This window comes from Cydia strobilella, chromosome 4, assembly GCF_947568885.1.
Source record: "Cydia strobilella chromosome 4, ilCydStro3.1, whole genome shotgun sequence".
In the NCBI taxonomy this organism is placed as follows: domain Eukaryota; kingdom Metazoa; phylum Arthropoda; class Insecta; order Lepidoptera; family Tortricidae; genus Cydia; species Cydia strobilella.
The window spans coordinates 15075997-15652712 of NC_086044.1; the positions used below are offsets into that span (position 1 = coordinate 15075997).

At 37.7% G+C, this 576716-nt stretch overlaps 15 protein-coding genes, 1 long non-coding RNA gene and 1 other non-coding gene across 29 annotated transcripts; 8 read left to right on the top strand and 9 right to left on the bottom strand.

Moving 5' to 3' along the window:
• Positions 1-12827: 12827 nt before the first annotated feature.
• Positions 12828-57543, bottom strand: LOC134741048 (probable basic-leucine zipper transcription factor S). 3 transcript variants are annotated; one of them, XM_063673801.1, is made up of 12 exons: positions 57012-57532; positions 39858-40254; positions 38883-39040; positions 29121-30133; positions 27956-28074; positions 26729-26826; positions 20282-20408; positions 18804-19016; positions 18277-18452; positions 17676-17816; positions 14643-14776; positions 12828-13962 (listed from the first exon to the last, which is right to left on the bottom strand). In XM_063673801.1, exons 2-12 carry the CDS (start codon positions 40246-40248, stop codon positions 13881-13883), a joined length of 2652 nt encoding a protein of 883 aa, XP_063529871.1. In that variant the 5' UTR covers positions 40249-40254; positions 57012-57532; the 3' UTR covers positions 12828-13880. The 3 variants fall into 3 exon arrangements, with proteins under 3 accessions (XP_063529871.1, XP_063529872.1, XP_063529873.1); XM_063673802.1 differs by lacking the exon at positions 18804-19016 and having other exon boundaries at positions 57012-57543; XM_063673803.1 differs by lacking the exon at positions 39858-40254 and having other exon boundaries at positions 57012-57529.
• A 35458-nt stretch (positions 57544-93001) lies between these two features.
• LOC134740659 (activating signal cointegrator 1 complex subunit 1-like) lies at positions 93002-104011 on the bottom strand. Its single transcript, XM_063673205.1, has 7 exons — positions 103716-104011; positions 102947-103043; positions 97424-97556; positions 95501-95629; positions 94551-94711; positions 94180-94352; positions 93002-93607 (listed from the first exon to the last, which is right to left on the bottom strand). Exons 2-7 carry the CDS (start codon positions 103039-103041, stop codon positions 93348-93350), a joined length of 951 nt encoding a protein of 316 aa, XP_063529275.1. The 5' UTR covers positions 103042-103043; positions 103716-104011; the 3' UTR covers positions 93002-93347.
• Positions 104012-109590: 5579 nt separating this feature from the next.
• Positions 109591-116497, bottom strand: LOC134740661 (activating signal cointegrator 1 complex subunit 1-like). Its single transcript, XM_063673210.1, has 7 exons — positions 116269-116497; positions 115253-115352; positions 114544-114676; positions 113564-113692; positions 112324-112484; positions 111616-111791; positions 109591-109891 (listed from the first exon to the last, which is right to left on the bottom strand). Exons 1-7 carry the CDS (start codon positions 116381-116383, stop codon positions 109632-109634), a joined length of 1074 nt encoding a protein of 357 aa, XP_063529280.1. The 5' UTR covers positions 116384-116497; the 3' UTR covers positions 109591-109631.
• A 1236-nt stretch (positions 116498-117733) lies between these two features.
• LOC134740660 (uncharacterized) lies at positions 117734-124202 on the top strand. 3 transcript variants are annotated; one of them, XM_063673206.1, is made up of 2 exons: positions 117734-117947; positions 122589-124202. In XM_063673206.1, exons 1-2 carry the CDS (start codon positions 117896-117898, stop codon positions 123830-123832), a joined length of 1296 nt encoding a protein of 431 aa, XP_063529276.1. In that variant the 5' UTR covers positions 117734-117895; the 3' UTR covers positions 123833-124202. The 3 variants fall into 3 exon arrangements, with proteins under 3 accessions (XP_063529276.1, XP_063529278.1, XP_063529277.1); XM_063673208.1 differs by lacking the exon at positions 117734-117947 and adding an exon at positions 121433-121728; XM_063673207.1 differs by lacking the exon at positions 117734-117947 and adding an exon at positions 121434-121724.
• A 4839-nt stretch (positions 124203-129041) lies between these two features.
• On the bottom strand, positions 129042-136991 carry LOC134740662 (eukaryotic initiation factor 4A). 4 transcript variants are annotated; one of them, XR_010127827.1, is made up of 8 exons: positions 136835-136991; positions 135992-136370; positions 135682-135896; positions 134814-134961; positions 131719-131850; positions 130094-130317; positions 129573-129778; positions 129042-129119 (listed from the first exon to the last, which is right to left on the bottom strand). XR_010127827.1 is itself a non-coding variant. In XM_063673211.1 (7 exons), exons 1-7 carry the CDS (start codon positions 136855-136857, stop codon positions 129634-129636), a joined length of 1266 nt encoding a protein of 421 aa, XP_063529281.1. In that variant the 5' UTR covers positions 136858-136991; the 3' UTR covers positions 129223-129633. The 4 variants fall into 4 exon arrangements, 1 of the variants encoding a protein (XP_063529281.1); XR_010127826.1 differs by having other exon boundaries at positions 129042-129122; XR_010127825.1 differs by having other exon boundaries at positions 129569-129778.
• A 690-nt stretch (positions 136992-137681) lies between these two features.
• On the top strand, positions 137682-154832 carry LOC134741098 (profilin). The gene is made up of 4 exons (XM_063673869.1): positions 137682-137906; positions 151332-151503; positions 153366-153465; positions 153808-154832. Exons 1-3 carry the CDS (start codon positions 137796-137798, stop codon positions 153461-153463), a joined length of 381 nt encoding a protein of 126 aa, XP_063529939.1. The 5' UTR covers positions 137682-137795; the 3' UTR covers positions 153464-153465; positions 153808-154832.
• Positions 154833-154896: 64 nt separating this feature from the next.
• Positions 154897-353004, bottom strand: LOC134741043 (uncharacterized). Of its 2 annotated transcripts, XM_063673787.1 has the most exons (16): positions 352350-353004; positions 313524-313555; positions 265126-265162; positions 250256-250314; positions 243010-243070; positions 203447-203659; positions 202075-202203; positions 200907-201018; positions 199705-200373; positions 197409-199006; positions 196581-196723; positions 193428-193619; positions 190208-190334; positions 189467-189645; positions 174345-174416; positions 154897-155914 (listed from the first exon to the last, which is right to left on the bottom strand). In XM_063673787.1, exons 5-16 carry the CDS (start codon positions 243054-243056, stop codon positions 155826-155828), a joined length of 3570 nt encoding a protein of 1189 aa, XP_063529857.1. In that variant the 5' UTR covers positions 243057-243070; positions 250256-250314; positions 265126-265162; positions 313524-313555; positions 352350-353004; the 3' UTR covers positions 154897-155825. The 2 variants fall into 2 exon arrangements, with proteins under 2 accessions (XP_063529857.1, XP_063529858.1); XM_063673788.1 differs by lacking the exons at positions 265126-265162; positions 313524-313555; positions 352350-353004 and having other exon boundaries at positions 250256-250323.
• On the top strand, positions 289117-297793 carry LOC134740864 (uncharacterized). The gene is made up of 11 exons (XM_063673517.1): positions 289117-289320; positions 290214-290267; positions 290344-290418; positions 291040-291066; positions 291206-291238; positions 291319-291408; positions 292487-292603; positions 294198-294272; positions 294452-294601; positions 294672-294710; positions 297765-297793. The coding sequence occupies exons 1-11, from the start codon at positions 289275-289277 to the stop codon at positions 297791-297793; spliced, it is 735 nt and encodes a 244-aa protein (XP_063529587.1). The 5' UTR covers positions 289117-289274.
• A 7093-nt stretch (positions 353005-360097) lies between the features above and the next one.
• Trnal-caa (transfer RNA leucine (anticodon CAA)) lies at positions 360098-360170 on the top strand. The gene has a single exon. It is a non-coding gene; the product is annotated as a tRNA-Leu (tRNA).
• A 104841-nt stretch (positions 360171-465011) lies between these two features.
• Positions 465012-490729, top strand: LOC134741036 (activating molecule in BECN1-regulated autophagy protein 1-like). The gene is made up of 14 exons (XM_063673776.1): positions 465012-465186; positions 465627-465670; positions 465986-466181; positions 467124-467182; positions 468870-469056; positions 471013-471185; positions 471313-471616; positions 474977-475070; positions 477815-477929; positions 478008-480864; positions 486895-487078; positions 487571-487699; positions 488145-488336; positions 489913-490729. The coding sequence occupies exons 3-14, from the start codon at positions 465990-465992 to the stop codon at positions 490065-490067; spliced, it is 4641 nt and encodes a 1546-aa protein (XP_063529846.1). The 5' UTR covers positions 465012-465186; positions 465627-465670; positions 465986-465989; the 3' UTR covers positions 490068-490729.
• A 4176-nt stretch (positions 490730-494905) lies between these two features.
• Positions 494906-503255, bottom strand: LOC134741077 (protein Mo25). 2 transcript variants are annotated; one of them, XM_063673841.1, is made up of 8 exons: positions 503178-503255; positions 502765-502950; positions 502564-502680; positions 501220-501362; positions 499607-499775; positions 498412-498681; positions 496229-496551; positions 494906-495977 (listed from the first exon to the last, which is right to left on the bottom strand). In XM_063673841.1, the coding sequence occupies exons 2-7, from the start codon at positions 502891-502893 to the stop codon at positions 496372-496374; spliced, it is 1008 nt and encodes a 335-aa protein (XP_063529911.1). In that variant the 5' UTR covers positions 502894-502950; positions 503178-503255; the 3' UTR covers positions 494906-495977; positions 496229-496371. The 2 variants fall into 2 exon arrangements, with proteins under 2 accessions (XP_063529911.1, XP_063529912.1); XM_063673842.1 differs by having other exon boundaries at positions 503076-503210.
• Positions 503256-504324: 1069 nt separating this feature from the next.
• Positions 504325-509817, top strand: LOC134740663 (lysine--tRNA ligase). Of its 2 annotated transcripts, none has more exons than XM_063673213.1 (8): positions 504325-504460; positions 504668-505043; positions 505528-505779; positions 506261-506653; positions 507842-508024; positions 508207-508367; positions 508896-509136; positions 509610-509817. In XM_063673213.1, exons 1-8 carry the CDS (start codon positions 504426-504428, stop codon positions 509706-509708), a joined length of 1740 nt encoding a protein of 579 aa, XP_063529283.1. In that variant the 5' UTR covers positions 504325-504425; the 3' UTR covers positions 509709-509817. The 2 variants fall into 2 exon arrangements, with proteins under 2 accessions (XP_063529283.1, XP_063529282.1); XM_063673212.1 differs by lacking the exon at positions 504325-504460 and adding an exon at positions 504466-504600.
• Positions 509818-510224: 407 nt separating this feature from the next.
• On the bottom strand, positions 510225-511351 carry LOC134740666 (deubiquitinase OTUD6B). Its single transcript, XM_063673217.1, has one exon. It carries the CDS (start codon positions 511149-511151, stop codon positions 510309-510311), a length of 843 nt encoding a protein of 280 aa, XP_063529287.1. The 5' UTR covers positions 511152-511351; the 3' UTR covers positions 510225-510308.
• A 7107-nt stretch (positions 511352-518458) lies between these two features.
• LOC134740667 (uncharacterized) lies at positions 518459-553006 on the bottom strand. Its single transcript, XR_010127828.1, has 2 exons — positions 552934-553006; positions 518459-518514 (listed from the first exon to the last, which is right to left on the bottom strand). It is a non-coding gene; the product is annotated as an uncharacterized LOC134740667 (long non-coding RNA).
• LOC134740664 (platelet-activating factor acetylhydrolase IB subunit beta homolog) lies at positions 539319-542039 on the top strand. Its single transcript, XM_063673214.1, has 4 exons — positions 539319-539558; positions 539735-539941; positions 540184-540306; positions 540544-542039. The coding sequence occupies exons 1-4, from the start codon at positions 539493-539495 to the stop codon at positions 540823-540825; spliced, it is 678 nt and encodes a 225-aa protein (XP_063529284.1). The 5' UTR covers positions 539319-539492; the 3' UTR covers positions 540826-542039.
• LOC134740665 (uncharacterized) lies at positions 546089-550632 on the top strand. Its single transcript, XM_063673215.1, has 2 exons — positions 546089-547103; positions 550491-550632. Exons 1-2 carry the CDS (start codon positions 546238-546240, stop codon positions 550498-550500), a joined length of 876 nt encoding a protein of 291 aa, XP_063529285.1. The 5' UTR covers positions 546089-546237; the 3' UTR covers positions 550501-550632.
• Positions 553007-554604: 1598 nt separating the features above from the next.
• LOC134741167 (NADH dehydrogenase (ubiquinone) complex I, assembly factor 6) lies at positions 554605-566440 on the bottom strand. 3 transcript variants are annotated; one of them, XM_063673939.1, is made up of 5 exons: positions 566421-566440; positions 555966-556203; positions 555582-555814; positions 555126-555288; positions 554605-554853 (listed from the first exon to the last, which is right to left on the bottom strand). In XM_063673939.1, exons 2-5 carry the CDS (start codon positions 556164-556166, stop codon positions 554674-554676), a joined length of 777 nt encoding a protein of 258 aa, XP_063530009.1. In that variant the 5' UTR covers positions 556167-556203; positions 566421-566440; the 3' UTR covers positions 554605-554673. The 3 variants fall into 3 exon arrangements, with proteins under 3 accessions (XP_063530009.1, XP_063530008.1, XP_063530007.1); XM_063673938.1 differs by lacking the exon at positions 566421-566440 and adding an exon at positions 556289-556557 and having other exon boundaries at positions 555966-556207; XM_063673937.1 differs by lacking the exon at positions 566421-566440 and adding an exon at positions 556289-556556.
• Between the last annotated feature and the right edge of the window lie 10276 nt (positions 566441-576716).

The following is a 576716-nucleotide window of genomic DNA, read 5'->3' on the forward strand; positions in this document are numbered from 1 at the left end:
AAAAGTATACTCGAATAGATGGCGCCACACACGGTGTTGCCAGCGCCATCTAGACGATTATAGGTCTAGATGGCGTTGGCGACACCGTTTGATATTTAACAATTTTAATTAACACATATCAGTGAAAGAACATGGATCAGTCATATGGCGTTCTAAAAAAATAAAAATAACAAATCATTTATCCATTATACATATGTATATAATTTTTTTGATGTTTTACACATTTTCATTTTTAGTTTTAATCCTGTCGTCTCTAGATGGCAGTAAATTTACTGTGACTACAAAATTTACTATGACAGTAACTCGTCTCTATACACTCTATTCTCTTTGGTATTACAAACAAGGTCACTTTATTATCAGTAGTAGAATACACATTAGTTGAACATATTGAAACTATTCGTCAACGGATGGTCAAAAAAAAATTCAGCGTCAAAAAATGCTAAAATAAATAATTTGCGCTAAAATGAACACACGTATACATTAGTTAAAAATGTAAAAAAAACTACTGGTCATTGGAGGGTCATAAACTCATTAGCAAATAATACGAATAAAATAACTTTAATAAAGGATGTTAATTATGTGCACATTAATCTCATATCCCGTAACTAGATGAGGTTACGAAAAGCATGACAAATATAGTTAGCAACGCATTTGCTAAACTTCCCCCCAGAAATGTATGATCCCGTTGATAGTTGATACCCGCATCAAATCAGCGGTAACAACGCCCCGAGAGTGAACCTTTAATTGTTACACATTGTTTTAGATCGCAATATGTCGGCGAGCCGATATCTGATGAAATATGTCCGTTATGATTGGCAAACAAACAGTATGGCGCCGCCATATGTCGCGGCACGTGCGCGTGCGCTTCGCTGCTCGCTCAGGGATGAAACTCCATTGTAGACTTTACAACGTTTTAGGTTTAGAATTTGTATAAAATACTGCAGCAAAGAGTTAAATATAATTTTTATTTTAGGTTTTTATTTCAATGAAGTATTTTTGAGTTTGAAGATATCATTGTATGTAATTTTATTTGTACATAGTTATTATCATCCTCCTAGCGTTGTAGTTTGCCACCGCTGGCTTAGAAGATATGACAGATTTTATTGATATATAATTGTATAATATTCTATTGTTGTTAGCAATGTGCATCATCATCTTCCTCGCGTTGTCTTGTCATTTTGTCACGGCTCATGGGAGCCTGGGGTTCGCTTGGCAACTAATCCCAAGAATTGGCGTAGTAGTTTCTACAAAAGCGTCTGCCATCTGACCTTCCAACCCAGAGGGTAAACTAGGCCTTATTGGGATTAATCTTCGGTTTCCTCACGATGTTTTTCTTCACCGAAAAGCGACTGGTAAATATCAAATGATATTTCGTTCATAACTCATTGGTATTAGCCGGGGTTTGAACCCGCTACCTCCGGATTGCAAGACGCACGCTCTTTACCGCTAGGCCATCAGCGCTTCAGCGCTTTTGTTGTTAATGATGTTATTTAGATTATATAGATATAATTCTTTATTAGGAAGTGTAATTGGTATACTGTAACCGTTCTTTTGAAAATAAATAAATTAGATGACCTGGGGTGCGCTCGGCAACCTAATCCTAAAAATTGGCACAGGCGCTAATTTTTGCGAAGGCCACTGCCATGCGACTTCTAACCCAGATCAACTAGTCCGGTTTCCTAACGACCTTTTTACCGCAAAGCGATTTGTAAATATCAAATGATATTTATTTAGTAGCTAGGTACACAAGTTCCATGAAACTCACTACATAGGTACTGCCTATTTTTCACTTCGTAAAAGGAAACTCAAATCATTCAATATCTCAGCTGACGTCTGACGGTTGTACTTGTAATTACCTACATAACTCTATAGTGGCAGGGAAGCCAGGGTGCGGCGTCATCCGTCACTGTAATCGCTTGTTAATCATTTTTCGGTTGATGGGGCTCATCGCGCCGCCCTTTGCGGATTATAATATTCACAGCCAATTTTAAGGGTAACTAGTGTTATGGATAAAAAAACACCAACAGCATGTAAGTTATTGTTGTATTTACCAATAATACTTTCCTACTCTTGACAGGAGTACCTACTACTTAGATAGGCATTGATATTGGCATGCGTACGAAAAATAGGTTTTCCCGCAAAGGTTTAGATTATATTTAGGTGTTCATAATAATCATAATATACCCAAGTATGTTACTTAAATTTAAAAGAGGGTTGTTGATCCATATTTCTTCGCATCACATTTATGGGGACCATTAATTGTATAATGTAGATAGGTACTAAATAAAATTCCTGTCATATTCCTCTCCAGCAATAAACAACGAGCTTCAAATCGTGTTAACCGCAAAGCTACTTACTCCTTTAAAAACAAAACTAATCAAACAAACAGTGGAGTAATAAAGTCGTGCCGAAGTGCGAAGTAGCGCCCGTATCGGCCGCGGCCCTACCATTGACATTGAACTCGTGCGTTCAGTCAGAGGAGGTTGGGCAGGCAGTAACACTACCTAGCTACGTACTGCACAATGTGTTAGAATAATACCTAACAATCAAATGTAGGTAAGACAAAATACTTAGGTATTTAATCCCTAATTCGACGAAATACTGGACCATAAGCCTTTGCCCATCACTCCTAACCAGAATCATCAGTACTAAGTACTGAGCGTCGAGAAGGTTTGAACTCACAATTCGTTTGCTTAAAACCAACAGAAAACAAGGCCGGGTTTTTGTCGGCTTTCAGCAAACGAATTATAAGTACTTGGGTTTATTCAAATGTATATCGCCTCACATCACCATCTTCCTACAGTAGTTTTTAGTATATATAACATAACATTTTATTATAGGAGCCTCATGATCCCAATAGCCCGCGCCTCCCCTAGCACCCGCATACCACATGCCCGCGGTGATTTGCATGCCTCTATACTATTACACGTATGTTACATATAAACTAAATAGATATCCAGCGTGATAACGTACCTATTCCGAAAATGAAGGGATTCGATGACGATGACGCAATCAGAGCAGACTGCTTATCTTTCACATGATTGCCCGTAATAAAACGAAGCTGGGGGTACAATAATATATGGCCTGTAATCAGAGGCAGGTATGCTAAGTATTGAATTTTAAATGTTTCAGTGGGAACGTTCGTATCTGGAAATGGACCACAAAATCCGTACCCCGCGCGCCCGCGCCCCGCGCGGTAACTTGTTGTCGTAGACAGTATCATTTTTCCTTATATATAAGCTTTTTTTTGTCCGTCCAGCCCTTTTAGACTGCAGGCTATGCCGACAAAAACATTCAAATACCTATGTACATCGGATAAACTTTTTTTTTCATAAAGAAGGTACATAGTTACCGACTTCAATCGAGTAAAAGTGCTGCTTTGGTAATTCTAGTACTTTACCAGCCATCATCATTAACTACTTACTTTTAGGCAATAGATTTCACTGAAAAATATCAATATGAGCCAACTTAAGAGCAATAACTATAAATTAACCGTTAATCGAATAGTCCCTTATTTCCCACAGGGAATCAATTAACCCTGAGCACTGCTCTATAAAACAAAGATAAGATTGCAAATGTGTGTATTCACACGGTTAATTTTGCCCTCCACAGTCCACTCTCTTTAATTTCAGTTTAGATTAAATATGGCGTAATAAATTTTACGTTTTTAATCAAGTATGTCGCGAAAGGAAATTGTCTATGGGCCCCAATTCTTAGGTGAAGTGCGATAAGGGCTATAAAACAAATAAACATCGAGGTGGAACTATTAGTGAGGTTGTTAATGTACGCACCTGGGTGCGCAGGTGACCCGCGCACGGGTGTTATTGTCATTAACTAACTAACCAGTACAGCTGACACGGCGGACGCCTGACGACTCTACGTAGTTGGGGATACAATTATACTGGTATTGACAAACGATTCATGGCGCTCGGTAGGAAAGTTATGGGAATAACGGTGTTGGATGCGCCTGTGGGAATTAACGTATTTCTATTGTTTTAGGACACTGGTTTCGTCGATTAATTTGGGGTTTATTGGTTGCTATCATGCGAATATTTGGGTAATGACTAGTCATTCGACGACATCGTAAAACTGATAATTATGAAAAATAAACCGGACTAGAGCATGTCAGGCCATGCTCAGTATAGGGTTCCGTATTTACCCGTCCGTAACAACAGGCTTCTTGAACGGGTGGGGGGCTGCAAAAGCAACAGGGAGTTACCGAGTACCCACATTCGCAGCGCTTTGTACATCAGTTTACTAAGAAGGAAATACTTTTTGCGATAACTCAAAAACGGGTCAACTGGTCATATTCGGTGTAATTTTCATTAAATGTCTTTTATTCACCTCTACTGTCACGATTTTTTCATATTTATTTGACCCATGGTTCAAAACTTAAATGGGGGGGGGGGGGGGGGGGACACCCAACTTTTATCCTTATGGAGCGATTAGGGGTCATCCATTATTTACGTCATCATGTAGGGGTCATCCATGTCGTGACAAGGGGGAGGGGGGAGTCACAAACTTTGTGAAGTCACTTTAATTTCTTCTGTAACCGAACATTGTTCTGTTTTTTTTGTTTGTATTTGCTGTAGGTACAGTTAAATAAGACATATGTATTTTTAATGATAAATAGTTTTTATTCGTGAAATTTTTATTTCTAATCGGTGTCGTGTTTGCTTTATTAAAAATTAAAAATATTTTTTCTTACAATAATAATACTTTATTTGAATTGCTAATTTCCTTAAAAACCAAATTGCTTAATATGTGACGTCACACTAGGGGGGAGGGGGTTGCCAAATGGGTCAAACTCAAAACTATGTTACGGTCTTTCCTGTGGACATACCCAAAACTTAAGGGTTACAAAGGTTAATTTTCTTATTTAACCACCTTATTTGCCCACACGCTGTTAACTATTGGGCACGGGAGAGAAAACTTGTGTGTTCATCCGAACTGTAACTAATGTTTTCTCTCCTGTATCCAACATGTAGTTAACAAAGGGGTCAATCGTGATATTCGTGTGGTATAATTTCTGGGTGATCCCTTATTTCTGAATATACATATTCATAATATCAAGAAATGATTGTTAAAGACCCCTATTCGTTTTATGACTTATGCAAAACCATCTCACACCATAGGGTTGAAGAAAAAAAAACCGGCCAAGTGCGAGTCGGGCTCGCGCACGAAGGGTTCCGTACCATTGCGCAAAAAAACTGCAAAAAAGCACGTTTGTTGTATGGGAGCCCCACTTAAATATTTATTTTATTCTGTTTTTAGTATTTGTTGTTATAGCGGCAACAGAAATACATTATCGGTGAAAATTTCAACTGTCTGCTATAACGGTTCAACAGATACAGCCTGGCAGAACAGACAGATAGCAGAGTCTTAGTAATAGGGTCCCGTTTGGGTACGGAACCCTAAAAAATCGTCCCCTCTACGTGTAAGGGAGTAGGGACCTTAACCCTTAAATGCATGTTTTTTTTTTCCTTTTGCCCGATATTAATATATGTGTCACGTAATTGTTTGCTGATTATGAGAAAAATTGAAAAAAAATTATAACATCGATTTTCACTGAAAAATCAGTGTTAGAAGTTGCATAGGCTAAATCATATTTATGTAAATATATAATTTTCAGCAAGAGATATATGAAAAATCTTACTGACATCAGAAAGGTACACTATTTGTTATACACGTATGATAAAGTTTTTAAATATAAAATAATTACAAACCCCGAAAAAAACGTCCAAAATCACAGACGCTTCGGCTGTGGAATGAGCTCGCTGCCGAGGTTTTCCCGAGGGGCTACAGTATGGGGTTCTTCAAAAAAGGAGTGTACAGGATTTTAAAGGGTCGACAACGCGCGTGTAATATCTCTGGTGTTGCAGGCGTCCATAGGCTACGGTAACTGCTTACCATCAGGCGGGCCGTATGCTTGATTGCCACCGACGTAGTATAAAAAAAAAACATACTAAAAATCATCAAATTGAGGATTTTTTCAAATTTTCTGACATTTTGTCTTAAAACGAATGTAATTTTTATAAATAAAAATATTGCGTAGATTTAACCCTTAAATGCATGAAGATTTAACCCTTAAATGTATGATTAAATTAATTAATGTAATATTTAAATAAATAATTAATTAAGCGTATTATAATTAATTATGCATCATTATTGCTTTGTATACATTTGGCAACAATATGCATTTAAGGGTTAAAATTTGTTTTACCACTGTCGGCATAATATACTTATATGTTCATGCCCAATTGCAGCTTTCTAGCACTAACGACCACGTAGCGAAGCCACGGACGGACAGACAGACGGACATGGCGAAACTATAAGGGTTTCTAGTTGACTACGGAATCCTAAAAAAGTAATACTGCGACAAGTGGCTAACAAGTGAATGTTGAGCGTAGGTTTTGTCTTCGTTTATATAAGTTGACAACCAGGAAGACCATGAATTTTAACATTTTAATTTAAAATTAATCAATTTTAATGCTCAAAATTAGTCCCATTCTGTTGAAAACAAAGTCGCACTCTTTTGTTTATTTCACATCAAATGTCATGGTCTTCCTTTTATTTCTGACACTATGTTATTTGGCAAAAAATAATCCTTATGATGAAGCCTTTCGATCAGTATGATAAAGCTACAGGGTAATTTTTTTTCTCGTGTAGCGGGCTCGATTCCCGTTTAAACCATGTAATTATTTAAAAATCTATGAATGCAGTTTAAATTGTTTTTTAAATTAAAATAATGTTTTCTTTCAGTAAAATGTTCCATCTACAATATTTAAGGTACTTTCCCTCCATGTGGCATAGCCGTGGGACACCCGTATAGAGCAAACCTTAACATAAATTCCGGGTTATTTTTATTTTCAATTAAATAGGTTAAATAAGGTGCAGAAGTAAAATAAAAAGCATCTGATTAACACTTTCCCCTTTATTTAGAATAATAAAATAGTATTATCACAAATGTCTGATCGAACTTGTATGGGTATGTGGTTACAAGCACGTTAAATATTCTCTTTATGGAGAACACTTCACAAGTTCACACTTAACCGTTGTTAGAGCTCGGCGCGCCGACTATTATTTAATATAGTATAATCAAGCAAAAACTAAATTATGAGGAACCACTGCTTAGATAGGCAAGATATCAGCTCGATCGGCACAGATTATTTCCCATAGATTTCGCATACAAACACATTTGGTATTTAATAAACCCAATACATGTATCTTCATAAGCATACATGTACGGCGCTTTTATAATGAATCTGTAAACTACGCTAAGCACACAGACATCAACATAACACCAGTCATTAACAGTCCATATTTATCACTTGAATTCAATTTTCGTTGATATTTTTAATTTCAGCACGAACTTGTCTAATACGTTACTGAATATGCGCCCGATCGTGTTTTCATACTAAATTAGTACCTATCGATTGTGTAATTTGTGTCCCTAGTTAAAGTAAGTACTTGTATGCACTATCTATTGGATAAGTAACGTGTACCGAGCGGTTATACCGCAGCCGCGCGAGCCCTAGCCAACATTAACATACACACATGTTATGCAAAAAACTTGACAAATGCCAACGCAGCAGCGTTCGTCCCGACAAATGTCATGCAACCAGTTATCGTGGCATCATAGACACCGATATGTCATAACCGCGCACTGTGTTTATGTCTAGCGGGCCACCTTACACTTGAGGTGCGGAGACTATGCAGCTGCGTCGCTAACAAGATACAGCTAAGTATAGACAGTTTGAGATATGGACATGAATTAAAAGTGCAATGTGGACGTTAAAAGTTATTTATTTTTGTTATCTGAACAAGTCAATCCACATAGAATAAGTACATAATTGGAATACAGACCGATTCACTGATGCTGGCGCTAATTACGCCTTTGAAAAAAAAACTACTTTGTATTTGATTAAAATTTCAAAGGATTTTTTCTTACTTAAAAGGGTTCAATAATGAATGTAGTTTACGCCAGCCTTGGTGAATTGGATCTATACATATAAAACGCGTTATAATAGACAATACGCGTTTTAAGGGGCGGGTTAACATTAAAGGGGAATAAGGGGATAAGTGAATATAATACAAGGGCTAACACGTTTCGTGGCCACTATATGTAAATCATATTTTGCTCCCTGCTTCAAAAAAGCTCCACGTAGCTTTTAAGAAAATTCCATTAAAACTTCAAAAATAGCTCTTAGTAAATCAGATGCCACAGCTCCATATAAAACTAACGCTACACAATTTAAAAATATTTATACCTCAGCGTAGTCATGGAAATATACATCATAATGAATAAAAGTTACATCCACACATAAGTTAAAATTAATACTAATGCTAAGACAACTTCGAATTCTAATTTTGCCTTTTAGAAAATAAAAAGAGGGAGCAAAAACTTCTTAAGCCTAAATGGTAACTACTTAGGTTTCAAAATAAAGAAGTATAATAAAAATAAAAAAGGTACAAGGAACATAAGCATAATATCATGAAATAGACCATATCTACGCAACCCTGCGTGGGTAAAGACAATTGAGATCACTCTGTTGCTGTCAGAGTATCGAGCGTGAAAAAAGGTCTAAAAGGTTTTGATGTCATTAAATGGATGCGTGTCGGATTTTAATAGCAGCCTCCGGTAAAATTCATTAAGTTGGTGTTGGAACTGAGCACCCGAGTCCAGGCTACTTTGCATGACGACTGGTTACGCAGCCTATGTGCACGAACTATAGATTTATTCACTCCGATGATTACCCACAAGAGAATCAGCAATAGCTGCACCATTCAGTTACATCCCACCCCATTGTATACTAAAACGACCTTAACTTTATCCCTGGAATCCAAGTATTTGGCTCGTAATATTTAACAGGCGCATTGTATAATAAGCAGAAGTTAAAATATACTTTCGCTATTATCTTTTAAGTCATAAGCTTTATTGAAATATTCGCTGATCGTCAATGTTGACGTAACTGAAATAAGCGTTTGCACTAAACTTAATTATATGGGAGCGCCAATGCGTGGTGAGCGCGTGTCGTCTTATAAACACCATCTAGGTTATACAAAGGTATAAGTGATCTGTTATTGAAGCGTCTTGCGGTAGACTCGAGTGCTATAAAGGCTATACAATGATATTCAGCACCTGTCATTCCCATAATAGCATTAAATTACTAATAGCTGGCGTAATATGTTGTAATGACTAGCGTAGCATAATATTACTTGAATTAATCCAATTATGAAATGAATAGCAAAAACGAGGACTTTCAATATGTAGCATGTGTTGTAGTCAAATCTCAAAGCCACGACACGTCTAGGTTTGCCTATTGTTTGAATATGTAGCATGTGTTGTAGTCAAATCTCAAAGCCACGACACGTCTAGGTTTGCCTATTGTTTGAATATGTAGCATGTGTTGTAGTCAAATCTCAAAGCCACGACACGTCTAGGTTTGCCTATTGTTTGAATATGTAGCATGTGTTGTAGTCAAATCTCAAAGCCACGACACGTCTAGGTTTGCCTATTGTTTGAATATGTAGCATGTGTTGTAGTCAAATCTCAAAGCCACGACACGTCTAGGTTTGCCTATTGTTTGCGTTTGCATACAAAATTTAGCAATATAAGTAAGGGGGGTGAAGTGCGCCTGCCGTGTAAGTACGTATATTAAAGGTTACGCTACGCACTTACACGGCAGGCGCACTTCGCTTGAAGTAAAAAAAAAACCGGCCAAGTGCGAGTCGGACTCGCGCACGAAGGATTCCGTACCATTACGGAAAAAAACAGCAAAATAATCACGTTTGTCGTATGGGAGCCCCATTTAAATATTTATATTATTCTGTTTTTAGTATTTGTTGTTATAGCGGCAACAGAAATACATCATCTGTGAAAATTTCAACTGTCTAGCTATCACGGTTCATGAGATACAGCCTGGTGACAGACAGACAGGTAGACGGACAGCGGAGGTCCCGTTTTTACCCTTTGGGTACGGAACCCTAAAAACTAGGACAAATCCCCAAACGCAAGTCGATCAAATCGGGGCGTGAGGCTGTTAAGTTAATAAGTCTGTTAACTTTAGGGTAAGTACCGAGGTATGTTCGTTAATTTCCTTGTGTCGGTTCATTCATTCATTCAATCATTGGTAAGTATTTTGGGATTTGAAGGTCCATGCTGTTCCCTCCAAGAATTTACTAGTTAAATTTGGGCATTGACTAAGACCTGTGGTTTGATTTAGGTAAACTTGGGTGTGCCGGAGTTTCGTTGTATGACTACAAGGTAGACTATAACAAAATGTACCAATATTTATTAATACAATTCAATTGAAATTGTCCTTTTTGCAGTCATAGTGCGAAAGTTAAGTAAATTAAAACGCTCTTTTTAGATATCCTATAAAGGAATTCAGATAGGAATGTACATACAGGACAAAATGACTAAAATAACAATATTCATTAGTGCCAGTAGCACCCTGATAAAAATAAAATTGACGCTACTGAGATACATTTATCAAACAGTAATACAAAAAAAAAGACAGTAGTCTTAAATAAAAGCAAACACGAGCGTGTTATTTTAAATAGTTACTGTTTGTCCCAATATTGCAGTTTTGTATTGCCATACACAATGATATAACACAATACGTTTATAGGCTTTACTCATTTAGTTAAAAAAAAAAATTAAACCATTGTTTTACAACCAGCGACAATTTTAAACCAAAATGAAGCAAGTGTCCCGCCTACCAAAGAGTAATAGATTGTAATAGAGGTAAAGTCTAAGAAAAAAACGTGCCCTCTAGTTTGACAGCCACACACAGAAACAGATGGCGCTGTACACTAAAAGGCTCGCTTCGGAGCGACCAAGGTGGAGACAACCTCATCAAGCTGCACCGAAAGAATGAGTTGTCAAACGTCAACTATTGAAAATCAGAGTTACCGCATAATGTATGAAGTCGTACAGCGCCATCTCGTTTAGCTGTAGAATTCGAAACACGAAATTGTATTAGACTTGACACATCTTACGCAATCAATGTATCTTTGCGCCTACTAATAAGTACCTAACATACGAATATACGCCTATTAAACTCGATACCACTTCTGACTATGATACAATGATGGACAATGTTAGTTACAAATGTGATGATTAGTATTATTAAGAGCTGCGAGAGTTAAGAATCATGATTTCTATAGTAAATACGGACATAACGAAAGGTTTTTACATTAAGTCAGGGAAAAACGAAGTATACCCCTCAGTGCTACAGAGACACTTCGTCCCATTGTTTTCACAAGTAAATTATTTTATAAGGAACTGAAATAAAATTGAATAGCTTGTTAAATATGACTATTAAAGGTGAAAATTTTAAATATTTCCTGAGGTACAGTCAGCATCAGAAGTTGCTAAGCGGGCGAGGTGCTCAAAATGATCTTGACGCGACTTTATTGTTAAGAGAATAAGAGCGTGTCAAGGTAATTTTGAACACCTCGCCCGCTTAGCAACTTCTGCTGCTGACTGTATCTGTGCTATAGAACGATCGACATTTCTACCGTATCCATGTTGTGTGTTGTATATTTGCCTTTTTTGTTAAACAGAGAAGTTAGGTAGCAGCAACCTTTACACACCGATGGCAAATAAATAGTCTGCCAATTTATGTACGTACATAAAGACGACATTTCTCTCTTATAGATGAAGACCTATGAAAACAATGGAATGAAGTTCACTCTTTACTTTCGTTTGATAATAGTACAATTATACCTATTCTCAATATCGAAAACGGAACAATCGTCACGCGCATACCAGGCTGTGGGTACTACGAACTACCATAGGCAAAAGATAATTATATACTAGACTAGAAGCTCGGAGTAGACAATCCAGGTACGAAATCCCCAACCAACCACTACCAAATTGTACGGCGCCGTACAACGCCATCTACAAAGATATTTTAAAATAGAGAAAGTAATTTAACGTTTGAGGGTGTCGTGTAAGTGTATATTAATCAGATTACAGCGTCATGGTAAAGAAAGTACCTACTCTTTATGAGTTGAAGTTTCTTGTTTTTTAGATACCACATACCATAGAGCGGTACTGTCATAGTAAATTTTGTAACCACAGTAAATTCACTGCCATCTATCGACACACTTTAAAACTAAAAATGAAGATTTATAAAAATACGATAAAATGTATTTAAATATGGATAAATGTTTTTTTTTATTTGCATTAATTATTTTTATGATTTTGACCCATGTTCTCTCACTGATATGCGTAAAAATTGTTAAATAACAAACGAAACCGTCAACGCCATCTATACGACAGTAGGCCAAAGCTAGTAGCGCTCTCTGATCGAGAGTCAAATTTTCTTGATTTTCGAGGCACGTTTTTTCCTTAGACTGTATCCATCTATTACGGAGTTATATCGTGGTTATATCTATCTTTGCACATATCTAAACTTTCTCACAAATAAATAATATTCTTTTCTAAAATGCCTACGTTTATTAATTCTGAATATGACTGTAGCAGCCAAAATACTCCGACCCTCCGAAAATCTAGTATATTGTGCTTGGTACCACAGGTTATGCGTGAGATGTAATATTTGTTATTTTACCTATAGCATATTTGTCTGGTCTACCTACGATCTTAAAGAATAAGCCTCTGAATATCACTCAAACCACCGTCGGTGCATCACTATACGCCTCTATTATTGTGAATAACATTATTCTAACAATGAGCACTATAATGAAAAAATATCTCTTTTTAATTTGCGAATAATCACATATTGTTAAATATGTCTAGGTGGGCTAAAAATATCTATGTAATACAAAGCGGACATGTATGTGAATATACAATTCCATTAATAGTTTACACATATATTTGCATAGAGGGTAAAATGCGACGGAGTTACAAATATCAATGACAAACGTTTTATACAACTATCGTTAGTCATAGGTGAAGGGAACGTTCCAGAACCAATGTATAATTATACTTCATAAGAAATTACAGTTTATAATTAACAATATTATCTATAAAAGGGTGACTAAATATGTAACACCAAACAATGGAGACTGGGTTAAGTAACAATCAAAACTTAATATCTACTTTTTTAAAAGAATTTTTCCGATGCTCGTTGAAATAAGCCGTCATTGTGCATACGTGCTAATGCAACAATTGTTATGCATTACGAATTTAAAGCCACCAAAATTATAAGTAAATGACAGTCTCGCTCATACTTGTATTTTCAGAAATATACGTACTGTTTGAATCAGAAAAAAGTTATAAAGTAAATAATAGGTACAATGTAAATGATATATTTGGCTAGTCCTATGTACTATTGGATTCTAAACCGCCACCTCGATATTTATTTTTTGCAGCATTTTACTATTTATATGAATGTAACCATTAATACTATCTCACAAATGACCATATAGCAACCGTATTGATAATATAATGTAACAATATAGTCAATAATATGTCATCTGGCGAGTTTCCACTGGTATACAAAAGGCGGTACACAAAACATTAATTACACTCTCGTCATTGCTTAGATTGGCCTACATTTGCAAGAAGATATATCTACATTCATTTGTTAAAATGATTTGATATTTAAGTTCTTTCATTTGGTAACGAGATATTACCATCGCGCGTTTGACATTGATCATCCTTGGTGGTTCAACCACCGCTATCTTTTCTTACATCGATTCAAAAAACATGAATCACCCCTGGAGTATCATGCGTATCCAAATTCCGGATTCTACGCATGGTGGCAACCATTATAATAATAATAAAATCTCTATTAGTAACCTGCCAGTCTCAAGTGGAAACACCAGATAGCTGAATGAACCGCTAGTGTATATTATATACCTATGTGTGATGCAGTAGGTAGGTAACGTACGATTAGTTGTAGCGTCTACTTGTGCACGAGCGAGGCCAGCCGCCGCACGCCGGACTTGCCCGAGCCCTTTGTCTTCTTCGTCTGTGCCTTCACACCCCTGAAAAGAACAAAATGGTAGTTTGTGATAGGGATATGATATCGAACCGAATTTTGACAGACACGGTTCACGTTCTTATAGTAACAAACGTAAATACGCAGATTTAGAAATCAGTAAATACAATTCAAACTCTGGCAATAGTTGATAGTATATCCGCACATCAGATATATCAATGCGGCAAAGGTGTTCTCAAATATCTGAATTAAACCTCTATTCTATTTTTAAGAAGTTAAAATGCATGTGCAGATATTTTTTACCACCATGGCCGTGCCGATATATCTGATGGCGACTGTAGTTCAATAATAACTCGGAGCCAAATCTCAAAATAAAGTTTGCGGAGTACACCGAGCCCTTGAGCTGCGCCTGCCCGTATCATGAGCCGCAACGCAAACATGGACAGAACAGAACCTGCCGGACCGTAAAGACTGTATGCTAGTGAGGATGGACTACCTACTAGACTATTGGATAATAACCACAACGTCTGCTCATAAAAAACAGTAGTTTTTAAATTTAAAACTTGAATGTATATTCTGATTTAATACCTCAACATATGAGAAATCCAATAGGCCAGGTAAATATGAAGGTATAATTACCTCGCGAAGTAAGACTGCAAAAGACGTTTTGTGTTTTTGCTGCTGACAGACGACAAGACGATTAATATTATTATTCGGGATACTCACAGATAGCGCGTGAGGTCCTCGATGTCGACGAGCATGGAGTCCTGCCCCATGTGCAGCTCGTCGCGCGCCATCAGCAGCTGCACGAGAGACTCGTTCAGCGACTCGATCTGCGAGTGCAGCTCGTTCACTACCACCTGCAACGCGATTTATTACTTCAGAACAGTATAATCTTAAAATATTTTTATCGAATTTAAACTGTCTGACCCCTGAATTTTACGGTTTAACTCGCGTGATCTTAGTCACTTTCTTTAGTTTTACTTTCGTTTATCCTATAAAATCTTAATTCATTGACGAGTGACTAATGGCAACGGGATAAATTAAGAAAAAAGTTGTCTTGACTCTAAAATTAAATATGTATTGCAAAAGTATCCTAATGTGACTGCAGTATTCGAACTATGTTTTGAATGGACTAATCTTGTTTTACAAAGTTCTTTTTTTTATTACAAAAATAATATAGATCTCCAATGACCTTTATTGTAGTTTATAATAATTAATAAGTATAAGTACTGCTACGGTAATCAGGCAACTTAATTACTAAAATAACTCATTTTTAACAAAAATAAAATTATATTCGGCAACAAACAACGTCTGCTGATAAATAGTTACTTAACAAAACAGAAGTCTACGTGACACCGTTATAAAGTTAGGAAACACGCAACAAAAACACCTATTGTTTTGTTTTACGAGCCGCCGCCGCCGCACGCCAAGAACATAATCAAGGTCAATAACGTACAAAAGACTAGTCATATAACTGTAGCCGCGAGTACTATTATAGGTACTATGCGGGATGCGGGTAAACTAGCCACTTCCGGATTATTCGGTACCTAATTAATGGTCATGCAATCCCTCTTTGAACCAGGAACCATCAGGCGTTACGTAACAATGCTTTTTTTATTAAATAAAATACAAGGAATTTAAATATCCTAAGTTGGAAACCTCTTTCGTTTATGTTTTACGAGGAAATCGGGGAATCCTTAAAGAGTTTATTGGTACAAAAAAGCTAAAATAGGAGAATGCATGAGGTATGAGCAGAACAATGGAGGATGATGCCAAAATTGTATACGGACAGGGCTAAGTCAGAAAAACGGCGTAACATAAAATTAGTAGTAAAAGTTTATTAGGACAAATTTGAGCCCATTTTACATATTTTAAACTTACGCAAATGTTTATTAAAGTTTTGGTGAGGCTGTTTATTCAATAACAATATGAATAAATAAACAATAAACTAAACATGTACCTACACACGTAGATATTACGACTATTACGAGTTAGAAATCTCTTGTTTTGTTTATTATTACCCCATTCACGATTAAAACAATAAAACAGGTTTTTAGCTACTTTATGGTATAGTGGTACTTGCATTTGTAGAAATTAAATAAAATGGAACTAAAGGCGAAGCATAGTGGCAGCACCAGTTGACTTGTTTGTAGTTTTTTTGTTCTTATTTACTGCCAATTTGGTTTGACCAACTACATGTAACTTTTTTGTAAATTAGATTTTTATTTTAAAAATCTTCGAAAATTGCGTTACATCCTTACGGACCTTATAATTTGAACACCCCCTAATTAAAATTATGCACTACATCTGTACTATGTGGAAAGTCTAAATACGACTACGACTAACAACGGAATGATATAACAGAAGCTTGTACTATGAATAACATATACTAATCTATGGTACTATGTATATATGGGTAAATGAAATAACATCTAATCTGAAAAGTACAGCCTGTACAGCCAACATAAACAATCGAATCATTTTTGTTTTCCTATGAATAAATATAAATAGGTACTACATAAATCCACTAACACCCAGTGAGGCAAAATCCGGTAAGGAAGTTCCAGAGAAACGGACTAGCTATATTTTACCCAGTTTGCGTGCGTATATTATAGTTAGTTTTTTAGCATTAGGAAAAAGGTAAACAATCTTGACGTGCCTTTTTATTGAAAAATATTGGAAAACGCTTTTAAAAAATTAGTTTATTACTTATGAAAGCAAACCAATGTAAAGCCTGACCAGTAACATATGATCATTGTCAAGAGGGCGCTGTTATTTTCATGTATAGGGTGAAAATTTAGTATAGTATGAAAAAATTAGTTCCAGTGAAATTCCGCAACATGGCGCGTGATCATTCCTGGTCAGGCTTTAAAAGATCGTATTGTAACATATTTGCTGTGACTTATTTTTCAAAAGTGATTTTTAATAAAAAGACGTCAAAATCGCTTACCTTCTTTCTAATGCTAACAAAACATTTTAGAATATAAGTCAATATATGTATTATGGTTCCTAACTGTACAGTTAGTTGTTAATAATTTACTATATATGGATGTGTCAATGTGTAAATACTATCAGATTGTCAGGGTATAATCAAACAATTACGACCGTGACGCTGCCTGCACCCTGCACACTTTCTGCACCGCATTACACACTTGGCAGAACCCGCTGTACATCTAGACGAGGAAATCTAGGCGCAGATATAAAGATGCCTTAACACATTTCCTGTTATAATCAGTAATTTTTGATATTCTACGCTGCTGAACGACAATTTTGTATAGATAGTACATATATCAAATGTAAATCAGTTTTCGAACAGTTTTAATGTTTTTGATGACATATATTTACAGTATTTTATTATACCTACAGCCTAGGGTCTCAACGTCGTAGGGTACAACGTCGAAGAAAATCAACCACATGCGATAGCTGTGAGCGATAACTGAGGCAGCGTGGTACTTGTTGACTAGACTGCCGGCGTCTAGTCAGCGCCATACTGGCGTCACGATGCCGTAGCTCCAACTTTGTGCCAAGCAGCCATAGCGTTAACTAGCACCAGCACTCGTGAGACCAGGGGGTCACAGCTAAAAACCCGAAGTATCCTGTTTTCTTGTCATTGGTGCCATGGTTACGTTCTCTGTCTTTAAACCATCTATTGAGCATGTTAGAAGAACATGGTTCAGTTTAACAACAGTTTCTCTAACAAGCTGTTACCTGGCTAATGGGATAGAATAACAAAAAAAAAAAAGTAGATCGACGCACCTGCAGCTGCGCGACGTTCATGTCGGTGAGCAGCTGGCGCGACACGCGGCGGCGGTCGGGCGCAAGCGGCGCGTTGGCCTTGCGCATGGAGTTGCGCAGCATCTCCGTCACCGGCGACGCGCCACGGCTGCGACGCTCGCGCTGAAAATGCACACGCTCATGAGAAAATATGACAGATCAGCGAGATCAGATATGGTTACGGTTTCATGAATTTATGAATTTATTTTTACTACCAAGGCCAAAAATGTTAGTTGACAGGACATAGATAACAATAATGAAGCAAATGCGATTTTACATTAATGTAACTATCATTGGGGACCGGAAATTTAGTAGTAGATTAAAGATAGAATATGGGGTTGTTACACTTGTTACATACAGTCACTCATCCAGATATATCAGAGCGGCTAAGGTGCTGAAAAATATCTAAACATGCACTTTAGCATCTCAATAATAATAGGTTTTGTTCAAATATTTGTAAACCACTTGGTCTCACCAATATTGATCCGATGGTGATTGTACTTAAGTTGTTTGACATTTTAGAGTTTAGTTGGCAGTATGTTATCTAATTATGTTATCACACTATGTGGTGTCATACACCTACCTCCATCTGAACTCGGGCCAACTCTTTAGCCTGAGCGAGCGCAATCCTTGCCTCGGTTTGAAGCGTCGCCTGAAGTGCATAGAAATCAGACTCTTTTAGCTCTATGTGTCCGAGGGATTGTGAAGATCGAGACTTGGATGTCTTCAGTGAAAGAGTTGTGGGACGTAACTTAGCACCTGAAAGGAGAGGATTTTACATTATGCCGTATTAAAAAAATATATATAATTTCCTCATGCATGCATTCTGCTAAGTCAACAAAGTAACTCTACTATTCAAGAGCATGCAGCTTAGTAGTAAGGTCCTACTCCTTGTCAGAATTATTCTCCCTGATGTCTGATTAAAATACTATTGTCAGCGGCCACATAGCGGTGCATAGTTATACAGAAAATCACAGATTACCAATATTAAAACTGCCATGAAACATTGAAAGAAACAATCACAGACAAACAATGTTAGTGTTGGTTCTACCCATTGTAACGTAAAAAATCAATTTAACACTTAGCTAAAACAATACATCATGTACTTACCAGATGGGACAATGCCAATTTTGTCATGTTTTGTAATGCTGACAGACAGTGGCCTTGTCTGGTATGGATGGTTATTGAGACTGTAATTTGACTTGCTGAAAATGCTTGATCGGGACAGGCTTTTGGTGTTATAGTTGATATGCCTGTCCAGCTCTGACGTTGATTCATTGTCAGATGCAGTTTCATTCATGAAACATATTTGGAGATTGTTTCCTGCATAGCCACACCACAACAACACATTTTAATGATACAACACAAAATAGCCCATTATTTAGATTGTTAGGAAACAGTAATTATGAGATATGTTAAACCCATGATAGGAATGAACTAAATGACTAGACATTGTGCCTAAAAATGAAACATTCTCTAGCTGCCCAGATACCTGCTTTTTTTTTAATATTTTCTCAAACAAATCTATTATTGCATTAGCTGATAAGTTTTACTTTGTGAGCGGCTCGGGGGTATAATAGTCTACCACTCTGCATGTTTTGATGTTTAGCATCAAGAGCCAAAATGATAAGATTAACACTTTCAGTGCCAAACCCTGCATTTACCAATACAAAATGAACACACCGAGTGTTTGGCAGTGAGTGTCAACCAAAAATTTGTTGTATTTATCCTACGCTGCAGGTAGAGCAATACAATGAGGAAATAGAAAATGAACTGTTTAGATGCCCCCAAAATAGCAGGTAGGTCAGGCACAAAGGTTATAGGGCAAGAGACTGCCTACTGCTACCATTTTTTATTATCCCTCACTCAGGCCCACTTGCACTTAGAGTTACCATGGTTACCAGTACAATTTGACACTGGGTTAACGGTTTAACTGCTTAACCCCGGGTTAGTGGGATGGTGGGTGTAAGTGGGCCTCAGTAATAATAAAAATACCACAATAATACATAAATCATGAATAGTCTGAAACTGGCACATAGCATAAAAACTCAAGAAACTATATTGGAATAGAGCATTCCGTGGATTGCAATCTCAATTACTAGTATTTTTAGTATGGCTAATTATAGACTTGGTGTTTATTACCTATACATATTTTATAAAATACCACTCAAAAAACATAAGATTTTTTATTTTATTTGTTATGAACTAATGTCAAACTCATGTTTCATTCTTGCCAAATTATTACTTGATCTATAATTGAAATATTATAATTATCTCTTGAAAATTTCTCGGTGGCTTCTATCAATTGTGGTATAAAACTTCTTGCTAATTTTACTAACACAATGCTACGATTACAAGCAGCACCCAAGACATTCTAGAGACATTCATAATACTATTGTAATTTGAATAAAGTAAATGCAAATTAGCAATGTAATATGAAATAACTTTTACTCTTAATGTTTTGATGCAGCAGCAAGATGAGATGGAAGACCCTAGATGAGATGTTTCATAATCTACATTTAATAACCCACTGATAACCCTCTACCAAAGCGCAATCAAAATAACACAATTTATGTGTACAAACTCACCATTCTGCAGTCTTGAGTGTAGGCTAGGTTTCTTTCCTGGCCTATCAGTGTGTCCCATACTATAATATTCCTCACTGTCAGCCCCCATGGCCAAACGTTTTCTGATCTCTTCCCTATCATTGCGTTTCTAAAAATTAAATTTAAAAAAATTACATCAGAAGGCCATGAGCAAACCAGAATATAACAAAAACAAAATTCATAAAAATACTACATTTAAATTGCCTAAAGTTTCTTCTGATATGGTAACTATTCTTGTAAATTTGTCTAAAATATCATTGTCCGTGAGAATCGGCCACTCGAACTCTGTTTCAGCACATTCAGCGGTATCGATGGTGCCAATGGCTCTAGGACTTAAAGCTGTATTATCACAATTATATTCATTGGTGGGTTGAACATTTTTTTTTACGAATTTCGTCTTAAGCAAATGCAGGCTTCGCTTCAATCCTGATATTTCTAAATGATCTCCATTGCCAGGTGTTTCCAATGACGTTCTGCTAAATCTTCTTCTAATGTTAGTAAATAGACCCTCAAACATCTTATATTAAAGAACAGTCTTCTGTTTTTTGGCAAAAATATGGCACAGCCTATGAGTACAAACAAACTACGTTATATTAAACTACAATAAAATAGCAAAAAATAACATTATCCTCATAGCTGTCACTTCGTTGTCGTTTGTCGTTTGACATTTAGGGCTGTGATATAGGGCAAGGACAAGAGACGTTCCATTTTTCATCGATTCCCAGTATCCTTCATCCTTAATATCGATAAAAAATGTAAAATGACTTACAAGGCAACAAACATTATCCACTGATTCATGATTATCATATGTAATAGTGTATAAATCTAAAAGAAACCTTGTATCTTTTTTATAATGTCTTTGTTCGGAATTAAAATATGGCATTGATGCCATCACTCCAATTTATGCTAGAGCTGTTTGCAGAATAAAATTAGCCGTAGTTAACTCAAACACTGCCCGCACACCTTGATTTGTGTTGGTGGCTTAGTAGAGACTGGCCGCCTATAGGTATGTCTGCGTAGTTGAATCACCGGTAGAAAGTTGAACTTACTAGGTACTTATTGATAATTATTAAATTGTTACACATGGTTGCTGCAGACGTGGTTCAGACGTATACTTTTTACCGTTACCTTAGTACGCGGCGCGCTAATTTAAATATACGTAATACCTAACCTTCCAATCGGTATACAAAGACTGACAATATTTTTTACTAGCTTTTGCCCGCGACTTTGTCTGCGTGGAGTTAGTAATTTGTGTAGCTTATTTTTTATCCAATCTGCTTTTTATCGATTCCCCATACAAACTTCCACCCTCTTCCCCTTTCACCACCTTAAAGGATGACTTCTGGGATAAAAACTACCCTATGTCCTTCCCCGGGACTCAAACTATCTCTATATATACCAAGTTTCAACTAAATCGGCTCAGCGGTTTAAGGGTGAGGAGGTAACAGACAGACACACTTTCGCATTTATAATATTAGTATGGATAGGTATTATTATTATTATTTAGCTTTATCCCACATTAGTGGTCCCCAAGGGTATAAGCCTCCTCCATCTGTCTCCACCTCTCTTTGTCGGTGGCAACATCCATCCATTTTTTTCCCGCAGCCTGTACAATGTCATCTGCCCATCTTTTTCTTTGCCTTCCCGCTCTTCTCTTTCCAGCTGGGCCTGGCCATTTTGTTACAAGATTTGTCCACCTTTGATCCTGATATCTTGCTACATGACCTGCCCACCTCCACTTTTGTTTCAGACTAAACTGCAGGGCATCTGTTATCTTTGTTCTCTTGCGGATGTCTATATTTCTTGTTTTTTGTATTCTTCTTAAATTTAAAATACTTCTTTCCATTGCATGCTGGCAAGATAGAATTTTGTTCTTCGCTCTTTCCGTGTAAACCCATGTTTGGCATGCATATGTCAAACTTGGAAGAATGCAGGAGTCCATTATGATCTTTTTCATGTTAAGATTGTAATTGCCTTTGAGAATTTCTTTTTGTGCCCAGTATTTCTTCCAGGTTGTGTTTATTTTTCTATCAATTTCATTTTCATTACTGGTTGTTGCGAAAGATACTAATTTTCCCAGATATACATAGTCTTCCACATAATCTATGGGTTTTTCCTCTATTTTGATAGTCTTCTTGTTGTAGTTTGACATGATTTTAGTTTTAGATGCATTCATGTGCAGGCCGATTTTTTTGCTTTCAAAGTCCAGTTCTTGTAGCATTTTTTCCATGTCTTTTGCTGATTCACTAAAGATGGCTATGTCATCAGCAAATCTTAAATGCGTTAGTTTTTTGTTTGATATCCATATTCCTTTTCGATTCCAGTCCATTTTCTTGAAAATATCCTCTAGAACCGCTATAAATAGTTTTGGAGAGAGTGGGTCGCCTTGTCTCACTCCTCTCCCAATTGTGAATGGTTCGCCTTGCCTTTCTAGTTTAACTCTGCTTGTGCTTTTTGAATAAATATTCTTTATTATGTCTATATATGTGTTGTTGATATTATTGTTTTTTAGGGCAAGCAATATAGATGACTGTGTTATACTATCGAAAGCTTTCGAGTAGTCCACAAAAGCTATATATAGTGGCCTATTAAATTCTTTATATTTTTCAATAACCTGTTCCATGGTGTGGATGTGGTCGGTTGTAGAATAGTGTGATCTGAATCCTGCCTGTTCAACCGGTTGACTTCTGTCGATGTTTGGAGTTATTCTACTCAGAATTATTGATGAGAAGAGTTTATATATTGTTGATAGTAGGCTTATAGGTCTGTAGTTGCTGATGTCAAGCGGGTTCCCTTTCTTGTAGAGTAGTGTTATGTTGGATTCACACCACTGGTTTGGTACTTCCTTGTTTTTCAAAACTAGGTTGAACAGTTTTACTAGATATGTTATTAAAATTGGAGCACCTATTTTTAGGGCTTCATTCGAGATGCTGTCTGCTCCTGGGCTTTTCTCAGGTTTTAATTTTTTTATATGTTTTAGGATCTCATTTATAGTTATTTGCTCTGGGATTGTTTCTGAAGTATTTTCTTTATTACAGTTATAGTTAATTTCTTCCTCCTGTAATGGTTTTTTGTAGAGTCCAGCATAGAAAGTTGTGGCATGTTTCACTATATCATCTCTATCCCTAGTTTCTCCCTTTTCATCATTCAAAGATTGTATCCAATTTTTGCAAGTAGCAAGTTCTTTAAAAGCTCTCTTTGAGCTTCTGAACTTTGACATGTTCCTTTCTATTACTGATTGTCTATGGCTATCATAGTCTTTTCTGATTGCCTTATTTGTTTGTTTGAATATCACCTTTAATTCTTCTTTAATTTCTCTGGTTCTTGGCTTCATGGTCAATAGTTCATGTCGTCTAGAAATTAGACTAAGTGTTTGATTGGCAAGAACTCTGTGTTGGGTAGTGCTTGGTTTTTTAGTAGATTGTAGACTTTTTGCTATTATAATTTCCAATTTATTACTTAGGGATTGGACATCTTCGGACTCGATCAGTGAATTTTCTGATGTTGTTACATATTTTTCTAGATTTTTAATATAGTTACTTCGTTCTATAACACTCTTCAGCTTGTTGGGTACTGTATTAAACACTCTTCGACTGACTTTAGGTTTTTCTGTATTAAGAGTACATCTTACTAGTCTATGATCCGAGGGAAAGCTTACATTGTTCAACACCTCTATGTTTTTTATAGTATTTGGTTTAGGGCTGAGAATAAAGTCGATTTCGTTTTTTGTGTTGTTATCAGGTGAGACCCATGTCCATCTTCGAGATGCTTTCTTTTTAAAGTATGTATTCATTATAGATAGGTTGTTCTCATATGCATACTGTATTAGGCGTTCGCCCCTGGTATTTCTTTCCCCATATCCATGTTTTCCCATTATGGTGTTTTCTTCTGGTTTGGGATGTCCAATTTTAGCATTGAAGTCCCCGATGATTATTATGTTTTTATTAGCTGAGCTTTGTGCTTCCGATAAGTCCTTGTAAAATTTTGTGATGTCTTCTTCACTTGAGCTCTCAGTAGGGGAGTAAACTTGTATTATTGACAGGGGTCCATCTTCAAATTTCATTCGTAGTAATGCGACTCTTTCTGATATTCCCTTAAAGCTTAAAATATTGTTCTTTAATGATTTTTGAATGATGAAACCCACTCCATAGAGGCCCTTAGTTTCACCCTTATAGCACAGTATATATTCTGTATGTTCTTCAATAGCACATCCCAGTTTTCTCGTTTCTGCGAGTCCTATGATGTCCCATTTGATTTTTTCTAATGCTTGGTTTAGGTCTAACATTCTTTGTTTTGTTGATAATGACCTTACATTATAAGTGCACACTTTAAGATAGTTATCCTTTTTTGATATTGTTTTCTCTTGTGATTTGATGCGGTTAATGTTGATGGTGTTCTTTTGGTGTTTAGAATTAATTTTTGTTGATTTTTTGTTGGATGGAGGGTAATAGTCGTCTTGCCCCACGGTGACAAGCCGGGTTGGGGTGCTTAGGTTTTTTGATCTTAATTTGGGTGTTAATGCAGTATTTGTTGTTGGGTCGTTCCGGTGGTATTGGTTCTTTGGTTGCTATAGGATTTTGTCGTCTTCCAAGTCATTGTTAGATCTCCATTGTGAAAATGCATTTGTTTTTATTACTTTATTAGGGTTTCTTGTAGAGCCTTTGTCTGTGCTTGGCACAGTGGAGGGTGAGTTAGTTGGAGATCTCCTCCGTTTTTCATTTGGATTTGGATTGTCCCGTACAATTAGTTTGTCATAGCGCACATATGCAATTTTTCCTTTGCTTATTTCTTCTTTTGCTTTGATTTTAAGCTCCCTCCTTTTTTCCAGCACGTCCTTAGGGTAATCATCAGTAGCGTAAGTTTTGGCTGGGAGCTTTTTATTGTTTTTAAGCACCATCAGTTTACGCCATTCCAATGTTACGCTAACTAGGATGGGTCGGCTTCTTTCTTCGGATTTTCTTCCTAGTCTTTGGACACTACTAATTTCCCATTTGTCCCAGTTATCAGTTTTGGCACTTTCACTTTGTTGGTTTAGAATGTTTAGCACTAGTTCCACGAGTTCGGAGGGGTCTTTCTCCTTCTCCATAATACCATGTAGTAAGAAATTATGCTTCTTTGTTAATTTTTCTAATTTGTTTACTCTGTTTCTAAGTGTGTTAATTTCTAGGTTAAAATTTGCGTTCTCTTCAAGAATAGGTTTTAGTTTTTCATCGACACGTTGTAGAGCAATTGCCGTTATATTTTCTGTCAATTCAGCTGTTTGTAATTTTAGTTTCTCATCGAGTTTTGTCAACAAAAGTGACATCTCAGGTGACAGCTCGGCAGCCATTTTGTGGTGAGACGTGAGACACGTAATTTTTGACAGATTTCTGAACGTGCCTTCGACGTTTAGGTTGGCAGTATTGTAGCGGATATGCGGAATGGATGTTTCGGTGACAGATAACCTCAAACCTTTTTGTATTTTTTTGCCGACTGATTTCACTAAAGATATCGCGTTCTGTGTTGTTATTTATTGTTTATCTAGTTCACACACGATTAATTAACGTTCTTATCAACACTTTCGGACTGATTTTTCTTGTTTATGCACTGATTTCTCACTATTTCACGGGAGCGTTTGACAAGCGTCTTACTTCTTTAACACCGGAACCGGAATAGGTATAGGATTGTACAATCGGGGACATTGGCGGTGAATCACTTCAGATTTTTTTTACCTCGATCCTTAAGGGCCCTCCACACTCGTGCGCGAATCACGGCGCGAAGCCGCGAACGCGAGTGTGGAGTCTGGTTCGCTAATCAGCGAAATCGGGTCCACACTCGCGTTCGCGACTTCGCGCCGCGTAGTCTGGAGCGAGCTTTACGAGCGAGCTAAACTCCTCCTCGCATAGAGATAACCAATTATGATGCATTTAGGATTCTTCACTTAATAATGAAAAGCGCGCTCCAGACGCGGCGCAAAGCCGCGAACGCGAATGTGGAGTCGATTTCGCTGATTACCGAACTAGACTCCACACTCGCGTTCGCGGCTTCGCGCCGTGATTCGCGCATGAGTGTGGAGGGACCATAAAGTGTAAAAACAGGTAATGAGACAAACAATAGGTAGTAAGGACAGTTCATTAGTTGTAGTTGTTTAGGCTAAGCTTCGCCTCACTGTAAAGATAACCAATTAGGCTGCATTTTGGATTCCTTATCTTAGTTTGCAAATGCCGACCGTCACAGACAATGGACGACAATAAAATTTCCCTTAGCTAACGTTTTTTTTTCAACACGCACATTTTTAAGTGCCATGCTATTGGTCATGCTATTGGTCATCACTTTTATGATATCGCCTGACCATGTAGTTGAAATCTAAGACGTTTAAACGATTTTTGCCCTTAAGGTGGTTCATCGGGAGTGTCCGCGATTGTAAGTACATCATCAAAAAACTCGTACCCGTCTCTCTGCTTCTTTAGCTGCCTTCAAATGATTTTCAATCGCATCTAAATCTAACTTGGGCAGAGCAGTTTCTATGTTGTAGACGTCGAAACTTCCTGAAAAATAAAATTAAAATTATCAGACTTGATTTTAGTTATCTTACTTTAAGCTGCAGAAGTGCATACCCACTTTATGAATGCAATTTGCAGCTGGGTATATTAACAAACAAAGTTTGTGTATGTACAACATCGCAAGTGTACGGCCTCAGGGGCAGGCGGCGAGCTCGACGGGGCGTTCAACTTTGTGTCAAACTTCCAAGCGTTTTGATCTGGGCGCACTGAAGCAGCTCGCATATACCTAAAGCTAAAGCTTACATCTATAACTTGGAATCATGATCAAGGGCCAGGAGCACACGGGAGTACTTACTTAATTTTTTTTTTGTGTGACAGGAATTCCTAGAGCTTTAATATTGTAATACATTTTTTAGTTTTTATACTGTATAGATACTTTAGGTATTTTGTTTTAAACTGATTGTTATGGTCAAAGAGTAATAAGTAAGTACCTAAGTAGTTATATGATTAAGGTTAACCTCCATCTCAGTGTTTATGTAAATGCATCTGAGCATCTCCGTTAAATGTTCTAAGCTCGAAATAGTTTTCTACTTAATATTTTTTATAATAATAGAGAGGTATTTACAAAATGATAAAGAGTGATATAGACTCTGTAGTTTGCTTACCTTCTCAAAATAGAATTCCACCCAAAGGTGAGTGTACACTCTACACGTATTACGGAACCAATACCGAATATGGTTTGAACATCTACATTAATGGTGAATTACACGCTCTACAAATAATACATCAACTACATAGGTAGTTGAAGACGGGAACGGTTGTATTGTGTATGTTACGACGATCGTCTAATGAGGTATTTGGTGAGGTGAGAATGAGGTTTAAGCAGGAGTAGGTAACTACACAGGTACAGCTTAGGTAGGTAAACAAACACTAATGAAACTTGAAATCGCGAAGCGTCTGGTTGACGTAACCGGTGACCGAAGAGCTGGCGGCGTCCTCGCACAACGTATCAACATTGCGATACAACGAGGAAATGCCGCCAGCATCCTTGGTACAATGCCTCAAGGGCCTATTTTAAATTTAAACTACTTACATAGTTATTAATTTAGTTTAGTAGTACCACTGCATATATCTTTTATGTAAATAAATTCTATTATACACTAATGAAACTTACCTAAATCACATTTGTCTACATTTTCACCTATTCGGACGGATGAGTTGCTTTGAGCTGATCTAATACACTTCTTAGCCGGTGCCAATTCCTTTGGCTGTTCCTTTGGCGCCGATGGTTCACTGGATTGGGACATGATTAACACTTCAGTACAAAACACTCAGTTTGTATTTGTCAATCTTCAAGTACCACACCCAAGTATAAGTGAATTATGTTGAGGTAAAACGCCACAAATGATGTTCCTGCTCAATTTGAGTTAATTAACCGCGCGTCAGTGCACCGAGTCATACTTTTCTCTCGAATTTAAGAGAGTAACTGCTCTGTCGAATCTATTTTAAGCTTCAACGCCTGTTATTGCATGGCGGTAAATTAATGTTGTTTCTAATAAAACAGACCGCGGTGAATCGATCGGGCCAACATATTGGTTTTCTATAGGCGTGACCTGCCTTCTATAGGTACTCAATGATGATATGAAATGCAATAAGTATAATAAATATTATTTCAAGGTTTTAAAACATAATAGGTACTTACAAGGTATATCTCTAAAATAGTGGGAATCCGTTTAAGCCTTTAAGGGCATATTCGGTATCGTGTTCAGAACTTCTGATTAGGAAAAAGTAGGGAATCATTTTTTGACGCGAAAATTTTTTTTTTAATTGGGGCAGGTCGTCCTAGTCGGCCAACCCTCCATAAAAAGGCCAAAAAATTTTTTCTTGTACTTTTTCCTAATCAGAATACGATACCGAACATGCCCTTAAACGGATCCCCACCTTTTCTTTTTTGTTACACCTTGTATAGGTAAATTTCAGTAAATTCTCAAGCGCTCCACTCTCACTAATGAGCAGATATTTTTTAAACGCGACATCGACTCGACGGTAAGCAAACGTATTCCACCATCTAGAGAGCGGTTAACGTAGCCTACGCTTGTACCTTCAACCAGGGGTGTTAATGGGTGAGTATTTGTTTATTGAAGGCTGTACAATTGCATTCTAGGTAGGTAAGTATATACATCATTCCTAAAAACTCTCTTAATATACATTAAGAATATTTCACTAGCGTAGCGCTCTTTATGTGAGAAAATCCATACAATGTGAACCGTTTTAATTGCCTTTTACGGTAAAAGTTTTACCTTTAAATTAAACAACAGCAAATCGCAAAAACAGCTTACCTTAATACTTTGACCGGTTCTCTTGTGAGTACATGCGGATTGCTTCCACTTTTCATGTCTACGGTATATCGAGACGAATTCGCAACTTCATTGAAATTACCATCTGTAAGGATCACAGTCGGTTCATTTTTATTCCTTATCCATAATCTATCACGTTCTCGCATTTCATCTAACTTCGGAATGATTTTTCTTAACTCTGTGCTGAGTTGTTTTATTGTATTTTCGACGTTGTTGCTCATATTTTTTGTGTCATATTCGTTATCATATAGGGTGATTTCATCTTTTCCGTCTGATAAGAACGCATCGATTATCTTATTCGTGTTATTTTCTATCAATAAAAATGTAGGCCTACTGAGATTCATTTCTTTTATTGCATTTGTTTCATTTTGTTTAATGTCACTAATTTCATTATACACTTCTCTACTACTTGTTCCATTTGCTGCCTTATCCGGACTGTGCTCGATTTCATCAACATGAGTTTCAACGAGTTTCTTTATAACATGATTCACGACTTCACTTATGTTATTTATGGTATTTTCGATTGGCTTCGCTAAGGTATCTTTAATATCTTTTCTTAATTCTTCTAAATCATCTTGAATATTAATGTTATAATTTAACAATTGTTTTATTTCGTCTTCAATTTCTTTGTTAAAATCCCCTATTATGTCTTTAGTGTGAAAGTTATTTTCTATATCTGTATCAGTGCAAGCTATATCGAATTCACTACGGTAGATGTTATTATTATTTTCTGATATTGTTTTTAATAAATCAGGAATTTCCTTTTGTGCAAGACTATCTGACGTTGCTATTATTTTACTCTCAATAGGTGAACTTAGTATTTTAGAATGTTTTAAGTCTTCCTGGTTATTATTATTAATATTTTCACATAGAACGGTGGTTTCGTTCAAGTTAAGCTCCGGTTCGTATGTTGATTCGGTTATCTCTAAATCTATATCGTCGTCCGTCATATCATTTTCAGAGTGATAAAAATTTTCAATATTTGAAGAATAATCCTGGAAATGAGAAATATTTTTTTAAATAGATGCGATTATAATATTTTATACCCTATTCTACCTTCTTTACCTACATGTAATAGATCCGTCAAACTGTTTAAAAATGTAGAGTTCCCTTATGAAATATAGGTACCTTATTTGTAGAGAGCGGATTTGAAGTAGCGATCTCAATATTAATATGGATATGACTATTACCTTTTTATAAATTTTTTATTTATTATTATTATAATGTTTGTCCAATATTTACAAAAGCTTCCAAAAAGGTTTTTACTTTTTTGTTCCGATAAGTTGCATTATTTTTGTGTGTAGAAAAAATAATAAATTATACCAGTCATATCCATATTAATATTGAGATCGCTACTTCAATTCCGCTCTCTACTTATTTGTTTATCAATATAGGGTAGGTATGACAGATACCGTCTAGCGCCAGTTTCCGTACACTTGACGGAGTTGCCACAAAGAATTGCGTGTAATTTAATTATAAACCTACTAACCTTACCGCACTATTTTGAACTTATTGCAATCCTTAATGTCATCTACATAAAAATGATATTTCGCAAGTAGCGAATTAAAAATAATAGTACATTGTGAGACAAGTGTGCTAAGTTGGTCACTACACACGAGGCGATATTGTGCGCGCGAGCTGCAAGCGAGCGCGCAATAAGAAAGCCGATGTGTGTAATGACCAATGCACACGCGTTTCATACGACGTTTTACAACACACTTGCACCCAAAAAAATAAACATTCATATTAATAAAATTTTAATTGTTAAAACAGTTAGTATGCAGTCTTGCATTTGTCATACTGCCGGCCGCCCCTCGCCCCGGCCGCGGGCGGCGGGCGGGCCGGCCCGGCCGCGGCAGGCGGTCGGGCGCGCCGGTGCCCGCCAGTCCGACCAATTAAAGAAGGCTCCGTTTCCATGCATATTATTAGCAATCCTTCTTAACTCAGTCGGATAATATAAAGAAAAAGCACGAGTGTTATAATATACTGAAAAAGACGCGTGTTTAATATCTAGGATTATGTGCCAAAACTCGGTGGAATAAAAACGTCGTTTTGAGCAAGTGTCTTGAAAAACATATTAGGTACTTATAGTTTGTCAAAGGACTGTCTTATTTCAAACATAGACAGAGAGAATCATACTATATTTGTCTTACACTAGTACTAGCACCCAAAAGAAAGGGATGAGCATAATTTTCCTGGTTGTTACTGACTGACAAATTGGTTTGACCAACTATAGTAGCAGCTTCACATCCGTGACGTCCAGAGGTCATAACCCCAAGAAAAAAAGTTTAGGCGGGAAATGTCCATGGTAAGTTTATTAATTGTTCTAGCTATTTTAAGTACCTAATATTTTTAGCACGTTTAATCACGGAAGGAAGGAAGGAAGTTATCACGAAAATAATCTTTTCAACACACTTGCTCAAAATGACGTTTTTATGCCACCGATTTTTGGCTCATAATCCTAGATATTAAACACGCGTGCTCTTTCAGTGTATTATTCCACTCGTGCTTTTTCATTATATTATCCGACTGAGTTAAGAAGCTAACTGATTACTAATAATATGCATGGAAAGGGAGCCTTCTTTAATTGGTCGGACTGGCGGGCACGGGCGCGCCCGACCGCCTGCGCAGTGCGCGGCCCGGCCGGCCCGCCCGCCGCCCGCGGCCGACGCGAGCGAGGGCCGGCCGGCAGTACGAGTATGACAGATGAAACACACAATACTAACTGTTTTAACTATTAAAATTTGATTAATATGAAAGTTTCTTTTTTTTCTCGCAAGTGTGTTGAAAAACGTCGTATGAAACGCGTGTGCATTGGTCATTACACACATCGGCTTTCTTATTGCGCGCTCTCTTACAGCTCGCGCGCACAATATCGCCTCGTGTGTAATGACCAACTTAGCACACTTGTAACATAATGTACTATTATACGCGGTCGAAGTCGCGGGCAGACCGGCGGAAGCTATAAAACCAACTAACAACGATTTATGTGTAACATAAGAACTATAAATGAAATATATAATCGATTTTCAACTAGCTAGAAAGCTTGCTCATAGCTCATAGGTGGACGGAAACTAAAATAACACTAAGTACTTCTGCAATTGTTTTTATAAAATAAACCGTATATATTATTCAAGGTCAAGTAATATTAACCTAAAATAGACAATATGAGCAATACAAACAAATATAACACATTTATGTAACGAAAAGTTGGAACGAAATGATACTCTCTCTCTACCGAGGCTCTTATATTTATTACGTTTTAAAATTTCGGCGCTTTCCGCCGCTCCGCCCGCTTTACATTAGTCCGTTGGAGGGGGGACGGTGCCAGTATGTCTACGCAGGTAGCATCCCACACCAACATCCGTCCCAAGCTCCAAGGAACCAAGGACACCCCATCGGGCCTCTTGCCATCAAGAGTATATGGTTAAAAAAATAGAGTACTTTAAGATTTTTTTTTCGCATTTCAAAGTTGGCATCTCCTATAAGTGGACGAAATCTAACACACCTACCCTACAACCATATATGTTTACGGCACCAATAGGGCATTTAAGAGAAAATATTGAGTATTTTTGATATTTCACCGACACCTATACAATTTCTATTTAAATAAAGCAGCTCTATTAGGCCAAGAAATGAATGCTCAAAAAAAGGTATAGAGGGTTATGCTTGGAACACAATTTTTGACTTCGTAGCTTTGATTGGTCTAGTTAGGTGAACATATCAAAAATCCCCGGCCGTAACCCTGGTGCCGGGGGAGGGGGGTTTGAAGGTTCCATTTTTCGGTTTTTCGCTTATAAGGTATTTACCTATTAGCAGCTATTAACGCCTCCCTTAAGGCAATTTTAGAATCGACCATAGTTTTTAAGTAAGTATACAGGTTGCCCTCAAATATACTTTTCCATTTTTATATGTTTATAAAAGATAATTACTAACCTACCTGTACCTAAATAAAGGATTATGATGTAAAAAATATTTTTTTAAGTTACTGAGTCGATTGTTGCTATTACCGACCCATAATAATGGCTGTCAAGCTATTAACGATTTGTAAGCAGCTATTACCGATCGTGATAAGAGAAGGTATGTGCCCAGCAGTGAGACGTATATCTAGGCTAGTGTGGTGACATAGTTTGCATAGTGGATTATTTTGAAAATGTCTAATTATTTCACACATTTTCGAGGACAATTAAAATTTTCTAGTTTCAATACAACGAAAATTTTCCAGTACTTTCTAGGAACTAGGGTATAAACTTTAGAGATTCCGGAAAAGCAGTTCATCATCTTAACCTGTCTGATCATTCGGCTCAGACGATCAATATACCTTTAAAATCAAAATATTGCCCCACATTTTGGTACATCGAAAAACATGACTTTTCGGAATCTAACCGCAAAAAATATCAGGAAGCGTTAGCCAGCTTGTCATTTAACGACGTATTCTCATGTAACAATTCAAACGAGGCATTTAACACACTACATGATTACCTGCAACTATTCTTCAAATTGTGTTTTCCAGTCACTAGAGTAAGAATACAGGCAAATAAAAAGTCAAGATGGATTACACGAGGCATAAAAATATCTTCTCGAGCTAAAAGACGATTTTTCTTGCACTCTTTTATACTCGTGAAAGAGATATGAGCACTAGAATACATCTAAAACAAAAACATAGAACATATTCCAATCTATTAAAAAAATGTTTGAGAGAAGCCCGAAAAATTACGAATACTAAAGCAATAAATAATTCAGATAATGTAGTAACTGCTTCATGGAACATTATAAATGAAAACACTGGCAAGTCTTTCTAAAAACAGACAATTGATCGAATCAACATGAATGGAAATGTTGTCACAAAGGGTATATTGCCAATATTTTTAATAACATCTTCACACGATCGGAAGGCCCTTCTGACTACAACTCTACTCCTAACCCGGAGTTACTGGAAACATTAGGTAGTTCTAACTGTTCCTCGATATACTTAAACCCGACTGACTATGTTGAAATAATCAAAATCGTGAAAACCCTTAGAAATACAAAATCAGCAGGATATGACGACCTAACCACATTACTGATAAAAAACAATATCACTACACTTGCAGGACCTCTGAGTCATGTCATAAATTTATCTATAATTGAGGGCGTCTTCCCAGATCGGCTTAAAGTCAGTATTATAAAGCCTCTATTTAAAAAAGGAGATAAGGAAATATGTGACAATTATAGACCTATTGCCATTATACCAATATTGTCTAAAATATACGAAAAAGTTCTGTATAGACGATTGCTTGACTTTCTTGACAGACATGAAATTCTGAATACCAACCAATTTGGATTTCGTAAACGAAAATCCACTACTTTGGCTATATATGAGCTAATTAAGGACCTTACGATATCTAGAGATAATAGGACACCTGTAGCAACGATCTTCATGGATATGTCCAAGGCCTTCGATTGCGTCTCGCATAGTATACTTTTAAGCAAGCTCTATCACTACGGCATACGAGGGAATTGCCAAGACTGGCTACGGACGTACCTATCCGATAGGAAACAGAGAACTGAAATCACGTCATACTGTACGAAGACGAAATCTTTATCAAAAGTGCTGTCCGACCAGTCTATTGTGAATATGGGGGTACCACAGGGGAGTATACTTGGACCGTTGTTATTCTTAGTCTACATTAATGACCTCCCCAATGTCACACATAACAAGGTCCTTCTTTTCGCCGACGACTGCTCCGTGATTATTCCCGGTAACAATCCCGCAACTTACCAAGCAGAGGCAAATTTAGTGTTCAACAATATCAATACCTGGTTGCTAAGAAACAAACTGAAAGCCAATATGAGTAAAACTAAGTACATGGAATTCTACGCCCCTCAAAGCAACGCTAAAAATCTGGTAATTAAACATAACCAAGAAGCCATTGAAAGCGTTCAAACAATAAAATTTCTTGGGGTGATGCTGGATTGCCATTGTGACTGGCGAGCGCATGTTGAGTATTTGGTCGACAAACTGAACAGATTTGTGTTTGCTCTGCGCAGGATATCGCAGGTGGTATCCCAAGAATCTGCTCTTTTGGCGTTTCACGGCCATATTATGTCCAACCTTCGTTATGGTCTGATTTTATGGGGAAACTCCACATTTGCACAACAAGCGTTCCTATTACAAAAAAAATGCGTTAGAGCAATCTATGGCGCCAAAACGATGGATTCATGTAGACCGTTGTTCGAAAAATTAAAAGTCCTTCCGTTACCCACATTGTACATTTACGAAACATGTCTCTTTGTGAAAACTCATACTAGTCAGTACAACATCATGAAATCTAACCCTAGGTCAACTTCTAAATTCCATGGACTCAATATCAGTTACCCATGTCATAATTCTGCTCATTTTGAAAAATCTATCTTTTCATGTCTGTCAAAATCTTCAACCATTTGCCAAATGACTTAAAATCCTTGGATTGTCAAGGTTTTAAAACCAAATTATTTAAGTGGTGTTTACAAAAAATGTTCTACTCGGTTAATGAACACTTTGTATCCACCAACGCCTAATAACTGTTATAATACTTTATTATTATTATTACTTTTTAGGTACTGTATTAGCTTGACATAAAATTGTTATGAAAATTATGTGTTGCCACTTTTCTGTATGCATGACATTGACCTGTTATTATTATTCTCTATTATTATTACTAATACTTATTTTTTTTCTGACATTTTTATACTTTAATTTTAATTTTATAGGTTTTAATGACATGCACATTGAGAGTCAAAGAGTATTGTACGCCAAATTCAGGCTGATTGTGATGTAACCAAATACTAACCCTACCACCATTTATAACCACTCACATTCAAACAATAAAAAATTGTATTTGTATTTGTATTTGAACTTTCACGCTTTGAGGAGATTGATCTGGGTCAGTTTGAGTGTGTGTATTTATAATAATAGGTACCTATCATGTCACAAAAGTAAGTATGAAATGAAATTATATATCTACGGTCGGTAATAGCTTATTATGGTTGCTATTACCGATTCCTATGAGTCGGTGCTAAAATATGTAAGTACGAACATAAAATGCATTACCGACTCATAAAAAATATTATATTTATTTAATTGACCTTGTGACTACCAGTTTGTAATTATGTAAGATAAAAAATATAAGCGGATATAGCAGTTTCAAGTAATAAAAAGTTTCACATGAATGTTGTTACTACACAACATCGGTCCTTCAAAAATATCATAGCTGTGGGCAATTTTACAACGCTAAAATAAGAAAACTAGATAATAACGTGTATGTCGGTAATAGATTTTTAAGTAATTGTTTGAGTTTAAACGGGTCCATAAAAATACTTGTGTTGTTATAATAATAATATAAAAGAATGAAAAATTAAACATTACGTTGTGGCCGTTACCGACTTACGGATCGTTGATGATCACCGTCCTATTTTAATTTAAAGTTTTATGGTTTTAAAAGTCTTTTTTTAGATAAATTGTGATGTAAAAACAAGAATTTACAATTAAATGAATAAATACATTTAGTAATAAAAAGTAAAGTACAGTAGTCAATTATTTAAATAAATGTCTTAAACAGAAAAGTCACGTACTTACTTGAGAATATAAGCGCCAGTATGACATAACCTGCGTCCACGCCACGCGCGTCGTGATTTGCATATTTTATCTTTTTTTCGAACTACCACTCAAAACAACGTTAAACTATCCGGTACCCGAGGAACAAACGCTTGTGGTAGTAACCTACCTTCCGCTGAAATGGTTCTGGCAACGAAAACATATCTAATTACTTAAATAGATCGGTAATACCTGCAGATTTTCGATGGGTCGTTGATAGTTGCGTTTACCTTATTTCGGAAAGTATACGTCTGACCGACATGGCCACTTATACAAAATGAAAAGTGATTTAATTTGTTACAAGTTTTATTCATTCAAATGTTTCGATATCTTGTATAGTTATTGAGATATCCGGTCGAAGGTTTATTTAGAGCTCTCATTTTTATCTTGATTATCTACATCAGTGACTCTGGTAGGGTGCTGAATTCAGTTATGGTATCAACATTGACACCATTCCTACGTAAAAACAAAATTAAAAAAAATGCTTTTCTTTCAACTCCTCTTCACGCTTAAACCGCTTAACCGATTTCGTTGAAATTTGGTATAGAGATTGTTTGATTCCCGGGACAGGACATAGGATAGTTTTTATAACCAAAATCAACTTTTGAGGGTATGAAAAGTGGGGTGGAAGTTTGTATGGGGAATCAATAACCGCTGAACCGATTTAAATAATATTTATCTTATCTTATAGTTTCGGGGGCCCTTACGGATACACTTCGACCCATAGGGATCTTTTGTGCAGTTACCCCCTAGGAAAGATCCGTCCGCTACTCAAGAGCTTTCCCCACCATCTCCATATGCCGTAAATAATATTTGGAATGGTCTTGTTTAATTTAGTTAAAAATAATACTAAACGACTTCAAACCTAAACTTAAACAGTTTTAACCTCCGTAATTCAACTTCAGCGAAAAGCTGAATTCTCTCACACCAAATTTCACACCTTTAAAGTATGATTTTTGACATAATAACTATCTTGTGCCCTGTCTCGGGACTTAAAATATCTCTGTACCAAATTTCAACTAAATCGATTCAGCGGTTTAAGCGTGAAGAGGAGTTAAAAAAACAGTTATTTGTTTAAAGTTTATATGTTTTTACTTCGAAATGGTGTCAATGTGATACCATAAATGAATTTGGCACTCTCGATATATACGAAATCGATACCAAACATGGCCTAGTAGCTTCATTGATGTAGATATCAAGATAAAAACGAGAGCCCTAAATAAACCAAGAGCGGATATCTCAAAAACTATACAAGATATCGAAAAATTGACTTAATAAGACCATTTTGTATTTAATGGAACCTTCAAACCCCTCTCCCCCCCCCCCCCCCCGGCACCAAGGGTAAGGCCGGGGACTTTTGATATGTTCACCTCCTAACTAGTCCAAACAAAGTTACGGAGTCAAAAATTGAGCATTTCACTCTATACCTTCTTCTTGCTTGGCCTATATGGCTCATGTTGTTTATGGTAGCGTTTCAGCGTTTAAAAACTGATGATAAATACTTATTTTACAGGATTTGTCTATACCATACCATTACTGGTGCCACGCCCATCATAGGGGTTATGGACGGTATAGAAAGGACGACAATCTCTTATGGCAGAACTGTTTCAAAAGTGAACAGCTTTCAGCTATAAATAATAGTTCCTAATCTCTCCGGTGGCGCTAGGTAGGCTCTGGGACCAAAGAGTATTGTAATATATGTATAGGAGACTATGACATGAACCATAGAGGTATAATAATGTAGAGATGAAATGGGGGAGGGGCAACAAATAACCCGACCAAATTACTTAGGTGGTTTTTGGTATGTTATCAGAATTGTTAAAACGTGTTTTTAATTTTGTCGCATTGCGTATGTTATGTCCCTCACGGTTGCACGGGCGCACATCTATGTATGGTGGCGTCGCCTATTTGCTGGTTTTTGATGGACATTTTTCATATATAGAGATTTTGCTTCTTTTACTTCTACACCATAATAGGGGTGTTTACTTATAGCGGCATTTATTCAAAACCATGCTTGATGAGATATAACTTTTAACAAATAGTAAGTACGTACTAATGAGGTTTCCTGTTAGCCCCAGATCTGGGTCAGTGCCCGCACTACAGGTGTCTGCCAGCGAAACTTGACCCACCTGCAACGTATGCGCCAAGTGTTGAAAACCTGGATAATTTGGATTCACGATTCCTCTAGGCACAGGGCGACTGCCATTCTCAGACATCTCATCCGTGTCTGAATGATCGAACGGCCGCTCGTCATCAATTGGGGTTGTATTCGAAGACACATTACTACCTGAAATATCGATTTTCAGACGTTACGCACACACGTCGAAAGCTATTAGACACTGCTTATAATGTTCATTCACCCACGCATTTATCTAACCGTCTAAACGTGTCATTTAGACGCTCTGACAGATTTTTCGTATAAATACACAAGCAATTTTCGCCCTTATGGTAAACGACAATGTGGTACCTTTTTCTTGAAAACGACACAAATAAATAAGCGTCCAAAGAAAAAATAGCTCCCTCGCCCAAATAAATACGGGCAGCGTTACCGTTACGCGTAACGTAGATTAAATTACGCTTATTCACTTAAATTTTCATCCAAATACATTTACCATTTCATTCAAATGCTTTGTTATAGAAATAAGCTTTTATGAGACTTGAATTATGAACCGTTTAAAAGAAATAACAGGCAACAAAATTATCAGGCGCTTTGAACGTAGGCGTAGGGTATAGGTAAGCCTTTCATGTATAGTGTATCATAATGTTAAACCAAATAAACTATTTGTATTTGTATAGGTAGTATTAGTGTGGGTACTACGAAATAGGCTTTACCTATATGTTTAGCAATGCTATTAATATTAAATCATTTTACGGTTTAGACACTCACAACAGTGTCTATACCGTAAAACTGGTGCAGGTTTTAGTCACTCGCTCGTGTTAGTATGTCACAACAGTTTAAATTCGATTAATGCTATTAATATTACTTTCACAATAAATGTTTCGGTAACTAAGGTAACTTTATAAAAACAAAAGTAACACGCGTGGCGTAACTCGGAAAGGGGTTAAATCAAGGCCTGACAATTAAGTTTTCTTTTAACACGTACCTAGAAAGCTTTCACGGGGAGCGAGGAAATTTTCCGTGGCGCCCTCCAGGTTGCTAGTTTCTGTGTTATTCAAATTCAAGAATACTGGGTTATTTTGATTGTTCAGCCTATACAGGGTATTGCACACTGGTTCAGCAGTCAAGTTGGAGGTTTCGTTCGTAACATTCTTACTTTGCACACTATTATTTCTGAACAAACCAGTAATAATAGTCGAACTATTGTAATTAGAATTAAATTGGAAATGTTTCGTCCTGTTAATATTATTATAAAAATATTCCGAGCTGGTGTTATTGGGTAGCCAGCCCCGGTTGCCAGAGTTTATGTGTGACAGTATCTGATGCCTGTTCTCTGCGGCCACGTTACCGTTATCGGTGATCTGTTTGATTCTCATGATTACCTGAAACAACATAAAGCCGAGTTAATATAAATAAATGGTTTTATTATAATATATTTCTCAATACACTAACGCTTGGCATTGTAGTTATATTATTGCTTTCCTGGGAAATTCCATCTGACGGTATAAAATTATTCGAGTTAAACACTTGCTGGTAATCCTTGGCAACAAAAATAACGTATTCATTATCTCTAATTTATTAAACCAATCTCATGACGAGCTTGTATTCAATAATCAAAGTGAGAACTCCGATCTAGCGTGGTTCTTACGACGCATGGGGTCAATTTATGCGAGACGTGCCAAGACAAAAATGTTTTGTAAATTCGGCAACAAGAAATATCCTGACATTTGATTTGATTAAAATTTTATAAAAATGTGTTAAAGCCCACAGTAGGTGTCTTGGAAGTGAACCGACTTGGGCCGGAAGGGTCTCTGGGAACGAAGTTTGCAAGTTTCGCGCTGTTGCCAACTAATCACCAAGAGTCGCAGCTTGCTCCGCATCACGTTTTCTAACTCGCTTTCTCAATTATAGTTGTGTTACATGTATAAAAAGCTAAGATTTTCCTTCCTGAAAATCGTATAGATTGTCAAAAACGAGGTGCCTATAACCTTGAAATGAATTCACTTCAACAAAGCTAAATTTATATACATTCCGAGGATTCCAAAAAACTACATATTGGAAAATTTTAATAAAATTATATTTTCTAAAAATACTAAGCGGAAAATATGTGCTGAAAATAAATATTCACTTATAGGTTATGCTGATGCGCGTGCTTTAAAAGCTGTAGCAACTAGTAACAAGTTAGCTTATAGGTAATGCTATTTCGAACAATACTTGCCAATTGCTAAATGCGTGTTACACACACAATATATGCAGAATGTTTTCCAATCCAATCCAATTCGAAATTTTAGAGCCTGATGTAACATTTACTACAGAACAAGCCGTTGTTAAAGTTTTTGTGTTATGTTATTATCATTGGATTTTATGTCCTAAATCCATAGAGCGCTATATTGCGGATCAGAGCCGGATATAGTAAGCGGCGCGCCCTCGTCCTCGCGACAGGCACGCGGCGCCGACCTCAATCCGACTACAGCCTGATAAGACTCTACCAGCTATGCCATTATTAGAATAAAACACTTTTTTTAACAAAAGTTTCACTTTCCACAGACTGGCATTTTGAGGCCAATGTTCCATGTAGGTACGCGTCCCTTCCGACCGCTATTTAACGAATCCAACAGTCTAAATTAAATTCCAGACACGTTAATAGATAATTAGATATCAATAAACGTGAATCGAGTAGAATGACGGATTTCATTGCGATTCTTTTAAGAGCACTAGTTTTTCTAATGAGAATTATCCAATGCTCTACTCTATTACCTTACCCAACCTTACCCAACCTTACCTTACCTTACCTTATTACCTGTAATACCTTATTACTAATAAATTATGTCTATGTCTATTACTTTATAGTAAGTTTAAAAACCGTAAGCTCATTATCGTTATGTGACGTTTCATGAACATCAATCAAATAGGCATAGGTATTTAGTATGGAAATAAATAATAATTTTACTCAGATCGACCTAGTCCCACAGTAAGCTCAATAAAGCTTGTGTTGTGGGCACTAGACGACCACATATAATATATATATACTTATATACATAGAAAACATTCATAACTCACAGGAACAAATATTTGTGATAAACACACAAACAAATGCCCTTACCAGGATTCGAACCCGGGACCACCTGTTTCGTAGGCAGGGTTACTACCCACTTGGTTAGGAGGCCGTATTATAGTAATAATAGTTATGAACAGATGTGTTTAGCCCTGTCGGCCCTCTTTAAGTAAAGCACCCAACTCCGAGCAGAAAAGTTTCAATTGTATGTCTCTAGATAACAAACTCCTGAGATAAGCAGCAGATTTAATTAACTCCAGTAGATACGTCGGGATTACGATTCTCACCAACTTCTATTGTATTCCGTTCTGTAGGTACTGTGTATATTAGGTATGCTGTAGACAGGCTGTCCAATCCATGGAAATGCCTTTAATTCAGATTGCAAGATTGAAACTCAGATAGCTTTAAACACATTTCGTTGACTCAGTATTAAGATATACTGACACGATTTAGTCTAGACGGTATTCAGTGCCCTTTCACTGAAATCCGTGGCACCTTTCAATCCTTCACTAATTCAAATTCAGTGAGGTGTAGTAATACTTAGTAGTGTATTTTCACAAAAATATGAATCAGAATTTTAGGTCTTAACCTTCACTATTATGAAAGCTGCGTGATTCGTCAGGTGAGTATTTTTATTTGGTTTTGCTCGTATTTTAGTTTCTCGGAAACGAATAATTTCATCTTCCTCGACAAATTAGACTGTAAAATATCAGGTTTAGAAATTATTAAGGTGTATCAAATCATATCTTAGAATTTTTAAATATGACTAAGCAAATTTGCGAATAGGAAGTAATGCGTTTGTATAAGAATACTAAATTTGTAGGTAAGTATATTTTATAGATTGTTTTTATTTTATTTCTAGGTTTAACTTTCACTTTAATTTTGTAATACTATAATTTAATTTAATTAGTTTACATTAGGTATGTATACATTTAATTATAGTGTCCTTTTCAATTCTGACGAATGTATGTGAGGTGCCATGTGTACATGTGGATCCCCTTCTATGTGATAGTGAAGTGTCATTGACGTTTTACCTTATATCTAGTTGTTACTAAATGTGAAAAAATTGAATTCGGTAAATTGCTAATGTGAGGAATGCATACTGTGCAGAATCGCACAAACAAACACGCGGAAGAAACACGCGACTCGAACCCGGTGAGAAGGATGGATGCAATTTAAATTCCTTATAATAAATAGCTAACTGGACTGTTAACTGTTAACTGGATAACAGTCCAGTTAACATAACACCAGCGAGAATTGACATTAACACATTTTCTTTGAATAATTTAATATGGTTTAGTTTCGAAAACCACAAAAAATAACAACATCAAAAAAGAGTTCACTAGACTTATATTGACTTATAGTCACCCGTGAACATGATGCATGTAACTGCGTCGAAATATCGGGAGCTCACAAATAATACAAAAGGTAATCACGGTCTATATCCCGGTCAATATAAGTCTAACATCAAAAAAGTTTAAGGGTCAGGTATCAACAATTTTATGGGAGATCGTCAATTAAACTTCATAATCGTTATTAACTACAAACGAAGCGATAACTACATACTGGTAATTTTTCGGATCGAGTAGGTACCTAATAAAAGTAGGTAGACACATGTCATTATTTTTCATAAACAGAGGTTTAACGATAAAAAGTATTGCTTCGCTGCAGTAGAAATTGGAAAAGAACAATAAGGGAAGCACGGCGCACATCCGTTGTTGGGGTACTAGAGCGTAGCAGCGCATGGCTGCTTGCCAACAAATTGATTTTTTGCTAACACCCGGAAACTAATCCTGTTTGAAGGAAAGCGTACTTTGTATCTCTATCCCAAGTAACATTTTAGTCCTATAATTTTGGTTTATATCGCTAAAAGCTTGTATAGACGTCGTATTAAGGTTTCAGAGGTGACCACCTGTCGTACAAAATCGTTCGGCAACACCTTTTTGCTCTATACTATTACTACTACTGCTGCTGCTGTGGCGCGACGACCCGCTCTATATACATATAGTTAGGCTTATACAGCTAATATGTTTTATTAGCAATTGATGTAAATGTTAACTTCATCTTTTTAAAGAGCCGAGCCGTTATAGGCGTGTACAGGTACAAATATAACCACTATAGAGCAATATTACTGTATAATATAGGTAGTATTAGGGATCACTATTATGCAACTAATTTGTGCAATTAAGGTTTCCTGCAAGCCGCTATAGTTTTGTGTTTTAACAGAGACGAAAACCCAACTTTACAATGATTTTAGGATATAGTGGCCTTAGAGATCACTGTTATAGTACAAAATAATTTGGTTGTCATATTAACACTATCATAGAACTGTTTTGCTCTATAGTTGCGTTTTTGAGGCATATTTATAGCTCACACGATACACGATATGTCTCACGATAGTAGATAGATGATATTTATAGCGTTAAAAAGCGCTGTAGTAATTTTTAAATCCCTGTTATATCTCATCGCTGTACACGTCACAATGACTCTTTTATATCGCAGAACCGTTGTAGATTTGTTTTGGTTTTTCTTTTAAAACACAACAGCGTTAATATAACTGAGTTTTTATTTCTTTTATAAACTAAGTTAGATACATAAAGGTAGAAAACGACTACTTTTAAATGATAATTTTGACCTGTAATGGCTTCTTATATCTTGCTTATATAAGTTCAGGCCAAAGCCGCATAATGTGGTTCCATACAAAATATTTTTTTTATTAATGAATTGACAAAAAAGATCCCAGTGATATTAGTGATTGTAGTTCAGAATTATCGAAATTATTAAATACAAGCATAAAATCGTTACTGTTTAGGTGTTCCATAAATTGTATATACAGATGTCAATCAGAATAATACAACTATTCACTGCTTCGAATATTAATGTATTTTTTTAAACCTTTTGGTTCAACACACTCGTATATCACACAGGCGACGCCATATTGCCTTACTTTTTCTCAACATTCGTGGTGTAACAACTATTTAACGAAGATTACATTTATTACCACTTTTAAACATTTGTAAATTCTTTTCTTATTATTTAATTATTTATGGTGTATGTTTATCTTAAATTACATTAAGTTATTTCTTAGGTTAATTAGTATTATAACAACACATGAAATATAACACCGGATGCCTCAATGCAATACTGTGGTAAACGGCTAATCAATGACCGAATTTTTATTTAGTATTAACAACTAGTATCAAAATAGAAATAGTTTGATGGCTAAAAGTGTTTTGCCAATAATAATGATATAAATTATCTTATATTTCTAACAATTGCAAGAAAATTAATAATATTTGTTTAGTCAATTCATGCGAGCATACACTGCATACAGTACCGCGCCGTGCTCGCAATGCTCGCATCTCCATAATAATTAGAAAACGGCTAAACATCCAGCGTCTTTTTAAATGGGGTAGGGTAGCCGGTAGGTACTATTGCCCAAACTTTACATATTACAATATTTGTGACGTTACCAGGCAGAATGTACCAAACAGTTTAATTGATTATCACGTACGTCGTGCACCGATAAAGGGGCACCTTTTCTCTAAAAGCGATACAGCAACAACTAAGTATACTTATAGGTATTTAAGAATTTTAATAACGCCACATTTCTTTAAGTTTTAAATTATTTAGAAAGTTACTGAAGCTGATTATGAGAAAATAAATGAACGTGTACCGAACCACTAAAAGTAGCTTATGGAATCTTCACGCAACCTTCGGCATGCTTTAACGGCATGAGCCACGAGCCACGAGTAACATAAGAAAAGCGTAGCAATGTAACAACTCGGTTTTTAACGATAACTTGGGCTCTGCTTCGAGGGAGGCAATAATGACGTATTTAAATTGATTGGGGAACGTATAGGTCACGAGCTAAAATAATCTGACTGGATTTAAATTAAACACTAATCATATGTTCTTGCTTTATAAACGTTCTTTCGTTTGATTTCATAACACAGACTACACAGACACCGCATTATAAAGCCTTTACAAAGAGTACGAGTTCACCACACAAACACATAGGTACTCGTAGGTGCAATTCTACCTGAAAAATGCTACGATTCGAGCGGCACACCTAAATTGTTTTTGTAAATGAATACTCCCTTCACTAAAACCTCTCAAACAAAAAAATGTGCTCAAAAAGTTATTTAATTTAATTACGGATTAAAAAAATATAGACATCAAAATACGCAATTTCTTTTTTACCAAAATTAAATAAAGACATGTCATAGGCCAAGCAATGAGAAGGTATAGAGGGAAATGCTTGAATAGGAACACAATTTTTGACTCCGTAACTTTGTTTGGACCAGTTAGGAAGCGAACATATCATAATTTTTAAGCAAAAAAAAACCGACTTCAATGGGGGATGCCGCTGAAAGGTCACTTATTGTTGATGGTGCACTCTTAGATTCCAGACAATGAAATGAAAAAGACAACATCTTTTGCCTAATAATGTAGAAAAGGAGGTAAAACCACCCACTTTTCTAGTAGCATTTCGTTTCTGTAAGGGTCGCAGTTCTAACCTAACCTAACCTAACCTACTTTTCTGATAGCATTTCGTTTCTGTAAGGGTCACAGCTCTAACCTAACCTACTTTTCTGATAACAGTTCTGTTCTGTGAGAATCGCAGTTCAAAACCCAACCACCCACCTAACCCACTTTTCTAGTACCATTTCCGGGTCCGGGTCTGGGTCCAGATCAGAGTCCGGGTCCGTGTCCGACTGTCCGGGTCCAAGTTTGGGTCAGAGTTCGGTCCGGGTCCGGGTCCGAGTTGGGGTCCATGATCAGACCCGGGTCCGGGTCCGAGTCCGGGTCCAAGTTTAGGTCTGGGTCCATAAGGAAGAGAACAAATCGCCAAACGTGAACTATGTGTGATTGAAGAGTTCCATTCTGATCATCATCAGCAGTTCCACTTCATCAAATGTCCCTTTTTAATATGGAAGTGCTGGATTTGTTTATAAAAATACAAAAATCACTATATGTATGCCTTTCACATTTGAGGAGTTCCGTCGATTCCTCATGGATCCCATCATCAGAAATGTCTCGGGAATCAAAATATCTATATACCAAATTTCGACAGTCCCATTTATACGAACATGGCCTAGTAGCTTTACTGATGTATAGAGAATAAAATTGAGAGCCCCAAACAAACTTTCAAGAGAGGATATCCCGAAAACTATACAAGATATCGAAAAACTTCTTTACATTAAACTTATAGCAAATTTAATCAGCTTTCGGTTTGTCTAGTAGTCATGTTTCCAAGATACACCTAAGTGAAAAACCAAAAAATGGGACCTTCTTACCGCCCTCTCCCTTTTTTAACTGACTTCAAGATTTCAAAGGAGGACCCGGACCCGGGTCTGAACATGGACCCCAACTCGGACCCGGACCCGGATCGAACTCTGACCCAAACCTGGACCCGGACAGCCGGACACGGACCCGGACTCGGATCCGGACCCAGACCCGGACCCGGAAATGCTACTAGAAAAGTGGGTTAGGTTAGGTTAGAACTGTGACCCTTACAAAAACGAAATGTTACTAGAAAAGTGGGTGGTTTTATCTCCTTTTCTACATTATTAGGCAATATTATAATAATTAGGCAGTTAGGCAAAAGATGGATTAGGATAATTAGGCAAAATATGCTGTCTTTTTCATTTCATTGTCTGGAATCTAAGAGTGCACCATCAACAATAAGTAAACTTTCAGCGGCATCCCCCATTGAAGTCGGTTTTTTTTCTTAAAAATTATATCTCAAAAATCATCCTTTAAAGGTGTGAAATGGGGTGTGAGGGCCTGAGGGGAATTCAGCTTCTTCGCCGAAACTGCATTTCTGTGGTTCATACTGTTTAAGTTTAGGCTTACTTAAAGTATCATTTTAACTAAATAAAACATGTAGACCATTCCAAGTTTCATTTAAATCGGTTCAGCGGTTATTGATTCCCATTTGAGACAGAGAGAGAGAGAGAGAGAGAAAATTTATTTAACATCACAAAACATTATTAAACATAAAATATGTACTTAGTAGTTTACATACTAATGTACCTAACTAGGTACATTACTTCTTAACTAAATTAATTGACATTGGCATTAAAGACAGCGTGATGTTAAAAAGGAGTCTCGACTCAGCATAATGTTGAATTGAACTTCCACCCCACTTTTCACACTCTCAAAAGATGATTTTGGTCATAAAAAGTATCCTGTCCCGGGACTTAAACTATCTGTATGCCAAATTTCAACAAAATTGGTTCCGCGGTTTAAGCGTGAAAAAATGTTTGTTTAAAAAAAGTATTTTTTTATTATAATTTTGTATTTACATCGGAATGGTGTCAATGTGATACCATAAATGAATTTAGCTCCCCCGATTTATACGAAAACGATACCAAACACGGTCTAGCAGCTTCACTGATGTAGATATCAAGATAAGATTGAGAGCCCCAAATAAACTTTCAAGAGCGGATGTCTCATAAACTATACACGATATCGAAAAACTTGACGAAATAAAACTTGTAACAAATTTAATCACCTTTTATTTTGTAACAGTTGCCATCAGGGACCGGCCCGCTATCCCTTATCGGGGTTTTATAAGGGTATTGCATAAGGCTTAACTCACCATACCCTTTGCCAGACGAAACCCTTTGTTTTTTTTTTAGTAATCGGTAGCCCAAATACCCTTACAAAACCCTTATCATCCGCTCACCAACACCTTGCATATTGCTTATAAGGGTTAGCCTTATAAAGGGCTTCCCTTTTAGCATATAAGCGTGCTAATTTAAGTCGTCTACCTTGTTCATAAAGCACACATTACTTCGAATCCGAGCGATCGTCGGCGGCGACGGCGGCGTTCTTTGACTAGGCACGTATTTTCTTTCCTTTTCATACACTACCGTATATATATACTAATCCTGTCTCTTTCACGCAAAGGGAAACCTTTATAAAAAACGCTTAAAGATAAGGGTAACCCTTATTAAGAGCTAGCCTTATTTTTGGTTAGCTTTTCGGTAAGGGTTAGTCAAAGGTAAGGGTATGAATGGGCTTGCAGTTCAAAAGGGAAAGTCTTTCGATGTGTTAGCCGTGTTTAAGTGTCGCCCATTGAAAGGGTTTTATCGCGGAAAGGGTTGACCGGTCCCTGGTTGCCATGTCGCTAAGATGCATAGTTTCCTAGATATAATCGAAAAACAGAAAAATGGAACCTTCAAACCCCCCCTCTCCCCTCCCCCCCCCCATCCCCCCCGGCTCAAGGGCTACGGCCGGGGACTTTTGATATGTTCACCTCCTAACTAGTCCAACCAAAGTTACGAAGTCAAAAATTGTGTTCCAAGCATTTCCCTCTATAACTTTTTATGAGCATTCATTTCCTGGCCTATTAGTCCCACATTATCGTTAATCTTAAGCTTTCACTGTTAATAAAGCAGGTGTAAAAAAATATATTAATAAGATACACGACCAAGTCCTTTGGGAGTAATACGAGCTATTTATCATCGCTACGGCGCGGCGGCGAGGATAACCCGAGACGCAAAGGCCCGCAATGTAAATGATAATATTTTAAACAAGATTATGCTACAAGATATTAGGATATCTTGTGGCAAGTGAAACGATAAATAGCATGAAAAAATAAAGTGTAGTGAAATATGATGCGCAAAAATTTTGCCCGGTTTTTACTAATTTGTTATTGAAAAGTTCAACGCATACTTAAACAACACTACGAGTAGTAAAGTCAACGAGCGGCACACCTAAAATTTAAATATAACATATGTTATAACTTGATACAGACGCACGACAGTGCCTACTTATGAATACTGTTTAGATGCCTAAAGGTTTAGAAAGATTTTGGTTAAAATATTTTACTATCGAGGAAACCTAAATATTTTAACAAAATAAATGGGAAATGTACAATGAAAAGCAAGATATCTAATTGAAGTATCCTTAGTTATATCGATATAGCTTCTACATAGCCTGTCTTACCAATCCCTTTGCGGTATGTACCTACTTAGATAAATGTACATAGTGTGATATAGGTACTAGCGCGGTGGGTAAATAAAACGCAGCGTTCAACCCGTAATGGGCCCTCGGGAATAGAAATACCTCGTGGATATTACTCGTGTTATATTAGAATGTGTGGGACAGAATAGTGCTAGCTATTGATTCCCGCGACTATCTCCACCACCGGTCTGCCTTCCGTTTCCGTATTAAATATTTATATACATAGAAACATTCTTACGCCAGCGGACGCGGCCCTTTAGTCTATCTATCTATACCTACCCTGTATTATATGTGTACGTAAAAGTTGATCCGAAACGGGTAGACGGGATATTTTGGGCGAGGTATAAATATCTATCGGCACTACTTTAAAAAAACTCGTAACCTGTTCTGCTAATCAAAAGAAAAATGTGGTATTCTATGTATAGGATGCATACAGTTATATGCCTTTCAACTTTGAGTAGTAGTGTGAGATACGAGATTTTTTCAAAGTAGTGCCGGTATAGCCGATATAGCCGATAAAGGTACCTATTTGATGCGAAGGTCAAAAAGGTCGGAAAGTCCCATCAGTGACAAACTCACGAATCTGCTATTATGGTAAAGTCTAAATTTAGACCTAAGTCTCTATTGTTTAAGTTTTGAAATCATTCAAAATAATTAGCGGTGCGACGTCCATAATATATTTAACGGATTCATCTGGAAAATATTCAATTCATCATAAAAAAATCAGCATTAAGTGAAACAAACAAGGGAACAAATGAGATTGCATTTCATTTATATGAAAGGGATACGAAATAACTACGTAAATATGGTCAAATATAGTAGTTTGGAGTTTATAATATTGTGCATAATCTAAAGAAAACATAGAAATATACGTTGAAATCGCATGTTTTATTGTTTAACCATGATTTAATAATACAATATCTAGTATATCTACATTTATTGATAGCTAATTCCTATTCAGATTGAATTTGAATTGTCGCAGAAAGACTGAAAGCAGTTGGGCAAAAAAAAAATAGCCACAACCGAATACAGAACCTCCTCCTTCTATAAAATTGAAGTCGGTTAAAAATGTAATCGACTGATGATTAACGAGTAAAATTAACCGATTTAATCGCAAGCGACGATTAAGTGTCGATTCATTAGTTTTAGTCGAAGAGTTTCGATTAACAATAGTCGCAATAAAAGTAAACGTCAACTAATTTACAGCGATAATTTTTTTCAATCGATTCTATTAATTTTAGGAACAAACATGATTGTCGTTTTATAGGTTTTTAGAGACTGCGGATAGTCATGATGACTATTTTGGAATCCAAGATGGCGGCCACGCACTTTCTCATAAAAGTCGTCATGGATGTCGTTTAATAGGTTTTATGGAGGACCGATTTCGAAAATGGACATCATTTGACTTATATTGACCGGGATATAGACCGTGATTACCTTTTGTATTATTTATGAGCTTCCGATATCCGTTCAATTTAAGTCTAGTGAAACTAACCGTGAATCATTCAAAACTCTAATGGACATCATTTTCGAAAGTGACGCAACCGGCACTCCCTAAAACCTACAAAACGACATCCATGACGACTTTTATGAGAAAGCGCGTGGCATCTTGAATTGCGATTAACTTTTTTATTCGAATAAAAAGTTAATCGATTAATGCCCCTCTGCTGAACCAGTCAGGGCAATGAATGGTACCTAGTATATATATACATACCTATAAAAATTACTTTTATTTGAATAATATTCTTGTTAGCCCAAGACAAAGTAAATGGTTACTTTGCTACCATTTACCAGTAACCTAGGGAAAAAGGGTCAGTAGTCATGAAGACGAAACTATTACTTAGAAAGCTTTTAACATTTCGTGAAAATACAAACACACTTTAAAGGCTCTTGTGACGGTCCTCTGGCTGAAGCATTAACCCCCACTTCCATTTTTCAGAGTCAGATAAAATCTTCATAAAAGTGAAAGAGTTACAGTGATTGATAATTTATTACGTTTCTTGCTGGCTTTATCAGATGGTGATGTCAATGTCCCCGAGGAATAATTCCATTTTTAAAATAATACCGTGTTTTAAGTAAAATGGGTGTCTGAAAGCGATCGGGCCAAAGTAAAAAAACCGGTCAAGTGCGAGTTCGTTTAACTGCGCACCGAGACTTTCCATTGTCTCATGTAAATAGAATCACGAAAGACTTGACAAGAAGTATACTAAGCCTAATTGTGTACAGCGCCATCTATCGGCAAATTGGCTAACTAATTTGCGCGACCTGTATGTATTAGGGAATGCAAACCGGTTAACAGGCATTTTATACTTGGTTAAAAACCGGTTTTTGAAGCCAAAAGCCGGTTAATAACCGAAATGATATTTATCGTATGAAACGACCTAAATAGGTATAAAATAGCTTTAAAGTTAAATTATTTTAAATGTATTATTTTTCAATGTAAAAACCATACTTAAAAAAAAATTTGGAAGTTGTTAATGCCATCCTCATTATTTTTTATAAGTGTCTTATCACCCTGACAAATACCGACAGTAGTTAGAATACTTGTAAAGTAAACGGAATATCCAGTGTGAATGCGACCGATGGTAACGTTGAAAGCGAACGCAGCCGACGCGCAAGAATGAGGGTAGACCGAGCGCGGACTACACAACTTTGACACCCACCCGCTATCTTCAGTCACCCGTGAACATGATGCATGTAACTGCGTCGAAATATCGGGAGCTCATAAATAATACAAAAGATAATCACGGTCTATATCCCGGTCAATATAAGTCTAGTAAAACTAACCGTGATTCATTCAAAACTCTAAACAACATTCACTTAGAAACGGAATAATGAGCGAAACCATAATTCATCGATGAAAATTACATTAGTTACACATTTATAACAAATTAACTTAAGTTAATTATAATTAAATAAAAATTAAGTTAAATATGAACTTAAGTTCATAGCGCGATTATGATAACATAGATGTACCTAAGCATGCCAATCGCCTCGTGCAGACTGTAAGTCAGTACGGAGTATTGATGTTAAGTGAAACATTCCAAAAATTGAACGCAGAACAATTTTGTAGCCTACCCTTATTTAATTAATCCGCCCTGGTGATATATGGCGTCAAATTCATAGTATTTATATTTATCCAAAGTACTAGAAGTTGTTCATTTTCACGACAGATTTGTCCTCTACTCATATTTTAAAAAGACTGGGATACTAACTTTAACAGGAGATATTAAGTATTTTTTCTACAGACCAGTCAGGCCAGATATCTCTCAAAAAACCCTTAAATAAATGGCCATTGGCGTACTTTTCTTGTAAATGTGATTCGTTGATCGTTGGTTTGTGATTGTGATACGACCGTGCAAGTAGTGAGGGAAATAAATAACTAGATCACCCAAAAGTACCCCCCAAAAGTGGCCCCGTGTTTAAAATTAATATGTTTATGTTATATGTCCATCTTTGGGTCACAAACTTACATATGTGTACCAAATTTCAACTTAATTGGTCCAGTAGTTTCGGAGAAAATAGGCTGTGACAGACGGACAGACAGACAGACGCACGAGTGATCCTATAAGGGTTCAGTTTTTTCCTTTTCAGGTACGGAACCCTAAAAACTACAAAACTGTTACCTAGTCAACTACCCAGTTTACCTACCACCATTTTTTTTTTTTTTTTTTTGGATCTTATCATTATGTGCACATATCGAAATTGAATACTTAATTCCTCATCAATATCATCGCTGATAGTGTAGAGGAGCGATAAAGTAAAGCAGAACATCTAGTTAGAACCCTGTGCTGAAAAAATATTCAGAAATAATGTTTTACAATGTTTTTCGTAAAACCGGTTTTGTGTCATGTTTTTCGGTTAATAACCGGTTTTGAATTTTGTCCGGTTTTTGCATTCCCTAGTATGTATGTTGGTTTTTCAAGGATATTTAATTCTTTATCATGTGAACCGATTTCAACAATTTTTATTTTATTTGAAAGAAGGTATTTTAAGTGTAATCTCATAGACATTTCAAGTGTAATAAACACCCACAAATAGGCTTAAATTGCAAATTAAATTAGAAAATGTTTTTTTATAATTAAAAAAAAGTTTTTAAGATAGAGGTGTGATTATATTTTTCCTGTAATATTGACGATAATGTTTTTATTATGTAAAAATTTCAAAAATTTTAAATTTAAACTTCGGAGATAATGGGGGAAATTGTTTTTTTTTTTCACAGTTTCCTTTATAAGTCAATTTTTTTTTTCACTATGAAAAACAAATAAAAAATTGTTTTGTAATGTTCAATTCGAGCTCTTTCAAATGATATCCCACTCGACCTAGTAACTAGACTTTGAGTTTTTGCCCCCTCTTTATATTGGGCATGTTTCATAATTAATAAAAAAAAAATAAAAAAATTACACTTCCAATGTGTTAGGGTTAGCGCTGTTCATAACTGTTCCAAATTTCAAATCGATAACTTCAGTTGTTCTCGAGATAGCAATGTGACAGACAGACAGACAGACAGACAGACAGACAGACGGACAGTGTCGCACCATAAGGGCTCCTTTTGTACCTTTTTGGTTTCGGACCCTAAAATGTCACATTATGTAAAGACACCTATTATAAACACCTATGTTTGAATACTTATGTCAATAAATAAGTAATTTACAAATACAAGGTGTGTTTTCACCAACCTATAAACCTAAAAATTATGCAAGCAAAAAATCATTTAGTGCAGAAAAGAAACATAAATTGGTGCTTTAGACCAACCTAGTGAATTAATTTTAGAATCTCAGCTTTTAAAGCCAAATTGGTTGTAGAGCCAATACTCTTACGTAAGGATCATTATTTATTAATAGCTTATATGTTGCTCATTGTGGCAAGTTCGAGTACGGACAAGTTATAGTGAAGACGTCTTGGAATATTTATTATAAATTGGTTTTCGATTCTATTTTTACTGATCTACTTAACTTTATCTAATCGAGTAACAATTAAATTTATTTACAAGTAACTTGGTTGTTATTACACTTGTAACAAACGATTAAACTTAAAATATTGGTAAAAGAATAGTTTTCATCATCAACCCGGTAATAACCCAATACTTATAACTGCTACTACTGTACTATACAGTTGGGTTATGCACAACGCCTTATAATTTGGGGAAAGAACGGGACCCGCGACGTGCGTGACCCGCGGAGCGTTCGCTCGCGTTAATGGCTCAAAATGATGGATAGCCTACACCTACTCGCAAACAGGCTGCAGCGTAAGCCAATGCTGTAAATATTATTTACCTTGTAAAAATTACACAATTTCATATTCTTACCTACTTTAACTCAAAATTCAACACAGAGCCATTCGTAAGCATTAACACTGTTTTTAATAGAATTATTTGTTTTTACAAGAAATTTCATAATTGTATTGACTCAGTAATGGCCCAGTTAAATTAAGGGTTTCACCTCGGAATGAGAGATAATAAGCTGGAAACTCGTATACACCTTCGTTATGACGTATTAAAGGTTCTCTTAAAAATCTACGCATAGATCGTGTGCGCGTCAGATGTTATTCAAGGTCAAATGTCATACAAATCGGTTTTTCGCGGATATCAAAATTTATTTAGCTCCGATGTTATTTACATGTAGGAAAGAGTTGTAGAGCATACAATTTGCGACAATTAGGTACCAAAAATGTTTTCATGCGATTAGCCGTTTTCAAAATATGGCGGCCAGCCAAACGCACTATGACGCAAGGTTAGCTGGTAATCTCTGTGAATACGAGTACTACATTCTATAAAGTTTTTAGAAATTAAAAACTGATTGGAACTTTGAAATTTTATAGGACAAGAGCGGTATTCACATCGTTTTGGACAGTATTTAGACTGAACATATTATGTGTTATCTATATTTTTTGGGAACAGAGTAGACAAATATGCGTAGGTATGTCCTAAATGTCTTCTCCGTGAAAAGCTTACTTTATACCAAAATTTCACCTATACCTACTTAGGTAATATAAAATATTGATTTAGTATTAAAAAAACTTCTCTTAGAAGCTAAATTACTCTTTTTATTTCACCCTGCAGCTAATGATGCCACAGTATTTGGAGAAGATTAAGTAAAGTTCATGTTAGCAATAAAGTGACCGACGGCAAATGAACCGTTCGCGCCATAAATAGCGCTTACGAGCACCCGGTGGCCCTTTCCACACTACCGACACTGCTCAATAGCTTGTTTTGCCATCCTAATGCGGATATTCTTACCTAAGGCCCAATACGATGTCCCATGTATTGGGTCATATAAAATTAAATTACATATTCAAATAGAAACAAGCCTAGTTTTTTACTGGAATAAGCATATAGAGATCAAATGTCAAAATAACAAGGACTTATCTGAGAATAAACAATATTTTTGATTGGTTGAATATCTAACATAAAATTTGTGACCAATCGAGAACATATTATTTGTAAGACTACCATGTATATCTTATTATCATGTATTTTATTAAAAAAATTGGTTTCAATGTAAATTTTACCTTAAATTTGTGTTGTGAATTGCATGCGCCAACATATCATAAGAGTTTTATTTTCTTAGTCCTCATTTAAATCTTATTGAACATAGCAATCCAGCGCGGGAACGCTGCCTGCGTGATGGGCACCCTACAAAGGGCACAAAATTTTGATAGGTATTTTTAATTTTTAGCTTTAGTTATTACAATTGTAGTTAGTTTTAGTTTTATTATTTATTTTATGTGTAATTGTTATATATTTTTTGTAATACTCTTTGTATTCAACATTAAAATTATTGAACATTGTGAAAGTAACAAGTCACTCAAACTGTTATTCAGCGGCCGCGGTAAATGTAAAGAAATGTTTTTTTAATAAGGGCGCCTTTGTATCAGCAAGTAAAACATTATTTATCATTAAGTCAGTCTACTTATCAAGCTTTTAACTATTGATAGTGAAGGAATGTGAACCAACACATATGCTACCTTATGTGTACGTTCGTCTAGACTAAGTAAATATGTATATATATATGCTATGTCTTGAATAGCTATCAAGTTCCGTAGCGGAGTTTGTGTGCTACTATATATATCAAAGCTTAGCATCTTCAATTTGTTTAAGAATCATACCTGTAAAGGGCGCCATCCTGGCTGTAGCTTAGCGCAGTCACTGAATAATAAATGCAGCGAGCAAGGTTATCTTTTATGTTCCAACAATCCTGGCTTGGAGTGCAGCAGCGGCCGGCCGTTTCCGCGCTCACTACACACAGCTACGTATAAGAATGTACGTCACTTGGACTAACGAGGTTATAGTATAAGAAACAGGAGCGAGGCGCAGGCGGACAACGCAGTATGGAGGCTCTAGACGTGCGCCCCCGCCCGCCGTGCTCTGCGAAATGATCGCGTGGCGCCACCGCCCGCCCGCGCGCCCGGTGCAGGCTTACATTTCCTTCGCTTTTAGAGCATGGACGAGAGGCGGACCAGTATAATTAAGACCTGGAGGTCTACAACAACTAACCATCATCAAATAGAGTTAAACCGGCTCGTCTGAGACGAACGCTCGTCTGTGAATGGTCAACGGATGAGACTAACAGCACAGGCTTGGCCGGCACTCGGCACAACCCACATCTACAGTAAATATTAAAACAACAGATGAATCTCCATACCGCTAAATTATTGAAAACAGAGTTACTAATGCAAACAGTAATGCCTTTTAATTTTTAATTATTATTATAATTCCAACTGTAAGCTTTGTTGCTCCCTAACTATTAGGTTAAATGTATAAATGTATACATTTAACCTAATAGTTAGGGATATTATAATACAAAAAACCTATACCGGCTGTACTTAATGTTAAGTGTGCCATTTTCTTGATGCAGAATCTAAGCCAATTAGGTCGATATTATGGTAATGTCTTGATATTACGAATATGCCCCTACATATACGATAGATGTATATGAATGTATATCTACAGACCGTTATCTTTAAACGTACCTAGGCCGATTATGATTAAATTTTTATAAGGTTTTGAGTTTATTTTGACACGAGCTTGACAATCGCTCATGCTGATTGGTGTGCGCAAAATGCAATTATCACAGTCGCCTCGAGGCGATGATTATTAGGCATGACGCTCGCACTTATTGATGCGTCTGAGCATGCTTCGTTTGCTACATACAAATACAAACGAAACATGCTACGCCGTAGCACCACGTCGTAGCACTCAAATTTTTAGTGAATTGTTTATTCTATCGTCCCAAATTGTTTGTCCTGTCTAGCATGGTAAGTACATTACAGCATTACATAATTCAGGATTAGTAGAATTATACTTTATTTCTAGTACTTAGTTAGTTTTTAGGGTTCCGTACCGAAATGGTAAAAACGGGACCCTATTACTAAGACTCCGCTGTCCGTCTGTCCGTCTGTTTGTAACCAGGCTGTATCTCATGAACCGTGATATACATGTTGCCGCTATAACAACAAATACTAAAAAGTACGGAACCCTCGGTGTGCGAGTCCGACTCGCACTTGGCCGGTTTTTTTATTTTTAAATAAGCATACCTACGACTTTTTGTTTCCGAACATGACGGATACAATACTTAATTCATTAAGGCTGATATTTGCTTGTAATTTCATACAAAATTTTAAGGACAGTAGACCTTATTAACCTTAAATAGGGTGGGCTTCTGGCAAATTCAAATAGAATCAGTCAAAATACAAAGAATATAACACATCAATAATAAATGGTAAAACTTCGAATGCCGCTCCTGGCCAAATATTATTGATATGTTCTATTATATGTTATATGTTTTATTCTTATTCTTATCATACCTATTCGATCGTACTTACCTATTGGATATTGGTATCATTATTAAAGCTTTTATTCTAAACAACACAAACAAACCATTCAACTTTATACCGTATTCTCGCGCAATAAATCCCAAATTAAACTGGTTTTCCTATGGCTTCTACGGCTGTTTTGCTTAGTGGGGCATTAAGTTCTATCAAAGATAGATATAAAGGAGCCCACTGACTATCAGTCCGCCGGACGATATCGGCCTGTCAGTTATTCGGAACTGTAAAATTTTTGTTCTAACTGACAGGCCGATATCGTCCGGTGGACTGATAGTCAGTGGGCCCCTTTACTCCGTATAGATGGATACAGTCTAAGGAAAAAACGTGCCTCGAAAATCACGAAAATTTGATTCTCGATCAGATGACGCCACTACCTTTGGCCTACTCTCGGATAGGTCAACGCCCTGTTGACGGTTTCGTTTGTTATTTAACAATTTTAACGCATATCAGTGAAAGAACATGGGTCAAAATCATATAAAAATAATTAATGCAAATAAAAAAAATCATTTATCCATATTTAAATACATTTTATGGTATTTTGATAAAGATCATTTTTAGTTTTAAAGTGTGTCGATAGATGGCAGTGAATTTACTGTGGTTACAAAATTTACTATGACAGTACCGCTCTATCTTATTATATCCTTTTGGTACTACTCTACGCGCGCCTATCGGTTTTCGTTAATTCAGGACAATTTTCTACAGCCAGCGCTCTCTACAGGCAATCTTGAAAATACGCTACGGTAGACTCTAGGTACAAGAAAAGCAACTCGAAACCAGATGTCGCTTTTGTTTGTTTTAACAGCCTACGTGGACAAAATTCAACGTCCAAGTGTTTTGCCAACCCCTCAATAGATGGCGTTGTGAAAACATTTTCACTTTGTTAAGGAACACGACGCGCTTGAAGCGCGCGTCTTGTAACTAAAATATGAACCACTTCCTGGTATTGGATTTAGCTGAAATTTGGAGTAGTTCCATAATTCCGATAATAATACAGTAATATGCTATCATGTAGCTGGGGGCCTCGTCATTATGACAATCGTTCATTGACCTATCGATATCGGCATGACAGATGCAACAAAAAGTGGCATGATCGTTTCCATACATTATTTCGCTATCGACTTGCGTTTTCCATCAACGATTGTCAGTTCTAGTTAGACACTGATGTGATGATGCAGTTAGAATGTAGCAAACGGAACTCTTCGATGGAAATACACAAACACTTTACGATCGTAAAAGGTCTCAAGAATTACTACTCGTAGATAGACATGCAAATGAGAAGTATCTACAGTCAGCAATAAAAGATTGTCACAAAAAAATTGAACATGAACACATTTAAAATAAAAAACTTCTAGTTACTCGCTCCATTTTCTTACCTAACAATTTTTAGCCACAAAAACTACTTAGACATTGATAATGTGTTATCCAAGTTTCGTTTAATTTAAGCATATCGTTTTAAAACGAGAGAGTAAATTCGATTGTATGGGAGCGGTGTGACTCTTAACACTTTATGTATGAAAATATAGACGAAGGACACGCGCGTTTCACAAATCAACCTATATAAAAAGCAGTTTTGACTTATTCACAGTGTTAGCAAAGATAGATATAACTCCGTAATAGATGGATACAGTCTAAGGAAAAAAACGTGCCTCGAAAATCAAGAAAATTTTATTCTCGTTCAGAGGGCGCTACTAGCTTTGGCCAACTGTCGTATAGATGGCGTTGACGTTTTCGTTTGTTATTTAACAATTTTAACGCATATCAGTGAAAGAACATGGGTCAAAATCATAAAAATAATTAATGCAAATAAAAAAAATCATTTATCCATATCTAAATACATATTATCGTATTTTTAAAAATATTTATTTTTAGTTTTAAAGTGTGTCGACAGATGGCAGTGAATTTACTGGGGTTACAAAATTTACTATGACAGTACCGCTCTAGTATAAGTTACTCTATGGTGTTAGTGATGGTACCTATATCAAACGGTCTTTGCGAAAAATGAATTCAACCGATTTGCAAGACCGAAGTGATCTCATAGAGCTACGCAAACAGTTTTGTGCGTAGCTCTAAAAAGAGGCAAGTTTAATAAATATTCCTTGTGTCTTATGTCGGTACCGCCAGGCCTCCTTCACTCGCTCAAAGCCACGCGCTATATGCCTACCGCTCGGCGTATCGTCGACGATATAATCGACAGAGGGCCGCCGAACGCCCGCCTGAGCGCTCGCACCGCACGTTTCCCGCGCTTACGCTTCGAAATGCCGAAACCACGTAATTATTGTGCAGTAGATGGGTGTAAAAGTCAAAAAACAAAAGAAAATTTGTCGTTTTTTTAGGGTTCCTTACCCAAAGGGTAAAAACGGCACCCTATTACTAAGACTCCGCTGCCGCTGTCCGTCTGTCACCAGGCTGTATCTCATGAACCGTGATAGCTAGACAGTTGAAATTTTCACAGATGATGTATTTCTGTTGCCGCTATAACAACAAATACTAAAAAGTACGGAACCCTCGGTGGGCGAGTCCGACTCGCACTTGGCCGGTTTTTTCATTTCCGAGAGACGAAGAAAGGTGAGTAGTATTTTAAATCTATCTTTATGAATTTTGTCACTATTTATTTCTTTGAACAAAAGTAGATAAATCGTAAATTAAGGAGTTTTTTGAGTCAGGTATTATAAGTGTTGTTTTTAAATATTTGATTGACTAATATAAAATATGGTTGATTCGCAACATTCGTTTTATTACAATAATAACATAAGTAACAGTACAACCCTAGCGCATTCTTACGATGACGCGTTGGCACGTGGCTCGCACGGCGAGCAAGGCAGTCTCGACTCTTTGTGCGCATACTTATGGTACATTTCTTCTCGTCCTGAGCAGCAGGTATTATTATTAAGATTTTGTAGGCTATTATAGCGTAGGTATTTTCGCTTTTGTATGGGAATGATGTATCTGTTACGTAGTAACTATTTTGCCGATGTTGTCCTCATTGAGAGACGAAAGAAAGTCACGAAAGCAACGCAATACTGGAATCGACTGACTTAAATTTCTATTAATGGAATTTATTACTTTATAAAAGCATCAAATGCTTCATCAAATAATTCAATATTCCCGCGAAAGGTGCGCTCTGATTCCGATAGGTTTTTGGTAATCGTACATTTACTTATATTACAGTATCTATTACATATGAGTTTCTACCCCAATCAGTTTTTAGGGTTCCGTACCTCAAAAGCAAAAAACGGAACCCTTATAGGATCACTCGTGCGTCTGTCTGTCTGTCTGTCCGTCTGTCACAGCCTATTTTCTCCGAAACTACTGGACCAATTAAGTTGTAATTTGGTATACATATGTAAGTTTGTGACCCAAAGACGGACATGTAACGTAAACAAATGAATTTTAAATACGGGGGCCACTTTTGGGGGGTAAATGAGAAACTTAAAAAATGAAGTTTTTCAAACTATATCGTGTTACATATTAAGTGAAAGAGCTTATTATGAGAATCTCAAATATATATTTTTTTTTATGATAAACAGTTTAGAAGTTATTCGAGAAAATAGGCAAAAAATTACCATTCCCCTCCCCCCCTCCCCTTTATCTCCGAAACTACGGGGTCAAAAATTTTCAAAAAATACACAAAAGAGATCTTTACCTATAGATCACAGGAAAACCTGTTAGAAATGTGCAGTCAAGCGTGAGTCGGACTTAATTACTTAGTTTTTGATCCGACCCCTACGGGTTTTTCAAAGCCATTTCACTCACGTTTTACATAAAAAATACATTGTTTAAACTATGTAATGTACGGAACCCTTGGAACTCGAGTCCGACTCGCACTTGGCCGGTTTTTTATTTTTGACATTGAGGAAATTGCACTGGGTTGTCTATCAAATAAGTGTGGAAAAAGGGAGTTCAAAATAATATATTTCTGCTAGAAGATAATATGGTATTTTTTAAATAACTTTTTCTCAATGGTTCCGTATCACCTCAGTGAAAACGCGTTTTCACTAATTAAAACTAGTTTTCTGAAAGGCCTCGGTGAAAACAAATTTTAACTACAATTTTATTTGCTACTAGCTGAAAACAAGTTTATTTATAGTTTATTGGCTCTGACACACGTTTCCCCTGATTAAATTAGTTTTAACTTAACTTAATTTTGAATCAGTATTTGTGAAAACCAGTTTTAACCAAGGCGTTTAGGAGATTAAATTTCACATACCTAAATTAAATCTTACTTCCGCTTTAATACAAGCGAAAACCTCAAAAGCTATAAGGAAATCGGAATAAAAGCAATTGTGAGCGCAAGTTCCAGTCAAGTTAACTTAGGCCATTGGCAAATACAATGCCAATTTTATCCCGCTCATTGCGGTCAGTTACCTACATTACATTATGTCTATAACTGGAACAGCGACTTCGGTTAGCTAATCCCGCTCATTGCGGTCAGTTACCTACATTACATTATGTCTATAACTGGAACAGCTACTTCGTTTAGCTAATCCCGCTCATTGCGGTCAGTTAACTACATTACATTATGTTTATAACTGGAACAGCGACTTCGGTTAGCTAATCCCGCTCATTGCGGTCAGTTACCTACATTACATTATGTCTATAACTGGAACAGCGACTTCGGTTAGCTACTTTCATTCCAATTGTAAGTCCGGTTTGAAATTAAGTAAGCGACACCATTTACCCTTATCGAACTAGAAAGCAACGGTTTAAAACGTTGAAAGATGCAAATACCAATTGTTAAATGTTTAGTTTAGCGTGCATTTTCATTTGCTTTTGTTTGATGTAAATGCACTTTCCTACAAAAAGCCTTATTTATTCAAGAAGGATTGAGGAAAAAAAGGAATACATTAGATAATATTAATTAGTTAGTGATGAATTTATGATTAGTATAAATATATGTTTAGTATTAACATTAGAGAGTAAAAACATGCAAACAATATTAACACTTAAAACTTTCAAATTTTGTACACATAAATATTTAGGAATTTTAGCGGGTCTAACACAATGAAAGTGTGACGTATTCTGCTCTTCTATTGTAAAGAGGTTTATATATATAGTTTATATTCTTATTTTATTTATATTTTGTTTATAACCTTGTCACCTTAAAAAGTTGAATACGTTGCCATAGCAGTGAAAAACATCCTCATCATATTAGTATACCTAATACTGTTAATTATCCCTAGAAATATATTTGTGCTTCGTTTTAACAAGTGTTTCTGTGAATAGCGTGACCATTACAGTAGGTACTTATAATTTCATTAAAACACACTAAAAATTTCAATAGAGAGGACGGGTACCTACACATTATCGTCAACTTGGGGTCCAGTGATTCACATGTTGAAACGAAGAGGATTTTTTTCTGTAGCTACTCGAGATGTGGTAACGAATAAAAACTTGAAATGCTTAAAATAAACATTTTTATTGTAGATTCCAAGACCTATTTGTTCCGAGTCTCTACAAAGATGTTTGACTAGGTACACATACACTTGCTATGCGCTACGGCGTAGCGCTAAAGCATTATTAAATATACGACCGTATTCGAACAATGCTTATAAGCTGTCACAGCGTTACGATACCGATCTGTCAGTGTCAAAAGTGAAATTTATTTAACCAAAAACGTCACTTTTTACACTGACGGTATCGTAAAAATACGAATTATGGACATCAGCATCGTACCATCACGCGCGACCTTGCAGAACTTCCCTCGGGGAAACTTCTAACGTTATTGGTACTGATCCCTTACGTAACATTCAATCTCAAAATGTTATTCTTTGTTCTTAATACTTTTGCTTAAACGGATTTCGCTTTCTTCTAAAGGAACAGGAAAATCTGTCCACTTTTTACCTTTTAATAACTCTCCGCCTGCAATTACGTTCGCGGTTTTTGGTGGATATTTCCCTTGGGAACCAAATAGAGTTTCCAAACAATTCAGCGATGCTAACTCGTAACAAGCTAATTAATACTTCGAGTATTAAGTAGGTACTTATATTTTCCAGTACAGTGACACAATATGGGATTTGTTTCAGCGTCGAATCTTGTAAGTTTGTACTTGTTGTATTGAGTTGGGTATTAAACTGGAATGGCTTAATAATTAAACTCCATGATCATACTCAGAGTACCTGAATTTATTTCCTTCTATGACAATTTCTACGAGTAATTTGGAAAGAAATATATCAAAATTGTTTAATCTTAGTTGCTACTTCACGATAGGTACCTATATTTTTTTAATATCGCTCTTATTTTAAGCATCACGATAGGCAGACTTAATATTTACACACAATCCTACATCAAATGGTGTTATAATTAAAATTTATCTATCTACACCCAATATGACTAATTCGCCATAAGCATCAGATGTTCGCGTAAAATATGTCCAGACACAGAGTTACGATCATTTTAACGAGCACATTACTTTACCGTCAGCTTCCCATGAAAACTTGGATCATTTATGAATTTTATGATCAATACGTGCATTGGCAAAGTTAGAAATTATTTAAGGCACGGAACGGATTGGTAGTTAAGTAGGTAAAATACTATATATTTCGTTAGTTTTTATACGATTTTAGAGTATTCAATCTGCGAGTGAGATACGATTAAAGTCATTTTAAATCCTTAACTTGGCTTAGCTTATAAAATAATACCTGGTATAAGATTTTCTAACTGTTTAATCCCTGTGATTTGGTACATAATTTATATACACGTAGGTATTTGGGAATGATTTGTATACTCGAAGAAGAAACTAAAAGAAACATAAAAAGACACTCTAACTCGCATTATAAATTCATGTCACTTACGTCCCTGAACATACGAATCGGCCTTTATTTGGCAACGCCAGCTAAATGCGAATTATAGCTCAAACTTAACTGCGGATTCCAGGTTGTGGCCATTATTTTTTTTTATTTTTTATTATTATTTATTAAGAAACAAACAGTCTTATAAAACAGATGAGTATTTAAAGTAACATTTTTCTGGCAATAGACCTATAGTTTCCTATATGTAAACGACTATTAATAAAAACTTATTACTAAGTACAAATGACAAACAATACATGCATATTGTACATATAGTCCGACAAGAAATTGCAGAAAATTAATAAGAAGAAGATGGCAATAATTTAGTACGTTTTTTTTTTTTTTTTGTTTAATTTTATTTAATTTCTACCACTTCATGCCGCACCACATGTGTGACGAGATATATGATGAAATCTTAAATTTACAATCGGGTATTTTTATTTCAAAGACGAATAAGCTAATTTCTTAAACAATCTCAATGAGCTGCTAAATATGTCCACGTTTTGGCACTTTTCATTGTACAACCTACATGTGCGTTTAATGTATGAGTGCTGCGCATGTTTAGTTCTGCTGCTTTTGATGCTAAATAACATTTTATTGCGACAACTACGTTCTGTTCTGCGGGGTACGCGTAAATCTATATTTTGCAAAAGTTCAGGGGCATCTACTAAATTATTGAAAATTTTGAATAAGAAAATTAAATCGGTACAGGAGCGTCTTAAGGAAAGAGATTCAAGATTGTATCTGGCTAAGGAGGTGGCGTAACTTTTGTAATTTCTACCTGTTCGGAATTCAAGAGCCTTTATGAATATTTTTTGTAATCTTTCTATTCTGTTTCTGTGTACATCATGACAGGGGTTCCATACTACAGAAGCAAATTCTAAGCGACTTCTGACATAGCTATTATAAAGTAATTTATACGTCAGGGGTCTTCGAAAGGGTTTTGCAACGCGAAGAATAAAGCCTAACTGTTTATATGCTTTATTTAGGATATTATCGATATGAAGATTAAAGGTTAATTTTGTATCCATTATTACACCCAGATCGCGTATACTATCCCTCCGAGTTAAAGTGCCTCCGCATAACGTATAATTGTGTAATATGGGCTGTTTTTTTCGTGTAAATGTGATTACGGAACATTTGTCATTATTTAAAAAGAGATTATTTTGAGCGCAGTAATCCTCAAACCTTTTCAGATCGTCTTGCAAATCAAAACAGTCAGTGTGCGTTTTAATAACTCGGTATATTTTGGTATCATCTGCATAAAGAAGGGTTCTAGAGTTGGACAAACACTCCGTAATATCATTTATGTACAGGATGAATAACAACGGTCCCAAATGCGATCCCTGTGGGACGCCAGACGTGGTCTGTTTGAAGACAGATGAAAAACCTCCCAGTACTACAGCTTGTGATCTATTCTCCACGTATGATTTAACCCACCGGAAAAGGTCACCATGCATACCAAGGTTCCATAGTTTTAACAAGAGCGTATTATAAGAAATTTTATCAAACGCCTTTGCGAAATCTGTATACACTGCATCGACCTGATATTTATTGTCCATGGCATGACGTATAACCTCGCTAAAAGACAAAAGATTACTTTCGACGCTTCGACCTTTGTAGAACCCATGCTGGTTTGGATTGATATGCCGACGAACGGCATAAGAAAGCTGATCGGTTACAATTTTTTCTAAGATTTTGCCAAATTGACACAATTTAGAAATAGGTCTATAATTTTCGATATTCTGACTGATATTACCCTTGGGTATCGGTGTTATCCAAGCTGTTTTCCAGATTTGTGGAAAGTGTCCTTTATTAATAGATTGCCTGAAAATCCAAGTGATAGGAAATACTAATGTGTCCGCGCATTTGCTTATTAATAGTGGGTATATTCTATCAGGACCAGCGCCCTTGTTTACATTTACTAACTTTAAATATTTAAGAACTAACTCGTATGTTAAATTAATTGTATTAATGTTAAAAACCGTTTTTAATGGGGGTTCTAGACAATCGACATCCATCCATCCATTATTCTGAAGCAGCAGCACATTAAGTAGCGTAGCTAGGGAAAACGACATGAATATAAAAATACACGCTTGGCTCCTCACAGAGAATAGAGAACACTCCTGTTTTGTCCGGTGGCGTTACCGCCCATACAAAGTTTCTAGGTTTCCACTCGGCAGAGAACAGTGTCTCGAGCTCTCTAATTAGGTCGCTGTTATGAAGGTATTGTTCGTATCACACATTGTTACTTTAACTTGGAAAGTTAATTATAAGTAGATATCTACAAGATAGCTACAAGATAGCTTCAAAGTCGTAAACCAAATTTTTTCAAGTCCAATAATAAAAAATCGATTAACAAATATAATTTTTTATTTTTTTATTTACTAGCCAAGAACCGCTTTTAATAAATATAATTCTTTTAAGTTGGTAGACAATGAAGCGTACTGTAATTTTTATCGAGGACGTGTTTGGTCGTTACCGTAAATTGGATTCCTAAAGTGCTAAGCTAGGTCCCCGTATAATAGAAATCGAAAATAGAGACAGCACTCGCATAAAAATTCCGAATCCGCACATAATAATGGAAAAAAGACAATGCCTATCGTGGCGCTGGCACGCTCACTAAAAGCAATCACAGTAGAGACGTTTTCATAACAAAGAATGGCCTCTTTGCGTGGCTACTCTGCAACCCTGAGTGGATTGCTCTCTGTGGAATAGACTTTGAACACACGAAATTTTTCATGCTAACTTATTACGTGATAAGTGGAATTTCAAATCAGAGTTCGGTGTTTTTTCACTGGTGTACTTAGCCTATGTATACAAATCAAATAACTATGATGAAGTAAGATGATTTCATTTATTTATATATTTGACCTATAGCGTGAATATTAAGAAGTCACAGAAATATGAAATCTCAATTGGCAGAAATTTGGGGTAAAACAAAAATAGTACCAAATAATGGAAAGTGTTTATTTTTACCCGTTAACAGAAATAATAATCTATCATTTGCTAAAACAAAACGGCGAGCATGTAAGGAAAGGGCGCCGTTCAAATTGGCTAACGTCGGGATTTCGGCCGATCGATGCAAAGCAGAGATGGGCATTAATCGATTAATCTTTTAGTTAACTAATCAATCGATTAAAAATATCAATCGTCATTTTTAATCGCGATTAATGTAGTTGCGATTAAATTAGTTGTGAGAATGTTCGACTAACAACTAAATTAGTTTTAGTTTCAATCGACTAAATTTCACGATTAAATCTATATTAAAACTACGTAGTCGCCCGTTTTTGCATTTTTTATCTTGCAATATGTAACTACAAGTACTCGTATGTTGTAACTATGTTAGTTTGGGTTCCCCAGTTCTTATTTACCCATAGATAAGATAAATTTAATTCAATTTCAGAGAGATGCACTACTTTAGTAGCAAAATAATAGTGAGAACAGATCTCACTCCTTAGAAACGGTCAAAATATCGTAAGTAATACATGACTATTTTATTTTTAAACATCCGTTAAGATGTCCTAATCAGTCTGTCAACATAGCCATACCGAGGTATTCTATTCAATTTGCTTCTAACATTAGTCGCGAGAAAATAGTCTAACTAATTAGTCGATTACAAAATTTAGTTGTCCGAAATCAATCGGCAACTAATTTAGTTGCAACTAAATTAGTTGCACTCTATACAACTAAGATTGATCAATCGTCGTTTTCAATCGTCAGTCGCAATTAATTCTTGTAATCTTAATCGTTAATCGTTAGTCGATTACATTTTGCCCATCTCTGATGCAAAGCCCATTCATCGCTCGACCCTGAATCACCATTCATAGACCAGTTTGCGATAGCCTGCAAATTTCCCCCAAAACATCCTTCAAATTGAGTGTTTCCAACTTTTCCGCAACCTCACGTTTAAACGACGACATTCAAAATGATTAAGAGCTTGTAATCGACCCTTCAGCTGTTTGTTTTATGATTTTTCGGGCCGTAACGACTGTTATCGCGTATTTTAAAATGAGTAGGGCTTTTTCGTGACTAAATGACATTATTGCAACGACGGGAGTGGTGCGAGGGGTCGCGAACGCCTTACAGGTGCGTTATTCGGAATATATTTACATACTAATCAAACAATCCTAAGAAGTTTGTTTATTTAGGAACTTGTAACACAATATGAAGTTACAAGGGTTAACATGTACACGTCGTAGGTATTATATTCTCGTACATTTTAGCAGCGTGGTTATATAGAACGAGGTCGAATTAAATTTAGGTACCTAATTACTTACAATATTTATGTTTTGGTGTCTGACATGCAACGCTTCTTCTTTCCTTAAAATAATTAGGCTAATAATTAGGCACAGTCATAACCATGCCCACATTTTACACCTTAGGCCAATCGAGTCAACACCATGATGCCAAAGCGGCATGTAGTGCATGAAAAGTTAAATTATCTCCGTTTTATTGCTTTCATAATTATAAGTTACTTTCATTTCTTTATGTATTTTTTTACCTTTATTATATAGACTTATATTGACCGGGATATAGACCGTGATTACTTTTGACCGTGAAACTAACCGTGAATCATTCAAAACTCTAACTTTATTATATGTATGAGACTTAAAATTCTAACCCGGACCCGGGGGTAAATCTTGACACCGGCCGACTCAGGTGCTGAAGGGGACATAACATGCTATTAAACATTAAACGGCATCCTGTAAAAATGATATATGGCAGGCTTAGGCAGGTACACGACTGGGCGGAATCGGGACGAGCTCGCAGTTCGCGAGTCCGAGCTACGAAGAGCGCCCATTGTGAATACAAATGCGGCCTTATCAGCGCGCAGGCACGAGCGATCACTGAACAGGTAAATTGGGATACAATTCCAACTAGACAGATGTAATTCCACATTCCGCACTTGATGTAGGTACTGTGTTCTACGCAAACCAACTACGTAAGTGCTAATATTTAGGTACCTAAGTATAATGCTGAAAATTACACCGATATTTTATTCCGGTACTAATAGCGACCCGCCCCGGCATCGCACGGGTGCAATGTGTATGTATGATGTATTGTATACATATAAACCTTCCTCTTGAATCACTCTATCTATTAAAAAAACCACATCAAAATCCGTTGCGTAGTTTTAAAGATCGAAGTATACATAGGGACAGACATCCATCCAGACAGCAGGAAGCGACTTTGTTTTATACTATGTAGTGATACATTTTTTTAACGATTGCGAAGTAAAAGCATTTATCGAAAATTGGATCGAAACATGTCGAGCGTTTATTCGACTTAATAATACGTGAGTAACCCGTTTAAAATAAGTTTAATCGCCATTAAAGCTTATTCTTCTTATAGTTCCAATTAAATGATCCCAGTGAGAGATCCCAGTTTCAAATTGTTTCAGTGTTCGTTTGCATTAAAGGCACTTTTTCTGTAGGTACTACACAGGGCCGGATTTCCGCCTAGGCCCACAAGGCCTAACCTAGCAATGGTTTTGAGATGGAGAAGGGGCCTCCCTAAATTCCTAGTGCCATACCAAGTGCCTAGAGGCCCTGGGTCTCTAAACCCGGGCCTGGTACTACATACGAGCATTGAAATTTTATTATACATATTTTATGTCAACGCATAAGGGCTATAAAGCAATATGTCAGTTTTAGCGTCTCAGCTTCTACCATGTCAGTACCCAACAATCAACTGAATATAAAATATAGTTTCTAGGATAGTATAGTTTAGAGTAAGAGTAATTTGTTATTGTGATGTACAATTGTATATTTGATTTAATTTAATATAAAATTACTATAAATTGAATTGCTAATCGTAGAACTGTCCCAGTGGCATGTTAACATCGTTATCTCTCTAACCCGTGCCATATTATTTCATTTGTAATAATTGCAGTAGGCGTTGGGTTAGTGAGATGTATTTTCATAAACTCGATCGTAAATCGTAATAGATAGGTACAAAAAATCTTCAAGAGCTTATTTATAAGTATATTTCCTAGAAATCCCACGTTTGTATGTCGTTCGTATGTGGACAACTATCTATCTACTTTTTGATTTCTAAGAAACTAAAAAAAATACAATTAGTTGAGGCCTATATCATTTAAACTACCTACTTATAACTACTAGCATCTACGCATATTAGGCGATTTTAGTGTAGGTACCTGCTCACTGATGCTACTTATGTTTGTGTTCTAACTTGACTCAAGTTTTTCTCTGTTGGTTTTTATAGCACACATAAGCCGTCTCGAGTGGCCGTTAAGTCGAGTCGAGCACTAGCGTCGTAAACATGGCCCGGTCAATAATACGAAAATATTATTATCAATTTATTTTCATCAGGAGAGGCTTTTGCTTCATAAGTATGTCGCAGACCGTCTATTATGGATTTATGACGGCTGCGTCTAAATAGCCGTTGAAGCTTTGCAACGTTTAACAACAATAAAAATCTGTAGTTTGTTTACGTCAATAGAACCACAAATTTTATTTGTCAATTTATGATACACTTACCTACCATGCAGATAAGTTCTTTTGACAAGTTTTTATTTAACTTACTATGTATGTCACGATCAAGTCTTGCAAAGTGAATATGACCCGCTTCCCGGTTTCCTTCCAACAAACAGTCACTATTGCCCCAGGAGCAGCGGGACAGAGTGGCAACAAAATAGTTGATCCACCCTTAAACTGAAAAGCTATTATGTACTGACTGACTGACTGACGATTGACAATGAAAACTGACTGTAAAAGCTGTTATAACTTAAGTCGTGTTTCAGTAACGTCTAGTCTAACTGTCACATTCCTGACAAAATGAATGGGATTTGACATCAAAAATCATATCTGCCCTATGGATTGGGTACTGAAATTTGCTTTCAATTAACCTAAGGCGTACCGACATAGGTAATTATTTTAATTTGATTTTGATTATTGAACTCGCTGATGACGACTAGACTGACTCTTACCGCTGGACTTGACTATTGCCGATGGAGGCAATTTGGACACTGAGTATGACTCTCATTTCCGAATTAGCATTGATTTGATGTAGTTGCTTATACAAAGACCGTCTTTATTCATTTATTTTTCCCAGGGGTAGGATGGATCAACATCAAGAAAGTCATACGTTTGGCAAGTTTATAATAAGTTTGATTTGATTAAAGTTGGAAATTTTATATTGTCTATTAGTGAACGGGAGCACGCTTTTCATTTTCATTTCATTTTAATAAGAAATTTATGGCATACGTTGCATGTTGTAAGTGACATGAAACACCTACTGACTTTGAAGTTGAAGTGGTCTTTCGATCACATTCCGATAGTGATAATCATAATGATTTGGAATAACGATCTTATTTTTAAAATCAAACAAAGCTAAAGTATTTATTTATGACAGTTATTTATTTGTGAATAATATTTTCATGAGAGTAGGCCAACATAATGTTTATTGTGTCAATTCTTATTCTTATTCTTGTATAATTGTTTTCTTTTCGTTACTAGTTATAAAAAATAACGAATGGTGAGTGGAATGGTGAGGCTACTAATTGCTGCGAAACCGATTTTACATATTTCATGTATGATAAAGACCGTGGTTAAGATAAGGACCGACTGAGCAATTAAATTCCTTTTCTTTTGTGTCATGTTCCGCGTTACAACTTGTCTCCTGTAGGACGGCTGTGCTGGATAGTGTAAACTAAACGATAATTTCTCAAATGCTCACGATAGGTTACGGAAAATGCCTGATATTGTACGTCCCATAAATCTAGACAGTAAAGATATAGATGATGCGAAGGTGGGAACAAGTTCGCAACAATCAGTCTAAATTAGAACCTTTCTGTTTTAAGTTACAAATAGTTAAACGCTCACAAACGACATCAATCAATGTTTTAATTTGCACTGGTGGTCAGCCAGTGTTGCAGATTGCGGGTTACGCAATGAGTAGTAGTTTTTCATTGGTGGTTAGCCAATGATGCAGATTGCGGGTTACGCAATGAGTATTGTAGTTTTTCATTGGTGGTTAACCGATGATGCAGATTGCGGGTTACGCAATGAGTATTGTAGTTTTTCATTGGTGGTTAACCGATGATGCAGATTGCGGGTTACGCAATGAGTAGTAGTTTTTCATTGGTGGTTAACCGATGATGCAGATTGCGGGTTACGCAATGAGTAGTGGTTTTTCATTGGTGGTTAACCAATGATGCAGATTGCGGGTTACGCAATGAGTATTGTAGTTTTTCATTGGTGGTTAGCCAATGATGCAGATTGCGGGTTACGCAATGAGGACTGTGTGTCGGTAGCTGAGCGTGATGTCGTTTTTGGCGGTTAGCCATCCTGATAGTGAGAATTGCATAATAGTTCTAGACAAATAATCTATTTTGCGATTTTTTTGTGTATGATTTTGCAAATTGGTATAATATGCAAATAGAGGATTATTGCGAACTTGTTTGTCTTTGATGACATTATACCAGATTGATCCAAACGAATTGAATTGTGCATTAAACACGCATGGCGAGTCATTGCTACACGTTTTTGAAATTTACAACCTACTTGTTTTGGCTTTGAAATTGTTGTGACATTGTTATGTTACTAAATAAAATTCGATTGAACTTCTTTGAGCGAACTTATGTAAAGTCTGTTTGCACATGTGATTGTGATCAGGATAGCCGAGTGGACTTTTTGTTCCTGTAGTTATTACTTGCATAGTACTCTTCCCACGAGGACGTGTGGAAGGTCAAAATGGCCGTGTCGCAGACCGTCTATTATGGATTTATGACGGCTGCGTTTGATGGAATGTCAAGTATTGAAGTTGTCTATACTTGAGTGTGTTTGGCTGCGATACAGTGACTGTTATTTGAATGACCCGAACAGCTGCTTGAATGGATTGGTTCCTGGCTGATTCTGATGACAGCCCAAAAGGGGCTGGCATCCTGAAAGGAACCGTCAGTCAGATTTTAATTGGAAAGTGTCGCAGTCAACCTCACTACATTCCTATTAATTGTATTTTTATCAATTGTATCGTTTTAGCTATGGCATTCATCGAGTATCATTAATCTTCTTCATCCTTCATCTATCGCCGACAAGTATCTTAACCCAATTTTGATAGTTTAGCCTTGATCCTTGAATAAAAGTCGATGCGAAAGTATGTAAAATACGTTCCAGATTTAAAAAAAATGGCAGCCATGATTTTTTGACATAGGATTCGTTTAAATAACAATTCACTCATATTTTATTTTGCAGTTTGGCCTCGGTCTTTTTCGTAAGTGGTTGCAAAAGTGCATTTATTTCAGGTTTCCAGGAATGCAGATGTCAAAATTAACTTTGTAAAAATGGATATGGAATTCGCTTTCAGGGTTCAAGTATACCTAATGTGCTCAACGTTTTGGACTCCATGATGGTGACCATTTTTCGTAAAAGTTTTAGAAGTAGTTTTCAGGGTTTCAGGATTCAATGACTGTGAATGTATGTACCTACCTATGTACATAAATTCACTTCGTATGGCCAGCGAGTTGCACTTTTATAAAACATGGCTCGATTAACTTGACAAATATATCATAGTTTTATTAAGATACTTTTGCCAAATAACCCGTTTTGCTGGTTTGCTTTCGGCTAGAGGACGGACACTCATCAGTTGGAGGCCGTTCATTATAACAGAAAAATGAGCTTTTGTTCTGCTAATGATGACAATTGTGTATATTATGAGGTCAAATTCTATCAAAAATAAAGACAGTTTTTATTCCCTGCTATACACGCAAAATAGTTGAATAGTTGTCGAGTTACTAACTAACTATTCCCTGCTAAGCTACGCTCGTAGCGCTACATATCAGGGTTTTCCCCGTATGAAGATAAAATGTAGTTTCGTTATGCATAGTGTTTGTAGACTATGCATAACGGACGTGACGTGATTATGCCGAATAGGTTAATAAGTAAAAATAAATGACCCTACACTAAGTATGATATTGTAGCCGTTGTAAGTAAATTTAACTGATTATGAGCATCTCAGCTTGAGCTAACGAATAAATTATTTCTAGTCTATTCTATTTGTTATTGAAACGAGCATGATACGATTGTTTACGCTTAAGAGTCCGCAGAAATCTCGGTTCTCCATACAAAGGTAGTTACGCTATACGCTCTATTTTCAAACGACTAGCTAAATTGCTTTAAAACTTTGCACTTACAATAGGATAAGGTATCTTTTAATACAGTTGCTCAAAAGTGCTACTTTTCGTGGCGGTTTAGCGTGCGGAAAGTTGGTTTTCGCGAACTAGTGCTTTTTACTTTTCCAATTTTTTTAAATTTATACTTGTTCCAATTCATGACTACTTATTGATGAGTGTTTATATTAGTTTCCTTTAAACGTCGTAATCAACAAAAAAACATACTGTTAATGTAAGAATACGAAAAATATGCATATTACATATTTTATTACTTACCTCTTCATCATTATAAGTATTATAACACGTTTATTTTTTAATGTTGAAAAACCGTTCTTAATAAGTTGTCTGAATGGATCGGAACGCCTGTCAAAGAAGAGGCGTATTTTCTTACTGCAAGAATGTTTTAATTTTCCAAAGGCAACATTCGATATTGTTTTTATAAATATACGATACACAAATAATCGTAAATAACGATATTTAGGTAATAATAGTACAATGTTTTAATATTTACAATTGTTTCTGTCTTATAGAACATGCATTTGAAAAAAAAACTTTCATTGAAGATGGTTCAATAATAATAACAAAGTCTATTCTAGTCGAATAAAAGCTAGAAAAACACCTCTTCATAATGTCAATGTCAATGATGTCACAGAATTAATAATATAAAACGTTTCGAATTCCATTCCTTAATACTTGTTGCTCTTCTTATTTTTTCGCAACTGTATTAAAAAACGTCGTTCGATACACGTGCGGATATGTCATTATTTCCGCACTAGCATCGAAATGTACTATTATATACCTGTAATTAGTTTATGTAGCTTCAGATACCAAAGTAAATAATTTTTAAGAAAAAAAAACAGACTTCAATGGGGGATGCCGCTGAAAGTTCACTTATTGTTGATGGTACACTCTTAGATTCCAGACAATGAAATGAAAAAGACAGCATCTTTTGCCTAATAATGTAGAAAAGGAGGTAAAACCACCCACTTTTCTAGTAGCATTTCGTTTCTGTAAGGGTCGCAGTTCTAACCTAACCTAACCTACTTTTCTGGTAGCATTTCGTTTCTGTAAGGGTCACAGCTCTAACCTAACCTACTTTTCTGATAGCAGTTCTGTTCTGTGAGAATCGCAGTTCAAAACCCAACCACCCACCTAACCCACTTTTCTAGTAGCGTTTCCGGGTCCGGGTCTGGGTCCGGATCAGAGTCCGGGTCCGTGTCCGGCTGTCCGGGTCCAAGTTTGGGTCAGAGTTCGGTCCGGGTCCGGGTCCGAGTTGGGGTCCATGTTCAGACCCGGGTCCGGGTCCGAGTCCGGGTCCAAGTTTAGGTCTGGGTCCATAAGGAAGAGAACAAATCGCCAAACGTGAACTATGTGTCATTGAAGAGTTCCATTCTGATCATCATCAGCAGTTCCACTTCATCAAATGTCACTTTTTAAAATGGAAGTGCTGGATTTGTTTATAAAAATACAAAAATCACTATATGTATGCCTTTCACATTTGAGGAGTTCCCTCGATTCCTCATGGATCCCATCATCAGAACTCGAGCTTGACAAAAATGTTTCTTGAAACCTAACTTGCTTAACAAACATAACGAAAAGGACAAATCGCCAAACGTGAACTATGCGTCATTGAAGAGTTCCGTTCTGATCATCATCAGCAGTTCCACTTCATCAAATGTCACTTTTTTAAATGTAAGCGCTTAATTTGTTGATGAAAATACTAAAATCACTATATGTATGCCTTTAACATTTGAGGAGTTCCCTCAATTCCTCATGGATCCCATCGTCAGAACTGCTTTTTGACAAAAACGGGATGTATATACTTACAATAAAAAAAAGAATTTTCAAAATCGGTCCAGAAATGACGGAGTTATGGAGTAACAAACATTAAAAAAAAAAAACAACCGAATTGAGAACCTCCTCCTTTGAAATCTTAAAGTCGGTTAAAAAAATACAGCGAATTGAAGTTTTTCATACAAAACTTGTTTTTGCTCTATTTCGTTTGTTTTATAAGCTGGAGCTATATAAATTACAGGCATATATATCATCAACCGGGGTGAATTGGAATGGCTGGGATGAATAGGGACAGAACTTAAAATGAGATTTATTTGACAATTTCTTAATATCTACCCATTAAAATGGTATTGAAAATAATAGTACATTTTGTATGATATGATTTGTGTGTGTAGATATAAAGACATTGTCACGTAAATCTAATTTTAAAGTTGTTTCCTATTCACCCCAGCCATCCCTAATATTCACCCCGGTTGACGGTGTACCTCATGTCATACACGTAGTTTTAAAATGAGAACGAAACTCCGTTTGTATATGGGAACGTGAAATTCGGCTGAGCTTGCTGCGGACTCTTAATGTTGTGTGAGAGTCCCTAAACTCGTGGATATCAAAAACATATCAGAGGGCCTACTACGAAAAACGAAATTTCGTTATCTGCTGGTCCATCGCACGAATATGGAAGAGCTTCAAATTTTGTGACGTAAATTAGAACCTCTTCTCGCTGTCAGATTCAGTTAATACTTGGAGTACTTCCGTAATTCCGATGACAATGCAATAATTATTAAAATGGTACTGATCTGATGATGCAATCGTAAGGTAACCAAAGGAACTCCTCGATGGTAAAACACATACACATCGTTTAGATTATAAAGATCTAAAGAAGTACTTGATAGACATGCAAATGAGAAGAAGTACAGTCAACAATAAAAGTGTCACAAAAACTGACAGTATAGCTTGTTTATGAGATCATAAACAATGATGTAACCCGAAAACTTACTGAGTCATACAAAAACCAAGTATCACACTACTAAATTATACAGTAAAGAGTATAGGAATTTAAAAATAATAAAAATGAATGTTTCCGATAACAAACGAAGGTAGAGTTTATACAAATATGTGAATCCGAGCAGTGGAGTGTCTTAATGTCTTCCGCAATGCCGTAATACTAACAGGATAACGATTCGGACAACGCAATATGTATTATGGGTCCAGCTTAGCGTTGTCATTATCCTGGAGCACATAGATCCTACCTTTATTCTTCCTCGCCTATACAATTTATAAAACGAAAAAGCCTTTTCCCCTCACTAGCTCGGAAAGCCGTCTTTCATCCTTTAAAACAAGCGGGTAAAAACGCATTTTATTCACTAGTGGGGAAAGTAATTTGACCTTGGATGGAGCGTGTTTAAGTAACTTTTAGTAGATAACAAAACGTAAAACGCTCATAATAATAGTTCATTCGATATTAATTATCATTAAATAAGTGGTTTGAGGATTTAATAAAAAATACCAAATTTAGCTATATTTAATGATTTTAAGTCATAACCTTAAAATTCCATAAGAAACATTTGTTTTTTTATAATAATGTTAAACGCGCAATTTGAGTCGATGCAATTTCAAAACGCATCGTCAGAAATGTCAACATAGTCAAATGTCAACAAAAATTTTACATAGTTTTTTCACCAACTCCGACTCACGTAAAAATACACAATTTCCAGAGTTTTCTGTTATATTATCGTAAATAATAAGTGATTCCAGTGATGAAGATGATCTATAACGCCTGTGGATGTTGCACTTTCCTCGCTATAGTGAGGGGAAAAGTTTTGTGTTACACACGGGTGCAAATGTATTTTAGTTCTCGTGTGTTGAACCACTCGCGGGTAAAATACAACTTTACACCCTTGTATAACAAATAACTATTGTATTACTATTATTACCGAAACCCTTATTAAGCTAAATATTAACTAGAATTAAGTTTCCAGCCTTCTATTATTATTATGAAACTAAATCCGAAATTACTGGCTTGATTCATTTGTTACGACTAACTTGAAGCGATAATGCTCATTGTTTTAATTATCTCGTCCCGCTACGAGGTGCTATGAGGCTACGAGTCCATAAATCTGTCTCACGTAATAACGTTCTTTCCCAACAACCCGCCCTCTCTCCCAGAAAAAAAATATATACATCACTTTTTTTAATTAGTCCCTTTGTCAACCCTTTATTAAAAACATTTCTAAACTACGCTACCGCTACGCTAAAATGTACTACGCTATCTGTTAACTCTGCCATTTCATGTGATGTTGAATAAAATCGTTCTATGTCTATGTCTAACTGTGTAACAATACGAAACGATTTCTAAACTGTGTAACAATACTTTAACAAAAATTGTAAATGTATTGGAAAGAAATGGGGATTGAAGATTATCATTTATAATTTATGTAACAAATGAATCAAGCCAGGAATTTCGGATTTAGTTTCATAATAATAATAGAAGGCTGGAAACTTAATTCTAGTTAATATTTAGCTTAATAAGGGTTACGGTAATAATAGTAATACAAAGGCTTTTTCGTTTTATAAATTGTATAGGCGAGGAAGAATAAAGGTAGGATATAATCCTCTTAAATGGCGTCTACGTGCTAGGTACCAGGATAATGACTACGCTAAGCTATAATACATATTTACATATACATATTTCGTTGTCCGAATTAGGAGAAACTCGAGTATTTAATAATACGCGATCTAACTTCAAGCGCAAAGTCAGCTTGCTCCTATAATTTTAATTACCTATATTGTAGCCTGATTTCTTGTAATTTGGACCGAACTCGATAAACATAATTATTTTTGTGTTTATGTAGGTTTAGCTGCTTAAGTTGTGATACGAGTAATTATCGTTATTGTTAAGTTTTAGTATAAGTAGGGATATCTGTTTAAGTTTCGATTACAATGCTGTCTTAAAATTAACGCCTGAACTCCTAGTGGGAATTGTGTTAGGATGCATGCTAAATTTATCATTTTATCATTATCAATATCTGTTTTTTCCCCAATAAAGAAAATAAAAATGAAAATAAAATAAAACATTTTTTTATTCCAAAGCTGGGTCGTAATTTAATTGAGTTCATAAATTCCTTATTAATAAATAATCATGAGCAATACTGACAATATACTGACAATAAAGTGCGACAATAAACGAAGCCGTATTACAAACAAAGCTAATAGGTACTTATGATTTTGTAACACTACATGCTCAAGAAAAGGGGTTGTTAGTGGCGTTGCATTTTAATCTCATTATTTTATTAAGAAGCGCAACCTCTTGAATCTAGTAATAGTTAAGTACATTACTACAGAGGCCGGGAAGTAAGGGGTTGCCGGCCGAATAGAATATACGGTTTAGGAGATACAGCCCTATAAAGTTTTTTTTTCTTTTTTGTTTTTTTTTTCATATTAATTGAATAATTAGGGGTTCCTCAAAGGGAAACGAAAATTTTATTATTTTTGCTACGACGCACGGTACAAGAGATACAGCCTTATAATTATTCCTTTTTTTTTATTGTGATTTATATATATTACTTGGGGGTTCTTTGAAGGGGAAGGAAAATTTGATTATTTTTGCGCTACGACGCACGGTTTAGGAGATACAGCTCATTCAGCCCTATAAAGATGAAAAACAATCAGCTGCAGCCTGTTCATGAACACAGACGCCATGTTGATATTAAAATTAAAAAAAAAAATACTTCCCGGCCTAGGCCTGCAGCTTTGTATGAAATTTCATTTCAGACCCCTTGTCAAGCCGCGCCCGAAACGTAATACTTCCCAGCATAATATAAAGAACGTAATACCAATATTTCATTGCATGTTTAAGAAAAAAAATTAACTTAACTTTTCTTCAACGCTCACCAGTTAATGAGCCCTTGGAAATACGATATTACGTTTGAAAAGGCTGAACGGGGGGAGCCAGGCCTTTTTTTACGCTTTTCGATTTATTTTACTGTTTCACGGTCCGCACCGACTCCCCCTTTCCTCGTTATTCATTTTTAGTTGTCACATTTATTCACACCATAGTCTGGTACCTACTGTCACTAAATTTATTACATAAATTCTAAAATGTAAATCCGAATATTATGCAACATTAATCAAAATATCGGCTAATTGCTTTAAATTAATATTATGAATATTGAACAGTCCTAATTAAATAGTAGCGCTGTGGTTATCCTGGCTATTAAGCAAAAATATTTATAAAAGCCAATATATATATTAATATTCGTAAAATTATGGATGATAATCTTCAATCAAAATAGTTAGCCATATTCTAAACAGAAAACTTTAAATATTCTGCATTATAATAAAATTAAATGTTTAAAATAATAGTTACTTACCAGGTCTCCACAACTCTGGTCAAATATCTACAATCCTTTAGTCGCACACTGTATTCGTGAAGGTTGGCATCGCGAGCTATACAAATACAGGGTGTCCTACCGAGCGCGTCGCGTAGGCAACGGGCCGCTACTGCCGTGCCGCCGAGCCTCCGAACCTCCGAGCCACCCCGCCCGATTCCTGCCAAAACTGTTCTTCCCGACACTTACTAAAGGCATCGCTTTAGGGAAACCAGCATAAAGTTGATAACGAGATCCATAACGGCTAGGCGTGGTTGGAGATCATAATTATAACAGAAAGCGTAAGTCGAAGTGCTTACTCATATACTGGAATAAAAGCTGACGCCGTGACGCAAAGCTAGAACTGTGCCGACCTAGGGGAATCTCCTAGCTAGCTGCATATTTACAACCCACTCTGTTTTACCCTGATACGACGTCCGTGAATCACTGCACAAAAGAAAAAAAATATTATCTGAAATAAAACTATGAAAACGGATTATATCGCGTAAATTGAATTTATAATACATCCCGACGTATCGAACCCTTTACAGCGTTCGTGGTCAACGGGTGACTAAGGAAAAATTACAAAGTGCAAAAATACCCACATACTAAAATAATGACCAATCATAGACTATAAACTTTAAGTAAGTAAGTAAGTAAGTAAGTAAGTAAGTAAGTAAGTCGTTTATTGCAAACCATGGTACAATACAATAGATGTTACAATTAAAAAAGATCACATGGCACCCTGGTAGGGTATGACAATTATCCTTAAAACTACATTAACTAAATACTAAATCAATTAAATATAACAAATATAACACTTCTTAACGTTATATTATTGCTTTTTAATATTTTCTAAGTATAGGAACTTTGTTTACTATCATAATAAATCATCCTGCATAAATTCTTTGATGGTATAGTATGGTTTTTTTTAATAGAAAGGACTTGAGTTTATTTGTAAATAAGTGATTTTTTTGTGTATTTTTTATTTCTGTAGGTAGCTTATTATATATTTTTATTGCTCGGTAGTACGGTCCTTTTTTATAAATATCTAAGATTGGTTCCGGAAGAATGAGATTATTTTTGCGACGTGCACTCTTATTAAATTCAAATAGGTGTAAATTGTTTTTGACGAATGAAGTTATTTCCAGGATATACAGAGAGGGGAGAGTCAATATTTGAAGTTCCTGAAAATGAGGTTTGCAACTGTCGGTCTGTGGAATATTTGCCAATATACGGATGCATTTTTTTGTATTATAAAGAGGTCGTGAGCGTCACTGCTATGGCCCCACAACAGTAAACCATAACTAAGCCAAGACTGTGCATATGCGTAGTAAGCGGACAGGGCGCACTGGATATGTGTGTTTGATTTTAAGATGCTGAACGCGTAAAGGAAGGAATATAATTTTGCTTTAACTTTGGCTATATGTTTTTTCCAGTCTAGGTGGGTATCAATAGTTAGTCCTAGCAGGGTACATTCAGTCTCTTCTTTTATGTTTAAATCTAGTAATAGTGATGTCAAGTCAGTCGGTCTTTTCTGGTGTGGTCGAAATTGTATAGTCTTTGTTTTAGCTGTATTTATAATTAAGTTATGGTCTTGTAGTCATTGTGATATGTCAAAGAAGGTTTCCTTTATGTGTGAAAAGTTATTATTTGAGTCATTATCGTGTTTAAATAGGAGGGAGATATCGTCGGCAAATACTACGCATTTATGGTTAGTAATTTTTAAGGCTGGTTGTACATGCAAAATCGGTTCATAAGGCTAGTTATACACTACAATTATTTTCAAGTAAAGATATATATGTATATACGCGATAAAAATAAAAAATAAACTACGCCGGCTCAAACCCTACACCACGGACCCGGGAAGATTTAATTCCCTCCTAAATAACTATGAGTAACTATCGCGGTAAACGAAGACAATATTATTATCTGAAAATTAGTGCTGTTTCGCACCAACCTGGTTACTGCGACTAATTAGATATTACCAGACGTGCGTGAGAGGCCTATGCTCAGCAGTGGGCGATAAAGGGCTGATATGATGATGATGATGATAATGACCAGGCGTGATTTGCTACGCATTTTGCGTTGTACGCTTACAAGTACATTCGCCACGTAAGATGTCCAATTTTTAATGCAAAATAAGATCAAATGCATGGTTGCAATAGTACATTTCGATGCTAGTTCGGAAAGTATGTCATTACTTTACGAGTACTGAGATCTCAAGATTCGGGAAGAGTGAAGAATGACATTTCCGCACGTGTATCGAACGACGTTTTTTAATACAGTTGCGAAAAAATAAGAAAAACAACAAGTAAGGAATAAAAACAATATCGAATGTTAAAACATGCTTGATGCTTGCAGTAAGGACGTCTTCTCAGGACGTAACGCTGAAGTTCCACCGTGTATTGCTGACGGGCCAATGCCATTATGTACCGAGACCAAATTCCTAGGTTTTACACTTGACTCAAATCTGCATTAGAAGTGCCATGTTGACGGGCTATGTAATAGGTTGAGTAGTGCTATTTTTGCTATAAAAAAACTGCAACCGCTGAGGAAGTCACTGAAGGCCGTATATTTCTCGCATTTTCAATCCTTGATGTCATATGGTGCGGTTATTTGGGGCAATTCCACGGATGCAAATCGTGTATTAATACTCCAGAAACGTGCAATACGGTTACTGGCAGGAGTTAAACCCAGACACCCTTGTAAGGAACTATTTAAGAAAAATCGAATAATGACGCACTACTCATTATACATATTCGAAGTATTAATGTTCGTAAGAAAAAACTTGCCACTGTTTAACCGTGTTGAGGTCACGGGCAAATTAATCAGATTCACGGGGAGACTCAGAACAGTGCCCCGAGTAATCGGCCCGGCCCGACATACTACGAGCGTCTACCCGCTACATTACGTACTGAAACATCTGACGAAATTTTTGAACGTCATCTGAGGGTCCTTTTATTGGATAATCCACTTTATTCAGTAAATGAGTATATGACCTCGACACTTGAAATTGTAAATTGAACTGTAAACTTGACATATTCTCATTTATTGATTCTTAACGAAATGTGTATATAACTAGTTATTATTTAGAACATGACGATCAATAGGAGATACTCATACTTAGTTAATAATCCCGTATTTTGTTTTTGACATGAATGCGTATATTTAATTTTTAATTTAATTTAAAATTTGTAAGACATTTTTTTGATTTGTATCCATTAATTTATTAAATAATGTTATGTAAATACCTAGTCAATGACGATCATAATATAAATTAATGTAGATTAGTCTAGCATAATTTATAATGTAATTTCATATTATGAGAATAAATATCTAATCTAATCTAATCTAAGAAAAAACGCCTCTTCTTTGACAGGCGTCTAGGCCATAAATGTTCAAAATAATTTTTAAGAAAAAAAAACCGACTTCAATGGGGGATGCCACTGAAAGCATTCTTAGATTCCAGACAATGAAATGAAAAAGACAGCATCTTTTGCCTTATTATGTAGAAAAGGAGGTAAACCGACCCACTTTTCTAGTAGCATTTCGATTTTGTAAGGGTCGCAGTTCTAACCTAACCTAACCTACTTTTCTGGTAGCATTTCGTTTCTGTAAGGGTCACAGCTCTAACCTAACCCAACCTACTTTTCTGATAGCAGTTCTGTTCTGTGAGAATCGCAGTTCAAAAGCTACCCACCCACCTAACCCACTTTTCTAGTAGCATATCCGGGTCCGGGTCTGGGTCCGGATCCGAGTCCGGGTCCGTGTCCGGCTGACCGGGTCCAGGTTTGGGTCAGAGTTCGGTCCGGGTCCGGGTCCGAGTTGGGGTCCATGTTCAGACCCGGGTCCGGGTCCGAGTCCGGGTCCAAGTTTGGGTTTGGGTCCATAAGGAAGAGAACAAATCGCCAAACGTGAACTATGTGTCATTAAAGAGTTCCAATCTGATCATCATCAGCAGTTCCACTTCATCAAATATCACTTTTTTTAAAGTAAATGCTGGATTTGTTGATGAAAAACAAAAATCACTATATGTATGCCTTTCACATTTGAGGAGTTCCCTCGGTTCCCCGTGGGTCTCATCATCAGAACTCGAGCTTGACTAAAATATGTCTTAAAAACTTAAGTTGCTTAACAAACATAAGAAGTGGACAAATCGTCAAACGTAAACTATGCGTCATTAAAGAGTTCCATTCTGATCATCATCAGCAGTTCCACTTCATCAAATGTCACTTTTTAAAATGGAAATGCTGGATTTGTTGATAAAAATACAAAAATCGCTATATGTATGCCTTTCACATTTGAGGAGTTCCCTCGATTCCTCATGGATCCCATCATCAGAACTCGAGCTTGACAAAAATGTTTCTTGAAAACCTAACTTGCTTAACAAACATAACGAAGAGGACAAATCGCCAAACGTGAACTATGCGTCATTGAAGAGTTCCGTTCTGATCATCATCAGCAGTTCCACTTCATCAAATGTCACTTTTTTAAATGTAAGTGCTTGATTTGTTGATGAAAATACTAAAATCACTATATGTATGCCTTTAACATTTGAGGAGTTCCCTCGATTCCTCATGGATCCTATCATCAGAACTGCTTTTTGACAAAAACGGGACCAATCTGTATGTATATACTTACAAGCAAAAAAAGAATTTTCAAAATGGGTCCAGAAATGACGGAGTTATGGAGTAACAAACATTAAAAAAAAAACAAAAAAAAATTGAGAACCTCCTCCTTTGAAATCTTGAAGTCGGTTAAAAAAATACAGCGAATTAAAGTTTTTCATACAAAACTTGTTTTTGCTCTATTTCGTTTGTTTTATAAGCTGGAGCTATACATATAAACTAATTACAGGCATAGATATCATCAACCGGGGTGAATTGGAATGGCTGGGATGAATAGGGACAGAACTTAAAATGAGATTTATTTGACAATTTCTTAATATATACCCATTAAAATGCTATTGAAAATAATAGTACATTTTGTATGATATGATTTGTGTGTGTAGATATAAAGAAATTGTCACGTAAATCTAATTTTAAAGTTGTTTCCTATTCACTCCAGCCATCCCTAATATTCACCCCGGTTGACGGTGTACCTCATGTCATACACGTAGTTTTAAAATGAGAACGAAACTCCGTTTGTATATGGGAACGTGAAATTCGGCTGAGCTTGCTGCGGACTCTTAATGTTGTGTGAGAGTTCCTTAACTCGTGGATATCAAAAACATATCAGAGGGCCTACTGCGAAAAACGAAATTTTGTTATCTGCTTGTCCATCGCACGAATATGGAAGAGCTTCAAATCTTGTGACGTAAATTAGAACCTCTTCCCGCTGTCAGATTCAGTTAATACTTGGAGTACTTCCGTAATTCCGATGACAATGCAATAATATAATAAAATGGTACTGATCTGATGTTGCAATCGTAAGGTAACCAAAGGAACTCCTCGATGGTAAAACACATACACATCGTTTAGATTATAAAGATCTAAAGAAGTACAGTCAACAATAAAAGTGTCACAAAAAAAAACTGACAGTATAGCTTGTTCATGAGATCATAAACAACGAAATAACCCGAAAACTTACTGAGTCATACAAAAACCAAGTATCACACTACTAAATTATACAGTAAAGAGTATAGGAATTTAAAAATAATAAAAATGAATGTTTCCGATAACAAACGAAGGTAGAGTTTATACAAATATTTAAATACGAGCAGTGGAAAAAAAAAAAAAAAAAAAAAAACAACCGAATTGAGAACCTCCTCCTTTGAATCCTTGAAGTCGGTTAAAAAAAATGACAGGCGATTCGGTTCCATTCAGACAACTACACAATTTCAGACAGTTAAGAACGGTTTTTCAATCTTCAATATTAAAAAATAAACGTGTTATAATGATGAAGGGGTAAGTAATAAAATATGAAATATGTATATTTTTCGTATTCTTACATTAACAGTAGGTTTTTATGTTGGTTACGATGTTTAAAGAAAACTAATATTGACACTCATCAATAAGTAGTCATGAATTGGAACAAGTATAAATTTAAAAAAATTGGAAAAGTGAAAAGCACTAGTTCGCGAAAACCAACTTTCCGCACGCTAAACAGCTAGGTAAAGTAGTACTTTTTGAGCGACTGTATTAAAAAACATTTTTCTTTAATATTCTTAATTGTAAAAGAAACAAAAAACCAAAAGATAGAGGAAAACTTTAATAAATATTGATATTTTGCATGTATAATTTCCGCCCATCGAGTGGTCATAATTTGATTTTTCTTTCTAAAAAAAACAAAAGAAACCACGTAAGAAACTTACCTACATCGCCTACATCCTACATTTTTAGCCAGCAGCAGTAGTTTGAGGCCCGGGTAAATCGGGATCGGATCGGGGAGTCGGCTTGATCTTTTGGATAGGTTACACTTCAAGTTCTGAAACCTAGAACACCACCAAAAGTACCTTAGGTACATACATGCTCTGTATTCATATATTTGGTTCATATAAAATCTGAACAAACTGTAGCAGCAACAAATCCATAAAACAAACGTGAAAAAACTGAACAATTTATGCACCCTATAAAGGTTTAAATCAGCCGTTTTTCACTTCCCGTAAAGTCTTTTGGCATGTGTGGGCTAAACCGGCCGATAAAGTCTATTCGTCTGTAAACTGGAATAGGGCACATGTTATTCTTATTGCTAACCGATTCTTATTCCAAGGGGAAAGCCGAATACGCATAGTTTGTTTCATGTCAGCTACACTGGTTCTCCTGGGCTCGCTGAATAATACGAACATATAACCTCATGCGGGATTACCGCCTTTGCAGCAACTCGGGCCTGCGCCCCGCTGAAGCCATTTAAATCGGCTCAATAATCACCCTCTTGGTTGTAGGGGTTTGTAGGAATTTCAATTTCAAGGGGGACTAATCAGAATATCAAGTCTGATGTGTCGTCGGAAACTTTGGAAAGTTTCCTAACTTACGTAATTTTCCACATTTAATTTTTTTAAATATAACCTTCCTTTATTTCTTGTATTTTTTTCCCGGTAATTTTTCAGAACTTTTCCAACTTTTTGGAAACTTTTCGCAACTTGCACATCTATACTTACAGGCATCTCATCGTACATGCATCTCATCTAATGCGTCTGTCTGTCTGTCACAAGGCTGTATCTCATGAGTCATGAACCGTGATAGCTAGAGAGTTAAAATTTTCACAGATGATTTATTTCTGTTGCCGCTATAACAACAAATACTAAAAACTACGGAACCCTCGGTGGGCGAGTCTGACTCGCACTTGTCCGGTTTTTAGGGTTCCGTAATTAACCATTATAGTTTCGCCATGTCTGTCTGTCCGAGGTTTTGCTCCGTGACCGTTAGTGCTAGAAAGCTGAAATTTGGCATGGGTCAGCCAATCAGAAAAAGACGCTTTAACTCAATCGTGTGGGATATTGTTGGATAGGTCTTTCAAAATGAATACGGGTCTTCAACAACAAGTGATTATTTTCGGAAATAATCGCCTAATTTCGGAAATAATATATGTCCCCTCTCTAACTTTTGAACCATATGGTTCCAAAAATTATGAAAAAAAATCGTAAAACAAGATTAATAAATAATTTCAACGAACTCTATATCGAATATAATCGGTCCAGCCGTTTTTGAGTTATTGCAAAAAGTCTTCTCTTCTTAGTAAAAAGACGTACAAAGCGCTGCGAAAGTATACTCCCTTTTGCTTGCTTGTAATGTAAGTACATGATACTTACTAGGTAATAGCCCCCGTTTAGCCTATTCTGAGAACTACTACAAAAACACGCAACTGAAATATAATGATGTGATATATTTTTAGAACCGGCTCAGAATGCCCTTTCATTTAATACCATACACGATAGGTTTCTGAACAATTTTTTTTTTCTATTAAAAAAAAAGGTGACGTCATAACTCCTCTCCTTTTTGTTTCATTTTTTGGTGCTTCGGGTCAATTTATATGGACTAAAGATCAACCGTGCCGATTTTTATGGCTTTAATACTATTTGCAGCGTTTTTTGGCGAACCGCTATCACTACTGAATTCTAGCGCGCTCAGTACCCATACGTTGAGAAGCACGTACGATATAAAACTTCACGATGTCACTTGCGAGACTTTATTGAATTTGAAATAAAAAAGCTGGCACGCAATAACAAGGATTTCTTCCCTAAGTGGATTTCTTTAACTTTTTCGGTATGCCAGGACCAAATATTCAGAAATAACAATTTCTTTTTATTACGTTCTTAAGAAGTTAACAAATATCCGTACCTACCGTAAATTATTCTAATTAAACAAAATGGGTATTTTACAATAAAACTTTTAGATTATTTTTATAACATTTCATGTAATCCCATTAACTTAATAAATATTTTATTATTATTTATCGTATGGCTTCGTTATATGTCACTGGATACAAAAATAAACTTAAAATTAAAATTTCGCCCTACTCAGGTAAGCAGCCGCTTCTTCAGCCAGGATATTGAAGTCACTCACATGGCCCGTGTATTTTAATAAAAATAGACTAATATTGCACCGTTCTACGTTAATTTCTTTTCCACAACCAAACATGATATGATAAATTAGGTCAACCTGTGTTAAGACGATTCTCGCTGATTTGGCCTTGAGCGTCTCAGCGTCTCTGTACCCGCACCCCGCTCACTGCGATCGTACGTGAATTTCGTCTCGGTGCGGCGACTGCGGCGGAACGAGGTTCAAAGAATAACCTACAGCCCAGAGGCGCGCGGCATTTGGCGCCATACCTCGTATTTGTGTATCTTTTGCAGATATTTTGTTGTTTGAGTATGAGTAGATTATGCGTGTAGTGGTCGTAAATTATAATAAAAATATATTCCCTTATGCATTATACTTTACAAGCCTCAATTAGTTAATTTGTGTTTTATCTGTTTCTTACAAATAAATACCTAAGTCAAATCGACGGATTAAGATTTATAGCTAAAGCTTGGTATGTACTAAATTGAGGCGTACAGTGCGTTTATTTTATACAGTTTTTTTTATCCGTAATAAATAAATATAAATAATGCCATTAATAGTTAACTTATAAAATTAAAGTACCTACTAGCTTCATATACTAATACAAATGTGTTATTTTTCGAAGTTCGAAGTTTTCTCAATCATTACGTGGGAATATCATCATTATTAGGGTTCCGTACCTCAAAAGAAAAAAACGGAACCCTTATAGGATCACTCGTGCGTCTGTCTGTCTGTCTGTCCGTCTGTCACAGCCTATTTTCTCGGAAACGACTGAACCAATTAAGTTGAAATTTGGTGTATATATGTAAGTTTGTGACCCAAAGACGGACATGTAAAGTAAACAAATTAATTTTAAACACGGGGGCCAGTTTTGGGGGGTAAAAGAGAAAATTAAAAAAAAAAGTTTTTCAAACTATATCGTGTTACATATCAAATGAAAGAGCTCATTGTGAGAATCTCAAATGTATATTTTTTATAATTTTAGGATAAACAGTCAATTCAATTCAATTCAATTCAATATATTCTTCACTCAAATAGGCCTAGCAACAAGCACTTTTAAATTGTTTAGAAGTTATTCACGAAAATAGGCAAAAAATGAGCATTCCCCCCTTTATCTCCGTAACTACTAAGTATAAAATTTTGAAAAAAATACACAAAATAGATCTTTACCTATAGATCACAGGAAAACTTATTAGAAATGAGCAGACAAGCGTGAGTCGGACATAATTATTTAGTTTTTGATCCAACCCCTACGGGTTTATTAAAGACATTTCACGCACGCTTCACATAAAAAATAAATTGTTTAATTTGAGTAATGTACGGAACCCTTGGAACGCGACTCCGACTCGCACTTGGCCGGTTTTTATTACAAGCGCGCCACAACCAAATCAGCGCTTTGCAGTCATTTTTTTTAGTGGTTAACGGCTATGTATGATGAACCCCTGTGGACGTCAGCCGCCGCTCCGTTGATGGGTTGAGGAATGGCAGCCACCGCAACACGCAAAAAAAATTGTTATCGCCTCCCGCTTGATACTGTGTCAGATGATAGTTTAGATGCTATTGTGAATAAAAAAAATGGTCAGCCGGTTGTATCTCGGTGGACCGTCAGCTGGTCACATGAACATGTAAAAAAATCTTTTCAGTCATCGCATCCCATTTCATACTTTGTCAGATGGTAGTTTAGATGATATTGTTAATAAAACAAATCGTCGGCCGGTTGTATCGCTGTGGAAAGACCGTCAGCTATTAAAACATTATTGTTAGTTTAAAAATAATTTTAATTGATTTAGCCGTTTAGTAAAAATAACCAGTTAGCCGCAAAATGGCCTGTTTTATTATTTTTATTACGGTAAAACTATAAATATCCGGAAATAAGTTTAATTTTATAATTGTTGAACAATAAATGAAGATTCATATATATTTTTTTCATAATTTTTTGTTTACCCATTTAGAAGACATAATACACCAAGTTGACCCAATGAAATAATTACTGAAATCCAGAAGGAGATACAAATAATAATAAAATAATAAAACGTTTATTAACAGGCAAGGATCACCCATGAAAAATTTACAGACATAACTACAATTACACTATTTAACACTAATTACTACTTAACTAAACCTACAATAAACATAATAGTAAGTTTTTCCGTAAATAAAAATACGATAGGCCGTTTTGCTAGTTCTTAATCGATTAAAATTATTTTTAAACTACAAAAACAATGTTTTTTAAAAGGTACTATTCATACATACAACGTAATAGGTAATAGGTAGCTTAAATATGTTAAATCAATTATTTATTGTTTCGAGATGGAATGGAACATTATTCAAAACGTAAAACTTGAATGACATTATAATATGTCGGTTAGAAAACATTTATTTATTTATTTCAAATGAAGTTTTCTCAAACATACGTATATCATAGTATATTATATACGGATATTATCATTACATTCATTGTAATAGACCGCAAAATACCGTGTTGCGCTCGCTAATGCGCGTCGCAACCAAATCAGCGCTCTGCAGTTATTTATTCTTTGGCCACAATAACTCCGATATTATAGCACTTTGCTTGTGCATAAGCGAACATAGTGCAAGGAAGGCACGGAGCGACGAGCGACACAGCCTCCTCGTCTCAAAGCTGGCACACGACTGCCGGCCACGCCATTTTCAGGCTGCATACGCATGAAATGTGGAAAAACGTTCGTTTTCTTAAGAAAATATTTTTTGATTAAGAAAAGCTATGTTGCATTTGTAGAACCTGTTAAAACATATTTGTTAGTTTGAAAATAATTTTAATCGATTAAGCCGTTTAGAAGTTATAAGCAAAGTTAGCCGCAAAACGGCCTGTCGTGTTATTTTTTTTTCGGTGAAACTACAAATTTCAGGAAAAAAGTCAAATGTTGCGATTGTTGTCCATAGAGTGAAGATGCATATATATTTTTTTCATAATTTTTGGTTGACTCATTTAGAAGTTATAAGCTCTAAAAAGTAACAGTTTTTGGCCAAAAACTGCGCGAAGCGCCTTAAGGAATAGATATTTTAAAAGTAGGTTCATAATACCCATCGGGCCCAATAGTATTTATTTGAGACAAATGAATATCAGTCACTTCCAACACACCGAAATCGAAATTGGCGAACTTATCAAGTATGTCCGCACCGTCAAATGTGATCCTTTTATTTTCTACTCGGATGTCCTGAGATGATTTGCTCCTATACCTAATGTTCAAGAGCGTTACATGCAATTTGACGCTGTCTCGGCCAAATGCGTTTTTATTCATTAAACCTGCAAATAATTTAATGTTAGAGAAGGAAATCAACATTGCTGATAGTCGAAATTGATATTTATCTTATAAGTCTTATAACACTAACCTTTCCGCCGCCACGTCAATGAAATTAGGTTAGGTTAGGTTATTACTTTATTTACACTTTATTAATTGTCATCAGTTCATAACTCATCAACGCAAAGCCTTAAGCCATAAAGTGCACGTAAACAACCCATAGGTTGTTACGTACCCATACCCATAGGTACCCATGGTACTTGTACTGGGGAAATGTACTGACTTTATATCAAGTCAAAGGCGACGAAAAGGTCAAGTAATTCCAAACCGGGACATATTCACTTCGCCTCAATTTTTTTTTTTTACTGGGAATGACATTGTCGTAGTTATTAGGAAACAATTACCGTGTAACATTTTGTAAAATAAACAATAAGCATGTGTAACTATAACTACCTAGTGTATATGAATGATTATTTGATTGCATTTGTAGAAATTTCAGGTAAAAAGGACCGTAAATGCAATAGACATTCATGGACATACGTCAATTACGAATTTAATTGACACATTGTGACATTACCTTTCCTGCTGTAAAAATCTACAATTTTATCAGCTAACTGCTGAAGTATACCGGGCGTTGACTCATGCTCTTCAACTTTAGCATAAAGAACTTTCATGTTTCCGGAATCGTTACCCATGTTGGCCAAGCCCCTAATACGAATTTTTAGAGGAAAATGATCTTGAAGCAGTGGGCTGAAATCATATGAAAATTCTTATAAAATTTAAATAAAATGCTGGCAATCTTCGGACCAGTGATGACTTTTCGTTCGCATCTGTCCTCATGATACCTACATTTTATGCTTGGCGGGGTAGCGTTGACGGATATTAGACACATCATGAACTATACCTATATACTCGTACAACTTAAATAAAACGATTAGAAAAACTAACATTATAACTTTCTCCTTGGCCTCTGTAAGCAAGTTGGAAGCAAAAATCTTTTCCTGATTATCCGTTAAACACGTAACTCCTACGGTTAGATGGATTTTGCCGGGCTTAATAAAGATAGATTCATGTAACCCACGGCTTTGACAATCGCGAAGGACAGCTTCCTGAAACAGGTATTTGAAAAGCACAAAATTAACGTGCCTAAACTATAAAGGTTAACACAGATCATACTTACGTGCGGTGCGTATCATTACCATTAGTAGCAGATGAGACTAATACGCGTCAAAAGTATAAACCAATATCTAATGACTATAAAAAAGAGGTGTCTTATATGTGAAACGGCAGATATATTTTTTGACGCCAACTGTAGAGATATATATGTATCTGTGCTATTAGAGGTTGGCAACCTTTTGGCGCGATGTTTTTTTTATCCGCTAATAGCTAGCCATACACGCACGGATTTGCCCGCCGGGCACGTCTCGAATCTGATCCGCGACTTCGCCACACACGGCGACGGGCATCAGTTGTGATCCGGATTTAGCTAGTAACGGTTGTCTGCAACAAATGTCTCTGTCCAAACAAAAACTGGCTGTGATATGTGGAGGTTTTATATATCTCGAAGAAAGAAAACGAAGAAGAGTTTAGGTAAAATATTGGCTAGCCAAACGACCACGATATAGCCATATGAACCTACTTAAAGATATGATAAGATTATATTTTTGTTTTAACGAATTTCTCATCTGCGACGGGATTACCTAAGTTCTTTACATTTTTCGATCAATTTTCTTTCAGGCAGATCCGACGGGCAAATCCGTGCGTGTATGGCTAGCTACTGTTGAGGCTGATTGACCATAGTTAATATGTATCTATCGTTGTTTCAATTTAACTTTGTGACAGTGAATAGTGTTGATGAATCGGTAAGTTTGTAAATCCCTTTACAACTTCCTACCTACCTGAAATCGTGTAAAATTGTCCATGATGTCCGGCTTATTCATAGGTATTGAAATGAAATGCGTAGGCTTCTGTTTCATTCGCAACGACACAACTATCATGTTGATTTGCCGTCTTGCGGCTGTCACATTCTAAAAAAGAATACAATTGGGTAAGATAAGTATTATAAAATAATGATAGTATTCACTAAAAATTAATCTTTAAAAAACAAGTAAAACCAACTTCAAACGGGAAAAAATAAAATATTATCTCGTTTTATATGCGCTAGCAAACTGATACGTTTGAAGTCGGTGCCAAGCCAAATCTTAAAAGCGTCAAGTTGCCGTCAAACAGAATGCCAAAACCCTGGTATAGTTTGATAAGAACAAAAGAACCAGTATTGTAACTATTTAGCTTTGCACCGACTTCAAACGTATCAGTTTGCTAGCGCATATAAAACGAGATAATATTTTATTTTTTCCCGTTTGAAGTCGGTTTTACTTTTTTTTAAGATTAATTTTATATTTCCATTATTAGTGTTTCTTCATCTGTCTGGCCAAACTGTCACTAAACATTTTTGCACTTCGGGTAAGTTTCAAGTTTCAAGGTCTGGATCTAAGCTATTGAGGAGTTGGACCTCATGGAACCCATCATCAGAACTAGACCTTAACACAAATTTTCCTTCAGACTTACTTGTGCTTAACAAATATAACGAAGAGGACTTAAATCGCCAAAATTGAAATGTGCGTTGTTAAAGAGTCCCGTTCTGGTCATCATAAGTAGTTCCACTTCAACAAATGGTACTGTTTTGGATGAAAGTGCTTGGTTTGTTGATGGAAATACTAAAACCGATATGTATGCCTATAAGATTTGAGGAGTTCCCTGGATTCCTAATGGATCCCTTCATCAAAACTAGGTTTTTACAAAAACGGGACCAACTAGGGACTATATACATTCAAACAAAAAAATAATTATCCAAATCGGCTCAGAAATGACGGAGTTCTGAGGTAACATACATACAAAAAAAATACGGTCGAATTGATAACCTCCTCCTTTTTTTGAAGTCGGTTAAAAATGAATAGCGGGTTGGATATAATTGAAACTCAGCAACACCGGCTTCATAGATAGTTCACTACCAACTAAGTTAAGCGGCCGTTAAACGTGTTTCACAGTAGTTTATCTTGAGCCCGATTCATATTTCGCAATTTGTTATGAACTGGTTTTAATACCTTTTTTTTTCAATATGTTAACATGACCTTACAGAAATCCAATGCGCCATGAAACTTAAAATTAACATATAACAAACAGGTACATATAAGTTATTACAAATAACAATCAGGTACATCAAAAATATTTACAAATAACACAATTACAAATTACTATCACTATTTAAACTTTCACGGATGTAGGCCTCGCATCCATCACCTCACAGAATCTTAGGCATTCATTTCTCGCAGATGCCCATCGCTACGCCAACAGGTCGCACTCGGGTGCTGATGCCAAAAGAGCATTCAAGTGTGTAAGGGCACGGAGCAGCGGAGATATCAGGCGCGACACGGTGCGTCTACAAAGCCAACAGATCGCGTCGCCGCGCTCTGAGGGCTATTCAGCGATCTTCAAGGTCGTATCAAAACCAGTTCAACCCCATAACAAATTGTTGAATCCGAATCGGGCTCCTAAATAAATTTTGTACTTGTGTATAGTCTGCATCTTTTCCAATGACTTTTTCGCCTTAGACGGTAATCTGTTAAACAAAAGCCATTGTTCCTTTTGTCCTAGCGGTCGCGGAGCGCGTTCTACGGCGCGTGCCATTGTCAGAAACAATGGTACACAATGGGCGACCGCTCGCACAAAAGGAACAATGGCTTTTGTTTAACAGATTACCGTCTTAGGCGAAAAAGTCATTTGAGAAGATGCAGACTATATTATTATCAGTAAAATCTTACTGCAGCAGTAGGTCCCAGTATAGTGATATCTCCATCTTGACCATGTCCAGGTATCTTCAGTTCCGTCTTGGTATCTTGCTCAATTTTATCTTTTGTCTGTTGTTGAGTTCCTATTATTAATCCAAAATATTTCCTAGAACCAAAATTTTAAAGTGAGGTTGAAACAATAAAAAAATTGTACTTTGGAAAGAATACCTAATCCCATCAAAAACATTACATGTAAAAAGATGCAAGTCTCGCAACGCAGTTCTTCTACTGAAAAAATATTGAAATGTAATGTGATACCAAGTCGGTTATTTTAGTCAGTGCCAGGGGGTGTTAAAACCGTAACAATATTAGATACTTACCTTTATTTTTTAATACATATAATGACTTGGCACAGTGCAATCAGATTTCGTCTATTTTCATTTATCATTTATTTATTGTATTGTCATGTACATAATAGGTGTTACATAATATAAAGTCAGATCATGACACCCTGTAAGGGCACACAATAGTAATATTATTCTAGGCTATTCTAGGCTAATTACATTTACTTATTAGTAATCAATTTAAATTAAAATAAAATAAATGACCGCAAATCTTAAAACTAAATCTAAGAATATATCGTCAAAAATAATTATATTGGTAAATGATTAATTGAATTAATTTGTCAGTTTATTATTAATAGTTATTATTTTAATATATTGATGTCGTATAATAATAAGTAGGCTAATGGTAGAAAAAAATGTCAAATTGCAATGTAAAATCCTAGTTTCATCAGTGTCATATTCATAACATTACTACATACTTAGCTAAAATAATAATATAATTTTAATATAATAATGCCCTTTTACCAAGTTTCGTATTCCTACCTTAAACGGAAACTTGTACTACATATAAACTTACATCCTCTTTTTAACCCCCTTATTAGGGGTTGAATTATTAAGAACGTTGAAATATTTTTTTTGTAATATTATGCAATGCCTTTCTAAGAAGTTTCAGAGTATTTGTAATGGTTTCAAATTTTCAACCCTTTTTTAACCCTTTTAGGGGATGAATTTTTAAAAATGCTGAAATAACTTTTCCTGTATTCTAATAATATGCCTATATACAAAGTTTTAAGTCCCGCATTTGATAAAAATTTTGATCTCCATACAAACTTACAACCCCTTTTTCACCACCTTAGGGGATGAATTTTCAAAAACGCTGAAATTAGTTTTCTTTTTTTTTAATAATATATCTTTTACCCAAGGTTCGAATTCATAGCTTGAAATAAAACTTGAACCCCATACAAACTCTGGACCCTCATTTCATCCCCTTAGGGGATGAATTTTGAAAAACCCCTTCTTAGTGGATACTAACGTTATAAAAACTACCCATTGTGAAAAATTCAGCTCTCTAGGTCCAACGGTTTGGGCTGGGCGTTGATTTAAGTGAGTCAGTCAGTCAGTCAGTCAGTCAGGACTTTTACGTTTATATATATAGACTAGCTGTTGCCCGCGACTTCGTACGCGTGGATTTGTATGTTGGTGGTTATACATATTCTACATGACCATAATATAGAACATTATGCAGCAAAAGATAGGTATCAGTAGGGACGGTTAATCATTTGTTAATAATTATACAACGCATGAAATTTGTCTTTCACAAACTACGAAGTTTCAAGAATCTAACTGAAAAAAATTGTTCCCGATATAATCCCTCTTGACCCTCATAGAAGATTTACAAGTCCACTATTTAAAAAAAAAAATTCGCTCCCGAAACTATTAATACAAACTTTTCAAAAACGGTGTAAGTAATCAGTTTTCGTCTATTTTAATATAATGCCCTTTTTACCAAGTTTCAAGTTCCTAGCTTAAAAGAAAATTTGTACCACATATTTATTTTTGCTAATATACACAGATACAAATATAAACTTACATCCCCTTTTTAACCCCTTTAGAGGTTGAATTTTAAAAAACGCTGAAATTACTTTTCTTGTATTCTAATAATATGTCTTTATACAAAGATTCAAGTCCCACACTCACAAAAATATTTGATCTCCATACAAATTTTCAACCCCTTTTTAACCCCCTTAGGGGTTGAATTTCTGAAAACGTCAATATTACTTTTTTTTGTAATCGGCTATTATGCCTTTCTAGGAAGTTTCAAAGTATTTGTAATGGATTCAAACTTTCAACCCTTTTTTAACCCATTTAGGGGATGAATTTTTAGAAACGCTGAAATCACTTTTTTTGTATTTTAATAATATGCCTTTATACGAAGTTTCAAGTCCCGCACTCAAAAAAATTTATGATCTCCATACAAACTTTCAACCCCTTTTTCACGGCCTTAGGGGATGAATTTTGAAAAACCCCTTCTTAGTGGATACTAACGTCATAAAAGCTACCTATTGTGAAAAATTTAGCTCTCTAGGTCCAACGGTTTGGGCTGGGCGTTGATTTAAGTGAGTCGGTCAGTCAGTCAGGACTTTTACGTTTATATATATAGAAGATTACAAACTTACTTGTGCAGTTATTAAATCTTTAAAACGTGACTGATATTGCGGTATTTTTAAGTTTTTATTGGCTTAATACGCTAAAAACTAATTACGGTTCAAATCTGGAGCTTGTGGGTCTGCTAGAAGTACCCTAGAATTATGATGATCGTGAGTGAGTGTGTCAGTAACAAAACTAAGGAACTTTGACATGAAATAATTCTTAAACTACATGTTTAAATTACATGTTATTGAGAATATATCTAAATCATGTTATGCTCTATACGTCACTAAAAATTCAGGGTTCTAGCTTTAGCTATCACAAAATTACAGAACGTTGAAAATGGCCTGAGTGGTTTCGAGAAAAGGATGGTACGGCATAACATATACTAATCTATGGGTACGGCCGTGCCCATGGTATAGTATCTCTGAAGAGGAGTAATGTAATGCTGATAATAATGCCATCTCCTGGTTATGCTGGACATCTATTCCTCAGCCGTGGTGCCCTGCTGAGCTAAAAAGCGGTATCTCAATTGAAGATTGAATGCAAATAAGTACCTTAAATTTTAATCATAACGTTTCATTTCCAGTTCACTCGTTTTTGAGATACCGCCTTTTAGTATAAGGAGGGCTGAGTGTGGCTAGATATAATTATTGTGTGTAGATGGTGGAAAACAAAATATACCAAACAAATATTTAAGCAGGTATCTTAATCGTATTTAATTAAATCTAGAAGAATATTATTTTAATAAAAAATGTTTTGATAGTGTTACTAACCTTACGTTGCAAATGAACTAGGAAACAAATTAAATTTGCAACGTAAAAATAGTTTTTTTAATATGTAGTGCAAACACCGTACAATGACAGATTGACGTATTATGACGAATAAAAAAACCAAATTACGTTTGGTTTGACGGGAAATTTTGAAATTATTTCTAAGTTGGTTTTTAATATAAATTCCGTTTAAACATACTTTAGATCAGATTTATGTTAAGATATTAACTAACAGCGTTTCTTTATATCACAACCAACCTTCTGAGTTGTGTTGAGCTTTTACTCATTCAACCAAACCAACGCAGGCAAGATGAAAAGCAATGGCGGCCGCGCCGAATCTGTGTACCTTCTTGTATGTACATCGGTACAAGAACAAGGTAAGTAAATTTTCGAGTATATATATAGTGCTCCGGAACATTTATTTATTATTTCATCTTTATCAAAAGCTTTGATAGAGGCTTCGGGCAAAGCATATTTATGAAATGTTGGCGATGGAACATTGTAACATTTCAATAACAACCGTTGAACTAGCACCATTCTTAGTGCCCGTCTTTAGATACACGTTGCTCTGATTATCATAACTAAGATACTGTTTTCCGTGGCTAGGTCTTAATCTGATAAATCAACTACAACCTGCCAAAATTGGAAAGACCTACATCTAATGACAAAATCCAAGCACAATACCGTTACCTTTGTCGACATTTTACATGAATTATATCCCGATTCACTGATTTCTTGTTACCTAACATTAAATGTGACAATAGCACACCCTTAAAATGCATGCTCAACACTTGTCCTGTTTCGCTATAAAATACTCTTTTTATAATTTTGATAACATCTTAATTGTAAATATATTTTCAGGTACGAGTATTAAAAAGCTTCAAGAATAAAGTTGCGACACGGCAGGTATCGATAAGTTTTTCGATTTTGTCAATGGCAATTTCAGTAAACCTAAAAAAGGAAAAATCTACCTATGCGTTGTAACACCCAGATGACCGCACCACAAATTGTGGTTAAAAAGCTGGAATGTTCTAAAAACTATTAAATATGCGACCAAAAATGGATCAAAATGAAATCAATAAAAAGTTGGATCAAACTATCAATGAAGCTTTCCAAGTTATTTTGGGATCATGAAGAAGAAATGAAATAGGTTGCCTCTAATTATTATTTAAAACATAGTCAGGAAATAAATTGTTACATACTATATGTACATACCTACTCGCTGTTAAGATATTTTCACGCTGTATTTGCATTTGTCTTAGTTACTTGGAATGGAACGTATGTAAATAAGTAGGTACTTATAAATAATATATTGTACTTGATTCAACATAAGTTTTCATTTATTTATTCTGAAAAACTGATTTATGTAGTTTTCTAAGCATATACAATGGAATTTGGTACGACAAAGAAAACTACATAAATCAGTTTCCAGTATTAAAATTGTTACTTGTAGGTAAAGAACCCATAAGTATGTGTGTGTGAGTGTACATGTGTGCGTGTTTACTGCATATACAGTCTCATTAGTTGAGAGCAGGACCGCTAGGGGCAGCACTAGTAGAGACGTGAACGTGAAATGTCCGAGAGTTTCTTATCTATTACAGTAATAACATATACTAATCTATGGCCGTGCCTCTTTGTTTTGCTCGACTTGGCGGGGGCACTGCCGTGCCCCCAGATAGAAAGTATAGAAGTTAAAATTCCTGGTCGAAGTTCAAGCGTACTATGTATATTTATGTTGTGGTTATAAAAATAAATTCTAATAAAAAATCGGTACCTATCTTCGATATTTTAGGTGAACTATTTTGGAAAAAAACGGACAAGTGCGAGTCGGACTCGCCCACCGAGGGTTCCGTACTTTTTAGTATTTGTTGTTGTAGCGGCAACAGAAATACATCATCTGTGAAAATTTTAACTCTCTAGCTATCACGGTTCATGAGATACAGCCTGGTGACAGACAGACAGACGGACAGAGGAGTCTTAGTAGTAGGGTCCCGTTTTTACCCTTTGGGTACGGAACCCTAAATATCATAAAATAAATAAATAAGTAGGTTTTATCATAGGTAATTTGGCTTCTGCAAATAAGGATTGATACGTGACTCGTCTGTAAGTACCATAATTGTATCTAATGTTGAATAAGAAAAATCGATGAACAGGGCGTGAAGGGCCTTAAAAGTCTCGTTACTACAGTAGGTACCTCCAACTGTTTATATTAAATTGGCATTATATAGGTGTGAAAATTTAGTTTCGGAATAAGGCCCCTTGAATGGAGATTTTAAAAAATAACTGTTTACTTGGAAACATGAAAACTTGTACTGTATCTAGAATCATCAAGTTCCGTTATTTCTATATTTTCATCGAAATCAATGTTCTCGTAGTCGCCGTCCATTTCTGAAACGATTGAAGGAAAGATGTTATTATTTATATAAATACCTATCAGAAATCTTAAGGGCCACTTAACACAGGGTTTAACCGGTTAACCCCGAGTTAGTGGCTAATCTTGGATGGTGCAAGGGGCTCTAATTAAAATAAATGTCTTAGCGCCACGGCACCATACCACTAACCCGAGATTAATCGGTTAAACTGTTAACCCAGTGTCAAATTATACTGGTAACAATGGTAACTCCAGGTTTACCGGTTAACCCCGGGTTAGTGAATGGTGCAAGTGGCCCTTAATATCATCACGCCCAAATACAGTGTGTATGCCTCTTGCTAATAATGAGACCCGAGCAAGTAAAGGTTTTGAAAGTAAATCACGAGCGTAGCGACTGGTTCAAAAAGTAGAATCTTAATAATCGCGTGGGTTTCCGGTCACGACAGGTGAACAAATTTTTGCTACTTACCAATACCAAGTGAGTGAAAGTATTTATAGCATTACATTAAATATTTTAGATTCTTTAAGATCAGATCTATCATTAATTAAAATCCTAAATTTTCCTGATATTTCTTCGGATAATGACCCCGTACTTTATTGAAAATCGCTAGATCCCTGTCCGGGCGAACCACTAGTTTATTGAAATCAAAAAGGAAAGCTACTTACCTACTTATAATAAGACGACTTACCTTTTTCTCTCAATGATGGAATAAAAGTTGGTTGTACAACTTATTGTATCGTTGAGCAATCGCCAATTCGAAATAAGATTCTTGAAACAATCAATATAACCAGTAATAACATTACCTACCCGATTCAATTACAGTGCATTAACTAAGAAAAGGCAAAACAACTTATCTTGTCACATGTATTTGATATTATTTTCACGAATAGGAAAAGGAGGTCAGTATTTGATGATGCAAATAACTCGCCAAATGGAAATGCTACTGAGGTTTTATTACAGTAATAAAAAATTACCTACTCTCAATGATTGTCCTACCGAAATTAATCTTTTTTCGGTTATTTTGTTGAAGTACACACAATTTCCACGCATGCGCAATGCGGTGTCGGATCTACTTTTAAGACGCAAAAAACAGATAACCTCAATCACAATCTAATGTCAAATTGCGTTAAATTCATAGAAAACCACAGAACTAGGAAAGCATAAATTTTAGGTCTGTGTAGAAAACAAATTCGGGGTACGGGTACAATAATTACTTTTCGAAATAGATGGAATACCCAATTTTATACGCGTATCACTTGTGGCAACGGAAATACCGCGAGACCTACTCTCATATGTTCATTATTATTTATAACACATTGACTTTTATGTAACGTATCATTTTTTTTTTCGGGTAAAAACTGCCAGCCCAGTGCTGTGTTGCCAGTGTAAAATGGTAACTAACCCAGCGATAAATATTCCTGCTATTTCAACGGTTTTTAAAATGCTATAGGGTAGGATTTTTGAGGGATAACAGTATGAGGTTCTTTAAAAAGGAAGTGTACTTAAAGGTTTTTAAAGGGTCACCAACGTGCATATTCTGATTTGTAATTAAATTCCAAAAAACTAACCTCACTCAGATCCTTTTTCTTTCGTAATAATGGAAAATATGTAAAGAAGTAAACTCAAATTTCCCTTTTGCATACTCTAGCATTTAAAATAAATATAGATGTATCCTTTTAGCTTTGTTTAGTTTCTTAAAACATACGGAAAAGAGAAAAAGTGAGGTTAGATTATTGGCCTTTAATTATAAGTAAATCAGAGTTTATGTGATACCTACCCCTGGACCTGGAGGCCTGGAGTTACACGTGTTCATAGGCTACGGTAACCACTAAACGTTACGGACTGTTTGCCGCCGTGGTATAATTTTTTTTTTTAATTTCTACATTAACTTTACCTGTACTACTTCTTCTTCCCACCTTTATCTGGTTATATGTATTTTAGACATGCAGGCAAACCAAAGAAATTCTACCGGAACTGAACCACAAGCTTACCAAAATATTACTGAAAACACCAAAAAGCCAACTACGTAAAATAGTAGGATTAATAACAGGACATAACACACTAAACAAACACCTACATATTATGGGTAAAACGGACAGCCCCATGTGCAGAGCGTGCATGGCAGAAGAAGAAACAACAAAACATATTCTCCTAGACTGTAAACAGGTAGAAGTATATAGGAGCAAATACCTAGGGAATCCATGCACACTAAAGGAGGCAACTATATAGTAACCTGAAGACTTTGCTAGGCTTCGTGGAGGAGCTGGGGTGGTTAGAGTAGCGCTACCTCGTTTCACGCAAAATAGGCACATTGGATGTCGAGTTGCGGAAAATGCCCAGCAAAACTAACTAACTAACTTTAGACCTGAAATTCTAGTAAGGATATTATTATATAGAAACTCCAACATACAACTGCATACACCAAACACTTAGCGCCACTTGCACCATCCCACTAACCCGAGGTTAACCCGTTAACCCAGTGTCAAATTGTACTAGTAACCATGGTAACTCCAGGTTTAACTGGTTAACCCCGGGTTAGTGGGATGGTGCGAGTGGCGCTTAGTCATTTAATCATTGCAATCATGTAAAGTTATGCGTATTTCAACACAATTTTATAATATTTACCTTGCCTAAAAGGTGCAGGTAACACCTAAATATAACACCTAGTAGGTATTATAAAATGTTATGTATCTTATACCTACTTACCAGCATGTTGGCCATTACAATTACGTTGGCCGAATCCATTATGACATACTGCATTACCATTTGGGGGGGATTGGGCGACAAGGTGATACATTCTGCGAGTGTGGAGTAACCCAAACAACAATACACATGAGACAGTGTTCTCTGTGCTCAACGATGTGCACTGAGGAAGATCTCCTGAGGGCCACACCCCGAGGGCTAGAAGTGGCAAAACATTGGCAGACAAAAATTTTGTTTAAGAAGTTTGATCCCTCTACACGAGCAAGAAGAAGAAGATTTGGGGGGGATCACGCAAAACTAAGTTTATTGATGTCGAACGAGGTCAAAGGTGTCTGATAAAAGTCATGTACTCGAAACCTTACCGCTTCCCTACAATTGAGCTGTATCAAATGTCAAAACTTCTCTCTATGCGGAAACTGTATGTATTATTTACTATATTAAGACTACACAAATCTCTAAATTTTAAACAACTTAATACTACACGCAGGAGAAAACCTAAAGCTGCCCCCATTCCTAAGTTAAATTCTGTGTTCGCGAAGCGGCAATATGTCTCTCAAGCAGCCTATTTGTATAATTTAGTTGATGCCACACTGTCTATCTATCCATTGCAGACATTTAAATGTAAAAGAGTAGTCCGGGAATGGTTACATACATTAAACTATGAGCAAACAGAGTTGTTATTACATTCTAATGCTACGTCATAAATATATATAAATTCAAATCAGCATATAAACGTATTAAAGAGTAATCTGCATCTAACACACACACAATATAAATATAAGATAACATTTACACATAATTTAACATAGCCTATTACTATCCTAATATTAAAACCGTCATGCTAATATATACTTAAATACTTATTTCCTCTGTACCTACTCTCAGCATTGCATTGAACTGTTATCTTAACTATAACTTTAGTTTAGTTTAATTATAATTCAATTTGTTACTTTCTGTACCTACATAATTAACTATTATTGTATTGGTTGTACCCTTAACTTGCTGCTGGAAGAGCAGGGTCTCCTGTCACAAGTATTGCAATACTTACTAGGAGGTCCCAACTCTTTCTCAAATTGTAACACAATGATTGTGACCAATAAACGATTTTTCATTTCATTTTCATTTTCATTTCATTTTCATTTCATTTCATTACAAGCTCGTGTTGGAGGGGCATTCCACGAGAATGTCCCCTACGAAATGGCAAATGGAATGGAAATGGCCTTGTATGGCAGCTAATTCAATCAAATCCGTAAAGCTCGAGAATATACTGCCAATTTGTTAGCAGTCATGAATTATTACCAGACCCAATATCATTTTCTCAGCCATTTCAGAACTATTAGAAGAACGGCGTTTCGTAAGGGCCATTCTCGTGATATGCACCTGGATAGGTATTTTTGGAAAGTCGACATATTCTCTTTGCTAAATATCTTCTTACTAATTGAGGAATTCTATGTAAGCATGTATGGGAAAATGAAACAAATTAATAAAGTTTTCAAACCTGTGTGGCATGATACATCTAGGTGTACTCTTTAAAATTCACCACTCTCCCCCTCCCTCCACCTGACGCTACACCCCCCCTCACCTTGAAATGTGTCCCCGTTGGTGGTTTTTTGACATTCTCACGAAAACTATAATAGATACCAGAAAAGTGTCAAGGACAGAATTAATCCTCATTAAATTTGGAACAAATAAGGCTTTATGTGTTTTTGTATAAGTTGGACGGTATTCAAGCTATAAGAACTTGTATAACCTTAAAATTACAAAATAACCATACTCGTTTGACGACGTGCATTATATTTTCAAAGCGACTAGACGGATTTTAATGAAATATACCTAAAATTCACCGCAGTGAAGCCAGCTATCAAACAAAAAAAAACACATTAAAATCGGTTCATCTGTTTCGGCGCTACGAGGTCACAGGTAGACACACAAATACCAAAGACATAATTCAGGGAAATTAGCTAAAGTTACGGCATTATTAATGGAAGACTTTTTTTAATTGGAAATATTGAGATGTGTATGTTGTAGACCAAAGTTATTTTTCATCAACCCTCCCCACCCCTCCTCCCTCGGTGTCACCCCCCACACCGCAAAGGGCCCGAAACGCAGTTTTTCTCAATTTTTAAGGAAACCGTTCAAGATACTGAAAAAGTAAGTAGGAACGAAATGATCCCTAATAAATTTGCTATCAATCTCTTATACACACTATAGTGCTATCACTTATAGTTTTTGTGCAATCTGTCACCAAAGATGCAATTTTTATTTAACGTTTTTTTTTTCATGTCTAAGATAACTTTTCTTAAAAAAACTTACGATATCACCAAATTTAGTTTGTTTTTAGTAAATAGTAAATATTCTCTTTCAAATGAAGTATAACTTATTCTTAAAATCCTTCATTTGACGAAGTTATGCCATTTTGAAAAAACATCGTCTTCAAATATTTTTAAGGTCAGCGAATATCGTTATTAACCAATTGTCTGTATATGAAAAGAATCCTGACCAAATTTTATACAGCATAACCGAGGGTGAACCCACGATTATTACCCGGTGGTAATATAAACACATACTGTGTGTATAACGATAACGTATGTGTATAACTATATTCGCTGACTTTGAAAATATTTGAAGACGATGTATTTTCAAAATGGCATAACTTCGTCAAATGATGGAGTTTAAAAATAAGTTATACTTCATTTTAAAGAGCATATTAACTATTTACTAAAAGCGAACTAAATTTGGCGATATTCTAAGTTTTTTTTAAGAAAAGATCTTAGAAATGAAAAAAACGTTAAATTCTAAAAAATTTGCATCTTTGGTGACAAATTGCACAAAACCTATAAGTGATAGCACTATAGTGTGTATAAGAGATTGATAGCAAACTTATTAGGGACCATTTCGTTCCTACACACTTTTTCTGTATCTTGAACGGTTTCTTTAAAAATTGAGAAAAACCGCGTTTCGGGCCCTTTGCGGTGTGGGGGGTGACATCGAGGGGGGAGGGGTGGGGAGGGTTGATGAAAAATAACTTTGGTCTATAAAGTACACATCTAAATATTTGCAATTGAAAAAAGTCTTCCATTAATAATGCCTTAATTTTAGCTAATTTACCTGAATTATGTCTTTGGTATTTGTGTGTCTCTACCTGTGACCTCGTAGAGTCGTAGCGCCGAAACAGATGAACCGATTTTAATGCGTTTTTTTTTTGTTTGATAGCTGGCTTCACTGCGGTGAATTTTAGGTATATTTCATTAAAATCCGTCTAGTCGTTTTGAAAATATAATGCACGTCGTCAAACGAGTATGGTTATTTTGTAATTTTAAGGTTATACAAGTGCTTATAGCTTAAATACCGTCCAACTTACACAAAAACACATAAAGCCTTTTTTGTTCCAAATTTAATGAGGATTAATTCTGTCCTTGACACTTTTTTGATATCTATTATAGTTTTCGTGAGAATGTCAAAAAACCACCAACGGGGACACATTTCAAGGTGAGAGGGGGGTGTAGCGTCAGGTGGGGGGAGGGGGAGAGTGGTGAATTTTAAAGAGTACACCTAGATGTATCATGCCACACAGGTTTGAAAATTTTATTAATTTGTTAGTCTGAAAACATATAATAACTCTATTATACTATCCACATGCTGGAAACCACTGCCAACCGCAGCCATATTTGAGGAGTGTCCTTTCAAAAGGGCTTAATTTTGTATGGTGTTCATAGAGAAATAAGCCCTTTTGAAAAGACTCTCCTCAAATAGATCCGCTTGGCGAGGAATAGAAGCCACCAGAGGAAACTTTAACATAAGGACATGATGTCACGATCGTCAGCATTGAGGGAACGACTGAAGAAGAACAAAAAAAATAATAATATTTACAAACTCGTTTAATTTGATTTATTACATTAAACTATGGTACAGATATAACAAAAGTGGGCTGATAATACCCATCAGGTCCGAGAGCATGTCGTTGAGATAAATGAATTTCACTCAACTCCATTACACCAAATTCGTAATCACCGAATTTTCTAAGTATCTCCGATCCATCGAAGGATTCTCTTTTCCTTGAAGAACCGAGGTCTTGGGAGGATTCATTTCTGTACTTCGAATTCAGCAATGTTACGTGTAGTTTTACATTAATTGGGTCCCAGTCTTCTTTCTTCATTAAACCTAGAAAACAATTAGAGAGCAAAGTTTTTTTTGCTGTCAATACCAATTTTGAGCAAAGCAAGCAAAATAATGTACAATTGGGGACCTTGGCGGTGAACCACCCTAAGGGCAAAAATCGTGTAAACGTCATGCGGCGATAGCATAAAAGTGATGACCAATAGCATGGCATTTAAAAATGTAGGTGTTGAAAAAAAAAGGTTAGCTCAGGTAAAGTTCATTGCCGTTCATTGTCTTTGTGACGTCCGGCATTTACAAACTAAGATGAGTAATCCAAAATGCATCCTAATTACTTAATTAGTTATCTTTAAACACATAAACATTTAAACCTTCAGAAGGGTCATTTTTTTTATAAACATTTGTATTTTGTATTTATATTTTTTTGGGTAGGCGAAGCTTAGCCTAAACAACAACTAATAAACTGTCCTTACTACCTATTGCTTGTCTCATTACCTGCTTTAACCCTTTTAATATTATAAGAACTGTAAAAACTGTAACTTACCTATAGTGGAAGAGCGGTATTCTCTTAATACAAGTATTTACAATACTTAAAAAGAGATACTAGCCCAATTACCGAAACATTGTATGCTACCAAATAAAATAATTTTAATTTAATTTTAATTTAAGATTATTTTTTTTTTTTTTTTTTTTTAATTTATTTTCAAAAAAGTATAACACATTTTAAACTTATACAAGTTTCGCCAAACTTGCGTTTAACGGCGAAATGGTGCACTCATAAGTTATCTCTATGGGAGGCGGAGTTTAGCTCGCTCGTAAGGTTTGAGGTAATTTTTTTTCTGAACTGGTTCATCGCCAATGTCCCCGATAGTAGAATAGGACCACGAGCGCAGCGAGTAATTCCAATTTAGAATCTTGAGCGAAGCGAGGTGTTGGCATCGAGGCACAGGGGGCCAATGACTATGCTCTCGTGGGCGTACAACGATTCACGTTTCACCTCAGCAAAAAATACGATATTTAGAGTCTGTGCGGAAAGAGAAGAGTCGTGAAATATAAGGCCTCATAAGCACGACCGCTTTTACAACGCGCGTTAAAAAAGCGTTTGAATTGAATGACACAAATGAATAACCGTGTATTTATTCACACGACCGCGATAGCGCTTTTTTATCGTTCTTGGATTTTCGACTTTGAGCTATGGCCGTTAAAACGAATTTAGCGTACAGAACTCCTAACGTAACGCGACACTTTTTAAACTCTCGTGTGTATGAGGCCTAACTAAGGGAACCAATACATTTTATGACTCATCTCTTTCCGCACAGACTAAAAGTTGCGCCACATTAAAAAGTTACTTATTAATTTTATGAGGGGCATTCCACGAGAATGTCCCCTACGAAATGCTTGTGCCTTGTATGGCAGCTACTTCAATCAAATCCGTAAAGCTCGAGAATATACTGCCAATGTGTTAACAAAGTCATGAATTATTATTATTACCAGACCCAATTAGTATCATTTTCTCAGCCTTTTCAGAACTATTAGAAGAACGGCGTTTCGTAAGGGACATTCTCGTGAAATGCACCATGATAAATCAACAAACTAAATTTTTCGCGCAGCAAACTACACTTGATTGCGGTGTCAAGTTGAAATTTTATTAGGTGGTGTGTATATTAGGTTTGGTATAGGTATATATAGGTACATATCAAGCGCGTGCCAATTGCTAGTTTACACCTATAAAATTGTAACATTATAAAACCTGCCTCCTTTATATTTACCTTCCCGACTGAAGTAAGCTACCACTTCATTAGCTAGCTGTTGGAGGACACCAGACGTTTCAAATTCGAATTCTTCAACATTAGCATAGAGAACATTTATATCTTTAGGGTCATCATTCATATAGGACAAACCTTTTACCCTAATTTTTAAAGGCAAGTGTCCTTGAAGAAGAGGCCTGAAAGATAGGTGTATTATTATTTAGGTTGGAACCCATTCATAAATCCATATAGGGAGCGTGCATGGACTATAGGGGGCATGGGGCAGCCGTCAGATTTTTGGCGCGAGTCGTAAATGTGAAGTTTATGCTTCCGATGTAGCCCACAAGATGGCAGAACCTCCACCGCGCACGGTCCTTATTTTTATTATAAATGCGAAAGTTGCTCTGTTTGTCAGTTGCCATTTTATGAACCGGTTTTGATGACATTTAGTTACATAACATGTTACAACATAAAGCATAGTAGGCAAGTTTTGTAATGGAATGAAATGAAAAACTTTATGTCAGGCAACTAGTCGCCCATAGATAAATACCTTAAAAACTAGCATAGGTACATATTAAAAACGAACAAAACACATTATGGTTGCGATGTATTAGTACTCGCAGTCACAGGGTAATAACAGACCCGAGAATTGTATGACCTAGTTTATAACAAATAAAGTAAAATTTGAATATTACTAAATGTATATAGAAAGCCTAAAATGAAACTAACATTATAACTTTCTCCTTAGCCTCTGTAAGAAGTTTGGAAGCAAAAGTCCTCTCCTCACTATCCATCAAGCACATAACTCCCATTGTTAAATGAACTTTGTTAGGCTGGATAAAGATGGAGTCTTCTACCCCGCGACTTGGGCACTCGCGGAGAACAAGTTCCTGAAAAATAATAGTGATGTTGTTTGATAAAAATACAGATAAACTGACACGCACGGTAACAGCCCAATATTAACCTTTTCGACGCCGTGTCAAACACAAAAGCTGTCACTCGGACGCCACGTCACCGAAATGTTAAAACTGAAATTGAACTTTATGTGACATGACACGTAACAAATTTTGATTTCCATACAAACTTTCAACCCCTTTTTCACCACCTTTGGGGATGAATTTTGAAAAACGCTGAAATTAGATTTCTCGTATTTTAATAATCTATCTTTTTACGAAGTTTCAAATTGCTAGCTTAAAATAAAACTTGAATCCCATACAAACTTTCATCCCCTTTATAACCCCTTTTAATTAACCCCTCCCCTTTTTCTCAAAATCGCTTCTTATCTCTTGTACACATATAGGCAGAGAGAATCATACTGTGTATTACACTAGTAAGAAAAGGATGAGCATAGAAAGAAAAGGAAAAGGATAAGTAACCCAACCCAAAAGAAAAGGATGAATGAGTATAGTTTTTTTTGTTCTTATTTACTGACAATTTGGTTTGACCAACTATAGATAACAAGTTACAATTACAAAGCATAGGCGAGTTTTGTAATAACTCACCCGAGAATTTTAGGTATGTGATGGACCATCACTGATGGTACTATGATAAAAGTTATTTTAATTATAACAAATAAATGTTGGCCTTACTAATCTTACTATATGGACATGGACATACCTACATACATAAATAAAAACTATTAATTATGTGTTAATGAAGCAAATTTTTAATTTGTTTTTGTGAAGTTCTTTGATATAAAAACCCACGACGATGGTGGCGTGTGTATATTTATTTTTAATAAGTCTTAGTACAATAAATATGTTTAGAAGTATATTCACGTTTTATTTGACATGAATGTTTTTCATAAGAATATTGCCGCCATGGCAACAATTGCCATAGAGGGTCTTCTAAAGAATAAGAAGGTATGTTTAGGTAGAACATACTTCACAGTTTTCATGCTTATCAGCATACGTAAAAAACGAGATCTAACTAAAGATACCTATTTAAACTGGTGAATTGGCAGAATTACCTTAAATTGTATGAATCTGTTCAGAATATCAGGCTTATTCATGGGTATTGATATGAAATGAGTAGGCTTCTGTTTCATTCGGGATGACAACACTATCATATTAATTCGCCGTCTGGCAGTCTTTACACTCTGAAACAAATATTATCTTATAGAAGTAAACTATCAAAAATTAGAAAAAGTATATAATTGTTTGTCTGTAACTTTTAGGATGTTTTAGATTAGGTACTTGTGATGTAAATTATATTATTACCACATAATTTATAGTGATTAGTCATTAAATGTGACGTTTTCAACCAAAAGGTACCACATTGTCGGTTGTCGATAATGTTGATTTCTAATTGAAGCTATATGGAAATAGCGCCTTACTGACAAGCGACAATAAGTACCCTTTTGGTTGAAAATGGCACAAATTAGGATTGTGTATGTATGTATATAGACAAATTAGGATATACATATAATTATGAACAGATAAAAAGAAACTTTTAAGATAGAACTGTTCAGATGCATACATACATACATACATACATATAATCACGCCTATTTCCCGGAGGGGTAGGCAGAGACCACGGATTTCCACTTGCTACCTGACATACCTCTTTCGCTTTCTTCACTTTCATAACATTCCTCATACACGCTCGCCGGTTTAGGGTGCTCTTGACCTGGCCTTTCTTTAGGATTTCCCCGATCTGATCAGAGAAAGTCCGCCGAGGTCTGCCCCTTCCAACTCCCGTTTCTACCTCTCCCATATACACTCTCTTTGTTAGCCTTCTTTCACTCATTCTTTCCACGTGTCCAAACCATCTCAACATACCTTTCTCAATTTTTGTCACTACTACTTGTTCAGATGCAATTTGACAAAAAGGAGACAAGTATTAATAGTTTTACGAAATTATGATAACAAATATGTAAAATACATAATAAATATATATGTAAATATATCTTTATTTCGTGTTTCAACTTATTTAGTTTTAAAACCTTACAGTAGCACTAGGGCCAAGAATAGTGATATCACCATCTTTGCCTTGCCTCGGTATTCTGATTTCTGTTTTAGTCTCATGTTCAATTCTGCTTTTTGTATATCCTTTCCTCCCAATTATTGAACCAAGGTAATGTCTGTGAATAAGATACAATGAAAAATTTAATAAACCCATTGGTTACATAAGTATCACTTTCATCACTGTACAATGAACAAGTTTGGAAACAAATCAAATTATTTTATTAAATATTTTGATTTGTGTTTTTTAAGTAGTCACACTACTATATATAAATTAAAAACTGTAATAGATGTCATATATTAAAGAAAAAGTGACTAAGCCCTCCAGTGGTGAAGGCCGGATTCGAACCGGCGTCTTTAGCTATCGCGGCTAAAGACGCTCGAATCCGGCCTTCACCACTGGAGGGCTTCGTCACTTTTTCTTTAATATATGACATCTATTACAGTTTTTTTCACTGTACAATGAGTTTAAAATTTCAATTTCTACTGCAGTCGGCTATATTGTTTCAAAAGTTTGCCGACCCCAGGATTTAGGTCAATCTAATCACATTGATAATTTAAGTTTAACAATGAGTTTAGGCCTATGAGGCCTATGTCCAGCAGTGGACGTCCTCTGGCTGATATGATGATGATGAATGAGTTTAGATCGGCCTAGGGCCCTAGATGACAACACATAAGATGATCTTAATACTCACTTAGAAACGTGGAAACTTGTACTATATCTAGAATCATCCAGCTCCACTACTTCCATATTGTCATCGTCATCATTCTCATCACTGTCCTTGTAAATAGTATCTGAAATTCAGAAAAAGGCAATTATTTATCAACTTATAGTTTACTTCATGTATGTAACTGATGTTTGTAGTTTATGTAAGGTATTTGCTGACAGTATGTTAACAAGTGGGGTACTTGTAGGCTTAACAATGCTTAACACTATTACTGTCAGCGAAAGAGTTAAAAATTAAATAAATAATAATAGCCCAGCAATAAGGTGTACGTCCTTCCAACTAGAAGTCACGATTTTAAACTTTCACGATTTTTACACATCATTTAATTGTAAAACGGGACTTAATCGCGTATTTCAGTTTTAAGATTCACTTCCGAGGTTTCAAGATCGGATTAAATAAGCGATTAAGTCCCGTTTTACAATTTAATAATAGAAGTCACGTATTTGATCCTCACTCATACCAATGAGTATCTTCAAACCCACATCTGAAATATCATTTGATACATACCAGCTACGTTTTTATTATTATTATTATTTATTTGATACACTAGCAGCTCTTGGAGCTGATGCGTGATACGTTTTGGTGAAGGAAAACTTTGCGAGAAAAAAGACTAATTAAAAATTCATGTAGCACTAGCAGTTACTTTTGTAAAAACTAGTGTTACTAGTGCCTAAACAAATTCTTGGGATTATATTGCCGAGCGAATCTCAAGCTGCCATAATGAGCTGTGACAAAACAGCAGATAGTAATAGGAAGATTTTGATACAAATAAAATATATATGCCGCAGATTTTCCTAAATTAACAAAAATAAATGCATCACAAAATTCACAAACAAAAAACAAAATTCGAAAAAATAAACTTAATTTGGAGCTACAATACCACATGCCATCTATTTACGCCTTTAATATAGGATTTATAGGTATGACAATGTAACTTTGTTCCTTGCTTAGAAATGATAATATAATGTCGTAAGTTTTATTACCGTTTTCATATAAATCGTGTTCTTGAAAGGTACTTATATCAACAAATGTATCAGTGTTCCTGTAACACCTTCCGTCTATCCACACCAGCTCCGGTTTTAGAACATTGTAAGACATATTTATTTCGTGAATAGTGAATTGTTGTTTTATGTACTTTTTTGTGGGCAGAAATAAATACTTTCTTAAAGCATAAAATATATGATATATGTTTATTTTATTTATAACAGTAACCAAAGCACTATGAGCACAGTCTGACTTTATTTTTCTGTCAAATTGACATTGTGTTTGCGTTCAGAAATTAGAATTTTAAGTGAATTAGGTATACACCAAAGAGAATTGAATGTATACACAATACACAATCCATACACTATGGCGCACCAAGGTCGCGGTGCGGTGCGGTAGTATGTTAAACTTGTTAAAGCCGTTAATGGGGTTGGCCGGTCGAAATAATTAGCAGATGGCGCCAGCATAGCTTGCCCTGTCAATCCCTAGAATTGTGTCAAATGTTTGTTTTTTTAACGTCCTGGATGCCAGCCCTAAGCCAAATCTCATAGAAAAAGGGGCAAGCTATGATGGCGCCATCTCTGCAAACCTTTGACAGTTGCCAATCCCATTGCACACGGAGTATGTAACTACCACATGTCAGTGCTTGCGCTTACGCAAGTTATAGCTGGTCAAGCAAATCTTGTCAGTAGAAAAAGGCGGCAAATTTAAAAAATCTAGGCGCGAAGGGATGTCGTCCGTCCCATAGAAAATTTGAATTTTGCGCCTTTTTCTACTGACAAGATTTGCTTGACCGTCTAATAATGCGTCTATATATTGCGTTTATCGCGCAGCTTTACACTATGTTGTCTCGTTATTATATATACATATTAAGGAAAGAGAAACGCAAAAAAGAATGAGGTGTTATTACTTATTAAAGAATGGAAACCAAAGAATATAAATGGAAACGCGCATGCGGCACCCAAATAGTGCCATGCTTTGTCCTTATCACCGACCGGGTGGCAACATAGGTAGGAGGCGATGGCAAAATACAGAAAATAAGTGAAAGAGAAAAAATCCTATGCTGCCCAAATTTTATATGAATATTCTTTCTCTTACCCCCGGTCGCTCGGTGGCGCATCTATAACTACTTGTATATACTATGTCTATGATATAACCACTACGTCCAAAGAAACTAATTTTAACACAGAATAACTAACTCTAATCGCTTACTATAGTTTGACTAGTGAGTCGTGTCATCAGTCGTGAGTCGTGACCTATATGTTTATATACCTAATAAAAGTAGCCAGATTTATTTAAAAAGCAGAAATTTAATGATACATGTAAACATGTAATATCACGGGCATCACGGCGGACGGGCACGGCGTATATGACGTAACAAATCTAGTTCTGACGAGTTTTACTGCGCTACTAATGTATATTTATTATTTATGAAGTCTCAAGTCAGTATGATAAGATAAATCGATTTGTAATGTAACCAGCGTATCATGTTGGATATGAGTTATAACTGTTTAATATCTACTCTTAAACGTACTTACCAATTTACTTTTCTATGTTAATCATCTATTTAATTATCACTACTTCAATTAAGTTGTGACGGTGTAATTAAATGTGACATGGTCAAAAATGTATCATAACTATGAATATCAATACGCTGCAATACAAAATAGGGAAAATGGTAAGTCTATCTATTTATCACAGGTTTCATTTCATCATAATTTTTATATAATAAGTGGCATGCTAGTAAGTAAATAGGTATAATTGTTCACTGTTAAGGTTTTAAATGTAAATCTATATATATAAACGTAAAAGGCCTGACTGACTGACTGACTGACTCACTTAAATCAACGCCCAGCCCAAACAGCTGAATTTTTCACAATAGGTAGTTTTTATAACGTTAGTATCCACTAAGAAGGGGTTTTTCAAAATTCATCCCCTAAGGTGGTGAAAAAGGGGTTGAAAGTTTGTATGGAAATCATAATTTTTTTTTTGAGTGCGGGACTTGAAACTTCGTATGAAGGCATATTCTTCTTCTTCCTGCCCTTATCCCACGTTATGTGGGGTCGGCACAACATGTTTTTCTCTTCCATTCTCCTCTATCTTTCGTCACCTCAGCACTCACTCCTTTCTTTCTCATATCCTCTTTCACACAATCCATCCATCGCTTTTTGGGTCTACCATACGCTCTCCGTCCATCAACATTCATCCCTAACATTCTTTTGCCTATATGGCATTCATCCCTCCTCATCACATGCCCATACCACGCTAACCTACTACTTCTACTTCTTATCTTCTCCGTTACTGGTGCTACTTTCAAACTTCCCCTAATATACTCATTCTTGATCCGATCCTTTCTCGTCACTCCACACATCCATCTCAACATTCTCATTTCCTCTGCGTGCACTCTTCTTTCATCCGTCACTTTCATCGCCCAGCAATCTGATCCATACATTACAACAGGTCTCACGATCGTCCTGTAAATTTTCCCCTTAAGTTTAAGAGGCATTCGTGGATCGCAAGTTGTTCCAGAGACCTGTCGCCATTTCATCCATCCCGCATTTATTCTATTTTTCACGTCACGGTCTATGCGTCCGTCGCCCTGGATCAATGACCCAAGGTACCGGAAGTCGGGGCAGACTGGTAGGGATACACCATCTAAGGCAATATGGGAAAAACTGGATAGACCACCGAAATCGCAGAACATGTGCTCCGTTTTGGTTCTGCTTATGTTCGTATGAAGGCATATTATTAAAAGAAAAGAAAAGTGATTTCAGCGTTTTTAAAAATTCATCCCCTAAATGGGTTAAAAAAGGGTTGAAAGTTTGAATACATTACAAATATTTTGAAACTTCCTAGAAAGGCATAGTAGCCGATTACAAAAAAGTAATATTGACGTTTTTGAAAATTCAACCCCTAAGGGGGTTAAAAAGTGGTTGAAAGTTTTTATGGAGATCAAATATTTTTGTAAGTGTGGGACTTGAATCTTTGTATAAAGGCATATTATTAGAATACAAGAAAAGTAATTTCAGCGTTTTTAAAAATTCATTCCTTAAAAGGGTTAAAAAGGGGTTGTAAATTTGTATAGATTCCAAATTATATTTTAAGCTAAGAGTTTGAAACTTCGTAAAAAGGTATTTCATTAAAAGAGAAGAGCTAATTTCAGCGTTTTTGAAAATTCATCCCTTAAGGTGGTGAAAAAGGGGTAGAAAGTTTGTATAGAGGTCAAACATTTTTTTAAGGCATGTTATTAGAATACAAGAAAAGTGATTTCAGCGTTTTTAAAAATTCATTCCCTAAAGTGGTTAAAAAGGGGTTGAAAGTTTGTCGTGGTCCTAATTTTATTTTAAGCTAGGTACTTGAAACTTCATAGAAAGATATATAATTAAAAGAGAAAAAAACTTATTTCAGCATTATTGAAAATTCATCCCCCAAGGTGGTAAAAATGGGGTTGAAAGTTTGTATGGAGATCAAATATTTTTTTGAGTGCGGGACTTAAATCTTTGTATAAAGGCATATTATTAAAATACAAGAAAAGTAATTTAAGCGTTTTTAAAGGGGTTGAATGTGAATCTATTACAAATGCTTTGAAACTTCTTAGAAAGGCATTGTATAAGATTCCAAAAAATATATTTTAGGTAACGTTCTTAAAAATTCAACCCCTAAAAGGGTTAAAAAGCGGATGTAAGTTTATATGTGGTACAAATTTTCTTTTAAGCTAGGAACTTGAAACTTGGTAAAAAGGGCATTATATTAAAATAGACGAAAACTGATTATTTACACCGTTTTTGAAAAGTTTGTATTAATAGTTTCGGGAGCGAATATTTTTTTAAATAGTGGACTTTAGTGGAGGTTTTAAATGTAAATCTATATATAATTTTTTTCAGTTAGATTCTTGAAACTTCGTAGTTTGTGAAAGACAAATTTCATGCGTTGTATAATTATTAACAAATGATTAACCGTCCCTACTGATACCTATCTTTTGCTGCATAATGTTCTATATTATGGTCATGTAGAATATGTATAACCACCAACATACAAATCCACGCGTACGAAGTCGCGGGCAACAGCTAGTCTATATATATAAACGTAAAAGTCCTGACTGACTGACTGACTGACTGACTCACTTAAATCAACGCCCAGCCCAAACCGTTGGACCTAGAGAGCTGAATTTTTCACAATAGGTAGTTTTTATAACGTTAGTATCCACTAAGAAGGGGTTTTTCAAAATTCATCCCCTAAGGTGGTGAAAAAGGGGTTGAAAGTTTGTATGGAAATCATAATTTTTTTTTGAGTGCGGGACTTGAAACTTCGTATGAAGGCATATTATTAAAATAAAAGAAAAGTGATTTCAGCGTTTTTAAAAATTCATCCCCTAAATGGGTTAAAAAAGGGTTGAAAGTTTGAATACATTACATACAATAGTTTCGGGAGCGAATATTTTTTTTAAATAGTGGACTTGTAAATCTTCTAAGAGGGTCGAGCGGGATTATATCGGGAACAATTTTTTTCAGTTAGCGTCTTGAAACTTCGTAGTTTGTGAAAGACAAATTTAATGCGTTGTATAATTATTAACAAATGATTACCGTCCCTACTAATATCTTTTGCTGCATAATGTTCTACATTATGCTCATGTAGAATATATAACCACCAACATACAAATCCACGCGTACGAAGTCGCGGGCAACAGCTAGTATAATCATACGAATTAACAAGTGCGACAGAGAGGCAACACGTCGAACGTGGTTCGCGGCAGGCCCTCAGTTTCCGTCCACTTGACGGAGTTGCCACAAAGAATTGCGTATAATTTGAATATAAACTTACCACACAATTTTGGACGTATTACAATCAAATTACAATCCTTAATGTCTAAACAATAGATATATCTACATAAAAATGATATTTCGCAAGTAGCCAATTAAAAATAAAACATATTAGTTGCAGCTTCGCATCCGTAACTTTCAGAGGTCATAAAATAAAACCAAGAAAAAAAGTTTAGGCGGGAAATTTCATGGTAAGTTTATTAACTATTCTAGCCAAAGAGTATATAACCACTGTCAACACTATACTCTTTGACTGTCAAGTCACTTGGTCACTTGACTCAAGTGACAAGTCAAAAACTGTCAATGTCAAAACTTAAAACTTCAACAAAAGAACTGCGATTTGCAATATCAATATTTGTATTTTTCGACAGTTGTACAAAATAAAAAGTTGATAACGATCCGACATTAATAGACACTAGTTGGTAAACGACGAGTAATGATAGTTCTATTGTATAAAGTATTATTTACAAAATGTTCAGGTTAATCAGGTAATTCCTGTAATCAGTCAAAAGATAACCGAAGACGATGATCAATCTCATTAAGTACTTCACTGTTTAAGATAAGAATGATCAACTGGGACAATTAGCTATATACTGTCCTGGCAAAAATATTCTAGCATTGGATTAGCGTAGTTAGTAAGTAAATTTTATGTTTAAATTAATCACTCATATTATTGTTACTTTTTGCTATGTGTAAACATTGGGCGATTATCCCATTAAATAAATATAAATCCCATTGGTCGCTACACAGCCCCAATCTTATTATTATATTATCATTCAAATCTAGGAATACTGGTACTACCTGTCAAATACCAAACCACCCAAACTACCAAAACATAGGGCTTTTACTTTTTTTATTATTCCTGTTTGGGGACTGTCTTAATAAACTGTTTTGAGAGGATTATTGATTTTGATTTATTGTAGATTAATTCACTATTTTTGTTTATTTTTTTTTTTCAATTTGAGATCTGAGAGATAAATGTTAATCTTACCCCCTATGAATGCAAACCTGTTATGGTTAGTTGCACACTTTTTTTTAATGCAATCAAAAATCGTATTTAATGTTACTAAGGGGTCTAACTCAATTAAATTTCATTATTTTACCTATTTTTCGATGTTTCAGCCAAGTTGCAATAGCTGTGGTCACGGAAGACCAGTAACATTAATTATGTGTACAAAACGCGAGAGTTTAGTGTTATATTAAAAATATTATTTTGTGAAATAGCAAAGCAATATTAATTATATATTGTGCACTTCTGCAAAATAAGGCCTGATTCCATAAACTAAATCTTATTTCAACATTTAATTAGTACAGTCGCACACTCTATCACTTAAACAATGGAGGTGTGTTCAGATATTTGTGAGCGCCTTGGCCGCTCCGATAATCTGATGGCGACTGTACATCTCAGTGATGTGATTTTGCTAATACCTGCCTATGTAAACATAACTAATTTTGTTTGATTTAAGTGTTCATGGTACTTAAATATTTGTCTTTTACAGGTGGCAGTAAAATGCATGGTTCCTGCAGAGTTGTTACATTTTGTCTTCTGACTACAGTTTTGCCTACAATCCTTATAATCATACCACTTTATTTAAGAAATATGAGATATGCTGATGTTATGTACAAGATATCTGATTCAGATGTCATCCAGATTCACAAAGGACAATCATCAGTGTTTTGTAAAACACATTCCTTAAAAATGAACACCACATTTAATGCATTCCAAATGACTGGCAAACCTGCCCTGTCCATAGAAAACAAGAAACACATAAGACTTAAGAAATCGTTGACTCTTCCTGATGACACTCTGGAGTACTGGGGGTTTTACCTCTTCAAAGGAGCTTCCGTTGAACTTGAAGCATGTTCCAGGTATGAGGGATCTAAAATATTAGTTGTGAAAGGTGATAATATACTAAATACGTGTGGTATTTTAGAAGGGAATAAATACAAGAAAGATGCTCCTCACATTGACAATCAGGAGCATGTGATAGTCACCTTAGCAAATCCTGGTGAAAAGAAGGAACACCCAGAAGATTCTGTATCAATAAAAAATAACTTGGAGCAAAGCAACCAGGGGGAAGAAAACAAAGTAATAAAAAATATAAATAAGACTGATAGTGTTCAAAGTAATCTAGAACACAATAACGTGACAATGTTAAATAGTTTACGATTTAAAAGGAATACAAAGCCAGTACATCAGCCCAAAACTGTCCTTGATGCTGGAATTCATCACGGCGGAAATGCATTCAACAGCACAGATGGACACCAAGATAAGTCTGTTTCTAGCTTTGAAATGAGTTTACACGAGTGTTATGATAATAACATTATTATCAACCGTGAACTGCCATACCAAGCTGTTTGTAACAGTACAAAATACTTTGGGAAAGCTACTACTTTAAAAGTTACCCATGATATACTATTAGATGGATATTACTATTATATATTCTATAGTGACAATGACTTTGTCAAAAATAATATTCATGTGATTTTTGATATTTATAAACCCACTTTTTTGTACACTAACATGTCAGAATCAAAGGTATGTATTAATAAAACAGAGTGTATATTTGACATAGAATTTTTTAGTGATGAACTAGTAATTGTAGAAGTACCTACAAAGGATGGATTATCTTATGATGATAATGCATCTATTTTGACTTCTGTTTGTCACCCAAGAATGTCTGTATATATATTTTTTCCAGTGACTGTCCTTATGTTGATAATTTTATTTGCATTTTTATGATACATATTTTTAGTTTTGGCATATTATCTCATAGTGAAAACGAACATTTCCAAAAATGTGATATTAATTTATTAGACGTTAATGTTACTTATATTAAGTTTACTTGTGATGTGATAGTTGCACTAATAGTAATATGATCCGTGCCCTTGCTTGATATCGTGCACTAGTTTGATGTCATATGTAGGTAGTAAAATATCTCATAATTTATCAACCAAACAAAATAATACCATACCAAGCTAACTGTAACTTAAATGACTAATGACTATGAGTGTGCAGTTACACTGTTACAAGCTGCTATAAATGATCTATGTATTGTATATATGTAAATATTACTTGTTATTAAAAAATATTACTTGTTGCGTCAAAAATAGGTGTTTTTATTAATATTATACTAATTATCATCTTATCTACTTGCAGCTGCGACTTAATTATGTAGGTATTAGATAAAATTACATTGGTTCAAATCACCAGCCTCGGTAGAAGAATGGAAGTCGTATAATAGAACAATTGAATCCCCTATTATGACCCAGCTAAATTTAAACTCACTACAGGGGAGTACTGAAACATTTTTTTTTTTGTTTTTTTTTTTTTTTCAAAAACCTATCATGTGTGGTATCATACGAAACGGCTTTTTGAGGCGATTCTCAAAATATACCACGTCATTACATTTCAGCCATTTTTTTTAATTAATAAAAACAAAAATTTTTTTTCCATACAAAATTAATGTTTTAGCACTCCCCTCCTAAGGGAAATTTTTTTAGGAACTGCGGGTCAAAAATTTAGTTTTGACCTCTAGTATGCGTCTGCCAAACGGCTAACCTGTACATTGATTTGCGGTTTTTCTTTGAAATTGGGGTCGAGCGGCGTCCACTACTAGTAGAAGGTACGGCCAAGCGCATAAATATGTAAACAATTATCTTATTCCCTATATATGTATAACGGTGAAAAAGTATATACCTACATAGTATATCATGACCTTAACTGTAACTATCCCTAGTGAAATATAAAACCAAGTTTCCTTTGAGGACAATCTCAAAGGACATACCTATACCTACTACAATGTCGTTATGTATAATTGCGAAAGCTGTTACCTCATTGGCGGCGCATCAGGACATGCGAGCGAGTTAGCGTATGCATGACTTTATAGCGCTTTGTCGCTCGCACACCTTCGCCGTATTCCGTATCACAGTGTAAAAAGTAACAGTGGACCGACGCCTTTGATGTTTACGTAAATGCCGACACCGGCCAAGAACAGGGCTGTCACAGACTTTTACACAACTACCTAAAATAATATTTGACAATTAAAAAGACACGCTAGCCCTGTAAGTAGTACCGAGCTACTAACAATGGCGATGTATGCAGCTCGGGTGCGCGCGACCCACCCCTCGACTCTGCACGATTTCTGTTTAGACGGCTTCGTCGAATGACTGTATTGTTTTATCCTCCTGACGACCGGCGTCCTACACGTCGTACATAGGCCCCAAGCAAGTTGTGACTTTTTGTCAACTTGACAGAGTTGATTTTAAACTAGCAAATTTCAAAAGCCGTTCGTCAGGAGGTTAAAGACTGTATTGTTGTATTGTATGAATCCCACCTATAATATTTTTTACATAGCTTGGGTACGATGACAGCTGTCATCTTCATAAAATTATAACCATGAAGTTATACCCTAAACAGGAGCGAGCTGTCACTTTTATTGCCATACTAAATTGAACCTTATCACCGAGCCAGAAAGGTGTTCGTACCAGACTAGAGAAAACGGTCCACATGAGATAGCAAAAGTGGGTCGCGGTGTCCCACTCGCACATGTTGCCAATGTTAAAAACATACCATTTTGGTAGTATTTATATCAATAACTACTAAAATTAAATACCTTTTTATATTATTTAAGTGCTAAATTCAGAGTGCGGTTCTGATATATTTTACGTAATTTGTAAATAGTTATAATGTCAATATCATTAACTGACATGTGCACAACAAAAAATACATTAATTTTAATATGGTAGACATTGTAGTAACTTTGAATATTAATTGGTATCCCCAACTTGATAAAGAAATTTTCAAAATACATGAATGGCGGCGCTCAAGATTTATTTGCGAAATAAAGTAGAAAATGGGTAAAAGATGTTGTGTGAAAGGTTGCAGAAGTGAAAGTTTTGTTGATTGTGGTATATCTTTTCACAGGTAAGCCTCAACTATTAAAGTTTACGATAAAAATACAAGAAAACATTGTCAAACTCATTAGGGTGACTATGATGTCGGCACGATGTGAATCGGCCTTACAGAGTTCTTATTACCTACGTACTTACTTAATGTAAAAATAAGTTTACCTAAATAGGTATATCTTTATTTCGGCATGTTTAATTATTTGGTTGATAGATAGATAGATAAATGATTTATTTGTGCACGTAATGAGAGCTATATAATTGCCAAAATTTAAATCCAAAATCCTTAAATATTACAGACACATTTATACATAATATTCTATATAAGTTGAACACACATTTCCGTCAGTACACAAAGGCGGCAAATAAAAAAAAAATGGTGCAATTAACTACGATGACGCTTAAAGAATAGCTGAAGTGTGCAAAAGAGAAGCCATTACGTATATGAACATACCATGAGTGCGAAAAGGCAGACTACAAATGAAAAAAACGTGACCATTTTAGGGTTCCGTACCCAAAGGGTAAAAACGGGACCCTATCACAAAGACTCCGCTGTCCGTCTGTCTGTAATCAGTAACAGCTTTTATAACGACTAAATTAAGTAAGGTTTTGTGAAGCGTTTTACAGAGGAGAAAAAAAACTATATCCATTCTCTCTGACTTCCTATGCATGAATGAAAAAAGATCTTGGCCAAACTATACATTCCAACTTATCCTAATATCCCACATACATATGACTTATGGTCACCCTAATTAGAAAGAGATGCAACCGCCCACTTTGACTTCTCATGTGGACACACTTTTTGGCCCGTGTACTCCATCCGGTTTATTAAAATCTAAATCCGTGATTATAACCTAACGCAGTGTTGTATTGAGATGACAGCTCTCACCGTACCCAAGCTAAGTGAAAAATACTAGTCTGAGCAAAGCTAACTCGCTAGCGATTTTGACAGCGATTCTCCGTTTCTATTTTAAAGTCATGATGTCATAGAAGTAAAAATAACACCTGCAGTCTGTGCTGCCAAAATCTGTGCATAGTTAGCTTTTGTCTTTTCTACTCAGCTTTTCTCGCTTATAAACCGAAATAAATGTCATATACTAAGAAAAAGTGACCAAGGCATCCAGTGCCCCAGGCTGAAATCGAACCAGTGTCCTCGATCTGCTATCGCGGCAGGTGCCTGTGCCATCCGGCCACCGGGCCACGGCGGCGTAGGTCGAATTTTTCCAAGTATATGCACTTCGCACTTCTTACTGAAGACTATGGCGCCCCCTGGCCATCCTTAAGGTAGAACAGTTCGACCTTCTAACTGAATCATCCATGTGATTCCGAGCTAGCGAGAGAGATGGCGCTGCCAATCAATACTGTTATGGCTCCACTACACGATGGCCCAGCGTAGGCCAGTCCAAGGGACGCAGCTATGCGGTGGAATGAGATAGCAATATCACTTGCTTTCTCCAACGCATAAATGCGTCCCTTGGACTGGCCATCGTGTAGAAGAGCCATTACAAGTATTAGGACAAATTAAATTATTGGTGTTTCTACTTGTAATAAAAACAAATTAAAATATTTTCTGAAAATAATTTAATTGTTCTAATACCTCCACACTCGTGCTCGAATCCGCGAACGCGAGTGTGGAGTCTAGTTCACTAATCAGCGAAATCGACTCCGCGCCGCGTAGTCTGACTCTGGAGCGAGCTTAACAGTATTTTCTCGCTTAAGCTCCCTCCACACTCGTGCGCGAATCGCTCAGCGAAATTGACTCTTCGCGGCTCCGCGCCGCGTAGTCTGGAGCGGCTTTCTAAGATTGAGGCTTGTATGTAATACGTTATGGGAATGAATAACTGGAGATTCTGGAGCATCTCGCTTGCCTGTTTTTGTAGAATTGTACAGTCGCCATCAGATATACGTATAGGTCTTTTTCGTGCACATTTGTGGAATATTAAGTTAGCCATTCGTCGAATACTTAATTTGCCAAAATAGATACTTGTCCATTGAACATTTCCTTCTTACCCCGAGTCGACGGAGCCCCGCTACGCGGGCTCCTATTTCTCGGCGGTTTGCCCTTCGGGCATCTAAAGCAACCTAACGAACCTAACCTACCTATTGATTTAGCGTGACGTCCGTGAAAACATTACACTTTGGGGAAAAGGCGTAGGTAGGTAGGTTAGGTAGCTTCAGATGCCCGAAGGGCAAACTGCCCAGAAAAAGGAGCCCCGCGGAGCGGAGCTCCGTCTATTTAAGATGTGAAGTAAATGTTTTTTGAAAAGAAACAGTGTGGTGGGGTTTCGTACGTTACTTTAAACTGTAGTTGTGTTATAAGGAATAGTAAGAGAGCACATTAGTTGTGCCATTAGGAATACATATTTTTGATGGCACAACTAGTTGTGCATACGTAGTTGGTCCATGTGGAAAGCCTGGATTATGTTTGGAGAGTTGAAAATTTGTTAGTCCCTTTGCCTTTTGACCTGTTTGTTTCTAGGGAATTGCTTAGGAAGCGATTCTTCATCTTTAGTTGCTAACATAATTGAAGAGTTGTCAAATGGTACACTCGCAGCGTCAAATATATTGTAGCAACCAAAGTAGTCAAATAGTTCGGTACACCATATATTTAGTACGGTGACTACGGTGTACCGAACTATTTGGCCACTGACTGCTACAGAGTGACGCTGAGTGTAGAGAATGATACGGATGAATTGAATAATTCGGTTCAGCGAGATCTGAACTATTTTCAGCCCAACGATTATTCATATTTGTCTAGGTCGTTTTATAAACTAATCAAGTATTACTAAGCTGATATTTTGTAAATATGTATTTTACCTGAATTAAATCAAGTATGCTGATTACTTATGTGTTTTCTCATTAGGACATTAATCAAAGTAAAAAGGAACCTTAATCGCCATCGCGATAAAAGACTATTGTTTAAAAACAAAATTTATTCCAAAAATATAAATAAAATCGAAATGAATGTAAAAACCATAGTAGAAATGCAATAGCAATAGGGAATTTAGGATACAATAAGGACCCGTTAATAGAAAGTAATGAACTTATAGAGGAAATTTTGATTTATTATTTCCACATAGATGTGTCCAAAGTGCGTTTCATAACAGGTTCAGTAGGCAGATCTTCTGGAAAACAAAATTAAATCGTATTTGAGTACAATATATAGAAATTAAGGTTCCGATCGGGAATGGAGCGCTACATTTTCAAGTACATCAATAACAACAATTACGATATTTCATATATTTATTATCGTATTACAAAAACAGTTACCATATTATGTACAATTGAAAAAAAAGTTACAATACATTGTTTCTTTCTTCTAGTACTTTTGTGATTAAAATAGCCTCTCCAGTACCCGATGAGACCTCTCCGCAGGCTGCGGGGAGGCCTGCGCGGAACGGGGGCCATCCGGCCGGGCCGGGCTTAGTCTATATATATTAAACTTATATTGATACGTCTATTATACTATTATACGTTCATTAAATTAACTAAAACGCAAGTGACGGTCCAAATTAAATGAGTTCCAATAAAAAAATCGGCACAGCAGTAGTTAGGAGGCTCCTCCTAATACTCACACCTTATATATATCGCAATAGAATGCAGGACACAAAGTATGAACCGGGGATTGGTGGCACCTCAGATGAGGTTGGCCACGTCGCTCGGCATTTCCGTAATAGTCGTGTGGTAGAAGTCCTCGATGTCCTTCAGCGCCCTCTTGTCTGATTCAGTAACAAAGTTGATGGCAATTCCTTTACGGCCGAAACGTCCACCTCGTCCAATTCTGAAATTAATATGCAATGATCAAGTTCCACAATCACAACTAGGTTTCGTCACAAAAATTTAAAAATAAATGTGTTGTATTGTTCTCGAGCACAACTAATATTGTATTAACAGCAACAGCAAATTGACTATTGGCAGGTTTGTGACTACAATATTTAGTCATTTAATAGTTGCTACTGACATCAAACATTGCGATTGGAAATCGCAACTTGTTAAAACAAACTTTTGTGCCTATTCTCAGGTAATATTTGTTCAAATAATTTAAACAACGCATAATCGCGTGCGAAATATGTGAGTTAGTCACAGTGGTACATACCGATGGATGTAGTTTTCGCGGTTGGTGGGAAGATCATAATTGATGACGCAGGAGACCTGCTGCACGTCGATGCCGCGAGCCAGCAGGTCGGTGGTGATGAGCACGCGCGACGAGCCCGTGCGGAACTGCCGCATGATCACCTCGCGCTCGCGCTGGTCCATGTCGCCGTGCATGGCCGACACCGTGAAGTCACGCTCGTGCATGGACTCGGTCAGCCAGTCTACCTGCAAAAGTTTATCATATTGGGTTAAATATAGCAATGGATAAAAATGGACAGTAAAGGCATAGCCACATGTTTATACTTTTTCTCCTTTGTCATTGTAATGAGATGACAATGTCGTTTAGCCTTAATTTTCAGTTGAAGGTTAGAAGCCCAGTGAAAGTTTATTGAATACACATGGTGGGTAAAAAATAAGTGCATTGCCGTTGCCAGGGAGGTTTTGGGATTATACTGAGCACCTTTTACAATGGGACCAACCCTGAAATCGCGAAAAAAGTTTGGCTGTTTTGGCTGGACCGTTTTCTATGGCAGGGTAATTTTTTTTCGCGATTTCGTGATTGGTCCCATAGTAAAAGTTGCTCAGTATAATCCCTAAACCTCCCTGGCAACGGGAATGCACTTATTTTTTAGCCACCCTTTTTTTAAATGTATTATGGTGTTTTCGACATATCATATTGTACAACTTGAATTATATTCTTATAGTGCTATGTGATTTGGTAAAGTCCTTGAACGAGATTGAAAACATAGAGCAACGGGAAGCTCGTCTAGCTTCAAGAAGAAAGGACTTGCCACTGACTGTCAGATCAAATCTCAAGGTATTTAAGCACTCAGCAGGTCACCAGGCTATTGTCCTATTTAACAAATTGCCAATTGATTTGAAGTCGCTCACAAATGCCAACTTGTTCAAAAAGAAATTAAAAGCTTTTCTACTAAAGAAATGCTTCTATTCAGTAGAGAAATATTTATTGGATGACGATACAAGATATTAGTTAATTATGCTAGTTTTGTATACAATAGACATATATGACATTATTTATATTAATTGTATTCGCACTTGTAATTGTAATAATATGTTGATAATGAATAAGTTGAAAATGAAATGTATGTAATTAATTAAAATAATGAGCATGGATTATTATATAATATTTAATTTTAACTATTTAATGTATTTTTTTAAATTAGGTTAAGTTAATTATAATAGAAATTCAAACACAATGTTTATTGTTATACTGAATAAATATATATATTCAGTTACAAAAGATTGGAAAAAATCGAGCATGCTCAGTAAAACAATCATGGACTTGGAAAATTTTAAGTAATATACTAATATAGGTACGAAATAAAATGCGCAAGTTTATGGAATGCCCCTTAGTAAATTATATTAATCTCCAGCTTAGTGACGATTGTTAAATGCGACTTTTTTATTTAGAAATATATTAACTATGAAAACTTTTCTGATGTAAATGATCTCTTTAACATGGAAAACTATCAGTAGCCAGGAATAGATGAAAATGCAACTGCATGTAGCAATAAATGATTGGTTGTTAATATTTTAGCTCTTATATGAACTGAAATCAAATTCATATAACATACAGTTTAGGGGGTTTATATATAAATAACATACCTTGCGACGGGTATTGCAGAAAATAACAGCCTGAGCGATGGAGAGAGTATCATACAGATCGCACAGGGTCTCCAATTTCCACTCTTCCATTTCAATGGAGATAAAGAACTGCTTAATACCTTCTAGGGTAAGCTGAAAACAAAATGGATAGATTATGTAAGCGGATCTTTGTAGCACCCTCCAGTTTACCTAAGCGTGTCTTTTAGGCCTTTGTAGTTTTTCCTGTTACGAGTTGCATTGGCAACATTTTATAAGATAGTTTATTGGCAAAGTTTACTTCTGTTAGGTAGCAATAATTTAAAATGACACTCCTGGGTGAAGATTACAAATAGGGCTGCTTGAAATATTCTGCCACTATATACAAATTTACCGTAAAACGAACACAACCTAAACAATAAATAAAAAAATTGACTTATTATGGGTTATGAAATAACTGAAACTTTATGTTCCGCTTTCTGTAAGGTCAAAATAGGCTGACAGATTATTGACTATTATCGTTTATCAAAATCCATACTAATATTATAAATGCGAAAGTGTGTTTGTCTGTCTGTTACCTCTTCACGGTTAAACCGCTGAACCGATTTAGTTGAAATTTGGTATAGATATAGTTTGAGTCTCGGGGAAGGACCTGGTAGTTATTATCCCTAGAAGTCATTATTTAAGGGAGTGAAAAAAGGGGGGGGGGGGGGGCGAGTTTGTATGGGGAATCGATAAAAAGCAGATTGGATAGAAAATAAGCTACCCAAATTAATAACTCCACCCACGCAGACGAAGTCGCGGGCAAAAGCTAGTATTTTTATAAACCAGAACAACGAACAAGTCTGTCAATGTCTTTTTTTGTTCAATCAACACTAGGTTTAAACAGCAAAATTATCATGCTTATGACTAGACATAGAGATTTTTCTACTACGAACATCATGTTGTTAGTGGTTGACAAAATAAAAACATCGACAATCCTATTATCCTTAAGTACCCCTTCAACGGAACCAATCAATATCCATATTTTTGCCATGCACCCAAAAAAGTTAGTTATTTAAAGTTTATATGTTTTTACTTCGGAATGGTGTCAATGTTGATACCATAAATGAGTTCAGCACCCCCGATTTATACGAAAACGATACCAAACCCGGCCTAGCAGCTTCACTGATATAGACAATCAAGATAAAAGTGAGACCCTAAATAAACCTTCAAGAGCAGATATCTCAAAAACTATACAAGATATCGAAAAACTTGACTTAATCAAACTTGTAACAAATTAAATCACTTTTCATTTTGTATAAGTGGCCATGTCGCTCAGACGCATAGTTTCCGAGATATAATCGAAAAACCGAAAAATGGAACCTTCAAACCCCACTCTCCCCCCCCCCCCCCCCCCCAGCACCAGGGTTACGGCCGGGGACTTTTGATATGTTCACCTCCTAACTAGTCCAAACAAAGCTACGAAGTCAAAAATTATGTTCCAAGCATTTCCCTCTATAACTTTTTATTGGGCATGCATTTCCTGTCCTAATAAGAACGCGATCTAAGTTCAAGCGCAAAGTCAGCCTGCTCCTATAATTTAATTACCTATATTGTAGCTTCATTTCTTTTGTACTGTTTATTTAATGCAATTTGGGCCGAACTCGATAAACCTATTTTAGTGTTTATGTAGGTACCTACTTAAGATGTGATACGAGTAAATATCGTTATTGTTAAGTTTTAGTATAAGTAAGGACATCTGTTTAAGTTCCGATTACAGTGCTGTACTAAAATTACTGTCTGAACCCCAAAATAACTAACTCTCCAATGGTCCTTTTTGCGGATGATAGCACCGCTATTTTTACTGGTAAAAGTTTGAATAATTATGACATTGATATTAATTTTGAAATGAGTAATGCTTTAGAATGTATTGTAAAGTGGCTTAATGAAAACAATCTAAAAATAAATATTGATAAAACAAAGATAATGAATTTTAGACAAAGGAAGAATGAACTGGAAGATTTAGATGTCAAATATAGGGGGCAACAACTTGTAGAAGTCTACAACGCAACATTTTTAGGATTGGTTTTAGACAGCAACATGAATTGGAAAGGTCAGATTGATAATTTATGTTAAAAGTTAAGTTGTTAACTTGTTACTCCTATGCACTGTATATGCTAAATAAAGTAGCTAGCCAATCTGTTGTGTTAACCGCTTATCATGCATATGTATCTTCTAGACTCCAATATGGCATAATTTTTTGGGGGAATTCGACTGACTCAGAAAAAATGCCTTAGAGCGACTCATCATCTACTGCCCACAGTATCATGTAAGCCATATTTCGTAAATTTAAAAATATTGACTCTTCCCTGTATATACATTTATGAAATAGTAATATTTGTGAAAAAACATCCAGATATATTTCAATGTCTTAACAGTCAACGTTTGCAACACATGGTCTGTGCACATCCATCAAGAACTGCTCTCTTGTCGAAAAGCATTCTCGGTATGGCTCCTAGAGTATATAATAAATTACCTGAACATATAAGGAAAGTGTGTGACATTGGTATATTTAAAAAATCTGTCAAAGAATTTTTGGTTAGGAAGGCTTTCTACTCCTGTAATGAATTTCTAATTGAAAACATGTACTGATTATTATATAATTATTCTTGAATGGAAAATGTGACATGTGTTACCTATAATGAAAAAACTTATTACGACTTTTATATAATTGTTAAGAAATATTACTGGACATTTAAGGTAATTGCTTGTTTGACATACACACTGATTGTAAATATTAATTTAGTGCATGGTGCATGCTAATTGCTATTAGCTAACAAACAGAATTTCGTATGCCCTTGGGTACGACATAGTGGAACAATTTTTCTTTTTTACCATCATATGCAATATTATGTTGTGTACACCTATGATCGACGAATAAATAATTTGTTTGTTTGTTTGAAATCCTAGTGGGAATTGTGTTAGGATGTAGACTAAATTTATCATTTTATAATCTTATCTATGTATTGTACCTGTTCTGCTGTTGTGTATTGTGCTTGCCGGTATCTGTTTTTTCCCCAATAAAGAAAAAAAAATAGAAGCCTAAGCTACAGTTGAAATATAAAAATGCAACTTACCTCCTCTTTCTGCACAAGAATACGAATTGGCTCTCTCATGAAGCATCGAGATACTTCCAACACATCATCAGGCATGGTAGCCGACAGTAGGATAACTTGGACATCAGCCGACAGCATCTTGAATACATCATGGATCTGGTCTTTGAAACTGAAAATTAAAAATATAGGAATAAGCCTATGGAGACCTCGAACAAGATGGGAGGATGAACTCAAACTCACAGCGGGCCCGAACTGGAGAAGAGTGGCCCACAACAGACCTCAATGGAAAGAGCTAGAGGTGGCCTTTGCCAAGCGGCACACCGAGCTACAGGACATACTCTAGCTCAGAATAAAAAGGTTAGATAGATAGAATAAGCCTATGAAACATAAGGCTGTGTACTCTCTCTCTTTTTAGCCCTTTTCTACCCGTCTGGCCTCCTTCATTTTGCGCCATTTGTCACAATTCTGTGCAACCTGTGCAGCCACTTCTTCCCTGCAGTTCTTTTGATGCCATTGTCCCAATGCATCTGGGGTCTACTTTGAGGACGCTCTTCCCCCCATGGATGCCACTCGAGTAGTCGATTCCTCCACGAATCGGTCTTTCATGCTATATGTTTAAGGCTGTGTACTATGTTTAGAGAATGTAAACACAATTACTAAAAAGTATTTAATGTTAAAGTGCTTCACACACACACCTTAATTCAATAACTGACAACAGGTTTGCAGCTATACCATCTCACTTCTATGTATTGCTGCGTCCCTGTCATCAGTTACTGAATTAAGTAAGGTGTGTGAAGCATTTTACTTGCACGCTTTAAGAATTATGCTAATGCAAGCATGTCTCATAATCACAAATTTAGGTTAATGAGAGCAAATATGTATGACTCACCCTCGGGACAACATTTCATCAGCTTCATCAAGCACAAACAGCTTAATGGTGTTAGCACGGAGGGCACGGCGGGTAATCATGTCATAGACGCGTCCAGGGGTACCCACCACCACGTGAACACCACCTTCCAGCTGACGAATATCCTCACGCACATTGGTGCCTCCAATGCAAGCGTGGCATTTAGCGTTCAAGTGATCACCAAGAGCTATTACCACCTAGAATTATTTTAACTTGTTAATAATATAAAATCACAAACAATATTAACCACAACACGCAATGTCACTCAAAAATTTAAAGTCGATTTACTAACCTTTTGGATCTGCTGAGCTAACTCTCTGGTCGGCGCCAGAATTAGAGCTTGGCATTCACGAATACTAGTATCAATATGTTGCAAAATTGAAATGGAGAATGTTGCAGTTTTCCCAGTTCCAGACTGGGCCTGAGCTATAACGTCGCGTCCTTGAATACAAGGCATAATAGCGCGTTGCTGGATTGCAGATGGTTTTTCGAAACCATAAGCGTAAATTCCTCGTAATAACTCTTCCTTCAAATTCATGTCATCAAAGCTTTCCACGACTTGATGCCAATTTGTGTCCAATGCTCCTTCGGGCTCCATGCCCGGAGGCCCATCGTAACTGACTGGTTCCTTAGATGGCCCATTCTTTGAATCCTCCGGCCAATCTTCTGATCTGTGAAGTAGACGAGTGTTTATGTTTATGGTGTGGTAGGAACATTATAGAGAAATCAATCTCAGTCTACGTAATTGAAATAGGGACTATGAATAAGTAAAAATCATTAAAATTTCGCATCAGTTGTGCTTCTGTCAAAATGGCATTTTGTCGTTGGTCTGAGCCCAAGACGAGTATAAAATATAAAAATAGCTGCAAAATTGCAATTAATTTATATATCTTAGATATGTCTAAAACAGAGGAACAAATTACATTACACACGTGCACTATGCTTAATTTATAATACATGTTCTCCTGCCAGCGCCATGTTGGCAATCGGCGAACACGAAGGGGCGAAGTATTGAATAATTTTGTAAAAACTATGCATGTACTAATACATGATACAATTAGACATTGAAAACCGCATGTTGTTACTTTGATAATTAAACAAATAAAGCCCAAATTAACTCAGAAAGTACTCTTACCTTCTTTCAGGTGAATAAGACATGTTCCAATCGCGGTAGCTGAACGGAAAAGAACTAGCAAGGTCAAGTTGAGTTTGATGAACAGAGTTTTTTTTAAATATTTAATAATCAAGAGTTTAGATAGTCGCTAATGTTAAATATATTTTTATAATATTTTTATAGGATTTATTACGGCCTTTAAATTTTGAAAACGTGCTGTATCTCGAAAAGACGAGTAATTTTTTATTATTGGGAAATAAAACAACGGAAGTACATCTGCGACAAGAAATTTCAATTTGACTTAAAGCGAGAAAGCGTTATACAAACTACCGCTGGTTAGGAAGAGAGGTAGCTGAGATTTCCAGAAATCTATATTATACTCTATGGTTTTTTAATCGAAACTCATGGAAGGTAGATTTAATAAATCATGAATACTTATTTTTATTTCACGTTGATTCATCAAAAATATATCTTTAGTGAAATTCCAACTGTTAAATAAAAATAAAATAACATTTCTATGAATTGGAAAATCATCACGTTTTATCGCTTTAACGCATCAATTGCAAGTGTAGCGGTTTCAAATTTGCGATAACTAGGTACTATTGGGCAAAAAATACCTACTCCAAATTTTTTTATATTTTATTTGCACCGAAAAATCAATTCAATGTGTTCATATAAGTACTTAAATATTTCAAAATCATGTTTATCGTGAATAAATTCAATCGCCTTTTTACCGCTGGCGTTAAATATTTCATTAGACCTGAATGACATGAAAAACAATTTTGCTTGTCTATGTCGTATATTAACATTTTCTTCGATATGTTGGCAGCACTAAGATTACTTCCTGTTGTGTCTATGCTCACGCTGCCATTTTGAAACGGTAGTGCTTAGTGCTTTTTGTTCGTGTGGAGCGCTTGCTCGTTGCGAAGAGTTAATTGTGTAGTAGTCAAGTGCTGTAGGTTTAAATAATCGAACATTCAAAATGAGCTGGCAAGATTACGTCGATAAACAGTTAATGGCATCCAGATGTGTGACAAAAGCAGCAATTGCCGGTCACGATGGGAATTTGTGGGCAAAGTCGGATGGCTTCGAAGTAAGTTTCTGGCAAAGTTACTACGTGTCAGTGATTTGCAGTTAAACCTTTTGTTTTGTGATTATGTGGTCAGAAGTGCATAGAAAGTGATGAAAGTGCATCAAATGATAATAATAAGCAAATGGATAATGAATTTTGTCCGGCTGGTATGACAAGATGGCGACATGTGGTAGCCTATGGGAAATCCAAATGTGAATTTAGTTCTTGTAGGGAATATGTTAACTTCTCTATGTATACATATATTAGCGTAACGTCTCGTGACAAAATGCGATAAATAATTAGGTCTTAAATTACGCCATAAACACAATTTCGAGCTTACAAGTTGCCGGCCGGCGCGTCAACAATTTCATTTTAGGCAACTTTGTGGTTGCTATTCAAAATTAGTCGTATATTCTGAAATTATTACTAAATTTCAATGTTTAGGTTACCTTATGACCATGTTCGATATACAAACGGCATTGTTCTTCATATTATATTTCATAGATCTCTATAATATTGTTGTTCATGTTCTTTTCGTAAGTATAAACTCACATACTAAATACGTATTAAAAAATTAAAATGTTTCCAATAAGACATTTTATGATCTGATAAGAAAAATGCATGCATACATTACATGCCTGTTAACAAAGATAGATATAACTCCGTAATAGATGGATACAGTCTAAGGAAAAAAACGTGCCTCGAAAATCACGAAAATTTGATTCTCGAACAGATGGCGCCACTAGCTTTGTCCTACTCTCGTATAGAGGGCGTTGACGGTTTCGTTTGTTATTTATAATTTTAACGCATATCCGTTAAAGAACATGGGACGAAATCATATAAAAATAATTAATGCAAATAAAAAAATCATTTATCCATATTTAAATACATTTTAACGTATTTGTATAAACCTTCATTTTTAGTTTTAAAGTATGTCGATAGATGGCAGTGAATTTACAGTGGTTACAAAATGTACTATGACAGTACCGCTCTATCTTATTATATCCTCTTTGGTACCGCTCTATCTTATTATATCCTCTTTGCTATTAATAAACATTGAGAAACAAGATACTCTTTTAGCTTATAGGTTTTCAAATTTGCAAATGTGTAGGGTGACACCAGGATCTTAATAGGTAAAAACAATGAGTATATAATAAGATAGAGCGGTACTGTCATAGTAAATTTTGTAACCACTGTAAATTCACTGCCATCTATCGACATACTTTAAAACTAAAAATGAAGATTTAAAAAAATACGTTAAAATGTATTTAAATATGGATAATTTTTTTTTTTTTGCATTAATTGTTTTTATATGATTTTGACCCATGTTCTTTCACTGGTATGCGTTAAAATTATAAATAACAAACGAAACAGTCAACGCCCTCTATACGAGTGTAGGCCAAAACTAGTGGCGCCATCTGTTCGAGAATCAAATTTTCGTGATTTTCGAGGCACGTTTTTTCCTTAGACTGTATCCATCTATTACGGAGTTATATCTATCTTTGGTAAAAACAAGCGATTTATTTTTATTTAAACAATTATTGCCCAGGTTCCATTTGTACAGAAGTAGCTAAGATCCATGTTAATCAAATTTATGGTCTCATAAATGTACTTGTTGAACAGTCATTTTTATGTAGAACTACTTGTAAACAAATTTAATGTAAAAATAAGTATATATAAAAGCCTATTAAAGGCTTTGAACAACAGAGCGCTGGTGGCCTAGCGGTAAGAGCGTGCGACTTGCAATCCGGAGGTCGCGGGTTCAAACCCCGGCTCGTACCAATGAGTTTTTCGCAACTTATGTACGAAATATCATTTGATATTTACTACCAGTCTCTTTTCGGTGAAGGAAAACATCGTGAGGAAACCGGACTAATCCCAACAAGGCCTAGTTTCCCCCCTGGGTTGGACGGTCAGATGGCAGTCGCTTTCGTAAAAACTAGTGCCTACGCCAATTCTTGGGATTAGTTGCCAAGCGGACCCCAGGCTCCCATGGAGCCGTGGCAAAATGCCGGGACAATCCGAGGAAGATGATGAAAGGCTTTGAACAACACATAACTTAATTAAAATTTAGCCCATCAACATCATTCTAATCTAAATACCTAAGGTAGTTCACATAATGTAGTAGGTACAGTCGCCATCAGATATATCGGAGCGGCCGAGATGCTCACAAATATCTGAACACGCCTCTGTTCTCAAGGCGTTAGAGTGCGTGTTCAGATATTGTGAACACCTCGGCCGCTCCGATATATCTGATGGCGACTGTACATCAAGTGAAAATAATGTAAATTTGTAACCTGTACATTAAGATTGTTAAATAACTTTGTCTATATAAATATATGCACCGTCATTTCGTATGTAGCTATAGCTTACTGTTAAAATTTCAATGTAGAATCTTTATAGCTTAATATTTAGTTGCCTCTAGAATCAGGCGAATGAAATATACAATATGCACAAATGATACCACAATTTGGCCAGTGCTCTTCATATCAATATTTTCATTAAAGTTTGAATTGGAGAATATCGCAAGAATTCACCGCTGGGGGCGCTAGTGTTGCGCAGTCAGTTCAAATGTAACTAAGTGTTTTTTTATCTTATTAAACAAATGTTTGTTGGTAGGTATTTCGAAACTTGTCTGTGTAATTAAATAAATGTTTTGGCTGAAAATACAAATAAGGCCATCCTTATTAATTTCCTAATTACATTGTGTGATGTGGAATTGTGGATGCAAAAATTAAACCGTCTTGGTAATCCCTATTGCTTCAATTGTAAGTCCCCAAACTGGGTTTAAATATGCATCAATCTTATCTATGGCTCTACGGGCCACATGAACAAAATTAAATCACGATTTTAGATTTATGGCGACAACCGAACTCTCGAAATAAACAACTTGCCCCCCCCCCCAAACCTGCATACTAACATCGAAATTTGCCATTTTAGCGTCTGCACCTGATTTCAACCACTTTTCTGGTGACATTCTTAAATCGAAGTCTTTTTTTTTTTATTCGCACGCCATGCGTTACTTGGCCGGCCATGAACTCGTAATTTAAACGTCCCGCCCTGCTCGCCATGTGCTCGCAAGTCTCGCTTCCCAAGGGTGGAAAAAAATGGGTGACGTCGGCAAGCCATCTTTAATCATATCTATGTAGGAATAATCTACTGATAGAATAATTAGTTTAAACAATTAAGCATCACTCCTCCGTAGTTTCGCACTTCTTATGAACATAAATAAAATAAATAAAAATAATAATAAAAATAGCCTTTTTCTACTATTACATTTACATAATAATAATTTGATCAGTTTAACAGTTTATTTAGGTAATAGTAGTCGCCTCTGTGGCGTAGGCCTCCCCCAAGCTCTTCCACAGTGCTCTGTCACGAGCCTTACGCATCCAATCGACACCCGTTATTTCAGTGAAGACATCATTCCATCTCTTCCTCGGGTGTCCTTGACCTTTGTTCCCTTCGTACGGGTACCATTCCACCAAACGCTTCGTCCACCTGTTCTCCATATGGCATATGTGGCCTGCCCATTACCATTTTAATTTCCTCATTTTGGTTTTTACATCTACAGCTTTTGTTGTTTTTCTTATTTTGTGGTTGTTTACCCTGTCTGCTATCTACATCTATCTTATGAACATACATGATCTAAATATTATTGTAAACATTTAGACTAGGGCATGCAATATCAGTCTCGGGAAAGGTTTCAAATTTCCCGGGATTGGGTCAGGTCCAGTTCCGAGAAATCCCGGGAAATCGGGGAATTTCGGGAAAATTAAAAAAGTTATTATTTTCATTGAAATGATTTTAATTAAATGATTAAACTTAATGGTTGATATTTCAACGAAAATATACCTACCTATAATAAATGTCAACATTCAAAATCAGACTATGTTTTCTAATCAGCAAATAAGAAATTATTATAGTTATTTGTTTTACAAGGGGGGCACACCAACGCAAGGATATAATGACGGTAAACATCGAACAAAATCTTAACCAAGTTAAATCCAAACATACGTTATTAAATATTTATCATTCAATGCCATTATTAAGTCAATTTTAAGTGACTCTAAAATTGCATCAAATTGACTACTTATTTGAAGCTCTCATTTGCTGGTAATATGAGCGTAAATAACTGATCGCATCTAAATTTCTGTCACTTAAACTGTCATTGTCATTGAACAGGGAGCTATGTCATGTCATTCCTGAGCAAGCTGTTCAAAATGTGACTTACTAGTGATTTTTATGGGAGGGTAGTCTTAAAATACCCATGTACGCTTACCCTGTTGAACAAAGTATTGTTTTAAAAAATATGAAGACAACATAATTTCAGCCTCGTAGCCAATTCCCAATTAGACATTTTTAATTTTCGGGAATATATTCACCAGTTCCGGTACTGAATGAAAGTGCCTGTTCCTGGGAATTCTTGGGAAAATCAGTCTCGGTAATTCCCGGGAGCATGCCCTAATTAAGAACTTGTCACTTTACTTTATAATTAAAATAAAATATATATGATAATTAACAATAATAATTATTAATTAATTATGTACCAATAAAAATACACCATCTAAGATACTGACAGGCAATGGATAGCCCAAACTGTTGAAAGTAAGACTGTGAAGTTTAAATTAAGTGTTTTTCAAATACATAATTCCAAAGATCAAATAACAATATTTTGAAACAAACCCTAAGGTTGATGAAAATTGGGTTTTAACTTGAATGACTTTTACATGAACGAAGTCGAAAGCGGAGAATAAAGCTAAGCAATTGTGTCCTTTTCTCCCCGCGACCTTGGTGCGGTGCGGTAGTGTTACGTCTTTCTGACTCGTAATATTATTTGATAGTTACCAGTTTTCAGCTAAGGAAAACATTGTAAATAAACTAGACTCATTCCATAAAGCCGTTTCACATATGCTTTGGAAGGTCAGTTGCAGATAGGTGGCAGTTTTGTAAAATTCCATGGATTCTGTTGCAAATAACGGTAATAGTATACATAATGATTCAGACGTGAGAAGGATTAAGATATAAGCAACTGTTTCGTAACAGTATTAGTGAGATTAACATTCTTTTTGTCGTGTTAAAAAAAGTTTTTAATTTATTTACCACATGCATGGTCACCCTACAATTAGAATATATCCGTCAAATACTGACAGTGGCAAATTGAACGTCATCAGTCTGGTTACTTTTGAAAACTCGTATCTCAAACGTCCTCCTCCTCGTAACTCAAGAATGACAGTTTATTTTCTTCATAATCAGTGATGTCATAACTCTTAAAGAGGTTTATATGTTTATTTATTAGGTGTTGTACGGTGACCATGATTGTAAAGAATTAAGTTTGTTCTCACCAAAATGTTAAAAATGTTAAATAAGGAAAAAGTGTGATTGTTTCGCGTAAGTACGATGGTAACCGATCAATTAAGAGTTACTGAGTGTGCAGGGTTAGTCCTGCACACTCAGTAACTACACCTACTGAGATATAGTGCCTGGTGAACTATCCATTGCCTTACCTCAGCCTCAGTGTCATTATTTTATGAGCCCATTTTGACACGCAGTTTCAGGAATTGAAATTTGCTATCCAGAAAATGATTGAAGGATGATGTTTTAAAATTAGAATTACATTTTGATTTTTGATAGTTATTGCAGACGCGATGTCCCATCCGTGGGTGTCAGGGTTGAATGGCTGTTTTAACGTAATTTAAGTAGAACTTTAATACCTACTTTGGGACTGCTAGAGGGTAACTGAAGAATTGTAAAACGTCTCAGAAACAGTCAAAGTAGGCGTCTATTTATTATTTGCTTCAAATGTAGTAGAGCAGAACAAGGAAGGTGGGTAGGTACCTAGGTATATTTAAATAACATTGCAATTATGTACCTGTCTGTGGCCATCTGCAATAAGTACTTTCTTGCTCAAGTTTTCATCCTTGATATTTTTATCATTACTAGAAATACAAACTACCTACGCTATTTAAATTATAAACTTGTGTATGTTTATAACTATATGTTACCAGTCCAAACTTGAATAAAGCATGGTTCACTTAGAACTGGCACGCGATTATCATAAAATAAAAAATATATCGTTCGAAAAACAAAAAAAATGACAATCACAATTCGCTGTCAATATATTAAAGAGAGAATGCTAGAAATTTGGTTGGTCTGACTTTTTGCGTTTGTAAATTATCGAGGATGGAAGTTGAACGGCGAAAATCTATTGTGAACAAATACCTGGAAAATCCCTCTTGGTCTGGGTCGATGATCGCTAAATCGTTAAAATTTCCCAAAAGAACTGTTTGTAGAGTCATAAAAACATACAAGGATTCTCTGTCCTTCGATAGGAAGCCTCAAATCAACCGACGATCTGGGACTACAGATAAAATTTTGGAGAAGAATGTTTTAAGGTCAGTGGCACAGAATCCAGGGCTCTCAGATTATGATTTATCTCGAAAATTTAAAAAAAACCGGAGTACAGTAAGACGGATTCGCCTTCGAGCAGGCTATAAGAGCTATAGAGCCGTCAAGCAGCCAAATAGAACCATAAAACAGAATGAAGTAGCTAAAAATCGAGCTCGTCGGCTGTACGACCAAATTCTCACCAAATACAACGGCTGCCTCTTGATGGATGATGAGACATACGTAAAGCTCGACTTTAACCAACTCCCAGGTTCAAAATTTTACAAGGCCGATGCTAGAGGGAATGTTGATGAAAAATACAAATTTCACAAACTCGAGAAATTTGCAAAAAAACACATGATTTGGCAGGGTATATGTAGTTGCGGTCTTAAGACCAAAGTTTTCGTCACTAAGGCAACAATGACATCAGATGTTTATGTGAAAGAGTGTCTGAAAAAACGAATTTTGCCTTTCATTCAAAACCACAAGGGTCCTGTAAAATTCTGGCCTGATTTGGCTAGCTGCCATTACTCCAAAAAGGTTTTGGAGTGGTATGCAGCAAATCACATTGATTTCATACCACGTGAGCTGAACCCACCCAACTGTCCCCAGTTTCGGCCCATAGAGAACTACTGGGCGATTATGAAAGGAAAATTAAATAAAACTGGCAGAATAGTCCAAGACATCAACTCTTTGCGGTCCACATGGAATCTACAGGCAAAAAAGGTGGACAGTGGCCTTGTTCAGAGGATGATGAAGACTATTTCGAAAAGAGTCCGTAATTTTATACATAACAAAAGTAAATGAATAAAATTTATGTAACATGCTTAAATGAATAAATGATCTTTCATATTAATGAATTAAAAATATTGTTATCTATTTTATTTAAAAATTATATGCATTTGATCGCGTGCCATTTCTACATGAACTATGCTTTACGTTATTTCTTTAAAAAATCAAATCATAAATATGTATAGGTAACTAATATAATAAACACATAACACAACACATATAAATTGATTGCACTAAAATGTGTGTCATTATAGTCGAGGACCTTTTTTTTATATTGGATAGTTGTTTAACGAAAAAATCCATTCTAAAAAAGTGACAATTTCGAATTTTAATGTAGGTATTTACTGCCAACGTTTTCGTAGCGCTACGCTACGCTCGTAGCCGAGCCTAGCGCTTTCCCGCATTGTAGAGGAAAGCGACTACGCCGAGCGGGTTACCGGCATTCAATGTGTTAAAGAGGAATACTTGTAGCTTGGGCCTTTTCCTTAAACTATTGATTAAGAGCTTTATGACTTCCAACTCTTCCAACTCAATATAAGAAACTCTTGAAAATTTTAATAATTGCAGATGTAGGTCCTACACAGCAACTATGATTTAGGACATACCTAAACTGAAATAGATGTCATAAACCTACGACACGAAGGACAATTCAAAATGTCTCAGTATGGAAAGGTCCTAAAGGGTAACATCATGAATGGGTTTCCTTTTTAACGAATTTTATTCCTTTACTAATGACGGTTGACTTGAGTCAATTGAGCGATTTGATAAAATTTGGATACCCTTGTAGACTTCTGCAAGTACAAGGGTATCCCTATAGATTAAGCGGTACATTGAGATAAAGCTTGAACACGCCAAAACGTGGGCACATAAAATTACAAATATATAGAAACTAAAGGTCTCCTGTAGCGAAATATATATTGAGTATAGTTGAAAATATTATAGTTTATCATGCTAATATACTAGACTTTCATTTTAGGCTCAGGATTTAACATGCCACAGACTTTGTGATGACCAGGACACGGGCACTTTGCACGACATGATTAGCGTAAGTTTAGGTAGTCCAAACCGGAGTTATTTGCGGATTAGTTGATAATAAAACTTTAACAGGTGTCTTTATCAAATATTCCTTGATATGGACCCAGTCCATTGCCATCAGCCTTAATTTAGAACCATCCACCAAAAGTACCCTTTTGGCATTGTCAGCATGTCTATCGTGATTATACCCCTTCGTCACTGTTATAGTGTAGTGACAACACGATTAATGCTACTCAAATAGTAGCTGTGAGCTGTGACTTCTTTAAAATAGGTTTAGGTCATTTTCACAAATGTTACTTGCATATATTTTATAGCATTTATTATCTAGCTCTTAATCTAACTTGACTTCACTTTTTGTGCATAAATTTGAGATATTTCTACCTTTTTTGCAACATAAGAAAAGATAGATAGACAGATACTGAAATTACATTTTCAGGGCTGCCTGTTAATATTTATTTCTTTCATTAAAACTGAAAGTGAAATTTGTGCTACTGGTTTTTAATTATTTTATGCGTAGGTACATGTAACATTTTGGTAAAAAAGTAAATAAGATCAATCCTCAGCAAAGTCCCTTACAATATATTTACGAAGCTTATCGTTTCATAAAGGTCCTTTAACTCCTTTACATTCTGCGACTGCTTTCCATTATACAGTGGCGTTTGTCCTAGCCCAGTTATGTTATATTTAAAATAGCAAAAGGTAACAACTGGCTCACATATTGGTTTAATTTATGGATACATTTTTGTCAATAAGAATCCTAAATAATTCTTATTCAGTCGCATTTGATGGCAATTTTGTATGTGTTTTTATTTTGTTTTCTACTACCTACTAATATTATAAATGCGAAAGTAACTGTCTGTCTGTCTGTAACCTCTTCACGCTTATATTTTATAGGTACCTCTGCTTGAACCGAATTAGATAAAATTTGGTATGGAGATAGTTTGAGAACCGGGAAAGGACATAGGATCGTTTTTATCAATCATCATCAGAAGCTCGTTATTTATAAACTCGCGGCGTCTAGTCTGTCACCTGTCATCTGTTTAATTTTAGAGTAGACCCCTCAAGATAACAGTTAGGTACAGTACACTAGTTTGAAAAACTACCACCAATGGATGTCGTAATCCCTTGTAACATCGAATGCTGTGCATTATTAATTAACTAGAAAGTCGTAATTTTGTTATAACAATATAGAAGTCATTATGTAACATACCAATGCCAGGGGGTGTCTCTACGCAGTTTAGGTACATTTGGCCGGCGCGCCTCCCGGGCAGGCGTATGGCAGTGGGCTGCCGCTCGGCTCGCACGATAGTCTGGTTACGAGGCGCTCGCGCAACATTGAAAATACACAATGGCTTCTAAATTCAAATCTCGATCTAATCCGTATAAAAGATATTGTTCATAAAACTGCGGCGCGCAAGGAAGATTCACGGTCTGTGCGCGGTTATAAGTTTCAATTTTGCTCGCAGGCGGCAAGTATAGGTATAATTTTATACCTAAATCCAAAGATAGATATAACTCCGTAATAGATGGATACAGTCTAAGGAAAAAACGTGCCTCGAAATTATTATTATTTACAACATTATTATTTACAACGACGGGACTTAATCGCGTAAAATAAGTTTTAAATTTACCTCCGACGTTTCGAGGACGGCGTTGTGCCTCGAAAATCAAGAAAATTTAATTCTCGCTCAGAGTGCGCTACTAGCTTTGGCCTACTGTCGTATAGATGGCGTTGACAGTTTTGTTTGTTATTTAACAATTTTAACGCATATCAGTGTAAGAACATGGGTCAAAATCATAAAAAAAAATAATGCAAATAATAAAAAATATTTATCCATATTTAAATACATTTATCGTATTTTTATAAATCTTCATTTTTAGTTTTAAAGTGTGTCGATAGTTGGCAGTGAATTTACTGTGGTTACAAAATTTACTATGACAGTACCGCTCTAGTATAAGTTACTCTATGCTAAATCTGACTCTCGTGAAGGAGTGGATGTTCTGTACGGTAGTCGACGTAGTGGTTAGGCACAAATTATCGCATGAAGGCCTCGACAGGGGCTACGCTACTATTGTGTTTCTAATAACATCGATCGTGAATTTCGCCAAAGAGAGCAACCTCCGCAATAATATCATGAAAAGATTTACCTAACACTAAGACTATTTTTACCCCCGCCCCCGACTGGACGGAGGCGAACATCGTGGGCTCGAGCAACCCTACTGATTTTTAAGGTATATACTTGACCGCATTTAGAGAAAATGTCATGAAAAGTTTTCTGAAATCGATCTTGTTTTCGAGAGAATGAAAATTCTTGTGAAAATTCGTTTCTGTAATAATTCGGTGTAAAACGCCTTTTTGGATGCGATGCTGCCACTCGGTGACTTGGTTTAGACATACCTACTGACAAACATTGAAGATTTAAAGGAAAATCGCAAAATACATCTGTAAAAAAAATTGATTCGTTGGTTTTATTTCTCAAAAATAACGTGTCGTGTGCAGAAAACACACACTAACTTTTCTCTCTTTGGTTGTAGATGTAGATGTAGTGTAGGGACGCCCGGCCGGAAGCAGGCGGGCTGTCAATCACATGTCGTGTTCATTCAGCCCAATTCCCTGTAGTTGGAGCTGCAGGTTACTGTCCCGGCGGCATTCCCACACCATTCTCCTCAAATCTTGTTTTCCTGCAGAACTTCTGTTGTTCGAACTTAAAGATGTCCTTCTGGACATCTTTAAGTTCGATGTCCTTTAGTTCGTTTTCTTCTAGTGTGTCTCTACCGAATGTATTATAACGCGGTGCCGCGTACATAGTACATTCTGCTAGTAAGTGTAAGCTAGTTTCCTCCCTACCACAGTGTGGACAGGAGGCGTCTGCACTGATTCTCATTATCTTAAGGTGTCTATTGAGAGTATTATGACCTGTAATAATACCTGTTACAGTCTCAAACTGCTCTTACCTAGTTTCAAGAGATACCTGGTTCTCCTGTGGTCTATCCCTTTAATCATCATCTTCGACTGTCTGCATCCAGTTTCTTCTACGCATTCTCTCTGTGCTTCCATCTCTTTTACCTTCTCGATGACTCCCTTTGTGACATCCGCTGACATAGGCAGAGCCGGTTCCGGACCTATATATTCCGTCTCCGCCCCTATCCTCGCTAGCTCGTCCGCTTTCTCATTTCCTGTCACCCCCTGGTGTCCTGGTACCCATGCCACCGTGACATTTCTATGCTTGCCTAGCGAGTTCAGCTCCTCTCGACATTCTCTCACTAGAGAGGAAGTGACCGATATTTTCTTTAGTGCTTTCAGTGCTGCCTGGCTGTCTGTATATATTACAACAGCGCCCCCTTGCTGCATACTCTCATTCACTATACGCGCACAGCGCGCTATAGCACATACCTCTGCTTGGAACACGCTGGCAAACCTACCCAGTGATACCGATACTTTCTCTCCCAGTTTAGGGATAACTATGCCCGCCCCTGCTAGTTTCGTCGAGCTTCTTCTTGACCCATCCGTAAAGCAGATAGTCGTTGGGTGCCTGACTTCCACCTTCCAGTTGTCCCTCTCTCCTATATGTACTCTATATTTTTTGTCAAATATCTCCTGCCTCTTTATAGGCCTCTCTTTGGAGGCCTTGGTCACTCTTTCTTGGTATTTGACATTTATTTTATAAATATCAGTTTATAATTTATATAGTAGTGTTTCTACTTATTGTTTTTATTACAAGTAGAAACACTACTACAACAAACAACAACAAGTTACAAGTATTAGAACAAATTAACACGTTCGCGGACGCTCAGTCACACCAGTTGGACACCTAAATTTCACTCACCTCAGCAACTTGGAACAGCTGTATCTAAAGAACTGTCAGGTCCTAATAGACCAAATTGGTCTCGTTCTGTTGCGAATGATGTGTACTTTAATAACGTATGTGGAGTTGTGACGTAAAATGGGTCCATAGTTGACCTCATTGACGAAACTTAAAAAACGTAAAAAAAATTTTTTTTGGAAATTTTTGAACAGCTGTATCTTACAAACTATTCGGTGTATTGCCTTCTCACTTTAACATACTTTGTTGATAATTTAGTCTTCTTTAAAGTGTTTATAGTGACATTTGCCGTGAAATAGGTCCTTGTTGGTAAAAATTGGCAGAAACTAAAAAAAGTCAGAAAATTTAGAGGTTTTTCAAAAATTTTACAATGATCCGCTGGGTTTCCGAGGTCGAAAACTCGGATTTGCCATAACCACTTCATCACATAGAACATGAAAAGAAAACAGAACTGCCCGATTTCTTGCAAGGCAACCCCCCTTTTTAAGTACGATTTCAATGGGCTATAGAGGCTGTTTGTGCGTGTTTTTGTGCACATGAAGGGATTTTACCATGTATCTATCTCCAGAATGGTTCGACAAAAACTGTAAAAAAAAATTGATACGCCAGCAATAAATCTTAGATAGGTTTGCTCACCAGATGGCGTAAACTGCTAGGTTTAGAGTTTTTAACTGACGGACGTATCTATAACCGCGAATCACTTTGTCTTGTTGCATCTCTCTTTACCCCTCGAATATGCAAAATTGACGGAGAAGCAAATATGCGAATTTTTAATCTTTGTTGTAGTCTCCCCAGAGGAGCGGCTCGTCAGTCAAGGTCTTGGAGGATATAACCAAACGGAGTAGCCGTTAACAGGCTTTCCCCTCTGTCGAAACTATGACCAATGGTCATACACATAGTATGGATTAACGTTAACATTTGACGTGCCCCTCCCGCAAAAATCGGCACACTGTTTTGTACAGAAAATTACAGACAAGGAGTCTCCATTTGGTAGTATCTTGAAATTTTTTATGACATTGTTTTTGTCGGCATAGACAAATGCGGTCCAGCCAGACAGACTAGACTGTATTAAGGATGACGGCAAAAACCAGTAAATGTCGGCCATGCCATTTTGAAGCTTTACATACATTATACATACCTACGTGAATTACGAAAGAAAAAAAATTACGATTATAAAAATACAATAATATAATATAATATATTATAATATAATATATTATGATTATAATATATTATATTACCTGCAGTACAATGCCGCATGCTAATTTGAAGGTTATTATGGCTACAACGTATTAACTTCATACTGTCGGGTTAAAGTAACTTGTTACACCACGGACAAAATGCATTGTCTCCATTCCTTATTGGCTCCACAAGCTGTCATTTAATGTAATTCTATTTGTTGTCGTAGATATCAAAAGATGAAGTTGCAAAGATAGTGGCCGGTTTTGAAAACGAATCGCTCCTAACAAGTGGCGGCGTGACGATAGCGGGCACGCGGTACATCTACCTCAGTGGCTCAGACCGCATCATACGCGCAAAGCTCGGCAAGGTCGGCGTGCACTGCATGAAGACGCAGCAAGGTGAGTCAACATTTCCTATTACTTATTGTACACTGCAACTAACCACCTTTTCTACGTCACCAATGTCACCAGCATAAGGCTTCGTTCACACGGCATTGTCCTGCACGATTTTTTGCAGTATACGTCTTAACGGATAAATAGTGGCACATACTTTGTGCATAGAACCATTCACACGGCGTTTGTACTGCAAAAAAACGTACATTGTTTATACGTTTCAACGGATACTCGCCGGACTTGTCAAGCAAATCGAATGAACTTTGAAGTACAGTTCTATTTCATTCGAACGGCACGATTTTACGTTTTTTTATCGAACAAGCGTCTATAGTACTCGAGCGTTTTTCGGAGGGATCGCTCGTATTTTGTTTGTAGTTTCGTGGTTACTTCAAAACGGTTGACGAATCTTCTATAGATAACGAATTATTAATTTATTTAGTGGAACAAAACTTTCAATAGACATCCGAAAGAAATTAAAGAACTTTGTTTCATCGTTCCTAAGTTTAGCGTCTAAATGTTCAAATGTTTTATACGCACTGAATTTTTATTTATGGGATGTACCCAAAACCTTCTATTTTGTCGGCGGCGTAACCGTTATGGCCATCGATACCAAAATAAAAGTAGGATGAAGCGTGGATCCATCACAGACGTCTGCTCACTGCAACAACTGCGTGAAAACTGTGGCTATTCGGCGTGAAAACGGTTTTTAAACGAATGAAAATCTACCGTGTGAAGTGTGTGAACACCCGACTGGTTCTGCGTGTAAAATCGAATACGCGAAAAAACGTGCAGGACGTTGCCGTGTGAACCTAGCCTTACCTACCAAATAATACGTAGCTCATAATCAGACAATAAACTGTCGTTATTAAATATGCCTGAACAAAAAAAACTACTATCCATGTATTCCATTTAATCTATCTAGTTCAGGATACGAGTTTATTTATACTGCACTTATCGTAGAATCCTAGTTGAGCGTGGCCGTCGAATCATCTGCGCAGTAAGCTTGTCCATAGAACCACTAATTTCTTTGGACCGGGATCTCACCAAATAAGGTTACGAGCACAGCGAGTCAACTTTCGGGTCCATAATAGTCGGAGTCGCGTTTATGCCGCGGTAATAGTAGCTTATGTGACTGCAGACTTCTACGTGATAAAAGTCTCACTCGTTCGTTTCAAAACCCACACTCCTATTCGTCTCGGTGTCATTCTATCGACCAATAGTTTATGGGCCAGTGATCGACGCACGTTTGTAATTTTGTAATTTGAAGTTCAAATATGCACTCAGGATATGAGGATACTCATTATTTTATTGTAATCTCGAAGAATTTTTTCCTGAGTGTCTAGTGTAGAGAATTAATATTGGTCTGGTAGCATTGAATATAACCACCTTTATTTTATAAGACTTGTAATTTAATTAATGTGATCTACAGATATGGTTAGTAAACATTAGGCCTACAGTTCACGGAGGCGTAGATTCGTTATTGCGTGTTCGTCATTTACGTTACATGCAGCCATACTTCTGATTGTTTTACCCTGGTGGTTAAGTAGGTTTGTAGGTTAATAATACAATTAATACATATTTAAATGTGATGCGAATGCGAGAATGATCACAGAACTCAATAGTGGAAAAAATATCCACGCGTAGTTAGGTCATTGGTAGAATAATAATCTCGAATAGGTAATTCTCATGCACCTACGAACGATCTAAAATTTTTGTTCCTGTCTACACAAGGAGCCGGCCTGTTCGACGAGTAATATAGATTGTAAACCAAAATCACGTTTTCTTAGTTTGACCTGCGCGGGCTGCACCGGCAGCGCCTATGAAGCTAGGCGCTGGTTACACTTTCTGACCTCAAATGTTTGTTCCAGCCGTCGTCATCTCTCTGTACGAAGAACCCATTCAACCCCAGCAAGCCGCGTCTGTAGTGGAGAAGTTAGGAGACTATTTAATTACCTGTGGTTATTAGAGGTGAGTTTGGTTTGTTGTTACTACAACAATCATATTGCGTTGAGGTAGGAGGTAGTTAGTTTTTGACATAGATTATGTATTTTAATTCTCATATTTATAATTTATGTCATGTGTTTCTAAGTCCCCATCTAACACAGAATGTTATTTATAAAATTTATTACGTTTCTCAGATCAGTCAGATCTGAAAGAACTGGCTGCATTAAACTTGTACATGTAACAACGGCACAATACCATTTTATGGCTACAATCATACCATACCTATTAAATATATAAAATTAAATCTTTGACCGCACACAATTAACCTGTCCTGGTTCATCACAGACTTCTTTTTTCCTCTTTCAGATCGAAGCGCGCCCGTGATCTAAGAATACTATAAGATTAATATTTTTTCCACAGGGAAATAAGTAACTGCATTTTGTATATTCTATAAAGTGATAAGGACCGTTCATTTGTTTTGATATTTGATAAATTATGGCGCCATCGTGTCGGATGCGTGTAGTAACTGTGTACAGATACAATTACTTTGCGGATTCTGGATCATTTTTTACACGCTCACCGCTTCCACAATGTAATTGATACTGTAAAATGGTTTAAATTTTTGTATTTTAAAAATGTTTGCTTTTGACGACCATTGTAGCGAGGCGTGTTTTCGCTTTAGCAATCAGGTCTCAAGGCATGATGTATAGAGATTTTTTTAGGGGTTTTTCTCTTCAAGCATCTCAGTCAGTTCGTGTTATCAATCGTAGTAGTTGTGTGACTCGAAAATTTTATGTAACCAGGCTTATCACTCATTGATATAGCAGGACTATAGTGCAGATCGATGCTTGATGAGAAATTCCGAGTTTAATACCACGTAATGAAATTACTGTAACAATATACAAAATATATATATAATTACAAATATGCATTCGTGTAAGGGCTTGTTACAAATTGAAAGACACTGTAACCCAAGTAAAGTATTACGATTATAATTGAAAATCTCTAGTCCCACTGGAACCATCGTGAGAGTATTCGGTTAGTGAGGCGGAGGAGCGGCCCCGTGCGCCGCGGCCCGCGGGCGCGCCTGCTCCGGGAGGCAGGGCCACGGGGCCGAAGCGCCCGCGATTGCTAAATTTATGCTATGCTTCCTTTTTTAATTATGCCGCATTTATAACTTGTATCGATAATAAACTTTGCAAATATTTGTTTTACTTACTCTTAGCTGCAGAAACTAGAAGCGCTCAATTACCCTGTATCCTCCGACAAGGCTTGCAGTAAACGAAGGGTGCATATTGTTTAATATTTGATATTACTACTATAGCTTTGTACATTGTTTCTGATAAGCGATGGGAACTGTGTCTATCTAATAATAAATGATTTGTATTATACCATATGTTTCTTTGACCACACCGAATAGAATCCTGTAGGGAAGAAAGAAATTAAACAACAGACTGAAATGCTAATGAACATAATTTATTTTTCTTTTGACAAAATCTACAATATTAAGAATTAAGTACATGAATACAAGGATTGGTATAAAATGTAAACTTGTATCAATAGCTTATTAACTGATCTTGGTTCTTTACACGCACGAGAATCATTCATAAGTTCTAAACCTACAAAATAGCCAAATTAAAATTATCAATAACAATTTTCACGATTCCTTTTTATCGACAAGTTCTAATAGTTTATTTTTACTGTAATGAAAATCTGGTTTGTTATGTATGTACTTAATCATTCTATGTGATATCTACATTTCTACAATCCTATATACCAAATGCTGGTTGTAAAAATAAGGATACAATACATATTCTATTAACTTAAAAATAAATTAAGAGTTATTTTACAATATGTATTAATTGATTAATAACGAGCGCTATACATGTGGCTTGGTCTATAATTGTTATGGCTCCTCTACACTACCGGCTATGATGGACGATGACTGGCGTGCACGATAGTGTAGAAGGCATACTCGGCAGACCCCGCCAGTCATCGTCTATAATCGCCGGGTGGTTACGTTGTACAGGCGATCATGTGGATGCTTGCACGATGATCTCGCCAATGAGAGACGATGATACTATCAACCATCATCGCCGATAGTGTAGAGGAGGCATTATAAACGTCACAATCAACACTTCAGTAGGCATACACTGAAAATGGTCATCTATTTGTTTCTATTACAAACTAAGCTTAGCAAATACTTCACTTATCGAATTGATTGAACATGTGTATAGCTTGTGCAGGGATTTAGTAAGTAGGTATTATTTATTTAATGTTAACATTATCATAATAACAGTTTTCTCATTTCGTTTCTGTATAAATGAAACTAACAGATTGCCCACGTGCATTGTTTATTAAATTGTCGTCGTGGGTTGATTGCTTCACGGATGCTCTAAAGAATAGTGACGAGATTTCTTCCAAAAGCTTCTGAAGAATCCTTTGCGTTGTTTCTGACCTGGATGGTCATCACCTGGTAACAAAAGGTGTTTGATTAGGCACGAGTTTAAATGCAATACAATAACGTTATTAGATAGGTTACATCTTTAATACGGGCGTTTTCAGTGAAACGAAACGAAGTTTAGTTTTGTAAAGACAGACCCGAGAATTTTTATTACCTAATTATGTACCGTTGCACACAATATTTTTCTAAGACAGCAGCAAACACCTAAAATTATAAATAAAATCAGTGTTTGTTGATCTTGGCCTAAAAATCAGAATAAAAAAAACAACAGTTGCATAATATTGTATGAATATTCCTAAGAACACTGCGCCGGGGCCCCGCGCGCCCCACTTCTTATGAAGTTGATTTCGATCTCACTGGCATTCATTCATTGGTCATTTAATCTACAAATAAAGAGTGCTCGAGTAGAAAAAAAACATTTAGCGTGATAGCCACTCTATAAAAAAAAACCGGACAAGTGCGAGTCGGACTCACCCACCGAGGGTTCCGTGATTTTTAGTATTTGTTGTTATAGCGGCAACAGAAATACATCTGTGAAAATTTCAACTGCCTAGCTATTGAGATACAGCCTGGTGACAGACAGACGGATAGCGGAGTCTTAGTAATAGGGTGCCGTTTTTACCCTTTGGGTACGGAACCCTAAAAATGAACTGTCATAGGAATTTGACGCGAGAGGACGCTTCGGAACCCTTAAGCCAAAACAGCAAAATACGAAATCCTTGTAGTTACGTCATATCAGTCCGTCTGTCTGTGTTTGTATGCCACACCTAATATTTTACTTAACATCTAACGCAGTGTACTACGTAGGCGAACAACACGCGAACGCGAAGCGGCGCGGCGTGGAGCGGGGTGATCAATCCTTTGATACCTATAGAAGTGTCCTACGTGGGCGATCTCGTTGCGAACGCGAACGCCTAAGGCCCGTCGCGCCGCGACGCGCCGCTTCGCTTCGCGTTCGCAAGTGTTTGCCTACGTAAGACGCAGCGTTACAAAGCGTAACAGTAAAAAAAAACAGCTGTTACCAGTGATAATAACTTGGTGGTAACCGCTAGGAATAGCCTTAAGAGGATAGGGGACGATCGATTCTCCATACAAACGTAAGTACCTAGTCCTCATTTTCCTCCCTGGATATTGACATAAAAATATTTTTGCACAATTTGATGTATTTTAATAATAGCTATGATGCTTGCATAGTTTGATTTTTTTCGATTTGTACTTTAAAGAGTTAGGGGCTTTCAAAATGTTGTTTGAAACCTCTTTTTCGCTCCTATTTCTTATAATAATATTTTTTTTTAATAAATCAAACGGCCCGACATAGCTATGATTAAAATACATCAAAATGTGTAAAAATATTTTCAAGAATGTGTTTGTATTTGTATGGAAAACCGGTTTCGAGTCGGTCGTCCCCTTCGGTGTCTAATTTTGTAAGACTTAGGTCATATTTTTAAGGCTGTTGTAAAATTTCTACCATTCTATATTTTTTGAACGGTAGGGGTCGTTACTCTGATCTATTGAAATTAAATTTAGTACGGTCCGAATAAATAATGATAACTGTTTCCGACAAAATCCCGCCCACGCGCGAGATAGCACATCCTCGTAACGTAAACTGCTGTAGAGAGAGAGATCCGAGGCAATCTCTCATGTCATGAATTTTTATAAAACCTAACTAGCAAATAAAACGAATCATTTCGTCGTCACTGAAAGAAGTTCATATCTTGAACTTTGTGATCATGAACTGTGTTCGGGGCAAGGCATCAAGGCAATGCGAATGTCAAGTGTACTAGGGGCTGCCGCATCGTGCGGGTCGATACAACCACGGAGCAGCGACCGCCGCGGCGCGAGTATGGCGGACTATAGGTATACAGACAAGACCCGCCCCATCCTTTAACACCCTTTAACACGTGGCACTACTTACGTAAAGCCAGATTTGTACATTTAACGGTATTTTATGAGATCTGGGTTATACTTTGAGGAGATTAGTGGTTAGTGATTTACTTTGCTCGCAAGCGTTTTTAACGTAACGTGTTATGCTAGGATACAGTTAGGTACGTTGCTAAGTCATGCCATGCAACGTTATCTACTCGAAGACGGTAATTTCTTATGTCTAGTACTTCTGCTCTGCGAGTCCGCTTGGTTAAACTTAATTAGCAGATGCTTTTTTAGGATTCTTCCGTACCTCAAAAGGAAAAAACGGAACCCTTATAGGATCACTCGTGCGTCTGTCTGTCTGTCCGTCTGTCACAGTCTATTTTTTCCGAAACTACTGAACCAATTAAAGTTGAAATATGGTATACATATGTAAGTTTGTGACCCAAAGACGGGGACATGTAACGTAAACAAATGAATTTTAAACATGGGTGCCACTTTTAGGGGGTAAGTAAATGAGAAAATTAAAAAATAAAGATTTTTAAACTATATCGTGTTACATATCAAATGAAAGAGCTCATTGTGAGAAACTTAAATATATATTCTTTATAATTTTAGGATAAACAGTTTAGAAGTTATTCAAGAAAATAGGCAAAAAATGACCAGGGGGGGCTTTTGTCTCCGAAACTACTGGGTCTAAAATTAAAAAAAAATATATACACATCTTAGTTCTTTACCTATAGATCACAGGAAAACCTATTAGAAATGTGCAGTCAAGCGTGAGTCGGACTTAATTACTTAGGTTTTGATCTGACCCCTACGGGTTTTTTAGACATTTCACTCACGTTTCACACAAAAAATACATTGTTTAAATTGTGTAATGTACGGAACCCTTGGAACGCGAGTCCTACTCGCACTTGGCCGGTTTTTACTTTTTCGTTCTAGATACTAAATTGGAGAATAAATATAAAGCTCACGGGACCGTGAATAATTTCTATAATAATTAATATTAGTTAGTTGGTAAATAGCTTACAAGAGGACACTTTTAAAAATAGGTAACTGTAAATTATTAACATGTAAGCAGATTATTCATTAATGAGGTCTGCGGAAATATTCGTCGATGAAACAAGAGTACGACGTTGTCGACGTTAGTAGGCCATCCAAGAATAGATCAGTAAAGTAGGTAGGTATTTTCCAGCGATGGTTCCACGTGCCACGCGCGCTGCCAAAAATAGTCGTCGAGGTTTGCCGCTCGACATTTGACTCCGGTGCTGTAGGGCTGGCTGCACAACTGACCACGCGATGACGCGACTAATTTAATTTTGTTAGGTACTTATCGTTTGGTTTTTACGAGGATGGTACCTAATATTTAATTGCGCATTACACAGTGACAAATTGTCACTCGAGAAGAAAGCCGCTGTCAGGAGTAGCCAATCTGCTTGCTTATATTATTACCTAGGATTAATGCCGCGATTTTGTTATTTTTTCAACTCTGGTTAAACAAGCCACCTAATATCAAGGTTAAGTATTTACATGATAATTAACCGAAGCAATTTAATTCGTAGGCTTATTAATCATTATAAACGTACAAAGCGTACACTAATCTACATCAAAGCTTGACTTTACAAGTACTTAGCTCCCGTCCCGTCTATTTTAGCACGCGCAGCGGAGGTCGGCAGATTCAAGTTCAACAGCTAGAATTCCCACCAAGATGGGCGGCAAGGTGTTGTACAAACTGTAGTTTATTTTTGGTTTTATGACTAAGAGAATATATTATTATATAGTAATGATAGTTATCTGTATATAATTAATCATCTATATAATTATATAAATAAAGATTCAATACTTTTGATATTACACAAAGATGTGTATGTGTGATGTATGTGGTAATCTGCTATTCTAAACTTACTCGTCATTTATAAACCGTAGCTATTCAAAAATATTTGGTTGGTCGTTTCCGCAGAGAAGCAACGGATCTTGCGCTATCTGAATATTAAGTGGATAGGAATCGATAGATATGGTTTATCAAAAGCTTTTGTCAGTTCACTTGGTGTCCGGTTTTAGGTATCTGCCGCCAATGCTTCTGCATGGAAATGAAGCCATGCCATCAAATGCAGTTATATTGTGATTATCTAGAAATTATTTCGCGCACATGAATCACGACTGAAGAAAATACCTACTTCCTCAGTCACCGCTTCCGTAAACATGATTCATCGGGTGAATCACGCACCTTTGCCTTTGTTTCCATACTTCATGACAATGTCAAGATATCGTCACGATGTGCCAACACGAACGCCTACATTTTGTAGTACTTAATAGATATTGCAATATTTATAATCGTTTGATAGATCTCCTAGAAAGTGGTACTGCTCCTACCGGCGCCGATGTGCTCTACTCATACTTAAGTTTGTTTTTTTTATCGCATAGCTGATTGAGAATTTATATATTGCCAACGACGGGTAATAATTGGGTCAGGATGACCGTTGAGGAAACCAGCAGTATAGGGTTGTTCAGAACCGGCAGGGAGGGGAAGCGGGTGCAGGTCGTCGACTCTGCGGTGAAGGGCACCGCGGGGTCGCTGCGTTCGCTTTCGACGGCGCGGCGGCGGCGCGCCGTATTGATCGCGGTGGATCGCAGCCTCCACTCTCCGCGCCCGGCGCTACATCTACGGTCCTACGAATGTTGTGTCACTTCGAATTAACACCGGTTAGCTCTAACAGGAATGTTACTTTAAAAAAGAATAAGTACCTACATACATAAATAAATAAAAAAATAAAAATCATTTATTTCGGACCACAAGCCTATAGCTAGGTGCTCGGATCAAAGCACCGGATGTTTGGTACGGTAGGTAACTTGACACACTGTCCACCGCAGATGCCTTGTCTTGCGACATGCATACCTTAGTCACCCACCCTAGCCTAGCACATCTCATCTACTTGACGCAGAGCTATGTAGTAGTTCTACAGGAAACACATTAAAATCTGACCCAACATTGGGCAACAAGTGGCGCTACTGGTGCGAGCAGAGCGGAATGAAGGAATCACAGGAGACAGTTTGTGCAACGCAACGGCCCACCCAGGGCTGTCTCTTTGGGGGCACAAACATTTCGAAAATGGTAGACCTATAATTAACCGACTTCAAGATTTCAAAGGAGGTTCTCAATTCGGTTGTATGTTTTTTTTTTAATGTTTGTTACTCCATAACTCCGTCATTTCTGGACCGATTTTGAAAATTCTTTTTTTGATAGTATTTTCATCAATGAATCAAGCACTTACATTAGAAAAGTGACATTTGATTAAGTGGAACTGCTGATGATGATCAGAACGGAACTTCAATGACGCATAGTTCACGTTTGGCGATTTCTCCTCTTCGTTATGTTTGTTAAGCAAGTTAGGTTTTCAAGAAACATTTTTTTCAAACTCGAGTTCTGATGATGGGATCCATGAGGAATCGAGAGAACTCCTCAAATGTGAAAGGCATACATATAGTGATTTTTGTATTTTTATCAACAAATCCAGCATTTCCATTTTAAAAAGTGACATTTGATGAAGTGGAACTGCTTATGATGATCAGAATGGAACTCTTTAATGACGTATAGTTTACGTTTGGCGATTTGTCCTCTTCTTTATGTTTGTTAAGCAACTTAAGTTTTTAAGACATATTTTTGTCAAGCTCGAGTTCTGATGATGAGACCCACGAGGAACCGAGGGAACTCCTCAAATGTGAATAGCATACATATAGTGATTTTTGTATTTTCAACAACAAATCTATCATTTACATTTAAAAAAGTGACATTTGATGAAGTGGAACTGCTGATGACGATCAGAATGGAACTCTTCAATGACACATAGTTCACGTTTGGCGATTTGTTCTCTTCCTTATGGACCCAGACCCAAACTTGGACCCGGACTCGGACCCGGACCCCGGTCTGAACATGCACCCCAACTCGGACCCGGACTTGAACCCGGACTCCGACTCGGACCCGGACCCAGACCGAACTCGGACCCAAACTTGGACCCGGACAGCCGGGCACGGACCCGGACTCGGATCTGGACATGGTCTTGGACCTGAACCTGGTCCTGGACTAACTGCTATCAGAAAAGTGGGTTAGGTTAGAACTGCGACCCTTACAGAAACGAAATGCTACTAGAAAAGTGGGTAGTTTTACCTCCTTTTCTACATAACTAGGCAAAAGATGCTTTTTTATTTCATTGTCTGGAATCTAAGTGTGCACTATTAACAATAAGTAACCTTTCAACGGCATCCGCCATTGAAGTCGGTTTTTTTTTAAATTATATACTTGTAGCTTCTATCTTACCTACGTTTTGGTCTTTTCGCTAAATTAAATACAATGTAGGGGAGATGTGTGCAAAATGATCCCCTTAAGGGAAAAACTTCACTGTGTTTAAAGTTGAAGAGAAAAAGATTTTGATATTTATGAATAGTCCATTTATCTAAGCAACTGCATACTCATTTCTCATATTTTGCATTTTAAAAGGCGATCCATAATTTAACCGCATTAAAAGCCCTTAGCATTTCTTCCTAAGGTCAATTTTTCGGAAGTAAGTGGCTTTGCGTACGTAAATTCGTGACATGATATGTTATGCAGAAAATGCTCATAGTAAATTACTAATGGGGTACAAAGATTCTAGGGATCATTTTACGCCTACGAAAGGGATCATTTTACCTCAAACACCAAATTTGAAAACATCGATAAAAATATAACTTTCAAATTCAACTTGTGTCAGTATAAACATCGTTAAAGTATAGCTAAACAGCATTAAGATTCGACAGTGAAACACGATTTTAAATAAAACGTAACATGCTAAAAGTAACGGAATTCGGAAATAAGCCTTACTTATTAGATTTTTTTTTTTATTATTTCCTAATAAAATCACGCTGCGTGCTCGTACCGCCATGATACTTTAAGAGAGGCAACTGGCGGGGTCACGGGGCCGACGTTTATTGCATATTTACTATATTTATATAGATGGCACTAGTAGTTGCTCAGATACGAAGGGGAATCATTTTACCTCGAGGGATCGTATTATACACATGTCCCCTACAAGGGAATGGCTCAGCCTAATCGGAATTAAATACCCCAAAATAAGGTTTCGCATTTATGCATTCAGCTCCAAAAAATATTAAAGAAACAGCTTCAACGATCAAAGCAATAAAGTATTTAGGTAACACCGGGATGTATAATTGCCCTCCTAAAATTTCAACTCAACTCAATAAAGCAACTACCTACTTAAATAAAAATTATACACCGACGAGAGAGATGAATATTTATACTAATATTATAAATGCGAAAGTGTGTCTGTCTGGATGCTACCACTTAAACCGCTGAACCGATTTAAGGATGACTCACGTTAGACCGGGCCGGAGCTTCCGGCGCTTCGTTTTCTATGGAAAGCATCACGTGATCACCTGTCCTGTCATAGAAAAGTAAGCGCCGGAAGCTCCGGCCCGGACACGGCCCGGTCTAACGTGAGTCATCCTTTAGTTGGGCATAGAGATAGTTTGAGTCCCGGGGAAGGACATATTATGCCGGAAATCATCCCTAAAGAGAGTGAAAAGGGGGGTGGAATTGAGAGGTAATGAATTGCCTGATAATTGATATAAGCAATTAAGCTTATGCTCAAATTGAATGATTATAATTACACTTTATCCAGGCGCTACACTTACTCTAGCTGCTGTTGCTGATTCCACGCAGATGAAGTCGTGGGCAAAAGCTAGTTGTTAAATAAAATGAGACGCCGGCGGTAAAGGGTCAATATTAATTACATGCCGATTATTAATTCTGGCGCGAGCGAGAATAGTCTTGTTTCTAGTCCGCTGTTCAAAACTTAATTAGTATTTTAAAGCTTATTTGTAGCTATTTTTTTTTGGACGTATTACCCACCCACCGTTCCCGCACCCACTTTTCCATCTCGCTAACCCCACTAATCGGTTTCGAGATGAGAAAATGAATTCCGCTTGTTTTACCATGAATAGCTTACTCTAAAACTGAGTAGCTTTTAACGTTAAAGACCATCCTAACTGTGTAATAGCTTTATCTGTAATGTATTATGTACTAGCGACCCGAGCGCTTCACACGAGTAGTTCAACTAATTTACACAAAACCTTTACAAATTATACATATAAACCTTCCTCTTGAAACACTATCTATTAAAAAAAAACCGCATCAAAATCCGTTGTGTACTTTTAAAGATCTAAGCATACATAGGGCCAGACGGACGGACAGACAGCGAAAAGCGACTTCGTTTTATACTATGTAGTGACTTAGTAAAATTAAATAAGCCTGTAGTTAGGTAGGTACCAGCAAGCGGAGCAATGACGCCATTACCTATTATCAAATATCGACTTGTTTACTGTATTATAGTATATTAACGCCCGGGAATTGTATATTGGTTATGATATATAGTTGTGTTATTACAGCGCTGAATTATCTTTAGCCTTCACTTCACCTCATGCATGATTTGGCGTTGTGCTGTTGCTGTTGCCATGATGTGCATCAAAACTTATTTGCCAGAGGTAGTGCGCCCCCTTTGGATGCGTATGTAGGAGAGATAAATGAATTCGCTCGCGTTATACATACACATACTTAGGCTACCTAGATTTTCACGGCATATTTTCTGGAATACCCAGTAGTCATCAGAGGCACTGGTTTTTAAACAACCGGCTGGCACGGCTAGCGCGGGGACTCGAAGGCAGTACGACATGCGAGACTACTTTCTTGGAGTAACGGGTCGGCCGGACGGCCCGCAGTCCGAGTGTGCGGTGTGTGACACACTTTTGCGTTCTCAATTTTTAATTAAAACTGAAATTTGTGGAGACACGTAAATAGCTATGTAAAATTAACTGCCTTATAGCATCTATTAAAGCATAAAAATGGGAATGGCAGTAGAAAACATTGCTAGTACGAGTAAGTAGTATTAAATTAACTTATGGTGCAATCTTCGTTTTCTTGCAAAGTGACCTGCAAAGATACCTACTTAATCTGAATACGAACAAAAGACGGACAGAAACCTGATATTTATTAAAATTATTACACTTTACTAAAAGAGAAATATAAAGAAACCCCAAAATGTGAAAATGAACAGATACTAAAAGTGGTAATTAGGAATCATAATTTTTTTCAAACATGCAATGAAATATCGTCCTTATGTGCGTCAAAACAGGCTTCAAAATATCACGTTTCGGGCGGAGCAACTCGAGAGAACTGTAAAGGAATTTCGTACGAAATTGAAGGCCTAGGCCGGGAAGTAATTTTTTTTAAAACTTTAATGTAAACATGGCGTCTGTGTTCATGCGAACAGGCCAAACAGCTGATTTTTTTTTCAGTCGTAGCGCAAAAATAATCAAATTTTCGTTCCCTCGTAAGCAACCCTTAATTTATATTAAAAAAACGCAAAAAAAAACAAAAACAAATCTTTATTCTTCTTATCTATTATCTTTATTAAAAATAATAAAATTTTCGTTCCCCTCTAGGTCACCCTTTTTATAAAAAAAAAAATCTTTATAGGGCTGTATCTCCTAAACCATGCGTCGTAGCGCAAAAATAATAAAATTTTCGTTCCCCTTTTTGAAACCCCAAAGCAATATACAAAAAACACAATGAAAATCAAAAAAGAAAAAGAAAAAGTAAATAAAAATCTTTATAGGGCTGTATCTCCTAAATTAAATTAAATTGTCATTTATTTCAGGCCTAATACCCATATGTGTTAGTAACTTACATAGCTAATAAAAATAATGTTAGTACAATTACAAAACAAATTAACATGCAAATTAACTAATGACTAGGAGCTAACTTAGGGCTAGGACACACCGGATGAGCCTTATAAATCTAACATATCACCACAAATTATCATCATTTTTGACTAGAAAATGCAACAAATAATTAAAACTCAACACAATACAATTCAAATTAAATAATTAAATTAAAAATTCAATAAATAAAATTTAATAATAATTAAAATTACAATTATTCACATTTGTCAAATTTTATAAATTAAAAACACAAAAAATATTCAATAGATAATAAATGCTAATTAAGACAACGCAATCCGGAGTGTGTTACCAGTTATAATTTACAAAGCTGGAGTGCATATTAATCCAGCTTTGGAGCATTCAAACCTAAACCATGCGACGTAGCGCAAAAATAATAAAATTTTCGTTCCCCTCTAGGTGACCCATAATTTATATTTGAAAAAAAAAAAAACCAAAAAAATCAACAAAAAAAATCTTTATAGGGCTGTATTTCCTAAACCATGCGTCGTAGCGCAAAAATAATAAAATGTTCTTCTTTTCTTGATGGACTTGAGGGCGGTGTTGCCCGTAGCCAATGTCACGTAAAAGGGTAGGAACAAAATAAATGCTCTTAGAGCACGACGCTGTTCGGTGGTTGTTGTAGTTGTCTCGTAAAACCGATAGCTGGATTTTACGAGAAGCACGTGGACTACCGGCCGTTGACTCCAAAATGGTGGTTAAACACGCTTTGAAATTAATTCTTCATTCACTGCACACTACCACATTAGATTATTGTATAATAAAGCTATCGATATTACAATTTAAACAATATTAATGAGCAAAAAACAAAGGAATTAATCACGAGGCTACCATCAAGATGGCGTTCGAACCGGAAGTCAACAAAATGTTCGTTCCCCTCTAGGTGACCGTAAAAAAAAAACATATAGGGCCGTATCTCCTAAACCGTGCGTCTTAGCGCAAAAATAATCAAATTTTTGTTCCTCCTCAATACTCCACGCACTGAATAACCTATCACATTAAGACATGAAATAATCATCATCATCATCATGTTTGTATTATTATTTCATTGCATGTTTGAGAAAAGCACTATACATACCTCGGCGTGAAAAAGGGTTGCCGGCCTCTATTCGGCCGGCAACCCCTTACTTCACGGCCTCTGTAGTAATGTAATGTACTAATACTACAACTTCATAATCATAACGTAACTCGAGAAGTTACACAAGGAGATATATTAAGTATATGTTTGTAACATACATTTCCGGCACATAATCTTAGGTCATGATAACGCTCACTGTTCAGGTAATACTTTATCTCTGCGATCGTAAAGTGTTTCTCGGCGTGTCGAGTGTGTGGGTCTTCGTTCGATACGGTAGAGTAATGCTGTTTCCGTGAGCTGATGCTAGATAATCCCGCGACGGGCTTCAAGGGCTGACTTACCTTATCCGATCTCTAAAAGACTTCACTGCGTAACTTAAGTATTACATAGTGGGTATTAATATCTTACGCACCCGCCAGTTTACCTACATATTACTTACTATTGAACTATTATTACTAACGTATAGAACCGGAGCAGAAAATCAATATTTTGCGCCATGATTTGCTGCCGATTTGGCATCAAACCATAGAAGCGAAGCGTGAATCTCGCGACTTAAACTCGTAAGCGCCATGAATTTTACGGCGCTTACGTTTTGATCGCGTGGTAGGTAAAGGTTTTGATTGCGACAATTTCATTGTTTGGTATGGTATGTCGTTTCTATAGTAATAATAACTCGGTGACACTTACAGTCTAAATGGATATGGGCATGCTATGATGAGTATTAATATAGCAGCACAGATCGAATTTTAATTTGAGTTGGAATTCTAAATAGAGTTAGTAGTTTCGTTTGCCAGAAGTAGCATGTAAAGATGCATCTTTATTATTGCAGTAAAAACTAGAAGCAAAACCCGATGCAATTGTATGAGTAGCAGTCAGCGACTGGCTAACCACAGCTAACTAACGATCGGTTGCTGGGCAAACATTTTTCTTAAATTATTGAGCGCGCCGACGGTTTTACTCGACCGCACCAGTATAAAAATCATCTCTGATTACGCGAAACTGTTGTGAATTGTGAGGTCTCACTTAAAGTGGTCGCCGGTCGTATGTACAAGTGATTGAAATAACAGCCAAGTCGCGAGTCACTTTCGTCTGCTAATGAGTACTAATAAGGGCGCCGACGCGGAACCGACCCCGCCAACGCGACCTTCGGCTGCACCTGGTCTAGCGCGGCACGTATACTATAGGTGCACGACACGGCATCAGCAGATGGGCATGAGATTAACCTACAAGTCGTTAGGCTGCCTACGCGTTGGCCGAGTGAACACTTGCGAGCAACTGCGCATTGATAGATGGATTACTGTTCATCTATCATGTGCTTCTATTTTTATAAAATTACTACTGAATAGGAAAATGTTATTTCGTAGTGTGTGGATTAGCTCTAACAAATATTTCGTAAAGTATGATTAGATTTGTTGTTGTGTAACTGTTTTAATCCTGCTACATGGATGAGTTCACTAATCAACATTAGATAGGATTTATTTATAACTTTGTAATATTTATGTCTATTGAGTTGTTAGTGTCAAGAGTGACTATAAGTGGTCGAACTAAATAAAACATACATACAGACACTAAACAGTCTGTATGTTATCTTTTAGTTACATCATTTAAATTAGTACCTACTAATAGCAATTAGGAAAGAAAATGAAGTAAGTTATTTACCGAGGTACGTTATCATGCACGCCGAGTAGCGTGTAAAAAGCGCAAGCCTTTCGCCAAATCTGTCTACGGTCCGCCGCCATTACTAAATGAATTATTAATCATAGACAAACGTAGTTCACTGAACTCCTTTAGCTCTAAATTAGTGGCATGTCACTTAGGTACGTATTTAAGCGGGCCATCATTCAAACTGGTCTAAAATAATCACCTAGGCAAGAATAGTTACTTGTACAATGTACAACAAGAGAGCAAAGTTTGATATTTCTTCGAGTGCTTATTTTGTCTCGTGCAAGCGATCTTTCCCTTCTATAATTTAAAATCTTGAGCGTAGTAAGGAACTCAAAAGCGCACGAGATTTAAATAACTTTGATCTCACGTAGTACACACAACTTTTCACCTCAGCAGTGAGAACATATTAGACAACCTGAAAAATTTAATCCTTTGTCATCACTTATTCACTCCTGATTTCTTAAGATTTTCTTACAATTAAGTTTAATTACCGCAATTAAACACAAAAACAGAACGAAATCAGTAAAATAATATGGAAATACCGAACATCACTTGACACTTCAATCGACTTTTTTTTTCTAAAAAAAACTGTAAGATACGGTCCGTATTGCGGATCCTTACAATTTGTCAATAAAATACGTAAAATATAGTGTTTTTATCTAATTTAAAAATTTATTTTCATTAATTAATTATTAAGAATTCATACGTGTTTTGGAACGATGCGTTCTGACGTTTTTCGGGGGTCTAATATAAACCGTCAATATACCGTTGAGTATCGTTTGAACTTTTTTTTGTCTTTTTTTTGCTAACGATGTGAATGGGACATGGGTATTAGGCCCCGCATGTTGAAATGACATTTGAATTTAAAATCACTTGAATGTTATTTTGTGTCACTCACTGAGCAAAATGCGATTTTGCTCACTGTTTTTAAGTAGCAAAGTACCCATGTTCTAGCTGCTGAGGTGAAAAATAATTTGGCACCGAAAATGTAATTAAAATGGAAGTTTGCGTGTGATGAGGAATTTCTATTAATTGTGGTATCTTAATTCAGCGGGTTAGGTTAGACTACTAAAGAAATACCTAAACTTTATTTTATTTTATTTATTATCTCTAACGTAGATAAAACAGTACTTAACGAAAAGTAAACCGCCGTTGTCGGAGACTTAAATCTACGATAGCCACAATTTAGCTATGACTGACAAGTATTTTTTTTTCTAATATTTCTAATTTTAATTATTTCACAACATTATTTAGCTATCAAATAGCATCAAATAGTTATATTTGTGATATGTAGGCATTTTCGTATAACTGCAGTGTTAAAAAATGCTTAATAACAATCTTGTTGCTTTGTGTAATAAATTGCTATTGTTTCCCCACAAATGAAGGCCTTCCATTAATAGTTAATCGAGGAAATGTAGGATTAAGAGTAGGCTAGGGTAATAAAATAAAGACTGAAAATACAGGCGTCAATTACGATTCGCATTTAGTAATACTGGACCGGATAAAATACATACTTACTACCTCTGTTTGATATGTACCTAGTAAACTAGCCTTAGCTTTAACACATGGCACTGGACATGAGATTATATAGGTACTGGAACGTTTCCAATTGATGCCAGTTAGTATAAACACGGCGCTCCAATTCCGTAGCCAAAACTACGAATAAATATTAAATCAGGAACGGAAACAAAGGCACTAACACGCATTTATCACTTTTTTAAGTCAAATTAATCAAATACAAAATTAAACTAGAACTAACATTTTAAAAATAACTAGTAATTTTTTGCTGCGAAATATTATTTAGAAAGCCAACATCAATATGGTTTGAATGTAGGTACTTATGCAGATAATAGATAGAAGACCAAACTGAAGATTGCTTTTTATATGTAGCTATGTGTGATGTTGATGACACACGCGTACGGCCGAACTGCTGGCCGGCTTCTTAAATATCAAGCAAAAACCTCCGCTGGCGGAACCGTACTCCCGACCAGCGACCACATTAACCTCACTTTGGAAAGCGTGGAATGCTGTTTTGGCCTATCGAATGCATTCTGCTCTTAGGTAAATAATTTGTTTAAATTAGAAATTAGCCTGCTTCGCTTCGTCTCCATTAATAGACTGGAATTGTAAAATGAATTAGAAATGGTTACGTTTCTCTTAAAAATGCTAGAAAATTCTTAACAAGCCTATTTTCGATATCAGAAATGATCGAGAACAAAGCAGAACCTGAGAAGCAGTTAGGCAGCCCAAGCTTAGCGATTTTGATAGCCCAGACGGTGCAACTGTTAATTAAACGTCACAATTTCATGTAAGTTTGACGTTTAAAATAACACTTGCACGGCCTGGGCTACGAGTATCAAAATAGTTCCCAACCTAACTTGGTCAGACTACACGATTGGTTTGTTGTTTATCGCAGCTTGCATGATGGTAATGCACGGGAAACAGAATATTATAAGTAGTTGCTAAAGTAACTACATTGTTGCTCGGCCACCAGTTACTGATAAAATAAAAGCTCGCCAGAACATCAATTAACGAATGCCACCACACTTGGCTCATCCTCGGCGCATTCCCGATAACCGTTAGTAATGGACTGGACAAGACACAAACCAATTAACAAGTTGTTTCCACCAAGTGGTAAGTGGCCTCTTGCCCGGAGGGACTGGTGATGACGTCACTGTGATAGCTAAACGCCAGCGTCGGCATCGTTAAAAATAAATTTAGGTGAGGTATAGGTACTACTATATGTTATATATCGGTTAAACATAATACTAAATATGCCTAAGTTGAATGGCTTAAAAAGGACGTGTACCTAGGACAAAAACTGCGCCTGAAGTTATAAACCATGTCTTAGGTAAACAGCATAGGTACACGGGAAGAGAAAGAGTTGAAGGGCCTAGACCTATTTGATTTTTGACGTGAAATTAATTTTACAATATTATTAAGAGACGTACCTAAATTTCAATTTGCAACTTTAAATATAGAGACCAACTTTTTTGAATATAATTTATTAAAATATATAACAAAATCATTTAAATTGACGAAGTACGAACCTACATACATATATATATATATATATATATATGTGTCGGTATATTATAATTCTTGTCTTATCATACCCGTAGTACATTGTTTGCTAAATACGTTAACTCGATCCAAATATTGTGGTTAAAGTACCTGTTCTAATACGATAGTGTGTTACATAATGAATAATCATGATAGAAGTAGGTTAATAATACTCCATGTACCTAATTAAACTAAATTGAATTAAAACAATTAAAAGATTGCTCGCAGTGTCGCTAATAGATATGAAACAAATGTCGTTTTAGATTATTTTAAATCGGGTCACTCACGTATTATTAAGTCGAATAGCTCGTTTTATCTTCACTACACATTAATATGTCACATAGTGTCATGTTGACAATGAAAGGACTATATTATCACTATTATCAGCTAGCTGTTAGGATGCTTTGTGGATTCGAATACCTAATAATAATTATTATTGTTATGTGTAGAGCACGACGCGGTTATGTGAGTCGTTATGTAAACTATCGTTATGCGAGTTCATTGTTTAGAGTTAGGTAGCGTGTTGCTATGGACGTTATTATAACCATAACTAGGGCATTTAAACACTGTCTTGGACAGTAAACACCAGCTGAAAACAAGCATTGCCCCAAAGCCAGTATTGGCATATACGGAACCAAGAAATTTGTAGCGCGGGTGTAAGAAATGTGGCACCTCCTTATCTGATTTACGATGTTCACTGCAAGTTTTTAACCGTAGCGATTGAATAGGCGGTATATATAATTTGTCTAAGTTGAGCAACCGATACGATGATAGCGACATAATAATAACCCATAATAAGTAAGTAATTGGTACCCATAAGTAGTAATTTGCCCTTTGATTATTGATTACAGATATCACAGATCACAGGTCAAATTATGTATAGATAGCTGATAAATAGGAATAAGTCTGAATAACAACACACGCTCTAAAACTTCCGTTTGCTTCGTACGGGCTGCTTTGTGATCCTGGCGAGATGGCGTCAATCAATAGCCCCCCCTGTGCTGTGCTGGGATTCGCCGGGTCCGGGCCAGGGAGGGGAACAAATGTGGATAAATGTTATTATATTACGTTACGACCTAGCGAATATTTACTGCAACCGTTTTTCTCAAGTTTCCATTTTTTTATATTTTATTCAGTATTTAACCCTCCGCGCACATGTATTGGTAGGCGTTTTCTTTTTAGCTTCTATGGTGAGTGTAACCACAGAATGTGTAACTTGAGTTAACATCTTATGTTGAATTACCGTTCAGTAAGTCAGTATTGTAATGAAACGAAATCATTTAACATTTTCCGTCTGTTTTGTGGCGGTCGCTAACCTCCAATAAGTATGTCCTTCGAAGGCCGCAAAAATATGTTACACGCTCTTATGGCTCTACAAAGCAGCTCGTGTAACATATATTTGCGGCCTTCGTTGAGTAACATATTATCGCAGGTGACTGTACCTATAGTTAGATATGAGTTATGGTTACCTTGCTGAGTAAAATGAATAGGTGTTTACAATAGTATTTTATACAATCGTGATATAATGGAGAGCTTTTCAGTCGAGTACCGTGTTAAGGCCACGAAGCTTGTATACAATACTTTTTCTACGAGTCAACAAAAATAATACTTTAAACTAGGTAAACAAATGCAGCCGCGATACCTTCATACTCGTATGCGCCCCGGCCGCCGGGGCCCGGCGGGTTGGTTAACGACATCTTCTCGTAGCTCATAAGGCCCTGCGGGCGCAGCATGGTTCCATTTTTATCGCCTGTCACTATGCCCGTCACGTTCGCATGGTGACAAAAACAAGCGATAAAAATGCGACAGTGCTACCGCCGCTGGTAGTGCTGCTTGCTAAATTAAATTTTTATTTTTCTTGATTTTGGCCACCGTAGCCTATGGAGACTAACAAGCAACGCTTAGCGGTTTTCGTAGTCTATGGATGTTGCTATATTAAGGGTGTCACACGCGCGTTTCTGACGACTATACTATACGACTTAAAATAAATAATTAATTTGAGCTATAGTTTTGTTTCGTCCTCTAGTCCGCGGCGAGTTGTGATTGGTTAATTTCATTATAGTTGACTAAACCGTTTCGAAATGAATATTAGTTGAGTTGGAAGCCCATACATGAAAAGTACCCAATTACAGTTTGGTATACGAAATCTTAATTCAACCATTACAGTCGATGGTACAAAAAAAATATGTATTCTGACTAAGTATCTAATGATAATATAAGTGCAAACAAATTATCATAATCATCAAAAGTTGTTCGGGGAATTCTTTTAATGTTTCGAATTTCGATACTAGTAGGAACTGTACCTAACGCACGCTATATAATGGATTATGTACTTATTAGGATATAGATATATGTGACAAAGTAATGATAATAGAAAGTATCGAGGAAATTAATCTTATCAGTGTTATTATGACTATCTTAATGCGTCAATACTAGGAACACGTTATGGTACGATGAATAGGTATTATTAGGAACGAAAGATCTTCAGGGATCCAATTTCCGCAAAAATGTGCGAGGGATGGGAAGTGCGAGTCGTCGTCGCCCCTGCAGAGAGGGGGTCGGCGCGGGGGTCGAGGGGGCGAATCGGGAGCGAGGGTGGCGGCTGCGGCTGCGCGGGCCCGGAGCCCTAGGGACGCGGCGCGTGGAACCCCTGCTTCCCGCACCCCGCCTAAGGCCCTCGATAGCACGATTAATAAGCACTCATTCAAGCTCCAACACGCGATTGTCGTCATGGCAACGTCGCAGCGCGATGGTCAAAAATTATGATTTGTCTGCTCATGACATCGGACATCAAGACAAAACAGTGACATAAGACATAACTTAGTTTACCGAATATTCATAGTAGCATTTTGTAGCAAAAAAAAATTCCTGATATATGACATCAGCACTTTTCACCCACGTGATCAGAAGTACCGTTCCGCTAGTTGTTAGGTTATAATAAGTTATAAATGAGTAAAAAATGCCCTCAGAACTTACCATTAGCGGAGCGGGCCGCCGGTGACGTGGCCTCCTTGCTTCGGGCGTTTTCCTTCTCCTTTCCATTGTTCCCTGCAAAAAATAAAACTTATATAGTATTTCTAGACTGGATTGCAAATCAATATCAAACGAGTAATGTAAACAAGGCCCCGGAATCATTACAAAATGGTAAGTAGTAGATAGATATATCTTTATATAATCTAACACCAAACCTCTATTTAGACCAGGGATCGTTACCTGTATAACTTAAAATCAAAATATCACGTAGCATTCGAAATATTTCTTTGATATTGTAGAAGTATTTAGGTAAGGACAATGAGTTATCAGATCACCTAAATGTCCTAAATGAAATGGAAAAATATTCATAAACAACCGAGATACCGAAATTGAATACCGGTTAATTTGTATGAAAAATATACCGGTATTCGATCCCTGATAGACATAACCGACTAAAACATGAAAGGGTTATGCGACGTTATGAATCAATTAGATATAAAACAGCTTGAATAGATATAAATGTCATTTGAACCGATCGAGTATAGTATAAATAATTATAAATATATGCATAGGTTATTTAATTAGTTTGCTGTCAGATAGATATTTGTATTTTATTTTATCATCTTCCGTATAATAAATAGCGCTCAGAAATAAATGTCTTGAAAGCTCCAAAATAAACACTTCGTTGGAATCAATCAGTCAACACAATGAAAGAGTCGGTAAGCTCATCAAGTCGTTATTAATTACTCCGTTGGTCGAGCCGATGTACAATAAACAAACAGACCTGTAAATTAATATCGCATCATGTAAGAGTGTATCTTCCTGAACGTCGTAAAGGTTATAATTTCTAAGAAGGCTATAATTTCTTAGAAATTATAACCTTTAGGGCCACTTGCAAATGTGTCAAATTGTACTGGTAACCATGGTAACTCCAGCTTTAACCGGTTAACCCCGGGTTAGTGAATAGTGCAAGTGACCCTTAGATATACTGCACTATGATCAGCGACAACTCATTATTGTATTGTATGCTTAATATTATACATATCTACTTAATAGCGTAAGATTTTTAACAATGCCGTATTACTTATATTGCCATGTAAATCTTGGTTTTTGTATTTTTAAGTTTCGGTCAAGAAAATTAGTGTAAGCAGTTAGGTATAATTAGTAGGTAGCTAAAAGTAACTGAAGGTTTTAAAATAGGGAAAACTGTAGTACCTAATTAGGCCGTCACTCTTTATTTTAATGCATACTTCAAACCTTTTTGATTATGCGAACAATTTTTCGTTAGGATAGGATCACCTTGAAATTCACACGGCACATTCTCCCAATTTTGGGTCCTTAGAGAGGTTTTGTATGAAATTCGTGATGTTAGGCTTTGGTTACCTTCTCTATTATTCGTCTTCGACTTGGCCACAATTCTTCCCCTGGTTGGCTAGCTACAATCCATATTCTAGATCATTCATTATGTGAATGCGGCCTGGAGGAAGGCACCCTTGATCACATTTTCTTTAACTGTCCCAATAGTCATGCCAGTTTTTCTTCCTGACTATATTCAACGTCCTATTTAACATAAACCATATTCTTACTTGGGTTAACACTCCCTTTGTTTATGTCCTTGCTAAGTTTATGAAAGATTTTAATATCAAGCTCTAGCCCCCTTCAAAAGTTTTTACCTGTTTGTTTATTCAAACTTTCCTCTAAGGTTCCTTTTAAAAAGAAAAAAAAAAGATGATCCTGATCCTGGCAGTTGGCTCATTACTTTCCTATTGGTTTTTCTGGACGCCCCTTTTTTCTATTTTTATTCTTATAGAAGTTCAGATTGTTCAACCGATTAAGCATCTACACGGTCTGGATCAAGTTCTGATACTAAAATTCTGCTCTCACAACCTTGATGCTGGCAAAATTGTCCCAAATGTCCCAATGGACAGATGCCATAAGAACCAAGAACTGAACTGAACCTACCCACTAACCCGGGGTTAAACCGTTACACTAGTGTAAAAATGGGGTCTCTATTGTTTCCCATACAGTTTTAAGTCATAAATTGTATTGTTTGTCCACATTTTCGTTAATCATAATTTGGTTTTTCTCAGAAACGCGTAACTTTTCAGGATTGCCATAAAACAAACCTATCTATAGGATAACCTGAGAAAAATCCTGAAAAGTTAACGGTTTCCGAATTATGACTAATGATAATATGACAATCATTACATTATGACTTTCAATAATTATGTCAAACAAAGGGACCTCGTAAAAATGTACTGGTAGGTAACCGTGATAACTCCAGGTTTAACCGGTTAACCCCGGGTTAGTGGGATGATGCAAGTGGCGCTAAATGTCCTTTTCTAACTAAGAAGTTAAGAACTTTCAGTGTTGCTATAAATGTTGAAATTAGAATTATTTAATCATTTTGTCCTGTAAGTTTTACTCGTAAAAGAACACGTAATGTTTCATGGAATTGATAAGTAACAAAAATATTTAATCATTTTATCAAACGAATCCGTCATGCATTTGAAATTTTGAACCCAAAAACCACACTTTTATCGGAAAACGAACTTTTTTCCTCCCACATCGTCGCTAGGCCCCATATAATACAACATAATATTATTATCAGCGATTTCCTGCCTTCCTGTTTTAATACATCGGCAGTATAACCGAGTTGGGCTTTAAATGACATCTAAAGTAGAGCCGGAAATATCTGGTCGCCGATAGAGCGGGAATAGCGTTGGAGATAGGCACGTTCCCGGGAGGATCCTTTTTGCCGCGGTGCCGTCCAACCGGTTCTGTTCTGAGCGAGCGTTCACCCGACTGCCGCCCGACGAGCCGAGGTCGGTCCATTCGCAGTTTCTACGTATGGCTGCTCCACTTCTTCCCAACAAAGCCCTTCTCTCAAGGGTCTATCATAAGAAAAATAATATGCAACTGTGTTTTAAGGGTTTTCCTACAATTTGCGCTGTCAACCTAGATTTCCATAACTAAAAATGAATAGCTATCTCAATTTCGTGCCGTTATCTGCATGTAAAGCAATCAAGTCCCTATCTCGGCAGCCATGTTGCCCCGCGTTATCGAGTGGCAATAGTTGTCGTACAGGTTAAACCGATTGCATCGAACCGAATCTTGCGAATTGTTTGAGGTTTACGTGGAGGCGGACGCGCCGACCTTGGCAGTGGCGTTGACTCGGCCGGCCTCAAATCCCGATACCAACCGTCGCGCCATAGGTACATTAACTTAACATATGAGCCACACTGCTAAGCGTACCCATCATGCCTTGTATTTAAAATTAAAAAGCCGTCCGTTAACATCCATCATTGGTGGTTAAGCTTAGTTTGGTTGGTACTCATCGGATACGGTAATTTTAGTAGGTACCTACCAATTGTTTTTATGACAGATTATTTGGTTTTGTAATTTGCAAGTAATGCTGTTTAATAAATCGCGTTACTTATAAAGCAAATGGTTGCTACGCCAACATAAGTAGAGTCAAAATCAGGATTATATTCATAATCATGGTGCCAAAGTCGTTACGTCGTTAGGTATCCTTAACATTTCTTGGTCAGCAGGGCTTCTTAAAGTGGGGTCCACGGACCCCTTAGGCCTTAGGGGGTAGCATGTTTATCAGGCGTCCGCAGTGGGTCGGTTACCTACTGTAAACATACCTACTTATTAGGAAATCTTGTAGTAAACTTGACGATACCTAAGTGTAATGAAACATAATAAAAGTACATTTTAAATTATTAAGTAATAAGGGTTTTTATTATTTTCCTAAAATATTTCTTCACAATTTAATAATCCTGATTGATTGTTTAAATTTTGCAACTGGTCCGTGACTTCAAAAGGTTTAAGAAACCCTGGCCTGCTAGCCTTACTAAATTTTCTCGAAACATGCTTAATTAAATAACTTTAAAAATATAACAGAAAAATAAATATCTTAGTAAGAATTATGATTACAGCTTCCCCAGTTCATTGAACGCTACACGGACAGGCGCGGGATGCAAATACATCATAAAGTTATTAATTGTTAACTCAAAGAACGATAATAAATGTACTCATTAAATAATTGTATTTTGTATTACTCGCACTTGGCCGGTTTTTAAGGGGCGTATTAGGTTTTGGCGTGTACTAAAGGACTGTGTTGAATTTACTTGGTTCTAAAAATTGATAATTATGCTAAGGTTACAACGATATGATGGAGGACTAGCTACAGATACTGCAGATCAAAATTTAAATGTCGCCACCGTTACTTAAACAATGCGAGAGAAAAATTTAAATTTTTCCCGCTAGTTGTCCGTTCATGATAAATAAAAAAAAGATTCCGACGAATTGAGAACATCCTTTTTTGAAGTCGGTTAATAAAATGTTCTTAAGAATATCGCATTATGTTGTCTATATATAATTATATACTCTTCGACTAGTTTTGAGGAACGCAAAAAAAAGGTTTAATTACTGGATTACTGCACCTAAAGTAAATTCAAAAGTAGTAATTAATTTTTTTTTGCGTTACTTTAAATTTGTCCATGAGTGTAGCTATGGAGGACATGGTAACGTTATATTTTCCTGTTTACTGGTCTGTTGGGATAATTAAACAAGTTTACTGTTAATGACTTTATTAAATAAAAACAAACAAAATACCCATCAATCGATTACTGGCGCGTTTTAAATAAAAAAACTAACCTCGTGATATGTCGATAATACATAAACAAAGCGATTATTGGCAAGTAACGGATTTAATAGATTAACGTTACCTAATCATTATTAAATGAATCTCGCGTGATAAATACGTGTACGTACTGGCAATACTTTAGTCCAGCTCCACCACACTAACAACCGTAACCCAAAAATACGGCAAACAAATGAACGAGTCCTGATGATTATAAACCAATTGCTTATGTTGTTTACGTAGTGTGTACGAGTATTAATGTCTGGTGAGGCTGAATTATACATAACATATGCGTTTAGTGACATTGGGACCTGTTTTCTCAGAATACGAACAGTATCTAGTAGGCAACGAGTTAGCCAAAGAGCCAATCAGACCGGAGTGCAGCACAGACCATATTGGATTACTACGAGGCCGTACCACGTCCGTACTCACGCGTGTGGTACCAAAGGATACCACGGCTAGGCACTGTATCGTCGCGTGCAACTTCGCTGTTATGTAGGTGTTCTATTTAATAATTTCCATAAAGATTCCGTATCAGCTCGTTTCAATTGATTGGTAGTTAGAAATGTTAACAAATGTTGGTGTCACCAATGTCACTATACAAGTGTCACTAAGGAATCTTACGAGAATGTACCTAATGTACCTAATGGAAACGCTGGTGCGTTTTCTGTCGGTGTTCTAAATGTATCACAAAAGAACGTTAAAACTAAATGCATGAGGACCAGCGGAGATCAAGATAACGGAACAGGTGTTCAATACGTCTGTTTGAAGTCACGCCACCACAGTCACGTTACAGGTAAATAGCTGTACTATAAGGATACTAAATATACCGATCAAAATGCACGTACCTACTAACAATTAGGTTACCTATTTAAAACCATAGGTACATATACGTACATTTTTGTCTGTACATATAACAAAGTTAACATTGACTTTAATATCAATTTATAATCACCAAAAATTAATAGAGACAAAATTACTTTTGCATTTATAAATACCTAGTAGTATGGATGGATAAATATAATATTGATGTACGGATGCATAGATACTGTGAGCTTGTTTGCGTTTAAATGAAACTGTTTTACACAAGTGTACTTCATGCTGCCATATGGTACGGACCGCGGATGGTTATGTCGAGTAATGTCGACACATTCATACTATAAAAGGAATCTTATGTTTTTTTAAGGTCATTCGTCTCGAACATTTTAAACGCGGCGCAAAACGAAGTTTAATATCATCGTAATATGTCGCAAATGACATTGACAAGAAGAATACCTAATACCAAGCAAGCTCATACGAGGATACGTTTGCTGGATTAAACACAATTTTTACAAGTATGTAAATTTAAACAAGTACGTAGATTAAATGTACCTACCTCACCTACTTAATTAAAACTTTTCCTTGGAATATGACGTCCATATCCATAGCAACATGACGGCAAGCAGTTTTCCCCGTTTAAAAATTTATTACAATTTTACAATTATAGTTAGTTTGTAACTTTGTATTGGTACGTAGGTATACTCTACACACGTAATGACTAATATTTGAAATAAAAACAGTTTTCCAAACATAAATAAGTAAGTAAAAACAAGTAAATTGTAGTGTTAAAGTATGCGAGTGTCTGATGTCATTCATACCGGATGTAGGTTGGTACATAGATTCGGGCGAAGACGGATGTATCGCCATTTGCATGCAAGCCGTGGGCTCGATTACAATGAACAGAGGCGAATGACAATGCTACAAGGGACAATATAAAAATGACAGTCTCCGAGCAGCTACCTATATCAAATTCGCAAAACATTCTTTCGCGTCTGTTAAGTCGTCCCTAGTATGTATTGACCTCGACACTACTAAGTGATTATGCGTAACATGGCTTCACACTTATACTGGTCTCCTGAAGCGAAGCACTCAATAGCCGAAGTAAAGTTAATAGTCTGCCGACATCTTACTCGCTGAGTCAGCGTTGAATTTCGCTGCGTATTGGTGTCATGGTGTGGCATGGCAACACCGTTACTTAAATATGCACAAAATATCGACCGGCCCTAGTTTTAACCTTTTTTATGTTGCTATTTTGTTATATAATTGAAGATACGGAATACAGACGATATTAATAGCAAATAGATAAATATCCACTATTGGTTGTTAATTACGCAATTTATTTAGCTTTTTACTTAGAGCATTTAATACGCTCTTAGACTTTTTAAGAAGACGTTGAGCCATTACTCGGTCTGTAGTGGAGAAGTTGGGCAAGATCTGGAAAGACAGGAGAACCAAAGCAACGAAGGTTCGATTAATGAGGTGCCTTGTCTTTCCTATACTTCTTTACGGAGCTGAATCCCGATCACTAAGACTACAAAACCGCCGGAAAATTGACGCCCTTGAGATGTGGTGCTGGAGACGCATGTTGCGAATCCCCTGGACAGCTTTCCGAAACAATGTGCCCATTTTAAAAGAAGGATAAGACAACGGCTTTCGTCGACTGTGCAATTACGAATTCTTAAGTTATTTCGTTATTTTAATTCTAATCCAGAAATATGGAATCATTGGAGAGGCTGGTAGTACAGGGCCAGATCGAAAGGAAAAGATCCAGAGGACGATCTCCTACGCGGTGGACCGACCTTTTAAAAATAGTGACGAAGTGGTGTCGTAGTCATTCGTGGTCGAGTGCACTCGCAACGCTATCAACCGTCAGAAATGGAGAGAGAGACATCGCAAGGGAAAGTTTAAAGTCCAACAACAAAACCGGAAATGAAGACCAGCCATGTGCGTCATCCAAAACAACCACGACCACTCTGACAAGAGTGTACGACTGAGAGCTCGTTCCCACTATGTCGGATGTCGGGACGATTTTTAATCGGGTGTCGGTGCCTCTGTTCACACTAGTCGGCTGTCGGCCACGACCGCAGCTGGTGCCATTTGAGGTTCTCATTTGACGCGCGGGAGGCACAGGGGGTGCGGCGTGGGCGGGGTCGGTCCGACATGCGACATCATGTGAACAGCGCCGCCGCCGACACGATTTTTTTCCGGACGGAGGGCTGACAAAACACACGATATTTTATGTCGGATCCGACACAAAATCGTTGTCGTTCGTGTGTGAATAGCTTCATATAAAATGTTCTGCCGCTACGACACCCGATTAAAAATCGTTCCGACATCCGACATAGTGGGAACGAGCTCTGAGAAGAAGAATTTAGCTTTAAATTTGGTATGAGTAATGAGTATGAATAGCTAACATACGAAGTAGAAAATTATTGTGTATTTCTGGGCTAGTAAACAAGTGAAGGGCACAGAATATAGCGACACTTCTTGCTACGTAAATACCTACTTAGAATAGATTGTACTTAACTAATAAACCCAAAATGTGCACAGCACACCACTCCTTTATTCGACAAGAAATGTAACCAGTCAAGATAACAATGATTAAGATAAAGTTTTCGATTACAACCTGTTATCTATACCGATACGGTGATAGCAGATTACGTTATCATCAACTAAATCAACTTTTCGATAGCCATGCTGTAACTCGTCCGCAATGTCTTTGAAATATCGGACTTGATTAAGCGTAACCAATTGCCGATGGTATAAGAGACGTATCACCACCGTAAACAAGTAGTGGCCAGTTAAAAATAACCAGCGAAGAGTTACAAATTTCGAAATCCTTAGGAAAACATTTTCTAAAAATAGATCTTTAACTGGCAACGTTCCGAAGAATTTTCGTTTCAGCCGAAAATATGAGTTCAATTTGAGGCGACGAAAAATGTTGTTAATACTTTTTTTTAATGCGTTTCAATTTGTTGCTGCCAGTAGTCAGGTGGTTTTGATAAAGACTGGAACTATTTACCGTAAACTTGAAAAGCTTGGCTTTGTGATTGTGGCAATGCCTAGTTGTTTCACGTAACTATAAATATCGTATAAAGAGGATCTCTACACTAAATAAATGGTATAAATGCTTTTTTAAATATGTCCAGAGCATAAATACGACACGATACGAAGTAGTCAGGCCGTATGTAGGGCGTAGCACTGACGGGTGGCGACTCGCTCTTGGCCCCGTGGCCTGACCGGTTGCCGTCTTTGGCAGCGACCGGTTCTACCGGCTTATTATTTACTGGGACTCAAGATAGATACTTTCTAACGTTCCAATATTTGCGTTCAATCTGAGCTCCGGCTTATCGCGAATCCGGTCGACGGTTAAACGAATGACGCACAAAGGTCGCGTTGGAACGGGAGATAAAGCGTTGTTATGGCTACGAGAATATGTCATTTATTAATCATGAAGTTCGTGAAGATTAGCATGTGAGTCCCCCATCCACCCTCATGTGAGTCACGCGTCACGCCTGGACTTTTATTCCCATTGCTTTTCCGAGTGTTCGACTGTAAATCTGTCTGAGATCCCTGAATGCGCATATACATAGTTGTTACCTACATAACTCATGGTCACAGTTAACGCTGGTTATACTCCACCGAACGCTTGGCAAGTGATAGAATACAGGTTCTTCAAAGGCAACTTCTGTGATTCACTGCACCGCGCCATGCTATACGATTATGCACATAGTAATTGATGTCGCAGGTAACAGAATCGCTATTGTATGCTATTCGCTATTGTGCTGCTGAAGTTTTTAGGCCCTCGCGATTGTTAGCGCCTTATTGTTGTACGGTTTGGATGAGTCGATCTATTTCAATTGGAATAATATCAGAAGTAAGAGGCGCGACTTGGATCGACGGTTAGATAGAAGTGTTTTAAATCACAGGTAATGATTAATCCAACAATCCGTATTCATTAAAGAATATTCAACATGTAACGAATAATACCTAACACGGAAACAAACAAAATAAGTATATAAGTATATAGTACTTGTACCTATAGCTGTTTTCCTGTTAGACTTGCATTTGGCCGACTCAAACGTACGTATAAATTACAATATGAATTTAATGCGTTTGTTACGGTAATGTAAAAAAAAACACTAGAAAAGGTATCTCAAAACATCTTAATACTTTAATCGCGTCTGTTTTGACTATAAGTAGCTACGTACCTACATATTATGCACCTGTTTTTATCGCATAATAGCGCTAGGTACAGTTTTACACTATTCATGCGTTGCTATACCAAGGTTTGGATAATAATATGGATAGTAACGTACTTTCTTGATGACTTCATTGATCACATTGTGACTAAACAGCGGCGTGACATACCTGTGGCGCCATCTAGTATGTGCACTAGGAACTAGTTTTTGTTGATGACTGAAGATGTCCGTTTAAAATAATTTTGTAAAAGGTTGTTGATTCTAGTTTCCGAGTTACGGGCAGTAGAGAAAACTGGAAAAACTTGCCGAAAGTCGATTTTTTACAAAAATTGATACAACAATACTCTAAAGAATCTGTGACTTCTATGATTGCAACGCTTAAACTACCAATTTAAGCACCTTTTTTGGGCCTCAAAGAATTGTTTTATTGTTTTTGTTTTATTTGTGAAAATCTCCTGCGGGCTTACAGGTGACCCCAAAACGCTCACAAGATAGTAATATTATGTAAGAGATAAAATAACTATACAAATAATGTCAACCTACCTAATAAATACATTAAATAACACAATTATATAAAATTAAATTCAATTACGCCAAATTACAAGTGAAATGTGAAATTACAATTAAATCAAATTTCGGGAATAAATATTAAATTACGTCAATTTATAGGCAAATTATCAACTGAATTACAATTAAATCAAAATAAATTTAAATAAATTTAAATTTAACACACAAGAACACAATTATTTATTTACAATGAACGGGCTAACAGGTTTACAAATAGAACTATTTTTGTTTTTAAAAGCGCCATGTTATCGGCAAATACATCAGCGTCTTGGATCTGTGCAAGCAACTCATTTATCAGAGCAATGGCTCTGGCAGTAGGTGCGTTGAAGGCTTGACGGGTTCGAGTTTTACCGGCTGTAACAGCAAAAAGATTTCGCGCGCGTCTCCCTTAGCGGCCTACCGCGCTCGTGAAATTGTTGCAAAAGTGACCGCTATCAGCTTTAAATAATAGTTCCTAATCTCTCCGGTGGCGCTAGTTAGGCTCTGGGACATGAGTATAACATGAACCATATAAGGCAACAAATAATCCGACCAAATTACGTTAGTTGTTTTTGGTAGTATTTCGGTGTATGGTGGCGCCGCCTAATTACTGTTTTTTGATGGACACTTTTCATACATAGAGATTTCGCTCCTTTATACTACTCCATGGGTACAATAAAGATAGGTATACAAAAACGAAAAAATTAAAGCAGGATTATTAACCTGTACCTAACTATTTACTTAACTACATCATTGCAGAAGCCAAAGACTTGTAATATTCTCGCAATGTGTAATAGTATTTTTCTCAAACATGCATTGAAATATTGATATTATGGGCCTTAAAAAAATTAATGAAATTTCATTACAAAATTGCAGGCTTTGGCATAATGCTCTTTTTAGGGTTCCGTACCCAAAGGGTGAAAACGGGATCCTATTACTAAGACTTAGCTGTCAGTCTGTCCGTCTGTCACCAGGCTGTATCTAATGAACCGTGATAGCTAGACAGTTGAAATTTTCACAGATGATGTATTGCTGTTGCCGCTTCGTCTATTCAATTCGGCCGGCAACCCCTTCTTACTTCACGGCCTCTGTAGTAATGTACTATTTTTTAAAGAATGTGTTTTCATCATTAGATAGCTTATGGTGTGTAGTTTTAGGAACTAGTAATGACTGCTTATCGACAAAGTGGGAGTGTGGGACCTTCAACCAACATTTGAACATTGGCAGTATTGGCAGCAACGCAACAACACTACATTTTATTTATGGCATCTATTAGGTTTGGATTCTATTCTAGGGATAACATTAACGTTTTTGTAATCCTTTTCACTTTTTTCCTGTGTCATGTGGTGGTAAATAAAAAAAAATATACAGGACGAACTTCCCGCATAAGTTTTCGGTGCTCATCCCATTCGTTTTTTTTTAAGTTAGGTAAAAGATTGAAAAATATGTTGACTGTCCAGTAAGCTACAGTCACATGTTTATTTATGAGCCATAGACCACGGCACCGTTATCCGTTAATTACTTTACTAATTAAAATGTTTTTATGACTAAGTTTTCAGCTTGATGAGAGTTTTTAGCAGACGTATTTAACTGACACTTAATTTGTCTAATTTTCAAATGCGATCTAGATTTAACTGATGTATTTTATGTTCTAAACTTGAATTTAACGGAAATACTGTAGAAAAATTGTTAACTAGTGCTAACTTGTGGGTTTCCTCATAATTTATAACATAACATAACTGAATAAATAAAATGTTGTTTGTCGAGTCATATCCAAGTCCATCAATTGCTTCTTCCTTAATATGGTTTATAGGAAAACTATTTCTATGATAATTACCAGGATACATACACGATTAAGTTCAAACCTCGCATTAGAACTAACATACCCATGGAATTTTGTAATGCATTTTGTAGGTATTTTGTAATGTACAAAAAGTTGAATAATATAATTAAAATAGTGTTTGTCGAGCCATATCCTTTGTTTCTCTCTTATAAGGCAATAGGAAAAACTATTTCAAATTCCGGCCACATCACAATAACGATCAAGGATAAATATGCGATTAGGTTAGAACATATCTTCGCATGTGGTCTAACGGCTACCAGAACAGTCATGGCATTAGTCATCGGAATGGTTATAATTAACCTAACAGAGAATTTCGACATATTTACGTTCGCTTAACGCATACCCCAGCGTGCCATTCTATCTTATTGATAGGCGTTGACGATGTGCCTAAGATTTTCTTAGTTCTTAGAAGGCTTTTGTATTGGTGACATTTTAGTGTAACCTTTACTTCGCCGAAGACGTTTAAATAATGTTTTATTCGCGAAATTATTTGTTTGCTCCATATTTAGTTTTATTCCCTGAAACAATAGCTAGAAATTCTGATGAGTGCTGCATGATGTACCTATAGCAGTTATGAAGACAAATAAAATATGTACACATCATAATTTGTAATCTCAGACGTAATGTACGGCCAAGATGAGTTTGGCCCGATATAACAGCTGTACGTAATACAACCATTATCATAGTTATTGTAATGTATTTTTAACTTATTACTATCTTTGTCTTTTGTATGTTTTATATTAATTATGTCGTTATTCTTGTTACCTGTCGTGATTGTTTCACCGGATGGTCTCATCGGAAGATCAGCGCTGGAAGTCGCCAGCAACATGCTGAGGTGAGACTATTTTGTGGAACTTTCTCCTGTTTATGTTTCTCTGTTGTGTATAATCCCCCAGATTATACAAAACAAAGAAACAAAACGGCCAAGCCACATATTTTGACTAAGGTGTAGAGTTTGTAAAGTTAGGGCTTGTAGAGTTATAAGCTTGGAGCAGAAATCTGATAACTTTTTGACAGTGCGAGCCTTATGGTTTCGTCATGGCAACATTTTACTTGAAAATGTTTTTGGTGGTATTTTCCATTTTATGTTTGTGCTAAAAAATAAGTTATTTCCATTCTATTCTATTATTCTGTTCTTATAATTAATGAATTACCTCAAAAATTAGGTATCTCTTACGCGAGCAGCGAGCCTGACATTTCACTCGTCACGTCTCGTGGTCTCGACGAAAGAGTGGCTAAGTAGATACCTACTACCGAGTGACAACTCTATCGAGTGATATCACTAGTTGTCACTCGGTCGGCATGTATTGCAATATTTTCCAACCGGCGAAATTAGTAGACGCTTACATTTTCTTCCTTAATTTTCAGTTTAATGTTAAGAACTTATGTTAGAATTGTTTAATAAATAAAATACGATAACAATCCCAGAGTTGAAGGAAAACAAGGCTACAAAACCTGTAGGCAAAACAGAAACCTAAACAGGATAGCTTATTGTGAACTGCTGCTGAGCAAGTAGGTATGCAGTATGACTGAGTTACAATAACTTCCAATTAAAATGACATAAAAGTTTTAATAAAAATAAAAATTCATTTATTTGTAAACATAGGGTAAATATAGCTTTTGCCATTTGGCACATAGATACTAGAAAACAAGAGGAGATATAGCATGCATTAATTGTAATATGATGTCAAATTAAATTAATAAGAACAACAAGAGTGTACTTAAATTTTCTGAATTTCGTTATTCAATTAAAATTACTGTACTATCCGGGCCTACATGCGTGTGATAGTAAATATGTAGAAAATTATTGTGAGTTGGGAGTGTTGAAGAGATATGGAATAATACTTTAAAAAAACCGGCCAAGTGCGAGTCGGACTCGCGCACCGACGGTACTTATACTTTTTAGTATTTGTTGTTATAGCGGCAACAGAAATACATCATCTGTGAAAATTTCAACTGTCTAGCTATCACGGTTCATGAGATACAGCCTGGTGACAGACAGACAGACGGACAGACGGACAGCGGAGTCTTAGTAATAGGTTCCCGTTTTTACCCTTTGGGTACGGAACCCTAATAAAATATTGATTATTTTGTCTATACAATTATTATACAAACCGAACAATTCGCTTTGTCGGTCCGGTTAAATGGCTAATTTTCTGGGTCGTGCCATGACTGAATAGTCAGTAACTTGCCAGTCTAAGACTACCTCAGTAAATTAGTCGAGTAGCGAGTATTTTTGTTAATTCTCTCTTTTGTTAAGTCTAATTATTCTTATTTTGGCATTTTATCCATCCAGGAATTCCAGGACTAACAGCACCCGATTATAAGGTATTCCTAAGCTGTCAGAAGAAACGTTGGTTGTCCTGGTCGCAGATTATATAATAGTTGTCCTGGTTGCCATAGAATTATTTGCGTCTGTCTTGTCTTTTTGAAGCGAGATCCGGATATGCTTGAAATACTTAAGTCACACGAATCTTGCCGCCGCCATACAATCGAAATTACCCTCTCATTTTAAAATTACATTCTGAAATAATATGAAATTGGCAATATGACTATTTAAGTACCTAGGTAACATTATCTATGTCTGGTACGTAGGCAGAAGTTTAAAGCGGTTTTATATGTACATACAATAAAACTTCTACTAGCTTCTATTTTCTTTGTATAACATTTTTTTGCAACCTACTTTACTAGTAGACACAGATATGATATGACGTAAATGTTCGTGCCAAGTTTCATGTAATTTAAGCATGTCGTTTTAAAATAAGGGCGTCACTTCAATTGTATGGGAGCGGCTTCGTGCTCGAGTTCGTGTGACTCTTAATAATATATACTTGCATCAAAAGCGAATTGTATAATTATTATACATGTACCTACTTCGTCATTAATGACCTCTCAAATTCACGGGTTTTCCCAACATGACCTATAACGCACGCTCAGAGACATTTGTTTTAACCAAACTTTTCAACTTTTGGCAAATGCCAAATGAAATCATCCACGTCGAGATTAGTCGACTCAGGTGCTATTTAGACAAAAATACAAATTGACAGTATTATAAGCGTCTTACCTTTTCGTATTAATAAGCTGGTGACTCTACGCAGTGCCTCTCTGGGGGACTTGTGGAAGAACTTGGGCGTCAGGTTGGGGGGCAGCGTGAGCGGCTTGCGGGCGCCGGAGCCGTCCCAGGGCGCGTGCTCGGCCTTCGACGACGCGGTTAGTCGGTCCAGGTGCTCGATGGAAGCCGGCCTGCCAATGCAGACTGCGGTTAGATTGCGATGCGACAGTTATGGTAATATTAGGTACATTAAAATTAGGCTAAACGTTTAGCTCTTATAGGCTAAAAGTGGGGTTACTTTTACAATGTTTCGAGGACCGGGGTCACCTGGGTTTCAAAATACATATCTAAATATTTAGAGATTGGAAAATAGACGGTTATTAAAGATATGGGAGTTAGTTAAGTGTTCTTGTTAATAAGGTCGCTTGAATGCCTGTGTAAAACCTTACCTAAGGGCGGGATGCACCACGCACAATCAACGATGTGTGGCAAGACACTGTTTACTCTATAATTAATACTCTTACAACAATGCTACGATGTTGCTAGGCCTATTTGAATAAAGAATATTTTGACTTTGACTTTGACTTTGACAATTACGATATGAGCAATACTTCTCACACTCAAATGTTGTGTTTGCTGCCAGTCTGACCCCAATCGAGTAACAGAGAGAATGACGACGGAAAACCCACAGAAGGCCCACGAGAGCTCCGTAGCCGCGGGTGCTGGCTGTACGATCGTACTGAGTATACTGACCGGTGCCGCTGCCGCGGGTACCAGCCGCGCGGGGGCCCGCCGAGGCGCAGCAAGTCAGCGCCCGTGCTGACGCCCGCGGGGCCTACGATAGAGCCGCGTCCGTAACCGCCCAGAGTTGCACTGCTCCCTGTGGAACAATTCAAAACAAAATATTATTTTTCCGTCCCTCATACTCTTCGCAAGGGTTGCTTGTTAATATTAGTCATTCAACATAGTTCCATTCGCACTTTACGCCGCGTGAGATTTAAATTGAATGTAGGTATATTTGTCAAATTATTCTCGCATAAAGCCCATGAGTTCACGATATCCCGCCCTCGCTACGGGAACCGTACCGAAATCGCATCAGTGTGATGTGATACTACTGATAATCGATCGAGTTGATAATTCGATCGAGTTGATAATGAGATCGAAGGTTTGTTAGCTCCGGCTGCATGCGGAATTTTTAATAATCAATGATAGATACTATTTATTTCTGATTGAAAAATTACATGTTATTTTTCCTTAAAAATAGCAGAATGTTATAGTTATTTTAAATCCCTAAAACACTTTTTTTACTGCAGTTAGTTCTGTTTTCTGAGAGCGCAAGTGCTAAAGCGCCGCTATACATTATACTAGACACGGTAGAGATATCTGCATCTTACTTCTACGTATTGCTGCGTCCCTGTCGCCAGTTACTGAAACGAGTAAGGTTTAAGAAGCGCCTAAGGGAAACCCAATTTTAATAATTCCATAATAGGAATACGGAAAGTTGTTACATCAATTTGGTTAATTTTTGTTTATCCCCCATTATTGAGTGGGGTGTGGGGTATAACGTTCGCGTAATATTCCCTACCGGCGGAGCAACCAAATCCCTCTAGTTAGTATACCTATACTTACCGCACTACCGGATACAGACACCTGGCAGCTATAGCTCCACCGAGATCCACCATTGAATATAGGTATACCATTGAATACCTATATTCAATGGTGGATCTCGGAGTGGAAGGTCAGCAAAGTTATATTAATGACACCTACTGTTTTTATCTGAGCAATGTAATATATCTTTTGAACGTTCGTAGCAGGCACTGACGCTACCAAAATATTTGTTATTTATAAAGCCACAAAATGCAATAATCGCTTAATTTACTAAGAGCCAGTGCAAGATATTAACTCTGCAAGTCTGCACCGACTTGGCAAGTGACAGAGTGTGGAGTGTCACCATAAACGTGAAATTTAATGTTAAACATACAATATTTATAGTGGCGCTGACACATTTTATTTCAAGTAAAGTCGGTACAGAGTTGACAGAGAGTGAAATGCCAGCAGAATAAATAATCTTGAGTGTAGCTATAACAAGAAAGTAGTCGTTTGAAGGTCAGTTGGCTCTACTTTCCTACCAACTTAAACCAACGGTAACATACAATAATAACGTTAGTCATACAATAGCACATACCACGTATTCTAGACATAGCATATAGTCCCGCTACCCTGTCTGTCTGCCACGCATACGGTAGCTTTACTCGATCGATACGTTTTCGAATTTCGAATCACGCCACCAATCTTTCTTCAGTCGCGGACCACATGTCTTTGAACGGACCAGTCACGGCACGGGACTCGCTCACCTCGTCCCCCGCACCCCTGTATTTTTGGCAGCATCAGTTTCATGAAATAATCTATTTATATAAACGTAAAAGTCCTGACTCCTGACTGACTGACTGACTCACTTAAATCAACGCCCAGCCCAAACCGTTGGACCTAGAGAGCTGAATTTTTCACAACAGGTAGCTTTTATGACGTTAGTATCCACTAAGAAGGGGTTTTTCAAAATTCATCCCCTAAGGTGGTGAAAAAGGGGTTGAAAGTTTGTATGAAGATCATAAATTTTTTTGAGTGCGGGACTTGAAACTTCGTATAAAGGCATATTATTAAAATACAAGAAAAGTGATTTCAGCGTTTTTAAAAATTCATCCTCTAAATGGGTTAAAAAAGGGTTGAAAGTTTGAATCCCTTTATAAATACTTTGAAACTTCCTAGAAAGGCATAATAGCCGATTACAAAAATAAGTAATATTGACGTGTTTGGAAATTCAACCCCTAAGGGGGTTAAAAAGGGGATGAAAGTTTGTCTTGGGGTACAAATTTTATAATATAAATGTTTATGAATTATAATAAGAAAACAAGAAAACTCATTTCAGCGTTTTTAAAAATTCATCCCCCAAGGTGGTGAAAAGGGGGTTGAAAGTTTGTATGGAGATCAAATATTTTTGTGAGTGTGGGCAGGCATAGGCATATTATTAGAATACAAGAAAAGTAATTTCAGCGTTTTTAAAAATTCATTCCTTAAAAGGGTTAAAAGGGGTTGAAAGTTTGTATAGGGTCCAAATTATATTTTAAGCTAAGAGTTTGAAACTTCGTAAAAAGGTATTTCATTAAAAGAGAAGAAAGCTAATTTTAGCGTTTTTGAAAATTCATCCCTTAAGGTGGTGAAAAAGGGGTAAAAAAGTTTGTATGGAGGTCAAACATGTTTTTAAGTGCGCGACTTGAATCTTTGCATAAAGGCATGTTATTAGAATACAAGAAAAGTGATTGACGCGTTTTTTAAAAATTCATCCGCTAAAGTGGTTAAAAAGGGGTTGAAAGTTTGTCGTGGTCCTAATTTTATTTTAAGCTAGGTACTTTTAACTTCATAGAAAGATTAAAAGAGAAAAAAACTTATTTCAGCGTTATTGAAAATTCATCCCCCAAGGTGGTAAAAATGGGGTTGAAAGTTTGTATGGAGATCAAATATTTTTTTGAGTGCGGGACTTGAATCTTTGTATAAAGGCATATTATTAGAATACAAGAAAAGTAACTTAAGCGTTTTTAAATATTCATCCCCTAAAAGGGTTAATCCACGCGTACGAAGTCGCGGGCAACAGCTAGTTGCTCTATACGAGTTCTTTAGAAATAGGTGTTCTGCGAGACTGCGAGATCTACCTATCGATGGTTTTTAGCATGATACTGTTAGCGCTAAAGACAGCTGTGTGTACCCATAGACTGGATGGAGGTCATAGTGTTGTTCCTCGGTGGGCCAGTGGAGTTCCTGGGCGGGCTGCGGGGCACGTCGCATCCTCGCGCAAACACGGGCGTCTCGGGTAGGCTGGCGGTTGACTACAGCTAGATCCACCGAAGATTAGTTAAAGAGCGTTGTTATTATAATTGCCATGCCATGCCGTTATAGTGCAAAAGTTATCTGTGCGTACCTATAGACTGAATGGAGGCCATAGTATTGTTCCTCGGTGGGCCGGTGGAGTTCCTGGGCGGGGTGCGCGGCACGTCGCAGCCGCGCGCGAACACGGGCGTCTCGGGCAGGCTGGCGGAGGTCTGCAGCGGGCCGCGCGCGTCGCGATGTTGACGCTGCAGGGTGCGTCGCCGCGCGCCGCTTGCTCCCATGTCTGAAGGAAATGTTTACAGGTAAAAGACATACATCTACCATGTAGTAGTAAAAATTGGGAATATATAAAAAGGATAAGTTCTTATAGGTAGTCCTCGTTTGTACATTGTATTTTTTTATTGTAATTTTAATTTGTCTTATGCACAATAAGCGTATATGTACAGTCAGCTGCAGATAAAAGGTACTCCCACCCTGCATATAAAATTAAAGGTTTAATTAAACATTTTGTTTTCTTCAGGAGCGATTATTTCCGAAAATATTGACTTTCATAAAAAATATGAATGAAAACTTCAAAAAACTGAATCTTGAGCGTTGCGAGGGTTAAATAAATTTTGCCACCGAGTGAAACACAAATTTATTCACCACACCAACACAAAGAAAATACTTACTGTAAATTATATTATTAAACAGTCAAAGCAAATCGATTTAAAATTAATGTTATTAAATATTTATCATTCAAAATCATCATTTAAGAGTCAATTCTACCAGCGAACATAAGAAAACAATTCAAAATATGCATTTCATTACTTTGCCTCACATGTGAATAAAATAATATGCAACTGTCTTATTAGTTTTTGAACAATCAAGAGAGCCTTTACCAGCTGGTGTGGTGTTTTTTTTTCTAGTTTTTAGTTTACCACTTTGATTTAGATTTAGATTTAGATTTATTTATTTCATAATATTAAATTACATTATAAACTTAATCTATACGAATTTATATTATGATCGTCACTTATTATATACAAATGTCAATACAGATAAAAAATCAACACACACAAACATACAAAGTCAAATAAATGAATGAATGAATTGTCGTAATGAATTGATTTATACATGGCGAAACTATACAAGCGTTTCTAATTGACTACGGAACCCTAAAAAAGGGGTATGCAATGTACCATGTATATGTATTTATAGCGGGTCTCTATTGTTTCCCATAAAGTTTTAAGTCATAAATGTATTGTTTGTCCGCATTTTCGTTAGTCATAATTTGGTTTTTCTCAGCAACGCGTAACTTTTCATGGATGCCATAAAACAAACCTATAACCTTATGAAAATCCTGAAAGTTAACGGTTTCAGAATTATGAGATTATGACTAATGATAATTTGACAAACATTACATTATGACTTTCAATAATTATGTCAAACAAAGGGACCCCATTTATAGCATTTGTACTGCAATATTAGTTGTGTTGTGATGCAAATGACCAAAATAACTTGAAATCGTATGGATAACTTGTAAACTTGGCTAAATAGGCTTGCTTGGAATTTAACAGGATATTGCATATTCTGTTAAACGCTGTTTAACTTCCCTTTAGCAGTACTACACAAATAAAAGGTGAATACACTGAATAGGTAATAGGTACAATGTCCGACCGATAACATTACAATTAATTAGCATACGTGACGTCGCGCACGCTTGAAAGTACACTTTTTGCGACGTTACTACGACGAATTTCAAGTGCTCAACTCCACTCCTTGTCATTTATAATTTGGACTCTAATTGTTCTGCAATGAGGTTGACACTTAGATGAAACTGGTTAACTCAGCAAATTGGTACTAGATACAATACAACAATAGATAATTAAAAAGTGGTAACTACTTTTTTATCGTCGCAAGAAAACTAAAATAGTTGTAAACTTTCTTTGTCAATATACCAGATACCTAAGAATATACTGTTATATTTTGCCACACTATACCATGGAATGAATAACTTAAGAAATATACTTTTAGGTTGTAAAATATGTAACTTTTTTATAACCGTGACAACCCGACGTGGGCTTTAAAGAAAATTATTACACTGTTGCATTTTTATTCTATTGCTGTAGAACGCAGCATAAGCACATGACATGACAGATATAGCTCACTAGATGGCAGAACTTGCAACCCCACGTAGTCCCTATTGCTCAGTTCATTTTTAACTGATTACGGGAAGAGTTATGATTTCAGCAGCTTAAGTTTGTATGCGAGTAGTTATGAATTTATGTCGGTTTGTATCGTGTGCTTCAACCTTGCGTGGAAACTACGGAACTGACACTAATCAGACGGTGACAGCGAGGCATAAATCCTATTGCATTTCCTGTCGGTAGCGTCCGCCTGTCCGTGGAGTCGCTCTTGAAGTTGCTGCTGCGGCGGTTCTTACATGGTTATGCGGCCTGACACTAATCAGATCGGTGACAGCGAGGCATGAATCCTGTCGCATTACCTGTCGGCAGCGTCCTCCTGTCCGTGGAGCCGCTCTTGAAGTTGCTGCTGCGGCGGTTCTTACATGGTTATGCGGCCTGACACTAATCAGATCGGTGACAGCGAGGCATGAATCCTGTCGCATTACCTGTCGGCAGCGTCCTCCTGTCCGTGGAGCCGCTCTTGAAGTTGCTGCTGCGGCGGTTCTTACATGGTTATGCGGCCTGACACTAATCAGATCGGTGACAGCGAGGCATGAATCCTGTCGCATTACCTGTCGGCAGCGTCCTCCTGTCCGTGGAGCCGCTCTTGAAGTTGCTGCTGCGGCGGTTCTTACATGGTTATGCGGCCTGACACTAATCAGATCGGTGACAGCGAGGCATGAATCCTGTCGCATTACCTGTCGGCAGCGTCCTCCTGTCCGTGGAGCCGCTCTTGAAGTTGCTGCTGCGGCGGTTCTTACATGGTTATGCGGCCTGACACTAATCAGATCGGTGACAGCGAGGCATGAATCCTGTCGCATTACCTGTCGGCAGCGTCCTCCTGTCCGTGGAGCCGCTCTTGAAGTTGCTGCTGCGGCGGTTCTTACATGGTTATGCGGCCTGACACTAATCAGATCGGTGACAGCGAGGCATGAATCCTGTCGCATTACCTGTCGGCAGCGTCCTCCTGTCCGTGGAGCCGCTCTTGAAGTTGCTGCTGCGGCGGTTCTTACATGGTTATGCGGCCTGACACTAATCAGATCGGTGACAGCGAGGCATGAATCCTGTCGCATTACCTGTCGGCAGCGTCCTCCTGTCCGTGGAGCCGCTCTTGAAGTTGCTGCTGCGCCGGTTCTTGTTGTAGCCGGCCTCCATGGAGCGCGTCTTCAAGCTGTTGGTGGTGTCGCGGTGCGGCGGGACAGCGGGCGGCTCCGACGGCCTGGAATTTAAAAGCAAACCATTAAATTAATTGACAGTCCGTAAACTTTATTGCAAAAACATATAGTCCACCAATCGTCAGTTAAGGGTTTTACTGTTAAAAGTATATGTAGTGTGTTCTTGCTGATGAGAAAGGTATCCAAAGTTCGCGAGGATGCACTGTGATGGCATTTGTCCCTTAGTGCCAGTTGCACCATCCGCACCTGACAGACTAACAGATTAACGTCACCCGGAGCGCCGTGGCGGTTTACTATGAAACTTTCTATATACAATAAAATTTAGCGAACTCTTTAACAATGACAAATAGTTTGGTGCAACCCGCTCTTAGTCTGTTAACAGCAACACAGTGAATCCTTATAATATAAAGGTTGGTAACTCGCTAGTGACACTTGCACGTCTTCTACATCGTTTCAAGTGCTTGACATGCAGTAGGGCTGTAATCGTTCATAAGTGGCCGTCAGGCGGTCCGTACGCTTTTTTGCCACCGTCGAGATAAACAGAAAAGAAGAAATACCTCTGTATTGTAATATTGTAGGTAGGTACTTATAAAGTTTACGATTACATTCTTTACGACAGATATAATTAAAAGTGATTACGCATGCTAGTTATCAGATATGACATCAAGATCTATAAACTAAATGAACGCAAAATATAATTTAAATTATACAAAATGAATAAGTACGTACCTTCTTCTGGACTCCATTGTAGGTGTGGGCAGGGTATCGGCCTTGTTGACGTGGCGCTTGTCAGACGGCTGCATGATCTCCGTGTACTCGTCGTCCACCTCCTGCACCGGCGACGGCGGCAGCGGCGGGAAGTTGGGCGAGTCCGGCGTCTGCGGCAGCGGGCCCAGCTCGTGCGCCGGCGCCGGCGACGGCGGCGGCGGGTAGTGCCGGTACGAGTGCTCCACGATCTGCACGTTGAGCGGGAAGTCGCCGCCGCCGGACACCGCCGACTCCGACGGCACGTCCTTGGCGCTCGTGGACTTGTGCATGCTGTTCGACCTCCGCCCCGACGACCGGTCGCGCCGGTCTATCGACCGCTGACTCTGAATCTCGTTGTGACTCGAAGATTTCTGTATGTCGTGTCGCTTCTGTCTCTCTCTAGAACTATAACGGAAATTGTTTTCTAATATATCTTTAGATACTTCATCACAGTATTCATCCTTATGGATATTCCAGTCTTTAGGTATATAGGGTGTAAAATGTTTTTGGTCCCGTCCTTGACTTAGTATAGCGCTAATGTTGTTTTCGATCTTTCTGAGGGGCGAGGTGTCGCCGCTGGAGCCGTGTTCGCCGCTCTCCTGGTCGCGTTCTTCCTCCTCTTCTACAGTGGTGATCAGAGCCTGGCGGCTCGCGCTCACTTCGCCGTCGCCTAGAGTCGGCAACGAAACGACTCGTACCATGTTAGGAGGTACCGTCGACAGCTCGTTCACTGTCTCGTTACATTCCGTCGACGGGGTTTCTTCCACTTTGCCTTCCTTAATTAGTGACTGAATGTTATCGAACGTCGAAGAATACTTTTTGAAATCGGTGAACCTGTTCTGCGGCGATAGTTTGTTTTGGACTACGTTGCCCTTCGACGAGTGCATATTTCTCTCGCTCGGCACTTTTCTACTTTTGGGACTGTGGCCGTAATATTCCTGGTTGTTGTACCTGTCCGGCCCGTTGTTGAGATCTAAGCTGAGCCTCGATTTCGGGGAAGTCATCTCTTTGCTCAGCCTCGAATTCGGGTAGCAGAGGTCTATGCTGTATCTCGAATTGGGAGTGTTCAGTTCACGACTCAACCTCGAATTCAAGTCGACGCTATATCGAGATTGCGGGAGGCTCAAATCCGAGCTGGGTCTAGAGTTATACGATCCGACGGATCCCGACCCGCTAATGGATATGCTCGAGCCGTCCATGGACTTGTCGGTATCTAGACTTCTATTGAGACTATGATTTTTAAGTAAGCTGCTCGGATTGGCGGGTTTGCCGTTCGTATTTTTGTTAAAGCTCGGGAGCTGCTTTCGATTTTTGCCCTTCCGGATGATATATGTGCCGGAGGCGAGGTCCTGAGCGCGGCGACTATCGGTGTCGGCGTCGGAGGCGGGCGAGGCGGAGGCGGAGGCGGAGGCGGAGGTGGAGGCGAAGGCGGAGGCGAGCTCGGTGGGCTCGACGCGCGGCTCGCACGGCGGCGGCGGCGGCCAGTACTCCTCGCCCCACTCGTCGTCCACTCGCTGTGGTATCGAACTTGTGCTCGAGTGTGACTGATCACCAGATTTTCTTCTTCGTCTTCCTATTACCTGCAAAAATTATTTTCAGATTTTTAGAATCCATTTTATATTCAGTGACAGCAGGGGGATTAAAGATGATGCTTACTGGTTGAGAGATCTAAGAATAGGTTGAGAGATCCAAATCGTTATTGTTATGAAACACAGAAAACGAAGCGAATGAAGCGAATTTCACTCTTTAGCAAGATACACCCAATAAATAAATAAAAAACAATTTATTAATTAAAAATCAGAAGACAGACAAAATTTCAGTGATCACACTTAGGTTTTCATATTAAATAAATAAATAATAAATAAATAAAATAAAAATGTTATTTATTTAGGTATCAACCCATTACATTAAATTTATACATGCTAATCTATGAAATAAAACTATGAAAACGGATTATATCGCGTATATTGAATTTATAATACATCCTGACGTTTCGAACCCTTTACAGCGTTCGTGGTCACCGGGTGACTGAGGAAAAATTACAAAGTGCAAAAATACCCACATACTAAAATAATGAACAATCATAGACTACAAACTTTAAGGCTGGTTGTTTCATGAGTAACTAACGCGGTAACCGAAGACAATATTATGCTAATCTATATTAAATTTAACTATTCTAAAACTAAACTAAAATTAAATAATCTAACACTAATTAAATATTTGCAGCGGAGGCCTTGCTCATTACCTCATATTACCTTTTATAATACGATTAACGTACCTTTGTGCTCCCCGGAGTGAGTAGAGGATCATCACCATCGAGAGACACTTCCCAAGCTATGGAATTGCGTTTCGAAGGCGTGGTGGCGGCGGGCGGCGGGGGCGGGAACGACTCCTCCAGCGAGTCATCCGAAAAGTGCTCCTCATCGTTGCTGCGGTTCGAACCTCTCATCTTACAGATCTCCATTATCTCCTCCGAGGATCCTCTACACACTTCTCTATGTCTCTCCATAGAACCGGCGAGAGTCCGCGGAGGCACTCTGCTCTTCGGCGACAACACCTCCCCGTCGGATCTGGTGTCGCGTTTGTTTCTTTCTAAATTTTTGGTATTCGAGGGCGATATTTTCTGAACATTGCTGGGGGAGTGGGACTGGCGGGTGTACTGTATGTTGGGGCCGGGGTAGATGGTGACGGGGTGCTCATTGTAGGGTTTGTCGCTGAACTCGGCGGAGAAGCCCATGAAGGGGAAGACCGGGGGGCTGTCGAGGCCGGGCGAGGCTCGCGCCGGCCGCGGCGGCAGCCAGGCCGCGTCGGCCGCGTCCGCCGCCGGCCGCGCGCCGTGCTGCAGCGACGCGAACCGGTACGGCGGCACCGGCGCCAGCTGCAGGTGGAAGCCGTTGCTTTCGTTGTCTTTCTCCCAGCCGTATGGTCGCTGATGTCTTGTTTTTGGCTGAAAAGAGAAAAATTACATGATAGTTTTAATTCGAAAGCAGGTTCATTTACTGTCAGCGACCCGCTAGATGGGTTCTTTGTTCGACCGTGATCCCACTGTGTCGTAACGACAGATACCTAGTTGTCAGTAGGTAAATATATATACAAGCCACGACAGGACGATTACCTACCGTTCTATCTATATGTGAACACCTCCATTTAAATGTACAGGCCACTACGCTAGACTATCTGTAGTTACGACATAGCGGGAACACGGCCTTCGTAGGCGATTTTCGCTACAAATGGGTTTTCTCATGTTATCGGCTACAAAACGTAGCGCGTAGCTCGTGCTGGCAGTGCATGCGTTAATGGTTGTAGATTGTAGAAATAAAGTACTCGGAAAAACTCATGTGCTGCAGTTACATTCTCGTTTTCAGGAATATTCAGACGGTCCCGTTCCAAAACTCTCCCCCGGCACACGGCGCTCCACTGGCGCAATGAAGCTAGCCGAGATCGCCGGAGGCACTGAATGAAAGATGCACTGTTACTTACAAAGGTTGTCTGCGTGGCGGTAGTGATCCCGTTGACACTGATGATGGAGTCGAAGGTCTCCCCGCGCTGTTCAATTGACGGCGTTCGTTTTGCTGAGTTTGCCGGTGATACCCTGGGAACAAATGTTAATATACGTTTATTTAACAGATGTTGAGAAATGGTGCATGTAGATTTATAATTTATTGTACCTATATGTTTGTTTTGTAAATTGTAATTGTATGTTAACCCTAATTATTTTTTAGTTGTGTTGTACTTACTAACACTATATGGATCAAATGATTTGAAATAAATAATTGAATTGAATTGAATTGAACAACAAATACTAAAAACAGAATAATATAAATATTTAAGTGGGAATACAAGTAACGTGATTTTTTTGCCGTTTTTTGCATAATGGTACGGAATCCTTCGTGTGCGAGTCCGACTCGCACTTGGACGGCTTTATTTCTTTGTATATGACATTTATTTTGTTTATAGTTTAAATAGTAGCAAAGATAGATATAACTCCGTAATAGATGGAATAGATGGATACAGTCTAAGGAAAAAACGTGCCTCAAAAATCACGAAAATTTGATATTCCATCAGATGGCGCCACTACCTTTGGCCTACTCTCGTATAGAGGGCGTTGACGGTTTCGTTGTTATTTAACAATTTTAACGTGAAAGAACATGGGTCAAAATCATAAATATAATTAATGCAAATAAAAAAAAAACATTTATCCATATTTAAATACATTTTATCGTATTTTTATAAATCTTCATTTTTAGTTTTAAAGTGTGTCGATGGATGGCAGTGAATTTACTGTGATTACAAAATTGACTATGACAGTACCGCTCTATCCTATTATATCCCCTTTGATAGTAGTGTGGTCTCCTTGTACAAAACACAAATTAAAATATTTTCGTAGAAAGTAATCATTATTATCATAGTTACTTAGGAGAACTAAAGTTGCACTCAGAACTTAATTTTAGATAGAGGCACGCGGAACATTACACCTAAACTATTAGCAATTGTGTGCTTACCGTAGAAGCACTCGGCGTCCGCGAATAACCCTGTCAAACTTCTCCAACTCGTGCAAAGTTTTGACTGGACTTAACGAAGCTGCTTTGAAGTTTTGAGATGTAATTTAAGATAATGGGTTCATTGAAGAATGGCAAAGTCAGTTTACTTGGGCAGGAGGGTCGAGATGATCCGCTGCGCCTCCTCGGGCGGCGGCGGCGAGCGCGGCGACGGCGGGTCGGGCGGTGACGGCTCCTCGCGCTCCTCTGTCGGACGGAACCCGAGGGCAAATTTCGCTCTGAAATTGTAACAACACTTCATTTATTACTGAAAAAAATATTCATTATTACTGATTCTTGTACTTATAAATAATGGACTATTCGGTCTCAATAAATCCCTTATTGGCAGTAGTTTGATTCGCATAATAAGCTTCTATGAACATGTCATTTATATTCCAGAATGCACAAAATCGCTCATGCAAGTTTTACGAATGAAACAATGTAACCCCACCGGGTTACCAGGTATCTTATCCGAACTATTTGCACGTGATTCACCGCTATTGCCGGCCGCATGGTGCAGCGCGGGCGTTACATATGGCTAAATGGAACATGGAACGCACTAATTTTAAATTCCCAAAAGGACGGCCACGCACGCATACCGTTACCGGCTTTGAACGACGTAAAAGCTCGCTAATTACCTCGCCATTGAGTTTTTGTGAGGATAATTGCTGTTGGCCCTGTACTGGCCTTTGCAGTGAAAGAGGGCAAGCGCTTAGGGACTGGGAGTTCTGGCTATGAAAGGGGAATGCAACAGGGCTAAGGGCACTTCATACTCCGGCTTAGGGCGTCGGTGCCGCCTAGGGCCGAGTTACCTTCTAATAAGAACAACTGAGGAGTGTCTTTTCAAAAGGGTTTATTTTTGTATGGTGTTCATAAAGAAATAAGCCCTTTTGAAAAGACTCTCCTCAACTCTAGTCAAGTTAACTACTTCCTCTTACAACAAACTTTACAAGAGAAGAGTCTATTTTTTACAGTAAATATGAACGTTTTAACATCACTGTAGATAAATAAGATGTGAAGGACGGTCATTGCTAGATGTCTGTCCATCTTCTGGATTAATGTCCGAAATAGTGCAAGTTAGTTATGAATATAATATACCTATTATCCTCTACCCCTTTTCGTTCATGTTCTCGACGACTGTCTGTAGCAATTTTGTGTGTGTAAAAGTGGCTATACCGAAGCTGATAAGACAAATGACAATCATCTTTTCTCGTCGAGTTGAGATTCATGTTGGCCGTACAATTTTGCGACTGGGTGTACTTACCTATGCATCTGCCTATCTTGTCCAGAAAAATAGTATCGTGCCGGAGGAGTTTGGTCGTGGATGGACATGAACAGGCCAAATTCTTGATCGGCGAACGAAAAAAAGGAGAAAATCATCGTCTCCCGTTCATTTTCTTTAGTTCTTTGAAGATGTATCCGGAGAACAACGAATCGGTGTCGGTGGTGGAAAAGCTGACTCCATAACAAAGAGATAATCACCTTCTCCCGTTCATGCTCATGTATCCATCGTCCTCCGAGGTGTGTCCCGCGAGCGGCGAGTCGTCGTCGGTGGCGGGTGTCGCAGGCGTCGCCGGCGTGGCAGGCGCCGCCGTGCTGGAGGCGCGCGCCTCCAGCGACCGCGGCTCGCCTTCGTCGTACTCGCTCAGCACCTGGTCCAGCAGCTCCAGCGATCGCTGCACGTCATCGCACCCTCTGGAAACAAAAAGTATATATGTATTTAAAAAATGTTAACTACGCCGGTTTAAAGAAGTAATTTGGCACTTTTGTGTTAACTTTTTGAGTGCGCCTGAGTGAGATGGTGGCAAAACTCAAAAGACGAGCGGTATTATTTGTTTTTTACGAATATACTCGTGTGTGTTTTGCTATCTGTCATGTCATATCGTGTCGATTTCAATTTTCAATACGTTAAGGAATGTTAACGAAGAGCAAGTGTAGAATGAACGAAGAAATCCCGCATAATATTCACATCAATAAATTGCTCTGATAATTAGGTTAAGGTAATATACAGGGTGGAACAGAACGAACGACCTTTACGCAAACGGGGAATTGTTTAGGCTACTTACTTTATTTTTCACTTATTAATCACGTTAATATTTCTAACCGCTAGAGAGATACAGTTTGTAAAACATTTGTGCAAAAATCTGTATGTTTCAACCCTAGCAAGTAGATCCGATGATGTCATCAAGGCGAAGTAAGGTGTACTAGTTATCTAAATAAGACCTTTTTACCGACGTCATGTAGTAAGAAAAGTTAATGACAATGACGCATTCATGTCACTGTAAATATGGATGGTATAGAAAGGATGCCAATCTCTTATGGCAGAATTGTTGCAAAAGTGACCGCTTTCAGCTTTAAATAATAGTTCTAATCTCTCCGGTGGCGCTAGTTAGGCTCTGGGACATGAGTATAACATGAACCATATAAGGCAACAAATAACCCGACCAAATTACGTAGGTTGTTTTTGATAGTATTTCGGTGTATGGTGGCGCCGCCTAATTACTGTTTTTTGATGGACACTTTTCATACATAGAGATTTGCCTCCTTTATATAGTCTCCATGACTGTAAAGTTGACTTTTGCTTGAGTCCTAGCATAGACATGGTATGCTGAAATTGTAGAGTATGGGGTTAATAAAAAGGTTTAATACCAACTAAAATTGTTAATAATAATAATGTTTAGGTTCCTAAACGATTTTCTTTGTGACTACATTTTACTATTTTTCAAAGTTTGGCATATGGATGGTATAGAAAGGATGCCAATCTCTTATGGCAGAATTGTTGCAAAAGTGACCGCTTTCAGCTTTAAATAATAGTTCCTAATCTCTCCGGTGGCGCTAGTTAGGCTCTGGGACATGAGTATAATAAGGCAACAAATAACCCGACCAAATTACGTAGGTTGTTTTTGGTAGTATTTCGGTGTATGGTGGCGCCGCCTAATTACTGTTTTTTGATGGACACTTTTCATACATAGAGATTTGGCTCCTTTATATAGTCTCCATGGTTTGGCACTAATTTTTGAATAGTAAAATGTCTCGCGAAGAAGTACAATAATTTGAAGTACAGACAAACCTCTTTTAAAAATGGCGAAGTTTTTGGTTTGATGATTGCTCGATGATTGATTGAATACTATTAAAAAGGTGACGTGCTTTGACATAATGTCACATATCGTGTTTAAAAATGCCACAATTAAATGCTAACGGTTATTTGAATTTACTCTTTTTATACGCGGAGTGCAATTATAATGCTGCCGAGGCTTTACGCCAGTACCGAAACAGATTCCCACCACCTCATCCAAACGGATATAGGGTAATACTTCGAACTATGGACCGTGTGACTAACAAGCGTCCCATCGTACCTCGAACGGGTCAGGACGACCAACGCGAAGGACGCGTTGTTGAACATTCAGTTAGATTTGAGGAGAGAGTGCTACGCTACTTCGACCGTCATCCTAGAGCAAGTTCAAGACAAGCGGGCCGACATTTTGACACAAATCATTCTAAAATATTGAGAATATTGAAACGTGCCCGCCGTCACCCTTTCAAAATTCAAAAAGTTCAAGCTCTGCTACCCAGAGACTGACTGAGCTGAAGTGCGTGAGAAATTGAATGACATGTTTGGACTTCATTGGATAGGCAGATTTGGGCCACGCCGTTGGCCACCTAGACCTCCAGACCTAACACCCTTGGATTTCTTTTTATGGGGCACTTTAAAAGAAATAGTGTACAAGGAGGAATGCAACACCGCGGACGAGATGAGGCAAAGGCTTACAGTTGCCTTTGAAACACTCCGCAGGAATGTCCGGAACCGAATGTACGACATGGCGGTACTTTCGAGCATAGAATGTAAACTCAAATTAATGACATGACATGTGTCAATTAAAAATGTAAATAACTTTGTAGGGTTGTCACTGATATAAACATGTTTAATTTTAATGATTTTGTTTTACTTTTTAATCCAGCTTTGCGATTGTAATAACTCGATTGTAGATCACTTAGATAACACTGTCCTTTCAGCTCGGTCGCTAGAAATGTTCCACCCTGTATATGTAATACTATTCATAAGTGCTTGTTGCTAGCACACACAAGAATAAATTATATTTGAAGTTATTTGAATTGATAAGTATATTCTTGTTTTTCACTCCACAATTTTTTTGTGTTTGAGCCGAGAAGTGAAAGAGTTAAAGAAAGTCAACAGTCAATACGAATACTTACGACTTAATCCCATCGTATAAGAATTTCATATCATCAGTCACAATCATTGTTAACTACCTACTTCCATATTCCTTTTGAGTACAGTACCTACAGACAACACAAAAGTCACATGCCATAGTAATGTTAAATCTGAAGTTAAGTTCATGTTAAATCTGGAATATATTTGTGCATAAAATGCATGTAATTCATCACTGAGCGCCGTAACGGATTGAAAAATAAACAAGACAGTTTAAAATGATGTACAAATGCTATAACTTTTGACCGAAAAGTTAGTGAATGAGTTTCAGTTTACGAAGTTTTCTTTCAAGTTTTTACTTTTACCCACTGTTTGTTCACGGATTACACAAGGTTAAAAATAACAACCTTTACAAGAAGTAATATGATTATCTATTATAATTTATAGTATATTTATATTATAGGTAGGTACCTAAGTACCTAATGTAAGCGCATAGGAGAATAATGACATTAAGGACGTAACCAAGTAAAGGTCATCGACGAAATCTTTTAAACTGTGCCTTATTTTGTGAAATGATACCACAGAGAAATTTAGAAATAAACTGTTATATTTACCTCGAGCTCCTACGAATAAAGCTTACATATACCTGTTAGAAAACAATTTAAGGTGCTATGAAAACTGCGAACGAAAAACGTAATAGTAAAAGTCATTTGAATAGTATAATGAAATTAATCGGGCTGTAAAAAGAAATACGATCCATTTTGTAGTTGGCGTAAAGCGAAAGGTAAATCAAGAAACCGAATATAATTCAACTTCAGTCTGATTATCTTCAATTGTGGTAGCACGTATTTGGATTCATGTGAAGCAATATGATTCCAATATTGGTAGTACCAATACGTAAAATGTTCATGCTAAGACGACTTCTTGGCAGCCGCCTCAGGATATGTTCCGAGATAATGGTAAATTGAACTCATTTCCTTCACGAGGGCGCTTTAGCTGGAGAACACTTCCTTAACTGCACCATTGGAACCGAATTAGAGGATAACGATATAGTCACATCATTCCAGTCAAGTGACTCTTCCATTCGCTTCTGTTTCTATTTTACTTCGATTCTATTATATATTATATTATTTAAAAGTCAAAATTTGTACGATTTGATACCTACCTATTATTTAGTCAATCACGCCAAGAGCTGAATGGATGAGAATAAAATATTGCACAAGGATAGTTTATTACATACTTGCATATCGCACGATATTTTAAACTCCAAAATCATCCCCTAACCGTGTGAAGAGAAAGGTGAAAATTACCTAAAGACCGCTATTAGGTAAGCGGATTAAGTCGCGGGCAAGAGCTAGTAAGCATTTTTATGTTTTTTGTTGTTATTATTATTACCAGTAATAAAATACCCTAATAAATACAATTAATAACAACACTTATAGATATATGTGTATAGGTATAGGTGTATGCCTAGAGGTAAAATTAACATTTAAAAAAAGCTAATAGTGTGAAAAGGTCATATATTAAGTACATAAACCAATTTATTCGTACATGTAGGTACGTACGTACCTTCTTATGAGCGAAGTTTCGGAATTAATCCATTAATTTCTGACTTATACTGACATTTTGGCTATTGATGGAGTTTCGCCGAAAGTAGGAACATTTTCAAAGGTTAACACGTGGGTTTGAAAGGAAGCCTTGAGGAAGCGCTAAAATGGAATAACTGACAACATTACTTATTAAGTAATAATAACGATGCCACGAAAGCAGTTTTTTGTTACCAATTTTGATCCCGGAAAGTAAAAAGGTTCATGGATGGATTAGAAAAATAAGACACATTTATACGACGTCAAATTAAAAATAAATCATAAAACAAATTGTAAGTAGCTACGATCGTGAGAGTTCATAAAATATTTATATAGGTACCTATCTCAATAAAAATTCTAAAAAGGCTAGCAGTGTATGTTAATGCTAGGGTAGTGCGTTTCTAAGAGAATTCATTATTTTAGAAAGCATCTCTACGCTACAAAGTGGTTGTAGTGGACGGCACAAAGCGATTCTGTTGAGAGGAGAGGCGCATGCTCTCACTCCTCGATAAGCTCTCGCGGGGCTGCGCTCGGCTGCTCGATAAACCGACAAACTTATCATTTTACGGTGTTAACGACATTGCGGAAATGAAAATAGTTCGCAGACGATGTGATGTCTCGAACGTAAAACGCATTTTATTACGTAGTATTTAATTAAGTAGTTAAGTACCTATACCTAATAGCCATCATAGTTTTTAGAAGACAAGACAGGGTTCTAGTTTTTTTTAAGGTTGATAGTATTGTACCTAATGAATGATATGCTAATAAGAAATCCAAGTTCTCGGCTTGAAATCATTACCTTTTATTTTAGAGTCGGTAACGCGGATGTTGGAGACTTAGAGGTATTCTTGTTTGCTATAGGTGTGGTTGAAAAAAACTAAATTTTCGATATTTTTATGGTTCCGTACCTCAATAGGAAAAAAACGGAACCCTTATAGGATCACTCGTGCGTCTGTCTGTCCGTCCGTCTGCTCGTCTGTCACAGCCTCTTTGCTCCGAAACTACTGGACCAATTAAGTTGAAATTAGGTACACATATAAGTCTGTGACCCAGACGGACATGTAACGTCTACAAATAAATTTGAAACATAGGGACCACTTTTGGGGGGTAAATGAGAAAATTTAAAAACAGTTTTGCAAGTTTTCGTGTCATGTCTCAAATGAAAGGGCTTATATTGTAAGAATCTCAATTTTTTTTTATAATGTTAAGATAAACAGTTTAGAAGTTATTCAAGAAAATATGCAATAAATTACCCTCCCCTTTATCTCGGTAACTGCTGGGTCTAAAATTTTGGAAAAAATACACAATAGTTCTTTACCTAAAGATGTCAGGAAAACCTATTAGACATATACAGTCAAACGTAAGTCGGACATTTGTTTGCATAGAAATTTGTTTGCAGAGGGGGTCAACTATCTCTGCAGCTGACTGTTCTAATATATTATAATTATTGGTATCTTCTGAACATCGTTATTTATTAAGATTTCAGATGACTAACTTTTTTTAAATAAAGACTCCTTATAACCAAGACTGATTTACGACATTAATGATTTTGCGGTGAGGAAAAGCCAATAATTCGAGTGTCCGGGCACCGCACCGCTTGTCTCCCGCAGCGATCTCGGTGCTCGACCGTGTTCATTAGCGCACCTCCTAATGATCCCCTCATGCACGAGGACCAAAGATCAGATGATAAGAGGAACCATTCAATCATTTTTTTTCTTTTAGATAACAAATCAGACTATTTTCGAAGGATGTACACTGGCGTTTCCTGGGTTAGAATAAAGAACAGACGTTCTTTAAATACGTTAATTGCCTTTGTGCTCAATTTCTACATGATTTAGATAGCTTTGGTGTGTGTCGCAAAATGTATCAAAATTTACCACAAATGTATTACAAATTGCCGATTTAACATCTGTCTTCGAAACAAGTCGAATTTCCCTTCGAATGATACAATAAGAGACACGGTCGATTCGTCATGCATACAGTGTCTTTATGTGCTAATAAGCCCCAAGCCTCTTAAGGAACGTAACTAATAAGAATCTGAGAAAGTGACAGTGACAAAGACGTAAAAGGCGCTAGAGTCGGAGCGAGTTTTTGCTTGATTGAGTGACAGACAACAGCGCGTACGCGGACGCACGCGCTACGCGTAGCTGTAGGTACTTACGTACGCAGAGTACGATAGTACGTATTGTCCCGCCAGCCCGCCACAAAGCAGAACACTCAGCAAGAGTGCCGTGGCGCGTCTGGCGCGTGCTATTGTTTTATTTCACCCACACTCCTCCGCTTTCAAACTTTTAAGGAGTCTTCAAATTGCGTTGCTACTCTTAAATGGTTGGGTTTTATTGATTAGTTTCCTGAACTTTAGTCTGCTAGTTTAACTGTTAGTAAAGTTTTTAAATGTGTTTGAAACAGATTATACACACCGCTCATTTTAAGATGTTATTTCAGTTTAGTAGATATTCTCAAGAAGCGATTGTAACAAAATCTTTTGTTCGAATATACTCGTATTTTGGCATTCATTTCACAATAACTTTTTGTTTCTATTCGTATTCTTTTCACATTTACATAGCTAATCAGAGCAAAACATACATAATTTAAACATGTAAGTATTTCGAATATTAAAACACATAGTGGATAAGTTTAATTTATAAAATTCTATTTTTGGTTAAGGTTAGTCAAATTGCCACATTTTTAAGTGCTTCGCAATTTGAAAAAAAAAAAAAAAGTATAGTTAGCTCGTCCCGTGTTCGCGATTATTCGTAACAGGCCTACATCTCCGGGTTCTGTTTATGCGGAAATGAGAGCAGCGAGTCGGAAGTGCAGCGCGCCCGCGGCCGTTCACCCCGCGCACGCACAACCTTACGAACCTTACACTAACGAAAATACCACATGCAGTATTTTGACTTCAACGTCCGTCAACCTATTGTATTTTGTACATATTGCGAAGTTACACAACCTACTGAAACTGTCCAATGTATTTTTTATAAATATAATTTTGAAAAAACACACTAACAATAAAAACTGTTGAAAAATTAAATACTTTCAGGCCCCGCTTTAGTTGACAAACTATTAATTCTAGTACCTATTTCTATTTTTTTAAGCTACCGAAATCCAATTAATTAGTTGACCGGTTAAATACGTGCCTTACATTTCTGCCCTTCTTATTTCGTAGCGCTACGCCGTAGCAAGTAGCAGGTTAGTTCAGATAGTTAGGTTTATACGCCGGTAATATTACCGGCCGGTAATATTATTGTGATATCACAAACTATAAAGATTTATGTACATATATGGTGTTGTGAGGGTTTAATCTCTTTTCTCATGTATAATCTTACCTAAATTGTTACGGTGAAACTAAAGGCGCGATTCGGGAAATGAACAAATTATTGCGGCGCTATGCGACGTAAGCGCCATCCAATATTAATTGGAGGGTGGTTTCAGTTTAGTTGTTTTTAGTTATTTGGCATCTTATTAACTACTATTAATGCATGCTCAATTTCATCTTATTTTGTAGTATTTACGTGTCAAATGGCGTAATGTCAAATTAATTAATTAATTTATATATTTAAACTTTACTATACAAAAAAAAAATACAAATGGCGGACTTAATGCTTAAAGGCATTCTTTACCAGTCAACCATAGGGCTAAACAGAGATGTAATAAAAATGGTGCAAGAAGAAAAGTAAGAGAATTATGATTTAGATTTTTTATGTCCAATCGTAGTTTTTTAACTTAAAGTTTTTTAACCCTACACTTATATCTCCGTGTTTTGCATGTTTTCCAAGGATGTGATAAAAAACTGCAGTGATACATTAACTGTGCACACGTCCTTACACCTAGCGTGCTTATAACACGAGCTACTCATTAAAATACGCTACGAGTTTACGCTTTTTCAAAACTCGGTCAAATGCGTGGGCCACGCGTTTCATGCAGTGACTGAAATGAGTTTTTACACAACATTTAATAAACGGAACTTTCCGAAATACTTGATGAAATTCGGCATTGACCGTTGAAGCATGTTTTATTTCTCACTCCTTTAACAACCTAATGACTGGGGTTTTTGCTTGTTAGTACTATACTTTAGTAAAACTTTGACAAACGCACGAGTAGGTAAGTTTAACCACAAAACTGACGTACCTACGCTTGGTACATACTGTATTTCAAGCGATTCCAACAAAATTGGAGGAGGTTCACAATTCAGATTAAGCTAATTATTAGACACCCATTAGCAGATGTAGCAAAGCCGGTGAGGTGTTCAAAATAACCTGCTTATATCTTATTGCTTAACAATAAAGTTGTGCTAGAATATTTTGAACACCTTGCTCTTATGAACTTATACTGCTGACTATACACAGATAAACGAGTACCTGCATTAGGTAAAATGGGCACTTAAGCTATTTAATTTTTTTTTTACAGATTAGTGTTAATTGGGTAAAACTACAATGGAAGAAAGTTGGGAGCAGTTGAAAGAACCTCAGCGACCGGTGTTCGGTCGGTTTTAGTGCACAAACTTATCCAATTAGTTCGAGCCCGCAGTTGCCACGCTGTGATGCCATTAATCTAGCTCCTAGATTTTAACGAATACGTATTTTATATTATTATAGCTACAACGATATCTTTATATCACAATTAGGTACCTACCTATATTGTGGATTACGTTTTCTACATATTGGAATCGATACTTCTTACTACTTAAAGTATATACCTTTAACTTTGTATATAACATTGTCACTACGTGTGCTCTCAAAATCTCTGCAGACTTTTCTTGGTTGACTCTATGCACAGCCTGCATTAAATTTACTATTTAATGCATTAAATTCAACTGGGAAAAAAGTTATTTTAAATAACACGATGATGATATAAGATTATTGGATGCATGTATACACCCTAATATAATGAACAAAGTTAATATACCTACCCCTAATATAGTAACAAACTTCGGAACTTGTTTCAAAAATTCGTTACATTTCCCAAATCTAGCAGTCAGACTTACATTTGTTCTAACCTTGAAGAAAACAATAACACAACAAACATATTAAGACCGCCAGAAACTTGGATCATTATCCCACATCTGATACCTACGGAATTCCGTAATGGATTCTTACGGCCGCTCCAGATGAGACGATCAAACGGTGGCCATTGTGACACTGGTCATGGATCGACACGGATACGTGACGGCAATGTAATCGAGCGGCTTAGCCACAATCGAAGGAAAGTTTGCTCTGCTGTTGAAGATACATTCGTAAGTCTTTCTTTGTGACCATCTGACCATATTAGTATATTTTACTTTTATGGCGTGCGAAATAGTCAGGGCACAGCGGATGTCATTCCAGATCTAGAGCAGAGCCCAACTGGGGAAGTACCTCCACCTTACAGAAAACCGCAGCCAAATAACACTAGACCCTACTCAAAGTGTTGTGTTCCTTCCGGTGAGTAAGGTTGCCAGAGCTCAACGAGGGTGCGGAGTGTTAGGGTCGGCAACGCGCATGTAACTCCTCTGGAATGGCAGGTGTACATATGCTACGGAGACTGCTTAACATCAGGCGGGCCGTATGCTTGTTTGCCACCGATGTAGTATGTAAAATAAAATAAAAACAGTGACTTGCAATATTTTTCTTAATAATGCTGTTAACTTGCTCCAGTAGTTTCGTTAAACTTAGTCCCATTAATTATCCACGAGCACACGAAAACAGGAGCAAGTTTGTTAATAACCAACAACTTAAGCACATTTCCACACTCCACCTGGCGGGCGAGGAATAACATCTCCACACTGATAAATTAGGCAGATCAAGTTGGTTTGGTGCGGATTCCCACGTAATCCTAGAACTGAAGACCGAACTGGGGACCGATTCGACTAGTCAACCTGGCCACAGGATGTCTACTATTGTGGGAATGGAGAATAATTCACGAAATTTTATAGTAAACAATAGTTAACATTTGGTAGTATGTAACATTTGGTGATCCAATGAGTCGTTTAGATCCCAATGTGGTAGACGTTTTATTACTAGTGGTGAGCTAGTACACTTAAAGCGAAATTATATTATAATACATATAAAAAGTCTTAGCGGTTCCGTTTTAACTAAAGTTCATACTAAAAGCTATCTTGCAGCAACTACGGAGCAACATTGCAACTGAAAAGTAAACTGTCGAAGAAAAAAATCGCCTCTGTCTTTCAATTACATTGTTGATTTAAAAAAATGACAAGGCCTGTTGCGTATATCATCATTGGTATTTTTGGGACGAAGCATGTTGCTGATTTCTTACATGTGCACATTTCTATTTTTTATTATAAATGATTTATTTGTTGATTTATAAAAGAAATGTTCATGCTATACCTTCCATAACAATCCGTTCACAATCTACCCCAAAGTGTTGTCGAAATACAATTTCTGTCACGGATCAAAATCTGTAATGTTATTATAAGATGGTCGACTTTTATCGGAGAAATCATTCGTCTTCCTTCGGTCCCGGAAGGAAGCTTTGAGGACAAGCCAATAAGCGCAGTCGGCTGTTACAACACCTCGCCCGCCGGCTGGCAAGGCTAATGCCACTCTTCAACGACAAGCCCTAAGGTTGACATTCCAAATGAGCTTTAACTATTATCGGCTGCAGCGCAGCTTAAAGCAATTTTGCGAGTCAATATTGAACTTTCAACTCTTGGGGACGATGTGTTCCGTTGGAGTAGGACCGAGAGCAAAGCCGTACCATGCGTACTTCGGAGTAATTTACAACTTCGGAGCTTTAGCCGAGTAATTACTTCAGCGGGCCAAAAAGTTTCTACTTTGAATTCAACTTTACTAACAGCACAAAACGATTTTGAGTATTAGGGGGAAGGTTGCTATCATTGGACCAGCATTGGACCACTTAATTTCGCTGCCTTATCATTTACACAATTCATGTAAAAAATTAAAACAAGTTTGATAATTTTGAACCATTGCAATATATTTATTCGTTTCATTACAGACAAATTAATACAGTTTAATAATCTAGGAGAAAAAACCTGAAAAGGATTTTTTATTTCTTTTAATAAAATTTAATTTTTTTATTAAGAGTCTTTAAACGTTTTTATATAAATCAAAAAGTACATGACGTATGGCAGCCTTCTTTAGAAGACATTTTTAAAACTGAAAAAATAGTTGCCATGATTGGACCGGTCCGATGACAAGACATACATGCGGTCCATTGATAGCAACTAGGTATCAAATAACAAATAAATTTAATGATTAATAGAGTCCTAACCATCATACGTCAATACACTCAAACAAATGCAACTATAATGACACTTATTTGCGTTTCTCTTACGAGTAATTATTACATCGCCAACGCTCGAAACACACTTGCTCACGTCACTCGTCGCCGAGAAGTGCGGCGCGACTGAGGAAGCGGTGGGGCCGCTTGGATCGCTCAAGGACACTTTGTACCTTGTCTATCTCTGTCTAGCATGCGTAGGTTTTAAAATATTTAGATGGTCCATTCAAAGCGCCGGTCCAATTAGAGCAACCTTCCCCTAAGTCTAAAGACTGTTACATTTTGTGGCCAGCTTCAAAGTCACATTCGGTCAATTTTAGTTTTGGACACTTAGAGACCTTATACACCTCTAAGATTTTATTTGGTTTTAGATTTATTTTATATGTAATAATACCTATATTTTTAATGATTCTGGCAGGTAGAGACCTTTACATCTCTATGTCAATTTAAATTTGTAATTTAGTTATTTATAGGTAGGCATACTTCTTACGAATTATGTTGTGATTATGTGGCGCTATGCCGTCTTTAATGTAACATACGAGCATCTCACTGAATTAGATTACTTTATATATATTAATACAGCCCGGCAACTTGAACATGTCATGCTCGCTTAAAAGTCTTTGCTTACGGTGGCGTCGTTGATCGGGTCGCCACTTTCCCGAATGAAGTTTGAGGGAGACGATGGCTGAGATACGCGTCATACTCGTGAACGGGTGCTGTTTGTGGAGACCGGTATGTTTAAGTTTACACGGGCTTCATTTTACCTATGTAACTTTACTTTTGAGTGGCATTAACGTGAGGCACTTGATTCGGTTCTTGTCTGTTTGTCTGATTTAATATCTTGTCTTTTTATTAATTATATAACAATTCAAGTCTTGGAGACCCTTTACATCTCTGGATAATTTGATGATCTTTTTTATTATTATATACATTTTATCTCTGACACCTAGAGACTCTTACATCTCTAAACAATTTTAGTACTTCTGTTGTTTGTATATTTTTTATTCGTTTTTTTTTGTGTAATTTGTCATTTATATTTATGTAATTGTTTTTTGTAATTTTGGGTTGATTTTATTATTTGTAAAAATTGACATGTAAAAGTGCCCCTGTGGCCTATTTGCTGAATAAATGTTTGATGTTTGATTCATCTGTATACAATATACCTACTTACCTGTTGCAAGTATATCCAATTTCGCAATTTTCCGTATCGTATTTTTGGACCCGGGTATGTCCTTAAACTACCTCAAATAGAGAGGTATGAGCACTGGGAATGTCATCTCGCTTTGTGTGGTAGGCCACAGCACAGCGGATACCATTCCAGATCTAGAGCAGAGCCCAACTAGGGAAGTACCTTCACCTTACAGAAAACCGCAGCCAAATAACACTAGACCCTACTAACAGTGTTGTGTTTCTGCCGGTTAGTAAAGCTCGCATCGCGCATTTTTTTAATACTACGTCGGTGGCAAACAAGCATACGGCCCGCCTGATGTTAAGCAGTCTCCGTAGCCTATGTACGCCTGCAACTCCAGAGGAGTTACATGCGCGTTGCCGACCCTAACACTCCTCTCCCTCGTTGAGCTCTGGCAACCTTACTCACCGGCAGGAACACAACACTAAAAGGGTTTAGTGTTATGTGGCTGCGGTTTTCTGTAGGTGGAGGTACTACCCCAGTTGGGCTCTGCTCTAGATCTGGAATGACATCCGCTGTCCTGTGCCCTACCACACAAAGCGAGAGGTCATTCACAGTGCCCATGCCTCTCTTTTGGACGTAGTTTAAGGACATACCCGGGTCCACGGGCATCAAAGAGGATATAATAAGATAGAGCGGTACTATCATAGTAAATTTTGTAACCACTGTAAATTCACTGCCATCTATCGACATACTTTAAAACTAAAAATGAAGATTAAAAAAATACGTAAAATGTATTTAAATATGGATAAATGATTTTTTTATTTGCATTAATTATTTTTATATGGTTTTGACCCATATTCTTTAACGGATATGCGTTAAAATTATAAATAACAAACGAAACCATCAACGCCCTCTATACGAGAGTAGGCCAAAGCTAGTGGCGCCATCTGATCGAGAATCAAATTTTCGTGATTTTCGAGGCACGTTTTTTCCTTAGACTGTATCCATCTATTACGGAGTTATATCTATCTTTGACGGGCATATAACACCTCTGGAGTTGCAGGCGTCCATAGGCTACGGTGACCGCTTACCATCAGGCGGGCCGTATGCTTGTTTGCCACCGACGTAGTATAAAAAAATCAAGATAGATCAATCGAAAAAAAAACTACAAAATTATTTCTCCCTAAAGAGGTGCTTGGAGGCTGTGATGACCGGATTTAACGAAATTATAAGGGTTTCTCGCGGTTTAATTACGGTACCCCAAAAACGTGGCGTTTTGCGATAATGGGAACGGGAAGCTCTGGAAGGTTTAATTTGAGCTCTAAATCATTTGGGGACGTCATCTGAGTTGCGTGTGCGAGCCGCCAGGGGGCGCCGGGGGAGCGAAAACGTGTAACATTTCACTCGCTTGTATCATACTGTGCATACAAATTCGATTACTCTACATCCTCTCGATAGCTGCTTCACATAACAATTTATGGCCAAACGAGAGTACCTATCCTTGAGGTGAATATTCGGTAAATAAGAGTGGCATTTTCATGAAACAATGTTTGGAATGGTATTTTCCATTAGATAAAAATTAATATCTTTCTAGCCAATCTGAGTAGCAGCAGTTCCAGTTGTTTTTTTTTTCCATAGCGGTAAATTGAATTTTTGCGAATATTTTTTACAGAGGTGTTGAAAGTAACAGTCACAGCCGCAATGCATTTCGCCGCCGTCCACGTTTTGGACAAAACTTTGCATTTAAAGTTCGCTTCTGTTAGTTGCAGAGCTATCGACCGCCGGCGGGCAGACGGCGCGCCGATGAAAAACTATGCTTTTTGTCCAACTTCAGCTTCATCTTGTACTTAGTCGTGTATTTCGACTAAGTTTACGTTGGTTGTGATTTGTGAGACAGGTGACGGTGTGCATCGAATTGTGAAACGAATCGAATTGTGAGTGTGTAAAGCGAATTTTATAGACTGGAGAGATTCACGGCATAAGAATTGCAAGACTGAATTATATATACTTCAGTTCAGTTGGTTTTAATTGTAATGATAATAATCATAGATATGCGTATGTGTCTACAAATATGTACCTACCTATGCAGGGGTGCTAAGATAATTGTTTTGCTAACTTTCCATATACAACGTTCAATTTCATGATGTTCGATGTCCGGGAAATTTTCGTCAAAAAAAGATATAATTTTTACCGTAGAATGAAAAGCACACATTTAAACATTATATGACTGTGGTGGGTAGGTTGCGTTCCGTGTGGCAAGCGTACACTGTCTTATTTGGGAACCGTACCTACAAAACTTCCCATAGTTGGTGCTAACTGATAAAAGTAAAAACAGTGGCGAGATTTTAATTAGCCTTCGGGTCAACTTCACTTCGTATTCCTGTTTCCCAGTCGCAGGTAAATTTTGTTAATTAAGGCTCTACAGAAAAGGTTAGCGTAGGCTGGAATAATTTAGTATTAATACAAAGGCAAAAAAAAACATTGAATATCAAACTTGAAACTTATTTCATGACTAGTCTAGACAGAGTAAAAGAGACTTTTCCTTCAATCAGGAAAATAAGTAAGCACCAGCAAAATATGTGAATACATAACCATTGTACCCAGGTACCAACACCAACTATTGACTGTCTGAACGGTAAGCTTATATCTGAAATCTTTCAAAAGTGTAAGATTTCAGATATAAGCTTACCGTTCATTCCACCGTTCATCATAAGTAATGTTAGTTGGTTACCTACATACATATAAAACTTAATATTATGGTTAGTATCATTAAGTTACAACCTAACCAATTACGACCTAATTTTAATACCTGTAATTAACCCTTTTTCTGCAAATAAATGAATCTGAATCTCAATTGTGTGCCTGTACATGTCAATATATATATATAAAGGTATAATCTATTTGTTTGTTGCGGCAGGGCCCCGCGGAGCAAGGCTAACAAGCGATTTTAGCGCCCCCTGGTATCAGCGACTATACTCCCCTATTTTTCAAATTACTTTTACTTCCCTATCTCCGGATACAACGATTAAGTGATGGCGACAGCAGAGTTGTTCAGTTTCCCAATTTTTATCTCGTGTTCCATTACAATTTTTATAACCTTAATTGCATTCGCTATGTAATTTCAAAAATGAAGCACAATAAACAATCGACGATATTCTTTTCACGCAAAAGGCAGTATTTTCCTTATTACAATTCAATGTCAAATTTAGCTAAGTATTACAAATTTTACTCTCCCCGAAACAATTCTCATCTGGATGTCTAACTTTGTTATTACAACTAGGATTTTAGCAAATAATTGACTAAAGGAATAATTGTCAAGCCGGTGATATCTATCTGTGTAATTGCGCACACGTGGACACCGTAGTGCATCGAGTGTTTGCGGACATATCCCATTCAGTGCCCACTGTCCGGCCGGAGAACGTCCCGTGCAAGAGCCCATAATTACTGGGTAATCACAGGATTGTTTCCGGCCCGCTTACTACACGAAATGTAGTTGCCAATGCATGATATCTTAATGTCGATGGACTTGCTGGTAAAAATCAAATTATTTTACTTAATACTTCAGTAAAAAATAATTAAAAAGATTTTAAATTGAGATTACTACGGCGTTACGGTTCCTCACAGATATCTTTATTAAATATTGTACCCCTTATAAACTTTTATTTGAATTTTAAAATTTATCTCATTCCAATAAGTACGGCCGCTTATTGAAAATGATATTGGCTGGCACCACCCCTCTGATATTTCAATACCTATGTTTTTAAATCGATTCAAGTTTAAAAAATCTATGTATGTAATTTAATTTAATTTAAAATAGTCATCCAAGAGCGTTGTAAATAATAATTTGTTTGAGTCTAACGCCGTTTAAAAAGTTCTGGTGTAGGTAAAGGACGAATGCGGGCTGGGTGTAATTGGCACCTCCGCTCCGTCTGGGAGTGCACCGCAGAACCAGCACCACGTGAGACGGTCTACAAGCAAAACGTCGATTAGGCAACTTTACAACTCGCTGATCTACTAATATTTATTTATTTCAATTATAGTAATCGCTTTTACGGTAAAACAAATTTGTTTAGAAGATTTTATTTATCTTAAGAAGTTAAGACTGATTCGACCAATTTGAGTTTAAACGTCGAGGCTGTATTGAAGTATTGGTTAATATAATTGCATCTTGCTTGAGAGGAAAACCAACTCAAAATTATTTACGTAGGTCTATATTTTGTGAAAAACAATGCTAAAACTTGATCCTAAAGTAGCTTTGAATGTTTATGCTTGTGTTTCTATCATAGTTCCAATGTTTGAGTTCGGTATCGTAATCGATCTGCGATTGTTCCGGTGGCAGTGTGCTGGGAGGCTGGCGTGGCGGAGACGCGCCGGATGCGGCAGCATTAGCGCGTGATTTATACGTCTGGCGGCGGGCGCGCGCGGCCGCGGGGCGCACTAGTCTCGCGTTAATTCCGCAAACAATGCACCAAGCCCCAGACACCATAGCTCCGGTCTTTTTCATTCGATACAACTTATTATAACATCCTAATGGCATAAATATGTAAATCAAACGCCATAGGGTAACATATCGAAAGAGATTATTCTGATGGGATCGTTTGAATGCGAGGAGGTCCCGAACGTAGTCGCTTAGTGTCGGGATATCTTTATTGAAGTTCACCTATCCTGGCTACTCAATTGTATTTGCATAGGAAGTGGGGCTCTTTGTTATATCAGTACAAAATATTAGGCTCTACTAAAAACATGAAGAGTCACTCGTAAATCAAAAAAAAAGGGGTCGACGAAAGAGATGTTCATGGAATCAATATAATCACGGTCGTTTACCTAGCCACCCTACAAATCGTCCCAACCCTATCCGTGTAGCGGCGCACTCCAAACGCCCTAACAACTCGTCGCTCTTTAAATTACTGCTGTGGATAAAATTTGAACTCGTGTCCCCACGCAACGCAATGTGTACCTATCTGCAGTTAATTATCTGCGTGCAGAGGATAAGAAAGGGGAAAGACGGGTGCCAATATTCTCCCCTAGTCCGTGCGGACCCAAAACTCGAGCGGGACCATCGGACCGCTTAGCCTCTGTAATTAGTTTTAATTAAAACCAACGTAAAACGCAAAGCGAATCGATATCGTGAACGCGTGATATTTTTTGATGCGTTCTAATGTAAGTAATGTTTCTAATGACATTATTCAAAATAAAATACGTAAATGCTAGAGCTAAAACAAGGCTTTTGACGTCATTAAAACCGTAAATACAGATTCGATGAGTTTTAAATGTCTCAGAAAAGCATTAAACGCAATTCTCTAGGAAACGCAAAGCACTAAACGTGGAAATTAATGTGTTGTAAATTATTAAGGCGAGTGACGACGACAGCTTCGGGGGTTACAGGACATTAAGCAGCAGAAAGAATAGCTCCCCCTACATCTCGGCGATGTAATTACCAGCTTCAAACGGATAAATTAGATTAATCACACTTGCTTTGACGGCCAGGTGCTAATGAAAACTGGCGCTACGATCTTTCTATTCTACAGCTTGTCATAAAATAAAATTAATAAGTCAGACGCTGTTTGTCACATTTCACTTACACCTTTCTAAAATTTTGTTAAAATAGGTAGTATTTTTTTGCGTTCGGAACCCTGTTTTTTTGTATTGTGCCCATAACAGAAGAGCAGGTAAGTAGAAAGTATAAATGTGTACATGTCATCGTATATAGTGACTTTTCCATCAAGTTGGCATGTGTGGTGGAGTGCGAGCGCCCATTGAGGAGCACGTCGCTTCGTCGCGCCCCCTAGTAATTAGCTAGCAGCGCCAGACGGCGCTGTTTACTCACATCACTACCCCCGCGAGGACCTTGCCCGGTATAAACGTTCTTTAAATATCTCTATCAGACGGTCAACACAGCCTTCCCCGCTGGTATCATTAAAATCTCACCAGACATATTCATTACATTCATAATGCGTCCATTTTCAGCTTTATCGTGTTGTGATTTATTTCAATTTAGCAAGATAGTGGATAAAAATCAAAGTAACAACATCGCAGGATTCCGAGACAACAAAGCGTTTTAGGACTTGTAGGGGAGCGCGAGAATTTAAGACTCCGGCAAGCTAGGCCGAATTTCACATTCCCATACAAACGGAGTTTCGTTCTAATTTTAAAACTACGTGTTGGAGTGTAATGAAACTTTGCATTTACAATGACATGAGGTATATCTAGGTCTGAAATTAGTTTATATAGCTCCAGTTAAGAACGAAATAGAGCAAAAACAAGTTTTGTATGAAAAACAAATTCGCTGTATTTTTTAGGGTTCCGTACCAAAAAGGTACAAAAGGAACCCTTATGGTGCGACTCTGTCCGTCTGTCTGTCTGTCACATAGCTAAATATCTCGAGAACTACTAAAGCGATTGCTTTGAAATTTGAAATAGTTATGAACAACGCTAACCCAAACACATTGGAAGTGTAATTTTTTTATTTTGTTTTTATTCTAGGTCGAGTGGGATATCATTTGAAAGAGCTCGAATTGAACATTACAAATCAATTTTGAATTTTTTTTACATAGTGAAAAAAAAAAAGAATTATGAAGGATAATGTAAAAAAAATACTATCCCCCCCCCTTATCTCCGAAGTTTACCAACGAAAAAATATGATATTTTTAAATAATAATAAAATTATCATAAATATTACAGGAAAAATATAATCGCATCTAATCTTGAAAACTTTTTTTAATTATTAAAAAACATTTTCCAATGTAATTTGCAATTTAAGTCCCGCGAGTGCAGTTTATTATACTTGAAATATCTACGAGGTTACACTTAAAACACCTTCTTTGAAATTAAACAAAAATTGTTGAAATGGGTTCACATGATAAAGAATTATCCCTGTAAAACCAACGTACATACATGTCGCGCAAATTAGTTAGCCAATTTGCCAATAGATGGTATTTCATGAATGTAGTTAGGTTCATGAAAATATTGAAAATTTTGTACGGAACGGTGCGCGAGTTAAACGAACTCGCACTTGTCCCGTTTTTTTTTACTATTGTATCTGAAGCTACATAAACTAATTACAGACATAGATATACCTTATCCTATTGTAATGTACAAAGTTTCAGAGCAAACTAGCTACTCGTTTTAAAATGAGAGCGTAACTACGTTTGTATGGAGAACCGAGCTTGCCGGGGACCCTTAAGCTTGCATGAATCATAATGTCGCATGCATCTAAACAATGCTCTAGGAATGGCAGGACTCAGGAAATCAGCTCGTTTGCAGCAGCACGAGGGGCTCGCGAGTGCCGGCTCGTTAGTGCGAGAGCTCAAATTACGCCGCCGCCCGTGGGTGCACTTACGTGCGTAAGTTACTTAAAACAAACCACGTACTAAAAATATTTCACTTAAGTATGAGTGAACTTAGTGTTTACTCAACTCTAAAATTAATCCCGAGGGAAATTATGTTTTCCCTTGACGATTTATGTAGGTATAGTCACGTAGTTCAATGTTTGTTATCAACAACAGGAAAAAGGAAAGTCTTGCGGAAACTGTTTGTTATTTTTATCCGGGCACAGCTAAACATTATCTTTGGCTCGTCAACTGTCGGCAAAAGTTTAGGTGGCCGCATCAATACTATGGCGATATCAGCAATGTCACTATTTTATAATACTTTGAAATAGTTTTATTATTTGGTACTATCTTTATCTGGTACTATGATATACAGTAGGGTCAATATTTGCAAAGAATGTATTACAGTATTTTACATATATGTATTTCAAGCGAAAAATTGCAATTATTTTCCGAACGCGATTTATTTTCCTTTGAAATTACAGCAAGATGATTAAATACACGCTTCACGCTGACACGGAGAATACCACGAGTCAGCCGCAAAAGTGCACGGCGACTTTATCAATGAATTCATTCATAATTTCTCCATGCAATTTCGCAGCTCACTGTACAATATTAACCGAACATTTTCGTTAGCAAAACACCCGCCGAAAAAACCTCCCTGTTACCAAAGGGGATATAATGGGATAGAGCGGTACTGTCATAGTAAATTTTGTAATCACAGTAAATTCACTGCCATCCATCGACACACTTTAAAACTAAAAATTAAGATTAATAAAAATACGATAAAATGTATTTAAATATGGATAAATGATTTTTTTTATTTGCATTAATTATTTTTATGATTTTGACCCATGTTCTTTCACTGATATGCGTTAAAATTGTTAAATAACAAACGAAACAGTCAACGCCCTCTATACGAGAGTAGGCCAAAGGTAGTGGCGCCATCTGATCGAGAATCAAATTTTCGTGATTTTCGAGGCACGTTTTTTCCTTAGACTGTATCCATCTATTACGGAGTTATATCTATCTTTGCTGTACACATCAAACGTAATAATATCAATATCGCGGTAGGAGTACTTTCCCTGCCGTCTGCGGTCGCGGGGAGGTGTGGGTGCCTGGGTGGCTGGCACCTTCACTTTCGAGCGAGCACCCTCACTGTATGTACGCCGCCTCGAAGCTCTACTGATCAGTCTGATTAGTTAGACACTCATACTTGATCTTGATCATTGAACACTTACTTTCATTATATTACATACATGTCAAGGATTATCATATAATCCTCGAACTTCATTTATGGAGATAGGTACCAACATATTTTAATTAAAAAAAAATCTGAAAATAAAATTAACAGCTATGTAAATAGTAGGAAGCGCGAAAGTAACATACAAAGATTACCTTACCCGAGAGAATCCTTTTCAAAATATGACACCGTAATTAAATAGTCAAACAGATCCTCTGATTTTCCAATGTCAATCTAAACCAATAATCACATTAATTATGCCTACTCGATTATCAAATTAATGAAATATTCGGCTACCGACTGAATTAATTTATTTGTCATACGAGTTATGGCGAATCGATCATGTAATTTAGATTCAAACGTAACGTTTTAAATCTCATTTGCAATATGGAGATATCCTTTCAATTTATCACAATAGCAGTTTGGCTGCGTTTACCAAATCATTTTATTCCGCGGCGGCTCACAATGGGTTTAGCAGGTAGAGTGAGGTAGACATGGTAATAATAACAGCTGGTCAGCGAAAAGCCGTCGGCGCTCCATTATGGAAATTGGCAGGCCGGGGGAAGGGGCGCCTACACCAGACTACAGTTGGAGGGCCTGCCTACGTACGCGTGATTTGTATCGACAGCGATAAACGCTTCACTGCAATAACTAGGCTGCGGATCTTTTTTTATGACAGCTCTTGACATAAATAAGTAACAATGCCGCCATAGGAACATTTTGGACATAATTTCTCACCACATATCAATAATGCTTGGATCGTTTTTGGTACGCTGCTTTGCTATTTATTCTGCGTTGATATAACTTATATGTATATACTTAAACGACAGATTTGGGAAATTCGTAAGCGTTTTACTAGGTCTGTGGGGAAACTCGACAGTTCGTCGATGATATCACTTTTTTTAAAAGAGGCCACACTATCGCCACAAAACGAAAAAAAGGAAACTCAAACCATCAGTCTTCCTTTGTTTAAAAATAATGACTATAGTTCCATGGAAAAAATGAAGAATAAGTACCTAGTTTTTCTGGATCCGCAGACGGAATAAAATAGCTTGTAACAACAAAGCATACTTGCCATGGGCCTCTTATTTAGATCATAAAATGGGATAATCGGTAAAGCGCCATTCGCTACCTCGGCGCAGGTCGTTCACTAAAACTAATTTAAACGAGTAAAAGGTTTTACGACTGATTGGGAGTACCGGTAATGAAAAACGTGCACGTTCTATTTCACTCGGAAAAGAAATTTACCTATGCACTATTAGGCCTGCTAATTTTATTATTTATTTAAGCGGTTATAATTTTGGATTTAAGATTATTTTCTCAATAATTATTTTCTAAAAACATATTAAATTACTTTCTTATAAAAATATTTTAATTTGGAGGCCTTGGTCATTTTTTCCTTTGTATATGATATTTATTTCGTTTATATAATAATTATTTTCATTAAATTTAGCCGTAAATTTTCTTATTAGTTATTTTTGTGATGAGTCAGATCTGTCATGCAGATTACGCAGATTTAATACACCATAATAGGTATACCACTATTATAACGACCCGCGCGATTACGTAACTTAGCGAACCTTCCGACATTTGAAGTTGAAAAAACAAACAATGTATACGGGCAAAGAGTGTGGAAGTACATCTTACCGAGTACCTTGAATAGATTCACAGAATAACTAATAGTACTACATAGATTTTCAGAGGAATTATTAACACTTATAGAAGGACGAACGAGTAAACAAGCAAGAAATATTATTAAAAAATACTTAATTAAAATAAGAGGCCAGTCTACCGAAATCGCTTAATTTATAATATGACCTATGTACCTAGAAAAAATTATAAGTATAAATATTGAATATAAGATAAGACTCCTTAACTTAAAAAATCTTTTTAATTTAAGATTAGTAGTTAAGTTTAATTTTATATGTGCTTTTTTTATAGAAATAAACACTTTAAATTTTAATTTTTTTTTTTATAAAATAATGTGACGTAGTGGTACATTTCTGTAGATTCATAAGTGCCAAACGGTTAATCTAAATCTGGTTTCGTTTTTTTTAAATTAAATTGTTGTTGTTTTTAGGGTTCCGTACCCAAAGAGTAAAAACAGGACCCTATTACTAAGACTCCGCAGTCTGACTGTCCGTCTGTCTGTCTGTCACCAGGTTGTATCTCATGATCCGTGATAGCTAGACAGTTGAAATTTCCACAGATGATATATTTCTGTTGCCGCTATAACAACAAATACATAAAAGTACGGAACCCTCGGTGCGCGAGTCCGACTCGCACATGGCCGGTTTTTTTATTGTCGTGGAGAGGACTCTCAGTAATTTGTAACTACATTATAAACGAATAAAATATCGTACCGTATATTAAACTCGTTTCCTACGTTCACTGTAGCCACTATAGGTATATCCCAGAGTTAACCGTGGAAAGCTTTTAGGTCGGGATTCTCCTTATCTATATGCATTACAACATTTTTTGTGATTAAGGAAGTGGCCGCAAATCAAAGCACGCCCTAAAATATGCCGGGCGTGGTCTCAAGTTATTACGCGGATTAGCCGAACACTTTAGGGTAAAGTTTTATTGAGACATGGTGGACATACGGCTGTTTTATAGTTTTATGGCTGTAATGTAATCTTTTAACACAATAATTACATTTTTTTATCGAACTAATTTTTAGGTACCTACTAGTAACATTTGCTTCTCTTCTCTTCGATATCTGCAGTTTTACATGACTATTGAGAAGAGCACCATGAACGTTTTTAAATTGGGCACTGAGGGCAGCTACCAGATTCCTTGCTGCTACGCCAGAATGGTCAAAAGATTTTCTTTTAACTTTTTATTTCTATTAATCGTTATTAAAAAAGGTAGGTATGATCTCATTGGTCTCCTAAGCAGGGCTCGGAACCGGTATTTTTTAAAAACCCCGAAATAGCCCAATATTTTGAATTTTTTTATGCTCATTACGTAGGACTGAATCATGTATTTAGGAAACAATTTTGCATTATTAAAACGTCCCATTAACAATGTAATTATAAACAAAAGAACGAAAAAGAACGTGATAATACCGGTATTTTTGTATGGAGCAAATACCGGTTTCCGCCCCTGCTCCTAAGACCATTTCGGCGTAGCAGCATGGGATCTGGTAGTTGACTTCAGTGCGCCACAGTTAAAAAAATCTACCCTGAACAGTTTTCAGAAATGCGGGCTTTAATTCATATAATGAACAAGTTTGGGAACAAATCAAATTATTTTATTAAATATTTTGATTTGTGTTTTTTAAGTAGTCACACTACTGTATATAAATTAAAAACTGTAATAGATGTCATATATTAAAGAAAAAGTGACGAAGCCCTCCAGTGGTGAAGGCCGGATACGAACCGGCGTCTTTAGCTATCGCGGCTAACGCCATGAACCCCTAGGCCACCCCGCCACGGCGGTGCCCGTCCGAATTTCTCAACTATATGCCATCTTAGTAAGACTAGGCGTCTTTGACCAGCTCTAAGGGCAAGCAGTGCGCGCTTGCACCTCCTAAACGAACTCCTTACGGATTTACGTTGTAGCGAGAGAGACTGGTGCTGCCATCTATGAACAAGTTTGGGAACAAATCAAATTATTTTATTAAATATTTTGATTTGTGTTTTTTAAGTAGTCACACTACTATATATAAATTAAAAACTGTAATAGATAGCATATATTAAAGAAAAAGTGACAAAGCCCTCCAGTGGTGAAGGCCGGATTTTTTCTTCATATCATGAAGTTATTTGTTTGTTAGTTGTAAACTAAAGCACCGCTTTTGTTACATAAAGTAAGTACCAATTTATTTTCCTTTTCTGTTTGCTTGTTGTAATACAAATATTGAACCTATTGAAAAGTCTTTAAAGAACAGGAACAGCTGGTTGAAGAGAGGCGCCCATTTTAGATCCTAAGCAAATCGACGGAACCCATCAGGATGAGAATACTCACGTTTTTATTGCCCTTTTCCGTGACATGCAAATAAAATTGTCGTTCGCGATCCCATCGTGTTGAACGTCATTCTCTTCAGATATAATTTATATCTATTAATGTATTCGAAACCAATTTACACGCTTAACTTCACCGAATTTCAAGCGATTTTGAGATTTTATTTGTGAAAGTTGTTTAATTAGTTGTGTTTTGTTTTGAAATTCGTAAATTTACCTTATTAATAGGTATTTCTTCAGAAAAATAGCTATTATAGTTAGTGATTTGGCATTTGATTGCGCCATGTCTGTTACCTCAATAGTGTGGCGGTCAAAACGCAATATTGAATCCTAAGCAAATTGTTGGAGCGGGCCCGAGGCACACATTATTTTCTTTTATTGCAGAATTGCTCTGGTACATTTTGTTGGGGTGCTTTTATTTCTCGGGAAGCGACAATTTGTGATGTCCTCCTTTCCCAAGGGACTAAAAATGTTTGATTTTTGCACAAAAACTTATAAAGAAAATACTACATATTCATAAGAATTATTGGAGTTTCTGTAACTGCTTTTTTGCTTAAGTTTAAAGGCAACAAAATAATAGAACCATCCCTATAATATTGTATACATGTTTAAATTGATAACATATTTTAGTTAAATGGATAAAGTATGATCAAGAAAAGATGTCAAAAGAAAACATGTTAATTCACTAAATAATTGCCATACTGTGTTGTTTTGTTTTTAACAGGCCAATAGACTGATACTATTATAAATATACTATTATGATTGTGTATTATAAATAGCATCGGCATTAATCAATTATTAATATCAAAATTAAACCGCAACCCTGGTCACAATCAATCTACTCTCCATCCAGTATTAGCCCCGGGTATCGATAACGAATCCAATACAGTGTTAGTGTTTGCATTATGAATACTGTATTCTATTGTTGTCAGGCCATTCCGAGTACGGTTGCAAAACGGTGCATGGCCCAATTTCCTTGTTTGACTAGCTCAATCCATATATGCCCGTGGATACACATTGGCACGACCAGAAACGACAATTGGTTTCTGTTCAATCGCAATGTTTTATTTTTTGTTTCCAGTTCAATAAATGCCAATCAGTGCGGTATGGTTCTCGGTGTTTCCTCGACGAGCCCCGCTACTACATGGGCAGAAGAAATGGAAATATGCACACATTGCCTCGTGTATAAAGAAAAGCGATGGCGCTTTTACATCGATCTCGAGTGCTGCAATGGCGAATGGCGTGAAAGCTGCGCGATGCTTACAGACTCAAGTGGGCACGGTACCGACGATGAGAAAAGTACAATCGCTGTAAGATAATAAGCTTCATTCACAGGATATCCTATTACGATGAAACTTTACGAAACGAAGGTTAATTTATATTAAATACATGAATGAACAAGGCATTAAAATGTTAATACATTATCAAATATTGAAATATAAGCTGGCTGTAGGTATTAATTATAGCTACATATATTATAAGGAATTTAGAAACTTCGCAACTAAAGTAGAATTTATGCAAGGCAGTGGACTGGACACGATTAAGGAAACATTTCCGGAAATTATGCCTGATGGAATTAACAGATTCACACGACTGAGATTTCATATGTGTAGGATCTGGAAATTGCTTCGCATCTGTACATGCAAATGTCATCATCTATGTAGCAAACCTGTACAGAGTTAAACTTGGACGTCCAAGGTGACAAGTAAAAATTCAACAACTCGTAAAAGTTTGAACATAATTCGTCCACATTTTTTCTTAAATACGAACAAATTCACTAAGTGCGCGCAGTCTATTAAGTTCTAGGTACTGAAACCACCTGGTGCATAGGTACGACAAAATATTTATACGCATTATCTACTATAAATTTGACCTCGATCCTCGATATCTATGTATTTAGTGCTCGTTTATCACATTTAAATACTGGTTTGCATGAGTTGCTGCGTTTGATCAAAATGGTGAAAAACTGACTGAAACTGGATACGCTGATGTTAATAGGGAGCAAACACTGCAATAATTATGCAGAGGCGCGGCTTGGAGCTCTCCACGCTCGCACAGCGTATTAGTATGTACATCATCGTAATAAGAGCTGATAGTGCAGATACATATGTACCTACACCTACTCTCTTAAATTTGCTTATGTTAACCATAAATTCCCACGGCAAGCTCTAAGAGTTCTGGTAAGGTAAAAAAAACTAACGATATATATATATAAGCAAATATCTCCGTGGGGAACGCTGGTACCTCGGGAACAAACAGGTATTCGTTGCTCATTACTAATTTCAATATCATCATCATCGCTGGCCTTTTCTGGACACAATGCAAGGGCTTTGTGCTTCTCAGCACGTTCACTACTGTACTGTTTAGTTAGTCGTTAAAATTAAACACGAAAATGCCGAAATAACAGCTACATTAAAATTAGCGTTCCACGTGTAAAATTTTACTAAGTTAGACATGTGCCAGACTGCAAGGCTAATTTTAGACCTAGGCATGGCCCGACCCACTCTCAGCCCTCCAGTCGATCAGCGGTGTCATTTCATTCATGGGAGTGCGCCCACTTGAAACCTGCCACCCACCAGCGTACACTTTTAAAGGCGTTGGAGGGTGGTGTTCCTATGGACGCCTGCCTACATCAACTTAGTGCGTCGAAACATTATTACTATGTAGTCTAGCAGAAACGTAAATATAAAGAACATTTTCGTCACAGACTAGACCGATAAAGTAAAAATAAACTAATAAAACTCGTATTTATGTAATACAAAGTTGAACGCGTTGAAATTATGTAGAGGAACACTAAGTAAAAGTACTACTACACAATATTTACTGAATGTCCATTAAATATTACCTAATTTAAACCTAATAAAGATATTCATTGGTATTCGTTTAGATATGGATTTGATTTCAGTTCAATTATAACAAACAAACACATCCTCCCTTACGACATCAGATCATAAACTGCAATAGGTAAATTGAAAAGAGCACGATCACTGGATTTTAAATTACAAAACATTCGCAAAATCTATTAGTCACAAAACTATTATTGACTTGGCTGACATTCACATTATACATACGTGCATATACTCGTAGAAATTCGCGATTTTCGTTTATTTATAGTTAGAGCAAGTAAGCAAAGCGTACAAAACCCCTCCCAAAATGCAAGCGCCTATAAGAGCGTTTTCAGATTGTCCGATCCGATATCGGATGTAGCATCCTACATCCCCGTAGTCAGGCGCCGTCTTTAGCGGTCACGCACACTACACCAAGCATTATGCCTATACATACGCACAAAAAGAAATATTATCGGTCCGACAGCTGACGGGGGGCTCCGACATGGCTGAATTTATATCGGATGTCGGAAGGCGCCATGACAATAAGCTGCGGGAGAGTGCCATTGGCATTAAGTCCAACTTTTTTGCGTTATGTATCGTTTTTAGGGTTCCGTACCCAAAGGGTAAAAACGGGACCCTATTACTAAGACTCCGCTGTCCGTCTGTCCGTCCGTCTGTCCCACGTCTGTCCGTCTGTCTGTCTGTCTGTCACCAGGCTCTATCTCATGAACCGTGATAGCTAAACAGTTGAAATTTTCACAGATGATGTATTTCTGTTGCCGCTATAACAACAAATACTAAAAACAGTATAATATAAATTTTTAAATGGGGCTCCCATACAACAAACGTGATTTTTTTGCTTTTTTTTTTTTCGTAATGGTACGGAACCCTTCGTGCGCGAGTCCGACTCGCACTTGGCCGGTTTTTTAAGTAATAATGATTTGTTAAATGCGAAGCGCTGGCGACCTAGCGGTAAGAGCGTGCGACTTGCAATCCGGAGGTCGCGGGTTCAAACCCCGGCTCATACCAATGAGTTTTTCGGAACTTATATACGAAATATCATTTGATATTTACTACCAGTCGCTTTTCGGTAAAGGATAACATCGTGAAGAAACCGGAGTAATCCCAATAAGGCCTAGTTTACCCTTTGGGTTGGAAGGTCAGATGGCAGTCGCTTTCGTAAAAATTAGTGCCTATGCCACTTCTTGGGATTAATTGCCAAGCGGACCCCAGGCTCCCATGAGCCGTGGCAAAATGCCGGGACAACGCGAGAAAAAAAAAATATTTGTTAAATGCATATATAAATAAATACAGGGAAATACATATATCTTACATTTCACTTCCTTCCGACATCCGATATCGGATCGGACAATGTGAAAACGCTCTCATGCTCGATTGTGGCGGCCCATAGTAAACAGTATATGGAGTAGTAAACATACCGCAAAACACATTTAAGTATTGCATAAAATATTAGTGAATTAAAACAAACGCATGATTTTCAGAGAGCCATAAGCCATCTCATGTAGGGTCCTCTGGTGAAGAGCGGCGCTTTGATCGCCCGCGGTAATGGGACTGGCGGACCACACTCGCGGAAACTTTTACGGGACACTGACCCACTTCTAAACAATTGATAAAACTTGCCTCAGCTGGGTTTTCTTTAAGATAAATATGACAGACCACTTTTAATTCTACCTAAGCTGCGCATGGTGACGCAGCGCATCGCTTTAGTAAATAGTGTAGTTAATTACTAATTAGGTTCGGCAGTGGTATTCTTTTTGGATTTCTTTCTAATTTATTTTAAGAACATTGAGCCTTTAATAGACAAACATTAATTGAAGGCAACCGTTAAATGATTACCTAGTAAGTACTTTAACTGCTGAATTTTACTTCCCTGCTAATAATAATTTTTAATTCTTATACGTATGTACATAGTCCCTACTAACTTATAATGACCTTAGGTGAGCGGCCTAAATGGAGCTAAATTATTCTTTCCTAGAATAATGGTTAGCAATTCATTAGCGAATTAGCATAAAGGATGTTTTGTTTTAACATAAAAGATCCTTTTATCGATATACTTTATTGTGTTTGCAGTGCTTTCAAATGTTCTTTGTTAGGATTGTATGCATAATACTCGGCGACGTGTGGTGGCAAAGGTGATCCTATACGAAGAGGCCAATCAAAGTTATGAGCTATTTCCTTACCGCGTAAAAGCAAGATACAGATTTATGACGGCCGCGGCCGCTCGTAAATAATGGCCTTACAATGCCCGCCGCTCGATTGGTACTTGAAGCTCTTTGTATATAATACATGGCCGCGGTGCTAACATAAAACACCTTTACTCATTGTATTGTATGTATCGACCTTTCTCCGATGTATCCTGCGACGGTTGCATGTTTTAAAGCCGCATAGTGAGTTGTCCCATACACTATTTTAAACGTTGCAAATGTTTGATGAGGTTCGGTTCAGGTTTGGTATAGAATGCCCAGGCCAATGCCAGGAGAACAATGACCACTTCAAACATGGACACTGATCAAAAGCGATAAAATGTATCAAGAACAATACAGCGAGGAAAAATTTAAGGCTAGTACTTACATGGACGATAACGTCGATAACTAGGTATCAAAACTATTTAAAATTAAATATATTAATAACAGGTCACTTACGTATTTTAAGTCGAAAACGCTCCGACATGTTTCACTCCGTACCGAGGTGTATCATCGTTATTAAATATATTTAATATGTCTGTGTTTCACAAGTTTTGTTACTGTCTTCTTCCGTTTTTAGGGTTCCGTACCCAAAGGGTAAAAACCCTATTACTAAGACTCCGCTGTCTGTCAGTCAGTCCGTCTGTCACCAGGCTGTATCTCATGAACCGTGATAGCTACAGTTGAAATTTTCACAGATGATGTATTTCTGTTGCCGCTATAACAACAAATACTAAAAACAGAATTAAATTGATATTTAAGTGGGGCTCCCATACAACAAACGTGATTTTTTGCCGTTTTTTGCGTAATGGTACGGAACCCTTCGTGCACGAGTCCGACTCGCACTTGGCCGGTTTTTTTATATAGGTAGTTTAATCATATTGTGTCTTTATTTTTTGTCTACTTTGTCTTGAATAGCAGGTTTATTATGAGGAGCAAGTATTTGCTTATCCGAATATATGAAATTCCAAACTCATTTCTGTGCCATACTGACTGATCAATATTTCATTTATAAGTATAAACTAAATAGGTGAAATTTAATTTAAAAAATTCGCTCGTATATCATGTTGCATAAACAAGGAATTAAGTAAGTTATGTTCCAAAATTAGATCACTGGAAGGAGTGGAAGGCCTTGTGACTGACCGCGCTCCCCGAGGAACACTACACGCCCCCCACTCTTGTCTATTGCAAGACGTCACAACAATAGCGCAGGGCACAGCGGTGGCAGTATGGTTCCATTTTTATTGCCTGTCACTATGCCTGTCACTTTCGCACTTACATAATTGTTAGAACATGACAGGCATGGTGACAGATGATAAAAATACGACCGTGCTACGGCGGCAGATTATTTCATAGTAAGTGTATTTTGTCTAGAAGTCTTCTAGTGATCGATTTTTGCTCATGTCATCTCGGATATGGGTATATGTGCTATCAATGTATTCAAAGATGTCCTGAACACAAATATATGAGTGACAAGCGCGAAAATGGTGGGGGTTGTTTCTGTGATGTCATAAAGTCGGCGGTACAAAAAAAAGATACTATTACTACTACTTAAAGATACTATGTGAGGTGTCAAATGAAAGGGCTTTGTGAGTAGATTACAAATATATAACATAATAAACATTTTCACTACTTGGTCTAACAAATTAGAAAAAAAGGTCCAAAAATTTCACAATGCAGTTGAATTTGAACTGTTCTAGATTGAAATCATTTGGTATAAAATTTGGAATAATCCATTTAGCCATTTTCAATTTAGAGCAGTTCAAAGTCAACTCTGGAATGGGAAATTTTTGAACGTTTTCTAATGATTGGTTAGACCAAGAAATGAAAATGATAATAGATATAGACCGTGATTACCTTTTGTATTGTTTATGAGCTCACAAAATTCAAAACTCTTAAAAATGTGACAGTTACGTAGGAAGTGGCGCCCTCAATAATTTTCTACAATCTCTTGTCGGACTATACGCCAAATGGTGCGTCCTGTTTTTGTTTACTTGCCGTTATATGATGAAATTTTTATTAGATTGAGATTTTAATGAGATTCATATTATATAAACATACAGCTAACAGTGTACAGTCAATAAGTCTCTAAAAATTTAATTTATTATAAATAAATATGTTCGACCCTGCCACGGCGGCACACACTACGAACGCTTCATGCAGTTTGTATTGGCCTGGATGTCTCATTGAGTGAGTTGAATTAAACTTATGCTACGCACGAGCGTGTATGCGTACTTTTTAGCATAAATCTCTTTACAGTACATATGGTCCTACTTTACCGCACTAGTGCGATAATAAGCACATTACGTGACTATGTAGAAAATTTAAAGGGCCATATGTACTGTAAAACGTTGTACGATACAAGTGCGAATGGGTAATTCACATTCACAACTTTAGTCCCTTCCCCCTCCCGCGTCCCTCCCTTCTCCCCTCCCCCCTCCCTTCCTCACACCCTTCGGTCGTGTTTTAATTCATCGCTAATCGTTGCGAATTTCCTATTTTACGCACTTGTATCGTAATGTATTATTAAGCTTACCTACTGAATAGAATAGAATAGAATAGAATAGAATATTTTTTATTCGTAAACACACAGACAACTGCTGCTACTGCTTAGTCCATTTGTGTAATGTGGGACGGCCTCGAAGCGTGGGTCTTTCATTCCGTATTAAAATATTTCTCTATCATTCCCCAGACGTTTGACACTATCATTCTCGGCGTATATCCTTTATTTAGCCTTTCATGAGTCTTTTACTTATAAGTGAGCGCTCTCAGCAGAAATACTCCGTCATTACGAGGAACAGTAGTGGATTTTTCTCACAAAAAAAAAATAGGTGTGTTCAGGAACGTATATTCTAGGTACACGAATTTGAGATTGGCAGACCATCCCGTTAAAAATATGCCTTCTGTCAGGCTTATTTAATTAAGAGTGGTGATATCAAATGCTGAAATAAACTAAGAATTTACAAAAGTAAGCTTTTTAAAGATATGCCCGCTCACGGTGCCAGCTCGCCCAACAAAACTGTGCAAGACAAAGCAAACTGGCCTTAGGTTGGTGCCAAGAATAATAAAGGAGCTCTTAAGTGGGTTTTCCAGAAAACTGTCATCAGAAGTTGGAAATAGTAAGTAAGAAACAAATAAAGTTTAGTGGAGTGGGAAGCAAAGCTACGACTTACAATTTAAAGTTGGTCCAGCGCAGGTGAGAGCTGGGCGGGCGGGGGTTAGGCCAGTGACAGGAGATAACGGGCGATCAGAGATTACCTCTCATTAGATACCTCATTATTGAACGATTCGTATTTACCACTCATCTGCTCTCGTACAGTCAGCATCAATAGTCGCGGATAAAACAATGCTCCGAAGTATCTGCGGCATATTGCTACAGTTTGCGTTCTAAAGTATCTGTTTCGGCCTAGGTACTTGTTCTCAATACTCAATATCTTTATTGCTAATAAGGAAGAATCCATGCATGGGTACTACATGTATATGAACCTATATCTTTTTGCTGAGTCATCATAAGAAAATGGGAGATACTTCTGACGCGTAATCTGATTTGTTTTTTTTGATACTGACTGTAGTACTATAATGTACGAAATAGGTTTGTAATAATAGGTATGTATGTAAAGTCTAAGTTAAGGGACGGCCTTGAGCCCCTTTTCGGATTTGTAAGGCAAGATACTAATATCAAATCATAAAATAAAGAATTAGAGTTAATTAACTATGTATGTTTTTAATTTCAACGCGATCCGCTGCATTCCGTCATTTAAGCAAGAGTAACGTTCTGACGTTAAAATAAGATTGAAATTTTAATTTGTATAACTGCATAAAATGCATGCGACTGTAAAAAAATAACAATAACCTTAAAGTCTGAATTGAGGTCCATGGATAAACACGGGCTAGTAGCAGTATACAGGGTTACTTTTTAGTCAGTTAACAAAAAAAAACCCTGAATTCAGTATCGTTAATAGAACCCATTTCAATAAAAAAACATGTACTTTTTATTTTTACGATTTATTATTTTTATTCCTAATTTTTTTACAAATTATGCACACCCTACACACAGCTGGTTTTGGGGTCAATTTGAGTTCATGCGCGGCGCATGAGTGAGGGTGTGCGACGGGGGTGCGCGCGGCGGGGGAGGCGGGGAGCGCGCGCGCCGCCTTACCGCCGCCGCTCAGGCGCTCAGTCTCGCGCCGCGCTGTGTGCCGGACGGACCGTCGGTTCATTTTCTCCTCGCTCGCCCAGTCGCCGCTGAGCCGCGAGCCGCGAAACGATGTACTCAAACCGCGAGTTTTATGAAATGGTGAGTGTACGCCAGGGCCGATAACAATCTGAGAGCGGCTCCTAGGTTGTACGAGGCAGAGATTCTGCCCGTGTTAAGAAATACCGGTTTGCCTAATGCGCGTCTCCCAAGTCTGCGTACAATTTTGTCGGCGAGTCAGAGCCTACTGGATTTTGGACAGTTTGCAGTGCTTGCGCATGCTTAAGGTCGTGGAGCACTACGTTTAGCTGTGGAAATTGAAAAGGTGTTAAGTAGGCTAATTTCGCTAACAACCCGAGGGCCAGCACAAATGACGCAGCACGGCGTTTCGATGTGAGCCAGTAATTTGGAATTAATTTAAAACCGCCGGGACCAAATTTAACCCATCAAGGAGTGGGGGGGGGACGCTCCGCCTGCGCGGCGAAGAACAAAAGCGGCCATCTTTGAACTCTGCTTACACCGCACAGCTCCCCGCCCGCCCGCCACTCTACCCCATGTGCAAGCGCTGCCGCTGGCCGCGAGCGGGTGCCCCGCTCACTCCTCGCCTCCGCCACTGCCGTCAGTAAGTAGGGTGACCAAGTTTTCTACTGTTTCTGTGGAATCATTTGGGTGCACTTTTCTTTTTTTTTATTTGAGAAGGGATAAAAATAAAACAAAACGTATATTTCATTTACTTTAGCGATCATTTATACGAAGTTTGTTAACTGACTAAAAAGTAACCCTGTATGATCAACTGATTACCGAATAGTGGTTATCGCTAATCGTCTTACATGCTCTATCTATGAGTGTAGTAGTCTGTGAGCTGTGAGTGATGCTGAGAGGTGAACTTGCAGCAAGGCCAATTCGAACAATGAGATACGACATCTACTAGTTCTACAAACGAAATGGATTAGATATGTCAGTGTCAAAAATGACGTTTTTGTTTGAAGGAACGTCATTTTTGACACTGACATATCTAATCCATATCGTTTGTAGAACTAGTAGATGTCGTATTTTATTGTTCGAATTGGCCTGTGTAAGTTAATTTAAGCGTAACTTAGCAGACCGTGGGTCTAACGGAGAGGTTTTCATAATGTATTTCATGCAGCCTAATGCTTGTTTCATTTAATATTGCGTAGTAAATCGACTACAATTTATTGCTTTTAGCAATTTCTCTAAATTTTCTAAATTGTATATTTTAATGTCTAATAATGTTCCGCAAGTAGTTGTTTGGGTTGTTTTCCTTAATAAATCCTTATTTATAAAACATAAAAACTATAACTTAAAAGTAAGTTTATGATCATACGAGTCAGTTCATTAATAATAACGTATATTAGCTTTATATACGTTTAATAAGCCTTTAGTTTAGTAAATAAAAGGTTCCATTGTCCCAACAAAATTAGTTACATAGTTTAGTCTTGGCTATTATTAGAACAATCGGAATAGGACAAACCTCGAAATCTCTGGAACAGTCCTGAAATTTAAACTAATAATAATTTTATCGCAATAGTTTTAATTTATGTAAATTAAAGGCCCCGTTTTCATGTCCACACCATTTGACATCGCAGTCATATTGAAAAATGGAAATTCGCGTTTTACTTTAAATCTACTTTCTCTGTGAAAATATATGCGAATTTCTCCACACATTTACCAAGATGGCTGCGTTTCCTCGAGGTCCCCAAATGTCAAATGGTGTGGACATGAAAACGGGACCTATAATTAGCATATATACCAAATCTCATGACTGTCCAAGAGATTTCGAGGTTAGTCCTGTTCCGATTGTGCTAACTATATGTCCTAAATCCCTATTGAGCAGTAATCGATGGGCAACTACGATATCCCAAGAGTTACCGCGAAGTTTTTACATGATTTGAATCAAATAATTAGGAAGACTGGCTAATAAGCAAAAATTTGGCCAATTTTTATACAGAACATTGAAGAAAGATTGAAGAATTTTTTATACTGTACTAAACAAACAATATTGACTTACAGATTGAATCATTAAAACCACGATTTAAGTGCAAAGAAAAATTGAAATGCGTTCACTAGCGGACGAGACCGGAAATCGAACCCGCCACTTCTACGAAACGTTTCCTTATACCGCTTTCAGAGACAATTGTATTTGTTTATTTATATAACAGGCTTTGTGCCTTTAGTAAACTAATCTCGGCATTTCGGCTTTTCTGCTACAAACTGCAGAAAAAATAAATCTAATTATGGATGAAGCAAGTTAATTTGTAGATAACATTTTATTTAATAGAAGCCCCAAATCATTTAGAGAAAAATCACAATCAATTTGAATTATATAATGCCGCAATAAGATATTCTAGATACGAATCCTCGTCGGTTCATTACGGCTTCAAAATGATCCTGAAATAAATCGTGGAAGGAATCTCAAATACAGCGATGGAGATTGGAGAAGACAGTGTTACGCAGTTAAGATCTTGATTTGTTTTTGCTGAATAGGGTACCCACTTGCTGGAATATAGTTGCATCAACGGACACGTGAATAAGAATAAGAAATATGCTTGTAATGAGTTGTCTTTTTTTTTTCATAAACCCGATAATAATTATTTAGATCAGTACGGTTTTTACTCACTATTATTTTTAGTCGTTTTTGAAATATGTCTCACGATAGTTTAAGTCCGATAATAATTATAAATACAACTGCAACAGATGTAATTATTTTCTTGTTTGGGCGAGAATTAACGAAATGAATCGAGTAAGAGAAAGTCTCTGGTAATATTTGAGATCTTTCTGTTTGATAGGTTATCGTATGTTCTGGTATTTTATAGTAAAATTATAATGACATTGCCTTGACATTAATAATAAATGTCAAAGTACTTATGTAAATGTAATGTGAATAGCCTTTATTATTGAAGTTTGCAGTTACATAGAAAATATTAATTTGATTTCACAGCTTTAACTTTAACTCGTCCTTTGACGTAGGCCTCCTCCATAGCTTTCCATTTATTTCTTTCATTTATGTTCTGTATTAAAGATTCTTCTGTTTTCAGTGTTCTCACATTAAAAGTTGCAATATAAATATTGTTACTTTTTTGTTTCTTGGATTGATTTCTTATTGTTTTCGGTTTACTACTACTACAATGCAACTGGTTTACAACTTACTGGATTGGTTTTATACTTTACTTTTTGGAGGGTTTTGGTCATTTTCCCCCACGGGGACCAGGGCTTGGGTCACTTGGGTGCCTATCAGATATCAAAGTACTTAACTGGAGATTAAACGTATTATTACAACTGCAGGTAGATCTGTACAGTCACGCTCCGTGATTGTTGAGCCATTTAGGGTTCTAGCTAAATTGAACATTACATAACGCAAGTATTGATCAACCAATTTAGCTAGGACATGGCATAACAATCGCAGAGCGTGATGGTACATAGTCAGTTCCGTGAAGTTTTAAGTTTTAGATAGGTAAAGTTTGCAGACGTAATAAAAGATCATGAATATATCGCCAGGTTTAACACTTTTAGCACCAACTTAGACTTGGGACATTCAAGCAACTGTTCTTTACTTGGACTGTTTAACCATTTTGTCATGTTACTGTCCACTTGAAACTTTCTCTAGGATGTTTAAATTTCCCGAGGAGGTATTATTCCCAAAAGTTGCACATACCTATTAGTGAGGTTTAAAAGCTTGTACGCGTTTATATATTTGGGACTGGGAGTAATAATGGAATTTGTATCACGGGGCGAGAAGATTCCGTGGAGACCGGTATTAAAAATATTAAAATAAGTAATTGCTCCATCAGGCCTGCACCTGAGACCCGGGCGGGCGGTGCGAGCCCTTTGGGCGCCGCACTTTGTGATAATGGCAATTGTGTGATCGCTCCGAGAATTTTTATTATTTTCTTAGGTTTATGATCTCCTATAGGCGTTGATGAGGTTGTTGGAGCTGCATACTTGATTGCACAGGTGTTTTAACATTCTTTGAAGGCAAAAAATAGCAGTAATCTTTTCTGTCTATTGAACTAGATAGCTCACTAATTTATAACGGATATTATGTATTGTTTTTAGGATACTGGCTTTAATGCACACTTTAATTGTAACTCTTCATGCATAGATATGAAAGATGATAGGATTTTACAAAAAATCCCGTACGAGCATAGTTAACCCAATTCCAGAGTGTCTTTTTTCCCCTCTGCCTTAGTAATGTTACATCCCGCAGGAATCCACAAAAATGTACTCATAAAAGGCGTTAACCAAGAGTTGTATTTGTGCGGCAATTACGTTGAGTGCTAACTCATGTAGGCTGTGGCTCGTCTGCGCTAACCATTTGTGAAACACTTTTTGTATGTCACCTCGTCCTCGACGTTTGAATCTGTGCCTGCTTGAGGAGAAGTAATTGAAAAGAAGTGAAACCCATATTGACAAAGTCTATAAAAATTACTACTTTCGACCTCTTATTATATTGCCTAATACACAGTCAGCTAAGTTCTTAAATTTGTACCTATGCGGAGCGCGCAGTGATTTTTTGGTAACTGTACAAATGTCACGTTACTTTTTCCAAAACTTAATAATTTTATTTGGAATAAACTAGATCCAAACACTTTGTAAAGAGCTTTGCTGAGTGCCTAAGGCTGGGGCAGCCGTAAATAGCAAAAGCGGAGGCTTACTAATGTTTCAGAGGTGTCGAAATAACAAAAATAATCGTTTTCAGCAGAACATTCTGTGGCACGTACAATTTCCGTTTACCTAAATGTGCAATTAAATGTTATATTTTGTCAAAATCTGTAATTAGGAATATATGTATTAATATATGTTACGAATTCGCAGCTAGGGAATAGGACCAGCCAAAATTGAATGAAAACCAGTGAGGCCACAAGTGGTAGGTCGTGACTTGCCGCGCCGCATTGCTGCTGGGTGCATTTCCAGAAATGGAAAAGTAATTTATCAAGAACATTGAGTTTGACATTTCCTAAAGGAAATACAGCCTTAGTTTCAATTTAACCTTAAATTTGCCAGCAGCATAGATCACGATACGTAGCAGTTGCGAAATGTAACAACCGAAGAGAACGGCAAGTCGCGTTCACGTTTATATATAAAATGCAAGGCACATCGATTCCCTGGCTGCGTCAGTTTGGATTCGTAGGTACTCACTCTGCTCCATTTTTTCCTCCCCTGTGCAGCATGCCCGCGCGTGCCATCTCACGCCCGCGCCCTGTGCAAAAACGACCATTACCTAGAGGCTTAACAATAAAATAAATGGATACAGAGGATGCGATACATACAACATCATTTTTATATCTATATACATACATACATACATACATACATACATATAATCACGCCTATTTCCCGGAGGGGTAGGCAGAGACAACGGATTTCCACTATATCTATTATTATATCTATATGATTAGGCCAATTCGGCATTTTGATATCGGAATGTAAGTTCGCATTGGCCTCATAGTGTTAAGATGCTGAAAACCAATCATATGGTAATTAAATGCCCTATGCAACGCTACATGGCACGAGTTGTTCTTGTTCTACAACTTCTATCAACATAACACTAATTACAATACAAAACAGAATTTTTATACAGGGTGACCTTAGCCATTGGACAAACCCTGAAATCCCACGTAGGATTACTTCTCAGGAATGCTCTAACGTTAATATTTTTTTAATTAGAACAAAAGATAAAAAAAAATTTTTTCAAACTAAAATTCATTCCAATGATCGACAACAAAAAGAAACATACTGTATTAATCATTGGCAGTGTTTTTTACAATTTGTTCGAAAATGTGCGACAATGATGACATTTGTCAAAAGTCAGAATCTTATTAATGGCATAAATAAAAAAGATAATCAATAAGGTCGAAGAAGGTTTCATACTATATTAGCTATTAACACATACAGGCTGTTCCAAGGTAAAAAATCGTAACCGTTACACCGGTTGTTATGATACTTTGTATACTGATTCTAAATACCCTAATGCATATGTACATTTCGGCTTTGTCCAATGGTTAAGGACACCCTGTATACAGCATGAGTATGCTACACACTAATACGGCGTAGCAGGTGAGGTGGTAAAAGTTTGAAACAAAAATTGTAGAGTCGCTCATAGAGCCCTCTGTTTCATTGTGCGCTGTGTCCATCAGCAAGCAGACTCATCCTTGGGCCTTTCCAAGTCTTTACCCGCTAAACACAAGGCTTTCTGGGCCACGGCTTGGGGCGTCCCTTGAGTAGAGGAAAAAGTTCATTTAATTACTTACGCAATTAATGGTGTATTTTGTTATTGCTCGGTTAGATACAGTTCAGAGTATTAGCCAGAGGAGAATTAGAAACGGTAATCATTTGCCAGTACCTAATTATACTATCAAAATAATACAACAGAGAGAAATAACAATACTTTGGTCTCTACGCCAAGTTTTCATGTCATGCCAAGTGCTATGTCAAGTGTAGTTAACTTTTCGTATTATTTATTTAAGCTTTATTGCACAATACATGAAGGTACAAAAGGCGGACTTAATGCCTTAAGGCATTCTCTACCAGTCAACCAATGGGTTAAACCAGAAAGATTAAGTAGGTGCAGTGACTTTTAAAGTAAATTAATTTGTAACCAAGACTAAATTAATATAAACTATATTGATAAACTTACACATATACTTAATACAAATAAACATACATACATAGATACTATACATATTTATATACCTAGTGTGAATCACTAAGTTGACGAAGAAGAAAGTTTGTCAAGGAAATACTTGCGCAACATGCGCTTGAATGAAAGTTAGCGTGGTCAGAGTCTACTTTACATAATATTTATATGTGTCTCGAGAGCCCTTATACTCTCAATGATGTATTGTAAATACATTGGAGACTATTCCTGAATTCGGAACAATAACGTAGGTCCGTCGCCATGTATTTTTTTCTCTACTCCTAATTGGGACTAACAAACCCAAATTCAACGAGGTTGCTGGTTTTATGACCTCTTCGTTCCTATGGCAAAAAGCTACAGAACGCGATTCTTGTTATTTGGTATGTATTGCAATGACAATAGGTTGTTTCTACTTTTCGGTCGTTTTACTTTAAATACTAACAAATTTAATTTGGTACTAGATTTATATTGACTAATCGAATCGTGCAAATCAATCTTTGTTTGTTACAAAATAATGATGGCAAATGAAGACAAAGCCCAATTATATAGCTGAATGGTGCAGTTATTTTAATTTATCACATAATTTAAATGCGCTAATGCAATGGCGCTTTTGTCAAATATGCAAAGCTTGCCTTTGAAGCTAGCATAAAACGCAAGTCGTTTCAGCTACATGGAATACTGTCGTCACAAAACTAATGAGTTCAAGCAGTCACCCAGTCTTCTGCGAAGCGCACTTCCTCAAGAAACTGCATATTGCGTACATTGGTAGGCTGCTAATTAACGCAGCTCTTTCTTAAGCGTCACATGCATTCAAAGTTGAAACTGATGTTTACTTTGAAATCTTGAGAACGTACTTTAGGTGTAGGTCTGCTAACATGGATTCAATTTTTGATAACATTTAAAAAAGCAGTTTTCCTTTTGAATTGGAAGAATCCGAAGAATGTTTTACTTGATACCGATTTCCAACATAATTTTGTCGTTAAAATGGGTTTAGGTTTTATAGGGCTACCCATTAAATAATTTAGAGTATTTAGATCAAATTGGGTCTCCAAAAAACGGATATCATGCATCTTACTTAATTTAAATTTTTTCATCGTAGTTATGTCGTAGTCAAAATTACATACTCTATTCCTCTATACTCTTACAATATTAATATTAATTGTTGCAGCATGATACTAGCGAATTGCAAGATGAACGTCATAATAAACCTAAACATTTTCTACATCAAAATACAAATGGCATGGCAGAACCAAACTTAGTTCAACAAACACAATATGTTCATTAATTACATCCTTTATCACATTTACGTTCTCATCTCAAAACGTTACTGATGAAGTATTTCATAAGAAAGTCCACCGTATGTTAGTGAGGTCAAAGTTCACAATTCAAAATAATGAATAAAGGAGTTAAGAGATGTGGTAAGTAAATATAATACCGCAAACTAGACACGAGCTCGCCCGGGCTCGCCTAACGAGAACGAAATAATGAATTACAGGATCGCTGCCATCAGATAGTACGAACAGCTGAGCTGGATAACAATCCCATTATTAGGCTAGGTAGGGTTTTGTTTCAACTTAAGTAGCATGAATGACATTCATCATCATCATATCAGCCTTTTATCGCCCACTGCTGAACATAGGCCTCTCTTCGAGTACGCCACTTATCCCGGTCCTGAGCCAATCTCATCCAGAAGTGACCCGCAATCTTCCGAATGTCGTCCACACAACGAGCCAACGGACGCCAGGCACTCCTTTCGTCTGAAAGCGGTCACCATGACATGACATTACAATAAATTTTCCACTTTGGTATAAAGTAATTTAACTTTCGAACCCCTGGGTTACCTTTTAAAACGCTGGTTTTATGGTATTTATAATAATCAGACATACATTTTTATGGCAGCTAAGCCCTTTCTATATTTGGTCATCTACATAAATAGCATATGCTAAGTAGAAGATCTAACAAACTATGCTACTATTGAAGCCCCGCTGACGGGACATAATAACAACAAAGTTGATCCAAAAAAACATGAACATACTTTAACACATTTTTTTACATACTTTATTTTGCTCGGGGCAAGAGAAACCGTATGAGGAAATATTTAAACGGACGTATTTATTTAAATTGATTTTATTTATGCATTATGTTTAAGTATCTAACTGTTATTTTTCCATGTTATCCAGGGTCCAAATTATCTGTGTAGCAAGATTAAGGCAACCGCCGAGATTTGTTGCCTTCTGGCTCAGGGAACCCCCTGGCAAGGCAAAAAATCTCCTAATATGATCATATTTTTCTAAGAGACGTTGATATTCGTAGACGTGGAAAAAATATATGTAAGTAGTTCTTGATCATATTATCTTTAATTTATGAGCTTCCGATACACGAATTATGACACTTCCCTAGATACAATTAATTCCCAAAGTAACCTCTAACTAGGACTTTTAATCCAACTTTACTCGGTTATTTATTATGTGACACTATAAACAAAAAAAAGAAGAAAAACAATCTTAACTTAAATAGTAAATTTATCGCTTTCGAATTTCGATATTGTAAGGAAACGTTTTTAAAATAAATAAAAATCGACAAAATTCGATCAAAATTGACACTTGGCGCGCATGGTCTTTTCCGTTCTTTGTTGCGAAATGTGACAGTGACAGCAGCGGCAAACCGATGGAACGGCCTTAAAATTTTTGTCTAATATACAACATAAGTAGTTATAGGATTTGTCCTCTAAGAACAAATTAAATAACTTTCTATAAAAATATTTTACTTTGTTTTAATTTGTGTTAATTTCGACCCATGCCACCGTGCCCGGATAGCCGAGTGGTTTAGGCACCTGTCCAGTAAACTGGGGACGCTGGTTCGATTCCAGGTCTGGACACTGGAGACTGATAATTTTTTCCTTCGTATATGACATTCATTTCGGTTTAGGATTTGTCCTAAATGTTTTGAGTAAGAAAAAATTGCAATCAAAGCGTTGATTCTTATAGTTCCTAAACATAATAGCATCGATCAGATCTCAAACACGTGATCGGAGGTCATGGACTCTTGAAATTAAATTAATTGCAATGCAAGAAGATGGGAAGGCGACAGTTGGACATCACTGGAGCAGGGTTGCACGTGACAGGTCCCAATGGAAAATGTTATAGGAGGCCTATGCCAAGAGGCAAACTGAGCTTCGGGACATATTATAACAAACCAGAATATGTCTAATACTCATACAAAGCAGAGAAGTTCATAATAAAAGGTTTATTATTTATTATTTTATATATTTATTAAAGATGAAGTATAGACCAATAAGACCTTGACCATAATAATAATGAAAGAAATTTACCTAATGTCCTCGCTAGACTTAGATAGCCAAAACAAATTATCGATATTAAGTATTCACCCTATTTTTGAATATCCCCAAACATAGAAAACTTCGATCCCTAGTTATCGCTATTTCAACAGTTTCAATACCTTCAATGCGTTCAAATAACGTTTTCGGATTTTCTTAAGAGGGAAGACTTGCAGCCGCTAATGCAAACACATCAATATAACCGACTTACAGGTTGGCTTACAGACTTTAGGGTAAGCCTTGTTTGAAGGGACATAATGCTTATTGGCTCTTCTGAATATAGGTAGAAACAGATATTTAGCAGTGGTTTCTTAGAGGCGAGCACTTTTTAACTTAATGGATAGTATGAATGTATGAGAAAAATTGCAATTTTTTTTGGAGTTTTAAAGCTGGTGGTATCGATACAATTACAAGTAAGTACTTACCGCAGTAATAAATATAACCCTAAATAAATGAAATAGGACTAGTGGTATGCATTATATGGGTTATTAGAAGCGTTAGAAGCTCGTTTGCCATCATAAATACTAGTAGATTTTTGATATAAGAAGTTATGTAGGTAATCAATTTTTTTCAATGACAAAATTATGTAATATTTATGAACGGCATGTGACATGGAGACTCCATGATATTTTGTATATTTTTATACTTTGCAAACAAACCCACTCACAACGTATGACTCGTCTGTAAAATCTAACGTAGCTGTTATTCCGAAACGTGCCGCACTAAGTACCACTTAGGCATATATTAGTCATGGAGTGAGTAATTGCTTCATAATAGAGCAATCCCTCTTGGTGGTACCGGCGTAAAGGGGCGGTAAGAAGCCAAATGGGCTTGCAATCGACAGCAATAATTTGTTTCCAGTGCTTAAATACGTCAATTGTTATTAATTCGATATATGCTGCTTCTAACGATAGGATATATAAGCATTTTCAAAGAAAGAGTAAGAACAATCACAATAACCGTTGTTAGAGTTGATAAAAACATTGTTCCTACTACAAGTTTTACTACAAAGCGCTACTAACTGACTAAGATCCACGCCCACGAGCGTCAGATTGCTTTACCTAACTTTAAATACGATTAAATGATAAATTTTGCAAAGAATAAAAGTTAGTTACCTACTTAGCTGTTTATATACTAACAGATATGGAAAAAACTGTTAAAAACCAATTATGAGAGTATACAAATAGATACATTTATTTTTACAGCGGTATTTATTTTGACAGTATAGAACATTTTTATGTTAGGAATAATTGCGGATTTGCGGCATGTAAACTGTATAAAGTGAATGAAAAATAATATTTTATTAACCATAACGTTTTTAGGGTTCCGTACCCAAAGGGTAAAAACGGGACCCTATTACTAAGACTCCGCTGTCCGTCTGTCGGTCTGACCGTCTGTCCGTCTGTCTGTCACCACCACCAGGCTGTATCAGTTGAAGTTTTCACAGATGATGTATTTCTGTTGCCGCTATAACAACAAATACTAAAAAGTACGGAACCCTCGGTGCGCGAGTCCGACTCGCACTTGGCCGGTTTTTCTTGTTACACGCTTTATTACTTATTGTTTGTGTATTAAATACTCGTAGTTAGATGTGTCGTCATTCAAGCTTGATATAAGTAGCCGCTTTCATCGCTCATTTAATAGAATGTAGTTGCAGAGCAAGTAGAAAAGTGTTAATTCGTTCGGACACGCCATCCTAACATTACCCCGCGCGCCCCCCCCCGCGCCACTTGTAGCGTTCCGGGTGTCACATGATGACTAATGGACCTTTTGATTTGAATATTTGCTAATTGTCTGACGTCGTTAATGTCCCTGATTAACTTTGGCTTTGCTAACGCTGCCGTACGCGTAGTCTATGTATCGTAGCAAAACGTATGTCAAGAAAAATTACTCTACACGGGGTGTCGACATATGAAATCAGGAGCAATGAAGTTCAAAAAAAATTACATTTCCATACAAAGGGCCTGGTTTGTATTGCTCTTAAATATAATTTTGTAGTACTTAAATAGTCTTTAATATAATGTAGTAGTAGGTTTAACTAACATGCTTAAGGGAATGTACACTAACACTAAATCTGAAATAAAATATATTGTATTGTATTAAATACTTCTAGAAGTTGTTAATATTGCCAGACCTATTTCCATACCGTCTACTCGAGGGGGTCTTCAAGAGCCATTATAATTACGTGTACCTATAGAATATCCTGATGTTTTTATTTGAGTTTTTGGTAAGAGCTTCCCCTAAGGGCATTTTCCGGTATCCAAGCAACACTCGCGCCCCTCCAGGAAAAGGGTCTCACAACTTTGAATTTCTTTATTCGTATTAAAACCTAATTGGGTTTTTATTACGCGTTTGAAAAGCATGCCCCTATGCAGGTACTTATTCTATAAGGAAATAAACGATATAATTACCTGGACATTCGATCGGGTGGACGGTAATGCAGTTTCCTGTTTTGGACCATTCCAGATACCTGAAACAATAAAATGGATTGTAAGACCAAAGTATTTTTTATAGCTTACAGTTTAACGCAAGGATACAATATATTCGTAACTGAGTTTCTTTATTCCACATTCCACATATTGGCTCCTATTGCAAATACTCTATTCAATTACTTACGAATGTAGGTCACACTTAGCGAATTTCATGTTTTGTGAATGTCATGATCTGTGTGGCTACCACCACCATCTGTGTAGACACCAGTTTGGCAGTGACATAAACACTGCCAAGAACCTAATTTACTTTCTATGCATCTCGCTCGTACTCGCATATGGGTGCGAGATAGCTTAATAGGCTAGATGACAAATTCTCATTAATGATATCAATCGATCAGGTTTTCTTTTTAGGATTAAATGTCTATATGGGCTCCTAACAAAACGATAAGTGAACGTGACGTCAAGGTCACTGCGAGCCCATTTTGAATGTATGGACAAAACATGAAGATTGCGTTTTTGTCGGTGAAATATTGCGTTTATGTATGTAGTTGCGATACAATCTTTTTTTGGATAAAATGTAAGGAATCGAATGGTACCCTTACTTTTTGCCTTTTTGGAAGTTAAAAAATTACTTAAATTTTGAAATTTTTAACTCCTGTATTTTTGTATTATATCCATATATTATTTTTAATATCTACATTATTGTAATAAATTGCTCATTTGCTATCTATGTTACTAGATTTTGTTATAAAATTCAACATGTGTCATCATCCCTATTGTAAGTACCTACTTTAAGACATTGTATAGGTAAATACTTACTTAATAGTTTATAACTGTTTAGAACGAGATAACAACGGTAAGCTATTTCAATCAAACTTCATACGTACCAAAAAATAACTAAAAAAGGACAAATATTGTTCAAAGAAGTATCATCTAAAACAATGTAATCTGTCTTACTTATCTTCATACTGAACATTTAATTTTTTCGTTAGTTTACCGCAAAAATTTAGTTAGTGTAGCACAGGTGGCCTAGCGGTAAGAGCGTGCGACTTGCAATCCGGAGGTCGCGAGTTTAAATTCCGGCACGTACCAATGAGTTTTTCGGAACTTTTATGTACGAAATATCATTTGATATTTACCAGTCGCTTTTCGGTGAAGGAAAACATCGCGAGGAAACCGGACTAATCCCAATAAGGCCTAGTTTACCCTCTGGGTTGGAAGGTCAGATAATGGCAGTCGCCATCGTGAAAACTAGTGCCTACGCCAATTCTTGGGATTAATTGCCAAGCGGACCCCAGGCTCTCATGAGCCGTGGCAAAACGCCGGGAAGACGATGAGTTTACCGCAAAAAAACTAAAATGTTAAGCTTTCTGTCGACTGACGTCTGTTTTCCATTTAACTATAGTTACGGATTGAAACCGAAAGCAGTCGCATTCAATAAATAAAAATAAAACAATAGGAACTATAATTATATGTACTGTTATTTATAATTGTAATAATATGTAATCAAACCGATGAGTGAGCCAGACTGGGAATTAATTAAACATTCGAGCCCCGTGCAGGCATTTTATTACTCGGAACTTCAGTTTTAATGTTTCATTCGCTTCACATCCGAATGCAGCAACCGTTTCATATTTAAAGCCTTCGCTGATAAAATATAATATTTAAAATGTCAGAATAAAATTGCACTGATAAGAACATGTTGAAAAACGTTTCTGCCGTCCCGTCCAATGCAGACAAGTTTAATTGAATATTATTCATTCAGTTCTTTTTTATCTTTCATCAAATCTATGATTCAACTTTTGATATTACGTACTTTTTTAAATTTCGTAAATTGATTAATAAATATGCTAAAACGATAAAATCACTCATTAACAGCATCCATTTTCTTGTTAAATTTAAGATCCATTAACCTCCTTCTTGAGGTCAAGAATATAAAACTTGATACTGGTGTGGCAGTAAACCGTAACATGTTACTATTACGTAAAGCTGGGTTGAAACGATTCTAGTGAAACGATATTGAGGACGAGTGCGCTGGTCCGTAGCCCGCAGTTAACGCGAATTCAGGTGACCCATATGACCGACGGTTAATGGTCCCGACTCGTCCTGTAACTAACTCGGGCCGCTCGGCCTAATGCCCGATTTAGAACAATATTAAATACAACAAACAACAAATCGGAGATATTGTACATATTCCTAATAAATAAGTTAATATGTAATTTTTGTATTTAAGAAATTCAAATTTATTTAATACTTACTTATATCTTATATAATATGATAATATACGTACAAATGTGCAACAGCGATAAACATTTTATATATATAAACAAGCAAATAATTAAGGCCTTTTTTATTCAGTGTAGCCAATAAATATTTCCGTTCTGCTGTAAGCTCGAATATGTAGTTCATAATATTGTCTTCGGTTCGTTCGGTTCGGATTGGGTGGGGTCGGTGGTTCGGTTCGGGGATGTATGATAAAACTCATTATATGCGATATAATCCGTTTTCATAGTTTTATTTTATGTAGTTTAGTTTATAAAAAAATAACATTTAGTTGTTGTTTCATTTTAGAAACCTTCAAATTCACAAAATCTCAATTGTAACTGATGGAACCGTTTCATTGCAACCGTATTGTCTCCGTTCTCATTGATTAGTGAAGAATGATAGTAATAAATTACTTACGTATTCATTTCCGCGATTCGTTACCTACACGAACTATGTAGCTAATTTCGTATAGAGACAGCATTTCTTAGCAGGGGCGAATTACTGCCGAGACCATAGGCCGAGACCGACATTTCGATGATCGGTGTTAAAGTGACAGTCGATCGGCAAGTTCTCGAGTCGCCGAAGACACCACATAAATGTTTATTTACGATCACTCAAAATTGCGGCTTTCCACGTCACACCTGTGGCTGCAATAAACTGCTTTATAGCTACAAAATGGGTGACACGAAGTTTTAAACGATTCAGCGTTTCAGTCGTAAATCTATTTACAGGCTACATTACATATGTTTTTGCAATCTGTGTTGACAGTTATTTTTAACAACAGCATTTATTTTGGACGTATTCATGCGTGTTACGGATTAACTATCCGACCATTACACCATACTAAAACTTTATTGCTTTGGTACTTAGGTATGTAACAGGATCATTTGTTTTTATTATTTGTCTTTAACAATTTAAACTATCAGTTTGTGTGATATGAATTACTATTTTGATATCTTGGACTCTTCAGAACAACAGGTATAACGTGGCTACCAGACATTGCATGTAATTTGGAATAAAATAAGAAAAGTGGTCACACGGTAACCACGTCACATCAGTCACTTTGACGAGTCAAATAGGCTCCTAACTTACTACATCCGCAAAGTCATTGGCATTGGTTGGTACAAGATAACGCGAAAATGAACTTTAACTAATATTTTTATCCTCAAGCCCCTGTAATTTCTATTCAAATTTAAGACACGGACCTCATAAAAGCTCTCATCCCTCTAAATCCCTCAACATAAGCTTACGAGGAATTTTATAACCAATGATCGTAGTAAAACGTAGTACTTTAACAATTACCCGATCAAACGAACGTTTACCAACAAAGAACCAAATTATGTGTAAGAGTTAACTAAAATCAATTATGTTAACCCAAAGTAATAGGCATGTTATCCTTGGTTCGGCACGTTTGCTGTCGCCTATGATCAATAAATCCTCGACGTGCCGTCCCATTCCCGTATCCTGCTCGTTGCTCCAGTTTAATAGGAACAATGAAGATAGTTGCCTGCGTTGATTGTAATTCCTGCAATCGATGTGTGTGAACCAGTTTAATTCCCTTTATTTGATAAACAAAGTTACACAATTCAGTGAATAAAATGGAGCGCGCGCCGAGAATGGAGCCAATGCCAGGGAGACTCGCACATGGGGGGACTGCTTTTCGATTCCAATAAAGCAAAAATGCTTCGCTTACATTTTTAGGAACAATGCCCCTGCCCCTGGGAACAAAGCATGTATTACCATCCTAATACCGGTAGAACTTTTTTATCTTTCTTCCGGAATGTTGGGCAGTAAATCAGCTATTGACCAAACCTTGTGCTTGCGTTCTAAAACTATCTTAGGTAGTTAGGTGTTAGAAGTCCTGCAATGGTGAATAAATATTTGTTACGACCAGCTTGGCGCAAGTAGGAGCAAAAAACAAATTGTATGAAATTTGTCACCAAATAGAATATAACCACTACGTTTTAAGAGACGGGACCTTCTTACTGGCCAATGGAATCAATTTTGCATACGTCTAGTGACACACGCACAATAGGGCACACGTCAAACGTCAAAATGGACTCAAGCAACGTGAGTGCCAACATAGCGAAACGAATAGTGTTGTACGCACGCATCAATTTTGACGTTTGACGTGTGTCTTATTATGCGTGTGTCACTAGACTTATGCCAAATTGATTTCATTGGCCAGTAAGGTGTCGTCTCTTAAAACGTTGTGGTTATATTCTCTTTGATTAAGACTATATAGCCTGGATGGACAGTAGTGAATACTAAGCGCTTCTTTATTTAGAGCTAGATTAAATTCTCCCGAGGGTCATTTAAGCATGCAGGTCAATGGATAGGTACAGGTACAGGTACAGGTGCAATTCCTGAATGACTTTAAAATCTTTAAATATTCGTTCCGGTTGTCTAGTCCTGTTTATTGCCACCTGTAAAACAAATTTGATTATGCCAACAATACTCAGTTGAAATCAGGAACTGTACAGCTAAATAATAAAACCGAATCAACTAAGCCGATCAGGAATGCTTTCATTTCCAAGAATAAAAGAGGACTTAGGGGTTTATTTCCACGAGTTGCTGATTATCCTTGGGCAAATCTTATCTGACGTCTATTCTTGTATCGCCATTATTATATTGAGCTTTTAGATACAGACATGCTACAGTCATAGGTGGGTTAAATCGTATTGTTTTACTTAACTGTAAATCGACCAAGATACTTATGTATCTTAAAAATATGTAACAGTCAAAAACTTTTTTACCTAGATAGACCTAGGAAATTAGAAGCAAACAAAAGATAAGGCAAGCCGCATGAAACTTGCGATGGAACATATGGCAATAGTGAGAGTTATCTCAACTACTCTGAAAATATACTTTTGTTTAAAATCTCGGCTATTTCATTAGTTATTTTATACTAAAATTATACTGCTATGGTAACTGGGTTGGACAGGGTATGCAGGGTAGCGATATACAACTGAATATTAAATGACATGTTTTCCTGATTTTTTTCTATCGGGCCAACTACTTTTAAGGTTTTGGTCGGAGTTTGCCCTTGAAAATTTAGTCTAATTTCTGTGTGATTTATTCATGGCATTTTCCCTTAATTATAACATTTATAACGTGTAAAAAATCAATATGAAAAACTACTCTTAAGTGTATGCGACTTTCCAGTGGACATCATTATATATTTAAATGGACTTTATAACCTAATTTTCGTAATTTATCCTTATGGTGAAAATATCTACTTTTAGTAATTTATATGATGAAAGTCTTAGAAAAATCCATTCAAACGTTAACTCGTAATGTCCACAGAAAAAAACGCCGGTTTTCCCGAACGTTTTTTACCGGGAAACCACCTAGAAATGAATACAACTTATTCTACATCTATCTGAACCTAAATTAACAGAAAAATTACGTAAATTATTTTGGGATTGGGGAAATGGTAGTGTTGACGCGCTAGGTACCTAATGAACAATATATCAGTAAGTAGGTAATGAAGGGTGTATTTAGAGAGCTGTAAGAGCAGCGCACGCCGCACGGCGCGGCGCTGTTCCTTATCGTACCGTTCTACGAACAGCAGGCGCGCCTCCACTCCACCACAATCTGATGTGCGGAGCGGGCGTCAACAGTGCACAAATAACTGCCGGCATTTTGCACAATTTAATGCCCTTGCATTGCACAGAAAACGCGACTGAATATAACTATTAGATTGATAGGCTAAACAAACTGCGTTAAAAACAAAGTGGTAATTGTATTTGTTAATGCTTACTTAACTTTTAGCATTACTATAGCGATTTTCGACGCATTGCACACTACTTGTTCGTTTGTTATGGATTAACATACCATGAACTCTATTGTAATAGTACATTACGATTCAAGTGCGAAAAATAGGAAATTCGCAAGTCGACACGAGTTGCGAATTACTTATTCGCACATGTATCGTACAACGTTTTACAGTACATATGACCCTTATAATTTTCGACATAGTTGCGTAATGAGTTAATTATTGCACTAGTGCGGTAAAGTAGCACCATATGGAGATATTGTAAAATTCATTATGCAACATAAGGTGAGATCATAGATTCTTATGAGGTGAGGTCACATGAATAATAATAAGATACGGTTCTATAAGAACTTATTTGTATGTAGGTACGTTACTCTATTAGTAGATAGTAGATATTTTCCCTTTCTGACTACTATTCTCAATTATTGCAGTAAACACTTCGTACGTTTTTAATTCGTATCTACTAAAAAGTATATTAAAATATTTAGACCGCAACGGTTACACTCACTTGAATTTTTAGTCGCTATTGGCGACATGGTTCGGGCCCGTCGGGGGTCCTTCTTCAGGCTCGAGCTTCAACATGTCGCCAATAGCGACTAAAAATTCAAGTGAGTGTAACCGTTGTGTGGTCTCAATGTTTTAAAATATGTCTCACGAAAGTGTAATTTCGAAAAAGTGTATTCTTATAATTTAAACGGCAGTTATAATATAAAGCGTTGCTCGGCTCATTATAGCGTCCTGAAGAACGTAATGATTAAGTACGGGTTTAATAGTCAAGGAAGTTATAATTTATGAAGCATGAAAATATTTACCCCCTTATTCATAAAACTTTACGGGCCTGATTTGTTAAATTATGTTTTATCCCTTTCTTACAAATACATAAGTCAAAATGGCACATAAAAACAAACGATTCATAGCTAATTCAGGCCAGTAACGCGTTTATGAATAACGCCATTAATGCCACGGGGCATTTTTCCACGGCAGTAGGTACCTAAATGCAAATGTAACGAAGTCCGCAAGTCTTATCAGATGTCCACAAGACGCTGTGCTGACTCAAAAACTTATTTACTTCGGTGCCTTCGCCTCTCGCTTCAGTAATTCCAGTTATTTCGATTACGGCGTCGGCAAACTGACGCTTCTCGCCGATAATGGGGAAGGAAATTAATTTTCTCTGACTTGATAAAAACAGATAATAACTTTTGGTGTTCGCGGTCGCCACTTTTCAAACAATAAAATCGGAACAAAGATATCCTAAAAACGTAAAATGTTTAAAAGCAATAAAAAACAGTACGCACTTATTGATTTCTAAGAAAATTAATAATATTCTTGAATGGACTGCCTACTTGTTGCATCTCTTATCATGACATGAAAAAAAATCTTTAAATGCAGTTTTGTTTCTTTTTGAAAATAAAAAAATGTTTCATTTGAGCAAAATGAGCTATCTTAAGGTGTTAAGGCACTTTCTCTCCAGGGTCCCTTTAATGTTTCCACACTGTATGTAGTATTAGATCTTTGTACCTATGTTATTCGTATACTAATTGAAACAAAAAAAAACGTTGAATAAATATAATACAATACAAACGTGAATAACATTTTTATCTCCCATTTAGAGCTACTCATTACTACACTGACTTACGGCAGTGGCAGGTAATAAACACTGGTACTGCCACGTGTAAGTTCCTTCTAAACTAAAAGCGTCTGTCAAAGACAAATGTTGCCAGCTGCTACATAAAAGTATTCAGATAGCTAGTTCGGGCTAGTTCCAATTATACAAGAGAGTTAGGGTCGCCAGTTTTTTTTTTGTTTTTTGAGAGTATTTCGCGATTTAAAGAATCAAAAAATAAAGTACACACAGAAAAAATTAAGTATTTCTTTATTTCTTACATATTTTTGCTTGTTCTAGTTTCAGTTTATTATAAAGTATTTTAGTATAGGTACTTTATGTGTTTCGTATTTCATAAAGTATACGGAGGTAAAATGTAAAATCCTATACAGATGGTTAAAAAATAAATGCATTCCTGAGAGGTTTTGGGATTATACTGACCAACTTTTACTATGGAACCAACCACGAAACAGCGAATAAAAAATGTACCCTCCCATAGAAAATGGACCAGCCAAAATGTATGAAACAGCCAATTTTTTTTATTCGCGATTTCGGGGTTGGTCCCATAGTAAAAGTTGCTCAGTATAATCCCAAAACCTCCCTGGCAATGGGAATGCACTTACTTTATAGCCATCCTGTACGTCTGGCAACCCTAAAGAGCGCCCATTTCTTTGTGAGTGTTGACCGAAAAGGGAGGGTCGCTATCGCTACATTTACCTAACCATTGTACAGTCGGGGTCAAAGATATGTTTACATCTTTCGCCTTATCACAAAGGAGTAAGGTGCAAAAATAAACATATCTTTTACGTCCACTGTACTGTACATGTACGAGTATAGGTCGAGAAAGGATACTTTTAAGGATGCACATCCATTTCGGTCATTTTTGTATTTTTATAAGCTTTTATAAGGAAAAGGGTCGTAGGGGAAAGTATAATTTGAAATGCATAAAATACTTGTAACTAATGTTATAATGGACGCGTATACACGTAAGTTCCTCTTATATATCACTGTAGGTATGTCAGCTGCTTTTTTATGTGTTTCATTATGTTTGCTAAACGTTCGAATGGTCAAATGGTTGTAACACTGACCTGACAAACATGACCATGAGGCACAGGGTTTGTTGCTCAGTTTTTGTTACAATAGTTTGATACACTACCAAACATTTTTTTCGCTAACCTAAATTATTGCTTTACATTCGGGTTTATAGTTACATTCGGGATACATACATAGTTATAATTCTATTTAAATTTAAATTCGCATGAAATCATTAAAGGATATTTGAGATCGAATGACCGTCAATATCATTAAGCGAAACCATTTCTAAATAATGTAGATCGATTTCCGGGCATTGACTTGATGAATGTTTGTTTGGCTTCAGATATTTGATGTCAACAGGGAACGGGTTGCGTTAAAATTTGCCAGGAAAACCTCAAGTTATAATGTACATTTACATGAAATTCGCACTCGTCGGCAATCCCACCATTACCAAATTAAAGCTCAACGCAATATATTCGAATTAAATACGAGTTACGCGGAGCTGAGAACGTACGCGGCCACGTGTGTAGGTCGTGACGCGCTTGCGAGAAACTGATGTCATTTGGTGAATTAACTAACCGAAGTACTTGTAAATCGACGTCACATGGTGAATGAACAGACTGATTACATGCGATTCTTTGAAATGCACATCCAAAGGTTTGTAACATACAATTTGCCTGGAGTAAGATTAGGACCAGCGTCGGTTTCCAGCGGGCATTCCAGTAGGTAAGTACTAAGTAATTTATGTCTTACTTCAGACAACTTGTTCACCGCATTTACCTTGTTTACGTAGTTTTTTTTATATTTTGACGTGTTTAACCTGTTACTTTATTAAATCTTTTATTGAGTACTTAGAATTTCATCTTAACAGCTGAATAACTGGAAACTGGAATAGAGACGACGTCACACGTTGAACGAGGAGACTGATTGTATGCGATTCTCTGAAATGCACATCCAGTTTAGGACTTAGGTTTGTAACTTGTAACATATAATTCGCCTCGAGCAAAATTAGAACCACCGTCGGTTTAACCTGTGTTTTAACTTGTTACTTTATTAAATCTTTTATTGAGTACTTAGAATTTCATCCTAACAGCTGAATAACTGGAAACTGGAATAGAGACGACGTCACACGTTGAACGAGGAGACTGATTGTATGCGATTCTCTGAAATGCACATCCAGTTTAGGAGTTAGGTTTGTAACTTGTAACATACAATTCGCCTCGAGCAAAATTAGAACCACCGTCGGTTTAACCTGTGTTTTAACTTGTTACTTTATTAAATCTTTTATTGAGTACTTAGAATTTCATCCTAACAGCTGAATAACTGGAAACTGGAATAGAGACGACGTCACACGTTGAACGAGGAGACTGATTGTATGCGATTCTCTGAAATGCACATCCAGTTTAGGACTTAGGTTTGTAACTTGTAACATACAATTCGCCTCGAGCAAAATTAGAACCACCGTCGGTTTAACCTGTGTTTTAACTTGTTACTTTATTAAATCTTTTATTGAGTACTTAGAATTTCATCTTATTTTTTATTAAGCTTTTACATAATATAATTGATGGTATATAAGTAGTTGCCAGAGTTAGAAACCTGTAACGAGCTCCCGGTCTATGTTTGTTCAACATTAAGGACGTGGGTACTCGTAGTCTCGTACATTAGTGAGAAAATGTTAAATATTGCAAGTGAAAACGCGCATGACGTGTAACAAATTGATTGGATGAAAACTATGTACCTACGTAATATTTATCTTGTTATTCCTGAATAAATAGCAAGAAACGTATAGTTACGTGTTTGAAACGCACATTACGTTTTGCTCTTAAAACTATAAAATAATTGTACAGGAACTATGAAGAGTGTTTTTTTTTACAATGTGATGATTATAGTATGGTTGTATTACAAGCTTCATGAATAATTAATTAGGCAGTATAACATTTAATTAGGATTATTATAATTTTCACTTTCGAGACCTTGAGACTGCGTAATGTGCGTAACAAAGAATTTATTTTACTGAGCAAATTAATTACCAAAAATATAGCGATCCTATTCCCAGGACATATTAAGTATGAATGTACAGGAATTATTGGATGGCTTTAAATAAGGGGCGGTGCTGAATAAATGAAAGAGCGTGAAAGCTCCGTTGGGGCAAAAAAATGCAGAACTCGAGTAATTCACTGTGAATAATAAACGAAGAATTTCCACGACAAGCCCTAACTTGGGGAAGTGGGGCTGACAAGACGAGGGTCCCATTAGACCAACCTCAATTATGATATAAATATCAATTAAAGACCGCGTCTGCGCTCGACGTAACCTCCTAAATTGTGACTTAACTATGAATTTTCGAAATTTAAGTTCAGTAAATCATCGTGCTAAGCTTACGGTGTACCGTGACCTGAATTTATCATAATATGTATAATGTGACGCGATAACACGCGGTTCGCGTAGCTGGGCGGTGTTTCGTTTGCTAGAGCGCCGGATGCGCCCACAACAAAAGCTCCAGATACAGATACAAATCAAGGTTGTTTTGAAATTGGCCACGCGTAAGAAAGTTCTTTTCCGAGTGAAAGCGGTCTGCAAATAAATCGTGGCTCGGAAACAATGCACGCATTGTTCACTTGTAAATTGTTTCAAATAACTTACTGCATGCTTTGAACTTTGCTACTATTTTATAAATTATTTGCGCTATTTACTTTTACTTTCGTGTACCTAAAGGCTTTTTTCTTTCAATTAGTTGCTTAGTTAAGGCACCTTCTTACACGGTAATATAATTTTACTGTGATAGTTTCATAGTATGTACATAGGTACAGTGAGCTGCGAAATTGCATGGAGAAATTATGAATGAATTCATTGATAAAGTCGCCATGAACTTTTGCGGCTGATGGTACATAGGGATATGCTTATGGACTTAATTATCTTATTTCGAGTATCAAAACTAAAAAGCTCACCTGTGATATCAATAGTTATCATACAGAATCTGTAGGTAGGTATTAACTTATTTATGATGCGGATGCAAGGTTGCAATGTCGTGAACTTTTTTTAGAATAGGTCGACCGCGCCACCAATTTAGTATATGAAGTAATTTACGTAATTCAGTAACTTTACTGCTAAATAAGTTGCAAAATTATTCAGGTTACTTAAAATTTACAAGTTCCAAAAGAAGTTGAAGGCAATTGCGTTAATGAGAATAGGTACTAAATCATGAACTTTGGGAAAACAAAGTTTAAATTAAATCTTAATTGATGCAAGCAATTTATTCTTAAAAATTTACACTTTTTGGCCCGCCTGATGGTAAGCAGTTACCGTAGCCTATGGACGCCTGCAACACCGGAGATATTACACGCGCGTTGCCGACCCTTTAGAAACCTGTACACTCCTTTTTTGAAGAATCCCATACTGTAGCCCCACGGGAAAACCTCGGCAGGGAGGTATACTCGTATTTTGCATTTGAATGCAAATCAATTTTGTACTTAGCGCGATTTTTTGGTAAAAATAATGTCACACCTCTGTCTCACTACTAATTTCGTAATGTAATACCGGCTTTATAATGTAGAAAGAAAAGGAAATTCCAAATTCAAAAGCGCAGAAATTGTCCTGGGTTGATTTTATTTTCTTGGATATAGAACTCGAAAATACACAGTAACCTTGGACCTTTATATTTTTACTGACTGCTATTGAATGTGTACGAGTAAATACATTTTAGTTATCTTGTTAACTCGTACTTGCCACTAGATTCCAATAATTATTTTAATGTCTTGATGATCTTCCGTTGTTCTTGGTTCTTGGTATATAAAAAAAACCTTATAGTATGTAAAATAAAACTGAACATTACGTACATTGCTCCTAGATCCATATGCAATATGGATATAAAATAATATTAAATCGTGAAAGTTTGCAAATGAAAATGCAAATAAAGGGAAATTCCAACTTTCTGATAACAGATGTACCTAAATCGATGTTTTACACCCCGTAGACCACGTACATCGTAAATATTATTGACATGTTTAGTGCTATAGGTAAAAAAGTTAGCTGAAGCCCCTCTTGCATGTAGTTGTGTACAGTTTACAAAAAAGCGGGAAATAGATTACTTACCATTGACAGTAACCCAGTTCTGTTTCTCTTTAATATAAATATTTATAGATGTTAATGTTAGAACTCATTCAAAGGGTTGGCAAAAATAAATAGTTTTGATTTTGATAGAGATACCGTAGGGAACAATAACTTCACCAACGGGTGACTTCGCCCATGTAAAATATTAAAATAATGATTTTTACCAAGAAAAAGATTATCCATTGGATTGGAGAATAAATAGAGCTGCGCAAAATATGTTTCAAAAAATTGTTAAATGACCTGACCTCTCCACCCGTCACCAACTTCGCCTAAGGACCCGGGCACACTTAGTCTTTCGAGCGTCGTCGTAGTAAACGCCCCCGCAGAGTCGACGCAATTTCTACAGTGCGGCGCCGCGACGCCAGTGGCGTCTTTCGAACGTCAGCGTCTCGTTTACGCCCGCGCAGTGTGGACGCGGAGTAAATGGCGTTTGTCGAACGTCGGCGTCTTGTCAGCGCTCGCACACGTCACTGCGACGGACAGAGCGCAACGTAATTCACCGCATTTTAACAGCCTCAGTTGAAACATTAGCGCCAATATACGTTCTGAATTCGGTCAGTGTGAAAATGGATTCTGACGAAGAAACACTTTTGTTAATGTTACCATTGAAAAGGAAACTACGAAGAAGAAAAAACATCATCGTCGATCTTGGGAAGATCCTTTATGGAGTAATCGAATTCGTGAAAGCGACTATTTCGTGTTGTATTATATTTAAAAAAAATGAGATCGTCTTCTGGCGATGACTGCATTTCCGACATTATGCAACGAGAACGTTGCGTCGGCGCTGCGCGGGCGTTTACTAGACGAAGACGCTCGAAAGACGCTAAGTGTGCCCGGCCCTAAATGTTGAATTAAGTACTAAACGGCCATGATACAAGTTAAATCACATTTACAATCGGGTCTATCGCGAATTTATTTTGTTACCTTTATTTACCGACGTTTCGACAGAGGTTTCACTGGTCGTGGTCGCGGCTAACTGACGTCCCAGCAAAATGCGGCGTATGTGATTTTATGTGTTCAAAACACGAAAGTTTTAAATGTTACATGACACAAGTTATACTGAAATTATGATTTAAAATTATAGAGCGAAGTTATGTATTAAAGGCGAATTTAGGGTACGTATTTTTGTCAACCTTTATTTTTAATGAACTGCAACATCAATACATATTACACAAGCAAAAGGGGCTTTAGCTAAGTTTTTTACCTAGTTGAACCCGTTTACAAATAAAATATTAAAATTGATCTCGCTCGTTTAACAATAAAGCATTAACAGAACAAAACAATGTTATTATTATACAAATCTCGAACAAAGGACTTCCTCAACATGTAGCACACGTGCTATTGATTGGACAATGAACAGGGAGTCTGGGCGAGACCTACATTCAGGAATACAGGTGACCTGGCACGAAAGGCTATTAACACTAGACAGCCCAGCAGCCCGACGATATCTATTAAGCCAAGGCATATCAATGCATTCATAAATAAAGCTACGTCGTTACCTTTCAGGCAATATTGATGGAGCAGATTAGAATGGATAATGGACACAATAAAGGAGCGTAAAGTCTTCTAAGATAATGCTTGATGAACGCAATTTGTTACTTGCAACAGCGATGTACAGCGTTTCTTAAATATTGTCGAATTTGAATTATTATATAAAAGTAAGTACTTATGGTAAATTAAATATTGGGTTACACTTCGGTTATGCATGATATATATACGTAATGCGTAGGTTGTACTCGTAGGTACGTACGAGTATATATTTACTTAGGTTTGTCTACATTAAATTGGATTCCGTGAAATTCTGACAACTTCTTATCAAGTTCGACAGCAAACACACGGCCCATCTGATAGTAAGCGGTTACAGTAGCCTAGGGACTCCTGGATCTGCAAAAGATATCACATGCGCGTTGCCGATCCGTTAGAAACCTGTACTCTCACTTATTTAAGAACACAATTACGCTTTTGTTTGTTTCGAGTCGGCATTATCATAGTATGCCATTCAAATATTATAAAAATCAATAAAGGATATTTAACAATTAATTTAAAACTATATTTTACCTGGAAGTAGCGGCTTTTATAATTCCCAATTAAACATCTGAAACAATAAAAATAATTTATTCAATAAAAAAAACCCTTCTTATTGCGATTTAAGTAAGTATATACCTACCTAACTACTAATAAGGTAAAAAGAAACCAACCAACAAATGCAAGTTAATAGGCGTTAATAATTATTAATACTTATAGGTACTCGTATTCGTATACTAAATTTAAAAACATTAAAACAGTAAATGACACGAGGATTGATGTTGGGTTGAGCCGGTTGAGCTACTAACCAAAAAGTTTACTGGGTTACCCTCCCACATTATCTTTAATAATTAAGAGTGTAATGTTTACTAAACTCATATTGAAATGGAGGTTGTAATTAACTTGAGGAAGGGCTATTATTTATCTGGGCACGTATAATGTTATACACCTGTACTTTATATAAACATGTAGCGTATTCACCTACAGACAAACACAAACATTCGAAATTAACTGCCGAAATTCTGGCGGAACAGTAAAAAGGCGGCCAAAGGGTTTCGAGGTACAACATCGTAGCCTATATTGCTAGGTGTACGGGCAAATTAGCATTTCACAGACGTGTGACAAAATGTCTCTGCTTCGCCGGCTTAATGAACGGGGAACATCGTGATTAAACGCTTTTACGGCGAGTAAGATGTAACGCGGCTGTGGAGACTTGGAGAGGCGACGTCGCCTAAATTTAGCAATTAGGGGGCGAGCCGATATGAGAGTATATTGATTAAGATAGGATACCAGAACCGGAACCTAATCTGCCTATACATATATCTACGAAACGTGATTAAATAACACACAGCGCTGTAGCGCGTCGCGTTGCAGGGGCGGGGATACTCGTAGGTACCGATGTTTATGACATAATTACTCTCCATCAATTTACACAAAGGGAGTGTTATAAAATGTTCTTGATATTTGACACTTCGTTGATAACTGCCGGCCGGCTTTCATCGTAAAAGTATCGTGTTAGGTCGTGAACTCGTGAGCATAAAACAAAATCCGACCATCGCTAATAAAATAATAGTGTGTTTCATTTTATCACATGTCAGTTTTGCAGTCTCTTGAATGTCCAAATATTATAGTATAGTAACTAGTAAGTATTATAGGTATATGTATAACAACATTGGTTGTAAGGTCCCGAGTCAAATGTCAAAAGCAATCAGTTGTTTATTTAATCGTATAACATACTGTAAATAATAATGAACCAATTTACTTTCTAAGCACATACTAATATCATGTTCATGCATGTATTTGGATTTTAAGAAGTGCCAGCAAAACTTCATTCGATCATTTTGTTTAACGAACTTTTGGAGTTGAGATAGGAGTGGAGATAGTTTACAACCTGGAATAAAATTTTAAAATTGAGTGCTGAGGCCTGTAATATATAATTCAACAAAGACCGCTGTATAAGTGGCTATAGACTTACTTAACTATTTACAATGCCATAAAGCTAGTGATATCAAAATGTCTCTGACTCCGCCAGTATTGGCTTCCGTCTGGCGGTGGGCCAACCTACTCGGGCAACTCCTATCCTACACGACAAGACTTTATGACCAAAAAGTAACGCATTTGTTATAATACAGTGCTAAACTTATGATTTATGAATATGATTAAAGGTAGGTACTGCAGCGAGCATCAGAGGAGTCAAAGTCTTGTGCTGTGCTACAGATTTTGAGAAAAATTCTATTAATACTTCTATTTAAAATTATGAATTGAATATTTGGCTGTTTGTTACTTGATCATGAAAGGATGAAGAGCAAAATTTGGACGAAACTATCAATATAAAGGCGGTTATTAAGCTAATTAAATATAGGATATTTTTATAAAAAAAAATTCGTTGTTAATTACGAACACGGGACATAATTTTAAAACTTATTTATACGCGATAAGTCCCGTGTTCGTAATTAATTATGTGTTAAAAATCGTGAAAGTTAAAATCAGAACTTTTATTCGAGTGAAACAAGGGGAGGAAATCCGTGTGGCAGTGCAAATTATGAATTCTACAGGAAAAAAGTCGCAGGCGGATGCTTAAATCGCATGAAAAATATATGTTACTTATTGCAACGCTGTATGTACCTAAGTAACATAAAAAAGCCCAAATGAGCCGTAATGAAACTCGAACTGGTAGGACAGAGTCTAAGCGTGCCCATGCTTACGTGATTAGACCGCTGTAAAAGAAAATTGGGGAGGAAATCCGAGTCTAATAAACAGGCGATTGTAATAACAGAGTAAATTCGAAGGCGAGGCCGTGCCGCGGTCGCTTCCTTATGCCTTGGCAAAGATGCCACGAAATCGTGAATTTTCGAACACAAATTACCGAATAATATAATTAACTTTGTTCAAGAGAATTTATGCAAATAATTTTACCTTACATTACATTTACTTGTATCTATTATTATTTAATAGAAGGTATCTGCACCAAAAAAGGACTGGTTCTTAAGCTTGCTAACTTCTAAAATTTCATACTTTTATAAGTGTTAATGGGTTCAAATTTTGCGTCCACAGACAAACTGCAATTTCATATTAAACATAATAAAATAACGATGGGCTTTCTTTGGCGCAGCTACCCCTATTGTTGACGACAAATAGTTAGCGACAGGTAACTTTTTTACAATCATTCAATTACAAGTTACTTGTTTGCATTAGCTATCACCAATACTGGTAGTGTATTATGGTACAATATAAAACTGTATAAAACATATTTGGAAATAAGTATGTATCCTATCGCACAGCAAATATGTATGTAGTGAAGTGTCGCAGGTCGATGCAATCGCTCTTCAGCGTTCAGCGCGAGACTCTCAGAGCCCGCCGAGAAGTACGTTTCATGCTGCTTATCCCGGCAATGGCGGCACGAGTCAATTGGGATTAGTCGATCGATAATCATAAATGTCATATTATTAACTTAACTTTTATCTAATATTTAATACTAAATGTAATATGAAATATGATAAAAAAAGTTGTGAAAAAGTTTGACACTTGGCGCCAAGGAAACGTTTTAAAATTATAGGTATAACTAATTTCAAATTCTACGAATCAAGTTGTGAAAGTACATTAAGGAATAGTACCAATGCATAGATATGTCCGTAAGCATATTACCTATCACTAAATAAAAATATACCTTTTTAGGGTTCCGTACCCAAAGGGTAAAAACGGGACCCTATTACTAAGACTTCGCTGTCCGTCTGTCCGTCTGTCACCAGGCTGTATCTCGTGATCTGTGATAGCTAGACAGCTGAAATTTTCACAGATGATGTATTTCGGTTGCCGCTATAACAACAAATACTAAAAACAGAATAAAATAGAGATTTAAGTGGGGCTCCCATACAACAAACGTGATTTTTGACCGAAGTTAAGCAACGTCGGGCAGGGTCAGTACTTGGATGGGTGACCATTTTTAACCGACTTCAATTTCATAGAAGGAGGAGGTTCTGTATTCGGTTGTGGCTATTTTTTTTTTTTTTTTATGTATGTTCACCGATTACTCCGAGACCCGTGGTCCGATTTGAGTAATTATTTTTTTGTTCGAAAGGAGCTACTTCCAAGTTGGTCCCATATTAATCTGGTTCTGATCTGATGATGGGATCCCTGAGGAATTAAGGGAACTCCTCAATTTTTAAAGGCACATGTATGGTGATTTGGGTGTTTTCATAAGCAACTTGAGCATTTTCTCTCGAAAACGACCAATTTGATGAAGTGGACCTGATGATGATGATTGTTTTGATGATAGTGATGATGATTTTTTTAATGTAGGATGTTCAGCGATTACTCCGACACCCGTGGTCCGACTTGAACAATTCTTTTTTTGTTTGAAAGGAACTACCTCCAAGGTGGTCCCACATTAATCTGGTGCTGTTCTGATGATGGGATCCATGAGGAATTGATGGAACTCCTCAACTTTTGAAGACTCATGTATGGTGATTTGGGTGTTTTCTTAAGCAACTCGAGCATTTTCTCTCGAAAACCACCAATTTGATGAAGTGGAGCTGATGATGATGATGATTGTTTTGATGATAATGATTTCAGCGATTACTCCGGCACCCATGATCCGATTTGAGTAATTCTTTTTCTGTTTGAAGTTACATCCAAGGTTTTTCGTAACAGTTTTTGTTTTAATCTGATGATGGAATCCGTGAGGAATTGAGGGAACTCCTCAATTTTTAAAGGCATGTGTATGGTGATTTCGGTGTTTTCTAAAGTAACTCAAGCATTTCCTCCCAAAAACCACCAATTTGATGTAGTGCAACTGTAGCCTAACCACGAGTGTGACACTAAATATTCGCTAGCGTCTTCGTAACTTTGTACACTAATATTCCAGTACGAGCGAGATACATAAACAGTAAGTTACGCACACGATAGCGAATATATCAATGTCAATCTCGTGGTAAGGCTACTGATGATGAAGACTACGGACGAAATGTGGAACTATGTGTATTATGATTTTTGATGTAGGTAGTGTTGGAAACAACCAAAGAGACTGAGAAGTGAGGGGTAGGTGTAATAGGTGAAGGTAGCGGGTATTAGTATTTGGGGGGTTTGGGGGTTGAGGGGAGGTGAGTTGATGGGTCGGGGACTGAGGGGTTGGGAGTTAAGGGATTGTGGGTTAGGGTTAGGAGTTAAGGGGTCTGGGGTTGGTGGTTTAGGGTCGAGGGGTTCAGTGATCAGGGGTTGATGTGCTGTGAGGTTGAGTGATCGGGGGGTTTGAGGGATTGGGACAGTGGCGGGGCGGAGAATAGATTTAGTGACAGGAATGATTTTCCAGACGGACTCGGGGAAAATTCTGATTATTTAATAAAGTTTACGAATTTAGAGTTAAACATGATTATGTTTTTCATTCATGCGTCACGCTCTTAACAATGTCAAAACTAAAAATGGAAAAATAAAAACTTTTATAAAAAAAAGATAAACCGACTTCAAAAAGGATGAAATAAAATATGATCCTTTTTAGGGTTCCGTGTTTAAGTATATGCGTTACCAACTGATATGTTTGAAGTCGGTGCCAAGCCAAGTAGTAACAATACCAGTCAAAAATAATGAGCTTTATGTATATAAATCCCATTACAACTGTACAAATATTATAAACGTGAAAGTAATTCTGTCTGCCTCTTTGTTACCTTTTCATGGCTAAATAACTGAACCGCTTTAGCTGAAATTTGGCATGAAGGTTCCTTGAATTGTTTTATATTTTGAAATGTAGTCCTCTGGATAAGCGACAGAAAATAACTCAGTCCCAATCCCACACTTGCGTGCTATGGACTGTTCAAGAATTAGTAAGAAATGCTCTTTAAAAAATACGATGACAAATAAACGCATTAGATTTACACTTTATTTAAGATTTACACTAATGTACCGACAAGCATGGTACGAACTGCGCCAAGAAGGTTCAACCGTGTGTTCTGTTCTGAGGTGTGTTCTTAAATACCTACAGAAAGTTCGTTTATTGTCGTCGTGTAACGCTGCGTCTTACATAGGCGAACAGTCGCGAACGCGAAGCGAAGCGACACGGCGCGGCGCGGCCGGCCCAAGGCGTTCGCGTTAGCAAAGAGATCGCCCACGTAGGACACTTCTAGAGGTATCAAAGGATTAATTACGGCGCCGTGCCGCGCCGCTTAGCGTTCGCGTGTTGTTCGCCTACGTAGTACGCTGCGTTAGGCAATCCAACGTACATACTTATATAGCCGCAGCCTTTATCGAATTGCACCAAAATCACTATGAATATATGGTTCAAAATTTGGCTTGGCACCGACTTCAAACATATCAGTTGGTAACGCATATACTTAAACATGGAACCCTAAAAAGGATCATATTTTATTTCATCCTTTTTGAAGTCGGTTTATCTTTTTTTTATAAAAGTTTTTATTATAGAAAATGGTACGTAACCCTTTGTGTGCGAGTCCGACTCGCACTTGGCCGGTTTTTTTATGATATAGGAGGCAAACGAGCAGACGAATCGCCTGATGATAAGCAATTTCCGCCGCCCATGGACACTCGCAACGCCAGAGGGCTTGCAAGTGCGTTGCCGGCCTTCAAGATAGCAATGTGCGTACGCTCTTTACCAATACCTTACCAATTGTGCAAGAACTAAAAAGCTATTATTTGGTAAATCATTTGACATTTGTCAAATAACTAACACCTATGGCCTACTCGTATCATCAAGGCGCGCACCACAGTCCCGAACAAAGTCAATATGGACATCATGACCATTGAAATATCTAGCGAAGTGAACGCAGAGGTGCATTCTCGGCCACTCAATAATTCCCTGAGAACCGCTCGCTCGGCCAGCTTGGTCACGAACGGGCCTGCTGCAAGCAAACAACTGATTGATTTATTTGCCTTACTTGCTCAAATACTGAACAGACTTTCTCACAAAATCATAATAAAGGCAAACAAAACGATGATAAGCAAGATTATTATGTACACAATTTAATTTCTAAAACGTGCTTGTTAAAAAAAACGAATATTCTATTCGAGATTATTTAAAATGTAAGTTCATACATTTTGTTTTTAGGTCAATAGGTACGCAAAAATGTATAAATAGTATTTTTATTTTATAAATACTTACACTAGGGATCTACGTATAAGTAGGCTGGAAGTTCCTTGTAATTGTTTATACATAGAACCGACTGGAAGGCAAACGTAATCGACAAATGCGAGCAAAATATAATTTATTCGCAACCGTGTGGGCTGGAAATAGGCCGGACATGTCAGTTTTTATCTGCGCCGATGCATATCACTAAAAACAGGACGAGTAAATAGGTACACTTAGCATGGCACCTCGAAGTAAGTACCTATACACCCCCATAGAACCTGTTTTTTTTTTGTTTAATTCACGAAACCAATACAATTGTATAAGTTGTCTTTAAGTATTTAAATATAAATTTTCACATGTCACTAGAAATATGAATATCAGATAGGTAGGTACCTGTCATAAAAAAGTCGCGACTTAACCGAACTGGCATTATTTTGTAAACCCTAGCTTACAATACCTTAGGAACACGACCCCTAGGTAGTTTTGTTACAGTATTTTAAATACGTTGTATTGTGTTGTAAATTAATTAATTAAGTAAATTTGAATAATTATATAATTCCTAACAGGTTTTAAATACCTAAGTGTATGTAGTACAATGGAACTTTATGCTAAATAAATTTAAAGATCAAGGCTTAGCTCATAAGACCGCCCCTAGCGGATGGCACCGTGTTTATAAAGTTAAATGCTCCCTTGAGTTTATGACAGATTGTTAAGTTAGTTGCAAACAAGTCTGCACTTGGCAGTACAGACTTGCGCTTGAACTTAGTAATTATTTGTCACTTTACACATATCTCTTAGCACAGCCATTAACACATAACTATGGATTTTATGTCTATGTGTAAAAATACTATGTCATGGGGACCATCATTTGACGGGCGCGGTACCTATTATAGGTACAAAATATGCGCACATCGCGTCTGTCAAGTTAATTTGTATTGATCACTATAATAATTTGTACAAATTAACTTGACAGACTTTTATCCTACAAAAAAAATGATTGAATATATTTAAAAAGACATTGTAAAACGCCTATCATTTTAAACGTTTGCGTACAAGTCAGCCTGTGGGAATGTGTACATTTGGTATTAGACCGTTGACAGTACACAAATAAGAGTGCACATAACATAAGCTGTGACGTCACCGTCCGGACGCAGCTGGGCCCATGATGCAATGGCTTGTGGAGCGTTCGATTCAGGAAAACCAGTATTACTATGATCAATACTATCGGTTATCGGGGCTCATGTTTAAAATGGGTAGCCTCAGGCGAAAATTCATGTAAGTGATGGCAATAACAGCCCTGTGCCTGGGAAAGCGCCGCCCTCGGCCGCTGTCGTCCCGTAACGGTTATGAACTTGGCTTACTTTTTATTCTATTGGCGGGAAGCGCTTTTAGCAAACACTACTAGGGTTCTAAATAGGAATGATGTAGTTATAATAAGACTTGTTGCTTTTTAACTTTGATTTTAGAATAACAACGCGGGTTTGGAATTACCATTATGTAGAAGAGGGCAGGTACTGGCATGTCTAAGAAAAGTATAAGTGTATGGCAATTATTATACTTGGATAAATGTGATAAACAATAAGTGGGTACTGACCTAGAAAACAGCGCTTCGGTATAATAAATCCCAAAGTAGGTTAATTCATACCTACTCGTATGACGATGAAGACGTTGTTAATTCTATCGATAATTATTAATTATAGGAGAAATCCACCCCTATTTCACCACGGTGACAGGTGCGACAATTGTCGAAATCACTATTACTGACGTGACAGGCCTCTATAGGCTACGGTAACCGCTTACTATCGGATGGGCGGTGTGCTTGTTTGCCACCAACATTTTAATTTAAAAAAATCCATTCTATTGTCAATAAATAAGTACTTATTTTGCGACGCTAATGACAATTGTTACAAGAAACACCGCAACTGTCACGAAATTCCGACACAAAACTCATTTCCTGTCAAGAATTACCGAAAATTCTTTTAAATCTGTGACAATTGTCATCCTTATCATCATCCTTAGTATCGTTTGGGAGAGCTGAATAGATATACTAGACAAAATAACCTTCGCAGTTTACCCAATGAACCTAATTTCATGACTACTAAGAATAATAATGTATTTGGTAATAGGACTTGGTCCTCATACGTGCCAAAAGCTCTAAACAGCTTTCCCAGAGATGTAATTGAAGATATAATTAAGAAACCTAGTAATATTAGGGCTGTTGTTAAAAAAGCGCTGATAAACATAAATGTATAAAGACTCACTAGCATGTAAAATATTTAATTAAAATTTAATAATGTAAGCAGGGGTTGCATCCCCATATCCCTTAGCCCATATAATCTTAAAAATATAAGATTAGAGCTATGAATATTGTAATTCTTGTTCCTTATGAAAAACACAGTTAATTTTTTTTTTTTTAATAAACTTACCTGTTTTTTGCCGATATAATCAAGTTTTTTTAAATAATACAATGATGGTAGCAAACAGGCAGGTATAAGCGCTGGTGGCCTAGCGGTAAGAGCGTGCGACTTTCAATCCGGCGGTCGCGGGTTCAAACCCCCGGCTCGTACCAATGAGTTTTTCGGAACTTATGTTCGAAATATCATTTGATATTTATACCAGTCGCTTTTCGGTGAAGGAAAACATCGTGAGGAAACCGGACTAATCCTAACAAGGCCTAGTTTCCCCCTCTGGGTTGGAAGGTCAGATGGCAATCGCTTTCGTAAAAACTAGTGCCTACGTCAATTCTTAGGATTAGTTGTCAAGCGGACCCCAGGCTCCCATGAGCCGTGGCAAAATGCCGGGATAACGCGAGGAAGATGATGATGGTAGCAAACAGGAATACGGCCCGCCCGATGCTAAGCGGTAACCGTAGCCTATGGAGGCCTGTGACGTCAGCAACAGTGATGGCGACAATTGTCGCACCTGTCACCGTGGTGAAATAGGGGAGTTATAAATGTGAACGTTTGTATATATGTTTGGAGGTTTGTTCCTCCTTCATGTAAGGCTGAACGGAGATTGATGAAATTTAGCACAAATATAGTTAGTATTCCGTCGTATATCCCGAAAGTCAGTGTGGATTCCGTGCCCAGCGTTCCACAACGGACATGATCTTTACACTTCGGCAAATCCAAGAAAAGTGCAGAGAGCAGAAAACACCTCTGGTGGTCGCATTCGTTGACTTGAATAAGGCCTTCGACACAGTTAGCCGAGAAGGGCTTTATTTCGTACTGGAACACATAGGATGCCCACCAAAACTCTTGAGTCTTGTGAAGTCCTTTCACGAAGGTATGCAAGGAGCTGTAGTGTTTGACGGTACCGTGTCTGACCCGTTCTTTATGCGAAGAGGTGTTCAGCAAGGCTGCGTACTGGCGCCTACCCTGTTTGGTGTATTCTTTTCGTTACTGCTGAAAACTGCTTTCGGTGACGGCCAACAGGGTATCCATCTGCATACGAGGGCTGATGGAAAACTTTATAACGTTTCCCTTCTCAAATCTAAGCGTAAACGAGACGATTTATTCATTGATAGCTTGCTCTTTGCTGATGACGCAGCCTTCGTCGCCACATCGCAGTTTGAGCTTCAAACTATTATGGACAAGTTTTCTCGTGCCTGTGCTCTGTTCTCGATGTCCATCAATCCCCGGAAAACTGTTGTGCTGGCTCAACGGTGTGCAGAAATACCGACAATCCTGTTGGAGGGCGCCCCGCTGGAGTCAGTCGACAAGTTTTGCTACCTCGGGTCGACTGTGTCTACCAATCTCTCACCGGATGCAGAAATCGACGTACGAATCGGAAAAGCCGCAACGATGTTTGGGAAGTTGAGTGCAAGAGTATGGCAAAACAAACATCTAACCAGGAAAACCAAGATGGTTGTCTATCAAACGTGCATCCTGAGCATACTCTTGTACGGGGCTGAGACCTGGACATCGTATGCCAAGCACGAACGTCGTCTCAACACTTTCCACATGCGCTGTATCCGGAACATATTGGGCATATCTTGGAATGACAGGGTCACGAACGAGAGGGTTCCTGAGATTGCTCAGCTGCCCAGCCTCTTTGCGCTGCTAAAGCAGAGACGCTTACGCCGGCTAGGGCATGTGCATCGTATGCAACCTTCTCGTTTGCCGCGGCGTGTTTTGCTTGGCGCCATAGCTGATGCCAAAAGAAGCGTCGGTCGACCGATGCTACGGCATAAGGACTGCGCCAAGCGAGACATGCACGCCTTCAACATCCCGGTTCATCAATGGGAGAAGCTTGCCGAGGACAGAGATAAGTGGCGCAAACTGGTGTCCGACGGTAGTAAAATCCACGATGACGCTTGGTTTAAGACACTCGCAAGTAAGCGAGCCAAGCGTCATCAGCGAGATAACTGTTCGCCACGGGCACACTTCACCTGCCTGTCTTGCGATCGTGGTTGCCGCTCCCGTATTGGCTTACACAGCCATGTGAAACGTTGTCACCCTACCTGACACTGTCTGTATAGTTTGCAATAGACTGAAAGGCCTATGATGACATACTTGCAAAAGGACATAGGGTATTTGTGGGGTTATTGGTGGTATTATTTGTGGTGTAGTGGCGGTGGTGCCGGGTGTGTTGTTCAGTTGAATGTACTAAGAACACTATCAATTGTATCTGTCACACGACGTCATATTAATTATAAGTGTGGGAGCACCATTACGTTAAATATGTTCACATTCAGTTTTGCTTTCATAAATATTGACAACGATTATATTTTTGGTCTAACGTGAAGCCGGATATTGATAAATACCGTGTGAAGGCTTCAGTCAGCGCTGCGGCCGCGGCTGACGTTAAGCCGCCGCGCCGTGAGCCCCTCCGCACTGACAAGAGGCTTGCGGGTTCCTGCCGCTTTGTCGAGAGTGCTGAGGAAATAGAAACGTTTCGATGAGAACACTTGTGATATCCCCAATGCGCACGTTGCGGGCCAAATAGGATTTCTGGAACGTATCACAATCCACTTCATTCTGATCATCGGGTGAGATTTCGTTCTTCGGCAGAATATTACAAAAAACAATGTTAATCAATTCATGACACATTGGTAAATAGAAATTGCATATTTACCTTAACGTATAAAGTCACAAAAACTAATATTAGAAAACGAGAAAGTTATAATTATATCTACATTTATGTTATTGATGATTAGTCACGGTGATCTTCTGCACAAGCGAAATTTAGCGAGACCAATTTGAAAAAAAAAAAGCAATGTCTCACCGTTACAATTTAATGCTGAGAGATTTGTCAATCGAAGATTCACGAGTAAACTTAATAATGTTCCCATTTTAGACGACGCCGAATGGTTTAAAGGGGATCGAGTCGTGCGAGCAGATAGTTGTTAAGTGAGCGTGTGTAAGTAATGGTTCATTGTTTTTGCGGTAAATGGCCGGAGATTACCTCAAATTGACGTCTCTGTGTTAGTAAAGTGAAAGGAAGTATTCAGTTGTAGATAATGGATTGAGTTGTTTTGTTTTGTAACAATGCTTCAATTTCTAATACCATGCTACATTCGATCTATTCTTATTTGGATAACCAAATGGAAGATTTACGTAATGTGTTGTCGCTTACGCTTGATTTTATTACCTATAGAGTTAAATGATTGTCGTCCTCATCCGTGAATAGTTTTTGCGCGTCAGTGAGGGGTCGAGTCAAGGTCAGCCTCGGTAAACAAGGGGGCACTAATGAATATACATATTAGCTAAAGAGTGGCAACTGAACATACGCGGCGAGGCAACGTATCAACTATACGTACCTCGTACCTATCTACTCTCTATAATACGGGTCTTACAAAAAAGAACCCGCTTTAAACTGAATTGAAATGCGATTCCGTCCAATCACCTTCCGACGTTTATATACCTGGCAGCTCCCCTCGAAGGATTTCTCAATCGAAAATCGCATCTTGGTTGCTTTAGTATAGTTGTATGAGGGTATAGATGGTTCGGCGGATCGGTCGGGCTGCTGGCGCGCTGGGCTGGAGCGATCGCCGAACTAGTCTAGCGCGGGTGTCGCGTCTAGACGGCGCGGCGGCGGCGGCGGCGGCGCGGTGGATCCCTATCGGCTGCTGTAAAATTATGTGACGTGGGCGGTGATGTAAACTTGGGATATAATATATATATCCGCCCAAACTACGATCACACGCTTATTTTTTATAATTTATTACCAAATCTGTTCAAAGAGTCGAGTTCAACCTCGACATCGAGATAAGTTCAAAATCGTCTTTACCCACAGAACACAACCTTTTTGATCTATAAAGTAAAAACCACGTATTGTCGTCCGTTTCACTTATATTATTCTAGTTTACGAATAGCAAAAGCTTGGGTTTACGTAACCTTTTTTGGTATAATAGCGATGTTATATAAACTAATCAAAATTGCAATGGCATGTACATATATCTATATATCATATACTCTAGCCGGCAAACTTAGTTCAGTAGCCTAATGCAGTGAGGAGAATCAGACAGCTAACAAACGTAGAGACGACCAGGCTGGTATACTTTAGTTACTTCCATAACACTATGTCGTAAGGAATTCTGTTGTGGGGAAAAGCGGCAAACATTCACACAATATTTGTGCTGAAAAACGAGCTGTACGTTTCATCTATGGACTGGGCGCTCGAGTATCCCTGAGAGAAATTCAAAGAGGTTAACATTCTTACCGTTGCATTACCGTTGCATTGCATCTAAATACATACTTGAGAATATACATATACTTACATATTAATATTACACCTATGACATGTAAAATTTGTGATTTTATCAATAAAGGAATACGAATATGAATATTATGTATGTTCGGAAAAACATCCACGAGAAACAAACATAAACTTGCTGTGCCCGCCCACCGCCTCCGTAAGGTTAGTACCTCTTTCGTCGGGAACTGTACATGTTTTTATAACAAAGTCCCCGCTGACATAGTGAATTTGCCACATACCCGTAACAAATTTTTTAAGTCACATGTTAAACGCTGTTAATAATTTTATAGACGATAAAGATCCCTTTAAGCCAGTACCTTGATCTTGATAGTAAAAATTTAAGCAATATTTGTTTGCTTTTAGTCTTTTTTTTCTGTGAAGTAACCATACTAGTGTCCAGTAGAACTGACTCAAGAGATCATGATGTTCTCGCTTGATTGTATTGTTTTAGTTGATTTTAGTTTTGGACACTTGGAGACCTTACACCTCTAAGATTTTATTTTATTTTAAATTGATTTTATATGTAACATAGTTGGTCAAGCAAATCTTGTCAGTAAATAGGAACAAAAAAAACTATACTCATCCTTTTCTTTTGGGTGCTAGTACTAGTGTAAGACAAAGATAGTATGATTCTCTCTGTCTGTTTGAAATAAGGCAGTCCTTTGACAAACTATAATACCTATATTTTTAATGATTCTGACAGGCAGAGGAGGAAGGAAAATGCAATTTTGCTCACTGAGTGAGACAAAATGACATCCAAGTGACGTTTATATTCAAATGTCATTTCACCATGCGGGGCCTAATACAAGTTCGAAAAACTTTGATTCTATTCTCTCTGTCCCTTTCACGTGGTCAGGAAAAAGAAAGAGACAACAAAAAAGTTCAAACTACATTCAAAGGTATATTGGCGGTTTATAATAGACCCTCCGAAAACGTCAGAACACAGTCATCGTTCCAAAACACGTACGAGTATGAATTCTTAATAATTAATTAATGAACATAAACTTTAAAATTTAATAAAAACACTATATTTTACGTATTGTAAAATATAGTGTTTTTACAATAGTAGTTCGGGCGATTTTCCGCAACTCGACGACTGGCGCCTATTTTGCGTGACATGGGGGTGGGCTAGTCCTGCCAGCCCAGCTCCTCGAGGAAACCTATCAAACCTTTGATGTTGAGTAGGACCTCGGGGAGGTCTCTCGGGGATCCGAGATGTTTTGCCCTGTATGGGGCCACTCCGCTGCACTCCAGCACCACGTGAGAGGCTGTTTCTTCTATCTCCATGCATCCTCTGCATAGGGGACTGTCTGTGACACCTGTTATAAAAAGATGTTTGTTAAATAGTCCATGACCTGTTATGACATTGGTTACCATGCTCAGTCTGGTCTTTCCTAATTGAAGGAGCACCCTTGTGAGCTTTCCGTTGATGCCAGGCATGGCTTGTTTGGCCTGTCTGCATCCAGTCTGGTTTAGCCAATGTTCTGTGTGTAGTTTCCCTGTACGTGCCAGCAGCATTGAGCGTACCTTGCTAAACGGTATCGGGAGGATCGGTTCTGGGCCAATCGCTCCCGCACTCGATCCTTGCCTGGCAAGCTCGTCCGCAGCATCGTTACCCCGGGATCCGCTGTGTCCTTTGATCCATTGTAGGGTGATCTTATTGTTATGACATACCTCCATTAGTCGTTCGTGGCATTCGTGTATAAGTTTGGATGTGACTATATGGCTTTTTAGAGCCATCAAGACTGCTCTACTGTCGGAGAATATGCGGATGGAGGATCCTACTACCTTCCTTGCAGTGATGGCAGCCGCCGCGTTTATGATGCCCATGCACTCAGCTTGGAATACCGAGTTATGGGCTCCTAGCGGAGTGGTGATTGACATGTTCAGGTCTTCTGAGAAGGTTCCAGAGCCCGATCCGCTGTCTGTTTTGGACCCATCAGTGAAGATTCTGAGCTCCCAAGGATCGAGTCCTTCGTAATTGTCGTCTTCGTATAACTGTATTTTGTACCTTTTGTCGAAGATAGCTTGTTTATGAATCCGATCCGTGCCCGAATTGAGCACTGGAAATTCGTCATATACCTTATCCAGGCAAGTTGTGTGAAGAGCTCCTATGATGTTGGACCATATATTAAGGGCTCGCAGCCTTACCGCTGAGAGACTGGCCTCTTGTTGTATGTGTAGGTGCAGCGGTGGAAGGCTTAACATGACCTCCATGGCTGCAGTCGGTGTGGACCTCGTACAGCCAGTGGTGGCCGCGCATGCGAGCCTTTGGAGTCTTTGTAGCTTGTCTCGTACGATGCCTAGGTTTGTTCTCGGCCACCAAACCAGAGCACCGTAACAGAGTAAGGGGCGGATTATTGTCTTATAGAGCCAGAGAGTAATTTTTGGGTTGAGTTGAGCAGAGGAGGAAGGAAAATGCAAAAAAAAAGACCGAAGTGATCCCATAAGTGTTTCGTTTGTCAAAACAAAGTTTTGCACGGAAATTATTAAATTATTAAAAATTATCGATTGAAGTGCCAATTGATGTTCGTTATTTGTATTTGTATTTATTTATTGCGTATGGTAATTCAGGTTACAATAGCAGGTACAATATTGCATATTACAACATAGTTCCACTGAACACTACCTTCACTCACCCCCTTCACTTTTGAGTACTACGCTCAAAATTCTAAATTATAGAATCTTTTGCTTGCACGGGCCTCAAAATAAGCACTCGATGAAATATCAAACTTTGCTCGCTTGTTGTACAAATAACTATTTATATATTAATACAGCCCGGCAGCTTAAACATATCAGGCTCGCTTAAAAGTCTTTGCTTAAGGTGACGTCGTTGATCGGGTCGCCACTTTCCCGCATGAAGGTGGAGATACGCGTCATACCAGTGAACGGGTGCTGTTTGTGGAGACCGGTCTGTTTAAGTTTACACGGGCTTCCTGTTATGTCATAAGTACCTATGTAACTTTACTTTTGAGTGGCATTAACGTGAGACACTTCATTCGATTCTTGTCTGTTTGTCTGATTTAATTTCTTATCTTTTAATTACTTATATAACAATTCAAGTCTTGGAGACCCTTTACCTCTCTAAGGATAATTTGATGATTATTTTTTTATTATTATAATAACATTTCTTACATCATCTAATCAATTTTAGCAATTTCAGGAATTATTTTTGGTTATTTTTATTGCTTGTAAAAATTTGACATGTAAAAGTGCCCCTGTAGCCTATTTGGTAAATAAATGTTTAATGTTTGATGTCCAAATCGAGTGCAATCATGTCTACATATGTTCGAGATAAATCACATTACGTCCATAACTTATAACTTTTTCTTTCTTTTCATCCCATCACAATAGAGGTCGCCTGAGATAACCTCGTGCTAAGAAACAATTTGCAGAAAGCAACAAAGGAATCTAGATCAAGCGGACAATGCGTACTTTACGAAACAGTATAGCAATTAGATGGGTTTAGCATCTACGGTGAGAGTGTAGAGTGTACTAAGTGGCGAAACTGCAGCCGACAATAGAAGCTGTTGCTACTGGGCAACCTAGGCGCTGCCGTGTCTTTCTATTGCGCGAGCGGGGGCGAGCCATCTATAACAACTATGCGTAACTATGCACAACTATGCCTACGCTGGAGCGCTCTTAATAATGGTTCACGTCAGCCTTGGACTCGCCGGTGTTCGGCAAACAACTGAAAAGACACACCGGTCGGTTGCCGGGGTCATCGCGCCGCAACCTTTCACCGCTTCACACTACAACCGACGCGCGAGTGACCCGACCCGTCATAACTTCTCCAGCTGTCATTAAATCAATTATCGCAACATGCTTTTTATCGAACGCATGGTAAGTTTTAACTTTCAAAAGCTAGTTTCATTTTTTAACTTTGAATAGTAACACTGAACAACATTCGGTGCATTGTAAACACTTGTCAACTGTGGGTTAGGTACAGCAGGAAAACGTACAGCGCCATCCGTGTGCAGTATAATAATATATTCCGGACACTGATGGGGCTTTCGCGTTCCTGCAGTGCCTCCACTATGTTCGCGGAAGCCAGAATCCCTGACTTCTTCGCAGTGGTACGCGCGCGTATTGCTTCTTTTTGGGAGGGGATGCGCCGCTCGCAAAACACCATCCTTATGTCGGTGTATCGCAACATTAGTTGTCAATGTTTAGGCACTGGCTTTTCGTGCACCAAAACGGGAACAAAAAATAGTGTAATACTATTTTAATTGTTTAACTTTTATTTTAAGTGTTTTGTTTTTAGTTAAGTATTCCTTTTGGCATTGTAACTTTTAAATTGTATGTTGATATGGGTGTACAACTGTACGTGTTGCCTGAAATAAAACTTTATTTATTTATTTATTTTATTTTTATTTTATTTAAATAGTATAGTAACGTACAGTGAGCTGCGAAATTGCATGGAGAAATTATGAATGAATTCATTGATAAAGTCGCCATGCACTTTTGCGGCTGATGGTACCTACTTTTCCGGATTATTGGAGTCGAAACAAACGAATTATGCAGTGTGGGAGGGGAACTGCATGCAGTGACTATCCCAGTTGCAGCCCAAAACAAGTCATCTAATGCGCTCCGTCTGTTTCCATCTCTACATTCCATTTAATTTAAATTAAATGAACGTACGAAAATAATTTACCTGAAAATGTAACCGCATAATTTAATTAATCTAAAACGAGGTGCATGTAAATCACCCGCCTTAAATGGGATCGGAAACAAAGGCTTCCCGCTTTATGCCACGTCTAACCTTTAATTGTGTGGCCGACCGAACCGCGAATAAACAGCAGTCAACATAGTGAGTAAGCAGAATCAACGAGTGATATACATATAAATAAAACAAAAAATACTATGCCGTGTTAGTTAAATACGACTATCTATGTACAAATAAATCCGTGTGAGCTGGCGTAAAATGGCTTGAGTAAAGAATTTCAACAATTTCCAGTCAACTTATATGAGTTAAAATAAAAATCTTGGTGGCTCCACTTCTTAAATCCATCCAAGGACCAATCCTTAGTTACCAAACCAAATCGTTTATTCACGAAACGCCGTAGATCATGAGCTGCAACTACTACCTACAAATAAGTTGTCTTTTACTTTTTTGCTGAGTATATTTAAATAATACTTTTATCGTTCTGATTATTTACCTAATTTTTTTGTATTAGTAACAATTATTTCTGATCTATATTTTTTATTATGACTGCCACAAAAACACATAAAATTATAATAGACTAAGTACTTTTGTGTATCACAAACTGATCAAATTAGACGTCCCTACTAGGCAAGGAAATAAATGCCCAAAAAAAGGTATAGAGGGAAATGCAAGGAACCCAATTTTTAACTTCGTAGCTTTGTTTGGACCAGTTAGGAGATTCAAAAGTTCCCGGCCATAACCCTGGTGCTGGGGGGGAGAGGAGTGAAGGTTCCATTTTTCGGTTTTTCGATTATATCTCGGAAACTATGCGTCTGAGCGACTTGGCCACTTATACAAAATGAAAAGAGATTTAATTTGCTACAAGTTTTATTCAGTCAAGTTTTTCGATATCTTGTATAGTTTTTGAGATATCTGCTCTTCAAGGTTCATTTAGGGCTCTCATTTTTATCTTGATTATCTACATCGGTGAAGCTGCTAGGCCGGGTTTGGGATCGTTTACGTATAAATCGGGGGTGCTGAATTCATTTATGGTATCAACATTGACACCATTCCTAAGTAAAAACAAAATTTAAAAAAAATATTTTTTATAAAACTCCTCTTTACGCTTAAATCGCCGAACCGATTTCATTGAAATTTGGTACAGAGATAGTTTGAGTCCCGGGACAGCACATAGGATAGTTTTTATAACCAAAATCATCTTTTAAGGGTGTGAAATGTGGGGTGGAAATTTGTATGGGGAATCAATAACCGCTGAACCTATTTAAATAATATTTGGGATGGTCTACATGTTTGATTTAGTTGATAATGTCACCAAACATGACTTCAAACCTAAATTTAAACAGTAGATATTAACCTCAGGAATTCAACTTCGGCGAAGAAGCTGAATTCCCCTCACACCAAATTTCACAAAAACTATATTATATCCTAGAGCTTTGAATGATTATAAGTCTAGTATATTATATCCTGTCTCGGGACTTAAAACACCTATTTACCAAATTTCAACTAAATCGGTTCAGCGGTTTAAGCGTGAAAAGGACTTAAAAAAAAAGGTTATTTGTTTAAAGTTTATATGTTTTACTTCGGAAAGGTGTATTGTTGATACCATAAATGAATTCAGCACCCCCGATTTATACGAAAACGTTACCAAACCCGGCCTAGCAGCTTTACTGATATAGATAATCAAGATAAAAATGAGAGCCCTAAATAAACCTTCAAGAGCGGATATCCAGCACCAGGGTTACGGCCGGGGACTGTTGATATGTTCATCTCCTAACTAGTCCAAACAAAGCTACGAAGTTAAAAATTGTGTTCCTTGCATTTCCCTCTATACCTTCTTATTGCTTGGCCTGTACCTCAAACATAATTTGATTGAAGAGTTGCTATACTTCATTCGATTAAACGTATGTTTTTCGTAACGTGGTTTCGTCCCAGAGACAACTAGGTAGAGTAGGTAGATAGATAATCTATCGAGAATATTTATGCGTAGTGAAATGAATACAAGTAAATAAGTACATGATTTTTAGGGTTCCGTTGCCAAAGGGTAAAAACGGGACCCTATTACTAAGACTCCGCTGTCCGTCTGTCTGTATGTCACCAGGCTCTATCTCATGAACCGTGATAGCTAATAGACAGTTGAAATTTTCACAGATGATGTATTTCGGTTGCCGCTATAACAATAAATACTAAAAAGTACGAAAACCTCGGTGCGCTAGTCCGACTCGCACTTGGCCGGTTTTTATGTTCCTGTGTGGTGTCTTTTATCCCTTGGTTATTCTCCCCTATTTGATTAAAAAGACGTGATAGGTTTGATAAGGTATTTTTGACGCACATTTTCAGTTCTAATAAATAGTTTATTTATATCCGAAATGAAACAATAGGTTAGCACATTCCTAAAATCCTGTTGTATTGAGTGTACCGGCCCGTCACGCGGCACCCGAGCCAGCGCTTCGCTTTTTTTGTTACAACAACCTACGTACCTGAGCACTTGAGCAGAGCTCCGAGCTCGGTAGGCGCGGAATTATCCAGGATTTGGAACGCAACTCGGCATTAAGATATCATGTCGACGAAATTATACAAGCCACCTTTAGCGTTTAAGGCTGAGCTCTGTCAAAACTGAAATACGGTTTGTTTCCCTATTTCGGGGATCTTTGATAAATTACTTGTCGCGAACTTATTTTTAAGACCTTTAGCTATTACGCTTTTTTCTAAGATCTGACGTAGTCTAGGTTACACAATTTTACTAGGGTATGTATATTTTGTAGATTGAACCAAACAAAGCAACAAAAATATCTGGTTCATTGTTGTCAACCATAGATTCAATGCCAAAATGCATTGAATTTAATATTAAATAATTTCACGGTTTAGACCCACTTGTTTTAGTCACTCGCGCGGCATGTTTCAGAGAGCCTAGGTCTCCTTTCTCAAGCACTAATAGTGCGAGCAGCGTTCACGACGACCGTGTATTGCGTACTACCACACCATTATGCCCGCCTACAACCTACAACGATAGCGCAAGACCTCCCCCAACCGGCTTTCTCGGCGCGGCAGTACGCAATACACGGTCGCCGTGAACGCTGCTCGCACTATTAGTGCTTGAGAAAGGAGACCTAGGCTTTTCGAAACATGTCGCGCGAGTGACTTAAACAAGTGAGTCTAAACCGTGAAATTATTTAATGTTAGTATGTCTCACAACAGTTTAAATTCCAATTTAATATTAAAATAATATACAACGCACCTAAACGTCTCGAGTTATTAACTTCAACGGCTACTTGATCTGTAAAGGGGGTGATAGACGGGCGAGTAAACCAACGATCTGACATGTTCGAATTTTGCTCGTAGCCCGCCTTGGCTAGTACGTCTGTCACCCCCTTAATGTTAACTGCAGAGAGGTTGGTACAGTCAGCAGCAGAAGTTGCTAGGCGGGCGAAATGATCTTGATGCGACTTTATTGTTCAGAGAATAAGAGCGTTTCAAGATAATTTTGAACACCTCGCCCGCTTAGCAACCTGCTGCTGACTGTACTAGATAATGAAATAAATATCAAAATATAAAATTGCCATAAAAGTAGTAAAGTGAGATACGGTAATTACATTTCCAACTAACGTTTGTAATAACATTTATATCCATAGTGCAGTTGGATTAATAAAGTAATGAAGAATGGGAACATTAACTCTTTATTTAATAAGCATTTGTTTATATATTTCAGTAAGTTAAACTTTTACAATAAAACTTAAGTTTGACTCAATAAAGATTACCTGTACATTATAATAAAAGGAAAGTTTAGAGAAGCTCCGATACAAGTACACTTATAAAATTGGCCGTGCTATGAAAGATATTAATATAAGGGCAGTTGTTAATTAATATCATAACAGCTATCGGCTAAACCGATTGTAAATAGAAAAAATATAACGCACCCAATTTTATGTGAATAATGGTAGCTACTGTTTTTTTTAATATGATATTCGCTAAGTAGAATTAAATACCTACATTATGGGACGCTAAACATATAAGTACGCAAATAATAAACCTAATGTTTTTTTAGGTTTGTGTGGCCTCAGCTTCAGGTAAGAATCTTACAAATACCTAGTCAGAAAGGAATGATACTTTCGATGGTGGCATTTTAACACATTCACTGCCGTCTGCCGACAACCCGTGCCCGTTAGACGGGTTTTCTGTTCGTAGGCGCTTTTCGTTACATACGGTTTTTCCCGTGTTATAGGCTAGGTATATAATACGCTTGTAGCTCGCGCTGGCACTGAATGTGTAAAAAAATTATTAGCATTTTTGTCTCAAATGGTAAACAGGATCCGAAGCAAGGACTAAATAGCGTCAGAAAATATAATGATATTAACAATATACCAAGAATGTCTACCATAAATTCTTTTTGTACTAATAACTACCTATACATTTGCATTTATATGGGCACTTAGTATTCATTATAAAGTGGAACTATGTGATATTTTTTTCTGTTCCAACATGAACAACACCAATTAGAAGACGGCAATCAAAGTGCACAAAAAGACAATCCAATCGTTAAAAATCACCTAAAAGTAGAAGATACAGAAGATGAAGAGGACAGCGGCGCAGCCGACGAAGAGCCGCCAAGAAACTCGCGAGTGCTAGAATCAAGTAATAAAGATAATTTTTCGATATTACTTTGATAAACAATTAAACATAAGTAAGTAGGTAATTGTAAACTGTGTAGGTACATAAAGATGTTCATTATATCAAATGGTATCAACAGTTGCTCATTTCGAGCGTACAATTTATAGCCTTAAAAATAATTAACAACTAGTAACAACTTACTTAAGTTACTAACAACTGGTCTTAGCACACATACACACATACATGTAATATCTTTTCATTTTTCGCTATTCCATGAATTGTATAAATACAATCAATCAATACTACTTACCTGTGATTAGAGATACCTACATATGTGTAAAACTTATGGGTACAGTCGCCATCATATATATCGGAGCGGCCAAGGTGCTCACAAATGTCTGAACACGCATCTATTGTCAGCAAGAGTGCATGTTCTAATATTTTTAAGCACCTCGGCCGCTCCGATATATCTGATGGCGGCTGTATATAGTAACATTTACTTAATCACTATATTAAACACCGATGACTTTGTGTTCGATAGGTGATGTATTAACGCCGCCAGAACTAATACCGTTAGCCAAAAGACTAATGGCAAAAGGTATGTATCTTATATAGAATAACGTATTTTCTGTATCATACATTTTTATGAGATTTTTAGCAGTCGTAGGTACCTAAATCGTTATTTGTTTAGTGATTTATTTAAAATAACGATGCAATTACCACAAAAAATTACGCGCATTAATTAAATTTAAATATCTGATGCACTATCTATTAATTACTAATTTCAACGAATTATTGGCCAATTTCGAAATCAAATGATTGTATTCACACTGAAACCACGTGATCCTGGTAGGTAATGCACAATTACGTTGTTTTTTTTTTAGTTGACACTCGTGCACCAGGAGGTAACCAATAATACATCTACTAAACATAAGTAGTACATAATAAACTTAGTAATCATCTTAAATGTATCTACATCTTTAATGAACTCATGTTAAAAAATATAGAATTGTGATTCTGATTCTTAGTCCTCCTGCGATATCCATCCCTACTAATATTATAGGTAAATGCGATATACCTAAGTAGTGAATGAATGAAGTTCATTCATTTCATTCAATGAACTGTCTGTTGCCTACCTCTTAACGCTTAAACCGCTGAAACGATTTAGATGAAATTTGATTTAATAAAACTATCCCCGTTTGAGGCCCGAGGAAGATCACAGGGTACTTTTTATCATCATCATCCCATGCGGACGAATTAGCAGGCAGAAGCTAGTGTATTATAAATGTAAATAAAAAAGTTTTTTAATTATTTATTTCCGCATCAATGTAGGCTATGTATTACATTTTATGATATTTCGGAAACATCCCTGATATCCCTTTCCATTTCTACCGGTACAGTTAATGACTGCTTTAGCAAATAAGTATGATGGTAATTATTATGATTGTCGCATTCTAATGCTTCTTTATTCTTTCAATTTATAGAAGGCAAAGGTATCGTAAGCTCGGCGCGAAGTGTGGAAACTTTGGCAGACAATTTATTTCTCCGTTTTTGTACGTATTGCTTTGTTTCATTATTTCGTAGATGGTTTAATTTGTATAAATACTTCCTTATTGTGATTTCATGTTGATACTATAAATGTTCCTTGTAGTTATGACAGATCGACGCATTGCGAAGTTAACCAGTAAGTACTAAAAAGTAGTTAATAATTCGTTAAGTTTTCTAACACGGATCATCGGCAAGCTCGGCCGAATTTCACCTTCCCATACAAACGGAGTTTCGTTCTCATTTTAAAACTAAGGGGTGGATTGTGGATTGTAATGAAACTTTGCACATTCAATGGCATGTCTAGGTCTGTACTTAGTTTATACAGTGTCTAAATCTAATGCGGGCGATAAATTAAACCAGATATAGAATTTATTCGTCTAATCATTAATTAAAGTTTTTTTAATTTACACTTAATTATGACCCCGTAATTATTATTATTTTAATTTACCGAGCAGCAATGTACTGCAAACATTAAGAAACAAGATGACATGACATGACGAGATACGAGCTTTTTAATAGTAACTACCAACAAGCGTTGACAGTTACTTTAAAACGCTCGTATCTCGAAACTTGTGTAGTGTATTACATTGCGGGCTGAATTATTTTGTATGGATAAAATTTTAATTGCAATTCTAAGTAAAAGTTATCTTATAACATTTCTTATGTCCTATACTAACCACCGTTAAGAGATTCGCCCGTATGAGATTTACATACTGTATAGCTCCAGCTATAAAACAAACGAAATAGAGCGAATACAAGTTTTGTATGAAAAATTTAAATTCGCTGTACCTTTTTTAGCTATTATATGGTATCTGAAGCTACATAAACTAATTTCAGACATAGATATAATATATTTTATCCTATTGTAAGTACAAAGTTTTAGAGCAAACTAGCTACTCGTTTTAAAATTAGAGCGTAAAAAATGTTGCTATAGTTTTCAGGGTTCAGCGCGCCAAAAATTAAATAAAAATGAAACGAATATGAGAAAACCTTTTACTTGAATTTGTATCATTTTTGATTTTATTTCAGAATTTGATATCGCTGGCCTTGATGCGCTTCAGGCGTTAGCCCTTGACGGAGCAGGTAAAAGCACTTTTTTGTACATGCATGCTTCGAGTGTTTTAAGATTGATTATACAATCATTATTTCTTCTTTCCAGGAATACACAAGAACCTGAAACTAGTGAACGTTGATGGCGGTCGATGTTTCGTGGATGAGTTTGCCAAGGATGGTGGTAAGTACATTTTTATCGTACGAGTGACTATAATTGATTGATTTTTATAGTATCAATAAATTATTACCTGGCCACACCGACTACATAAATTATTTGGGATCAAGCCAAGTGCAATTCTACCCTCCACCGCATATTGAAAAAAAAGCGGCCAAGTGCGAGTCGGACTCGCGCACGAAGGGTTCCGTACCATTACGCAAAAAAAGGCAAAAAATCACGTTTGTTGTATGGGAGCCCCATTTATTTATTTTATTCTGTTTTCAGTATTTGTTGTTATAGCGGCAACAGAAATACATCATCTGTGAAAATTTGAACTGTCTAGCTATCACGGTTCTTGAGATACCTACAGCCTGGTGACAGGCGGACAGACAGACAGCGGAGTTTTAGTAATAGTCCCGTTTTTACCCTCTGGGTACGGAACCCTAATAAACAGCCTTTATTGCATTGTTTATCATAATCTTACAAAACAAATCGCAAATTCAAACTGATTTTCATACTCTGTTACGGGTTACGGCTGCAAAGATCTACTAGGTATATAGATGTTCTTCTGATTGAAAATCAAGCCTGAAATAGAACTCGATAAATGTACGAGTACCTATGTAACTTGTTTATTTTTATTTATAGTTGTGCACAACAGCATGTGTTACCCTAGTAAGTGTATTTCTTACAGTTAATTTTACAAAACATTCAGCAAATTAAAATACATAGTTACCTATATTATCGGTATAAGTTTTTGATATGACATACAACTTTTTACAGGGTATAATTTAAGAAAATGTACTATTTTCAGATCAACCTGGACACAGAAAGAGCATATACAACTGTTAGTATGTAAACGTTGTTTGTTTTCATTTCGTTCCTCTTAAATTGGATTGTACTGTTTTTTTATATTTTTATTTACAGTATTGACTAAAGCAATCAAACCAGATTTAAAGGACGAAAACGATCCCATTCATAGAAGACAAAGAAAATCTGCCGTGCCTCAAAGTCGAAGTAATGAATTTAAATACAGGAAGGTCCAAAAATTAGTTGATACTGTTTTTATGGTTCTGTACCTCAAAAGGAAAAAACCGGAGAAGTGAGAGTCGGACTCGCCCACCGAGGGTTCCGTACAAATTAAATTTTTAGTATTTGTTGTTATAGCGGCAACAAAAATACATCATTTGTGAAAATTTCAACTGATAGCTAGCTAGTATCATGAATATCATGATGATAGCTAGTATCATGGTTCATGACTCATGGAACTATGATTCATGAGATACAGCCTGGTGACAGACAGGCAGACGTACAATGGAGTCTTAGTAATAGGGTCCCGTTTTTACTTCCCAGTCAAATATACCATAACATATAATCAATATTTAAAGAAAAATTAATTATCTTTAAAATATTCTCCTTGGCTTTGACAGACAAGCGCAATCGTTTTTTTAAAATTATCAACAGCTTTCTTTCTTCCCTGAGAAAACATCTAAGAATTTTCAGATAAAAAACCTTTTTGTATTGAACAGGATCAAGTCATCAAAATAACAGAATGTCTTCTTCTAGTCGTCCTAGTGGCTGCAGTTGTTCGAATTTAGTTGGCCAGTTACGGTTTAGGGCGGTAGTTTTTCCACAGGCATAACTCCCCTTGTCATAATAAAAGGTGTCAAAATTAATCAGGAAATATTCAAAAGAGATATTTTTGAAGCTGTTGTTGTTTTTAAGTAGTATATTTTGGAGACAAGGGCCTGTGCTGCTAAACAAAAATTTAGAAGCTATGAAAGCAACACTTACCAAAGAGTGGGCAAAAATAACGCTATTAGAAGATTTGAATTTTTGATAATTTTAACTAACTTTTGCGGTTGTGTATCAAAATCAAATAAGGAAATTTTGACGATAATTGTTTTTTTTTGTTTCGTCTAATGAGTGTAGTTTTAATTTTTAATATCATTTTGTAAATTTCACATAAGTAGCAAAAACATTCTTTATCAGCGTATTTTTGGGCCCCTCTGAATAATAAATATTATTTAAAAGAATTATAGGTACTGTGAGTCAACCTCAAGATAATAATCATGAAATAAAAATCAATTTGCAGTTAATTTAATGAGTAAACTTCAGAAAAAGAGACAAATAGTAGTTGTGAATGCTGGACGTAAACATAATGAACACGAGAATAAGGAAGCCGATTCAATAACTACAGGAGAAACTAAAGGTAGGTATGGTTTTTGGTGTCGGAATAAGACTTAATGGCTCTTTTATAGTAACCGTTGTATAATAAGGGTCAAAAAAGGCGAGTGGCTTGGGTTACAATGTGAGCCGGAGCCGCATTGTAAAGGAATACGCCACATGCATTTTTTGACCTACTTTTACAACGTTGCATACAATACTTTTCCTACGAGTCAACAAAATTAATACTTTAAACTAGTAGAATCATATAGGTAAACGAACCAAAAGTATACAGCTAAAATACGCGAGCAACGAGCATACGCGCCCGGCCCGCCCCGGCCCGGCTGGTCAGCGACCAGCGACACCTTCTCGTAACTCATAAGGCCCTGATACTTGATCTTTGCTAAATTAGACTTTTGGACAGTTTTTTTCTTAATTTTGGCCACAGTAGCCTATGAAGACTAACAAGCAAGTCAAGCAACGCTACTGGGGCCCGTTTATCAAAAGCTTGTAGCTTGTAATACAAGTGGAAGTCCCTATTTGACAGCTTTTGTTAGAACGGGACTTCCTCTTGTATAACAAGCTACAAGCTTTTGATAAACGGGCCCCTGGTCTTCGTAGTATATGAATGTTGCTATATTATTACGGGTGTCACATGCGTGTTTCTGATTTATGAAGCAATTTATTATTTCTACTATACAACCTAGTGAATATTTTGTAAGTTGGCAGCAATGCACTTAGTTTGAAACTGCATTAATTTTGATTTTGTTAGGTGGGTACTATTGGTAGCCATTAATCGCAGTAACGTTTTAGCCATTTTAAAGCCCAAGTGCTGTTATGAGGAATAGACAATAATAGACTTATTAGTCTTTTCTTCAAACATTTTATGTATGTTCTTATATTGGTGTTCATGAATGTATAAATGATAGATAACAGTAGAGTAGGAAAAATAAGTTTATAATAACGCTTTTTGTGGGGCCCATCTTTTTGCCCAATTGCATACTGTTTTACCGTCTTATTAGGCAGGCGTCCGGTTTTTTATCCCATAGCTCAGTACTTAATCGCTTTCACGTATGCTTTCACCCAATAACCTAGTTCATTTTAGATTCCCTCTACTCTCAATAGTAGTAGTAGTAGTAAACACTTTATTGCACAAAACAAGTACATAACACAGCGAGAATACAGTAAATGTGTACAAAGGCGAACTTATCCCCTTAATAGTCCTTACACCCTGGCGGGTGCTGCCTCTGCGTGAGTCCCATGACACGGCCAAGGGCAGCATCCGCCTGGTATACCCCTTACATTTCATTAAAGTGTCAAAAGGGCCTCTACGTGTTGGCTTCGGCTCCGCGCGCGCCTCCCAAAGGTCCGGAACACCATTGTTCCGTGATAGGAAAGACATACAATCCTAACGAAATAATATTTCGTCTACTTTTTACACGACTGCCCAAAAAAAGGAGTGTATTGTTACATATTATCCTCATACTTTTAGAAAATAATTATATATTTTTTTCAGATAATTATATGTTTGTCAGATGTGTGAGAAAACTCATTAAAATTAAACCATTTTTTGTAAAATATCTCAGTGTCGTTAACTTACTCGTAGATGTTTACCTTACAATATATTATTAAATTTACAGGCCCTAATATTGAAAAAGATAATGGACAACTTAACGTGGCCACTTCCAGACCCCATGACACACTTAGCAAAAAAGGTAGGTTTCACGAAGGTGTCACGAAGTTTACCAAGTCGCTTACATTATGTATACCTACATGATTACGAAATATAAAATCAAATATGTATTCAACACTCGGGGACTCGAAAATTGACTGATAAATATAGAGCTGATAAACCAAGCATTACTTCATTTATAAACACTACAAACATTTTTAGCACATTTAAAGGGCTGTCGTTGGAAATTTGAATGTGTAACTGCACGGAACCTTGACACCTGCCGGCTAAAGACATCTTGTCCCGGCAAGGAGGAAAACACAGGTAGAAACCTTGAACAACAGAAATTACAACAGCGAGTTCGAAGAATGAGTAAGTTTAATAGCATACCTATTATGTATTTTTATAATGCCAAAAATTAATAGTTTTTTTTTTATTGCAGTTGGTATCTCGTCCGTGGATGAAGAGGTGGAAAAAATATGTACGTTATTATTCTTCCTTTTTACATTTTCACAATTGTTACCTACTGTTTTTGTTCGGACCTTTAGATAGATGTGATGCTGTTTGAGCCACCTTTATAATCTTGAATTGCGGTATTAGTAGCTAGGTAGGGGAAGTTAAGTGCAGTGAGTATGCCCTTTTGTCTCAGGCGATGCCGCTTGGCACGATTATTCTTTGGATCATACTGGTACTTAGCTGATCTTATGAGTATACTCTTGGCTACCCCCTAACAGGGAAGGGAAAAAGCGGCTCAGGCGATCCAGTTCGCGCTATGTTTCTAGTTTCTACCTACCTGTAACACTCAGATCAAGTTTGCTATCATTTTCGTTTAAATTAGAGACGAGGAATTCATGAAATAATCGTCTTTGCACCATAGTGCATACTGCTCCATACATTTCTGCACCTGCATTTTTAAAATTATACTAATTACGTTAATTCGAATTTATGACACTCAGTTGTATTACACTACATTATCTTTTTACAGTGGAAGTTCGAGCGTTATACAAACGTCCTGTGACGAGTTTTAAACCAAGTAAGTATCTAATCACATTATTTTTTATAATAATATATTAGAGTGCAGGATCGCAATATAAGCACCACTGAACACCGCTTAGAATATGACCTAGCCGTTATGGACGAGTACTTTACCCGCTGGCGCCTATGTCCTAACGCCTCGAAAACTGAAGTGTGTTGCTTCCATCTAAATAACCGACTAGCTACCAAGAAACTCAGCATCCCATTCAGGGGCTCCTTGCTCAACCACAACCCGTCTCCCAAATAACTGGGTGTCACTCTGGACCGAAGTTTAACTTACAGCTCTCACCTTAATAATACCGCAGCAAAACTGAGGACCAGGAATGGCATTCTGCAAAAACTAACGGGAACAACATGGGGAGCCTCTGCCAGCTGCCTGCGAACATCGGCCTTGGCGCTTGTATACTCTACAGCAGAATATTGCGCCCCCTCTTGGCTCAACAGTGCCCACACAAGCGTCATTGACACGCAGCTAAATGCTACGATGCGTCTCATCACGGGATGCACGAAGCCCACCCCTGTGCCTTGGCTCCCAGCTCTAAGTGGCATTGCCCCTCCCCACCTCCGTCGCAAACACCATCTGCTCAGAGAAGTTAACAAAGCTCATGAACGACCGGAACTGCCTCTCAACAGAGACTTGGCTACGTTCAGATGTACAAGGTTGAAGTCCAGAAACCCACCGGCTCTCCTTACCCACCAACCATGCTCTCAGTGGAACCTGAACGAAGCCTGGTCCGAAGAATGGTCACAGGCAGACGTCCCATCTGATCTCTTTGAGCTAAACCCACGTAGCCACGCGCCTGGGTTCAATGAATCACGCCGTGCCTGGTGCATGCTTAACCGTCTGAGAACAGGAATCGGCCACTGTGCGTACCTCCGAAAAAAATGGGGATGGAGTGATCAGGAGTGCTGCGAATGCGGATGCCCAAAGCAAACTGTTCGGCATATCGTCTTGGAGTGCCCACTAACAAAGTACGATGGCCCAGTGGAAGATTTTAAAACCGTAACGAGTGCAGCCATCACCTACTTGGACAATTGTAGATTTAGATTATAAGCTAGCTAATAAATGAACAGTGTAAAACACAATTGCCATACGATAAATAAAAATAAGAGTTAGACCAAGCTAAGTTGGCAGCGATGTGCGATGGATGATCCGAGTGTTATTAAAACGTCATACTTACGTAATCTCATAGAAGTTTGACGTTTAAAATAACACTTGTACCGTCAGGGCTATCAAAATTAATGCCTTAAGGCATTAAGTTCGCAATTTGTACTTATTTTTATTGTGCAATAAAGTTACAAAAAATGCTGCCATCTTGCTTGCTTGCTACTTGGTCTAACACTATAAACAATTTTGCTGTTTTTACGTCTTAAAGGAACAACTGGTACAAGCTAGTTACAAAACGAGATAATGCATAGATTAAGAAATACTTTTTTTTTTTTTTGCAAAAAATAAGGCAAGGACAATTTACCATAGCAAGTCGTCTACGCATTTCAAGGCTTTGGTAAGATACCATTCCTAGTACAAACAGTGTCGGGTACAAGTACGGGTAGAAGCCATGTATTTTATAGTAGAGGTAACGAACAAATGATTTTTGAACTCTTTCAATTAAGGTTACATGATTTTGATAATGCGGATTCCATATGATGCAAACTCTCAAGCACACTACGGACATAGGCGTTGTACAGCAACGAAATACCATGGTGCATATTAAAAAGTTTGGATATAGGTAAATAAGTATATTGTTGTTAGTTAATAATTTGATATTTGTATATTTTTCAGGTGGCCCCTACGGCCCTGTAGAAACTTTGTCTCGATATTTTACAAAACTAATTATTAAAAAAGGTTTGTTAACTTGCTTTACAATAATATGTATGCTTTTATTATACTATTATAGTATCTAGATACAATATCCATTTATAAGATAAATAAAAAGTGCATTTTTTTCTTAGGTTTTTTTAAATAAAACGTATTTTCTTCTGATAGAAGCTGCGACGAAGAAACAACAACATACCCCTGCTAACAAATACCGCCAATGGCAATGATGGCATAACCGAAATCCATTACAACACCAGTAAAATGTCATAATACGGTTTGTAATTTCTTGTATAAACCACGGCTAGTCCAAAAGCAGTCGTTCAATTTACCGTTCACACATATAAACACCGATCTTACGATTTCACCGATTCACGGTATACTCTGTGAAGCTGTGTGGAACGCGTTGCCATCTCCTCTGAGGCAGTGTTAGTCTAGTTCTGATAAACAATTTGAAAGCCATATCTTACTTACTGGCGTCAAATATTTTGCCCAAATATGCCTCAATTTCATTGGACAGATAGGATCCCAAATTCCTCAACTTTCCTTTTTAGCGTTCAAGACTAAAGAGTTAACAAATCATTTTCAGTTAGGTAAGGCGATCGCCAAATGCCATTGGCATGAGAACTGCATCAAAAATGCAGTTCGCAATTCCTCTTTAATTATGATTTTATATATTTTCAGCTATCCCGCTCAGCCCAGCCCCGCGCTAAACATAACCGATTTGGAGAACACAGCATTAGAAAGCAAATAAAAACACATTTAAGTATTAATTAAATAATACATCGCAATTTTGTTTAGTCGTATTCTTGATGGATCTAACAGGCATATTCTGATTTTAATAAAAAGTTAAGAATTAGATCTGGATTAGAGATTTGGATCTCATGTTTATACTTCAACCAAAAACGTCACTTTTGACACTGACAGATCAGATGCTTATCTAATCGAGATCTAATTACTAACTTACTATTAAAATCAGAAACGGAGACCTTCGCTAACGCTCGGTCAATTAGATGACTGGATTTGTTATGGATATGATATGATCTGTCAGTATCAAAAGTGACCTTTCTTCATCATTCATTAATTCTTTTAAAATTATGGCTTCAGTCCAGTGGGACTATTTCGCCAGTATCAAGGTCTTAGGAGCTTTAAATACGACTAAAATTGTACCGTTAGTACAAGACAGTGTATTACGGTGATTTTATTAGCTCTTGGAAAGCGATAGCTGGACTTTACAAGAAGCACGTGGGCTACCGGCCGTTGACTCCAAAATGGTGATTATACGCGCTTCAAGATTAATTCTCCATTCACTGCACACTACCACATTAGTTTAGTTACTGTATAATAAGCTATCAATATTACACTTTAAACAATATTAAAAACAAAGGAATTAATCACGAGGCTAACTATCAAGATGGCCGGAACCGGAAGCCTGACCTTTCTTCAAATCCAGATAAAATTCATAACCTATACAAACAGAGTACGCCTCCAGTTAAATGTCTACAACGCGGTTGCTTTCCGGTTATAGAAACATGTATTGTGTAGTTTTTAGATACTGAAACGTAACATATTAATTTGTATAAAATATTACGGTGCAGCACTACTATTCAAACTTCAATACCTTATTCGCTCCGTGCATGACTGTGGTGGCGCCGCCTTAGTGGGTGTGGGACTTATTTGATAGTTGGCGGCTGCCAAATAATATGATGATGTCGTTCCACGAAAGTTCATATTTTCACCACGTCCTATGTTGGCTTCGCTTATATTTCCCCCACCACAGTACTATTATTTATTCTGTGCCACCACCAATTTCGCACATACATAGCCAATGCTATGTTTTATTTTTATTTTCAGCTAACATGGCCATTTACATTTTAACTATTATTGGGAACGGGTATTTATTTGTTTTCGTCAGTGTACTCAGTGTCAAAAGTATCATTTCTTCAACCAAAAAACCGGTGAAGTGCGAGTCGGACTTGCGTTCCAAGGGTTCCATACATTACACAATTTTTAATAATGTACCTATTTTTTATGTGAAACGTGAGATCTTTAAAATCTGTAGGGGTCGGATCAAAAACACGCTTGACTAACGCACATTTCTTATAGATTTTCCTGTTTTGTAATTTTTTCAAAATTTTAGTACCAGTATTAGTTTCGGAGATTAAGGGGGGAATGGTAATTTTTTGGCTATTTTCTTAAATAACTTCTAACCTTTTAATTTTAAAATTACAAAAAAAAAAAATTTGAAATTCTCACAATAAGCTCTTTTATTTGATATGTAACACGATACAGTTAAAAAATTACAATTTTTAATTTTCACAATTATCCTCCAAAAGTGGCCCCCATTTTTAAAATTTATTTGTTTACGTTACATGTCCGTCTTTGGGTCACAAACTTACGTATGTGTACTAAATTGGTTTCTGAAAAAATAGGCTGTGACAGACGGACAGACAGACAGACGCACGAGTGATCCTATAAGGGTTCCGTTTTTTCCTTTTGAGGTACGTAACCCTAAAAACGTCCCTTTTGACACTGACAGATCAGTATCGTACCGCTTTGACTTCTTATTTAATAATTGTTTGAATCGGGCCGACAAGATCGGACGTCGACAGAGCTCTATCCGACCGCTGAAGGTAAGAGGTCGCACGCGCCGCGCACCCTTTCATTGGACGGACCCCTTTGTTACATGAAGTAGGACACGAACGTTGAACAGAGATGTTCGAGGCCGATATTGCAACTATTCACAATACTTTCTTATCTTTCTTATTTTACATTGTTATAAGATTTTCTCTGCTTGTCAGACATAAGATAAAGCCTTAATTCCTCATACTCGTACATTAATAACTGTGTAAACTTAGGTACATTACATGTACGTGTCTTAAGGCATAATCAGTAGGTACGTTTAATATATACAATGTGTGGCCTGTAATAGGAGCAAAAAATTACACTGTAGGCTATACTCCTCAAACTGACCAACATTTGTTCAGCGACTTTTAAAAATAATGAAGACTTTAGACTTCGTATTTTTCATACAAAAACAATATTATCTTCAATGTACGCCATTATCATTGTGATTGACGTTGCCTGTCACACCTTAAACATAACAAAATTCGCAATACATTGCTAATGGGTCGCGTAAGGGAAAGTCGAAACAGCATTCTGAAGGTGATTGCTAACAGATTTAGCTGCCCCATAATGTGGCACTGGATGGAGCAGGTTAGGTCTACTTTGACCTATATCAAGTGACCTAGGTGTATATAAAAAAAATGTAATTAAAAATAATTAGTGTAGGTAACTAACATAGCTTTTAAGTTAATGTAACTAACCATATATGGACTTGTGGGTCTGAAATAAAGATATATTTAATTTAAATTTAATTTAATTTCGTCTTGGAAAAAACTTTAAAGTATATTAAAAATCAAAACACAAGTTATTTTTAAAAGTCGCTGAACAAATGTTGGTCAGTATGAGGAGTACAGCCTACAGTTACATTTTTTGCTCCTATTACAGGCCACACATTGTATAGGCAGTGTATATAGGCAAATATATCAGGATAGGAACTAACAGCGGTTGATAATTAAATTAGGAATTAACAAAGAGGAATTCCACATGACTACTAGACTAGAGCGTTAAAATCCAAAGCTGCCAATGACTCCCTGTCACTGCCTGGTCTCTATCATATCAGTTTTATATTGCTTTGCTATGTTTTGATACCATGACAATAACTCAATGGTCAGATATGAAACAAAGTCACTGAACAAAATAAAGACGTTTAAAATTTTGTTTTATCCTTTATATTAAGACAGTTCATAAAGAATGAGAGAGCGATGGGTACCTGCTCTGAATTTCAAATGAATAGACATTATTCATATTTCGGTTGAAGAGACTGTGGCTCGCCGAGACGAGGCGTTATGAAGAAAATTCCAATTTCATGAAAAACTGACGGAGACTGTTAGTGTTGAGTAATCGTCGCTATCTAAGTTGCATTTAATTACGGCGGTACAGTAGGTTCGCGTCAGAATCTTAACTAGATTTTCGCCAAGTCCATTAAGAGCACGTTCCGGGCCGGCGTCGTAGCTGATTTCAGGAAATTACTGTCAATCCCAGTTAAATGCATCTCGAGGCAGGTGTCATGAAAAACTAGTTCGTTACGAGCGCAACACTCTAATGGCTAAGTCATCTCAAAGAGTAAGTCACAATATGCTAAAGGCTTTCTAGCAGTAATATTAAATGATTTCGATGGCTCTAACAAAACAAAAAATTGAAACATTGTTCAAAATTCAACAGTTACGTGTTTATCGGTTATTTATTATTTTAATTTTACGTTCAACTGCTTTGTGCAATCACATTTGGTCTTGTTTATATATTCATAAATTCTATTGCATAATAGGAAACTACATAGGATATAAAATAATTTTCCACACCCTTCTGCGTGAGTGACGTTTCAATCTGACTTTGTTTCGCTCAGTACAAGTGGCGTAAGGCCCCGACTACGACTTTTGATCCCCAAGCCGTGCGGATGACAGTTACAATACTACCTGTAACCAAAAACGGGCAAGAGAACATTGTAGAGACAAAGCAAAAATAATTAAACTTTTCTGAGTGTTTGCACGACCGCTACAAGCTGCAACTTAGTGGCCGAAGTGAAATTATAATTACAAAGGTTTATTCATTTTATGTTTATCTAAGCCACAAGCTCTTGACAGGCAAAAACCCTTGATTGCTGAGGTCGCCGTCGTCGAAGTCGATGTGGAGGACTATATCTAAGCTCAGGTCGATTTTTAATGGCGTTTCAAAAGAAATTGAAGACGCGCAGGCGCATTTTGTAAGTATAAATTCTGTCAAATTATTCAAACGACGTTCGAAACACCGTAAACCAATATAATATAAACGGAACGAACGACTTCGAAGTGATCCTATGAATGTTCCTAAACGGTTTCCTTCAGTTTTAATCTGCGATTGGGGATTTCTTTTACCTATCAAGTTACCTATCTAAATATTTATTTACTTACCTATGTAATGATCATTGCTTGACAAAAAATTGTAACTACTAGCGACCCGCCCCGGCTTCGCACAGGTAGTTCAACAAATTTACACAAAACCTTTCCAAATTATACATATCCTCTTGAATCACTCTATCTATATAAAAAAAACCGCACCAAAATCCGTTTAGTTTAGTTGATAATGAAAACTTTGTATACCACCTGTTTTGTACCCTTATTTATACAAATAAATATATTTGATTGATTTGATTGATTGATTGATAGTTTTAAAGATCTAAGCATACATAGGGACAGACGGACAGACAGCGGAAAACGACTTTGTTTTATATTATGTAGTGAAGTGAAGTGAACACGATAGTTGAACTGTGCCAACGAACTTAGTTATGTTATGAAGAATCACTGATTTATGTCATGTCGCTCATATATAGTAATTCTATTTCGTAACTTTATAAATAGACATAAAAACAGTTTGTAAACAGTAACAGGCAAAGGGAGCAGTGCATTGTAAAATTAGGTCCCCGAACTGCCTACTCATGCTGCGAGCCTCCTTTCTAATTGTAGCATTTATCTTGCTTGAACGACGGAGCTTCATTTAAACTTCGTGTAATTTATTATTCTTATCATTCCTAGCAACAGGAAGATAATTACTTATAAAATAATAGGCATGTCATACTCTTCAATATTATTTGTTTGAAATGTTAACTTAAGCCACGGCAATTCCGGTTTTGATTCAAAACGATACTCGTATTTATCAAACTAATTTAGAAATAGATATATATTTATTTTGTAGAATACGCGTAGATATCAATTATAGTTTAGTAGTCACACCATCTGGTATGTTACGACTAAATTGTGGTATTTGCTATAAAAAGGGACCTTATTGTCGATGGCGCTTACGCCATTATAAACGATGCTCCGATATAAATACAATGCCGCGCGACGCTGTGCGGCGTAAGCGCCATCGACAATAAGGTCCCTTTCATAGAAAATGCCCCAATTAAAAATATATGTAAATTTATATAAATTTCTAGGTAAATCGGAGGCATCGATTACGCGGATTACGAGAGAAGGTTGTACCTCCTGAGGTTTTATGCAAACCAAAAATAAAAAAGAAGATGCAATTAGACGATTTTGACCTATGTGTGTGTACGTAAGAAAATACATGAATTATATACGGCAAAAAAAGTACCGACTATAAAAAAGTGTAGACCAAATAAATGGGTTCTGATTTTGATTACGGTGAATAAAAGTAGATGTAAGTCAAACGAGTTGCCAATCCACATTTTTCAGACTGTACTGAACTGTTGCCATATAAATGAGAATAATAGCGCCCTCTTGACAATGATCATATATTCCTGGTCAGGCTTTACAATCAAGCACTTAGGGGCATTAAAATTAATTAACATTTATAATTTAACACAGAAACAAAATAAAAGCTGGAGTCTGTTCGGAAAGAGAAGAGCCGTGGAATGTTTGGGCTCCATATATTCCACGACTCTTCTCTTTCCGCAGTTCCGCACAGACTCTAGGTGCATCTAATTAAATGATTAATTCTACGTGTGCCTCATTTCATTTATTTTCAGCATGCAAATGTCATTATAATTACTTAGCCTATATTTATTATTCGTTTGTTAACATGAAAACCCTACTATTCTTTTCTACTATACTCCATCTGGTTTACTGGTTAAGTATTGAGCAAACTATAGACCTTTATTTAACAATAATATATAAGACTGATCTATATGGAAAACTAGAATCCCTATACCATTTTCTTTCTGACTAGTTTCAGGATCGAAAAAGCAATACAAAAGCGGTCACTGGATCAGACTAACTTTTATTTTGTTACGCGACGCTGCTCTCCCAATTTTCTACTTGGTAAATTGAAAACTGTCGGACGACTCTCTGTAGCTTAATCTGCAATTTATTTTAGTAGCTATCTATTAGAAGAACAATTATCTCGCGTTATTATTTGTCTAAATGGAAACAATTCGGAAAACAAATTAATCCACCTGAAGCTTGAAAGCGATTCGGGAACGACATATATACTTACATATAGGTAGATAAATACCACCTACCTACCTATTTACTAATGATGGTTCTTGAAGATATGCTATAACGATTGCTTTTATTATACAATAAAAGTAGACATGGCAACGCATTTAGCGTCACCAAACTGCTAAAATCTAAGGAAGTTTTTTCTTGTCCTATTTTAACACATAAAAATAACCTAAAAGGGTATAGCCGTGTTTGTATGGGATATTTGGAACTCCATTTTTTTATAATAATATATCTACATTACTTACATAATGTGTATAAGTTACAAAAAATTCGGTTCAGTAGTTTAGATAAAAAAAATTAAAACCATTTTTTTATTTTATTATTATTTTCTGAAATAGCATCTTACATCTGAGCTAATAAATGAGGGCTATCGTTTTTTTGCTCACCAGTTGGCGCCTCTGTTGATGGTGGTCCAAAATACTAAAGAACAGCTGTCAGTCATTGAAGTGACAAGTGACATTTGACATTTCGAACTATGGAAAAGACCACCATCTACACTAGCGCCCCTAGCAGCGAATTCATACGCGTTAGCCCTCATTGGCAAAACGGCAATCAATTTTGCTTCTGGGGACGATGCCCCATACAAACACGGCTATACCCTTTGTTCAATCTTTAAAAAAAGGTAACACTTTTTGAAAACGTCCAGCCACTAGCCAATTTTTATCTTTGTAAGTTTTAGGTACTTAGGCCTACATATATTATTAATCTAATGTTTGCTAGCAGCAGTCAGTAGCATGGCTCGGCAGGTGGTCGGTGAGGATCCCAATTACTGCACCGTTCGATCAGACGCGCCGGCGGCCGCGGCGCGTGTAGTCGCCCTAACTGGATTATGCTCCGATAGGGTTGTCTCAAGGGAGTAAAAAGATGAAAAAACCGTACAAGTGCGACTATGATTATGAGGAGAGGTAGTCAGCTAGGAACCCTTATAGTTTCGCCATGTCCGTCCGTCTGTCTGTCTGTCCGAGACTTTGCTCCGTAATCGTTAGTGCTAGAAAGCTGCAATTTGACATGGAAATAATAAATCAATACATCCGACAGTCGTACAATAAAATTTACAACAAGATTTTTTTTGGGTACCTCCCCTACACGTAAAGTGGGGGTGTATTTTTTTCGCTTCAACCGTACAGTGTGTGGTATCGTTGGATAGGTTTTTCAAAACGAACAAGTCTTTGACAAATATTTTTTGATAAAGTGAATATTATCGGAAATAATAATAAAAGAAATAAATACGTCACACAAACTGTCATGTCGTTGCTTTACACTTTTTGTCAAATCATAAAACATCGCAAACGTACCAGAAAAACAAGTTAAGTAAACATAACAAAGCGACCAGCGAATAGTGCACGATGTCAGCAATCTGCGCCAACCAGTAACGCCGTAAAGAAAACAAAGCAGAAAAACCTCGTTGCGGATATCGCCGGTTCACAAAAAACCGACCAATTGACGCGGAAACCGATACCGATACAGCGGGGGCTGAAATGCAGTAAATCACGGCACTAGTTTGGTGTACAAAACTGAATTATCTGATGACCAGAAAAAAAATTAATATATTTAGCATACAACTAGGGAACAAATCAAATTATTTTTATTAAATATTTTGATTTGAGTTTTTTACGTAGTCACACTACTATATACTATGTCACTATTTCAGTTTATATTTAGACCACCCGCGGCAATACCCTATAACTTTGTTGATGGTGTGCTCACATGCCCGCAATATTCGCGAACTTTTAGTAACGAGATCAGCTACATCAGCCACTTGCGAGCACACCAGCGACAGCAACGGAGTTGACAGCAGTCGCCGTGGCCGAAGTCGGCCGTGGAGTTATTATTATTATTATTATAATATTTAGAATATTTTTAAGCATTTTGATACCGCAAGGACAGAAACGAAGTGAATTCCGTCTCTAGTTTTACTACACACATCATCATTGCATCACTATAATGCTAAGTTAGTGTGTGTTACATATTCTGACCAATAAGCCATGTTACTGCATAATTAAATTTAATAGGGTCAACTTTCATTAGCAATACTTACGCTAGGCTAGGAACGTACTGTTTATTAACGTCGTACCACACGTAGCTTCACCAAATTAGTACCTACACACGTTCCAACTTGTAGTAAACAACATTGTAAGCATAAAAATTACAGGTCTGTAGGAAAATATAATCACAAACGTATCGGCCTGATTTTAATTTTATTAAACGTCTAAAACTTGATCTCGATACGATATGGATCGGATCTGTCATGCAGTGTCAAGTGACGTTTTTATTTGAAACGTCACTTATGACTGTAGTCACAACCCCACACCCATAAATATAATTCTTTGACTAGACGCAATTGAGAATAAATAGATATATATAATTATCTACCAAATATCTAAGTTGACTTGAAGCTTCAAAGGATTCCAATGACCTAAATATAAGATCGAAGGACGAATCGAAAACTCAATATTGTTCGTTAAAAGCATGTCTATTTGTAATATGTATCTCAAGCAATGTTTTTGTTATCGATCAGTATCCGCGTTTACTCGCCCCACATAGTGCGAGAACGAATTGGCCAGCAATAACACAATTGTTATTCTAGCAAAATTAATAAGCATATCCCCCAAAACTAACATTTATTCGAAATATTTGCCAATGTAAGTATAAAAACTAATGGTTACTTATGAATTGATGGAATATATTGGCGATATTCACCGAAATAAAATTCGAGGTAACATTTCACATTTTGAAACGATGGCCGAAAAAATAATTTCTTCAAATATAATGTACCCGACTGACGTCAAGTCATTTAGCGTAAGCAAAGCACCACCGTTGTGAAACTGTGAAACCTGTGAAACGCAATAACTGCTTTTATAGGTATAATAATGAGGCGTATCATGAAAACAGCTCCCACTAACATGAAAAAGCATGGATCGAGGTTAATTAAAAACTGAATCATATATGCAAACTATTCGTTCGGACGTGGAAATTCCATTCGTCCATTATGAAACACGATCTGGTTATTTACTTAACCTGTTTCAGTAGGAGACAAAGCCCATTCGACGTGATGGCTACTAGCGCACACGACAAAGGGAATACCTAAATGAATAGCCACAAAGCGAGATAGAAAATTCCCTACAATGAACAATTTCCGCTCAATTTTTTTCACTTCTATTATCTAATGTTCAAGTATATTGCCTTCTGAGTTGGCGGTTAATACTGATTTTAATTATCGGAATTCTCTTGCAAAGGGTTTATTTGCTCAAGTGCACGCCCTGCTTCTAGGTATTGGTATGGGAAAAGCCTGTATCGTAATGAACGTCGTAACGATTTATTGTCAAGTCAACTTCTTCGTCTGGTACCTAGTTTAATATTCGTTTTAAAAATAGTAGACTATGAGTTAAGTTTAAAGGTATTAATATATTAATAATTTTAGCTATTGTGTAAGAATAATCTGGACATTGGACGATTTCTGTCAGTTAGTATCGAATATGTATGGGGTATTTTGAAGAAGGTAAAATAACTATTTTAAACTGAAGTTGCAAAGCCGCATGGTGCTTTTATTACTTGCATTTTATTTAAAAAAAAAAACATCCTTATGCCAAGCCGTTTGTAGGTGTTATGTTAAGATTGCACAACGTTGCCATCGTGTTATGGTGATTTTACTATCTTATTATGGCAGACAGTATGTGACACAATTGTACGAAAGTCGTATAAAGGGATGAGGCTAGCGAAGTTGCGTTCCTTTTGAAATATTCAAATCTCAGGGGTGACTCCCCGCGCTCCCCTAAAATGCAAAACAAGCCAAGTTTCCCCCTAAATCAGCGGTTCGGCCCCGCGCCGCGCGACACCGCCCGGACAACAAACTTTCATTTAGCTCCAGAGGTGGTCTCGCTTAACTTCATGGTAAAAATATGCTTTTTGAACAACAATACACTTTTGAACGAGTAATTACAAACTACGTGGATGAACATATCTATGTTAAATAAAAGCTTTTAGCTTTATACATCAAGGTCGCACTTAAAAGCCTGTTGCCTCGAGAATCTGATAAATTTGGTCTACATTGTTAAACAAACGAGGCTCTTTGCTTCATCCGACGTTGCATTGTAAGCTATTTATTCAGCACTAACCGGGATAAAAGGTTAAACGCTCTACCTATATTAACACCGAGGCTTTTAGAATGTGATAACCTAGCTAGAAACAACAGGCGGCGGAGGATGCAAACAACAATGGACGGGAACAAGCGCGACGTCAGCTATTATCTCACTCTAACCTAGTTCTGTCCAGTATGGCGCTCACCACACTGGAAAAGCGAAACGGAGCTAAATTGCCAACGAGTTGTAAATAAACAACTGCTTGTGGAAAAAATATATACGAGGCCAGTCACGTCGAAAGTGAGATAGCGCACTCACCAGTACGGCTACCATGAGTTCCGTAAATGACAGTCGAAAGTGAGAAAGTTAAGGAAAATGTATGGAGTAATTGTACAGTGCCTCTACCGGTCACGTAAAAAACTAAAAAAATCAACTGGCACCATGAGTCACAAACGTTTTAACGCGAGTTTTCGATACATGCCTAACTTCACACCTAAAACGTTCTCTTTCTAACTATATAACGAAAAATGAGCCAGAATTATTCTAGGTAAATACTTTACGCCGTTTACGCGAATAAACGTGACAGATGTCATCGAAAAATACGTGCGTTTTCGATGTGACATTTGCTGTCAACTTGGAAACAACAATATTTGAACGAAATATTTTTATTTTGATGTTTATTGCCGTTTTATCATGTTACAAATGCATTTCCGTTATTAAATTATCATTTAAATGCTTAGTTAATCATTGTAGTTTTATCACGACTTACCTAAAACACACGAAAAAACAGAAGTATTTGAACGTACGCTAAGAGTGTCAAACAGTCAAACAAGAGGCAAGTGCCCGTTTAGAAAATAATATTAAAATAAATAACTACACTGTGTAAAGTTCGGTCGAATTAAACGCCTTATAGTAAAACTTTTGTTCCTCCAAGAAAACAACCCCACAAATATAATGATGGAGTGTTATTGTTAGGCCTAATCCTATCAGACAACCTGCCATGTCTGTCCATCGATGTCTTTATGATGTCTCGATACCTTTTCAAAATGCAAGGTAAATATACCATATGATTAGTGACTAATGTATAAAGTATGAATGTGTATATATGCTTAACGTAGGTAACACCTAAATAACCTATAAACTTATTCTTTTTCAGGAGTATAACAACAATGATAGTAGCTGATGAAACTTGGAAACTTAAGTAACAGCTATGGAACTGTATGATCACAGCCACATCATCTGATGTGGCCGAATGTGCAGTATTCTGGATGTGACTTGGCCAGTAAACATCATTACACATTCAAAAATTATAAAAACAGGAAGATATCTGAAGAATATAGTGTTATACAGTGCTTTTTAAAAACTAAATAAGAACTAAAAATATGTTGGTAGTGAAAGTTAGATGTATAGTTGATAAATCACCTAAACCTGAGTAATCTTTATGTACTTTAACCGCTTCGAACTACATATCAATGCAATTTGTAAATAAAATAGGCCACAGGCAACTCTGGAAATTCTAAAAATGTTATATAGTCATAGAGGTAGATTATGCTAGATATTTAACTTTGTGAACACGCTAGAAAAATGATGTACCTTCTGGAACGCAACAATATTTCCAAGGTTGTAATAAATAATAATAAAATGAAGTGGTATTTTTTGTTTAATAGGTTTGTAGCATATTTGGTAAGTATGTACAACTAACAGTAATAACTACATCTCATACTAACTTCATATATAAGTATATAAATAAGACTATATGAGATTTGATAATTTAGATTATCATAGTAATACCATTTTTGTTTGCTTTTGCGTGGATCTAATCTGCTTGTCATTAGACCCAGTTCACACATACAGTTTCTGATACAGAAAATCATGTGTAATCAAAATCAAAACAACACTATGGTTTAGCAAGAGGTGCTTAGGCATATATATATATGTGTGTGTGTATATATGTATAACATTTAAAACTCGCGTTTTGAACACATATTAGATTAGGCTCCATTCGCACGAGAGCTTAAAAAGCGTCGCGTTAAAACCCGACGTTGGAGCTTTTTTACCGTTTCTGATATTTGTGTTCATATGAACGCTTAAAAATCACTTGTGAGTCGTACTCCCTGCAGTCCCTGCCTTGTGGAAGTGTAGTAATAAAAACACGCTTAATTTTTTAAGTAGTTTATTTGCGTATTCCGGTAAAAATGGTCGGGACTCGACTTCTTGAATTAATAATTCGGGATCGAGCTCCCACATAGTTATTTGTTACGAATGGTACGATATGCGTTATGTATTCAAACGCGACTCGGCAGAGCCATGACGATTGACACCAAAGATTGACACCGAAAGCCATCTGACAGCAGCGCCGGCGCTTTTATAACGCTTGTGAGAACAGATACACGGAGTTCCGTATGCTCAATTCAATTTACGGCCAACGCTCAACGCCGAAAATCGAACAGTGCTCGATAAAAACCGGCCAAGTGTGAGTGACACAGCGGGGGGGGGGGACACATTTTACCACTTTGAAAGTGTCTCTCGCGCAAACTATTCAGTCTAGAAAGATATAATATTAGAAACCTCAATATTATTTTTTAAAGACCTATCCATAGATACCCCACACGTATGGGTTTGATGAAAAAAAAAATTGAGTTTCAGTTCTAAGTAACCTCTAAAATCTTAATGCAGTTCACAATATACATCTACTTACCAAGTTTTAACATTATAGTTTTTATAGTTTCGGAAAAAAGTGGCTGTGACATACGGACGGACAGACAGACAGACAGACGTTTCCGTTTTTTGCCATTTGGCTACGGAACCCTAAAAAGCGCCGCGCTTAAAAACCGCCTTCGTGTGTATACATACATGGTTATCCATTTGTCATTTAAACGCTTTTTTAACGCGCGTTGAAAAAACTCTCGTGCGTATGGGGCCTTATTTACCGACTATAGTTGGTTAAACCAAATTGGCAGTAAATAAAAACAAAAAAACTATACTCATCCTTTTCTTTTGGGTGCTAGTACCAGTGAAAGACAAAGATAATATGATTCTCTGTGTGTTTGAAATGAGCATGAATCTAGATTCATGTTTGACAAACTATAGCAATTTTATTTCGTATGAAGTTAGCTGCATAGTTCGTACGAGCGCGTGTTTAATAACCAACTTCAAGTATATTATTATTTAGTCGATGTGGCCTTGTTCAGTTACGCGTTTGTACTTACAATTTGTCCTCTAATTTGTTTGTAAAACTTATGAAAGTGGCCTATTAACTATGGATGAAGTCGTTTCTTGTGAAGGGAAGGGATGTGTCCACGTATTACTCAACGAAGGCAAGGTAAAATCGTTAAACTTTGTAGAAAAACGGGATATCATTTCCGCGCCAAAATCAACACACGACTTTTGTATTCTCAGATAAGTCAGTCGCATAAGAGAAAATTCTGTACGGCCGTTTACAAAACACAAGGGATTGTTGTTTTACTTCAATTAAGGCGTAAATAATTAGTGTGACAGAGAAAAATCCCTGCAACTTGCAAACTTCGGTGTTCGCTGTAGGCCCTGATATGTTTGTAAAATTATATCTAGTAGTAGTATGAGTATGCCCTGTGGGCTATGATTAGCTCGCCTCGATACGCTAGGAAATTCATTCGAGTACAAAGTGAAGATTGGACAGTTATTACGAAAACATAATATTTCGGCTTGCCTTACTCCAAAACTCTAGGCACGCCACTGATGATTTAGCCCAGAATTTTGAATTCAGAGAATTATAAACATTATATGATAGCTTAAATAATATTATTAATATTAAATTAACAATAAACACATACATATATACAAGAAAGTAAATTACGTTGACCGCGTAGACGTGAGTAAATATGTCAATGTCATAACTGGTAGTTTGCTAAGGATTTCGATAGGTAATTTACTGTTTACTCATACGTTTGCTATTTAGTTCTTTAGGTGACACCTAGAGGCGCTGTACAATACTCCGATATAATTCTTGCTCTGTTTTTTAGTATACTTAGAAAGGGACAGCATTGTTTGCAGTGGAGTGAAGTTGGGCACATAATACGTAAACCGACGTAAATATGTGACGTACGGCGCGTTTATTCACTTAAAGTAAGTGAAATTTACTCTGGCAACTGATGGTAGAGGTACTTGCTCGCGACAATAGTGGCAGGACTGTGCCGTGACACGCGTAAGTGATCACCGTTTTATCGGCAATCACTCACATTTTATGATCTACTTATTTATTGGATGATCTGATAAATATGTGCATAATATAAAAAGACAACAAAGTTTGGTTAGAATATGAGTACCTACCTACTGAGTACTAACATCAATTGCTTCAATTTAGGACTTTAGGATGGAGTCTATGGTGCTAATCAAATTCGGGAATTTCCAAATAGGACAGTAGCGCAATAGATACGTAAATTTTGGCACGAGCAAACAGAATTTTAAAATTAATAAAAAGAATAGAGCACAGTGACTATTAATTTGGACTAAGCGGGCCGAATGATTTGTGAATTTTGAAATTGACTTATTTAGGAAAGGTAAAATGGCCTCGTCGAAGATAGGCGATCCCAACAGATGAAGGCTGTCTTTAGAAGTAATTTTGATGTGCATGGCAAGTTTTGAATGGTTTGTCTTAAGGCGAGCGGGTCCATTTTGTCTTTAATATATAACACATTTATTAGTTTAATTCAAGGCCAATATGTTCATTTCAATTGTAAATGTACTGTATGTAATGTCTGCGTAATGCATGTGTAATTTTCCTATTCCTCTAATAAACTTCATGATGAGACCACGTACTCGTCATTTTTAATCAAAAAAATCGTAAATTAATACACAGCACGAACGTCCACACTCAACCGCGTTCAAGCACCGAGCACGCACTGGCATGGGCCACGTGTAGATGCGTACTGACATCGCTGCTGGCCCACTACCCCATCGCCATCCCGCCGCGCTATAAGCCATCCGACACCACTACCCTCTCTATACGCTGGCCTATCTTAGTGGGACAGTACGATGGCCCATCGTGTAGAGGAGCCATAACATATTCGTATGCAAATAGCTTTGCAAAATGTCTTAGGTAGGTATTTGCTTAAAGCGGCTGCCAGTTTGCTAGAGTAATTTTCATTATTTTTTTTAATTATGTAACGCTGTATCGAGGACAATTCTGAGACTATTTTAACAATGTATGTTGAGTGAATACCATTTAAGTAAATGCCTATTTTTAAACATGGTCACTTTAAGTCACTCTTTATTTATCGGACTGTCCGTGGATGTGGGAGAATAAGAATATCGATGGTTCTCACCTTAGTCGGATTTATCGAGTAGAGTTAAAAACCTGAAACAAAAAAATATTTTGTTAATGTAGGTCAACATACAATGTTTATATTAAAAATAAGTAAATAGGTACCTATTTCTACTGTAGGTACAAATTTAACAAATGTCTTAAATTTTAAACTAGGAACCGATTCGAGCATTATAGGATAGGGACGTACAAACAACGAATTGGATAGGTACCTACTATGATTGTATGTAAATAGTACTATGATATTTGTCATTGATAGTCATTTGGTCTCAAGGGTGAATAGAAGAAGCCTCTATATCGCATATTATCATGCCTTTAAGTAAATAAAGACTATTAGAACACGCTTGGACAACTTACACGCGTGTACCTACCAAATTTTTTCCCAACCTCTTAACCAATTCCTCTTCTCAACAATATCCTGCATAGATCCATTGTAAGGCTGGTGCTCAAGAGTTATACCGCTTTAGATGACGTTAATTGTGTCATTGTTACCGGCCTCTTCCAGATTATTTCGTATTCGCAACTCCGAGGGTCAAAATTTTCGCTGACATCGAGAGACCTTCGAAACGGATAACTTGAGAGTTAAAATAATGTTATGTACTAAAGTTGACAATTTCATCCTTGTAGGTACTTATTAAGAAAGAAGATATTTTTTTACGTCATTGTATACAGGAAGAGTCCAGAAACTGCACTAGTTACTAGTTACTGATTGACTCGATAATTAAACGCAGGCGAATTCAGTAAGTTCAAATCAGTAAAGAAGAAAGAAAGTTACCAAATACGCCCATTAATTCCGATCATATTATCGTCGGCTCGTCTTTATGAGACTGTCACATGAATAAAACTCCCAGCCCATTAGCCCGGCGTGGTGCGTATGAGCCTTACAAATATTGGACGGGAAGGGAGGCTGCGGCGAGCTAAACCTCATCAATATCTGTCATCAGTCACCGACTAGCCAAATGCCAAATTATTATGAATGAGACATGACGCGGAAATTCCATGTCCACTCTATGACCTAATTCGTTTACTTGCGTCATAAATGTCATAATGTACATTTTATTTTCCTTTTTTTACTTAGTAGTAAAACCAGTAAACTGCCGTTTAATGGAATAAAAATTGGTAGGTATATTCACAACGACGGGACTTAATCACGTAAAATAAGTTTTAAATTTACCTCCGACGTTTCGAGAACGGCGTTGTCCCCGTGGTCTCGGAGAAGACTGGCTCAAGTTGACATGAACATCTTCAGGCGCGCGAGTTTTTCGAACTACCCGCACTTGGTCTTAAGTGTAAGCGAAAACAAATATCGAAAGTTGAAAAATCGAATATTGTGAGTGTTGTGTGTCGACCCGGTGACATCCCTAGTGCGCAAAACGTTAAAGTTAATAAAAAAGACCAAGTGCGGGTAGTTCGAAAAACTCGAGCGCCTAGAAGATGTTGATGTCAACTTGAGCCAGTCTTCTCCGAGACCACGGGGACAACGCCGTCCTCGAAACGTCGGAGGTAAATTTAAAACTTATTTTATCTACACACATATCATAAACCCTCTATGCCCTACCCTCTTCAAAATCCGTAAATAATGGCCAACATTAAGATAAACTGTTTTGTTACAGCAAATTTGTTATCTGTGAAAATGTTATTATTGCTAAATAATAACATCGATTTCGATAATATTATTTTATTCAAATTTCGAACGTCTCTGAAAAACAAAGAAATTTGATTTGACCTCTATTCTAATATCAGTCGAGATGACGTTTTATTCGAAATCAAATGTCAATTGCATACAAATTTGACAAATCTCGCTTGTTAGTTGGTATCGAACGATATGGCAATCGACCCCCACTCTAGTTTGTCTCTAAATTTAAAAAAAAACTACGGATGCGTGATGCGTGACATGCGTGAAAAAAGTTTTCTTTGCCGCCATTTGACGTGCAGTTTATCTTTTTATTAGTTTGTAAGTAAAAAATAATTTGTTTTGTTGTTTTTAAAGTAACTCTAGCAAAAGTTTCGTGTAAAATGTGCGATAAAGATATTTCGGAGACGCCACCTCATATCCGCGAATTCCGCCAGAAAGCAACTATGCCCCAATGTCGGCTGTAATATGAGGTTAGTGAATATATCATAGAAAATTTATAATATGTGTGTAGATAAAGCAGTGTATGTAACTGTACATAATTAGGCATTAAAACACTCGTGTGATTCTTTTATGAAACTCACTACGTTCGTTTCATAAACCCACACTCGAGTTTTAATGCCTTTCATTATGTAGCAGTCACATAAACTACTATTACGCGATTAAGTCCCGTCGTTGTGAATAATAATGAGTAAAAATCGAGAAAGTTTAAATCAGTGTTTTGGTAGGTATATGTTTTGTAGTTCCAAAGTTTATTCATTTATTTTTATGACTCAAAAGTATCAGAACTCAGAACAATATATTATTATTATAAACACGTTCTCGATCTAAACCAGAGAAACTTGCTAGGTACTCTAAATCAATGCTTTAACTGTCATACAACTACCTAGACTTACCTAACCCTACTTTGAAAAAAAAAACTATTTTCTGAGACTAACCTAAATACGCGATGAGCCGCTTATAACATCGAGGTTTATTTGTAAGACATTTTTAGCGTTTACGCCACCCTGTATTTATATTTGATAGCCTGTGTGCGGTGCGGTGGGATCCCGGCGCCTGGAGTTTACAACTGTGTCAAGGATGATAAGCGGAAAATTTCCTTTGAGAACGCAGAATACGCCGCGTTAAACGCGCCCGTGTAAACGGACGCAACTAGCTCGACGAGCGCGCCGCACGAGAAATTCTCGTTTAATGGTTCATAGTTTACTTACACAAACCGCTTTTTAAGTAAATGTAAGTTAAACCTTTAATTTACTCGGTCTTTAGTCGAGAGTAAAAGAAGAGTCTTTATCACATTTGCTCGAAAAAGATCTTATTCATGCAGGTGTACTGTAGGGTAAAGGCCTATATTGTTCCCGCGGGAGGTATGGATTGTGAAATGAAAAAAAAAAGCTGTTAGCTAGGGAGTTATAGCTCTCTTTTTTAATTATGTCACTAATTCATACGAACCAAGTAGATAGTAAGTAAAATACTTTGTTTAAAGTTAAGGTAAGTATTAGGGAGTTTTACTTTTAAAGTACTGACATTTAAAATTTAATATTTTAGTTTATGTTTAAAAATATTTAATTTGATTAATTTAATAGCCGTTTAAAATATTTTTACACAATTTTCAATCGAGGCTGAATGCCGAAGGTCTGTGCCATCGAACCTTTAACCTGTCAAGAAATGACAATATATTTAATAATTATTTCGTTTAAAATTTAGTTTTTTCTTCGCAAGTGTGATGAAAAACATTGTGGTAAGAATATTGCAAACTCGAATCTTTAATTCCCTCCAGCCTGCAGCTGCAGTCCAGAATTATAGACCTCGTTTACAAATTCTCGCTTATCCCCTCGTTGCACAATGTACCTACTATTTATATTCTGAAAAGTATTTCAAGTTTACTAGGCTAGTTAAGCTGATGTAATCAAGTCGAATAACTTTTAGTGCTGTTTGCCTATTGTAAAGTAAAATTAAATGACTTACAATAATTCTAACTATCAACATTTTAAATCGAATCGATTCGAATAATTTCAAACATGCCAAGTAGCATGCCAAAACTTTAATAAGCTGAGCAATAACTCCCCCGACTGTCTTAGTAGCGATTGTTTCATTACTTGATGGCATGAGGCCAGTGGAATATAAAATGGGGGCTACTGGATAGCTGCGCGCTGCAGCAGTTGCAGCACGTGGCCGCTTTAATATAACGGGATTTATTAACACGACCGACATCCAATTAAGAAAATATTCTGTAATTTCACCTTGAGAGGCAGAGTTGGCATGTCCGCAAATAGGGCGCAGAGATTTTTTGTTTTTGTTGTGACAATTAACGTAATTATGGCAGTGCTCATGAGAATTTTAACTACTCGGATGAGAACTTCAAGACTATTAACCAAAAATTATTTTGTCATCACTAGGAAATGAGTATCTACTGTATCTTTTCATAAGTAGTATTTATCTAGTCTTTCGTTATAATATCATAAATAAAAAAATAAAATAGGACACGGATTTAATTAGAAATCAAATAAATGCGAGTACTCGTGCCTAAAGTCAAATATTTGACACTTCATAATAAACGAACAAATTTTAATAACAAAAAAAGGCATACCCATCAGATCCACAGCCCAGGCTTCGTCACATTACAGAAAGCTCATCCACCTCAGGTTTCGTCAAAACAGATATTTGTTTACACGTAAGTTATCTGCAACACGCATCGTCAATATTAATTTAAAAAAAATTGAGTACAATAATAATAATAAAAAAGAGGAAGCCTATACCCTAATCCGGTAAGTACCCGGCACAAACGTCCCCATAATACCAGCGGCGTTCCCACGTTGAACCGCCAATGATTCAATGATATACGTTGGACCAGGTACGCACCAGACCTAGGATCACAACCCCTATCCCGCAAGCGCCTACCCAGATCCCTCATAAAACTCTTCGCCCCGGAACACCAAGGCCCAGCTGACTCAACAGCAAGAGGTCCCTCTTAAAAATCATAAACCGGCAAATAAAGGAGGAATTTTCAAAATTCCAACTGGCCTCATGATTAAATAAATTAGATTGTAGATTAGGGTTAGTCATAGAGTTCATTATTAGCAAACAGTTTGTCCTAAATCAAATATACCTACATTTGTCATGGGAGAGACAAGTGGATTTGTTTGCTTGTGATTTTGCAGCATTTTGGTTTATATCATTTGTCACAAGTTGTGACAAATGATATATAAACCAAAATGCTGTTAAGAGCCCGGAAAATATTAATAAAATAAAAGGATATGTGAACGCTATTTAATTATTTTTTCCCTTGACTTACTATGCAGGAAATTGTTGGTGCTTGTGACAGCTTTATCGATGCGCGCAAATTAACCCATTTATTTGGCTCTCTCGGCTGAGCCGGCGCATGGTTGAGCAACGATTTTACTGATCAAATTGTTGGATATTGCCTTAGTTAATATTGCAGTGAAGATGTAGGTTATGAGGCAGCTAATATAAGTAGTGCATTATACTTTGGTTTAAAGAATTTTATTACTCATAGGAATATAATTTTTATTTGTTACATAGCAAATATTATTATGCAGTTTTATATTTTAAAACAACCGTCAAAATATATTTTCATTTAAATAAGTACTCCACACACGTCACATATATCTAGTACTAATTTCAAGAACCCATTAGCTCGACTTATCAGGTTTGACCGCTCATCCCTCGATTTGGCGAAAAATTTTATTCGTAATAATTTCATTGAATATTAAAAAAATTGTTTGGCAAAATGATAAAACACAAACGGTAGTGACAAAAGTGTAAGCAACTAGAAATATTGATTAATAAAAAAATACAAAAAATAAAGGTAAACGCTGTAACGAAATGGGACATCTCAATCAAAGAGAGCTTCCTGTTATTCATGTGAGATGAAAAACTCCTAATAAAAGTTTTGAAAAGGTGCCATTATTGCCTACGCATTGTAAAGGAAACGGTATTGCCGCACTTACTGAGACAAATTTGTAACATTCTGATGGAAAACTGTACCCTCAATTGTTTATTTGACTGATCTGAATACCTATATATATTGTTGTGGTCGAGTTAAACTAACTTATACTTTTTGACCCGTAACGTGTAATTATTTTGATTTAAATACAATCAATAATCAGTACTTATACGTAAATTCATGTACTTATACACCATTTTTAGGGTTTCGCACCCAAAGGGTAAAAACGGGACCGTATTAAGTACTAAGACTCCGCTGTCTCTCTGTTCGTCTGTCACCAGGCTGTATCTCATAAACCGTGATAGCTAATAGACAGTTGAAATTTTCACAGATGATGTATTTCTGTTGCCGCTATAACAACAAATACAACAAACGTGTTTTTTTTTGCCATTTTTTGCGTAATGGTACGGAACTCTTCGTGCGCGAGTCCTACACGCACTTGGCCGGTTTTTATACATTGTTTACTGTGGTTTTATCTGTCTGTATCCACAAATGTAGATGGATAGTTTCTTTGCATTAGATAAAGCGTATAAAAAAATACAATTTATCACAGATATCTTTAGAATCTTATTTTATTTACCTTAAGAGTCCCCGGCAAGCTCGGCCGAATTGCATCTTCTCATACAAACGCAGTTCCGCTCTCATTTTAAAACTACGTGTTGGATGGAAACTTTGCACATACAATGACATGAGGTATATCTAGGTCTGAAATTAGTTTATATAGCTCCAGTTTATAAAACAAACGAAATAGAGCGAAAACAAGTTCTGAAGCTACATAAACTAATTACAGACATAGATTTACTTTATCTTATTGTGAGTACAAAGTTTCAGAGCAGTCGTTTGAAAATAAGGCCGGAACTACGTTTGTATGGAGAACCGAGCTTGCCAGAGACCTTAAGACTGGCGTACAAATAGGTACACGATTCGATACGAGTATATTTTCACGATGGTGTCACATAAAAAACTTAGGCAATATATTCAAAGACATATATTATGTCGTACCGGCCCACTTTAATAGCATTCAATAAATTCCAGTCAGGCTGAATGTAGTATTTGCTAACCTTGTTAGGACCTCTAAGCAACTTACATATTGTATTCTCCACTCGCCAAACAGTCGGAGTCCTTTGCTATTAAAATTGCTTATAATGCAGACTAGTCTAACGATCATAGCGAACCAGTAAAAGCGTTTTCTCTGACTACGTATACGTATACGTAGAATAAACCTTTATTCGACCTTGCTATACGACAATAAGTTTACCGACTATTTAGTCGCATAAAATGGTAGAATAAACGTTTATTCGACCTTGCTATACGACAATAAGTTTACCGACTATTTAGTCGCATAAAATGGTAGAATAAACGTTTATTCGACCTTGCTATACGACAATAAGTTTACCGACAATTTAGTCGCATAAAATGGTAGAATAAACGTTTATTCGACCTTGATATACGACAATAAGTTGACCGACTATTTAGTCGCATAAAATGGTAGAATAAACGTTTATTCGACCTTGCTATACGACAATAAGTTTACCGACTATTTAGTCGCATAAAATGGTAGAATAAACGTTTATTCCTTATACGATAATAAGTTTCTCCGACTATTTAGTTGCAAAAAATGGTAGAATAAACGTTTATTCGACCTTGCTACACGACAATAAGTTTATCCGACTATTTAGTTGCATAATGCACCATTACTCGACGTGTAGTCAAAATGACGACTGTTATACTACCTTTATAATACTTCGAGTCGTATAGCTACTTGATTATACGACTAAATTGTTTGTTGGGATATACTACTACTGACGTACGTAGCTACTGATTTTTTATTTAGAAGTTACAGTTACGATGATCAGAGGTGCCTTCGACTTGCCTACGCTTTCGAAGCAATGAGAAACCGTCTGAACGGGACGCTCAGGGACTTGATCGTCTTCATCATAGAAACTCGTCACGTCCCGCGCCCTCTGCCCAAACTGACGGAGGTCTCCCCGATATCTTGCTGTATAGTTCCATCGCCTTTCAACGAACCATTTTAAATTATATTCCTATATCCTTAACAACTATACCTAATATGTGAGTACGCTTATACTGGGTTCCTTGAGGCGAACGCTCGCCTGAGCTTTGTAAGGAATGGGTGTAACAACCCAATACACGGGAATCGCCTTATTCTAAGTCGAGAATTTCGCCGTTAAATCTTTTAGAAGAAGTCTAGGGCACTTAGTTCTTTAAACTTATTTATTGCAATCGTTTGCAGGTGTTCTAGCGCCAATTCTTTGAAGTCACGCTTGAAACCCGTGTAAAGCTTGAAGTGTTTCGATTTACAATAGCATTTAAATTTGAATGACATTTTTGGCCTGAATGGCGAAGAGTTCAAGAAGTTACAAAACGTATTATAGGTATATTAAAAATAATATATCACAATATTTAGAACATAGAATATTCCTAACTAAGTGACCCGTTTTCATCACTCTTGAGTGTATTTCAATTTAAACACAAGATAATGCTTTTATAGTCCATTATGGAACCCCAAAGAACCATTGAACGTAAAGAATGGAAAAGAATATGGAAGGTATCAACAACTGCGACATTGGACCCACGTCCAGCCGGTGGTGCGCCCTTCGCGATATATAGCCTCAGAGTTGCCGAAATAGCGGGGACAGATCACACACAATTTATGTATGTTTTTGCTTTCTCCGTAAACCTTGCATAAAGTAAACAAAGCCCGAACGATTTGAATAAGTGACACTGATAATAAAGCTATGGCTAGCCGTAGGTATAGATGAGTATAGGCTGGTGGTGATTGATATTCAAACAAGTTTTGAATTAGTCATGCTCCTATTCCTAAAATGTTTGCATAATCTAAAATAGTACGACGTTTTTTAATACAGTTGCGTAAAAATAAGAAAAACAACAAGTAAAGAATAAAAACAATATCGAATGTTGCCTTTGGAAACTTCATAGAGTAACTTATACTAAGAGCGGTACTGTCATAGTAAATTTTGTAACCACAGTAAATTCACTGCCATCTATCGACACACTTTAAAACTAAAAATGAAGATTTATAAAAATACGATAAAATGTATTTAAATATGGATAAATGTTTTATTTTTATTTGCATTAATTATTTTTAAGATTTTGACCCATGTTCTTTCACTGATATGCGTAAAAATTGTTAAATAACAAACGAAACCGTCAACGCCATCTATACGACAGTAGGCCAAAGCTAGTAGCGCCCTCTGATCGAGAATCAAATTTTCTTGATTTTCGAGGCACGTTTTTTCCTTAGACTGTATCCATCTATTACGGAGTTATATCTATCTTTGGAAACTTAAAACATGCTTGCAGTAAGAAAAAACGTCTCTTCTTTGACAGGCGTTTCGGCAGCTATTCCTACCTCTACCTTCCATAGCTACTCCGTTCCGTTCAGACAGCTTATTAAGAGCGGTTTTTCAATATTAAATATTAAAAAATAAACGTGTTATAATGATAAAGAGGTAAGTAATAAAATATGAAATATGTATATTTTTCGTATCCTTCATTAACAGTAGGTTTTTATGTTGATTACGACGTTTAAAGGTAACTAATATTAACACTCATCAATAAGTAGTCATGAATTGGAACGTATACATTTAAAAAAATTGGAAAAGTATAAAAAGTACTAGTTCGCGAAAACCAACTTTCCGCACGCTAAACAGCTACGTAAAGCGTAAAGTAGCACTTTTTGAGCAACTGTATTAAAAAATGTATTTTTGATACGTATGATACCTATATAGTACCTAATAAAATACCTATTCTTCTAATACCTAATATAAAAACTAGCTCATAAATTAAACAAATTCTAACTTCGATTAGTGTATAAATTAAGCGGGTTTTTTTAATTGTTGACAAATTTCCCTCTATTTTAATTGCGCTCGTTGTCCATCCGATCGGATTTATGAACGGAATAAGTGCAATGGGCTGATTATTAATTGCACATACATATTTGGCCGTTATATTGAACAAAAAAAAACAAAAATGTTATTTGTGATATGCACGATATACGGAAAAAGACTGAAAGCATGAAAGTGTTATTGTTAAAGTTGGCACATTTTTATTAAGATGTATATCATCTATCGTATAACCTATCGTGTGAACGCAGTCTTGCCATATGAAACTGTTTGTGTCTCTACACAAACTAGGATTTCGGTAGAAAGGCTCTCGTGAAGTAATTACATCCAGGTTGCCTCACAAAAGCTGACGCAAAACGTATCGAATTACTAAATGGAGGCATCTACTTAGGTATATGTGTAAATGTATCAATGTATATAGAACTGTTGCAGTTGCCCGGTAGGTAGTAACTAAGTTGGAAGTGGCTTAAATTTAGGAAGCGCCTGGGCCGAGCATTAATGACCTGCGCCGCCATTTTGAAGGGCTGCTTTGAGGAAAACTTCTCACTCGCCCTCCGAGGGGAAGTAATGCATTTTCCTTTATCACCGCGCGGACAGTTCGCGCACTTCTTGACAAGGGGACTTTTTACGATTATTGTGTTCGCGATGTAACATGCCGATGTGCAATGAAAAAACTATGCCTTCGATCGTTCGCCGCAAATGGCCGAGGGACGGTGCCGCCACCAATCTTTATCGTCCCGTTATGTACTGACTGTACAGTCAGCTTAATCTTTTTATGGAGTACTTGACGCCATTAAAAAGAGACACATCTGGAATTAATAAGCATATCGATTGATAGTTACCCAGCAAACTTGTTGATTAACATCACATGCAGGCATTACCTATAATGATGCTAATAACTTAATTAATTAATTATTAAATAATAATCGCGGACAGACTGGACTGTCCGTACATCGTGCACTGCTGTGACAGGCATGTCATTAAGACTGGGATAGGATAGGGACTTAGTGTATGCTTTGAATTTTTATTGTTTTATTAATAGGTACCAATTTTGTCAATTTCAATTTTAATTTTATATTTTCTTTTCTGACATGTGTAAAAACTGGTTATGAGCCTTGCAGCTTGAAATAAATGAATTTTATTTTTATTCATTTTTATTTTATAAGCATATTTTACTTACAAAAGGTGACAAATATTACGGAGAGTAAATATTTACTATTTAACAACGTTTTATTTATAAAGCTAAGTGCCAAAGTGTGGGACGCTACTTGCGTGGATACACTAGCCCCGTCCCATCTTCATGGCACTTCCGTCTTATCGGGTGCGGCTGCGGATGCGGCTGAGCGGAGAAAAAGGGCCAAGTACAGCTGTGTCGGCCAAGAATATCTTTTTACCCCTTTTGGTGTGGAAACACTCGGCCCGTGGGGTCCCGGTGCCCTAAAATTTTTCGGAGCATTATCAAAGAGGCTGGTGGATGTGACTGGGGATCGTAGGGCTGGCAGCTTCCTCGCACAGCGCATTAGTATTGCAATTCAGCGGGGTAATGCTGCCAGCATCTACGGCACCTTACCGAGGGGTGAATTTTTATTTTAGTTAAGGTTTAGGATAGGTAGTATATTTTAGTTACGTTTAGTTTATAAGTTTTGTTACTATATTTTTATTTAATTTGTTCCAATAAATTTATAGTGCCAAATATTTTGTCGTCGTTTAAGGTATTTAAAACCCCCGAGGCTAATTGAAACTACGGGAATTAAACATACTTTGAGCTTCATATTTTTATCATCGCATTTGTTGCAATAAATGTTTTATACTGCATAAAAACGCAGGGATATTGTTAATAGTTGTACGCGCGACGAGATTTAAACACTTGTTCGACTTTTTTCAGGCCGCTGTAAGCTAACAGCTTTCTATAAAAGGATTAGGTTAGAGTTACAATATAAGCAACATTGCGACACGCGCCACGAGCGAGCGCGGCATTTCAAAGCAATGACGAAAAGTGCGGCGCAGCGCGGCTAAAAATGTCAAAATCGTGTGTTTCTCCTTAGCAACAACCCGACGGCGGGTTAACCGCTAGCTGCACCGGAAAGATATCGGTCACTCCGAGCGTGAAATAATGCGCCATATGTTGTACAACAGTAATTAGTCATCGGGCGAAAGCGCAAGTGTTCTCATGCGAATAGTTCGCAAAAACCATACTAAATGTGTAGTTAGTTAACTATGTGGTGGAGCAGTGTAAGAGTAACAAGCGAGCGAATAACACATAATTACACATGGCATAGCCAGGGAGGATGCACCCCGGCCCCCGCTTGTGCATGACTGCATGTCAAATGCATACTCTGCATGTGCGAGCTACAAGTGCATACTCCATTCGAACCGAGACTTGATAGTTCAATGTATCGATACATTCACTACAGGACGATTCACCATTTCGCAACAGAATATATACTCGTATTAGACAGAAAGTAAATAATAATAATATAACTTATTGCAGTACTTTAATAATAATTAGATATGCGAGTGCATCGAATTGAACACAGGTAAATATGACAACTCGTCACTCGCCCAATGCCAGGTCTACTTTTGTCATATAATAATAAAGTAGTAGGTATTATACATATACTGCTAAGTATGGTGGCCACGTCACGACCCGGGTCGTAATACCAGTATTATGAAGTCAAATAGGCCCCCTGTAGCCAGTGCAACTATATGAATTTGTTCCCACCTAACAGGTCAACGGCCTCTGGATCTGGTTATCTTTGAAGATAAAACTGTCCCCGGAGGCGTCAGCCGAATCCAATAACAAACACTACGTTACACGTTTCATTCGTCCGAGTTTAGAATGAGTCCGCCTCGATAAAACACGTGTCCTGTTTCCTGAAAATAATTTTGTAACTTATTATTTCCTTTATAGACGTTTGCTTATGTTTTAGAGCTTCTATGGAAATCCAAAGCGTACTTATTGTATTTTAACTTGCTGTTTCAGGCAACCATTAGTCATCGGTATGAATGAATGCATATCATTCGTTTCTAATTGTGATGAAAGTTTGATTTGTCTTTCGTAAGTGCTAAATAGGGCAATCGTGCAGGAGAAAGTGCTAGCAGTCGTGACCGAGACTGGGACGCACAGCAAGTGGGCCGCTTATTGACACCCCGACCAAAGACTGACGCCGAGTGCATTGGGCAGATCAACTGCAAACTGTAACACAAGCTACCTTTTATTGCCTACTTGATCAATTGTTAAAGTTGAAAAGTATGAAAAGTTGATAGCTCTCAAAGCTATGATAGATGGCATGCCATATTTAACATTAATCTGTCCATTAAACTTGTTCGATACAAGATGCAACACGCTCTAAGTGCATCAAGTCCTGCGAAATCAAATGATAATTATATATCTAGATATATACCTAATTGCAAATCAAATTCTGCAACTTATTCCAACTTTTCAAAGTAGCTAATAAGTACCTAGATACCAATTGGTTTGCAAAGTTTTATTCGAGCGTACCTAACTACTAAAAATAACAAAACGGCTAGAAAAATGACGTTGAATCCGAATGTCAAAGTATCTGCATGTTGCTGCTAGGATGGACTCTTAATAACCAGGTGCACTTCGAGGCACTTTCTCAGCTATAAAGATATTTTGCAATGTTTCAAGTGTCAGATTACATAGTTGACAACCTGAACTGACGTGGATGAAGTCGCGCGGACGTGGCAGTCCAGGAGGGTTTCTTTAGAAAGTGTTACCACATGCCGTAGCCTCTTGACGCTGTAAATCTCGTTTTGGAGAAAAGTCTTTCCAATAAGTAGACAGATATTCCTGTCTATTGGAAAATATCATCACAAAATACCTATTTGATTTAGTGTCTCACATAGTACAGTCGCCACCAGATATATATATAATATCGGAGCGGCTAAGGTGTTAACTGAACACGCACTGCGCCCTGTCAATAGAGGCGTGTTCAGATATTTGTGAGCACCTTAGTTGCTCCGATATATTATATCTAATGGCGACTGTATCAAGTGAATAAGAGCTTTTCATGAAAATCAAGACAGACCATACGAATGAAAAGTGTTTATTGAACCACAAAAGAAAAATTACAAAATAGAATTCTCAGTTCATTCTATCGTAGCAAGCTTTTTTTTAGAATTTTATTTTAGTATTAAGTTCACATACGCATTGGCTCAAGAAGAAATAACTAAATGAAGGACAAAACAAAAACATATAACTGTCTGTACCTATAGTAATATACTGGATTATAAGAGGAACGTTCCCGATAAAAATGCGCTCTCAAGAATTCCTAAAATAGTTACGATTACGCGGAGCTTAATGATAACCATCAGCATCTTAAAAGGAAACAAGAATACAAAGTGAGCGGAATGGAAACATCCGGCGGGGAAGGCAATAAACAATCGAACCCATCGTTGCACCAAGATAATTACTGGGCACTTTTTGTTCTTTTTGTACCTCTAACGATCACAGACGAAGATGGAGTGCTGCCTCGGCAAAAACAACACGCCAACAATGGAGGTGCCAATGCGAACCAACAGCTGCCTCCTAACCTAACTTTTATAACCACTCACCTAAGTGGAGTAAACCGGTTAACTATTTCTAAATCGTGCTTCAAATTACAATGTTCTGCTTACATATATGTATTGTTGTTAACCACATGCAGGTGCAGCACCCGATTAACCTCAGCCAGTGCATTACTAAATACTTTCTCCTTCAATATTCATGATATGCCGTAATTAGCAATTTAATTCGAATTAAATTTTGTAGTGAGCCGGTAACTTTCGTTCGAAACGGGAAGCGGCGCCTGTTTTAGTGTAGGGTTGCATATGCTAGACAACACGCGTCTAAAATGGTTCCTATTACATCGTGCTAAGGATGATACGAATTGTGCATGTTGCAGTGTGTTGGGGCGTCGAACTGTTGCGCGGACGGCGCTGCAGGACTTGACCTCCGCTTGCGCACAACGGGATCCTTCATTATTCAGGCCGCGAATGACTGCCCTTATGTGCTCGCAATTTCATTCCATTTCATATCTCGCATCAACTTGGCTGACGTCTCATGGGGGCCGGTGTACTTGTGCGTTGTTCAGGGTTGTTATTCCCATAGTACCAACCGCAGGCGTATATCGTACTTTGCAGCTATCAAGGAACTAGAGCTCGCAGTTATAATGGTTTGTCTGAGCTCGTTTTCAATACAAGCAATGAAAATAGTAGACAGTTGGGACAGCAAACGCCTGTTGAGTTCTATATCGGATTACGGATGTAAAAGTTCTTCTCTATTATTAATACCTATAACATTATTTTACTTTCTTCTTCGAGAAAATGGAAACTATTGTTCCTGCCCTGCTGATACCTCATCAGATTAAGAGTCCCCGGCAAGCAAGGTTCTCCATACAAACGTAGTTATTAAGCTCTCATTTCAAAACGACTAGCTAGATTGCTCTGAAACTTTGTACTTACAGTAGGATAAAAAAAATGTAATTTAAATAGGTAGATACAATAGTTAAAAAAAATACAGCTAATTTTAGTTTTTCATACAAAACTTGTTTTTGCTCTATTTAATTTGTTTTATATACATGTCATTGTATGTGCAAAGTTTCATTACGACATTACTATTGAAATTCGGTCGAGCTTGCCGGGGACTTAAGTTTGGGAATTTGTAATTTTAATACACTAGTTCATTTTCATTTTGTATACAGGACAATTTAAACGGGTCACTTTGTATGCAATTTTTTATACAAAATCACGCATTGGCATAATGCTTTCGACTGTTCGTGTACCTAATGTTTATGTATGTATTATGTTCGGTAGCTAAACATAAACAACTGTCAAAACAGTACTTATCAAGTCAACAATTGTCCTTAACGCCAATTACAGCGTGAAATTGACTCATTACAAACTCACGCTAGATACGTCAACAGAGCTAGATAAAACACTGAAACGCTTAATACGCTCGGATAGTCGAAATAAATCATTTATCATTTTTGTCAGGTAAAATATCGCTTTTTCCAGTGCTCATCGTAAAACTGCAACTCTCATTTTGTCGTGACAGTTTTTCCGCACGAGCGCTTGCGATTCTTTATAGAGTGAAGTGCTATTAAAATTATTAGCACACGACAAATCAATTCATTCGAATACCTTTTACTACTGAGAATAACGTAAACTGAAAAATGTATATGCAGTCTGAGGCGTAAGTACCTACTGAGTTTCTATAACATTATAAACTTACTAGAGATAAAAAGGAAGGGTATTTATACTTATATACTTATCTACTACAATTATATGTTTCTAATGCAATGCACACATGTTACTTATATCATTGTTATAAAAGAAACACATGCAAAATTGTACTTCGTTAATTATATTTAACATCATGTTCATACGAATGCTAGGAATGCTCTGTTTTTCACGTAAAGATTTTTTAACTAGCGTGAAGTTGAAGTGTGAAAGAGTTTCAACTATTTCATTGCTTTACGTAATGGACATAAATTTAATGTTTCAACGCACGAAATCTACGCAACCTAACTAAACCACTATGAGCTACATGTAATGTTTTATTAATTTGATTAATATGCGAGTAAAAAATAAAGTCGGATTAGTAATGCAGTCAGAAAGTTCTCACGCTCCCCTTTGTTACGCAAGCATCGGTGCACGACCACAATGCGTTATTGCGACCAACTCCTTAGAATGCACATGGCATTTTTAAACGTGCTAATTACTCACGTTAAACACCAAAACGCAATACAACTGTTGATTAATCAAATCTGTTTTAATTTACTCGCTACAAACGGGAATACATCAACATCAACATCAAACATTTATTCAGCAAATAGGCCACAGGGGCACTTTTACATGTCAATTTTTTTTAATAGAATAAATAAAAACTAAATAGTACTTGCACTATTATTGAGGACATGAGGACACAACACAATTAAGTACAGTTAATTTTTTTTACTACAACAAGACACTAGTTATTATTTAGCTACAATTTAATTTTTATGTCGAGGCTTTCTCAAGATAAAGTGCTCGTAGTATCTTTATCAAGAACAATGAAAGAATTGGCGTCTGAACGAACGAGGTATATTATATAATATACACGTTTCAATTGACTAAATTTATTAAATAGATAGTTCGTAAAGTCATGCAATCCGGTTCTTTTAATTACCTACATATTCCACTGATACTTTTGCTACGCATGCTGATCGTGAAGGTCAGGCTTTGCAATTGTTCCTTCAAGGTAACCGAATGAGTCCTGAGCGGTGGTACATTATGTTTACTTAGCCGTAATGGCCTGGCACGCGATATAATACCGTTTAGTGACCCTACTAAGTGCTATTCGGCCAGTTACACATGAGAAATGTAAAAAGGTGTCTCAAGTTCGGCAGGTCGGGGGTTAATCATTGTTGGCGGCGTGACGGCTACTCGCCGGGTTCGACGGCAATTTGTCAATCACGCCGTGAATGGCGGCCGGGCGCTTTCAATGAACGCTTTACTCCAAGCTAATGTAATAACAAAAACCATTAATATTGGACACAACGCGGCCCGGGTATCAGTAACCTTTACACCCATTACCATGCTAATGACGGGGCAGAAACATGCAATTAAATCTTGTTATTGATGTGAAATAAAAAAAACGGTCAAGTGCGAGTTCGTTTAACTCGCACATAAACACAAAAGACTTTTGACCAGAAGTATGCTAAACATAATTCTGTATTCTTTATCATGTGAACCGATAATTTCAACCATTTTTTATTTATTTAAAAGAAGGTGTTTTAATTGTAATCTCATAGAAAATTCAAGTATAATAAACACTCGCAGTTGTGGCAAAATTGCAAATTCAATTCTGAAAAGTTTTTTTGATATACATTTAATTTTCTTTCATAAATATTTTTTTTACTATGAAAAAAAAAATTGTTTTGAAATGTACAATTTGAGTTGTTTCAAACGATACCCCACTGGACCTAGTAACTAGACTGAAATTTTGCCCCCTCTTCATATGGGGCATTTTTCATATTTAATAAAAATAAATTAAAAAATAACACTTTCATGACTATTCCAAATTTTAATTCGATAGCTTTAGTAATTCTCTAGATATTTAGCGATGTGACAGACAGACGGACGGACGGACGGACAGAGTCGCACGTCGCACCACTCGCACCATAAGGGTTCCTTTTGTACCTTTATGGTCCGGAACCCTAAAAAGATAGTTGGGTGTTTATGTGAAACAGCTGGTGCTATCATAAAGCGTGGTTCGACTAGAAGCAACTTTACGAGATATTACGAACGTATGTATGAATAAGTAAATCTTTATCATTTAATAATATTTTTATAGAGCTTTTGGTACACATACGTGTACAGTGTCATAAAAGCTAATCCCTTCTGCTTTATCTGTACAAATCGATCGATTTTATGTTTCGTCGTAAAATAAGAATCGTTCATATACCTGTTGTAATATTTTCTCCTAAATATTTATGCAATGTTTTTCAGATTCGCCGTATCGTAAATAGTAACCACATACTATGAAGATGTTTTGTAATTCAACGGTTATATATTAGTCTAATCTAGGTGGATTCAAAACAATCTAGGTACTTGCTTACGTACGAGCTTAAAACTCTTTCTTTTTACAATTTAAATTCAATACAAGCTTAAATAGTGGGTACCTGATGCACAAGCAATACATTTTCATTGCACAATGGTAAGTTAATAATCATACTTTACTACTGTTAAAATGTGCCTATAAATTTTGACTATTGTCTGACATCATAATAATTATGTATACTGTACAGTACTGTACTTCAGGCACTTAGCTCTAATTGTTCTCTCTCGCGAAAATTTACAATGATATATAGATAATTATTATCATTTTATATCTTTGTTTGACCTGAGATTGCTATCTACATATAGTAATAAATAGACGTAAGTAGACTGATGTTCGCTGTTTGAAATGAATCCGCAAAACAACGAACGCATTGCACGTCTAATATAATTTCTCTAAATTAGCTTCATTACCCAATGATGCCGGTGCCAGTAAATCACACGTCACTCGCCACATTCACAATGCGCGTCTTATCTCATAAAAACCAGTATGAATGTGATGTCTGATTATTCATACTTCTTACGGATCACGAGGCCAAGTTTCATTACAGAAGAGGTCACATTCGTGACATGTTTTGCGAGTTAGGTAGCTGCATGATATCATTGGGCAGAATCGACCTTGCCGCGCCTTCTATGCCTTGTTGACTAAAATCGAAGTTTACACATTTTAAGATAGGTAACTAGTAAATACTGTCGCTTTGATCATCGAGGAAACAGCTTGAAATAGTACGCGTGATGATGACATCACGCGTACTATTTCAAGCTCCATGAGGAGCATTAACGTTTTACACAGAGTTGCTTCTTATGGTTACGATTACGACTGTTCATACGACTATCATACGACTATGTTAGTATCTACGTTTCTAAATTATTGTCAAAAATCTAAGAGTAAATAAACTCTTGTCGGTGTAACTCTCCAATCTCCATTTCATCCTGTCAGGGCTTTCTAGAGCAGCCACAGCCACAAACTTCACTAAACGGCTTGACTGTTATTCTCTAATGTGAACCTATTTTCTTGTGTCCTCTCCCGCAGTTGCCTTTAACTATTTCGTAGCCATACAATCGAAGGGGTTAGGTTAATTAAATGTTCGAAGTGTCCAACCGTAGCCAATTGTAATGGCATGAAATTGAAAACAACATTAGAATGAATTAGTCAATACTTAATGCCAAATATCACAAAGACAGCAAGAATAATCAGGCCGATGGAGATATCGCATGTCACCGATCGATTTTAATTAAAATCGCCCAAATAATGCTGGTATTATACGCCGTTCGGGCAAAGCCACCGCAAGACCGATCGCGGTTGCTATTTTTATTTCTCAACCTTTACATTGACTTCAGGCTATCTGGAGTTTCAAGATGTAAGGAATTTAAGGTTGATTTTGCAATTGTGTTATTATATTAGATAAGAGTTACATGAAGTAACCTGCGGATTATTAAGCCACGCGCCCTACGCCGCGGTGTCACGTATCTTATTTGCTACGCTTCTTATCGACATTCCTCTAGCCCTTTATTTTCATAAACCATGTAACTTAACATACCTTACTTAACATAAACCTTTTTGTACTCATGCCGCCGATGCTACAAATAAATATTATTATACTGCATGCTGTCAGTAGGTATAATAATATATGCAGCTGGAATGTAAGAATTCTAATTTAATACGAGATATTATTTTAAACGTTGCGTGATGCTCCGAATAAATTGCACTGTACCTACTCGTAACATTGTTAGCTCGGTGTTATGTTTTAAATGTTTTTATATTTGTAAATTGTTGAAATCATATAGTACAGCGGCCAGATGGCCTAAAACACCATTCGATGTGACTGGACAGTATAGTATACTACCGACAAGTGGTATCGTTTTGTTCGGTAGAGTCTACTGAGTACGAAATAAGAACTTGTCACTTTCTAAGAGTGTGGGGGGGGGGGGGGGGATAACTGTGACGGCACAAAATCGGCAGTACAGTTTTTAACTCTTTTCTTTTAAACATACCATGTGGGGTGCTAAATGAAAGAGCATTGTGAGTAGATTACAAATATATAACATAGTCTAACATTTTCACTACTTGGTCTAACAAATTATTAGAAAATGATCAAAAATTTCACAATTCAGAGTTGACTTTGAACTGCTCTAAATTGAAAATGGCTGAATGGATTAGTCCAAAATTTATATACAATGACTGTGAATATCCTCTATATTATATCTAAAAATAATTGACCAGATATATCCATAAATAAATAAAGTACATGAAGTTGAATGTCAGTATAAGTTTCTGGTCTAATGTACTCGTATGTATTTATTTTGGTATACTAACTTTACACTAACAGAAAATTATAGATTATAGTGTTATTCAACTTGATGTACTTTTTTTTATTTATGGATATATCTGGTCAATTATTTTTAGATATAATATAGAGGATATTCACAGTCATTGTATATAAATTTTGGACTAATCCATTCAGCCATTTTCAATTTAGAGCAGTTCAGTCAACTCTGAATTGTGAAATTTTTGATCATTTTCTAATAATTTGTTAGACCAAGTAGTGAAAATGTTAGACTATGTTATATATTTGTAATCTACTCACAATGCTCTTTCATTTGGCACCCCACATGGTATGTTTAAAAGAAAAATGTTAAAAACTTTGTACTGCCGATTTTGTGACGTCACAGTTATCCCCCCCACACTCTTAGAAAGTGACAAGTTCTTATTTCGTACTCAGTAGACTCTACCGAACACAAGGATACCACTTGTCGGTAGTATACTGTCCAGTCACATCGAATGGTGTTTTAGGCCATCTGGCCGCTGTACTAATAGGTTTGTTTATATTTATTGTTATATACTTATAATCAGTTTGTTATTGACATAATTGTTTGCGAAATTAAGTACATATACCTATTAATCCATCACTGTGTAAAAATAAACCGATGAAGTGCGAGTTCATTTAACTCGCGCTCTGAGGGTTCCGTAAAAACTTGCCTCCCACAACCTAGTAACCAGACCCCCCGCCCCCCTCAATATTGAGCTTTTAGTGTTTATAATAACAATAATAATAAGCCCGCAGGGCAGCTTGTGGCGAGCTGTTGGGGAGTGACGACCCTACGGACCCGAGTGCTCCAAAGAGTCGGTCGGGGTCTCCGTCTCCGGCGTGCCTTCGTCGGTCGGAGTGGACCCCAAGGAGACCCGCAGGACTCTCAGCTCTGGCTTGCCTTCATTGGCCGTCCAGAGGGGAGTCGTAAGAGCTATATGCTCCAGGGGTGGAAGTGAAAGATGCATAAGACGCGAGTTGGCACAGTGGCTGTTAACAGTCACTGGGTAGAAAGCGGCGCACACCTCTCGACACCCCTGAGCCGCTCACACCGGTGTTGCTCCTGGTCGTCTTCACGACGGCAGTTTCAGGGGCCCATCTAGTCAGCGGCAAGTCACCACCTGCCTCGATTTAGCATTGTTATGGCAGGTGTCCGGACTTCTTTTCAATAGCCCAGTCTCATTGTCCACCCAAACTTCAATCCATAGACCGGTATACTGTTCACTTTTTCTACAATAGTCCCAATGCCTGCTGCGACCGGTTCATGGGTGTCTATTGTTGCGCCTGTGAACGGGTTCCAGCAGGAGTTCTACATGACATTAAAGCTCTCCAAGGGGCCTCTACGTGTTGGATCTATATCCCACGCAAGCCTATCAAAAGACCGGGATGCATAGTCCCGTGATATCCAAGGAGATACAAATAATAATAATAATAATTGTAAGTGTTTTTGTATTTTACTTTTATATCCATATTATAAAAACCTAGCCTAAGATGAGAGATAAATAAAGAGAATAATAATAAAATCATTTATTTCGACCAACTTAGGATCATATCACATATTATTACAGTTTAGTGGTTAATTATTTGACTCCAGCCTGTAACACAGGTTTTTACCTAGTTCAGAAGTCAGGGACTTTGTACTTGCTTCTGTCAATAATATTTTAATACAAGTAATATTTAGCGATAGGCAGACAGAGTCGTACCATAAGGGTTCTTTTTACCTTTTTGTTACGGAACCCTAAAAAGGAACGCGACCTAACTTCAGAATGTATAATACATAATACCCAGTTAGCTAATCAAATTTTAACGGTCCCTAACTGTTCTCCAGAAATTAAAGGTCGGGACACCGCGGTATTTCTACACTTTGTCCTAGACCGACGAAGTGGACATAGAAAATTTTGATACTGGTCATTTCCATTTTATTTATATTGCAGTTTTCTTATTAGTCACGAGTGTGCTGACCACTGAACAAAAAATGCAGTATTCTTTTAAACTCCAACAATCTGTGCGTGAATGTAGCTCTAAAGGGGAGGTTATAATCGCATATCACATTATTAATTCAACGAGCAAATCACGATAGGCCAAAAGCATCATTTACATGCAAGGGGAAAGTATTTTTTGCACTATTTAATCACATCATTTCGTAATGAATGATAGGCTGCTGAAGTGCATTGCCATTACAGGCTATATAATCTATAATTTTCAGGTTGCGTGAGCGCTGGTGAGTTCAGTTGTTAGGTGCACCAGTGTAACATGACCTTGAAAGCTGTAACATCTATTCGTTTATCGCTGCTGCTTCAAAGGCCGTCATAACTGCGTGTTTCCTTCCGAGACTGGCAGCATTGCCGCGCCGCATTGCTGCCCTTGATAAATTGGCATTGCCTGCGGCAATGGAGGCGTAATTGAAATTGAAATGTAATTGTAATATAAATTACCTATTTAAATCAATATTTATATAGCTCCATCCGTCCTCATAAATAATAATTTCAAAGTAGCTAGGTGAAGTACTTTGGGACACGTCTAAATTGGTTAGGGAAATGGTGAAGTTTTATTAAATATTTAACAGACACTTGCTATATACCTATAGTATACCTATATCAAATTTCCGAAATAGGGCCAAATTTATTCTTGTTCAAGAAATCAAAAAGGAAAGTTGAAGGAATAAAGATTTAAAAGACTCTAATCTTTCTCGCGTAGCAGGACGAAATAGGTAATTTTCCATAGATTCGCCTGAGCCTTCCACTCGCTCAAGCTTATTGAGCAATGGCAATGACACCCCAGCCCAGTTATTAAGTGTATTGCAGGCCGGTCACGATAAACCAGCACGACACGTGGAACGCACTCCCGTTAGTTCAACGGCCTAAATAACAATCGTTATTACATACGTGAAACTTTTACTAGCTAATTGATTCTTATAACCGATCTACGTGTGAATAATGCGGGTAAAAACTACGTTCGTAATCGATAATGTTACGGAGTCGATACTTATTGTTACTTGAACGACAGTAATGGCGTAAAACAATTTCCTGCAAATATTTCTCACGGTCGATATAGCATGCAACTTACCTACATATTACGTGTAATGTGTGTTTATGGGCAATGTGGTTGGTTCCTTGACTCATGACTAAGTTATCAGATTTATATACGGAAATAAATTACTTAGATTCTTTTAAAGGTTACGCAAAATGCACATATGTATTTTTTTCTTTAACAAAATTACAACAAAAAGCTGTGTCTCCACTGTGATTTTGGACGTTTCATCTCCCTCCTCAATGAATGGGTTTCCGAAAATAAACTAAGTAGCCCAAATAAGTCCATCCGAAGGGCTCAACTTAAGCTTAAAATCTGCAGTCCCATCAAAATAAGATTAATAACTAAGCCATAAAATGCATCAGACAGAAAGTTGTAAGCAAGTAAGCAATTGTGTGCCCTGACAGGATGTCATGGAAGCTTCCTGTATAACTTTAATAACATCCCATGTGCATGACTTTACAAATAATCATCTTATGAAACTATGGCTTTTGGTATAAACATTTATTCAGCGTAGACAAATAATGTCGTCAACCGAGATGTTACCGCGAATTCTTCCTGAATAATTAATAGGTACTTGATTGAAATGTTGTTATGATAATAGTAACACCTACTCAACGTGAGTCAAGCACATCTGGCGATTATGCAAACGGCATAAACTGCCACCGACCGCCACCGGGCTTCAACGAGACCCGCTTGCTTATCATCGATGCTATCAGATTATATCGATTAGCCCTTCGAAGCAAGCCGGGATCCGAACTGAATACCAAAGCTATCACAAATATGCACAACGACGAACAAAATGTATATTTTTTAGGCATACAACCATGTTCATAAATAGATTTAGCGGTTTAAGCATGGCAGGATAAGAAACAGATCGAATGTCTAATATAACATGAATATGGCTCAATGGGTATATTGTATAATAGGTACCCAAAGTTCCAAATAATATCAACATTATATAAGTCACTATATGGCCCTACTACACCATTATGGGAGAGATTGTTCCCTCATATTGATTTACTACCATAACATAACCTATCAAATACACATCCTAATTGTATCGAATGTTATGATCCGTAAACGAGATCGGCCAGTAGCAGAACGAGTAAGCGAGCGTGTTGCGATTGTCGACAAGCGTGAAATGTGGGGCGGCGCAGCTGAGGCGCTCGTAAGATCGATACCTAATACGCACCGTACTGAACGCCGCTGTTCCAATTCAGCCATTTACCCATGACAACAAAGCAACAGTGCCTTTCCAAACAGATTCTTGGCAAAATTAAACCGGCGGTTATGTTTAGTTAGTGCGTCTTATTGCACATACGATTGTTGAGCATATTATTATATGCCGTCAGTAAACTAGTACTACAAAGATCGCGTAATAAGGGATAGGCTGCCGAGTGTGATAGATGATGCGAAACATTGCAACTTGCTGGATTTTTCTAAATTAATCGAACTGTTTCAGGAAGACCCGCGTCATCAATCATCGAGTTAGCGAGATGTTTTACGGTCTATTGTCACAACCTAAAGACAGTTCGACCAAAATTTAAGAAAGGTAAAAATGCAATGAGTGACTGCAGCATCTCTAAGGTCTTATTGAGTTAGTCACAATAGACTGGCCGTGGCCGAATTTCACTTGAATGCAGACAAATAGGGGTCGTATACTACTTATTTAGCTACTTGTTAAGTTATCGATATTCCCTGATTTTACAATTATAAATTGCTTATTATAGATGTAGCAAGTAGGTAATAGTGACGGTAAGTAAATTCCGATCAGCTTACTTTTATGTATGTATAACTAGTTAAACTTCATAAACGCCAAGAAAATGTGTAATACGTTAATATATAACTCGAACACGAGCCACATAAATATATGTAATGCCAATGCCACTATTAGTAACAAGTATACTTTTTCTGTTCAAACCGGCGTTAAAAAAGCATTCTGGTTTCGGAGAATATGTACGATAATTAGAAAAACGGTTAAAAAACCACACACGGAATGAAGTTTCTTTTCAAGTGTACGTAATAGAGTTAAGACCAAGAAAAGTCTGCAACGATTTTGATAGCACACGAAGTGAAAGTGTTATTTATACGTCATAATGTCATAAAAAATTGACGTTTGCACTGCGTGTGCCATTAAAATCGTTGCAGACTTTTCTTAGTCTAACTATATAAACATATGATATAGGTACCTAATATAAAACTTAAATATAATTGAATTTATAAAACACAATTCAATTCTACATCACAAACGTATATTGCCATGCATTAAAAGTATGTACTTAGCATGAATTCATAGAAACAGCGTTATTAGAGATTAAAAACAATACTTATTTAACTTTAAAATCTCAGTTTACACAAAAACTGACAAATTATAATTAATAATAGGTAATTACGTAATAACAAAAGTTTGTGTGTAAACTGCCGGCCTAGCCAAGGTGACAATCGCTATCGCTACGACAGCGAAACGCTTTGTGTCTCTCTATCACTCTTCCATATTAATTATAAGGCGGAAAACAAACTAAGTGTATTTAGTAAAAAGCTTAAGACATTCCTTATCCATAAAGCCTATTACTCAATTGGAGAATATATGACTGACACTGCATGATATTAAACTATTGTACATATTATAGTTATAATTAATAAAAGAATTGATGAATGATGTTGCTTGGCATATGTTATTCAGATTAGATATACGTTTTGACATGTTTTAATAAATAAGAGAATAATTTAAAAATTGTTAATAGTTTTGTAATGTTTGTAATTTAATGTAAGAATGCATAGGTGCATGTCAACTTAGTATATGACTAAGGTGTATAAGTATATGACTTTTATTTGGAAATTATGTGACATTATTTAAATACTATACCAATTAAATTTAATTGCATTGAATTTTATATGAATGTTTTTGATAAATTATTATTGTATCTTAATATGTAAATTTTATGTTAGTGTGTAAGATATTTTTTGCTATGCCCTACCAGGGTATCAGTGCCTCTTACTTTGCAAATACCATCTATGTAATGTAATGTACAAGATTATGCAAATAAATAACTACTAAATATTAGTGCGACAGTGACAGTTGCGTTGCGATCGCTACGGAGCGTAAGCGATTGGCATGTTGGCTACGCGGCCTGAGATTTAAAGTTAAATATTGTTTTTATGACATAATTATGTCATCTTATCTAAATAAGATGATGACGAAAACAAACGCTAGCTATGAATAAACCATCTTTCATCATTGTCGGTGAAACGCAAAAAAAAAATTTCACACGACATATATAAGATTGTTATATATTAATAATGAGATTTGAATTCGTATGAGAATTGTTACCTACAGCTAAAATAACTTATTTGAAAATCGAACTGGCCACTACAAGCAATATATACGCAAAACAAAGAAAATAAAACAAAAGCCGCGAGTGTTGCAAACCGCTGCAGTATTAGCAGGAGGTTGGTTAAAAAATTACAATTTGTACGTTTTTTTTTTAATAAGGTACTTTAATTATAAACTGTAATAGATGTCATATATTAAAGAAAAAGTGACGAAGCCCTCCAGTGGTGAAGGCCGAGGTGGCCTAGGGGTAAATGGCGTTAGCCACGATAGCTAAAGACGCCGGTTCGAATCCGGCCTTCACCACTGGAGGGCTTTCGTCACTTTTTCTTTAATATATGACATCTATTACAGTTTATAACTTATATATAGTAGTGTGACTACTTAAAAAAAACACAAATCAAAATATTTAATAAAATAATTTGATTCCTTTGTTTCCAAAAACTTGTTCAAGGTACTTTAAATTTTAATATAACGTTGTTTCTAGTAAGTAGCCTTGCTTTTTATTGTCTCGCAAAAGGTGAGAAAAGTAGAGTATTCTCCTTTGGGATAAAGCTGTTTTCGCCTTGAGCGAGCTTGAAACCCTCGCTGCACTCACCACTTCGTTTTAATTCCCTCGCTTCGCTCAGGAATTACATAACTCGTAACACCTTCGCTACGCTCGGGAGTTAAATCTGGAGTCAGGTTTCAATATAACGCCCGTGACATAAAACAGTGCTTTATCCCCTCGCCCCCCTCGGTGTATTCTACTATAATAGACGACGATCAACTGTTAAAAATTACATATTCAATTATCGAGTTGCAGGATGAACTGACCGTGCTCCAGCTTTTAACATGATGTGAAATTTATGTCCCAGATATGAATTTTTCAAGTGTAATTTGACCTTTAAAATGGCAAGACGTCTGAGTGATATAGATCACACTTAAAATGGTTAGTCGGGTGTGATGCGCTCGCGATACGCACGCCCCGAATTTGATTATGCACCTTTCACTTTCTAAACGCCTTCAGTCTTCACACCATATTCGAAAAATGTCGCTCTCAACAGTTTGATTATCGCACGTTCTGATTGTGAGAATCATTCAGGAAGTTGTCAATTTTAAACAATTCTAAATTGCACAATTTTCACCAGTAAACCGAGGGTTCATTGGATGTAATTTGGAAGGTATATACGTAAAGAACAAAAAACAGATTTAAAACTGGTTTGTTTTTATAAGGTCGGAGAAATCTCGCTGCAATAGACCGTTGTCACGCAACTGCTCATCTTGGACAGGATTATTCTGAGGTAGTTATCATTCCACATGTAGGTATGTTTTATGATAGCTTAACATCGTAACTCTTGTGACATAGCCACCACATCACTAAAATTGGCAGAAGACTACGTATGTAAATTCTCGTATATCACAATAAGCAGATATGGAGGGACATTCTTCGGTGACATCACTATAAGATCGCTTTTCTACACAAGTCACAAACGCAAGTCGCAACCATATCTTCGTATCTCGACTGTTACCAACATACAGGTTTACGTTCTTATAACTATAAACAATGCAACTAATGACAATAACTAATAGTGATTACCAAAGGTTTTACATTTATGGGCCCACATACTTATATCAATCTGGATTTAAGTGATGTGTTGTGTCTGATGAGTATAACATACAATCGTGATAGCCTCTTATAAGCGTAAGCAAACATAAATAACAGCTATTCTCTCCACTAATTCCACGTTAACGTTGCCCGTTACTGCGTCACGCTACATTGATTGAATCTAGTTACAGATCTAGTTATCCATGGATCAGATGCATTTCTGTGGAAAAAGATAAAGGTTAGGGACCATATTATAAGAGCAATTTGCATACAATTTAGTCCCGAAATTAAAGCAGCTACACACAACTACTGTAGGTACATACATAAGTAAATATCGAGTTGTAATCAGCCGAAATGTATGAAATAGTCATTTTATATCGTGATGTTGAAAAACGTTGATATCAACGTTTTCGACATTCAACGTTCGGCAGTCAGAATACGAGACAGAAAACTACTGAAAATTATAAATCAAGTCGTAATTGCGAAATTGCAATCGATCTGTTTGAATGGCATAACTACCAAATAAATACGCTTGTATCAAATGAAACATTCATTAGTCAATCGGGTCACCTAGCAACTATAGGTAGTATATTAATTATACAAACATGACATGCATGCCCAAATACAGATTCAGAGCTCTGAAAGGTTAGGTTAATTTGGTGAACATTGAAATGGATATTATGAATATGAACTGATGAACACATAAACATGAGCATCAAAATAAATAGCCAGTGTCTGTAAGAATAGGGCACTAAGTTCGCTATTATATCCTGTGATAGGCAAACATATTAAATATATACACTATTCCTAATTATAATATATATAAAAAACTGTTACCGAAATTCTGGTTCAAATTTCAGAAATGCTCCGAATGTGAAGGTCACGTCACACATGTGACGTTGCCAGCATGCCAGCACACATCAGAATTATCTCTTTGTTATTCAAGTTTAAATGAGTTATTCTACTTATGCTTGTCTAATCTAAGCATGCTTATGTTTGCTTATGTTTATGAATCATTATTTAGCGTGCACGACCTTGAGCCGCGCGCTCGGCTGCGCTTCGCGGTTCCGGCATGTCTCGGTCCAAATAATCCTATTACTGAAGATGTGCTAATTTGAATAGCTTACATTATTTATTTATAACAATTAAATAGTGCAACTGTATAATCATTAATCATCTATTACTTCATCCATTATTGTTGCGATCTGCGGTTCTATGGGAACAATACGTATCGAGAAATAAGTCTCGGTTGGTTGGTTTAGTCTCTGTCTATGAGTAGGCAGATATTATAGTCTGGCAAACACAACTTGTCAGTCAGTAAGAACTAGGAAAACTATACTCACACCTTTCTATTGAGGGCTAGTAATAGTGTAAGACAAAGACAGTATGATTCTATGTTTGAAACGAGACAGTCTTGGGACAAACTACATTATATTTATTATCTGACTAACTTTTCATAAGTCCGCTATAAGTAAAAAAAAACTGAAACCACTAAAATGTTGGGAGGTGGGCGAAATATTAAACAATATCCATCGCATCGTCCATCGGTTGGGAGTGGGTCTAACTAACATTTAACGATTTATATCGCAACACCTTTCTGTCACCTTTTTAGGGTTCCGTAGCCAAATGGCAAAAAACGGAACCCGTATGGATTCGTCATGTATGTCTGTCTGTCTGTCCGTCCGTATGTCACAGCCACTTTTTTTAACACGAACACTATAAGAACTATACTGTTGAAACTTGGTAAGTAGATGTATTTTGTGAACCGCACACAAAAATAGAAAAAAAAACAATAAATTTTGGGGGTTCCCCATACTTAGAACTGAAACTCAATTTTTTTTTTATCAAACCCATACGTGTGTGGTATCTATGAATAGGTCTTCAAAAATGACATTGAGGTTTCTAATATCCTTTTTTTCTAAACTGAATAGTTTGCGCGAGAGACACTTCCAAAGTGGTAAAATGTGTCGTCGTCGTCGTCGTCGTGTCCCCCCCCCCCCCGTAACTTCTAAAATAAGAGAATGATAAAACTAAAAAAAATATATGATGTACATTACCATGCAAACTTCCACTGAAAATTGGTTTGAACGAGATCTATAAGTAGTTTTTTTTAATACGTCATAAATCTTAAACCGCAATTTACCTTTCACTCACGTTTCACATAAAAAATACATTGTTAAAATTGTGTAATGTACGGAACCCTCGGTGCGCGAGTCCGACTCGCACTTGGCCGGTTTTTAATAATAACTAAACTCTTTAAATATCTGAATCTTGAATCAAAGTATACTGAACGGTCGAATTGGACAGGATCGTTACGTCTGCGTAGGCAGTCTAATACGTTTGCGCGACCGGTTAATGTATCTTATCTTATGTATTAAAGCAATTATTTCAACCTCGATCCCAGTGCTCGATATAACCTGGCTAGTCCTGACCTAAGTCAATTAAATATAATTGACCTTCTGAACTTAAACTGACGCAAGAGCCTAGACCTGTCAAATTAGCGGCATTTTAATGGCTCCTCTACACGATGGGCCATCATACTGGCCCACTAAGATGGGCCAGCGTGATGTAGAGAGGGTAGTGGTGTCGGATGGCTTATGGCGCGGCGGGGTGGCGATGGTGGTTGGATGGCCACGGTGTCGGTTTTTCGTCCGCACATCAAAGGTAGTGGGCCAGCGATGGTGCGTAAGCATCTACACGTGGCCCATTCCATAGTGCGTGTTCTCAACCATCGCATGACCATCTCGCTGGTCCAGCGCTGGGCCATCGTGTAGAGGAGTCATAGGGATTAGCGCACAGCCACAGTTAATTGCCATTTACGTAATAAATTTATTAATGAGAAGTTTTAATTGAACGTAGTACTTGTAGAGAAAAGTATGCGGCTGCAAAAATACCGTTGACTCACTCGATCACTTCGATGACTGCCATTTTGCCATATGGCAAATATTTTGATATATTTTGATATGTATCAAGGACTTTCTTTAATAAATATTATATGATGTTACTCGTTTACCCGAGATACTGCAACTACACATCAGGAATCCATTCGAGGAGAGGTTTAAAGGTTCGGCATGTCTGGCATATAATTTTATTTCTATACCTTTTTATGTGTTTTTAAAGTATTTATTACTATTTTAACTATAAAACTCCCGTGAGACTCAAACAATTAGATTATTTTAAACCGGGTCACTCACGTATTATTAAGTCGAATAGCTCGACATGTTTCGGTCCAATTTACGAGGACCGTCTTCACGGAGACACGACACGTCTTCCCTGGGCGAGGGCGCGGCGTGGCCGAAACATGTCGAGCTATTCGACTTAATAATACGTGAGTGACCCGGTTTAAAATAATCTAATACATTTATTACTACCTACTTACATTATTAAGGTATTTTTAGTTTAATATTATATTTACTGAGAAAAAGCTCCCCACAGAATTTTCATCTCTACAGAATAGATGTTTTCTCAATCTTAAAAAACTACGAGGTACAAAATACCTGGCAAGGTGAAAGGTTTCTTTACGAAGATAGCGGAAGAAAAAGACCCTTTGAGCCATAAATAATGAGATTTAGCAAGCGGCGGTCATCGTTTTATCTCGTAACTTATGGACCTTATAGTGCTGAATTTGTACGTTCAGTTCTCAGTCACGCGCTTAGAAAAGAAAAAAAAAGTGGACAAGTGCGAGTTGGACTCGCCTACCGAGGGTTCCGTACTTTTTAGTATTTTTTATTTGTTATCACGGTTCATGAGATCACTGACAGACGGACAGAGGAGTCTTAGTATAATATAAGTTCAGTATTAGTATAATAGGGTCCCTATTTTTACCCCTTGAGTACGGAACCCTAATAAAGGAGTTAAATCAACAAATTTGGGAACAAATCAATTATACTATTAAATATTTTTGGTTTGTGTTGGAGCCTGCCTAGTCTAGAAACTGGGACCGGTTCCGCCGTGGCGGGGTGGCCTATGGGTTCAAGGCGTTAGCCCGGATTGCTAAAGACGCCGGTTTGAATCCGGCCTTCACCACTACTGGAGGGCTTCGTCACTTATCCTTTAATATATATATGACATCTATTTCAGTTTACGAGTTAAATCAAGTTTGCTTACCTACTCTGAACTACCTTTTCGTGTTTAATAATTTAGTTGCTTTTGTGTTTAAATCAATAAACTTTGGTAAGAGAAAGTTCACTAATCGAGAGAATATCACAGTTGAGCAAAATCTGGTCGATTTGTGTTAATCTAATTTCGACCCCTCTACCCTATTAAACCGCACATAGTGGGGTGGTCACCCCAAAACTATTGATTTCGTTTATTATCGTCCGACGACTCTTGTATTAACAAATCACTTAATCCTTTTGTGGGTGTTGTTGATTGTGAACATGATGCACAAGCTTAAGTTATTTATCGTTTTATTTACTGCTTTAATAGTTTGGTTAACATACATATTAGGGTAACTTCAACACCTTCAGGTTTTTTTTTTTAAATTTCGGTACTTCGTTAAGCATATGAAGTTTGAAAATTTTCCATGGAATGATTGTGACGTTGACTTTGATGAAACTTGGTTGGTGCATTAAATATCGGAAGCTCATAAACAATACAAAAGGTAATCACGGTCTATATCCCCGTCAATATAAGCCTGGTGCATTCAAGCCTCAATCTATTACAACCCCAGCCTGTATTGCGATAAAGTCTTCTTTCTCGAAATTCCAACATGGGATCAAGGTCCCTAATCATAAGATGATATTCTCGACCTGTCCTAGCATTAAAACTTCTACTTATGATAAATACACCACGTCGCATTTTATTGTAACTTGCAAGGCCGTTGTAAAAGGTCCCTTCGACTTCGTCACACAGAGCAGGAAGTATACCACCGTGCGCTGGCCCTCGGGGGCGATAATGTGGGACGTTAGTAAGTAGTCTGCATTCGGCGCACATAAAGGAGCTTGTAAACTGGCAATATTTTTACTGCAATATGTGGCCGACAACTATTAGTGTCTTTCTCTAACATGTGAGTAAGAGAGGGACACCATTAGTTGCCGGCCACATATTGCAGTGAAAATATGGCCCGTTTAGAAGCCCCTTAAGCAAGGGCTCGGCAATACTTGCCGACGACATCGCCACAGGGGCGACCAGTGGAAGTCAGATCTTCGTTAGGTATTCATAGACAAAATAAAATATTTTAAGCATAAATATCATAGACATAGTATTTACAAGTAGTTATAGATATGAAAGATGTCATGTATCCCTCAACGCAATAGAAGGCAAAGAAAAAAGAGGAAAGTATTTGATGAATTGTTAGAAATGCTGCTAAGTAGTGTAAAGGTTTGTAACCTTTACAGCCTTTTTATTAGTAACTGGCAACAGCCACGTTTTGAATTTAGAATCGTATCGCCCTGTCTAATGGAACGGGGGTGCGTGTTCGCCATTCCTTGAGAGGCAGCCATCTCGGCTAGTCATGTTTATTTGTAACTAGAAAAACCGGCCAAGTGCGAGTCGGACTCGCGCACCGAGGGTTCCGTACTTTTTAGTATTTGTTGTTATAGCGGCAACAGAAATACATCATCTGTGAAAATTTCAACTGTCTAGCTATCATGGTTCATGAGATACAGCCTGGTGACAGACAGACGGACAGACGAACAGACGGACAGCGGAGTCTTAGTAATAGGGTCCCATTTTTACCCTTTGGGTACGGTACCCTAAAAAAGATAAGAAGAGATCTATAACAGCAGAGCTGAAATAATTTCTTTCCATTCCACATCCTCCCACTAGGCGTAACCCCTTTAACCCATGGCTAACCACACGAGCGCACACGGCGGGTCCTCCACAAGCGAAATAGCCTAGTGCGGTCGGCGACGGGCGGCCACACGGTTCCGGACCGGCCGCTCAGACCGCGCTCGCATGCCAAGGGCGTCTGGAGGACAAACGAAATTTTGCTGGAAACAACTGTCTACACGGTCCGTCGAGATCAAGGTCACGCGGTCTGAGGGACTTGTCGGTGACCGTCTAGCACACGCTTTATATACATATGTGTATCTCATTTTGTGCCATTGAACACGCGTAATCGTCTTCGCGCGTACCTGTCATCCAGCGTTTGCCACTACGTTGATCATCACACTCACACATACAATTACTTACAAGTATAGTACGCATACAATGGTAATAGTGTATATATTATTACAAGTCGGATATTCTAGACGATGCCATCACTCTAGGTTGAGCCACGGTAGGTACCTACGTACAAGCCTGACTCAACGCAAGTACTCAAATCTCCTAACGTCAGCAGCCGGCAGCGATTGTTTACAAATAATAACGCAGTACTTCTATTTAAAGCATTGCACAGTTAGTATGATTTGCAATCTCGCTTCAAAATTCCACATTCTGATATTTCTACATAGGTAGGTTCATTATTTACAGGCATTGGTAAAAACAGACACAACAGATTGACGTGCATGCGTAATTCGTTTTAATTTCCCTCGGGGTATAATGATGCTCTCGAGAGCTATTTCGGTTTCGCTCGTAGTATCTATCTTGAGATGAAAAGCACTTAACCCGGCGTATTTTAACTGCCCAAAATAAACTATGTCTGTAAAAAATCGTGAACGATTATGGTAATAAAACCGGTAGTAGGTCTCTACTTATGTTCAATTAAAACCTTTTCCCATATCCAACGAATGTATCTTATTTGAGTGGATAAAGCTAGGGATAACATCACATTATAATGGGAACCCCCGTGTGGAAACCGCAACGCCACTACTTATAGCGGGCAACCGACCGTTAAAACGCGTCTCGCTAAAATACGAGCCGTCTGTTAGCTTTAAAAACCGGACAAGTGCGAGTCGGACTCGCCCATCGAGGGTTCCGTACTTTTTAGTATTTATAACTTTTTAGTATTTAATAAATTTAAATTTTAGTAAGAAATACATTGTCTGTGAAATTTTCAACTGTTTAGCTATATAGCTATATGGTGACAGAAAGACAGACAGACGGACAGACAGATAGACAGACCCTTTGGGTACGGAACCCTAAAAAGGTCAAAAGCTTTGACCACGCCACGATCTCACCTGATGGTAGTGATGGTAAGTGCCGATGCAGTCTAGGATGTCTATTCACTCTCGATTTAAAAAGATCCAAGTTATAGTGGACTGGGAATAGATTTGCAGGAATTAAGTGAATCCCACTCCTTATCCGTTCGCATGATGAGAAGCCTTTAAAGGAATTAATCTTTATGCCGATGTTTCATACCTTTTGGTTTTGGTTGGGCTAACCTAACCTGATTTAGGATTGCCCAAGTTCTAAGATGAAGATGAAGCATGCTTATCCAAAATATACCCATGTAAAAATATCAAGCATGAGTGACCCCGATTATTTTGTAAGAATTAGGAAGACTGTTTGTTCAAAACTAATGTGTAATGTAAATTATTATAAAATAAAGAATTTTGTATTTTTGTATTTTGTTGTATTTGTAATGTGTATGTCATGCAAAGTACAAACGTTAATGCTTAAGGTGGTTCGCTTTCCATGCAAAAAACAAGAGTTTTATCAAAAATAGATATAACTCCGTAATAGATGGATACAGTCTAAGGAAAAACGTGCCTCGAAAATCACGAAAATTTGATTCTCGATCAGATGGCGCCACTAGTTTTGGCCTACTCTCGTATAGAGGGCGTTGACGGTTTCGTTTGTTATTTATAATTTTAACGCATATCATTGAAAGAACATGGGTCAAAATCATTTAAAAATAATAAATGCAAATAAAAAAATCATTTATGTATATTTAAATACATTTTAACGTATTTTTTAAATCTTCATTTTTAGTTTTAAAGTATGTCGATAGATGACAGTGAATTTACAGTGGTTACAAAATTTACTATGACAGTACCGCTCTATCTTATTATATCCTATTTGGTTTTATTAAATCATTACACACTACGAGTATTACTACATATTATATGTGCGCATCTATCTACTTTCGAATATTCAAACTTTGTTTTTTAAAGAAATCCGCAAAAAAACGTTATATTTTTTATCAATATAACACAAAAAAAAAACGTTTTTTTGCGTGATTTTTGTATAAAACAAAGTTTTAGTATCAATTTAGCGCAAACGAATACTCGAAAGTAGATAAATGCCCACATATTTAAATATGTAGTAATAGTGTGTAATGACTTAATAAAAAGCAATTGTTTTTGTATGGAAATCGAACCACCTTAAGTTACTCAATTGGAATCTATAAATTCCTATAAACTATCTATTGATACATAAACCTATTGTTTCCAAACATTTCCAACTGCTAATCAAAGACCTCCTTCCCTTTTGTCTATTGTCACCATCGATTATTGTCGCGTCTTCAATTGAGTAATAGTGCTGCCAATAGGTGTAGATATAAGTTACGTACCCACTAGAGGCAGTTATCGACTCACTTAGCATATGGCAGCCTCGAAACGTCCAGTGTCCAGACGTATTTAAGAAAACCATTTCTGTAAAACATTTTGTTTATCGATCGATTATCATAGACGTGTCTATGTTACACACTAGTGTTAGTGGAGTCATACCCAGGGTGGAACCATGAATTTATGAAACAAGGTATGTATCAGCAGCATACATAATAAAGCTTTAAAAAAAGCTGACGGTTTGCGCCCGTCCGTCGACCTCATCGCGCCATTGTAACTCGGCTGCTGCTCATGAAATATGGACTGACTGTCTGGAAGAAGAAAGCCGCTTCCGTACTTTACAAGTCAAGCTAGTAGCTTTGTGCATTTCTTATCAGCGAATCTTTAGACATGGATTTTCTAGCTTCTATCGATATAAATTCGAAGGACGTGTACCCAATATGTATATTTTTTTGGATATGAATATAGGTAACTTGAGAAAAAGTGATTTGTTCTGAATCGAAAGCATACAGTTCTCACGTTCCTTTTAAACCGGTTTCGCTTTTTGAAATTTGCCCATTGGCGAGCGGTCTGCTCACACAAATTAGGAGCACGCTACACGCATTTGAATGCAAAACCTGTAACATCCCTCTTGTATTTTAGTAAACTTGTTTGTATTATTTGAGCATTTTAATAATATATTGATCTTTCGTGTTTCAGCTTCATCCTCTTGGTAATAAGGGCGTGCAACAAAGGCAATTGTATTGGAAATGTTTGTAATATCCCCTTTATATATGGCATATTTTCTGTAAATCTAATCACAGCTGTACATAAGATCACTTTGCTTTCCACTTGTATTAGCATAATTAGCATATCAAAGCTCTCCGAACTCATTTATTCAGCATAGTGTGAATCTCTGCGTTGTGTTGTGACAATGGTCCACGTCAACTCCTGCTAGTTGTAGTATATAGTGTAGGTAATGGACCATGATGCATATTGCATAGTTTCCCTCAGAATCAGTTTTCTATTTAAGAGGAAAGGGGATTGCCGCTTCTCCATACAAACGTAGTCCCCAATTTCCTCTCTGGATATTGACATTATGGAAAATATTTTTACATAATTTGATGTATATTAACCATATCTATGTAACCAAACTTTCTTTATTAGATTTTTTGATAAATGTAAAAATTAAGAGCGAAAAACAGATTTTATACAAATTTTAAAATGCTTACTCTCTTATAATAATTAAAAATTCTAAAAAAATCAAACGCAGTGGCATAGGTAGCTGTGGTTGATATACAACTTTGTGTCTTAAATATTTTCAATGATGTTATAATCCAAAGAGGAAAATAAAGGCTACGTTTGTATGAAAAGGCGATTTCGCGCGCGTTTCCACTTTCGTCTTAAGTGGGTAGTTCCAAAATAAGTATACTAAATAGAATCTCCTTCGATTGCATTTACTTTACTATGATCGTTTCTTGCTTTACTAGCACGATCATATTCTAAAGGTTCCGTAATTGTCACCATAGACGGCTGCTGCTGTTCTTCTGAAGACGCATTTGGCAAGTTTCCTTAATTGAAAGGCTCCATTAAGGCTCCCGTCATATTATTAGACGACATGATAGGTGCTTTCATGTTCCCTGCCCACGCCGAGGGATCGTTCTGCCGCTCACCTGTGGGCACGGGCAGCAATATACATCCTTTATATGCACATGTTTGCCGCCAAAATCGAATTAGACAGTAAATAATATATTAATCAAATATTGGAGTAAGTACCCGCAGGTCGCAGCGATTATTTCTTTAAAAGTCTAATACTTACTATACCTACGCACTAAACACTACGTAGATACTCGTACTTACATTATCATTAATTTGCCTCCATTTACATCTACATACCTAGATATTAAACAATAGCTATAAACATTTAAGGCGTTCTTCAAGAGCCTACAAAGATATTTTGCACACTTACGAATATTTAATTTTCTATAATAAGTATAAACTAATATTAATATTCAGTCCATTTCCAGCAAGGCGTTTTGAAGCAGCAAATCTAGTGTTTCGTAAAAATTATACCTACGACCTAGGAAGCTAAAAGAAAAAGAAGGCGCTTACCCGTTATTTTACGCCGAACGACGAAAGTCCGCAGCGGGCACACACGGCACAAGGAATAGGTGGACACCTAGCCTAGTCAGCCCAGTGCATATTCCCAAGGTAAACAAAGATTACATAAACTCAATCCCACGCACGCACGTCACCCCAATCGATTTTCAAACTTTCGAATACGCCCACTTATATTTTATAAGTTAGGCACACGAAGATTAAACTCGCTCGAACGGCTTTGCAGCACTGGTTCCAAAAAACCAATTGATCTGAGATAGAAATGCCCTTGAATTCATACAGGTTATGTTATCGATAGGAAAAGCACAACACGCGCACTGTCAGTTCAAACAATCACAAATCGGGTTCGAAGCCGGTCTCGGCAGAGTTCACTGAACAAGGCGGTGATTGTTTTTTATTTTTGTTTTAAAAAATGTATCTGTTGATGTATCACGTAAGATGCGATGTATGGGGAAGGTTAGCGAACCCGTGGCTCGCGAGTGCCGGGCAGAGCGACACTGGTCCCCCCGCGATCAGGCGCTGACTGAGCGGCGCGAGGGCGCCAAGTGGCGAGTGGCAAGGATGAGACCCCGCGCGCCTCGCCCGCAGCCGCCGCGCCGCCGGCCGCCGGCAGTGCGCGCGCCTCATACACCTCAAACACTCAGCGCAAAATATGAAAGGCGTAAAAAACACACCTCCAAAAAATTTCGAGCACCAACTTAAGTAGCTTTTGTTATTCACGACACTTCCAGGAAGTCGTAAAAGCTTTATTGAACAGCTGAAGTTTCAGCCATCAAAAGTCAAATTCTTGGGACTATATTACATAATCCTCTATATAGGTATAGTAAGGTCATTTAACTCATTTATATACTTATTTACAATTCAACAAGATGATTCAAAACGGATCCCTTTGTTTAACATAATTTTTGAGTCATAATGTAATGATTGTCAGATTAAAGCTATTAGTCATAATTCCGAAACCGTTAACTTTTCAGGATTTTCGTAAGGTTATCCTATAGATAGGTTAGGTTTGTTTTATGGCAATCCTGAAAAGTTACGCTTTTCTGAGAAAAACTAAATTTTTACTAACGAAAATGCGGACGAACAATACCTACATAGTGACTTAAAACAAACTTTATGGAAAACAATAGAAACCCGATTCATAACTGGATTTATTGTTTTATATAAGGTAAGCGTCTAGGACAGGGGGCGGCAACCGCGGCTCGAGAGCCGCATGGGAATTGCATACTCTTACAACCCCTATTGGATAAGAGTACGCGTTAAGTTAACGCCGATAAGAGTACGCGGGCAAAAAACCACATTATTTTACTTGCAGAGGTAACAAAAAAAAATATTTGACCCTCACAGCTTTTACAAGCCTTAGGTCCTTAGAAGAGGAGCTTAGGAAACTATTTTTGGCACTTTCTTTACCACTTTCTTTTAGGTAAAAGCCCCCCTCGACAGCATGCTTGTATGGAGACCTAATCCTAAGCAGCTTCGTGGATTTTGATGTAGCGTACTCTTATCGGATGCGTGCTTTTAGACCAGCTTAACCTAAGTAGTAGTTAGTTCATAAATTCCCCTTACGTCTCTATCATCGGACGAGTTCGGAAACGGTTTTACGACTAGGTACGCTAATACTTACTCCTAAAATCCAGTTGTCAATAACTCGCAAAAAATATTCTTCGTAACCAAAAATCGTATAAAAATTTCATTTTTGGTACAAGCTTTTATCGCTGACTGTACTTTATTCTAAAAACCCCAAACACAATTAGGTTGCGTTGTTTTATCACAGAGTTCCAATGACCACCTCCTGTCTTAATCTTCAGATCAGCTCGATGGTACCATAATATTGCATTGTCGCCCGACTTACACGCGTATGCAAATTTTCAGCTTCATCGGAAACCGGGAAGATGGTTAAATTAGTTAGCTTAGATTCCATTACATAGTTAGTTGATTCCATCATGAAGTTCCAGTTCATATCTTCCGGCTCCATCATCAGATCAGTTCGACAGTACCATATTATTGCATTGTCATCAGAACTACATACAGCTGCCAATTTTCATGACGCTACGATCCTTGGAAGATGGTTAAATTAGTTAGCTTAGATTCCATTACATAGTTAGTTGATTCCATCATGAAGTTCCAGTTCATATCTTCCGGCTCCATCATCAGATCAGTTCGACAGTACCATATTATTGTATTGTCATCAGAACTACATACAGCTGCCAATTTTCATGACGCTACGATCCTTGGAAGATGGTTAAATTAGTTAGCTTAGATTCCATTACATAGTTAGTTGATTCCATCATGAAGTTCCAGTTCATATCTTCCGGCTCCATCGTCAGATCAGTTCGACAGTACCATATTATTGCATTGTCATCAGAACTACATACAGCTGCCAATTTTCATGACGCTACGATCCTTGGAAGATGGTTAAATTAGTTAGCTTAGATTCCATTACATAGTTAGTTGATTCCATCATGAAGTTCCAGTTCATATCTTCCGGCTCCATCGTCAGATCAGTTCGACAGTACCATATTATTGCATTGTCATCAGAACTACATACAGCTGCCAATTTTCATGACGCTACGATCCTTGGAAGATGGTTAAATTAGTTAGCTTAGATTCCATTACATAGTTAGTTGATTCCATCATGAAGTTCCAGTTCATATCTTCCGGCTCCATCATCAGATCAGTTCGACAGTACCATATTATTGCATTGTCATCAGAACTACATACAGCTGCCAATTTTCATGACGCTACGATCCTTGGAAGATGGTTAAATTAGTTACCTTAGATTCCATTACATAGTTAGTCACATACAGGTCAACCTAATAAAAGCGTGTTAAAATCGTTCTCCGTTCAATCAATATCGACTATAGAAACACAAAGGGAAAATAATTTTTATTTTAAGATTTCCAATACCCTTTTAAAGAGATGTTATTATTATCGGGCAATTTCAATTTTGAAGCCGCCCAATCTGAGAGAAGCAGCCTCTGAAAGAAGTAATAGTCTTATCAGTAAAGCACACTCCTTGCATAATAATGGATGATAAATATTGTTAATAAAAATGGTTGATACACGGAGAGGGTGTTTGGTGCGCAGATCGCCATTTGTATTTATCACAAGATAGAGCAAATAAGACAACTTGCATTTACCACTCTTGTAACGACTATGCCGCCGGCCGCACTGTTCAAATAGCGCCACTTCATACTGACACAATTTGTTTTAATTCTTGAAACTCAATTTGTAAACTCGGACACAAATTAAGGTACGCTTTGAGATCGAGATATAACACGAGCATGTGAATGGTGAGATGGTGACCGCGGCCATCGTGCGGGACAAAGGGATTTCAGATCCTGACCAGATTGCCGGCTTCCAAGAGTTACTGGTGTTTCCCGGTAGGTGATCGCCGTCTATCTAGTGGAGTTATCTATGTTGCGAAGTCATCCGCTGTCAGGGGCAGGTGATTGAGTCTTTATCGCTGCGTCGGCGAGGGGCTGTCAACGCCACTTACGCAGACCGAGGCTCTCATAACTTTCCTCCCAAAGAGCGAACATGCTCTATGAAACAGCAAAAGTAGCGATTATTTTAAGCTTTCTTTGTAGTGAATCATGTTTAAAACAATCAGGGTAACGTGCATATGATGTCCCATATGACGGCTATGGTCCAATACTCTCATTACCAGATGACCGTAATCTTATGATAAAGCGGGCATGTTTTATGAAGCTGCAGCTAGGATTTTTAAAAACTACTTACGACATGACATACATTTTAACAAGCTATTGGGGGAATTACGTGACAAAAAACAAGAGAGTAGCGAATAAAATAAAACGACGTTTTCGGGATCATTATATCTAATGAACCTATACCGTATGCCCTTGGAACAAATATTTCTCAGTAATTAAGATACCTATAATTATGCTAAAAAACATGCATATACAAAAACAATACACCTAATAAAAAGAGCATGAAATCAATGGGAAATAGTTCATTACATCCGTTAGTAACAGAAACAAAGGTTTTTAGAAATGACCCGTGAAATACATATAGCTCTTTATTAATGGCGATGGCGCTTTTGTCTTTGATGTAGCGAGAGAGATAAGGCTGATTGACGGTAACTGCAACTATCTACATTCACAAGATATTTTAGCCTCGGTTGCGAGCACGTTTCCAATATTACTTGAACCCGAGATCCATATTAGATATGCGTTATTTAAGGCGATTACGCTATGAACTGGTTCACAAAAGCAAAGCGGTTGGTTATGTTGTGAATACCATCCGAAAGTTTTATTCCCATGTATAGAACGCTATGAGCGCAAGCGATTCGAATATTCCTATTATTCCTAATAACCAATGTAAGTGTCTCCTTCATTTACAATAACTAGTTAGACAAAGATAAGACTTATATAGTTAATACTGTGGTCTATCACTGTGATATAGATGGGTTATATTTATTTTAGGTAATTAAATTACTAATTATGTAATAATAATGTCTGTATTTACATCACGATTATGAAGATTCATTTACTAAATTTCATAAGGCATTGGCTATATGTCTAACGTACGTTTAGTAAATACTATTACTAAAATTTATGAAATATCGCGGTGATATAGTAGGTAGTATGGTAATTCAACCGCCTATTTTAATAAAATATTAAAGAATGAATGCTTGATTGGTTTTCCTACGGCTCTCTATAATTTAAAAACTAATAGACCGGCCACCGTAATAGTGTTTAGTATAAAACTATGAAATCAGACAAAGCTACAATGTGTAAAGAAAATGTGAAGTAGGTTGGTTAAGACTCAAGTCTTTTGTAAAGAAGACTCATTTAAAGATATTATGAACAATAGTTTACTAAAATGCATTGTCTTCATACAAAATTCATGGCTTAGGTACACATCATTCGATAAAGCCTATTTTCCTTAGTGTTCATTTAGATAAAACCTACAAAAAATTTGACAAAGTCTTTAGTTGCGCTTAAAAGACTCAATAAAGGAATCGACTCGGGTCTTAGACTCGGAATTTTTTTAAGCGCAATCGCGTAAAAACGACAAGTTCTTCAAATTGACATGAAAAAAACTTGAGTTCCTTTCCTACCAACACTAGTCACGACTAAATAAACAAAAAACAGATATTGATGAAATTTGGCACGTGGAAAGCTTAAGACCTAATTACCGTGGGATTAATATAGGCTACATAATTTTTTGAAATCCACTCATTGGGAAACAACAGACCGAATCCCACGCGTGCGAATTTGCGGACACAGCTAGTCTAGTTATTAATACTTCAATGCCTATGCCATCTGCTTGTTGTGACTTGATATTTCTCTTTTATTTCGATTCTAGTGTATTTATACGGCGAAGCTACAGGTACGCTAGTACACTTGAGCGCTCGACTCTTACGTTATTAGATAACCCTGCAAGGCCAGGTAGAGTCGGCAGGCTAATGGGTAGCGGTACAGGGTAGCCCACTACCCCGCTTTCTAAGAACCCGTCGACCACTCGCGGCGACCGTTTAACTTGATAAACGCGGGGAATAATAATATCCAATTTCTGCTCGGTTGCTGGACACGCGATTTTTTACTTACATATTTCTTATTGGCGATGGCGACCAATAATAATGTATACATAATTCTAAACAGAGAATGTCCAAACGAATGAGTCTGTTTAAACTACCTATAAAAGAATAATTTTTGTTTCATGGAACCATGGTGTATAATGTATTTAAAAGTTCCTGTCAAGTTAACAACACAACAGATGCAATAGCATATTATTACCCCTTTTTCATTGCATATATTTTGAGACTTCCCAATCATATTACCGATTTATAGCTTGGGTAACTACACACTATATACACATCCATATTATTAACAATATTGGAAAAAATTATAGAGTGCATAATTAACCAAGTAATAGCCTATTCAATAAAAAAAACACAAGTGCAGCGGGAGCTAAAGTCCATTTTACTCCCACGGGGGTTATAACTTTTTTTTTAATTATGTTACTAGCTCATACCAACCAAGTAGGCTCTAAATAAAATACTTGTAAAAGTCAAGGTATAAAATGAGTTTTACTTTCAAAATACTAGCGTATATAATTTACGTGTTTTGTTTATGTTTAAAAATATTTAATTGGATTAATTTAATAGCCGATTAAAATATTTTTATACAATTTTCAGTCGTGGCTGAAACTGCCTGCCCGTCCGGCAGGGTCCGTGCCTTCGATGCCTAACCAGTCAAATGTGACAATATGGCGGACGAATGTCTGAAATTTCACCGTTAAGAATTATTTCGCTTATAATTTAGTTTTTTCAAGTGTGATGAAAAACATTGTATAACTCCGGGGCTAAAAATATTGCAAACTCGAATCTTTTCAATTTTACTTACCCCCCCCCCCCCCCACACCCTTTTACAATTAAGAAGGCCTTTATTTGCTACAATTAAATGGCCAACTTCTTTCTAATAACGACTTTTAAAAAACTGTTTCATCTCATGATTCTCATGTATGATTTATCAAAAATATGAACAGAAATTTTATATCCTTTTTAGGGTTCCGTACCCAAGGGTAAAAACGGGACCCTATTACTAAGACTCCGCTGTCCGTCTGTTTGTCTGTCACCAGGCTGTATCTCATGAACCGTAATAGCTAGACAGATGAAATTTTCACAGATGATGTATTTGTGTTGCCGCTATAACAACAAATACTAAAAAGTACGCAACCCTCGGTGCGCGAGTCCAACTCGCACTTGGTCGATTTTTTTTTACATTTTGCGTAATGTAGTTTAATATTTTTAGAATAAAATGCGGTTTAAAGACACGAAAGCACGGACTTGTAACGATATCATAAAGTTTTATCTACGGAGTCACAAAAACAGCCTTACAATGATAAATAAATGTTATTTTAATTGGTAAATCTCGGTATTACTTAAGGCGACTCGCGCGGCTCCGTGACTTCACATATTTTTGTGTTTCATCACATATTTCGGTGATGCTAGCGCATTATTCATGCGTCAGTTTCCAAGGAAAATACATATTTCATAAAATTCGCCCTCTGGTTCCATTTCTAACTTTGACAGGTCATCTACTTCACAGACTGGTTAGTGGCTACAGTAGTAGTCGTAATCAAATCACGTGTCTGCCTATCATTAAGACAATACACGCGCTGTAATCTGAAACACAATAAATCTGGTATACTGTTACATAATCACACTTGGCGAATATTTTTGATTACCACCACACCAGGTGGTAAAGGTTCTCTTGATAATTCAAAAACTGATAAAAAAGTTGCATTTAATTCGCATGTGAGGCAAAGTAAACAAATGTAAATTTTAGGTTGTTTTCTTATGAACAAGTTTGTGAACAAATCAAATTATTTTATTAAATCCGCCTTGGCGGGGTGGCCTAGGGGTTCATGGCGTTAGCCGCGATAGCTAAAGACGCCGGTTCGGATCCGGCCTTCACCACTGGAGGGCTTCGTCATTTTTTCTTTAATATATGACATCTATTACAGTTTTTAATTTATATATAGTAGTGTGACTACTTAAAAAAAAACACAAATCAAAATATTTAATAAAATAATTTGATTTGTTTCCAAACTTGTTCATAGATGGCAGCACCAGTCTCTCTCGCTACAACGTAAATCCGTAAGGAGTTCGTTTAGGAGGTGCAAGCGCGCACTGCTTGCCCTTAGAGCTGGTCAAAGACGCCTAGTCTTACTAAGATGGCATATAGTCGAGAAATTCGGACGGGCACCGCCGTGGCGGGGTGGCCTAGGGGTTCATGGCGTTAGCCGCAATAGCTAAAGACGCCGGTTCGAATCCGGCCTTCACCACTGGAGGGCTTCGTCACTTTTTCTTTAAATGACATCTATTACAGTTTTTAATTTTGTTTGCTTATGTTTTCTGGTAGAATTGACTTTTAAATGATGATTTTGAATGATAAATATTTAATAACATCCATTTTGAATCGATTAGCTCTGAGTTTGTTTGATATTAATATACAGTTAGTATTTTCCTTGTGTTAATGTGGTGAATTTTGTGTTTCACTCGGTGGCAAAATTTATTTAATCCACGTGCCTTGAAACCCTCGCAACGCTCAAGATTCCATCGCTACGCCCGCTACGCTCGTGGTTCAATTTTGGAATCTTTCCCTTGCTCGGGTCGGGTATCAATATTAACACGAGAGGTTAAACAACAACTTGTAAAACAAATAACTATTGTTTAATTTAGCGTCAATTGTTTATAGAAATCGGTTTACAGAAATTTATAAACCCTTTACAGTCCAAACGTCGTAGGTATTTTTATTTCTTAAATATATCTTCCTAAAATTTCGCTTAGTTCGACACGTAAATTAATCAGTGTAAGCAAACAAGCTATATCAGATCCCGTGCTGTTACGCCAAAATGGCCTTATTCCGTAAATGTCAATGGTAGTTGATAAATGTTGAATTTTATAACTATATCTAGTTAAATAGATAGAAAATGAGCAATTTACAATAAATTGGAAACTTAAAAAATATATGGGAATAATAAAAAAATACAAGACCTGTTTCGAAAAAAACTTTTTTTTAAAGTTTCAAATAGGAAAAAAATAACGCATTCGGTTCCTTACATTTTGTTTAATAAAATATTGTACAGCAACAATTTACATAAACGCAACATCTCACCGTCAAAATCGCAATTTCCTCGTTTTCCCTACATCGAAGCGGCTTCTAAGTTCTAAGCAAAGTGACACAGTGACGTCACGATGTGTTGCCGTTTTGTTAGAGCGTTTGCTTAGTAAAGTGCGGGTGCCAGACTTTGACCATCATTTGTGACTTTTGTATTGCTTTAAGACAATGGATCCAATACAGATGTTTGATCCTCAAAACAAACCTGATTGAGTGATAGCATAAAAACAAAATGGTCAACTAGCCTGTTAGGGATGGTCTCCAAAGAACATTTTGGAGTAGCAGCAGGGGTTCAGGTAGGTAGCTGCTCTCAGTGCCTTATTTAAATAAAGCAACCTGTATAAAAGAGGCGTAATCTTAGCTGACGCTATAAATGTTATAATACCTACATCAGTAGGTTACCTGGTCTACTTATACATACATACATACACGTTTTCCGTACCCGCTCAATCCGGGACACGGAAATTAGTCAATGTATGGAAACACGGTATATTTACGTTTATTCACATTCGACTGACACAGCTCATCTGCGGGCCATTTCCTGTACAGACGCGGTGCAGACGTGTACGAAATCACTTGCCTGTATGTGTGCTGTGTGTGCGCGCTTCTTGTTTAGGCGTCTAGTGAGTTGTGTGACCTTATGGCATCACGTAGTAGATACCGCTATCATGTGCCGCTATAGTTAGGTTATGGTCAATCAGGTCAGGTAGTGTTAACTATACAGGGTGACATTAAATTGGTGATACAAAACACTTGATTGTGGCTCAGTTAATGCCCAATAGTATACTACAGTAACTCCGTTGTTAAAATTAGCTGTATTTAATTATCGCTAATTTTCTAATAAAACAAATAATTAAAGTCCCGAAGTGTGGTTACCCCACGTTAAATACCTAACTGTCATACCTGTCACTCGATGTTTTCAATGTAAGTTAATAATTATCGATATCACCATTAGTGACACTCGTGTAACTAAAGCCCAGTCTAGACGGACGGGAAAATTATGGTGACATTTAAGTGCTCTAAATTAAAAAATAATGCCCCTAAACGCGCCTACGGCGTCACAAATCTCCATTGTATCGGTCATAATCTTACAATCGAAGAAAAGGGGAATCGGCGGGCCAAATTGGCGTTTGCATCCACACCACCTGATTTGATCAGACAATTTATAGACCTGTACCAATAACTTCTGAGGTTATAAGAATATTAATGTTGCTTATTTTTTATATATAGTTTCCAGACCATATACTAAACCTAAAAATAATATTTTGTGTCATCCTAGGTATTTGCTTAGGTAGAAATTTAGGTATTTCTTTTTTCAATCAGCATTCTGTAAAAAAAATATTCGAGACGGAATTCTTTGTTTCCCTGTAAAGGCAAAGTGGCTTCCGACGTACACACGCATTTTGTGTCATTTTCATCCACGGGTATAATGGCATTTAATAAATACCTAATATTGATCCTAAAACGCCTAAAAAAATATTAGAGTCGGTAAGTGAAGTGTTGTACTTTACAGAACATTGTTATATGTTATTCAAACAAATCTGTGTCAAATTCATCCACCGCTTTTATTTAAAAAAAATTTTTTTCTAATTAACACCCTGTATCTGCCACAAAAAAAAATTCATGTTATTAAGTTTACGTCTACAATATTATAATACCACATTGAGACATCATTCATAATTTGGGTCATTTTGATCCACGGTTTTTTTACTATCTGGCAAAATAAAACTCAATTGAACAAGAAGGGCGTGCGCGGGGAAGGGTACCTACGCGGGTGGGGTGCTTATTATACTTGCCGCAATATCAGCTGGCGACTGAGATCTTAATACTATCTCCTTTACCCTTGTTAAGACCAACCAAGAGATGGCATTATGAGCTGTCTCGCCACTTAGTTTTGCGATACAGTGTATTTATTTCATTCGGAGGCATAATTACATCGTCTTATCAATCTTACCGTAGTAGGTATATAAATATAATTAAAAATAAACTGTAGGCTGCACTCCTCATACTGACCAACATTTGTGACGTTCCTAATGAAAAGGTACCACTTTCTCTGACAGGTTATTTGTATAAAGATATAATCAAATTTCGTCTTTATGGTAAACGACAAAGTGGTACCTACCTTTTGATTGAGAATGTCACAACAGCGACTTAAAAATTACTTTTGTTTCGATTTTTAGTAGACTTTTTAAGTTTATTTTAAGACGCAATTTATTGTGATTTTTGTTATGTTTAAGCGTGGCAAGCAACATTAATTACATTGATGATGATGTTCATTAAATACAATATTTTTTCATACTATACTGAACTGTCACCCTATACATGAGAATGAACAGCGCCCTCTTGACAATGATCATATATTACTGGTCAGGCTTTAATATGTGTCATAATTTAGTAAAGTCCCCTTTGTGGATTCTAAGTTTCCGAGTTACAGCAGTTTAGTGAAAGCGTTTTTTTTTTAAATATAAATTAAGGGTTGAATAAAGAGGAAAGAAAATTTGATTATTTTTGCGCTATGACGCACGGTTTAGGAGATACAGCCCTATAAAGTTTTTTTTATTGTTTTTTTCTTTTTTACATTGTGTTTTTTGTATATTACTTTGGGGTTTCATAAAGGGGAACAAAAATTTAATTATTTTTGCGCTACGACGCATGGTTTAGGAGATCAAGCCCTATAAAAAAACTCTTTTTTTTTTTGCGTTTTTTTTTGTATAAATTAATGGTTACATAAAGGGGACCGAAAAGTTGATTATTTTTGCGCTACGACGCACGGTTTAGGAGATACAGCCCTATATAGATTTTTTTCTTTTTCTTTTTTACGTTTCTAAATCTTAATTAAGGGCTTCTTAAGGGGAACGAAAATTTGATTATTTTTCGCTACCATGCACGGTTTAGGAGATACATCCCTAAAGTTTTTTTTGTTGTTTTTTTTTCTTTTTTTGTCATTGCGTTTTTTGTTATTACTTTGGGGTTTCATAAAAGGGAACGAAAATTTTATTATTTTTGCGCTACGACGCACGGTTTAGGAGATACAGCCCTAAAATGATTTTTTTCTCTTTTTCTTTTTTGCGTTTTTAAATCTTAATTAGGGGCTTCTTAAAGGGGAACGGATATTGATTATTTTTGCGCTACGATGCACGGTTTAGGAGATACAGCCCTATAAAGTTTTTTTGTTATTATTTTTTTCTTTCTTTTTCTTGTGTTTTTGTATATTATTTAGGGGCTTCATAAAGGGGAACGAAAATTTTATTATTTTTGCGCTACGACGCATGGTTTAGGAGATACAGCCCTATAAAGATTTTTTTTTTAAATTTTGCGTATTTTTAAATATAAATTATGGGTTGCATAAAGTTCATCGACAAGTTATAGATACTTTGTATAACAATATTGTGTCCGCGTTGTGTGATGCCGCGCTGTTAGGTAGGGAGGGCCGTGCATATGTAAAGAAAAAACCTGTTATAGGCTGGAATAAGCATGTAGCCAGTGCGCACAGGGAGGCCAGGCGTAAATATTTAGTTTGGTCTGCATATGGTGGACCGCGATCAGGCCGTCTGTTTGATGAGATGTGTGAGACTAGAAAGATTTTTAAGTCACGGCTAAAGTGGGTCCAGAATCATGAGGAGCAAATAAAAATGGACATACTCGCCTCACATCATTACCGAAACGACTTTCGATCTTTCTGGTCGAGTACAAACAAATTGAATTTGAAAGCTGGTGTCCCGGTGAGCATTGGGGGCATTAATGAACCTAGTAAAATTGCTAATCTGTTTGTAGATCATTTTACAGTAAGATCGCCTTTGGGGCCATCGCACGGGGAGGGGATCAATGCTGAGCCCATTAACGAGATAGGAATCAAAATCACATCTAAAGATATCGCTCACATTATCAAAAACATGAAAAGAGGTAAATCTCCTGGCCATGATGGGCTCAGCATTGAGCACCTGAGATACGCGGGTCCACACATAACTAGATTGTTAGCGATATTGTACACAGTTTGTATTGGGCACGCGTACCTCCCTGCGGAGATGATACGAACCATTGTTGTACCGATAGTTAAAAACAAAACTGGTGACATTTCGGACAAAAATAATTATAGACCTATATCGCTAGCAACTGTTCTTGCAAAGGTTTTTGACGGTGTGCTGGATGCGCACTTGAGTAAATACATAAAACTGCATGATAATCAGTTTGGATTTAGGTCTGGTTTATCAACAGAAAGTGCCATTTTAGGTTTAAAGCACACTGTTCACTATTATACGAAACGGAAAACCGATGTTTATGCTTGTTTCCTCGACCTTTCGAAGGCGTTTGACCTGGTCTCCTACGACATACTGTGGAACAAACTAAATGAGGTTCATGTCCCGCCAGAGATTGTTAATTTATTAAAATACTGGTATGGAGGCCAGGTCAACCAAGTTCGATGGGCAGGGGCATTGTCGACACCATACAGACAGGAGTGCGGCGTGAGGCAGGGAGGGTTGACCTCGCCGGTTCTTTTCAACTTGTATGTAGACGGACTGGTGGGTGCGCTCGGTAACACGCATGTCGGCTGTCATGTGGACGGTGTATGCGTAAACAATATCAGCTACGCGGATGACATGGTGTTGCTGAGCGCATCCATCTGTGGCCTGAGGAAACTCGTCAGTATTTGTGAAAGGTATGCGAAGGATCACGGGTTACTATACAATAGTAAAAAAAGCGAGGTCATGGTCTTTGGGGCCGGCTGTAAGATCCCAGATCACATGCCCCCAGTTACATTGAATGGTACACCTCTACAGAGAGTAAATCAGTTGAAATACCTAGGGCATCTGGTAACGGCCGACCTCAGGGATAATGAGGACGTTGAAAGGGAAAGGAGGGCATTGTCACGAAGAGCAAACATGATTGCCCGCAGGTTTGCACGATGTTCACGTGACGTAAAACTTACACTTTTTAGAGCGTACTGTACAAGTTTTTACACGTGCAGCCTGTGGGCTAGATTCACCAAGACTGGTTACAATGCCCTCCGAGTACAATACAACAACGCATTTAGGGTACTGTTGGGGCTGCCTCGACACTGTAGTGCATCAGGGATGTTTGCAGAAGCACACGTAGATTGTTTTTATGCAACAATGCGTAAAAGATGTGCCTCCCTGGTGCGCAGGGTGAGGGCCAGCACCAACAGTATCCTGAAAATGATCTCGAGCAGACTGGACTGTCCGTACATGAATCGGTGCTGCACAGTCGCAAGTGGAGGTGTTCAGCGGTGATCCATGAACGGACAATAATAATAATAATATAATGTAATGTAATTTAATTTTCAATTTAATTTTAATTGTTATTTTATTGTATTATAAACCTACTAACCTTAGTTATAAGTAAAACAAAATATGTAACTAACAATATGTGGATCCTGGTTATCTAAATAAAGAACTTTTAATAATAATAAAGGGGAACGAAACTTTTATTGTTTTTGCGGTACCACGCACGGTTTAGGAGATACAGCCCTATAAAGATTTTTTTTTTAAATTTTGCGTATTTTTAAATATAAATTATGGGTTGCATAAAGGGGAACGAAACTTTTATTGTTTTTGCGGTACCACGCACGGTTTAGGAGATACAGCTCTATACAGTTTTTTTTCCTGGTTTTTTTTTTTGTTTTTTTTTTAAGTATTAATTACGGGTTTCTTAAAGGGGTTTTTTAAATTATTTTTGCGCTACGACGCATGGTTTAAGAGATACAGCCCTATAAAGATTTTTTTATTGTTTTTTTTTTTCTTTTTTACATTGTGTTTTTTGTATATTACTTTGGGGTTTCATAAAGGGGAACGAAAATTTTATTATTTTTGCGGTACCACGCACGGTTTAGGAGATACAGCTCTATAAAGTTTTTTTTCCTGGTTTTTTTTTGTTTTTTTTTTTTAAGTATTAATTACGGGTTTCTTAAAGGGGTTTTTTAAATTATTTTTGCGCTACGACGCATGGTTTAAGAGATACAGCCCTATAATGTTTTTTTTTTAATTTTGCGTTTTTTTTTAAATATAAATTATGGGTTGCATAAAGGGGAAAGAAAATTTTATTATTTTTGCGCTACGACGCATGGTTTAGGAGATACAGCCCTATAAAGATTTTTTTTTTAAATTTTGCGTTTTTTTTTTTAAATATAAATTATGGGTTGCATAAAGGGGAACGAAAATTTTATTGTTTTTGCGGTACCACGCACGGTTTAGGAGATACAGCTCTATAAAGTTTTTTTTCCTGTTTTTTTTTGTTTTTTTTTAAGTATTAATTACGGGTTTCTTAAAGGGGTTTTTTTAAATTATTTTTGCGCTACGACGCATGGTTTAAGAGATACAGCCCTATAGTTTTTTTTTTTTTAATTTTGCGTTTTTTTTTTTTAAATATAAATTATGGGTTGCATAAAGGGGAACGAAAATTTTATTATTTTTGCGCCACCACGCACGGTTTAGGAGATATTATATCTATATATATACTATATATAGCTACAATAGCTATATATAGCTATAATAGCTCTATAAAGTTTTTTTTCCTGGTTTTTTTTTAAGTTTTAATTAAGGGTTTCTTAAAGGGGAACGAAAATTTGATTATTTTTGTGCTACGATGCACGGTTTAGGAGATGCAGCCCTATAAAGATTTTTTTTGTTGTTTTTTTTTTCATTGTGTTTTTTGTATATTATTTTGGGGTTCCGTAAAGGGGAACGAAAATTTTGTTCTTTTTGCGCTACCACGCACGGTTTAGGAGATATAGCTCTATAAAGATTTTTTCCTGTTTTTTTTTGTTTTTTTTAAGTATTAATTAAGGGATCCTTAAAGGGGAACGAAAAATTGATTATTTTTGCGCTACGATGCACGATTTAGGATATGCAGCCCTATAAAGATTTTTTTTTTGTTTTTTTTTTTTCATTGTGTTTTTTTGTATATTACTTTGGGGTTCCGTAAAGGGGAACGAAAATTTTATTATTTTTGCGCTACGACGCACGGTTTAGGAGATACAGCCCTAAAATGATTTTTTTTTCCACTTTCTTTTTTGCGTTTTTCAATCTTAATTAGGGGTTTCTTAAAGGGATTTTTTTTAAATTATTTTTGCGCTACGATGCACGGTGTAGGAGATACAGCCCTATAAAGTTTTTTTGTTATTTTTTTTCTTTTTTTTCATTGTGTTTTTAGTATATTACTTTGGGGCTTCATAAAGGGGAACGAAATTTTTATTATTTTTGCGCCACCAAGCACGGTTTAGGAGATATTATATCTATATATATAGCAATAATAGCTCTATAAAGTTTTTTTCCTGGTTTTTTTTAAAGTTTTAATTAAGGATTTCTTAAGTGGAACGAAAATTTGATTATTTTTGTGCTACGATGCACGGTTTAGGAGATGCAGCCCTATAAAGATTTTTTCCTCTTTTTTTTTCTTTTTTGCGTTTTTAAATCTTAATTAGGGGCTTCTTAAAGGGAAGCGAAAATTTGATTATTTTTGCGCTACGATGCACGATATAGGAGATACAGCTAATACAGCCCTATAAAGATTTTGTTTCTTTTTTTTTCATTGTATTTTTCATGTATTACTTTTGGGTTACATAAAGGGGAACGAAAATTTTATTATTTTTGCGCTACGACGCATGGTTTAGGAGATACAGTCCTATATATTTTTTTACAATGCATGTGCTCGAAAAGTGCGTTTCCTACGGAGCCATGTCGTGCGGAAAGTACTGCTTTTCCGCACTAGTGCTTTTTGTTTTCAATTTTTTTTTACAGTACATATGGTGCTACTTTCTCGCACTAGTGCACTAGTGCGGAAAAGAGCACTTACCGTGCATATGTCGAAAGTTTAAAGGGCCATATGTACTGTAAAACGTACGATACACGTGCGAATAGGTAATTCGCAACTCGTGTCGATTTAAAACACTCCTTTTAATAATTAAACTTATTTGCCATGACATGTTTTTTTATTTACTCGCACAATGCATAGTAAAACATTGTATGATACACGTGCGTAAAGATGATTTCCGCACTTGTTGCATAAATAGCAATTTTTTTTATCAATGAATGAAAGAAAGTCACGGTATTTATAACCAAATTTTACTTTAGTGGTACCTTTTCCCTATCACTGTCACAAATGTATGTGGCGTTCACGTAAACGCGATATTTTTAAGATTTCCCTGCGCAATGTTGCCAGCTCGCTCGCAAATCAAACATGTACTTACAGTTCTTTTGCATAATGGTGACATTGTACAATATCTATGAGATTTAAATAGGTAAAAGATAATTCGACGCATTCTTTGCTTGCTTGTTGCTTGTTGTTGTGTTGTTTGCGTAACTTCTTTGAATAAGTTGCGTTAATTTGGCGCACAGGCGAAGTAAACATGCGTTGCGTACGGCAAGGTCACGCCGCGGCCCCACCCTGCACGGCCTCCGTTGCCCATTCAGACCGCCCGCTAGCTTCGTTTGAACGCAAATAATATTTTTGTAATATTTGTTTATGCAGTGGATGCAAGTGACACAAATTCATACATCTTATTTATCCCGCATTTCAAATTAATAAAATGTAAACTCTAATATCTTTAATATTCTTTTGTAACGGTGACAGCCTGTTACAACAAAATCATCAAATATCTTATGAAGCTATGCCTTAATAAGACACAAAATCATTTAATGGACCTATTTAAACGATTAAATTCGACCGAAGTAATTTTTTTTAACTCTAATTTTTTTTTGAGTCATTTAGAATATTATGACATAGTATCAGATTGCAGTGGACGTAATTGACACAAACTATGTTTTCACACTAAAAACACTATCCTAAATGCAACACAGTTACATGTTTTCTCTCGAATATTTTTTTCTCCAAGATAATTCAAAATAAAAAATAATTACCACAAAATAACAAATTACTAGAAAAGCAAATTATATATATGACACAAAACAAAATGTAAGATTTACATCTTAACAAAGTATTCATAAGCGAAAACAGAATTGACTTTAATATTTTTATAACCTAGGGGTCAAAATATAGCCAGCGGTACAAAACTGTTCCCGTCTGGACTGGCCTTAAGCTGTTTAGTCTTATGTACCCTGATACATTTATGGTAATAATAAGCAAATCAATTTAAATTAAATTATTTATTAATGTACGTAATCTACCGAATGTAACAGAATCTTAAAATACCAACGTTTCAATAAGTAGTGTGCACCTACTTTACCTAAACGTATTTTAAGATGTGTGCAAAATGCCCACCGCCTTCCTGGACACGAAGTCTAATTCATATGATTGATTTTGAGTCTGTATTGGCTTTCACAGAATTGAACACCTCAATTATCTTTTGGCGAAGTTCATAGACGGTATTTGATTCCCGTGCGTACACTCTCCTTTTAATTTCGCCCCGCAAAGGATGTCGAGTCGGCCATGCGAAGATTGGGATTTTGAGACGGCTTTGCGACTGGGCCGTTTCGTCCAATCCATCTGTCAGGGAACTCTTGCTCCAAATGATTTCGCACACTTAGAGCAAACTGCGCTGGTGCACCATCTTGCCGGAAATGAGGATTCTCCAAATTTTGCTCCGGCACTTCTTGTAGCAAAATCGTCAACACGTTTCTCGAGAATAATTTTATCTTAAATTTTATTGTAAAACCGAAATCTTTCATAAAATCTTATTTTCTTTGACAAGTGACAAGTACTAATCAAAACACGTTTACATCATAAACTGTGGCAGGTGATTGATAACCAAAGAGGAAAATGTTCATTTGAAATCATTTAACCTTTTCTTTGTTTATCATTATGTTAGGATAACCATGTGAAGCCTAAAAAAACGGGATAAAATAAAAAAATTAAATAAATTACTTTTGATTATTTTTAAAGCATCAGACTTAATTGAGGGGCTTAGTTTAGGGAAGATGTATGTAAAACATTGATTTTGTATCACCAATTTAATGTCACCCTGTATATATATATGGTCGTGACGATGATACTATCATTGTTTGCATGATATATACCTAAAGTCTAATTTCATGAATTTTCGAGTAAATGCCAGCAAAAAATAGCAGTATGATAGGTTACTTGCCACTACTGTATATTTGAGTATGATTTTCGCTGCTAGATCTTTAGGAAATGACTTAAAAGTCCTCCAAAAGTACCTGCATGTTACTGGTATCTCAACTCCCTATCCTATCCCTAGTAGTCTACTACTGAAGTTATGTTTTGGGGAAAGCGAAACAAGACTTCTAGAATTTTTACGTCGTTAAGAGGAAAGGGGAAGGCCTTTTCTCCGTACAAACGTAGTCCACATTTTCCTCTCTGGATATTTACATTATGCGAAATATTTTTACATAATTTGATGTATATTAACCATAGTCAAACGTAGGGGAAGTTTGACATTATTTCGATTTTTTTATAATTATTGTAAAATTTAAGAGCTAAGAACATCTCATACAATTTTTTAAAAGCTTCTAACTCTTAGATTCTATCTCTCTTCTCCACTATTATACTCCTATACTCTAGGACATGAAAAGGCGATTTCGCTTACCTATGTATGTATCAAAAACTTCGCACCGCCATATTGGTGAACTAGATTTAGTATAATTAGTATATGATTAGGCTGGTTCTTGTCTACTCGTAATGACGCTTTTACCATGTTCGTAGTTTTTACGTAGGCAGATGTTGATTTCCTTTCCGACATTTCTTGTCGTGTTCCGCTCCATTTATCTTTCTGTAATTTACGTTTTACGCTTATTATTTCCGATTCAATTTGTTTACAATTTTCTGTTTCATAAACGGCTTAATCTTACAGATTCCGCATGTGTATCTATATTATTCTCTATAATTAAGTAGTTGTTAAAAGGTGTAATCTTCTATTACATAATATATACCTACAACTCCTAAAAGCAGGTATCTAATCCGCGTAGTATAAAAAACCGGCCAAGTGCGAGTCCGACTCGCGTTCCAAGGGTTCCGTACATTAATTTAAACAAGGTATTTTTTATGTGAAATGTAAGTGATGTCTTTAAAAAACCCGTAGGGGTCGGATCAAAAACTATGTAATTAAGTCCGACTCACGTTTGACTACACATTTCTAATAGGGTTTCCTGTGTGTAGGTAAAGAACTATTTTGTGTATTTTTTTCAAAATTTTAGACCCAGTAGTTTTGAAGATAAAGGGGGAGAATGGCCATTTTTTGTATATTTTCTTGAATAACTTCTAAACTGTTTATCCTAAAATTATAAAAAAAAAAATATATTTGAGTTTCTCACAATGAGCTCTTTCATTTGATATGTAACACGATATAGTTTGAAAAACTTTATTTTTTAATTTTCTCATTTACCCTCCAAAAGTGGTCCCCATGATTAAATTTTATTTGTTTACGTTACATGTCGATCTTTGGGTCACAAACTTACATATGTAAATATGTATACCAAATTTCAACCTAATTGGTACAGTAGTTTCGGAGAAAATAGGCTGTGACAGACGGACAGACAGACAGACAGAGTGATCCTATAAGGGTTCCGTTTTTTCCTTTTGAAGTACGGAACCCTAAAAATGTAAACCTTTTCATTGCTACCCATTAATGAAAGTAACGTCTGTTTTTCAACGCGTGAAACAAAGGTATGTATGTACAGACTAAACATTTACGTAAAAGATACTTTCTGATGTTGTTGCATTGTAAACGTGTAACGGCTCTCATTCATGCTAAACCTTTTCAGAGACGAAGCAGCGCCGGGAGACATAAAAAAATGTTCATTTACATTGAGTTCCGTGAATTTAAAAGCTCAATTCTCGTATTTGACATACGCGTATGTGATAACTAAAAAGCATTATCGGCGCTCGTTTAGCTTGTGTTCAAAGCTAAAGTAGTCTCATGTGTGAGAACTCTACGAAATGATGTTAATCTTATTAAATTGAAATTAAATGATTCTTAATTATCCGTGTCTGAAAACGTCACTGCTACTTATTGGGTGTTGTGGTGCTACATAATTACGGTGAGATTTACCGACAGCCGCAGCCTAAGTCGCCTTAAAGCGTAATCCTTTCACAGAAAAACAACAAGAACATGTTTGTTAGGTCTAGTGCTAATTAGCCAGCACACACTCCGATCTCCGTGCGCAGACAATGCACCTTGAGGACTAACTTACACTTTATTGTAGTCTTAACAACCTATAGACGATTTATTTTCACCGCTTTTTGCTTTTGTTTTTGCAGTTGTTTGAGTATAAAGGTGAAACATCAAAGTAAATGTGTTCGCGTAAAACGTTTCCTCAACTATATACTTTGCTAATCAAGGTGTGGCGACTTGGGATAACAATCAAGTAACTTTACTGTTGCTGTAATATTTTGATAGTTTTGGGGGTTATGATTATCACTTGCAGTTACTTCGTGTCGCAAGGGTTTTTGAATGGACGCCGTCCCTTACTAGAATAGTGACATTAACTGCAAGTAGCAATAACAACTTATCTTCATCGACTGTTTCATTTCCGTGTCCACCTTATCGTTACTTTTCAGCCTTTTCTCTCCTCTTACCATCCAATTTTGGCGTAGCTATATGTTACACACATTCATAACGGTTAATGGGTACGTAACTGCAAGACACGATCGAATTAAGTATTAACGTAATTGGACAGCGTTACAGCTTCATTGCTGATGCAATGTGGTAGGTACATCAAGTACAAGATAATTGTATCATACACGCACGTGGATAATGAACTGTAATGGCCGTAGAGAGTAATTTGAATTGACAGAAAAATTGTGATGGTACACCAATAAATTACTTACCTTAACGAAGATCTATTTGCCCGACAGACAAAAAAAAACAGAACAAATGAGCAAGTCTCCCAGACTCCGTCTACGAAGTGTACACATAATGCTTAGCATAACTTAGGTCCCTTTTTAGGGTTCCGTAGCCAAATGGCAAAAAACGAAACCCTTATAGATTCGTCATGTCTGTCTGTCTGTCAGTCCGTCCGTATATCACAGCCACTTTTCTCTGAAATCAAATTTTTTTTTAATCAAACCCATACGTGTGGGGTATCTATGGATAGGTCTTCAAAAATGATATTGAGGTTTCTAATATCATTTTTTTCTAAACTGAATAGTTTGCGCGAGAGACACTTCCAAAGTGGTAAAATGTGTGTGTCCCCCCCCCCCTGTAACTTCTAAAATAAGAGAATGATAAAATTGAAAAAAATATATGATGTAGTACCATGCAAACTTTCACTGAAAATTGGTTTGAACGAGATCTAGTAAGTAATTTTTTAATACGTCATAAATCGTAAACCGCAATTTACCTTTCACTCACGTTTCACATAAAAAATACATTGTTAAAATTATGTAATGTACGGAACCCTCGGTGCGCGAGTCCGACTCGCACTTGGCCGGTTTTTTTTAATTATAAGAGTAAATTGCATCAACCATAATAGACGGACTGTTCACCGTCACTCAGGAGTGAACTGTCAAATTTCCCATACAATCTTTAGCGAACGTTTGAATGGTGACAGACAGTTTGGCGCAAACGGCACTAGTCTGTAAACTAGGTATATCCATCTGAACGTAAGCCGATATTCTATGTTTTTGTTATAGTGGGAAGACGCAATTTAATAAAGAAGCACGATAAAGAATAATAGCACTGTTACGAATGGTATGGTTAGTGAACACTCCCGGGACGTCCCGGCAGCTTATTTCGTTGTAGTTGAGCAGGAAATCGCCTCCTCCAAACGCTGGCCGTGATTTAGTGGCCATTTTTCATCTGTATTGCACGTGGGGCCTGGCCGTCCCGAATTGCCCTCGCCCGTGCCCAGTCTCACACCGCAATCAATTGAATAGTTTTATTACTTCACAAAAATTCTTGGTTTTTACCTTACTCATGAAAACGGCTATCATTTACAGATAGCCCTTATTTTATACAATGTGCATTTAGGCAAAGTAATGCCCTCATCTACCTATACAAATAGGATATAGTAATATTGTGGGATGAAACTAGTCGTATAGTAGACTAATTGTACCTACATAATTTGATAAAATTGTATTTCAAACTTGTTCCCAAGAGTGTTATCCCAACAAAAACATAAATGTGAAATGAGAGCCAAGTTCAATATTAAGAATATGTGTCGTTGACTCGCCAACAAAAGAATTGAGATCTATGGGTGCCAAGTTCTGTGCATTTTCAGGATTTTCTACACAGGCTTCATTTCAGGCTGAAATTATATAAGGATATGACTTTAACCAAATTTTAGAAAAGTACCGTAGAAAAATATAATACTTAAAAAGTAGCCGAGGCAAATCCTTTATAATTTCACATTTATGTTTTTGTTGGGATATCATAACTTATTTGTATATAAATTGCTATAGCATTCATCATGAAAGCGTTTTGCGCAAACTGAGAAGGAGACCCTCGCTGACGCGCGGTCAATTATCAAAAATTTTCAGCTTTCAGATTTTTTCCTTTGCATACGCCTAATAGTCTACCTTCATGCCAAATATCAAGTTTCTAGGCCATCTAGAAGTGGGTTAGATTTTTGGTCTATAAGTCTTAATAAAATTAATCTAATAATTATATCAATATATGATTTTTTTTCATCGAATTATCAATAATTTTCAGTTTTCGCAGTTTTTCCTCTATATACATTTAATAGTCTTAACTTGATGGTCAAATATCAAGTTTCTGTCATCTGAAAGTGGGTTACGTTTTTGAATGTTTTTTATTTTATTGAGATCAATAATTTTCAATTTTTAGATGTTTTCCCCTATGTACACCCAATAGTCTATCTTGATGCCAAATATCAAGTTTCTAGATCATCAGGATTAATCTACTTCCAAAAATCCTATTATACGTTGGTGGTAATTTTTTTGGTAGTTGTGTCTCCGCGAGAAGTGGCAAAAAAATGAAGCGAAAAGAAAAACCAGTTTTTTTATCATCTAAGTTTAAGGACATGAAGGTCTGTAAAATATGCATTAGTAACCCCATTATATCCTCCTCAATTCTGATTTTATTTGGTTACCCTCGCTTGCTTGGTTTATCTATAATTACAGTTTAAAAATTACCTCGATTTATTAACATTTTCGTGAATAAATCTGAACCAAAAACAAAAGAAGATCGAAGGCTGATACAGTGAGGCATACAGTGTTCTTAGGTGACTTAGGTCCTGCCACTACTCCACCTAAAAGTATAACCAAATCCCTCGTGGGGGCCACTCTTGTTAGCTTAGCCTGCTAGAGACCCTTTCATGTGTGTAGGTTAAATAGGTTTCAAGCTGTGAAGGGGTCAAACAAATGTAGCTCCAAATGGTTCCTGTAATATTACACACGGTTGCTGCGTCGCCAGTTCCTTTTTCTTTGAACTTGGCTGGACACGCTACCGTGTGTCTATATCCTAAAAGCTAAACAGCTTTTTGAAACTTCAAGGGTTAGGAATTTAAGTGTAAAACATAGCTATAGCTCTATTTGCAAATTTAAAGTTTTGGGATAAAACACCTCATAAGAACTTTTATATAGACATTATAGACTGTTAGCAGAATATTATAAGGGTATTTTTATATCAGGCAGATTGTTAAAAAGGGCCGCATTTATACTTTTGTCTTTCGCGTCCGAATTGTGAAAAGGGGTTTCCCTGAATAAATGAACATCTCTGAAAGGGAGTTGTGTAAAAAGGCACAAGTGGATTTCGTTTGTAAGAGCGATGAAAAAATGCGTTTTTTGAAACGGCCTGGGCACTGGAAGGCCCCGCTAATGGCAGCCCAAACGCCATTGACATCAATTAAACACTTTACGACTGAGTTGCGCCGAGCCTCTCTTTTTGTTTCATGTGCGTTATTTATCCGCTTTAGATGTATTTATTGCCCCTCCAGTTCGGCAACTCTTGATACCAAAATCGATGTTTATATAAAGGATTCTGAAAAAATTTGCATGCATGTATATTTTCACTTCAAACATAAGTTATTTTAATAATATCTAAGAAAATATCTTAAAGGGATATGCAAATCACGTGTTTCACGGGTTATTTGGCTCTCTCATGTTCAATATTTTTTTCAAGTAACTATACCTAATTTCGTTATTTGTTTTACAAGGGGGCAAAGTTGTTGTTTAACCCCTCGTGCTAATATTGATATCTGAGCAAGCGAAATACCCCTAAATTGAACCACAAGCGTAGCGAGTGATTTGATAAGTCGAATCTTGAGCGTTGCGAGGGTTTCAAGGCACGAAAGAGACGAGGGTTAAGCTAATTTTGCTCCCGATTTAAACACAACATTTTTCACCATACCAACGCGAGGAAAATAATAACTGTAATACATTACAAATCAATCGAATTTAAACTGTTGTCGTGAGACATAGTAACATTAAACTAATACACAACACTAAAACACGTGAGTTTAATTTAATTACAAATCAAATTCGAATGACCATTATCAAATATTTATCATTCAAAATCATCGCTTAAACGTCAATTTTATCAGCCAACATGAGCAAACAACTCAAAATTTGCATCAGATTACTTTGCCTTACTGAATAAAATGCAACTTTTTTATCCATTTTTAAAGTACATACGAAGAGAGCCTTTCCGAGCTGGTGTGGTGAAATAGTAGATTGTGTCACAAGGGAGCAAAATGACATATTTACGGCGAAGGCGTACAATTGAATCCTAAACGAAGCAAAGGATTCTATAATAGAATCCTGAGCGTAGCGAGGGATTCTAACATAGAATCCTGAGCGTAGTGAGGGATTCAAGTGTTAACGCCCAAGGTGAAAATAATTTTTCACATCACCTATTCGGAAACTGGATTTTTCTTCCCCGCTAGGAGGGATCAAAGTGGCACTTTTCTGTTCAAGGACATTTTGTTGCCAGTATGAAATATTGACACAAAGGCATATGAAATTAGTATGCATATAATCGATTACGTGCATACAACTTAAATAATATTTTGTGGTAATTGTAAACAATAAATGTAATTAGCGTATTTTAATTTAATTAATAGCATATTAAAATTAAGTAAATTAATTAATTAGCGTAATCTTTACAAAGAAACGTAAAAAAACATTAGTTTAATAATTTAATTTTTATTTTGTCATTTTAAGTCTCCTTAAACGCAGCCATACTTGTCTATGCAATTTAAAAAGTTTACATTTAAAAAATCTTACAAATATTTCACAAAGTATAATTATGCGGTTCTGTATTGTGTATAAATACTTAGTTTAAATCAATAACTTTATAATAATAAATATAAGTGATATCGGTCTTCATAGTGTTCTTCCGAAGATTTGGTTCAAAGGGAGAGCATTGTTACCAGAAAAACCTACAAAAATAATGTACTTGATTTTCATTGTATCATTTTAGGTAAAAAAAAAAAAAATACTTTATCACATGTAATATTTAACTTAACTACTAATCTTAAATTAAAAAGATTTTTTGAGTTAAGGAGTCTTACCTTATATTCAATATTTATACATATAATTTTTTTTCCAGGTACATAGGTCATATATTAAATTAAGCGATTTCGGTAGACTGGCCTCTTATTTTAATTAAGTATTTTTTAATAATATTTCTTGCTTGTTTACTCGTTCGTCCTTCTATAAGTGTTAATAATTCCTCTGAAAATCTATTCAAGGTACTCGGTAAGATGTACTTCCACACTCTTTGCCCGTATACATTGTTTGTTTTTTCAACTTCAAATGTCGGAAGGTTCGCTAGGTTACGTAATCGCGCGGGTCGTGTTTTTTTCCTTAATTCTGTTATATGATTATAGTATTGGGTTATAATGGCTAAATCAACCTTTTCAAACACAGTTAGCACTTTGCAGTATTTGAATAGATTTTCATAGTTATTTTTGAATTTATATTTGATTTTTGTAGGTACAATCGTTTTAAGTAGACGTAATTGTAAGTTGTATATGTCGTTTAGATATGTTTTGTATGTTCTTCCATAACTTTCTAAACCGTAACTTATGAGGGAATCGGCCATTGACATGTACAAAAGTCTTAATGTAGTGTAGGGAACTTTGTTTTTAAGTATAAATAGTTTTGACAAAATAGCTCTAAGTTTGTTACAAACATGATTAATATGTGGATTCCAGTTGAATTTCTGGTCTATTTTTAGTCCAAGGTAGGTGTGTTCCTGTACAATCTCCAGGTGAGCACAGTTACAGGCCGCACGGGGCATGTGCATACATTTATGTTCGTGGGCCACGATTTTTGGCGTTATGGTTACCTTTTTATAAGGTGAGTATACATAAGTTAATACATAAGGTGTTTCCTGCTGTCTTTGAAAAGATATTAGGTACATAATTATGAGCTGTAGGTACTTTTAATTTGTCAGTACAGTCACGTCTGAAAATATCGATACGGACAAAGTGCCAGAAGTATGTACCTATACTAAGGTCGTGTATACATATTTTTGGCACTTGGTCCGTATCGATCTTTGCTTAAAATAATAATGTTTGATGAGGAAATTACATACATATATTAGGTTTCAAAACATTATTATTTTAAGCAAAGATCGATACGGACAAAGTGCCAAAACCCGACCCTACCTGCCGACCTTAGTATAGGTCCATAACGATTTTGTCCGTGCGCACTTTGTCCGTATCGATATTTTCAGACGTGACTGTACTGACAAATTAAAAGTACCTACAGCTCATAATTATGTACCTAATATCTTTTCAAAGACAGCAGGAAACACCTAAAATGATACAATGAAAATCAAGTACATTATTTTTGTAGGTTTTTCTGGTAACAATGCTCTCCCTTTGAACCAAATCTTCGGAAGAACACTATGAAGATCACAGAACTATATCAAGATAGAAGGAAAGAGTGTATGTACCTCGCGTGGCAAAACGACGACCCGGTGGCTCCATTGCTCGCCGCGAACTTCAGTATGCTCCCGATCGATGTCGGCATGCGACGTCCGTTTTTAAAAACAAAATGGTTTGTTGCGCAATAGTTAACTGTTCAAACACTACCAATAAAGTTGGAGCTGTTAATGGATGTATTTCCTTTCATAAGTAAGTACAATTTGTCCTTAAATATCTGTTATTAATTAAAAAACTATTTATTTCATTATTTACATCAAAACAGTAGCGGGCGATTGTGTTTTAATTTGACGAGCCAGACTTGGCGTGCGTTCAAAACCAGCTATGTAAAAATAAGCTATTCAAACTGTCGAGTCACGCTCAAGGCCGATTTCTCATTTGTTCTGTCAAAAGTAAGAATAGTGCTGTACACTACGATTTTCTTACTCGATTATTAAAATCGAATTTGAAAACAGACGAAATGATAATTACGTTCTTATATTATTATGCAGCTATATAATGTACATAGTGCAAAGCAAATATTATTAACAGACAGGTTATGGTTACTTCTATATTGCAATTTTGTTTTAGTTTTCCGAATGATCCTAATATTAAAAATAAATGGATTGAAGCAAGTGGTCGTAAAAAATGGTTTCCTACGCAAAATATTACACGCTCGGTCTCTCGACAAATTGCTGAACTCTATCCTTCTATCTTGATATAGTTCTGTGATTTTTATTTTAAAATTTAATTCGGGCAACAAGGCCCATATTACATATACCTTATAGACTAACATACATATAAATTTCATAAGCTTAAAAACTAAACACTATTCTGGCAATAGAACGGCGTGGCTCCGTTGAATCGTCAACGTGAATTATCATTTCCTCTGTCGAAAATATTTATCATTTCCTCTGTCGGTTCTTATCGATATTTTAGAATCGATGCCGTGTTCTAAACGATCTGTGAATCGATGTACGTGACGTCACGTCTTGTGACGTCAAAGTACCTACGCAAAATGTTACACGATCGGTCTCCCTACAAATTGCCGAGCTCTTTTCTTCTGTCTTGATATAGTTCTGTGATGAAGACAGATATCACTTATATTTATTATTATAAAGTTATTGATTTAAACTAAGTATTTACAAATGTATACACAATACAGAACCGCATAATTATGCTTTGTGAAATATTTGTACAAAACTTTTTAAATTGCATAGACAAGTATGGCTGCGTTTAAGGAGACCTAAAATGTCAAAATAAAAATTAAATTATTAAACTAATGTTTTTTTTTACATTTCTTTGTAAATATTACGCTAATTAATTAATTTATTTAATTAAATATGATATTAATTTATTTAAAATACGCTAATTACATTTATTGTTTACAGTTACAACAAAATATTATTTAAGTTAAAAAAATTGTATGCACGTAATCGATTATAAAGAAATTGTAATCGATTATATGCATACTAATTTCATATTTCTTTGTGTCAATATTTCATACTGGCAACAAAATGTCCTTGAACAGAAAAGTGCCACTTTGATCCCTCCTAGCAGGGAAGAAAAGTTCCCTTTTCGAATAGGTGATGTGAAAAATTAATTAAACCCCTGAGTAAACTTACAACCAGGGGATTTCATTTAGTACATACATATTTGAATTTCTTCGCAGACTGTAAGCACCATTCCTTACAATGTTTGAAAGCACCGGGTTTGAAATAAAAATAACTCGAGACTTGCTACTGTGAAGAACCTGGCATTGTTCATAATGGTCAGAGTATTTAATTACAAGGATTGTTGGCGGTGGCGATTTCATACATTCAGCCTTCAGCGTCATTTGCTACAAGAGCACTCAACTCAACAGCCTTTCACTTAAGACGGTCTAGCAGTAGAACCTCCTTGTTACTGTTATATTTGCAATTATCTACTGACACACTTTGTACACACATACAATTAGATATCCGAACATGCATAGCGTGTCTGTCTTAAACTTAAACCTAGTGCTCCTAAAAGACTAATCTATTTCATTTGTGGCGCACGGCATATGATAGTTATCAAAAAGTATTGTAAACCAAGGGGCTGGAGCGTATTCTGAAAGACAAAATGTTGCACGTTGTACCTTACTCTCTTGATTTCATATCAGTGGATTGCGCGCATTAGTTGATGTGCATCAACGTATTGGGCATTTACTATATTACTTTCAGTCTACAGGTGACACGGACGGAAACCATTACGGTTTCAATCTAATTTTATGTATCGTATTTTTCTTGTAAGAAATAAAAGTTTGGGTAACATAACAAAAACAATTCCTAAAATGAACTATAAAATAACAAAATACGTACTGGTAATATCTAATTAGACATCACACATTTATCCACGTGAGTAGAGCAGGATTCACGTCAGTAAACTAAATACTTTACCTACTACATGCGATTTTCTGAAACAAATAAGTTGTTCCTACAAGCGAACGCTTGTTGCATTTTCCGTCACTGTGGGAAAATATTTGAAACCATTACAAAATATGACGAGGAAGAAAATGTTGCAGAGCAATTTTGCCAGCTTACTTTTACAAACCTGTATCTAAATCCATGGCATACATTTTAATAGTGACCCTATGTGGTAAAGAAAAAGGTAAAATTTCCAGCGATAAGCGAAAGTCAGACATTAGATTGTGAAGGTAACCCTTGAATTTGTTACGGCCACGGCACTCGGCTCGGCGCAAACAGCCGCAAACTGACGCGTCACGGGCGAACCGAACTCCACTAAACTGATTTTCGTCATTAAGGCGGCTGCAATCACACCGGGATATGCTACGGTAGTGTTTACTCCTGTGCAGGCTACGTGAATGAGAAATTCCACGTGTACATACATGTGTATGCTTAAAATTTGCAGCAACTCCACTTAGATCTGCTGTGGATTGGAGGCTGTCTTTTCCTCAAAAAATTTATTTTACTCCTCATCTTACCATATTATTGGCTAGATTATCTTAATGTTTGGCGTAAGTACTAACTAATTTTGACGAATACTCTCAGTTTCTCAAAATGCAGAAATTTTGCTTTTGAGTGCAACATTTTGCTCATATGAGAATAAAATCATTTTTTTTACATGCAGATACGCCTGCGAGCAATACTCCAAAAAATTGAAAAATTTGTTTTTAAAAAAAACATGAGAATAGTTATTTATATTTTTAAAATATATAATCAATGCGACCGCGACATTAAGAATCTACTTAAGGGTCTCCGGCAAGCTCGGATCTCCATACAAAACGTAGTTCCGCTCTCATTTAAACGAGTAGCTACTTTGCTCTGAAACTTTGTACTTACAATAGGATAAGGTATATCTATGTCTGAAATTAGTTTATGTAGCTTCAGATACCATAGTTAAAAAAATACAGCAAATTTACGTTTTTCATACAAAACTTGTTTTTGCTTTATTTCGTTTGTTTTATAAACTGGAGCTATATAAACTAGTTTCAGACCTAGATATACCTCCTGTCATTGTATGCGCAAAGTTTCATTACAATCCAAAACATAGTTTTAAAATGAGAACGAAACTCCGTTTGTATGGGAAGGTAAATCTCGGCCGAGCTTGCCGGAGACTCTTATGATTATATAGGATTAAGTTGGTACGTTCATTTCTATTAATTATTTTGTTCTAGTGACTGTATCCCAACTACATAGCTAAAACTGCTACCTAACTACTTGTAGAGCTAATATTATGGGCTCTCAAGAGTTGAAAGTTTGATTTAACAAGAAAGCTGGTAACTCTTTTCACATTGAAAAAGTAACGAATAAACTTGTGAATTTTTGCAGTAAAGTTTTGCTGGGATTCAGTTTTAATAACCAATTTTAAATGTTTCCCACATTTATGATGGCCTCATTAAACAACGCTCTAAAGACTTCTTTCTTAAACGTCGGTGTCATGAATTGCTGTTTTGCTCCGTAAATCGAATTATGCTCGCCAATAATTGTTTAGTCAATTAGGCAGCACGAATTACCTTCCAGCCTCGACATAAAACTAGAGAATACAGAATTCTTATTGGTAGTGACATAAGTTAAAATTAAGGTCAAAGATATATTGAAAAAAGTTTTTTTTTTATGAGACTGATGTTTCATGAACTTCCATCCTCCATCATTTCAAATAAGTTTTTGGAAAAAAATCTTTATTGGTATATGGTAATAAGCTTTTATCGCTAACTGTACTATTCTTTCCATACTCATTGAGAAAAGTCTAACAACCTCAAACACAATAATTAAGGAGCCCACAGTTTACCAGTTCGCCTGATGATATTAGTCTGTCAGTTAATCGCAAAAGGTCACAGACTAACAGTTCAATTTCAGGTTACGGCCTGACGACTAAATATGAAAAGAGCGAGAGTGTATGGCCGCTTGACGATTCCGGGAAGCGTCGACAGATATTGGCCGGACAGTCCGTGGTCTTGGGGTAAAACATGACGACTCTAACTGCTAGTTTATAGTCGCAGAGGTGGCAGCAGGCCATAGCCGGCAGGAAATAATCGCTTAAGAGTGTAGACGTTAATTGGCCTGGGACGGCAGGCCGCCCGATATTTAGGACCAGAGACTGCAGGCGAACTGGTAATCTTAAGGTTGCGCTGGTTGCGTTGTTTTATGACAGGGTTCCTATTGCGACCTCCTCATCATATTAGCTCGATTACATACTTACCTATGTATGCAAATTTTCAGCTTCATCGGAAAGCGGGAAGTAGGTCAAATTTAACTTGCAAGATTTGATTACAGACAAACAGACAACGGGACAGGTGAAAATAAATAAAAGCTTGTAAAAATCAGTCGGAAATAGTTAATTATTTCAGGATTTCATTTAGCAGGATGGACGCACATATTTCCAAACGTCATCCTTCCACTTTTCTCTCACCAGGTAATTAACTTATGCGAAATATTATACTTTTACATATAAAACACAAAGTTTAACAACTGCCTTGCACTTCGAGAGCTTTTTCACGATCTTAAGCTTTCATCAGAGAAGGGTCCTTATGCTTCTTGTGCAATAACGACCCTTCTGTGATGGAAAGCCATGGTGATTGGAAACAGAATTTTTGTGGAATAAGAATTAAATTATTTAAAATGAAAAAAAAAAATTACAGCACCATCACGACATGATAAAGGCGACACACCGTATAATATATATACGAGGCACAGAAGTCAGTGCGGAAAGCAAGCGCCGGCAGCTTTGAGCTGAATGGCGCACATAGAGCCTTTCGCTCGTTACTACTGTGAATGCAGAGTAATTGAGACCGGCGCTTCTTCATCAAATTACTTTCTTCCGATGACCGCGACGCAGCGCATTGAAATTATATTAAGAGGCACATATACAGTAGCGGCAAAAAATCTATCGTACAACTATTATTTGCAGACATTCACTCGAAAATTCATGAAATTATACTATATATATCATGTAAACAGTGATAGTATCATCATCAAGACCATATATTTTGTATAGTTACTCGTACGTCCCACTGCACGTGGCAACGTGGGCAACCACGTTAGCACAATGGGGATTGGGGACTTCACACACCCCTATTAATGTATGTTATAAAACATAAAGATTAATTGTATTTGTATTCAAAAAACACTTAAAATCGATTTTTTTTTACTACTACTACTAAAACCTATATGTATCGATTTTTCTGCATTGTTTTGCTCCAAAATCGACTACGGCCTCTTAAAATTTAATTGCATCATTACTTTACTACTATTAACTATATATTATATAACACTACTTTTAATTATATAACAATTCAAGTCTTGGAGACCCTTTACATCTCTGGATAATTTGTTGATCTTTTTTATTATTATATACATTTTATCTCTGACACCTAGAGACGTTTACATCTCTAAACAATTTTCTTACTTCTGTTATTTGTAAAGTTTTATTTGTTTTTTTTTTTCTTGTGTAATTTAACATTTATATTTATGTAATTGTTTTTTTGTAAATTTGGATTAATTTTATTGTTTGTAAAAATTGACATGTAAAAGTGCCCCTGTGGCCTATTTGCTGAATAAATGTTTGATGTTTACAATTTAGTACCTACCCACCGGGCTACCGCGAAAACTCAGGCAAAGTAATTATTTTCAAAATGAATCCTAACTTAATTGAATGGTCGTTTTCATATACGTCCCTATATTGTAAATCGCTGGAGCCATTTTTGAGAAATTATTAAAAAATATATGCAAATGTATGTGTAAAAATGATTATGATAGATTATTTTCCGCTACTGTAGTATGGTAACTATTTATCTTTACCGCAAGTTATAGATATCCCTTTGAAATATATTTATATAACGAACATATGTAAATTTACCTTTAAGCGCATGCTGCGTAAGCATTTATCTGCGAAATATAAATAATGTTTCAGAGTTGGTACATGTATAATGTACGTATATATGTAGATATTTATGTAAGTATATCATAAAAAGTATATGTTTAAGTTTATGAATTCATAGTATATTAATTAGTATTTACTTTGTAAATACTTATTTTGTAAATAGTAGATAGCGATTATCGTTTTAATTTTTCGAGTATTAATCCTGCACCTAACAACCATCTCTTTTTAGCCCAGTGGTGGACTGGTAGAGAATGCCTTATGGCATTAAGTCTGCCATTTGTACTTATAATTTTATGTGCAATAAAGTTTAAATAAATAAATAAATATGTCGGCAAATTTGCAGTTTTCAAGTTTACCCTAACGCCGCGCATTACATTTTCTAAATGTTGTCAAGTTTCGAGATAAATGTGGTACAGATTCTCGGAAAGAACCCGAAGGATTCTCGGCGGGTGGATTTGCGTTCACACTTCTTTTGAGCATGGAATATATCTTAAGTAGGTATTATACAGAGAAGCAATATAAAGTTAGTTACAATAAAAACCGTTAGAACCTTCATTATTGTATTTTTCGTTGTTTAGACAGAATATTCAATCCTTAAAGGCCACGTGTGAAAAAGGGTCAAAAACGCGCAAGTGTGGGGTGGGCAAGAGGTATCTTGCTTGACTCAGCAGTTTGCACGCACTACGGTATCTTGTTGTTTTCAAATAGGCAGTACTCACACTTATTTGTCACCATTTTTCTATATAGCAAGATATTTCTTTGGCTATTGCCCATTATTTACATCTAAATCCTTAAGACAACAAACGAAACATATTAAAACCTTTTACCTCTAATCTCACACCTACTTCAACAAAGAGGATTCAATTTATCGTAATCAGCCTGCTTACCTTCTCACCTAAACACTTTACGTTGACAAAATACATTTCCCCTGCTGGAGAGCGCAAACATAACAGATTAGGTCGTTTCCACTACAGCCTGAGATCGGAAGTGGCTGTTCCCGAGCGAGTAAGTATATATGTAGCTACACGTACAGTCGTAGGTACATAGCTTGAGTATAATATTAACAACGTTATATTATTTGATTTACTGTAACCGCAAGCCGCGTAGTGCGCTGCTATCATATGTTGCTGAAAAGCCATGGAGCAAGTTCTAACAATAAGACGATAATTCAGATGTAATGTAAACCAACAGACCATCTGTCTCTATTAATTGATCATAGTTTGAATAAGCTGTGTTGAAGCAGTCATAACGAGAATCTTGATATATCTTGTGTTATATTATAAATGAAATAAGTTTTAGAGTATAGTAATTAGCACACATTTCAATTTCTACTTTAAGTTTCCTAAATTTTCATATGTGAAAACGTCTAAGAATTAGGGTGTCGTTTACTCGAGAGGGGCTGCGATCCTCGCTCTGGGTCATATCTGGTTCAGCAGGTTCCCATTGCAGTTCAGCGGGGAAACGCAGCGGGAATAATGGAGACCTTTGAGCCAGGTACGATTCAGGGTGGTTTATTTTAGATTTATTTTTAATCTCATTATATTTATATTGACTGTAATTGTTGTATTGGCTGTATTTTAGTTGACTGGTTTTTATTTTTATTACCTATAATATTGTATTTGTATTTGATGTTTATTAATGTTAATAGATGGATTATTTTTATGTGGATTTATTTTATTAGGTTAGGTTATTAATTATTGTATTTTGAAACATTTTTATTTCGTAATTTGTGATTGTGATTCGTGTCGTGTCTTTCTGTCGTGTCCTTAAGAAACCTTATTAACTTTTTGAGTACCGTAAAACCGGTTGGGGTATAGCAAAAGGGGCCCGATTTTAGGACTTAGAAAATTAACGAGCAAAATTTTTTTTTTGCATTTTTGCTCCTTTTTATTTTTTTATTTTCAAGTAATCATTAAAATAAGCCTCTTTTATTGAGAGAAGTTTTTTTATAAACTTGATCATATCATTTTTTTATAAAATTCCTTGTATGTAGCCAGTTACGAATTGGGCCAGAGTGAAATTGTTTGGTAAATAAGTTTTGTAACTGGCTACAAAATGGGAATCTAAAATTACATTAAATCAATAGGTAGGTAGGTTAGGTTCGTTAGGTAGCTTCAAATGCCCGAAGGGCAAACCGCCCAGAAATAGGAGCCCCGCGAAGCGGGGCTCCGTCTAGTTGCGTTGTGAAGTAAATTTTTTTTAAAGAAATAGTCCGACGAACTCCAGCTAAATAGACGGAGCCCTATTTCTGGGCGGTTTGCCCTTCGGGCATTTAAAGCTACCTAACGAACCTAACCTACCTACTGATTTAGTGTAATTCCCATTTTGTAGACAGTTAGGTACAAAACATTTGCCAACCGTGGCTAGGAATAATCCATTTGAGTAAATTTTCTAAGTCCAGTTGCGCCCCCTTTGGACCGCTGTAGTTCTTAAACGGGCAAGTTAATCAAAAAATTGTAATCAATAAAAGATGCTTATTTTAATGTGTTCTTTAAAGTTCTAATCAAAAAAGTTGCAAAAATGAGAAAAAAAAATTTTTTTATGAAAAATTTCTGTCCTAAAATGGGGCCCCTTTTGCTATACTCTGACCAATACTAGTGTTCTTTTTAGCTTTTAGACTAGGTACCTATACATAGTTGGGAGGTTTTACGGTATTCGTAACTTCTTGATAGTGGAGTTAATTTAGAAAAGGATTCGCAGTTTCAGTTAAAGTTAAATAACAACAGGAACCTTACAGGATGTATGCTTAATGTTTTCTTTCTTAAGCATACATGTTTATGTAAGGATGAGCGGACGAGATTACACATGAGATTGCAAAAAGAGAACAATGGCCGCATATTCAACAGGACAGCGACGAAGCACATTCGTGAGCACACCCCACGAGGCGCACTACGCATAGTGTCCGAAAAGAAATATGGGGGTATGAGGCAAGTGCGAGGTCGATGAACCCCAACACGCCGCGTGCATTTCCTCAAGCAATCTTATTACTGTTAACGCCAACTGTAATAATCATAACATATCTGACAACTGTGTTTTCGTTTTCATTCATATCGAGCAGACGAACGAAGAGGGAGCTTTTTGTGAGTTGTTTGCTAGTCAGACGGTAGGTATTTGGAATGATTGCTGGCATGTAAACTTAAACGATGTGTAAATATTGGCCGTCTGTCTAATATAATTACTTTGCATTAAACTGAAAATGTTTAAACAAAATGCCTTTTCATTTCTCATGCTCCGAAAGAGGATATTTGTTGTTCTAAAAAGTGTGCAGAAAATTACACGTTTCTGCACTAGAGCATTTTACTTTCCAAGTAGGATTTGTTTCATTTTATTACTATAAGCAATTGAAATTTGGTTTTAAATTCTCAAGGGTCGGCAATGCTTAAGTGGCTCCTGTGATGTTGCTTACGTCCATGGGCGACGATGACTGCTTCCCATCAGGCGGCTCGTCAGCTCGTTTGCTGAATATCACATAAAAAAAAATAAAAAAATGGATTTGTTATAAAATTTCCATTCTGATATTTACTCCCCATTCCATAAATAGCGATAGTTTTACCTAAATGGTTAATTGAAAGTACCCTCAAAAAATGCTATAAATAAACCGGACAAGTGCGAATCGGACTCGCCTACCGAGGGCACCAATTCCGATGACTGACTGAATATATAAGTAAGTCACGTTGGGAATTTTCTGACTGATAAATCTATAAAAAACGGAGGGTCAGGTCAGAGGACTCCGCGAACACCTATCATAAATCTGTTCCAATCTAGCGCTGCAATCCAATATTCAGGCAGAATGCCACAAGATACGCTCCGCTGCTTGTAAATTTTCGTTAAATAACTTCCTTTGAAAATTAAGGAAATGTTGTTTAACATATGTAATTCATATGTAAAGAGAAGCGCGCCACGTGGAACATTACTGATTTTCGTTTTGTTTGTTATTATTATTGTAGGTATATGCTGAGGATTCTTACTAACTTATCGTATTATACTTAGTTACGCTAAAAAGTAGGAAAGATAAGCAAACAAATACGAGTAGATAACATTACGTTAGAGATATGCAAATAAAGCAGATAAATTAAAAGATTTTTATTTATTTTGCCCACATATAAATATGTACCTTAAAACTATAGTTCGTTTTTTTAGCATTAGAAAGAAGGTAAGCGATCTTAACGTGTCTTTTTATTAAAAATAACTTTTGAAAAATAAGTCACAGCAAATATGTAACAATTATAAATCATATACAATCTTTATTCTTTTGCTTTCATAAGTAATATAAACTAATTTTTTAAAAGCGTTTTTCAATAAAGAGACACGTCCAGATTGTTTACCTTTTTTCTAATGCTAAAAAAACGAACTATAGCACGCATATAACTATTATTGTTATAAAATATTGGGGGAGTGGGAGGCAAATGGGCTACAGAGAAACACTTCGTCTGCGTGGAATCAGTAACAGCAGCAAGAGTAAGTTTAGCGGCTGGATAAAGTGTAATAGCAATCATTCAATTTGAGCGTTAGCTTAATTGCTTGACATCATTTATCAGGCAATTCATTAAATCTCTCAATTTCACCCCCCATTTCACTCTCTTTAGGAATGATTTCCGGCATAAAAACTATACTATGTCCTTCCCCGGGACTCGAACTATCTCTATGCCAAATTTCAACTAAATTGGATCAGCGGTTTATGTATGTATGTAACTCTTTATTATATACAAAACACAGAACACAAATATGGCACAGAATAGGCAGTACAAAGGCGAACTTATCCCTTTAAGGGATTTCTTCCAGTTAACCTTTGAGTAGATGAGAATTGATGAAGAACGGTAGACAAATATAGCACTGCGTACAATAGACTAGGAGAAAGTCAAAAAAATTTATAAAAGAGGGCAAAAATAAATAAAATAAGATAAGAATTAGAAGTAACAGTATAACAAATATATACCTATTGTTTTTAGATGCAATAACGATAAAATTGATTAATGGACTGTATTTGCTAAAAAAATGTTTACACTAACTTTACACACCCGTGTATACTATATTTTAATAAGAAATCGCGGAACAAGTAAATATCAATGGAAAGTGCACAAATCACATACCTTGAACTCGAGGTTTGCTGCGAAGAAGGCTAGCTTTGGGCGGCTCTGGTATCTAGGAATATCGTGCAGCTGCTGTCTTACCGAATTACCCTCTACCTGGACCAGCCTACGAGCTTAGCTTTGTACTTTTCCACCGCACACATGTGATTGGCACTGATTTTATACTATTCTATACTTGGTTAAGGCTAAAGAGCGACTTTAAAGTAGTTTTCGACAACGGAGCACAGGACAATGTGTGCTCTCCGAAAGTAACGAGAACGAGTTATGGCTACCGGAAATGGACTCTTAGTGTTGCCCTAAATATCACGGAAGTCGTAAGAAAATAGGGTTGTGATCCAAAACCGATACGAGAGTTAAACATACCGCCTACCTAAATATACAATATTTAATAGCATTAGAATACGACAAACTTAAGACTAAATCTATGCTAAGTGACGATACTATGGATGTTAATCTGAAAGTGGCAGTGGGCACAGCTTGACGACGGGTCTTCTGTATTGACCAGTAGCTGTCTGAACTGTGACAACCCTGCACACACCATCAGCTCCAGGATGTAGAGCCACAATGCGGCCAAGCGGCCATTTTAAGGGACTTGTCTGCTCATTCAACAACAGAACCAAGGAACCGACGACAATATTCGTGTTCACTTTATTCCATTTTGTCCTCTGTTGCAAGGTATGAACGTATTCAGCATGCCACCTGCGCCAAAAGTCCTGATGCATTTTCTGGATCAGCTTCCAGCGATGGCAGGGGCTTATTTTTTGATCGACAAGAGTTTCCTCAGGGACGATCGACAGAGGTTCTAACGTTAGAAAATGACCGGGCGTGAGCGCGGCGAGGTCATTTGAGTCCGAGCTGAGGGGAGTCAAAGGACGAGAGTTCAGCAAAGATTCAATAATTGTCGTCACGGTATAAAGCTGTTCGAAGGTTAACCTCTGGTTCCCTATAACTCTAGCTAGATGTGTTTTTACTGAACGAATCCCAGCTTCGGCTAAGCCATTGAAGTGGGGACTTCCCGGTGGATTAAATGAGAATTTTATTTCTTCCGCATCAGCAGCACCTTTCATGAGAGAACCGAGGTAATTACTGGCTCCAACAAAGTTTCGACCTTGATCAGAGACAATATGGCTACACCGACCGCGACGAGCGACAAAACGTTTCAGTGCACAGAGAAAAGCTTCAGTCGACAACTCTGAAGCAAGTTCAATGTGGATGGCCTTGGTGCTGGTACAAACAAAGACACAAATATATCCTTTGAACGTCTTAACACCGCGACCACGTGCGAAGGCGATATCGAAAGGTCCGCCATAATCTATGGCGACACTCGAAAAAGGTTTTATTTGAGAAACCCGACATAAGGGTAAATTTCCCATAAGCGGCGCAGACGCCGGGGAGGGATTGGCGCGGAAGCATTTGACGCAGCCACCAATCACTGCCTGGATTGCTCGCTTGGGCGATAAAATCCAAAAGGATTGCACAAGTAAATTTTGTAACGTTTGGGCACCTGGGTGTAAGAATCTTCTATGATATTCGTCAATTATTAAGACTGTTAACCGGTGGGAGCGAGGCAATAATATAGGATGCTTGACCGAATATTTAATAGGCGAATTAGCCAAGCGACCGCCCACCCTGACGATACCCGCACTATCAATGAACAACGAAAGCTTGCGCAAGTATTTTGGCAATGAATTTAAACGACCCTCTCTCAAGTGATTGATCTCTACACCGAACGAAGTGAGCTGCACATGTTTTACTAAAAACATGAGAGCTGCTGTCGTCTCAGAGGACTGTAGAGATCCGACAACCTTCTCGTTCTTAGACGACCGTAAGAAACGAAAACAGTAGGCTAACACACGCTTTAATGTGAAAAGCGAGGAAAACCTGTTGAGAAGTGTATCAACCAAGTCAGGTTCGCTGGTGGCGACTAAACTACAAATCCGTTGCTCATCAACGATAGCATCGTTGGCTGGAGCGTCCAAAGCTGAACAAGGCCAATCTTCTTCCTTCTCTAGGAGCCATGAAGGGCCCTTCCACCAAAGATCACAATCGACCAGGTCTCCAGGCAATAACCCTCTGGATCCTGCGTCAGCAGGATTATGATGGGTGCTTACATGGTGCCAACGATCAGGAGCGATTATATCCTGTATATGGCTAACTCGGTTAGCCACAAAGGTTTTCCAGCGCGATGGACACGACTTAATCCAAGCCAAAGTTACGCTAGAGTCAGACCAGGCACATATTTCCTCCACAACATGCAGAGGTTCTAACGCTTCTTGGACAGACTGCATCAGATCCGCCAGCAGGACGGCAGCCTGAAGCTCCAGACGACAAATAGATTGTTTACGCAAGGGCGCAACCTTCGATTTTGCACAGCAGAACTCTACAAATATAGAGCCCTCTGCAGTAACAACACGACAGTAAACGACAGCGGCGTAGCCTCGTTCTGAGGCATCACAATATCCATGCAATTGTAACGAAACAAAAGAGTGGATGATGCGACGAGGAATGACTACGGATTTCAACAACGACAATTGAGATCTGAGTCTCTTCCACTCTAAGGCAACTGCTTCAGGTACATCATCGTCCCACTGGACCCCAGATGACCACAGGACCTGCATTAAGTATTTCGCATGGAAAGCGACAGGACAGAGGAATCCTAACGGATCATAGATGCGTGCGATGTTCGACAAGATAATGCGCTTGGTGCATCTTTGATCAGTGGGTGTCGCTACCTCAAACTGGAACGAATCTGTCTGAGGACGCCACGACAAACCTAATATTTTAAGCGACAAGTCAGAGAGTTCGTCAAAGTGTTTGAATTCACTTGAATATAACTCCGAGGAGGGAAGATCAGCGATAAATCCCTTTTGATTGGAGGTCCATTTTCTCAAATGGAACCCACCCGACGACAAAATTTTGGAGAGGTCTGATCTGATTTGTAAAGCTTGCTCAATAGAGTCAGCGCCCGTGACAATGTCATCGACATAAATATCTCTACCTAGCACGCGTGCACCTTCAGGATAGACGGTTTCAGTCTCCTTAGCCAACTGCGCTATAGTCCGCAAAGCTTGGTACGGAGCCGACTTTACCCCATAAGTAACTGTGCGCAATCTATAGTCTTTAACCGGGCCGTCACTCGAGGAACGCCACAAAATCCGCTGATAATCCGTGTCTTCTTCCGGCACGAGAATCTGACGGTACATGGCTTTAATGTCACCTGTGAAAACTACTTTGTGCCACCGAAATCGAGTAAGTACATCAAAGATATTAGTTTGTAATTTAGGTCCTGCCAAAAGGGTATCATTCAGCGATATACCGTTGCTGTCTCGAGCACTTGCATCGAAAACTGCACGAAGAGGCGTAGAGACAGACTCTGGACGCAACACAGCATGGTGTGGCACGTAGTTAAATTTCCCGACACTACTTGAAGGAGGCTCTACCTGTTCCATGTGACCGCTGGTTTCATACTCTTCCATGAAAGAGACATAAGCTTTACGAAAATCCGCATGCCGAGATAGCTTGCGCTCTAACGAGAAAAGTCTTCGCAATGCGATTTCACGAGTGTCCGAAAATGTAGGCTTATTCGTAGGGTCGACGAAAGGTAAGGGTACCTCGAAACGGCCTTCACTCGTACGACAAAAATTATTAACGAACGTATCTTCGCAAAGTTGGTCCTCTTTCGACAACACAGGTTTACTGGGACTACTAATATTTTCTAACTCCCAAAACCTTTTTAGAGAACTATCCAACGACAAATCTGATTGCGAAGGGTTCGGCACGAAAAAACAATCCTTCCGACAAGTTGCAAAGGATTGTGCATAACAATCACTGCAGTCCCCCATAAGAACCCAACCAAAAGTGGTCTCTATTGCTCTTGGTTGACCCGGCTTGCCATCTCTTCGACCGCTCAGAAGAGACGAAGCGAAAATCTGAGCATTAAAAAGTAAATCGATTGGTCCTGGAGTAGCAAAGTCAGGGTCAGCAAGAGACAAGTGTTTAATATGCGGCCATTGCGACGAATTAATTGCAAAGCATGGCTGGTCTGGAACGATGGAAGGAAGCAAGGCTACTCGACAATCAAAACCCTTTACATTTGTTCGATTGGGTTTAACAGAGCACACTAAAGAACCACAAGAATTAACCCCGGTGTGTCCAATGCCAGTTATTGATTCACCCGATTGACTAATGTGCAGCCCGAGCCGCTTAACACAATCTTGTGACATGAAGTTAACCGCACTAGCAGGATCTAGCAAAGCACGAACAAGCTGATACTGGCCCGAGCCATCTCTAACAGCTACTCGAGCTGTAGCAAAGACAACTGTTCCATTATCTGAGACAGTGGTCAAACTCACTGCACTGTTCGACGAACCGCTCACAACTGGTTGCGGTGAAGGAACAGTTTCCGAATGTTCATCTTCCTTTTTACCGAAATGTAATAAAGTGTTGTGTGAGTACCCACAAATACTACAACGTGATGTGTTCTGACACTGCTTTACTTTATGGTTCTTTGAAAAACAAGACACGCACAAACCTTTCCCTTTAATGAATTTAAACCGGGCAGAGGCATCTAACTTTTTAAATTTGTCACAAGTATCCAAATTATGCTGGTCAGAACAGAAGTCACATACTGCTGTTGCTGCCACAAGAGTGACCTTTGTCTTTTTTTGATTAAAAGTAACATTAGTTTGTGTCTTATTTGAAGAATTGCCACCTACCATAGACTTAGTGTCCGTCGCTTCTAATGCACGAATCTGCTTTTCAAGAAATTGTTGCAAAACTTCAAAGTCAGGAATTTCATTTGAATTAAATTCGAGTTGAAAAGCCTCACGTGTTGATTTATCTAATTTGGACCACATTAAATAAAATAGCATAAAATTTTTATCCGGTAAACCAAATTTTCCTAAAACCTGTAAGGTTTCCTTAAATGTGCGACTTACTTTTTCCAATTCCACTGCAGACTTCGACTTGACTTGCTCACACAACAACATTTTCTCATAATAACTAAAAACTATCTGTCGTTTCTTATTGTAGAAGTCGTTGAGTGCATTATAAGCATCTATGTAACTGTCGTCTGAAATTGGGTAATTCTTTATTAAGTCTAACGCCTTACCTTGAACGCATGTTAATAGATAGTGCAACTTTTCTATGTTTGCTATATCTCGTTTGTGAATCAATGAATTAAACAATTCAATGAACGATAACCAATTTTCTAATTTACCATCAAAAGGTTTAATCTGAATTTTAGGTAATTTGGCCGAAACACTTTCACATTTTTTGGTTTTGAAAGAATCTTCATCACTCTTTATGACTGGCGCCTTTTGCCGTAACCTACTCAATATTGATTTCACCTTGCGTTCAAAGTCAACTGTAACCGAGAATTCTGCACTAATATCTTTACACTTTGCTAAAATAAGCTTTTGAGAACTATGAAAAGAGGACGTGATGTCCGCTATATCTGAATCTACATACCCATCTAGGTCATCACAGTCATACAAAAATTCTAGTCTCATGATAGCATAGTTACGCTCTATCGTATCCGGATCAGCACTGACACTGTCACCACTTTTTTCACTGTCCGAAACCATTGTTATCTCCGCGTAATAAACAGAAACCGAAACGAAAATCCGCGTAATATACAAGAAAACACGGAACGAAAACGACAATAAGTGTTTTTGTTTACAGAATACGGTATAGATAACAACTGACAGCAGTGACAGTGACAAGAACGGAAAAATGGAGCGTATCTGTCACTTGGCTTGACAAGTAACTTATAAGGCAACGACAATTCACGAATGGATAAACGGAACGCAGCTGTCACAATGCTGCCAACAAAAATACTACTAAATTCTACCAACCTAGTAAACTACCAAGTCGAACTTTCCGGCAGCCATTAACTAACCGAACGAAATAAGTACCCTACGAGTACAATAAAAAATCAAATTTTACAACGCGACAAATATGATATTTTTAGCTTAAAATAGGTAACTTTTCACAATTATCGGGTCGAAGGAACAATGTTTTTAGATGCAATAACGATAAAATTGATTAATGGACTGTATTTGCTAAAAAAATGTTTACACTAACTTTACACACCCGTGTATACTATATTTTAATAAGAAATCGCGGAACAAGTAAATATCAATGGAAAGTGCACAAATCACATACCTTGAACTCGAGGTTTGCTGCGAAGAAGGCTAGCTTTGGGCGGCTCTGGTATCTAGGAATATCGTGCAGCTGCTGTCTTACCGAATTACCCTCTACCTGGACCAGCCTACGAGCTTAGCTTTGTACTTTTCCACCGCACACATGTGATTGGCACTGATTTTATACTATTCTATACTTGGTTAAGGCTAAAGAGCGACTTTAAAGTAGTTTTCGACAACGGAGCACAGGACAATGTGTGCTCTCCGAAAGTAACGAGAACGAGTTATGGCTACCGGAAATGGACTCTTAGTGTTGCCCTAAATATCACGGAAGTCGTAAGAAAATAGGGTTGTGATCCAAAACCGATACGAGAGTTAAACACCTATATATATATATGACCTACGTTATATATAATAAATATATATCTATAGTCACAAACAGTTAATTCTGGTCTGATAGCCACAGTTTCTTTAACTGCCCCTTAAGCGATGCAACGGACCGCGATTTCCTTAAGGAGGGAGGCAACTCATTCCAAAGCTGAACCGCTCGTACCACAAAAGATTTACCATACGCACTTTTGTGATGAGGTGTTGCCAGTGCAAGATTTGCACTCGATCGAAGGCGATGGCCACTACCATCTGCCAAAAATTTGAATTTTTGTAAGAGATAGACAGGAGAAGAAGGAATAAAAAAGAACATTTTTCTACTCGTCGAGTATAATCTGTGTATTACAACTTCAGATGCAACACTACAACCTTACTCTTTTCAACGTTGGATAGTCTATGGCACTTCCGACTCAAGCATAATAATTTTATCGATACGGTTTAGTCAATTATAAAAATTTTGAAAATAGAACTTCATACATTTCGATAAAATATTTCTTATTTAAGGAGACTCGATTCAATGCAAATTAGCCTACTTAAACACGCTGCTGCGTCGCATCTGCTTTGTGATTGGTTGGCCAACAAAAACATTTTATTTTATGTTGTAGTAGAAACAATTGCTTCATAAGTCAGAAACGCGCATGTGACACCCTTCATATAGCAACATCCATAATAAAATAAAATAAAAAATAAAAAAGCCTTTATTTCTTACAGAATTAATTAATTATACAGTTTCCAAAAGTAGTCTTGTTAGTAATATCATGAAAAAAAGAGTGTAGCTATTTTAGTGTTAGTAAACTATGAGATAACAAAAAAAATATTATTAGAATATTAGAATATTATTATTTGATTCTTTTCCCGTGAGTTATTCTGCAAGAACCCCTCTGCAGGTAAAGGCCTCCTCCAAGGTGAACCAATCGTCTCTGGATTTTGCAGTTTGCATCCAGCTTGGACCCGCTGTATGTTTGATTTCATCCTCCCACCGATTTCTGGGTCTCCCTTGCTTTCGTTTGCCTGGTGGTCCCCTCCATGCGGTCACACTTTTCGTCCATCTCTGGTCTTCAAGGCGCGCGACGTGTCCAGCCCACTTCCATTTAAGCGCTAAAGCATATGCCAAGCCATCTGTTGCTTTGGTGATGTTTCTTATTTTTGTGTGGCGTATTCTTTCTATTCGTTTTATATTTAACATACTGCGCTCCATTCCGCGCTGGCACGTAGTAATTTTATTTCGCAAATTCTTATTAAACTTCCAAGTCTGACAAGCATAGGTCAGGCATGGTATGAGGCAAGTATTCATTACCTTAGTCTTCAGATTGATTGGCAAGTTGCTCTTAAATATTTCTTTTAAGCTCCAGTATTTATTCCATGTTAGCTGTGCTCTGCGTTCCACCTCTTGGTAATTGCTTGAAATGTCGAAGCTAATTTGTTTACCGAGATAAATATATTTATCAGTATATTTAAGAGGTTCGTCGTTAGCATATATTGGTAACTTAGTGCTGTTAGACATTAACATAGTTTTGGAGAGGTTCATTTCCAGGCCAGCGAGTTTACTAGCGCAATTTAAAGACTCTACCATATACTGTAGTTCAGTTGCTTTTTCTGATATCAGCACCAGATCGTCGGCGAAGCGTAGGTGGTTAAGGTATCTGTTTTCGACTCTTATACCGTATTTTTTCCAGTCAAGTTTGTTTATTATTGACTCTAGTACAGCTATAAAAAGTATAGGAGATAGAGGGTCCCCCTGTCTTACACCTCTTTTGATAGGGAACCAGGTACCGGCTGTTTCTAGTTTAATTCTACTTTTGCTATTTTTGTATATGCTCTTGATAACTCGTATATAGTCATTTTTCACGTTCTGCGTTGTTAGAGTTTCCCAAATATAATTATGTGACACTGAATCGAAAGCTTTTTTATAATCGATATATGCCAAGTAGAGCGGTCTTTTTTTCTCCTGGTATTTCTCTATAAGAAGCTCGAGTGTGTGGATGTGATCGATTGTAGAGAAGCCCCTTCTGAATCCTGCCTGTTCTATGGGTTGTTTTTCTTCTAATATAGAGCTGATTTTTTTGGTAAGGATTGTGGAAAATAGCTTGTACATACTTGGGAGTAGACTTATGGGTCTATAGTTGCCGATATCGTTTGGATCGCCTTTTTTGTATAACAAAATGATATTTGATTCAGACCATTGAGTTGGTGTCTCTCCAGTTTCGAGGATGTAGTTGAAAAAATTTGTAAAGGGTGCGGCTAGTATCGGGGCGGCTATTTTCAAAGCTTCGTTTGCTATGTTGTCCGCGCCCGGGCTCTTGTCTGATTTGAGTTTTTTCAATGCTTCTATGACTTCGCTTTCTTTTATTTCTGGTCTATTTAATTCGCTGGTTTTGCTGGTAGTACATTGGAGTTTGTTACTGATGTCTGTCGGTCCTTTAGCACTGTATAATTCTTCATAAAATTGGGTAGCTATGGAGATGATTTCGCTACGGTTGTTTTTGGTTATTTGGCCTTGATTTAGCCCGTCGATCCAATTTTTATTTGTTTTTAGCTCCCTGTATGCTTTTTTCGTACTTCCAGTGTGGCTCAAATGTTTTTCAATTGTATTGTATCTATAATTTGTGTAGTCTTTTTTTATATATCTATTAACAAGCTTGTAGAGAGCCGAAATTTCGTTTTTCATTGCTCTGGTTTTATTCTTGCTTTTTTGCAGCTCTTGTCTTTTCTTTATAAGCTTTAGTGTACGATTGGATAATATTTTATGACTTTTTTCGGAATTATGTGCTTCACGGGTGTTTTGTAAGCTTTTGGTGATGATATTGATTTGGTTATCGTAATATTTTTGAACTGAAGTAATTTTTTGCATGATCGTTTGATCTTTCAGTATATAGGAGCTTAAACATTCTTTGAACTTTGAAATTTCTTCTTCGCTTTTTAATGTATTATTTTGACAGTTGGTAAATTTTGTTCTACTTTTTTTTTGTCGTAAGCATGTTATTGTAGCTCTCACTGGCCTGTGGTCTGAAGGGTAGTTTATGTTTAGTACCTCTATGTTTTGGAATATAAGAGGTCGATTTGATAGCACGAAGTCGATTTCGTTTTTATGAGTCCCATTAGGTGATCGCCAGGTCCATTTGTTTTTCGTTTTTTTTTTGAAAAATGTGTTTAAAATTGACAGTTTGTTCTCGCTAGCGAAATCGATTAATCTTTGGCCTCTCTCGTTCCTATCACCATAACCGTGTGCTTTCATGATAAGGTGTTCCTCTTTTTTTGGTATTCCAATTTTCGCATTAAAGTCGCCCATCAATATGTAGTCCTTGTATGCCAGTTCTATTGCCTTATTAATTGTTGTGTAAAAATTATCGATTTCAGCGTCGCTTGCTTTTGATGTAGGAGCATAGACCTGTATGATTGATAAGCGAGAGCTTTCAAAATTCAGGTTCAGTATTGCCACTCTTTCCGAGAGGCCGACATAACTTTCTATATTATTTTTTAGATGGAGTTTTATTATAAAACCTATGCCATACCTTCCAGGTGTGTGTCCTGTATGGCACAAGATAAAGTTATCGTGTTCTTCGATTTGATTTCCAATGCGTCTCGTTTCAGCTAGCCCTATTATATCGTATTTGATTTCTTTGAGAGCTTCGGTTAGCTCTATTAGTCGTTCGGCCGATGAGAGTGTTTTGACATTGTATGTCAGTATGTATAACTTTTTTGGTGGGTTTGTTTTTTCGCTTGGAGGGTTTTGGTCTTGATCTTCCACGGTGACCAGCCGGTTTGGAAGATTTTTACTATGTTTATATTTTACACATGTATTATTTTGCTGTGGTCGAGGAGGAGGCGCTAGTTGCTATTTAGTTTGACTTGTGTTGTTGCCTGAAGGTGTTCTGTTTGTAGTAGTGACGAAGCTCAATAGGGTCGAGTTTTTATCTTTATTTATTATATTTGGTGTGATGCTGTTTCTGTTGCCGGGGTCCCTTAGCAACGGCTCGGTTGAATATTTATTTTTCTTATTCGATTGTATGTGTGAAGAGGATTCGTTACTTTGGCCGGCTTCGTTATGAGGCGACAGCGACAGGTTCCTTTTTTTCTTAGTGTTTGAAGGTGTAGCGGATTCCTTATTCAGTATTATTAATTTGTCATATTTAATAATTGTTCTGTTGCCCTTTTCCTGTTCGTGTTTTGCTTGTTCTTGCAACTCTTTTCTTATTTTTAATATTTGGGGAGGATAGTCCTCTTGAATGTAGTAACCTGAGTTATCTAATTTTTTCTTTTGTTTCAGTATTTCTATTTTTTTCCTGAGTGTCGTGAAAGTTGCAATAATAGGGCGGGCTTTTTCTGATTTTTTTCCTACCCTTTTGAGACATTCTATATCTCTACAATCAAGCTCGATTGAAAAAAGCTCGCCGATGAAACTTAGAAAGGTACTTTCCAGTTCGAAGTAAGATTTTTCGGTGTCTGCTATGCCGAAAAAGACTAGATTACGCTGTCTAGCATGCTTCTCTAGAAAATATAGCCTTTTTTCGTTGTTCTCTACCCGATCTTTTAAACTTTCGTATTTTTCTTCTAGTAGGTTGAACTTCTCGTCAAGGGACTGCTGTATTTTTTGTGTTACATTTTCGCCGCTTTTTTTAATAGTTTCATTTTGGTTGTCTAGATCTGTTTGGATTTTTTGTAGAGATAGCATGATCTGTTCTAGTTTCGATTCCATTTTTTTGTGTTTAGCGCCCTCTTGCGGTGGATAGCGACAGCAGGATTTTAGACTTTACTTTGGACTGTTGGGCTACTCGGCGCTAGATGGCGCTGTTCTCAATTTAGAAAAAGAGCTTGAGGGTATCTTGTTTTTACGTATTAAATTGTATTTTGGCGATATTTTCTGTATAATATGTTATATTTTCACTAAATTTTGTCACTAGTAATGGGAAAAAACGTTGCTCGTCCATGAAAAAAACTCACTTTGTTCATTAATGTTTTGATTTTGCCACTTTAATAGTTTGTCCGTTCACTTCTGTATCTTATGATTAAATCACTATTTCACTTGTGTTCGCCTTGCATCCATCGTTTATAGCAGAATTGTCACAGGTATTATCTATTTCACTAATGTTTTTCTCGTTCTAAACGTGTTTACTATTTATAAACAAATAATAAACGCAGAGCCGATCTTATCAGGTGCTCACTAGCGCCACCTTTTCGACATCCATACCCTACGAAAACCGCTTAGCGTTGCTTGGTAGTCTCCATAGGCCACGGTGGCCAAAATCGAGAAGAAAACTGCGGAGCAGGTACCAGGGCATCATGAGTTACGAGGAGGTGTCGTTGACCAACCCGCCGGGGGCGCGTACGAGTACGAAGGTATCGCGGGCTGCGGCAGCTCGCGTATCTTAGCTGTATACTTTTGGTTTGTTTACCTATGTATTATTTTTTGTCTCTTAGAAAAAGTACAATAGTGATATAATCAAGCTTTTCAATCTCGTACCTTAACTTAAGCAACTCAGCAAGCTTCGTTGCTTAAACACGGTACTCGACTGAAAAGCTCTCTATTATATCACGACTGTATAAAATACTATAAAAAGAAGAGAAAGAATATGCAGATCCCTGCGACGGCGGATGGGAAGCCATTTAAGTTGAGTACGAAATAGGGAAACATGATCGTATTTCCTTAGACCATTATACAAATCTTATTTTTTTAAACTATAACTTCTGATTAATGAAAAAGGGTACAATAAGTGTCTTAAAATAAACCTACAAAAAAGTAAAACTAAATGACAACAAATACACCCCACTCTGATTATCCCCCGGACCAAATGTGCCAAAAATACTGGCGGCATTACCTCGCTGAATGGCCAGGTATATCTTTTGGACGAGGAAAGAACCAGAGCGAGGGTCGCCGCCCCTTTCCCTTAAGCGTCGCCCTATATCCTTAATAAAAGCTTTGGCCTCGGCACACCAAGGCTCCGCCGTCTCGACAGCAACCGGGACAAAATCGTACACCTGTTCAAGGTTCGCGTACTTGCTGTGCTTGAACCTAGCAGCACTTTCAGCCCCTGCACCTGCCTTGTTCACCGTGCGCGCGAGATGAGTGGGAGCAAAAGTACTCACACACGTGGCATCCCAAAGTCAGCTGCGGCCCTTCGCCCAAGGCACAAGTGTAAGGCCGTCCGGTCTCTTACCGTCCAAACGACTTAGACCCTGGGGCTCCATGACGCATGGGACGTTCGCCGACACCAAAGCTCGCCTTATTAAATCGTTAATGGCACAGTGCCTGGGTATCCTACCCACACACCGCAAGCAGCTGAGCCCGTGGTGTCCATCCGCCTCCACCATTACCCCACACTTACACTGATGTGGCTCACACACCTTGCCCCCAATTCTTAGTACAATCGCCATCCGTAATGTGTCATTATCAAGTAAGGTTCCCAAGTGTGGTGTCGGCAAGGCATGTAACCATGCCCCGGACTCAGGTTACCTAACAGCCTTTAGCCTGGCAACGTCTTTCCCCACGGCACCCTCCAACAGGCCCTTATACTACTCACGGCACAAAATATCATCCCATAGTCTTTGTGATGAGGGGTTCTCTGGTCGTTCAACTCCTGTAAAGCGGGACGACCACTCGGAAAGAGCCTCCTGAAGAAATGTAATACAGATATTGCCACCATCGAAGGAAAGGATTCTAGTGGCAAGACCGGATGCCGCATGAGATGATGCTAGGAAAGCCACCAAACCGACGTCACGCATGCAACGTACCCCCAAACCCCCATACCGAACAGGAAGTGATGCCTGGCGCCACTGTGGTTCATTAAAGCTGACATTCAAAACACCCTCTAAGCCTTGCCGAAGCTCACGATCAAACACCTGTACATCTTGATCGAACCTCCAAATTGGTGCAGTTCTCAAGAGATACGTCACACGAGGCATCGCAAAACAGTTTCGAAGTAAGATTAGTGAAACGTAGCGCCGACAAGTGTTTAAAATGCACAAAAGCAGATTCCAGCGCCTGGGTTTTAGCCTGAACCGCCGAACACACCCCGTCCGGAAAAATGGGTGCTACTAATAACGAAAATGAAGTTTTGTTCAGCAGCCGAGTTCAAAACCGATTGGAAGTTGGGCACGGAATCTAATGCTAAGGTACCACATGGATACAGCTCACATTTGGTGGAATTTACCTCCAACCCAATTGATTGCAAAGCCGGCAAGAGCTTACTCACATCATCCAGAACTACATTAGAGCTTCCACCAATAGTGCCATCATCCAAGTACCACACATTCAATGGTGACTGCAATGCCGTTATACAATTCTGCATCGCAAGATAAAATACAAATCTTATGCACACATTCTGCAGACGTTCAAAGCTTGCCAAGCAGTTCCTGTCTCAGATCGAGATACGCAATATCGGCGTAATCGAGAAGTGGAAGTTTAAGTGTGAAGAGGTAACACACAGACAGACAGACAGACAGACAGACTTTCGCATTTATAATATTATATATATATATATATATATATATATATATATATATATATATTATATTTATATTAGTATGGATTAATATAATGGCTTCTGTGACAAAGAAAATTTTGTATTAAGCACAAAAATTCTGGAGGAGTGATTTACTTACGTTAAGTTCGTAGACCAAGTCTGTAAAGTCTTGACTAGAATTGACAGATGTCTGTGCAATTATCTGTCGCCCCTCGCGATAAAATCCGATAAGTGGCGGCAGCAATGGCCGGCAACTCGAGAACGTTGCCTTTTAAAATATAAACGTCACTCAAATGTTGAAACTTCGTTATCAGCTTTTCGTTAATTTCCCTTGTTTAATATAATTTTCAATATTCTTAAGTCGTTAATATTAACGAATCGGCTTCCTACGATATTGGCACCAGATGGAAATAATGTCTCGGCGTAATGATTTTTGTTATTGTTGTAATCAAGTTATTGGGTTTTTACGCGACAACGTTGCCTTGTAAAAGTCGACTTTTATGGAAGAAAATACGTCCACAATAACTAAACGTTACATTTGAGTAGGTGCTGTATGCATTCATAAAATGTAGGTACATAAATGTTTTTCCAGTAGACGTGCCTACGCCTACGAAAAGACGACGAATAGGCGCGCAAATGTCACTCAAAGGAGATATTTCACAAATATTTTCTTATGCAGTAAAGAGAGCGCGAGCAGTGAGTGAAACGTTACTTAGGAACAAAGGCGTGTTTGTTGCTAGTAGGAAGCTCCGCGTCACTGCGTGTCGTCGCCGCGTATGCGAATCACGCACGACTTTTTACAATAAACTGTATGTTTTTCATTACAAGATCATGCTCCCCTTTTTCATTACAAAAACACCTTCTGAAATGATAAGATCTTGTGATATATTTATTACTTACATCTTTGTGGCTCAGATATTAGAATATTGCGTTAATGCTTACAGAGATTTTAAGTGTAAAAAAGATGTTACTAAACTTATATGAAGCTTGCTCCAGTGCAGTGCAAAGAGGACAGACACCAATGAAAAGCGAGACCACGTTTAATCACTGCCATATAACGTATAAATCTGCTTTATTTTACCAAAATATAAAGTTTTCGGGCCGGAAAACACGAAAAGCTGCATTCAAGAGTGTGATGTATGATTACGCCTCGGAATTTAATATTACAAAATAAAACAATTTATATGCACTCATCAGATATTAAATTATTTAAACGGTTTACCATATTCAAAAATGGCTTAGTCTACGCCCGAAAAATTGATGTCGGCGCGCTACCATGCGAGATCGAAGGCCGCGCTGCATGAGGGCTGAGATCAAACACGTTACACAACCCATTGACAGTGTCTTAAAAAGCGAAACGCGGTTCTACGAAGGGCGGAGACCGCGCTCCGCATGGGGCCGGGCCGGAAACCTGAAGTGACCGCGCAGCGCGCTTTCGACTGAAGCCTAAAGCCGATCCTCGGAAGAGCCGAGAACGGATACTGGCTCCAGCGCGCCCAAGCACTTCACTTCGGCTGCGTTTTTTACGCGTACAGCTCAATAAGGATTTGGAAAAGCAGTAGCATTCGAAATATTATTGATATATGATTTTATTGCAAAACTGTCTCAAAACAAAATAATTGACAAATATTTTGCAGAAAATGTAATTCCTACGCCAGACTATTAGGTATAATAAACAATAGAGGGAGCTAATTTAAATTCTGTAGTAGAACGATCGATTCCTTCACCGACTGTAATCTCTCCTCTTGAACATCCCTCTGGAATTCTATTAGGCACGGATCCCTCACGGCTTTGCTTGTTACTGCGGTGGCAGGCTTTCCATGTGTGCAAGCTCGCGCACATGCCCGTGAAACTCACGGATAAACCCCGCAAATAAGCATTTCATTATCATGATCATGTCGTGGTGGTACTATTCTAACTTCGAGGATAATGTAGAGGGAGATGAATGAATGCTTAAGTTTCTCTGTGATAGACTGAGACTAAATATCACTGTATGTAAGTAAACCTAGTAAAAGTTTAAATGTTTTTCATGAAAGTTACGTTACCATAAACTGTAAGAAATTATGAAGATCATGAAGACGACATACTTAATTTATATGAAATTTGGAATGGACCCTTACGAAACATATACAAACAAAAAGACCTCTAATTTATTTATATTACTATTTCTAGTAACGAAAACTACTTGAACTTGAATCACTTGAATGTTCATGTAAAACTTCATATTATAACTGAGTGTCGTTTTAAATGAGAGCGTTACTTATAGTATCGCTTGCCGCTGCTTTGTGTGATTCTTAATCTTATTTGAAGTAGAAAATTAATACTACTCCATTTTGTTATTTGTAATTATTATTATATGCACCCGCTCCGCAGTTTGGAAAATCTTTGTATTGTGGTACACATATTTTATATTTCCATGTTATTATCAAAAAAATAATAATAAACAAATATAAATAATACTCCACAGTGTTTTTTTCACTACATCAGCTCGTAAAGACTGATTCGTCAAAAACTGATTAGGACGTTGCATTTAATCTGACTAAAAGAGCGGCAAAGTAATTCGATGGAAATTTTGAGTTGTTCCCTCATAATTATTGGCTAGTACAGTGGACTGGACTTTAAAGTGATTAATTATTTTAATTAATAATAAATATTTAATAGCATTAATTTGTTAGTATTTTCCTCGCGTTGGTGTGGTGAAAAAAGTTGTATGTGTGTTAAAAATAAAAAGTTTACACTATTCATAAAGTTCCTTCGTGTCGGTAAGTGGTTCCTTTGATAAGTTATTTGAATGGCAACGGTTAAATTAGGCACTCCCAGACATAAAGCAGCGCTTTCCTCAGCAGGCAGGCTTTAACTTTCCTCAAACATTTCCCGCAGGTAGGTACCGCATAAATGCCGCACGCCGATAGTTCGTAATTGAATTTCTTAAGCAAAATTAATAAATCCTATGACACAAACTCGATAAATCGATTAATAGATAACCACGATAGATGATCGCCATAATCAATTCACATAAAATGAGACGCCGCGTTGAATGAACAAGAATCAAGCAATCTAACTTTCAAGTCTTTCTTAATTACACTGTTCGAAGTCAATCGATGTCTGACCTAAATCTGCATTTGAATAAGGCCCGGCTCAATCTTCCGACAAGTTCAGCACAATCTCTGTTCCATCTTAATAATTTCAATCCTCAGTTTGAATGTAAACAGAGCTGCACTAAGGATTAGAGTGGTGATTTGACAAAGTTTCGGCTAGGCTCAGCTGCTGGCTGTCGTTTCTACAACAGCAATACCAATTTGTAACAAGCCCACAAGTTACAAAAAGAATCGGTCAACTAGAAATGCTAAGATAACACCATAAATACTTTATATAGCAAGATGTGCAAGTACATTAGACACATGTGCACAGTTATATTGATTGTAGTGGATTTATTGATTTAAGTTAAACAATTATTTTCCATTATCACTTACCAACCTTTAATCTCTAGTCAAAATTTAAAAAATCTAATTTTTTTGCAAAGTTCTCTAGTCATAATTAATATATTTTACAAATCTAGTCTCTCAGGCTCAGATCCATCAGTCTAGTCAACCAGTTTTGATGAAACATGATACCATTAATTTGTGTGCACAAATAGACCGTTTACGTTCATATTTCGACAAATAATCGCTCATTATATATTATATCGGGTCGATGACACGAAATGCGATAACAAATAAAAAACTAAGAAGTTTTTATTGAAATGTCTGTGAGTAGAACTAAAGGCAATAGTCATTTTCTTATATTTTATCCTGCCTCCACAATCTACATGATTACTCCACACACGGGCGAGTTATAACCAATCCCAAACTTTTCCGTCCAAGTCATAGAATCAATCTTCAATAGCCAATAATGCATCCGATCCCCAATCTATCTCATTCGGGCCATAAAACTTCGCGAGACGCACGGACACGATAGCAAAGTTTCGGGGAGTATTTTGAGAATAGAGTGCTGCCTTAGCCCCTGGTCCTGGCATGATACGAGTATGATACACACATGTACAAAATTAGAGTAAACTGATAGCAGTAATCTTTTTTTTTTATTACAGGCATAGTTATCTAAAGATATCATAAGATTGGTATTTCCCCCGCCCGCCACTGTAAATTGGTAACTTTAGTAAATAAACCTTTCCCAGAGGCGAGTGAAAATCAGTTTGGCACTTCTCACTTTGTCTACTATAGGTAACTAGGTAATAGTGCTTCCCTCGTTCCAGTTCCCGTTGATTCGCCCGCTCCTTTTTACTCCTGCCTTTTTGAAATTAAATAAAAGCGGAAGGCTTTCCTCGTTAGCAGATCTTCAGCCACCTCGTTAACCTTATTACCGAGTGTGAGTCCTGCTCCTGGCCGCTACTTCAAACTAGAAACCTACATTCGCACTAGCTCAGTTCACTGGGAGGAAATCACGCGAAAGAGCTAATTCAGGTCAAACACATTTTCTTAATGATTACAAAATACATTTGGCAGAGTGCCAAAAATTTACAAGTACAACATACACAAGTACAAGTACCTAAATGCAAGTGACCCTTTTGTTTTGATAGCAAAATGTACTATTTTCATCGCATTTGCTCGGATATAGGCTGTCCCGTAATTATACGTAGACAAATACAGAGGTAAATGAATGGATTATATTTTTCCTGTTTAATGGATTTTTTACATCATGTCACTAAGTCATGCGATCTTAGGAGCTTGTAAGTCGAATATGTTTACAGTTACCTATAAATAATACATAAATTGGGTCGCAATAGACTTCAAACACCTATTAAATAAGGTGTGCAATTATGGCTGTATGACGAAATTAATACTTTTCACGTCTCTTTCTCTCTTCTATACCTACTCGTAAATATAATTATCATGACTTATGAATTAAAAATGTAGATAATATTGTCTTCGGTTACCGCGATAGTTACACATGAAATAAAATTATGAAAACGGATTGTATCGCGTATATTGAATGTACATCTACATCCCGACGTTGACATTGTTGGATGATATTGGACATTCTGAGTAAGTATAATATGTTTTGAAAAGATATATGTGTCCCGCCGAGTTTCTTGCCGGTCCCATATTGGGGTACCCTCCTACAATTTAGGAGGGAATTAATTCTTCTCGGGTCCGTGGTGTAGGGTTAGAGCCGGCGTAGCTATATCGCGTCGCGTATATCTTTACTTGAAAATAGTTGTATTGTATAACTAGCCTTATGAACTGATTTTGCATGTACAACCAGCCTTAAAGTTTATAGTTTATTATGGTTCATTATTTTTGTATGTGGGTATTTTTGCACATTGTAGCTTTTCCTCAGTCACCCGTTGACCACGAACGCTGTAAAGAGTTCGAAACGTCGGGATGTATTATAAATTCAATACACGCGATATAATCCGTGTTCATAGTTTTATTTAATAAAAATGTAGATGTTTAATTCTTTTCCAGTTTGATGAAAAACATAGTGTGTAAAGCAGACAGCCTTATAAAGTAGAACTTACCTATAACTATATATGACAATAGTTTACAATTTTCACTATGCACTATACATTGCTACATTGGCAATACTTATCAAAGAAACCATCTATAGGTATCGGAAGACATCTCCTTAATTGTATTTATTCTTAATCGCTTACCCTTGTTTCTGGGTATTATGATATATATGTATTGACATTTGTAATGATCGACGACCTACGCAATGTTGTTACATCGGTTGAGATGACAATCTAATTAAATTTTGCACGTCGGAATACGACGGTGCGAACTCGGCAGGCGGGCTTTCGCCTCGTGTGGAATAGTACAAAGACTACAAAGTCATCTCCGTCATGCATAGCTGGCATGCAGTACATTTTATGGATCTCGCAGTGAACGAAGAAGTATGAACTTCTACTGGATCGCCTGCACTCGGTATGAACAGGTCGATAGCATAGGAAAGGCCTAGCGACATATCAACCACATCTATTTAATCATATTGCGCATGGCGAAACAACACTACACTCCTCAACAACATGTTGAACACGTTCGCACCTCATCTCGTTATATCAGTCTATTACATTAACCAAACGCATATAAAACGCTGCGTAATGGTAGGGAAGTTGCGTTCATAATAAAATTCTTTATTGTGATAATAAATTAGGCACTTTAACTCTCAACGAATGAGACAATGCTAATAACATTAATATTATAACATATTCGTATACTTCTACGGTTCAGCGCCATCAAACCATGCAGGTCTCTAGAATTAGATGATATTTGCAGACGTGTTTTAATAAGATTACGGCGTAATGCGATTGGTAATGTTTTGTATCTAATTGATAGCATCAAAGATAGATATAACTCCGTAATAGATGGATACAGTCTAAGGAAAAAACGTGCCTCGAAAATCACGAAAATTTGATTCTCGATCAGATGGCGCCACTAGCCTACTCTCGTATAGAGGGCGTGGCCGGTTTCGTTTGTTATTTATAATTTTAACACATATCCGTTAAAGAACAATAAAAAAAACATTTATCCATATTTAAATACATTTTAACGTATTTTTATAAATCTTCATTTTTAGTTTTAAAGTATGTCGATAGATGGCAGTGAATTTACAGAGGTTACAAAATTTACTATGACAGTACCGCTCTATCTTATTAGATCCTCTTTGATAGCATGAACTAAAATTACATACCTACTTAAGTTTTTTTTTCACGATTAGTCATAGTTTATTTTTACTCTGATTTTTACTAACATATAAATCACGATTCAATTAATTTTGTGAATTTACTTCATCTTACAAAAAATATAACTGCATATAGTTTTATCTAAAAATAAAGTATGTAATTACAATATAATATAGATATAAAATATAGAAATAGTTTGACGGCGCCCCCCGTCTAAAAATATAAAAATAAAAATATACAGATAAAAAAGAGGAACAAAAACAAACTTACACATAACATTACATTTAGCCACGAAATGGTCCCGACTCAGCATGGTGTTAGCCAACGCTGGGCCGTCAGGGCCGTAAACGAGTGAAGCAGGGAAAGTACACAACATTTAATAAGGAATAATAAACAATGGCAATAAAACAAACAAATAGGAAAAGAGAATTAATAACAGAATCAATACAATTCATTACTAGAAAATTACCACGTGATTTCATGAGAATAAAAATATGCTTCATTAATACCGACATGAAATATACATAATTGTTTCTATAGTTGATTAAAGTCATGTAAGCAAGTAATCTGACCTCAAATAATGACCTCAACGTCAAAGCAAAGCTGAGAACGCTGAAAATTTAATTAGATTAGTATTTACAAGACGGGATGCGGGGATGAGGAGGTGCGGGCGGTCGACTTAGAAAGCGATGGCAGGACGACCACGGGCCCGTTTCTCAAAAGCTTGTAACTTGTAATACAAGTGGATGTCACTTATTTGACAACCTTTGTTAGAAAGGGACTTTCACTTGTATTACAAGCTACAAGCTTTTGAGAAACGGGCCCCTGGCCTGGATGCACCCATTTCTTAGCAACTCAACTGACTAATAGTTGATTTTAGATCCGGAGTATTCAAAGACTACCGAAGCCTTTGATGTCAGGTATATTTTAGTCTATGATTATTTTAAAAAGTAAGTGCAGACAAAAATCGGACGAACAATAGATATAATAAACAATCCTTTCAAAGAAGGTCAACTCTACTGATAAAACAAATGACACTCGTAACTCATTCATTTTCGCGGAAATACAAGAAATTTGGAAAGCGCGTTTGATTACCTATAGCAGTGATATATTATATTATAAGCTAGTAAATTGGTACCTACCTAACTAAACGGGAAAAGCTGGAACGAAATTTTCCCATGACAGTGAATTTAGTACCTATCGCCATCGTCTTCATCTTGTTTTATTCCGTGAAACAAATGTCTCAATAAATCTTATTAAATCACATTTACAATCGGGTCTAACGCGAATTTATTATGTTAGCTTTATTTACCGACGTTTAGTGTTAAGTGATGGTGAGTAAGATTTCCAGTTCTCCCAAGGATGCACTGTGTTGGCTATGTGACAGTGTTGGCCGAACGCTAATGCCATTAACCATTAAAAATTAACAATTAAAAAGGTTAATGGCCATTAACCATTAGCCATTTAATTCGGATTAAAGTTAATTCGGATTAAAGTTAATTCGGATTAAATTTTTGAGACGTTAATGGCCATTGAAGTTAATTCGGATTAACTTTAATTCGGATTAACTTCAATGGCCATTAAAGTTTCAAAAAATTTATTAGAATTACTCTCAATTGCATCAACGTCTAATAAAATTACATTCGTGATATTTTAAAATGAGACAGCAAAATGACCCTGACTGAACCCTGGCAGTAGTAGCAGTACCTACCTACTACCTAGTAGAATTCTGGTTTGGTGCAACACAGACATACGCGGTTTTGGTCATTTAAATCGTCTTGATGAGCACTTCGGAGAGCCGTACCCACGATAGAGCTGATGCTGAACCCTGGCAGTACCTAATGGATCTAAGGTTTGGTGCAACATAGGCACACGCTGTTTTAGTCATCCGACTCGTCTTGATGAGCACTTGACTCGTCTTGATGAGCACTTCGGAGAGCCATACCCATGATAGAGCTGATGCTGAACCCTGGCAGTACCTAATGGATCTAAGGTTTGGTGCAACATAGGCACACGCTGTTTTAGTCACCCGACTCGTCTTGATGAGCACTTAGGAGAGCAGTACCCATAATGGAGGTGATGCTGAACCCTGGCAGTACCTAGCGGAACTAAGGTTTGGTGCAACATAGGCACACGCTGTTTTAGTCATCCGACTCGTCTTGATGAGCACTTAGGAGAGCAGTACCCATGATAGAGCTGATGCTGAACCCTGGCACTACCTAGTGGATCTAAGGTTTGGTGCAACATAGGCACACGCTGTTTTAGTCACCCGACTCGTCTTGATGAGCACTTAGGAGAGCGGTACCCATGATAGAGCTGATGCTGAACCCTAGCAGTACCTAGTGGATCTAAGGTTTGGTGCAACATAGGCACACGCTGTTTTAGTCACCCGACTCGTCTTGATGAGCACTTAGGAGAGCAGTACCCATAATGGAGCTGATGCTGAACCCTGGCAGTACCTAGTGGATCTAAGGTTTGGTGCAACATAGGCACACGCTGTTTTAGTCACCCGACTCGTCTTGATGAGCACTTAGGAGAGCAGTACCCATAATGGAGCTGATGCTGAACCCTGGCAGTACATAGTGGATCTAAGGTTTGGTGCAACATAGGCACGCGCTGTTTAGGTCATCCGACTCGTCTTGATAAGCACTTAGGAGAGCGGTACCCATGATAGAGCTGATGCTGAACCCTGGCAGTACCTAGTGGATCTAAGGTTTGGTGCAACATAGGCACACGCTGTTTTAGTCACCCGACTCGTCTTGATGAGCACTTAGGAGAGCAGTACCCATGATAGAGCTGATGCTGCACCCTGGCAGTACCTAGTGGATCTAAGGTTTGGTGCAACATAGGCACGCGCTGTTTAGGTCATCCGACTCGTCTTGATGAGCACTTAGAAGAGCAGTACCCATGATAGAGCTGATGCTGAACCCTGGCAGTACCTAGTGGGTCTAAGGTTTGGTGCAACATAGGCACACGCTGTTTTAGTCATCCGACTCGTCTTGATGAGCACTTAGGAGAGCAGTACCCATGATAGAGCTGATGCTGAACCCTGGCAGTACCTAGTGGATCTAAGGTTTGGTGCAACATAGGCACACGCTGTTTTAGTCACCCGACTCGTCTTGATGAGCACTTAGTAGAGCGGTACCCATGATAGAGCTGATGCTGAACCCTGGCAGTACCTAGTGGATCTAAGGTTTGGTGCAACATAGGCACGCGCTGTTTAGGTCGTCCGACTCGTCTTGATGAGCACTTAGGAGAGCAGTACCCATGATAGAGCTGATGCTGCACCCTGGCAGTACCTAGTGGATCTAAGGTTTGGTGCAACATAGGCACGCGCTGTTTTGGTCATCTGACTCGTCTTGATGAGCACTTAGGAGAGCGGTACCCACGATAGAGCTGATGCTGAACCCTGGCAGTACCTAGTGGATCTAAGGTTTGGTGCAACATAGGCACGCGCTGTTTTGGTCATCTGACTCGTCTTGATGAGCACTTAGTAGAGCGGTACCCATGATAGAGCTGATGCTGAACCCTGGCAGTACATAGTGGAAGTAAGGTTTGGTGCAACATAGGCAACCGCTGTTTTGGTCATCCGACTCGTCTTGAGGAGCACTTAGAAGAGCAGTAACCATGATAGAGCTGATGCTGAACCCTGGCAGTACCTAGTGGATCTAGGGTTTGGTGCAACATAGGCACACGCTGTTTTAGTCACCCGACTCGTCTTGATGAGCACTTAGGAGAGCAGTACCCATAATGGAGCTGATGCTGAACCCTGGCAGTACCTAGCGGAACTAAGGTTTGGTGCAACATAGGCACACGCTGTTTTAGTCATCCGACTCGTCTTGATGAGCACTTAGGAGAGCAGTACCCATGATAGAGCTGATGCTGAACCCTGGCACTACCTAGTGGATCTAAGGTTTGGTGCAACATAGGCACACGCTGTTTTAGTCATCCGACTCGTCTTGATGAGCACTTAGGAGAGCAGTACCCATGATAGAGCTGATGCTGAACCCTGGCAGTACCTAATGGATCTAAGGTTTGGTGCGACATAGGCACACGCTGTTTTAGTCATCCGACTCGTCTTGATGAGCACTTATGAGAGCAGTACCCATAATGGAGCTGATGCTGAACCCTGGCAGTACCTAGCGGAACTAAGGTTTGGTGCAACGTAGGCACACGCTGTTTTAGTCATCCGACTCGTCTTGATGAGCACTTAGGAGAGCAGTACCCATGATAGAGCTGATGCTGAACCCTGGCAGTACCTAGTGGATCTAAGGTTTGGTGCATCATAGGGACACGCTGTTTTAGTCACCCGACTCGTCTTGATAAGCACTTAGGAGAACGGTACCCATGATAGAGCTGATGCTGAACCCTGGCAGTACCTAGTGGATCTAGGGTTTGGTGCAACATAGGCACACGCTGTTTTAGTCACCCGACTCGTCTTGATGAGCACTTAGGAGAGCAGTACCCATAATGGAGCTGATGCTGAACCCTGGCAGTACATAGTGGATCTAAGGTTTGGTGCAACATAGGCACGCGCTGTTTAGGTCATCCGACTCGTCTTGATGAGCACTTAGAAGAGCAGTACCCATGATAGAGCTGATGCTGAACCCTGGCAGTACCTAGTGGATCTAAGGTTTGGTGCAACATAGGCACACGCTGTTTTAGTCACCCGACTCGTCTTGATGAGCACTTAGGAGAGCGGTACCCATGATAGAGCCTTACCACCTACCTTAGATCCACTAGGTATTGCCAGGGTTCAGCATCAGCTCTATCATGGGTACTGCTCTCCTAAGTGCTCATCAAGACGAGTCGGATGACCAAAACAGCGCGTGCCTATGTTGCACCAAACCTTAGTTCCACTATGTACTGCCAGGGTTCAGCATCAGCTCCATTATGGGTACTGCTCTCCTAAGTGCTCATCAAGACGAGTCGGGTGACTAAAACAGCGTGTGCCTATGTTGCACCAAACCCTAGATCCACTAGGTACTGCCAGGGTTCAGCATCAGCTCTATCATGGGTACCGCTCTCCTAAGTGCTTATCAAGACGAGTCGGGTGACTAAAACAGCGTGTCCCTATGATGCACCAAACCTTAGATCCACTAGGTACTGCCAGGGTTCAGCATCAGCTCTATCATGGGTACTGCTCTCCTAAGTGCTCATCAAGACGAGTCGGATGACTAAAACAGCGTGTGCCTACGTTGCACCAAACCTTAGTTCCGCTAGGTACTGCCAGGGTTCAGCATCAGCTCCATTATGGGTACTGCTCTCATAAGTGCTCATCAAGACGAGTCGGATGACTAAAACAGCGTGTGCCTATGTCGCACCAAACCTTAGATCCATTAGGTACTGCCAGGGTTCAGCATCAGCTCTATCATGGGTACTGCTCTCCTAAGTGCTCATCAAGACGAGTCGGATGACTAAAACAGCGTGTGCCTATGTTGCACCAAACCTTAGACCCACTAGGTACTGCCAGGGTTCAGCATCAGCTCTATCATGGGTACTGCTCTTCTAAGTGCTCATCAAGACGAGTCGGATGACCTAAACAGCGCGTGCCTATGTTGCACCAAACCTTAGATCCACTATGTACTGCCAGGGTTCAGCATCAGCTCCATTATGGGTACTGCTCTCCTAAGTGCTCATCAAGACGAGTCGGGTGACTAAAACAGCGTGTGCCTATGTTGCACCAAACCCTAGATCCACTAGGTACTGCCAGGGTTCAGCATCAGCTCTATCATGGGTACCGCTCTCCTAAGTGCTTATCAAGACGAGTCGGGTGACTAAAACAGCGTGTCCCTATGATGCACCAAACCTTAGATCCACTAGGTACTGCCAGGCCAGGGTTCAGCATCAGCTCTATCATGGGTACTGCTCTCCTAAGTGCTCATCAAGACGAGTCGGATGACTAAAACAGCGTGTGCCTACGTTGCACCAAACCTTAGTTCCGCTAGGTACTGCCAGGGTTCAGCATCAGCTCCATTATGGGTACTGCTCTCATAAGTGCTCATCAAGACGAGTCGGATGACTAAAACAGCGTGTGCCTATGTCGCACCAAACCTTAGATCCATTAGGTACTGCCAGGGTTCAGCATCAGCTCTATCATGGGTACTGCTCTCCTAAGTGCTCATCAAGACGAGTCGGATGACTAAAACAGCGTGTGCCTTTGTTGCACCAAACCTTAGATCCATTAGGTACTGCCAGGGTTCAGCATCAGCTCTATCATGGGTATGGCTCTCCGAAGTGCTCATCAAGACGAGTCGGATGACTAAAACAGCCTGTGCCTATGTTGCACCAAACCTTAGATCCATTAGGTACTGCCAGGGTCCAGCATCAGCTCTATCTTGGGTACTGCTCTTCCAAGTGCTCATCAAGACGAGTCGGATGACTAAAACAGCGTGTGCCTATGTTGCACCAAACCTTAGTTCCGCTAGGTACTGCCAGGGTTCAGCATCAGCTACATTATGAGTACTGCTCTCCTAAGTGCTCATCAAGACGAGTCGGGTGACTAAAACAGCGTGTGCCTATATTGCACCAAACCTTAGATCCACTAGGTACTGCCAGGGTTCAGCATCAGCTCTATCATGGGTACTGCTCTCCTAAGTGCTCATCAAGACGAGTCGGATGACTAAAACAGCGTGTGCCTACGTTGCACCAAACCTTAGTTCCGCTAGGTACTGCCAGGGTTCAGCATCAGCTCCATTATGGGTACTGCTCTCATAAGTGCTCATCAAGACGAGTCGGATGACTAAAACAGCGTGTGCCTATGTTGCACCAAACCTTAGATCCATTAGGTACTGCCAGGGTTCAGCATCAGCTCTATCATGGGTACTGCTCTCCTAAGTGCTCATCAAGACGAGTCGGATGACTAAAACAGCGTGTGCCTATGTTGCACCAAACCTTAGATCCATTAGGTACTGCCAGGGTTCAGCATCAGCTCTATCATGGGTACTGCTCTCCTAAGTGCTCATCAAGACGAGTCGGATGACTAAAACAGCGTGTGCCTATGTTGCACCAAACCTTAGATCCATTAGGTACTGCCAGGGTTCAGCATCAGCTCTATCATGGGTATGGCTCTCCGAAGTGCTCATCAAGACGAGTCGGATGACTAAAACAGCCTGTGCCTATGTTGCACCAAACCTTAGATCCATTAGGTACTGCCAGGGTTCAGCATCAGCTCTATCATGGGTACGGCTCTCCGAAGTGCTCATCAAGACGAGTCGGATGACTAAAACAGCGTGTGCCTATGTTGCACCAAACCTTAGATCCATTAGGTACTGCCAGGGTTCAGCATCAGCTCTATCATGGGTACTGCTCTCCTAAGTGCTCATCAAGACGAGTCGGATGACTAAAACAGCGTGTGCCTATGTTGCACCAAACCTTAGATCCATTAGGTACTGCCAGGGTTCAGCATCAGCTCTATCATGGGTATGGCTCTCCGAAGTGCTCATCAAGACGAGTCGGATGACTAAAACAGCCTGTGCCTATGTTGCACCAAACCTTAGATCCATTAGGTACTGCCAGGGTTCAGCATCAGCTCTATCATGGGTACGGCTCTCCGAAGTGCTCATCAAGACGATTTAAATGACCAAAACCGCGTATGTCTGTGTTGCACCAAACCAGAATTCTACTAGGTAGTAGGTAGGTACTGCTACTACTGCCAGGGTTCAGTCAGGGTCATTTTGCTCTCTCATTTTAAAATATCACGAATGTAATTTTATTAGACGTTAATCCAAATTGAGAGTAATTCGGATTAATTATTTGACTTTCATGCCCATTGAAGTTAATCCGAATTAAAGTTAATCCGAATTAACTTCAATGGCCATTAACGTCTCAAAAATTTAATCCGAATTAACTTTAATCCGAATTAACTTTAATGCAATTGGTTAATGGCGGAACTAATGGTTAATAAAATTGATCAATGGTTAATTAAAATTAACAATTACGGCCAACACTGCTATGTGAGGTCTCTATTTGTCCTTACCCTGTCAACACAATGAATCCTTTTAAGCTTAAAGGGTAGACACAGAACGTGTAACTCCGTTGGTGTCTGCCGCGAATGGAGAAGAGGCTGGTTCGAGTTCAATCCAGCCCTGGGCACTGGAGTCCTTGGTCACTATTTCTTTCTTGTAAGACATTTATAACTTATAACTTAGTAATGTTTCTACTTAAAATAACTATTTAACCAAAATAATTTGAATTGTTACTGAGCTAATCGTCAGGCTATTGTATGGACCTGAGTTTAGACGTAAGTACCTAAGCGAATACTGTAAAGCGAAGATGAGGAACAGAAAGAACTTTTTAGAACAAAGAAAACTTTATAAATATTCTTTTCACGGATAGCACCTGAGGGGCCTCCGTAAAGTTTTATTTTTCTTTGTATAGCTAACAAAACGAAAGCTTCAAATAACCATTGTTAACTCCGACAAAAAGCTAATTTTGGATCGAATTACTTCGTAATTGCGCATACCATTTTGGATGGAATTTTTTTTTTCATTTCTCATGCTCTGAAAAAGGGTCATCGTTGTTCTAAAAGGTGTGCAGAAAATGATACGCGTCTGCACTAGAGAATTTACGTTATAAGTACGTTTTTTTTTTAAGTTTTTAACGATAAGCAATTGAAATTTGAGTTTAAATGGATTTGTTATACAATTTTCATTCCGATATTTGACTCTCCATTCAATAAATAACGATACTTTTGCCTGAATCGTTAATTAAAGCAAGGACAATAGAAGAGTAGGACCAGCGGTCGTCATACTACGCGCCGTACACCGCGGAGCTCCGTTAGTTAGTATCAATGTACGTCGCTAGATGTCGCTGAGTGTCATTTGATAAGTATTATTAGTTCATACGTTCCATTCCATCTGACTTCGCTAATTTTAAACTGTTTTATTTGCTAGACTTATATTGACCGGGATAAAGACCGTGATTACTGATTACCTTTACCGTGAAGTCTAGTGAAACTAACCGTGAATCATTCAAAACTGTTTCATTTGTACATAATTACTAATAAATATAATATATTTCTAAGTTTGTTTACCTCGTTAATAAGAAATTATCTTCAAAACCAAAATAATGACCGCAATTACATTTTAGTTTCAAAAGTTTGATCAAAAGCAAGGACCATATATTTATATAAACCTCGTAAAAATATTAGTGTAAATAACATTTTTTCCACTTCCAGGCTACGAAGCAACGCCATCTAGTTTTAATACCGAATTTTGACCTTTTTCGGAGTTACGTTTTTTTGTATGAGAATATCAGTCCTTCTCTTCTATTGTCCTTGATTAAAGTAACCTCAAGAAATACTATAAAAATGTATACTTAGTAATGTTTTAAAAAAAACACACGCATTTAACTTTCCTCGTATTCGAAATGAAAAGTAGTGTTTAACTCATCCCTTGGTTAACAATCTACTATTATAGCATCGTGTACTCGTACCTATATCTGTAAAATATTGCTTAGCGAATAATGTAATAAGGAAGAAGCGTACACGCAAAGGTTCCATATGTACAAATTCGAGGTATTAGATATTTTATGACGCCTGATTTTATGGTACCTTTACCTTACTTGTACCCAAACCTATATACCCCGAATATACCTACTTATATACAGTTGCGGTAAATAATCGATCATACTTTATCAGATAGATTTGCATATATTTTTTAATGATTTCTCAAAAATGGCTCCAGCGATGTCGATGAAATTTACAATATAGGGGCGTATGAAAACGACAATTCGATCAAGGTAGGGTTTATTTTGAAAATAATTACTTCGCCTGAGTTTTCGCGGTAGCCCGGTGGGTAGGTACCAGAGATAGATATAACTCCGTAATAGATGGATAGTCTAAGGAAAAAGTGTGCCTTGAAAATCACGAAAATTTGATTCTCGCTCAGATGGCGCCACTAGCTTTGGCCTACTCTCGTATAGAGGGCGTTGACGGTTTCGTTTGTTATTTACAATTTTAAATGAACATGGGTCTAAATCATATAAAAATAATTAATGCAAATAAAAAAATCATTTATCCATATTTAAATAAACTTTAACGTATTTTTATAATATCCTCTTTGGTAGGTACTAAATTGTAAAGTCATGATGCAATATAATTTTCATTTTTTTTTTCACTTTTCATACTCTGAAGAAGGGGCATTGTTGTTTTAAAAGGTGTGCAGAAAATGATACGTATCTGCACTAGAGCATTTTACGTTCGAAGTACGATTAAGCAAATTTTTTTAAGATGAGCAATTGAAATTTGAGTTTAAATGGATTTGTTATACATTTTCCATTCTGATATTTGACTCTAAATTCCATAAATAACGATCATCATCATGTCAGCCGATAGACGTCCACTGCTGGACATAGGCCTCCCCCAAGGCTCGCCACTCCGACCGATCCTGTGCCGCTCGCATCCACCGAATTCCCGCGACCTTCACCAGGTCGTCGCTCCACCTCGTTGGAGGCCTACCGGCAGTTCGTCTTCCGGTACGCGGACGCCACTCCAGAACCTTCCGGCCCCACCGGCCATCAGTTCTGCGAGCAATACACTAAATAACGATACTTTTGCCTAAATTGTTAATTGAAAGTACCCTCAAGAAATACTATAAAAATTTATACTTAGTCATGTTTAAAAAAAACACGTTCATTTTATCTTCCTCGTATTCGAAATGAAAAGTAGTATGTTTAACTCGGGTGAAGGGCATAAGCGCTCTCACTGCGTTCGAGCGCCAAAATACCTCGGCAGAAATGAGTGCCTTTCATCTCTTGGTTAACAATCTACTAAGTATTTAAAACCAGAGGCTGACAATGCAGAAAAATCGATCCATATAAGTTTTCAGTGTTGGCCGAACGCTAATGCCATTAACCATTAAAAATTAACAATTAAAAAGGTTAATGGCCATTAACCATTAGCCATTTAATTCGGATTAAAGTTAATTCGGATTAAAGTTAATTCGGATTAAATTTTTGAGACGTTAATGGCCATTGAAGTTAATTCGGATTAACTTTAATTCGGATTAACTTCAATGGCCATTAAAGTTTCAAAAAATTTATTAGAATTACTCTCAATTGCATCAACGTCTAATAAAATTACATTCGTGATATTTTAAAATGAGACAGCAAAATGACCCTGACTGAACCCTGGCAGTAGTAGCAGTACCTACCTACTACCTAGTAGAATTCTGGTTTGGTGCAACACAGACATACGCGGTTTTGGTCATTTAAATCGTCTTGATGAGCACTTCGGAGAGCCGTACCCACGATAGAGCTGATGCTGAACCCTGGCAGTACCTAATGGATCTAAGGTTTGGTGCAACATAGGCACACGCTGTTTTAGTCATCCGACTCGTCTTGATGAGCACTTGACTCGTCTTGATGAGCACTTCGGAGAGCCATACCCATGATAGAGCTGATGCTGAACCCTGGCAGTACCTAATGGATCTAAGGTTTGGTGCAACATAGGCACACGCTGTTTTAGTCACCCGACTCGTCTTGATGAGCACTTAGGAGAGCAGTACCCATAATGGAGCTGATGCTGAACCCTGGCAGTACCTAGTGGATCTAAGGTTTGGTGCAACATAGGCACACGCTGTTTTAGTCACCCGACTCGTCTTGATGAGCACTTAGGAGAGCGGTACCCATGATAGAGCTGATGCTGAACCCTAGCAGTACCTAGTGGATCTAAGGTTTGGTGCAACATAGGCACACGCTGTTTTAGTCACCCGACTCGTCTTGATGAGCACTTAGGAGAGCAGTACCCATAATGGAGCTGATGCTGAACCCTGGCAGTACCTAGTGGATCTAAGGTTTGGTGCAACATAGGCACACGCTGTTTTAGTCACCCGACTCGTCTTGATGAGCACTTAGGAGAGCAGTACCCATAATGGAGCTGATGCTGAACCCTGGCAGTACATAGTGGATCTAAGGTTTGGTGCAACATAGGCACGCGCTGTTTAGGTCATCCGACTCGTCTTGATAAGCACTTAGGAGAGCGGTACCCATGATAGAGCTGATGCTGAACCCTGGCAGTACCTAGTGGATCTAAGGTTTGGTGCAACATAGGCACACGCTGTTTTAGTCACCCGACTCGTCTTGATGAGCACTTAGGAGAGCAGTACCCATGATAGAGCTGATGCTGCACCCTGGCAGTACCTAGTGGATCTAAGGTTTGGTGCAACATAGGCACGCGCTGTTTAGGTCATCCGACTCGTCTTGATGAGCACTTAGAAGAGCAGTACCCATGATAGAGCTGATGCTGAACCCTGGCAGTACCTAGTGGGTCTAAGGTTTGGTGCAACATAGGCACACGCTGTTTTAGTCATCCGACTCGTCTTGATGAGCACTTAGGAGAGCAGTACCCATGATAGAGCTGATGCTGAACCCTGGCAGTACCTAGTGGATCTAAGGTTTGGTGCAACATAGGCACACGCTGTTTTAGTCACCCGACTCGTCTTGATGAGCACTTAGTAGAGCGGTACCCATGATAGAGCTGATGCTGAACCCTGGCAGTACCTAGTGGATCTAAGGTTTGGTGCAACATAGGCACGCGCTGTTTAGGTCGTCCGACTCGTCTTGATGAGCACTTAGGAGAGCAGTACCCATGATAGAGCTGATGCTGCACCCTGGCAGTACCTAGTGGATCTAAGGTTTGGTGCAACATAGGCACGCGCTGTTTTGGTCATCTGACTCGTCTTGATGAGCACTTAGGAGAGCGGTACCCACGATAGAGCTATGCTGAACCCTGGCAGTACCTAGTGGATCTAAGGTTTGGTGCAACATAGGCACGCGCTGTTTTGGTCATCTGACTCGTCTTGATGAGCACTTAGTAGAGCGGTACCCATGATAGAGCTGATGCTGAACCCTGGCAGTACATAGTGGAAGTAAGGTTTGGTGCAACATAGGCAACCGCTGTTTTGGTCATCCGACTCGTCTTGAGGAGCACTTAGAAGAGCAGTAACCATGATAGAGCTGATGCTGAACCCTGGCAGTACCTAGTGGATCTAGGGTTTGGTGCAACATAGGCACACGCTGTTTTAGTCACCCGACTCGTCTTGATGAGCACTTAGGAGAGCAGTACCCATAATGGAGCTGATGCTGAACCCTGGCAGTACCTAGCGGAACTAAGGTTTGGTGCAACATAGGCACACGCTGTTTTAGTCATCCGACTCGTCTTGATGAGCACTTAGGAGAGCAGTACCCATGATAGAGCTGATGCTGAACCCTGGCACTACCTAGTGGATCTAAGGTTTGGTGCAACATAGGCACACGCTGTTTTAGTCATCCGACTCGTCTTGATGAGCACTTAGGAGAGCAGTACCCATGATAGAGCTGATGCTGAACCCTGGCAGTACCTAATGGATCTAAGGTTTGGTGCGACATAGGCACACGCTGTTTTAGTCATCCGACTCGTCTTGATGAGCACTTATGAGAGCAGTACCCATAATGGAGCTGATGCTGAACCCTGGCAGTACCTAGCGGAACTAAGGTTTGGTGCAACGTAGGCACACGCTGTTTTAGTCATCCGACTCGTCTTGATGAGCACTTAGGAGAGCAGTACCCATGATAGAGCTGATGCTGAACCCTGGCAGTACCTAGTGGATCTAAGGTTTGGTGCATCATAGGGACACGCTGTTTTAGTCACCCGACTCGTCTTGATAAGCACTTAGGAGAACGGTACCCATGATAGAGCTGATGCTGAACCCTGGCAGTACCTAGTGGATCTAGGGTTTGGTGCAACATAGGCACACGCTGTTTTAGTCACCCGACTCGTCTTGATGAGCACTTAGGAGAGCAGTACCCATAATGGAGCTGATGCTGAACCCTGGCAGTACATAGTGGATCTAAGGTTTGGTGCAACATAGGCACGCGCTGTTTAGGTCATCCGACTCGTCTTGATGAGCACTTAGAAGAGCAGTACCCATGATAGAGCTGATGCTGAACCCTGGCAGTACCTAGTGGATCTAAGGTTTGGTGCAACATAGGCACACGCTGTTTTAGTCACCCGACTCGTCTTGATGAGCACTTAGGAGAGCGGTACCCATGATAGAGCCTTACCACCTACCTTAGATCCACTAGGTATTGCCAGGGTTCAGCATCAGCTCTATCATGGGTACTGCTCTCCTAAGTGCTCATCAAGACGAGTCGGATGACCAAAACAGCGCGTGCCTATGTTGCACCAAACCTTAGTTCCACTATGTACTGCCAGGGTTCAGCATCAGCTCCATTATGGGTACTGCTCTCCTAAGTGCTCATCAAGACGAGTCGGGTGACTAAAACAGCGTGTGCCTATGTTGCACCAAACCCTAGATCCACTAGGTACTGCCAGGGTTCAGCATCAGCTCTATCATGGGTACCGCTCTCCTAAGTGCTTATCAAGACGAGTCGGGTGACTAAAACAGCGTGTCCCTATGATGCACCAAACCTTAGATCCACTAGGTACTGCCAGGGTTCAGCATCAGCTCTATCATGGGTACTGCTCTCCTAAGTGCTCATCAAGACGAGTCGGATGACTAAAACAGCGTGTGCCTACGTTGCACCAAACCTTAGTTCCGCTAGGTACTGCCAGGGTTCAGCATCAGCTCCATTATGGGTACTGCTCTCATAAGTGCTCATCAAGACGAGTCGGATGACTAAAACAGCGTGTGCCTATGTCGCACCAAACCTTAGATCCATTAGGTACTGCCAGGGTTCAGCATCAGCTCTATCATGGGTACTGCTCTCCTAAGTGCTCATCAAGACGAGTCGGATGACTAAAACAGCGTGTGCCTATGTTGCACCAAACCTTAGACCCACTAGGTACTGCCAGGGTTCAGCATCAGCTCTATCATGGGTACTGCTCTTCTAAGTGCTCATCAAGACGAGTCGGATGACCTAAACAGCGCGTGCCTATGTTGCACCAAACCTTAGATCCACTATGTACTGCCAGGGTTCAGCATCAGCTCCATTATGGGTACTGCTCTCCTAAGTGCTCATCAAGACGAGTCGGGTGACTAAAACAGCGTGTGCCTATGTTGCACCAAACCCTAGATCCACTAGGTACTGCCAGGGTTCAGCATCAGCTCTATCATGGGTACCGCTCTCCTAAGTGCTTATCAAGACGAGTCGGGTGACTAAAACAGCGTGTCCCTATGATGCACCAAACCTTAGATCCACTAGGTACTGCCAGGCCAGGGTTCAGCATCAGCTCTATCATGGGTACTGCTCTCCTAAGTGCTCATCAAGACGAGTCGGATGACTAAAACAGCGTGTGCCTACGTTGCACCAAACCTTAGTTCCGCTAGGTACTGCCAGGGTTCAGCATCAGCTCCATTATGGGTACTGCTCTCATAAGTGCTCATCAAGACGAGTCGGATGACTAAAACAGCGTGTGCCTATGTCGCACCAAACCTTAGATCCATTAGGTACTGCCAGGGTTCAGCATCAGCTCTATCATGGGTACTGCTCTCCTAAGTGCTCATCAAGACGAGTCGGATGACTAAAACAGCGTGTGCCTTTGTTGCACCAAACCTTAGATCCATTAGGTACTGCCAGGGTTCAGCATCAGCTCTATCATGGGTATGGCTCTCCGAAGTGCTCATCAAGACGAGTCGGATGACTAAAACAGCCTGTGCCTATGTTGCACCAAACCTTAGATCCATTAGGTACTGCCAGGGTCCAGCATCAGCTCTATCTTGGGTACTGCTCTTCCAAGTGCTCATCAAGACGAGTCGGATGACTAAAACAGCGTGTGCCTATGTTGCACCAAACCTTAGTTCCGCTAGGTACTGCCAGGGTTCAGCATCAGCTACATTATGAGTACTGCTCTCCTAAGTGCTCATCAAGACGAGTCGGGTGACTAAAACAGCGTGTGCCTATATTGCACCAAACCTTAGATCCACTAGGTACTGCCAGGGTTCAGCATCAGCTCTATCATGGGTACTGCTCTCCTAAGTGCTCATCAAGACGAGTCGGATGACTAAAACAGCGTGTGCCTACGTTGCACCAAACCTTAGTTCCGCTAGGTACTGCCAGGGTTCAGCATCAGCTCCATTATGGGTACTGCTCTCATAAGTGCTCATCAAGACGAGTCGGATGACTAAAACAGCGTGTGCCTATGTTGCACCAAACCTTAGATCCATTAGGTACTGCCAGGGTTCAGCATCAGCTCTATCATGGGTACTGCTCTCCTAAGTGCTCATCAAGACGAGTCGGATGACTAAAACAGCGTGTGCCTATGTTGCACCAAACCTTAGATCCATTAGGTACTGCCAGGGTTCAGCATCAGCTCTATCATGGGTACTGCTCTCCTAAGTGCTCATCAAGACGAGTCGGATGACTAAAACAGCGTGTGCCTATGTTGCACCAAACCTTAGATCCATTAGGTACTGCCAGGGTTCAGCATCAGCTCTATCATGGGTATGGCTCTCCGAAGTGCTCATCAAGACGAGTCGGATGACTAAAACAGCCTGTGCCTATGTTGCACCAAACCTTAGATCCATTAGGTACTGCCAGGGTTCAGCATCAGCTCTATCATGGGTACGGCTCTCCGAAGTGCTCATCAAGACGAGTCGGATGACTAAAACAGCGTGTGCCTATGTTGCACCAAACCTTAGATCCATTAGGTACTGCCAGGGTTCAGCATCAGCTCTATCATGGGTACTGCTCTCCTAAGTGCTCATCAAGACGAGTCGGATGACTAAAACAGCGTGTGCCTATGTTGCACCAAACCTTAGATCCATTAGGTACTGCCAGGGTTCAGCATCAGCTCTATCATGGGTATGGCTCTCCGAAGTGCTCATCAAGACGAGTCGGATGACTAAAACAGCCTGTGCCTATGTTGCACCAAACCTTAGATCCATTAGGTACTGCCAGGGTTCAGCATCAGCTCTATCATGGGTACGGCTCTCCGAAGTGCTCATCAAGACGATTTAAATGACCAAAACCGCGTATGTCTGTGTTGCACCAAACCAGAATTCTACTAGGTAGTAGGTAGGTACTGCTACTACTGCCAGGGTTCAGTCAGGGTCATTTTGCTCTCTCATTTTAAAATATCACGAATGTAATTTTATTAGACGTTAATCCAAATTGAGAGTAATTCGGATTAATTATTTGACTTTCATGCCCATTGAAGTTAATCCGAATTAAAGTTAATCCGAATTAACTTCAATGGCCATTAACGTCTCAAAAATTTAATCCGAATTAACTTTAATCCGAATTAACTTTAATGCAATTGGTTAATGGCGGAACTAATGGTTAATAAAATTGATCAATGGTTAATTAAAATTAACAATTACGGCCAACACTGTAAGTTTTATTGTTGGTAAGATTCGATTTTGAGTGCTTTTTGAATAAGAGATACCTACAATATTTATAAGTTTTAAAACATAGGTACATTAATTGGGGTGTGTAAAGTCCCCAATGCACCCATCCATGGTTGTCCACGACTCCACGTGCAGTGGGACGTAAGTAACTATTATATACATGGTCGTGATGATGATACAATCACCGTTTACATGGTATATATATAGCATAATTTCATGAATTTTCAAGTGAATGCCTGCAAATAATATGTATGATAGATTTTTTGCCGCTACTGTACACTCTTGGACAATTTTTGAATAACGCAAAAAAAGTTCAATTACTAATTTTGAAATTACTTTAGGTGCTGTAATCCAGTAATAAAACCTTTTTTTGCGTTCCTCTAAATTTGTCCATGAGTATACTTAAATATAAATATTCACTAAGAAAAGATTTGCAACACGGATACTTGGGTAAATAAGGCGATTTATTTAAACTTCATATTTCCATAAGAATCTGTACAATTGACTAAACACGATATATTTATATTAAAATGCACATACGAATCTATGGACCACATGCGTATAACGTATTTTCAATCTAACGGTGTTGTCAATCGATCACTTTGCAAATAGAGGAGAGTGCTCATTCAATTCCTCTTGAAGGCCTCCGATCCATCACGCCGCGTTTAGAGCGTGTACAATGATGAAAAGCTAACGAAGTAGTTTGCTTATTAGGCTGATAACAAATTAGGAGTCTGTCTAAATTAGGTTTTTTTAGAGAAGCTCCACCACACGACTCCCTTCACAATAAGACACGAACGTATGCGAATTCGTTCACGGTAAGCGCTGTGAAGTGAAACTAGTTGCCCCACTTGCCCCTGTCGCTCAATCAGTCCCAGTTTGTTCTGTAGCGTCACCCAAGGCTAATCTGAAGAAGCTTTTCCTTTCCAACCAAGCGTAATTTGGTTAAGTACTTTTTTATATATGTAATATATGTTTAGTATTTATTTATGTATGTTAGTATGTATTTTATTTTATAATGTTATTTCATTTACTTTTGGACATTTTGGTTAGTTTACTTTTAATATGATATTGTGCATTCCGTAAGTTTGTCTATCTGATTTGAATTCTCCCCTCATCTACTCGAAGGTTAGCTCTCGAAGGAAAAGATCCCTTTGTACCTCTATTTCTGTAAATGTTATGTAAACCTGTGTTGTGTACAATAAAGTGATTATTAGGTAGTCCTACTACTACTACTACTTCCACCTTTCGACCACCACCGGACTAGTTCAGTTCAATAATTAACTAGTCTAGTTGAAGATTAGATTCCAAGACACAGATAGGTGATGACGGCAGGTAAGTAGTATACGGAATAATAAGTAACATACGTCTCAAGTCTTAGAAAACGGAGCGACCTCTTTCGATTAATATAAGATCAATAAAATATGATAACATTGACATTTAATCTCCTTATTGGAATTCGATCAATTTAATATGTATTTTCAGAGATGTAAAAATGTAATAGGTTAATATTTCCGCCGCAACGGGTGGCATGTCAAAGGGCAGATCGTTGTAACCTTAGTGATAATTTACGGCCGCCCTCGCGGATAATCCGGATCAACGCCAGCGATTCGTCGATAAATCTCGCAGTAACAATTTTTATATACGCCTGGCCCTAGCCATCGTATACAGCACATTGCCAAAATAGATCCAGTATAAGTGCGACGTCCTGTAAATCCGAGATGATACTTATGCCCATGGCGACCTGTCGGTTTAGCACAGGAGCGCCGCGACAGTATCTCACGGGCGATAGAAACTACCCGTCTTTTTCTAACTGTATTACTTAAGGCCGTTCCATCGGTTTGCCGCTGTCTCTGTCACATTTCGCAAGAAAGAACGGGAAAGATCATGCGCGCCAAGTGTCAATTTTCATCGAATTTTGACGATTTTTATTTATTTTAAAAACGTTACCTTACAATATCGAAATTCGAAAGCTAAGAAATTACTATTTAATTTACGATTGTCTTTTCTTCTTTTTTTGTTTATAGTATCACATAATAAATAACCGAGTAAAGTTTTATTAAAAGTCCGAGTTAGAGGTTACTTTGGGAATTAATTGTATCGAGCGAAGTGTCATAATTCGTGTATCGGAAGCTATGTTATTAAAGATAATATAGTCAAGAAGTACATATATTTTTTCCACGTCTACGAATATCAACGCTTCTTAGAAAAACATGATCATATAAGGAGATTTTTCGCCATCTGGCTCAGGGAACCGCCTTAATTAGAGGAGAGTCTATCTTGCGGGCGAAATACTGTCGCGGCGCTCCTGTGCTAAGCTTAAGTGGCTCCTGTGATGTTGCTTACGTCCATGGGCGACGATGACTGCTTCCCATCAGGCGGCTCGTCTGCTCGTTTGCTGAATATCACATAAAAAAAAAAAAAAAGCTTACAGGCCATCCGTTGGACAGGTAAGCGAAGAGAATAGGTATGTATAAGGTTTTCGCGAGTGTGGCTCTGTCGAGTCCTTGGATAAACCAGAGTAAAGTGATCTCGAAGTCAGTAGATTAATTTTATGTTATCGAAGAACGCTCCTATACAGGTTGGCCGGAGCTTCCAACTCGCGTGTACTTGATAAACGTAAGCTGAGCTACCCACTGATGACATCGGTTACCACGTTTATCGACTCTGACAAATCACTGTAAACAGCGTTGCAACGTTGTATAAGCGTGACCTCGAGATCCTTAACACCTAAACTGAGTCGAAGATCACTATTCGGGCCTCAGAAAGCGATGCGCATGGTTAGCAAATGTAAGTAACAACCTCAACGTATAAAATTATATATGAAGCATATACTGTATTTATGTCGCTATTACGATGTAAGAAGCAAAATTATTAGGACCATAAAAGCAGATTTTGCTGTTGAACACAATACTTTTTACGTGTTTACCGGTACGCGACCGTTTACGCACAGCGTGCAGCGGCGGCGGCGTCCGATACGGCCGTAACTGACAAATCTTGGACGAATGTCAGATGGCCTTTACGAGTATGTGGAATAAAATAAATGCTTGTGCCATGTGAAATATACGCCATACGGGCATGTTATGAAATTTGATGTCTTAGTAAGAAAAACACTTGTAATGACAATAAAAGTCGCATAGATACCGCATATATGGTGCATTCCACGAGAATGTCCCTTACGATACGCCCTTCTTCTAAAAACTTCTGAAAAGGCTGAGAAAATGATATTGGGTCTGGTAATATTTCATGACTTTGCTAACAAATTGGCGGTATATATTCGAGCTTTACGGATTTGAGTGAATTAGCTGCCATACAAGACAAAAGCATTTCGTAAGGGACATTCTCGTGGAATGCCCCATATATTTACCTACATTTTTGGCAAAAAAATTTATCAGAAAAAACATTACAATCAAACTAAATAAGTAAAACTAGATTAAATTATTTTACAGCAGTTATGAAGACAGTTTTAAGAATATACACCAAAAATCAACATCTAATATATTTTTTCGCCAATTACCATGTAACGGTGGATCGAAACCATATGAGTATAACGACGACGTCACACGGAGTCTTTCAATTGTCAAAGGACTGTCTCATTTCAAACATACACAGAGAGAATCATACTATCATTACTATCTTTGTCTTACACTAGTACTAGCACCCAAAAGAAAAGGATGAGTATAGATTTTGAGGGTTCCGTACCCAAAGGGTAAAAACGGGACCCTATTACTAAGACTCCGTTGTCCGTCTGTCTGTCACCAGGCCGTATCTCTTGAACCGTGATAGCTAGACAGTTGAAATTTTCACAGATGATGTATTTCTGTTGCTGCTATAACAACAAATACTAAAAACAGAATACAATCCTAAATATTTAAGTGGGGCTCCCATACAACAAACGTGATTTTTTTTGCCGTTTTTTGCGGTACGGAACCCTTCGTGCGCAAGTCTAACTCGCACTTGGCCGGTTTTTTACTTTTACTCCTGTCGGATTAGTGAACATCAATTTGCAATGGCATTTTGTTTTAATATCGTGCATTCAGGTAGGAATAAGTTTTGAATAACTTTGCCAAGTTTATTAATTCATCAATTCACAATGTCCACGCTCAATCATCAACAATATCACGTTTGCTAGACGCCATCAATGTGGAGCAAACATAGATTAATGATCGGCCATTGTGGCAATGTCGTGGACTATTACAATTAACCCGTCGCCATTCCGGATGCTTTCCATCAATGACCTAATGAATGGATCGCGTTGTGGTGCTCCGAGGTCAGTTTACAACTACTTACAACAAATACTTATTTAATATTGGGAGGTACCTAACCTTACCTACTTAAACACTTGAAAAGATGTTGAAAAGCAGTACCAACCTGTGCGAAGTAAGCAGACTTTTGATTGATTGAAAATCCAACGTATGCCATAAGTGGCTGTCACACGTAAGTAATGCTACTACACCCCGTTATTAACGTATTACAAATGTTGTTGTACATTAACAACGCTAATAATGATAACTTTTAGTTCAATATCAAATAATTGTAACAACGTTACGAGTATTTTATTTACCAAACATGTTATTAGAATACATCTGGGTTTTTGGTGCGGGAATGATTTCGTGTATTTATAACTTTGTTTATTGTAAAATAATTAAAAAGTCCAAATGTGCTTAGAAGTGTTAAAAAACGGTTTTTACACATTCCCGCACCAAAAATCCCGATGTGATGGTTATTAGACAACCTACCCATAAAAGGAAAATCATTTCGTTAAATCCATATTGCTATCAACATTTTCCAGAGGCACGCAGGTCCTGAATGATTTGATAAAAAACTTGCGTAGGTAGTTCATAGTAATAGTAACGTAACGTAACGTACATATCCCACGCATGGTTGGCTACATCCCGCTTGATTTTATCCGACTAGCTTGCACTGGTCTTTATTCACGTGGAATTTGATGAAGTATATGAACTTGCAGATATATATGAAATTCATATGAGATTGAGCACCGCATTAGTAATACGTAACTTTAGCCCTCGACTTTTTCCGTGAAAAACTCAATAATGTACTAACTGTAAAACATCAAACAAAATGAAATCAAATCCAAATAAACGTTATTAAATAGTTATCCAACATAAGGAAACGACTCAGAATTTGCATCAAATTACTTTGTCACTTATGTATAAAATGCAACTTTCTCATTCGTTTTTGAACAATCAAGAGAACCTTTACATGTTGCTGTGGTGAAATAATCATTTGTAGTTAATAGGTCACGAGAAGTGACTTCACGCGACATTAAATCCGAATACATTCAGTGCGAACAAGGAAATATTATATTGGGACGGGACGGCTACGTTCAAAGTTACGTAACAGTTAATTTCGCTAAACTCTACCAATTTTGGCAACGAGGTCGCGAGTATCAGTGACACGCTTAGAATGTAGTTAAACTAGCTCTCGGGTGCGACAGTGCTGAATTTCAGACAATACAGAGACAGAGATGGCTTATCGAACGCGAGCAGAGCTGTCGTGTCGCGCTGATGCCTTTGCGATAAGGCTTAAGACTAAATAATGAGACGAAGCATATATTTAGTCACAACGCAAATAAAAACACTTATACATACAAAAAACATTTACAGTTGACTTTTTTATTATTACCTATAATAGATTTGTATTTGTTGTTTACTAATGTTAATGAATGGATTATTTCTATGTGGATTAATTTTATTAGGTTAGGATATTCGTTATTAATTATTGTATCTTGGAAAATCTTTATTTTGTAATTTTTGATTTACCATTTACGTTCTCAATGTAAGTATTTAGATATGTATATAATTGTTTTATGTGTAAGTGTATACATGTGTCTTGTGTCCCAGTGGATTTTGTTAATAAAATGTAGATATCATAAATGTATATATATAATAGTAAATGCTCCCTATCTACATAATTACTTATAATTACTCAAAGTAGTAAACCCCCAATGCTACAAACCAACCTTAGTTAATAAAAGACTTAGCAGATGTATAATAACGACGAATATATTTTTGATATTTTTGTAGGTAGTAAGGAGGTATATATTGTCCCAATAATGACTGTCCATATCAGTTACAATATAGCCCATTAAAATAGCCAAGAGGAGATGGCCAATATCCGGTCCGAACCGAAGATCGTCCACATGCGAGCATAAAAATACTTTCCTCATTCCCTATTCCTTCGACATTACAATACGTAAATATCGGATTCGCATTTTATTTGAAGCCAATCGGTTGCTATCGGTTGTAAACGTCTTTCTCCCTATGATAAATCGTCCTCATGACCTGCTTACAGACGTAACGTCAGTCTTCCATAATACTATCAGTTCTTTCTTCCAAAATATCTTCAACCGATATGAAATACTTTCTTATTGTGTACGAGTACATTACACTTGCTTAATTTAATTCTATTACTACCAAGAACATTGAGACTTAAATGATCATATACATTTTCCATTAAATCAAACTTAATCAGATTTTATGACTTCCTATTTATTTCACATTAACAACTCCCGTCGTTTAGCTGACCGTAATTGGTTAAGTTCCATATGTCATAACAGTTATTTAATTAAATAAACCCCAAGTCGACGCGGGTCAGCTCAGTTTTGTAACTAAATCAATTCTATGAGAATTTCGAATGTAGAGCTGCACTCGTGGACTGAAAGCTGACTTTTAACGTTATTTTTCGTCCCAGCGGCATTTGTCGCAGTACTCGATTAGGGAAGTGTTTATTAAATTGCCGGCGTCTAGTTAGTCGCAGATTGCGCGACCTGCCGAACAGAATTCCGACGAATCAGCGAAAGGCCCAAGTTTTCATGTTATTAGTGTCCCTTCGTTTAAAAAATACGTTCATATTCTTTATCACTTCATCTTTTGTAAAATAGCGAAGAGTAAAACCAGTTCGGCAGTGCCCTTATAAAAGTTCATTTACATAAATCGATAGTCTTTAAATCAATTCAGCGTCTTAGGCGTTAGCTACTGCTTGTTTACGATCGAAAGATGATAATGTTTTTAAACCATAGATGTAGGTAAAAAGGGGTAGATATGTGACGTTAATAGTTGACAAAACTAAAATCTGGTCCAGCACCCACACATTTGCAAATATTACACACCGTTATAATGTATATGTGCACAACGAGCAACAGGGATAACCGAATACAGTTAACACAACTGTGCAAGCGAGACCCCTATATTTTACGTATTGCTCGAGGTGCAATAGAGATAAACTTATAACACATACAGATGTGTAGGCGAGACTTACATACTTCTTACATTGTCGTCTTAAGGTGACATTAAGTTATTTAGATTTTAAAAAAATATCTCGATTTGATATTATCTAATCTTAGTCCGTCTCTCTCACGCAAATATATGAGCGAGCGAGTTGCACTGAGATTAATATCGAATCATTGAGTATCATATTTTAAAGCATGAAATTGACCCTCGTTTTATACTTCTGAAACCCTGGTCAAGTATTCGCCATGTTAAACTAACATATCGCCGCAAAAAAACCAGTATAAAGATATGATCTCTGGTTACGAATAGGCAGTAGGGATCTCGAGGATTCACTTGAAATGGTTCGACCGAAAAGACAAGCTTGGGAAGAGATTATACAATTGCAGCTTATTCCTGAAGCGGGCATGCCTAGTTGACAGTTTTGACACTCGGATAAACGTGTTTCTCACATGGGTAATGCATTATTTAGCTATCTCTCTCACTCAATAACAAAGATAATTTTAAAATTATTTACAAATAATAATGTTTTTAAATGTTATAACAGTACTTACGAATGGAAAGTGATTCCGTGAGATTTGTTTTTATGTTTCGAGCTGTTAAAACAGTCGAAAAAGGCGCAACACGGCATTTTTTCGTATAATTTTCTAGATGGTTGTGACAATGTTGACACATTGGCGTCACCTGTACGACTAACTCAATATAGGTTCCGGAACCTATATTTGATGGCTCACGATCGTGCGCCTGGTACCATATCTACCTCCCTTTACTTACATCCATGTTTTAAACCACATAGTTATACCTTATTATGTATGTATGTAATATGTATGTCACTTTATTCCACATAAACAAGTTTACACAAAATAGACATAACAGAGTAAAAATTGTAAAGTATATGTACAAAGGCGAAATTATCCCTAATAGAGATCTCTTCCAGCTAACCTACCCAGACGACATGTACAGTGAGCTGCGAAATTGCATGGAGAAATTTTGAATGAATTCATTGATAAAGTCGCCATGCACTTATGCGGCTGATGGTACCTACGAACATCAGATTTACTAGGACTAGACGGTTGACGAAAGCTGTTCGACACAAGGGAGACATAATCAAGAGTAAGATCCTAAGTAAATAGTTAAGTAAATACTTGTGAAGACGAGCTTGTGAAAATAGCAAACCAAATAATGCTGAGCTGTTAAGTAAGATATCTCTAACAAATAACGTGGAGCTTTGAAACGAAGTAAAAATATGATCCACTCCAACGAGCTCTCGGCATTAATTGGAATTCCTTTGGTAGATTAAATTCAGTCTTCTATTCCGTGACTCTGGCAAGACACATATTATTTGCTGACTGCCGCAAATCCATCCGCAGTAGGTATTGATAAAAAGCAATAATTTTGTATCAATGCTTTTGCCTCCAACAAATATAGAAAAACGACGCTTCTCTTTAATTGGAAACGCTAGTCGTAACGTAATGCAAATTAAATGACCGTTACCGAAATGGATGCGAGCATATTTAGATTATTTCGTTATTTACGATTGATTCTGTGTATTTTCATTGAATGTCAAATAAACAACTTGTTAATGAATACTAGGTGATGAAATGCGGTTATTTTCAGAGTAGGTTACCTGTCAGGTTCTGAATGTTTAATATATTCTGAATGCTGACGAATTTTGGGCTGAAATTTCATGGAGGACTCCTGATGGCGAGGCTCGGGTCAAATCGCAGGGTTGACGGGGCTATTTGCATCGGCCGGTGACGTCGACACATTATCCCTTCATCCCGACTCTAAAATATATCTGAGGATAAAAATTTCAGCAGGATCATTTCCGTGCTGAGATGACTCAAAACGGACCTCATTTCTATTTCAGTCACAAGAACAAGTGGGTGGCTATGTGGGTGAGATATTCAGATAGCTTTAATATTAGTACACAGGTCCTTATTAAAGTTTAGGACGGAATGTTTATAAGTTTTTCTTGACTATACATAGTAAGTTCTTAGTCCAGGGATTACAGTTGGCAAATTACCTTGCACTTACGCCGCCGTTAAGACGTTCCTGTACCTACCTGTTCCACATCCGCATCCGCATTAAGCTCCGCATCGATTTTATGCGGATGCGGATGTTGAAAATAATGCGAAAGTTACGCGGTTGCGGATGCGGATGCGAATATTCGCAACATCCCTGGTTCGTACTACTAAAATAAAACTTTTTGACATAATAATACGTATTAAAATGTAGCAATACTAATATAAGGCAATGTGGCGACTGGCGGCTGGTTTATCTTTAATTACTTACAAGTCTACAGCTAGTTATTACTTCAAATGTTCAAGCAATCGAGCAATTCGAGACGAATAATTATTTATTCGTCTCGAATTGACAAACAATTAGTTTCATAGTAGCGGCTTTAATTTTTGTTTACCATAGAACAGTCGGATCCACTGTCCTGTCATGGCATAACGTAAATATATTAATCTACGATACCTACACAATATGCGCTTAATGCTAACTCAATGAAGTTTTTAACGTACTACGAAAATGAAGGGACCCGTAAAAATGTACATATGTATATTTGTAGGTGACATGAAACCTTCGCTTCCAATACCCGCTTTAAGCTCCCCATATCGCCTGCAATCCATTTACTGATGAGTGGCGTCCAACACAAGATTGATGAGGACGATATCGCCTACGACATAATTTTTAACTTATTTACTTGGATTATACGTATAAGTTGGTAGAACATTCTGCATTTTACAAGTGTGGACATTTTTAGGTAATAGTCTAACCCGTTCGTATAAAAATACCGCAAATCGATGTACAGGTTAGCCGTTTGGCACACACATACTAGAGGCCAAAACAAAATTTTTGACCCGCAGTTCCTAAAAAAATTTCGCTGCGGAGGGGTGTGGTAAAACATTATGTTTTTTGTATGGAAATTTTTTTTTTTTCCAAAACCTATGGTATGTGGTATCATACGAAAGGGCGTTTTGAGGCGATTCTAAAAATATATCACATCATTACATTTCGGGCATTATTTTTAATTAAAACAAAAAGAATTTTCGAAACATACCAAGTTTGGGCTCCTCCAGACACGATATGGCTGATTTTTTTTTGTACAATATACCACAAATGATACGTGATATCCTCATGTCTAACTCCAAGAAAGCAATTTTGAAAATAATATCATTAACAATTTTTTTTTTTCATTTTTCAATTTTACAAAGTGACACAGTTCTACTTCAATAACTATTTCCCGAGACTTATGGAACTATACTGCAGATATGGTACATATTAATCATAAAATGATACGTAATATCCATATATCGAACGGGAAATACCTCTTTAACCCTTTAACTGCGCCTTTTCATCGGTTGGTATAGTTTGTTTAGTTTTTGACACAAAATATCAAGATTGTATCCTTCAGATACGATATACCCTATCGATTTTTCTTTGTACAATATACCACAAATGATACGTAATATGTTATTATCTAACCCCAAGAAAGCAATTTTGAAAATAATTTCATTTAGATTTGTTTTTAAATTTCTCAATATTGTAATATTCAAAAATTATACACATGAAAAATATTTAAAAATAAAATCTTAAAGAAATTATTTTCAAAATTGCTGTTCTTGGGGTTAGATATCAAGATATTACGTATTATTTATGGTATATTGTACAAAAAAAATAAGTAAGGTACATATATCGTATCTGAAGGATACAATCTTGATATTTTGTGTCAAAAACAAAACAAACTATACCAACCGATGAAAAGGCGCAGTTAAAGGGTTAAAGAGGTATTTCACGTTCGATATATGGATATTACGTATCATTTTATGATTAATATGTACCGTATCTGCAGTACAGTTCCATAAGTCTAGTGAAATAGGTATTGAAGTAGAACTGTGTCACTTTGTAAAATTGAAAAATGAAAAAAAAATGTTATTGACATTATTTTCAAAATTGCTCTCTTGGGGTTAGACATGAGGATATCACGTATCATTTGTGGTATATTGTACAAAAAAAAATCAGCCATATCGTGTCTGGAGGAGCCCAAACTTGGTATGTTTCGAAAATTATTTTTGTTTTAATTTAAAAAAAATGCCCGAAATGTAATGATGTGATATATTTTTAGAATCGCCTCAAAAAGCCCTTTCGTATGATACCACATTCGATAGGTTTTGGAAAATTTTTTTTTTTTCCATACAAAAAAAAAAGTTTTACCACCCCCCCCCCCCCCCCGCAGCGAAATTTTTTTAGGAACTGCGGGTCAAATATTTTGTTTTGGCATCTAGTATGTGTGTGCCAAACGGCTAACCTGTACATCGATTTGCGGTATTCCTTTAAAATTGGGGTCGAGCGCTTCCGCTATAACTCTGTTCACATCAATTTACTTTGCCGCTCTTGAGAGCCTTTACGAGCTGGTGTGGTTAAAATATAGGTATGTTGCTGTAGTTACACTTAAAAGCACGTTTTACCTTTTTAGAGCAGAAAGAAAAGGTCAAGGAATTTTAAGTTTTTGACATGTAAATTGCTCTTATGAATAAAATGATTATGATTAAGGTACATGTTTATTTACACTGCACTTGTCTATTAACACCATATAATATAACCCGTTTCTATGGGAGTAGCGAGAAATAGTTCTCAATGAGAGTACGCCGCGCCGGTCGGGCACTCGGGCGGGCAGCGAACGGAAATCAAATTTCCAGGAATTCTCGTGCCCCAATTAGTACTGGCAACTATAGAGATTGCTCCATCAACAATAAATATTGCAAACTATCTGCCCTAGATCGGCGTTTGCAACTAAAATTTATAAATTTCCTGTGTTTAAAAGCGGAAAAGTTGTTAAAATTCTATAGATACTCGTTTAATACTTTATGCGTTTTATCGATAGATATTAGGTAGGTACCTACAATTTGTAACAAAACTAACAACATGAGAATCAGTCTTCAAGATTAGTGTAACGTGTAAGGTCAAAAAAAGGAGTATGCAAAGACTAAATGCCGAAACGTGCGATTGTCATAGCAAAAATCATGGGAAATAAATCTTTTACCAACACCACTTCATCCCGTGATCAAGGAAATGCGAGTTCTGAAGATTAATTCTATCATTATCATTGTCAAATGTATGCTTCATGTATTCAAATCAAAGGCAAAACGGGTGCCTTCCGCACAGCTAATTATTGCAATGCACCTAAAGGGCTTATTTCCTACCTATCTAGCTCAAAATATTCCCTAAGAGACGCGTATATCCATTACAAGTTTCACTAAGATTCTAAGAGCTCCGAGTGGTACGTAGCCAAATGGCTGTTTCAGTTTCTAGCTTATATGTTGAAAATGTAGGTACCAAATATGTTAACATTTCAACTAAGCTAACATTCGTCGTCATAAATTGGATAATTTAGTCTCACAAATAAAAATAATATTATCCCGTGATGTTTAATCCGTTTTACTTTAGGAGTACTAAACAAGCGATTTTAAGTTTTACAGGCGTCAAAATCCTTTAAAAACAATATCAATAATTACTGCATATAAGTGAAGAGATGTATGGAGAAGTATGCACTTTTGTCTCAGGAGATGCCGCTTGGCACGATTGTTCCTTAGGTCAAAAAAAGCTGATTTGGCCCGGTAGCCACAAAATCGTTGCGCGGTACGATTTTGTGGCTACCGGGCCAAATCAGCTTTTTTTGACCTAAGGAACAATGGCGCCAAACCCCCAAAAAAAGGAGGGGGGGAGGGTCGGTTCCCCAGGTCCTATCTGTGCTAAATTTCTGCCTGCTCTTGGCAACTAGGGCAACTTATATATCATTTTTGTATAATTTAGGGATTCATTATTGAAATAATTCCTTTTACTTATTCACACAAAAAAATTTTGGCTTTTACAACCACACCACAGTATGGCGATTTTTACTTTATAAAAAAATTTACAATTTTGGCATTTATTCTTTATTCTGAAAATTATTACATTAAAATATGCATTCATACATTTTTCTTTCCAGTTGCTTTACCGCAGTCTACGGTGGCCAAATAACATTATAAAAACCGCGGCATAACTCAAGAATGTACATTCGTTTTGAATTCAAGATAAACGGCAAAACAAATATTGACCGTTTCTCGTCCGCGCGGAAGCGGAGTGGCACAGATATCCCCATTTATTACGCAATAAAGTTCTCATGCAAACCTTTGTAACGTGACCTGACGTCGTCGTGACGTGACGTTATAGAAAAGCGCATTTATATTGGTTTAAACTCGTTATCTCGTTAAGCTTCTGTAATGAGCACCGAAAGCCTGACAATTAGTGCTGCGCGATCTCAGACGACCCTCCCGAGACTGGGAGAGACTAAACGTGACAGGAACTACTCTCGGGAGTCTCGGGGGCACTCCAGCCTTGTCTGCTTTCCATTTTCACTGTGCCTACTACTTACTTTAAAAAAAACTGTTATCCTATTGCATAAATTGTCAATTGTGTCTATACGGAAAACCAACTGGAAACATATCTGTACTCGAAAGTAGAATATGCTTTAATTTTTCATTATTTCAACATTTTATTTCATTACTCTATTAGTAGGTAAATAAATAAGATTTAAACTTAGATTACAGTCTCTTTTTATGTAAAACAGTGTAAAGAAACCGTTCTGTATCTGTAGACAGTATAAATAAAATTGTAGTTGATTCAACGACGCAGAGTTACAAGTATAGAAGAATTTTTTTTATGCGCTGCAAACTAAATAGCAATTTTTTGTTCCTACGTTAACCATGAAGACGAATTTTACGAGCATGAAAGTGAAAATATATTTTTATAAAATACATAGATAAATGTTTTCTTTCCTGCAAACATGTCTCAAATTATAGCCTATCTTCAAGGAGGGAAATGACAAAAATGCTTTAGATTGAAATACCCCGTCCACATTGTCGTTCAAATTAAACGCGAAGAACAAAAACCGTTTGACCCGGAACAGCGTCTATTGTCAACTGGCTATGTATTTCCATTGAATTTGCGAGCTCGAACGAGCCAAGTCCTCGGGAGAACCAATGAAACATGACCTCGCTATCTGTAATAGCTGTGCGTAATCGATGAACGCACTTATACTAATAAATATCCCGCATACATATCAATGTGGTTCAGTAAGGGGGCGGACTGAAAATCAGCGCTGTGCAGTCTATTCTTAATGAAATGGCTGGCACAGCATATGCTGAGCCTGTTCCTTTTGTCGCGCATGCTAATTGTTAATGTTATTTTTAAATATATTCCTGTAATCTCTCTTTATTTGTGTGGCAATAAATCTATCTTCTATATATATATTACGCGAGGCCGATTAAGAGCGAAAAAGAGATATTGCTTTCTCGCTCTTACTTATGGTTGCGTCACACAATGACCTTGGTGCGGTGCGGTAATGTGTTAGCCGCTTTATAGCCGTATTTAACAGACTATCTTAAAAGCCGTTAGAGACTAACACACCTCACCGCGACCTTGATGCGATGCGGCGCACGTATCGATAATGCGCAAGGTGGTCACCGTACGTACGTTAAGGACGCAGCTATAAGTTAGAGCGAGAAAGAAATATTATAGCCGTATTTAACAGACTATCGTAAAAGCCGTTAGAGACTACCACAACTCATCGCAGCCTTAATGGTGCGGTGCGGCGCACGTATCGATAGTGTGCAAGGTTGTCACTGTACATACGTTAAGGACGCAGCTATAAGTTAGAGCGAGAAAGAGATATTTTGACCGCACCAATACGGCTTTTCGAGATATTCTCTTTCTCGCTCTCACTTATGAGAGTGGCGCACCAAGATCGCGGTGCGGTGCGGTAGTCTGTTACGGATTTTACCCACGATCGCACATACGCCGCACTGCACCAAGGGCGCGGACCGATGCGGAAAATGGGGTTGGCCGGTCGAAATAATTAACAGAGGGCGCCAGCATAGCTTGCCCTGTCAATCCCTAGAATTGTGTCAAATTTTTGTTTTTTTAATGCCCTGGATGCCAGCCCTTTAAGCCAAATCTTATAGACAAAGGGGCAAGCTATGATGGCGCCATCTCTGCAAACCTTTGACAGTTGCCAACCCCATTGGCTGACCGTTTACCTTAAAGATCCGACATCATTTAACATCCTCATAAGAACAAACCTCGCCGTACGTGCTTTTTGAAGTAAATATAGATGCTTTTCTCCACCGATTTGTATGGTTTATGGTGGGCTGGTGGGCTACAAATTCTGTCCCTCACGGGCGCACGCGGTACGCCACTTCTATAGGATCCTACCTTCTATGGGCCGAAGCAACAATAAAATATGTGTCATTTTGATGAGTACGATGTGGATGAGACGAATCTAATGACATATCATTTATCAAAATCGGACCATAACTGTAGATCTGATGGGATGAACAAAAATCGGCCTCGCGTAAGATATATATAGAAGATAGATTTATTGCCACACAAAAAAAGAGAGATTACAGGAATATATTTAAAAATAACATTAACAATTAGCATGCGCGACAAAAGGAACGGGCTCAGCATATGCTGAGCCCGATTTTTGTTCATCCCATCAGATCTACAGTTATGGTCTGATTTTGATAAATGATATGTCATTAGATTCGTCTCATGCTACAGATTTGCAATAAGCTCTTAGTTTTTTGATTTTTTCCCGAAAAAGTACTAAAAAGTTAATTTGAAAAAATGTACCACGTGACCTTTGTTCTGACTTGAGATTGAATTGAACTCAAACCTATATTCAATGTATGTAAGGTATCCAATCCATTCAAATATTTGTTTTGAGACTGTAACATGCATACACCACACTAAAAATTATATTAAAACACCATAAATTTTATTATTGTGTTTGACAACATGTCAGACATGTGTCATCCACATCGTACTCATCAAAATGACACATATTTTATTGTTGCTTTGGCCCATAGAAGGTAGGATCCTATAGAAGTGGCGTACCGCGTGCGCCCGTGAGGGACAGAATTTGTAGCCCACCAGCCCACCATAAACCATACAAATCGGTGGAGAAAAGCATCTATATTTACTTCAAAAAGCACGTACGGCGAGGTTTGTTCTTATGAGGATGTTAAATGATGTCGGATCTTTAAGGTAAACGGTCAGCCAATGGGGTTGGCAACTGTCAAAGGTTTGCAGAGATGGCGCCATCATAGCTTGCCCCTTTTTCTATAAGATTTGGCTTAAAGGGCTGGCATCCAGGGCATTAAAAAAACAAAAATTTGACAATTCTAGGGATTGACAGGGCAAGCTATGCTGGCGCCCTCTGTTAATTATTTCGACCGGCCAACCCCATTTTCCGCATCGGTCCGCGCCCTTGGTGCAGTGCGGCGTATGTGCGATCGTGGGTAAAATCCGTAACAGACTACCGCACCGCACCGCGATCTTGGTGCGCCACTCTCATAAGTGAGAGCGAGAAAGAGAATATCTCGAAAAGCCGTATTGGTGCGGTCAAAATATCTCTTTCTCGCTCTAACTTATAGCTGCGTCCTTAACGTATGTACAGTGACAACCTTGCACACTATCGATACGTGCGCCGCACCGCACCATTAAGGCTGCGATGAGTTGTGGTAGTCTCTAACGGCTTTTACGATAGTCTGTTAAATACGGCTATAATATTTCTTTCTCGCTCTAACTTATAGCTGCGTCCTTAACGTACGTACGGTGACCACCTTGCGCATTATCGATACGTGCGCCGCATCGCACCAAGGTCGCGGTGAGGTGTGTTAGTCTCTAACGGCTTTTAAGATAGTCTGTTAAATACGGCTATAAAGCGGCTAACACATTACCGCACCGCACCAAGGTCATTGTGTGACGCAACCATAAGTAAGAGCGAGACAGCAATATCTCTTTTTCGCTCTTACTTATAGGTGCATCGCACAATGACCAGTGCGGTGCGGTAATGTGTTAGGCGCTTAAGGTGGGCTGCCGTACGCAGAGAGCGAGAAAGAGATATTTTGACGGTACCAAGGTTGCGGTCCAGTCGTTGTACATACTTTCAAAAAAGTAAATAAAAAAAAATTTGGTTCAAGGGCCTGACAATCTTTGATAGAGAAAGATAGTCTTATTGCGATTCCTATAAGAGGAAAGAGAAAATAGTGCCTTGCTTTATCTTTATCAACGACCGGGCATTTTTTCATGGTCGGGTTTGCTATGATGGCATAACCCGACCATGAAAAAATGCCGAATGAAATGGAGGCGATGGCGAAATACCGAAATTTATAAGAGTGAAAGAGAAAAAACCGGCCAAGTGCGAGTCGGACTTGCCCACCGAGGGTTCCGTACTTTTTAGTATTTGTTGTTATAGCGGCAACATAAATACATCATCTGTGAAAATTCAACTGTCTTGTCTAGCTATCACGGTTCGTGAGATACAGCCTGGTGACAGACAGATGGACAGCGGAGTCTTAGTAATAGGGTCCCGTTATTACCCTTTGGGTACGGAACCCTAAAAAGGATTATGCTGCCATACATGAAACTGTCTTTCTCATGAATATGTCTTTCTCTTACCCCTGGTCGCTCGGTTTCATGTCTATAACTACGTGTATATACTATGTCTATTATTAGGTCAGAGGGTCTACCGCGAAAACCGAAATTCGCAAATTGCGGGGATCTTTCTCTTTTACTCCAATGAAGGCGTAATTAGAGTGACAGAGAAAGATGCCCGCAATTTGAACTTCGATTTTCGCGGTATAGCCCAGACACGGAATGTCACTGAATGTTTGTAAAATGTTTGTAAACTTCAGTCTCATGAATAATAGGAATAAGAGAATTAAATATGAATTATACTCTAGCCCTATGAAATTTTAGGCATGAGAGCAAATGACAAGAAGGCATCCTATCCACGAAATCTTGATTTACCGTATCATATCGCGGTCGCGTATCATGATTTTTAGTTTAGAAAGATGCGAAAAGATAGACAATAATTATGTCTTTTTTGCATCAAAACTAACGATCACAAAACATGCTGGTTGGTGCTACGCGACCGAAATATAATACGCTAAAATTATACAAACGTGTCGCCATTTTATAAGAAACTAGCTTTTGCCCGCGACTTCGTCTGCGTGGAATTAGTAATTTGGGTATCTTAATTCTTAAACAAATCTGCTTTTTAATCCATCCACCCCCAAATTGGTCCACACTATACATTTCCACCCCATTTTTTACACCCTTAAGGGATGATTTCGGGGATAAAAGTTATTTTATATCATTTCCCACAGCTCAAACCATCCCCATACCAAGTTTCATCTAAATCGGTTCAGCGGTTATTGATTCCCCATACAAATTTCCACCCCCTTGAGGGGTGAATTCTGGGATAAAAGTATCCTATGTCCTTCCCCGGGACTCAAACTATCTGTATACCAAATTTCATCTAAATCGATTCAGCGGTTTAAGCGTGAAGAGGGAACACACAGACAGACAGACAGACAGACAGACTTTCGCTTTTATAATATTAGTATGGATATAGTAAAATATATAGTAATAATATAGTAATATAGTTATATAGTATATAGTATGGATAATTATGTATAAGATTTCATATTCTGTGGGTATAGTCAGCATCAAATAGATAGTGACAGCCAGTGATTCATCTGAAGACGTCACATTTCCTGATTTCATTAAGCGTTCAGTCTTAGGCTGCCTGTCCACAGGAGCGGAGCGAGGTAGCGGAGCGATGAGCGAGGAAAAATCTCCGCTCTGAAATTTTAATGAAATTCTATTGCTGGATTTTTTCCTCGATTACCGCTCCGCTCCAGTGGACAGGCAACCTAACTTTTAGAACCATACTCTAGCGGCGTGTTGACGCCGCAACGGGTCTCTAGTGTTTTCTTATTCTTATTCTTTTACTGGCTTCTTCTGAACCTTCGACTCGTTCGTTCTCGGTAAGCAATTGAAACGTCACCTCTGTGCATTTTAATCAGTGTCCCAGGACGACATTCATTTTAAAGACAGGCTTAAGACTACCAGTAAATTAAATGTGGGTAGCTTTCATACAACTGTAGCCGGGATCTTTAATAGGAAAAAATCCAAAGTGACTGTTACATGGAGTCCAATAACATTTGCTCTCTTTGTTTTAGCCGACACTAAGGTAATGCCAGATGCCAGCGACCTTTATGTCTGAAAGGCCTCGAACATTCTTCGAAATTATCATTAACGATCATAAGCAACCTCACTCAACTCACTGCTCGGCACAAGCCCCTCATAGATCATCAAGAGAGTTTGAGCTGCAGCTATCACGCTACTTCAATGCGGATTGAGGACTTAACACGCCTTTGCATTTCTTTGCAAATACAATGTATAATGTACAACTTTTTCACGGATTTTTTATTACATAAAAATACTTTTGTCGGAAATAAAATTAATCCATCATCAGAACTGGGTGTTTACTCGTACAAAATAATGGCTTTAAAAAAAACAACTGATTTGCAAAACCGAAGTAATCGCATAAGTGTTCCGTTTGTCAAAACAAAGTTTTGCACGGAACACTAAAAATTACATATATACTTTGTATGTATATTTATATTAAGACAGTAAAATGGACTGCAATCGTGTGGATGGTCTAGCATGGCGATAAATGGATTACGGTTTAGGTTTGTATCTTAATTTTTATCTTAAAAACGCTATATTCAAACTTATTTCTGTGACTACTTTTATCCGATGATGTCTAAGGGCCTGTTACAGACGGACTGCAACCCGACTGCATGCAACTTGTATGGGAAGGGAACTGCACGGCGATGTTGCAGTCGGCGGCGGCGTGCAGTTCTCATACAATTGCAGTCTGTATCGGCTCTAAGAGTGACGAGGCCGCTATGTCGATAATACGACTGGATCTTCAGCCAGAGAATGAGCGGCGATGATATTTTTGTCACCGTTCAATATTTCAGCAGTTCACTGGAGGATAATGCAAGGAGCTCGTCGGAAGAAGGCGTCTAAATCGAGCCTCGAAGCTCCATTGTAATTGGACAGGAACAATGTTTGCTGCCTCGGGAATAAACACTATTTCTAACTTAAGCCGCTTCTTGTAAGATACTTATTTTCCGTAAACTTAGTCCTAGTGAGCTACCAACACAGAAATAGCTTCACATTTTTATGTTTAACTTACCGTGAGATTTCTGATATCTAGACCATACTAAAGGTTGTTACAGAAAATATAAGTTAAAGCAAATATTTAATCTAACGCATGTTTTCTTGAAATTATCGGAATTCCACAAAACACTCTGTACACATAGAAACTCTTGGTTGTTAGATCTCGTGTTGGGTTTTCTTGAAGAAGGATGGAAAGCCATTTCACGCACGATTGCGTCCAATGCTCATATCAAAACGAATTTTTCTCGATATCAAATGCTAAATTTAGGTTATGCTATCATAACATAACCCTACAAAGGATCGATTGTGAAGGTTGTAAACGTACTGCCGCATTTATGACGTCACAGCAACTACCCCCACCACTTTCGCGCTTGTCATCTCATATATTTGTATTCATGACATCATACTGAATGTACTGATACCAAATATACCCATGTCCGAGACGACATGAGCGAAAAGTAACCTAAAGCCTGTTCGGCCGCTCTATACTATATCAAATAATACATATTTTTTATTTTTAACAGTGTATTTTACGTAACAAGTTTTTTTTCTACGCGTCAATATGTTAGGTATCTAAATTTGTAGTGTTATAAAAAAAAACTGCGTGTATGTTAAATTACGTCATTTTTGCGTCAACGGCATGAAATGTACGGCCCCGGCCGCCCGGCTGATCTACAATCGAGTTATTATAGTCGTAAAGTTGGATTAAAAAGTAAAACAAAATCATTAAAATGAAATATATTTATATATCAATGACACGTCATATCATTCATCGGATCTACTTGCTAGGGTTGAAACATACAGATTTTTGCACTATTGTTTAACAAACTGTATCTCAAAAACGGTTAGAAATATTAACGTGATTAATAAGTGAAAAATAAAGTACGTGGCCTAAACAATTCCCCGTTTGCATAAAAGTCCCTCATTCTGTTCCACCCGATATATTAAAACGTATTAAGTACCTACCTATGTTTGCTTTGCCTCTCTTCTGTATTGCCGTAATAGCTGCCAATATTTTACACTCTGATTAAGGAAATGACATGAAATGAACATTTGGCGAAAACTCATAAAATCGCGTGTCATAATATTTAAATTATAGGGTTGAAATTGAATCACCGTAACGTCGCCCGCTCTCCGCAAAAATAATCTATTCCGAGCGCAAAATTGCCGGGAATCAAATTTTGCGAAAAATGTTGTTACCTACATCATTCTCCTTATACGTGTATTATGTAAATAGATATTTAGACGTATGCTATGGAAATCAAGGATTGGGGTATACATCACGCCTCAGAATGCGTGTATTGGAGTATGTATAAAATGTATACATGGGATGAATTTCATCGCTTATTAGATCCTTATTTGATCGTAACTTTACGTGCCTTATTATTAGATGTAAGAATTTTCTTCAGGATTGTTTGTACGTATTGATATCAGTTAATATCCAAATTAAAACACTATTCAACATTACTCGAAAAAAATAACTTACGTCAACAATTTTGCCATCATCACTACATAGTATAAAACAAAGTCGCTTCCTGCTGTCTGTCTGTCCCTATGTATCCTCAGATCTTTAAAATTACGCAACGGATTATGATGCGGTTTTAATAGATAGTGATTCAAGAGGAAGGTTTATATGTATAACGTGCGAAGCCGGGGCGGGTCGCTACTGTCGCTAGTAATAAATAAAGACGCGGTAACAATACGTCGACATTCGACAACCGCATGCGATAGTTAGTCGCCAACCCCGCTACAAATTATCGTATGATTCTGCGTGTTAAATTAAAAGAATGATGCACCATCCCAATTCGGACAAAACAGAAAAACAGTGTAAACGCACCCTAGCGTTCCAATCCAACTGACTATAGGGATAGACCAGCCAATAGATACAGACGATGACTAAATCCACGATGACCTCCGACCGGCGCCTGGCACTGCACTAGTGTCATCCGGCAATCGGTCAAAAATTCACCCATCTATATAGGTATTCGGACAGATATTCTTTTAGTGCTGAGCAGACGTTTATCGACTATACCGAACCGCAGATCCAAATCCATAAGCCGATTTAGCCGATAACGCTTAAAATGTAAACAATTAAGTAGCAAAAAGGATAACTGGGCTTAAAATGTATGTTCAGCCTGTTTAGCGTTCGCAAAGTTGGTTTTTGCGAACTAGTTTTTTTTTTCAGCTTTTTAGGGTTCCGTACCCAAAGGGTAAAAACGGGACCCTATTACTAAGACTCCGCTGTCCGACTGTCTGTCAGCAGGCTGTAATCTCATGAACCGTGATAGCTAGACAGTTGAAAATTTCACAGTTACTAGGTCGAGTGGGACATCACTTGAAAGAGCTAGAATTGAACATTACAAAACAATTTTTTATTTGTTTTTCATAGTGAAGGAAAATGAAAAGGAAAATGTAAACTTTTTTTTTATTATCAAAAATAAAAACATTTTCTAATTTAATTTGCAATTTAAGCCCATTTGCGGGTGTTTGTTATACTTGATATGTCTGAGATTACACTAAAAATACCTTCTTTCAAATAAAACAAAAATTGTTGAAATCGGTTCATGATAAAGAATTAAGTATCCTTGAAAACCCAACATACATACAGACCGCGCAAATTAATAATTTTCCGATATATAGCGCTTTACACAATTACGCTTAGTAATACTAGTGGTCAAGTTTTTCGTGATTCTATTTACATAAGAAAACTGAAAGTTTGTGCGGAACCCTCGGTGCGCGAGTTAAACGAACTCGCACTTGACCGGTTTTTTTTATATTTAATCTGACCGTAATCGATACGTCCACACCAAAGAGTTTGGATCTTCAATAACTTTATATATTTTTATTTTGTCATTAGACATTTACCTATTACAATTATTACGTACAAAAGGTATTGTTACACGATATAAAATAAATATTTATTTGTTATTATAGAAATAAAACGATATATAATATGATATTTCACTAAAAACCAATTTTTTTATTTGGCTGATTGGAACTTTTGGAACTATCATTGCCACTGCCACGTTGGCTGTCGTTAACAGAAAAAATTAAAAATTAAAAAGTAAAACCGGCGTAGTTTATAGTGCTGAAAATATACAATATACAGAAACCTAGCTGACAGTACCCTACAAGGATTACCTCCACCACTAGAAAAAAAATTCAACTGCAATTTACCGTTAAGAAAGTATTTTTTTTATTCAACCTCTAGTTGAATTGAAATTAGGAAATCATTTTTCTTAGTGAAATTATCATTTTAAGAATATATGTTTCAGGATCCAAGGCCCTACACCTTGAACGGTTTAGGCTGTACGTTGTCTGTCAGTACGTTGTACGTATTTAGATATATATCCTTGTATATTCATATATTTCGGGGATCTCAGAAACGGTTCTAGCGATTTCGATGAAATTTGCTATAAGCATGGGGTTTTCGGGGGCTCAAAATCGTTCTATAGTCAGAATTTTATTCTTACGGAATTAATGTAAACAAAGGTGTGGCCGGTGACAAAAAACTTTTGCAGAATTCAAGGTACTTAAACTGTTCATATTTTCCATATTTATTAGAAATCAGAAATCTTTTTATATTCTACTCCAGAAATATTGACTTTGTTAAAAGGAAACTGAATTTTAACATAAAACATTTTGGTATATTAATGGAAAGGAAAAGCTGCTTTTGTCGGGTAGTTTATTTATTGCACTGGTATCACTATGGAGATTTACCAGGGCGACCAAGTTGCGGGCCGCTAAACATAATTTTTCACTAACCTTCGAGATTGAGTGCTCTCGTAATTGCTTTTAATTGCTTTAATTTAAACCGCTTTCAAAAAAAGGTAGAGGTTATCAATTTGATCGTTTTTTGTAAGTATGTAGGTATGCTACCGCAAAACTCCGTCATTTCTTACTACCTACATTTATTTTAAAGTTTTTCTACGAGCCCTTACCCCCTGAACCAGGGGTTGCCTGCAAGTGTCACTTTGACAGTGACAGTTGTTTGTTTACATTAATATCGTGAATTCTCAGACTCAGACTTTAGCTAGGTCTTAATAACTCTGGTAAGACGCGCATTTTTGAGTTTTTATATATTTTCCGAGTAAAGCTCGGTTTCCCAGATATTAGATGATATTATACACATACAGAAACCCCAGGAAAAAAATTATAAACGCTTACTGCACAAATAAACATAATATATAATTACCCAATAGTTGACTGGTAGTGAATTCCTTTTGGCATTACGTTCACCATTTGTACAATTTTCTTTCTTTGTGCAATAAAGTTTAAATAAATAAAATATATAAATATAAGTAAAGCGACAGCGCAACCACAGACAAGTGCTTTATTACTCGTTGGCAGACATGATAGGTAGGCTGGTACGACACCAATAATTAATTAGGAACACAAAACACAATATTTACGTGCCGCCGCCTATGACAAGCTGTTGAATAAACCAAAAGTTCGTCCCGTCAGTAGGTATGTCACTAGTCGAAATAGAAGTTAGTATTAACTATTAAATACAAGTAGCATGAGTACAATCTGGGCCTCTTCAAGGAAAGAGTTAATCGGTATATAGGTATCTGATAGGTAAGCGTGCTCCACCGTAGACCGCATCATCACTTACCATCAGGTGGGATCATGGTCAAACGTCATAATAAAACAATAAAATAACATGTCGCCAAAAGCGACTGAAAATAATAGTGAGTAAAAACCGTACTGATAAATATTTTTAAACATTAAAAAATAAAAAATAAACCCTCTACGCTATATCCCAAAAATATCCATTTTATGCCAAAAATGGCTTACATCATTTTGGAAAACAAATGATGTACTCTTCAAACATAGCTAAGAAATACCGCAAAAAGGAACGCGCTTTCACGTAAAAAGACCGCATTGAAATCGGTCCACCTGTTGGAGTCGTTGGAGAGCTGCGATGCCACAGACAGACAGACAGATAGACAGACATTGGCGTCAAGTCAAACATATAACACCCCTCGTTTTGCGTCGAGGGTAGGGTTGCCATACGTCAGGATTTGTCCGGACATGTCATGATTTTTAACCCTTTGTCCGGATTCCGGCCGCACTTGGTGTCAGGAATTTTAGGAATGCAGAGTGCAGCGCGCCGCCGCGGCGTCGTTCAAGCTACGCCAAATCTCTGTTACAAGAAATGTCAGGATTTTTAGGGTGATGTCAGGATTTTTATCAGGACATTTAATTCTTCCATATGGCAACCTTAGCCGGGATTTAAAAATAAAGCGTTATTGAAAGTTAAACTATACTGATCTGGGCGACGACGTGGTCGGAAAGCATTGTGTTGTGTGGTTTTGAACAGTCCAGGTCCTTTATTTTATTGTCATTGGTTGCACGAGTGACATTAGAAACTAAGCGTAATCAGAAAGCGCACTCAGGTAATAACGGTAGTTGACACGTGTTGAATTTTATAACTAAATCTAGTGAACAATTTATCACAATAAATTGGAAACTTAAAAATATATGGGAATAATAAAAAATACAAGACCCGTTTCCAAAAAAAACTTTTTTTTTAATAGAAAAAAATAACGGTATCATTCGATTCCTTGCATTTTATTTAAAAAAATATTGTACGGAAACAATATACATAAACGCAACATTTCACCGACAAAATCGCAATTTCCTTGTTTTCCATACATCGAAACGGCTTCTAAGCAAAGCGGCTTCTAAGCAGTGACACAGTGACGTCACGATGTGTTGCCATTTTGTAAGAGCGTTTGCTCAGTAAAGTGCGGGTGCCAGACTTTGACCATCATTTGTGACTTTTGTATTGCTTTAAGACAATGGGTGGGTCCTACATACAGACATTTGATCCTCAAAACAAACCTGATCGACTGATACCATAAAAAAAGTGTCAACTACCTGAACTACCCAATTATGCAGTAAAACACATCTTTACAAACACTCAACGTAAAGCGAGGTTTAGACTAGCAAGAACTTGCATGCAATTTACGTTACATTGCTGACTACTAAGGTAAACTGCATTCAAAATGTTTATCAGATACCGCAATGTAATGAAAATTGCATGCAAGTTCTTGCTAGTTTAAACCTCACTTAAACCTGGCTTAAGCAATGTGACATCCGACGTGCAATTCCATATGTTGGAACCGGCATGTGCACGTGCGTATATTTGGTGCGAGCTGTGAGCACAATGCACAGAGTGTAAACTCATGTCAATAACACATTTTAAAATCTGAATGCCGCTTGATCTAAATTGACTTCTGTAAGTTCTGTAACCGTTCATAAGGTGCCATTTCGGTTCCGCTACCATAGGAATGAAGCTTCATATTACACAATATAGCTGATTTGCCACACATTCGTTCCAGGTGAGACAAAGCTGAATTGTACTCGTGAAACAATATCCCGAGCTAGTTTGGCACGAATACTCGCTTATTTACATAACTGTGATAAGGATAGTCATAAAACCCGAAGCAAATACGTGAAACAGGTATAGGTAGGTACCTATAGCCAAATAGGAAGGGTAGCTGCTTTCGTATACATATTCACTACAACTATAATATTATTTGGGTATAGATACATGTGAAGGTTTTTAGTTTTCTACATATTTTTTTCACTTAGTTGCTCTAACGTTAGCTGGAAATAGTTATTTGTTATACAAGGGTGCAAAGTTGTATTTTACCCGCGAGTGTTTCAACACACGAGAAGTAAAATATATTTGCGCCCGTGTGTAACACAAAACTTTTCACCTCACTATAGCGAGGAAAGTGCAACATCCACAGGCGTTAGATCATCTTCATCACTGGAATCACTCATTTCTTAACGATATTATAACAGAAAACTCTGGAAGTTGTGTATTTTTACGCGAGTCGGTGAGAAAAGGTTTTAAGTAAAAAAATTGTTGACAATGTTGACATTTCTAATGTATGAAATGTCAACGATGCGTTTTGAAATAGCATCGACTCAACTTGTGCGTTCAGAATTATATTTAACATCATTATAAAAAAACAAACGTTTCTTATGGAATTTTAAGGTTTATGACTTAAAATCATTAAATAAAGCTAAATTTGGTATTTTTTATTAGATTCTCAAACCATTTATTTAATGATAATTAATATCGAACGAACCATTATTATGAGCGTTTTACGTTTTGTTTCTGTCAAGCTACTTAAACACGCTCCATCCAAGGTCAAATTACTTTCCCCACTAGTGGAGAAAATGCGTTTTTCCCTGCTTGTTTTAAAGGATAAAAGACGGCTTTCCGAGCTAGTGAGGGGAAAAAACTATTCTATGTACTGTGCTAGGACTCAAACCATCTCTATACCAAATTTCAACGAAATCGGTTCGGCGGTTTAAGCGTAAAGAGGAGTTTCATAAAAAAACATTTTTTTAAATTTTGTTTTTACTTAGGAATGGTGTCAATGTTGATACCATAAATGAATTCAGCACCCCCGATTTATACGAAAAGGATTCCAAACCCGGCCTAGCAGCTTCACTAATGTAGATAATCATGATAAAAATGAGAGCCCTAAATAAATCTTCAAGAGCGGATATCTCAAAAACTGCCTATATACAAGATATCGAAAAACTTGACTGAATAAAACTTGTAACAAATTAAATCTCTTTTCTTTCATTTTGTATAAGTAGCCAAGTCTCTCAGACGCATAGCTTCCGAGATATAATCGAAAAACCAAAAAATGGAACCTTCACCCCCCCCCCCCCCTCCCCTTTTGATATGTTCACCTCCTAACTAGTCCAAACAAAGCTACGAAGTCAAAAATTGTGTTCCAAGCATTTCCCTCGATACCTTTTTTTGGGCATTTATTTCCTGGCCTAAATGTCTTTTTAAATATATTCAATCGTTTTGTTTGTAGGATAAAAGTCTGTCAAGTTAATTTGTACAAATTATTATAGTGATCAATACAAATTAACTTGACAGACGCGAGATGTGCGCATATTTTGTACCTATAATAGGTACCGCGCCCGTCAAATGATGGTGACATGGTGACCCATGACGTAGTATTTTTACACATAAAATCCATAGTTATGTGTTAATGGCTGTGCAAAGAGATATGTGTAAAGTGACAAATAATTACTAAGTTCAAGCGCAAGTCTGTACTGCCAAGTGCAGACTTGTTTGCAACTAACTTAACAATCTGTCATAAACTCAAGGGAGCATTTAACTTTATAAACACGGTGCCATCCGCTAGGGGCGGTCTTATGAGCTAAGCCTTGACCTTTAAATATATTTAGCATAAAGTTCCAATGTACTACATACACTTAGGTATTTATTATCTAATAAAAAATACCAAATTTAGCTTTATTTAATGATTTTATGTCATAAACCTTAAAGTTCCATAAAAAACGTTTGTTTTTTAATAATGATGATATAATTCTGAACGCACAAGTTGAGTTTATGCAATTTCAAAACGCATCATTGACATTTCATGCGTCAGAAATGTCAACACCGCGTGTCAACAAAATTTTTACTTAGAAAAGTTAGAAACTTTTCACGTAAAAATACAGAATTTCCAGTTTTTTGTTATAATATCGTAAAAAAATGAGTGATTCCAGTGATGAAGATACCATAACGCCTGTAGATGTTGCACTTTCCTCGCTATAGTGAGGGGAAAAGTTTTGTGTTACACACGGGTGCAAATGTATTTTACTTCTCGTGTGTTGAAACACGAGCAAGCGAAAGGATTCTATAGTTGAACCACGAGCGCTTGCACCCTTGTACAACAAATAACTATTATACTATAGGGATACTATAGGGATCGCCTACGCCTTTGCAGATCGCTGTAGATGTACGTACCTACATCTCTTAAGAATGTGTTGTAATTTATACTGTGTACTAAACCGTTATTCGAGATCTAGGTATCTTGAAAATAATTATAAGAACATTTAGTAGTGAGAATGCTAAATTATTAAACGAGGAAACCTAACGGGATGCAGTCTTGCCTATTAATTTTTGGGTTCCGTACCCAAAGGGTAAAAACGGGACCCTATTACTAAGACTTCTCTGTCCGGCCGTCCGTCTGTCCGTCTGTCTGTCTGTCTGTCACCAGGCTGTATCTCATAAACCGTAATAATAGAGAGTTGAAATTTTCACAGATGATGTATTTCTGTTGCCGCTATAACAACAAATACTAAAAAGTACAGAACCCTCGGTGGGTGAGTCCGACTCGCAGTTGTCCGGTTTTTAAACTATTCTATGCACACAATTTTGTATTATATCTCTTTTATTTTCTATAGATACTAAGGATATTTTGTAAAAGTAGTAAAATTTTCTAAATTTACTTTCTCCTTCTCCTTTACCAAAATACAGTATTTTTAAGATTTTATCATGACAAACGCGAATATTCTAGCCCATAATAAAGAAAATAAAACGCAAAGTTTGTATCGCATAATGCCTTTGCCAATGCTTGCGACTATATTCGGGGCATACACGTATAGACTACTTCCCATAGATTCTGCATTAAGAAGCATTATGATACACATACGGAGACTCACAAATGCCATGCATAGTCTCTTGTTATGAAGTAGTATGTATTACTCTTTGACATGTGCTACTTAGTTGTAACATATGTTCATTTTTAGAACTGTTAAGGCGCACCCAAAAGGACAAAGTCTGAATTAATAACTTATAGTACTTCTGCTACTATAAAGCATTCTCATCTCATATTATATTAGGCCGCTTTCTTACTTGACGGTGCGGAGTTGGTGCGATTTTGTGCGGTGCCACGATGTCACGACCAGACATTGTTAACGCGTCGCGGAAGCGAGAACGATTTGACAGTACTGAAAGGTTATGACAAATAAACAATAACAGAAGTTACACTCGTATCGAGAAACGTTTAATGAGATTATTGGTGATTTGATGTTCAAATTGACGTTGACTTATAGGCAAGCGATTACACAGTGGCTATAAGACATGTTTGAATGACCATTTCCCACGAACACTTCAGGCAGAATATTACGTTCATGCTAGACAGACATTCCCTTATATGTGTTCTTTGATAGACTTGTTTTTCACGACAGGCGACTGACATCCTGCCTGCCGCGGGTGCCTGAACTATTTGACCACACACCGTGACACCGTCCGAGGCGGATGACTGCTACGTATCATACAAACAGTATTAGATTGTACTAAACTTGTAGCTCATCTTTTCTTTGTTAATCATTATCCCCCTGCCTGCCTGCCTGCCTGTTAATGCCTTTGTACATTGTATATATTTTGTTTTTAGGTATTGTATTTGTAATCTGTCTTATGTACAATAAAGTGTTAACATATATACATACATGTACATACTGTTATTGGGTGAATACTCGAGCAATTTGTTTTATTGTCACGTTTTGAATAAGTTTAAATATGTATTACACCTGTAAGAAAACCTTAATAAAATAAAATATCAAATATCCCTATATTTGAATGCCGGTCGCCGAGGACGGGTACTCGGGTAGTATGACAGCGCCAATCCGTCAACGTGAAATAAACATTTTATTTGCACCATCGAGCGGGTGTGTTCTGTGTCTCAGGGTATTACGAGCGGGGCGGAAGCAGGCGATGGCGGGGTTCGTGTTTGAGATTTATTTTACGACAGAACCGTAAATAAGAAATCTTCAGCCTGAAGTGAAAGTGGCCCGGTAGCTTGCGTGCTGCAACGGTTTCATCGCTTTACGCTTTGGCTTGAATTACAAATGCGGAGTTTGACTATTTAGTTACATACTTGCTTACGACGTTTTCTGAGTTTCGATTACTTATTTCCAGTTTATACGTAAGTAGCATAGTTTCACTTAAGGTGCCGTAGGTTCAGAGAGCGGAGTATTTGAAAAATCGTACCGCTTGTTAGACGGTCGCCAAAATTTTAATTTGCAATATTGAGGGTTTTCTCTAGGGACTTCAGCTATTCAAATCCTGTTTTTTTGACTTTCGTTCAATAGAAAATAATCAAGAACATAGGTCTAAAAAGAACTTTAAAAAATTGTAACAATTTATGCACAAAAAGAAATGAAAATTGCTTCTAAACATGCGCAATTTTATTTTTGAGCGAACTCAGCGATTACTTTTTCTTTTTAAAAACTTATTATATCCGTGGTCCCGAGCACACACATCCATCTCGCTCACGCTTACGCTCAGTGAGAGTGAAAGTGAGAGAACACAAACCTACGGGGCCTTAAATAGTAACTTCGGAAAGGCAATGTATACTTAGAAAGTCACCTTAGAAAGAACCCTTTAAAAATATTTACCCAAAGGCAGCTTCTGTCTGTATGTACGTCTAGATTATTTCAGCGTTTTTTTTTCTTACTATTTACTTATTTATTTTAAACTTTATTGCACAAGAACAAGTAAAAAGTACAAAAGGCGGACTTAATGACTATGACGGTACGGAACCCTACATTCTTCGTGTTCCGAGTTCCGACACGCAATTGCCCGCAATTTATTTAAGTTATGTCACAAGTAACAATATCTTTAGCTGTGGAGAAACAAGCACCAGAACTATGTAGTGTGCAGCTCATTCATCATTCAGTTAATTCTTTAACTAACGACTACTGAAATTAATAATCCCCGTTTACTGTAAACCAACCGCTGTACAGGACTACCTTAACTAACGAAAAACAGAAGAATCTAGTACCTCGTGAAATAAGGTTTATCGTTTAGCATTTGGTTCGTTAGCGCCAGACGGCGAGACCTATATAAATCTGGCCGAGCATTCCTTCAAGGCGACTTGAGTTCACTGCCGACCAGAGTATCGTGACCTGTAGCCATACACGAGTAAGGCTATTCACCGAATAGTATGGCCGAACCGAACCAGCAAGAATACGAATTCACAACAAAACTTAATACGCCCAATCCTAACCTATGGATGCGAAATCAAGACCTAGTGGCTGAACCTGAAGATCATGAGGGAGACTAAAGCCACAGACTGTGACTAAAGCTCACAGACTCCGTTGGCTAGGCTATCTTGAGAGAATGGATCGGAATCTGAAAAGAGCTGGACCGCTTAGCAGTAGTCCTGTCTCCGAAATATCTTAATCACAAATTTTACACTTATGTGATGTGATAATTACTTAGTTTACATTCAACAAAGCAAACTAGTTCTACACAAACACTCTTTATTGCAACCTCAATATAAAAAATAATACAAAGATTACAGCAACTCGAGAAGAGGTAAACAACCGGCGGTCTTATCGCGAATCAGCGATATCTTCCAGACAAACCTACAAACCTAATAATTCAAAAATAAACTGAATGTCGAATGGCTGTATAAGAAAACCTTTTTCACACATGTCACGCAAACGTAGTTTTTTAGGGTTCCGTACCTTAAGGGTAAAAACGGGACCCTATTACTAATATACCACTGTCCGTCTGTCTGTCTGTCTAACAGTTGAAATGTTCACAGATGATGTATTTATGTTGCCGCTATAACAACAAATACTAAAAAACAGAATAAAATAAATATTTAAGTGGGACTCCCATACAACAAACGTGATTCTTTTGCCGTTTTTTGCGTAATGGTACGGAACCCTTCGTGCGTGAGTCCGACTCGACTTGGCCGGTTTTTATTTTTATTCAGATAAACTAGAGTCGGTCTCAACTTTCATAATATTCGATATCAAGTGTATCATGCGAGATTTGTCAAAATGGTTTGCAATTGACTTAAACAAAAGCGTCATTTCGACTGATATCAGAATAGACGTCAAATCAAATTGCTTTGTTCTTCATAGTTGTCATGGAGACTATATAAAGGAGCCAAATCTCTATGTATGAAAAGTGTCCATCAAAAAACAGTAATTAGGCGGCGCCACCATACACCGAAATACTACCAAAAACAACCTACGTAATTTGGTCGGGTTATTTGTTGCCTAATATGGTTCATGTTATACTCATGTCCCAGAGCCTAACTAGCGCCACCGGAGAGATAAAGAACTATTATTTAAAGCTGAGAGCGGTCACTTTTGCAACAATTCTGCCATAAGAGATTGGCATCCTTTCTATACCATCCATAATAGTTGTGATCGAAATTTAAATGTAGGTTATTATAAAATCGAATTTGATGTTATAATTATGAAATAATAACATTTTCATAGATAATAAATCTGTTCTAATTTTAACAAGTTTATCTTAATGATAGTCGTAATTTACGGTTTTTGAACGCATTATAGAGGGTTTATGATATGTGTCTACCTACACAAAACGTTAAAAAATCTTACACAAGGGACAGGATAAAATACAAATTTGACTTGAATTACAAAAAGGCTGTCTTTAATCAAGCACAAGCACTGTGCATTTTTATGCAGTTTTATTAAAAGTAGAGCTAGACGAGTTTAACAAGTACCATTAGTACGAGCCACGAGCAAAGAGGATATAATAAGATAGAGCGGTACTGTCATAGTAAATTTTGTAACCACTGTAAATTCACTGCCATCTATCGACATACTTTAAAACTAAAAATGAAGATTTATAAAAATACGTTAAAATGTATTTAAATATGGATAAATGTTTTTTTTATTAGCATTAATTACTTTTATATGATTTTGACCCATGTTCTTTCACTGATATGCGTTAAAATTATAAATAACAAACGAAACCATCAACGCCCTCTATACGAGAGTAGGCCAAAGCTAGTGGCGCCATCTGATCGAGAATCAAATTTCCAGATTTTCGAGGCACGTTTTTTCCTTAGACTGTATCCATCTATTACGGAGTTATATCTATCTTTGGTACGAGCAAAAATTCGATTAAAAACTTTATCCCCAAATGGGTATCTCTATATATACCGTTTGCCTTTACACTCACCAGGACCACATCGGCCATATGCATTTAAATTTAAACCCAGTTAACCAGTCCTTTAACTTTCCAGACTTCATGATCCATGATGTTCGAGCTGAGCCGAGGCTTCGCACGGGTTACGCAACGTCTTACGTAAGCGAACAACTCGCGAACGCGTAGCTAAGCGGCGCGGCGGGCCCACGGCGTTCGCGTTCGCAACGAGATCGCCCACGTACGACACTTTACGTTTACGAGTTATTTACGAAAAACTATAAAAAGGGACCTTTAAAGACTACCTACGTTACGCCCCTCTTGCAGCAATCATGGGCGACAAGAGGTCCGATCCGAGGTACTAAAATGAACGAAATTGATTAAATTGGTATGATTAACTTCAGCTTACTTTTAAAGTACTTACAAAATGATACGGTACTAAAAAGTACAAGCAGTGGGGAGACACTCCTCCTTTAGGGCAAACTCGGCTCCGTTCGGCTGAGCATCGCTCCGAGCAATTATTAGGATTGGCACAACTTGACATCCCTTTGCGTGCACGACCACAGACAAGATAATGACTTAACATGAATTTTGACAACCCTAAATACCTGATAGAAATAGTGCCATACATTAGAAAGGGGCAGCATGATTCGACCCTGAATCGCTATCAAACTTCGGGTTTGTAGGAAGTGTCCTTTCTGTACGGTAGTACTATTTCTTAAGTTTATTATTATGTGGTACAGGTAAATAAAAATATAGTCTACTAACCTTCTCTTTCGTCGTAATCCTTGATTATATAGTTTCAACTGGGGACGATGCACCAGGTGTACCACAAAATCCGGTGTAAATACAGCCCAGTTGCAGCACCGAGTTTATATTTATGTATAACATTATTAACACATTCCACTGTGCTAGACTAATAATATAACAAACTAATAAAATAGGATTAAAAATTTGAACAAACGATTCACATTTTGTATTTCATCTGTCACTGTCAAATACAATGAATATTGCCATTGCTAAATATAGGGCTCCACTCCACTCACCTCCTCCGCTGGCAACAAATCGCATACGATTAGGGTATGCACGCACGAGCGACTTAGTCGCCAGGCGATTTATTTGTCTCTTTTCGACAAATAAATCGCCTTGCGACTAAGTTGCTCGTGATGCGCGCACGAGAGTGACTTTTGTGTCCGCAACTATTTTATCTCTCACATCAAGCCTATGGGTAAGTATGAAAGTGCGCGCCTGTATAGTTTGTCAAGGGACTGTCTCATTTCAAACATAGACAGAGAGAATCATACTATCTTTGTTTTACACTAGTACTAGCTCCCAGAAGAAAAGGATGAGAATAGTTTTCTTTGTTCCTATTTACTGACAAGATTTGCTTGACCAACTATAGCGACGCGACAAGCGGGAGACTTTCTGAGGGCCTATCGCGAACCACGTTCGACGCGTTGCCTCCGTGTGTATGTTCCGTCCCTCACGGGCGCACGCGTATAGCTGATCTATGTAATGCTAGGTCTATGCCCCCACCCCTCATGACCGAACCATTCATGTCAACTTAAGTTTACATTTCTAGAAAATATGAAATATACAAAAAAAAATTGCTTAGAATCTACAAAAACACGTTAAATTAATATATTCATTTTGTAGTTTTAGAATGAAATAAATATTTTTTTGATTTGGTTTGATTTTTTCATCACATATGTAGGTATACGTTTCGTTACTCACCAAAGGTTCTCTAACTCTGCATTTTGACAGTTCGCAGCTGTGTGCATTTGGATTGTTGCTGTTATGGATTTTTAAGTCGTAGAATTTGTGGTTATTTATGTAAACTTTCTGATAACCAATGAAAAACAACTGATTTCAACAAGCTAAATGTTTGATTTCATCGCAACGTTGTAATCCCACATCATGATTCAAGTAAGAATGATTGTATCTTTTCTATTCTTCCGTAGTATGAGTAGGTTGTATAACTAGAAATGCAGCCGCTATTACCAGATCGATGCTTGTTCTAATCAAGTCATCTAATCTTTGGAAGAAGACGCTTGTTATTCCGTGTTTATGTGATAAGAAATAACCTGTTGACATAAGAATTCCAATATGGCCCACCCGGTTGTTAAAAGTATATAATGGGAGCTCTAGGCAATTAAGATAAACATTCACGTAATCGTGCCAAACATCTAATGCAAGGAAATACTGCATTTACTAATGTTATTACTAATTAGATGAGGCTTTTATTTCACAAAAAATATATTTTTTGCTATTGGGAATTTTCTGATTTATATGTGTATTTGTTGTACTAGTTTATTCCTTTAGCATATATACATAAGCTTGTAAATAGATATTATTTTCTTTTACAGATAGCCTATTCACCTCTCAATATCATAAAATAATAATAAAGCAGGTAAATGAAATAGTATTTTATTGTTACGAGTGGAGAAGTATATATAATTAATAGCCAGATCCACACAGAGCAAGCATATGCGCGAGGCAATTTTCCTCGCGCACAAAACGGCCAGAGTAGATGCACAAGGCACATCCACACTGGCTGTTTTGTGCGCAAGGAAATTGCCTTGCGCATATGCTTGCTCTGTGTAGACCCGGCTATTGGAGTAAGTCCAACTCACTTCAGTTGGAAACAAATAAGTATTAATTACCAGGTACCTAAGAAAAGAACAATACTCTGACTGTGACAAATCATTAAAAACTTTTTTTACAGAAGTATGGATCCAATAGATAATGAATGGCTTGGAATAAAAAATGAGCCTATTGATGATATTCCCCAAATTGGCAATGCTGTTCGTAGCTGGCAGTGGCGGGAGCATGGCCTGGATCCTCCACACAGTCCGGCCAACAAAACTGTACTTGAAAATATTGCCGAGGATATCTTAGTACAGAAGTCACTTACTATAAGAGTATGTTTATGATTTTATATTAAATCACAATTACAATCGGGTCTATCGCCGGTAAACGTCCTTAAATAAAGGTAACAAAATAAATTCGCCATAGACCCGATTGTAAATCTGATTTAATATGTTTTAAACTTTCACGATTTTTATTCACAACGACGGGACTTAATCGCGTAAGCGAAAACAAATATCGAAAGTTGTGAAATCGAATATTGTGAGTGTTGTGTGTCGACCTGGTGACATCCCTAGTGCGCAAAACGTTCAAGTTAATAAACAAGACCAAGTGTGGGTTGTTCCAAAAACTCGCGCGCCTAGAAGATGTTGATGTCAACTTTAGCCAGACCACGGGGACAACGCCGTCCTCGATACGTCGGAGGTAAATTTAAAACTTATTTCACGCGATTAGCCGGGTCTACACATAGCGAGCATACGCGCGAGGCAATTTCCTCGCACACAAAACGGCCAGTGTAGACGTGCCTCGGCCGAGGCGGCGCGCGCGAGGCACGTCTAAAATGTCGATACAACACGCGCGCCTCGGCCGAGGCACGTCTACACTGGCCGTTTTGTGCGCGAGGAAATTGCCTCGCGCGTAGGCTCGCTATGTGTGGACCCGGCTATTAAGTCCCGTCGTTGTGAATAATAATGATTTAATATGTGTTTATGATTTATCAAACAAAAAACAATAAAAATAAAAAACACTGTTACAATTTAAATTTGCAATTCTCTATAAAAAGTATATTTAATCCCTAGAGATCTAAATTTAAAGTGGCTCAAATTATGTTAAAGTTTTAAGTATAGAATTGAATACTGATTCTTTTTGCTGGCCAATACTGTGAGAACTGAGGAGTTCTTGCCTTTAGTATGTAATTTACCCAAATTTTTATTAAATTACTTAAGATATTACCCAAGCCAGCATATTTAACATATAGTAAAAATGTTTGTTTACAGTCCTGTGATTTGCCTGGGTACCCCAGGTCTACATTCCTGATGGTTTTCAGTCCTGATGGGTAAGGATGTTACTTTTGTTAATAATCCAAGTTCTTTGTTCAGGCCCTGTTTTAAGTGCTTCATAATAATATTACATTTCTTCATAAAGACATAGGTTGCACTTTAGAAGTACAATTCGAGGTCAAAGTTGGGGTACACCAAGGGTCTGCTCTTAGCCCGCTATTGTTCAACATTGTTATGGACTACCTACCTCAACAAAGACATCCAGTCCCCCCTACCATGGTGCCTACTGTACGCAGACGATGTTGTACTTATTGATAAATTTTTACTTTATTTATTTATTTATTTATTTTATTTTTTATTCATTACATTTCACAGCATAACAGTGATCCAAAGCACTGTGAAACCAATAGACATTTCATAGACATAGTACACAAATCTAAATTAACATATAACAGAAGAAATGCTGCAATGGACCCTGGAGATGTGGAGGCATGCCCTGGAATATAATGCTTTAAGGATTAGCAGAAGCAAAACAGAGTACCTGCCATGCAAATATAGCCGCACAGAGCAGACAGCATCAAAAATCACCATTGATGGATACCCGGTACCGATAGTAAGCCAGTTCAAATACCTAGGCTCGGTATTGTCCGCGGACGCAAATGTGGACATGGACGTGTCACATAGGGTAAATGTAGCTTGGATGAGGTGGAGGGCGCTCTCGGGGGTGCTCTGTGACCGCCGTGTGCCGATAAAGACCAAAGGCAAGGTCTACAAAACAGCTGTGAGACCTGCTATGGCGTATGGCGCAGAATGCTGGACGATCAAACAAGCACATAAACAAAAACTCCTTGTCAATGAGATGAAGATGTTGAGGTGGGCGGCCGGTGTGACGAGACTCGATAAAGTACGTAACGAGTACATCAGAGGAAGCTACAAGGTCGCCCCCATCACCAACAAAATTCAAGAATCCCGATTGAGATGGTACGGACATATCATGAGACGCGACGAGGACCATGTCGTCCCTTGCACTACCAGATAATAAGAGAGGCAGAGGCAGCCCGCCTGCTACGTGGTGGTCCACTATATCAATGGATTTGGAACAGAGCCAGTTGAACAAAGAGACAACCCAGGATCGACCGACCTGGCGCTTAAGAACGAGGAGGGCCGACCCCAAATAATGGGAAGAGGCACAGAAAGAAGAAGAAGAAGCACTTTAGAAGTACAATAATTTGTACATACCTTGTTTGCAATCTCATATTTTTATCTTGGGTTCTTTTGTGTGTAAGATGTGCAATTGACCCAGTGTTTATTCTAAAACATCAATCTCACACTAGGTCTTGCAATGAAGCTAATATGTAAACCTTGAAAGCTAAATTTACATTGATACGTCACTCGTTACTATGACAATACTCATTCTTAGCACTGTGGGCATGACAACTCACACTTTTATGTGTTCATTGCATCCCAAAGTGTTTGTTTTCTACATTATAAATGTGATTCCTCACTCAATGGTCTCATCGGAAGATCAGTGCTGGAAGTCACCAGCAATATGCTGAAATGAGGCCATTTTGTGACAGTTTCTTTGTAAGTTTTTTCTTATATGTATTTTATTTTGTTTGTCTTTATAAATAAAAATATTTTTATTCTATTATATTGGAAGTTATATTTACGGTTCAAGAGTGCATTAAGCTAGGCCTCATTGATTGCAGCATATTTTGACTTGACTTACGGTTCTTTTTTCAGCACAAAAGTAGCATCAACTCATGGCAATCACAATGTGTATGTGTCAGAGCTGGCGAGTGGCAAACATGTCAGGATATTGAAGGGGCATCCTCGTACACCATGGTGCATTGCTTTCCATCCATCCCATCCCCAGCTTATTGGCTCGGGCTGTCTGGGCGGACAAGTCCGGGTTTGGGACATATCCAGTGTAAGTTTTAAATTATTTAGTGTTTATCTTGCATGCTTTTATTCTAACGAAAAAAATGAGTGATTAAATGTATGAACTTATATCGAAATGCAAAAAAAAATTACAAGGTAGGTATTCACTTATGTAATTATATATTAATTGTAATTAAGTTATTTTCAAAAATTTTTTTGGTTTAAAAACATAAACGATGCTATGGTGTTGAAATTTAGCTAGATCTAAAGCTAAATAACTTATTATTATTACAAAAACATTTATTATGTATATTTTCCTGAAATAATTTCAGAACTAACTAGGTATAAATTATATGTTATTTTCAACACAATTGCTTGTAACGTGGAAGTTATTAAACCGCTTTTAGGCTCATAATCCTAGATATTAAACACGCGTGCTTTTTCATTATATTAGAGCACTTGTTTGGTAATTAATGATAATTCGACTGACTTAAGAAGGTAACTGATTGCTGATAACGTTTTCCGTACGGAAACGGAGCCTTCTTAAATTGGTCGAGTAGGGCAGTATGAGAGATGCAAGACATTTACTGTTTTAACAATTAAAATTTGATTATTATAAAGTTTCTTTTATTTCCTCACAAGTGCGTTGAAAACCGTCGTATGAAACGCGTGTGCATTGATCATTACACACATCGGCTTTCTTATTGCGCTCTCGCTTACAGCTCGCAAGCACAATATCGCCTCGTGTGCAATGACCAACGTAGCACACTTGTATCACAATGTAGGCTACTATTTTATTCCATATGGTGAGTTTATTGTAATTTCCACGTCTGAATAAGAATTCATGTAATGTTTACCGTGTCATTCAAGATATGAAAAATAATAGTTACCATGTCCCAATAATATGTATAATTTCAAGACATAAGGTCAATGTGGAAAAGACCGGCATATAAAATTAATAGGCGTAACGGCGTAATAGGACAAGAGCTCTCGTATTTGTATACGTACAGTCGAAGGCAAAAATGTCGATCCAGACAAATGGCTCAAAAATATGTGAACAAGACTTTATTTTCTAAGGTGTAAGAGCGTACACATATTTTTGAAACTTTGGGAATGTATATATATTTATGCCCTTGACTGTACGTCGCTAAGGCAGAGGGGTTATTCCCACTAGTCACCACCAAGTTGTTACTAGTGGTTGCTTTGCCACGTGGCTTATATTATACGGAAGCTAACCGCTCGCACAAAAGAAACAATGGCTTTTGTTTAACAGATTAGGGTCTTAGACATAGAAATCATTTGAGAAAATTCATACTATATATATGACTACTGGGTTGTTTTTTTCTCAGTAAGTTACCACCAAAATTTTGTTGTTGGATAAGCCAGACAGAGTCACAAGAGAAAGAGCTACGCTCCTTCTGCTCTACCGACCATCAGTAAGTGGAATATGTGTACAAACACAACAGTTAAAAGCTACGAACGAGCTTGTGTGGTCTTCCCTTAAAGACGGGCTTTTCCACATTGACCTTACACATAAACATGATGACCATTAGCATATTTTTGTATGTTTTCTCTATATAGCACACAAAGTATAGGTCATTACAAGGTTACGAAAGACTATAAATAAAAACCGTCCACACCGAGGACCTTATACAGACAAATTAGGCATTCAACGTCATTCGTCAAGTGGCTTTGACGGAACGTCCAGTTTGAATGTAAGATCCTTTATTAACCTTTTCGACGCCGTGTCAAACACAAAAGCTGTCACTCGGACGCCACATCACCGAAGTGACAAAACGTGTTGCTCTGTGGTCTGTGACGGATTAATCCGTCTTTGGCGTTGGACCTACGGTGCGGATATTTCCGCCATTGGCGTCGAAAAGGTTAACCTTTAGATCGCCAGTGACATCAACTAACGCGCACGGCCACAGCCCAATATCAACCTTCGTGCAATGCAACTAGGTTCACGATGACACGCTGTGATTTAAAATGCTCTGTTATCCAGGGCGGCAGTGAGGTATGGAACGTGCGAAACGAGACGGTGATAGCTTCCATCGCCTTCCACCCGCGAGAGCAACTGCTCGTGATCGCCACGTACAACGAGCTGTACTTTTGGGACTGGAGCCAACCCGCGCCCTTCACTAGGGTGTCCACTAACAATGTTAATGAAAAAGTTAGGTAAGTGTCGAAACAAGACGGCGATAGCTTTCATCGACTTCCACCCACGAGAGCTGCTACTCGTGATAGTCGTGATCGCCATCATCTATCCACTATAAATCATAAACTAAGGCTTTCCTCCTTCCAGGTATGTAGCATTCGACGCCCTGGGCTACAAGCTGATAACGGGAATATCACTCTGGACGACTGGACCCTCTAGCAACGTCACAACAACATTACTCCAACACGGCCCCCCAACCATCATGCTGAACCGTAGGGATGACCCTAGCGATGGCCCCAGTCGCAACCAGGAGAATCCTGGCACCGCGCAGGATATGATCGTTAACTCGTATCAGAATTTGGTGCAACGGTATGACAGCTTGGTGAGAAATTACCAGAGGTTGTTTATGGTGCGCCATAGACTGACTAATACGCCGCCGCCGCCGAATACGGTAATTTTTTAATTTTTTTGATAGGATTACTTTTAGATTTACCTATTGCGGACATGTACTTTATACGTTTTTTAGGGTTCCGTTCCGTAGTCAGTAGTCAACTAGGAACCCTTCCAGTTTCGCCATGTCCGTCTGTCTGTCTGTCCGAGGCTTTGCTCCGTGATCGTTAGTTAGAAGCCGACTATGATTTTACAATATTCAACTGTTATTTACCCGTATCCGTATAACGGCCCGGCCACAACATCGCGCGGCGGCGGCGGCGGCCCTATGGGAACGAAAGGTCCGATCGCTGTGTCTCGCTCCAACCTATGGCCGCCGCTCGCCGCGCGATGTCGTGGCCGGGCCGTGAGGGTAGTTAGATATCATTCTGATATAATGTACGTTCGAAATGGCCTGTATGTCAGCCACCTATGTGTATAGGTCAGTGTTGGCCGTAATTGTTAATTTTAATTAACCATTGATCAATTTTATTAACCATTAGTTCCGCCATTAACCAATTGCATTAAAGTTAATTCGGGTTAAAGTTAATTCGGATTAAATTTTTGAGACGTTAATGGCCATTGAAGTTAATTCGGATTAACTTTAATTCGGATTAACTTCAATGGCCATTAAAGTTTCAAAAAATTAATTAGAATTACTCTCAATTGCATTAACGTCTAATAAAATTACATTCGTGATATTTTAAAATGAGACAGCAAAATGACCCTGACTGAACCCTGGCAGTAGTAGCAGTACCTACCTACTACCTAGTAGAATTCTCGTTTGGTGCAACACAGACATACTCGGTTTTGGTCATTTAAATCGTCTTGATGAGCACTTCGGAGAGCCGTACCCATGATAGAGCTGATGCTGAACCCTGGCAGTACCTAATGGATGTAAGGTTTGGTGCAACATAGGCACACGCTGTTTTAGTCATCCGACTCGTCTTGATGAGCACTTCGGAGAGCCATACCCATGATAGAGCTGATGCTGAACCCTGGCAGTACCTAATGGATCTAAGGTTTGGTGCAACATAGGCACACGCTGTTTTAGTCATCCGACTCGTCTTGATGAGCACTTAGGAGAGCAGTACCCATGATAGAGCTGATGCTGAACCCTGGCAGTACCTAGTGGATCTAAGGTTTGGTGCAACATAGGCACACGCTGTTTTAGTCACCCGACTCGTCTTGATGAGCACTTAGGAGAGCAGTACCCATGATAGAGCTGATGCTGAACCCTGGCAGTACCTAGTGGATCTAAGGTTTGGTGCAACATAGGCACACGCTGTTTTAGTCACCCGACTCGTCTTGATGAGCACTTAGGAGAGCGGTACCCATGATAGAGCTGATGCTGAACCCTGGCAGTACCTAGTGGATCTAAGGTTTGGTGCAACATAGGCACACGCTGTTTTAGTCACCCGACTCGTCTTGATGAGCACTTAGGAGAGCAGTACCCATGATAGAGCTGATGCTGAACCCTGGCACTACCTAGTGGATCTAAGGTTTGGTGCAACATAGGCACACGCTGTTTTAGTCACCCGACTCGTCTTGATGAGCACTTAGGAGAGCGGTACCCATGATAGAGCTGATGCTGAACCCTGGCAGTACCTAGTGGATCTAAGGTTTGGTGCAACATAGGCACACGCTGTTTTAGTCACCCGACTCGTCTTGATGAGCACTTAGGAGAGCGGTACCCATGATAGAGCTGATGCTGAACCCTGGCAGTACCTAGTGGATCTAAGGTTTGGTGCAACATAGGCACACGCTGTTTTAGTCACCCGACTCGTCTTGATGAGCACTTAGGAGAGCAGTACCCATAATCATCAGCATCAGCATTCAGGGTTCAGCACAGCTCTATCATGGGTACTGCTCTTCTAAGTGCTCATCAAGACGAGTCGGATGACCTAAACAGCGCGTGCCTATGTTGCACCAAACCTTAGATCCACTAGGTACTGCCAGGGTGCAGCATCAGCTCTATCATGGGTACCGCTCTCCTAAGTGCTCATCAAGACGAGTCAGATGACCAAAACAGCGCGTGCCTATGTTGCACCAAACCTTAGATCCACTAGGTACTGCCAGGGTTCAGCATCAGCTCTATCGTGGGTACCGCTCTCCTAAGTGCTCATCAAGACGAGTCGGGTGACTAAAACAGCGGGTGCCTATGTTGCACCAAACCTTAGATCCACTAGGTACTGCCAGGGTTCAGCATCAGCTCTATCATGGGTACTGCTCTCCTAAGTGCTCATCAAGACGAGTCGGATGACTAAAACAGCGTGTGCCTATGTTGCACCAAACCTTAGATCCATTAGGTACTGCCAGGGTTCAGCATCAGCTCTATCATGGGTATGGCTCTCCGAAGTGCTCATCAAGACGAGTCGGATGACTAAAACAGCGTGTGCCTATGTTGCACCAAACCTTAGATCCATTAGGTACTGCCAGGGTTCAGCATCAGCTTTATCATGGGTACGGCTCTCCGAAGTGCTCATCAAGACGATTTAAATGACCAAAACCGCGTATGTCTGTGTTGCACCAAACCAGAATTCTACTAGGTAGTAGGTAGGTACTGCTACTACTGCCAGGGTTCAGTCAGGGTCATTTGCTGTCTCATTTTAAAATATCACGAATGTAATTTTATTAGACGTTAATGCAATTGAGAGTAATTCTAATTAATTTTTTGAAACTCTAATGGCCATTGAAGTTAATCCGAATTAAAGTTAATCCGAATTAACTTCAATGGCCATTAACGTCTCAAAAATTTAATCCGAATTAACTTTAATCCGAATTAAATGGCTAATGGTTAATGGCCATTAACCTTTTTAATTGTTAATTTTTAATGGTTAATGGCATTAGCGTTCGGCCAACACTGGTATAGGTATTTCAATATTTTAAATTATTTGAGGACAATGTATAAGTAAATACGGAGTATTTTGGCTCATTGGTATTGAATGGTAGCAGAGAGTTATTTGATTGTAAAGTGTGAAAAAAATCGTACCTGAGAGTTAGACAGCTGAACTAGATGGCACTAGACGACAGCGACACCATGTTTTGTGGTAAGTAAAGGCAAGACTTTCAACGAGACATATCACATAACTGTTTGATTGTAGTAATTCTAGCATAAGAAATATCTCTCAAAAGCTAATGTCATAGATGACTGTACTGAATAGGTATAGTTGGTCAAACCAATTTGTCAGACAGTAACAACCAGGAAAATTATATTCACCCCTTTCTTTTGGGTGCCAGTACTAGTGTAAGACAAAGATAGTATGATTCTCTCTGTCTATGTTTGAAATGAGACAGTCCTTTGACAAAGTATATATCATGTAGTAAATTACTCAAGTTGAAATGTGAACAATAAAACTGACATATAAAATTTGATCGTTAGACGGACCGGGGCACCGACCCCATGGAGACGGACCTGTCGCCACCGCCGTGTTTGCGCCATGCGCGCCCCTCCACCTCTGCTGTCAATGATGATGGTAAACTTTACGGTTTTGTTACGTCATATCACGGACATATGAATTAACCCATTGAGTCCCAGGACAAACAAAATTAAATTCGGGTTTAGATTTCGATTCAGTTTTGGTCTAGGAGGATAAAACCAAACGGAGCCGCCACATCTGTAATTTTCTGTACAAAAAAGTCTGCCGATTTATGCGGGGGAGGGGAACGTCAAATGTATACGTAACGTAAAAATAGCCATGTCAAATAAACGTCAGTCCATACATTGTGTATGACCATTGGCCGACTATTTTCGACAGAGGGGAACGCCTGTTAATGGCTACTCCGTTTGGTTATATAACCGATAAATATTAAATTAATTTTAGATTCAAAATAAACAATAAATGAAATCTACTTGCTACATGATAGGAAATCCATACTTAATATTATAAATGCGAAAGTGTGTCTGTCTGTCTGTTACCTCTTCACGCTTAAACAGCTGAACCGATTTAGTTGAAATTTGGTATAGGGGTAGTTTGAGTCCCGGGGAAGTACATAAGGATACTTTTTATTCCAGAACTCACCCCTTAAGGGGGGTGGAAATTTGTATGGGAAATTAATAACCGCTGAACCGATTAAGACAAAATTAGGTATGGACAGTTGACAATAGACAGTTGAAATTTTTACAGATGATGTATTTCTGTATAACAACAAATACTAAAAAGTACGGAAACCTCGGTGGGCGAGTCCGACTCGCACTTGTCCGGTTTTTCGCTGTTTGCCTCCATATCTAACAAAATATTTGATGTAAAAAGACGCACATTGTGAAATTTTAAATGGTTCCTTTATAAAACAGGCCGCGAAAAGGACAACGTAGGTTCTCATTTAAATGAAACTTAGTAAACGTAGAAATAGGATGAATAACTTGGTGCATTATGAGCTATATGATATGTAGCTTCGAGGTGACTGTTAATTTTACAATAAAATCGCTTTTAAAGATTAGAAATATTGTGTATACACCTGGATACAAAATTTCTTAATGCCTCAAAATGATGGCATTTTTATTTTTACCTACACTATTTCACCCTTTTTAATACCTCTTCTAGTGTCCCCTTTTAGCGCGTCACGGATTATCCATTCATTGTGTTACAGACACTTATCAACAAATATAAGTTTCGTTTATTTTCGGTTAGTACCGGTTGTAGCACATCACTATTTATAAGACGTAAAAAACTAGCAACACATGAAATGTCATTTTAGTCTACGCAATAAAAGAATAGGCTTTACTTTTCATTTCGAATACGAGGAAAGTAAACTGCATGTGTTTTTTAAAAACATTACTAAGTATAGGTATAATTTTTTATAGTATTTCTTACTTTTAATTAATAATTTAGGCAAAAGTATCGTTATTTATGGAATGGGGAGTAAAATATCAGAATGGAAATTTTATAACAAATTAATTTAAACCCAAATTCCAATTGCTTATCGTAAAATAAAATAAAAAATCGCACTTGGAACGTAAAATGCTCTAGTGCAGAGACGTATCATTTTCTGCACACCTTTTAGAACAACAATGACCTTCTTTCAGAGCATGAGAAATGAAATAGTACATTTCGATGCTAGTGCGGAAAGTATGTCATTACTTCACGAGTACCGAGACTCGGGACGAGTGAAGAATGACATATCCGCACGTGTATCGAACGGCGTTTTTTAATACAGTTGCGAAAAAATAAGCAAAGCAACAAATAAGGAATGGAATTAGAAACTTTTATATCTTCTTCTTCTTCTTTTAAAATTATGGCTTCAGCCCAGTGGGACTATTTCGCCAGTATCAAGGTATTGAGAGGTTTACAAACGACAAAAATTGTACGGTTGTACAAGACAGTGTACGGTGATTTGTTAGCTCTTGTAAATCGATAGCTAGACTTTACAAGAAGCACGTGGACTACCGGCCGTTGACTCCAAGATGGTGGTTAAACGCGCTTCAAAATTAATTCTCCATTCACTGCACACTACCACATTAGTTTACTGTATAATAAGCTATCGATATTACACTTTAAACAATATTAATAAGCAAAAAACAAAGTAATTAATCACGATGCTAACTATCAAGATGGCGCTCGAACCGGAGAAACTTTTATATTATTATATTAATTCTGTTACACTGACATCATTGACATTGACATTATGAAGAGGTGTTTTTCTAGCTTTTATTCGACTAGAATAGATTTTGTTATTATTATAAAACCCACTTCAATGAAAGTTTTTTTTTTTCAAATGCATGTTCTATAAGACAGAAAAAATTGTAAATATTAAAACATTGTACTATTATTACCTAAATATCGTTATTAACGATTATTTGTGTATCGTATATTTATAAAAACAATATCGAATGTTGCCTTTGGAAACTTAAAACATTCTTGCAGTAAGAAAATACGCCTCTTCTTTGACAGGTGTTCCGTTCCATTCAGACAACTTATTAAGAACGGTTTTTCAACATTAAAAATAAACGTGTTATAATACTTATAATGATGAATAGGTAAGTAATGAAATATGCATATTTTTCGTATTCTTACATTAACAGTAGGTTTTTATGTTGATTACGACGTTAATATTAACACTCATGAATAAGTAGTCATGAATTGGAACAAGTTAAAATTTAAAAATATTGGAAAAGATAAAAGCACTAGTTAGCGAAAACTCAACTTTCCGCACGCTAAACAGCCACGAAAAGCAGCACTTTTTGAGCAACTGTATTAATAACTATTGTTTCTTACCCCAGCACAATTTTCCCCTGGTACGTCGCGGCGGCAAGACGGCGCCGAGAGAAGCGACGGGGAGGGCAGTAGTAGTCGCCTCTTGAATCTCGACGTTTTGTCTATTGATGGAAACCCGAGGTAACTCACACATTCATATTAATCAACTGACCTAAGCGTATACTTGAATATTTATACAATTTTTATTTCAAATTCCAGAGGTCAAAACAATCCAGAGTCACCGCAACAGGAACATTCCATTTTCGGATCGCGGTCATCAGCATTCCAACCCCTGACCGGAACCGGTACTGGAAGATCTTTCAGAACGATAGATCAAAACGAACGCACACGTTTACTGCCAAATCCCTTTTCTTCGACAGGCGGCCTCTCTCGGTCTAGCCGAGTAAATTTTTCGGAACTGTCATCCTCGAACGCTAACTCCTCTCGCACGAGTTTGTTCACTGCGACGTCGTTCGCGAATATAGCGGCGCAACGCCGGCGGCAGCACCTCGCGCACATGGCCAGCGCGCTGCAAAGCGAAAGCGCCTCCACCTCCTCCGACGCGTCATCCACCCCCTCCTGGCCGAGGTTCACCAGCCTCCGCCCCGACACTCCCCCTTCCACCTCCACATCCGAACCGACCGCTCAAAGACCCACCATGACCAACTCTTCGACCCAAATGAGCCCCAGCAGCGCGCCCGTCGACGCGCAAGCCATCAACGAGAGTTTAGATTTAATACGTGACATATTGAGAGATTCGGGAACGAGATTATTAAATTTGATAACTAATATGTCGCTGTCGACGCTGGGCAGCGTGGAGCGCGGCGGGGCGCGGCGCAGAAGCGCGTCGGGCGCGCGCTCCGACGACAGCGAGGGCGGCCCGCGCCCGCGCGCCAGGCCCCGAGTGCGCCTCTTCAGCTCCTCCCTTCGCCGCGACCTGGTCCTCTCCTCCAGCTCCGACTCGGACAGCGACGACTCCCTAGATATTAATATCTTCAGGGCGCGGCGCACGCCTCTCCAACTTGCGTCCAACCTACTTCGGCGGACACAGTCGAGCGCGCCGCCCGCCGCGAGTACAGCAGACAGCGAACCCGGTCCACCCGCCGCCGAAAGAGAACAGGAACGAGGCGCGCAGACGGAGAGTAGACCTTCGACCAGCACTGCCGATTTAAATGCCAACCGGCCGTCTACTAGTAGAGATAATTTCTGGACCAGAGGAAGTGTCGTTCCTCCCGACGAGGCCTACAGAAGGGTCAGGTCGGGGGTTCACGCCTTACAAAAACACGCTCTCCTGCTGACGAATATGTGGTTGCGTGGCAACAGGACTACCATGCGCGAGCTTCGCGCTATGTGGGAGAATTTGCGCAGACGAATATTGACGCTGCATAGGGAAACCGGGCGACAAGACTTACCTAGCTATTATACTAGATCTCTGTTGGAGAGATGTATGTTTTTATCCGAATTGCATAGCGCGAGACCCGCGAGGCATAACGCACGTAATGACGAAAGCGGCAGGAGTCAGCCGGAGCGACGGGACGCTTCAGCAAATTCTGAAACTGCGAGCGGTTCCAATGTGACGGGGAGTGATCTTAACACTTCCACAGAAACTAATAATGACAACCGCGAGCCTCGCCCGCGCCGCTCCCCTCAGACGAGGTCTTCCCCAAGCGTCCGCGCCTCTCCTTCCACGCGGCGACGGTTGCAGTCCAGCTACAGATGGCGGCCCGAAGACGAGATTCGCCGGCGGTCTCGAAATCCGGCCGCAAACCGATTATCACACAGGCACCCCCACAACAGATCTCGTAGAGATTTCGCACGCGTGATTGAGATCAGCGCCACCAGACACGAAATCCGAATGCGAGCCATGCAAGTTCTTTCTGTAATGTTCAACATGATGATGATGTGTTTGGAGGAACGAGGTCTTAGCCAACTTATCATAACTATGTTACGTACGCTAAAAAGAGCTTTAGCTTTGACTTGCCTGATGTTGATGACGAATAGAAACGCCGCTAGATCCGGCAATAATTCTGGGTCATCGAGCGCGCGGGTAGATTCTTCGAATGTAGTCCGCATTCAAAACGCCGAGCACTCGGGTCCCGTGAATGTGGACGTGGACGGCCCTGACGAAGTCATGTCTCTCAACAACCCTACTCTCCTCGGCGAGCCGGAGCCGGGTGCGGTGCCTATCCAAAAAATAAATAATGACGCCCGCGCCACTGAAAGAGAAATACCGCGCACTTCGCAATGCGTGGGAACGGGAACCAGTTCGACACAAGAGGAATCACCTCCGTCTCTTTCTACCGCACAGAAATGGAGCAATCGGCTCGCGGTTCAAATATCAGCTGCAAACAGGAATAACTCGGCGACGGCAAGAAACAGAAGAGAACTATATATAGAGAGCAGAAGACTTAAAGCGTTGCACAGGACCAATCCAGGTGCACATCCAATAGTTAAGAAAAGAGTTCCTCCAATATCCCACCACAGGATTCCAGCTATGCGCTTCGTGCCTAATAAAGATGTTTCCGGGCTAAATACTTCAAGAAATGTTCCTAACACGCTCGACGAGCCGGTCGCCGGACCGTCGAACGCTCCCTCAAGTGGCAATTCCAGACAAGAATCGCCTCGCGCGATAGACGAGTTCGAGCAGAGGGTTCATTTAATTCGCCTAGCTCACATGCAAGCGGTTAGATTACGGTCGGCCGCGAGGAATCGCTTCAGACGTTTACAAACCATTCGATTGTATACACCGTCTTCGGTGCGGGAAATGTTCGCTTTGCAATCTAATAACCCGGAGAATCAGCAGCCAGGGAATAGGTCTCCCAGTGGACCGGAATTTGGTCGAGGGCGGCCGTTGGCGACGTACAGGCCTCACATTCTCGGTCCACGACCGGAGCAGGATAGAGGGGAGGATTCCAGCCAAGTGGCCGGGGTAGTGGAGGTGCAGCCCATGCAGTTTAACGTGAACAACGTGGCGGCGCTCATGCAGGTCAACGACCACAGCGTCAACGAGGCGCCCAGCCCGACGCACAGGCTGCCACGCATTCAAGAGTACCTGCAACCTATTATACTGGCACAGGTAATTATTTTTGCTTTCTCCATTCGTGGAGATTCCATAGTTTGTTCGGCGGCTTTAGCCATAGAGATAAGCTAATTAGTTATTTATTGTAAAAAAGCGCACGTGATTTCTTATATAAATAGGTACTTATACAATCGATATCATATATATCGGAGCGGCCAAGGCGCTTACAAATATCTGAACAAGACTATTTTGTCAAGGCGTTAGAGTCGTGTTCAGATAATTTTGAGCACCTCGGCCGCACTGACTGTACAAAAAGCTAACTTAATTGTACTAAAGTGCAATGACATCACTAAAATTGCAAATGCAATAAAAATATTGAAGAGTGGGGTTGCAACAATCGGGTATTTTCAACTATTGTAGGGCCATTACCATCTGAGCGTCGGGGCAATAAAACCCGCTGTCAACAAGGATGTCCAAAAAGTAGGTACACGTGCTTATCGATAGTTTGCTACCTGCGTTGGAATTTTCGCTTGTTATTGAAATTCGTTTATTTGTAAACATGTGGAGTAATTATTAATAGTACTCAATAGTAAATGGATTATCGTGTTGAAGGGCGATATTAATGCTCAAACTCGGGAGTGTTATTCATAACGTTATGTCAATTTTTATCCAATGAAGTGACCCGGAAAAATTAAATCACATCAATTTTAAACCCCATGATATTGCGGCGTTTATTTGTGGGGTAAGTTCAGCGACTGTCCGCCGAATCAGAAAGGAAGTTTTAAACAGAGTATTCAAAAAAATTGTTCCATACATTTTGGCTGGTCCATTTTCCATGGGAGGGTATAATAGTTATTTGTTATACAAGGGTGCAAAGTTGTATTTTACCCGCGAGTGTGGAATCGAAACACGAGCAAGCGAAAGGATTCTATAGTTGAACCACGAGCGAAGCGAGTGGTTCTAAAATAGAATCCTAAGCGTAGCGAGTGTTTTAACACACGAGAAGTAAAATACATTTGCACCCGTGTGTAACACAAAACTTTTCGCCTCACTATAGCGAGGAAAGTGCAACATCCACAGGCGTTAGATCATCTTCATCAACTGAAACCACTCATTTTTTTACGATATTATATCAAAAAACTCTGGAAATTCTGTACTTTTACGTGAGAAGTTATCAAGTAAAATTTTTCATAAATAAAATCATAAATCATAAATCATTTATTTGCATTAAATGTGGTTTAACAATAGGTCTTATTATAATTATAAGTATCACACATTTAGCCGTATTTATAGCATGCAATATATGTACATGTTAATCTTACATTTACAAAAAATCTATTTACATTTCATGCAATTTCGTTATTCAGTCAACAACAGTGATAACAATTAAAATGATAAAAATAACAATAATAATAAAGGAAATGTCATTAGCTAGTATTTTGTTGACAATGTCTCAGAATAATGACTAAAGCATAGAAGTCGGGCAAAAATGCTTCGCAAATATGTATACCCGTACTTTACTTCCTTACGAATTAGATAATGTGCCGAAAAGAAATGCATATATGCTTGTTATTTCTCATTTACGTACGGTGTCATAAGTTTGATAATTTGCTAGGGATGTGACTGTGTCGACTTTTTATATCGATAAATTATGCATAAGTTTATGTGCCGTGTAAAAGAATAATCACGAAATTGGCAAATTGATCTGGCTAATGAAAGTTGAACCTGAAAAAACGCGGCAATTTCAAGAAATCTGTAGCAGGCGGCTCGTTGAAATGAATTGAAATGCGTGGAATACAAGGATTGCATAACTTTTATACTTTTTATAATTTTCATATTCTAAAAATCATTAAAAAGTATAAAAATTTTGCAATCCTTGGAATCAAAGAGCCGCCTGATATGAGGATTAATGCATGTACCTAATATAGCTTTTATCTCATTTGCAGTCTACCACTCAGAACCGTCTAACTATACCTCTCGTTTTTTTATCATTAGAAAGAAGGCGAGCGATCTTAACGTGTCGTTTTATCGAAAAACACTTTGAAAATAAGTCACAACAAATATAATATACGATCATTTACATACTTTTGCTTTCATAAGTAAAATATTGCTATATTTATAAAAAAACTTGTGAATAAAAAGACACGTGGAAATGGTTTACCGTTTTTTCTAATGCTAAAAGACTAAGTATAGTTTCTAGTCATGTACAGTCAGCTGCAGAGAAAAGGCACCCCCCCTGCATACAAAGTTCTGTAAATTAGTATGGACGTGGGGTACCTTTTCTGTGCAGCTGACTGTACCAAATAGGAAATGAAAAAAAAAACGTTCGTGTAATATATTTTTTTATTTAATAATAGGGAATATTACGCGAAACTCGGCGTAGGTGGCGCCACTATCACAATCTGAGGGTCTATCGCGAAACAAGAAAATCGAACTTTAGTTATCTAACATCTCTGTCACTCTTGCGTATTCGAGCGATAAAGAGGCAGCTAGATAACGAAATTTCGGATTCGAGTTTTCCGGTAGGTCCCCTGAAAACTTGTCAAAAACCTGTTAAAGGTACAGTATGAATAAGTTACGATACGGTGCACTAAAAAAGCTAGTGCTGCACTCTGGTGGCAGAACATTGCAGTAATATCCCCTATTCCTCGTCCTTTGGAAATCTGAAATAAAAAGTTGAGTTTTGTGACCAACAATATTAATAAAAGGATCATTCATCAATGATCATTAATGTCTTTTTTATTAGGGTTCCGTACCCAAAGGGTAAAGACGGGACCCTATTACTAATACTTCGCTGTCCGTCTGTCTGTCACCAGGCTGTATCTCATGAACCGTGATAGCTAGACAGTTGAAATTTTCACAGATGATGTATTTCTGTTGCCGCTATAACAACAAATACTAAAAAGTACGGTCCCCTTGGTGCGCGCGTCCGACCCGCACTTGACCGGTTTTTAGTATTAAACTATAGTCTGGCAAACACAATCTGTCAGTAAGTAAGAACTATAGGTACAGTCGAAGGCAAAAATATCGATCCAGACAAATGGCTTAAAAATATGTGAACACGATTTTATTGTCTGAGCGTACACATATTTTTGAGACTTTGGGAATGTATATATATTTATGCCCTTGACTGTACTCATCAATTAAAATGAGACAGTCCTGGGCCAAACTATAAGAAAGCTGTAAATGTCGATAGGTTATTGATCTGAGGTCGATACATCACTATGCCAAAAATATAACCTTTCATACTTAGCAGAAAAATTCGAAAATTTATGCAAAAATCTATATAGACTTGAATGCAAGTAATAATTACATAAACAATATATCGATTTCTATGTTTAGGGTCAGGTCCTATAAATTAATTTCTTCAAAATTGAACAAAACTCACCGATTAAAGGTTATCGGTTCGTGCGTATTTTCTTTTCTTCCTGTATTCGATTTACAGCCCTCGATCACACAAGACATTATCACAAAGGGAACTTCAAACCATTACAAATAAAAACTCAACACGTTTTCCAACAATCTTTCAGGAATAGCAAGAATATAATTAAAATAAACCAAGATGACCGCTGAAACATCCCGAAATATTTCAACTAAAATAATACGACTATGTCAAGTTGTTACAGTTGACACCTACCTGTGAAATAACGAACTTATATTTTATTTGGCTGGATTATATTATAGAACCACATAGGACCATTTGACATTTCCTTCAGTTCATCTTATGACAATACTGAAAAAAACGAAAGAACTTGCGGATTGTTGTCTCACTCACTCATAGACAAAAAGTAATAACGTGTTGTGAATACGATATCTTTTACCAAGCTTTTATTTTTGCCCGGCTTCTTTGCTTTAGTCATTATTCTGAGGCATAGACCTAGCATTACATAGACCAGCTATACGCGTGCGCCCGTAAGGGATAGACATAGATGACGTCATAAACGTGGGGATACCATATTGGTAAAAATTACCCCAATATTTGATATCACGTTGGGGCGATTACCCTGGAGGCAAAGTTAGCTTGTTTGCCGGTATTAAAAAATTGTTAAATAAAATGTCAATGGGCCGTTCTTTTTAGGCGTATAAACAATGAAATACCTCCTATAATTCGCGCAGGTGGTACAAAACTAAACATGTTTAGTAAATAAAACGTAAAATAAAATGTATTATGGGTTTTAATTTAAAGAAATCACAAATCGCAATCACACCAATTAATGTACACCACATTTAATCTTCACAACATTTGTTTATTTATTTTTTGGAATTAGAAGTACGAAAAAACTTCGAGGTCAAAATTACCCATAAAATTATGATATTTTCATCTGGTATCCCTAACATGATTTTTATGCAGCTAAATTAAGAAGAAGTTTAAAAATGGCTGACCTCAGACTCCTACCTACCTACGTAATTTGGGCGGATAATTTTACAAATAATGTTTTGTTAATTTGCGTAAATAATTGTGATATTTTTATTGAAATCGTTTGATTCTACATTGCTTTGAGTGTTACGTAATTTTACGATGTTATTCTCACATATTGCGTTAAGAGGAAGGTGTAAAATACCGTACTTACGTGTGAAAGGTTATGATCTCATATTTTTGCTCAGAGCGGCTATTACAGCCGATTACAGAACAATTCACCAGTATTTTATCAAAGTTCAAGCATTCAAAACGCTAACCATCACTATATTTCATATGAGAAAGCACAATTTCATACAAAACAACGATAATTAAACAAGCAACGAACAAACATGACATGTCACGTACTTATTTGTTTGCCACAACCTCGGTTGTGGCAGCGGTGGAAAAGTGAAACTATGACAAGGACAAACAATAACAGCGCTTTCTCTGCTACTCCTACTGAAAGATACATAAGACTATCCCGTTCGGTCATTTTCCCCCACCCCTCATGACCGATCCAGTTATACTAGATTCATGTTCTGAGGACAATGTTGACATTTCTGACGTATGAAATGTCAATGATGCGTTTTGAAATTGCGTCGACTTAACTTGTGCATTCAGAATTACATTTAACATAATTATTAAAAAACAAACGTTTATTATGGAATTTTAAGGTTTATGACTAAAAATCATTAAATAAGGCTAAATCTGATATTTTTTATTAGATTCTCAAACCATTTATTTAATGATAATTAATATCGAACGAACCATTATTATGAGCGTTTTACGTTTTGTTATCTGTCAAGCTACTTAAACACGCTACATCCAAGGTCAAATTACTTTCCCCACTAGTGGATAAAATGCGTTTTTCCCCGCTTGTTTTAAAGGATAAAAGACGGCTTTCCGAGCTAGTGAGGGGAAAAAAAACTTGTTTAATAAAAGTTGCATAGTTTGCTACAATTTGCGAAGTCTCTCAGTACCCTCGCGGAGAACCCCTCCTCCATTTGTTGTCCCACCCGTCACACTTCCAATACCAATGTCTATTTCTAATAATAATGAAAACATTTTATTACGTTTTTGAATGGTGAAGTATACAATGATTATTTGGGTTTATGATTATATAATATTTATAACAAATATTGTAGTTGTTAGGAAAATATAATCAGTGTAGGTAAAAAAGAAGTAAAAATATGTCCCAACCTTCACCTTTCGAAATAATGATAATATTGAAACAAGTTTTATTACTTTCTACTCTAACACTGCCGTATAAACTATAATATCAGTGTTGATATTTAAGGGGGTGGTAAGGGTGTCCAATTTCTTGGTCCAATATGTATTTGCGTTTCACATTTTGCTTAATGAGAGAGTGAGACGCAATGCACATTGAACCAAGAAAGGGGGCAGGTGGAATTCCACCATAAGGTCCCTAAGCTTTATATCCTTTTGAGATAGACAAAGTCACGTGACCGCTTCTCCATGTTAATATTATAGAGAATATATTTTTACGCAATTTGATGTTTATTAACCTTAGCTATTCCCTAACTCTTATAATAATCAAAAAATCTTGAAAAGTCAAACGCAAAAATATTTTTCATAATGTGAATATCCAGGGAGGAAAATGAGGTATATGTTTGTATGGAGAAGCGGTCGTCCACTATCCTCTAAACGGTAACTTAATTTTGTTTCAGAATGCGATGGCGGTGGACGAGGAGCACGCGGGCGGGGTCGGCGGCGGGGGCGGCGGCGCGCGGCGCCTCAGCGGCATGGCGGGGCTGCTGGACTCCGGCATCCTGAACGACGCGCTGCCCGCGCCCGCGCACCGCGTGCAGGCCTGGGACTTCACCACCGGCGACACGCCCGACATAGCCGACAGTACGTACTAAAATACTGCGGGAATGCTGAACGATATTGCTTCTCCCCCACACCACCGCTCAAAAACCTCGATATTTATTGCTTGCAAAACGTATTTCCGCTGAGACTAAACTTTTCTTGGCCCTTATAGAAAATTAGAAAATGTGTCTCAATTTTTTTCATTCCATTCCGTACTCGTTTTTACACCTAGGTCTTGTATGACGATAACAGGACGGAAGTACGTACCAAAGCGCAGGTTGGGGCGACATATTCGTTCACTCGAAAAAGCCCTTTAATAAAAAATAAAAAAAAAGCGCAGGTTTTTTTTTTTTTTTTTTCAATTTACAAATACCTCTGAACGTTTGCACTAAACGCATATGATTGGTTTGAACACTTTGAACCAGCTACACCTTGTATGGCTACACCTGATCATGTTGAGACTATCCAATGGACAACGAATCAAATTTTTTTGAAGACTATTGACCTTGTTTTTAATCCTAGTTTATTATTCAGGTACAAAGAACGTGGTGGTCCAAAGATGCCGGATCCACAACGACGCCAGCATCGACATATCAAAGGACGGACGCCTGCTCGTAGCGTTACTGCCGGTGCCGCGGTTAAGGAACACTAACCATTGGCTGGGTAAGTAAGCAATCAATAGGTTTAACCCTTAAATGGATGATTTTTTATTTTTTGTTAGAAAAAATGTTTTAACTTAAATGTTTTTAGCTTTTTTCTGTTGAATCTGTGAGCTGTCCAATGCTTTGTATACATCTGGCAACAATATGCATTTAAGGGTTAAGTATTTACAGATGGCACCAGCATAGATTTTACCTGTAAATCCTACGCTTTAAGCCAAAAAAAACTAAATACTTCCTGCTATTTGGCGTTCGTACGTACGTGGTGTTGATTCACCACAAGCCATATTGCAGCTGTTCTTTTTGAAAAAGTGTTGTAATGTGGTCTCGTTCATGGGCATGGCATATTAGAGTAAAAGGAATGTTTATTTTTTTATTTATAAAAAAAAAAACTGCTGTTGTTTCACATATCCACAAACCCTTAATAATTATACCATTTTGTTGTGCAGGTGTATACTCGTTGGAATGGTCGCGACTAGGCCAGTGCCTACACACAGCGGTACTAGAGCAGAGCGCGGTCTCAGTGGCTTTATCACCCACGGCGCGGCACTTGGCCGTAGGACTCGGCTCGCGGCGCTTCACCACGCTGCCCAACGCGCGCAACAGCGTGTTCGCGCTGTTGTTCCGACTGGACCCCCATGGTGAGTGCCACCTGCAGCGGACGGTTTTAATGTCAAAAGTGGAGATGCCGGTATTTTGGGTACGCGGTGATTTACCATTACTACGCTGCACAACGCGCGCAACAGCGTGTCGCGCTGTTGTTCCGACTGCACCCCCACGGTGAGTGCAATCTGCAGCGGACGGTTTCAATGTCAAAAGTGGAGATGCCGGTCTTTTGGGTACGCGGTGATTTACCATTACTACGCTGCCCAACGCACGCAACAGCGTGTCGCGCTGTTGTTCCGACTGGACCCCCACGGTGAGTGCAACCTGCAGCGGACGGTTTCAATGTCAAAAGTGGAGATGCCGGTCTTTTGGGTACTTGGTGATTTACCATTACTACGCTGCCCAACGCGCGCAACAGCGTGTCGCGCTGTTGTTCCGACTGGACCCCCACGGTGAGTGCAACCTGCAGCGGACGGTTTCAATGTCAAAAGTGGAGATGCCGGTCTTTTGGGTACGCGGTGATTTACCATTACTACGCTGCCCAACGCGCGCAACAGCGTGTCGCGCTGTTGTTCCGACTGGACCCCCGCGGTGAGTGCAACCTGCAGCTGACGGTTTCAATGTTAAAAGTGGAGACGCCGGCCGGTCTTTTGGGTACGCGGTGATTTACCATTACCACGCTGCCCAACGCGCGCAACAGCGTGTCGCGCTGTTGTTCCGACTGGACCCCCACGGTGAATGCACACCGGCTCCCAACTCATCGCAACAACGTCCAACGCGCGCAAGCCGGACGAAAGAAAAAGTCGGGAATTATGGAAATACAGGAGGGGCCTTTGCCCAGCAATGAAACACTTAAATAGTCAGTAAAAAAACCTACTGTTAACTTAAGAAGTATCTGAAGATTTATTTTGTTGTAAAAATATCCTGCCGGGCTAGCACATGATTGGCGCTACGCTATGTCGCCGCGAGATAGACTACCCGGTCTCTCTTTAATTAATACAGTTAGAAAAAGAGCCGCGAAATAGACTACCCGTATCTCGCGGCGTGATACTGTCGCGCCAATCATGTGCTTGGCCTACTGGAATGTAATATTTGTAATCCAATAACTGTCGCCTTTTGTAACGAAGTTCATTTGCGTCAAATGTGGTAGTTCTGATTTTTTGCTGGCTTGTTTTTGATGTTGGCCTAATGAATAATCCAAGTTTGCAACCTCGATCGCAGAACGCAACTTTGTCAAAAATCGAAAAACCCGCGAAAATGTCGGTTTTTTTTTTAGATTTGGGCGATTGTGACCCTAAAGGACTAGTTTTTGATAGTGTTCTCAAGACGTTTTTAAAGTAGACTAAATTTTCTACAATACGAGACTTTGTCTATGTAGATTTAATAGTTTCTGAGATAAACCTTTCAAAGTAAGTGCATAATGCAGTAACAAGTCTACAAAAAATCAGAACTAGTACCTTGGAGTTACCAGTTCTTCGTACAATTTCCGTAAATAGCTGATACTAGTAGGAGCCTAACACTGGGACAGTTTACGATGCACTCAAAAACATTACGCTCCTTTTTAAGACGACTGGATAAAACAGACAAATAATCCTTATTCTTTAATTACAGAGAGCTCGAGCCGTACGGGTCTGTCGCCCATCAAGGAGTTGGAACAGAACTGGGAGCAAGGCTTCACGAGCCTCAACTGCCTCCGCTGGGCGCCGCAGCCCGGCCAGGGACTCGTCTATGCCAACAACACTGGACAACTCATCATCATGAGCTAGGTCATCAAGTATTTTAGTCTCCTCAAGGAGTTGGCACTGAACTGGGAGTCTTCACGAGTCTTCTGCCACTGATGGGATGGTTGCATGTGAAGGAAGTATGAGTCGCTCGGCTGCCATTATCAGGTCTTATCATTATCGCAAAGGCTGCACCCAATCACCCATCCAGCTTCCAAACCAGAAGAGGGAAAACTAGATCTTACTGTAAATAGGTTTTTGTCAAAATTGACAGTAGTTAAAGAAGCTCTCAAGCTGCTCAAAGGCATTTGGCATAACGAATCCATAGAAAGTACCGAGTATACGATGAAAGAAATATTATGACGAACTCTGAACTTATACAGTAATATATGCAACTGCGTTTAGGTTTCTGACTAAATTAAATGACCGTTGATTGAAAGCTTTCGCTCCGAGAAACAAAAACGGAGTGTGCGCGAGATAAATGTCCCTCCATGACGATATCTTTTGCATCACGCTTAGATTAAGTAAAATAAGCATTTTTTTTTAATCAATATCTTAAATGTATGGATAAGACTTTGATTATTTGGAACCCTTTGGAAATTTGTTGTCTAAATTAATTCAATTATTAATGTAAAATTATTACAAACTTGTGTTTTAATTTAATTGTATAATTTTGATCTCGCGAATTATATTGGATGCTAATTTGGCCCTATTTTATTTTATTCATTCATAGAATTAACAGTTTGGATGATCGAAGACCGTTCTTATTTTAGGACTTTTACTGATACTAATAATTTATTACTGTTTTACTTACGTAATTATTATTTCGTTGTTTTAATGAAATGTGTTTAATATTCATTAACATCTAAATTAGAGGTACAACGTGGATAATGTTTCCAGGCAAAGGTCAGGAAAATGTAAACTTATAAATATACTAATATTGAAATAGAAGACTAAATTAAATAAGTATATTTAAGAAAATGCATGCCACTATATGAAAGACAAAATAGTATCTTAAAAAGAGCTGGATACAAAGTCACAGGGCGGACACGCTATACATCAAAAATCACTTGCGTTTCTATGTGTGAACGGCCCGTCTGTACACGCGCACATGCGTCATAGTGTGAGTAAGTTGCTTAAAAATAGTACTGAGCGGCCGGCAAACGGCCGTCAATCTGCTGTCGCGGGGCGAGGTAATTCGAGTCGGGGCGGGGCTGTGCGTGGCCGTTCTGTATGATAATACTATTACTTATTCTGTGACAAAGTCGCAGGTACTTAGTAGGTGTTATACACTAGCTAAACCTCGTTTTTTTTTTCATTAGAATGGATCCGTAGAAGCAAGCATAGATAATATTTATTGAGTACCATTTGCGGTAATAATGAAACAATTTGATGAAATGATTATCGAATTGTGTCTAAAGAAGAGACGCTTTCCAGATAGATTTTTGTACGTTGACCCGCCTGTTGCTATCTCTGTTGCAGGCGCATTATTGTATTAATTTCAAACTCGCACAGGGACAGTGACATTGACAAAAGCATCATGGAATTCATGGGCGAGACAGCAATATAATTATGCGCGTGCAATAGAGATAGCAACAGGCGGGTCAATGTATGTATGTACACATACGCACCAACACGCACCACACCTTTACATTTCTACGACAATTCTATCCTATTCAGACATTACAATGGCAATTTTATTAGAAATAGGCCAATTATTCATTACTATTATCTTTTTTTTTACATTGATATAGTCTGTTAGTGACCTGGGTTCTAGCAGAATTACCAGTGCTTCGCTCGAAAGAGTGGAGCGTATAACAGAGCAGAACCCTTTTGTTTTGCTGCAACGCACACAGCAATCCTACGGTTTATTTATAAGCTTTGTTTTTTATCTCAATGCTGCTTTTTGTATCTCTTTTGTTTCTTTTTTATATGTGTGTATTGTGGCAAACGAATAAATGGTTTATCTATCTATCTGTATGTACGAAAATCTATCTGGAAAGCGTCTCTGTTTTAATATAGAACTTCAATCTTACTTCTGCTGAGATCTAATCCTGAAAAAATCGAATTATAAAGTGGGTACATAAGTGCGCAACTGTTTGTATTTTAGTAAGACTGAGAGATTTGTAATGTGTCATATCGGGATTGTGACTAAGCTTATGTATGTATGCAACATAGATACTACGAGCCACTTGCACAGATATTGTGCGGGGTGTATTATATTTAGTTCTTCCATAATTAAATAATCATAATGAAACGGATATTTAGATTAATCTACAATAAAATATAACGGTTACTGCTTTCTAACACTTTTAAAATATCAAATTTAAATTAAGTTGTTTCAAATGCATTTCTGTGATTTGATTTGATTTATTTTGGACATATTTTTTTGTATTCATTAAGTCCTTGGTTTCCACCGACTCGATATCGGGTCAGCAAAGAACCTTAAAATTGAAATCCAGCTAATATTAACATTCGGAATTAGAGGTTGAGTGGTTAATTGGTCAAATAACACGAGATTATACAGGGTTAATATAGACAAACATACCCTTAGATCTGTTTTGGTATATTTATTTGATTCGGCCAATGTGTTTTGTAAATAGACTATTTAAGCCTTTGGAACTGAACTATGGGGTGGGCAATAAAGTTGAGGTAACACACACACACAGATACACAGAAACAGTTTGTGATTAAGTGCACGTTATTGAAGCTTGTAGAAACTTCGACCAACCTCTGATTTGGGTGTTAAACTTGCTATAGATACGGGAAAAAAGAACGCTAATCTCAATATCCCGCTATTCCCGCTGTCAGTAGCATCACGCTCCGCGAATGTTGCGCCATTTAGGGTCCTAGCTAAATTGGTTGTTCAATAGTTACGCTATAGAATTTCCAATTAAGCAAGATCCCTAAATGGACAATCCCGTGTGGTGACTGTAGGTACGAGTACATGTGTTGTGTGCACCTCAATTCTGCTCCCGAAATGCAACTCAAAATAATCCTTTGCCGTAAAGACTGATTTAATTTATTTTTCTGGTCGTAACTGGACTGTGATTAAATTACCCCATCTCTGATACGTTTTCCATAACTTTATTTGGAATGTGTAATATTTTGATTTTATTTTAGTTGATATTTGCTCCCGCTTTTTAGTAGCGTAAAGCAAATCTAAATAACTCTTAAATGTATATGTACCTATTATTAACTGAAATAGAATTATGTGTTGTTCTAAATTATAATCCAAGTGTACATATTAATGAAGCTAATGGCAGTTCCAGTGTCAGTACCTAAACAATGTGATACCGATGTTTGCTAACTGGTCGGCGTGGGTACTTCCTAAAAGTTCCATAGAATTCATGTCTATGGTACGAATGAGAGGTATTAACCGCTGGTTCTTGCATAAATTTGAACCTTTTCACCGCCAACGATTACAGTTTAAAATGAACCTTCTTTCATTCTAACAAGGTTTACTATTGCATGTTATAGAAAATAATCGTGGCGGTAAAAGAGTAAACAGGGTGGCGGTACTGATAGAGGAGCTTAGTAGAAATATTGAAGTATCAAAATACATCTGTGGTAAGTTTTTGGAAAATTAAGATCCATCTGCAGTAATTTTATAAATATTGATATTTTCATTGACGATGTTGACTGCTTATCCTATGTCAAACGACTCCAAAAACTGAAATATTTAATTATTTCATTTAGTTAAATAATTAACTGAAAAGTTTTGGGCGCTTACTAAGTCTGTGATATGATTCATATTGAGAAATAACCATCCAACTATAGACCTTTTAATTTTAAAAAGTACCTATATCCGAAATTCCAAATTTGACATATGCTTGTAAATATTTATTTTAATTGATGGATAGGATAGTTCAAGATAATTAATTACTATCATACATGCTGTACCTACAGCGGAGTTGAATAATATGCTCGATGTCTAATAAAATAACTATAACTGGAAATGCTGTTTCTTTTTGTCGAAAAAAAACGGGAAAATTACCGGAAACGGAGGACTGGAGTAAAATGGAACTCTACTCTTTCAGTGGATTTCCATTGGATCCAATCCAGTGGATTCACCATTGCGAGTTAAGCGGACTTCGAATGGAGCCATCAGACTGATGACTGTATCAACAAAACATGTATGTATTGTCTGTCAAAAACCTGAAATATGGGACCCATTACATTAAAGCAATACAAAAGTCAGAAATGATAGTCAAAGTCCGACAGTCTTGCTTCACTCGCGAAACTCTCCTAACAAAACGATAAGTGATCGTGACGTCAAGGTCACTGAGAGCCCATCTTGAATGTATGGAAAACGCAATATGCGTTTATGCATGTACATGTAGTTGCTATACAATCTTTTTTTGGATAAAATGCAAGGTATCGAATGGTATCTTTATTCATTTTTGGAAGTTAAAATAAAAACTGAAACTTAGATCCTGTATTTTTTTATCATTTCCATATATTATTTTAATATCCACGTTATTTTGAAAAATTGCTCATTTGCTATCTATTTTACTAGATTTTGTTATAAAATTCAACATGTGTCATCATCCCTTGTGTGGTGTCACCTATTGTGGTTGGTGCAACTGGCCCTTACTGGTACTGGTTACTCGTATTTTTTTCACTAGTAGGAATCACGGGATATTAGAAGATGTTGTTAGGCCAACCTACCAAAGGTTTGTACAGTCGCTATCAGATATGTCAAAGCCCCCAAAATGCTCAAAAATATCTGAACATCCATTTTAAAGTCTTGACAGTAGAGGCTTTGTACAGATTTGTGAACACCTTAACCGCTCCTATACCTATATCTGGTGGCGACTGTAACACCCAGTTGCTTGAGGGGTACTGGTAGAAATAATGAGAATAATCAATATAAAAGTGAATCAATATAAATATCTTAATTTATTCCGTTTTATAGAATAGAATGTAACTGCATTAATGATGTTGACAAAATAAAATCGTTTTACATTAGGTATGTCAAAATTACGACTGTTATGTGACTCTTCCTAGAAAATGAATTCAGCCATTTAAAATGTTTGGACAAAATGTAATAAACGTGCAAACCGACCTTTTGTGATGGGATCTACTCACCTCTTTGTTGAGGTATAATTTTAAAAGGAAATACGTCAGTTCTAATAAAATAAATAGCAGTTTTATAGGCAAGTGTATCCTAGTAAATATCGTCATACGGATTGGGTAATTCAGTTATTCCGAAATGTGGATTAACTATTTTAACTAATAAGTTTACTTACAAGTATTTTTTTTTAAGAATTTAAATGGCTAAATACATTTTTTACAATTTGCATAGAAACACTAAAGAGATCTATTTGCAAATTTAGCGTATCTTATTAAAACATCTAAATTACTACAAAGCATTTATGCAACATAAATAATGTTCACGACATCAAAGTAGTGTTGAAAGTATAGATTAATTATACAACCAATACTCGCAATACATATATAAAATATACTTCATGTTCAACAATTTATACTTCTGATCTAGATACAAAAGAAACTTAAAAACAAACTATTTCCAAAAATGTCACGTACAAATCTTGTCCTATACCGTAGATCTTGGGTTCCTACTAATTAACGATGCCCTACCGGCGTTATAACGAATACAAAACATTCAATACTAGATACTTGCTGTGTTCATGTCTTGCGTATATCACCTACAATATTAACTCGTAAACACTGCACGAAACATTTTGGTTAGTAGCCTGTACTTGCATTTTTCCTTTCTAAGAAATATCCTTGTTCTGCTAAAATACCGGCGAGGAGCATTCAGACGCGACATATCTCGACTGTGACTCCGGACTCGTCGCTCACACGTCATATAACTAAAAATCGTTTAAACAACTTACAAAACACATAAGTCAAACCATTAAAATAATATTAATCCCTACAAATCTTTATTAAAAATGTTAATTTGCTCGTAGCACAAATACAGGGTGGCTAAAAAATAAGTGCATTCCCGTTGCCACGGAGGTTTTGGGATTATACTTGGCAACTTTTACTATGGGACCAACCAAGAATTCGCGAAAAAAAAAGTACCCTCCCATAGAAAATGGACCAGCCAAAATGTATGAAATAGCCAAAAAAAATTTCGCGATTTCGTGGTTGCTCCTATAGTAAAAGTTGCTTAGTATAATCTCATAACCTCTCTGGCAACGGGAATGCACTTATTTTTTAGCCACCGTGTATACTTTTCTCATCACAGACCAAATGTAAATTCCGTTTCTAATTCCAATGTTAACTGAGCTAGTTGTCCCGGTGACTTAAGCAATATAATAGCATCTGTAACTAACGTGGTGTAGGAAGGGCAGGGCGTGATGAAATGCAATAATTGTTAGTGTTCGGACGGCTTGAGCTCTTTGATTTGCTTTATGAGGTAAGCCTTCTCGTCGTTGAACTGCTCGTCCTCGGAGCGGTCCGTGTGGAACTTGGTTAGGAAGTCCACCAGTTTGTCCTGGTTCCTTAGCAGAATGTCCAATATTGGTTTTGGTTTATTTGGATTGGCTACGAAAACCTGTAACGACAAAAATGCAACGCCATTTAACACTTTTAAACCGTTTATGAACAATAGGTAAAGTGACACGGGCGCTACCGTCCAGACGAATAATGAGGTCTTTTCGTTTTCAAACCGCATACAAAGCGAACCTGTTGTCTGTCTGTCACCAGGCTGTATCTCATGAACCGTGATAGTTAGACAGTTGAAATTTTCACAGCTGATGTATTTCTGTTGCCGCTATAACAACAAATACTAAAAAGTTTTGTGTATTTTTTTCGAAATTTTAGACCCAGTAGTTTCGGAGATAAAGGGGGGGGGGGGGGATGGTCATTTTTAGGGTTCACTCGTGCGTCTGTCTGTCTGTTTGTCTGTCCGTCTGTCACAGCCTATTTTCTCCGAAACCACTGAACCAATTAAGTTGAAATTTGGTATACATATGTAAGTTTTTGACCCAAAGATGGACATGTAACGTAAATAAATAAAATTTAAACATGGGGACCACTTTGGGGGGGTAAATGAGAAAATTAAAAAATAAAGTTTTTGAAACTATATCGAATATACTATGACATCAAATGAAAGAGCTCATTGTGAGAAACTAAAATATATTTTTTTTATAATTTTACGATAAGCAGTTTAGAAGCTATTCAAGAAAATATACAAAAAATGACCATTCCCCCCTTTATCTCCGAAACTACTGGGTCAAAAATTTTGAAAAAAATACACAAAATAGTTCTTTACCTATATATCACAGGAAAACCTATTAGAAATGTGCAGCCAAGCGTGAGTCGGACTTAATTACTTAGTTTTTGATCCGACTCCTACGGGTTTTTTAAAGACATTTCACTTACATTTCACATAAAAAATACATTGTTTAAATTGTGTAATGTAACCCTTGTGTAATTGCGTAACGGAACTCTTGGAACGCGAGTCCGACTCGCACTTGGCCGGTTTTTTTACTATTTTCTTGAATAACTTCTCAACTGTTTATCGTAAAATTATATAAAAAATATATTTGAGATTCTCACAATGAGTTCTTTCATTTGATATGTAACACGATATAGTTTGAAAAACTTTATTTTTTTATTTTACTCATTTACCCCCCAAAAGTGGCCCCCTAGTTTAAAATTAATTTGTTTACGTTACATGTCCGTCTTTGGGTCACAATCTTACATATGTATACCAAATTTCAACTTAATTGGTCGAGTAGTTTCGGAGAAAATAAGCAGTGACAGACGGACAGACAGACGCACGAGTGATCCTATAAGGGTTCCGTTTTTTTCCTTTTGAGGTACGGAACCCTCGGTGGGCGAGTCCGACTCGCACTTGTCCGGTTTTTTTACGTACTAATTAGCCGAATAAAATTGAACAATGTTACTAAGCATGAATTTGGTATATTTTAAAAAGAATTTACACAGACCGTCAACCAGGTCGAATAAGAGTTGAATAAGGATAAAAACCGGAAATGATATTTAACTGACAGTTTCCTAATAACTACCCCACACAAACTGTATCTTGCAAAATCTAGTGTTATTTTCAATCGCACGCACCACTGTTGACGGTAGGTACAACTTCACTACACACAAAGTACATTGGTCCGAGCACTTTTAATTCAAGTCGAGGCCTATTGGCTAATAAGAAATGGGCAGAGAATTTTGATAAATTAATAAATTTTCGAAGATGATGCAAGATAATTTGTTTATTGTGTAATAAACAACTGAGTGTCGTGTCGTGTGTCCCAGAAATATTCGATCCATTCCTACTGACACGGTTGGTTGGCCTTTCTATTATATCTGCACTGCAATTAATGATGAGTAATGTAATTACATGTATGATGTGTAATGTAAGTAATGTATTTAAAAGAATTGTTTTATTAAGTACCTTAAAGACATGGAAAGCCTCGAACTGTATATTGCGTGATTTCTCTTTTAGCATGTTCATCATAAGTTTCAGATTGTCTGGGTTGGTGATGTAGCGGGTCATGATGGAGAAGTTGTGCCGGTCGAGCAGCAGCTCGCCCAGCAGCTTCAGGCTCTGCCTCCTGGTCACGTAGTTCTCGGAGTTCAGCAGCCGCTGGTAGTGGCTGAACACCTTATCGTAGTTAGCTTCTAGAAACTCAGCGCATAGCATTTTGTGACGTGTTAGCAATTCCTGGAACAAATCAAAAACAAGTACTTTAAGTTAATGCTTGTTGGTGGCTTGTTGATAAAATAATAGCCTTACCTATCTATAAAGATGATATTGATATATTATACAACTAATGAATGTGTAAGATTGTCACATTCACTGATATCAGAGTACAGTCAGCATCAAAAGTAGCGTATCAGACTATGCGTCAAAAGTATCTACCATTCTCTGATAATTAGTTTGTCAAAGGACTGTCTCATTTGAAACATAGACAGAGAAAATCATATTTATTTGTCTTACACTAGTACTAGCACCCAAAAGAAAAGGATGAGTATAGTTTTTTTTGTTCTTATTTACTGACAATTTGGTTTGACCAACTATAAACAAAAAGAGATATATCTTTATATATAGAACAATTAAACTGCTGTACATACTTTTGAACGCGAACTGTCCAGATATATCTCTATTTGGAAAAGTAATCGAGGACGGCAGAAACTTTTGGCGCGTTGTGTTGTCCGCTACTATTGATGTTGACTGCACAAAAGATGTGGCCTCATCGCATTATGTTTCCATTACCGTCACTACGCACACTATTTTTAAGAATGTGTCGGTTGCAAATGCTAACATAATTTGTAAACTTTAAGACGAGCTCACTAGTTGAATAACACTATGATTAGCGCAGCTACGGCTGCATTTAAAATTATATAATAAAAAATAGACTCAAGCACTACTAGATGCGTAGTTGTGTTCTTAAACACACTCATTCTGAACATTTCGTGCAGCAGAAAGTGATGTGCACCACTAACAAACCATCTTTCTTGTATGCTATTATAATTCATGTATGTATTTCCCTTCTACTCTTTTAATATTTTGACGACAAATTCCTAAACCACTGTACTAATAGTGATATTTTTCCACCACTGCACCTGAATACATCGAATATACCCACCTTAAAAGTAGAGAAGGCATCTGAGGCAATATCAAAAGTGGAAACTTCTACGTAACGGAAGAAATTGTAAAAATCGTCTGAATACAGCATAATCTTGGCCAATGCCTCGTATCGGGCGCATTCCCGCAGCATGGTGCCGCAGTTCGACGCTATCTCCTGGTGCTCGTACCTGCCGACAGTCAATACGTTGAGTTACATTACAAGTGTACTTTCATACAATTTTACAAAGTCCCCGCCACGTCTCTGTCTGAATGTATGTATGGTTGCGATAAACTCAAAAACTACTGAACGGGTTTTCATGCGGTTTTCACCTGTCAATGGAGTAATTCTTGAGGAAGGTTTAGGTGGACAATTTGTTAAGGTTTACCCGTGCGAAGCCGGGGCTGGTCGCTAGTATGATAGGGACATTGCAACTACAGAGTACAATGAATTCAGTTGATCGACCAAATACCGTAATGTAACGAAAAACCGCTTAAATCGGGCTTAAACTGATGTCTCTCTTATCAAAGCATTTGGAAGAGAAGTGTTTAAATATATTATGGCTGTTATGAGTTGCAAATTATTATGCAAAAGCATATTATGTTTCATTTTGCCACTTCCATTTGATTTGAACACCAAACGACTACAATGTAGTTTAATCAGGTTCATGAATGCTCTGCATTTAACTATTATTACGTTACAAGTAGTCACTGTTAAAAACTCAAAAACATTTCCCAAACTGCTAAAATATATTATGGCGTTAACATAAATCGTCGGGTGACAAGCAAAAGACACTAAGTACCACCACAAGTTCATAGCCATAGTGAACCGTATTATTATCTCAATAAGGTTGATTTTTGTTTAATTCCATCCATCATTCATTTTTGTTTATGTCCATCTTAGGCCCTGTCTTCACTTCAGGTGTGACTAGGGCCAATCGCCGATCAGTTTATAATAAATAAATAAAAAATATTTTTCATTAATTAGTGAGTTTTGCTTGTCACCTGACGAAATATACACCCCAGGCCAAAAGTATGGAAGCAAGCTTGTGATTCAATAGAAAAGTGTGATCTTTTAAGCGATGGATTTTATACTACTCATTGACAATTTGGTAAAAATAATAATAGAACATTTTAAAAGTAAATTACTCTGTGATAGTTGCCAATTCAACATTTTGTCATGTAAATAAAGGGACGGTATAATTATGTAACTTTTCCCTACTTTATTTTTTTAGCTTTTTGACAATATTTTAGGATGTTTTGATATTAAGCGTGTATTTTTAATCTTTTGGGTTTGCCTAATGTAAGTCTTAGTTTACAAATATATACAACAAAGACAGAAACATGAGATAAAGAAAACAACGTTGTTTCCATACTTTTGGCCAGGGGTGTAAAAAAAATATTTTTTTGTATATATCAAAAATTAAAACTTATTAGCTATCACATCGAGTATTTTTTCTATAAACTACATTACCTAGCTTCATCATCATCATTTATCATCAAACCACATTAATTTGTCTCTTCAAATTAACATATTTCCCATCAAAAAACATTTGCATGTAACAACTTGTATCTTACTTGTACACCGCCACAATATTCTTGGTTTTAAAGTATCTATGGTAAGTTTCAACATACCCAGACATTAAGGTGAAGAGAATCTCCGGCTTGGTGCAGATGTACTCCACAGTTGGTGACCGGGTGCCGATCTGACGCCTGAGCACATTATTGAACACTTGCGCCACATCTTTCTTGCCTTCAAAGTCAATGCGGTTCAAGTTCTGAAATTATTTATATTTGGTCAGTGTGTATAAGTTTCGGAGTTAGATAATTGCCAACAAAATTCGCACAAGTCAAAACTACAGAAGTGCTTTATATTTTACAACCAGAAGTTAAACTCAAATATTGTAATCCCTTAAACAACAGGCGGTCTTATCACACACAACATTACAACATTTAACATTACAAGCCTCGATTAGTTATTTATGTTTTATACCTTTCTTACAAATACATTTAATAAGTCAAAATGCCAGAGTAAGAAAAAATTACTAATAGCTTATTAAGGCTTATAGCATGTTTATGAATAACGCCATTAATCTTTATGGAAATAATTAAAAAAATATATAGAACTCAAAATAGTTGAAATGCCCAAAATTAGCCAAATTAAAGAGAAAAAGAAGGAGTAATGCAGTGGAACAACAAAACTAACAAAAGTGATGCTGTACTGTCTACATAATTCGGCAAAACTATGGTAATATGAATTATGTACTTAGTAGAGTCTAAAATAAGATAAAAAGAGTGCAACAAAACTAGCTATTCAGACCTAAAAACATTGATGGAGGACTTTGGCGACAAAAAGTAAGAGACAATTAATTTGAATGCTTTAAGAAAACAAATAGATATTAATGAATTCATTTTAGGTAGACATACAATTTTGTAAACTTGAATAATAATTAAAAAAAAACATAAAAAGACAGTTCTTTATTATGTTTTGATAATATGAATGGAAATATTTCATTACTTAAGAATCCTAACTATGTAGTAGCCAGTGAAAAAGTGCTTTTGCCGACTAATCGCCAACTACAAATCTGGCCGGATGTAGCAGTTGGCTTCCCCGACTAGAATATTAGAATTTTTAGATCATAATATATAATAGCTACTAATTTCCTTAATACAACACTGACTTTTTTCCACAATGAGTGTCTTTATTGAACAACTATCGAAATATTTTCAGTTATTTACTCAAATTTATTTATTTCTTCATTTCACAAGTTTATTTTCAGAAATAATTTTATTATTCCTACTATGATTAAACAAATTACGAGTCAAGCAATATTGACTTTATTTGCAATCAATGAAACACATCTAATAAAGTATTAATCACACTTACACACCAATTAGTTGCACAAGATAACCCAATTACTAGAAAAACATAAAAAGTACTGATTATGTTCACAATAAAAAACGATAAACATTATGTACCTGAATCAAAAGCAGAAGCAGGTTTGTGTTATACAGCTCCTGAGCTAGCTGTGCCACAATGATGTCCGTCTGTGGCTCCGCATCCGACGTCCCATACAGCATGTTCTTTATCAACACCTATCACAAACATAATACACTTCAGTACCTGTCAACTACCTATGCATACTGATACATACAACTACAATATGACAGTTCACATACCAGATTTTTGCTCACATCCTCTTGAGCTTTTTCTGCTTTCTTGTCACCCCTTTCCAGTGCAGTCACTGCATCTTTTAAAGATCGCACAAGCTCCGCAGGGCTCTTCTGTGACTTACCAAAAAGAGGCATAGTATTTTGATGATTTGGATAGATGACCAAAGCAATTCTGTCTACATAAGATTTTACCTGCAATCAACAGCACTGCGTAAAACACAAAAACTCAAGAACACTGCATTATTTGGTACCTAAACTATTATTCACGAGATAGCAACGAAAATAAAATGAGATTTGACAAATATGAAATACGTTACAAAAATAGCGTAGATGCACAAATGATAGCTTTATAGGTCGATTGTTGCACTGATGGTTTGAGGTTGTTCATAAATACACGCGCAGAACGAAATGTAACTCACTTTCAGATTAAATTATTACAATTTCCCCTAGACCACAGGCGAAACGAACGAACAGCTGTGATGTCAATACAAATATTGCCAGTAAAATGAATGTCATGAACTTTACATTTTTTGAAAACGTAATTGATTTTTTCATATTTACAAAAAACGATATATAAATTGATTTATTAAACAGAACTATTAGTTAAATAAAAACACATTGTATAGTTTTATTTAATTTAAGTACATATTTTTGGTTAATATTTTTAGCGGATTAAACTATAACTGAAACAGTTTTGTGTTGCTAGCAAAATACAAAACCACCAAAATATAGTTTGTCAAAAGCTCGCTCCACACTGTGTGGAGGTGGTGGTGAACTAACTATAGTTATATAATATAGGTATAACTCCATAATAGATGGATACAGTTTAAGGAAAAAGTGCCTCGAAAATCAAGAAAATTTTATTCTGGAACAGATGGCGCCACTACCATTGGCCTACTCTGGAAGAGATGGCGTTGACAGTTTCTTTTGTTATTTAACCTGTTTAACGCATATCACTCATATCAGTGAAAGAACATGGGTCAAAATCATATAAAAATAATTAATGCAAATAAAAAAAATCATTTGTTCCATATATAAATGCATTTTATGGTATTTTAACCATCTTTATTTTTTAGTTTTAATCGTGTGTCGATAGATGACAGTGAATTTACTGTGGCTACAAAATTTACTATGACAGTACCGCTCTATCCTAATATATCCTCTGGTTATTATATGTATATGTATATGTAGTCAATAACAAATTGACCGACTCCTCGCAATCATCAAGTATGATAAATTCAAAAAACCGGACAAGTGCGAGTTGGACTCGCCCACCGAGGGTTCCGTACTTTTTAGTATTTGTTGTTATAGCGGCTACAGAAATACATAGCTATCACGGTTTATGAGATACAGCCTGGTGACAGACAGACGGACAGTGGAGTCTTAGTAATAGGGTGTCGTTTTTACCCTTTGGGTACGGAACCCTAAAAATGCGATGCATAGTTATAGTCCACATTATATTGAAGCAGAAATGTATTATCACGCGAACTTTTTTTATCGAGTTTTATTATTTTAAGTTTTCTTAGCCTGGCAATACAAAAAACAACTGTCAAAATTTTCGTTGCATGACAGGTCAACGTTTCGAAAAATTATTTTTAGGTTAAAAATTGGAGAATTTAGTTGGATAGACGAGATAATTAACATACACTTTATCATAAGTTAAAGCCATGGCTGAAGCTACGGGTGATAAGTTGTCAAAGAAGTGAGTATTGTGTGGCATTTCCAAGAAAATACCGTCATGTTCGCCACGAAGGCTTTCGCAGCATTGTCTGGGCTGCTAGCTCAAAGGAATACATTTACCGTCAACCGATTCGCATATATATCGACTGCAGTAGATAAACGGTTAGCATTCATTTATTAATGTATGTATTGGTGATGTCTAAGTATTATTGAATTTTTTTTGCTTCAGTGAATTAAAACGTCGTTTGAAAGCGGAACAGAAGCTTAAAGAGAAGGCGGAAAAAGCAGCTCAGCAACCGGTCGTTGATACGGAAAAGAAAGCCTCAAAGGTTAATGAAGAGGAAATTAGTCCAAATGAGTATTACAAGTTGCGAACTGCTGCCGTGGCAGCCCTCAAGAAGGGTCCTAAGGACCAGCACCCCTACCCACACAAGTTCAACGTTACGATTTCTCTGGAGGAGTTCATCAACAAGTATAATAATTTAGGAAGTGGAGAAGTACTTGAAAATGTTACATTGAGCGTTGCCGGCAGAGTTCATTCTATAAGGGAGTCTGGAGCCAAACTGATCTTTTATGATCTGAGAGCAGAGGGGTTCAAAATTCAGGTAACTTCAGTTAAAAAACTTAAGCAGGTTTATGATAAAATAAATAACTTAAATATTGACCTTTGATATACCACCTACGCAATATTGCATCAGCTGAATAAATATTAATTTAATAAAGTATAATTTTGACTGAACCTAGAGAGCCATTATACATTCAAAAGTAAAGCTAATTAGCGTTCCGTACTATTAGTAAGACTCCACTGTCTGTCTGTCACCAGGCTGTATCTCATGAACCGTGATAGCTAGACAGTTGAAATTTTCACAGATGATGTATTTCTGTTGCCGGTATAACAACAAATACATACATTTTTTTTTACTAGCCTAATTTAGTGTCCCACTGCTGGGCAAAGGCAAGGGTAATGGTACAGAACCCTTTGTGCGTGAGTCTGACTTGCACTTGGCTGGTGTTTTTTTCACAGTGTAGTTACAAAACGATTATACTGACTGCATTTAGCTATAGGCCACCATTTCCTTTATTCTTCAGGTGATGGCTAATGCCAAATTGTATGAGTCCGAGGACAAGTTTGCCCTAGACACTGACAAGTTAAGGCGAGGTGACATCATTGGCTGTGTGGGGCATCCCGGCAAGACCAAGAAGGGGGAGCTCTCCATCGTGCCCAAGACCATCAAGCTGCTGTCTCCCTGTCTGCATATGCTGCCTCATCTGCACTTTGGTCTTAAGGACAAAGAAACAAGATTTAGGAAGAGATATCTAGATCTAATTTTGAATGATAAGGTATGGTCTTTTATAAGTTTTAATTGTATTTTTAAAAAGCTTACCAATATAAGCTACTTAAATCTTAAACAGTTGAGCGATATTGTTAATATTGTAAATATAATGTGGGCTCTATCTCTTAGAAGTCATAATCAGTCATACAATATTCTTTATCATGCACCTAAATAGAAAAGAAAACAATATATAACTTGATAACTAAAGGATTGTAAACTACAGGCAGTCTTATCACTAATGATAATGGGCAATGATTTGAAGTCATTGCACATTATTAATAGAGTATGTAAATTGCTACATGTAGCTTTATTGCTATATATTTTAATATATATTAGTTAAATGCAAGTATGCAAGGTTGTGTTGCTATATGTAGTTTTATGCTACTATAATAATTTACATTATATCAAGACAATTTAATGAATTACTATAACTAGTTTAATTTAAAATAGTTATACATAGTCAAATATGTTTCATTCTACCTTAACAGGTTAGACAGACATTCTATACAAGAGCCAAAATCATTGCATACATAAGACGGTTCCTGGACAACATGGGCTTCCTTGAAATTGAGACTCCCATGATGAACATGATCGCCGGTGGCGCCACGGCCAAGCCTTTCATCACACATCACAATGATCTCAACATGGACTTGTTCATGAGGATAGCCCCAGAGTTGTACCACAAGATGCTGGTAGTAGGAGGCTTGGATCGGGTCTATGAAATTGGAAGGCAGTTCAGAAATGAAGGCATTGATCTGACTCACAATCCTGAGTTCACTACCTGTGAATTTTATATGGCCTATGCTGATTACAATGATCTGATGAACATCACTGAAACCATGCTTTCTGGTATGGTTAAGAGCATTCATGGATCATACAAGGTAAATGGGCCATTTTTAGGGTTCCGTACCCAAAGGGTAAAAACCGGACCCTATTCCTAAGACTCCACTGTCGGTCCGTCTATCACCAGGCTGTATCTCATGAACCGTGATAGCTAGACTGTTGAAATTTTCACAGATGATGTATTTCTGTTGCCGCTATAACAAAAAATACTAAAAAACAGAATAAAGTAAATATTTAAGTTTGTTGTTTTTTGCGTAATGGTACGGAACCCTTTGTGTGCAAGTCCGACTTTCACTTGGCCGGTTTTTTTATTTTCTTGTCGTTTTTTAATTTTTCTCAGATTTTGATAAAATTGGGTGGATAGATAGAGTTCCTTATTCTGTACAACATAATCGCAATTTCACTGTGTCCTACAAAATCTTCCACTGAGTTACGGAAAACGTATGGAATTTTCCGTAACTCAATGGGAATTATCATACATTTTTTTTGTCCCAAATTTGGATTTCGTGTTTATTCCGACCGAGAATAAGAAGCTTTTTAAACCTACAATTTTTTATCAAAATTTGACAAAAAATAAAAGATTACCCAAGTAGCAGTATATTTACCACTTTCTTATAATTGCTTTTATTGCTTGCCAAGTTGCCAGCCTATATGTAGGCAGTGGGCATAGGCAATAGTGTTATAGCCAGGCATGCCTGCAAGGGATGACAGAAGAGGTGACAGAGAGAGAGTAGAGTAAGGTGATGCAATTTCACTAGAGTTATGGTTACAAACTCTACTCTTTAGATTCTTCTGTGAATGTAGAGAGGCGAGTTTTAGTTTGCCACTGTTAAATTATTACGTACCAGACCAAGGAATTCAAATTCATCAATCTAAAAATTGGCTATACCATACCATGATACCAAAAATATTGTGCATAAGCTGCAGTCTGCACCAGATCTGGTGTTGCATAGAAATATGTCTTAAACTAGTAAACACTGCACCGCAGCTGGTTGCAGAAACTGAAAAAATGCTAACCACACATAAGTATAAATATAATATGTCCAATCGGCAATGTTTCAGGCATGTTCGGTATACACAGTGTATTTTGTTATACAGTGGACCTTCTGTACATAGTACTATTATTTATTCTGTGGCATAAGTAGTAGTGGAATGCTCTAGCAAGAGTACAATACAATACACACACTTATACTATACTGTAATACTTATGAATTTAAACACTACAGGTAAAATACCAGCCAGATGGACCAGAAGGAGAAGAAGTAGAGATAGACTTCACCCCTCCGTTTGCGCGAGTGCCCATGATCTCCGCCCTGGAGGTTGTCCTCAAGCTGAAGCTGCCGCCTCCTGACAATCTGGACACCGTTGAAGCCAACACGCTCCTCAGCCAACTGTGCGAGAAGCATCAGGTAATGTCAGGCGTGGCTCACTCCGCGATTTCGTCGCCTCGCTGTCTAGCCATAGTAATTGCCGCGCACCGCTACGGAACCGACGCCTGCTCGCGCTTGCGCCACCTGGCGGTCAAATGTGTCGTAATAGACGCGTTTTGTTAGAGAGTGAACCGTCTTCTTACTATTGTTGACCTTTACAGATTGAGTGCCCACCTCCTAGAACGACTGCCAGGCTGCTCGACAAGCTAGTAGGAGAGTTCCTCGAAGAGAAATGCATCAACCCGACATTCATCCTGGACCATCCGCAAATTATGAGCCCACTCTCCAAATATCACAGAAAAATTCCTGGACTTACAGAAAGGTATATCACTAATATAATATCACTATTTTTCAAAGTATTCTAACTTGAAATTTATTTCCCACAAACCACTTCTTTTTTTCGTTGTTCCCACACATTTCTCGGGCCCTATTTCTCGAGTACCCTGCCCCTACCGACCTTGCTTTTACACTCCCCTATACTACAAATTGGGCCCAGAAATTGTGTAGTCTAAAAGCAGTTATAACTATTATGTAGAATGGTTTCTCATGCTCTTATTCACTTTAGTTGGGTGTAATCTATTTATTACCTCTGAAGGTATAAATATAAGTTTAACAGCTCAGTTTTCAATTTCATAGGAATTATTGGAAACATGAACTTTTATAATATTGCATTATGTTTATGGTCATCAGTCCACCTTGTGGGGGGTCTACGTATCTCGTAAAGGTCGCGGGAGTCCGCCGGATGCGGGTGGCGCAAGACTGGTCATTGTGGCACTCTTTGGGGGGGCCTATGTCCAGCAGTGGACATCCTCTAGCTGATATAATGATGATGATTATGTTTATGTCCCAGGTTTGAAGTGTTCGTTATGAAGAAAGAGATCTGCAACGCTTACACGGAGTTGAACGACCCAGCAACGCAGAGGGAGCGATTCGAGCAGCAGGCCAAGGACCGAGCAGCGGGCGACGACGAGACCCCGCCCACCGACGAGGCCTTCTGCACGGCGCTCGAGTACGGCCTGCCGCCCACCGGCGGCTGGGGCTTGGGGGTCGACAGGCTCACCATGTTCCTTACCAACTCCAATAATATCAAGGCAAGCTCACACTCACTTGGCTAAGTTGCTAAGCGGGCGAGGTGTTCAAAATTACCTTGACACGCTCTCGAGCGGGATTTACAGTTGGTTAAACCAAATTGTAAGTAAATAAGAACAAAAAAACCGGCCAAGTGCGAGTCGGACTCGCGCACTGAGGGTTCCGTACTTTTTAGTATTTGTTGTTATAGCGGCGACAGAAATACATCATCTATGAAAATTTCAACTGTCTAGCTATCACGGTTCATGAGATACAGCCTGGTGACAGACAGACAGACGGACAGCGGAGTCTTAGTAATAGGGTCCCGTTTTTACCCTTTGGGTACGGAACCCTAAAAACTATACTCATCCTTTTTGTTTTGGGTGCTAATACTAGTTTAAGACAAAGATAGTATGATTCTCTCTGTCTATGTTTGAAATGAGACAGTCCTTTGACAAACTATAAAAGCTAACAATCATGTTTTTTATCCTTGTAGGAGGTGCTACTGTTCCCAGCAATGAAGCCTGACGACCCTAACAAACACAACACGGAAGATGGCAATGCTGCTGCACCCGAGGCTTCAAATGGAGTATAACTACATATACCGAAGAAAAATATATTTATTGTCTTTTCGTCTTATTGATGTTTGTTTCTTAATTATTATTTACTATAAGAATATCCTTGATTTTGCTTACAAATAAAAACAGTAAAAGTATTATTTATATTTTATTTAAAAAATATGTTATATTTTTTGTCTATGTATACTGATAACAATAAACAATATAAGTCCTGAATTTCGTGGGCAGTGTCAATTTCTCTTGCATCCAGCATTTTTTTTGTCTCATTGCACAGACAGACAAACAGTCATAAATCTATATGTTCCATACATTCCCTATTGACGACCCGTGCCAGGGGAACACTCTTGGCTTGTCTAAATTACTTGCCACTAAGTGGAAAAATCGCTCCAACACTAACAGTGAGCTGGCAGTGAGTGTGTTAAAGTTAGTGAAATGTGCAGCAAGTAGGAATATATTTTTGTAGTAAATTGCTTAACAACAACAACCCCACCTGGGATATAAAGGTCTATGAATATTTTAATGAAACATGGGAAGAAAGTATAGCAATTTAATAAAATAACAAAATACATAGTAAAAAGTAAACTAAACATTGTAAGAGAGTGAAACTAAAATTCATCTTAGCTATCACTTTCACATATTGCCTGGGTTGAGTTATAATGCTCCCCTAATTTGTACATATGTCTATGATATGTGATGATTAATGGAGGTCCTTCAAACTCTGCTCCTTGTTCTATACACTCTGGCCCAGAGGCTTGGATTACATTGATGGGACATTTCAAGGAATTAGATAATGCTCGAATCTCCAACTGGCCACCCCACACCTTGGTGTTTACAATCTCATCACAATAATCATTGAATTCACTTTCAGTGAGCATTTCAAATGTATTTGGATTGCTCATAAATGGGAGAAAATCTTCTTTGTTTTGTCTCATAAAAGTTGCAACCTGTTTCCGCAGATCTTCTACCGACACTGTTTTAGATCTAGTAGCAAGTAGTTGATGAGCCACAGCTTGATAAAGGCAATCCCCGTCAGAAGATATTGAGAATATTGACAACTTCCTTTCTTTTAATTTATTCATTATTGATTGTATTTCAATATTTCGTGGTCCATGTCGGTTTTCCTTTTCTTGTAAAATTATTTGTTCTGCTCTTTCTTTTTCCTGTTGTTCCTTTTTATCCCGTCGTTTTTGAGCTTTACTAACCTTTACTTTGGGTACTTCATCTTCGTCTTCAAGAGATGCAGTGTCGTCATCCTCTGGTGCATTCTCAAGCGCAGCCAGCTCCTCCTTGTGGCGGAGTTCTAGTTCAGACTCTAATTTAGCTACTTCCGTTGTTAATTCTTTTTTCTTAGTCTTATCGTTTTTAGCTATTTTTTTCAAGCCTTGTATTTGAGCTTGCAATTCTTTCTTTTCCTTCCTGTGTTTTGCTTCAATGTCTTCTAGAGACATGGGTTGGTCCATTTCTTAATTAGTTTCTTGTATTTTTTATTGAAATTCTTAAAAAATGGTTTTACTTGCAGATAACTTCAATGAATCCTACTAGAATAAATATAAAAAAAAAACTAAATAAATTAAACCTGGAACTGGGTAAAACCCTGCTTGGAGTTATATATTATACTACTCTTTGGGCTGGACTCATGGATGGATGGGGAACCGCTAATACACAGCCAAATAATGCTCAACCCAAGAATGTACAGCCCAATAATTGGCGTCCATGATGTACGTCTATTATTGGGTCGTGTATTATTGGGTTGAGCATTCTCGGTCCGCGCAGGCTTGGTCCGGGGCGATAATACGAAGCCACTCTTTTCACAGGGCAATAATGTACGACCCAATAATACGCGTCCACTAATTTGAGTCCTTGGCTTTCAAATATTGGGCTGCGCATTATTGGCACACGTCGAGAAAGCCCGACCCAATAATGTACGACCCAATAATAGGAAGCCAAAAACCAGAGACATTCTTTTTTTTAAGAGAGCTGTCAAAATTAGTAGGGACGTTCTGACTCGAGCTCGTGACAGCTTAAAAATAATCGGTTTTTTCTAGTGACATCTTTCAGTGACATTGACAGTATTGACACTTGTTTGGTTTACAATTTGTTATAATTTTTTAATTTTTTGCAACAAAAGTCCTAATATTTTTCCGTACTTAATGTCTTCATTATATACAAGTATGCAAGAAATCATGGCAAGAGATCCTTAATCGTTTTGGAATTAAATGAATTCTAAAAGCAGTAGAGGTAGGTACGGAAAAAATATTAATTAATGGAGAACCTTTGTCCGGTGAACAAGTAATGAATTTGCTAGGTTTTTTCACTCCGTGGTCAGCGTGGAGAAGCCAAAGTTGGAGGTAAGTGGCAGCGAGCACCGAAAACAGCGCGGCGCGGGTTCAGGTTGACAGGCTAGAGACGTGCGGCGAGCCCTTCAACAACTTAAGCCAAAAAAAATCTTCTGGTCCGGATGGACGCGCGTATTCAAGGACTGTAGAATGGTGCTGGCGGAGCCGCTATTGCACATATTGTTAAATACGGTCTGTCTCAAGCTAGAAGTATTCCCAGAAATTTGGAAAATTTCTTGAGTGATTACCAGTACCAAAAGGAAGTACGGCTAGCAATCTTCTTAGTCATGTAGCACCACTGATACTGCTTAATTTGACTTTTAAAAAGCTTTCGATCTTGTTGTAAAACCAAAGCTTGGTAACTTTGACACCCCACATTACTTTTTTTTGCAGACTACATGAGGCACAGACAGCAGTATGTAGATTATGAAGGGCACAGATTGAAACCAGCAGTGACATGGGCCATTTGTTCAATAGAATATCTTGGTTTATCGAAATTGGCTGAGACAGCAAGGTGCAGGTCTCTGGAAAATATATTAGGGTGAGTCCATTGTTTGTGTAAGAATGTCCCTGTAATGTATGGACTGGGTCACTGGTCAATGGGTCAAACACCATCAAAAACTAGATCTTAAGAGCAAAAAATTTGTGTTTGTAGGTTCAGCAAAACTACAAAAGGATACATATGTTGGTGCATCCCCTTTATACAAAGAAACATAACACTTACAAAATATGTATGCTCTAATTATACTGCATAGATATAAATAAAAATAATAAGTACTTAATAATTTTATTTAATGATAATTTATAATGGTCATGTAACAACATTGTTAATGACTTAAGGTCAATGTGGGGCAGACTGGTATATCAACATATGGCCCGCCTGATGTTAAGCAGTTGCTGTAGACTATGGATGCCTCTCTCCTTCTTCTAGAGTATGTGTACAACTGCAAGATTTAAAAGGATCAAAAGAGCTTGTAGTCATACTGAGTGTTACCCCTGATCCATTGCACCCAGCAGCACTCCAGGTGTTCCAGGTCTTGAGTTGCATCTATCATACACTACCAGCGGCACGTTAAGTGTTAGAAGAAAAGAGAAGAGACGGGAAGAGAAGAGATGAGAACCCCCTTACACTCTTACGGGATGATTTTAGAAATAAAACCTGTTCTACAACCTTCCTCGCAACTAAAAATATTATCTCCATGCGAATTTCATCGACATAATATGTACTTACATACATCCGTTTTAATAGTTTTCCATACAAATTTCCACCCCCCTTTTCACCCCCATAAGGGATGATTTCTGAGGTGAGAACTATCCTATGTCCTTCCCCGGGAATCAAAGTATCTCCATACCAAATTTGATGTAAATCGGTTCAGCAGTTTAAGCGTATGGAGGTAACAGACAAACAGACAGACTTTCGCATTTATAATATTAGTATGGATGATAGAACCCTATGAAAGAAATACAATTGTGTACTATAATTGTAATTTAGTATCTTGCCTATTATTTCCAATCATTCCAATCAAAGCTTTGACCCATGTCATCCAGAAAAAAAAATCTTTTCTATAAGACGATTTTCGTAGCAGTGTACGAGTACCTACCTAGTCCATCATTCGGACTTTGTTGTTGATTGTTGACCAAATACTTGGTTTTGGTTGTTTGTTTGAGGCTCTAAATGATAGTGCCGCCCATGACAAACCAAGTTCGGTCAAAACTCAAAAATCAACAAATCCAAATGATGGACTACTAGTACACTCTGAGACGAAAAACGTCTTATAGAAAAGTTTATATTTTTCTGGATGGATGGGTTTAGAATGTTTAGATGTAAAGTTTTGATTGGTAATAATAGGCAAGATACTAAACTACATGAAAAAAAATAGCTTTACCTCTTCCAAAAGTAAGTTGTGTCCAATAACCCTTACTTTTTAAATGTCTCGTTTTAGGTAGAGGTATACCTACAATGGTTTTTATTGAAGGTACACTGAAGCGAAGGTACAATATAACTACATACATTTTGCTTGAAATAATACGAGATTTCATAAGTCCACCCGCCAACCTGACGTCAGGTTTTGAGCCTTGTTTTGAGCTTAGGTCGTTTTAGGGATAGATATACTGATTTCTATTAAAGGTTTATTTATTTTTTTATTTTATTTATTAAAGAGGAGAGCTTGTTACGGTAAACACAAATAGACAAGAATTTTTGGAAGGTCCTCCAATCCTAAAAGCTGAAATAGAAAAGGCAATCAATACCATGAAGGACGGAAAAGCTGTTGGACCCGATGGTATATACTCGGAAATGTTAAAGTTATTGGATGAGACAAGCATGCAAATTTTAGTTAGACTTTACAATGACATTTACGACACAGGACAGCTTCCAGAAGATTGGCTCAAATCCACATTCCTCCCATTACCCAAGAAAGTGAACGCAAAAACATGCGGAGATCATAGATTAATAAGCCTTATGAGTCATGCACTAAAAGTATTTCTGAAAATCTTACACATGAGAATATACAATAAAATAGATAAAAATATATCAGAAACTCAGTTTGGATTCAGAAGCGGGTTGGGAACGCGAGAGGCTTTAGTAGCAGTGCAGGTCTTGATTCAGAACAGCTTGGAATTCAGCAAAGATGTCTACGCATGCTTTATTGACTTTGAAAAGGCATTCGACAACGTGAAACATGACAAACTAATGCAAATACTCAATAAAACGGATGTAGACGGCAAGGATCAAAGAATCATCAGGAACCTGTACTGGAATCAAACAGCCAACATAAAAGTAGGAACATCAAGCGAGCAACGTCGAACGTCGAAAACGAGCGACCTCAATATCCTAAAAGGTGTAAGACAAGGTTGTATTCTGTCACCGCTGTTGTTCAACCTTTATTCAGAATCTATATTTCAAGAAGCTTTCGAAAACGTGAAAACTCAGATATGCCGATGATACCGTTATTCTTGCCCACTCAATGGACGAACTTCAGCAGCTACTAGATCGTCTCAACTCTGTAGTAGAAGAATACGGCCTCAGAATGAATATAGCGAAGACCAAATGCATGATTGTGGGTAAGAATGTAACTGAACCGACCTCATTGACTATAAACGGTAATATAATAGAAAGAGTTAAATGTTATAAATATTTGGGTAGCTCACTTAATGAGAAATGGGATCCAGAAAAAGAAATACGCATCAGAATAGAAATTGCCAGAAGTACGTTAATGAAAATGAAGAAACTTTACACAAATAAGGATATTAACTTAAAGTTACGATGGCGCATGGTCAAATGCTACGTGCTGTCGATATTTCTCTATGGTGTCGAAGGGTGGACCATTAATAAGATTATGGAGGCTAAGATCAATGCATTCGAAATGTGGTTATACCGAAGAATGTTAAAAATTTCCTGGAGAGACAAAGTTTCAAACATTGAAGTTCTGAATAGAATGAACAAAAAACTTGAACTTTTGACCACCGTAAAGACAAGGAAAACCTCATATTTTGGACATATCTATAGACACGACAAGTATAACATAATTCGTAACATCTTGGAAGGGAAAATCGACGGCAAAAGGAGCAGAGGAAGGAGAAAGCTAACCTGGATAGACAACATTAAAAGCTGGTCCAATATTAATGACACTGCCAGTTTGTCTAGACTGGCACAGGATAGAACCAAGTTCCGTAAGATGGTCGCCGACATCCGCTGAGGATATGGCACAGCAAGAAGAAGAAGATTTTATTTATTTAAATGTGATTATATTTACAGAGGTACACTGAAAGTACAATATAACTGCATACTTTTAGTGCGGTAGGTATAATGCAAGATATATATCAACCCGCCATCCTGACGCTCACCAGTAGTGTAGTGATATTAGTCAATTGCAATATTTGCAATGTAGTTATGAAAGTAAATACAAGTTCATGTTGCACTGATAAAATCACTTTAAACGACGATTCTAATGGAAATTTACCTCAAATTTCAGGAGCTGATACAGGCAGTGTTGGCCGAAACGTTAATGCAATTAACCATTAACCAGTACAAACTGAACCGTAAACTGTAACTGTCCGTTACGGTTTACGGTTCAATTTGTACTGGTTAATGGTTAATTGCAATTAACGTTCGGCCAACACTGGATACAGGCAGCCAGAATGAGTCTCTGCTGAGTCGCCGTCTGACGTCTTCGTGCCAGGTGCCAGTCGCCAGTTGCAGGGGAAGATGCGAATAGTTATACAAGCGAGCATGATGACGTCTCTCAAAAACTGATAGACACAATACTCTTACTCGCCTTGTTACCAGAGGTAGGTATTACTCAAGTTCACGGGGTAGATTACAGGTGTAGTGCATAATCCTTTACCATTTTGACGACCGGCTTGGTTGGCCTTTTTTTTTTTTAACGTAGGACTACCGTCTAAAACCACCAACGAATATCGACTCCGCCTTGTAGAGGAGCGCCGCAGGATCACTATCAGCATTCGACTGCGCCCCCGGCAGCCGGCTGAGCCGGCCCATGGGGGCTTGGTTGGCCTAGTGGGTGGTGATCCTGTCTATGAAGTCGATGGTCCTGAGTTCGAATCCCGATAATGTCCCGAGTGATGGGCACAGCTATTTGTACCTGAGTCATGGATGTTTTGTATGTGGGATTAGTCAATCTGTGTAAGAATGTCCCTGTAATGTTTATTAATTTATTTATCGTATTTTCACGGAAACGTACGAACGTGTCATGCTATTTCAGTCAGTCTTGACTGAAGTAGCATGACGAATACCAACGTTTCCGTGAAAATACGATGATAAAGGATTACAAACACAAAAACAAATCTTTATTTACCGATGTACGCCGAAGTTACAAGTCACAATAGGTACAAATGTAAGCCAATATATCAAACGAAATTATTCATACAGATTATTAATTATACATATTTATTATTCATTACAATGCGATCGTAACATTATAAGTTAACACAGCGTGTATTAAGTACATTGATAACTTATGTGTACGGTAGTTCAAAAAACTTCTCGACGCTGTACAAAGCTAAATTTAGGAGCCACTTTCGCAGTCTACATTTAAAAAAATAGCTGTGGATGCTGCATCTCTGACCGCTGCGGGTAGTCTGTTATACACGGACGGGCCCATAATGTACGGAGGACGCTCTGACTTTGAAAGCTTGTGTTTAAGGCCCATTTACATGGTGCGAGTTTCTCGCCTCGACCATGCGATTATCGTAGCACGAAAAAAAATATGGCATGATGTAAACTTTACGTACGATATCGTACAAGTAGGGGCGATAATCTCCTCGCCTTTGATGATTGGATGTCTCCGTGTAAACAAAACTTAAATGCGAGAATCGTATTTCGAGTTTATATGCTTTTCAGTCGTCATCATGAGTGCATTGCAAGAGGCTGTTATTACTAATATTTACATTATACGTATACCTAGTGGTAAATGATTAGCAACTAATCACTTAAGTTGACTGGCAAAACTCGTATGAAAATCGGCTCGGACCGATTCGTGCGAGTTCGTGCGATACTCGCACGTACGTGAAAAAATGTCATACGAGAACGAGTTTAGACGAGTCGAGAAATCGTAAGCAAATATCTCTCTAGAATGCGGCTCCTCGTGTAAACTATTTCGCCTGGCGATAATCTCCGTGCGAGTATCATCGAATGACATTATCGTAGGCGAGTTTATATTTCTCGCATGAATGTAAACATTTTTATACGATACTCGCCTAGCTATTATTGCATACGATAATGTCATACGATTTCTCGACCCAAAACGTGCGAGAAACTCGCACTCGAGAATCGGCCGCACGGGCCCACACCTCGGCACCGTTTTTTTTCAATTTATTTAGGTACACAAACAGCCACTACAAGTAATACATATTATACTAATTACTACAATGTCTACAATATGTGTGGCCCACACCGCTTACCACTAATTAACATGAATAATGTTCATTCAGAGTCAAACTAATCACCGTCAGTCTTAAGGACTACCGGTGTCAACAACAACATAGAATGGTTGATTATGCATAATATGTTGGGTAGGTACTTGGAATACAGTGTAAGAAACTAAAAGAAGTACTTAGTTTGTAGGGAGTGTTAAAACATCAATAATACGTTTTTTATATAAACACTTAAACGACAACCAAAATCATCAAGTGTATTAAAAGAAAAGGAGTAAAAACCGGCCAAGTGCGAGTCTGACCAGCGCACCGAGGGTTCCGTACATTACATCATTTAACAATGTATTTTTTATGCGAAACGTGAGTGAAAGGTAAATTGCGGTTTACGATTTATGACGTATTAAAAAAAACTACTTACCAGATCTCGTTCAAACCAATTTTCGGTGGAAGTTTGCATGTATATCATATATTTTTTTCAGTTTTATCATTCTCTTATTTTAGAAGTTACAGGGGGGGGGGGCACACATTTTACCACTTTGGAAGTGTCTCTCGCGCAAACTATTCAGTTTAGAAAAAAAATGATATTAGAAACCTCAATATCATTTTTGAAGACCTATCCATAGATCAAACACGTATGGGTTGGATGAAAAAAAATTTTGAGTTTCAGTTCCAAGTATGGGGAGCCCCCATAATTTATTGTTTTTTTTATATTTTTGTGTGAAAATCTTAATGCGGTTCACAGAATACATCTACTTACCAAGTTTCAACAGTATAGTTCTTATAGTTTCAGAGAATTAATTAAAAATATTCTGTGACATACGGACGGACAGACAGACAGACATGACAAATCTATAAGGGTTCCGTTTTTTGCCATTTGGCTACGGAACCCTAAAAACGGGACCCTATTACTAAGACTCCGCTGTCCGTCTGTCTGCCCGTCTGTCTGTCTGTCACCAGGCTGTATCTCATGAACCGTTATCGCTAGACAGTTGAAATTTTCACAGATGATGTATTTCTGTTGCCGCTATAACAACAAATACTAACGACAGAATAAAATAAATATTTAAGTGGGGCTCCCATACAACAAACGTGATTTATTGCCGTTTTTGGCATAATGGTACGGAACCCTACGTGAGCGAGTCCGACGCGCACTTGACCGGTTTTTAAATTAAAATGAATTCTTGTAAAAACTATACACGGCTATTATTTAAATAAATTAAAAGTTTTTGACCAAATCCACCAACACTGTCCGCAATCACGTCTACTGCATCTGATACCGATCCTATCATTTACAGGCAACCTCCAGCAGCAGTGGGACCAGCGCGGCCCCCTACGCCCCCGCCCCGTCCCTCGCCCCTGCAGAGCGGACACCAGCGCCCTCTACAACTCTACCGGCGCCCGCCGTGTCTCCACCTTCTTCAAAAACGACAACCGGTGTTAGATCTCCAATTGACATGACAATACGATGGACCTAGCTAGGCTAACATTTTTATTTTACCTTTTTATCTCTGTATATTCCCAAGTCCCCAAGGGCACAGATGGGAATATCATAATATAGATTACTCCCATCCCCGTCCGCGCCCCCGCCTGATGTGTGGCGGCCGTCACGTGAAGCCTTGACAAATGTGAATACAACCGTTGCCGCCATAACAATAAATACTAAAAACAATAGATAATGGTACGGAACCCTTCGTGCGCGAGTCCGACTCTCACTCTCACTTTCACGACTTTTCTTTCTAAGATTATTTTGATTGGTTTGTCTACCAATTAATTTCTGTATAAATCAGTACCTATAACAAAATTCTTGCCCTTTTTATTTCCCAATTTATAATCTAATTATAGTCTTCATCTTCTCAAATCATTTTTTAGCCTAAGAATACATTATAAACCTAAGTAATCTGTTAAACAAAAACCATTGTCTCTATTGTGACGGGCTCTAAGCTTCCAACTTGGGCACGTGGCAAAGCAACAATGCCGTTTAAAAAGCAACTGAATCGCGATAGTACTATAGTTCAAATCTTTTTGACAGCTCATTCAAGATAACACGGTTGCGTAATGTGGATGGTTCGGTCGACCACCCCGATATAGGCGAGAATACACAGCGCTCGTAAGATTTCAACTTTAGTACTATCGCGATTCAGTTGCTTATTAAACGGCAATGTTGCTTTGCCACGTGCCAAAGTTGGAAGCTTGGAGCCCGTTACAATAGAGACAATGGCTTTTGTTTATAGATCCAATCATATCAACTGAGCTAATGCACTCACCTGTACTAACAATGGCATCGTATTATTACAATACTATTATCCGCTTTTGTTCTCGTAGCCGCCACGCCAACTAGTTACTTACAAAATAAGTTAGAAGTGCATTGCATGTATATTCAATTTTCACATCACCAATTCGAAAAAGGGTTTTTCTTCCCTGCTAGGAGGGATCAAAGTGGCACTTTTCTTCCCTGCTAGGAGGGATCAAAGTAACACTTTTCTGTTCTAGGACACTATTTAAAAACAATTGCACATTATTTTTTTAGCTTAAATAATATTTTTAAACATCATAATTACCTCATAGGTGATGTGAAAAGCAGTATGTGTCACATGGTAGCAAAATTATTTCCATCTTGGGCGTAACACACTTGAATCCCTCACTACGCTCAGGATTCTACTTTAGAATCTTCGTTACTCTCGGGATTCTATTATAGAAACCTTCGCTTTGTTTAAGATTCAATGTACGCCCTCGCCGTAAATATGTCATTTTGCTCCCTTGTAACACAATCTACTATTTTAACCTTATTCCTTGTTGAATGGGGTTAAAATGGTCTAAAATAAAAACATGTTGTAACATATGGTTTTCTACAGAGTGCATTCGTTTTGGGTGTCGACGGTTGTAAAATGCAAATAAAGTTATGTTAGCCATTATTTAGTTAGTGTATTTTGTAGCCTATTTAAAAAATAGAGTCGTTAATCTATACTAACATATCAAGGCGGTTATAATCTGCTTTTACTACGAGGTAGTTATCCTAATTTGTGGTTTACCACTTAATGGCATTGTATTCTTGAGACTCTTTGAGTAAACAGGTAAGTGCATTAGCTCAATTGATATGATTCCATCTATAACAGATTATTGACTTGGGCGAAAAAAACATTTGAGAAGATGAAGATTATTTGTGATGCGTATAGTTTTATATTACTTACCTTTGCCTTCTTTAGCTAAACGGAAAAAGTGGCCGCCATTTGCCGTTTAGATGATGAAGCAAAAAACCGGCCAAGTGCGAGTCGGACTCGCACACGAAGGGTTCCGTACCATTACGCAATAAACGGCAAACGGCCCCATTATTTTTTTTTGTTATTATAGCGGCAACAGAAATACATCATCTGTGAAAATTACAACTGTCTAGCGATCACGGTTCACGAGATACAGCCTGGTGACAGACAGACAGATGGACAGTGGAGTCTTAGTGATAAGGTCCACAAATTGCCCTGTCCCGGCCTCTGCAATAATGTACTATTTCTCAAACATGCAATGAAATATTGATATTATGTTCTTCATATTAGGCTGGAAAGTATCACGTCTCGGGTGCGGCCAGACGAGAGGAATTTAATTAAATTTCGTACATAGTTGCAGACCTAGGCCGGAAAGTAGCTCTTTTTAACCGACTTCAATTTCATAGAAGGAGGAGGTTCTGTATTCGGTTGTGGCTATTTTTTTTTTTAATTTCCATTTCACATATATTTGTGACACAGCATCATGGCATTCAGCCATTAAAAAAAAATTGAAGCAATACTTGCTTTTTGGTTCATTATGACATTCTGTCAATACGCCTATTAAAAAAATAAAATAAACGATGTTTGCTATACTTTACAGTTTTATTTATATAAAATTGACATGAACATAATAAATTAATAGACCGAACTCTCAGTGAAGTTCCGTTTGCAAAAATTGCGGACCGCAGTTTGACTTCTGATCCGTGTAGTGGGGTCCTTCGTCGCTCCTAGAAACCCGATGTTGACCGAGGTTACCCCCACTAGCTTTTTGAATTTCCCCCTTAAGATTCTCATTCTGCGCTGCTGCAGTTTCAAATCTTTGAAACTTATTCTGTTACGTGATGTGTAAGTAAAGATTTTTAATTTGTATTAACTTTAGACGATTCATCTAGTGGATAATCGCCTCATGCTTAACTCATATTACAAAACAGGAAGCAAGAAAGACGAAGAGACGTCATAATTCGTATTCGTATTTTTGTATTAACCAACCTTTTGATTAAATATTCAGTGGGGTAATTGTTGCCGGCTTTGAATAATCTATGCCCAAAAAAGTCTTCATGACATTGCCTCCATTCCATCATGCCTCCATCATTGCCTCGTAAAAATATAAAAAGAGATAGCAATAATAAACGTTGCCAGCTCGTCCTAAGGCACTTTTATACTAGAGAAGCAAACATTATGTATTTATTATGTATGAAAAATTTTAAAAATTAAAATGCATAATTCTTCGACCTAGGTTGTAATAACATTTATTACTCGTTATGACCCCAGGAATGCGTAGTTCAATTTTTTCCCTTTCCTCATGGGCACCGTGTGTATATAGCTGGTCAAGCAAATCCTGTCAGTACAAAAAGGCGGCAAATTTAAAAAATGTAGGCGCGAAGGGATGTCGTCCCATAGAAAATTTGAATTTCGCGCCTTTTTCTACTGACAAGATTTGCTTGACCAGCTATATCTTTGATTTTATTAAGCAGTGTTCGCACGATCATACACGACGGTCGTTGTAAAGCTCCCCCAATGGAGTCGATTTCGCTGATTGGCGAACGAGATTCCACACTCGCTAGTGTTTCATATAAATTCTTCTTCTTCTTCTTTTAAAATTATGGCTTCAGCCCAGTGGGACTATTTCGCCAGTATCAAGGTATTGAGAGGTTTACAAACGACAAAAATTGTACGGTTGTACAAGACAGTGTACGGTGATTTGTTAGCTCTTGTAAATCGATAGCTAGACTTTACAAGAAGCACGTGGACTACCGGCCGTTGACTCCAAGATGTTGGTTAAACGCGCTTCAAAATTAATTCTCCATTCACTGCACACTACCACATTAGTTTACTGTATAATAAGCTATCGATATTACACTTTAAACAATATTAATAAGCAAAAAACAAAGTAATTAATCACGATGCTAACTATCAAGATGGCGCTCGAACCGGAAGACCCATATAAATTCCATAGTAGCAAAATCGTTTTGACAGTTCGGAAAAAGAAACTGATTTGACTAGTAGTCAAATACCCTCTATTTAAAAATATTTTGACACAATGAGGGCTAACGCGTATGAATTCGCCGCTAGGGGCGCTAGTGTAGATGGTGGTCTTTTCCATAGTTCGAAATGTCAAATGTCACTTCAATGACTGACAGCTGTTCTTTAGTCTTTTGGACCACCATCAACAGAGGCGCCAACTGGTGAGCAAAAAAACAATAGCACTCATTGGTATCAGCTACACCTACGTTTGATTTTTTTCGAATTTTTAATTGTTATAAGTTAGGAGCATTCACAAATTTGATAGATTTTGTTTTTCGCTTCTAATTTTCACAATATTAATCAAAAAAAGTCAAACGAAGGGACATAGCTATGGTATGGTTAATATACATCAAATCTCGATACGGTATCGAAGGCCAATTTCACAAATTAATTGAATCATTTTTAAGGAATCGTAAGCAGTGTACCTACGTTTTAAATGCAAAGTCTAAGCTGGAAACCATGGCTTATGCTGCTGTTCCCCAAGGTTCGACAATGGGAAATTACCTGTTTCTTTTGCTCGTCAATGATATCACATCAGCATCGCATCAGTGATGGGTCGTTACCAGTAACTTACTCAAAAGTGGGAATATTCCCGGTAATGCTACCAGTAACATTACCCAGATCGGTAACATTGGGTAACTTTGAAAAAATTATTAGAATTGTATATGCTTTTTTCGTGTTAAATACTTAAGAAAATAATAATGCTATTATTTACAGTCATAAAACAGTCAAGGAATCTCTGAGAGAGTAAATTCCCAATGTTACCGGTAACATTCCCAATATTACCAGGTATTTTTCCAAAGTTACTGGGAACATTACTATCTGGAAATAATGATTAAAATAATGCTTAACTGTATAAAGTAAAAGAAAATATGTGTATAAATTAGTTTAATTATTAGAATAAACCAATCAACATCTAAATATATAAAAGAAGAAACTGACTGACTGATTGACTGACTGCCTGACTGACATATCAACACACAACCCAAACCGCTGGTTCTAGAGATTTCAAATTTGGCACCTAGGTTTCTTATAAGGTCTAGGGGTGCACTAAGAAATGATTTTTTCAAAATTCACCCCCCAAGGGGGTTAAATGGGGGTTCAAAGTTTGTATGGGGAAACAAGATTAGTTAGACTATTATATTCGAAACTTCACAGGAGTATTCCTAACGATAAATGAATAAACACGTGTTACAGGTTTTTTTGCAAATTCCCCCCTAATAGGGGGAAATGTGGTGACAAAGTCTGAAAATCAACATGGGTATTGTTTCTATGGTTTATCGGGTTGCTAATTAGGAAAACAAGAACGATTTTAAAATCCAACGTGACGGACGTGAAATACCATCTCCCCTGTTGGGGTGCAATGGGGTTGAAATGTCTAAATATCAATATGGGTGTCGTTTTTATGGTTTTTTGGGACGTTAATTACGAAAATCGCATCGATTTTGAAATTGAATAATGTGCCCATGAAAATTCTTGAAAGTACTCGTATTTGTGCCAAATTGCAATTCAAACGGTCCAGTAGTTTCGGAGCAAATCGATTGTAACAGACGGACCGACAGACAGCCACACGTGATCCTATAAGGGTTCTAATTTTGCTTTTGAGGTATGGAGACCCGCGTTATCCTAATAGATTTTTAAATTTGTATTTGGTGCCATCTCGATCGTCGTCAATCGGTACCTAGGCGAGTGCGGGCGGCGCGGCGGGACGGACGGGGCGGAAGGAGTAAGTCATCGGGAAACTTCCTGCATCCGTAATGAATACGTTCAAGGTACTACAAGAAGGTGGTTGTCTATTTGCTTCTTATAAGTTTAGGTTTCCATTCTAAGTAAAATGCAAAACATCGTAAGTACATATATATGTATTCTACCTACGAACCATATACCGTATAAACCATCTTTTGTAAGTCGTTATAAAACCATATTTTCTCCTTCCCCTGCCTCCCCCGCACCCTGTACATTAGACAAAACGACATAGATTCTTAAATCACGCGGGCGAAGCCGCGGGCAAAAGTTAGTTTTGTATAACGTTTCAAGTGGCAAACGTCATTTTTGAGTTGTTGGAATTTCGATTTTATATTAATTAATCAAATTTGAAATTAGAGTACTTGTAGTAGACTAAGGGATAATAAATGATGATCACAGTTTCATATAAAATACTAGCTTTCGCCCGCGATTTCGTCTGCGTGGAATTAGTAATTTGGGTAGCTTATTTTTAAACAATCAGCTAGATTTATTGTTTCCCCATACAACTTCCACCCCTTTTTACTACCTAAATTTTACCCGCTGAACATTCAGCTTGTGGTAGCCCCCTGGTGGGAGATCAGTGACCCATGGGAAGCCACCTCCCGGTGTTACGTCTTGGAAAATTCAACCTGATTACAGTAAACAGTATCTACTGCACGTTAAGCGTGTGGTAGCTCAGACGTCTGCTTCATCTGGCAGACCTCCAGGTGATCCAGGTCTTGGAGAACTTAACCTGCCTACAGCATACTCTACCAACTTCAGATTAAAGGAGTTTTACCCTCATCAGGTACATCCAGCAGCACTCCAGGTGTTCCAAGTCTTGAGCTATCTCCATCATACACTACCAACGACACGTTGAGCGAGTGTTACCCCTGACCTTTTGTACCCAGCAGCACTCCAGGTGTTCCAGATCTTGAGCTTTTCCCATAACACACTACCAGCGGTACGTTGAGCGAGTGTTACCCCTGATCCGTTGCACCCAGCAGCACTCCAGGTGTTCCAGGTCTTGAGCTTTCCTCAATACATTACCAGCGGTACGTTGAGCGAGTGTTACCCCTGATCCGTTGCACCCAGCAGCACTCCAGGTGTTCCAGGTCTCGAGCTTTCCTCATCATATACAACCAGCGTCACGTTGAGCGAGTGTTACCCCTGACCCTTTGCTCCCAGTAGCACTCCACATTGTCTTGAGCTTTATCCATCGTATACTACCAGCAGCACGTTGAGCGATTGTTACCCCTGACCCGTTGCACCCAGGAGCACTCCAGGTGTTCCAGGTCTTGAGCTGCCTCCATCATACATTACCAGCGGCACTTTGAGTGAGTGTTAGAAGAGTGGAGAAGAGAACAGGATGACTTCGGGAATAAAAACTACTCTACACTACACCCTCCCCAACAATTAAGACTTCTACATATCAAATTTCATCTAAATCGGTTTTATTGGGTTCCATACAAATTTCCACTCCCCTTTTCACCCCCTTTAGGGTTGATTTCTAGGGTAAAACCTATCCTATGTCCCTCACGCAAAATAGGCGCAATAGTAAGACGTCGAGTTGCGGAAACCAAGCCCGCGAATATCTATCCTATGTCCTTCCCCAGGACTCAAATTATCTCCATACCAAACTTCATCTAAATCGGTTCAGCGGTTATTGATTCCCCATACAAATGTCAACTCCCCTTTCCATCCCCTTAAGGGGTGAGTTCTGGGATAAAAAAGTATCCTATGTCCTTCCCCGGTACTCACTATCTGTATACCAAATTTATAAAATTGATCCCATAGCTCTTATGTCAGCGAATTAAGAACTATGGGACATATTTTTGAGTATGTTGTACTAAAAAAATAAGTTTTGAACCTTATTTTATCTCATTAAGTCATCACTATCGTCAGTTTCGTATGTTACCGGCTTTTGGGAATGTTACTGGTAACATTGGTAACTTACTAGTAACATTCCCAAATGGAAACTTACTGGTAGCGGGAATGTTACCGCTGCCCATCACTAACATGTATCGGCCCAGAGTATGTTATGTTCGCGGACGATACATGCATCATAGTTAATGCAGAAAATTTCTTAGACTTAAAATTCAAATTGGGAGAAGTTATGAAACTAATATCTCGCTGGTTCACAGTCAATGGTATGTGTCTAAAGTAAACGTAGATAAAACGAATATAATTCACTTTCAGCTGCGCAAAACTAACAACACAAAGCTCGACATATGTCGCGACAGTCGATCCGATCGAGTCAAGTCGGATCGGTTCGACAGTGTCGCGAAGGTTTAAATAAGATATTGTCTATGGGACAAAAGTTTGCATAACATTATGGACGGCCATTTTGCCGTTACAATAGAAGAAGAAGATAGATCTAGTACAAGTGTTATTATCAAGGAGCCAAGACAGGCGACGCGCAGAGTCGGTGACCACATGGGCTGGTTTACCTGAAAGCTAAGTGTTTACTGCTTTGTACCTATTGTCTTATACTATTGTACAATTATCTTGATTTATAATTTAATAGCCATCTTACTGGTTGCCACGCAGCAATCCGTGGATCCAGTAAGTTTGTACCTATGAGTTATTGAGCTTGCCACGATAAAGGTCGTGGAAGCTCTTTGGAGCCCATCTTAGGTAAGGCGGACTAGGTAATTTATAGATTATGTAGGAGAGAGGTGGCTTCGGCTGCTGACGTCTCCTTTATCAATATGTAAGAGTGACCACAGTGATGGCCGGCTCTAGGAGTTCTGTGGCCTTGGCTGCTAGGTTCTCCTTTATCCTGTGCAGGAGTGCAGAGATGACTACGGTCGCTTGGTATAGCTTTATCAGCACGTATTATGCATGTACTGAGTACACCCTTTGCGAAGGGCGGCTACATTGGTAGCCGATATAACCTACATCCGGCCGGGTAAGATGGTTCTTATATATGTTATAGTAACTAATAGATATCATTTGACACTTATTTATGATTGATGGAAGATGCCATCATCCTTAGAAACATATAGACATAAAAGATAGAGGTTTAAACTCTCATACTTAGTGGTAGACACTTAGTGATGCGTCATTTCATATAAACCCTTTTAACCACAGATGGTGCATAAGGCAGATGAGCGAAGCAGATTATCAAGACTACAACTGGACTGTGAGGTAGGACTAACCACTCCTCAATCCTCACATACAATACCATTTATTCCTATTGTCGCGGCGTTCTGGACTATTATGGTAGTCTAGTATATTTGCTTGTCTATAGTGTTCATTATGAGAGCGTCGCGACAACATAAGTTTGAACGATGTACTTGTGCCGCAAGTTGATAGCGTAAAATACTTAGGATTTGTAATTGATGAGGGGCTAACGTGGGAGTCACATATAGATGAAACTTGTAACAAGCTGTCTTCAGCGTCCTATGCCTATGCATTATCTAGGCTGGCTCCCAGTCTGTCTGTAGATAATATAAAGAAAGCATACTATGGATATTTTCATTCCATTCTAACCTACGGTATCGATTTGTGGTGTACCGCAGCTGATCGCGACAAGATCTTTAAAATCCAAAAAAGTGCCATCCGGGTACTAGAAAACAGATAAACAGACAAAAATTCTAAAAACTGTTGGAATGTGTTCTGTTATCGATTCTAAGTATCCCCAGGCAATTTTTTTTCGAATATCTTCCATGTACAGACTTTCGACCCTCTTCCGCTTTATTATATGTATAGATAGATGAATATCATAGAAGACTTGAGACGTTCAGCTGTTATTAGTAGCTCTAATACACAGCATTAGAGCTACTAATAGAAATAAAGCTGTTATAGGTTGGAATAAATATGTCCGCGAGGCTCACGGGGAGGCCAGACGTATGTTTCAAGCGTGGATGTGGTACGATAGACCTAATTCGGGTCCGGGTCCGGGTGGTAATGCCATGACTGAGAGCAGAAAGTTGTTTAAATCCCGATTGAAATGGTGCCAAAAAAACCAGGATCAAATCAAGCTCGATAAGTTGGCATCATTTCACTCTAAAAAGGATTTTAAGCAATTTTGGAAGTGTACGAATAGGATGAACACTAAACCTGGTCGTCCCGCGAGTGTCGATGGTATGTGACCCCAAACAGATTGCAGAGGTTTTTAAAAATAAATTTTTGGTTCGCTCACCACTAGGACCATCACTTGCAGGGTGCGAGGCTGAGACCATCGCGATCGGGACAAAAATAACCGCCGAGGATGTCACTAAAACGATAAAGAAAATGTCTGGAGGCAAATCCCCGGGTCACGATGGTCCCAGCATCGAACACCTACAATATGCGGGCCCACACGTACCTCGGGTTTCCAAGACACTTTCACAAGTCTTATTCATTCTAATGATGACATCGATAAGATAAATAAATTTCATTATTTAAGAGCATCGTTGGAAGGATCTGCGGCCTTAGTTATTAATTCTATTGAGTTTTCTGACAGCAATTACGAGGTAGCATGGACAGTCCTGTGTGAGCGGTATGATAACAAAAGGTTACTACTGCAAAATCATGTATCAGCGCTGTTTAACGTTGAGCCGATCACGAAGGAGTCGTCCGTTCATTTAAAACGGCTTGTGGATCAAGTAAACAAAAATCTTAGATGCCTAGAATCCCTAGGCGAGCCTGTCAAGCAGTGGGACACGCTCCTTATTCACATCATTAGCAACAAATTAGACACTACGACATTTCGTGAGTGGGAAGAACATAAAGGAAGCTTTGATAAGAATGTACCTATTTCATTTGATAATTTTATGACTTTTATGCGTAATCGTGCAGATTTGATTGAAACCTTAGAGTTATCGAGCGCCTCAGGCGCCGGTCAGTCTAGTCAGCCGGCTAAAATCGTATCTAAACATAGGGTTTTGCTTTCTACTCAACCCACTGAACACTGTGTCACTTCTCAGTCTCAATTATGTCCGAAATGTAATGGTGAGCATAGCTTAAATAACTGCTCTCAGTTTCTCGCGTTAAGCAACATCGAGCGGCTTAATTTGCTGCCGAATTATAAAGTTTGTTTTAATTGCTTCCGACGTGATCACTATGCAAACCATTGCAAAGGCAGGCTGTCGAATATGTAAGCGTAGGCATAATTCACTCGTTCATGTCACAGAGCATACGCAAAAAACGGAATTTAGTTCGTGCGAGCGGCCATCGTCGTCAGCGCCGGCTACCGCCTCCGTCCCTGCATTATCGGCTCGCATACGAGTAGCAACTCCACACTTGAATGCATCTGAACCAAATGTCGGACTACTAACTACTGCATTAATTAAAGTATATGGGCATGACAATCGCGAGATCATAGCCAGAGCAGTTTTGGATAACGGCAGTGCGTCTTGTTTTATGACTGAGAAGATGTGTCAGCAGTTAAATGTACATACTAATCGAGTAAATAAATCGATTACAGGCATAAACAAATTAAAGTCACGTAGGTAAAATGTGTCAGGTGCCAAGTAAATCCTTAGATGACACCTACTCGACTTATTTAAATTGTTCTGTTTTGTCCTCGATATCTGACGAGATGCCTTATCAACGGATGGATATATCACGAATGAATATTCCGTCTAACATCCGTTTAGCTGATCCTAACTTTCATAAACCTTCCGAGGTCGATTTTTTAATAGGGGCTGACCTATTTTGGAACTTGTTAGGGTCGCATAAAATTGAATTAAGCGATGGACAGACGATACTGTTTGAGACTAAACTAGGGTATACAGTCGCAGGCCCAACAAACAGCGGTCAAGTATCGGCCCCTTCGCGTATTAATTGTTGTTTCACAAATGTCACCTCTTACGCCAGTAATGAAATGCTTGACGATGAGACTCGAACCCAACTCACGCGGTTCCATCAGCAGCCTGCAAAGGTCTGCACTAAACAATCTCATTATTCCTCGAACAACAACGACTTAGATAGAAAATATTTCACTAAGGTTTTCACTCGGCGTCATTCACGTTAAAATAAAATCCATGTCTTCTGAAGATTTTACTTATTAGGTACATACTAATAATCTAGCACTGCTATTATTAGTTAAGTTTTTAAATATGTAAACTCATTAGTGTACTAGCTTACTTTGGCTGTCATAAAAAAAGCTCTTGTGAAAGTGTTATATCTTAGCCATTTTTCGTATGTTTTCGTACTAAGTACATCTAGTGCTAGCAGGCGACTTTACTAGTTATATATTTACGAGTACTAGCTAGCATTACTCATTATTTCAGTTGTACTGTACATACAACGGGTGCATACAATGACTTATCTATAAGCGCAGCTATAATTCGCAAGCTAATGCTTTCGATTCGATTGAATTCGATTATTTTCTAATGTTAGTTCTGCGTGTCCTTCACATTGGAGTTTCATAGGAAGCTGGGGTAAAGTCAACCACATATTATTTAATGAGAGCTGGGTATTGTAATATAATGTTTATCGTCAATGACCTCAACACTGGTTTGGTTGCCACTTCCCACTGGCTTTAATTTCGTCCCACCCAGAAGAATATATTGCTGCCATTTATTTCAATGATGCTGCAAGGTAGCTGCTACCTCTCCATCGGTGACCGTCTTCTTTCATCGGCATCGATTCACGACCTCGAGGAGTACGCTACATTGGCCACTCACAGTCCGTCAGCATTGAGCAGTTGCGGCAGCAGTCAAATCATGAAAGAAGCTTTGGAACCTTCCACCAGAGCCTGAGTGATATACACACGCTCTGCAACTTGACGCCGTTGTGCTCGTAGAAGAGAAGATACCTCTTCACATTCAGTAACTTGGCGGCCCGCTGTTATGATGTACTTACTTCCTGCGTAGAGCAGTTTGGTTGAAAGGCAAGCTTTCAACGCCCGGGGGCATGTTCACAAGAAAGCACACCTCCGCGGATGCTGGTAGTTTATATATAAAAGATAATGTAGCTTCTTTTGTGCTTTTGCATGTCAAACGTCACTTACTCATTTTCCACAAGAAATATTAAACACATATATTTTTACATTTGGAGTTATTTTTAATATAAACCCGTCAGACCCGTAAACAGGTAGTGACCCTGCCTGTGAAGCCGATGGTCCTGGGTTCGAATCCCGGTAAGGGCATTTATTTGTGTGATGAGCACAGATATTTTTTCCTGAGTCATGGGTGTTTTCTATGTATTTAAGTATTTATATATTATATATATCGTTGTCTGAGTACCCATAACACAAGCCTCCTTGGGCTTACCGTGGGACTTAGTCAATCTGTGTACCTAAGAATGCCTATAATATTTATTTATTTATTTATAATAGCTTCAAATCCATATTTATCGCCTTAAATCAAAATCTGATAAATGTGACATAGCACGTTCATCCACTCACGTCTTCATTATTGTTATTTATATTTAATTTCTCTAAAACAGTTTCATTGGCTGAATGAGTAATGCCGTTGACTATTGGCAGTTTTAGAACGAAAAAGTAAAATATATTATAAAATTAGAGGCAATCCCGCTGATTTCTTTTACGAGTACTTTAATTAACAAATCCTTTTAAAATTGTTGCAGTTTCCTAAAATATGTTTTTTCATAAATATTGCATTTTTATGTTTTTCGTTATGAAAGTACAAAGTCATGCAAAGTCTCATATTGAAAGTAGGTTCTAAGGAAAAAATCATGGCCATACTTCTTATTACCTTAATAAAGTACTGATTATGCAAATTTGCCTTGTCTTATTTTATCCCTTTGTTAACAATCTTCTATACTAATAGCTCTAGTTTAGCCTATTGTGTCTGATGGAAAACTACGGAACCCTACATTGAGCATGGCCTGACATGCTCTTGGCCAAGGTCGCGGTGCGGTGTAGTAGTCTGTTGTCACACTCTTACAATGCAGTCCGCCTTGCAGGACTGCGGAGTAGGATATAGCTCACACACTTCCTACATTGCAGTCCTATCTACCAGAGGATCTACCACGAAAGACGAAAATCGAAATTTCGCTATCTGCCTCCCTATCGCTCTTGCGATAAACTAGAATATCGCGGCTTCGCGCCGTGATTCGCGCATGAGTGTGGAGGGACCCTTAGTGATAAATTGCTCCAGACTACGCGAACGCGAGTGTGGAGTCGATTTCGCTGATTAGCGAACTAGACTCCACAGTCGCGATTGCGGCTTCGCGCCGCGATTCACGCACGAGTGTGGAGGGCTTCAGGTTTTAACGCGACACTTTTTAAGCTCTCATACGAATGGGGCGTTAAAAAAGCGCTTGAATCTGCCCGCACTAAATTCGATTTAAAGTTGAAAATCCAACAACGCTTGATAAAAAGCGCTACCGCCATCGTGTGAATAAACACACACGTTTCCATTTGTGTCATTCAAAAGGGCCCTCCACACTCGTGCGCGAATCGCGGCGCGAAGCCGCGAACGCGAGTGTGGAGTCTAGTTCGCTAATCAGCGAAATCGACTCCACACTCGCGTTCGCGGCTTCGCGCCGCGTAGCCTGGAGCGGGCTAAACGCTTTTTTAACGCGCGTTAAAAAAACTCTCGTCCTTATGGGGCCTAATCAAAGTACCCCATACGCACGACAGTTTAAAAGCGTTGCGTTATCGCCCTCCAGACTATGTGCGTGAATATTAGCGGCGCGACTTCGCGGAGAGAACATTCGCGACGTTTACATATGATTTCACACTCGCACAATTTCACGGCGATTTCGCAGTTTGGTTTGCGGCACAAGCCCGGTCCAGACTACGCGGCGCGAAGCCGCGAACGCGAGTGTGCAGTCGATTTCGCTGATTTGCGAACTAGACTCCACACTCGCGTTCGCGGCTTCGCGCCGCGTTTCGCGCACGAGTGCGGAGGGCCCTATAGACATAGTATATACAAGCATCAGCTGATCGAACTGTTGGGCCCCATACGCATGAGAGCTTAAAAAGCGTTGCGTGTGTGACGCAACCATAAGTAAGAAGGAGAAAGAGATATCGCTTTCTCGCTCTTACTTATGGGTGCGTCCCACACGCAACGCTTTTTAAGCTCTCGTGCGAATGGGGCCTTAGTCATTTACGGCATCATACGTTTTAACCATGAATGTAGGGCCCGCTCCAGAAAGCCCTCCACACTCGTGCGAGCTTCGCGCCGCGTAGTCTGGAGGAGGCTGAAGGCGCCGCCGCGAAGCCGCGAACGCGAGTGTGGAGTCGATTTCGCAGATCTGCGACGCTCGCTCCACACTCGCGTTTGCGGCTTCACACCGCGATTCGCGCACGAGTGTGGAGTGAGATTTAACTGTTTTTTTAATTCCGCACTGTAAATTTAGTATGGTTTATGGTGGGCTACAAATCTTCTCGACCAATCATATTGTCGCATTGCGTATGTTCTGTCCCTCACGGGCGCACGCGTATGTAATGCTAGGTTTATGCAGGTTTATGCATAAAGCACTCTGCAATGGCTATACCAATTATGGATGGTATAGAAAGGATGCCAATCTCTTATGGCAGAATTGTTGCAAAAGTGTCCGCTTTGAGCTTTAAATAATAGTTACTAATCTCTCCGGTGGCGCTAGGTAGGCTCTGTGACCAAAGAGTATTGTAATATATAGGAGACTCTATAAGGCCCCTCCACACTCATGCGCGAATCATTCGCGCCCTTATGACATGAACATTATGAGGTATAATAATGTAGAGATGAAATGCGGAAGGGCCAGCAAATAACCCGACTAAATTACGTAGGTTTTTTTTTATCTTTATTTATTTATAGAGGGTTTTAAGTTTTAAACAAATGCCACCCTCATAGTGGCTCTCTAAAAAAACTACAACAGACTAACTTTTACTAGGGTCAATAGTATCCTGGCTTGTCCAGCCTCAGAAGAGGCTGGGCTTCTTTATAATATGGTCAAAGACATCATTTAATTTAGAAATTACGTAGGTTATTTGTGGTATGTTGTCAGGAATGTTAAAACGTGTTTTTAATTTTGTCGCATTGCGTATGTTCTGTCCCTCACGGTCGCACGGGTGCACATCTATATAAAATACTAGGTGTATGGTCTAGGTACTTCAGTGTATGGTGGCGCCGCCTATTTACTGTTTTTTACGGTCACTTTTTGATACATGAAGATTCATTTCCTTACCTCTACCTTCCATAATACCAATACCACAACCTCTTAAGGTCCCTCCACACTCATGCGCGAATCACGGCGCAAAGCCGCGAACGTAAAGGGCCCTCCACACTCGCGTTCGCGGCTTCGCGCCGTGATTCGCGCATGAGTGTGGAGGGACCTTAAGTGTGGCGTCACCTTAAGTGTGGCGTCGATTTCGCAGATTGTTCACGCCTTCGCTCCTAGTTCCCCGTTTTTTGTCTGTTTATTAGCCCGCGTCAAAGGAGACGCGAAGCGCGAACTGGACTAGGAAAGACTCCCATTACACACTATTTTGACTCATATGTGGCAAGACAAATAATAATTATATTATATAAAGCGGCTATATTTTACGGTTTTACAACAAAACAAAATAGAAAAATAGCTAAATCACGAATGATGCCATAGATAACTAGCAGTTAAACTCGATCAGCTGATGCTGTTCCGCCATCTTGACGCGAACCAAACTGCGAAATAGCCGTGAAGTTTGCTAGTGTGGAGTCATACGTCAACGTCGCGACATGTTCTCAGCGAAGTCGCGCCGCGATTCGCGCACATAGTCTGGAGGGACCTTTATCACCGGAATGCACCTAAAGGTCTATACAGACAGTGAGTATTATATTCTTTGATACAGACGGGGATAACTTTTCGCCAATCTGATAAAATTTACCGATCATATCAAGCCGTGCGGACGCACCGCCATTTTAAGCTCGCTCCAGACTACGCGGCGCGAAACCGTGAACGCGAGTGTGTAGTCGATTTCGCGTCGTGATTCGTGCATGAGTGTGGAGGGACCTTATTTGAGCGCTCTAAATAGCTAAACAACATTATATATTTTGGTATCGTTGCGTGTGTGGTCCTTTGCGATACTCGCAGATTTCTGTCGGTATCGGCCGATATATGGGCCCTCCACACTCATGCGCGAATCGCGGCGCGAAGCCGCGAACTCGAGTGTGGAGCCTAGTTCGCTGATTAGCGTAGCGTAGCGTAGACTCGTCCTTATTATCGCTCCGTCTGTGATGAACTTAACTCAAAGGGCCTCGTGAACACCGTACCCACCGAAGTTCGCGAATTGCGGGCATCTTTCTCTGTCACTCCTAATGACGCCTTCACTGGAGTAAAAGAGAAAGTTGCCTGCAATAACGAACTTCGGTTTCCGCGGTAGGCATTCAATATTCTCACCAAACATGGCTACTATAAAGGGCCCTCCACACTCGTGCGCGAATCGCGGCATGAAGCCGCGAACGCGAGTGTGGAGTCTAGTTCGCTAATCAGCGAAATCGACTCCACACTCACGTTTGCGGCTTCGCGCCGCGTAGTCTGGAGCGAGCTTTAGACATAGTATAGTAGTTATAGACATGAAACCGAGCAACTAGGGGTAAGAGAAAGACATATTCATGTATTGACAGATTAATGTATGGCAGCATAATCCTTTTTCTCTTTCACTCTTATAAAAAAAAAACGGTATTTCGCCATCGCCTCCTACCTATGCTGCCATAACCCGACCATGAAAAAAAACCCGGTCGGTGATAAGGACAAAGCATGGCACTATTTTCTCTTTCCTCTTATAGGAATCGCAATAAGACTATCTTTCTCTATCAAAGACTTGGCTACTATAGTTTGTCAAAGGACTGTCTCATTTCAAACATAGACAGAGATAATCATACTATCTTTGTCATACAAGTACTAGCACCCAAAAAAAAAGGACGAGTATAGTTTTTTTGGTTCTTATTTACTGCCAATTTGGTTTGATCAACTATCGGTGATAAGGACAAAGCATGGCACTATTTTCTCTTTCCTCTTATAGGAATCGCAATAAGACTATCTTTCTCTATCAAAGACTTGGCTACTATAGTTTGTCAAAGGACTGTCTCATTTCAAACATAGACAGAGATAATCATACTATCATTGTCATACAAGTACTAGCACCCAAAAAAAAAGGACGAGTATAGTTTTTTTGGTTCTTATTTACTGCCAATTTGGTTTGATCAACTATATATGAGCTACCTAATAGACCTAACACACTACCGCCCCGCACCGCGACCTTGGTGCGGTAGTGTTGTATGACTTTAAAAATATACTTAACTTCAGTCCAGACGGGGACAATTTTTCGCCAAATCTGATTAAGGTTCCTGTACACCATGGCCCAGCGTAGACCAGTCTAAGGGACGCAGCTATGCGGTGGAATGAGATAGGAATATCACTTGCTCCCTCTAACGCATAAATGCGTCCCTTGAAATGGCCTACAGTGGGCCATGGTGTACAGGAGCCTTTAAATTGGGCTCGCCCATAGAAGGTAGGATCATATAGAATTGGCCGACCGCGTGCGCCCGTGAGGAATATAACATACGCAATGCGAGTAATGCGACAATATGATTGGTCGAGTAAATTTGTACCATACAAATTTACGTTGGTGAATTTAAAAAAAATGTGAGACTGAAACAAGGACAAACAATTATAACGTTTTCTCTGCTACTCCTACTGAAAAATACTCAAGACTATCCCGTTCTGACAGTTCCCCCACCACTATTGCCTAATCCAGTTTTATACTATAGTTGGTCAAACCAAATTGTCAGTACATAAGAACAAAAAAAACTATACTCATCCTTTTCTTTTAGGTGCTAGTACTAGTGTAAGACAAAGATAGTATGATTCTCTCTGTCTATGTTTGAAATGAGACAGTCCTTTGACAAACTATAGATTCATGGGCTCGCTGATTAGCGAACTAGACTCCACACTCGCGTTCGTGGCTTTGCGCCGTGATTCGCGCATGTGTGGGGGACCTTTAAATTTAGAGCGCTCAAATAATGTGAGACGTAGCTTTAAACTTCCCTAAAAATAATGAAAATATTTTTTTTTATGCATAAAAAACCTATAGCCCCTCCACACTCGTACGCGACTCTCGGCGCGAAGCCGCGAACGCGAGTGTGGGGTCAAGGTTCGCTAATCAGCGAAATCGACTCTACACTCGCGTTCGCGGCTTCGCGCCGCGTAGTCTGGTACGGGTTCAATAATCATAAAGGGCCCTCCACACTCATGCGCGAATCACGGCGCGAAGCCGCAAGCACGAGTGTGGAGCCTAGTTCGCTAAACAGCGAACTAAAGGCGAACTAGGCTCCACACTCGCGTTCGCGGCTTCGCGCCGCGATTCGCGCATGAGTGTGGAGGGCCCTTTATAATAATTATATTTGCCATTAAAATGTTATAAGCCCGCTGCAGACTACGCGGCGCGAAGCCGCGAACGCGAGTGTGGAGTGGATTTCGCTGATTAGCCACTCGACTCCACACTCGCGTTCGCGGCTTCGCTCCGCGATTCGCGCACGAGTGTGGAGGGTCTTTATGAAATAACCAGCACAGTGCTTATTTTTTGGCGCATGGCAACATTAATGAATCGTACACAATTTTTTTTTGCGCATGGCAACATTATTGAATCGTAATCCTAAAAATCGTCGCCCCATCCCTAGAATATCACTCTATGTGTCAAATATTTATAGTCTGTGGTCTGAAGCGGAAAGTGGACGCCAATTATTGGGCTGTACATTCTTGGGTTGAGCAATCCTGGGTCGAGCATTATCGGTACGGGCCAATAATATGCGGCCAACAATCGGCGTCTATTAAATGGATTCGAATTATTGGGTCGTGTATTATTGGGTTGAGCGTTATCAGGGTGTACAAGCTCGGTCCGAGGCAATAATATGAAGCCACTGTTTGAACAGGGCAATAGTGTACAACCCCATAATACGCGTCCAAAAAAGTGGTCGCCAATTATTGGGCTGTACATTATTGGGTCGTACATTAACCGGACTCGATGGATGGACTGACTGATCCATAGATACTATAATATCTGGATCATCTGGATCTGAAAATAGTGAAAAAAAAAATCTGAAACCTCAAACTGACAGTAGATAGTGACAGTGACAGCAGATGGTGACATGCACCGTGGATATGTTCAAAAACAAATAAATATTTTGTAGATTTGTACTAGTTACTCTATGCAAATCAAACCAAAATAGCACAAACAAATATTTTGTGGTTCTAGGACTGAAAAATTATTATAATTATAATATTTTAGTCATTTCAGAAACAAAATGAAAAATGATTGCTTCTTTTATAGTTGGTCAAACCAAATTGACAGTAAATAAGAACAAAAAAAAACTATACTCATCCTTTTCTTTTGGGTGCTATTACTAGTGTAAGACAAAGATAGTATGATTGTCTCTGTCTATGTTCGAAATGAGACAGTCAATTTGACAAACTATATTAAAGTTATTTACTCGCATGACTGCTTGTTGATTGGTAAATTCGCGGTACATTATCTGTGGACGCCATTTTTTCGTTGTCGTTTTCGGCTTCGGCTCGCTAATTTTTAATTCGCCTACATAATATCGATAGACTTAGGTTCTAGATTGTAGAATTTAGAAAGATTTATGTTAAATAGATTTCTTCCAATTTTTTACGAGTGGTGCAATTAGTTTGCTGCACGGAAATGAATACTTGTTCTATACCTGCTCCTCAACAAGACACCGACGGCGATGGAAGGTGGAATAGCATCGTAAGTCTTAAGTTTCTAAAACTATAATGAAGTGTACAGTCTAATATGTAATTCTCCTTCTTTGCGACATCGCACCTGCTAACTTCTCATAACTGTTTATAAAACTGGTACTTCTACAAATTCCTAACATAAGTTTATTTAAATGTATGTAGTTCGTTATTTTGTGAATTTTTCAGCATAACCGATTCTTGTCTGATGCAAAGGGCAAAGATGGCGATGTTATTTTCATAGGAGACTCCATATTACAAGCATTGGAACATACTGAAGTATGGAATCAATGGTTTGCTCCTCTTCACTGCCTTAATTTTAGCATCCACAATGATCAGACTCAGAATGTATTGTGGCGTATAAAAAATGGAGAACTGGACCATGTGGACCCTAAGGTATGTCCACTGATACATTGTTTGTTATACTTTGGGCTGCTCAGCATTCCAAAAACGTAATATGTTCATTATTTATTTTAATAAGTGAAAATAATTATCTATACCAATGTTTTAAATGTCTATTGTGTGAGTATACTTTATTGCACCACAAAAGAAAACAAATTCAACATCAGATTTACATTGTAAATAAAGGTAGCAACAGATCGTCTTATTGCTGTATGTAGTATGTATTGCTTTTACAGGTGATTGTAGTGCATGTGGGCACTAACAATGTAGATAATACACCTGAAGAAGTGTGTGAAGGCATCTTTGAAATCATCAGATCAATTAAGGAAAAACACCCAAGTGCTTATATAGTTTTACCTGTAAGTATTGATATTCAATATTTTTATGTTTCCAGCAAAACATTGTTTACAAAATAAAGAACACCTTTCCCCTTTTGTTGTCTTAATCATAATATAAAAGACTGTACTTTGTAAAGGGGGTATCTTATTTTTAGGGACCCTTGCAGATACACTTCAATCCATTGGGATGTTTTGTGTAATCAAACAAACAGATACTATAATTTCAAATTAGTTAAGATTGTATTATTGTCATTCCAGAGCTTACTACCACGGGGGCAGCATCCCAACAAGTTGAGAGAAAGGAATGCAAAGATCAATGCACTTTTACGGGAAAAAGTCACTAACATGAATAGAGTAGAAATGGTAGCTATAGATAAAGGATTAATTCAAAATGATGGCACCATAAGCCACCATGACATGCACGACTATCTCATCCCTACCAATGCTGCTTGCCGCAAGGCTTTTGAGCCCATACATGACTTGCTTCAACAAATATTGTTTGAAGGAGAGCCTGAAAAGGACTTGACACCCTCTGAGTAACTAACGTGTCATTTTAACATGTATGTATAAATATTGGTAGCTTTGCAGTGGATGAGTTCACTGTGATTAAGCGGTAGTACTTACGAGTTAGCTTTTTGTTTATACTAGTGTCTAGGGACAAAATTATTAGCTTTTATAACTTTTTACATTCCAGTTAGATAAGCTTTATAATTTCCTAATTGGCTGTGTTTGTATAGCAACTATTTTTTATTTAAAATACTAAAGTTAATGTCATGACATTCCATGATTTTTAATAAACGAATAAATTTTCTATTAATTATAAGTACAATGGTGGATGTTAATAAGAAACACCTGTATGAATATACTTTTGTGATAATATTCATTGAAATAATTACTGTAAAATTACACATAAATGCTGCAATTTGTTAAGCAAATTAATCTCTATATGAAGCTGTTCCTTACATGAATATATCCACCACTGGCCATTGTAAGCTTACCTTTGATAGACTATGAAGCTTAGGTTGTCATGTACAAGGTTGTCATGCGTATTTAGGCTAATAAGTGGCTTGTAAGTACTTTACAGGGTTTAGTACTTATATTTGTTTGCTAATATTTGCCTTAGCAGATTTATTCATTTAATGAAATCACCATGTTAATTATATTGTTGGCAGCAGATTATGTTATTGTTTGAGTAGGATAATAATTTATCCTAGGTCTTAAACTTGAGAAATTGTAGATGTTTTGGCAATAGATAGTGTGATTCCTTGATTAGGTCATGTTATGTTTATAATTATCTCCATGGAATTGATTACGCCAAAGACTAACGACCCTTTCTCTACCAAAGTTATATTACCATCACTCATAAAAACAGATATATCAAATAAACAAAGTGTTGACTGATATTATATACTAAATTTGAAACATAATATCTCCAACATACCTGTAAGTATTTTTTACATCAGTTGTAAGTTTCATATAGATGCATGTTGAAATAGATAATAAGTCAACATATACGTATGAATTACCTATGCAATATTTTTATTGATGAATTTGAAGTTGTGAATAACACCTTTAATTATAGTAGGTAACTTATCGCTAGTGTTATTTGATTTGTAGCTACATATTTTATAAGGTACTTTTAGGTACTCGGGTTGCCAAACATGTTGCTTGAATCTCTGAATTGTTGTATTTATTTGCATGATGAAAGAAGCTTAAGCGCAATTATTTCTATAAAATTTTCCTATGAAAATGTCCACTTTGTTTTATTTTACTTAATTAAATCACCAAAATGACTACAAAAAGTGCAGAGATCTTCTACAAAGATGAAGAATAATGTCATTTCATTAACAATAATTGATAGTTTTGTCACCACATGCCACCTAAAGCCGCGTTTTGACTTAAGTGTTCTGGGCAATCATTTTGTTTTGAGCAAATGTTTGCTCTTTCCACTATTTAAGCAAGTGTTTCCATTAACCGAACAAACGAACGATTGCTCAGAACTCAACTGTTTAGAACACTAGGTGAAAACGCGGCCTAATTGCGCTGTGTCGAGCTTTGGGTATTTAACTTAAGTCTTTCATGCTAGGCATAAGGGATAACGCAATTGGATACAAAGACTCATAATATATTATACTCTTTAGTGATAATCTTCATAATGTTGCGTGTCACATCTTTGCCTTTGCCGGGGCCAGCAAGTTGCGCCAGGCTGGTGGCCAGCAGTAACGGGAAACGCAGTTTATTATCTTTTTTTTATCGGGATAAGCCCAGTGTGGCCGGTGGCCGTATGAAATGAAAAACTTCCATTTAACGCGTATCCCGTTAGTGTGACCGCGGCAGTAGAAATTGGCGATTGACAACTTGGGACAATTTAACCCTTGGACATTAAGGGCCCTCCACACACATGCGCGAATCACAACGCGAAACCTCAGAATAATGACTAAAGCATAGAAGTCGGGCAAAAATGCTTCGCAAATATGTATACCCGTACTTTACTTCCTTACGAATTAGATAATGTGCCGAAAAGAGATGCATATATGCTTGTTATTTCTCATTTACGTACGGTGTCATAAATTTGATAATTTGCTAGAGATGTGACTGTGTCGACTTTTTATATCGATAAATTATGCATAAGTTTATGTGCCGTGTAAAAGAATAATCACGAAATTGGCAAATTGATAATAGTCTGGCTAATGAAAGTTGAACCTGAAAAAACGCGGCAATTTCAAGAAATCTGTAGCAGGCGGCTCGTTGAAATGAAATGATATGCGTGGAATACAAGGATTGCATAACTTTTATACTTTTTATAATTTTCATATTCTAAAAATCATTAAAAAGTATAAAAATTATGCAATCCTTGGAATCAAAGAGCCGCCTGATATGAGGATTAATGCATGTACCTAATATAGCTTTTATCTCATTTGCAGTCTACCACTCAGAACCGTCTAACTATACCTCTCGTTTTTTTATCATTAGAAAGAAGGCGAGCGATCTTAACGTGACGTTTTATCGAAAAACACTTTGAAAATAAGTCACAACAAATATAATATACGATCATTTACATACTTTTGCTTTCATAAGTAAAATATTGCTATATTTATAAAAAAACTTGTCAATAAAAAGACACGTGGAAATGGTTTACCGTTTTTTCTAATGCTAAAAGACTAAGTATAGTTTCTAGTCATGTACAGTCAGCTGCAGAGAAAAGGCACCCCCCTGCATACAAAGTTCTGTAAATTAGTATGGACGTGGGGTACCTTTTCTCTGCAGCTGACTGTACCAAATAGGAAATGAAAAAAAAAAACGTTCGTGTAATATATATTTTTTATTTAATAATAAGGAATATTACGCGAAACTCGGCGTAGGTGGCGCCACTATCACAATCTGAGGGTCTATCGCGAAACAAGAAAATCGAACTTTCGTTATCTAACATCTCTGTCACTCTTGCGTATTCGAGCGATAAAGAGGCAGCTAGATAACGAAATTTCGGATTCGAGTTTTCCGGTAGGTCCCCTGAAAACTTGTCAAAAACCTGTTAAAGGTACAGTATGAATAAGTTACGATACGGTGCACTAAAAAAGCTAGTGCTGCACTCTGGTGGCAGAACATTGCAGTAATATCCCCTATTCCTCGTCCTTTGGAAATCTCAAATAAAAAGTTTAGTTTTGTGACCAACAATATTAATAAAACGAACATTCATCAATGATCATTAATGTCTCTTTTATTAGGGTTCCGTACCCAAAGGGTAAAGACGGGACCCTATTACCAATACTTCGCTGTCCGTCTGTCTGTCACCAGGCTGTATCTCATGAATCATGAACCGTGATAGCTAGACAGTTGAAATTTTCATAGATGATGTATTTCTGTTGCCGCTATAACAACAAATACTAAAAAGTACGGTCCCCTTGGTGCGCGCGTCCGACCCGCACTTGACCGGTTTTTAGTATTAAACTATAGTCTGGCAAACACAATCTATCAGTAAGTAAGAACAAAGAAAACTATAGGTACAGTCGAAGGCAAAAATATCGATCCAGACAAATGGCTTAAAAATATGTGAACACGATTTTATTGTCTGAGCGTACACATATTTTTGAGACTTTGGGAATGTATATATATTTATGTCCTTGACTGTACTCATCAATTAAAATGAGACAGTCCTGGGCCAAACTATAAGAAAGCTGTAAATGTCGATAGGTTATTGATCTGAGGTCGATACATCACTATGCCAAAAATATAACCTTTCATACTTAGCAGAAAAGTTCGAAAATGTATGCAAAAATCTATATAGACTTGAATGCAAGTAATAATTACATAAACAATATATCGATTTCTATGTTTAGGGTCAGGTCCTATAAATTAATTTCTTCAAAATTGAACAAAACTCACCGATTAAAGGTTATCGGTTCGTGCGTATTTTCTTTTCTTCCTGTATGCGATTTACAGCCCTCGATCACAAAAGACATTATCACAAAGGGAACTTCAAACCATTACAAATAAAAACTCAACACGTTTTCCAACAATCTTTCAGGAATAACAAGAATATAATTAAAATAAACCAAGATGACCGCTGAAACATCCCGAAATATTTCAACTAAAATAATACGACTATGTCAAGTTGTTACAGTTGACACCTACCTGTGAAATAACGAACTTATATTTTATTTGGCTGGATTATATTATAGAACCACATAGGACCATTTGACATTTCCCTCAGTTCATCTTATGACAATACTGAAAAAAACGAAAGAACTTGCGGATTGTTGTCTCACTCACTCATAGACAAAAAGTAATAACGTGTTGTGAATACGATATCTTTTACCAAGCTTTTATTTTTGCCCGGCTTCTTTGCTTTAGTCATTATTCTGAGCGCGAAACCGCGAACGCGAGTCTGGAATCTAGTTCGCTAATCAGCGAAATTGACTCCACACTCGCGTTCGCGGCTTCGCGCCGCGTAGTCTGGAGTGAGCTTTATATAGACATAGACCTAGCATTACATAGACCAGCTATACGCGTGCGCCCGTAAGGGATAGACATAGATGACGTCATAAACGTGGGGATACCGTATTGGTAAAAATTACCCCAATATTTGATATCACGTTGGGGCGATTACCCTGGAGGCAAAGTTAGCTTGTTTGACGGTATTAAAAAATTGTTAAATAAAATGTCAATGGGCCGTTCTTTTTAGGCGTATAAACAATGAAATACCTCCTATAATTCGCGAAGGTGGTACAAAACTAAACATGTTTACTAAATAAAACGTAAAATAAAATGTATTATGGGTTTTAATTTAAAGAAATCACAAATCGCAATCATACCAATTAATGTACACCACATTTAATCTTCACAACATTTGTTTATTTATTTTTTGGAATTAGAAGTACAAAAAAAACTTTGAGGTCAAAATTACCCATAAAATTATGATATTTTCATCTGGTATCCCTAACATGATTGTTATGCAGCTAAATTAAGAAGAAGTTTAAAAATGGCTGACCTTAGACTCCTACCTACCTACGTAATTTGGGCGGATAATTTTACAAATAATGTTTTGTTAATTTGCGTAAATAATTGTGATATTTTTTATTGAAATCGTTTGATTCTACATTCGTCATCGTTTTTAATCTTCTTCTTAATTTAGCTGCATAACAATCATGTTAGGGATACCAGATGAAAATATCATAATTTTATGGGTAATCTTGACCTCGAAGTTTTTTCGTATTTCTAATTCCAAACAATAAAATAAACAAATGTTGTGAAGATTAAATGTGGTGTACATTTGACATGTATGCATGTGTCGTCACCGCGCCTCAGTCCGCGCGTCCGCTGTATCCTGGCCTGCGAGCCAGTAATTAAACGAGCTTCCATCGTACGCACTTGTTTCATTGCTAAGTACATACATATCAGTGGCTAACGAGGCTGGTGCATAGTGTATACCCGCGCGCAGTGTAATAAATAATAATGTCCGGTTATTTTAAAGGGAGTATTTCTAACTTTAATCCTAATACGCAGGACTGGCAAATATTTGTTAGTCGATTGAAGCAGTTTTTAGGGTTAAATACGATTACGGACGAGGGGAAGAAGAAAGCGGTTTTATTAACGCATCTTTCCGATGACGCATATCGGCTACTTACAAACCTCGCGCACCCAAAGGACATGGAAACGGTGAAGTACGATGACCTGCTCAATTTACTCAACGGACACTTTGTACCAAAGAGGTCAACCTTCACGGATAAAGCGAAATTCTACAATGCGGTAAAGGCAGACGGCGAAAAGATCGAAGACTGGGCGGCTCGACTTCGTGGACTGGCAGTTCACTGCGAGTTCGGAACCGCTCTGGAAATGATGCTTCGCGACCGTTTTGTTCTGGGATTCAATGCGGGTCCAGAACGAGACCGACTCTGCGAGCAGGATGTGGAGAAGTTAACGTTCGCTAAGGCGTTGGAGCTAGCTCAGCAGGCGTCTTGTGCTCGACAGGCCAAGGCCACCCCTGCGGTGCTCAAGGAGGAGCCAGTGTTCCGGACGAGCACGACAAAGAGCGGCAGCAGCGGCCGCGGAGGTCACGGGAGCCGCGGCAGGCACGGCAGCCGCGCGGCAGACAGCGCGGACTCTTCTTCCCGTTGTAATATTTGTGGTCTTCGTAATCACGCGGCGGATAGGTGTAGGTATAAAAATTACCGGTGTCAAAAGTGTAACGAAAAAGGCCATCTTAAGAAAGTGTGCACATCCAGTCGTGTAAATAATATCGGTATCGGACAGTCGTCGGATGCCCAGGAGTCTGGAGACGGCAGCAGTGAGTGCGAGGAATGCCAGCTGTTCAATTTGAGGTGCGTCAATTATGATCCCATATTTATTCCTGTCGTTCTTAATAATGGCGTAAAATTAAACATGGAACTAGATTCGGGGTCAGGTTCAAATGTAATTAGTTATGAACTATATGAAAAACATTTCATCCGAATTCCGTTAGAAAAGGTCAATGTTAGAATGTGTTTCTATAACGGTCATAAAATCACTCCCGCGGGTAGATTTGCGGCCGACGTTACCTATCGTAACGTGACAAGGCAATTATCATTTTATGTGGTGGAGAACGGTGCAAATCCACTCTTGGGTCGTGAATTTATGGTTAAATTTGATATATATTTTGCAGTAGGTAATAATAAAATGGCTGTAAACGAATGTTTTGATCCCGAAGTAAAAACATTGTTATCAAATTTTGAACCATTATTTCGAGACGAACTGGGGTGTTTTAATAAGTTCAAGGTGAATTTGCAATTAAAGGAAGGCGTTAAACCTAAATTTTATAAGCCGAGACCATTGCCGTTTGCGTTAAAATTGCAGGTAGAAAATGAATTATCGAGACTTACGCGAGTAGGTATTCTTGTCCCCGTTAACTACTCCGATTACGCAACGCCAATTGTGCCGGTTTTAAAACAAAACGGCAACATACGAATATGCGGGGATTATTCCCTCACTGTGAATAATGATATTTATATAGACAAATATCCTTTACCTCGGATAGAGGATATTTTTGCTAAACTAAGTGGGGGTGAATATTATTCGAAGTTAGACTGCAGTCAGGCCTATAACCAGTTTGTTCTTTCGGACGAAGCCCAAAAGCTCACCACAATAAATACCACTAAAGGTTTATTTATGTACACGCGCCTCGTGTTTGGTCTCGCGAACGCGCCGGCGGTGTTCCAGCGAGCTATCGAGAACTTGCTAGCGGGTATCGAGGGTGTAGCAGTTTTCCTAGACGATGTTTGTGTTACGGGGGCTACAAAATCCGAACATTTAGGCCGGTTAAAGTTAGTTTTCGAAAGGTTTCAAGACGCCGGGATGCGACTATTACAAAAAAATAAATGTGCTTTTTTCCAAAAGAGCGTTAATTATTTAGGCCATATTATCGACAAAAATGGAATGCACAAGTGTCCTAAAAAGGTAGACGCTATAGTAAACGCACCACGGCCTACTAATATAAAGGAACTTAAGAGTTTCCTAGGGCTAGTAAATTACTATCGCAATTTTGTAGAAAATGCATCAAGTATATTGTGTCCACTCCACGAATTATTACGCGCGGGCGCGAGGTGGGAGTGGACGCCGCGACACGAAGCCGCCTTCGAACGGATGAAGGGGGAGCTGGCGTCCGAGCGCGTCCTGGCACACTTTGACCCCGGCGCGCGTCTCCTTCTCAGCGTAGATGCTGGCCCCGAGGGTCTTGGCGCTGTTTTGTCCCAAATTGGCGCTGATGGCGTTGAGCGGCCGCTTGCCTATGGTTCCCGCTCGCTCAGTCAGTGAGCGAAACTACAGTCAGCTGCATAAAGAAGCGACCGCGTTGGTATTCGGAATTAAAAAATTCCACCAATATTTATATGGCCGCGCGGAACCGTTTGTCCTAAAAACCGATCACAAACCTTTGTTAGCGATATTCGGGAAAAAGAACGGTATATCGGTAATAACGGCTTCCCGGTTAATAAGATACGCTATATTTTTATCCGCGTATAATTACGTTATTCAATACACTGCAGGTAAGGATAATACAGTTGCTGATTATTTTTCGCGCGCATGCCCGACGTCGTTGTCAGATAACGCGGCGGAAAAAAAACTCGTAAACCAGTGTAGTGTACTGAACGTTAACGCGTTGCAATTAGATAATTTAGCACCCTTAACCTATAAAGACATTCAGAATGCTACGGCGTCGGATAACACGTTAGCTACGGTAATAAAATATATCCAGCAAGGTTGGCCGCGCAAAATACACTGTTCTAAAATTGAACCTTATTTCCGTTGCAGGAACGATTTAGAATTAGAAAAAGGTTGTGTAATGAGAGGACATCGGGTTATAATTCCAAAAATATTAAGATACAAATTATTGCAGGAGCTACATAAAACACATTTAGGCATAGTTAAAACTAAAAGCAACGCTCGATCACGCATGTGGTGGCCCGGTATAGATCGCGATATCGAACAGCTGATCGGCGCGTGCACAGTGTGCAGCGCGCTGCGCGCCGCGCCCGCTCGCGCGCCACCTGCCAGCTGGAGCCAGCCGCCGGGGCCATGGCACCGCATTCACATTGACTACATGTTTGTAGCTCAAAGAACGTATTTGACTGTGGTTGACGCTTTTAGCAAATGGGTAGAATGTATAGACATGACTTGCGGTACTACTACGAAACATTTAATTAAAGAGTTATCATTGTTGTTTACGAGGTTTGGCCTGCCTGAAACGATTGTGTCAGATAATGATACTAAAATTGCATCCCAAGAATTTAATCAGTTTTGTAAAATGATGGGTGTTAATTATGTAACTTCACCTATATATCACCCAATTAGCAACGGTTTCGCTGAATGTGCAGTTCGAAATTGTAAAAAAATGATTAAATCAATTATAGAACAAGAATCACAATGTATAAGTCAATTAAATTCTAAATTACAGAGTTATTTGTTCGAATATCGTACTACGGTGCACTGCACAACAAAAGAAACCCCAGCCAAGTTAATGTTTGGTCGTGAGTTGCGTTCGAGATTAGACCTTATAGTACCACCGCGAGGCAAAACGGCTGACACGGTGCATTCCTCGCAGCCGGTTCAGCCCGGTAAAAAAGTGCGTTCATTTAACGTCAACGATGACGTTTGGGTTAAATGTTTTGAAAATCGCAAACCATATTGGGCAAGAGGTAAAATAATTAACATTATCGGTCGTAGAATGTACCTCGTTCACGTATGACGTAATAAACCAAAAAATAAATTGTAGACGCCACGTTGACCAAATATTGCGATATACGAACAATAACAATAGCTATAATGATGTGGGTCGCAACTTAGATTCAGCAGCAACAACCACTGCTACCTTTTCAGATGTGATACCGGATTCTATCACCTCACCTGCAGTCTCACAAGACCAGTCAACGGATCTAAACACTGATGTCGTGAATAATCCGGCTACTATTAGCTCGGACTTAGTAAATGAACCCGTTCATGAGGAGAGGTGGGAGGATGCCGAAGCAATAGGGGAGGACATGGGGACTGAGCGACAGTTAATACGTAATAACGATTCACCAGAAACCAGTAACGAAGATCACAGTATCCCTTCGACCGATAACTTGTCACCTAATCCCCAACGTCGTTATCAATTGCGACCTAGGTCTAAGGCAATTAATTATAAGGTTAAAATAAGTTGTTATAATGTTATATATAATAGTATTTCTTGATCTCAGGTTCCCTTAATTAAATCGGGAGGAGATGACATGTATGCATGTGTCGTCACCGCGCCTCAGTCCGCGCGTCCGCTGTATCCTGGCCTGCGAGCCAGTAATAAACGAGCTTCCATCGTACGCACTTGTTTCATTGCTAAGTACATACATATCAACATTAATTGGTGTGAATAATGTGATTGTGATTTCATAAAATTAAAACTCATAATACATTTTATTTTACGTTTTATTTACTAAACATGTTTAGTTTTGTACCACCTGCGCGAATTATAGGAGGTATTTCATTGTTCATACGCCTAAAAAGAACGGCCCATTGACATTTTATTCAACAATTTTAATACCGTAAAATTTTGCCTCCAGGGTAATCGCCCCAACGTGATATCAAATATTGGGGTAGTTTTTATGGTATCCCCACGTTTATGACGTCATCTATGTCTATCCCTTACGGACAGACGCGGTAGGCCGCATCTATGTAATGCTAGGTCTATGATAGGATGACGCACCGCGTCCGATAGGCGATAAGTACCGGACTACTGTCACAAGCGCTAAACTTAAGGGGCCCACTGACTATCAGTCCGCCGGACGATATCGGCCTGTCAGTTAAAACAAAAATTTGACAGTTCCGAACAACTGTAGGGCTAAAGGTCCCTCCACACTCATGCGCGAATCGCGGCGCGAACGCGAGTGTGGAGTCTAGTTCGCTAATCAGCGAAATCGGCTCCACACTCGCGTTCGAGGCTTCGCGCCGCGTAGTCTGGAGCGAGCTTAAGATGGTCGGCTCTTTATCATTTGTCACTATGCCTGTCACGTTCTAACAAATGCGTAAGTGCGAAAGTGACGCATAACAGAATAAGAATAACTACCTATAATATAGTTGGTCAAGCAAATCTTGTCAGTAAATAGGAACAAAGAAAACTATACCCATCCTTTTCTTTTGGGAGCTAGTACTAGTCTTAACATAGATAGTATGATTCTCTCTGTCAATGTTTGAAATGAGACAGTCCCTTGACATACTATAGTACCATGATTCCGCTGCTGAACTACGCGATCTATTTTTAATGCCATGATGTCACTAAACAGTAAGAACATATTATACTAATCTATGGCTCTAACACAGAATAACTAATAGTACTACCGCTCTAACCCTAACCTCTACACGATGGCCCAGCGTAGGCCAGTCCAAGGGACGCATTTATGCGTTAGAGGGAGCAAGTGATAATGCTATCTCATTCCACCGCATAGCTTTCGTCCCTTGCCCTTGGACTGGCCTACGCTGGGCCATCGTTGGCCATCGTGTAGAGGAGCCCAAATGAGGTAGGTATCGAAAAGGTTCTTAATTTTTTTGCAATTTCGTTAGCAGATAAATAAATTTAGTAGTGCATCTGACTAAATATTACAACAATTAATAGGTACGTATTACAACAAAGCGGAAGCCATTGATGGAATCATTATGGCGGAGGGGAGAAAGGTTTGGATCCCCAATATTTAATTATTGGATGGATTAACTATTTCTCGTTGTTATTCTGTACGATCAGCCAGGGAATAATAGTAGCACAGTTCAGTGTTAGAACCCAGTACCTAGTTATAGTAGAACCCTAACATTACTCACTTGAGTCACTTGCGTCTGCCCGTGAATGTGTCTGCGTGGCATTCTATGCCCTTTCCTGGGCCTCAAAACTATCCTGCTTACCATTTTTTTATGCTATATAGGGGGCAAACGAGCAGACGAAAAAAAAAGAAGAGCGTGCCTATACTCCCACCTTAAATACCGGCAACGCACTTACAACCCCTCTGGTGTTGCGGGTGACTACGGGCGGCGGTAATCGCTTACCATCAAGCGATTTGTCTGCTCGTTTTCCTCCCATATCCATTTCGTGGCACTTTTTCTTTTTTATGTTTCTCTGTTTTGTATGATTTTCTATTTGTGTGTGCTGCACTTACAAACCCTCTGGTGTTGCGGGTGACTACGGGCGGCGGTAATCGCTTACTATCAAGCGATTCGTCTGCTCGTTTCCCTCCCATATCCATTTCGTGGCACTTTTTCTTTTTTATGTTTCTCTGTTTTGTATGATTTTCTATTTGTGTGTGCTAACGAATAAATTATTTGTATTCTATTCTATATCATAAAAAAACCGGCCAAGTGCGAGTCGGACTCGCGCACTGAGGGTTCCGTACATTACACAAGTTAAACAATGTATTTTTATGTGAAACGTGAGTGAAAGGTAAATTATTGCGGTTTACGATTTATGACGTATTAAAAAAAACTACATTACTAGATCTCGTGCAAACCACTTTTCCAAGTTTGCATGGTTATGTACATCATATATTTTTTTTAGTTTTATCATTCTCTTATTTTAGAAGTTAAAGGGGGGGGGCACACATTTTACCACTTTGGAAGTGTCTCTCGCGCAAACTATTCAGTTTAGAAAAAAACGATATTAGAAACCTCAATATCATTTTTGAAGACATATCCATAGATATCCCACACGTATGGGTTTGATGAAAAAAAAAACATGAATCCATAAGGGTTCCGTTTTTTGCCATTTGGCTACAGAACCCTAAAATACGAATCGCATGATGGTTTAGCGATTATACCGTCTCCCATGGACACCCACGACACCAGAGGGGTTGTAAGGGGTTTAAATTTCATCTCAATCGATTCAGCGGTTTAAGCGCGAAGAGCTAACAGAGTTCGCATTTATAACATTACATTAGTAGGGATTTACCTAGGGCGGCGGGGCCTGACTCTTGACTAGTCCTGACGGCCCCGCCGCCCGCACAATCACAATTCATACCGCCCCCGTTGTCTTTCGTCCCCGTCCCCGTCGCTCGCGGACCATGGGAGTATCACGTACGAATTTGTCAAGCTATAAATAAATCATCGAAGCTGGTGGAATATATTTGGTTTTTTAGAGTTCTACCCGTTCAGATTACTTCAGATGCATCTCATGAACCGTGATAGCTAGACAGTTGAAATTTTCACAGATGATGTATTTCTGTTGCCGCTATAATAACAAATACTAAAAAGTACGGAACCCTCGGTGCGCGAGTCCGACTCGCACTTGGCCGGTTTTTTGTTCTTATTTACTGACAATTTGGTTTAACCAACTATAAATCCCGCAACTATAAATAATAAGAAATAAACGGTTTTGACTTATTTACAATATTGATGATGATGATGATGTATTCCTGTTATCCCTCATTAGGGACATAGGGCTCGCAGAAAAATCCTCCATTTGTCACGATCTTGAGCGGCTACTTCCAGCTCTTTCCAGTCGAATCCAGTTGAGCCAGCCTCTTTCTCAACTGATCGCCTCCATGTAGTACACGGCCTCCCCGACCGTCTACTGCCAGCCGAATTCCAGCGGAGACCCTGCTTGGCCAGATGGCTATCCGGCCTACTACGGAGTACGTGTCCGATCCAACGCCACTTCCTTCTTTCATAGTACGAACATTCCAACAGCCAATCAGTGTCCTAATTTTCGTGCCAAAGGTTGTTTTGTTTGTATCGGTCCGTTTTCTTCTTTGAGTTTCAGTAAAAAAGAGTGGTTTCAAGTATACAGGTTATTAGCCTATAGTACCCTAGACGACTAGCAGGGCTGCTGCTTCAAAGCGCGCCGCCACGCTTAGTTTGTACTCAAGAGTTTCTTCTCCTATCAAACATTTAGGAAGTATTTCTTCTCCCAAGGCCGCTGAATGCCTCTTCTAGTCAGTTTCCCGAGCTAGGTTTAATGGTTATCCCGCCATTTACTCGGTCGCCAGAGCGTCGTCTGTTGTCCAGCAGGGAACACCACGACACGGTATACGCCGCGCCGCCGCCATCCGGCGCGTGCAGGTGAGGTTGACAGTTGGGTCGGAAAGGTGTTATGCTCCGTTCTCCCCTTATTCCCCTTCCCTATTTACAATATTAGTGGTGGTAATTGCTATAACTGTTTCAAATTTTAGGTATCTATGTCAAACGGTCTCTGAGAAAAACGCATTTAACTGATTTGCAAGACCGAAGTGATCCCATAAGTGTTCCGTTTGTCAAAACAAAGTTTTGCACGGAACACTAAAAATGAAGGGCTTATGTTTACCACAAAAAAATATGTTTGGAGATTTTAAATACCATAATACCAGGATTTTCTATAAAAGTCACTTTATTAATAATTTAACACTACTATGATACCTATTACATATAACTCAGTCAGTACTTGTTTAAGAGTCTCATAAAATAGTAAATGAGAGGTAAAGTAGCACTTCTATGAACTAGTGAACTGTCAAACACGTTAAAATTGCACTTCTGGAGCTTTTTTAGGTAATTGTTTATTGCTGCAGCTGGTAGAAATATTTGATTAGCTAATTTTGGCACATCTATTTTTCTGGCCTGAAAAAAAAAAAACAACCAAATTAATAACACTAGTTGGGACAAAACGAAATTGGTGATGGTGGGGTTAGCAAAACATGCAGACACCTAACCTTTCGTATGCACATGTCAAAAAATTGCCATATAAATAGCAATCGTGACTCCAACCGTGACTTCATGTTTAAGTTGAATATCTATCTGGAGCAGATCTGCTGCTAAGCATACGAAAGGTTAAGTCTCTTAAATAAATAAAAAACATTTAAATGAAATCAAAAATCTTTGATATTTCATACCTTTTTAAGATGATTATTTGCTGAGATTGCAACTTCATAAGTACAATTTCTCATGTTCTCACTATCCCGACATCTCAGCACATCTTCTTGAGAAACATTATGCTTCATTAACAAATCCATGGGTACATATACCATTTTATAATGACTAGACATAGGTATAGATCTGTAATCAATCAATTAACCACAATCTATAAATAATCATCATATTGTAACTATTTATAGCTACTTCTTCTTTGTGGAGGTACATATATCAAAAATATTATAGGTAAGTATAATTTCCACTATACAAATACCTAAGTATCATTTTTAGGCAAACACTAATATAATAATCCAGCAAAAACAAAGTAATTACGAGTCCATGTATCTAAATAGAACATTCATTCTATTTTATGCATACCAACATCTTAGGGAGTGAATCTATCACTGTAAAACCAATCTCTACACTGTAACACATACCTTAGCATATTGGCCAGTCCTTGGGCTTTACCTAAATGGGATGCTGCATGATCAGCATGCAAGTTCTGAACGCCCGCCAACCAGAGTATTGTATAATATATCGCTGATACACTGTCATCGGTGTATTTCTCTAAATCAGCTAGGCTACCAAAATATTTTGCTTTCATTAATCTCTGTCTGGAGTCAACGAGTTTTTGCAAATGTCTCTTTGGTATTTTGTAGACACTACAGACCTACAACATAAAGGTATAAATTTACTGATTTGTTTGATCTAAATGATTTAATGTTGACAAAACGGAAAGAGAACCCTTAATAAAAGAGAAATTCAAAGAAGATCTTTGGAATGAAAATACATATCAATACTATTAAGGAAAATTAACTTACCTTAAATAACTCTTGAGCAACAGGGTTAGCTGGAACCTGACTTAGACTTTGATCCTTCTTATAAATGTCCTTCAAAGTGTCTTGCCAAAATTGCATCCGCATCATTGCAATTTGTGGATCTGTAGCTTGGTCTTGGACCCTGGCAATTTCTACATTGAATGCTCTGACCACAAGCGCCGGTGAACGGAGAGCTTTTGTCATAAGTAGTGTCGCCAGAAAATTTTCATAATCATGCGATCTATCTGTGAAAGAAGACAGAAGTACCAGAATATGTTGTTTATCTGAGAGATCACAAAGAAATTAAATTAAAAAAAGTTATTTACTTTACTATATTTGCACAATAATTAACAGAATCTACATTGGAAGTAGGAGTTGTAGTTAGCGTTCGTATTTTAGCATATTGCACCGTCTTCAAAGTTTGTGTCAATAATTTACTCATATTTTTCCTTGTTAAAAACATTGTGTTTTCTGATGTTGCTTCTTTTCAGGTTCCAACTTTCCCTACCATAAAATTTATTTGTTTTTAATAATTTTATTAATGTTTTTAGGTTATGTTTTGAAGATAAATGTCAAAATTAAAAAGTATTGATTGACTTTTGACATTTCAATTGTGTGCTGCCAGTAGTCAAATAATTGCAAGAATACGTAATCGATTTGAAAGTATAGTTGGTCAAACAAATCTTGTTAGTAGAAGATTATTGCATTTCTGTACTTTGTGAAATATGGTTTCAATAAATAAGCTGATACGTTTTTACTATTTTTTTATTTAACAAATGTGCATAAAATAATAAAAATCATTGTGTTCCTTTAGGAAAACACGATGCAAGTGAAACTTTTTTTCGTATTGGCATTTAACTGAAATTTTCCGAAATTTAAATCTAAAACGAACATTACACAAAATAAAAATAAGAAAAAAACTAAATAAATAATTAATTTTATTTGATTAAAAAACATTAATTTTTAAAATAAAATAATAAAAAATGTTAAAATATAATTTTCTATAATTATACAAGGCACTTCAATTAAGCGTATTCATTTTAGAATGTAAGTTTATGTCCCATTTGGAGAAAAAAATATTCACTACACTGGCAACATTTATAAGAAATGGCGGCTGACGAGAATTTGGATTTATGCTCAGAATAATGACTATAGTATAGAAGTCGGGCAAAAATGCTTCGCAAATATGTATACCCGTACTTTACTTCCTTACGAATTAGATAATGTGCCGAAAAGAGATGCATATATGCTTGTTATTTCTCATTTACGTACGGTGTCATAAGTTTGATAATTTGCTAGGGATGTAACTGTGTCGACTTTTTATATCGATAAATTATGCATAAGTTTATGTGCAGTGTAAAAGAATAATCACGAAATTGGCAAATTGATAATAGTCTGGCTAATGAAAGTTGAACCTGAAAAAACGCGGCAATTTCAAGAAATCTGTAGCAGGCGGCTCGTTGAAATGAAATGAAATGCGTTGAATACAAGGATTGCATAACTTTTATACTTTTTATAATTTTCATATTCTAAAAATCATTAAAAAGTATAAAAATTATGCAATCCTTGGAATCAAAGAGCCGCCTGATATGAGGATTAATGCATGTACCTAATATAGCTTTTATCTCATTTGCAGTCTACCACTCAGAACCGTCTAACTAAACCTCTCGTTTTTTTATCATTGGAAAGAAGGTGAGCGATCTTAACGTGTCGTTTTATCGAAAAACACTTTGAAAATAAGTCACAACAAATATAATATACGATCATTTACATACCTTTGCTTTCATAAGTAAAATATTGCTATATTTATAAAAAAAAACTTGCCAATAAAAAGACACGTGGAAATGGTTTTCCGTTTTTTCTAATGCTAAAAGACTAAGTATAGTTTCTAGTCATGTATGTACCAAATAGGAAATGAAAAAAAAAAAACGTTCGTGTAATATTTTTTTTTTAATTTAATAATAGGGAATATTACGTGAAACTCGGCGTAGGTGGCGCCACTATCACAATCTGAGGCTCTATCGCGAAACAAGAAAATCGAACTTTCGTTATCTAACATCTCTGTCACTCTTGCGTATTCGAGCGATAAAGAGGCAGCTAGATAACGAAATTTCGGATTCGAGTTTTCCGGTAGGTCCCCTGAAAACTTGTCAAAAACCTGTTAAATAATAATAATAAAATTCTTTATTTCAGGCCAGATTGCCCGTAGATTGTTAGTTATATACAGACTTATAATATTAGAGTTAGTACATCTTAACCTAGGTATTACAGTGCCCCCCCCCCCCGCGGGTTGCTCACCTTGTCGTGGTGGAGGGGCTTAGTAACCGTGGCTTGGTCACCCACGGTGAAGCGAAGAGGCAACCAGGGCCGGCCAGTTTGGGTCGCGGGCTGGCCCGAGGAGGACGCTCCAAGTGGGCTGGTTAAGCCCGCTTGTGATGCGCCGAAGGTGGACCGTCGAGGAAGAGGAGTGTCGGTATTGCGGTAAGCCGTTCTCCCTATCTTCGGCGGCCGAGGTGGGATCGCAGGGGAAGAGGAGTGATGGTATTTCGATGCGCCACTCTCCCTATCCCCTGCGAACTTGGCGGGGCCGTTCCGCTGTAGCGGCGTTGGTGGGGCTGCAGAGGAAGAGGAGTGTCGGTGTTACGTTGTGCCGTTCTCCCTGTCCTCTGCAGCCGAGTTGTGGTTTTGCGGCAGAACCATAGACCTGATCTGTCGCCGGGCGCCGGGGAAATTCCTGGCGCCCGTGGCTTCCTTGTGGCGGGCTCGGGGGGGTCCGCTACAATACAGAATGGAAGCCGAGGAGGAAGGCGCGTCTTACCATCTGGCGCGCCTAGCGTGAAGGGCCTTCGGGCATCCGCGAAGGAGCCGCGCTCGTGGGCGGCTGCCGCCGGTGGGGTCGCAGATGACAAGCGCAAGCGTTCCTGTAACCCCACCAATAGGGCGGCGAGGCGGCATATGGGGGGTTTTTTAGTGGGTACACCGTGGGCCTCATTAGCCTAGACGGGAGTCCCACATAACCACTGGGGTCACCCCCCGCACCCGGGTGGTATGCGTAATGCATTTTTCCCTCCTAACAAAAAAAAAAAAAAAAAGGTATTACAGTGCTCCCCCCGCGGGTTGCTCACCTTGTCGTGGTGGAGGGGCTTAGTAACCGTGGCTTGGTCACCCACGGTGAAACGAAGAGGCAACCAGGGCCGGCCTGTTTGGGTCGCGGGCTGGCCCGAGGAGGACGCTCCAAGTGGGCTGGTTAAGCCCGCTTGTGATGCGCCGAAGGTGGACCGTCGAGGAAGAGGAGTGTCGGTATTGCGGTAAGCCGTTCTCCCTATCTTCGGCGGCCGAGGTGGAATCGCAGGGGAAGAGGAGTGATGGTATTTCGATGCGCCACTCTCCCTATCCCCTGCGAACTTGGCGGGGCCGTTCCGCTGTAGCGGCGTTGGTGGGGCTGCAGAGGAAGAGGAGTGTCGGTGTTACGTTGTGCCGTTCTCCCTGTCCTCTGCAGCCGAGTTGTGGTTTTGCGGCAGAACCATAGACCTGATCTGTCGCCGGGCGCCGGGGAAATTCCTGGCGCCCGTGGCTTCATTGTGGCGGGCTCGGGGGGGTCCGCTACAATACAGAATGGAAGCCGAGGAGGAAGGCGCGTCTTACCATCTGGCGCGCCTAGCGTGAAGGGCCTTCGGGCATCCGCGAAGGAGCCGCGCTCGTGGGCGGCTGCCGCCGGTGGGGTCGCAGATGACAAGCGCAAGCGTTCCTGTAACCCCACCAATAGGGCGGCGAGGCGGCATATGGGGGGTTTTTTAGTGGGTACACCGTGGGCCTCATTAGCCTAGACGGGAGTCCCACATAACCACTCAGGTCACCCCCCGCACCCGGGTGGTATGCGTAATGCATTTTTCCCTCCTAACAAAAAAAAAAAAGGTATTACAGTGCTGGTGGCCTAGCGGTAAGAGCGTGCGACTTGCAATCCGAAGGTCGCAGGTTCAAACCCTGGCTCGTACCAATGAGTTTTTCGGAACTTATGTACGAAATATCGTTTGATATTTACCAGTCGCTTTTCGGTGAAGGAAAACATCATGAGGAAACCGGACTAATCCCAACAAGGCCTAGTTTCCCCTCTGGGTTGGAAGGTCAGATGGCAGTCGCTTTCGTAAAAACTAGTGCCTACGCCAAATCTTGGGATTAGTTGCCAAGCGGACCCCAGGCTCCTATGAGCCGTGGCAAAATGCCGGGACAACGCGAGGAAGAAGAGAACCTAGGTATTACAGTTTTATTTACTTATTTGGGGTCCCGGTAAACAGGACGATGAGCCGAAGCTAGGTACAGTATGAATAAGTTACTCTACGGTGCACTAAAAAAGCTAGTGCTGCACTCTGGTGGCAGAACATTGCAGTAATATCCTCTATTCCTCGTCCTTTGGAAATCTGAAATAAAAAGTTGAGTTTTGTGAGATATTATTGATGAATGTTCCTTTTATTAATATTGTTGGTTTACACAATATTAATAAAAGGAACATTCATCAATGATCATTAATGTCTTTTTTATTAGGGTTTCGTACCCAAAGGGTAAAAACGGAACCCTATTACTAATACTTCGCTGTCCGTCTGTCTGTCACCAGGCCGTATCTCATGAACCGTCATAGCTAGACACTTGAAATTTTCACAGATGATGTATTTCTGTTGCCGCTATAACAACAAATACTAAAAAGTACGGAACCCTTGGTGCGCGCGTCCGACCCGCACGACCGGTTTTTAGTATTATACTAGAGTCTGGCAAACACAATCTGTCAGTAAGTAAGAACAAAGAACACTATAGGTACAGTCGAAGGCAAAAATATCGATCCAGACAAATGGCTCAAAAATATGTGAACACGATTTTATTGTCTGAGCGTACACATATTTTTGAGACTTTGGGAATGTATATATATTTATGCCCTTGACTGTACTCATCAATTAAAATGAGACAGTCCTGGGCCAAACTATAAGAAAGCTGTAAATGTCGATAGGTTATTGATCTGAGGTCGATACATCACTATGCCAAAAATATAACCTTTCATACTTAGCAGAAAAGTTCGAAAATATATGCAAAAATCTATATAGACTTGAATGCAAGTAATAATTACATAAACAACATATCGATTTCAATGTTTAGGGTCAGGTCCTATAAATTAATTTCTTCATAATTGAACAAAACTCACCGATTAAAGGTTATCGGTTCGTGCGTATTTTCTTTTCTTCCTGTATGCGATTTACAGCCCTCGATCACACAAGACATTATCACAAAGGGAACTTCAAACCATTACAAATAAAAACTCAGCACGTTTTCCAACAATCTTTCAGGAACAGCAACAATATAATTAAAATAAACCAAGATGACCGCTGAAATTCCCGAAATATTTCAACTAAAATAATACGACTATGTCAAGTTGTTACAGTTGACACCTACCTGTGAAATAACGAACATATATTTTATTTGGCTGGATTATATTATAGGACCACATAGAACCATTTGACATTTTCCTCAGTTCATCTTATGATAATACTGAAAAAAAAACGAAAAAACTTGCGGATTGTTGTCTTAGACAAAAAGTAATAGCGTGTTGTGAATACGATACCTTGTACCAAGCTTTTATTTTTGCCCGACTTCTATGCTTTAGTCATTATTCTGAGGATTTATGTATTTACGATTACGTAAAAATATCACATTAAACTCGATACCAACGCGTGAAATGTAATATCAGGCGGTATGTTTTTATGATTTGATGCGTTGTGACACCCATTCACTGCACAAACAATAATCTTTCCTGTGTTTATGATTTTTAAACGGGAGGTGTACAAAAACCGATTTGACCTTTAGTACTGCGAGGGCCGTTCGAATACGATGACACGAGTGTGACGTGACGTCGCACTTGAAATGGCTTCACTAGCGATGTACGTACTAGGAATCTATGCTTTATAAATCCATGTACCAGCAAGCCAGCTTAGCCAGCTTTTTTAGTAGAAAAAGGTGGCAAATTTGTAAAATTTAGGCGCAAAGCATCGATTTTCTAATTTTTCTTTACAAGTTTAGAATTTCGCGTCTTTTTGTAGGTAGGTACTGACAAAGTTGGCTTGCCAGAGTATAGTTATTTATTATACTATGGCTCTGTGAGCTGTAGACCTTGCGTTAAGATTGATAAGCTTAAAAAATGTAAAAACAAAAAATACATCACTTGAGTCACAGGGTACTCACAATGGTCTTAACCCTTCGGGTGGCAGCACTGTTACATCAATAAGCTGTCAAGTGGCGGCGCCATTTTGCGCGAAAATGCTTAAGTGTCAGAGGGTCTGACGTAGTCTGACGGGTGGTCAATAAGAAATTGGCGGGTGTTACAAATTTGACGATTATTGTTTATTTTTGTATGAAGGTTACACATAAAACGCATGGCGCTATAATAAGAATGAGATAGGCTATTAATTACGTTGACAAACATATATTTTCGATATATGTGCAATTCGCTAGTCCTCATTTAACCTAGGCCGAGCAAAAGTTTTCCGGATTTTTATATAGAAGAGTCTAGAAATACAAAATAAAAGCACTATTTCAAAGAAAAATAATTTTATTGACAGTATTACACATGTATATACAAGGAAAGGTAATAAAATTATACCTTTGCATAAATCTTTTATTCATTACAAGCATGTCAAAGTTGGATCTGAAATCTGTCACGTAAAACATCAGTCAAAAACTGAGTAATCTTTCAAATCTTGTTTTGTTATCATTTATTAATCAAGCGTTTCAAATTATATATTTATTTTGCAGAATGCCTCATAAAATATGTATTTTCACCGACTTTAGTAACAAAACTTCCGATTTCAAAAAAAATGAGTCGATTAATATGGCACTTGAAAGCTAAAGTAGAAAGATGACCTTCGTACATTGTTTCATAATACCAAGTTCCTAAAGTTGTTCAAATTACAATTTGTAGGTTTTACAACTACATTAAATAACATTAGAAAAATTTATAAATACAATGCCTTTTTTTATTAGAAAACTGCATAACACTGTGACAAAAATCGAAAAAATTATTACTAACACTTTTTTACCAGGGCTACATTAGTATGGATACGACTTCTGATATTTTTTTTATGTTGAATGTGAACTACTAATAAGAGGTAAATTGTACAAATTTTAGCCCAGCTTAATAAAAAAAACCAGTGGTTAGCTAGATTAAAAACAAATATAGCCAAACTGAAACTTTTACGTTTTAGTTAGTTAGTTAGTATTGCTGGGCATTTTCCGCAACTCGACATCCAATGTGCCTATTTTGCGTGAAACGAGGTAGCGCTACTCTAACCACCCCAGCTCCTCCACGAAGCCGAGCAAAGTCTTCAGGTTGCTAGTTGCCTCCTTTAGTGTGCATGGATTCCCTAGGTATTTGCTCCTATATACTTCTACCTTTTTACAGTCTAGGAGAATATGTTTTGTTGTTTCTTCTTCTGCTATGCACGCTCTGCAAATGGGGCTGTCAGTTTTACCCATATTATGTAGGTGTTTGTTTAGTGTGTTATGTCCTGTTATTAATCCTACTTTTTTACGTAGTTGAATTCTTGGTGTTTTCAGTAATATTTAGTAAGCTTGTGGTTCAGTTTCGGTAGAATTTCTTTGGTTTGCCTGCATGTCTTCATTTCATTCTAGTACTTGTTGTGCAGTTGTCTGTGATGTTGTTCTAGCTGGTTGTGTATGTAGGATATTGGTAGGGGCATGATTGGCTCGGGTCCTTATGTGTTTCTGAACCTTTCCTGGCCAGTTCATCCGCTGCATCGTTTCCTCTTGATCCACTATGCCCCTTTATCCATTGTACTGTTACTTTGTTGCCTTCTTTGCTCACTTCAGTGAGACTCCGATGACATTCAAGTATAAGCTCTGAAGTAAGTTTGTCGCTGCATAGCGCTTGTAGTACCGATTTACTGTCTGACAGTATTAGTATGGTTTCGTGTTTCACTTGTCGTCTTGTAATAGCATTGCAAGCTTCTATTATTCCTACACATTCAGCTTGGAATACCGTATTGTGTTCACCAAGGGATTTTATGATGTGTATGTTCAGGTCCTCTGAGAAGACACCACATCCTGTCCCTTCATTTGTTTTTGAGCCATCTGTAAATATTCTTAGGTTTATTTGGTTTAGTCCTTCTTTCGGATCTTCTGTTAACGATATGGCGTAATCTCTCCAGAAGATCATAGTTTTTGGTATTTTGTCGATAGGCGCTTCCAGCATGGGCAGTTTTGAGATCGTATTTTTATAGATCTTCTTGTGCGATGAGCTGAAAGATGTCCATAGGTTTAGATTTTTCAAACGAAGAGCTGTGGCAGCCGCTTTTTTCTGCTTTTACGTTTGTATCTGCTAGTGCTTTAAATTAAAGTAACCAAACGCATGCAAAACTTTTACATCTAATAGGGATTATCTAATAGGGATTCAAATTATACAAAGAAACGTAGGATAAACACAGGATAGTTTTTATTCCGAAATCGTCCCATAAGAGGAAGAGGGTGAAAAGCGGGGTGTAATTGAGATAATTAATGAATTGCCTGATAATTCGTTTAAACGATTAAGCATACGCTCAAATTGAATGATTGCCATTAGACTATACCCAGGCGCTATTCTTACTCTAGCTGTGGTTACTAAGTCCACGCAGACGAAGTCACGGGCAAAATCTAGTAATATATGCATAAATGATACTTACACTAAAATAATGTATATAAGCTAAATACTTTATTTTAGTGTGTGTAAGTAGATACTTACAAAATATAAGTGCATATTTACAAAGCAAGGGGAGAAACAAACAGGTTTGTTGCAGCCCACACAGTACATAGTTGTGCGCTTTTTTTTGCATACAACACACACTAGTCGGTGGCGTCCTTTACTATGCGGTATGAACGGGTATTCAGCCAGGTGGTGTTGTCGCACGCTGTACACCTTTGTACTGGCAGAGCTGGCAGGTGGTGCATGGATCGGAAGACGTGGGGTGTGGCAATCTATTAGTTCTCTGATCAAGTGGCATCGGAATTCTCTATGAGGTATTTGGTTATTGGCTTTGAACAATATGCAGCAATATGCAGCATGTGCTGCCCCCTCTACCACCACGAGTACGCACACCTCTACTTCTGCTTCTTCCTCCTCGCGTGCGTGCACTTCATTAGAATCAAAGCAAAGCAAATAAACATAAATGCATGTTAGTACAAGCCAAATCCCTTTAGCGTAAAAAAAAACTTTAACCAAATCAAACGAGATAAAAAAAATAAACACTAAACAGAAGTATTATCCATACTTTTCTATCTTCTTTTAAAACTGAACAAAATGGCCACACTCGCGACCTTGAATCTTGAGTGTCGGTATGTGGAGTATGGCACTTTTAAATGAAATATTGTTGAGTTTTCAATTAAAATATTTTAGACTATCGTTGCCAAATAGTTAACTCAGCGATTTTAGTTTTACTTTAGGTTATTAGTATTATATATACCTAAATAAACGCCCAAATCCTCAGAACCAAACTCGTTCATGGCCCGATTCTTAGAAGTAAAATACCAAAGTAATATGTAAAAACATAACAAATGGACGGTAAAACTATTGTAAACTGTTTATTACTTACCCAGGCATATTATATTAAATCCGCATACACTTCTTTAAATAGATAAACACTTAAAATCATGTTTTATTGAGCACCAAATATTTGATGATTGCCCTGTGTCCAGACGGTTTATAAATCAATGTGTTTCTACGAATATTTATATTAGAGACACTTGTTTTTATTGCTAGAAATGTTTCTTGTGTTTTCCATAAGCTATTGATAAAGTTTACGCAGCTTAGCTGCGCGCGCAAACGTTGAATTTCCCGCCAAAATATGCAATGACCAATTGTGACCAATCCGTCGACTCCCGACGCCATAGCACTTGCGAACTTTTTAAATCGGTCGGGAGTCGACAGCTTGGCACTCGCGGATTTTTGAAATCGGTCGGGAGTCGACCGTTCGACACTCCAGTGATTAAGTGGCATAGATGCTAATGGCACTTAAATACTTTATGCCAATATTACAATTTTAAACATTTCCCAAAAAACGAAACGACAGAAAAACTATTTAACTGCTTAAACTACTCCCAAAATTTAACGAGAAACGGTTAAGAATTGCGACCTGTAGAGGGTAGAGGAGAACATCCGGACATTCGAAAGCAGTTTGCCAGTCAAAAACTCAAAACGGAGACCTACGCTAACGCTTCGGTCAATCAGTAACAGACTTCCCATTCATGGATTCTCTTCAAAATAACGTAGGTGAGCACTATTTTCTGAGGTGACCCCAACAAGATCACAACAACTGTGTCGCGTTAGTTAAGGCCCTCAGCACACGGAGCGTAAAAGCCACAGACTAAGGGTTGGTTGCACCAAACTGTTTGTCACCATTAAAGAGTATCGCGAATTTATTTTGTTACCTTTATTTACCGACATTTCGACACAGGTTTCACTGGTCGTGGTCGCGGCTAACTGACGTCCCAGCAAAATGTCAAAACAGAGATTTGTGTGACTACCCCACGAAAAGTGCATTTAAAGTTTGAGGTAGACATCACATTTTCAAACTACCCACTACACATAAAAGTTAATTGTTGTCAATAGTACGACACAGTTATTACTAATTATTGGTAGTTATTGTTAATTATTGTCAGTTAGCCGCGACCACGACCAGTGAAACCTGTGTCGAAACGTCGGTAAATAAAGGTAACAAAATAAATTCGCGATAGACCCATTTCTAAATGTGATTTAATATGTGTTCAAACCGCGAAAGTTTTAAATGTTATACCATTAAAGAGTTCGCTAAATTGTATTGTATGGAAAGTTTCATAGTAAACCGCCGCGGCGCGCCGGGTGACGTTGATCAGGCTGTCAAGTGCGGATGGTGCAACTGGCACTTAGTAATAGTATTATCATACCTAAAGTCGTTCAGTCATTTTAAACGCGTGTTATTTGTAATGCGTCTTCGGGCTCAGTAAGGCGAACCAGGAACCAGTATAAAGAACGACCTCGGACCCGTAGCAACTAAGCGTAATCAAATACCACACGTATAATGACTCGTCTAAAACGAAGTGCTCGGTAATTTATGGAAAAACCAAACTAGGAGCAAAAGATGAATGAAATTAATATCAATGCGTATTGCGTATGCGTGTCAATTTTCAATAACAAAAACAAGAGCTAAACGTAAACATTGCACAAATAACATGTACAAAGTTCGAAACAACATTAAAGATCCATTTATTGGATACGAAAACGTCTAGTCGTCTATATAATATGGGGAAAGCTCGGGTAAAAATTATATAATCTCCTTAGGATCCTTGTTTTATTGGTTGTACATTATCAATTCCGCTTCACACAATATCCATCCATCTAGTTTACAGCTAATGCCGGCATAAGATAAATCACAAATCTCTTTTTAATTATGTAAGTATCACAGCGGCGTCTACTCTTCCGTTTTTTTTTAATGGCCTCTGAAGAGGCCATGTTCAGAACTGAAGTTCTGAACATGGAGACTATATAAAGGAGCCAAATCTCTATGTATGAAAAGTGTCCATCAAAAAACAGTAATTAGGCGGCGCCACCATACACCGAAATACTACCAAAAACAACCTACGTAATTTGGTCGGGTTATTTGTTGCCTTGTATGTGCTTGTATGGTTCATGTTATACTCATGTCCCAGAGCCTAACTAGCGCCACTAGAGAGATCAGGAACTATTATTTAAAGCTGAAAGCGGTCACTTTTGCAACAATTCTGCCATAAGAGGTTGGCATCTTTTCTATACCATCCATAGTTCTGAAGTTCTGATCTGTCACATTTTCCCGCGCATCGCGCTTAAGTTTTTTTTAAAAGGTCTCCCACTAATAAGACGCGTTCACATTTACATACAATGTGATATTAAGATAAAACATAAAACTATAGTTGGTCAAGCAAATCTTGTCAGTAAATAAGAACTGAAAAAACTACACTCATCCCCTTCTTCTAGGCGCCAGCACCAGTGCAAGACAAAGAGAGTATGACTCTCTCCTTCTACGCTCGAAATGAGACAGTCCCTTGACAAAGTATAAAATTAACTACGGATGCGATGTTGGAACCTAACAATTGTGTCAATATTGTTAATTGTAGAAATATTATAGCTAGGTAGAGTTAGACCAAGAAAAGTCTGCAACGATTTTGATAGTACACATAGTGCGTTCTTTATACGCATAGACCTAGCATTACATAGATGCGGCCTACCGCGTGCGCCCGTAAGGGATAGACATAGATGACGTCATAAACGTGGGGATACCATATTGGTAAAAATTACCCCAATATTTGATATCACGTTGGGGCGATTACCCTGGAGGCAAAGTTTGACGGTATTAAAATTGTTGAATAAAATGTCAATGGGCCGTTCTTTTTAGGCGTATGAACAATGAAATACCTCCTATAATTCGCGCAGCGCAGGTGGTACAAAACTAAACACGTTTAGTAAATAAAACGTAAAATAAAATGTATTATGAGTTTTAATTTTATGAAATCACAATCAGATTATTCACACCAATTAATATACACCACATTTAATCTTCACAACATTTGTTTATTTTATTTTTTGGAATTAGAAATACGAAAAAACTTAGGTCAAAATTACCCATAAAATTATGATATTTTCATCTGGTATCCCTAACATGATTGTTATGCAGCTAAATTAAGAAGAAGATTAAAAACGGCTGACCTCAGACTCGTCTGAGTAGCTGACATATTACCACAAACAACCTACGTAATTTGGGCGGATAATTTTACAAATAATGTTTTGTTAATTTGCGTAAATAATTGTGATATTTTTATTGAAATCGTTTGATTCTACATTGCTTTGAGTGTAACGTAATTTTACGATGTTATTCTCACACATTGCGTTAAGAGGAAGGTGTAAAATACCGTTCTTACGTGTGAAAGGTTATGTTCTCATATTTTTGCTCAGAGCGGCTATTACAGCCTATTACAGAACAATTCACCATTATTTTATCAATTCAAAACGCTAACCATCACTATGTTTTATAAGAGAAAGCACAATTTCATAGAAAATAGAAAACAACAATAATTAAACAAGCAACGAAGAAGCATGACATGTCACGTTCTTATTTGTTTGCCACAATTTCGGTTGTGGCAGCGGTGGAAAAGTGAAACTATGACAAAGACAAAAAGTAATATATTGCTCTCTGTCACTACTACTGAAAGATACATAAGACTATCCCGTTCGGTCATTTCGCCCCACCCCTCATGACCGATCCATGTTACAGATCCATGTTGCAGTTTCAAAATTCAAAATTTAAAAATTCAAAATTGTTTATTGCATTCAAAAACTTTACAAATATTACAGTGGCTGGTATCTCCTTTTAAGTTATTTACAAAATAACCTGTGCTAGGACCCTAACCACGGAGTTTATTAATTCGTGGTGTAGACACATCTTGCGTCGACACAGTATTTTCCGGTCACAAAACGGTCGCAGTGTGGTCGCCGTTACGTCGTCGTTACCAAAATGGGGAAGGCTCGACACAGACACATTTCAGTCACAAAGTGTCGTCGCCGTGTGCACACATTGTTACCAGTTTGCGACTAGTTATCCCAAAATCATTCGTTCATTTTGTTCGTTTCAAATGGGAACTGTCAGATGGAAATATACTTCTTCTTCTTCTTCTTCTTCTTCTTTTAAAATTATGGCTTCAGCCCAGTGGGACTATTTCGCCAGTATCAAGGTATTGAGAGGTTTACAAACGACAAAAATTGTACGGTTGTACAAGACAGTGTACGGTGATTTGTTAGCTCTTGTAAATCGATAGCTAGACTTTACAAGAAGCACGTGGACTACCGGCCGTTGACTCCAAGATGTTGGTTAAACGCGCTTCAAAATTAATTCTCCATTCACTGCACACTACCACATTAGTTTACTGTATAATAAGCTATCGATATTACACTTTAAACAATATTAATAAGCAAAAAACAAAGTAATTAATCACGATGCTAACTATCAAGATGGCGCTCGAACCGGAAGTCCCGGAAATATACTTAAATAAAAATAAACAAGTGACAAACGCCATCGCTAAGAAGGATTTATAAGACGTAAGTATTTATTGTTTGCATTTATATTACATTATGGCTTTAAATACTATGGGAAATTAAACTGCTCGAGTGATTTGATTAACTAGGTGTAATTTTATCAACGCGCGATTTTAGTTTAGCCAGAAATGAAATTATTTACTTCTTAGTGCATGTGTTCATAACTACATTATTTGATGCAATTTTAGTGCTCCGATGCATATACTATACCTAAATAATAAAAATAACGCTTTACATACTACTAAACTTGGTAATTATGATGTAAAAATATGAGAAAAATTCCAGTCACAAAGTAGTCGCAATGTTACGACTCTGTGTAGACACTGTGTAGACATATGTCAAAAGTAGTAACAAAGTTACTGGATTTGCAAAATGGCTTTTTGTACTCATTTGTTTTCAGATCGGTGTTGCCAGATCGTACCTTTTAGTACGATTTTACGTACTTTTTGAATAGCATACGGTGTACTTAAAACGTACCCCGCCCAAAACCGTACTAAAATCGTACTTTTTGGCTAAATCGCACATTTTAGTACGATTTTACGTACTTTTCGTATGAGCGGTTCAAAAATATCCTATAATGGCGTAGAAATTATAGTGATAGACCAAAAAAGTACGATTTATTTGCGTAAAAATTTGTGACTTTTTTGTTTTGGTATTTCTGTTTACTATTTTGCATATTAATACTGTTCCTTTTGCCCCGAGAAAAACAAACTAAACATAGTTTTTTGCCCAACGTAACCGCAAGTTATCTTTATTTTCAGATCTAACCAATTGCTACAGAATACAAATGACAAAGAAAAGAAGCAAGAAGGAAATAAAACAAACAAAAATACAAATGATTCCTCGACGCAATCGGGTGATTCTTAAATTGTGTCCAGATTTTTTGTTTTTGTCATAAAACTTTTGAATGATTCACGGCTAGTTTCACTACCTATATAGACCGTGAATACCTTTTGTATTGTTTTTGAGCTCCCGATATTTCGACGCAGTTACATGCATCTTATTCACGGGTGACTGAAGATAGCGGCCATAGCGGGTGGGTGTCAAAGTTGTGTAGACTGCGCTCTGTCTACCCTCATTATATCATATCGGGGATATCGGGAGCTCAAAAACAATACAAAAGGTAATCACGGTCTATATCCCGGTGAATAGAAGTCTAGTGAAAAGTCATTTTAGATCATTTAAAGCTTTTTTTATTTTTATTTTTCCATACAAAACATGGTACTATATTGGTGATTCTTGAATTGTGTCCAGACGTTTTTTTTGGCTTAAAAGTTTATTTTTCACATATTGTTACATATAAAGTACATACAAAAAGTGAGGCCGTACAAAATATGTTTTCTTTATCTATGAGGATCTCACTAGAACACCTAATATAATTAAGTCGTTAATTTTTAATTATCCTGTATAATGATCTCAGCAATTCGTTTTAGTAGTTTAAGATTTAAATAAGTATTAAATAAGTACAAACGGATGGTTGTGATATAATATATAGACTGCGAGCCACGAACCGATTTTAATGACGAATAGCCTCCGGGCGAAAACTCGTAAAGTGGAAAACCCTGGTTTTTTTCTTGTTATTTTTTAATAGTTTAGTATGGTCAACCACTGAACAAATATTAAAATTTAAAAAATTTTGAGCCTTGCCAAGATAAGGGTTAAAAAAAGTATGCTTAGAGAATGTTAATAATTAATGTTTATTTATCGAAGCGTTGATAATATTGGAAAGAATACCATTTCGGTATTGCAATCCATAGCAAAAACTTTGCATTTAATGTCGTCTAAATTATATTTTCTCAATTCTTCAGTTTCATAAATGAGCGCTGTGGCATATATGTTTATGTTTAATGATATAAATGGCAACTCAAAAAAATTATATTTGTTTTTTATATTCCCGCCGAAGACTTTTATTTTTCCTTCTACACAAGTAGCGTATTGCATTTCTGTTAAATTTTTGTCAGTAGTTAGAAACCACTTGTCCTTATTGTTTTTAGATATCGAGTATTTTTTACTAATTCTGACTGTCTTAAAAACTTTTTCACCAGTTTCCAGTAAAATTTCGTTTTTGAGGGCGGGATCTGATTTTTTATATTCAACTATATTCAACTTCGACAGTTCTTGTATGCGATTCGCTACTTGCGCCAATGGTTGGTCCCCTTTTCGTAACAGGTGTTTAATACTGTAAAGCATACCTTCAAAAGGATAGGTGCTAAGAGAAGGTAGAGACCCGAACTTCATAACGTCAATCATTGACAACATGGCATAAAATCTTTTATACTGGACGCTCGATGCCCAAAAGGGACGGTAGTTCGGAAGGGACGACAAAGGGACGGTGTGGCATTAAAAAGGACGGAAAATCGTCCTATTTGGGACGATCTGGCAACACTGCTATTAATGGACAGTTTGACAAACCTTGGTTTTCAAGAGGTATTTTATATTGTCATTTGCGGTCACAATGTTTCGAAACATTTCAGTAACCGTTACGACACATTGTGTAGAGATTTGGTCACAAACTGAACGCAAAGTGTACACAATGTGTCGACACCTTGTTACCGAAAAGTGTACACACGGCGACGACACTTAGTTACTGAAACAATTCTGGTCACATTGTGTGCACACGGCGACCACACTAAGTTACCAAAACTGAACACAGTCGCAAAGTGTACCTAGGTTACGACACCGTTTCGACACATCTGACATTTAGTTACTACTTTGATGATTCTGCGACCGGAATGGTTATATGGGGAGGGAGGGGGATGTGTGTGTGTGTGTGTGTGTGTGCGTGTGCGTGTGTGTGTGTGTGTGTGTGTGTGTGTGTGTGTGTGTGTGTGTGTGTGTGTGTGTGTGTGTGTGTGTGTGTGTGTGTGTGTGTGTGTGTGTGTGTGTGGTTAGGCTAGGCTAGGCTACATATCCTAGTAAGTCTTCCACCTGATCGTAGTTTTTATCTTCCAACCAATTTTTTACATCATATTGTAGCTTTGGGTATATATCTAGTGATTTGTTTAAAGTATTATATAGGTGCGATGAACGCTTATTATACTGTCTACCAGCAAGTTTGACGTTTAAAATAACGCACTCCTGACTACCTCTTTCGCTTCCTTCACTTTCATAACATTCCTCATACACGCTCGCCGGTTTAGGGTGCTCTTGACCTGACCTTTCTTCAGGATTTCCCCGGTCTGATCAGAGAAAGTCCGCCGAGGTCTGTCTGCCCCTTCCAACTCCCGTTTCTACCTCTCCCTTATACACTCTCTTTGTTAGCCTTTTTTCACTCATTCTTTCCACGTGTCCAAACCATCTCAACATACCTTTACCGCTTTAGTGACCATGACAATTTGCCAAAAGCATGTTACGCTCAAGGATCATCCTTTAGATAATTAGGAGTTAGTACTAACTAACTCCGCCTCCGTGGCGGCGACGCCGTCTTGCAGCATCACGAAGGCGGTGGGCATTTCTCCGTCCACATCGGTCGGCTTGCCCACCACCGCCACCTCTTGCACCGCCGGGTGCTCCAGCAGTACGACCTCCAATTCGCCTGAGGATACCTTTAGAATAAAAATAATTTTTAAGAAAAAAAAGCCGACTTCAATGGGGGATGCCGCTGAAAGTTCACTTATTGTTGATGGTGCACTCTTAGATTCCAGACAATGAAATGAAAAAGACAGCATCTTTTGCCTAATAATGTAGAAAAGGAGGTAAACCACCCACCCACTTTTCTAGTAGCATTTCGTTTCTGTAGGGGTCGCAGTTCTAACCTAACCTAACCTACTTTTCTGATAGCATTTCGTTTCTGTAAGGGTCACAGCTCTAACCTAACCTAGTTTTCTGATAGCAGTTCTGTTCTGTGAGAATCGCAGTTCAAAACCCAACCACCCATCTAACCCACTTTTCTAGTAGCATTTCCGGGTCCGGATCAGAGTCCGGGTCCGTGTCCGGCTGTCCGGGTCCAAGTTTGGGTCAGAGTTCGGTCCGGGTCCGGGTCCGAGTTGGGGTCCATGTTCAGACCCGGGTCCGGGTCCGAGTCCGGGTCCAAGTTTAGGTCTGGGTCCATAAGGAAGAGAACAAATCGCCAAACGTGAACTATGTGTCATTGAAGAGTTCCATTCTGATCATTATTAGCAGTTTCCATTTCATCAAATGTTACTTTTTTAAATGTAAATGCTGGATTTGTTGATAAAAAACAAAAATCACTATATGTGCCTTTCACATTTGAGGAGTTCCCTCGGTTCCTCGTGGGTCTCATCATCAGAACTCGAGCTTGACAAAAATATGTCTTAAAAACTTAAGTTGCTTAACAAACATAAAGAAGAGGACAAATCGCCAAACGTAAACTATGCGTCATTAAAGAGTTCCATTCTGATCATCATCAGCAGTTCCACTTCATCAAATGTCACTTTTTAAAATGGAAGTGCTTGATTTGTTTATAAAATTACAAAAATCACTATATGTATGCCTTTCACATTTGAGGAGTTCCCTCGATTCCTCAAGGATACCATCATCAGAACTCGAGCTTGACAAAAATGTTTCTTGAAAACCTAACTTGCTTAACAAACATAACAAAGAGGACAAATCGCCAAACGTGAACTATGCGTCATTAAAGAGTTCCATTCTGATCATCATCAGCAGTTCCACTTCATCAAATGTCACTTTTTAAAATGGAAGTGCTTGATTTGTTTATAAAATTACAAAAATCACTATATGTATGCCTTTCACATTTGAGGAGTTCCCTCGATTCCTCATGGATACCATCATCAGAACTCGAGCTTGACAAAAATGTTTCTTGAAAACCTAACTTGCTTAACAAACATAACAAAGAGGACAAATCGCCAAACGTGAACTATGCGTCATTGAAGAGTTCCGTTCTGATCATCATCAGCAGTTCCACTTCATCAAATGTCACTTTTTAAAATGGAAGTGCTGGATTTGTTTATAAAAATACAAAAATCACTATATGTATGCCTTTCACATTTGAGGAGTTCCCTCGATTCCTCATGGATACCATCATCAGAACTCGAGCTTGACAAAAATGTTTCTTAAAAACTTAAGTTGCTTAACAAACATAAAGAAGAGGACAAATCGCCAAACGTAAACTATGCGTCATTAAAGAGTTCCATTCTGATCATCATCAGCAGTTCCACTTCATCAAATGTCACTTTTTAAAATGAAAGTGCATGATTTGTTTATAAAATTACAAAAATCACTATATGTATGCCTTTCACATTTGAGGAGTTCCCTCGATTCCTCATGGCTACCATCATCAGAACTCGAGCTTGACAAAAATGTTTCTTGAAAACCTAACTTGCTTAACAAACATAACAAAGAGGACAAATCGCCAAACGTGAACTATGCGTCATTGAAGAGTTCCGTTCTGATCATCATCAGCAGTTCCACTTCATCAAATGTCACTTTTTAAAATGGAAGTGCTGGATTTGTTTATAAAAATACAAAAATCACTATATGTATGCCTTTCACATTTGAGGAGTTCCCTGGATTCCTCATGGATCCCATCATCAGAACTCGAGCTTGACAAAAATGTTTCTTGAACACCTAACTTGCTTAACAAACATAACGAAGAGGACAAATCGCCAAACGTGAACTATGCGTCATTAAAGAGTCTGATCATCATCAGCAGTTCCACTTCATCAAATGTCACTTTTTAAAATGGAAGTGGTGGATTTGTTTATAAAAATACAAAAATCACTATATGTATGCCTTTCACATTTGAGGAGTTCCCTCGATTCCTCATGGATCCCATCATCAGAACTCGAGCTTGACAAAAAGGTTTCTTGAAAACCTAACTTGCTTAACAAACATAACGAAGAGGACAAATCGCCAAACGTGAACTATGCATCATTGAAGAGTTCCGTTCTGATCATCATCAGCAGTTCCACTTCATCAAATGTCACTTTTTTAAATGTAAGTGCTTGATTTGTTGATGAAAATACTAAAATCACTATATGTATGCCTTTAACATTTGAGGAGTTCCCTCGATTCCTCATGGATCCCATCATCAGAACTGCTTTTTGACGAAAACGGGACCAATCTGTATGTATATACTTACAATTAAAAAAAGAATTTTCAAAATCGGTCCAGAAATGACGGAGTTACGGAGTAACAAACATAAAAAAAAAACAACCGAATTGAGAACCTCCTCCTTTGAAATCTTGAAGTCGGTTAAAAAACACTTCTTACTTAAGTTTGCTACAAGTTCTTATGATAAATAGCAAGCACGTCATATAATCGACCATTATTTGAATTTACTAATTATATCACCTGCGCGTCGACATATAAGTAAATTTTTTGATATTTTTAAACATTTTCATTTTTAGTTTTAATCGTGTGTCGATAGATGGCAGTAAATTTACTGTGACTACAAAATTTATTATGACAATAACCCTCTATACTATCTATTCTCTTTGATAATACATATAATTAAAAAATATCGCAGATCGTACCGTATAGGACATGAACAAAATCATGTCTTTTATCCTGTCCACCAGGTGTAACTGTCTGTGTTGGTCGTAAAGTCGTAATATCCCAGGTCTCCGGTCAGGTAGAACCCCTGCTCGTCCATGTACGACGCGTTAGCCCCCAGGTTGCCCAGGTACCCCGTCATCATACGC

What these genes read in the sequence shown, in the direction of transcription:
- LOC134740663 (XM_063673212.1), top strand. Translation starts at nt 504,497, where the DNA reads ATGTTCGCCACGAAGGCTTTCGCAGCATTGTCTGGGCTGCTAGCTCAA. An exon ending in AACTGTGCGAGAAGCATCAG is followed by an intron (nt 508,025 to 508,206) that starts GTAATGTCAGGC and finishes TGACCTTTACAG; the next exon opens with ATTGAGTGCCCACCTCCTAG. An exon ending in CCAACTCCAATAATATCAAG is followed by an intron (nt 509,137 to 509,609) that starts GCAAGCTCACAC and finishes TTATCCTTGTAG; the next exon opens with GAGGTGCTACTGTTCCCAGC.
- LOC134741036 (XM_063673776.1), top strand. Translation starts at nt 465,990, where the DNA reads ATGGATCCAATAGATAATGAATGGCTTGGAATAAAAAATGAGCCTATT. An exon ending in CGCCGCCGCCGCCGAATACG is followed by an intron (nt 471,617 to 474,976) that starts GTAATTTTTTAA and finishes TTTGATCGTTAG; the next exon opens with ACGGACCGGGGCACCGACCC. An exon ending in TCTATTGATGGAAACCCGAG is followed by an intron (nt 477,930 to 478,007) that starts GTAACTCACACA and finishes TTCAAATTCCAG; the next exon opens with AGGTCAAAACAATCCAGAGT.
- LOC134741077 (XM_063673841.1), bottom strand. Translation starts at nt 502,893, where the DNA reads ATGCCTCTTTTTGGTAAGTCACAGAAGAGCCCTGCGGAGCTTGTGCGA. An exon ending in TGCTTCTGCTTTTGATTCAG is followed by an intron (nt 501,363 to 502,563) that starts GTACATAATGTT and finishes AAATAATTTCAG; the next exon opens with AACTTGAACCGCATTGACTT. An exon ending in CTCTTCACCTTAATGTCTGG is followed by an intron (nt 499,776 to 501,219) that starts GTATGTTGAAAC and finishes GACTGTCGGCAG; the next exon opens with GTACGAGCACCAGGAGATAG.
- LOC134741048 (XM_063673801.1), bottom strand. Translation starts at nt 40,248, where the DNA reads ATGAGAATCAAACAGATCACCGATAACGGTAACGTGGCCGCAGAGAAC. An exon ending in AATTGGCATTGTCCCATCTG is followed by an intron (nt 18,453 to 18,803) that starts GTAAGTACATGA and finishes CTCTCCTTTCAG; the next exon opens with GTGCTAAGTTACGTCCCACA. An exon ending in TGGCCCGAGTTCAGATGGAG is followed by an intron (nt 17,817 to 18,276) that starts GTAGGTGTATGA and finishes GTGCATTTTCAG; the next exon opens with CGCGAGCGTCGCAGCCGTGG.
- LOC134740665 (XM_063673215.1), top strand. Translation starts at nt 546,238, where the DNA reads ATGTCCGGTTATTTTAAAGGGAGTATTTCTAACTTTAATCCTAATACG.
- LOC134740659 (XM_063673205.1), bottom strand. Translation starts at nt 103,041, where the DNA reads ATGGACGGCGACTACGAGAACATTGATTTCGATGAAAATATAGAAATA. An exon ending in TACTGGGACCTACTGCTGCA is followed by an intron (nt 95,630 to 97,423) that starts GTAAGATTTTAC and finishes ATTCTTTTTTAG; the next exon opens with AATGTGACAGCCGCAAGACG. An exon ending in AGATTTTTACAGCAGGAAAG is followed by an intron (nt 93,608 to 94,179) that starts GTAATGTCACAA and finishes AATTATTTGCAG; the next exon opens with GTTTAATGAATAAAAACGCA.
- LOC134740664 (XM_063673214.1), top strand. Translation starts at nt 539,493, where the DNA reads ATGAATACTTGTTCTATACCTGCTCCTCAACAAGACACCGACGGCGAT. An exon ending in ATGGAAGGTGGAATAGCATC is followed by an intron (nt 539,559 to 539,734) that starts GTAAGTCTTAAG and finishes TGAATTTTTCAG; the next exon opens with CATAACCGATTCTTGTCTGA. An exon ending in TGGACCATGTGGACCCTAAG is followed by an intron (nt 539,942 to 540,183) that starts GTATGTCCACTG and finishes TTGCTTTTACAG; the next exon opens with GTGATTGTAGTGCATGTGGG.
- LOC134740661 (XM_063673210.1), bottom strand. Translation starts at nt 116,383, where the DNA reads ATGTCTTACAATGTTCTAAAACCGGAGCTGGTGTGGATAGACGGAAGG. An exon ending in ACACGATTTATATGAAAACG is followed by an intron (nt 115,353 to 116,268) that starts GTAATAAAACTT and finishes TCTGAATTTCAG; the next exon opens with ATACTATTTACAAGGACAGT. An exon ending in AGCTTACTTCAGTCGGGAAG is followed by an intron (nt 109,892 to 111,615) that starts GTAAATATAAAG and finishes ATTGTTTTCTAG; the next exon opens with GTTTAATGAAGAAAGAAGAC.
- LOC134741167 (XM_063673937.1), bottom strand. Translation starts at nt 556,425, where the DNA reads ATGTTTTTAACAAGGAAAAATATGAGTAAATTATTGACACAAACTTTG. An exon ending in TTGCTCAAGAGTTATTTAAG is followed by an intron (nt 555,815 to 555,965) that starts GTAAGTTAATTT and finishes TTTATGTTGTAG; the next exon opens with GTCTGTAGTGTCTACAAAAT. An exon ending in CAAATAATCATCTTAAAAAG is followed by an intron (nt 554,854 to 555,125) that starts GTATGAAATATC and finishes TTTTTTTTTCAG; the next exon opens with GCCAGAAAAATAGATGTGCC.
- LOC134740662 (XM_063673211.1), bottom strand. Translation starts at nt 136,857, where the DNA reads ATGTCTTATTCACCTGAAAGAAG. An exon ending in GATGAAATGTTGTCCCGAGG is followed by an intron (nt 134,962 to 135,681) that starts GTGAGTCATACA and finishes TTTAATTTTCAG; the next exon opens with TTTCAAAGACCAGATCCATG. An exon ending in CGCGAAAACTACATCCATCG is followed by an intron (nt 129,779 to 130,093) that starts GTATGTACCACT and finishes TATTAATTTCAG; the next exon opens with AATTGGACGAGGTGGACGTT.
- LOC134740666 (XM_063673217.1), bottom strand. Translation starts at nt 511,151, where the DNA reads ATGGACCAACCCATGTCTCTAGAAGACATTGAAGCAAAACACAGGAAG.
- LOC134741098 (XM_063673869.1), top strand. Translation starts at nt 137,796, where the DNA reads ATGAGCTGGCAAGATTACGTCGATAAACAGTTAATGGCATCCAGATGT. An exon ending in CAAAGTCGGATGGCTTCGAA is followed by an intron (nt 137,907 to 151,331) that starts GTAAGTTTCTGG and finishes TTGTTGTCGTAG; the next exon opens with ATATCAAAAGATGAAGTTGC. An exon ending in CTGCATGAAGACGCAGCAAG is followed by an intron (nt 151,504 to 153,365) that starts GTGAGTCAACAT and finishes TGTTTGTTCCAG; the next exon opens with CCGTCGTCATCTCTCTGTAC.
- LOC134740660 (XM_063673206.1), top strand. Translation starts at nt 117,896, where the DNA reads ATGTATCATAACTATGAATATCAATACGCTGCAATACAAAATAGGGAA. An exon ending in AATACAAAATAGGGAAAATG is followed by an intron (nt 117,948 to 122,588) that starts GTAAGTCTATCT and finishes TGTCTTTTACAG; the next exon opens with GTGGCAGTAAAATGCATGGT.
- LOC134740864 (XM_063673517.1), top strand. Translation starts at nt 289,275, where the DNA reads ATGTTCCTTGTAGTTATGACAGATCGACGCATTGCGAAGTTAACCA. An exon ending in CAGAAAGAGCATATACAACT is followed by an intron (nt 291,239 to 291,318) that starts GTTAGTATGTAA and finishes TTTTATTTACAG; the next exon opens with TATTGACTAAAGCAATCAAA. An exon ending in TGAAGAGGTGGAAAAAATAT is followed by an intron (nt 294,711 to 297,764) that starts GTACGTTATTAT and finishes ATATATTTTCAG; the next exon opens with CTATCCCGCTCAGCCCAGCC.
- LOC134741043 (XM_063673787.1), bottom strand. Translation starts at nt 243,056, where the DNA reads ATGGCACGCGCGGGCATGCTGCACAGGGGAGGAAAAAATGGAGCAGA. An exon ending in ATGAGCATGAACGGGAGAAG is followed by an intron (nt 202,204 to 203,446) that starts GTGATTATCTCT and finishes TTACAATTTCAG; the next exon opens with AGCGAAATTTGCCCTCGGGT. An exon ending in GGCGGCCCGCTCCGCTAATG is followed by an intron (nt 155,915 to 174,344) that starts GTAAGTTCTGAG and finishes TTTTGTTACCAG; the next exon opens with GTGATGACCATCCAGGTCAG.